This window comes from Salmo trutta, chromosome 40, assembly GCF_901001165.1.
Source record: "Salmo trutta chromosome 40, fSalTru1.1, whole genome shotgun sequence".
NCBI classification, from domain to species: Eukaryota; Metazoa; Chordata; class Actinopteri; order Salmoniformes; family Salmonidae; genus Salmo; species Salmo trutta.
In genome coordinates this window covers 10,356,298-10,931,884 of record NC_042996.1, presented here as the reverse complement: position 1 = coordinate 10,931,884, position 575,587 = coordinate 10,356,298, and the positions used below count along the sequence as shown (strand labels likewise).

Sequence of the window (575,587 nt, the reverse complement as noted above, 5' to 3'; positions counted from 1 at the left end):
CGGGAGGTGATAGGGAACTGGTCTACCTGCCCAATATGAAGGATCCAAACTGGCGGAGGAATAAAATGAGCATAAATAGGAAAGTATACCAGTTTCATTTGAGGACCAGGATGTTGACAGCTGTGCCATACAGATTGTAAAATAGTTGGGAAGAGATTTTTGATACACCGATTCCATGGTATAGGGTGTAGGAGTTCAAGACTTGCCACCAACAAAACGTTGAATATTTGGGGCATGCAATCATCGCAGCTCTGCAGATTTTGTTGTGAGGATTCATAATCAATATACCATTTGTTTTGGTTTTGACCTCAGGTAGTCTGTTTCTGGTCTCAGGTTCTGGAATGGCTGAAAAAGCTTAACATTAATCTAAAATTGACCCTAGAAATAGCATTGTTGGGAGACCTGGAGAGACCTGGTCAGTCAATTTCTAACATACTAATACTCTTAGTAAAAGTATTTATCTTCAACTCGCAATCTGTGGATTGTATTTGATTAGATAGATTCAAATTGTATGTTAAACATCACAGCATTATTGAAAGATATACTGTATGGTGCTTAGAAATCCGAAGAGGGTGGCCAGGAGAGATAGGTGGGATGGGCCGAGGGAAGCTGAGGATTGGGATGTGGAATTGGAGACAAGTGGGAGTGGGATAAAATGGGCAGGGGATAAAATGACTGTCAATATTTGCCTGAGGCTGATGCCAAGCAGGTGTTTGTACGCGTGTACACATATATATACACACACACTCTCATTCAAACACACACACGTGCACATACATGGACACACACACACATACACACGTAAATAGTGCCATACATGCACTCAAACATACTCAGTTGGCCTTGCTGTTATGACTTTTGTTGTCCTTGATGTCTTTAGTTTTTTGCATTGTTGTTTTCTGTTTTCCTTTGTCTTTGTCTTTTTTTTTGGTTGTTGGTGCATTGGGGGACGGGGGCTTGAGGCGGAGGGGTCTTGGGGGTGAGGACTGGAATTATTTAAAAATATATTTTATTTTTTTCTTCTGGGTGGGGGAGCCTGTGGGGGGGTCTCGGATGGTTGAGGGGCAGCTGTTAGATGACTGAATGTAATGTAAATGTTCAGCGGCTTCACTGCAAGTAGATTGTATGTTTTAATTTTCAATAAAAAAAAACAACAACATAAAAACGAAACAAAAAAAGTCTGTCCTCGCCAGTGGTGTAAAGTACTTAAGTAAAACTACTTTAAAGTACCACTTAAGTACTTTTGGGGGGGTATCTGTACTTTACTTTGCTATTTATACAGTTGAAGTTGGAAGTTTACATACATTTAGGTTGGAGTCATTAAAACTTGTTTTTCAACCACTCCACAAATGTCTTGTTAACTAACTATAGTTTTGGCAAGTCGGTTAGGACATCTACTTTGTGCATGACACAAGTAATTTTTCCAACAATTGTTAACAGACAGATTATTTCACTTATAATTCACTGTATCACAATTCCAGTGGGTCAGAAGTGTACATACTCTAAGTTGACTGTGCCTTTAAACAGTTTTGAAAATTCCAGAAAATGATGTCATGGCCTTAGAAGCTTCTGATAGGCTAATTGACATAATTTGAGTCAATTGGAGGTGTACCTGTGGATGTATTTCAAGGCCTACCTTCAAACTCAGTGCCTCTTCGATTGACATCATGGGAAAATCTAAAGAAATCAGCCAAGACATCAGAAAATTGTTTTTAGACCTTCACAAGTCTGGTTCATCCTCGGGAGCAATGTCCAAACGCCTGACGGCAACATGTTCATCTGTACAAACAATAGTACGCAAGTATAAACACCATGGGACCACGCAGCCATCATACCGCTCAGGAAGGAGACGCGTTCTGTCTCCTAGAGATGAACGTACTTTGGTGCGAAAAGTGCAAATCAATCCCAGAACAACAGCAAAGGACCTTGTGAAGATGCTGGAGGAAACCGGTACAAAAGTATCTATATCCACAGTAAAATGAGTCCTATATCGACATAACCTGAAAGTCCGCTCAGCAAGGAAGAAGCCACTGCTCCAAAACTGCCATAAAAAAGCCAGACTACAGTTTGCAACTGCACATGGGGACAAAGATCGTACTTTTTGGAGAAATGTCCTCTGGTCTGATGAAACATAAATAGAACTGTTTGGCCATAATGACCATCGTTATGTTTGGAGGAAAAACGGGGAGCCTTGCAAGCCGAAGAACACCATCCCAACCGTGAAGCACGGTGGTGGCAGCATCATGTTGTTGGGATGCTTTGCTGCAGGAGGGACTGGTGCACTTCACAAAATAGATGGCATCATGAGGTAGGAAAATTATGTGGACATGTTGAAGCAATATCTCAAGACATCAGTCAGGAAGTTAAAGCTTGGTCGCAAATGGGTCTTCCAAATGGACAATGACCCCAAGCACACTTCCAAAGTTGTGGCAAAATGGCTTAAGGACATCAAAGTCAAGGTATTGGAGTGGCCATCACAAAGCCCTGACCTCAATCCTATAGAACATTTGTGGGCAGAACTGAAAAAGCGTGTGAGAGCAAGGAGGCCTACAAACCTGACTCAGTTACACCAGCTCTGTCAGGAGGAATGGGCCACCTTATTGTGGGAAGCTTGTGGAAGGCTACCCAAAACATTTGACCCAGGTTAAACAATTTAAAGGCAATGCTGCCAAATACTAATTGAGTGTATGTAAACTTCTGACCCACTGGAGAATGTGATGAAAGAAACAAAATCTGAAATAAACCATTCTCTCTATTATTCTGACATTTCACATTCTTAAAATAAAGTAGTGATCCTAACTGACTTAAGACAGGGAATTTTTACTAGGATTAAATGTCAGGAATTGTGAAACTGAATTTAAATGTATTTGGCTACGGTGTGTGTAAACTTCTGACTTCAACTGTATGTTTGACAACTTTTACTCTTATTTCACTACATTCCTAAAGAAAATATTGTACTTTTTACTCCATACATTTTCCCTGACAACCCAAAGTACTCGTTACATTTTGAATGCTTAGCAGGGCAGGAACATTGTGAAATTCACATACTTATCAAGAGAACCAGTGGTCATCCCTACTGCCTATGGTCTGGCAAACTCACTAAACACAAATGTATCTTTGTAAATTATGTCTGAGTTTTGGAGTGTCCCCCTGGCAATCCGTATATTTTAAAAACAAGAAAATGGTGCTGTCTGATTAATATCAGGAATTTGAAATGTTTTATACTTTTACTTCTATTTTTGATACTTAAGTATATTTTAGTAATTACATTTACTTTTGATACTTAAGTATTTTTGAATCCAAAAAAGTTTAGACTTTTACTCAAGTAGTATTGTACTGTGTGACTTTAACTTTTACTTGAGTAACTTTCTATTAAGGTATCTATACTTTTACTCAGGTATGACAATTGGGTACTTTTTCCACCACTGGTCCTTGCTGGACGTCCACTGGGTCTGATGGAGGGACCAGGGTTGGGAAAAGAAGTGGCAGCCGGTTGTATCTACAGAGGAGATCTCTCTCTCGTCAACCCTTCTGTCCTCACAGTTGTCGGTCTGTCTTGAGGTTTAACTCATGTGGGTGGAGCTGTGTAAATGTTTTGGATCATTTCTTTGCTTGGATGGCTTTTTGGCTGACGTTGTCAGATTTTGTCAGATTGTCCAAAGTCAGGCGGGTTTATCGCACAACAACATCTCCGATACTGCTGACAGATACTAGAGGGTTCCATTAACAAATGAAGCATCGTGTCAAGCAACGTTACAGAAGATTAACTAAAGCAGCCTATAATGGGCAACCAACTTAAGAAACATGTATCTGTATCACTATTATCCCCACTTGTTTTATACACAGGGATGTTCTAGATTTAATGTAGGAAATAAATTACTTTGAGATCCAGGAGCCGTTCCCACCAGAATTAGCAGGACAATTAGATCAACAATTATTGCACTCAAACCCATAAACACTATCATTATGAACATGACAGTAAATGGCACTTCCATTTAAATAGTGTTGTGGCATGCTCCATGACGACTGCCTAGGAACTGGCCTCTAGAAATAACTCCACAACCAGCATACAAGGAAGCAAAACCACACCCCTGCGACGTACACATGGGCATCTGCCAAAAATAACGCTCGGTGGTGCCAAAATAAAAACCACTCTTCGCCAGTCCACCTTGCATTCAGTCAGGGCTAAGTCTGGACCACCCCAGAGGCTGAGTCCACTAGACATTCCTTTCACTTCAAATGCTCCCATCAAATCATTCCAGGTACTGGTTTGTGGTAAAGGTGCTTTATATTGCTCTTTGGTGTGCATTGTGCCTCTGTTATGAAAAGGAACACAAATAGGACACAAATACACAGACTATGTCTACCACAGGTGGCTGGTGGCATCTTAAGGGGTGGCAGGTAGCCTAGTGGTTAGAGTGTTGGGCCAATAACCGAAAGGTTGCTAGATCAAATCCCAGAGCTGACAAGGTAAAAATATGTTGTTCTGCTCCCGAACAAGGTAGTTAACCTACTGTTCCTAGGCCATCATTGTAAATAAGAATTTGTTCTTAACTGACTTGCCTAGTGAATAAATCCATTCCAGCCATTGTTATGAGCTGTCCTCCCCTCAGCAGCCTCCTGTTATGTATGTTTATACCACAGGAGGTTCATGACACCTTAATTGGGGAGGACATGCTCATGGTAATAGCTGGAGTGGAATGGTATCAAATGCCATTGCATTTACCCCTCAGCAGCCTCCACTGGTTTATACCTGATATAACCATCCGACACAAAAATAAAGTGCATGTCTCTTGTAAAGGTATTTTCCCCTTACAAAACACACACACAAACACTACTGAGAGACATAGCAGTCCCTTGGGTTTCCACCCTTGGGTTTCCAATCCAATTTGAGGCCAAGGAGGAAGTCAATAGTTTCCTTTAGATAAGTTGTTGTTGCACACTGGTCACTAAATGTTTTCCTATCGACCCACAGTGCTTCAAAGCACCCATGGTAAAAGGCTTCTACTTGTCTCTCTCATATCTAATGTAATTATTTCCATGGACTGGCCAGCTAATGTTTCATGGACAATAGTCTCTCTCTCCATAATGGCTCCTCTGAAGGAGTGGCACAGCTGACACAGATGGGCACAAACTAGGTAAACATACTAATATCCTGCTACTACAGTGAAACTACCACAGAGATAGTTAAGTAGAAAATAGAGACATACTTGTTCAACTAGTGGTTGTTTTGTAAACAAGCTATTGAAAATTGAAAGTCTGATTAAGTGACCATGGTCACATTTCATTTAAAGGCCCAGTTGAAAATTCTTTGGGATGTAATTTGATCTGGCCTCACAAATAACTCTAAATGTAAACACAATGTAATAGCACCACATCCTTGATGAATAAAAGGCTCCGAAAATCATTTTGATAAGACATGCATTTAACTGGCCTGTGTTCTACAGTATGTGGCCTACCTGTTGGCTGATATTGGCTCTGCAACATCAATTTCACTTTTTTTTTCTGAGACCTTGGCATGCAATGCTCAATGTGCTACCTTAAAAAATCTGCAAGTTCTACTTTTGGGGATTGTGCCCTTTTATACCATTTTACCACTGTTGGTAAAACATAAACCCCCTTGCCTATTTCTATTGCCAATGTTCTTTAATTGTTATTGTCTTCCTCTGGTAATTTCATATGAATAGGGATGATGTTCTTTGAACATTATTAATAAACAGCTGAAAAAAAGAATGAAAGAGCTATGTTTACAAATCTAAGAAATTGCCATCACACTGCACACTGCCCTATCCCATCTGTACAAAAGGAATACCTGTGTAAGAATGCTGTTCATTGACTACAGCTCAGCGTTCAACACCATAGTACCCTCCAATCTCATCATCAAGCTGGAGGCCCTGGGTCTCAACCCCGCCCTGTGCAATTGGGTCCTGGACTTTCTGATGGGCCGCCCCCAGGTGGTGAAGGTAGGAAACAACTTCTCCACTTCGATGACCCTCAACACAGGGGCCCCACAAGGGTGCATGCTCAGCCCTCTCCTGTACTCCCTGTTCACCCATGACTGCGTGGCCATGCACGCCTCCAACTCAATCGTCAAGTTTGCAGATGACACAACAGTAGTGGGCTTGATTGCCAACAACGACGAGACAGTCTACAGGGAGGAGGTGACGGCTCTCGGAGTGTGGTGTCAGGAAAACAACCTCTCACTCAACGTCAACAAAACAAAGGAGATGATCGTGGACTTCAGAAAATAAATGAATCTCCCTATTCACATCGAAGGGACAGCAGTGGAGAAGGTGGAAAGTTTTAAGTTCCTTGGTGTACACATCACAGACAAACTGAAATGGTCCACCCACACAGACAGTGTGGTGAAGAAGGTGCAAAAGCATCTCTTCAACCTCAGGAGGCTGAAGAAATTTGTCTTGTCACCCAAAACCCTGACAAACTTTTATAGATGCACAATCGAGAGCATCTTATCGGGCTGTATCACAGCCTGGTACGGCAATTGCACCGCCTTGTGCGGGTGCGGTCTGCACAATGCATCACCAGGGGCAAACTACCTGCCCTCCATGACACCTACAGCACCCGATGTCACAGGAAGGCCAAAAAGATCATCAAGGACATCAACCACCCGAGCCACTGCCTGTTCACACCGCTACCATCCAGAAGGCGAGGTCAATACAGGTGCATCAAAGCTGGGACCGAGAGACTAAAAAACAGCTTCAATCTCAAGGCCATCAGACTGCTAAACAGCAATCACTAACTCAGAGAGGCTGCTGCCTACATTGAGACCCAACCACTGGCCACTTTAATAAATGGATCACTAGTCACTTTATACAATGCCACCCTAAATAATGCCACTTTAATAATGTTTACATATCTTACATTACTCATATCACATGTATATACTGTATTGTATACCATCTATTGCACCTTGCCTGTGCTGTTCGGACATCGCTGATCCATATACTTACATGTACATATTCTCCTTCACCCCTTTAGATTTTTGTGTATTAGGTAGTTGTTGGGGATTGTTAGATTACTTGTTAGATATTACTGCACTGTTGACAAATACAATTTTCTTTTATTTTAAATAAAATACCTATTTTCTCAAATGTTTTGACTTAGTCATCATAAAAACCCTTGAAAAAAACTGGAAGCAATCCTGATAGAACTCACAATGAATAAAATAGAAATTATGCTGGTCTCATTGTTCTTATTTATGATAATACATGATAACATAATGTAAAACCTCCTTTTCCCTTCATCTGCTGATGGTGACGTTATACTGCAGATCCTGAGGTGACGTTGCCTTGTCTCGCGAGCTTATGGAAAACAAATCCAGACGCTCTCACAGCCCCCCCTTCCCACGCCCCAGTGCGCTGTGGGATAGTGGCACTATAAAGTATATCCTCTCTCGGAGAAAGATAAGAAGCCCGAGACAGGAGGGGATGAAGATGGCGGACGCCAAGCAAAAAAGGAACGAACAGTTGAAACGGTGGTTAGGGTCGGAGACAGACATCGAGCCTCCTATTCTGAAAAAGAAGAAGACGAAGGTGAAGTTCGACGATGGCGCCGTGTTTTTGGCTGCCTGCTCAAGCGGCGATACCGAGGAGGTGCTCCGAATGATTGACCGGGGTGCTGACATCAACTACGCCAATGTAGACGGTCTGACTGCCCTCCACCAGGTTTGTATTTTACAACTATAAGCCTAGACACTTCCCATACAATAGCACGACAACCGTATGTCTTGCCAAAGATGGTAGCAAACCTTACCTCCTGCCACAGTAATGGAGAATGGAGTTATTCCTACCGGAGCTCAGTCTGTTTACCTAGCACGCCCGTCTTTTTTTTATTTTTTTTTAGACGAGACAGGGCCATTTCATTTGTTGGGCTGTGTTGATTGAATTGGATCAGAAGCGAAGGGGTGGATAAACTCTTAAAATATCTGATTGGTAGCTATCCTGTTTGAGCTAGCTAGGTATGTTTAAATGCATTCGTAGCTTAACTAATGTTATATGGATTGTTAGCTATTTGGTATTCGTTTATCAGCAACTGATTCAAACATCCAATAGTCAGGAAGAATGACGTTGGCTTGCTTGCTAACATTTAACCAGCCACTTGGGTGGTGCAGTTAGCATAGCTAATTAACGTCAGCCAGTTACAGGCACAGCCCAGATCTGTGCAAACCATTATTGGAACTGATCTGCCGCCCTGCTCTGGCTAACCTGTGTAAGCTATGAAAGATAGTTTAACTCCATATTGTTGTTTAACAAATACTCAATTATTAGTCGTTGGCGAGGTTAAAACTGCAGCCAATTGTGTTATTGGAGTCAATAAGAAGTACCGAAAAGTAACTTTTTTTTTTGTAAGTTGATAGCTAGCTTGCTACAAGTTGGCTAGCTGGCTAACTAACGTTAGCTAACCTGTGGAAAGAACGTTTAACTAGCCAGTGCAGTGGCACTGTTCCTTTCCAAGCATAAGCTTGACTGCAGTCGGTCGGCAGTAAAACTCCATTCAAATTAAATTCAGATGTCAGCTTGGATCACGTCGAAGCTGGAACATGCAGCAATATTTTACAATATGTTTAGCTACAGTAGCTATGCCGCAGGTGAGGAATTCACACAAATTACTGTCTTGTCTGACATTAAGATAGTCCCTGACAAGTAGTACATGTCTCTTAATTAGGGCTGTATTTGAATAAAAATTGACGTTATTTGACGGTATATTATGTTTTTTAATAATACAAGTTCTAAATTTGCTTTGAGTAGTAAGTGACCCTTGGATGGCAACACATACATTCTAAGTGATTTCAATGGGTCTTTCTCCATTCTGATTGTTTTATACTGTTCAATTCAACTTAAACCCCAAAAATGTAATTTTCATAAATGTCTGCATTTAAGATAATTTCTACACTGCCACATAGGGCTGTGCGATATGGGCAAGCAATCTGGGCCTTATTTTTAACCAAATGTTGCAATTTGATTTGGGATTTAGAGCAAAACACTTGGGTTAACTGTTGGAATCATGGAAATAGAATGTCTATTCTAATTATATAGTTAGAATATAATAGTGGGCACTTTTAATAGTGTTTAACATGACAATGAATTAAAATGACAGGGTAGGAACCAAAGTGTTGATAGGTGTTTCCTAAGGGACCCTATAATCTTTGGCTACATTTAATGTTTTCTCTAAGCTCTTTCATGCAGCTAAAATATTCTTGCTTTGCGTATTCCTCTTTAATTTAGAAAATACTGTTGCACAAACAACATGCTGATTTAGGTCTACACTGTCAATGGTATTATCAGGCTGTATAGCTAATTACACTTGCTCTTACTCAGTACATTTATTAGCTAGCGATTTAGCATTAGCGGCTAACAAGATTTAGGAACAACTTGCTAAGAAAAGACAAACTAGCTGTTTGCAGATGTAAGAAACGCAAGCTAATAGTGTATTTATAGAATGCTAGTAGATTTATATTAAGAAGCAAAGTGAAAACTGCATCGTTGTCATCAACATTGTTGCATATGCTGCATTGACCATGCAGACTGAACACAAGTGTCTCGTGGTCGAGGAACAACAAATGTGCTCCTTGAGTGACAGGAGCCGGGGCAAGTCTGTGTAGCATAGAGGGATGACTCAAGTAGCGAAGTAAACTATAAAAATGGACGTTACACACATACCTATCACATTTAACAAAACAAACATTCAAATACTGTTATAGACGGTAAAGTAAAAACCCAAACTGGTCCGTGCATCAATACTGGTATATCGCAAAAAACACTATACCGCCCAGCCCTACTCTTAATTAGCCGTTCTTTAGGGTGACTGAGTTGGTCTTCCTTTCAACTGGAATTAGTCAGCCCCCTGCACTGCGCAGGCTCACTGGGTGAAAACATTGCCTTTTTTTGGACCGGAGTCCACTCCAGGGACAAGCAGAGTGAGGAAAGCATTTGCGACGCAGTATTTGAGACCTAACCATGTCTGGAGAGACTTGGAGCAGCTTTGTTTATGTTCCAGCATGTGATCCTTGGCTTCAGGGTCTTGGAAAAGAGTTGAAGGCGATATAGGGATTGGCGTTTAGCGTGCTAATCCTAGGATTTCAGGAAGGTCAGGCTGATGTTGGTTTGCTCAAATCAACAGAGATTTGGTTTAGGGATATGCACTGTTATTTGAATATCTGAATGGATGTTGGTATTAGAATACTTTTGAGTATTCATTTTAGGGCCCAAAAAATGTGTAGGCCTATTTTAACACAAAGAATTTTCTAAATGTAAAATATCCATGTGACGTTGTTACATGCAAGAATATACCATGACATTTCAAATTATGCATTTAATAAAAACAAACCGTCATAAAAACTACAATGAAAGTTCTCCCCATAAAAAAGACTGGTAGCGTTCAGGTGTTTGTTGGCCAATCAAAGCGGCTCAATGGATAGTGAGTTCACTATTGCAATGCAAGATGGAATACAATTATGTGATTAAAAGTTAGCGAAATGAGTAGGTTACTACGAGCAACCAACAGGTAGGCAGTTGGGGGGAGAGTGCAAAATGTGGCCTCAATTAGCCTAGCTAGCTATTGTTGGCTAGCTTAGCTTCTCTAGGCTACTCCAGTCAAGATGGGCACTCTTATATGGGATGATAAATAACATTGTGGCTTTTACAAGCTAGGTAGTCTTGGCTGTAGACGAGTAGCGTCGCTCTCTGCCTCAGTCTGCTGATTCCCATCTCACCGACAGCTCCTCGTACAGCAGTGCTCAAGTGAATTTAAAAAAATAAAATGCATCTATTTCAGATATCCGGATATCCGACAAATCTAATTTGATTGGACACGTGCTGAATACAACTTCCCCAATAACGCAGTTAAAAAAAAAAGTAAACATTTTTGCTGTTAAAAATATCTTGATACTATTTGAATAGTGACATTTTTGCTAACCCCCATCTAATGTGGCTCAGTCTGGGTTGCCTCTGTTTGTTTTGGTTGCCACGTTAATTGTCCCTGATTGCTTTGCTAATCATTATCCACATTGGGGAATCTCTGCCTTCAAGGAGTAGGGCCAATTGGCTTAGAGAATCAGTTGTCAGAATGAATGGTTAATGACTCTCCCAGAGTGGGATGGACTCCCCTCCTATTAGCAGGAGGCCAGTAGTGGTAATGCACCCTAGTCCTGGTCTTGAATGGAACTAAACCAAACAGTCTAAGTCAATTCTCCCCAATAAGCCACTATCCATCCCCCATTCATTGTAAATAAGCCTCATATTTTCATTGTTCCCTAACAAGTCTTCTACGGAAACGTCTTTATTGGGTGTATAGGATTAGTAGTCATCTGCCTGTGGTTTGACTAGCCTCTTTATTAATAGAGTCAAACATGGTGCCACGATTCACCACTACTGTAATAATTGGCTTAGTTGTGAGACTACGGTGTCTTTAACATGACTCTAATGCTGCTACCACGCAGGTACCCGAGTGACCACTGACCAGCCAGGCAGTGTAGGCTAATTGACATGGTAGAGTGGCAAGTCTCCTTTCAGTTGCAGCTGTAGAGCTGTTATTTTATCTGCAACACTTGTTTATTGGGGTTGTCGGGTGCTGATGACATCAGCGGCCATTGACATGCCCTGAACCATGTCCCTTCCTGGTGACAAGGCAGTGACCTCTAGCTTTGATTGTAACAATTCTTTACAAGGAGGGTCACTCACTCCTCCTTGGGTGCAGTGACTGCACTGCACTCCCGCCACTTCTGAGTGCCAGGTTATAAATACCACCTGCACCAGTTCTTCTCAGTATAGATTGGTTTGTGAAGATGATTCTAAGTTTGGGTATGAGTCACTGCCACACATACTCTGGACCGCTTAGCTTTGTACTGGAGGCCTGGCATGCATTTGGAGTTTGTGGACAGTCTGGCTTGAAAGGGTTTGTCTGTGTAGAACAGAGATCACCTACTAGTCACGGAACAATGGCCGCTGATGTTCACCTTTTGTTGTGAATGACCACCACTGTTCTTAACTATGGACCTGGAGGACTAGGCCTATTTGATTTGAGACGTTGTTAATCTGAATCGGGTGTGTTAAGGCTTCCGCATGCTACCAGTTCGGAATAGTTGTGATAATATATGCACAAACATTTTGTGATGTTTTGGACTTCAGTGAGGGTTTTTTTGGCTGTTTGGGCACTTTATTTGAAAAAATAAAAATAAAAAAAATTCCTGGAGGTAAGTTGAAGCCGAAGACTATGCCCCTTCGTCTGATTGGTCAACGGTAGGGATTCTTCAATAAAAGATTACTTGTTTTTTTTTTTTAATTCACATTTTTTTCCCCCATGAAATACTGAATCAAACATCTTAAATGAAAAACTGCGTGACTAAGACCTTGGCAAAAATGTCAAATTTGAGTTATCATAAAATTCTTAGATTAATTCTGAATAGTTGGCTATGGCATCTTAATGGACAAATGGTATTATTGCCACTTTCTAGGTTTTCAAAGCGAAAGTCTTTAAGGAAGTATGCGAGCACACTCGTTCGGCTACTTGAGTTTGACGAGGCACTAGCCGAACTGAAGCATGCTGACGTCTTTACTGCTGGGGGACAAGCCCTCACACCCTGCAGCCCTCTAGGACCACTGAGTAAATTTGTAAACCAGAATTGTAACGCTTTCCACACAGTTGCTCCCCAAAGGTGAGGGGTGTAGAGAAGGTACAGGGAGTTGTGAATGAGGGGGCAGGACTGGAGAAAGATGTTTGTAGATATGCACTGGATGGGTAGCATTCCGGCCCTGTCGTCCTGGCCCGTGCATTCCTCGCATGACAGTCGGTGGAAACCATGGCAAAGGGAGAGCAGAGCAGGCATTCCTCAGCTGTCACCTACTACACCCCACACACACACACAGTCCTACCCTCCTCTTTCTGCCCTGCCTGCCAGCCTCTCCCTAGGCGATGCCAGGACCCAGCTGACTGCTGCATACTGTGCCCTATCAAGGCAGGGCCTACACAGGGAAACAACAGGCGTATTCACCCATATCTGGCCTTTCTCTTGAGTCATCCACATTGTATATCATTGGTAATGCACTTAGTGTATGTAGTCTAGCTGGTACAGTTATTGTCAAAGGATTACATTTTTACTGGCTCATCAAAATAGGTTTTTGAAAGTTGTGGTTTTGACGTCACGGTGAAGGTTTTACGACATCATTGGGATAGGCTTGATAAAATGCCAACTGTTCACTTTTTTACCTTAACAACAGTTTACATTCCACGCCCTCACTATCGGTGTGTGAACTCTAACAATGTAACCATGGCAACGTCTCATGCCAAGTTGCTAGCGGCTTGGCGGCCGATTTGCGTACATACAGAGTTACATAACCACTGACTGAGCAGAGTAGCCAGCAGCAGTTTAGAATCACATGGACTGCAATTTTATTTTAATTTTATTCTGCATGAATCTTGAAATGGAACCGATGCAGACAGCAGTGCATGGGGCCCTCACTGCAGTTTCATCCAAAGCAGCACCAGTTACATTAACACATTACATAATTGCTCCAGCCCCAACCCTGAGATTCTCAGCTGTGGCAGAGGCTCCCAGTCGGCCAATGAGAGCCAGGTGGGTGGGGGCTGTCTCATGGCAGGAAGCGTAGATTCAACTTTCAGTGGAGGTGTTGAGATGTTTTTGTTGCTTGAATTGAATCTCTTGATTAAATTTGGAAAATGTACTTGTTGACTTGATATTTTGAAGGTCTGACCTTGTAAAGTGTTGTCGTCACACAGATCCTATTGCTGAAATATTATGTTCTGGAACATTTCTTCCACCAGTCATGCGGCGCTCTGTTTTGTTCTTAAGGCTGTAAACTCACTTACCCTGGTGGGAAGCGGAGAGCGTTTTGGTTTACCACGATCACCTGATCCGAAGTGAGAATTGTGTGTGTCAGGACCAGAAAGCGCTGCCCAATTAGTGCTAGATTTAAGTTGATTTGGGATGAAACGAGCTGTGACTTTTGATGACGGGGGAGCACCGTGTTCCTCATTGCTAGGGACATTTGTCGTCGTTCACCTTGGAAGATAATCAAAGGAATGCCGAACAACAGTTTTTTTTCTTTTCTCCCCCATACCAAGGTCCAGAAGATAGACATCATTCTCTACTTGATACCTTTTCCTGTAGATGCCACTCAATGTCACTCCAAGACGGTTTTCTCATTGAAGGTGTCTATTCCTAGCCCTAAACCAGTTGGAGGTGGCCTGTTTGGCAGTGGACTGGGTATGCAGGCGCTGCGCGAACACAGCACATGGCACTGTTTGGTTTGTGGAGGAGGGGACTCTTACAGTGGAATGCCCCACTTCCTTTGTTGAAACCATTCTGAGGAATGGTCAGAAACCCCTGCCTCTGGTGTTGGGCCCTGTCAACAGAGGCTGTTTAGCCCTGCCAAAGGTCAGTGCCATTACAAATGGCAGCTCTGAATGAAATGTAATTGTAGCCATTGGTTTATGGTGAAGGGGGTACTGTACAGCAGCTGGATGACCTTATATTTGTAATGCGATGGTGGTGATATTTCGTCACTGTTTGTCAAATTTTAAGACATTAAACATTTGGTCGTTTTTGGAGAACTTTGTGAAATCCATACTACTATGGTGGTTGAGGTGAGTTTAGATTTATTTAAAGCTCTTGAAGTACCTCTGGTAGAAAGGCACTATAGAAATCTATTATTATAAGAAAAATATTTCAACCACCCCTTTTTTGTTGTAGATGAAATTTAGGCTTTCTAATTGACCTGCCAAAAGGCAGCAATTCATGCATTTATAATGCACAGAGCAGCATGAGAATACATTAAAATGTCACTCAGTTATTTATAGTATGGAATGAAGACAATCTGAATCGTATTACTCTGCGTTCAGTCGTGTGTCTTGTAGAAAGGTTAATGGCTAATGCAGTGATGTTTTCATAACCGTAGCAGTCGATTGCTTGTCAGTTTTTTTTGTGGGCACTAGTGCATTAATAACATATTATAATTCAAGTGTTATGGGTCACCCAACCCAATGTTAATTCAACGTTGCTTCTGAATCATCAGCATAACCCTCACGGGCCTCTAGCTTGTGACAACTGTAATATTAGGAAAGCTCACAGAACTTGCACATTCTACCTGTTTATAATTGGTAGGTCTTGCTCTGTCAGGCGAGCCCTGTCTAAGTTTTCATTGAAGTTTTTCCACAAAACCTATAATCAAGTGCAGGAAGTCCTTGTGTCGTTGCTCTCGACTGCTTCTCAACATGTCAGGTAGTCTGCTGATCATAACACGTCTGCATGGCTTCCTTACGCAATGTGTCACACATTAGAAAGCGGACACCTTCCATACCTGTTCAACTTCAGATTTTCTTAGAAAAACGACTCAATGTTACCTCAAATAAAACGCATAAAATATAGGCATAAACACTCACATTTTCTTGAGACGTATTGATACCCAATTTCTTGATGCTTTAATTATGAAAGGGCTCAAGTGGTAGGAACTGTCTGAAGTATTTGAGACTAGCGTCACCGCAGGTTGAAACTGGTTCACCTGGGGTTGTAGGTAGAATTCCTCAGCAGTGGCGTAAACTCGACCCTCTTTTGCCACATGTGCTCAGACAGATGTGACAGCCAGGCAGGCTGTGGAGGCGGAATTGACCTGTCACACACTAGCAACCGATAGGCTAGGTGCTCTGCGGATGTCGGCAATGATCAAAACGAGACAATGAAGCTGGCGACTCGGCTATACATTTAAAGGCAAAGTCACGGTTGATTTGAAACCAGAAACTGCCATTCATCCACACCTGTGTACCACCCTCTCCCACAAGTACATTTTGTTACTGTTTTCCAGTACATGCAAACTATTTCTCACCCAAGCGAGAAGCTATAGATCTCTCACTATGTCGTCGGGGCTCCTCGGGTCGCTGAGAAATAGTCCTGGCACATAGACCTGTTGACAACATCTGTGTAAGGTAAACTGGGATGAGAAGCTGCCAAGAGCTCTCTTGCTCTCTTTCCTACCCCTCTGCCCCACATCTCCGGCCACACTTGGGCCTTAGCATAGTATTGAGCTGCTGCAAAATTTTAGTGGGATGACTTCAGCAGCGTGTCTGTTTTTATTCACCCTGTGGCACAGTCTCCTCTGCTCTAGATTGGTATTTAAACTATCCCAGGGTTCTTTGCTTTCCAGCAGTCATGCCTCACTGAGTGTGGGTTTATAAAATGTTTTTGAACTGAAAACACCTGGACGCTGAAGACTCTGAATTCCTATGTCTTATGAAGCGAGGAGGACAATTAAGCCCAGAGTCTGTTTTGTTGTTGTCCTGGGAGGAAGAAGTTACATTCTTTCCATTAGTCTCAAAATGGCCTCATCTTTCCAGCCAGTGAAATTGGTGCTGCAAAAACTGTACTTACAGGTGTTGCATTAACAGAGTTATGCGCTGTTCATGCAAAAAAGAGAACGCATATGAAATATCTTGATGCGTTTTGTAAACACAGATCTAAAATGCTGCTTATTGTAATTTCTGCATGGCATCAGACTAATGTAGTGTTTCAGTTGCTCTTCTCCACTCAAATGCTGTTTGTGAATTCTCATCTATCAGCAGACAGCCCTCTGACTGATGTGGAGATACTTTTCTCTGGTGAAATGCAATATTAAATTCAAGCAAATCATTAGGAAATGTAGCTGGCTACATTCTTTCTATAATACACATTAGAAATATGATGGCCTTTTTTTGTTGTAAGCAATGTAAAACGCAGGTGAAATTGTTTAAAATCAGATTCTTTGGTCTGCGTTGAAAATGCAGATATCTGAACTCGACCGCGATCCTTGAGGTAAAGCCCTGATTACAGCCTAGGTGAAGGCCCGTAAGATCTAGGCCTAGACCACCCTAGAGTATGAGTGAAGGACCTACAGCCTACGAGACGTGACGGGCTTCACACCCCTATGTGGTTTCAAAGTGGGCTACTTGCCTTGCCTATAGTCAACCAACCCTGTACACAACAAACTCTTTTTAGCCACCTTTGTACATCTAACCAGTCTGCCTCTTCCCCTCAGCCTGCGATGGATCTAGTTTTGTACTGAGCCACCACCAGCCTTGTGACTATGTGCCAGTGAAACTGCTGCGTGCAGTTGTGCTGACAGGGGCTTTTAATTATAGTCTGTGGTGTGTGTGCTGTGCTACGTGTGTGTGCTGTGCGTGTGTATTTGACTGCAGAGTAAAAGCAGTGGCAGTGTTTGGCTTGTGAGTTTTGATGGCTGCAGGCATTGGACATCATTCAAAACCACTGATTTATTTAGTATCTCCAGGTACAGTAATTTAGTGGTGCCATTAACACTGCTGAACAGACCAGAGTAGGAAACTATTCAGAACAGGAATATACTACAAGGTAAATGTACTTTTTTAAATCAGTGGACATTTTGGTTCAATGTCTCCATTTGCATATTTTTCACTGTTCATTTCCTAATATTGTAGACTTGATTGACATTTTGTAGAGCGTGAATATTGTCTGGTCGTTAAGCCTAATTGAGCTCCTATCCCAGATGTTGATAGCCTGCCAAATTAATTAAATGAACCAAAAATAACCAGACTGCCCTACTGTACATGTGCCTGTCTGGAGAAAGGAGGCTACAGTCGGAAGCACAACCCTTTCAATCCAAATAAGTGAAATCTTTCTTTCACAAGCAATGAGCCTTTTAGCATACATTTACAAAATATATTGAACTCTTGGTGTACCAGTAATTTTGGTCCAATTTAGTCTCCTCAGACCACACTGGAGATTCATATGAGCTTTCCAATGTAGTTGACATTTTCTGAGGCTCAGGGAGATTAGGTGTGCCTTTGGAAATCCCAACACCCTAGTCTCCACCAGAGCTTTTGTCTCTGCTCAGGACTCCTCGTGTGGATTTTCATTGGCTAATTAAAGGTGTTCTTTGCTGTCGTCTGTTTTGAGAGGGCAGGAGGACTGACAGGAATGTTTCTCTTCTTAAATGGGGGGGAATAGGATGTAGTGGGGGATGGGGGTGTTGGAGAGATTTTTCAGGCAGAGGAACAGGAAGTATTTGTTTATTTTCCTCATTTCCTCGTTGAGGCTCCACAAGTGAGCATGGCTTCATCTACTAACTCCTATTGCCTGCTTTTATCACTACCCCCCCCACCCAGCATTCGACACCAAAACCACCACCATAGAACACACACCCAGCTCCTCTCCTACTTGAAAGCCCAGTCTGCACTATATGCCCCTCTTACATTGGAGAGCGAAGACAACCCTCCTCCAAATTGTGTAAACTGTTTCCTCATTGGCTACTGTGTGGCTTAGCTCTTTAAGGAAATCACTCTGATGCTTCTGTCTTCACTCATTCTTTCCCAAAAGCAGCCTTTTGGTGATACCAGGAACGAAAGAGATCCTGTCTCGTGAGCTAGGCCTAAGAAGATAGGCAATATAATGTGCATGATGGTTCTATGTGAGACATTGAGTTCAGATCACGTGTGGAGGTGTTGATGGTGGCGCAGGGGACAACGGCTGGAGCCTTTATTCCACCTATGGAGGTGATCCATATTTTTCAACCGTAATGGCTATGGATTGTTTGAATGCCTGGCGGGCAGACACATTATACACACTGTCCCTTTAACCTCTGGAGTTCAGGCAGTGCTTGCCTGGAGAATGACATGAACACCAGGCTTCATCAGCATTTTCTGCTCATGGCTGTAGGTTAACCCACAATGCACGGTATTAAAGGAGATTGTGCTACACACACACGTGTTACTGTGGCCGTCTGACCTTGTTGCCCCCAACTCATTTGCCCCCCCCCCCCCTCTCCTTGGACCACTGACAGTAACAGCTCATGGAAACAAACTTGGCTCTAAAGCAGGGCTATTGCTTTGGCTGTAGAGCGTAAGCCGAAATGTATAGTTACAATCTCCCTGGACTTTTTTCCCCCCTCTGTTTCAATCCTGGCCTTTTTCCATGGGAATCCCAGAGCCATATATGGTCATCCTCAGCAGTGGAGGCAGAGTTCTCTGTGCAGCCGGGTTACTGCTCCCAACAGGGCTCATCTAGTGGAGGAACCCAGCTGGCCGCCCCGCAGCGCTCCCCCCCCCCCCCAACCCTTCCCCTGGCCTCCTGCAGTAGCTTTGTGCTTTTAAATCGCACACACATTCACTCACTTGCTCCCTCTTTTTAATTTTCTCTCTCTTCCCCTCTCTCTCTCGCGAGCATACATACACACACACACACACACACACACACACACACACACACACGGTAAGAAGGAATTCCTTTTGTGGAAGTGCCTCTGAGCCGGTGACATAGCCCAGTAGGTGTGGCCAGAGCGTCACTCGAAGCGTTGAGCCCCGGAGTATTACTTATCTGGGAAGTTCTCCACTGCTATGCTAGACTGTGGCTTGGCTGCAGCTATGCTAGGTGGCTGTGGAAAGGAAGCAAGGTTGTGAGGGAGAGAAAGGGGCCAGTGTTGGTCTCCAGGAGAAGCTGCTTTGTCTCCATACTGTTGCTTTAGAAGGGAGTGAAGGGTCTTTTCCAAAGAGAAAACAAGGGCTCCACAGTGGAGCCCATCTCCTGTTATTACATTGAGTTGCTGACTCAAAAAGCCAGCGGGTATATTTGGGTTGTACACGTGATATTTTAAAGCCAGGCCCGTGATGGATGTTTTGCTTTTTTTGACAGCTGCTCAATGTTGCACTGCCTTCATCTCTCTCCTCTGAAATTAGATTACCAGTTTTGTTTTCTCAAAAGGCCTGTGAGGCTTATCTGAAACATGAGTAGACGGTTGACAAAATGATAGTTGCTACAGAAAAAAAATACGACAGTTGTACTTTTTTATGGTGTTGATATTGTGACCGATAATGCTGTCATTTGGGTTATGTCATGTTTTCAAAGAGCTCGACGTGCTTGGTGGCTGTGCTGGTGCTTTGATCCCACCTGGACAGTGACTCAGGCCTCGCTCTGTCGTTATGGGTTTAAACAGCTGCTCACTCACCACACTGTTCTCCACTCATGGCACTCAGTGTTTTGTTTCATCTCTTCTGAGCTGGTTCCTGTGCTAAAACAAAAGTTTCTAAAACCAGCGCTGGCAGTGCCATACCAGCACTGGCTGTGCCAATACCCATGCCTAGGGCCCTGTATGTTTCCTGATCTAGGGTCCTGATATGATCCTGGTAACGTTACATTTGCTTTAGTCATTTAGCAGATGCTCTTATCCATAGCGATTTACAGTAGTGAACCCACAACCCTAGCGCTGCAACTGCAATGTTCTACCAACTGAGCCACACTGGTACAAGTCACGTTGTCGGGAAATACGCAGGGTCCTAGCCATGGCTAACAGTGGTTGGAATGACCCGTTGGAGACCTGTCTGCTTGGTGGGTTGATACCAGGGTTTCCGTTAGCTGGGAATAGCCGGCCTTTGTATGTTTTGCCGGCCAATTGTCTGCGAGGCGATAATAATTTTAAGCCTATTCATTGATGGAAATACCAGTCTGTAAAAATAATTTGACTGGTCATGCTTATCAGTCTATACAGTGGAGGAAAAAAGTGTTTGATCCCCTGCTGATTTTGTACGTTTGCCCACTTACAAATAAATTATCAGTCTATAATTTTAATGGTAGGTTTATTTGAACAGTGAGAGACAGAATAACAACAAAAAATCCAGAAAAACGCATGTCAAAAATGTAATAAAATTATTAGCATTTTAATGATGGAAATAAGTATTCGACCCCTCTGCAAAACATGACTTAGTACTTGGTGGCAAAGCCCTTGTTGGCAATCACAGAGGTCAGACGTTTCTTGTAGTTGGTCACCAGGTTTGCACACATTTCAGGAGGGATTTTGTCCCACTCCTCCTTGCAGATCTTCTCCAAGTCATTAAGGTTTCGAGGCTGAGGTTTGGCAACTCGAACCTTCAGCTCCCTCCACAGATTTTCTATGGGATTAAGGTCTGGAGACTGGCTAGGCCACTCCAGGACCTTAATGTGCTTCTTCTTGAGCCACTCCTTTGTTGCCTTGGCTGTGTGTTTTGGGTCATTGTCATGCTGGAATACCCATCCACAACCCATTTTCAATGCCCTGGCTGAGGGAAGGAGGTTCTCACCCAGGATTTGATGGTACATGGCCCGTCCATCGTCCCTTTGATGCGGTGAAGTTGTCCGGTCCCCAAAGCATAATGTTTCCACCTCCATGTTTGACGGTGGAAATGGTGTTCTTGGGGTCATAGGCAGCATTCCTCCTCCTCCAAACATGGCGAGTTGATGCCAAAGAGCTCCATTTTGGTCTCATCTGACCACAACACTTTCACCAGTTGTCCTCTGAATCATTCAGATGTTCTTTGGCAAACTTCAGACAGGTATGTATTCTTGAGCAGGGGGACCTTGCGGGCGCTGCAGGATTTCAGTCCTTCACGGTGTAGTGTGTTACCAAATGTTTTCTTGGTGACTGTGGTCCCAGCTGCCTTGAGATCATTGACCGTTCTCAAGATCATTGCAACCCCACGAGGTGAGATCTTGCATGGAGCCCCAGGCCGAGGGAGATTGACAGTTCTTTTGTGTTTCTTCCATTTGCGAATAATCGCACCAACTGTTGTCACCTTCTCACCAAGCTGCTTGGCGATGGTCTTGTAGCCCATTCCAGCCTTGTGTAGGTCTACAATCTTGTCCCTGACATCCTTGGAGAGCTCTTTGGTCTTGGCCATGGTGGAGAGTTTGGAATCTGATTGCTTCTGTGGACAGGTGTCATTTTTACAGGTAACAAGCTGCGCTTAGGAGCACTCCCTTTAAGAGTGTGCTCCTAATCTCAGCTCGTTACCTGTATAAAAGACACCTGGGAGCCAGAAATCTTTCTGATTGAGAGGGGGTCAAATACTTATTTCCCTCATTTAAAATGCAAATCAATGTATAAAATTTGACATGCGTTTTTCTGGATATTTTTGTTATTCTGTCTCTCACTGTCTCACACAGAGCTGCTGCATCTTTTGGGCTTTCAAGACAACTGGGAACTCTGGAAAAATACGAGGTCAAATCATGTCAGTCATCTCAGGTTGTAATGTCGGAGTGCTAGAAAGAGGCCTGAGATCCCGAGTTGGATATACGTACAAAATGATTTTTCCCAGTTTTGAACTTGGCAACAGAAGGCAGGCTTCATCAGAACATCACACACTGCTTTGCAGTGAGCTGGAGGCCGTATGCATTTTGAAAATGTATACTAAATTGTTTTAAACCTGAATGTTTTAATACATATTAGGATTATAAGTCTTACCTTGCTTCAAAATAACCTATTACTTCCCATCTTTCTAAATTTCTAACGGATATTTTCATCTGTCACGTGAAACCACTTGCATGTGCAGTGCCCTTGTGACAAGTGTTTCCCGCTAATTCCGTTATGGAACAAACATTCACTTGTAGCCTACTGAATTGTGTACATTGCTGTGCCTATAATGTAAAGAAATACATTTCTCAACATTTTGAATCTAAACGTTCTGATCTGTTGCATCAGACTCATTGCTTTAACTTTTTTCTTTGTTGTCTAGGCCTACTGGTTGTGTGAATTTGGGATTTATCGTCTTACAATTGTTCCAGAGTCTGTTTGCCATCGGAGGGCCCTGCCAGAGGAAGTGGTGGGAGGGATCCTCAAGTGTCTTCTCCTTGATGTGGAGTGCTGCTAAAGTTAGCTTGGAGCGCTCTGCACGATGCCCCCACCCCACTATCAGTAGGAAGTACAGTGCCTTTTAAAGTATGGAAAAAGCCTTCTGTCCTTTTTCTGAACTGTACTATGGGTGGGAGATGGGGTTTGGAAGCTGTCACAGGTTCATTATGTTGTATGAAATGTTTTCCTATTGTGACTTCATTGTAATTGATAGGCAAACCTGTATACATGGGCTAGGATTCTCTTTTTGGAGAAATACTCTTGGTTGGAGCATAATGGTTAAACACATTTTAATCAGGTGGAAGTCTTTAATGTTCCCTTTGATTTGACAGTAAAAGAATATCTAAAATGCATTGTGGTCGTATTGCATTATTGGTCAGACTTTTCAGTGTCGGCCTCAAGTCTGGTTATATGGATGACAGACACGCCATTAGCAAGAAGTTGTATTTTTTGAGGGGGGGTTGTGGGTTTTTCCACAGAAATAGCCACCCTGAAGTTTCAGTTCTCTTAATGTAGGCTGTCACCATTCTATTTGTATCCATTTAAGCTAACCTATTATGGTTCATGGTGACCTATGCTTTCAACCTGTCCAATAATATACTCTGCGATTCTGGAGATGAGCACTGGTACCTTTGCTGAGAGGTCTAGCAGCAGAGAACAGCGTTTCTGTCCTTTGACCATAACCGGTCATGAGAACAGTGGTGGGGTGAACGAAAACTCGGAACGTCCAAAAAGAGAAGGAACCCTTCTCTCCCCCTGTTCTCAAGATTAGCTGTTGATCTTGTACTTGCGTGGTCTGGTCCGTGCGCTGTCTCCGTGGGCTGTCTGAGCAACCCCAGTGTGCTTTAAATTAACTATTTTCTCTCTTTATTTATGTTTCTTACAAAGGCCCGACGACTGAATTCTCGTCTTTTGGTTGCCATGGCCCAGGCTCTCTTGGAGGGGGGGGGGGACACACGCCATTGGTGCAGTTTTGGTCGTGCTCTGAGAACGGCTTTGCCCATCTCTGCCCGCTCGCCAGGGCTCTTGAAATCCTCTATTTTAGCATTAGACTGGTGCATATGGACACTGTATTCTTTCTGCTCTTAGTGTTTCCATAGTTATCCCTGCTTCTCAGGGTGGGTTCATTAAGTTAATCTATAGATAGTGCCCTGTAATCAGCCCCATATGGGTGCCCTAAATTGAAGAGAATGTGTGAGGCGCATAGGGCACTGCTTCACTTGCCTTGCGGTTGGAGAAAGTCTCGACTGCTGGGGAACAGTCGCTCCTTGTAGCCTGAGCTTGTGAACACAGTCAGCATGGAGGCTACCTCCAAGCGTCTCTTCCAGCAGACGAGGTTGGTTCTGTCATGTGTTAAACATTCTACTCGTTAGTTCCCTCTTCACTTCCAACTTTCTATTCCATTAAACCATGTTTGACAAGGCCTGGACAGATGCAGAGCATTCGCTCACTGATGCCCGCGGATATGATTTCCTGCAGTCAGCACATGGACAGCTAGCTAGCAGGGCCATGATGTGAAGGCATTTGGCTGTGCTAACATAGTGGTTTACAGCGTGAACCCAGTGTGTTTTTGTATGGGTCAGGTTTCACTGGGGTGTTTAGGCTCTGCTCTCAGACTACAAGAGAAAGCCTCTACCTCCCACCCTCGGTGCTCTTTTGTGAAGTGTGCACTCATAGCCACAGTCACTTCCTGGCACATGCCGGCTGACGCTCAACTGATGGGAATGGGTAATCGAATGTACACACACCCAATAAACACGCACAGGTTTGATTTAGGAGTACTTTTCAGTGTTTGAAAAGAGCATCGGTTACAACAGTCCTGTGTTGTCGTGTTTAAAGTACCCTCCAGTGAAAATAAGATGCTAAGTGTTCTGTCACTTAGCAGCACTGAGATTGAGTGCAGATTAGTTACACCTGTGGTAAATTCCCACACAGTTTCTCTAATCACAAGCAGGCCTGGTAAGAATTGATCCACTATTATAAATTATTCCAGTAGTCGCCTTTGAATATAAAGTAATTGTAGAGATTCCTAAGAACATTAGAGCTGTGTGTTTCATAGAGATTGTTTTTTTTTTTACATATTGCAACTGGTAAGGATGATTACATCTCGATTTACTTGAACTTAATTAAACATAATCCGCTAGGATCTGTTGCTAGTCGGTCAGTAACACAAAAAGAGCATCATTACCTGGCTTTGGGTGGTGGGCGTCATGATGACGACTATTCGTCCTGGTCAGACCATTTTAATGGATAAACAGACTGTTTTTCAGATGGAGAGGCACGTACATTTTAAAGCTGCAATATGTAACCTTTGGACAAACTGACCAAATTCACATATGTGAGTTATAGATCTGTCATTCTCATTTGAAAGCAAGTCTAAGAAGCAGTAGATCTGTTCTTTGTGCTATTTCTATGCTTCAAATAGCTGGAAATACAATATTTCTCTACATTAGCTTGTTTTGTCACAAACTGAAATTAGGGGAACTATTAAAATGTTAGCAACCAGGAAATGGCGGAGCTATTTCTCCATAGTGCATCTTTACTCTATAAACCAATGAAGTGGGGGATCCTGTCAATGTGCATCATTGATTCATTTACTAAAGCTCTGTCAGTGTTTACTTCCCAGAACCCCTATCTTCCTCCATTATAGAAGGGCATTCCCAGAAAGGCCACCTTGCCTGCAGGCTAAGGCACCTGCTATGGATGTGCTTTACATATATCACTCTCGCATATAGACACTTCACCCGGGCCGGAGGGGACATGCAGTTTGCCAAGATGGGATGGCATTTTATCCGGCTCGTACGGCTTTCCAGGCCTGGCCCTGACTTGAGTTCTCACCTGCAGGGATGGCCGGGGAGAGGGAGGGATCCCTGGTTTCAGGGCTAGCGGTGATCCAGCCCTTATAGTTAGACTCAGTGTAAAACAATTTGACACAACCCGGTGCGTTCATGAGTTTTAGTGACAAATGTCAATAAAATATATAAGGTCGCCAAAGCAAATCTGATAAATTAATTTATATGAATGCTGTAAGTACAGATTGTTTGCTCAGTAGGAAATGAATGTCCAACTAGTCAGTGACAACTGTTTTGAGTTTGACAGCAACTATGTGAGCTAAAGACACTGTCGTGGGATTTCTAATGTAGAAGAACCCCTTACCTTCCAATGACTCGTGTGTAGCTTGTGAGCGTCATGGAGCAGAACATGTTACATGTGCGTGCTTGTTTGATATAGCGCAAACCGTTGACTCTACAGACTTAAAAAGACCTGGCCCCAGGGCTTTTCAGGATCGGCTATTGTCTCATAAACACCGTTAATCACACAGACTAATGGTTGGTGTCTTCAGATTCAGAATAAATAGATGAATCCGATGGTACAGCCCTGGAATATTTTAAAAGGGGTTTGAAGTCCAAAATGCACTGGTGTTAGTGGGACTCATTGGTTTAAGAACATGCTGGAAGGGAAATGGAGAAGTAGCCCCCGCTGCTGTACTCAGCTGCTGTCTTCATGTTATGTCTGTTAGCACAGCCCTCTTCAGTATTACTATCGGCGACATCGCTCTGTGTGGTTGAGGATCACTGGACTTGAACTGCGAGTCATGATGATGCTACATTTATTTTGTGAGTTCGAGACACAGCATTGCCCCCCCCCGGTCTGTGTTATGCAGACTGCTGACAAGGCCTGCTCTCTAGCTAGAACACTGGTCAAACAGGTTTGCATGGCAACGTGCATGTTTCCTATGGAGTGCGAGTCAGTACATGTCTGCAGTGTTTCACCTAAATTTATTGAATAAAGTGTTACCCTTGACACTGCTGACAAGTTTCCCCTAGAATTGTCTGTGTGCAGAACAGGCCTGTCCGTCAGTCGTGGTGAGGCGGGCTTTACTCAATGTCTCCTGTTATTACCTACATTAATAGTCAGATTAGCTCCCTCTCTCCCCATAGTGTGTTTAGCATTCAAATAAAGATGTCTTTATCTGCCTTGTTCGGCTTTAACCACTGAAACACTGCTGCAATCCCCCGTCAGTAAAAATATGTTTCAACCCATTCCCAGTATTGCTCCCGTCGCATTTCTCAGCGGCTCCTATATTGGTCAAGGAATGCCCCCCTCACTTTAAACAGTGGCAGTGTCCCTCCTGCGTCAGTGGGTGTCTCACAGGCCACTGAGCGATGCCTGGCTGCCCCACTCTGTCTCTGAGCGGTGACAGTGGGGCAGCCAGGTATGCCACTTTCCCCACAGCTCTGCCAAAGGACTGTTAGCAAAGGATGACTCCCCATCGTCTCCTTTTTTTTGTTCTCCTCGTCCTGTCCCACGGGCTGCCATGCTACTCGTCCCTGTGATGTTGGCAGTAACTCTGGCACCTGTCAGCTACACACAATCACATCCGTTAAGGGATTACCATTGTTGGGCTCCTGTAGCCGGTGGGCTGGGCGTCCTGTAGGGGATGACGCAGAGGGGAGCATCAGGAACCGGCTGTGAGTTCTCCTTAAGGGGCATGGTAGCAGATTTGTAAACGAATCAACTGCCCTAAATTGCTACTACCTTAGTTGCCTATAGTATCAGTCACCTGCAGGTATGAGACTTCAGATGGTGCAGAACAACGGTCTAGCTGTTTTTAATACCATCTACAGTTAGCTACATTATTTTTGGTTTCAGCATTTAGCAGACAGTCTCTTATCAAGAATGACTACAATGTATGTATCTAAGGGATGGTGACGGGTGACTGAACTCTTGACAGACAGACGGGTCATCTTGTCACTCAGCCAGAGTGTGGTTGTAAGCAGCTGTGTGGGTTGCGCTCAGTGGAGTGCCGTCTGTCTGCCCTGCAGCAAAGTCAGAGGAGCCCAGCCAGTCAGTTAAAGGTGGATACACGCTTCCAAGCAGCTGCCTGAACAGCTTACATCCTACGGCCTCCACACATACACACGGGAAATGTCTCCATGAGGGAGAATTTTCCTTGTTTTACTATCATCGCAGGAACTTTGAGGATATCAGGTATCCATGAGGATAGTAAAACACACACACACACACACACACACACACACACACACACACACACACACACACACACACACAGTCCCAGATAAGAGCAGCGAGGCCCACACACTCTTCTCCAGCCCTGGCCATGTACGATGCTGTAAACGGCCCAAATTTGGACAAGGATCCCAGCCAGATAGCGCTGTGACCCAAACGTGAGTCCGGTGTGTGTTTTCCCCCCTTGGTGCTTTTGAGGTGTCATAGCAGCTCGCAGAGAGAGTGGGAAACTTTAGACTGCTTTTAGAAAGGGGGAACCCTCAAGGTCAGAAAGTTATGAAGAGATCAAGGTTATGCAATGCAAAGCAGGGAATTCAATTCCAGGTCCTGGGTCCGAAAAGGTATCCCAGAATGACATTTAACAGTAGTACTCTTTCAGTCGAATGAGGGTGGGGGGGGCCTTTCGGGCATTCCTGATTTGTGAAATCCACTTACTATAGTAACTGAGATCTGAAACTTGCCGTCAAAAGTGAAAGGTTGTTTCACTCATTTTATCCAGCTTTAATCCCGTAATTTCTGTGTGTAATGTTTTGCCTGGCCTTGTTTCTTTGTCGACAGTCACCTTATTATCTGGCTGGCTTTGAAGCGGGTGACATTTTAACCCCTAGGTCGTCACTGAGGTCTCTAGATCTGGCCCAGCAGCCCCTAGTCCTCTGAAGAGTCAACTCCCTACAGCCCTCTCACTCTCCTTTCTCTGTCTCTGCTACAGATAGTTGGCCTTTGTCATCCCTTTTACCTCTCAGCCTCGGCAGGGAACGCCCCCAGCTAGTATGCACACACCGTTGCTGGCTCGCTCCCACATGTCACTTTATTGTATTGTTATGGTTTGTCTTTGGATGCAACCTAAAATTAGCAGATTAGTCTTTACAGCCATTTTGTAGTGTCATTGCTTAGGCCTAATGTTTTCCCTTCTCAGGTTTGTGCTCCTTGCCTCTATCAAGTCCTGGCATGCGTATTTGAAGGAAAAGAAGGCTCCTTTTAGAATTTCTGACTTACCGGTTTCTTGTTCTTAGAATGCAAAGGAATAGCCTATTCCTGGGGACTAAATACTACTGAGTCGAGGGTATAATGGCGAGTGTGTTTTGGGTAGCTCAATGGTCTTTTCTGTCTAACCACATCTTGACTGGAATGAAACATTGGTCATGTTGTCTAGAGCTGCACAAATCCATAGGTACAGCCTTTGAATGGGACAGCCTGAAAGAGGGAGTGAAAAGTCAAAGAATTTGCATATTTTTTTTTGCATATGAGCTGTCGGAGAACACCCAGTTTTCCCCCACCCCATCAGCAATAGTACGCACTGAGGTATTCCAAACACCTCGGCTATGTCCTGACGTTTTGGCCATTGTTAACCCCGCCGACATACCCCAACAATTTCTAGAGAAGTGAGGCGCCTCTTTTAAAACGGGGCGTGAGGTAGCCCCTACTGACACCACCCACTCCCTGTCGGCGGGGTCAACTGTGTGTGTGTGTGTGTGTGTGTGTGTGTGTGTGTGTGTGTGTGTGTGTGTGTGTGTGTGTGTGTGTGTGTACACACACATGCAGGTGCTGCAAGCTGGTTCTTGACACTCTGAGGAAGGCATCGTACACAAACAAGCCTACCTGCATGTCCCTGAAGGCTCGTGATTTTTCTCCTTTCGGGGGTCGTCACACTGAAGTTTCTTAGAAAAGTCCAACATTTAACACTAACGTACTTACTATTTCTCTCTCCCTCCCTTCAGGCGTGCATAGATGACAATGTGGACATGGTGACGTTCCTGGTGGAGCATGGGGCTGCCATCAACCAGCCTGACAATGAGGGCTGGATCCCCCTCCATGCTGCAGCCTCCTGTGGATACATGGACATAGCAGAGTAAGTACAGCTGCTGGGCTAGAGGTGTCATGGCTGACGTGGGTCCAGCTGGAGGCTGTTATGGACCTCTAGGGAATGGCTGGTCTCTAGCGCCCAAGTGTTACAAGGCTATTCCCTGAGGTTTATGGCTGGTTGAACACACAATTGTGCGAATGCCTTTTCATTTGGAGAACATCCATTACCCTGCCCAGACACATTTTGTTGTAAATCACTAGTCAGGTTAGGTCATCAATCAACCTTTTTTCTATTCAATCGTCTTAGACTATGAAATGCAATGCTAATCAATTCAATCCTAATAGCTACTTATGGCGTAGACAGCCTAAACTTGCCAGGGGTCACTGTTTTCAATGGTCCGTGCTTCTCCAAGGTGCATGATTACATGTTGATTGGGGCAACCGCCTGTCAGATGGCCCCAACCACCTTGCACAAGTTCCTTGTGATGTAATCAATATAGCAAAATCGGGGGTAACCTCCGGCATCAGTCATTACTCCAGTTGCTTTCCAATCCTTTCTTTCATTGTCCTTTTGAGGTAAGAAGGCTGTTTAAAGGGATCAGAAACCGGGCCGGCAAGTAGGGAGATATTATCAGTAGATATTTTAAACAGTCTGAGAGCTGAAGGAACTCACTTGCACTCATTCTGCAGTGACCTGTTTTACTTCTCTGTATTATATTACAGGAGCCTGGCATGAGCGTTGTTATCCCACAATCACACCCTGTGCAGTCCTGCTGCCCAAGTTAGAGTAGAATTATCATACTACGCTACCAACGTTATTGGTTGACAAATTGTGCCTTTTTATGGTGTTTCATCAGCTGCAATTGGTTGTTGGAATTCCAAGAGCCGCCTTGTAGATATTACCGGAAAGTTCTATCCTTCAGACTTCCCTCTCACCCCTACGGCAAATTATTTATTAAAAGTAAGTAAAAAAAGCTGTCGACTGTTAAGTTTAATCATTTTCATACAGTGGGTAGTCTACCTTATTGCCCCATTTTCTCCATATCAGGGCTGGGCTATTGAAAACAAGGGCTCTCTTTACTTTCAATGCAATGAGGAATGAAGGAGAAATGTGAAGGGCCTTGTCTGATATGGCTGACTAATGGAGTGCTCTGGTCTTGGGCGACTCTGGGACCTGATGTGGGTGGTAGGAGCACACAGCAGCGCCATTTTAGCCCACAACACTATCCCCGTCATTCCCATTCCCAGTCCTACAAAGCCGGAAAGGCAATGGCAGCCTTTTGCGCCAAGCCCTTTGGTGTCAAACCCACAACCATCCGATGGCAGTAGTTCTGAGCGATTAACCAACACTTGTTCTTTTTTAAACAACTCATTGACTATCTGTTTTTAACTATTTGAATTCCATTTAGTTTTTCTGTGAGCTCAATGCACAGTTTCTCTCGAAATCGGATCAAGGCCGAACTGGGTGATATAGTAAGGAGTTGTAGTTTCCAACAGGCCAATATTATACATAGTTTAGCGCAGAAAACATGGTAATGACCATAATCCCTTGCGAGCCTACTTGTTCAGTCTATAGCACAGACCGTCTGTGTGGGGCAGACCGAAAGAGACAAGAACACTGATCGAGAGGGTTAGAGAGCAGTTGCTTCGAGGTATCTCTACTTGAAAATACATGATCTATGTGATAGTTGGTATTCAGGAGTCATAAAAGTAGGCTTTATTTACTTTGGACAATATCCATTTTTTGTAGTTTTACAGCAGCTCTATAGATATGGACTTGGAATTAAATTACAGTCATCAAATGTTATATAGAGAACTGAACGATTTTATTAACCTCTCTCGGGTATGTGGGACAAAATCGTCCCACCTAGTCAACAGCCAGTGGAATCGAGTGGCACGAAATACAAAAACCTTAAATGCTATAACTTCAATTTCTCAAACATATGACTATTTTACACCATTTTAAAGACTCTCGTTAATCTAACCACATTGTCCGATTTCAAAAAGGCTTTACAGCGAAAGCAAAACATTAGATTATGTTAGGAGAGTACCCAGCCAGAAATAATCACACAGCCATTTTTCAAGCTAGCATATATGTCACAAACACCAAAACCACAGCTAAATGCAGCACTAACCTTTGAGGATCTTCATCAGATGACACTCCTAGGACATTGTTATACAATACATGCATGTTTTGTTCAATCAAGTTCATATTTATATAAAAAAACAGCTTTTTACATTAGCATGTGACGTTCAGAACTAGCATACACACCGAAAACTTCCGGTGAATTTACTAAATTACTCTTGATAAACGTTTACAAAATACATAATTATTTAAAGAATTATAGATACAGAACTCCTTTATGCAATCGCGGTGTCAGATTTTAAAATAGCTTTTCGGCAAAAGCACATTTTGCAATATTCTGAGTAGATGGCTCGGCCATCAAGGCTAGCTAAACAGACACTCGCCAACATCGAGGCTCAGTAAACTCAGAATTACTAGTAGAAAAATTGGATTACCTTTGCTGTTCTTCGTCAGAATGCACTCCCAGGACTTCTACTTCAACCACAAATGTTGTTTTGGTTCGAAATAATCCATAGTTATGTTCAAATATCCTCCGTTTTGTTCGTGCGTTCAGGTCACTATCCGAAGGGTGACGCGCGAACGCATGTCGTGACAAAAAATGTCAAAATATTCCATTACCGTACTTAGAAGCATGTCAAATGCTGTTTAAAATCAATTTTTATGTTATTTTTCTCGTAAAATAGCGATAATATTCCAACCGGGCGACGTTTTCGTTCAAAGGCTGAAAGAAAAACATGGCCACTTCTCGGGGCCGCGCATCTCCTGTCTCTGAGCCACCAGCCTGACCACTCACAAACAGCGCTCCTGTACCTAGCCCAGAGACAGCAGAAATCTCATTCCACTTTCTGGCGCCTTCAGAGAGCCTATGGGAGCCTTAGAAATTGTCACGTTACAGCAGAGATGCTGTATTTTCGACAGATGCCACAGAAGCACAAGAAATGGTCAGAGAGGGCACTTACGGTATGGAATCTTCTCAGGTTTTGGCCTGCCATATAAGTTCTGTTACACCATTCAAACAGTTTTAGAAACTTTAGTGTTTTCTATCCAAATCTACCAATTATAAGCATATTCTCGTTTCTGGAAAAGAGTAGTAACCAGTTTAAATCGGGTACGTTTTTTTTATCCGGCCGTGAAAATACTGCCCCCTACCCGAGAGGTTAAAGTAATGTAAATAAATGATTTTATACGTAATAAAACAGTTGGGCTGGGCGGTATACTGGTATTGATGCACAGACCGATTTTTGTTTTTACTTCACGTTCTATAACAGTATTTTAATGTTTGGTTGGCCGAATGTGAGGCGCAACACCGTGTCCGTAATGTCCATTTTTATAGTTCACTCCATTTGCTACTTGCAAGTCGTCGCTCCTGCATTCCGCTTCCCACACCAAGCCCTGCCCCCTGTCACTCAAGGAGAACAGTTGGTGTTGCTTGGCCGTGTAGTCACGAGCACTTAACTTGCTGTTCACTCTGGAGCTAATGCTAACTGCTAGTTAGCTGGCTAGCTAAATGTAATTGGAGTTGGCGCAATGTCTAATTACAGCCTGAAACCAGTGCTGGTGTAGGCCTAGATCTGCATGTTTGTGTAATGGTATCTACTAAATCAGAGGAATAGGCGAAGCATGAATATGTTAGCTAGCTAGCCACATAAAAAGGAACGGAACATTGTATAGGGACCCCCGGGAAACACTGACCAACACTTTGGTTCCATTCCTTACACACGTCTTCCCTGGCTTATTAATTTGTCAAACAACAATGCCCACTAATTTCCAACTGCACTGCTCAAAAAAATAAAGGGAACACTTAAACAACACAATGTAACTCCAAGTCAATCACACTTCTGTGAAATCAAACTGTCCACTTAGGAAGCAACACTGACAATAAATTTCACATGCTGTTGTGCAAATGGAATAGACAACAGGTGGAAATTATAGGCAATTAGCAAGACACCCCCAATAAAGGAGTGGTTCTGCAGGTGGGGACCACAGACCACTTCTCAGTTCCTATGCTTCCTGGCTGATGTTTTGGTCACTTTTGAATGCTGGCGGTGCTTTCACTCTAGTGGTAGCATGAGACGGAGTCTACAACCCACACAAGTGGCTCAGGTAGTGCAGCTCATCCAGGATGGCACATCAACGCGAGCTGTGGCAAGAAGGTTTGCTGTGTCTGTCAGCGTAGTGTCCAGAGCATGGAGGCGCTACCAGGAGACAGGCCAGTACATCAGGAGATGTGGAGGAGGCCGTAGGAGGGCAACAACCCAGCAGCAGGACCGCTACCTCCGCCTTTGTGCAAGGAGGAGCAGGAGGAGCACTGCCAGAGCCCTGCAAAATGACCTCCAGCAGGCCACAAATGTGCATGTCTGCTCAAACGGTCAGAAACAGACTCCATGAGAGTGGTATGAGGGCCCGACGTCCACAGGTGGGGGTTGTGCTTACAGCCCAACACCGTGCAGGACATTTGGCATTTGCCAGAGAACACCAAGATTGGCAAATTCGCCACTGGTGCCCTGTGCTCTTCACAGATGAAAGCAGGTTCACACTGAGCACGTGACAGAGTCTGGAGATGCCGTGGAGAACGTTCTGCTGCCTGCAACATCCTCCAGCATGACCGGTTTGGCGGTGGGTCAGTCGTGGTGTAGGGTGGCATTTCTTTGGGGGGCCGCACAGCCCTCCATGTGCTCGCCAGAGGTAGCCTGACTGCCATTAGGTACCGAGATGAGATCCTCAGACCCCTTGTGAGACCATATGCAGTTGGCCCTGGGTTCCTCCTAATGCAAGACAATGCTAGACCTCATGTGGCTGGAGTGTGTCAGCAGTTCCTGCAAGAGGAAGGCATTGATGCTATGGACTGGCCCGCCCGTTCCCCAGACCTGAATCCAATTGAGCACATCTGGGACATCATGTCTCGCTCCATCCACCAACGCCACGTTGCACCACAGACTGTCCAGGAGTTGGCGGATGCTTTAGTCCAGGTCTGGGAGGAAATCCCTCAGGAGACCATCCGCCACCTCATCAGGAGCATGCCCAGGCGTTGTAGGGAGGTCATATAGGCACGTGGAGGCCACACACTACTGAGCCTCATTTTGACTTGTTTTAAGGACATTACATCAAAGTTGGATCAGCCTGTAGTGTGGTTTTCCATTTTAATTTTGAGTGTGACTCTAAATCCAGACCTCCATGGGTTGATCAATTGGATTTCCATTGATTATTTTTGTGTGATTTTGTTGTCAGCACATTCAACTATGTAAAGAAAAAAGTATTTAATAAATTATTTATTTCATTCAGATCTAGGATGTGTTGTTTAAGTGTTCCCTTTATTTTTTTGAGCAGTGTATGTTGACGAGGGTGGGGCTTAAGCTGCATCCCTTTCTCACCCCATGGCCCTGTGGAAAGAAATGTTTTTTTCCAAAATTAACCACACACTAGTTGTTTGTGCATGGATTTTGTAATGTCGTATGTTTTTCCCCGAACACCACCTTCCATCAATGTGTATAGCAGACCCTCATGCCAAATTGAGTTAACCTCTCTAGGGTAGGTGGCACCAAATCGTCCCACCTACGTAACAGCCAGTGGAATCCTGTGGCGCGTTATTCAAATACCTTAGAAATGTTATTACTTCAATTTCTCAAACATATTACTATTTTACAGCATTTTAAAGACAAGACTCTCGTTAATCTAACCACACTGTCCGATTTCAAAAAGGCTTTACAACGAAAGCAAAACATTAGATTATATCAGCAGAGTACCCAGCCAGGAATAATCAGACACCCATTTTTCAAGCTAGCATATAATGTCACAAAAACCCAGAAGACCGCTAAATGCAGCACTAACCTTTGATCTTCATCAGATGACACACCTAGGACATTATGTTATACAATACACGCATGTTTTGTTCAATCAAGTTCATATTTATATCAAAAAACAGCTTTTTACATTAGCATGTGATGTTCAGAACTAGCATACCCACCGAAAACTTCCGGTGAATTTACTAAATTACTCACGATAAACGTTCACAAAAAGCATAACAATTATTTTAAGAATTATAGATACAGAACTCCTCTATGCACTCGATATGTCCGATTTTAAAATAGCTTTTCGGTGAAAGCACATTTTGCAATATTCTAAGTAGATAGCCCGGCATCACAGGCTAGTTATTTAGACACCCAGCAAGTTTAGCCTTCACCAAACTCCGATTTAGAAAAGTTTGATTACCTTTGGTGTTCTTCGTCAGAATGCACTCCCAGGACTTCTACTTCAATAACAAATGTTGGTTTGGTTCAAAATAATCCATAGTTATATCCAAATAGCGGCGTTTTGTTCGTGCGTTCAAGACACCTATCCGAATGGTAAATAAGGGTTACGAGCACGGCGCATTTCGTGACCAAAAAATTCTAAATATTCCATTACCGTACTTCGAAGCATGTCAACCGCTGTTTAAAATCAATTTTTATGCCATTTTTCTCGTAAAAAAGCGATAATATTCCGACCGGGAATCTGCATTAAGGTAAACAGACGAAAGAAAATAAAGCATGGGGTCGACTCGGGCATGCATCCAAGCCCATTGTCCTCTGATCGGCCACTTGTCAAAAGCGATAATGTGTTTCAGCCTGGGGCTGCCTCGATATCGTTCAGCTTTTTCCCGGGCTCTGAGAGCCTATGGGAGCCGTAGGAAGTGTCACGTTACAGCAAAGATCCTCAGTCTTCAATAAACAGAGGCAAGAAGAAGAACAACAACTTGTCAGACAGGCCACTTCCTGCATGGAATCTTCTCAGGTTTTTGCCTGCCATATGAGTTCTGTTATACTCAGACACCATTCAAACAGTTTTAGAAACTTTAGGGTGTTTTCTATCCAAAGCCAATAATTATATGCATATTCTAGTTACTGGGCAGGAGTAGTAACCAGATTAAATCGGGGACGTTTTTTATCCGGCCGTGTAAATACTGCCCCCTAGCCCTAACAGGTTAAACTGATGGACTGTGATTTTTCTTTGCTCATTTGAGCTGTTCTTGCCATAATTTAGACTTATCCCTGTGGTAAAATACCTTCTGTATAGCACCCCTATCTTTCCACAACACAACTGATTGGAAATTCCAAAACTGTACTTTTAACATGGCACACCTGTTAGTTGAAATGCATTCCAGGTGACTACCTCATGAAGCTTGTTGAGAGAATGCCAAGAGTGTGCAAAGCTGTTATCAAGGCAAAGTGTTTGTTTAACCTTTTTTTTGTTGTTGGTTACTACATGATTACATATATTATTTCATAGTTTGTAGGATAATAGTGAAGACTTCAATGTAAAAAAAAAAAAAAACCCTGGAAATGAGTAGGTGTCCAAACATTTGACTGGTACTGTATATCTCATGATATGCTGTTTTTACCATATCTCCCAGCCCTAATAAGCAGTCTTGTGCAGTCACCATCTTGCGACTTTTATTAATGGTTTTATTCTGTGTTACAGCATTCAACCCACACAGTGCATTTAATGGCAAAAAAAAATATTTCAAAATTGAAAAACTGATTTTATTTTTTTATCAAAGCACAAATCGCTCGGCAGTAGATGGCAGGGTGAACTCCTAACCACAAGGCCCAACCACACCTTGTAAAACCCAGCTAAAATGGGGCGAAAGTGAATTCAAAGACAATGTGGAACTCTAAAATGTAACGGCGGTCGCTGAATTGCCATTACGAGGGAAGTTACCGGAATGCACCGGTTTCAAGTGGTGTGTTCTAATGAGAAGGGTCTGCGGCTCTCCACGGCTGTAATTGGTAGCAGCAGGAGTCAAGATCTCCTGCTGTTCCAAGAGCCTCTTGAATCAGCCAGCGCAGGGTGAGAAATCCATGAGAAAAGATAATTGGAGCGTGGTTGACCACAAGGGTGAATCACTAGGCTAATTATGCAGTGAACTAGTTGTCTGATTAGAGGCAGGGTACTAGAATGACAGCATGAACCCCCTCAGGTGGTTAGGTCAGTGGAGGGATACAACAGTAAACCCCTCAGGTGAATATGGTGTAATGACAGACTGCAATTTGGGGTGTTCCCTGATATCCGGAATCTGCCATTGGTCAGTTCCGGTCTTATGCAACTGATGGTTTTGCGACACAGATTTGTTTAGATGGCAGGTTAGGTGAATTAGCATGGCAGGTTAGGAGACTGTTAAGGTTAGGAAAAGGGTTAGGCTTAGCTACAATGGTACAGTTGTTAACCAAATAAAATGTTATTTTTCACATGCGCTGAATACAACCGGTGTACTTTACCGTGAAATGCTTACTTAGACGACCTTAACCAACAATGCAGTTCAAGAAATGGTTACATGGGTACTGTTACCGAGTCTGTGTGTGGGGTACAGGTTGAGGTAATTTGTACATGTGTGTAGGGGTAAAGTGACTGCATAGATAATAAACAGCGAGTAGCAGCAGTGTAAAAACAAAGGGGGGGTGTCTATGTAAATTGTCCAGGTGGCCGTTTGATTAATTGCTCAGCAGCCTTATGCCTTGGGGGTAGAAGCTGTTAAGGAGCCTTTTGGACCTAGACTTGGTGCTCCGGTACTACTTGCCATGCGGTAGCAGAGAGAACTCTATGACTTGGGTAACTGGAGTCTTTGACAAGTTTTTTTGGGGCCTTCCTCTGACATTGCCTAGTGTATATGTCCTGGATGGCAGGAAGCTTGGCCCCAGTCATGTACGGGGCCATACGCACTACCCTCTGTAGTGCCTTACGGTCAGATGCCGAGCAGTTGCCATACTAGGCGGAGATGCAACCAGTCAGGATGATCTGGGGACCCTTGCCAAATCTTTTCAGGCTCTTGATTGGGAAAAGGTGTTGTCGTGCCCTCTTCACGACTGTCTTGGTGTGTTTGGACCATGATCGTTTGTTGGGGATGTGGACACCAAGGAACTTGAAGCTCTCAACCTGCTCCACTACAGCCCCAGTGTCAATGTGCGTAACTTCATTTCAAGAAACTCCTATATCAGAAAACGCCCCTAATTGCGCTCTAAAATTACACCATTCTCCCGCAGGTGGTTAGGTCAGTGGAGGGATACAGCATGAAACCCATAGGGTGGAGAGGTAGTGTGAAACTCCTTGGGTGGTTAGGTCAGTGGAGGGATATGTGCCTTTCCCAAGGTCTGGGATTTCTGCTACCAGTGGGTTGTGACCAGGGTTTCCATTAGCTTGTAAAAGCTGGCTTTCGGATGATTTCAAAATGCAAGTAAATAAATGAAATAGCCGATGAATGAATAAAATTGGCGGTGGCCAATTGTCCTGGCGAAGAAAATCCCATTGCGAAATAATGCATTTTCTTTCCTATTCATTGATGGAAAATCTGTCAGACAGCGCAAGATCTTCTGCTACAGCATCTCAAACAGTAAATGCATAGGCAACAGACGGCAGGCTTCATATGCGTATCGCACCACTTTGCAATGATCTGGAGGCAGTATGCAATTTGAGAACATATAATATACTTAATTGTTTGAAACCTGAACGTTTTACTACAAAGTAGCCTAGCCAAAATCAGACCATATCCGTGGAGGCAATTATTTTATGAACTTCCTTTCATTGTCCAGTAGCCAAAGGCACAGTCCTAGTCATATTAGCAACCCATGCTAGTTGTTGCATATTAAAATATCTGTTAGACATTTAGAATGGAGATTTAATCTGTCACATTTAGGGCTGACCCCATTTGGTTGACTGCGATTTATTTGAGTCGAGCAGTAGCTAATAATAATCACCATGGTGTACAAGACAACTGTCTGATTCACGCCTGTCTGAGGGGACTGATCCATTGAGTAGGCCTTGGATGGCACAGTCCATCAGACTAAGACGTGCTACTGAAACTGTATATGGTTACAGCACTATGCACACTGTTCTGTGGTGGTCGCTGCAGCAGGGAGGACTAGCCATGCCCGTCGCAATCAAATCAATTGCGGTCCGACTCCCTCGTCATTTGTCTTATTTAATCAAGCTTAACACATCAGACAAGATCAGTGCATATAGTTGATTTTATTAAAACACATAGGATGTCTATATGGAGAAATGGACTTAACATTTCGACCTATCGATTGGTTGAAAGAACAGACTCTCACGGCAATTTGTTATTTTTGTCGGACAGCCCTATTCACGTTAAACCGCTAGCATGTGCGGTGCGCTTTTGACAATGGTGTTTTCGCAATTGTATTATGGAACGAACATTTGCTCATAGCCTAATGCGTTGTGCGTGTTACTGCACTTATAATGTGAAGAAATAATAGTTTAGCAACATTTAAGCTAAACTTTGTCGCATCACTCATTGCTTTTTAACGTGTTTTTATTTGTTGTAGCCTAGACCTACTGGTTATATGAATGTGTGAGCTATCATCCTACAATTGTCCCACAGTCTGTTTTGGAATAAGCTATTTATTTTTCTACAAGTTGACCAATAGAATAGTTCACCTTTTTCTACTATGGGGGTTAGTAGATTGACAAAGGCTAGTGATTTTGCTGTTCGTTACTCGTGTTGTTGGCTGAGAAAGTAAATGTGGACGATTATTCAAAGTGCGACTCAGAATTTGGTAAGAAAGACCACACATTGTTGATCCTAGACTTGTATGTTCTGTTAATATGAATTACCATAATCTAAATGTGATTTCTGTCATTTTGAGCACCGTCCGGTAAATGTTGAAATGCTGCGGGTGAAATGTCCGTTGTCACATTTTCGTAACGGAATCCCTGGTTATCACGTACAGGTTTTCATAATATATTCAGTCGACTGTTTCCCTGCAGGTGAAGAACAAATTGAGAGTTATGGTAACTGGTAAATGCATCTATTTTCCAATCCTCGTAAATGTGTCTTGCTAGAATTTGGCCCATTTTTGTCTTCAAACCTTTCATAGGCCTACAGCAGTAGCTTATATAGGCCTAATACATAGAATGATATAGACATGATTTCCTAGGCATTTTTCTTGAACCTGTATTCACCTGGGTTAAATAAGAGACTTGATCCATCCCTATTGATTCAGTGAAGAATGAATTTACTAATACTACTTGGACTACTTACCTGTCCTAAGTAAGTAAGTATGTGTGTGTTTGTGCAGGTATCTGATTGGCCAGGGAGCCAGCGTGGGGGTGGTGAACAGTGAGGGGGAGACACCTCTGGACATCGCTGAGGAGGAGGCCATGGAGGAGCTCCTGAAGAATGAGATCAACCGACAAGGTACAGACGGACTGCAGCACTGATTCACTCGGTCTGCCCCACCCTGACCTGCTAGTCAACAACAACTCTTTCACTTCTGCTTTCAGTTGAACCATTGCCGGTCAAACATTGTCCACCAAGCACATAATTAATGGGACTTTTTACTTACATCTATGTAATTGGAAGGGAAGGGCCTAAAACGACATAATGGAAATGTTTTTCATTAAGTTTTCAAATTAGATAACTTTTTAATGACAAACGAGTGCTGCCACTTTGCTAGCATCATTCTGTGTTTGCTCCACACCAGGCAGTTATGCACTGCCTTTCCAAATAGACGGTTAAGGGATGAGAGGTGTGTGCGGGCAATGGATCGTGGTACATGCATCTAGGCCGCTGTGGCCTCTGGTCATATCAGGAAGCAGGTCTTGGCAGGCCTCCAGTGGCGTGCACTCAGCCTGGTTCAATAGCACTACAGCCTCCATGGCCAACACCTCACTGGTCTAGTCTAATGCCCCCTTTACTACTTCACCCAATACCATGCTTACGTACATGAAGTCCAGATATGTCATGCGTGTACCGTGTCATAAAGCATTTATGAAATCAAGTCAGACCCAGTCCCGGCAGCTGTGACGCTTTGCCTCGGTGGAGAAGTTACATAATGGAGATTAATGCGATCCACTTAAACTCTGGGTTTCTCTTTGTGATTCTAAACTGGATGGAAGGCTTTTTCTATTTTTCGCCCTCTGTGTTCTTGAGATGATGACATGTACCCCCCCCCCCCAACTCTGGTGGGAGGCCTTGTTCAGACGTGCTAATGGCCCCGGGGACAAACCGCTCCTCTGCTCATGATGCCGCTGTGTTGTCGGAAGATTATGGCGCTCTCCCTTCACCTTGTAGCCATTCTAAATGCACCTCTCGTCAAATCCACTAAGTGTGGCTCGACACCTTTGCGCTGTCTACGTTGTTAGCCATGCTAGCCACCAGCCATAATTACAAGTTAGGTAGCAGCTTGTCAGACAGCAGGCCCACCCCCTCTGTTTGCTTAGGTTGCTCCTCCCGTAAGGAGTAGAACTAGGGCTCGGCGATATTGTTTTTGACAGTATGTTTTTTGAATAATTAAAGCTCTACATTTGCTTTGAGTAGTGAGTGACCCTACAGTGGCAACAAATACATTCTAAGTGATTTCAATGGATCCATTCTGTTTTCTACTGTTCAATTCAACTTCAACCTAAAAAACATTTTTCCCTCTGCATTTCCTACACTCATTTGAGAATGTCCACACTGCCACGTAGGGCTGCACGATATAGGCAAAAAAAAACTAGGCCTTATTTTTAACCAAATGTTGCAATTGCGATTTGACTTATGATTTAGATCAAAACAATTGGTAAACTGTTGGAATCATGCAAATATAATATTTATTCTAATTCTATAGTTAGAATATAAATAATAGTGGGCATTTTGAAGTGTTTGACATGACAAGGTATGAAAATGCCAGGGCGGAGTTGACACGGTAGGAACCTCCTAAGGGACCCTATAATCTTTGGCTACATTAAATGTTTCTTCATGTAGTCAACATTCACACTTTGCCTATACCTTTGATTTATATGATACTCTTGCACAAACAACATGCTGATTTAGGCCTGCGCTGGTATCCAGCTGTATTAACTAGCTACGTTTGCTCTGACTCAGTACATTTATTAGCTAGCTAACTAGTGATTAGCATTAGCGGCAAACATGATTTAGCTAAAACGTGCTAAGAGAAGACAAACTAGCTGTTTGCAGATGTAAGAAACACAAACTAATATAATTATTGAACGCTTATTAAGAAGCAAAGTAGAAACATCGTTGTCATCAACATTGTTGCATTTACCATGCAGACTGGATTAAGGGTGTATTCGTAAAATTCACTCGAGTGCCAGAGAGCGCTCCGGGTGTTCGAAAATTGTCATATTTTTCCATTTGTAAATTCAGATTGTTTTCGTGCTCGGAGGGTTTTAAGCACACACTGGATGCTCTGGCCGAGGAGTAGTGTTGATCCGAGCGTTCTGACCTCACAACGGCAGTCAAGCTCCCAAGCTAACTGGCTAAAATGAACTAGCTTGCTATTCCAGACAAATGAGAGAACACCTCACTCACCCTTTTACTTGCCCTAGCAGAGCTGGTTAAGCTGTTTTCATCTTATCCAGAGTGTTGGTGACTGTAACTGTGCTGCTGGCAACAATTTCATATTGTTGCCGGTGTCGGCCATATTCAACAGGTGTTGAGCGTTTGTAAATTCATCAGTTATTCTGCGCTTTGGCACACTCAGACGAGTGCTCTGAAATCGGAGTAGATGGGGCGTGTTCGTAAATTCACTCTGGCTATGTGTCTCGTGGTCAAGCAACAACAAAGCCCTCCTTGAGTGACAGTGGGCTGTGCTAGGTCTGTGTGGAAAGTGGCATGGAGAGAGTGGCGAGGGATGACTCAAGTAGCGTGTAAACTATAAAAATGGACGCTACACACGGCATGTCACATTTAACAAACCAAACATTCAAATACCCTTACAGAAGGTAAAGTACAAACCGGTCCATGCAGCAGTAATGGTATATTGTAAAATACGCTATACAGCCCAGCCTCAAGTAGAACCAGCCTAGCCCCAGTAACATGAACCAGGTCTGGGTATGAGGTGGAGGGACCTGGAGCAGGGCTTGGCTGAGGTGGTCAGAGCCCTATCCCTTTTAACACTCCAAGTCCTAAGGGCTGAATGTGCAGGATTCATTCAGCAGTTATGACCTCTCCTCCTGTTTTGTTAGCATGCTACGCTACTTAAGAGTATTATATAACGGAGGCGGCGGCTTATCCCATGGGAACCCTGCGCGTCTCACAGCCGACTGCAGCTTTCAGCCTTCGTTTGCTGGGCTTGATGGATACGCAGTCTGCGGCTTTGGAGCGGGACGTCACTACGCCAGCTTCCAAGATCCCTTATTGACAGACACACAAACCCCTGCCTGCAGCACCACATTGTTGCACACCACTGCATTTACCATCAGTCATATGACAGACATGAAACCACTGGGCCAAGCCTTTTTAACATGCAAACGTTTCTACCTCCTGGCTGTATCTGATCAGTGATACTACGTTTTTTTTTGTGTGTCCATGAGCAGTTACACTGACAATTAGTTTGCAGCAGAGTTGCAGCACGAGCGGAATGCCCAAGGTGTTCGATGGAACTCCACATAGGGAATGAATTCATGAGCATTTGTTCTTGAATTTACCACAATAATGGCTAGAGCAGCTCTCCATGTTCAGTAAGGTACAGTGTTGTGCAACTCTGTATGTTTTAATGGGATTTTCACCTCCCGTCGCATGGTCTCCTCTCGAAAGAGGTACCTTCTTAGTCATGGGGTTAAACCCATTAAGGAGCCACCACTGTTCCCCCGCGGCTGGCTCCACCTTCAGATCCCCTCTCTGCCTCCCAGACAGTAGCTCCACGCCGGCCAGGTGACTGGGCTGCCTGTACCACCCCCCCACTCCCTCTATAGCTGCCCATAAGGGCTCTCTCTGGTGCCCCCCACTCAGTTTCCCTGCTCAATGTCTTGGGGTAATTTTAGTTTTGGCTTGTCAACAGGTTTTCCCTCAGCTGAATTTAGTCCTGTGTTATCACGTCCTCAGAGGCCCAGGTGACTTTCCTCAGAGGATTCACATGTTTGCTCCATGGCCGATTTTTATTTTTTTATTTTTTTGGGGGGGGGGGGGGATATTTTCCATTTTGGCTTTACCAGACCATATGCAGGCCTAGCTTTGAGAGGGGGGGAGGGAGTGTGGTGGGGACTTAATCAGTCAGTTTTCTGGTCTACTGGCTTTTCTCTATTTATTTTCTCAGGGTCCCGGTAGAAGGTGCAATATTCTCTTGAAAAAGCAGCTTGGAATGTGTGCCAGTTCCTCCACCAGGCTGCTGTTTTGTAGTCCTACTTAGGATCTATTAGTCTCCCTGCCTTTTTATAGAACCAGTACAGGCTACTCCTTAAATGTCCCTGCTCTCTAGTAAGCGATGGGCCCTATTGTAGCAGTTGCAATAAACATTTATACAGGCCAGTTACTGCAAGGCTAGTAATGTTGATAATGCCTTGACTAATAGAGTTCCCCTGCCTTGCTGGTGCATTTGTAAAACATGCATCTGTGGCGTTGTGGACATCTCTCACCTTTTGTACCACAGTCCACCCATTCCACAGGCTGAATGCGCAGCAGCCCAGCAGAATAAAGGACTAATTGAGATCCATAATGACAGCAGTGCATTGTGTATTACACTGTAATGGCATCACATGGACTGGACTAAAGGGCAACGCGTTACTCAACACTGCAGCCATGGTGCCATCTGCCCCCAAGACCAGCCTGAACCCATTGATTTCACTTCTGTATTTGGAAAATCTCTGTTTCATTGGACCATTCATTTGTGCAGTGAGTCAGGGATTTGACTCATAGAGCCACACCCATCCCCCTTTCAAATGGGGCTTGTTTATTCCATGCAGCCAGACATCATGGTGACCTAAGGTGTCGTTGATGAAAGGGATGGACAACTCAATGCAAAGGCCTGTAGATTAGCTTGAAGTATTTTTGTCACAACCATTAACTCTTACTGCACAATGTGAAAGTAAAACCAAACTAGATAGACTGTGGTGAGCTGCAGCTGTGCTGCAGGATTGTTTTTTGGGCAGCCAGGAGTCAATTTCAGAACTTCTCTGAGTCGTCTTAATTCCTTCCCACGATTGAAACGCAGCATGCAGACAACCGGCGCTCTGTCAGTGAATTTGTGCAGGAATTTTTGCCCAGGTCTTCTAGCTGACAGATCTACGTCCCATCGTCCCTTGTTCTCCTCCGCTGGCGCCAGGCCAGAACTTCTGGCTGGAGTTAACTGCTCCCTGTCCATCCAGCCTAACACACTGTCAGACAGTTGGAATCTTCTTTTGTCCTTTTAATTAGTCACGCTTCAGCTCGCTAATCTCATCAACAATGACAGGTAGTGTTAACCAGCACTGATTTAACTAATGGTGATCTATTTCTGAATAAAATCAGATTATTCCTGGACCTTATGATATTCGATCTTTGTCAATCTTGTTTATTTTTTAATGCTGCTTGACTTTCCTTGACTTTTTCATGAATGGAAAAATACATTTAACTTCATGAATGGATAGAAAAAGAAAGTCCAGCCTTTTTTGCAAAAGCTGACCAATGAGGGATGATGGTGCATCATACGAGGAACCCAAAACCTATAGGATCAGCTGAAGTGTTGTTGGCTTCCACCCCAGAGCACGTATGCTCATTGTTTATGTAGTTGAGCACAATCAACTCACAGCTGAGTAGTCACACATCTTTACCAGTCGCTCCAAATTTCAGCCGTCTCGCGTTCCAGTCCAGTGTCGGCAAGACAATACACGCCCGTTCCTGCAACAGCCTGTATAGTGCCGGCCTATACCTTAGACATACTAACCCACATGGAAAACTTACTGTTTGCTCTGTCCCAGAGCAGTGATAACATTGAAGTAAGCAATTTGTCAGAGGCCTCTAGTCAATGGAAAAGAGTGCTAGCTTTGCTCCCACTCACTTTGCACAACCACAAGTGGATTATTTGCTTCAACTACATGCCTTGAATGGCTTGAATTTTGACATCTCACCATACAAAGTATGTCAAATGTCCATAGCTCACTTACAACACTGTAAACCGTAGGGAAATTTAGACTGTTGTGTAACATTCCAGGTCAGATTTCTGCTGTGTAAAGGCTTTCAGCCGCATTTTGACTTTTCATCCATTGTTAGTTTCAAATTAAACTCTGGACTGCAGTTCCCCTTTGAGTGTGAGCATTCAACTCATTCACTTAAGGCCATGTGTGCCAAGCATGTGTATGTGGTGTGTCCAGTTTCAGCTAATTTCAGGGTTCCATTTTCATGTCTTTGAATCATTTCTGTAATATTGTGTTAGTTCCCTTGGGGTGAATGCCAGACAGGCAGCATTATTCCCTTCTACTGCTCTTTGTAGCCTAGATAATCTCCAGTGTTTATAGGGACGGCCTCTTTTAAGTAGCCGTTAATCCACCGAGGCCAGACTAACAGTGGTCACCGTTACACTCCGCCCCCACCAGGCGTGGACATCGAGGCGGCCAGGAAGGAGGAGGAGCGGATCATGCTGAGGGACGCCCGGCAGTGGCTCAACAGCGGAACCATCAACGACGTCCGACACGCCAAGTCCGGGGGGACCGCACTCCACGTCGCCGCCGCCAAGGGATACGCTGAGGTTTTAAAGTAAGTCCAGACTCCTTACCTCGCCTTTACCTCTAACAAGCTGTAGCCCATCTTTGGATTCATTTTTTTATTTTTTTATTAACGCTGATTTAAGATATTTCCACTTACATGTTGTCGTTAGGTATTTGTTGTTCTTAGGTGGATGCTGCTTATAGTCATGTCCCTTGTGGGATTTTACTTCATCAATGGTTATCAAGAGCCCATCTCCAGCTCTGGCCTGTCAGTACAGACAGACTGCCTAAGGGAGGGACTGCAGCACCCTGTCCATCTGCTCCTGGGAATGCAGCCAACACAGTCTCCCACACACACTCCACTGCCATAGTTGGCTAACACTAACATCTACCATGTTGAGTACCAGATACTCAGAGGTCACTCAGAGGTCATTTTTCCTGTCATGCAAGACGTTTATATTGACTGAAATATGGGTCTTAAACCTTTGCACAAATGTATTTGCGCTTATGCAAATAGTTGATAGAATACCTTTTCGTTTATTTGTCTTTGGGTTCTGTTTTTGCGTAACTAATACGAAATACAGCCATAATGCTGCCGCAGTAGCAAAAGCCTGGACACTGGCAACGACTGATAAGATTAGGTTTCAGCACCAAATCCAAGAAAACAAGATTAGCTAAATCTCAAATACTATTTTTGTTTCCCCCCCTCTGCGCTCCTCAGGCTTTTAATCCAAGCAGGGTATGATGTAAATATTAAAGACTTTGACGGCTGGACCCCGCTCCACGCCGCTTCACATTGGGGCAAAGAGGAGGCCTGCAAGATACTGGTTGAGAACCTGTGTGACATGGACCTTATCAATAAAGTGGTGAGTAGTACTTCTAAGGCATCTCCATCCTCTATCCATACCCTCTAAGGTTCAGTTGAATATGGACCATGTACTGTTACGTAATGTACTGTACTGCACATATGTGCTTTTCTCGTAACACTAGTTCTGAGAATTTTGTTTTTCCTCCTCAGGGTCAGACATCTTTTGATGTTGCAGATGAAGATGTCCTTGGCTACTTAGAGGAATTACAGAAGAAGCAGAATCTGGTAAGCCAGTGTGTGGCTAATGCTTACATAAGAGCTTTCATTTGATCCTGGATGAACTGCATAACCTGTTATTATAGCTTTCAAACGTGAAACTGCGACTCACATGCCTTGCAGGTGTAAGCATAGCAGAAGCCCTTGAGCAAATCTGACAATTATTTAATTTTTTTACCACTGAAAGTTTGAAGTTCTGGTGTTAGTACCCTAACTGCCGTCAATCATTAAAAAAAACATTCTCCCATTGCAGCTCAATAGTGAAAAGAAGGATGTTAAGAAGTCTCCCTTGATAGAAACGACGACCACTGGGGACAACAATCAAAATCAAAAATCCATTAAGAGGTAAATATCCTGGTTGGGGGGGAAATGGGGTGACATTAGGTAGTCACTCAGTGAAATAGTCATATAATGGATTGTCAATCTTTTATGCATTAACCCCAGGGTAGGCCGCCCACCCCCTCTTTTACGCCGCTGCTACTCTGTTATCTATGCATAGTCACTTTAATGACTCTACCTACATGAACATATTACCTCAATTACCTTGACTAACCGGTGTCCCCGCACATTGACTCTGTACCGGTACCCCCTGTATATAGTCTCGCTATTGCTATTTTACTGCTGCTCTCTAATTACTTGTTCCTTTTATTTCTTTTTTGTATTTTTTAAGCTGCTTTGTTGTTTAGAGGTTTGTAAGTAAGCATTTCTCTGTAAGGTCTACCTGTTGTTTTCGGCGCATGTGACTAATACAATTTGATTTGAGGTCTAGGCCACGGGGAAAACCATTGTTAAAGTGACTGTTTGAAATTCCATGCTTTCAGTACATTGAAAGTAGCTCCAAGTCATTGAGGCACCCTGATAATATGGAGGTTTATGGGTGTTACTCTGAAATGGTGCACACATGTCTTTATAGTCTGACTATAATGAATCCATGCAGACTGAAAGTACCGAACATTCTGTGTGTTCCAGCAAAGAGACCCTCCTCCTGGAGCCCGAGAAGCCCGCCCTGCGCATCGAGACCCTGGAACCAGAGAAGGTGGACGAGGAAGAGGAGGGCAAGAAGGACCAGGAGTCCAGCTGCTCCAGCGAGGAGGAAGAGGAGGAAGACTCAGAGTCTGAGACTGAAGCCGGTACGTTCTACCTACTGTAATGGTACAATAACCTCAATGGCAGGCATGGTGTTTCTAAACCTTGACCTGATTTCAATCTACGCCATTAGTCTAGAGTTCAAGTCCGAAGACTTTAGACCCTGTCTACATTAGTTGAGCTGATTTGTAAATGTTGTAATGTACTCTTTTGAATGGTGTCTTTATACACTTGTTGCAATGACATCATGAACATTGTTGGTTATGACATCCCCTATTGTCGTTATCTTTATGAAAAAGTATAAACACAAAAACGACGGTCTGCATGACATAAGCAAAGTATGGTCCAAAAAGCATACCTGTTCTATTTTAACGCCAACAAACCCATCTGTTTAAAAATAATTTTAGTACTACAACACATTTCTGAAGAGGGGTTTGGTGCTAGCACTGTAGCTAGCGGGCATGCTAATCAGACCATATCTTACAAACAACAGTTGCAACGACGGTCTGCAGACAGTTTACCTGAGTATCATTTAAAAAATGTTTTTTCCTACGACACTTGTCGCATTTTAATGGTCTACAGACATGTAGTTAGATGGAAGTATAGACCCGTCTTTATGCATCAGTAACTCATAGTGGCACCTCTATTCCTCCCCTCCAGACAAGAGCAAGACGCCTGTCCCTGTGAGCAACAGTAACGGCACTACTGTGGTGCCAGCGCCGACCAGCGTTACGGTGTCCTCCACCTCCCCAACCAGCCCCACTAACCAGGTGACTCTCACCTCGCCTGTCAAGAAGGTACGGCCTGGTGGATAGGTCCACTGCAGTCCTCCACTAGTCCTCGTCAGCCTCTTCTGCAGAGAGTTTATCACGCCTTTACAGCTCCCACAACTGAAGAACTCTTTCTATAGTCATATGACTGACCAAGTGGTTCCGTGTCCCAGGAGTTTGTTAGTTATAGAACCTAAAAGGAAGGTTTAACCGCTGATGCGTTAGGATGTAACCTGTCATCTGGGACACATAGCGACGCCTGAGCTCAGTTTATGAATGCAGCTTTCACACGAGGCCCTGAGATGAGACATCTGGACACCTCACCGGTATACAGATCGATATAATTCAATGTCTATTTAGTTAACGCTTTAACACAAACCCACGCTTCACGCTTGGCTCAAGTTACACAGGGTTTACATAAAGGGGGTTACGTGGGATTTGACACCGTAACATGAACAGTACAACACTTGGGTAGGTCTTGTTGTCGCCGCCTGCGGTACGCTGAACAGAAACAAGTGTCAGAGGCCCAGGGTGGAGAGTTACGATTAGTTGAAGAACAGGAGCTCTGGTCTTCAACAAACATGGCGGTGGTTGTACATGGGGATGGGTAGTCATTGCTCGACGTTGTTAGCGGTACACTGTTGACCCCTGGAAGGACACAGTTAAGGCCATCAGGCAGATATTTTAGCAGTGTTGATTATTACGAGACACAATGAGGATGGGAATTTATCATTCAAAAATGTCCCCACAGTTTCCCTTTGTCTGCTGCCCTCTGCAGTGCAGATGTGGCGTTGCAGCTGACTGAATGTACTCGGTGACCTCAGTCCATATACTGTGTCTTTAAGTGTAGGCCTGTTACTCTCTTCAGAGGGCACTTCTGCTTTATTCCCTCATAAGAACTGAGGCGGGGGACTTACACCACATGATACTACAAACTACTCTTACTATAAATGTACTCTCTTTCCTTCAACACCACTGGCACTGTATCATTAAACTAGAAGAAAAATAACCTGTTAAGCTACAAACATTTACTTCTCTTTGAAGTCCAATATTTTTAAATGGTCACGTTTTCCCTTTAAGTTGAAGTTATGTGCCCATGGAAATTTCTCCCATTGGATGCATCCTCCATCTGATTGCATTTTCTTAGAGGACTCTGCATTCAAGCTGAAGTCCAGACTATGAAATATACCCATCACTATCCCAGTTATCCATATTTCCTGTTATCTCTCTTGTAGAAATGCTCTTATTCCCCTCCTACTTTAATGCCTAGCACACCCACAACAATGTCCTCTGTCTAACGAGAGTGATCAAAACAATTAACAATGTCCGCTTTGAGACTAGCATTGTCTTTTCAAAAAGCCTCTCGTGTCCTGCGAGAGCTGTTACTCACACAACCAATAGAAACGATTGACCCCCTTGTCAGTAAACATTGTGTGGTGTGTTCAGGCCTTAAAATATGTCTTTGTCTCTCTGTGCAAGGTACTGTCCATCTTTGCTGCTGCTTCTGTCTCTACTCTGTTTCTGTTTCTTTCTCTCTGTCCGCCCCTCTCTCATCATGGCTCTTGGTTGGCTTTAGTCTGATTATATTACTGCCCTCATGCCTGTGGCGGAGCCAAGCTGTCCTGCATTGTGGCGTCAAGGCTTGCGCAAAACTGGCATTTCTCTTGTGCCCAAAAAACCCATGGTGAGGCATTGGTGTGTTCCAGAGTTATTAGTTACCATGCCCTTGTTGCCTTCGCACCAAACAACAACTTGCCTAATCACCTGACCCCTATAGCCCATCCAGTCAACATTCTTGCTAACCCCCCTAGTGACAGTCCCTTCCAAAACATTTATTTACTGCATGTGTCTTCAAACACAGTCCTATAATGCTTTCTCTGTGGCTCATGTGCTCTAAATATTGTCTATTTGATGTCTCTCTAGCCATTATGTGTGCAGTGTAACAGTGTGCCCAAGGCTTGTGTGAGGACTTAACATAGGCCTCTAAACCCTAACAGGTTGCATTGACCCAGTCCCATCCATCCATGCACTAACTGGAGTTTCAGTGAACAGTGTTTAGTCTCTTTAGTGTCTGATTCTAGGCCTGCCACTGCTGCTAAGAGTAAGGAGTTTGTACTCTGTCCCTCAGTCAAAAGTCTAATACCGGAGTTCATTCCTTTTACCTTTATTTTAGCAGGGATTCCCATTGAGTCCAAGGTCTCTTTTTCAAGGGAGCTGTCGACCTAGGCGTGGTTATATTATTTCTAGGGGAACAAGTCACTTGTGGTGTCTCAAGCATGTCTCCAGACCTTTGGTTCCCCCTCCAACATGCGCCTTTACTCAAAACATCCCCTGCATTTTGTTGTCAATCCATGACACGTTCTCAAGTGCTGCCAGAGATCAGACAGTAGCCTCTGTAGATTCATTCCATACCAAAACTCCTTTGCTTTTTGACCTCTTGTTTAACCTCTGTGGACTGCTCTGTGTTCTTCACCCAAGAAAACTAAACCCCGGACTGCTGCCTTCGTCTGCTTTCTGAATAAACCTCCTTTATTAACGTGTCTAAGCTAACGGCTAACCACTAACCCCTCTCCCCTCGCTCTCCCCCAGGTGGCCCAGCAGGTGTCCCCTGCTGGTAAGGTCTGTCCTAAAGAGGTCTCCCCTAAAGATAAACAGGAGGATGATAAGACTAAGAAATCGGACGAGTCCCCGGCATCGTGGCGCCTGGGCCTGAGGAAGACTGGCAGCTACGGGGCTCTGGCAGAGATCACGGCCACTAAGGAGGCCCAGAAGGAGAAGGACACGGCCGGGGTGATGCGCTCGGCCTCCAGCCCCCGCCTCTCCTCCTCCCTGGACAACAAGGACAAAGAGAAGGTCAGTAGCTAACTAACACCACACTCTGACCCCAGGCCTCAGTGCCTGTCTGACCCCAGGCCTCAGTGCCTGTCTGACCCCAGGCCTCAGTGCCTGTCTGACCCCAGGCCTCAGTGCCTGTCTGACCCTATAGGACTTTGCAACTCTGCCTAGAAGGCCAGCATCCCGGAGTTGCCTCTCCACTGTTGAGATTGGTGCTTTGCGGGTACTATTTAATGAAGCTGCCAGTTGAGGACTTGTGAGGCGTCTGTATCTCAAACTAGACACTCTAATGTACTTGTCCTCTTGCTCAGTTGTGCACCGGGGCCTCCCACTCTTTCTATTCTGGTTAAATCCAGTTTGTGCTGTTCTGTGGGAGTAGTACACAGGGAGTAGTATACAGCGTTGTACCAGATCTCCAGTTTCTTGGCAATTTCTTGCATGGAATAGCCTTAATTTCTCAGAACAAGAATAGACTGTCGAGTTTCAGAAGAAAGTACTTTGTTTCTGGCCATTTTGAGCCTGTAATCAAACCCACAATTGCTGACGCTCCAGATATTCAACTAGTCTAAAGGCCAGTTTTATTGCTGCTTTAATCAGATCAACAGTTTTCAGCTGTGGTTACATAATTAGAAAAGGATTTTCTAATGATCAATTAGTATTTTTTTAAATAAACTTGGATTAGCTAACACAACGTGTCATTGGAACACAGGAGTCATGGTTGCTGATAATGGGCCTCTGTAGATATTCCATAAAAAAATCTGTTTCCAGCTACAATAGTAATTTACAACAAACAATGTCTTCACTTTATTTTTGATCAATATGTTATTTTAATGGTCAAAAAATGTGCTTGTCTTTCAAAAACAAGGAAATTTCTAAGTGACCTCAACTTTTAAACGGTAGTGTGTGTATTTTATATGCTTTTATGTCCAGCTGCTTGGACATATAGCACCATTTGAAATGGATGTCATCATTCATATGAAGTTGATGGTTCACCATTCCATACTGTTTTGATAAGTTGCATTGCTAGATTGAAGTTGAAATCCACCGTCGATTGAGACGGGTTTGTTGGCTGGGGGACAATGTATGAAGAATGTTAGTAGATGTAGCATGTGTTTGTTTAGGAGCTCAAGCAAATGGCTCCAATGTTTCATGTGCAGGAAAAAGACAAAGGAACCAGACTTGCCTACGTTGCCCCCACCATCCCCAGGAGGCTGGCCAGCACATCAGACATTGACGAGAAGGAGAACAGGTGAAGCGCCAGCGTGGTCCCTCTGAAGGGAAAAGTGCATTGACAGGAGCACCACCTGCTGTTCACTGCTGTGTTACAGGCCCAAAGCAGCACTGCATGTTGTCTTTATGTAGCCGCTCTGCTGCATCCGAGTACTTCAGTTTACAATGAAAAATCTATAGATTTAAAAAGTGGCCTCATACATATTTCTATGAAGTGCTGGAAATAGTTACAGGAAAATTATATTCTCAATGTTCACATTTGGCCAGCATCAATCAGATTGACAATATCTAGAATATAATGTTACAAATATTGGTCATTGATACTTAGTCATTACTGATTTACATTTAGGCACATTTTAGGATTTATCCAGTATTGACTTGTAGCACAAGGCTGCGGGTCCTTGCCAGTATATTGTGGAGCCCTGGGTGCTATTGTAGTGTGTGGTTCCAATCCCAGGGACTCTGCTGCTAGTCTGGTACGTAGCGGCTCCTACACCAGGAGACGCTGGGACGATGAGCTGAAGAACAGTGAAGGAAGCGCTTCCACCACCCGAACACCCAGCTATCAGCGCAGGTTAGCCACGCTTCACTATATGCTACCCCTCATTCCTCAACCTGATTGCCTCACTACACCAGATCAGTGCACCATCTTCCATTCATTCAGTACTAGTTCTGGACTTACTAACAACGTCGTGGAGATTTCCAGTTCCACTTTAGTTGACTCTTAGTAGTTTTGTTCATTCCTCATGTCGATTTGATTTCGCACTGTCATTTGACAAAAGTGCACGTACATGCTTAACATGCAAGCATCTACTGAGAAAATTCATGCAAGTCAGTCCAACGCCTCTGTCAAACGCCACAGTCTCCTGCATGACTGTACTAGTCCTGTCGGGTTTCTGTGCCTTTAGTTTCTCTATACTACACACCAGGTTCTACATTACAATCTGCCAAGGTTCCAAAACTACATTACCCAGAATCCATCACTACGGCTCAAGAAACCGAGACATGGACCAAGCGTATCAGAGATTAGTTTTTATACATGTTATATGTATGTTATCTAAATGTGTGTGGTGTGCGCCCCCTTGCTAACATGCCTATCTCGCCCCCACCCCCACACACTGCCAGCACGTCCCACACGCTAACGCTAGGGCGGAGCGGCAGCACGCGGGACGTGCCAGCCAAGTCCTCGTCTGCCTCCAGCTTGGACCCTAACACCTGTAACACTAAACCCTGGCAGTCGCCCGCCTCCCACTACCAGTCTTACAGCATTTACCGCAGGTATACCACCAGCCCCCACTGAACAACAACCTCTATCCACCTCCACTGTCTGTCAGTCACCTGTCTGTCTGTCGGTCTCGGCTGCATAAGTGTTGTGTAGTTTCATGCGTCTTTGACTGGTGTTCTCTTGACCCTCCCATCAACTGAAGAGAGAGAAACCCCATTTTGGAATACTGGGTAACGGCTAATGGGAGAGGAATTCATCTTCAAAGGCCACAGTGTTAACTGTTTTTGATCGCCTAGTTTTCATAACGTGTCATTCCTTGTATGGGTAATGGGTCCTCTCCTGTCCAGCTGATCTTTCACTCTCCTTCCCTCTTTCCTGTTCTCTCATTTCTTATCTGACTGTTGTTCCACTGGTATCCACAGTGGTTCCTTTGGCAGGAGGCACGAAGACCTGGGTTCGACCACCTCTTCCTCCACTAGCACCACCACCACCTCGTCTGTTACCTCGCCCACCGGCCACCGTGACCTCAGTCTGCTCTCCAGCCTGGGCTCCTCCACCCGCACCGGATCCTCCAGCCTCACCAGCAGGTACACACACACACACACACACACTCAGGGATCTCCCCAAAGAATGTAAGAGGGGCACTGCACCACTATGTAAAATAAGTACAATATATTTTATCATAAGGCTGTTTTTTTTAATCTAGATTGCAGGAAATGGCAGTTTCAGGTGTTAAAAAATCCTGGGAGAACCCTAAATCCTGGGAGAACCCTAAAAATGTTAGTCATATTTTGAAGTCCTGTGTACAATTGTGTGGATCAGGTACTGGGCAGAGGAGAGTGCGGAGAGGGAAAAGGAGCGGGAGAAGGAGTCTGCTGCAGTCATCCCTACGATTAACACTGCTTCTACCACCACCACCACGTCCACTACTGGCACTATCATTGGCTCTGACGGCAGGGAGAGACGCAGGTCCGACATGCGCACGTACGCGCACCCCCCGCCTACACACACGCACACACTCTGAAATGCAAACATGGAAACACACATGGGTGCCCACACGTGACACAGGGGAAAAACACGGATGTCACTGATACACACCTTGTCTATTATTTTACACAAAGCTCATGTTTCTTTTGTTTATACAACTAGAAACAATGTAATAACTGCCGTCTCTCAGAAAGCGGAATATCTTGAAGCTAGCAAGATCCTGTGCTGTTTGAGATTGCATTGCCTCTATTTGAGAATTGGGTGTGATCTCCTACAGTGTGTATACACTGGAGGAGGAGCGGGAGTCTGTTAAAATGAATGGGGTTAAGAGCATGTCTTCCTGTGAAGTCACTGCTGCTGAAAGAAGCCACCTGTTCTGGGAAGGTTCTAGAACCCTGACTGCTTCAGAAAGTTCTCCTTATTAGGAAGATGGGTTTCTCAAGGCCTAGCCAAGGCTCACAAGTGATTGAGTTTATATTTTTGTATGGGATGAAGGAACACATTCCCTCTTCAAAGAAAACATTACAATTATCTGTCTCAATATTTGCAATATTTTGAGACTAATGCTAAATAAAAGGTGAAAGGAGATTAAATATCTCCATAGCTTGATAGTACAATAAAAATATGGTTGATTAAATGGTGAGCAGAAAAAACACTTGGATGTTAGATTTGCCATTTTAGATTGTTGTTGACAACTGTTCAAGTAAAGAGCCTAATCTCATAACTACCATGTCGATCATCTTCATCCTTTAGCTTGTTTTTGTTCAAGGTCGTACCTCACGCTTGTTCTTGTTTGTGTTGCAGATCGTACCTCACGCCTGTCCGGGATGAAGAGTCGGAGTCCCAGAGGAAAGCCCGCTCCAGACAGGCTAGACAGTCCAGACGGTCTACCCAGGTTAGTAAAGACGTCTGTCCTAACTCTGCTTCTGAACTGGGCCTAAATGGCCAACCAGATACTTGTTGATAAATACAGTTTCAACTGAGTCACTTCTTATTGGACTTTGTAGGGGTTGGTTAGTCCATTTCTCTACTGTGAGTCATAAAAAAAAAGTTTCGTATGTGTTATCAAGTATTCTGCCTTAATGTGGCTTGGGGTAATATAGCTGAACTGATTGTTGTTAAAAAAAAATTCAAGTTGCCAGTTTTTATTGTGGAAACATAAACATTGTGTAAATTGGCAAACATTCCTAAGCGTGTCGAGTTTTAATGAGATTGTTTACAAGCCGTAGGAAACTGGGCTGGTCCTTTTACACGCCGTCACTAATACTATCTGAAATAACTAAATATGGTTCAGCTTAAAATGCCTTGTTAAATTGTCCACTTTTTATAACCAAAATAATGTTCACAGTGCAATAAGTGAAATCCTGAAATTAGTTGTACATTTTCCTCTTCCAAAATGCGGATTAATGCCATTTTGTAGTTTTCCCCTCCATGAGGAAATAAAAATGGCCAAATAAAAAACAAAACCTTTTCGTCAGATTCAGTAAATTCTCTCAATTTCCTCTCAGGGTGTGACTCTGACTGACCTCCAAGAGGCAGAGAAGACCATCGGCAGGAGCCGCCCCATACGGACCCGGGACGAGGAGAAGGAAGAGAAGGAGAAACAAGACAAGGAGAAGAAGGAGACTGGTGAAACCAAGGAGGACGACTACCGGTCGAGGTACCGCAGCTTCGAAGAGGTATGTGATGGCTTCCTCGTTATTTACGATGCTCTATTATCCATCTGGAAATACAACATGAGTTTACTGTTGATGTGTAAACTGACAATCGCTTTGAGATTTTTTTTGTAGTTTTCCTCAAGCCCAGGTTGTTTGATCTGGAGACTGTAACCACTCCGGACTTCCTGTTCTTTCTCCTCTCTCAAGACTTACCAGCGTTACCGTCCCTCCACCACCTCGACCACCACCCTGAGCACGGCCTCCACCCCGTCCTCCACTTCGTCCAGCTCCCTCAACAGGCCCAACAGCCTGACCGGCATCACCTCCAGCTCCCTCAACAGGCCCAACAGCCTGACCGGCATCACCTCCTCTTACAGCCGCTCCTCCAGGGACACTGAGAAAGGTCAGCCATGAGAGCAGAGTTACGGGTTCAGATCTCTAAATACTATGGATTGTGTTAAACCTCATAAACTCACGAAAAAGAAATGTCCTCTCGCTGTCAACTGTTTATTTTCAGCGAACTTAACGTGTAAATATTTGTATGAACATAACAAGATTCAACAACTGAGCCATAAACTGAACAAGTTCCACAGACATGTGACTAACAGAAATTGAATAATGTGTCCCTAAACAAAGGGGTGGTCAAAATCAAAAGTAAGTCAGTATCTGGTGTGGCCACCAGCTGCATTAAGTACTGCAGTGCATCTCCTCCTCATGGACTGCACCAGATTTGCCAGTTCTTGCAGTGAGATATTACCCCACACTTCCACCAAGGCACCTGCAAGTTCCTGGACATTTCTGGGGGGAATGGCCCTAGACCTCACCCTCCGATCCAACAGGTCCCAGACGTGCTCAATGGGATTGAGATCTGGGCTCTTCGCTGGCCATGGCAGAACACTGACATTCCTGTCTTGCAGGAAATCACACATAGAACGAGCAGTATGGCTGGTGGCATTGTCATGCTGGAGGGTTATGTCAGGACTAGCCTGCAGGAAGGATACCACATGAGGGAGGAGGATGTCTTCCCTGTAACGCACAGCATTGAGATTGCCTCCAATGACAAGCTCAGACCATGACGGACCCTCCACCTCCAAATCGACCTCGCTCCAGAGTACAGGCCTCAGTGTAACGCTCATTCCTTCGATGATAAACGCGAATCCGACCCTCACCCCTGGTGAGACAAAACCGCGACTCGTCAGTGAGTCTGGTCCAGCGATGGTGTGTTTGTGCCCATAGGCGACGTTGTTACCGGTGATGTCTGGTGAGGACCTGCCTTACAACAGGCCTACAAGCCCTCAGCCCAGCCTCTCTTAGCTTATTGCGGACAGTCTGAGAACTGATGGAGGGATTGTACGTTCCTGGTATAACTCGGGCTGTTGTTGTTGCCATCCTGTACCTGTCCCGCAGGTGTGATGTTCTGATGTACTGATCCTGTGCAGGTGTTACACGTGGTCTGCCACTGCGAGGACAATCAGCTGTCCGTCCTGTCTCCCTGTAGCACTGTCTTAGGCATCTCACAGGACAGACATTGCAATTTATTGCCCTGGCCACATCTGCTGTCCTCATGTCTCCTTGCAGAATGCCTAAGGCACTTTCACGCAGATGAGCAGGGACCCTGGGCATCTTTCTTTTGGTGCTTTTGAGTTAGTAGAAAGGCCTCTTTAGTGTCCTAAGTTTTCATAACTGTGACCTTAATTGCCTACCATCTGTTAGTGTTTTAAGGACCGTTCCCAGGTGCATGTTCATTAATTGTTTATGGTTCATTGAACAGCATGGCAAACAGTTTTTAAACCCTTTATATTGAAGATCTGTGAAGTTATCTGGATATTTACGAATTATCTTTGAAAGACAGGGTCCTGAAAAAGGGACGTTTCTTTTTTTGTTGCTGCCATTTGGTGTATCAGTATGATAAATCTATGTACTCGCATACCAAACTGTAAGCATACTGGACACACTTTCAGGAGTGCGTTGATTGTGGCTGAGTAGACCCACATGCACGCACAGATATTATACTGAGATACTCCTGCTTTCAACAGCAGATCTATTCGTTGAAAAATAGAAGCTTGAGTTCTACTGATGTAGAATGTATTCCCATGTTGAGGTATGGCTTGAGTAGGTATCATTATTAGATATACAGTGCCTTCAGAAACTTATTCTACATTTTGTTACAGCCTGAATTCAAAAGGGATTAAATACATTCTCACCCATCTACACACACTATCCCGTAACGACAGTGAAAACATGTTTTTAGGGAAAATGTGTGAAGATGAAATACAGATCTAATTTATACTGCACAAAAATATAAATGCAACAATTACAGTGATTTTACTGACTTACAGTTCGTATAAGGAAATCAGTCAAATGAAATTAATTCATTAGCCCCTAATCTATGGATTTCACATGACTGTGCAGTGGCGCAGCCATGCGTGGGCCTGGGAGGGCATAGGCCCACACACTGGGGAGCCAGGCCCAGCCAATCAGAATGAGTTTTTTTCCCCCACAAAAGGGCTTTATTATAGACAGAAATACTCCTGTTTAATCAGCTATCCAGGTGGCTGGTCTCAGACGATCCTGCAGGTGAAGAAGCCGGATGTGGAGGTTCTGGGCTGGCGTGGTTACACGTGGTCTGCGCTTGTGAGGCCGGTTGGACGTACTGCCAAATTCTCTAAAATTACGGGGGTGGCTTATGGTAGAGTGATTAAAATGTATTTCACTGGCAACAGCTCTGCTGGAAATTCCTACAGTCAGCATGCCAATTGCACACTCCTTCAAAACTTAAGAAATCTGTGGCATTGTGTTGTGTGACAAAACACATTTGTCTTTTTATTGTCCCTTGCACAAGGTGCACCTGTGATTATCATGCTGTTTAATCAGCTTCTTTATATGCCACACCTGTCAGGTGGTTGGATTATATTGGAAAAGGAGAAATGTTCACTAACAGATGTTAGTGTACAAATTTGTTACCATTTTAGAGAAACTGTGTGCATATGGAAATCTCTGATCTTTTGTTTCAGCTCATGAAACATGGGACCAACACGTTACATGTTGCGTTTAGATTTCTGTTCAGTGTGTATATAAGTATTCACACCCCTTTGCTATGACACTCCAAATTGTGCTCAGGTGCATCCAATTTCCTTTGATCATCCTTGATGTCACTACAACTTGGAGTCCACCTGTGGCTAATTCAATTGTTTGGACATGATTTTTTAGAAAGAAAAACACGTTTATATAAAGTCTCACAGTCCATGTCGGAGAGGAAACTATACCTTGAAGTCCAAGGAACTGTCCGTAGCGCTCCAAGATAATTGTGATGAGGCATTTATCTGGGGAAGGATATAAAACAATTTCTAGAGTTGTTAAAGTTTCCAAGAGCACAGTGGTCTCCATTGGGAAATTTAAAAACAATATGGAACTCTGCCTAGAGCTGGCAGGCCGACCAAACTGAGAAACCGGGCAAGAAGGACATTGGTCAGGTAGGTGACGAAGAAGCCAATGACCACTGACAGAACTACATAGTTCCTTGGCTGAGATGTTAGAACCTGCTAGAAGAACAATGGTCTCTACAGCACTTCACCAATCTGGGCTTTATGGGAGTGGCCAGACTGAAGCCACTCCTGAGGAAAAAGGCACATGGCAGCATGCAAAAATGCACGTGAAAAACTTAAGAGCATAAGGCAAAAGATTCTGTGGTCAGACAAAAATTGTAACTCTTTGGCCTGAATGCAAAGCGCTATGTCTGGAGAATCAGGCACAGCTCATCACCCGTATAACACCATCCCTACTGTGAAGCGTGGTAGCAGCAGCATGCTACTGGGATGCTTTTCAGCAGCATGGACTGGGAGACTGGTAAGGATAGAGGGAACAATGAATGGAGACATACAAGCAAATTCTCGACGAGAACCTGCTTCAGAGTGCAAACGACCTTAGACTGCAGAATGACCCCAAGCATACAGCCAAAGCAACGCTGAAATGGCTTCAGAACAAGAATGTGAAAGTTCTTAAGTGGCCCAGCCAAACCCCAGACTTAAACTGTGGAAAGACTTGAAGATTGCTGTTCACCGCCACTCCCCATCTAACTTAAGAGCTTGAGAAAATCTGCAAGGAAGAATGGGAGAAAATCGAGGGGCAAAGCTGATACAGGCACCAAAGACGACTCAAAGGCAAAGGTGCTTCTGCAAAGAATTGACTTGAGTGTGAATACTTATCTAAATTAGGTTCCTGTATTACATTTTCAATAAATCTAAAAACATATTTTCACTTTGTCATTATGGGATATTTTGTGTAGATGGGTGAAAGAATTGTCAATTGAATACATTTTGAATTTGGGCTGTGGAAAATGTGGAATAAGTCAAGGGGTATGAATACTTTCTGAAGGCACTGTATATAATAGCCATCTGAGCACAGAACGGTTAACCTGATTTCCACCCAGGCAGGGAGAGGATTGGGTTGCCTTAAATGAAATGCCTTAAATGAAACATGCCTCTGCCAAGCCGCACTGCTTCTTGACTCACTGCTCGCTTAACCTGGAAGCCAGCCGCACCAATGTGTCGGCGGAAACATCAACTGACGACTGAAGTCAGCTTGCAGGCGCCTGGCCCGCCACAAGTAGTCACTAGAGCACAATGAGGCGAGGAAATCCCAGCCAGCCAAACCCTCCCCTAACCTGGATGACGCTGGGCCAATTGTGCGCACTGCCCTATGAGTCTCCCGGTCCTGGCCCGGCTGTGTGACAGCCTGGGATCGAACCCGAGTCTGTAGTAGCACCTCTGGTGTGTGACGCTGTGCCTTAGACCGATGCGCCACTTGGGAGGCTCGAACCAAAGATTTAACTTAAATTTTACCGAACTAAGCTTTGATGGAATGAAACTGATGTCGGCACATACTGACTATAATTAACACTATTGATGAAGGACATGCTCATTTATTGGGTGATATTGATTTTGACAATGTAAGCAGGATGCAGAATTGGAATTGACCCCAAAATGTGCTAGGTCAGGTTCAGGTGTCTCAATCAATCTCTCTGTGATTGACAGAATCAGACAAGAAGCAGCAGGAGGAGGAGAAGGAGGGAGAGGATAAGTCCCAGCCCCGTTCCATACGGGATCGCCGGCGGCCCCGTGAGAAGAGACGCTCCACCGGGGTGTCTTTCTGGACCCAAGATGGGGTTTGTGACACACACACACACACACACACACACACACACACTATAATGTGGACATGCCTCAAGTGTAATGATCAGAGCCCACTTGACCCACACAAGGCAATAAGGATACATGTCCGTTTGAGGTAAAAAGCCATTTTATAGATTTAGCAGTATAACTACTCTCGAGGTACTACACTGAAGTGCACCTCATGAAACACCTCTGGATGTAGCTAATTGGGGCGATATCCTCGAGCTGACGAGGTAAAAAATCTGTCGTTCTTTCCCTGAACAAGGCAGTTCCCCGGTAGGCCGTCATTGTAAATAAGAATTTCTTCTTAACTGACTTGCCTAATTAACAACAAAAAAAAGAAATGGGGAATTGCAGCAAGGCTATGGATTTATTCTGAGGATAACTGTCCCAGGGCTGGTCCTGACCTTCTGTCCCTCCTTGTATTCCAGAGTGATGACAATGACCCAGACCAGTCGGCGGACTCAGAGGAAGGCAGCATCAAGGGTGAACCTCAGGTAACCTCAGTCCACACAACCATGCAGAAATAAACCCACAATAGATGCAGTGAAGAGCTCATTGGAACACAGGATGCAGTGACGCCCTCATTGGCGCAAATTCAACAAATCTGATCAAACTAAGCGAATATTCCGTATTTTATGTATTCATTTGAAACGGGCTCACAAGGTGGTTACTAAAGTCTGATTTGGATATATTTGGCTGTTTTCGCTGCCTAACTTTTCGAAGTTGTCCTGTTTCACTTTTTGAAGAAGTGACCGCTAAATGCTAACTCACGTTTTGTATGAGATGGTTGCATAGCTAGCATTCAGAAATTGGTTATGGGAAGTCAGTAGTTTAACAAAGGCATGTCTACATTAGTGTCAGTATGTGTATGTGTATGTCATGAACCCCATTGATTGATGACGATAACATAGACATATCTATTGGGGTTGACATCCTTACTAGTATTATGCTAAGATTTATACCCTAACATATTGTGAAATAAACAATAGCCTAAATATAGGCTGTTTTTACTGGGGGGCAATTAGGATATTCCAGATCTTTCCACCACTTGTTACCATGGCATTGCCATTTGTTTTGGTTGAGTTCCCATTGACCTCTTTTATCGCAACTGTCTGTGGTCCAACCTCCAGGCTGTGACCCAAACTAAAGGATGATTTAACTTTTACCCAACTAAACTTTGATGGAATGTAACTTTGATGTCGGCACATACTGACTAATGACCACTATTGAGGAAAGACATGCTCATTTTTTGGGTGACTAATAGTTTTGATAAAACACTTGCTTTTTAATGACTGGCCAGTTTTTTTTCACCCCAATCAACCTCCCCAATCAACTTTTTTTGCTCTCTTTTGTCTATAGTCACGGCCAAGCAAGTGCCTCTGATTTTCCTTAATTTGGCCTATTTTGGCCAGCTTTGGTACTGTAAAGACTCCCTCTTTCTGATGACTTTGGAATTAATGGTTCCTCCTTTCCTGTGATTGTTGCTAAGGTGACCACAAACACAAAGCACTGCACCATAGTAAGTTCCAAAACAAGCCACCACACACAGGACATTTTGTCTTGTTTATGTCAAAGGTTGAACGTACAGGCCGTTTTCACTATTAGGAAACTATTCTGCGAATGGAGGAGAAAATATTCTGGACTGGTTACTTTTTTGGGGTAGTTATTGTAAATTACTTTAAAGATTTTATTTTTTCACATGCAGTGAAAAATCAGACATTCTGCCATCAGCCAGGACTTATTTTTAGTGGGCATGACATCACCCTGTAATAATAGCTAAAGAACCCCCACAGAGTTCCTGTGTAGCTTTGGGAGAGGAGAGGGGAGGGTTGGTGTGACTAACAAAAAAATGGGTTGGGCCTCTTTGTATGTAAGGAGAGCAGCATTTTATTTATCTACAAAGGACTCATGCAGAAACATCCTATGTCTAATGTATCATCATTGATTCAATTTATATTTGCAAATCACCAAACCCAGTCTCAGGCTTGGATACTACTGGAGGCCCGTTCGGTCTCCACAGAGTTGGGTAAAGCTGCTTTGTTGTTCCACATAAAAGTTGCAAAATAAAACAACTTACAGAGCTCTCTGAAATGAGAGATTCTCGTCCTCCTTGGTCAGTTTAGAGTAATAAGTGACCTCTGTTGATGGATGTTTTAATACTTTTTGTAATTTTGTATATTCTATCTGATGTATTAATGCAGAGTCCATCTGCAAGAGACTGTGGTCTCATGACTTTATTGTCAAAATAAAGGTTAAATATTATGGAGTCTCCCTGGCCAAGTCTTCCTCTTTTGGAAGGGGTGTGTCCTGTGCACTACTGCGTAGCAGACAGTGATGTGGCCAGGCGCTTGGCTGCAGATGACGCACACAGTGGGAAGAGGAAGGCAGCTGGACAGAGAAACCAGCCAGAAAGCCAGCATATCTCTGTTGGAGGCTGCACATTGGGGCGTGGCCTGAACGGAACACAAAATAGGAAATGGTCCATTTATCTCTGCATGGATAGGAAGCATTCAGGAAGAGCTGCTCCCTCCTGGCAGAGTTGATTTGGGTTTCTCCCTGGGCTTGGAATTGCCAGGGACCTCACGATACGATGTTACTTATGGGCCGATATGTATAGCGACTCTCCTGATTCTGTGTGTTATGATTTGATGTTTCAAACTATATTGTTCACTATATGTCTGCTACAGAGAGACGAGAACATGACTTTTGATCAGTCATGGAAATAAAAGGGCTGAAAACATGTTGGCTCACTATTTAAGAAGATGGAGAACAAGCTATAGGACAAACAATACAAGAGTTTTGGTGCAGGTACAGTCAACTAACGTTGCCTAGCAATTAGGGTTGAATATTTTCCTGGTATTTTACAAATGTTCCATCCTGAGAATGAATCACTTTTCTCCCGTGTAACCCGGTATTTCCCGTCAAAACCGGAAGTGTCAGTCAAAAGCATATAAATAGGCCTATGTCTGGTTATGATTAGAGCTTTGATTTGAAAATTCAAGCCTGATGCAACCTGAGCCTGATTAAATACATATTATGAGCCCTTCATTAAAGACAGGCCAAATGATTGGGACGTTATCCAATACATAGGCTATGTGATATATAGGCTACTGCACATTACACACGACAGGAACGCATAAAAGCACATAGATGGAGCTATGCTATGGGTATATAAATGGCACTAATCTTGTGGCCAGGTGCTAGTGGCACTAATCTTTTTGAGTGTGAACTGTATTATATGGGTTGGAATTACGCACCTTGTTCAAACCATGATAAAGCAGGGAGAGAACATGCGATTCTGGTGCAGCACATGTGGCCTACAAAGTTACAAGTATAGGCTAGCAAATTTGATTGACCTTTTTTGTAATATTTCCTCTGTTATTAGCCTACCTATTTCTCTCTAGTGTTGCTTCATTCCTTCCTCGCTTTCAACAGTTAAATTAAGTTGTCCTTATTGTCATAATTCTAATGACATGCTAGAATAATATACTAGTCTAGCTTTTCCTGCATGGGACTCCAAGAGCTAAGGAGCCCTTGTTAAAAAAAAAAAAATAGAGGCCAGCAAGCGGAGCACAGTTGTGCGTATTGTGCAAGAGACAGTCTAAAAGTTAGAAGCTTACTATGCATAACCCATCATTCATTACCAAAATATAAGGCTAATGCTGCATTGGATTTATTACTTGAAAGAGGTAGGCTAGGATATATCTCATGCAATTTGAATAGAATTGGAGAGGGAGAGCGCCCGCTCGTGCATTGATGTAAAGCAACAAAAGATATAGGAGTTTTAAAACGCTGCAATAAAAAATTAAATCTTTACAATTGAAAAAGCCAGATGGAGATGTGTAAATTAGACATGCATGCAGTACAAATTGATATACAAGTATCGATATAATATTGCGATATGAAACTAGTTTCACCCCTCCAGTCTGCCCACTGATTGTAGGTGGTAAACAGCCATGGATAACTGGAGTTAATGGAAGAATGTCTCTGCATTTATCAATTACTTGCAGTGAAGCACAGTTTTTTTTTTTTTATGACTTGAGGTAGATTTGAATTTGTCAAGATCTGCAAAATATATCACAACCTGAGAGAAGTAGGTTAAAACGTGTTTTTGTTAAGCAGTGTATTTTTCTTTTCTGTAATTCAACCAGTTGTACATGTCAGTTTTCTTCCCCCTCACCATTTTAATCTCTGTAGCTAAGGTCTTAAAGATGTGCTGACACACAAGTGCTTTTCCTGGCGATCGGGCTCCTTCAGCTTCAGGAAGCCAACAGCAATTTGAACACTGCTGTAGGCTTGGCCCTCTGACCACCATCCCGCCTGCTCTGAGGCACTCTGCTGTAGCCGCTGGAGCTAAGAGAGGCTGGGGTTCAGGGGCAGCCCCTTAAGGCACTGGCAGGCTTGGCAGCCATTCAGGAATGCCGGGGGGACTGTTGCAGTTCGGAGTGGTCAGGTGCTATGAGAAGGGAGAGAGGCTCGGAGCTGAGGGGGTAGACACTGATTGGTCCAACATCTAGCCTTGTCAACTCTTTGCAAGTCAAGGAGGCAGACCTTTGTGAAGCCAAGGAAATGACTAACCTATCAGTACATTTAATGTAGTATTTATAAAAAGAATGGACAAAAATGTGCTAGGAGAATAGAATGCCACCTTAAACATCCTGTTTTCAGTGTGATGCGCCAAACATTCCCCAGCAGAACAACCGAAACCCTCAAATGCACTCTAATTGATCATCTACATTCCAGGCACTGCACTTGTCTAGACAACAGGAAAACTGCACTGCTCTGAATCTGTCATGTGGATTTGCTTGTTGTAACATCGGGTAAATACATTAAATCACTTCTGTTTTTCTTTTCACAGAGCGACCGACTGTCCAGGTACGTGCCAAATTCAGTTATTCTTCAGGTCTTTCCAAATGGTACCCTATTCCCTATATAGTGCTTTTGACAAGGGCTCATTGCACTACTTTTGACCAATGTAGAGAATAGGGTGCCATTTGGGAATGCATCCTTCCTGTCTGCTACTTAGCCTTCACTTGGGGGGCTTGTGCCACTTTGGACCAAATAAACCGTTGACAAACTGGTATATGGCAGTGTAAATATTAGACATGGTCGATAAGATACTGTAACTCTAGAGCTAAGTCTCAATGTTTTTATTCTCTTCAGGAATGAGAGCAGCACTTCCTCTTCTGACCGCTATGACCACTTGGGTAGCCGTGGCTACGGCGAGGGTCGCAGGTCATTCTCAAGCAGGCTGGACCGAGACGATAGCACTGACTACAAGAAGGTACTGGAGTTCCCAGACACTCACCTTCTACCTTAGTTAAAATCACACCAGACTCAATAACACCACCATAGAAATAGTCATTCTTCCCTGTGAAGTTAGATGTTTTTCTGATTGTTTTTCCTCTCAGCTTTATGAGCAGATCCTAGCTGAGAATGAGAAGCTGAAAGCCCAGTTACGTGACACAGACCTGCAGCTGAATGACTTGAAGCTACAGCTGGAGAAAGCCACGCAGGTGTGAGGCACTGTGGCCAGGCTGCACTGTACAGTTGGGAAATTATCATGTAGCATTAGGATCACACATTGTGAATAAATAGGACTTCCTCGCTAACTTTGGGCTATCGACGTTGCTTGTGTTACAGAGGCAGGAGCGCTTTGCTGACCGGTCGCAGCTTGAGATGGAGAAAAGGGTAATGATTATTAAGTGTTATGTTTTTAACTTGTATAATAATTTTGCCCAACAAAAATTAATGAACTCACAAAAATGAGTTGTATGTATCAAAGGCACTTACAAATACAATTATTGTTATTGGCTTGAACTGAATTGGTAATGGTAGTGGTTAACAGCGTGGTAATCAATGCCAACTGGTTTATGTCTGAAGGTTACAAGCAAGCCCCAATTTCAGCTGGGTGGTATGGTCTTATAAACCTGACTACTTTCTCTGGTCTACTGCCTCTCCTGCTGACTGGCTCACCATGCCCATATAGTTGGCTGGGGGGCGTGCCACCCCACCCAAGCACGAGCTACCTACCTTCTCTCACGTGTTTTTGAACATTTTTAGCCAGTGTGTGTGTGGTCACTTCTCCAGGGTTGTTCTTTTTGCATAGTATGTGATGGCGAGTATACATGGATTGTTTCAATGGAAATGTGTTATCTTCTGCATGTGCTTTTTGCCATTTTCTTGGCAAGTGTTCACTCACATCACCTTAACGACTGACACAAACATATGGGGTCAACTTCACGCCATATGTATTGATTTCAAAATAAAATAAGTCGTGAACATGAAAAATAAAGTTGAATGTAAACATTGTATTTTCAAGGACAGGTGAAATAATGGATGTTGAAAGCAAAAACCAAACAATTGAAAGCAAAATGTATAGAATTGTATACAAAAATAAGACTTCAAAAGCAAAACCCCAAAACCTTTAAGCAAATAATTTTAAAGCTGGAGCAAAACTCTGACAAATGATAAAAAAAAGATTTCAAAAAGAATGCAAAAATCGTTTTCGGTTCAACTTTCCCAGCAACCAATCCTATTGAAACAGATTTAGCCTACGCTATTGCCTGCATGTACTACCCTTTTTGTTACGCTACTCGTAGCTTTGCTTTCACTGCCAGTCTTTTCGATTGTGAGTTTTGGCATTATTTTTCCGTGAAGGGTGAGGTTTAGAGGGAGGCGTATTGGTCTGCTAGTTTTGGAGTGACGGTTCGTCTTAACCCAATGAACATGATAGACAGGCCTTTTTTTCTATTGCCTCCTTAAGTAGACGATCTGATGTCACCTCGTTTTAGCTAACTTCAAACTGTCAATCACGGGTCAATAATGTACGGATATTAGAATCATGTCTGTCTAATACATTTAATGACAAACCATCTTACTACTTGGGTAAACATGTGAATTACCTGTCGCACAACGTTCGGCGCAGGTGTTGGTAACTGGTTCGCCGTACACCTGCGCCAAACGTTGTGCAACAAGTAATTATGTTTACCTAAGTAGGTAGATGGTTTGTTTGTCATAGTTTTGCTCTCGCTTTAAAATTATTTGCTTACAAGTTTTGGTTTTTCTTTTGATGTCTTGTTGGGTTTTTGATTTCAACATCCATTATTTAAACTGTCCTCAAATATATGTTTACATTCTCAACTTTATTTTTCAAGTTCACGATTTATTTTATACATTTTGGCGTGAAATTTACCCCATCGAAACAGCACCTTAACGACTGACCCAAACATCTTAACAACAACGGGCATATGTAGTTCATATGGTGGCCAAGAAAAAAACCTTTATACTGAACTCCCAACATCTCCCATGAGTGATTTACTCATACCCTATTCAATTGCTTTAGTCTGCTTAAAGTCCATGTTGTCACCGGATTTTAGATGGCCTTCCCCTGGCATTCCTTAAAGTCAGCAGACCTTCACAGCTTGGGTCTGCCTTTGTAAACGAAGACAACTGCTTTTATTTTAGCTGCATTGTGCCTGCCAGTATGGCTGACGATTACCCATGTGTCATTTCATTAACTTGTCATGTTTAAATAACCACATCAGGAGAAGATGGGACATGCAGCACTAAACTTGTTAGGTCTTTTAGATTAGTCTCCATGGTTCTGGCTTTGACATGCTTCACAGTCATGCGTGTGTACCTCACCCTCTCGCCTCTCTCTCTTCATGAAGCTCCTCAACCTGCTTCTGTTATCTGACGTTACCACCTCATCTCCACCGTCACGTCACTGGATATAACTGCAGCTAGGTTTTACTATCAGACAGTGTCAATTTAAATTTAGTCTTAAAATACCTTTTTAGGCTTAGTCACATTTTAGCCACATAGTCGGTGCATTTTTTTTTTCTTCTATTAAATAAGTAGGCTTCCTCTAACATTGATTGTGGCAGATTGTAACTAATGCCAGCCATAATTAACCATATAGGCTATAAAGCCTTGGCTACAGGTTAAACAATTTACAACTGATTTTTCTCCCCATCATAACCGTCAAGGAGGGTAAAAAAACTGTGGTTTCTTGAAAAGGGGAGAATTTGAGCTTTCCAGAAATGTCAGCAGTATTACCGTACTTCTAATATTCAACAAATAGCATTAGTTTCTCCCACAGGAAAAAAGCAACCAGTTGCGTTTGAGCACCGTGGCGCATGAGCAGCAACACAGATGAATAATAGGGAAAAGGGGAAAATGGAGGCTCTGATGTGATCAAAGCAAAAATAGCCAACATGAGATTGAGTAAACATTTACTGTTTCTAGTTGTTTAGTTACAAGTCAAGTGTCCTCGCACTTGGCTTCGCATCAGTTCAAAAGATCGACGAGTGATTTGTAGTGACCTGGGTAGCTGAGTGGGAGGAGAGCTGGCTAGATCAGCTCAATCAGACCGTGCAACTGAAAGATGTCAATTCTACAAACAAGTCCAATCCTCAGCATGTATGCATGCAGAATATTTAATGCAGTCCTCTCATTGGCAGAATTGACGTGTTTCATGTTCCGCGGTCTGCAGCTGATTAAGCTGATCTGCCCAGCTCTCCCACACAGCTCCAGGTGGTCACTTCAGTCACTCGTTGATCTTTTGAATTGATGCGAAGCCAGGTGACACTTGACTGCCGAATGTTGTGACATTAGCGCCGTGGTCCCCGTGCCGTGTCAAATTAAATGTACATTAGTCACGTAGGAGTCTCATCACATTTTTGTTGACTAAAATGACAAGTAATTTGTAATAGTTATCGTTTTTTCCTCCCAGGGAACCTCGTCTCGTTTTAGTCAAGAAAAATAGGGTGTAACAGCTGAGCTGCGGAGCCGAGGTATGGCCTTCGTTTTGGCCACGAGGTGTGAGGGAACATAACTGAAGCAGTTTGTGGGAGCCTGTATGTGGTGGTTGTCTTGTGTTTTTTTTTTTTATATGCTCGTCTCCCTTTTCTTTAAACTCGGGGTTAATATCGGTTTGTCCCCCTCCCTGCAGGAAAGAAGAGCTCTAGAAAGGAAGATCTCTGATATGGAGGAGGAACTTAAGGTACTGTCTCATGTGACTGGGCCCTCGGGATGTATGTAGTTGGCTGTATGGCCCTATTTGTGTGTAGGGCACCAGAAGGTTGTGAGTGACATAATTTCATATTGCCCCTTTAAGATCAGGAACAGCAGTCAATATTCTGTTAAACATACTGTATACTTTAGCTGGACCATTACTGTACTAGATTAGTATGCCCTGCTGAAATGTATTGCTGAACAGTTACTATACAGGTTAGCGTTTTTGCACAAAGACTGCTATTTTTCTCTCTGCCACAGGCCCAATGTGAGGAGGGCTGGAGGCAATTCAATGTCCCATTTTGATAAACTCTGTTGCTGTGAATTATAGCATAGTAGTTATATAACCTAACCGACAGTCAGCATAGTGCTGCTGTTTGATTTGAGCCCCCAGTATATCCTGTCTGTGTTGTGTGTTCTGAATATGTGTGTGTGTTCTGAATATGTGTGTGTGTGCACATTTTGGGATGCTCTATATAATCTATGTTGACGTAACTCATATGCCCTTCTAACTAAGGAGATGTCAGATTGGATGTTCCCAGAAACGGGGCAACAAAATCCATTATGCCAGAGTCAGCAAGTTTTCTTCCTTCTTCCCAGCACTGCTAATGAAGTGACTATTTCTAGGTCATAGGCAGCCCAGCGACCATATCGGTTTTCCTCTTGCTCTATTCTACTATGCTACTGTAGATTGCTCTCTCCTACATGCCAGCCTGCCTGGAAAACACTTGTCATTCCTCCAGTTCCAAACTCTGTCCCATCTTCCTAACAATCTCCTTTTTCTGTTTTGTCTTCTCTTTGCCCCCTCTTCTTATCCTCTCTATAATTTGTATTGGCCCCCCCTTCCATTATTTCTCTCCCTTCTGGTACTCTCCCATCTCCCCCTTTTTCTCTGCCCTCTGCTGGTTTGACCCTTTCTCTCGCTCTCTCTCCCCCTCTCTCTGTTGTGGTTTTCCTGCAGAACCTCCCAGAGGTAAAGCAGGTTCAGGCCCTGCGTCAGGTCAAGGAGCGGCTGCAGGCAGAGAATAGGGCCCTGGCCCGCGTGGTGGTCAAGCTCTCCCAGTCAGCCTGCAGCCAGCTGCCCCCCTCCGTGGACCTGTAGCCCTGCCCAACCGCTCCTCCTCACCCCTCACCCTCCCTTCTCATGCTCCATTCGTGCTCCGACCTCACCCATAGACAGGCAGGTCCCCCCCCCTGCTCAACTACAAGATTCTCTCCTCCCCCTGAGACTGACTCCCCTTACCTCCCCAGACCTCTCCGGTTTTCATATTGGGGAGTGTGTTTTGACTGGGCACTTTCCATTTACAGTACCTATAGTTCACAGTAAAGTTAAATGTTATTTTCATTCAGGTAAGTATCAATTCAGGAGTTAATTTTCATATAAGCAAATATGTACTACTTTGTTAGTGCAGCACCTGAAGTATAAATATTGGACTACATGATTAGGTCTTCATGCAGTTGATTTTACTATATAATTTGATGTACTGTAAAGGAGAGTGCCCCATTTATTTATTTTGTTCTTTTCCCCCCAGTGTGCAGTCTTGAAGTCTTATCAAGGAGTGCCGTTGTTTCGTTCGGGCTTGTTTCTGGCTTTGCATGACGTGGCTTTCTTTTTGCGTCAATTGGCGGACATTTTTTTTTATACAGGACGGACACATTTCCTTTCCCCTCAGTCTTTCTCCAGTCCTACCCCCATTTCAATTGAGTCTTATAGATGACATCAACCCAGCTTTGAGACTGAGTCACCCCTATACTGCAGGTTTACACCTGGTCTTATTTAATTTCCCAGTGACCTAGACATATTAATTTGGCTCTTGCTCATGATTTCAATTTCCATTACATACCATATGAACCTCAGGTTGGTTGATTGTCATCTGTAATATAATGCCTTATAGTTTTGCTTTTGATCTCCCTGGATGTTGAGTTGTTCCCTATGTGAGTGCTGAAGTGTTTCAAGAGGGACTGGGTAATCTGCCATGGTTGCTCTGGCCCAGGCAATGCTGTACTGCATGGCTTTATGAATCTGCTTAGCCCAGTATGGTTTTAATTGATATTGAGGGAATTATACCTGTAAATGATAATCTATGACTGATTGTGATTAGTTATATTTTCATTTGTCAAACAAACTGGGTAGTATTTCTTAATCCACAACACTTGGGCATCACACTGCACATTGTGTTGATAAATAGTTAAACCAGTAGGGTATCCATTATTCAGATATCTAGTCAGAATGACCCTAATGAGTGGCATAGGACTTGTATTAAGTCATTTTATTGTTTCAATTTCAGACTAAACTCACAAACCGTGACCAAGATGACAGGCAGTGGTGTAGTTATGTTAGTGAATAACGTAACTGCTCTCATTGTATTAAGGCAGATGTGGTAATGCAATTATTTTCTTATACCAGTTAGTTTGGCAATTTGGTTCAGGGCAGAATTGGGTATTGACTGCGAGATGGTGTTAGCTTTACATGTGGTAAGTCTACCTCACAAAGACAAAACGAACGATTGCCAAGCCATTATTTGATGCTGCAGCAGTTTGTTGCTCATGCATTTTTTTCTGGCCCTGTATGCTTCAAATAAAGGAGCATTGTTTGTGCTGCCAGGATTTGTGCTGTGTATTTGAAGAGTATGTTTTCCTGGGCGCCAGTGGAGCCGCCTCTCCTGTTCTGCATGGCTATTTAGCAGAGACTTTCGACCGGGGTGTGCTTGCTCCATTCTCAGTGAAGAAAATAAATGACAAGGGGGAAAAAATGGTTGACTGTGGCTCGTCAAAGATGCTGATGACACACTGCAATTAACAGTTTCTAGAACTGGGCTGACTGGTAAACCTCAACGTGTCTCTATGGTGACATGTCTCTAAGCCCGTTTCCTTCTCTCTTTTGTTCTCTTCCAGACGCTACCAGACTTGAAAGCAGACAACCAGAGACTAAAGGACGAGAACGGAGCTCTTATTCGAGTCATTAGCAAGCTTTCCAAGTAGAACAGACCCTCCTGTGCCCACCCACTCCTCCATGGCAGTGACTAATGGACTTGCAACTTTTAGGTATTAATTGCAAGACATCAGCAACGAGAAGACTCCTTCTCCCCTCAGCTCTTCTGTCCCTCCTCTCCCACCACCACAGCATCCTCCATGTCCTCCCTCTCTCCATTAGGTTATTCTCCACTTCAACCTGTGGCTGCTCTCCAGATAGAACCACTGAGTTTACATCAGCAAAGGATAGGGTTGTGAACGGCATGCAAAAGCATTTGCGGGCTCAACTATTTAACCAATAAGCCTTAGTTGTACATAAAACACTTGTATCGATCTCTTGGCTGTCACAGAAGGACAGTTATTTCACACCTGATTTTATTTGTGCCACAAACTCTTATTTGATCTTTTTGTTTCCATTTCCTGTTTATTCCTCGACCCACATACAAGGGTTGTGTGATGTGTAGTTGTCCTGTTCTTTCTGACCCCCTCTCCCCCAGAGGACCTCTGGGGGAGAGGGCGTCAGGCTCTGTCTCACAGCAGAAGACTTCCCAGTGGTACCTCCCGTCTTAGTGCGTGCAGCCCCCCCTCCCCCGACACACACCACACAAGCACACGCGCACACACCTCTATCCACGCCACTCACCCCCTTTCCATTTCTGTACCTTTGTGTGTCTCCCTCAGAGGTAAATGGAATTATCGCTTTACAGAACAGGTGGACTTGGTGGAATTTAAGCTTTCACTGTATGTGCAATATGCATTTATTTCTAATAAAAATGCTTTAATGATGAGTCCATCACTAGTAGGATTTTCACTCCTCTTCCATCTTTCCATCGCTCACCCCTTTCACCGACCCTCTCCCTCCTCTTTTCTTTAAGGTTGTAGTCGTTGGTTTATACTCTGTATTTCTCACTTCGTTTTAGCAGGTACTGAGTGATGCTGTATATACCTGTATGTATCGTTTGAGACCAGCACATGGCATGCATTTATGATTCCCGTCTGTTACTATTAAAAATATACAAACTCCAGAGGACAAAAAAAGTGTGTTTTTAACTATTTTCTTCATTTATAGTCTAAAGACATTGGATTACAAAAGGGCCTCTCTCTTAAAGGGAATGGCTGGCAGTGTTCAGTGCTTTTTCTTTCCAGTTTTAAGTGTTCACGGTAATTGTGAGATACGAATAATATAATTGCTTCACTACATTTCACACATTGTATTCAGTAACTTTGGACGAGTGCTGTTCATTTTTTTTCAGTTTTTAAAGCCGTAGTATTAGCCAAGGTGTTGTCACTAAAAGATCTTAGGTATTGCTAACCCAGTCCTTTTTACAATGTCTACATGCACTGTCAATGCCATGTGAGGAGTATTTGATGTCAGCCACCATCAAATAAAGTCCCTGCATCAAACACATTTTATGCATTTCGGTGGCCTTTTTAAGGATACTGTAGCAAAGAAAACAAGTTGCTTGTAGTTGGACTGTTGGCCGTCTCCTCTTTTGGTTTACATTTTTGCTGTTTTTCCTTTTTAAATTTCCCATCTTGTAAAATAGGCGTGTGGCTTCATACATGCGAGCTGTGCTGTGACTACCAACCACTGAAGAGTTCATTAAAAATAAACTTGTATATTGTAAAGTTTTGTTGCTTATTTTATTCTTGTCATTCATTACATTGTGCACTTGAAGGTGACTTTATAGCCCTTCAGGGATGCTAACCTGTCACTTCTCTGTGAATACTTTGTCTTGACCTCTTTCTGCAGCGATACCTCCATAGCACAGCAGAATCATGTTACGAGAATGGTTTCTTGGGTTGTCTCTGCTGTGTTATGGACGTCCCCAACTCCAACTGGCTAAAGCTGTGGAGGACCTTCAAAGATGTCTGTCAACTGCCTGTATTTTATTTAGGACAAACGAGTGTACATGTTTTTAGAAATGACAAGGTCTACTTATTCCTATTCATGTTTACCAATAATGTTCAAGTTTATTTTCACCTACACAGAATGGAAACACCCAGCTCAGCTGGGGAGAGCCCATTAACCATTCTCCTCTAGGCCTACATCCACCACCTCAGGTCAGTTCAACTGCAATAATAATGATGTGATATAGACCCATGTCAACCATGGATTAGTTTCTCCTGGCCCATAGGTTACTTTCAGGGTGAGGAACCATCTAACCTCGTCCCCAGGGCTGTTGCGCAAATCATGGCATAGCAACAATTCAAAGTTGGACTTAGTGGGAGTGACTACACTGAGTGAAGTATTTCATTGAATGTTTGCGAATCACATGATTGTGAGGCGTGGGGAGGTTTAGGGGTGCGATTTGTCACCACAGCTGCTTAGGATATTAAAGCAGCAGTTTAGGTGAATTAAAGTAGCAGGTTAGGAGAATGAGGTTAAGGTTAGGAAAAGGGTTAGGGTTAAGCTAATGCTACAGTTGTCAACTATTGTCCCTGACGTGACCGCTAGATGGAGCTGTATGCCTACGTCAACTCCCTTTAGCCTCAACAGTAGAAATGTAAACAAATCATCTGTGGCCACAAATCATGTCTGCTTTTGGATACTCCATTATTGCAGTAGAACCGCACCTACAGAGTGATTGCTAACTATGTCGAATCACCTTTTCTGATATTGTATGCTACCTTCTCTAAGACAATTACGATCTTTATGTCTAAGGGTGCTTTAGACCCATTTTAGAGGAGCGGGAATACCTTGACGAAAATGCTCCCAGTAATCTTGAGCTGGGCGTTGCCTGGTCACTCGTGTTGGATCTACAAATGTTTGTCACTCCTGTGCTTGTTACAGTAATGAGCCCTGATCCATCCTGGAGTGTTGTAACTGGTTGAGGAACCTGGAGGGATGAGCTTAATGTTGAGTGCTAGAACTGCATTGTGGGAAATGTAGTTTACAAACACCTTGCGGACCACCAGCCAAAATTGGGACCTATCACCGGGAAACATCCAGTGGTGTGCAGATATTTCACCTGAGGACATTTGGAATTTGACAAGGAAATGCAGCTGATGAGCCAGACAGACACTTCATGGCCCACAACAGCTGGGTGACATCATATGACCCCCTGAGGAACTTTGCAGAGTCAGGTCAGCTGATAGTTCAGCAGTATTAGGTTCCAGGTCAGCTGATAGTTCAGCAGTATTAGGATCCAGGTCAGCTGATAGTTCAGTAGTTTTAGGTTCCAGGTCAGCTGAAAGTGCTATTGTAACTGGGGCCTAGTTATAGGCCTAAAATTGTCATATCCAGTCTATTCCAAAAAAGGGTGGTAAAGATTTACCTTCCCTGAGAAATGTGGGGGAGACAGCCTGAAGCTGTGCTGAGGGGAGAGCTGATCTGCTGGTGGGAGAGCTGATTGCTGGTGGGAGAGCTGATCTGCTGAGGGGAGAGCTGATCTGCTGGTGGGAGGCAGCCTGGGGCTGATCTGCTGGTGGGAGGCAGCCCTTACCTGTGGACTCACATGAAGTAGTACACAGAGATCACGGCCTAACAATTTACAGGCATACGCCTGGACAACTGTCACTCCGCTCCGCTGCACTTGCATGACCAAGATATAGTCTACTGATCTGACTGTAGATCCACACATTCATATCTGCATATCCTGGTGATACTCTTAAATTGAATGTACTGAGTATTACAGGTGTTACTAGGCCAACATTGTCCTCTTGTTCTTGCTGGAGGGGAAAAACATTGAAGCCTTTCTAGAAAAGGGGGCCCTTAGTACATTCACACAAGATGGCAGGAAAACTATGGAACATCCTAGATTAGAGCATTATGAACAATTACAAATGCTGTCAAGTAAATGTAAGTACATAAAGTATTTGCCCCCTTCCACAGCACAGTATTTAAGAACAAATTGTAGCCCCAGGAAGGCTTTACTGTGATGTGGTGGTCTCTGTAGGCGATGCTGGCAGCAGCCAAGGCGGTCAGACCTAACCTGTATGTGATAGTCTGGTCAGAGGCGATGCCACTTCCCTATCGGGGTGTAGGACTGTACGGGGAACACCCCTCCTTTTTGCTAAGATAACAGCCTGCAAGTTGTCGAAAGTGCTCCACAGGGATGTTGGCCCATGTTGACTCTGATGCTTCCCACAGTTGTCAAGTTGGCTGGATGTCCTTTGGGTGGTGAACCTTTCTTTATACACCTGGGAAACGGTTGAGGGCTAAAAACCCAGCAGTGTTGCAGTTCTTGACATAAACCAGTACGCCTGGCACCTACTATCATACCTCATTCAAAGGCACTTATAGCAGGTGTTCTTAATGTTTTGTATATTAAGTGTATAACTATATTTTCCATTATCACCAGACTACCTTTGCACATTCACTTAAATATAAATTGATTTTGTTACTACATTTCCCAACACCCCTTTTTATCAGGCCAATTCCCACCATTATTAACCTGTTTGTTGCCTGGTAATTGACACGTCCCCCTCCGCTCTGTCGTTTTCATATTTACGCTCTTGCCCAGCCTGTACCCCTTCACTTTCCCATCTCTCTCCCTCGCCTCCTCTCTTGTCTCATATCTATCTCTCTTTCTATATCCTCTTCTCTCCTCCTCTTCCTCTTCTTTTCATCTATCTCACTATTCCTCCATTCACCAACATTGCCCATGTTGCATTGTGTGCCCTGCCCTGTGTGTGGTGTGGTGTGGCTGTGCTGTATGTAGTACATGCTGGAGAGAACTTGCTAGCTGAAGCCGGACCTGTATATGGTGGCTGAGCTGTTCACGGGCAGCAAGGAGCTGGACAATGTCTGGACAGATCTGGGACCAGACTACATAAGAAATGGAAAAATAAATGTTCACTGTTTCTGTTTTGCTTCAACATGTGACATGGATATGTGTTCGTGAAGTTGGGTATTGCCTTTGTTAATGGTATGAGATGCCTTATGAAATATTGATACACAGGAAATTAAATGAATCTGCAATTGATCGCCTCTTGGCTAAAATGGACCCTTGGTGGTAATATTTCAAGTGAACTATGAATAAATTGACAGATTCATTCAGGTTGCGTTTTCTTATTAAACACTGCATAGACCATATTGGCTATAACCATTTGCCTATTTTATCTAGTTGCTACAATAACAATATCCTCGCTCTCTCTCGCGCTCACCCTCAATCTGTTCCTCAGAGGCCATGAGTGCAGGGGACTGTCACGTGGAGGGCAGGCTGGTCTACACATTTGGTGGAGAGCCTGTGGGCTCATTCGTTCAGCCTCAGACGTCTAGTGCCCTCTATCGCCCACGCCATGTTCCTGGACGTTACCCATGACAACGATATGATCAATTCACCAACCTGTCAATATAACGCCTTGTAACCCCTACTGCCTCTGATCTGGTGGAATCACTAAACACATACTGTATTTGTGAATGTTGTGTGCCCCTGTCTGTAAATTAAAAAATATAAAAAATAAATGCTATCTGGTTTGCTTAATGTGAGGAATTTGATGTATAGCTTTTACTTTTACTCAAGTATACTGATTTTAGTATTTTTTTTCCACCACTACTTAAGTACTTTTTTTTTAATCTTTCAAAAAGAGGTGGTGGTTCTGGAGGCTAGGACTGTGGAGTGGATCAGATCTCTGTGTCAAACCAGAAAGACAGGAACTGCATCAAGTCTGCCTAAGCACACAGAGATCAGAGAACACATCCAGGTAACATGAGAACAGCACCATAGAATTACAACTTTACATCCCAGCTAGGGTTACAGGTGTGTCTCTGTATATGCCTGGCATGTGATTGTACACAATGGGCTTGTACACAATGGGCAATTTAATTTAAGGCATGAGAACACTGGGATTACTGTGTGATAACTCAGGGCTATTCTTAGACCTGAGGTTTTGTGCTTGGGTCACTTCAGTCTAAACACGTGTACATGAGTTATATTCCTTTTCTAAGGCATGGCTAGTACCATTTTCTTTCTTCTACTGGAACTGTCCAGCTACATGACAGCAGGATTGTGAAGCAGGCTGACGTCACTGGTAAGGACCGCAGTGAATTTTAAGCATATTACATTTGAACAGCTCACTCTGGTAGTGTGACTATTGTCCAGGTAAGTAAGAATACAATGTCCTATTGGTTGTCTCAGGTGCCCTACGTATCAAATGTCTCAGAGTAGGAGTGTCCCATGTGTCCGTATAATATGATCTAAACGGGTCCTAAATCAGCACTTCTATTCTGAGACAAATGATACACATGACATGAAGGTTACAAGTCATGGCTCATCCTATATAACTATTGCTGTACACTCCTTTTCTATTAATTTACTGTCTATACACATTACACACCATACATACACTGAGTATACCAAACATATGTATATACTGTACCAGTCAAAAGTTTGGACACCTACTACATTGTAGAATAATATTGAAGACATCAAAACTACTAAATAACATTCAATCATGTAGTGCCAAAAAGTGTTAAGCAAGTCAAAGTATATTTTGTATTTGAGATTCTTCAAAGTAGCTGCCCTTTGCCTTGACAGCTTTGCACACACTGCATTCTCTCAACCAGCTTCATGAGGTAGTCACCTGGAATGCATTTGTGGAATTTCTTTCCGATTGAGCCAATCAGTTGTGTTGTGACAAGGTGGGGTGATTATACAAAATATAGCCTTATTTGGTAAAAGACCAAGTCCATATTATGGCAAGATCAGCTCAAATAAGCAAAGAGAAACAACAGTCCATTACTTTAAGACATGAAGGTCAGTCAATATGGACAATTTCAATAACTTTGAAAGTTTCTTCAAAAACCATCAAGCGCTATGATGAAACTGGCTCTCATAAGAACCGCCACAGGAAAGGAAGACCCAGAGTTACCTCTGCTGCAGAAGATATGTTCATTAGAGTTACCAGTCTCAGAAATTGCAGCCCAAATAAATGCTTCACAGAGTTCAAGTAACAGACACATCTCAACATCAACTGTTCAGCGGACACTGCGTGAATCAGGCCTTCATGGTCGAATTGCTGCAAAGAAACAACTACTAAAGGACACCAATAAGAAACCAAGAAACATGAGCAATTGACATTAGTCTGGTGGGGAGTAGGTGAACAGATGATCTCACATGTGTAGTTCCCACTGAAACATGGAAGAAGAGGTGTGATGGTGTAGGAGTGCTTTGCTGGTGACACTGTCAGTGATTTATTTGGAGTTCAAGGCACACTTAACCAGCATGGCTACCACAGAATTCTGAGTGATAGTTCAACTAAGCGCAAATCAAATTGTATTTGTCACATACACATGGTTAGCAGATGTTAATGCGAGTGTAGCGAAATGCTACGAAAACCAGGCCTGTCATTTGTTTTTCAACAAGACAATGACCCAACCTACCTCCAGGCTGTGTAAGGGCTATTTGACCAAGAAGGAGAGTGATGGAGTGCTGCATCAAATGACTTGGCCTCCGCAATCACCCGACCTCAACCCAGTTGAGATGGTTTGGGATGAGTTCGACCGCAGAGTGAAGGAAAAGCAGCCAACAAGTGCTCAGCATGTGGCAACTCCAAGACAGTTGAAAAAGCATTCCAGGTGAAGCTGGTTGTGAGAATGCCAAGATTGTGCAAAGCTGTCATCAAGGCAAAGGGTGGCTACTTTGAAGAATATAAAATCGAAAATATATTTTCATTCAACACTTTTTGATTACTACATGATTCCATATGTGTTATTTCATAGTTTTGATGTCTTCACTTCACTGTGTCCAAACCTTTGACTGGTTCTGTATATATATTCCAGACACTGATATTACTCGTTCTGATATTTCTTGATTTTTATTTCTTTAAAAACTTTTGGGATTATGTTTGTATAAGCATTTTGCTGCACCTGTGATAACATCTGCAAATCTGTGTACGTGACCAATAAACTTTTATCTGATTTGAAGTACAATTTACAAACTGTAGTTTACAGATGTACTGATGGCCGTAGTCTGTAATCGATGTTGTCCTGGACCCCAAGTTCCAGGAGCAGGTGGGGGTTCTGAGGAGACGCCTCATTCACTTCTGTAATCACTACAAGACAGGTAGTGTGCCTGACACCAACTCACCAGCCATACTCACTACTCCCCGTGCAGTGCACTTACTCAACAACATTATTTTACTTGGTTGATGGTTGTTTTTGTGATGAATCTCAGCCCATACAATATCTGACATATGCATTGCAGACATAGGGCCTATTCATTCACATAAGTAACTACCATAAGACTTGGCTGTCTTCTACTGGTAAATGGTCATCTACCTCCATACCAAGCACTAGACTTTTATAAACCTAACAAAACGAACCACCTCATCACACACAATCTCTGCATCTGTGTTGTATTGATTATGTACTGTATACACTTAGTGAATAAAACATTAACACCTGCTCTTTCCATGACATAGCTTCACCAGGTCAGCCTATGATCCTTTATTGATGTCACTTGTTAAATCCACTTTAGTCAGTGTAGATCAAGGGGAGGGGATAGGTTAAAAATATATATATTTAATCCTTGAGACAATTGAAACATGGATTGTGTACAGTATGTGTACCATTCAGAGGGTGAATGGGCAGGACAAAAGAGTGAAGTGTCTTTGAACGGGGTATGGTAGTAGGTGTCAGGCCCACTGGTTTGAGTGCGTCAAGAACTGCAACGCTGTTGGGTTTTTCACACTCAACAGTTTCCTGTGTATCAAGAATGGTCCACCACCCAAAGGACATCCAGCCAACTTGACGCAATTGGAGTCAAAAAGGACCAACATCCCTGTGGAATGCTTTTGACACCTTGTTGAGTTCATGTCCTGATGAATTGACACTGTTCTGAGGGCAAAAGGGTGCAACTCAATATTAGGAAAGTGTTCCTAATGTTTTGTACACTCAGTGTATTTAGACTGGAGGTAAGTGACTATAAACAAATACTGTTTTGCAGTTAAATGATATGTCTCGTGTTGTCCCTCCATGTGGGTAAGTGGTTCCAGGCTATGTTCACAAATCCCTTGTACATCACTCGTTACCTGGTGCCATGCTACTTTGGCTCCATCATTGTTGGGGCCTATACAACCATCAATCAAATGTAAACTGGGTTTAATAACAACTTGCTATTCCTATTCATAAATAAAATAGAAAAATCTGAATTTGTCAATGAGACAAGTCGTGACCAGAGTACAAAAATACTGCTGTTCTAAGTTAATGGGCAGTCCTTCAGTTTGTAATATTTGTGTGTTAAGGTTTATCCAGACTAGTTCCACCCTGGTAAAGCAGTTAGCTCTGGGCTCAGTACAGATGTGTTTTGTGGGCCTGCACCTGGCCCTGCCCCCCTCGCACCCACGCTGCACGACGTGCCATACCGTCTCAATGATATCACCAATGAGAAAGAGCAGTGATGTGTTTCACTGGCTTCAGGTAAGGCTTTCAATTCAATCAAGTTCAAATCCAATTCATTACAACTTTATTTCTGCCCTTCTGGGTATGGAAAATCCCCCTCTCTGTACTGTTACAGAGATATAGATACATCCACATAATGTTGCTCCCTTCCTTTATCTTTCAGTTACTAGTTGGCTGATATTAATGTTTGTCTTTCTGGTACGTTCAGGTTTCCCTCATTTTGCAGCTGGGATCTTCCATTGCTGGGGCCAGGACACCTTCATTGTGCTGCGAGGTCTGTTTCTGGTGACAGGAAGATCAGTTATGTCTCACACATAAAGTTTCCATGTGCATGGAGAATAAAACTATCCATAAAAAGTAAGAAACCACAGTGCACTTTGGATGCTGCTAAACAATTGAATGGATCTCACATAAATGTTTGTCAATAGACCTTCATCTGGTTTACACAGATGATTGCTTGAATTTATCTAATAGCTTATATCCATCACTTTTTCCCACATGAACTTCATCCTGGCGTTCGCCAGCAGCCTGAGGTGTGACCTGAACCCCAACCTGCAGTGTCAGGGGACTTGACACTCGCTAAAACTGCTGTGAGGTAGTATGGTGGTGGCTGCAGTGCATCCATGACTACTGCAACATGGTGCCTGACAGTGTCAACGCTCTCATGCTCCCTGTGTCCAGGATGTACCCCACAAACATGTCCGAGCCACAGCCTGCCGGAGCCTGGGTACACACACACACTTTTAGACAGGACATTTGGAAATGTTTTATTAATGAATTTGACTTGTCTTTATTGACTGTACATATCAAAGTGGATTTGCAATGTCACCACTGCAGATCCAGCCCTTGTATGATGTCATCCATGAAGCGATGACGCATCACATGCAGGGGGTGGAGTTCAGGGAGAGGAACGCTGGATCACAGATAGACCGCAACATGACAGATGATGGCATACAGGGCAGTAGCTACATATGTGGACACCGAGGTCTGGATTAAAATTGAATAAAAAATATATATTTTGGACTCAACTTACTGCTGAGAGTTAGAATGGTAGAATACACAAGGTGCAGTTTCGAAACTTGGTTGTGCATCAGCAGTTTCCCTCTTGTTATATGTGACTCACTGGCAGTCACTCAATTAGCCCATGTCAGTTAACAGTTTTGGTCAAATAGTCTAGTTAGTCTAGCCAGCAATCTAAATTTGTAGTAATCATAGCCGAATTACCGACCGAGAACACTGGGCCCTGACCTCTAGGGGGTCCCTCATTCAGATATCATATTAACATGGCATAGGTCATGTCAAAATATGTAGATTTGCTGGAAATTAGCTTTTAAAACTGCAAAAATGTCTCCCCACCACATGGCAAAATGTGTAGAATTTCAGGAAATTAGCTATAAAACGACAACAAAAAATGTTATGTAAAGCAAATGTATGGGTGTACCTTTGGTTAATAAAATACTTTTGTTGCTAACAGATCCCTCTGTGCGTATTCAATTTGAGTTTTTAATCCCAGTACTGAGTTAATGTGTAGCGGCTAATTATTTTCCAATCATTTCGTTCTGAACAGAACTACTATTTTTTTTCATACCGTACCACTGTTCCGACCAGCAAAAAAAAGTTCTGAACCGATTCAACCTCTAGTTGAACATACTGGCCTAGTTAAATAAAGGTACTTTTTTTTTTTTTTTACAAAACTTGGTTTATATTGTTCCTTTCTGTTCCTTTATTAACCTGTGAAATCAACAGTTTTTTTTGAACATTTAGCTCATTAAATTACTTCACCAATCAGTGCCAATAGAGCAGGCATGCTAGTTATTTACATACGTGATGGACAGGCAAGTGTAGCCTATGACGCAAGATACAACTGAAATTTTACAGGTGGAGAGAGAGGGTTGAGGAGGAGGCTTGAAGCGCTGGGCATCTTGTTATGACATGCATTATCTAGGTCTACAGTATTATAACTAGGAGGAGCGGCTTCTATGGAGGAACTTTGAATGTCCTTTGAGCTAGCTAGCTAACAAGCGTGAGCTAGCTAGCTAAAAAACTTGTGTGTAAAGAGCGGCACCAGAATTGAAAAACACATCTTAAGATTTTGTAGTTAATAAATCCAACGTGAAAGGTGATAACTAGGCCTATAATCCTTAACTAGCATTGAAAAAAGTTAATCCATTCTTCTCTCGCTAATTAAAATCTCTCCTATCTTCTGAACCAAACTTGTAACGTCAGTAGTAGCCTATAGTAACGTCAGTACAGTAGCCTATGGTAACGTCAGTACAGTGGCCTATGGTAACGTCAGTACAGTGGCCTATGGTAACGTCAGTACAGTGGCCTATGGTAACGTCAGTACAGTGGCCTATGGTAACGTCAGTACAGTGGCCTATGGTAACGTCAGTACAGTGGCCTATGGTAACGTCAGTACAGTGGCCTATGGTAACGTCAGTACAGTGGCCTAGGCGTCGGAGAGGGGAGGGGCAGGTAGCCTAAACACGCACACACTGGCAAAGATTTTCAGCTTGCAGGCAGATACCGGAATACATTTCTGAGTGACAGAGTGAGGCCTTTGCAGAGGCACTTCGTTGCTTTTTTGTGGGACTAGGAAAAAAATGCTTGGAACATAAAAAAAACTTAATTAACCGCTTCCCATGTTTTAAAATAATGGTTATTTTCCAGAAGCGTATGAACCACTTTCGTTTCCGTTTCTGTTCATTGAAAATGTTTGTTATTTTATGGTTTTCGGTTCTGTTCCCTGAACCGGTTCCAACCCCTGATTGTATAACTAACAGGCTACGTGTTTTTAGATCGAACGAGGTGAATGAAGCTACAGCAACCAATGTGATAATGGTTGGGCTAATTTCTGCTTGTTTTTTTCTGTTCTCCAAATAGCATTTTAGAGTTTTTCAATTGTGTAGATTTGCTGTAAATGAGCTTCAAGTTTCTTAAAATTCTTAAACACAAACACGTTTTGTTCTTCTATCCTCGTGTGGACCTAAAATGTATTTCCATTCAAAATCCTATTTTCGTTTAACCCGTAACCCTAGACCAAACCCTAACTCCTAAACCTAACAACTAACCGATTACCCTAACTCGAATTCCATAGTTCTAACCCTAGCCCCAGAATAGCCTTTGAGCTCATGGGGACGTAGGAAAGGATTTTCCTTGTTTTAGAATGAAGAAGTATTCAGACCCTTTGATTTTTTTCCCCCCCACATTTTGTTATGTTACAGCCTTATTCTAAAATGGATTAAAACATAATAATCCTCAGTAATCTACACACAATACCCCATAATGACAAGGTGAAAACAGTTTTTTTTCAACTTTTGGCAAATGTATTCAAAATAAAAAACAGATACCTTATTTACATCATTATTTAGACCCTTTGCTATGAGAGTCGAAATTGAGCTCAGGTACTTACTGTTTCCATTGATCATCTTTGAGATGTTTCTACAACTTGATTGGAGTCCGCCTGTGGTACATTCAATTGATTGTACATGATTTGGAAAGGCACACACTTGTCTATATAATGTCCCACTGTTGACAGTGCATGTCAGAGCAAAAACCAAGCCATGAGGTCGATGGAATTGTCCGTAGAGCTCAGAGACAGGATTGTGTCGAGGCACAGATGTCATGTCTCTGGCATCATTAAAACTGAAGACCTATTTATCAAATAACTCTCTGTATCTATAATTACGCAAATAAACTGATTATTCATGTAACTGTAATTAACTAGGAAGTCGGGGCACCAAGGAAAATATTCAGATTACAAAGTTATAATTTTCCTAATATAACTTTCAGATATTTTAATATCAGATCAATTAGTGAGGTAAATTAGTCAATTTACCTCACGTTAGTCTCATTCCAAACGTCATAAATTGTTGGTTATCTGCACGAACCCAGTCTTCAATATGAGTCATCCATACAACAATTGTCTTAAAATCATTTATTTACTAACTAAGTAATTCACAGAAATGCATAACAAACAAACAATGGTTACAAAGAAATGATAGGGGAATGTGCCCTAGTGGGCTAAACCGGCATGGCGGCTTGTTAGACAAAAGGGGAGTGGGGGGTCAACTGAGGAGACACTACAGAGTTGAATATTATAACAATTGAAATGCTAATCCTTTGCACATGAACGCTCACTCATTCGGGAACAATTGCAATCAATATATATATTTACGCTCGGTGTGTCATCGGGATCTCTGTTGAAAAGTTTGTTTCTGTTGGAGAGTCAGTCCGCCCTATCTCTCTCTCTCTGTCGTGTTAGAATGGATAGTTCAGAGTAACATTCATTCATGTCGTTATAGAATAGCTGTTTCGGCGGTTGTCGGTCTTCGCGTTCAATGATACCGAATTCCTAGCTGCAGACTAGTAATTAATATCAAAGACTTGTTCTTATTCTGTCGGTATCGATAGTCTAAGAGTTTAACCACGTGGTATGGTTAAAAGTTCAGCAAGAGAAATGCATGGTCTGCAACCTTTAGCCATCTCGTAATTGAGGTAAGCTTGGTCTCCTCTCAAACCTTGGCCCTCTCGTTATCGAGGAAAGCTGGTCTCCTCTCAAGCCATGGCCCTCTCGTTATTGAGGTAAGCTGGTCTGGTGATATAAAACCTAGGTGGGGGTTTTATTCGGAACATCAAAAGGGCTGTCTCATGACGCCAGGTCCTGTCTGTGCCCCTGGGGGCGTGCCAAGGACTTGGTGAAACTTTAAACAGAAATACAATTCTCTCACATTAACATCATTACATAGCATCCCATCATCTCACAAATAGCTTCATCCTTATTCATTCATTTTATACAACCATTAGATGTAAGTCTCATACCTGAGACTCTTCTATAAACATGGTTATGTGGCGGTATTGTCTCTCATGAGTTTCACAAAATTGTACCAAATGGACCAGTTCATAGCTGGATTCTTCACCGATCTTTTATACCTTCTCCAGAACGTAAATGTTGTTCGGTTCTCCAGTTCTGTGAGGTGGAAGAAATCCCTTTGTCCTCTCTATGAAAACTCACTCTCTCTCTATACTGTGGCCATGAGGAGAGGATCTCCTCATAGGATTTTACGACCTCTTCTGACAGAGCCTGGTGTCAGGAGTATAGAGGTAGGGGCATGGTGCATAGAAAAGGGCTGGTGCAGAGGGACGGGGGTATAGTGCTCGATGTACCCAAAGAGGGCAACGTCATGACACCAAGAACTCGATAGTCACTCTGTCAGAGTTCCTCTGTGGAGATGGGAGAACCTTCCAGAAGGACAAGCATCTCTGCAACACTCCACCAATCAGGCCTTTATGGTAGAGTGGCCAGACGGAAGCCACTCCTCAGTAAAAAGGTACATGACAGCCCACTTGGAGTTTGCCAAAAGCAACCTAAAGACTCTAAGACCATGAGAAACAAGATTCCTTGGTCTGATGAAACCAAGATTCAACTATTTGGCCTGAATGCCAAGAGTAACTTCCAGAGAGAACCTGGCTCCATCCCTATGGCAAAGCATGGTTGTGGCAGCATCATGCTGTGGGGATGTTTTTCAGTGGCAGGGAAAGATGAACACAGCAAAGTACAGAGAGATCCTTGATGAAATCCTGCTCCAGAGCGCTCAGGACCTCAGACTGAGGCAAAGGTTCACCTTCCAACAGGACAACGACCCTCTCAGCCAAGACAACACAGGAGTGGCTTAGGGACAAGTCTCTGAATGTCCTTGAGTGGCCCAGCCAGAGCCCGGACTTGAACCCGATTGAACATCTCTGTAGAGACCTGAAAATAGCTGTGTAGCAATGCTCCCCATCCAACCTGACAGAGCTTAAGAGGATCTGCAGAGAAGAATGGGAGAAAGTCCCCAAATATAGGTGTGCCATGCTTGTAGCGTCATACCCAAGAAGACTTGAGGCTGTAATCGCTTTCAAGGTGCTTCAACAAAGTACTGAGTAAAGGGTCTGAGTACCTATGTAAATGTGATATTTCTATATATTTTTTAAAATAAATAAGCAAAAATGTCTAAGAACATGTTGCTGCTTTGTTATTATGGGTTATTGTGTTTAGATTGATGAGAGAGAAACTATTTAATCAATTTTAGATTAATAAGGCTGTAACGTAACAAAATATGGAAAAAGTCAAGGGGTCTGAATACTTTCCAAAGTATTTTTTATTAACTTAAGAGTGTGTTTCATTTACAGAATAAGGGTTGATCAGCTATTTTTTTTCTTCTCATGGCTTGGTTGTCTTTCCCCTCCAGGGTTTAATGTTGAGGTCAAGGTGAATGATGACTCTGGGTTTGTCTATTGAGGAAATTGTTTTAACTGTGGGGCGTGGATGGACAAGATGGGAGAGAGTGACACAGCTCATAACAAAGGAATCTCAGCTACACCTAGGTACAGTTTTTTTGCCCTTTGCTCAAGACAAGACAAGATATGATAAAATAGGATGTACTTTACTGTCCATTAACCCTAATTGCACTAACGGGTCTAAAATGTTAAAAAAAAAAGTATCCTTATGAAATGTTGGGACTTTGTCAAGCAACTAGTTACAGACATAAAAACACAATTTACGATGTTTCCGTGTTAATATGGCGGAATGAAAAATTCTCGCTTTTGTATACCAGTGGTGCTTTTCTTACTAGTGACCCACTTTCCCTAACTCTCAAAAATGTTGATGAGTTATGGCAATTGGTATACTACTTCGCAGAAATGTCAGAGGTTGAATTGTCTATTTAAACATGATACAGTACCTCACTGCAATTGTAAAAAAATAAAAATGGTGTGTATGTTTTCCGATCGATAAGTTAGACATATCTGTTTTGTTCTAGGTCGTAATATCTATTTGCCCTATGAAGAGTGGAACAGCAGGATCCAGCAGAACTTTGAGATGTTCTATCCTACTGGGCACACACTGTTTGAATCAACGTCCTTTCAATGAAATTACGTTGAACCAACGTGGAATTAGACATTGAATCAACATCTGTGCCCGGGGCGATGTGTCTCACAACCTTCAGGACCCCAATGAGAAACATCCAGACCTGGTGCACAAGACAGGCATCTACAAGGACAGCCATGTTCCTGGTGTGACTAGCAGCTAAGGCCTAACTTTGTTATCGCCATTGTGGTGGTAACCACTGTTCCTTTTTACTGCCTCATTAGCTTTGTAGCTAATGTCCTAGTGTCCTGTCCAAGGGAAATAATTGTACATCAAACTGCCTCATGCTAAAGAAACAGGAAGATAGGCCCCTACCCTATGGGTCACTCTGGCTCTGATAAGGCTTACTTAGCTACGTCATTAGTGTTGTAAAGGCAAGTCAGTACTCTGGATAACCCTAACACTATCAATGTGGTGAAGAAAAGGTTATCACACATTTCTGTCCTTAATAGCCCTGCTGCTGTAAGACAGGTCTGTCTCTGGCTAACCCTCTCAATGTTGGTGTACTAAGGTTACTAATGTATTTGTGCTGAACATTATGTGAGTCTTTCAAACAAATGTACTGTCCAGTATTCCCCGGGCTGCATTAGTGTCTCTATAAAGGTTTTTTTTCTGAATAAGAGGTCACCATTTGTCGCAAAATCAGACCCTGCATTTGTCAGCACAGGCTTTAGAAATTGGAAGAAGGCTATTGAGAAGTTTTCAGCTCATGCTAAAAGTCCCTCCCATTGCCACTCAGTTACAGTGAATGCACGGGAATCACAATTCTTAAAAATTCACCCGAAACAACAATTTCACAGCTATATTTAAAAAATCCACCAGAACCCATTGACCCTGACCACCCCCCCCATATTCAACACAAAGTTACGCCCTTGCATCAACATCACACCAAACATACACAGAACATGGTTGCCATGTATCATGGCGCCAGAGAAGATGCGTGAAGAGAAGACGGCGAAAAAGAGGACGGAGGTCGGGCTGCCTTCTGAGAATTCATACGAATAAACACCCACTGCCTTCCGTTCTACTAGCTAACATGCAATCATTGGAAAATAAAACCAAAGACCTTCAAGGAAGATTAAACTATCAACGGGACATTAAAAATGGTAATATCTTAGGCTTCACGGAGTGGTGGCTGAACGACGACATTATCAACATACAGCTGGCTGGTTATACGCTGTATCGGCAGAATAGAACAGCGGCGTCTGGTAAGACAAGGGGGGTGGACTATGTATATTTCTAAACAACAGCTGGTGCACAATATCTAAGGAAGTCTCAAGGTTTTGCTCGCCTGAGGTGTAGAGTATCTCATGATAAGCTGTAGACAACACTACCTAGAGTTTTCATCTGTATTTTTCGTAGTTGTCTACATACCACCACAGACTGAATATGGCACTAAGACCGCACTCAATGAGCTGTATTCTGCCATAAGCAAACAAGAAAAAGCTCATCCAGAGGCGGCACTCCTAGTGTCCGGGGACTTTAATGCAGGGAAACTTAAATCTGTTTTACCAAATTTCTATCAGCATGTTAAATGTGCAACTAGAGGGAAAGAAACTCTATAGACCACCTTTACTCCACACATAGAGACGCGTACAAAGCTCTCCCTTGCCCTACAGTTGGCAAATCTGACCATAATTCTATCCTCCTGATTCCTGCTTACAAGCAAAAATTAAAGCAGGAAGCTCCAGTGAATTGGTCAATAAAAAAGTGATCAGATGAAGCAGATGCTAAACTACAGGACTGTTTTGCTAGGACAGACTGGAATATGTTTTGGGATTTTTCCGATGACATTGAGGAGTACGCCACATCAGTCATTGGATTCATCGATAAGTGCATCGATGACGTCGTCCCAACAGTGACCGTACGTACATACCCTAACCAGAAGCCATGGATTACAGGCAACATCCACACTGAGCTAAAAGCTAGAGCTGCCGCTTCAAGGAGCGGGACTCAAACTCGGAAGCTTATAAGAAATCCTGATATGCCCTCCGACGAACCATCAAATAGGCAAAGCGTCAATACAGAACTAAGATCGAATCGTACTGCACCGGCTCTGATGCTTGTTGAATGTGGCAGGGCTTGCAAACCATTACAGACTACAAAGGGAAGCACAGCTGAGAGCTGCCCAGTGACACAAGCCTACCAGATGAGCTAAACTATTTCTATGCTCGCTTCGAGGCAAATAACACTGAAACATGCATGAGAGCACCAGCTGTTCCGGACGACTGTGTGATCACGCTCTCCGCAGCCGATGTGAATAAGACCTTTAAACAGGTCAACGTACACAAGGCCGCAGGGCCAGACGGATTACCAGGACGTGTACTACAAACATGCACTGAGCAACTTGCAAGTGTCTTCACTGACATGTTCAACCTCTCCCTGTCTGAGTCTGTAATACCAACATGTTTTAAGCAGACCACCATAGTCTCTGTGCCCAAGAACACTAAGGTAATCTGCCTAAGGGACCACCGACCCATAGCACTCACGTCTGTAGCCATGAAGTGCTTTGAAAGGCTGACAATGGCTCACATCAACAACATTATCCCAGAAACCCTAGACCCACTATAATTTGCATACAGCCCTAACAGATCTACAGATGATGCAATCTCTATTGCACTCCACATTGCCCTTTCCCATCTGGACAAAAGGAACACCTATGTGAGAATGCTATTCATTGACTACCGCTCAGCGTTCAACACCATAGTGCCCTCAAAGCACATCAATAAGCTAAGGACCCTGGGACTAAACGCCTCCCTCTGCAACTGGATCCTGGACGTCCTCATGGGCCGCCCCCAGGCGGTAAGGATAGGTAACAACACATCCGCCACGCTGATCCTCAACACAGGGGCCCCTCAGGGGTGCATGCTCAGTCCCCAACTGTACTCCCTGTTCACTCATGACTGCACAGCCAGGAACAACTCCAACACCATCATTAAGTTTGCCGTTAACACAACAGGGGTAGGCCTGATCACCGACAATGACGAGACAGCCTATAGGGAGGAGGTCAGATACCTGGCCATGTGGTGCCAGGACAACAACCTCTCCCTCAACGTGACCAAGACAAATGAGATGATTGTGGACTACAGGAAAAGGAGGACTGAGCACGCCCCAATTCTCATCAACAGTGCTGTAGTGGAGCAGGTTGAGAGCTTCAAGTTCCTTGGTGTCCACATCACCAACAAACTAACATGGTCCAAGCACACCAAGACAGTCGTGAAGAGGGCACGGCAAAACCTATTCCCCCTCAGGAGACTGAAAAGATTTGGAATGGGTCCTCAGATCCTCAAAAGATTCTACAGCTGCACCATCGAGAGCATCCTGACTGGTTGATCACTGCCTGGTATGGCAACTGCTCGGCCTCCGACTGCAAGGCACTGCAGAGGGTAGTGCTTATGGCCCAGTACATCACTGGGGCCAAGCTTCCTGCCACCCAGGACCTCTATATCAGGCGATGTCAGGGGAAGGCCCTAAAAATTGCCAAATTCTCCAGCCACCCTAGTCATAGACTGTTCTCACTGCTATCGGGAGGCAAGTGGTACCGGAGCGCCAACTCTAGATCCAAGAGACTTCTAAACAGCTTCTACCCCCAAGCCATAAGATTCCTGAACATCTAATCAAAGGGCTACCCAGACTATTTGCATATTCGTTGTGCTTTCAGGCCTATGTAATGAATGGTGAGACTACTTTCTTATTAGATGACAAATTATACTGTTTTGAGAAATGCATCGCATGCAACTGAGAACACAACTGCCATACCTGGCCTGAAGTAAGTTCTGGCCTGGAGCACCAACCTTAATCATGTTAGGCCTACAGCGTGTTCACGACCAAGATAAACCAATAATATGTGTACTTAGGGATAATAAATATACAGACTTCGCTGCGGATTCTGGTAGAAAACACGCTAACATCACTATCATGTGAGGCCTACAGCGTGTTGTATGCGAAGCTATTGCAAATTACAGTTTTGAGGTTGTTAGTTAATTTTGCTAAATAAATCTTCTCATTAATGACAAATGATATTGTTTTGATGAAGAGATTTTAATTTTGAGACGGGTATTTGAAGCTTTGATGGTGTTAGTGCATTTTACAAGAGAAATGTGTTGTTTTGGCAAACCCACTTAGTTTAGGGGGCTGCGTTACAGTTTGTCTCGATTCATTGAATGCTGAAGGAAACTGCAATCCACATGAGCGAAACTGGGATCCAAATAACCGTATAACCAGTTAGCCTAGCAATTTTTGATTGTTTTCACACTAAAAACATTTTTTTTTAACAGTAGATGTAACTATCACAAGACAGTTTTTGCAAAACAGTGGAACAACTCTCTACATGAGACACAAATAGCAATTGTCCAAAGCATGTCAAAAAGAAGATAATATTCACGGTCAATAACAATTTACAACCATAATTGTTTATCCTTATCACCAACATGTAAACACCATTTGCATAATTGTTATCCTCATAATCAGTGAATGAATACATATGAAATAGTGTACTGGTGAGTTCTTTGGTTTTCCATGGGTTATACATTAGATCACATTGCTATTTTAATATTACTAGTTGTATTTTATTGGTTATTGGTTGACAATATGACATATTGGCCTACGTCTTGTGTTTTATAATTTGTTTATTTAACCTTTATTTAACTAGGCAAGTCAGTTAAGAACATATTCTTACTTACAATGAAGACCTACCACGGCCAAAGCTTAACCCGGACGAGGCTGGGCCAATTGTGCGCCACCCAATGAGACTCCCAATCACGGCTGGTTGTGATACAGCCTGGACTCAAACTAGGGTCTGTTGTGACGCCTCTTGCACTGAGATGCAGTGCCTTAGACCGCTGTGCCACTCGGGAGCCCAAGTTGCATTGGGCAGAATATCAGATCTCACAACGATTGGAGTGTTTAACATTACCAGTGTATCACCAATACTCAGATTATCATTATTTAGAGACCCCCCAATGTTGGACTTTTATTGCCTTTAGGGGAGCTCATGTCTCATTCAGGAGAGGTGAGCCCCCCCCGGCTTCCCCGTAATTCGCACCCTGATTTGGGGTAACATTACAAAAACGTTCTCTCTCCATAGAATTGTTAGCTGGGATGTCTGTACCTTGTCTCTCTCTGTGTTCTCCAGGCTCCAGAGCTGTTCACAGTGGAGAGACCCTAGGAAGACACTAGGGATGGCAGATCAGAAGCTACTCGGTCCCCTGGGATTGAAGACGTTGGATCCAGAGTGAGTGACTGTGTCTGAAATGGCATCCTATTACATACAGTTGAAGTCGGAAGTGTACATACACTTAGGATGGAGTCATTAAAACTCGTTTTTCAACCACTCCATAAATTTCTTGTTAACAAACTATAGTTTTTGCAAGTCGGTTAGGACATCTACTTTGTGCATGACACAAGTAATTTCAACAACTGTTTACAGACAGATTATTTCACCTATAATTCACTGTATCACAATTCCAGCGGGTCAGAAGTTTACATACACTAAGTTGACTGTGCCTTTAAATAGCTTGGAAAATTCCAGAAGTGATGTCATGGCTTTAGAAGCTTCTGATAGGCTAATTGACATCATTTGAGTTAATTGGCGGTGTACCTGTGGATGCATTTCAAGGCCTACCTTCAAACGCAGTGCCTCTTTGCTTGACATCATGGGAAAATCAAAAGAAATCAGCCAAGACCTCAGAAAAAAAATGGTAGACCTCCACAAGTCTGGTTCATCCTTGGGAGCAATTTCCAAACACCTGAAGGTACCACGTTCATCTGTACAAACAATAGTACGCAAGTATAAACACCATGGGACCACGCAGCCGTCATACCGCTCAGGAAGGAGACTTGTTCTGTCTCCTAGAGATGAACGTACTTTGGTGCGAAAAGTTCAAATCAATCCCAGAACAACAGCAAAGGACCTTGTGAAGATGCTGGAGGAAACAGGTACAAAAGTATCTATATCCACAGTAAAACAACGAGTCCTTTATCGACATAACCTGAAAAGCTGCTCAGCAAGGAAGAAGCCACTGCTCCAAAACCGGCATAAAAAAAGCCAGACTACGGTTTGCACATGGAGTCAAATATCATACTTTTTGGAGAAATTTCCTCTGGTCTGATGAAACAAAAATAGAACTTCCATAATGACCATCATTATGTTTGGAGGAAAAAGGGGGAGGCTTACATGCTGGTAGTGGCATTGCCTAATGTGTTGATGTTTTTCATCGCCCATTTAGCTGTGTGGAAACAAAGGACACGAACATCGTCTTAGTCACACACACAACATGTCTTAACCCCACACACACTACTGAGAAGAGGGAAGAACATGGGAAAAAGACAGTCTGACGTACAGGATGCCTCACAGACTGTCACGTCCTGGCCAGTATATAAGGTTAATTGTTTGTAGTTTGGTCAGGGCGTGACAGAGGATATTTGTTTTATGTGGTTCAGGGTGGTGTGTTTGTTCAAAGGGGGGTTTGATTTAGTATTTCCAGGGTTTTGGTTTATAGTCTATGTTTATGTATTTCTATGTCTAATCTGGTGAGTATGTTTCTATGTTGGTTAATTGGTGTTGGGACTCTCAGTTGAAGGCAGGTGTTGTCTATCTGCCTTTGATTGAGAGTCCCATATATAAGGGTGTGTTTGTGTTTGTGATTTGTGGGTGATTGTTCTGTGTTCAGCCCTAGGCTTTGCCAGACTGTTTTGTTGTTCGTTCGTTTTCGTGGTTTGTTATTTTGTATTCATTTTGGAAAGTTAATAAATCTCAAAATGAGCATACACGTACCTGCTGCGTATTGGTCTACCTTTTCTGATGACGATTTCGTTATATCGTCGGAAGACGAAGACGACAACCGTGACAGAATCACCCACCACCAAGGGACCAAGCAGCAGAGGAAGGAGCGGAGGAATTACGAGTTGGACTGGCGGGAGAAGTGGACTTGGGAGGAAGTTCTGGACGGGGCCGGACCTTGGCATCAGGCTGGGGAGTATCGCCGCCCGCAGTGGGAAATAGAAGCAGCCAAGGCAGAGAGGCGGTGGTACGAGGCCAGAGACGCGCTGAGGGAGAAGCACGAGAGGCACCCCCAAGAAATTATTTGGGGGGGGCACACGGGTAGTTTGGCTAGGCGAAGGAAGAGCCGGAAGCCAGCTACCCGTGGTTATATGGAGGAGCGTATGTGGTGGGGAGCGCCATGTTTTGCTGAGAAGCGCACTATCTCACCCATACGCACGCACAGTCCGGTGCGAGTTATTCCAGCCCCTCGCAGGTGCCGTGCTAGAGCGGGCATCCAGCCTGGTAGGAGGATGCCTGCGCAGCGCATCTGGTCGCCGGTACGCCTCCGAGGACCAGGCTACCCAACTCCCGCTCTACGCACGGCTACCATCAGGCCCCTGCACAGCCCAGTCTGCCCTGTACGAGCACTCCGCTCGTGCAGGGCTACTAGTTCCATCGAGCCAAGGCGGGTTGTGCAGGAGGTAAGATCTAGACCGGCTGTGCGCCTCCATAGCCCTGGGTTTCCAGCTCCTGTCTCTCGTGCGGACCCGGAAGTACGTCCACCCAGTCCGACTCGTCCTGTTCCCGCTCTCCGCACTAAACTGCAAGTGCGTAAACCCAGCCTCGCCAGTCAACAGTCGTCGGAGCTGCCCGCCAGTCAACAGTCGTCGGAGCTGCCCGCCAGTCAACAGTCGTCGGAGCTGCCCGCCAGTCAACAGTCGTCGGAGCTGCCCGCCAGTCAACAGTCGTCGGAGCTGCCCGCCAGTCAACAGTCGTCGGAGCTGCCCGTCAGTCAACAGTCGTCGGAGCTGCCCGCCAGTCAACAGTCGTCGGAGCTGCCCGCCAGTCAACAGTCGTCGGAGCTGCCCGCCAGTCAACAGTCGTCGGAGCTGCCCGTCAGTCAACAGTCGTCGGAGCTGCCCGCCAGTCAACAGTCGTCGGAGTGGTCAGACTGCGCTGAACTGCCGGAGTGGCCAGACTGCGCTGAACTGCCGGAGTGGCCAGACTGCGCTGAACTGCCGGAGTGGCCAGACTGCGCTGAACTGCCGGAGTGGCCAGACTGCGCTGAACTGCCGGAGTGGCCAGACTGCGCTGAACTGCCGGAGTGGCCAGACTGCGCTGAACTGCCGGAGTGGCCAGACTGCGCTGAACTGCCGGAGTGGCCAGACTGCCCTGACCTGCCGGAGTGGCCAGACTGCCCTGACCTGCCGGAGTGGCCAGACTGCCCTGAACGTCCCGAGTGGCCAGACTGCGCTGAACTGCCGGAGTGGCCAGACTGCGCTGAACTGCCGGAGTGGCCAGACTGCCCTGACCTGCCGGAGTGGCCAGACTGCCCTGACCTGCCGGAGTGGCCAGACTGCCCTGAACGTCCCGAGTGGCCAGACTGCCCTGAACGTCCCGAGTGGCCAGACTGCGCCGAACTGCCGGACTGCCCAGACTGCCGGACTGCCCAGACTGCCCCGAACTGCCGGACTGCCCAGACTGCCCCGAACTGCCAGACTGCCCAGAACTGCCAGACTGCCCCGAACTGCCAGACTGCCCAGACTGCCTGGAACGGCCAGAACCTGAGCCGCCTCCAATATAGGTGGGTTGGGGAGGGGGGGTGTAGCACAGTGCCGTCGTTGACGGCAGCCACCCTCCCTTCCCTCCCTTTAGTAAGGGGGAATTTTTCTTTTGGGTATTGTTTGGGGTTATTTATTTATTTTTTTTTTGTTGTTTTTTTTAAGATGCTTCTGGGGTAGCACCTTTAAGGGGGGGGTACTGTCACGTCCTGGCCAGTATATAAGGTTAATTGTTTGTAGTTTGGTCAGGGCGTGACAGAGGATATTTGTTTTATGTGGTTCAGGGTGGTGTGTTTGTTCAAAGGGGGGGTTTGATTTAGTATTTCCAGGGTTTTGGTTTATAGTCTATGTTTATGTATTTCTATGTCTAATCTGGTGAGTATGTTTCTATGTTGGTTAATTGGTGTTGGGACTCTCAGTTGAAGGCAGGTGTTGTCTATCTGCCTTTGATTGAGAGTCCCATATATAAGGGTGTGTTTGTGTTTGTGATTTGTGGGTGATTGTTCTGTGTTCAGCCCTAGGCTTTGCCAGACTGTTTTGTTGTTCGTTCGTTTTCGTGGTTTGTTATTTTGTATTCATTTTGGAAAGTTAATAAATCTCAAAATGAGCATACACGTACCTGCTGCGTATTGGTCTACCTTTTCTGATGATTTCGTTATATCGTCGGAATACGAAGACGACAACCGTGACACAGGCCTTATAAACAACTGCACATTCCTGAGTGAACAACAGCTGCCCAAACATGCCTCCCCACACATCTAACCAGTCTTTAAAATAAATAAATAAAACACGCTTGCAAACATCTGCATCTCTCGTTCAACATCAATCAACACTGAGTGAACAAAATCCACCCAACCACGCCCAGACACACATCGGAAAACCTAACCTACTTGACGTACATATACAGTACCAGTCAAAAGTTTGGACACACATACTCAAAGGGTTTTCTTTGTTTGTACTATTTTCTACATTGTAGAATAATAGTGAAGACATCAAAACTATGAAATAACACATATGGAATCATGTAATAACCAAAAAAGTGTTAAACAAATCAAAATAGATTTTAGATTCTTCAAAGTAGCCACCCTTTGCCTTGATGACAACTTTGCACACTCTTGGCATTCTCTCAACCAGCTTCACCTGGAATGCTTTTCCAACAGTCTTGACGAAGTTCCCACAAGCTGAGCACTTCATGGCTGCTTTTCCTTCACTCTGCGGTCCAACTCATCCCAAACCATTTCATTTGGGTTGAGGTCGGTTGATTGTGGAAGCCAGGTCTGGTTAAGCTGGTTAAGTGTGCCTTGAACTCTAAATAAATCACAAACAGTGTCACCTGTAAAGCACCATCACAGCTCCTCCTCCATGCTTCACGGTGGTAACTACACATGCGGAGATCATCCGTTCACCTACTGTGCTCTGCGTCTCACAAAGGCGGTTGGAACAAACACGGCAGTTCGAACCAAAAATCTCAAATTTGGACTCATCAGACCAAAGGACAGATTTCCACCGGTCTAATGTCCATTGCTCGTGTTTCCTGGCCCAAGCAAGTCTCTTCTTCCTATTGGTGTCCTTTAGTAATGGTTTCTTTGCAGCAATTTGACCATGAAGGCCCGATTCACGCAGTCTCCTCTGAACAGTTGATGTTGAGATGTGTCTGTTACTTGAACTCAGTAAAGCATTTATTTGGGCTGCAATTTCTGAGGCTGGTAACGCTAATGAACTTATCCTCTGCAGCAGAGGTAACTCTGGGTCACCCTTTTCTGTGACGGTCCTCATGAGAGCCAGTTTCATCATAGCGCTTGATGGTTTTTGCAACTGCAAATTAAGAAACTTTCAAAGTTCTTGATATTTTCCGGATTGACTGACTTTCATGTCTTAAAGGAATGATGGACTGTCGTTTCTCTTTGCTTATTTGAGCTGTTCTTGCCATAATACGGACTTAGTCTTTTACCTAATAGGGCTATCTTCTGTATACCACCCCTACCTTGTCACAACACGATGATTGGATCAAACACATTAAGAAGGAAAGAAATTCCACAAGTTAACTTTTAAGAAGGCACACCTGATCAAATTTTGACATAAGCTGGCCCCCATTTACTAAGGTCATCCTCTTTGGTACGTTTGGTGGTACATTTTATTCAAGCATAATGTGCATAATATATACAGTGCATTCGGAAAGTATTCAGACCCCTTGAATTTTTCCAAATGTGTTTTTTTACCTCATCGATCTACACACAATACCTCAATGACAAATTAAAAACAGTTTTTATTACAAATAGAAAAACTGAAATATAACATTTACATAATTATTCAGACCATTTAGCTCAGTAATTTGTTGAAGCACCTTTGGCAGCGATTACGGCCTTGAGTCTTCTTGGGTATGACGCTACAAGCTTGGCACACCTGTATTTGGGGAGTTTATTCCATTCTTCTCTGCAGATCCTCTCAAGCTCTGTCATGTTGGATGGGGAATGTCGCTGCAAAGCTATTTTCAGGTCTCTCCAGAGTTGTTAGACCGGGTTCAAGTCCGTGCTCTGCCTTCACCACTCAAGGACATTCAGAGACTTGTCCAAAAGCCACTCCTGCGTTGTCTTGACTGTGTGTTTAGGGTCGTTGTCCTGTTGGAAGGTGAACCTTCGCCCCAGTCTGAGGTCCTGAGCACTCTGGAGCAGGTTTTCATCAAGGATCTCTCTGTACATTGCTCCGTTCATCTTTCGCTCAACCCTGACTAGACTCCCAGTCCCTGCCGCTGAAAAACATCCCCACAGCATGATGCTTCCCCCACCATGCTTCACCGTGGGGATGGTGCCAGGTTTCCTCCGGACGTGACCCTTGGCATTCAGGCCAAAGAGTTCTATCTTGGTTTCATCAGACCAGAGAATCTTGTTTCTCATGGTCTGAGAGTCCTTTAGGTGCCTTTTGGCAAACTCCATGCGGGCTGTTGTGCCTTTTACTGAGGAGTGGCTTCCGTCTGGCCACTCTACTATAAAGGCCTGTTTGGTGGAGTGCTGCAGAGATGGTTGACCTTCTGGAAGGTTCTCCCATCTCCACAGAGGAACTCTGGAGCTCTGTCAGAGTGACCATCGGGTTCTTGGTCACCTCCCTGACCAAGGCCTTTCTCCCCCGACTGCTCAGTTTGGAAAGGTGGCCAGCTCTCAGAAGAGTCTTGGTGGTTCCAAACTACTTCCAGTTAAGAATGATGAAGGGCACTGCGTTCTTGGGGACCTTCAATGCTGCAGAAATGTTTTGGGACTCTTCCCCAGATAGGTGCCTCGACACAATTCTGTCTCAGAGCTCCACGGACAATTCCTTTGACCTCATGGCTTGGTTTTTGCTCTGGCATGCACTGTCAACTGTGGGACCTTATATAGACAGGTGTGTGCCTTTCCAAATCATGTCCAATCAATTGAATTTACCACAGGTGGACTCCAATCAAGCTGTGGATACATCTCAAGCATGGTCAATGGAAACAGGAGGCACATGAGCTCAATTTTGAGTCTCAAAACAAAGGGTCTGAATACTTATGTAAATAAGGTATTTCTGTTTATTTTTAATAAATTAGCTAAAATTTTGAAAAATGTTTTTGCTTTGTCATTATGAGGTATTGTGTGTAGATTAATGAGGTTAATGAGGTTTTTAATTCATTTTAGAATAAGGATGTAACGTAACAAAATGTGAAAAAGTCTAGGGCTTGAATACTTTCCAAATGCACTGTATATGCCATTTAGCAGACGCTTTTATCCAAAGCGACTTAGTCGTGTGCATACATTTTACGTATGGGTGGTCCCAGGAATTGAACCCACTACCCTGGTGTTAGAAGCGCCATGCTCTACCAACTGAGTTACATAGGACCATATACTAAGGACCATGCATTTCAGAGATTTTTTCCGTTGTTAGGTTTTACTACCTAGTGTTGGGAATACCAAGGGGGTAAAGTGCCATGGGAAGTTCCATCTTCTGGGACACAGAGTTTGTCTTTCTATAGCCTCAGCTCCATGCTTCTTTCACATTGTGTTTCTATTGTCACTAATGGGAAGGGTAGGGGTTTCAGCACTTGTTTCCTAACCTCGTTCACCAGACACTTACTTGGCATTTTTCCATCTTGGCATCTTTTTGGTTCCAGGTAGAACTCTTTTGGCTTCCATGTAGAGCCCTCTGTGGAGAGGGTTCGACATGGAACCCAAAAGGGTTATACCTAGAACCAAAAGTGTTCTACCTGGAACCAAAATCGGTTCTCCTATGGGGACAGCCGAAGAACCCTTTTGGTTCTAGATAGCACCTTATTTGTGTACTTTTGGAAGTTGATATAAAGTGAACAAGAACGTTATTTCAACAATTCATGCTCAATACCATTTAGAGCCATATATTTTATTTATTTTATTTATTTCACCTTTATTTAACCAGGTAGGCAAGTTGAGAACAAGTTCTCATTTACAATTGCGACCTGGCCAAGATAAAGCAAAGCAGTTCGACAACATACAAAAACACAGAGTTACACATGGAGTAAAACAACATACAATCAATGATACAGTAGAAAAAAATAAGACTATATACAATGTGAGATAAGGGAGGTAAAGGCAAAAAAGGCCATGGTGGCAAAGTAAATAAAGTATAGCAAGTAAAACACTGGAATGGTAGATTTGTTATTTGAAGAAAGTTCAAAGTTAAAATATAAATAATATGGTGCAAAGGAGCAAAATAAATAAAATAAATAAATACAGTAGGGGAAGAGGTAGTAGTTTGGGCTAAATTATAGATGGGCTATGTACAGGTGCAGTGATCTGGGAGCTGCTCTGATAGCTGGTGCTTAAAGCTAGTGAGGGAGATAAGTGTTTCCAGTTTCAGAGATTTTTGTAGTTCGTTCCAGTCATTGGCAGCAGAGAACTGGAAGGAGAGACGACCAAAGGAGGAGTTGGCTTTAGGGGTGACCAGAGAGATATACCTGCTGGAGCACGTGCTACAGGTGGGTGCTGCTATGGTGACCAGTGAGCGGAGAAAAGGGGGGACTTTACCTAGCAGGGTCTTGTAGATGACCTGGAGCCAATGTGTTTGGCGACGATTATGAAGCGAAGGCCAGCCAACGAGAGCGTACAGGTCGCAGTGGTGGGTAGTATATGGGGCTTTGGTGACAAAAAGGATGGCACTGTGATAGACTGCATCCAGCTTGTTGAGTAGGGTATTGGAGGCTATTTTGTAAATGACATCGCCGAAGTCGAGGATTGGTAGGATGGTCAGTTTTACGAGAGTATGTTTGGCAGCATGAGTGAAGGATGCTTTGTTGCGAAATAGGAAGCCAATTCTAGATTTAACTTTGGATTGGAGATGATTGATGTGAGTCTGGAAGGAGAGTTTACAGTCTAACCAGACACCTAGGTATTTGTAGTTGTCCACAAATTCTAAGTCAGAACCGTCCAGAGAAGTGATGCTGGACAGGCGGGCAGGTGCAGGCAGCGATCGGTTGAAGAGCATGCATTTAGTTTTACTTGTATTTAGGAGCAGTTGGAGACCACGGAAGGAGTTGTATGGCATTGAAGCTCGTCTGGAGGGTTGTTAACACAGTGTCCAAAGAAGGGCCAGAAGTATACAGAATGGTGTCGTCTGCGTAGAGGTGGATCAGAGATTCACCAGCAGCAAGAGCGACATCATTGATGTATACAGAGAAAAGAGTTGGCCCAAGAATTGAACCCTGTGGTACCCCCATAGAGACTGCTAGAGGTCCGGACAGCAGGCCCTCCGATTTGACACACTGAACTCTATCAGAGAAGTAGTTGGTGAACCAGGCGACGCAATCGTTTGAGAAACCAAGGCTACTGAGTCTGCCGATGAGGATGTGGTGATTAACAGAGTCAAAAGCTTTGGCCAGGTCAATGAATACGGCAGCACAGTATTGTTTCTTATCGATGGCGGTTACGATGTCGTTTAGGACCTTGAGCGTGGCTGAGGTGCACCCATGACCAGCTCTGAAACCAGATTGCATAGTGGAGAGGGTGCAGTGGGATTCGAAATGGTCGGTAATCTCTTTGTTGACTTGGCTTTCGAAGACCTTAGAAAGGCAGGGTAGGATGGATATAGGTCTGTAGCAATTTGGGTCAAGAGTGTCACCTCCTTTGAAGAGGGGGATGACAGCAGCTGCTATCCAATCTATGGGAATCTCAGACGACACGAAAGAGAGGTTGAACAGGCTAGTAATAGGGGTTGCAATAATTTCGGCAGATAATTTTAGAAAGAAAGGGCCCAGATTGTCAAGCCCAGCTGATTTGTAGGGGTCCAGATTTTGCAGCTCTTTCAGAACATCAGCAAATTTCTGTTTGAAAAAGCTAGCCTTGGCGTTTCTAACTGCCTGTGTGTATTGGTTTCTAACTTCCCTGAAAAGTTGCATATCGCGGGGGCAGTTCGATGCTAATGCAGAACGCCACAGGATATTTTTGTGTTGGTTAAGGGCAGTCAGGTCTGGGGAGAACCAAGGGCTATATCTGTTCCTGGTTCTAAATTTCTTGAAAGGGGCATGCTTATTTAAGATGGTGAGGAAGGCATTTAAAAAAAATAACCAGGCATCCTCTACTGACGGGATGAGGTCAATATCCTTCCAGGATACCAGGGCCAGGTCGATTAGAAAGGCTTGCTCGTTGAAATGTTTCAGGGAGCGTTTGACAGTGATGAGTGGAGGTCGTTTGGCCGCTGACCCATTACGGGTGCAGGCAATGAGGCAGTGATCGCTGAGATCTTGGTTGAAAACAGCAGAGGTGTATTTAGAGGGCACGTTGGTTAGGATGATAACTATGAGGGTGCCAGTGTTTGCGGCTTTGGGGTTGTACCTGGTGGGTTCATTAATAATTTGTGTGAGATTGAGGGCATCAAGCTTTGATTGTAGGATGGCTGGGGTGTTAAGCATGTCCCAGTTTAGGTCACCTAGTAGCACGAGCTCTGAAGATAGATGGGGGGCAATCAGTTCACATATGGTGTCCAGAGCACAGCTAGGGGCCGAGGGGGGTCTATAGCAGGCGGCAACGGTGAGAGACTTGTTTTTGGAGAGGTGGATTTTTAAAAGTAGAAGTTCAAATTGTTTGGGTACAGACCTGGATAGCAGGACAGAACTCTGCAGGCTATCTCTGCAGTAGATTGCATCACCGCCCCCTTTGGTCGTTCTATCTTGTCTGAAAACGTTGTAGTTAGGGATAAAGATTTCAGAGTTTTTGGTGGACTTCCTAAGCCAAGATTCAGACACAGCTAGGACATCCGGGTTGGCAGAGTGTGCTAAAGCAGTGAATAAAACAAACTTAGGGAGGGGGCTTCTAATGTTAACATGCATGAAACCAAGGCTATTACGGTTACAGAAGTCATCAAAAGAGAGCGCCTGGGGAGTAGGAGTGGAGCCAGGCACTGCAGGGCCTGGATTCACCTCTACATCCCCAGAGGAGCAGAGAATAATAAGTATGAGGGTACGGCTAAAAGCTATAAGAATTGGTCGTCTGTGACGTCCAGAATAGAGAGAAAAAGGAGCAGGTTTCTGGGGGCAATAAAAATAGCTTCAATGTATAATGTACAGACAAAGGTATGGTGGGATGTGAATACAGAGGAGGTAAACCTAGGCATTTAGTGATGATGAGAGAGATATTGTCTCTAGAAACATCATTGAAACCAGAAGATGTCATAGCATGTGTGGGTGGAGGAACTGAGAGGTTGGATAAGGTATAATGAGCAGGGCTAGAGGCTCTACAGTGAAATAAGCCAATAAACACTAACCAGAACAGCAATGGACATGGCATATTGACATTAAGGAGAGGCATGCTTAGCCGAGTGATCAAAGGGTCCAGTGAGATTCAGACAGCTAGCCGGGCCATAGGTAGCAAGCTGGTGGAAGATGGAGGGAGGTCTGTTTTTAGCGACCTCGTGCGTTTCCGTCTGTGGGTTAGTGGGGTTCCGTGTGGAAGGGGGGACCAGTCCAAGTTGGCAAAATAGTTAGTTATAGTGGCCCAAGAAAAGTGTCCAATAGACCTATTCAGATCGCAGCCGATAAGACAGCTAACGATTAGCGGGCCGCAGATGGGCGATCAGGTTACGTCGCGACGGAGGGGCCAGTTGGATAACTCCCTCGGGCAGATAACGTCGGTGGTCCAGTCGTGAAGGCCCGATGGGGCTCCGCATCGGCAGTAAAACGGGTCAGGATAGGTGATTGTAGCCCAGGAGACACTTCAGCTGGCTAGCTCAGGAAAAGCCCACGAGTGGCTGACGGAACTCTTCAGCTGGCTAGCTCCGGAATAATGTGTGTTAATTCCGGGACCGAAGTTGCCAATAGTCACTCAGGTAGCAGCTAGTTAGCTGCAAGATCCAGGTGTAAATGGCCAGAGCCTGCGGTAGAAATCCGGGGAAAGGAGAGAGAATAGGTCTGGTGTGCTCTGGTCTGAGTCGCGCTGTACAAAAACTGGCGATAGCTTTTCGAGCTAATGGATAGCAGAGGACAGCTAACCGTGGCTAGCTGAACTCCAACGTTAGCCAGTGAAAATGGCTAACCTCTGGCTAGCTTCTGTTGTGGACTTCAGATTTGAGGTAAATAATACTTTCTTTTTTTAAATTGGTGAGGCGGGTTGCAGGAGAGTGCTTTGAGGTTGAGTTTTTAGAAGAAAGTGTAAAAAGATATGCGAAGAAAAATATGTAAATATATATATACACGGGACACGACAAGAGGGTAAAGGACGTCTGAACTGCTACGCTATTTTATGAACTGATAGTAGATAAATTCTACTTAAATGTTTGTAGGCTATAACAAATATATATTTTATATGGCCATCTAAATGATTATAAAGGGTTAAGTAATAATATATTTCTGTTTTACTTTATTATTGTAGTACAGTCCATCTGAAGCTCCGTAAGATGGAAAGATGTAATGTCTGAAGTATGTTAGTGTCACGCCCTGACCATAGAGAGCCCTTGGTTCTCTATGGTATAGTAGGTCAGGGCGTGACTGGGGGTGTTCTTTGTTGTTTATTTCTATGTTGGTGTGCTTGGTATGGCTCCCAATCAGAGGCAGCTGTTTAGCGTTGTCTCTGATTGGGGATCATATTTAGGCAGCCATTTCCACACTGTTTGTGGAATCTTGTTTATGTTTAAGTGCCTGTTTGCACCTCACTGTCTTCACGTTTCGTTTGATCATTTATTGTTTTTGTATTTTGCTGAAGTTTCACGTTATAATAAAGATGTGGAACGCTACTCACGCTGCGCCTTGGTCCAATCATGACAACGATCATGACAGTTAGCTTTCTCTGCCCTTAACCTTGTTCTGAACACCTCCAAAACAAAGGTCATGTGGTTTGGTAAGAAGAACGCCCCTCTCCCAACAGGTGTGATTACTACCTCTGAGGGTTTAGAGCTTGAGGCAGTCATCTCATATAAGTACTTGGGAGTATGGCTAGACGGTACACTGTCCTTCTCTCATCACATATCAAAGCTGCAGGCTAAAGTTAAATCTAGACTTGCTTTCCTCTATCGTAATCGCTCCTCTTAAATCCCAGCTGCCAAACTAACCCTGATTCAGATGACAATCCTACCCATTTTAGATTACGGAGACGTCATTTATAGATCGGAAGGTAAGGGTGCTCTCGAGCAGCTAGATGTTCTTTACTATTCGGCCATCAGATTTGTCACTAATGCTCCTTATAGGACACATCACTGCACTCTATGCTCTTCTGTAAACTGGTCATCTCTGTATACCTGTCGGAAGACCCACTGGTTGATGCTTTATTTATAAAACCCTCTTAGGCCTCACTCCCCCCTATCTGAGATATCTACTGCAGCCCTCATCCTCCACATACAACACCTGTTCTGCCAGTGACATTTTGTTAAAGGTCCCCAAAGCACACATCCCTGGGTCGCTCATCTTTTCAGTTCACTGCAGCTAGCGACTGGAATGAGCTGCAACAAACACTCAAACTGGACAGTTTTATTACAATCTCTTCATTCAAAGACTCAATAATGGACACTTTTACTGACAGTTGTGGCTGCTTTGTGTGATGTATTGTTGTCTCTACCTTCTTGCCCTTTGTGCTGTTGCTTGTGTACAATAATGTTTGTACCCTGTTTTGTGCTGCTACCATGTTGTCATGTGTTGCTGCCATGCTATGTTGTTGTCTTATATAATGTATTTTTAATCCCAGCCCCTGTCCCCGCAGGAGGCCTTTTGCCCTTTGGTAGGCCGTCATGCAAATAAGAATTTGTTCTTAACTGACTTGCCTAGTTAAATAAAGGTTAAATTAAAAACTAATCTGGTGGACTCACTAAACATAAATGCTTCCTTTGTAAATGATGTCTGAGTGTGCCCCTGACCGTCAAAAAAAGTAAATTGTGCCGTCTGGTTTGCTAAATGTAAGGAATTTGATGTATAGCATTTACTTTTACTTTGTACTTTTACTCAAGTAGTATTTCACTGGGTTACTTTCACTTTTACTTTATTTTTACTCAAGAAAGACAAATGAGTGCTTTTTCCACCTCTGGAAAAAATGGCTTCGAGATCCAGAGTTGAGTTTGAGGACTCTACACTATACATTGCTTGTTTTGTCACAAACTGAAATTAGGTAAACTATTAGAATTTTTGCAACCAGGAAATGGTCGAGCGATTTCTGCATATTACACCTTTAATTAAGTATTTTTTTACTTTTTGCCCTCAATGTACTTTTTAGGCCTTTAAGTGACATGTCAAACTCATTCCACAGAGGGCTGCTGGTTTTCACTCCAACCTTGTACTTACATTTACATTTACGTCATTTAGCAGACACTCTTATCCAGAGCGACTTACTAATTGGTGCATTCACCTTATGATATCCAGTGGAACAACCACTTTACAATAGTACATCTATATATTTTTTTTTGGGGGGGGGGTTAGAAGGATTACTTTATCCTATCCCAGGTATTCCTTAAAGAGGTGGGGTTTCAGGTGTCCGGAAGTTGGTGATTGACTCCGCTGTCCTGGCGTCGTGAGGGAGCTTGTTCCACCATTGGGGTGCCAGAGCAGCGAACAGTTTTGACTGGGCTGAGCGGGAAATGTGCTTCCGCAGAGGTAGGGAGGCGAGCAGGCCAGAGGTGGATGAACGCAGTGCCCTTGTTTGGGTGTAGGGACTGATCAGAGCCTGAAGGCACGGAGGTGCCGTTCCCCTCACAGCTCCGTAGGCAAAGCACCATGGTCTTGTAGCAGATGCGAGCTTCAACTGGAAGCCAGTGGAGTGTGCGGAGGAGCGGGGTGATGTGAGAGAACTTGGGAAGGTTGAACACCAGACGGGCTGCGGCGTTCTGGATGAGTTGTAGGGGTTTAATGGCACAGGCAGGGAGCCCCGCCAGCAGCGAGTTGCAGTAATCCAGACGGGAGATGACAAGTGCCTGGATTAGGACCTGCGCCGCTTCCTGTGCAAGGCAGGGTCGTACTCTGCGAATATTGTAGAACATGAACCTACAGGATCGGGTCACCGCCTTGATGTTAGTGGAGAACGACAGGGTGTTGTCCAGGGTCACGCCAAGGCTCTTAGCACTCTGGGAGGAGGACACAATGGAGTTGTCAACCGTGATGGCGAGATCATGGAACGGGCAGTCCTTCCCCGGGAGGAAGAGCAGCTCCGTCTTGCCGAGGTTCAGCTTGAGGTGGTGATCCGTCATCCACACTGATATGTCTGCCAGACATGCAGAGATGCGATTCGCCACCTGGTTATCAGAAGGGGGAAAGGAGAAGGGGAATTGTGTGTCGTCTGCGTAGCAATGATAGGAGAGACCATGTGAGGATATGACAGAGCCAAGTGACTTGGTGTATAGCGAGAATAGGAGAGGGCTTAGAACTGAGCCCTGGGGGACACCAGTGGTGAGAGCACGTGGTGCGGAGACGGATTCTCGCCACGCCACCTGGTAGGAGCGACCTGTCAGGTAGGACGCAATCCAAGAGTGAGCCGCGCCGGAGATGCCCAACTCGGAGAGGAGGATCTGATTGTTCACAGTATCAAAGGCAGCAGATAGGTCTAGAAGGATGAGAGCAGAGGAGAGAGAGTTAGCTTTAGCAGTGCGGAGAGCCTCCGTGACACAGAGAAGAGCAGTCTCAGTTGAATGACCAGTCTTGAAACCTGACTGATTTGGATCAAGAAGGTCATTCTGAGAGAGATAGCAAGAGAGCTGGCCAAGGACGGCACGCTCAAGAGTTTTGGAGAGAAAAGAAAGAAGGGATACGGGTCTGTAGTTGTTGACATCGGAGGGATCGAGTGTAGATTTTTTGAGAAGGAGTGCAACTCTCGCTCTCTTGAAGACGGAAGGGACGTAGCCAGCGGTCAAGGATGAGTTGATAAGGTAGGGGAGAAGGTCTCCGGAAATGGTCTGGAGAAGAGAGGAGGGGATAGGGTCAAGCAGGAAGGTTGTTGGGCGGCCGGCCGTCACAAGTCGCAAGATTTCATCTGGAGAGAGAGGGGAGAAAGAGGTCAAAGCATAGGGTGTAGGGCAATGTGAGCAGGACCAGCGGTGTCGTTTGACTTAACAAACGAGGATCGGATGTCGTCAACCTTCTTTTCAAAATGGTTGACGAAGTCATCCGCAGAGAGGGAGGGGGAGGAGGATTCAGGAGGGAGGAGAAGGTGGCAAAGAGCTTCCTAGGGTTAGAGGCAGATGCTTTGAATTTAGAGTGGTAGAAAGTGCCTTTAGCAGCAGAAACAGAGGAAGAAAATGTAGAGCGGAGGGAGTGAAAAGATGCCAGGTCCGCAGGGAGGCTAGTTTTCCTCCATTTCTGCTCGGCTGCCCGGAGCCCTGTTCTGTGAGCTCGCAATGAGTCGTCAAGCCACGGAGCAGGAGGGGAGGACCGAGCCGGCCGGGAGGATAGGGGACATAGAGAGTCAAAGGATGCAGAAAGGGAGGAGAGGAGGGTTGAGGAAGCAGAATCAGGAGATTGGTTGGAGAAGGATTGAGCAGAGGGAAGAGATGATAGCATGGAAGAGGAGAGAGTAGCAGGAGAGATTGATTGATGAATTAAGGTCACTAATTAGTAAGGAACTCCCCTCACCTGGTTGTCTACGTCTTAATTGAAAAGAAAAAACAAAAACCCACAGGGCCCAGTATCCCAAAAGCATCTTAAGGCTAAGTATGTTGTTAGAACCTTCGTAGGCGCATCATTAAATCTCCAAGCTGTTTCCCAAAACCATCATTATTAACCTCTCTAGGGGAGGTGGGACGAAATCGTCCCACACTATTCAACAGCCAGTGACAAATCAGAGCGCCAAATTTAAAACCACATAATTCAAAGTTCTCAAACATAGGACTATTTTACACCATTTTATAGATTTCCTGAATCGAACCACGTTGTCCGATTTCCAAAAGGCTTTACAGCGAAAGCAAAACATTAGATTATGTTAGGAGAGTACATAGACACAAAAAACCACACAGCCATTTCCAAGCAACTAGCATGCATCACAAATACCCAAAACACAGCTAAATGCAGCACTAACCTTTGATGATCTTCATCGGATGACACTCCTAGGACATTATGTTATACAATACATGCATGTTTTGTTCAATCAAGTTCATATTTATATCAAAAACCAGCTTTTTACATTAGCATGTGATGTTCAGAACTAGCATACCCACCAAAAACTTCCGGTGAATTTACTAAATTACTCATGATAAACTTTCACAAAATACATAACAATTATTTTAAGAATTATAGATACAGAACTCCTTTATGCAATCGCTATAGCTTTTCGGCAAAAGCATATTTTGCAATATTCTGAGTACATAGCTCGGCCATCACGGCTAGCTAATTTGACACCCACCAAGTTTGGGACAACCCAAACTCAGAATTACTATTAGAAAAATTATTACCTTTGATGTTCTTCGTCAGAATGCACTCCCAGGACTTCTACTTGAACAACAAATGTTGTTTTGGTTCCAAATAATCCATAGTTATATTCAAATAGCTCCGTTTTGTTCGTGCGTTCAGGTCACTATCCGAAGGGTGACGCGCGAGCGCATTTCGTGACCAAAAAAATCAAAATATTCCATTACCGTACTTAGAAGCATATCAAACGCTGTTTAAAGTCAATTGTTATGCAATTTTTCTCGTAAAATAGCGATAATATTCCAACCGGGCAACGTTGTATTCATTCAAAGGCTGAAAGAAAAAAATTGAGTAGTCTCGTGAACGCGCATCTCAGTGTCACTGTCCCCAGGCTGACCACTTACAAATTCTGCTGCTGTTCTTTGCCCAGAGACAGCAGACACCCCATTCCACTTTCTGGCAGCTTTCGAGAGCCAATGGAAGCCTTAGAAAATGTCACGTTACAACACAGATGCTGTATTTTCGATAGAGATGCATCAGAAGGACAACAAATTGTCAGACAGGGCACTTCCTGTATGGAATCTTCTCAGGTTTTGGCCTGCCATATGAGTTCTGTTATACTCACAGACACCATTCAAACAGTTTTAGAAACTTTAGAGTGTTTTCTATCCAAATGTACTAATTATATGCATATTCTAGTTTCTGGGCAGGAGTAGTAACCAGATTAAATCGGGTACATTTTTCATCCGGCCGTGAAAATACTGCCCCCTATACCACAACAGGTTAACGTTGCACTTGAAAACGCTCATAATCTAACGCCTGCCTCAGACCACTCATTGAACAGCTAAGTGGGTTGTTGCTGCATCACTTTATTCACAGCAGAAACATAGAATCACATGGTTTATACAAATTCATTCAAAGTTGTGATGCCTTTGCAATTTATATAAAACAAGCTACATATAAAAAGATGATTCAAATTAAAACTGAGTAGCCTGCATTAAAATATACTATACAGTAGGCTATAGGCCTATTTCAATCATATTGAAATACATTTCCTGTTCAATCAATTGGGTTATTTTTTTGCTACTTGTAGGTTACTGTCTGTAATTTGTCTCAATATATTTTATAATGTGTAGCCTAACGTGATGTGCCAAATCTTGATTTAGTTCCACATTATAGGGTAAGCGTTAGAATAAGCCGCCTCAGTATTTTCAGCCTTAGGTGATATCTTTCTAGGAGCTGATCCATCCTTAGTATTGTAGAATAATTCTAATGTTAAGGTAAGATCTGAATGGAGAAAGCTGATCCGAGATCAGCGTTGCCTTTCTTTCGAGCCTATCAGTATTGACACACACCTCAATGATGCACATAGCGAACGACAATCTCTCTGCGTGGTGTTTTGGGAAATGTATGTTACATCTTCGGCTGTTGCAGGAAAGATGCATCATTAAAACACTCAGAAGCCTCTTATTAAATTGGCTATTGGGAAACAGGGCCCAGGTCTTATAGACTAGACATAACATAGTAAACGTAAATCCATGACAGTCAAATGAGTATGATATGTTACGTTTGGTATGGTTACATAAGACAGAAGGTTAAGGCAAAAACTAAAGTAGGGTGGTTGATCTGGATGGATATGTGGCTGTAGGCCTATAACATGAACGTCTAGCAACCCAAATGTTGCGTATTCGAATCTCATCACAATTTTAGCTAATTAGCAACTTTGCAAGGCGTTCTACTAGTTAGCTACTTTGCAACTAGTTAACATGCTAACCTTTCCACTAGCTATCCCTTCCCCTAACCTTAACCCTAACCTAACACCAAACCCCTAGCCTAGCTAACATTAGCGTTAGCCATTTAGCTAACATCAGCAACAACAAATTGGAATTCGGAACATACCATAGGTTTTGCAAAGTCGTAGCATATTGTAACATATATGAAATGGCGATGGACATCCACCATTTAATACATACCATACGAAACATAACATATCATAATTGGAGTGTCCCGGATTTACTTTTACTGTGTTACGTCTACCTCTGAGCCAGGTTGGCTACCCAGGGCCCGGTTCCCAAAAGCATCTTAACGCTAAGTTCGTCATTAGAACTTTCGTAGGAGCATCATTAAATCTTTAAGCTTTTTCCCAAAACCCTAGTTACTAAAGTTGCACTTGAAAATGCTCTTTATTTACTGACTGTCTCAGACCACTAATTGAACAGCTAAATGTGTCATTAAGTGCTTTTTTGCCCTTCCTCATAACTTTATACACAGAAGACACTCCACTAAACCCTCCACTAAACAAAGAACCAAGATGCTTTTCTGTCTCTCTGTGACTGCTGATACCTTCAGAACGAAGTTGACTACAAATGCTTCTACACCTGCATTGTTTGCTGTTTGGGGGTTTAGGCTGGGTTTCTGTACAGCACTTTGATATATCAGCTGATGTAAGAAGGGCTATATAAATCAATTTGATTTGATTTGAAATACAAAGTTGCCAATGTCTTTGCAAGGTTTACAAACAATGAATGAAAAAAATATGCTTCAAATAAAAACTGATATATAACTGCATTAAAATATCAATACAATAGGCCTATAGGCTACATCAAACAATATACACTGCTCAAAAAAATAAAGGGAACACTTAAACAACACAATGTAACTCCAAGTCAATCACACTTCTGTGAAATCAAACTGTCCACTTAGGAAGCAACACTGATTGACAATAAATGTCACATGTTGTTGTGCAAATGGAATAGACAACAGGTGGAAATTATAGGCAATTAGCAAGACACCCCCAATAAACGAGTGGTTCTGCAGGTGGGGACCACAGACCACTTCTCAGTTCCTATGCTTCCTGGCTGATGTTTTGGTCACTTTTGAATGCTGGCGGTGCTTTCACTCCAGTGGTAGCATGAGACGGAGTCTACAACCCACACAAGTGGCTCAGGTAGTGCAGCTCATCCAGGATGGCACATCAATGCGAGCTGTGGCAAGAAGGTTTGCTGTGTCTGTCAGCGTAGTGTCCAGAGCATGGAGGCGCTACCAGGAGACAGGCCAGTACATCAGGAGACGTGGAGGAGGCCGTAGGAGGGCAACAACCCAGCAGCAGGACCGCTACCTCCGCCTTTGTGCAAGGAGGAGCAGGAGAAGCACTGCCAGAGCCCTGCAAAATGACCTCCAGCAGGCCACAAATGTGCATGTGTCTGCTCAAACGGTCAGAAACAGACTCCATGAGGGTGGTATGAGGGCCCGACGTCCACAGGTGGGGGTTGTGCTTACAGCCCAACACCGTGCAGGACGTTTGGCATTTGCCAGAGAACACCAAGATTGGCAAATTCGCCACTGGCGCCCTGTGCTCTTCACAGATGAAAGCAGGTTCACACTGAGCACGTGACAGACGTGACAGAGTCTGGAGACGCCGTGGAGAACGTTCTGCTGCCTGCAACATCCTCCAGCATGACCGGTTTGGTGGTGGGTCAGTCATGGTGTGGGGTGGCATTTCTTTGGGGGGCCGCACAGCCCTCCATGTGCTCTCCAGAGGTAGCCTGACTGCCATTAGGTACCGAGATGAGATCCTCAGACCCCTTGTGAGACCATATGCTGGTGCGGTTGGCCCTGGGTTCCTCCTAATGCAAGACAATGCTAGACCTCATGTGGCTGGAGTGTGTCAGCAGTTCCTGCAAGAGGAAGGCATTGATGCTATGGACTGGCCCGCCCGTTCCCAAAATCCTGAATCCAATTGAGCACATCTGGGACATCATGTCTCGCTCCATCCACCAACGCCACGTTGCACCACAGACTGTCCAGGAGTTGGCGGATGCCATCCGCCACCTCATCAGGAGCATGCCCAGGCATTGTAGGGAGGTCATACAGGCACGTGGAGGCCACACACACTACTGAGCCTCATTTTGACTTGTTTTAAGGACATTACATCAAAGTTGGATCAGCCTGTAGTGTGGTTTTCCACTTTAATTTTGAGTGTGACTCCAAATCCAGACCTCCGTAGGTTGATAAATTGGATTTCCATTGATTATTTTTGTGTGATTTTGTTGTCAGCACATTCAACTATGTAAAGAAAAAAGTATTTAATAAGATTATTTCTTTCATTCAGATCTAGGATGTGTTGTTTAAGTGTTCCCTTTATTTTTTTGAGCAGTATATTTAAAACATATTGAAATACATTTCTTGTTAAATCTATTTTTCTAATTGTAGGTTACTGTCTAATTTTTGCCTAAATATATTTCATGATGTGCATGTAACATGTGCGCAATGATCTGTGATTTCGTGCATTATTATAGGGTAGGCTAGGGGCTAATCCTAAGAAAAAACGCCTCAATATTTGCAGCCACAGCCTATAGATGATAATATCTCTTTAGGTAGGAGCTGATCCGTTGTCAGTATTGTGCAATAATTATAATGTTAAAGTAAGATTTTAATTGAGAATTCTGCCTTTCGATCCTGTCAGTTTCGACACGTGTTCCAACTACGCACTTAGTGAAAGTTCTCGCTACATAGTGTTTAGGACACTCATGAATATTGGCGCGTTCAAGTTCTAGTCGGAACTAGGAAACTGACATTTTCGACTTGCTAAGTTGTTGTAGTTATACACATGCCGCGTTCAACGAATCAGCAAGTTTGAAATTTTGGAGTTTCAACTAGCATTTGAATGCAGCATTCTTATTTATTTAACTAGGAAAGTCAGTTAAGAACACATTCTTATTTACAATGACGCCTACCCTGGCCAAACCTCAATTGTGCACCGCCCTATGGGACTGTGATTGTGATACAGCCTGGAATCGAACCAGGGTCGGTAATGACGCCTCTAGCACTGAGATCAGTGTGGATTTAGGTATAGGCGACATGGGCGGCCCTCCCGGGGGCGGCACAGGGCGCCTGCACAAAAAAATGTGGAATGGTGACATTTACGCGATCGGTTTTCTATCGCTCATTTGCACGTCACGTCAGTGATATCCTGTCACCTTGTGGGACTGGGGGTCAATTAACCTTGTTGGAGTGGGCGCCCTGATTCTAGTTCGTGAGCTAGGCAGGCTACTGCCTGGGAAGGTCTCCCACTCAGAAGTACGAGATGGGGAGGGCGGTGGCGGTAGGTTGACCTCAGGTCTCCCCACTGGAAGCCCGAGGTAGGGTGAGCGGGGGAATCTATCAAATAGCGCACCTCTAACTTTGTACAGTACTAATGCAATTAGTAAAATCAGTCACACTACGAAATGCTATCAAATAAAACACAATTCATTCATAATACTGTGAATATGGTTTCCCAGGCATACTGTTGCAATTTTTTCTGGTTTGTTCGAAATCGTTAACAATAATATAAAACCATTCTGCACACCACCAAGAAAAATTGGTTTAGTCTTGGTTGACAGTGTTGGGAGATGGGTAATGTATTGATGCTCGAGTGCCAAATCAACACATTTGTTTCCATTTGTCTTTGTTACTTCTTTTTGATATTTGAGTCTTATTTTTGTATATATTATAATATTTAATTGTTTTAAATGTTCTGATTATTTATTTGTTGTTTCAAATGTCTGAATAAAAAAATTACAGTTAGTGCAGAATGGGGCTTTTTTGGGGGAGGGGGGGTTCACCCAGGGCTAGAACCGACACTGACTGAGATGCAGTGCCTTAGACCGCTGCGCCACTCGGGAGCCCATTCTTCGGCCGTTGTAGGCGCAATGCATCATCAATACACTCGTAAACCTATTCAATCGCTATCGGGAAACCGAGCCCAGGTAAATTGAAAGTCATATCTGTCTCTGGTCGTATTCACCTGCTCAGACATTGCATGCATCAACCTATGTTTGCGTGCTATGTCATCGACTATGCCGCAATCTATTTATAGATTGCTATAAATAATATGTGTAAAAGCTGATACATAAAATACCTGTCCATTGTAAGATCTGCGCAGAGGAATGCCCCTCTGTCTTCACCTAGGGCTAGATTCAATCCATATCGACAAAGTTCATTATAGCTATATTTGGTACATTTTCACAACACTTAGTACACTCTAAACAGATCATCAAGAAAGCAGTTGTTTCAAAACTCTAATCACTCCAATTGACTAAGTACAACATACCAATTTTTGTTATTTTATTTTAAATGTTCACCAAACTGTTTTCATGTAGAAATACATGTTTCACATTGCAATAAAATGTTCAAATAAAGTAATTGCTTTTCACAATGCAATGTTCACATATTTTCTTATGACTGTCTTCTCATTTGTTAATAAGATACATTTTACTATCCGTCTGCTTTTAATTGATAACCACTTAACCTTTTGGTAAACCTATAGATTCTAAGCATTTTTTTCTACTACAGATTTTGAGAACTACATAATGAAAATGTATGCTTGTAAACATATAAAGTATGATAAACTGTATACTGTAACATACTATTATATTGAAGACAATTGTAATTTTACTAAACAGTAAGTTTTAAGCAATCTGATATTGACAAGATCAGAGATAATTCTGCCTTACAATTAATACCGAAATCAGGCTTTGTGATATCTGCTTTATCTTATGACAGAGTGTCCTGGTTGAATTATCTTCAGTTTTAGAGAAAATTGAGTGTCAAATTTGCAGTAACCACAAAATCCAAGGAAAAACCAAGGAAAACAGCAGTAAATGAAGTTAATGCACTCTGCTTTGTTCCATCATGTTTTGACTACAGTTACTATGGTTTGCCTTGGTATTCTATCGGGCTCTGAGTTCAGGCCATCACGGCCATGACACACATACACCATGACAGCCAAGAAAGTTGGATAAACACATTTAGATTTTAGATAGTACACTTTGCTTTTGCATTACCCATATAGTTTTAAGGTCATACAAAGGTAGAGTGCACTGTCAGCAGTCCGCCTCCTGTCCGTCCTATTGCCATAGGTACACCTTCCTGAAAATAATGGCACTATACTTTTCTTAAACCTGATCTGCCTTAAAGATTAGATGCCTTTAAAGATAAAAATGTTCCATTGGGGTTAGCCACATTCATTGTTAAGGGTTACTGTCAGAGATACAGTTGAAATCAGAAGTTTACATAAACCTTAGCCAAATACATTTAAACTCAGTTTTTCACAATTCCTGACATTTAATCCAAGTAAAAAATCCCTGTTTAGGTCAGTTAGGATCACCACTTTTATTTTAAGTGAAATGTCAGAATAATAGCAGAGAGAATAATTGATTTCAGCTTTTATTTCTTTCATCACATTCCCAGTGGGTCAGAAGTTTACATACACTCAATTTGTATTTGGTAGCATAGCTTTTAAATTGTTTAACTTGGGTCAAATGTGTCGGGTAGCCTTCCACAAGCTTCCCACAATAAGTTAGGTGAATTTTAGCCCATTCCTCCTGACAGAGCTGGTATAACTGAGTCAGGTTTGTAGGCCTCCTTGCTCGCATACACTTTTTAAGTTCTGCCCACAAATTTTTGATGGGATTGAGGTCAGGGCTTTGTGATGGCCAGTCCAATACATTGACTTTGTTGTCCTTAAGCCATTTTGGCACAAATTTTAAAGTATGCTTGGGGTCATTGTCCATTTAGAAGACCCATTTGCGACCAAGCCTTAACTTCCTGACTAATGTCTTGAGATGTTGCTTCAATATATCCACATAATGTTCCTTCCTCATGATGCCATCTATTTTGTGAAGTGCACCAGTCCCTCCTGCTGCAAAGCACCCCCACAACATGATGCTGCCACCCCCGCGCTTCACGATTGGGATGGTGTTCTTCGGCTTGCAAGCCTTCCCCTTTTTCCTCCAAACATAACGATGGTCATTATGGCCAAACAGTTCTATTTTTGTTTCATCAGACCAGAGGAAATTTCTACAAAAAGCACGATCTTTGTCCCCATGTGCAAACCGTAGTCTGGCTTTTTTATGGCGATTTTGGAGCAGTGGCTTCTTCCTTGCTGAGCGGCCTTTCAGGTTATGTCGATATAGGACTCATTTTACTGTGGATATAGATACTTTTGTACCCGTTACCTCCAGCATCTTCACAAGGTCCTTTGCTGTTGTTCTGGAATTGATTTGCACTTTTTGCACCAAAGTACATTCATCTCTAGGAGACAGAACAAGTCTCCTTCCTGAGCGGTATGACGGTTGCGTGGTCCCATGGTGTTTATACTTGCATACTATTGTTTGTACAGATGAACGTGGTACCTTCAGGCGTTTGGAAATTGCTCCCAAGGATGAACCAGACTTGTGGAGGTCTGCAATTTTTTTTCTGAGGTCTTGGCTGATTTCTTTTGATTTTCCCATGATGTCAAGCAAAGAGGCACTGAGTTTGAAGGTAGGCCTTGAAATACATCCACAGGTACACCTCCAATTGACTCAAATGATGTCAATTAGCCTATCAGAAGCTTCTAAAGCCATGACATCATTTTCTGGAATTTTCAAAGCTGTTTAAAGGCACAATAAACTTAGTGTATGTAAACTTCTGACCCACTGGAATTGTGATACAGTGAATTATAAGTGAAATATTCTGCTGTAAACAATTGTTAGAAAAATGACTTGAGTCATGCACAAAGTAGATGTCCTAACCGACTTGCTAAAACTATAGTTTGTTAACAAGAAATTTGTGGAGTGGTTGAAAAATGAGTTTTAATGACTCCAACCTAAGTGTATGTAAACTTCCGACTCCAACTGTATGTTACATTTCCATTTTGTCCATAACTTTTTTCCTACTTGTAGCAGGTCATGTTTACAGGAATCCTTTTCTTTCACTACATGATTTTATGAGAAAATTTATGCAGGGTGTGTAATGCAAGTCAAGGTGACCTTGGATGAATGTCAACAAGCTGTATAAACAGCATTGTTAAAGTGCAACTGCGCCACTTTTCAAAGTATTCATTATCTCCAGCACCAAACCAGGGCCTACATGTGTGAAAATTGTGCGTTTCAGTGGTAAAAAGATAACCAGCAGTGAGTTTCCAGCCAGATGGAAGGTATTTTCTATATCAAATAAAATTTTATTGGTCACATACACATGGTTTGCAGATGTTAATGCGAGTGTAGCGAAATGCTTGTGCTTCTAGTTCCGACCGTGCAGTGATATCTAACAAGTAATCTAACTAGCTCCTCTGTCACAGTTGTCGTAAGGAGAAGTGGACCAAAGTTCAGCGTGTGTGTCGTTCCACATTTTATTTACACTGTGAAACTATGCAATAAATAAACATAAACTAAATAACAAAACACCAAACCGTGACGCAGAGGTGAAGCATACACTACTCAAAAACGATCTCCCACAAACTCATGTGGCAAAAACCCCTACTTAAGTATGATATCCAATTAGAGACAACGAGGACCAGCTGCCTCTAATTGGAGATCATCCCAAACAAAACCCAACATACAAATACAAAACTAGAACCTGACAACATAGAAAAACGAAATTAGAAAAACCCCTGTCACGCCCTGACCTACTCTACCATAGAAAATAACATCTTTCTATGGTCAGGACGTGACAGTACCCCCCCCAAAGGTGCGGACTCCGACAGCACCTAAACAAAACAACAACAACAACCCCCCCCCCCCCCCAAAAAAAGGGAGGGTAGGGTGGGTAACTACTGTCTATGGCGGCTCTGGTGCAGTACACATAACCTTCTCATCCCACGGATCCTCCAACAGAGGAGGCATCTCCGGTTCGGGGCGTAACCCCCGCTCTGCCCGCTGATCCTTCTGCTTCTGTGCCACCGGACTGTGGATCGTCGGAGGAGGAACCGGGCTGCAGGCCGCCTCAGGAGGTTCCGGGCTGCAGGCCGCCTCAGGAGGTTCCGGGCTGCAAAACGTCGCCGGAAGCTCCGGACTGGGAACTGTCGCCGGAAGCTCCGGACTGGGAACTGTCGCCGGAAGCTCCGGACTGGGAACTGTCGCCGGAAGCTCCTGACTGGGAATGCGCACTGGAGACCTGATGCGTGGGGCTGGCACAGGTGGCGCCAGACTGGTGACACACACCTCAGGGCGAGTGCGGGAAGCAGAAACAGGACACCCCGGACTGGGCAGGCGCACTGGAGGCCTGATGCATGGGGCTGGCACAGGTGGCGCCAGACTGGTGACACGCACCTTAGGGAAAGTGCGAGGAGCAGGCACAGGGCGTAACAGGCTGGATAGACTCACTGGAGGCCTGGTACGTGGGGCAGGCACAGGATATACTGGGCCGTGGAGACGCACTGGAGGTCTCGAGCGTAGAGCTGGCACAACCCGTCCTGGCTGGATGCTTAACCTAGCTCGACAAATGCGGGGCTGTGAATGCGCACTGGCGACACAGTGCGCATCACTGCATAACACGGTGCTTGCTTCGTCACTTGCTCCCCACGGTAAGCACGGGGAGTTGGCTCAGGTCTCCAACCTGACTCTGCCAATCTCCCCGTGTGCCCCCCCCCCAAAAAATGATTGGGGCTGCCTCTCGGGCTTCCATTGTTGACTTGCTAGTGCCTCATATATTCGCCGTTCATCTCTCGCAACTTCCATCTGCTCTCTTGACCGGCGATATTCCCCGGTCTGCCTCCAGGGTCCTCTCCCGTCCAGGATTTCCTCCCATGTCCATTTGTCCTGCTGACCACGCTGCTTGGTCCTTTGGTGGTGGGAGTTTCTGTCACGGTTGTCGTAAGGAGAAGCGGACCAAAGTGCAGCGTGTCTGTCGTTCCACATTTTATTTACACTGTGAAACTATGCAAACATAAACTAAAGAACAAAACAACAAACCGTGACGCAGAGGTGAAACATACACTACTCAAAAGCAATCTCGCACCAACCCAGGTGGCAAAACCCCTACTTAAGTATGATCTCCAATTAGAGACAACGAGGACCAGCTGCCTCTAATTGGAGATCATCCCAAACAAAACCCAACATAGAAATACAAAACTAGAACCTGACAACATAGAAAAACTAAACTAGAACAACCCCCCGTCACACCCTGACCTACTCTACCATAGAAAATAACATATTTCTATGGTCAGGACGTGACATCCTCATGTCACTGGGAATCTCATAGTATTTGTAAATCACTGTTTTTAAATAGTTGTAACTTTTGATGTCATTGATTAGAATTGTTTAAGGTTATATATTTTTTTACAAAATGAAGAAATCTGCCTTTTTCACATACTGTATGTAGACAGTGATTTGGTGCTGGAGATGTATGAATATGAGGTTGAAAAGTGGCAGATGTCCCTTAAAATAACTGCTTTAATCTAACTGCATTGGGCGCAGTACTCTAATATCGTAGTATATGCCATTTACTTAGCAGGTGCTTTTATCCAAAGTGTCCACAAATTTTCGTATGTGACCCCAGTGGGAATCAAACCCAGAACTCTGGTGTTAGTGCCATGCTCTTACTAACTGAGCCACACAAGACACTACAATAAGCACAAAACTGTAAAATACAATACAGTTGGAAGGTGTATGATTTCCATCACCATGAGCGTGCCACCTATCTTCAAGTCATGGACGGGGCATGCAATGACATTAATCCAGACCTACAGTACCAGTCAAAGGTTTGGTGAGGCGTGTTTAGTTTATTTATTAAATGATTCACTCCCTGAACTTGCTTCTCGACTCCCAGTGCACACGTTACCAAAAGTTTGGACACACCTACTCATTCAGATTTCCACTGGTCTAATGTCCATTGCTCGTGTTTCTTGGCCAAATCAAGTCTCTTATTATTATTATTTGTGTCCTTTAATAGTAGTTTATTTGCAGCAGTTCAACCTTGTAGGCCTGATTCACACAGTCTCCTCTGAACAGTTGATGTTGAGGTGTGTCTGTTACTTGAACTCCGAAGCATTTATTTGGGCTGCAATTTCTGAGGTGCAGTTAACTCTAATGAACTTATCCTCTTCAGCAGAGGTAACTCTAGGTCTTCCTTTCCTGTGGTGGTCCTCATGAGAGCCAGTTTCATCATAGCGCTTGATGGTTTTTGCGACTGCACTTGAAGAAACTTTCAAAGTTCTTGAAATGTTCTGCATTGACTGAACTTGATTCCTTTAAAGTAATGATGGACTGTTGTTTCTCTTTGTTTATTTGAGCTGCTCTTGCCATAATATGGACTTTTCTTTTTATTGTTCTTTTTGATTTAACCTTTATTTAACTAGGCAAGTCTTTTATCAAATAGGGCTATCTTCTGTATACCACCCCTACCTTGTCACAACTGATTGGCTCAAATGCATTAAGAAGGAAAGAAATTCCACAAATTAACTTTTAACAAGGCACACTTGTTAATGCATTCCAGGTAACTACTTCATGAAGCTGGTTGAGAGAATACCAGGAGTGTGCAAAGCTGTCATCAAGGCAAAGGGTGGCTACTTTGAAGAATCTAAATTATAAAAATATATTTAGATTTTTTGGTTACGACATGATTCCATATGTGTTTTTTCATAGTTTTGATGTCTTCACTATGTACTGTACAATGTAAAAAATAGTGAAAATTAAGAAAAACCCTTGAATGAATAGGTGTGTCCAAACTTTTGAGTGGTGCTGTATGTCAGGTTTGAAGGTTTTTTCCCAGGTGTATGAACAATGAGGATATTTACTGTGATGTGGATGAGAACCTATGGCCAAATGCTCAAGACCGGCTTGATGCAAACTAATGGCTGCTAAACGTTTTGTTTCATTCAATTCCTTTGTTTCATTTGATTACAGTTATCAGTTTGGAATTTTGTACTAAAAGCTTAGAAAATTCACCACATACTTGTGAAAATAGCACCAAAGCTAATTTTAAAAACTGTAAGCTGGAAGGAACATTGTTAGGGTATTGTGGGAAGCAACCATAGACATGTATACAGCCCCACAGTGGAGGTGTCCTAATACCCATAAAACCTAACAGTCAAACAGGGAATATTGATAAATGTCACCTTGTCCAAGAGAGATTTACACGGTTATCAAAACGTCACGCCAGGGTAAGCCTACACGAAACAGCCCTTATTGTAAATGTTTCTAAAATCCCCTATGGAAAAAAATGAATGGTGGAAAAACAATTGGAACATTTTTCCTGTTAGACCGCTAGGTTTTATTGGTGTTATGACTCATACTGTGGTACTCTATAGAGGCCTCTAGTGCCCAAAAGCCAGTTTTAGCATGGGCAGCACCGTTGAGGACTTTTACCATTTTAAAGTAGTCTACTGGGCTGACACTAGTTTCAGCCATGGGCTGATTTTTTTTTATTGAGCAGATGGTCTGGGGCCGGAACATAATTACAAATCATTTGTAGATGGCAAATTGACTGCAAGAAGCCCAAAGTTTCGATCTCTATACATCTCCATGGAAGCAACCTGTCATACCCTGCATTTATAACCCAGTGGGAAGGTGGTATTTACCACATACGACTCTGAAAATCCACTTGAATGCCCCTCTAACTGGTAATTACTATAGTGAAACTCATCTGTCATACCTGAGCTCCGACTTCTACATGCTGACCTTTGACGTCAAGGAAATTACCTCGATAACCATAGTTTCGACAGTTAAATGCAACAACAAAACACAATTTCTTAAAAGCAATCTATTAATATGGTTTTTGAACACTATCATTTGTTTACAAGCATAATATATGTACTTTTAGTTTATGGTTGACGGAGCTTGTTGGCCAACTTGGCCATTTAGTCAATCAGAATTCTATCAAGGAGTGAACGCATTGAACTAGTTTTACGACGTCATAATTGGTCATTTCCACCATCCCACTTGGTTATGAACGCAGCATAACCTGTCGAGACAAGTCTACTCCACCCACAAGGCACTTCAATACAAATTCTGCCCCTCACCTAAACTACACAATTTGCCGGCATCGGTAGGCTATTATCTCCAACAGTAGTCTATTTTTACAGTTACTTTTCGTTTTTAATAATTTAATCTCAATGGATCGATACATATTTATCATTGTGTTATTGGCGTGTGTTCTGCGGGCCGTTAGGTGCTACAGCTCCGGAAAGGTGATTGGGGCGTGTGACAATATGACACCGCAACACAAAAAAGGCGCGCAGCAAAGCCTCGCTCCATTCTCTGTCACCACTGACCGGTTCAGCTTCAAGGAGGGCGATGAAATCATAGGTGAGACATCATGTCGTTTTCTCTGTTACTGGAGGGTTCATGCAGATATATTGAACACTCACCGCTAGGCCTATATGTTTTATTAATCTATCTATGGTTTGGCTGTTATGGGTAGATATCTCTGAAAAGTAAATATTAAATTAATAACTGTCTCCATTTTCTATGGTGGTGTTTAAATCAACTAAACACTGTTGTTTACAGTCAGGCTCCTGGCAGGTTCCACTCCATTCACTGGGTTTATGTTACAAGCCAGAGAGGTTGGAGGAAGCAGTCCTCTGGGATCCTTCACTGTAACAAGTGGAGAGGCCCAGCTACTCACCTGCAACGGACTACCTGTGAGTCTATTCCCATAGACTGTATAAATCCATTTAATTCTGTTATTCCCAGCAATCTATTACCACCTGACCTATAGCCTGCTTTTCTGTTATGTTATGAGAGCTACAGTATTACATATAACCAGGGGCGCAACTTTGGTTTTAGAAGTGGGGGGAACATCATTTAAAAACGAATATTTATATTTTTATCCAGTTCGCTAAACACTCCAAACGAACCGCTCGGAAGCGTCCGCAGGGTCCTAAAGAACACCGTTGCCTCGTTTTGTATCATATTTCAATGATAAAATGCCATTTCAGAGTGGGGGGGGGGGGGGGGGGCATGTCACACGTCCCCAGTGAAAGTTGCACCCCTGCATATAACATTGAAACAGTAATGGTTGTTTAGATCTTATACATGTGTTTATGAGACAGAAGAAAACTCTATTTACAAAAACAAATCAATTATTCCCTGTTCCTGCATGGGTCCTCCTGCTACTCTGTTGGGTAGAGTAGGTCGTAAGGCTCTACTGAAAACTTTTAAAAGGTTCACAGATAATCGTATAATTAATTATCATAAATGTACATTTGCAATCAGCTTCTCTAAGATCAACACAACAATTATTATATCATTTTTACCTAACACCATTACTCAAATTGTGTGGTCCAAAACGCACATGCTCGCACATTCCAAGACAGGCACTACAAGCCAACCCAATTGACGTGGTTCGGCCAAAAATGGTGGATAAATGAGGATAGTTCAGTCAAGCTGTTTACCATTGTAAAAAAACAAAATGTCCTGTCTGTGTAAGTGGGTGTTCCCCATCTCCCGTGAGCATGCTATCCTGTGAGAGCTTAGGGTTCCTCGATAATATCTAGCATGCTCACATAAGAGGGAACAGCTGGCTCTGGTCTACTTATTGTCCCTGCCTCGCCTGACCAGAAATAAATTGCCAATGAGATGTCTTGCTCTGGGGCACCCACTTCGTAGGGCCTGGGCAAATAAAGTCTTCTTCACATTTGCAGTTTGAAGTGAGTCAAATAAAAAAAAAATGGCATATCCGATTTGAATCTGTTATTTTCCTTCAGTCTGAACAGCCAAAAAGCACATGGAATAGGATGTTTCAAGCCACATTTCAAACCACTTTCGTAGGTCAGATACAAATCTGATTATTGGCCATGCGACTTGTGTCTGAATGGTCAAATCTGATTAATTTTCCCTCAAGGGGTTTTTAGACTGTTATTTAGCATATCTTGTGGCTTGCGAGCTACATATGTTGACAGTTTTGACAAGAATACATGGTAGCTAACTAGCTTGTTAATTGTTTTCAAACAAATGAGTGAATGTGCTAGAAAGCTAAACAGCTACCTGGCTAGCTAGTTGACTACTTGTTTTGAAAGTTTGAGTATTTTATCCTTTGAGGCTTTAAAGGTGTTCAAAGAAACTGGGAAATGCCCATTGCATGCATTGTTGTCACCTTAGCTTGCTACATAACTTCTGAGTGAGGAGCGCCACCACCCTATCATCCTACACCACTGCACACACACCTGTCATTACTATGACAACTGGCATAGCCATGTCAGCAAATGACTGCTGCCCGAACACACACAAATACTATTTCAATCAATCAAATGTATTTGCAAATGTAGATTTGGTCACTTGTAACTTGCTGTTTGGCAGTCAGTATTTCTCAACGAAAAAAATGTATTCAAAAGATTTGAGTATTAAGGCCTGCAGTGTGAACAAGGCTTTAGTAGACAGAGTGACCCTGCTCCGATCAGAAAAAAATGAGGGAGTGGGATGTATCGCGTTTTCTACCGTCTCTGGTTTGGGTCCCTTTCCTAGCATACTTGGAAACTTCAGGGAATGGAGACAAAACAGAAACAACTGACAGAGCGCTCATCCAAAACATAGATAAGTACAATAAACGGCACTCGCTTGTCTGAGCCTTATTTAAACCATACAAACAGTGACTGAATGGACCCACATTGCTGCTAACGTAGCTGAAAACGGAGCAGGGTAGGTGAGATTAGTTTGTCTGTGTGCATTAGCAGAGCCATTTGTAGCAGTTTGCAGGCAAAACATTTTAGTGCTTGTACAAGTAACATAAAAACATGAAATAAACCTCCATGGACTGTTCAAAACTATTTTTGTCCCGCAGATGATTTGGTAACGGCCGTCATTTCTGCTTTGTATGCGTTAGCCTAGGTCTACCTGCTGTATTAAAGCTGCTACACAGGATTTAAAAAAAAAAACTTTTGCATTGTCATTTCAGAAAATGTCCATAATATATCTGCAGTAATAGTGGAATGATAGTGTTTCACAGTATTACTTACCCGCCAGTGTTATAATTGGCTGTGATATTAATCTATTGATATCTCCCGCCGGAGCGGCATCTGTTGTTAAAACGGGGAAGCTGTTTTGACTTTGTGGCTGTGTTATCTAGTGGGAATCGGATCAAGCGGCGAATGTAGAAATTCCTCTGTTGTTTCCTGGTCGCTAAAATTCTACACTCTTCGCTCAATTTCAGTTTATGTGAATCATGTAAGGAATCGTTGTACCATCTAAATCACTGTGAAAAATATATTCAATAACAAAATATATCGTTTTTACAGCTGTTAGAAGCTGGTGGACCAAAACCGAAAATAAAAGGCTCAAGCGCAAGTCTCCGTCATGTTTTGGGGAAATGGGATGCGGGTGAGGGCGGATATTTGTTTTGAATGCAGTTTATTGCTGTTGAAATTCACCTAGCTTCCACATAGGGGTGGACATATGTGTAGCACCTTTAAAAGCACCTCTTTGTCGCATTATTCACACACTCAGAATTCGCTGCTTCAAGTTTCAGTAGCCTACCTCTCCTCTCCTAATTGGACATTTGAGATCAAGTGTGCCTACAGAAGGCTATATGTGTGGTCTCAATTAAATAGAGTATGCTGTCTTTGCATGGGCTGAGAATCACGTGGCAGTTATCTTTCCAAGGGAAAAAACTTACATTTAATTAGGGTTTAGTTTACTACAGTGTCTGAAAATGAGTATTGATAATGGAAAGAAGTGGATAGCGCTCAACCAAAGTGAGTAGAGGTGCAAAAAAATATATAGCTACGAGCAGCATTGAATGGGGTTCACAGGATGACACAATGACAAAGGTACATTGCGGCCATATTTGAATGTTGTAACTATTTTTTCTAAAATCCTAGAAGGATTAGAAGGCCAGCATCCTGGAGTCACCTCTTCACTGTTGACGTTGAGACTGGTGTTTTGCGGTTACTATTTTTATTTTATTTAACCTTTATTTAACCAGGTAGGCTAGTTGAGAACAAGTTCTCATTTACAACTGCGACCCTGCCAATATAAAGCAAAGCAGTGCGACACAAACAACAACAAAGAGTTACACATGGAATAAACAAGCATACAGTCAATAACACAATAGAAAAAAGAAAGTCTATATACAGTGTGTGCAAATAGCGTGGGGAGGTAAGGCAATAAAGAGGCCATAGTAGCAAGTAATTACAATTTAGCAAATGAACACTGGAGTGATAGATGTGCAGACAATGATGTGCAAGTAGAAATACTGGTGTGCAAAAGAGCAGAAAAGTAAATAAGAACAATATGGGGATGAGGTAGGTAGATAGGATGGGCTATTTACAGATGGGCTATGTACAGCTGCAGCGATCGGTTAGATGCTTGGATAGCTTATGTTTAAAGTTAGTGAGGGAAGTATAAGTCTCCAGCTTCAGCAGAGAACTGGAAGGAAAGGCGGCCAAAGTAGGTGTTTGGGGATGACCAGTGAAATATACCTACTGGAGCGCATGCTATGGGTGGGTGTTGTTATCGTGATAAGGCAGAGCTTTACCTAGCAAAGACTTATAGATGACCTGGAGCCAGTGGGTCTGGCGATGAATATGTAGCGAGGGCCAGCCGACTAGAGCATACAGGTTGCAGTGGTGGGTGGTATATGGGGCTTTGGTGACAAAACGGCTGGCACTGTGATAGACTGTATCCAATTTGCTGAGTAGAGTGTTGGAGGCTATTTTGTAAATGACATCGCCGAAGTCGAGGATCAGTAGGATAGTCAGTTTTACTAGGGTATGTTTGGCGGCGTGTGTGAAGGAGGCTTTGTTGCGGAATAGAAAGCTGATTCTAGATTTAATTTTGGATCGGAGATGTTTAATATAAGTCTAGAAGAAGAGTTTACAGTCTAGCAAGACACCTAGGTATTTGTAGTTGTCCACATATTCTAAGTCAGAACCGTCCAGAGTAGTGTAGCCAGTCGGGCGGGTGGGTGCAGGCAGCGAACAGTTGAAAAGCATGCATTTTGTTTTACTAGAGTTTAAGAGCAGCTGGAGACCACAGAAGGAGTGTTGTATGGCATTGAAGCTCGTTTGGAGGTTTGTTAACACAGTCTCCAAAGAAGGGCCAGATGTATACAGAATGGTGTCGTCTACATAGAGGTGGATCAGGGAATCAACTGCAGCAAGAGCAGCATCATTGATATATACAGAGAAAAGAGTCGGCCCAAGAATTGAACCCTGTTGTACCCCCATAGACTGCCAGAGTTCCGGACAACAGGCCCTCCGATTTGACACACTGAACTCTGTCTGAGAAGTAGTTGGTGAACCAGGCGAGGCAGTCATTTCAGAAATCAAGGCTGTTGAGTCTGCCGATAAGAATACGGTGATTGACAGAGTCGAAAGCCTTGGACAGGTCGATGAAGACGGCTGCACAGTACAATCTTTTATCGATGGTGGTTATGATATCGTTTAGTACCTTGAGAAACCGGATTGCACAGCGGAGAAGGTACGGTGGGATTCGAAATGGTCAGTGATCTGTTTATTAACTTGGCTTTCGAAGACTTTAAAAAGGCAGGGCAGGATGGATATAGGTCTATAACAGTTTGGGTCTAGAGTGTCACCCCCTTTCAAGAGGGGGATGACTGCGGCAGCTTTCCAATCTTTAGGGATCTCGGACGATACGAAAGAGAGGTTCGGGAAAGTAGCTGCGGGGAGACTTGGGCAAGTAGCTGCGTGGGGTGTGGAGCTGTTGGCCGGGGTTGGGGTAGCCAGGAGGAAAGCATGGCCAGCCGTAGAGAAATGCTTATTGAAATTCTCGATTATCGTGGATTTATCAGTGTTACCTAGCCTCAGTGCAGTGGGTAGCTGGGAGGACTTTACAGTGTCCTAAATCTTTTTGAAGTTAGAGCTACAGGATGCAAATTTCTGTTTGAAAAAGCTATTTAATGAAGCTGCCAGTTGAGGACTTGTGAGGCATCTGTTTCTCAAACTAGACATTCTAATGTTCTTGTCCTCTTGCTCAGTTGTGCACCGGGGCCTCCCACTCCTCTTTCCATTCTGGTTAGCGCCCGTTTGCGCAGTTCTGTGAAGGGAGTAGTACACATCGTTGTATGAGATCTTCAGTTTCTTGGCAATTTCTTGCATGGAATAGCCTTCATTTCTCAGAACAATAATAGACTGATGAGTTTCACAAGAAAGTTATTCCTTTCTGGCCATTTTAAACCTGTAATCGAACCCACAAATGCTGATGCTTCAGATACTCAACTATTCTAAAGAAGGCCAGTTTTATTACTTCTTTAATCAGCACAACAGTTTTCAGCTGTGCTAACATCTTTTATTTCTTCTTCCTGATGGCAACCAGGTAAAACTCAGAAACCTGGTTTGTAGTAGGGACCTTAAGGTTTCCCCTATTTCCTGGGGCAAGTAAACTGAGAAGTTGGGCAAGCAGTTTTTTTAAAAACTGAAAACAACAAAACTGTAAATAATTCCAGTAGGCCTAGCCTGAAATTATATTTATGGGTCATTCCCATTGTTTAACTTAGAGACGGACAATTTATGGCATGTATGGCAGCCAGGGAAGTTGAGCCTGCTATGTGGTTGCCTCTTGGAAAGTGAGAGCGTGCTCTGCTGTCTTTGCAGACGTGTGTCTTTTGTTATATTCATATGAATATTTTTAATGTTGAATACATTTATGTTAATTTTTGTATTTCAGAATCAAGACATACTCCATATTTTCCAGCACACTATAAGGAGTTTAATGACAGATGTTGTCTGTATCATGTACGGTTCACAGATCATAGGGTCTTACAGGAGGCATGTATACAAGTGCATTCAGAAAGTATTCAGCCCCCTTGACTTTTTCCACATTTTGTTATGTTACATACTTATTCTAAAATTGATTAAATTGTTTTTTTCCTCATCAATCTACACACAAGACCCCATAATGACAAAGCAAAAACAGGTTTTTAGAAATCGCCCCTAAACAAACATCCCTCCTCCCAATGAAGTTTCTATGCGAGAATTGCCAGAACATTTTTGGGCCTTCCTGGCTGCATCTGAATAAATCTTCATGGATCCTTTTTTTTCCTATTCTCAGAATTCTGCAGTTTCTCACACATCAAATTCACCTAAATCCTCCATCCAGGGAATATGGAGGGCCCCCACATCAGGCAACCTCAACTCCATCCAATTCAGGTGATTCACCCATCCAGTATCTCCTAGCTCCTGAACCAGAATTTTCACTTCTGTTAGCAGTTGTTGTTATTCTTCAATAACACAGAGCCCAAAGCAAATCAGGGGGAGAAAAATATATTTATTGAAAGAGAACAAATCATAGTTGTTATGCTCGAAAGTAGATGGCAGATGTTTATTCTTCCCTGTCCTCAATGTTTCTCTGCTGAACAAAGAGACAGGATGTAGTTTATACCCAAGCCTAGCCTGTGGTTGACCAATTAGAATTCCTTGCAATAAAACTGGGCCAATGGCCTAAAACCAAGTATCCCGTTTCAGGCTCAATGTATAAACAATTTGGATCAATGAGACCTTGCCACATGTAGCTATGAGTCCCAGACTGAAATTCCCCCTATATCCCTAACCCATTAATCTTCAGTTCCCCATTACAAAGAAACAACTATTTCCATTGATCATTAATTCCCTATTACAGAAAAACAACAGTTTCCATTGATTGTTAATTCCCTCTTGACCTCTATTCCTTTGCGTTGTGTATTTATCTTAGAATATTCTTACACTTCTATTACCATGGGGCCCAGTTTCCTGGACAGAGATTAAGCCTAGTTCTTGACTAAAACACACTTTAAATGAAAATTCCGTCCCTTAATGTTATTACATTGTTTTATTATTTGTACTGCCATGCCATTTTTACAGTGCCTCCTTTGTAAAAGATTACTCCACCTTCTGGGTTGGAGTGAGAAGTTCTCCAGTCACATACAACATCGCTGCTGCACCCCCAGCTAACAGCACATCCGTCACCTCTACCGCCTCTTCATCCTCAAAAGTGAGTATGATTACATGCACACAATAATACGATTATTGTGAATATTCAGATTAATATAAGAGTTTGATTAAAACATTTGCATGCTTTGCAAGAAGAACGATTTCCTTAATAATCTTGTTTACATGGACACGAAATTAGGCTACGGATGGGACTTTGATAAATGCAGAACATTGCCAATAAAAAATAAACGTTCTACCACAGCTACCATGTTATTTTTGGGAAGTCTACTTGATTCTGAGTTCTGACATTTTTAACTCCCTTCACTCGTGCAAAAGAGGGAGGCTTGCACTGCTGGTTTTAGTACATGCACAGATACACCGCTGGAACTACGATTAAGGTGTTACACTTTCCACAGAGGGTTCTACATAGAACGCAAAAGAGTTCTACCTGGAACCTAAAAGGTTTCTCCTACGGGGACAGCCGCAGAACCCTTTTGGAACCCTTTTTTCTAATAGTGTCCCAAATATTTAGAAAGGTTTCTCAGAAAACCAGATGTTTTAATCGGCGTATTCTTACCTAGATTGAACGCCGATTTAAGATAAGCAGAGTAATGTGTAAAAATGATTAATGCCATACTCGGCCTACTGATCAGTTTAATATCGAATTATTAGTGTGCATGTAGACGTACCTAGTATTTCCATTAAAATCCATAGTACTTATGGTAATAGATAATAGTACAAATGTGTTTTATTTAAAACATAAACTGTGAACAATGTATCACAAGTGTAAGTGATAGTCTCTCAAAAGGTGAAATAGGGGGTGCTTATATTTGTCCTGTTTCACTGTATGTACATTTACTAGTGGGTAACCTTTTTTCGAGTGTGAGGTGTGAAATGGAAATGTGTTTTTTGCTTATCCCAACTCCCCCTGAGAGTGGGGTCATTGATGGCGACCCTGGAGAAATTAGGGTTAAGTGCCTTGCTCAAAGGCAGATCAACAGATTTTTCACCTTGTCGGGGATTCGAACTGGCAACCTTTCAATTACTGGCCCAACGCTCTTATTAACCGCTAGGCTACCTGCCACTCACTCTCTGACAATATTGTCATATTACATTTTCAATCAAACAATAACATTTATTTTTACACACTATTACATAAGTGCTTTAAAATAACATTGAATATGTTTGTAATAGGTTTCCAACTCCAGCACTGGATGTGGCAGCACTACGGTCTGTTTCAGCCAACCTCTGAACTGTGACCCTGGGGTCAACCCAGACTGTTACTTCCTGTCTGCTATGACCTCTCCTGGTGATACAGCCATCAAGTTGGAGATGACCGGCCCTTCAGATGGCTACATCGCCATTGGCTTCTCAGATGACCAGAGGATGGTAATGTAGCCTTGTCAGAAGTAGTGCATGCACATCCTGCATTTGAATATGCTTATTCAAATTTTGAGGCACTCGTCCAGATACTTTCACTTCAATGAAGTCGGTGAACAAGTTTATTTTTAAAACGATGAAGAAGGATTGCATGAGGGCAGGTGGAAGGCAGCCAATCAACTGCAGGAGCATTCAACAGTGTGCAATTTTTCTTTTATGAATTTTTGTTTATTTTAGCCTGCACCTTCAAGTGGCCTGTGGCAGGGTTGATTGTGTTCCTCTCATAATCTGTTTTCCTCTGCATCACATCAGGGAAATGATGACATCTATATTTGTGGACGGGACAGTGGTGGACTCATCCAATTGCAACACGCCTTTTCAACAGGAAGGAAGATACCAGAGATACTTCCTCTGGTATTTGCTATTATTATGATGTATGAAAATCTAAGAGGATGATAGCAATTGGAATATGGACTGATTTGAAATGGAACGTACCCCCAGCCCTGATGCTATAATGAATCACAAAACAATCGGTAATGACTCAAATGTCTCTTGTTTATCCTTTTCTAGGGAAATGTTTCTGATGTTAAATCCTCAGTGAATAATAGTATCATTAGCTGTTCCTTCACGACTAGGAACCCCATTTCAACTCAGCGATCCGGAGGGTCCAGTTCCCTCTACTATCTCATGATCGTTCACGGGCCCTCCAATAATGGTACAGTATGAGCCAAAAGCTTACAGCATAGTAGCACCAGTACTGGTACAGAGGAAGTGGTTGTATCCCTCTGACATTTTATTTACATAGTGCTATGACATCTTTAGATAATAATGAGTGACATTACATGGACATGGAAGACGGGATCTTAAATCAGCACTCCTACTCTGAGATATTGTATGAATACGGGCCCTGTTATCTAATAAGGATTCTAATGTTGTGGGCCTGGTACTGATGAAGAAAGCAGTTTGCTTCAGTCTAGCAGTCATATGTTTCATAATATCATTTTATTCTATTTCTCTTATTGTATTTCACTTTTCGGTTGACTTTGACAGGGATAATCAGCATTCATACTGGCACCTTCATCAGTGACACTAAAGTGGATATTTCAAGTCCTCAAGTTGTTACAAGTGAAAAAGAGCCACCTATTATTAAAGCACATGGTAAGGTTGCCGTTTCCTTAGTGAGAAGAGTTTGCATGCATAACCTCAAACAAATTCTTATATGGTAATACACTGATTATAATTACATATACAAGCTTAAAGATTTGTGTATTGATTATGGATTATTGATTTATTATCCTGTTGTGCTTCAGGTTCCCTGATGTTGATAGCATGGATGACCACAGGTAGTTTGGGAATGATCATAGCCAGGTATCTGAAAGGTGTGGCCAAGGGGAAACATTATTTTGGGAAAGATGTTTGGTTTCTGGTGAGTTTCTATAATACTGTCCCTATTGTGTTAGTGTAGCAACATTTGATTGTACTTGAAATGTTTTCACAGCTATCGAATTGCTGCCTTTTCTACATATAGCTTGACTGGGAGAGTGTGTCAAGCAGGCGGTCAGTTTTGTTTGCGAGGAAGCTATGCTGTTATTTAAGCAAGCAGACTGGCGTCCGTCACGTTTCAAGTTTTATTAGTCATATGTATGGGATACAGGTGGTATACACTGTCCAACAAAATGCTTACTTGCCGGTTCCTTCTCAACAATGTAACCACAAAGACAAAATATAAGAATATGAAAATAAACATTAGCACGTCTAGATTACTTTATTAGGTGGAATGTTTTTAGTACTAAATAATAATGCCACATAATCTGTACTCTTGGCTTGCATGTTCCTCAGGTGCACGTGTTTCTTATGACACTCACTGTTGCCGCCACCATCATTGCCTTCATTTTGGCCTTCTCAGAAGTCGGAGGCTGGAGTGGGGTATGCATCATAAACCTTTACTGCGCGCCGATTGTTATTTAAAACAAACCTATCTGACATGCTGTGCCGTCTACAGTTTTATAAAACCTACTCTATTATGGAAGGCTCAGATAATTGAAATAGTTACCTGAGACAGTTTATGAGCCCAGTGTGTTTATAGGGAGCCCATCTGTGTTTATAGGGAGCCCATCCTGTGTTGGGCTGCATCGTTATGATCCTGGCCTTATTCCAGCCAATCGGTGCCATGTTCCGATGTGGACCTCAACATCACTGGTAAGGGATCCAGACTCATACCTAGTGTATGTCAGTTTGCTCATGTGTATGTAAATCCAAAAGTGGCTTGTTTTCTCAAATTAATGTATTATTTTTGTGTTGTTGTTTTTTCACAGGCGATTCATCTTCAATTGGTCGCATGCTTTGAATGCAGTGGCAATAAAAGGTTTAGCTGGTAAGGAACTGTGATAATGACATTGTTTTTTTGTTGGATTTTATTAGTATAGTACAAAGTACCGTATCTTCTCAGCCAATATCTGTCAAACATGTTTGCTGTTGCACTACTACCGTGTTAGTAATTGTGTTGACATTATCTTTCAGTGGCAGCCATATTTACTGGGCTGTCATATTTTAGCACCTCTGAGGATAGTTGGCTTCTGAAGGTGATGGGTGGATTTGTTGGATGGGAGGCAACGATGTACATCCTACTAGAATTCCACATGCGCTGGAAGCGCAATGGTGAGATCAAATACATAATGATATCGATCTTAATTGTGTTAAATTCAGGTTGATGATATATAGCCCCCCTATAATATTGAATAACCTCATATTGTGGATCTGCCATATATAACTTTTGTCGGCCTCTTGGCCTACGTCAAAAGCTCTGACGAAGGACAAGATGCCGACAAGTAAGCTTGAATAAACAAAGTGATACAAGCAAGAGAAGTGTGCAGGTTTCTATTTTCTTTTCAAATACTTCAATATAACTTTGGTTGTTCTTCTAGATCATGCAGAGAGTGCTTCTGAATCGGTACGCTGAATCACACCATTTAATCCCACACATTTAAATTTACTTATTGTATCAATGAATTAGTAAGTGACTCATTCTTAACAACTATTTTGTCTGCCACGGCTGTACTTGACTTTTCATTTCTCCCCCAGACAAGAATGGAGTTGGTACTGCTGGTCTTGTTTTTCCTTGGAAACATAGCCTTTTTGGTGGCACTACTTGTTGGAATTGGCTCGTCATGAAGATCTGCTGAGCAATGGACTGAGATCGGAATGTTGTGATACAGTAAATCTTTAATATAGCTCAATGTACAGTATATTTTAAATCATTTTATATTTGTTTGTTGTCAAATGTTTTAAAGTATCTGTCCATGGATTGAGGATCGAATGCGACAGTATCCCTCCATATAACTATGACAGACTTTCCATGAGAACAGGCATATTGGAAATTTAACCAGGGTTTATTGATTGACATTACTTTCTTAACAAAAAGGAATTCTTAACAGACTTTCTTGTACAATACAGGTTCAGTGGACCCAATTATTGTACTGGATGCTTTTAAATGTACCTTTAGGGGCCATTGAATTCAATTGTGCTCCCAAAAACGGTATCGGTCAAAAGAGAAAAGAATTTCAACAGAAATAGAACATGAATTGTCTACATAATCACTGAATAATCTAGACACGTAACAAAAGGAGATTGAGGAATTTATTCATGAAAGACCGGGTTAAAAAAAAAAGATTACCAGAGAAAATTCAATATAGAAACACGACCAAAAATAACCTACAGAAAAAGGTTACAAACGATGGAGAAATCCTTCTAACCAAAGGAGATTCTGAATGAGGAAGGTCCTCCAACCTCATTTGATGATGAGTTTTGTGATATACAGTACCAGTCAAAAGTTTGGACACACCTACTCTTTATTTTTACTATTTTGTACTTGTAGAATAATAGTGAAGACATCAAAACTATGAAATAACACATGTTGAACTATGTAGTAACCAAAAAAGTGTTAAACCAAAATATATTTTATATTTGAGATTATTCAAAGTAGCCACCCTTTGCCTTGATGACAAATGCTCAGCATATGTGGGAACGCCTTCAAGACTGTTGGAAAAGCATTCCTCGTGAAGTTGGTTGAGAGAAAGCCAAGAGTGTGCAAAGCTGTCATCAAGGCAAAGGGTGGCTACTTTGAAGAATCTTAAATATAAAATATATTTTGATTTGTTTAGCACTTTTTGGGTTACTACATGATTCCAGAATGTGTTATTTCATAGTGTTGATGTCTTCACTATTCTACAATGTAGAAACAAGTAAAAATAAAGAAAAACCCTTGAATGAGTAGGTGTGTCTGAACTCTTGACTGGTACTGTACGTTTCCCCCAAAATCATGTTAAACTATCTGCTACACAAAATGATCTTGTGAAGGCCTAATTACACAGGACTAACTATTGTTGGCAATTGATTACTTTCAGACGGGGAACATGCCTTGCCTCGATGGCATTCCAATAGAGATAGGCTTTTTATGAACTACTGAAAGATCAGTTACTGTCATGTTTTAATTACTCATATATAAATGGCAAACTATCAGAGACACAAAACGAGGGACTGATCTCTCTCCTACTGAAGCAGGAGCCAGGGGGGCAGTACAAAGAGCCAGTCTCTTAAAAAAATTGTAGTCACCCCACTGTGCTAAAATATTGGCAAAATGTATTGCTCATATAATTAAAAAGGTACTACCGGTAAATTAAGAGTCAACAACATTATTTGGGTATTAGAAAACAGAATATGAGCTTTAAAAATGTGATAATTAAAAATAAAACAAATTTTCACTGGACAGTTACTTTAAATAATTTTGCTGTGAGAATCATGACACAAAAATACCTCTTATTTTTTTCACTGGATGGCAAAGTTGTGTTTTTATACTCTGTCACACCATTATCATTATAATACATGACATTTAATAGTGGAACTGATTTAAAATAAAGTGATTGCACAAAATATGTACAACAAAATCCGTACAAATTATTAATTTACTTACATTGCTATGATAATCATACAGTGGCGGCCAAGTATATTGGCCCCATTGCACTTTTCTTCAAATAAGATGAAATATATATTTTTTTTAAATAATAATATATATATATATATATATATATATATATATATAGGTCTCTACAACTTATTTGATTGTCAACATTCAATTTTTTTTACATTTAGGATTACCATTTAATTTATTAAAATAAAATGGTACAACATTTTTGACACCCAAACTTGGTTGCACAGACAAGTGAACTGCAAAACAAGGACATAGGCCTTATCTTTGGGCTGGGCTGCTATGCCTTTTTGAGGCTTTCTTCTTCTTTCATGTTTGAAAAAAGTGTCAAACTAATATCAAACACAGTACAGTATGAAGATAGGCAGAAACTGCTTCTCCAATAGAAAGACTAGATCACGTTTGTAGTCGATGTCATGGCGACGTTGGCTAGCTAAGCTCATGTGTAGAAACACGTCATCGGGTCTGTTGCGCGAACCGTGCGTGTGCAGACTGACAAATCAAAGGCACTCCTTCGACATAAAGTTGTTTTCGACGAAAATTAAAACATTTTAGTTTGTCACTTTCACGAGGTTGGAGTCAACATGTCCATCTACTCGACTCTAGGTTGTGCCTTTATATTTAGAGATAATTAACAACTAAGGAATAATTTCTCACTTCTCTCATACCAAATGCCTTTTATAAAAAATATTTGACACTCAAGAAGTGATATACATCACCGAAAATTAGAAAAGTGTCAATTGAACTAGCCTACTCCTTCAGCCTTTTGATAGCATTCCGGAGCGTGCCTGTTCGAACTGAGGATTTACAGTATGGTAAGAAGCCATTTGTTACAGGCCGCTTTTTTTTACTGACTGTTGCCTGCCAATACTATTAGAAAATACCCCCCCCCCCCCCCCCAAAAAGTGACGAAAGTGAGATATACATCTGGTGAGAGTTATAGTTCTAATGAAACGGTGGTAACTTTTCAGCTTCGTGCTTCTTCTTGGCCGTCCAATTGATTGACCTTTGTCTAAAAGTAATGATGGACTGTCGTTTCTCTTTGCTTATTTGAGCTGTTCTTGCCATAAAATGGATTTAGCCCTATTTGGTAAAAGACCATCTCCTGTATACCAACCCCACCTTGTCACAAGAGACTGTAGACAGCATCCAAAATGGGCGTTCGTATACGCTGTTTCGTGGGGCTTGCCATCTTTCTAGATCCAGTTTTACTTGGATTACTACGCCTGCGCACTAGCACTCAGTGCAAACAAGGAGCAGTGACGATGTCCAAAAACATGACAGACATTGGACGAATACATTTTTTTATATCTTTGGCTTTCACTCACAGCCAAAGATATAACAATTTTATATTTGTCCAATGTCGGCCATGTTTTAATACGAACGTCCATCTTGAATGCTGTCTCTACAGTCTCTTGGACACCACCTACTCGGGCGGAGGCAATGAGTAGACCATTGTGGTCCCGCCCCGATCCGAAAAAAATGGATGTGTGATGTCTTGCTGTCTACCATTTCTGGCACAGAAGAGGGATAAGAGAGCAGTTGCTTAGTACTGTATCTCTACCCGACAGATAATAACAAAACGATCAGTATAATTGATTGATAGTTGTTCTTCAGCAGTCTTAAAAGTATGCCTTATCTATTTTTAAGAACTATTGAAATAGTGATTTTGTCAGACAGCAGGCAGTTTGTTGTTTACTTGTCTCATGATTATACTGTACGTTCCATGTATTGGGCCTAATTACTCTATTTAAACTGAGCTTTAGTATTTCATTTTCTTCTGTTTGTTTGTTTTAAAAAAAAGTTTTTCTTTATTGTAATTGTTGTTTTATCGTTTTGTTGTCTGTTAATGAGGAAGAAAACTTAAATTCCAATAAAAACATTATTACAAAATTAGGCTGATGGCATCCCCTGGTGGATACAGTGTGTTATTGCTGCTCGCGGAAAGTAAGTCATTGGCGATACCTACCCTCTACAATTAAGATATCGACAAACATAGAGGGCTATGTTAGCCATGTTAGTGTCTGTCAAAACTACTTCCTGAATTTTGTTTATAACAAACAAGAGTGTACATGTTTTAAGAAATTACAACGTCTACTCATTCCTATTCATGTGTTACCAAGTAAAAATTCAAGTTAATTTTCACCCACATAGAATGGAAACACCCAGCTCAGCTGGGGAGAGCCCAACAAACATGTTCCTTCAGGCCTACATCCACCACCTCAGGTCAGTTTGTTTCAACTGCAATAATAATGATGTGATATAGACCCATGTCAACCATGGATTAGTTTCTCCTGGCCCATAGATTTTTTTAAATTGTTATTTAATCTTTATTTAACTAGGCAAATCAGTTAAGAACGGATTCTTATTTACAATGACGACCTAGGAACAGTGGGCTAACTGCCTTGTTCAGGGGCAGAACGACAGATCTTTACCTTGTCAGCTCAGGGATTCAATCTAGCAGACTTTCGGATACTAGCCCAATGCTCTAACCACTAGCCTACCTGCTGATAGATTACTTGCGGGTTAGTGTTTTTCGTCATGAATCTTGTTCTGGTGGCAGCTTTAAATCTAACCTTAACCACGCTGCTATCCCTAATGGCTAACTTTAGATGAAGACCAAAAAAGTAATTTTTGTTTTCATAAATGTTTTCAATATAGGCAATTTTGACTTTGAAACTGGCCTAAGGGGAAATTGCTCAGTTCTGCCTCCAGGACAAGACCCATGACAATAAATGTCAACCTACTTCAGGGTGCAGAACTGTCTAACATCAACTTAACTAGGCTGGTGGAGCTCCCTGGGGGATGCCGTGTGTTATGGCCACTTGCAATTCTGATATCTATGAACATAGAGGGCTATGGGTGGTTTTTGGGTGGTCTGGTTTACACAATTAAATGTTCAAATATTACAGTAACATCTGTGTTTTTATGTGTGCCATCATGTGTTTAATTGTATAGTTGATGGAAACTGGGGCGAGTGAGAGATGGACCAGTCCTAGGGAAGTAAGCCAGCAGAGGGGCTGAGCATTGCCCTGAGTCCCTTCTTAAAATGAAGATGCTCTTCCTCAAGGATGGGTTGCTGTTAAACACTTCGTGACAAATACTGCTATCCCACTATGCCATGGTTGAGGATGAATACACAGGACCAAAGCTTATTAAAGAAGGGAAGGTCACGTCGATAATACAGTGCTTTGTACTCAAATGCATGGTACGGTATAGAGGCCACTGCAACTCATACCATGCTAGACTATGCACTGGAATATCCAGTGGTGTAAAGTACTTAAGTAAAAATAGTTAAGTCGTTTTTTGGGGTATCTGTACTTTACTATTTATATTTTGGATTATTTTCTTTAGGAATGTAGTGAAGTAAAAGTAATGTACTTTTTACTCCCATACATTTTCCCTGATTTTTCCCTGTACTCATTACATTTTGAATGCTCAGCAGGACAGGGAAATTGTCCAATTCACACACTGATCAAGAGAACATCCCTGGTCATCCCTACTAACTCTGATCTGGCGGACTCGCTAAACACAGAATATTCATTTGTAAATTATGTCTGAGTGTTGGAGCGTGCCCCTGGCTATCTGTCAATAAAAAATAAAATGGTGCCTTCTGGTACGCTTAATACAAGAAATGTAAAATTATTTATACTTTTACTTGTAATACTTAAGTTTAAAACCAAATACTTTTAGACTTTTGCTCAAGTAGTATTTTACTTGGTGACGTTCACTTTTACTTGAGTCATTTTCTATTAAGTTATCTTTACTTTTACTCAAGTATGACAATTAGGTACTTTTACCACCGCTGGGAATATCCCGTCAAATGTGACATCTATTGTTGTAAACTTTCTTGTCTGCTGCTCCTCTTCTTTTTCTCTCCTAAATCAAATCAGAGTTGATTTGTCACATGCACAGGATACAGCCAGTGTAAACAGTATAGTGAAATGCTTGCTACTTGCAAGCTCCTTCTCAACAATGCAGTGATACTAAGTTACATAAAATAAATACACACAAGAATATACACTGCAAGGTAAATATCAGTGGCAAACAATGTCATGGATAATGGTGGCAGTTATTTAATCAGGGTTAAAGTGATCCAGTGATCAGATGGGGAACAAAGGCGCTTACATCCACCTTAGAGGATCAGACCTCAAGCTAGAGTTTTAACAGTTCACTGCTGTGGTCAGTACATATCTCTAATAAAACTGATGGAGTTGCTTATTAATAAATAGTATTTAATCATTTACATTGACTGCTCTTGGCAGAGAGAATGCCCTGCTCCAATGGTGCTCTTCAAAGAACCAACTCCAAGCTTAGATAATACTTTGGGGATAAGAGTCAGCATGTAAAATACTTGTATTTTTCCATTTTCTTTTTGCACAAGCATAATGATAGTGGGACTGAGCCTGGTCTGTGTCTGGTGTCCATATGGACATTCCTCCATAGCTACCTCAAACACATTGTCTTCTTCAGGACCTTGAGCAAAGCTAATGGGAAAAATATCAGTTGGACAGCTTCCCAGGTTTAGAAAATGACCAGAGATAATTATAGAAACAAATGGATTTAATTAGTATAGTCAATTCATTGCTTTACCAGCATCCCAAAGGGAGAGGGTACAATGGTACTGTAGACCAGAAATGGTCATAAGCTTGCATTTTGAGTGTTTGTGAAACATAGTCAGGACAATGCGTATGTGGACTTCTTATTAGTATCTGATGATATCATTATGATCAAACCAAAAACATCTAGAGGACGGTTAAGGTGGTTTCTGTGTGTGTTTAATGACACACACACACACACACACCCACACACACACACACACACACACACACACACACACACACACACACACACACACACACACACACACACACACACACACACACACACACACACACACACACACACACACACACAGAGGGGCTGGAATCACTCTTCTCACTGCAAAGGATGAATGTGTTCTGTTTTGCATGATCTCCACTATGAACCTGTGGACCAGACAGAAAACATTTAGATGACAACCTATCTGTTTTCGTGAGACTTCAGTAGGTAAATAGAATGAATCATAAACATTTCATCAGAGGCAGATATCATCTGTTGTATTTGATAGGGTAGAATTTTCCCTCACTGAGGCTCAAAGCAAATCACTGGGGGCTTAGCCCCAAAAGCAGCTCATGATTGGTAGCGAGGCCTGATTCTTTGATTCCTGACAACTGTTCTGCCATAAGATTATGTGCTTTTCTGTGTTTGAATTCACCCAGAGGGGGGAATTAGATCTCCACAGCAGCTCCTGTCATACACCGCGTTCTGATCCCTTCCCTCTCTCCTCATTTTTTCCACTGCTGTCTGTGCCTTATTCATCTCCCTTTCCTCTGTCCTGCACTTTGCTGAAGTAGCAGAGTGTGAGCTAACTAACAGAGGCAGAGCAGAGCAGCTGACGAGCACAAAGCTCTCTGCCGCCCATATCAGACACGCTGGGTGAACAAAGCCCCTCTGCTCCACAGACAGACAATGGTACAATAGCTGACCGGGCTGTTACAACATGTGCCATACTCGCATTACGGGAGCACAGATCTGGTAGATTGGACTATTCAAACGAGTTGGATGCATGATTAACGAAAACGCAGTGTTAATTGGAGCAATTAGAAGAACATTGTGCTTTGGAAGTGTTCAAATTGCCTCTGTGTCTATCTGTCTCTGTGTCTGCTGTCATTCCCCACATGCAGTACAGTAGGGCGGTTGGGAACGGTGTTACATAACATTGGGAGTTGCCATTCCCACCCTCATACTCTCCGCTCCCTCTCACTGAGGTGTCAAACAGGGAGTCATAAATATAGCCTTACTGCAGCAGACAAACCACATATTATTCAGACACTCAGGATATAGGAGTGGATTAGACCAAAGCAAGTTCAGACAAGACAACACCACTTTTATGCAGCTAACCATATGAGCCTATTCTAGCCCTGTTTATACCTGGTTCAAACATGCAGCCTTTGTCCTGATCTTGTCCACATTCTGATTGTGCCCACATTTTTAGTGTACAGTAGATGATTAAAAGACGCATTGTGATCTGACTGTGATCAGATCTTATACGTGTAAATAGACAAAATCAGGTCAAGATCAGGTGGATGAAGGATACATGCTAACGGCAGACATAAACAGGGCTATCGATTCATGCACACTGCCTACGATGGTACGATACATCTACTGATGCAACATCTGTAGCTGACATCCTGTTGGCTAAACCACAGTAGAAGCCAATCAGCAGAGGAATGTACTGACTCAGTGGTACAGAACATGGAACATGTTGGCTAACTGTCCCACTTAGTCACCCACCACATCACACTCACCAGATGGCACCCCGCAGATGGCATGAGCAGCCGTTGGAGGGCACAGGAGGGGTAACGGACCTACACATACTGGACAGAGAGAGAGACGAATGGATCCATGGAGTCAGAGTCCACATCACCAGAGGAGTACAGGCAGGGGACAAACCCTAAACCTGACTGGGGCCTTTGGTTCAGTGGAGAATGATCTGGTTCTGATGTGGCTAGTCGACTTCTTTACATGTAATTTGGGGTAGTCTCTCCTTTCTCACCCAGGGCTGTTGTCCGTCTCTGCCTCACTTCCTTCCTGCCTCTGGCCAAGCTTCTTCCAGAGGGCCAGTCAGCCATGCTGTACATGCTACTGAGAGGCATATGCCTTCTCCTCAGCTCTTTTGGTATGTCACACACTCACAAGACTTGTAAGGCATATGGTGCAGTCTGTGTTGTGCATCTGATTGTCCAGTCACTAACAGAAAGGAGATAATGACTCAGACCATAACATTAAGCATTATGACCCAAAATGGGTAAAGAAGGGAATGTTATGTAGTGGTGAGGGATGATGCCGTTTGGTGAGAGTATCCCTTCAGAATGTGAATGTTTTCATAGAGTTATTACAATATACTGCACCTGCACCTGAACATAGCCCATCTATAATTTAGCCCAAACAACTACCGCTTCCCCTACTGTATTTATTTATTTATTTAGCTCCTTTGCACCCCATTATTTCTATTTCTACTTTGCACTTTCTTCCGCTACAAATCTACCATTCCAGTGTTTTACTTGCTATATTGTTTGCTTTGCCACCATGGCCTTTTTTTTGCCTTTACCTCCCTTATCACACCTCATTTGCTCACATTGTATATAGACTTATTTTTCTACTGTATTATTGACTGTACGTTTGTTTTATTCCATGTGTAACTCTGTGTTGTTGTATGTGTCGAACTGCTTTGCTTTATCTTGGCCAGGTCGCAATTGTAAATGAGAACTTGTTCTCAACTTGCCTACCTGGTTAAATAAAGGTGAAATAAAAAAAAATATATAAAAAATACACAGAGTGTACAAATCATTAAGAACACCTTCCTAATACTGAGTTGCACAACCCAATAAGGGATCATAGCTTTCACCGGGTTTAACCAGGTCAGTCTATGTCATGTTTTGTCCACTCAGTCTAAGTTTATATCCACAAAAAGCTCCAGTTGAAACTGAACAAAGGGAAATCATTTTCATTTTATAGGCCACCTCATGACTTTTAATGTAATACTTAACTGTGGGATGGATAAAAAACTGTGAACCAAAAGTGGTGGATATTATGTTATGTTTGGAGAATAAATTTGGGCTACTGGTTATGAAGATTTTACTGTTTGTCTGCTCTCTGTATTTTTCTACAACTCCACCACAAATGTGCAGTCTGGGCTATGTGTAACATGGAGGAAAAAGTTATCTTGGCATTTATTTAAAATGTCAGACTGCTTTTACAGAAGGTCTTTAACCCACCAGAAATAAGATGTAACACTAAGACTTTCAGAAAGGGAGTTCACACACGTATCTCTCCCAGTGGAAATGCATTATTGGAATGCGAAGTGGGGTTTAGTTGAAAGAGGAGCACAGTTTGTGTTGGCATGGAGTGAACCGCTGTGAGCGACAACAACTGCCCTCTCGTATTTCAGCTTCCCAAAAAGCAGACAGAAAAATTCTAAATATGCAGCAGTGTGACCTCGACCCTTAGATCAGCCTCTATTTTTAGACAAAGGTGTCTAATTCCTTTCACATAGGTACTTTTCTCCTTTATCTCCAATCAATCATGTCGGCACATGTACAATACTGTCTAATATATGTCGTTTACAAACAGTATATTATTATATAGACTATGTTAGGTGAGTTCAATTGCTAATGGATGACCTCGTTGTTGAGGAATGTGTTTTGCTTCTTAAATTGCTAGTAGTATGTTCTTATTACGTTGTATGTTTGAATGTTGCACATTTTATCAATTGGAAAAGAGGCCTTGGTCTCCATGGTACTCCCTGCTAAAGGTTTTAAAAAAAACTCCTTCAGCAGTAACCAACCCAGCGTAGCAGCACAGCTAAGCTATGAATGGTAATGAACACAGACTGAATACCTACTAATGTCAACCAGAGTTATTGCACTGGAGCTCTGCGTCCATCGCTACACCGCAACAGATGCAGCAGTATATTTCCTTAAACAGAGATCCATAAACATGAGGACCGAATAAAATGTACATAACTCCAGGAGGTATGGCAGCTTCCAAAGCATGTTGCAAGAGAGCTGAAAATAAGCACCGACCGTATTCACATAATCACAGCTTGTTATGTGAATACAGTGGGTACTCAGGTTCTGTTTGGTATGATTGTAAAATATCTCAAACCGAACAGAACCTAATCAACCCAAAGAGAACCTACACTGTAAGCACCCACTGCCTTCACATACTTCATCTGGTGTGGTATGAATGGTAAAGATGCTATTGGCTGCATACTGGCTGTTCAGTCAAGGTCACTGTCTTGTTTGAACCTGGCTAGGATATCTCTGAGTGAGTCTTCTCCCATTCATCCATATGGCTGTATTACAATCACTATGAATCAGCCTGGCACCCTCACTCAACCTGTGTCCATTTGGGTTATTTTCAACCAGCTCTTATAGGAAGTGTGGAAACAACTATGCACTTACATCATGACCCTCACACATAGCCATATAGTGTTGTTGTGGGTTGGTATGCCTGTTTTGTTATTGAGAGATGAATAATGTTCATCTCTGATGCACTCCAGGGCTGGGTGACTCATCCAACACCTTAGGGAGGTTTTCTGTGGGATCTGCGTGGTAGCGTCAACAACAAACTGTCCATAGCAGAGGAGGCTGGTGGGAGGAGGTATAGGAGGATGGGCTCTTTGTAACTTTTTACATTTTACATATTTAGCAGACGCTCTTATCCAGAGCGACTTACAGTAGTGAATGCATACATTTCATACCTTTTTTTTTCATTTTTTTTTTCATACTGGTCCCCCGTGGGAATCGAACCCACAACCCTGGCGTTGCAAACACCATGCTCTACCAACTGAGCCACAACGGCTGGAATGGGATTGATGGAAAGGTATCAAACATATGGAAACCACATGTTTGACTCTGTTCCATTAATTCCATCCAACCATTACAGTGAACCCGTCCTCCTATAGCTCCTCCCACCAGCCTCCACTAATACTGCCTATAGGTTAAGAAGAATATACACTATATAGTCTATGATTAGGCATTTTTCTTTTTGTTTATTTCCACCCTGTAGCCTAGATGCTGTAAAAAAAGAAACATTTAGTTGGAAAATAGGGATCAACGAAAGGTGTTTAGACACAGCAAGTACAACCCAAACATTTTTAATAATAACAGAACAGGCTACAACCGTTTAATTTCGTATGCATTCGTGAGTCTTCGTATGGGTTCGGAGAAGCCTAGGAGAGGGGGCTGAGTCCGAGCCGCACTGATCTCTAGGTTGCATGTGACTAATCGAGTTTGCCAGTGAAGTAGGCTACAATTCATTCCTACGGAATGTTCACCTGAGAGAGCGAAAGCACTGCAAAATAACAGGTGAGTCTTCTTAGAAACGCATGTCACTGTTACAATTGTTCACTAAATGAGTCATGTTATTTCCAATAAGTTACTTTAACATTTTTTGGGGATAAAATAACTTCGAAGAGTTATTTATAGTTCAAACCCCTGTTTGTTTATGGGAAGGCTAGGTTGTGAAAACAACTTGATACACGTCCAATGTGATGAACTTTACACACGGATAGTAATTTTGAAGTGAGGTCGTTTCATTGAAGTTGGGACCAAATTATCACTAACCGTGATTCTCCATTACCTTCAGACCGAATCGTTTTGAGAAATGTGGTGCCATTAGAAGCGAAGGACGATTGCACGGTAAACCTGACTTAAAAACGGAAATTACAAATCCCTGCTGAAGGAGCGTAGTTTACAAACGTAGTAAAGCCACTGGTGAAAACCCCACACATACAAAACTAAAAAAAAGGAAAATGGCAACGGGTGGATTTAAACCAAATGCACAGACAGACTTTCTGGAGGAATGGAAGGCTAAACGGGAGAAAATGAGGGCAAAAATGCTCGGGGACATCGCTGCGGCCACCGGCGCGTGCACTGGTGGTATTTCCCCTGCCACCGCGTCCCTGGGGAGCCACAGCAACAAAAGTGAGATGCGCAATGCTACCTCGAACACCGAACTTAACAACAACGGCAACCCGGACCGCGGGACATCCTACCCCATGGCTCGCTCATCATCCTCCTCAGCCTTGAAGAGACCTGACGATGACCCACACCCGACACCAGCCGCCAGAGGAGCGGATACACCGGGGAGTAACCTGAAGAAGACACCGCAGCCGGAGAAAGTGCCCTGCACCCCACAAGAGTCCAGCCCCACTGCATGCAATGACCATGACAGTGACAAGGAGAGCCCCTCACCCAGTAAAGGCAAAGAGAAGAAAAACAGTGGTCCAAGCGCCAGGAAGGGGAAAGGACAGATAGAGAAGAGAAAGCTGAGGGAGAAGCGCAGATCAACAGGTGTTGTCAGCATGCCGTCCACCGAGGTGAGTCCAAGCTGTTTGTAACTTTAATTTGTTTAAAAATCATCGCCTACTTAATAAGCATGACGCATGGTGTTGGATGAGACAGTTTACACTCTGTACTGGCAACCTTTAGGCCTATGCAACAACAACAACAACAACAAAAGTTATGAAAAGACGGCATAAAAGATGGACTTATCTGTCTCTTAGGTTGTGTCATTATCATTAAGAAACGAACATTTTAATGTATTTTAATGGAAAATAATAGTTTGACTAATGAGAAGTAATCAAATGGGTTCTAAAACATTCATTCTTCTGACCTTCAAAAGGCCCACATAAACATGTCTGTTTTGGTGGAGTGTTTATGAAGACCTTCTGTCTAGCACAGTCATGGAAAAAAGTCTCCATGAGTATGCTGAAAATGTGCAGAGGGAGCAGTATCGTTGTTATTGCACTTAAATCATGTCACAGCCTGGCAGCAGGGACGCTGATGAAAGCTTGTCAACCACCAGTCCGCCACTCAGTAATATGTCTGTCCTGTTATTCTAAGAACTTCCACCATCAGGGAAATGATGTTTATACAGTGCCTTCAGAAAGTATTCACATCCCTTGACTTTTTCCACATTTTGTTGTGTTACAGGCTGAATTTAAAATGGATTAAATGAAGATTTTGTGTCACTGGCCTACAAACAATACCGCATAATGTTCGAGTGGATTTATGTTTTTAGAAATGTTTACAAATTCATAAAAAATGAAAGCTGAATTGTCTTGAGTCAATAAGTATGCAACCCCTTTGTTATGGCAAGCCTAAATAAGGCAAAAACTGTGCTTAACAAGTCTCATTAAGTTGCGCAATAATAATAGTTGTGCAATAATAGTGGTTAACATGATTTTCGAATGAGTACCTCATCTCTGTACCCCACACATACAATTACCTGTAAGGTCCCTCAATTCAGCTGTCAATTTCAAACACAGATTCAATCCAATGCCTCGCAATGAAGGGCACTTATTGGTAGATAGATTAAAAAAGCATCCATTGCATATCCCTTTGAGCATGGTGAAGTTATTAATTACAGTTTGAATAGTGTATCAATACTAGAGGCCAACCGATTATGATTTTTCGACGCCGATACCGATCATTGGAGGACCAAAAAATACCGATACCCATTAATCGGCCGATTAAAAAATAATAATAAATAAATAAAAAATAAAGATGAAAAATAAAATTTTAAAAAATGTACATTTTTATTTAAATATATATATATATATTTGTAATAATGACAATTACAACAATACTGAATGAGTACTTATTTTAACTTAATACGTCAATAAAATCTATTTAGTCTCAAATAAATAATGAAGCATGTTCAATTTGGTTTAAATAATGCAAAAACAAAGTGTTGGAGAAGAAAGTAAAAGTGCAATATGTGCCATGTAGAAAAATTAACGTTTAAGTTCCTTACTCAGAACATGAGAACATATAAAAGCTGGTGGTTCCTTTTAACATGAGTCTTCAATATTCCCAGGTAAGAAGTTTTAGGTTGTAGTTATTATAGGACTATTTCTCTCTATACCATTTGTATTTCATATACCTTTGACTATTGGATGTTGTAATAGGTACTTTAGTATTGCCAGCCTAATCTCAGGAGTTGATAGACTTGAAGTCATAAACGGCACAATGCTTGAAGCACAGCGAAGAGCTGCTGGCAAATGCAGGAAAGTGCTGTTTGAATGAATGCTTATGAACCTGCTGCTGCCTACCACTGCTCAGTCAGACTGCTCTATCAAATCGTAGACTTAATTATAATATAATAACACACAGAAATATGCGCCTTAGGTCATTAATATGGTCAAATCCAGAAACGTTCATTATTCTTTCAGTGAAATACGAAACCGTTCTGTATTTTATCTAACGGGTGGCATCCCTAAGTCTAAATATTGCTGTTACATTGCACAACCTTCAATGTTATGTCATAATTATGTACAATTCTGGCAAATTAATTACGGTCTTTGTTAGGAGGAAATGGTCTTCACACAGTTCGCAATGAGCCAGGCGTATACCCTGACTGCTTGCACGGAACGCAAGAGAAGTGACACAATTTCCCTAGTTAAAAGAAAATCTTGTTAGCAGGCAATATTAACTAAATATGCAGGTTTAAAAATATATGCTTGTGTATTGATTTTAAGAAAGGCATTGATGTTTATGGTTAGGTACACATTGGTGCAACGACAGTGCTTTTTTCACGAATGCGCTTGTTAAATCACCGTTTGGCAAAGTAGACTGTGATTCAATGATAAATGAACAGGCACCGCATCGATTATATGCAACGCAGGACAAGCTAGATAAACTAGTAATATCATCAACCATGTGTAGTTAACTAGTGATTATGTTAAGATTTGATAGTTTTTTATAAGATATGTTTAATGCTAGCTAGCACCTTACCTTGGCTTCTTGCTGCACTCGCATAACAGGTAGTCAGCCTACCACGCGGTCTCCTCGTGGAGTACAATGTAATAGGCCGTAATCGGTGTCCAAAAATGCCGATTACCGATTGTTATAAACACTTGAAATCGGCCCTAATTAATCGGCCATTCCGATTAATCGGTCGACCTCTAATCAATACACCTAGTCATTACAAAGATACAGGCGTCCTTCCTTACTCAGTTGCTTGGAGAGGAAGGAAACAACTCAGGGATTTCACCATGAAGCCAATGGTGACTTTAAAACAGTTAGAGTTTAATGGCTGTGATAGGAGAAAACTGAGGATGGATCAACAAGTTGTAGTTACTCCACAATACTAACTTAAATGACAGAGTGAAAAGAAGGATGCCTGTACAAAATACAAATGTTACAAAACATGAATCCTGTTTTCAGTAAGGCACTAAAGTACAACTGCAAAAAAAGTGGCAAAGAAATTAACTTTAATTCCTCAATACAAAGTGTTATGTTTGGTCCAAATCCAACTCAACATATCACTGAGTACCACTCTTCATATTTTCAAGTATGGTGGTGGCTGCATCATGTTCTGAGTATGCTTGTCATCGGCAAGGACTCCAGAGTTTTATAGGATAAAAATAAACGGAATAGAGCTAAGCACAGGCAAAATCCTAGAGGAAAACCAGGTTCCGTCTGCTTTCCAACAGACACTGGAGACAAATTCACCTTTCTGCAGGACAATAACCTAAAACACAAGGCCAAATATACACTGGAGTTGCTTACCAAGATGACATTGAAAGTACCTGAGTGGCCTAGTTGCAGTTTTGACTTAAATCGACTTGAAAATCTATAGCGAGGCTTGACGGAGCTTGAAGAATTAAAAACGATTATGTGCAAATATTGTACAATCCAGGTGTGCAATGCTCTTAGAGACTTACCCGGAAAGACTCACAGCTATAATCGAAGGTGAAGGTGATTCTAACCTCTTGATTCAGGGGTGTGAATACTTACGTAAATTAGATATTTCGTTGTCAATAAAGTAGCACATCTGAAACATGTTTTCACTTTGTCATTCTAGGTTATTGTGTGTAGATGGGTGAGCAAAAAATGAGATGTAATTCATTTTGCATGTAGGCTAAAACAACAATGTGGAATAGGTCAAGGGGTATGAATACTTTCTGAAGGCACCGTATAATGGCCATGTTTTATGACATTGACACTGGCTCTGTGCCTTGAAGCCACAGAGTGTAGTCTACATATTAGGGGTCTGGCTTTTCTGACAGCTGCCCAGACCCAGAGCATGCTGCCCTCTGTGGCGTTTCACCTGGAGGTTGACCAGTGTCTGTTGGCTGGTGACAGCCTGTTATTAGGCGGTCGGCAGTGCCAGTCAAGGAGTTTGAGAGGCTGGTCAGAAGCCAAGCCGTAAAGCTAGGTTTCAGCCTCACAGATCATGCCAAACTATGTGCTATCATGCCCCATGCAACAACATTGCCTGTGTTTATTGCACTGCATATTTCCCATGGTAAATCTAAACCATGACATCGCGATCGCTGTATGATTTGGACCCTCTTCACACAAGGCCTCTTGTGTCATGAATTTTATTGAATAGGTATGCTGGGGCATAATCAGCCTGCTTGTTCTGTGGGGCACAATAGCTGTTGAGGGGGTTTCAGAGCAATAGGGAACCCAATCGTGCCACTCTCCCTATGAATGGCTGATAATGGCTTCATGGTTAACCGAAGCAAACACTGGCTCTTCTGTGGAGTGTCAATCAGGACCACCTCCTGCATTCCAGGAAGGTGTCTTGTTTCAGCCTCCCTGTCCGTCTCACCCTCTTTGACTGAGAATGGTATGTGTCTACTGGCTGTTGGGGACCTCTGACCCGCTTAACGAATACTTACTGAACAACGGAATACTGCTTAAGTGATGTGTGCGTTTGAAGATAACGCTGTCTGAGTGAGTACTCACCTCGCCCGAGACACTTGCTCTCTCTCCTTTTCTCTCTCTCTCTTTAGGATGTGTGTGTTGTCAGTGATCCGTTTCCTTTTGGCCTCACCGTGGCTTAGGCCTAGTTGATGAGCCTCATTGTCTGGGGACATCCATGTTTTATGACCAGCAGTGTGTTTATAAGGCTCTGCTTTCACTCAGGAGCGTGAACTTTGTTTCATGTGTTGGGCTGCATCTCTGATAAAGGCGGCTGCTGTTGTCTGGAACACCCAGGGCTGTTCGTCAGTAGCAACTGTGAACAGGCTGTGTGATAGGGCAGGCTACATATTGGTGCCAATTAGCACTGGGCAATTCCACGTTAATGGAAAACGCTGAGACTCACATTTTTAAAGTGAAAAATGTATACCAAAAAAAAGCATTGATTTCAAAGTTTAACAAATCATACAACTCTATGTACGAGGACTACTTTTAACATTTTCCACAGGAAATTGAGCAAAAACACATTCACAGGAAGAACTGTGCAGATACAAAGTGTGGTAACAGAATAAAACTGAGGGAGATTGTACTGTAATTCTGTTGGTATAATTTGCATCTGCACTGTTTCCAGTAAATGTTTGTTTATTTTCTGTGTAAATTGTTCCAAGTAGTCATTGTGCATCGAGTTGTATGGTTTGTTAAACTTTGAAATCAGTAGTTTTTGTTTAGCATACATTTTCAAATGAGTCTCAGCGTAATTCCGTTACTGTGGTGATAGGTAGCTTAGCGATTTTAGGAGCGCTAGTCCAGGAACCAAAATGTCACTGGTTCAAATCTCAGAGCCGACTTGGTAAAAAAATCTGTCATTGGGCCGTTGAACAAGGCACTCAACCCTAATTCTGCTAAATGACTAAAATGTCAAACGTAAAAAGGATAGGGCCACAGGGTATAGCCGAGGGGATTTCTCAGAGCTTCTTCCTGGTTGCTGTTGAATCACTTTTGTGTAGTTTATGCATATCTGTCATGAGCTAAGAGGAGTGTGAGTTACCTGTACATAATCATGCTGATGTCTTTCACTCCACGGACAAAGCAATGTGATTATAACATTTATTTTCCTATGAGAATCTGCTTCAACAAAGTGCCCATTGACAGTTGGCTTTGCCTCAATGTTTATGGTCCATTGGTAGATAAAGCCACAGCTCCAGCCTGATTGGTTGGATTATCGTTATCATTTTGAGTTCAAACTGCAACAGTTTTTTTGGGGATCATATCTAGCTCTGGATATATGCACAACAGGCTCTCTCCAGGTGAGTGAGTTGAGTTTTATCTGCAGACAGACCGAAAAGACTCTGACTCTCACAACAAGAAGCTGTGGCATTGTGGGAATGCATAACGCCTCTCCACCATGTGACCTTCTTGTTGTGTGTATGTACTGACATGTACAGTACCAGTCAGACGTTTGGACACACCTACTCATTCAAGGGTTTTTCTTTATTTTTACTATTTTCTACATTGCAGAATAATTGTGAAGACATCAAAATTATGAAATAACACATGGAATCATGTAGAAACCGAAAAAGTGTTAAACAAATCAAAATATGTGTGTGGGGGTACAGGTTAGTTGAGGTAATTGGTACATGTAGGTGGGGGTGAAGTGACTATGCATAGATAATAAACAGTAAGTAGCAGCGGTGTACAAATGCAGTGTCAATGTGAATTGTCTGGTGGCGATTTTATTAATTGTTCAGCAGTCTTATGGCTTGGGGGTAGAAGCTGTTGAGGAGCCTTTTGGTTAAATCAAATCACACATCCTAGTGCTGCTACACTCTCTGCCTGTCCTCTGGGAGTTGTATACGTTTTTGCTCCACTACTTCTGTACCTTATGCTGGGGCTGTGGTACTTTCTCTCATCCATCTGTGTTCAGTTTCCACCTCTAAAGATACCTCTCTTCCTGCTGTAGTACGATCATAAATTATTCTGTTCTAAAGGCGACCCACTGACTGCAGTTCTGAATGGAGTTGTCACTCACGTCTTCTAATAGGCACGAAAGCAATGGCCAGGGAAAGTTTTGAGTATCAGTGCAATAGGGTGTTATTTAATTGTAAGGTAATTAGGTAAAATGTAAAGCTTTCTATACGTCTGTTCTAAAGGAATGTAAGTGTGCCTTTGGGTGGAGCCTGTTTTACTTGCTCCTAAAACCTTTCCCAAACAAGGTCACATCATCACTGGAAATACCAAAGGGATTGGATCATGGGCTTGGATAAGCAAGGAATTATTTGGGCAGGGTTTTGGGTTCTTGGTGGAACAAAGGAATTTGAATTTATGTTCAACTCTAATCCAAAGAGTGTTTATTTTATACCCATGCTCCTTTGCCAGTTATGTGAGTTTACAAGAACATTTGACAGGTTGACTAATTAGCAGGAGTTGTTGATTGTTTACGAGGATATCTTTCGCAAAACAGGTTTTAAGGGGGGTGGGACTAATAGAAAGAAGTTCCAATAGAGCTGTGTGCTGAAAGTTAGGGAAATTCCAAAGGAAGTTGTAGAGGAGGAAGAATGTGAAACTACTGTTTGCCTTGTTCCATGACATGGTTACCAGGTAGGCCCCTAATACAGGGGGCACCCAATGGTCTCGCAGCACCTCATAAAACACCCTGCTCCCACTAATGGGCTGTGGCACAGGGTTTTGTGCATGTTTGTGGAACGTTGCGTAAACGACAGCTCTCATTAATGTGCCCTCTGACTAGGTGAGGCCCAGTGAATAGCCGTCCATTACCCTGTCAGGTTTAATCATACCCTTGGTCTGATTAAGTGATATGTGAAAACTGGAGCCTTCACTCAGAATACAGTAGTCCTGGCTGCTCCTCTAATAGCTCTCTGACTGACCTGGCCTCTGCTTACTCCCCACATCCTCTTTGCTTGTCACAGGTTAATGAGCTCACTTTCTGGCAAGGAATCCAGTTTTAAACGTTTTGTAACAAAACATGATCACAGGAGTATTTTTACAATGTATGCATTTCAGCAGGCCTGACAAGAAACTAGCCTGCCTAATTTGGAGTCCTGTTCCAAATGTGTAGGTTTGTAGAGTGTTCTGTTCTAACCCAGGCCATAGATTCCTCTGCTGTAATTGGGTCAGTGCTCTTTTAGTTATGAGGCTATAGGAGCTCCATGTGGTAGATTATTATTGTCCAAAAAAGAATGCTCCCCTGCTCTGCCTCTCTCCAAGAATGCAAACCTGATTGCCCAGGGTCAATGGGCATTGATGTCTTGAGCACATGTCTGGTGAATGAGTAACAACTCCCCCCAGCCCAGCCTTTAGCACAACAGACCCACACAGTCATGGTCCCAATGGACAGTGATACGCCAGACCCTATGAATCTACCTTTTACAGAGACGCCTGTTTGCACATTTTGTTTGCGTGAGAAATGACATGCTCCTCTGTCACTGCTTGGATGACGCAGTGGCTGTCTGAGGGGCCAATCAATAACTCACAATCAAAACCAGGACGTTTCAGCGATATGGGAGACTTGTTGGTTACTTAATAAGGTGTTGTTGAGGTTAATGTCCTACTGTGTTGTGAAATGTGACTGAAGATTGGGTCAACTGTTCGAATAGTAAATCATAGCGTGACTGATCTTCCCTCTTGGTGTGTGTGCTTGACCCATACTTTAAACTATTCGTTAGTACCAAATTGTTTGTGTCCAATTCCCCGCGAGGCACTTCGGGATTTACAGTAAGACCTAGAGTAAAATGCCAATGCTTTGGAATTGTGTCACGGAACATGGAAGCCTTCTCCTTTGAACTAAATGGGGATTTCTAAGTCGTTGTCTCTCCTCATTGAGGTTAACACCTTCATAATCCACTAGCAGATGTGGAGACAGTGATTTCCTTTCATCTGTCATACGTTTAGGCTTAAGTTTTCCTTTTTCCATATCTGTTCCCTCCAATACCAGCCATCACGCTAACAGTATTAACATGAACTGTTGCGTGTTATTGTAAGTGAAATGTCCTGCCCCTGATATCTGCTAATAGCTTATGGTTTCACACGGACGCATGGGGTAGTGGTTTTCATGCCTCCCCTTTGGAACCTGCCACTTAGCCCCCCCACTGTGTTCTTGTGGAAGCTTGGGCTGCCACATTCAGCTGCTGCATGCAGAGATCCCATAGAGAGATTCAGTGGATTGGGGTTTGTCTGCTGATCAGCTCGCTGATTGACAGTAGCTGTGGTGTGTGTGTGCGTGTTCCTGCATAAATGTAACTTGTTTGTTGGACATTCCTGTGTGCTTGGCAGCAGTGGGGGATTTGTGAGTCAGCTGTAATCAGGCCACTGCATCATTAGGCATTCAGGAGAACTGTATGTTTGGATTCATTACAGTAGAACAGAATAGTATGCAGCTGCTATCTCTGTCTGTTTCTTTCTCTCCTCTTTCTATGGGCACGGAAGCGTTGTTTTGGAGTGTTATTCTTGGTAAAACCTTTCTTCATTTTTATGGATGAGCTCTTGTAGATATGTCAACATACAGTGGCTCTAAAAGAGTTCCAGAATGTTATGTTGGTACTGCACACACAGCTAGAGATCCAGCACCACCACAGGCCAATGGGTTCTCTCTCCTCCCATTATGGCATCATTGTTCCCTGTCAGACTTTGTCCCCTGATAAGCGTCAGCAGAAGTAGGCTACGGTATCAGACACGGCAGCATAACAATCTAGCTAACCAAGGTGATGAATAATAAACATGGAAATCATACGTCATAAAAGTCTTTGCTCATTTCATTCTGCTTCACCGTGTGGATATGGGGGAGAGAGTGTCCTCTGGGTGTCATAGCAACACCTAGCTGAGTGTAGGAATATGGCTGGTGATCTACAGGTGGAGGCTGTCATGAGTGTTTGGCATTCCACTGTGTGCTGCTGGGAGGACTGTGGGGGGTGGGGGTCTTAAGCCTAGCTCTCCATCTTTAAAAACACATTCACTTTACATGCATACCTGAGGAGGCTTAAGTTGATTTGTTGGAGCTGCAGAAATGGGAGGGATTCATAATGCTTTGAAGAAATTGAATATTCTGACTGTTGACGTGTATGTTGTTAGTGTGGCTCATCTTGTTGATTTATGGAAAATACAGCCAGGCAGGCTCACATCAAAAGAGGAACCAAATGAAAAAGTGGTTCAGGTAAACAGCTTGAGAATGTAGCCGATAAACACTCTAAATCAAATGAAAATGTGGGTTCAAAGTGCCTGTGGATATAAAGCCTTGATCTTTAAATTGTTGAACCAAACAAAGACGAATGAATGTGTTTCAGATGATGAAAGTAACTACATGCCACCCTACCCCTGGCTATAAAGCTGGAACCTCATTCTGTGTGTCTCTGTGTCTGTGTGTGTATCCTTCCTCTTCTGATCCTGTTGTGGGTAGAAGGAGGGCCAACTTAGCTGTGTTGAACTATGACGCATTACTGGCACGCACCCCACAATGTCCACAACAGACCAGCGATTGGCTGCTGCTGGCAGCATACCTACCTTCCGCCCATCCCATGTGACCCACGTATGTGTTCCCAGGTGGCCGAGATGGGCTTCCAACCAACACCCCAACCTCTCACATCTTTCCTCGCTTCCAGCAGGCCTCTGGGGCACTGGAATGCTGTCCAAATCCCAGTTTTTATTTTTGTGCTGGAAGCCTTAAAGACTCTGTTATGTGGATCATGCCAGTCATGTGCTAGGGTCCGGAGGAAGGCTTGGTTTCCTCCCTGAGGCTGCTAGGAGGCACGAGGTGCACAAGGCCCAAAGACAACAGAGACACGGAGCAGAACAACCGGATTAGTAGTCGCCCCATTGTTCCAGACCATTTGCTCCTGCTTACACCCCTCATTGCTTACACCCCTCAGTGCCATCCCATCATAGAGAACGGTTGTGCGTTCTGTAACGCCCACGGTGACGATTAACCCAGCCAAAGGTTCCATTCTTCTGCTATCAGAAGAGATTGCTTGGTATTGTACCCGGTGGCCTTAGGTGACACGTGGCCTGGCATGAAAAGTAAACGCGGTGCCGTAGAATCACATGGGCAGATGCATCAACAAACCCTGTGTCAGTGTCCCCATCCCGGAGCTGAGGAATCTTGACAATATGGACACGCCCTGTCAATAGGTACACTTTCCTCATCACACGTCCTATCAAAACAGACTGTCCACGTAGCTAAAGTATCTAGGGTCATTCTGGTTACTCAAGGCTGGTTTATTACACCCCATTGCATGTGTCTTGGCATTTTACAAGCTGTCAAGTGCATGGCTGGTGAGCCTCCATTTATCACTGATAATCATAGCCATTATGAAGAGGTGTTGGCATGTATGGTATCTTTCCTCGAAGTGAAAGCTCGGAGAGAAGCCGTTGTCCAAGACCACAGTGACCTGCCCACCATCGCAGTTTAAACTAAACAGAGTAGCACTACTTTGGCCTCCCCAAACATATTTGAAATGTATTTTCACTGTAGGGGAATTCCATCAAAGGACCCATGAGCTCCAACATGTTAAGTTCATCATAGCATATCAAATTGGGTGCCAAGTGAATGAAGGCACAACCATTTTCCATCTTAAAAATTTGACATAAGTAAAGGCTTTGATTTCTGGGTAAACCGATGGAAAAGGGGTCTTAGAAACCAGAAGAAGTCTTAAACGGTATCAGAAATATATCAAAACGCAATGTTGACGTGAAGACTCCTGCCAAATAATATCAACACTTTATATTTAGTATTTTTTTAAATTTTTAAGCTTCTGTAAATTAAGAAATTTTGCCTTGTAATTCCATTACCAAAAACATCTTTAAGATATTTTCTAATTTCTCTCATGAGAAAGGGAGGATAATGAAAGTTCATAGAAGTAACAAATAATGATAGACCTACCAATTAGTTATAGTGATTTGACTTTTATCATTAAGTGATTAAAACTTGTAATTCCGTTAGCAAATTGTTAGTTTTCACTTGTTAGCATTACCAAACGAATTGCAAAGACTGTCAAATCCAGCTCATAAAGTTATACAAGCGTAGCTACCAAATGTCATTTTTGGTGAGTGTAGACATTTACAAGCGAGAGAAATTACGCACATGTACAATGTTGTGATGCATGTTTTTCTGAAGGAAGAGCAGCATGTGCACACAGAGAAGAACAGAGCAGAAACAGAGCAGAAAAAAAACACTAGTGGGAAGCACGGGGAAAAAAACTCATTCGGACCTCCTTTGAATTCTGGCAGAAAGCCATATATTTTGTAGTGAATTGCATACAAGTGTAACTTCTTCACCTTATGTGCACCGCACAACAGAGACTTGCCGATAGATTTAAAACGCTATGGACTCACCAGATCATGCCTTCTCCCGTTGTGCTATTTACAAACATACACGTGACTGGCTCAACTGTTCTGGGGAACTACGGTAAGCTTCGTAATGTGAACTAATGTGACGGGTGAAATGAAGAAAGCAATCTGCTTTATATCCTAATGTATTGCAGTTGACTGCAAGTATTAACTTAAAGTAGCTACAAATATTCACATTTTATTGAAAAACGTCAAATAAATTGTATTGACGGTATAGAGAGAACATCCTGTGTCTTTTTCCAAATACCCCAGTATACGGTATACCACTGAAGCCTAGTACAGATCAGGGACTCAGTATGTAATTCCGTTACCGGAATTCCTTTACCGGGTGTAAATCTACTTCACTTACTGTAGGTCAATAACCTAAACAATTGTTTTGGAACTCAAGGTGCTATGTCATAGCTGACACCGCATTGTTTCTGCAGACATCTTTGAATCTTAATTCAGGGCAGATATTTACGTTTTTGGACATATGGGAGATTTTACCCTAATTCCATTGCAAAAATGTGCATCTGCACAGTTCTTCCACTAAATTCGTTTTTGTACCATTTTCAGAGGAAATTGTTACAAGTAGTCCTTGTGTATGGTTTGTTAAACTTTGAAATCAATGGTTTTTGGCATACATTTTAAAGTCAAACAACTGAGGCAAAGCGTAATTCTGTTACTGTTGAATTGCCCAGTAGCAAGCAATTCCACAGTGACAAAGGGTTATATTAAACAGCAACACTCAGAACGGCAATGTAATTCCAAACAGACACAGCATATACATGTCATTTCCTCCCTGTTTGTCTCTAGGAGTCTGTTCACACCTCAACTGTAGATCATCTGCTCGCTTACGTTGTAAAACTGTCCAGTGGTCAGATCAGTGCAATGAAGTCTGTTACTGCTCTGTCCCCGCCAGCACTTATCTCTTGTTAGACAATCTCCTTCTGCATACTGATAAGTATCAGTTTGGAAGTTCCCCCCCCCTCCTCTCTTTCAAAAGTACACTGTTGCATAATTCATGCAGGCTTAATTGGTTTTGCCAGTTTGCATCACCCCCTCATCACCTCTCATCTAAAACTCTGCACAAAAGTTTAAGTTGAAGAGTAAGAGTCTCTGAGAGATGGCAAATGCCTCCCTTTAATCTCCTGGGTGATGACTGCACTTTCAGAGAGAATAAACCAAATGGTAATTTTCAGCAGGCTTGCCCTGCGCGATGTTGCCTCCGCTCCTCTGTGGGTATGAAGCTTTTGTCTGTGGAGCACAGCGGCCTCCTAAAAGATGCACGGCCAATGAAACGCTCCACTCTGGTGTGACCGATGGGATTCTCATCCCCAAAATGCCCTCATTGATTGTGGATGCCTGGTCTGGGATTCCGCCCGTCCCCTTTTCTGCTCCCTTTTTCCATTTCTTATTCTTCCTCTCTTATGCTCGGCTAGCTGCTTGAGTCCTCGCATGGTATTTAGCCTGTGGATACACATGATTTGTTTATGTTAGGCCGGTTCCACATTTTTGCATTCTTTCCTTTCTTTCTCTGGACTGGGGACTAGAGGTCACTCCTCTCTGGCTTATCTTGTGAAACTGCTCATTTGCATGGCAGTCCTCTAGTCTAATCTGCCCAGACCGTGTTTGTTTGTGTCCACTGTCCAGAGAGTTGGAGATGCACTGCTCCTCCTTCTGTGTGGCCCGGGCTCATGAGTAAACATGAGGTGTGGTTCTCTCTCGTTCTTTCTTTCGCTCTCTCGCTCCGTCTCTCGCTCCGTCCCTCTCCCCCCTCTTTCCTTTTCCCATGTGGGCCAGCGGTGAAAGCTAGATGGCTGGATCCTTCTCCAGCAGGATGAAGGGGCTGGTGTTGCCTGCTCCGTCTGTCCACAGCGCTGGATTTATCTTTCCCAGCCTCAAAGGTCACACAATCAAGTGCAAATAGTCCACGGACCAGCATTATCTAGAGCGGGAGAAAGGGACAGAGAGGACAGAGTGCCACCAGTCAACTCTCCTTTTGACGGGAATGATACAAATGCAAACAGCATGCTTCTGGGTATATGGAATTTAACTTTCAAAGGAATGCATGGGAAGAAAGTCAACCAAATTCATGCAGTGAAATGCTCTAAGGCATTAGCCAATTTAACATATTAATATCAGGCAGTTGTTCATGACAACACTCCCCCGTTGGTTATAATAATGATATTTATATTGAACACTTGTCTTTTAGTTATTTATCTACCTAACTTAGTTATATACTTGTCGTTTTAATGTAACGTCAGGGCATTGTGCCAAGCAGTATAACGTAGTAGTGAATCATGGCTTCCTGTTTCTGATTCTCTCTTAAAATGTGTTAACAGCTTGACAGTGGGTTATAGTGGTCAGGAAGATATTCTCTCACAGAATAAATCACTTAGCCTTCATTCTGTGAACGTTCTCCCAGTATTCCCAGTAAGTATAATTCAGATACCACCAGGAGAACAATGATCTTCACAAGGAGCGCTCCCGAAAGAGCTGATTCCCAGATTTTACAAGGACGTTTCCAGAAATTGAGTTTGACTGCAGCAGCAGCTTTTTGATGTGGTTAGCACAGCACGTGAAATTGAATTTCCTGTTTCCTGAGCTTCGCCGTTAGCCCCCCACGCTAACACAGCAGCCTTGGTAGGAAAAGCTATTTGCTCTGTGAACAATAGACATTTAAAATCACTCTCTTTACAGTTCAGCTCTTGTACTGATGCCATGTCTCATGTTCTGTGTCATGTCTGCACATCTATAGTTCTCAGGTGAAAAGGGGAATAGGGAAATGCTGTTTTTTTTCCCGATCAAACATGGACTTAACCTTTCCCACAATTCCCAGTGATCCCAATGTCTCCTCCTTGGAACCCAGACAGTGCTCTCGATGACTCATGGTCTACTCTAGTCTGCCAATGCCCTAACACAATGGCCACTGTACACAAAGCCCCCTTTCTCATAGGAATGCAAAACATGTCTTAACCATTTCCGACATAGAATATTGGGAGATTGTGTTACTCTTTAGGCATGCCATGCAAGGTGCGCTTTATTTTCCCTCAATGTTACTCCCAAAACCACATATTGTCCCGAGCACAATGGTAAAACCACAGTAGGGGTAGTTTCTTAATCATTAAAACATATTGACTTTGAGGTGTCTTCTATCAGAGTAACTTAGCACTTTTCCCCAAACCCTCAAAATGAGGTTGTCACCACCATCAAGCCACAGTAGGTGTTCTCTAACATAATACCTAATTATTAGTATTATTGTTGGGCAAGTTTTAGTTTCCTGGAACAGGCAGTGTTGACAGACGGTGAGTAAGGGTTTTCTGAATTTTCTCTTCGCTGCTAAAAGTCAGGGGGAGGAACGTAAAGTATATGTCACGTTAGACACTTCAGACAGATTGTGGAGGAGATAGGAGGCACAAAGCCTTGCAGCAGTCACATGTAGACTGTCAGGTTTTTCCTCATGTTCCCAACAGTCCCTCGCTCTCCTTTCTTCTTTGCTTCTCTCTCTCTTGCTATCTCTCTTGCTCGCTCGCTCTCAATTCAATTCAAATAACATTCTAGTTTGCTCTGTTTTTTTGTTAATTCCTTCTGATGTGTCAAGTAATTATCTTTTTGTTTTCTCATGATTTGGTTGTGTCTAATTGTGTCGCTGTTCTGGGCCTCTGTGTTTGTGAATAGAGCCCCAGGACCAGCTTGCTTAGGGGGCTTTTCTCCAGGTTCTCTGTAGGTGATGGCTTTGTTATGGAAGGTTTGGGAATCGCTTCCTTTTAGGTGGTTGTAGAATTTAACGGCTCTTTTCTGGATTTTGATCATTAGCGGGTATCGTCCTAATTCTGCTCTGCATGCATTATTTGGTGTTTTACATTGTACATAGAGGATATTTTTGCATAATTCTGCATGCAGGGTCTCAGTTTGGTGTTTCTCATTTTGTGAATTCTTGGTTGGTGAGCGGACCCCAGACCTCACAACCATAAAGGTCAATGGGTTCGATAACTGATTCAAGTATTTTTAGCAATATCCTAATTGGTATGTCATTTTATGTTCCTTTGAGTGGGATAGAAGGCCCTTCTTGCCTTGTCTCTCAGCTCATTCACAGCTTTGTGGAAGTTTTTTGTGTGCTCTAGGGCTGCGGTGTCTAGATGGAATTTGTATTTATGGTCCTGGCTTAAAGCTGCATCCCTGTCTTACCCAACGGCCCTGGGGAAAGAAATTGTTTTTTTGCCAATTTTAACCTCACATTTGCTGTTTGTGTACATGGATTTTATAATGTCGTATGTTTTTCCCCCAACACCACTTTCCATCAATTTGTATAGCAGACCCTCATGCCAAATTGAGTCAAAGGCTTTTTTTGAAATCAACAAAGCATGAGAAGACTTTGCCTTTGTTTTTGGTTTGTATGTTTATCAATTAGGGTGTGCAGAGTGAACACGTGGTCTGTCGTGCGTAAAGATCCAAATTGACATTTTCTCACTACATTGTTTTCATTGAGGAAATGTACGAGACTACTGTTAATGATAATGCAGAGGATTTTCCCAAGGTTGCTGTTGATGCATATCCCACAGTAGTTATTGGGGTCAAATTTGTCTCCACTTTTATGGATTGGGGTGATCTCGCTCACTCAGTCGCTCGCTCACTCGCTCACGCTTAATCTACTTTGGAGAAGTTGAGGCAGTAGTTTTGCAGCAGATGAATAACTGTTGAGTTATAGGGACACTTTTAAAATGCCTGGAGGTGGTGATGCTTCTTTGATGTCACATGCCTGTAGTTTGGAAGCAGTTGGTTTCCTGTCACTCTCTCTCTTTCTCCCTCTCTGCGGAGGGTTGATATCTCTGGAATAATTACTGAGAAAGTACAGACCTCAGTGTTCTGAACCTTTATCTCTCGCTTTGCTTCCTTTCTCCATTGGATGAATTATTGCAGTGAGATCTAGCATGCTGTCACATGCAGAGAGAGGGAGAGATGGAGGGCGAGGTTCTGCAATGACGTGTAAGGATAGAACTCCCCCTTTGCACACTGTCTGCCACCAGCCTACTTAAACAAATGCTGAGAGAGTTCCAGTATAAACATCAGTGCTTTAGGTTAAAATGATTATTGGTTGAGGATCAATTGGTCATGGAGGCTTGTTATGTAATGATTTTGTGAACAGTGTATTATATAACCCTATCACAGTGTAGATATCAGATATGGTATAGCCATTACAATAATATAACTATAGGGAGGCCCGTTAGATCAATCATCCAAATACGTTGTACTGCTACGCCGATCATTAGCATTGTTTTATATCATGGTGAATTCACACCGTCGTCATCATCATCGGCGTAGATATAAAAGGATGCAATAGGAAAAGCAGGGGTAGTTGCCTAAATAAGGTGCTTGTATGACCATCACTAACACAAAGGCACCCGCTTTAAACCTGTTGGCTTCTGCTGTCCTTATCAGGTAATTAAATCTATATTGTGGAGACACACGGTTGCCAGAGTCCCATTTAATCAGATGAACATGCTTCCAGTTGGCTTCCCTGATAACATGTGAAACGCTGCCCCCTCCCTCTCCGGTCCTTTTCCTTCCCTCTCATCCCCGAATGGCGCTTTGAAGGAGGCTAACGGATCGCTTTGGTTCTAAAATATTCAAGGAACTGCTATCAGCTAGCTGTGATAAATGATGTAGTGCTGTGACTTGATATCTCCCCATAATCTCGCACTGGAGGCCTTCCCTTTTGTGTTTTGCCTATTTTTAGATGTAGTCAAAATCGTGCATGCCTCAGATGTATGCCTCCAAGTGGTGTTTGAGATTTAGCTCACCTTGAAGTTTTTCCTCATTGTCTGGTTTATGCAGGCATGCATTCGCTTTCTGCCTTATGATTGTTTTGTGAACTCATTGGTTGAATGTGGCTGCTTGCATGTGTGCATGGCTCTGAAATCCTCACTATCCCTCTCACTCTCTTTCTCTCACTCACTCTATCTCACTTCCCCTGCCTCTCTCCTTCTCCACACATTTCCCCTGATTAATTCTTGGAGACTGTTACCCAATGCATGCTTGACCTGTTGGTCTACTTCCAGAGAAATCCATTATCTGCACCCCGAACTCTAACTCTTTTGCTCTCTCTCACTCCCCCCTCCCCCCCACATGCTGAACTCTCCTTTGCCACCCCTCCCTCTGTGCCAGATAAGAAGTGATGGGGTTTGAGGTCGTAGACACGGTAATGGCGGTGGCCATCTTGGTCTGTCTTCAGATCCAGAGAGCAAGGGAGAGAGGAGGTTAATTTGCCTAGACAGTAACATTCCCAGATCCTCGTGGGGGGAGCAGGGAGCGATTTCTTTGTCATGAATAACAAACGTCATGCTGGGCTGCGCTCTTGGCCATTTACACTGACTGTTTGTCTCTCTGTCTTTCCACTTTGGACCCTCCAGCTCCCTTGAAAGCCACACTGGGTCCATTGCACATTTCTGGGGTGATCCTCTATGCAGGCAAGACTTAAGCAGAAGGAGATGTATACTATGAATGCTACGGTAGACAGACTAATACACAACAGAGATGGTGCTTTACCCTCTGGGTGTTGTTTAGATAAACGAGGAAGGAAGTTGCCATGTGGCTGTCCTGTGCTGATGGTAACCAATGGAATGTGAAGACCTTTAGACGCCTCTTATCCCGCAGCCACCTGTCCCGGAACCACACCTGGTGTGTCAACTGTCAACCACCCACACGGCCCACTAATGGAAACTGTTGGTGTATGTTCCTGGCATGATGTGATGCCTCTCGTCACTCTCTCTGGGGTGACCTCCATCTTTGTCATTTCTACTCTCTTTGTGTTCCCTTTTCCTGCGCCGCCGGGTTAAGGGGAGCGGTAGGAGGATTTCAGTAATGGTTTTCAGGTAACACAGTGGCCATTTTTAATCTACTGTCTCATGTCTCGGAGTGATGGAATGGACTGGTGGGTTTATGAGCAAATTACCACCAGGGAATTGTTCTGACAGAGAGTGCGTGTGTCAGGCCTGTCATTGTTGCTCTAAGCCCGCCCGCTGTCTCTGTGCTAACTGTTTTGCCAATGGAGCGGCAGTGCAGGAATGCACTAATCACGCAACTCTGCTGCCCTGCCTAGCCCAGTCTGCCAGACTGCTTTCCTTTGTCAGCACTTCAAAACAAAAGTCCTTAGACCAGACCTGGGCCATTTGGCTACATTTGCCCTCTCTGGCTCAAACAATGCTGATGCAGAGGAAGTTTCACTGTTGTCGGGAAAGTTTGTATTTTTTTTTATTGAATAAAAAAAATTCTGCCGGCGGGGGGGGGGGGTGTTGTTAAAGGGTAAATGCAGATGAGCAACCCTGTTGTTTTGTAGCTGGCTTCCCTGGATAACTTTTATGTAGAACGACTATGAATCTCAGTTCTTTTGACTTTTTAAAAGGACATTTCATTCCAAATTGAATTCAAATAAATATGCTAACACCGTAAAAAATATAATTTCCACCTCCAGAAATAAGCCCAATAACATATTGGTAAAGTGATTTGGTAAAATGATTTTAACATATTGGACCATGCTTATAGCCTATTCATGGTCCATATTATCAGGTATGATATTAGCAATAAGCCTTATCACCTGTAGCCCAACTGATGCAGCATAGTGGCTAGAAATAAATAGGCTGAAGCATGGGATTGCTAATCATTAGCTAAATCCCAAATGTGATCTTTTAACAAGTTATCATCATATTGATTCATTTTATATCCCAAAAAAACGTGCATAAATACAGTGAATATAATGTAGGCCTACCTGTTAGGGTAACTTGGGGTAAACCGCCCCTGCCTGTACTTCTCTCAGAACCCCCCCCCCCCCTCACAATTTGTCACTCCAAAAAAAAGATTGCAGTAGGGTCTCGTTTTACCCCAAGTTACCCTACAATTGACCCGTGTTCCATTCAGCCCCACTCTCCCCTATATACTCGTGGTGGATTGCAGAGTGTTAAGGTTTTTCACCATGCAGCTGCTAAAAACTCTGGGTTTAAAATGGTGCCATTTGCAAAATATTTAGGAGTTGAGAAATAAAGTAACAACAACAAGCTGCCTAGGTAAATGGATCAACTATTCTACTATGGGGTTGTCTGATTTTTCTGTTCATTACTCGTTTTGTTGCAGAGCAAAAGTAAATGTGGACTGTTCTAGCATCTTCAAAGTGCGCCTCGGCAGAAATATTTTTTCCTGTCCCATATTTTTTGCCGTGGCGGCAGTCATTTTGCCATGGCGCAGCTCCACAGTGAATTAACTGCCGCGGAAACACTGGGCTGAATGGTATCACCCCGCTCTGTACCACAGTGAAACAATGGGTCTCATTCACAATGAATGGTGTCTCACCAAGATTGGAGTTTCTCTCCACTTTTTACAGCAGCCATGGCAGCACCACACCTGTCTTGTGGTGTTTGACAAACATTTCCAGGCTTGTCTTTCAAATGCACACAGACAAAGGAAGGAGCGCCAACTTCATGGCATTGTAGCATTCTTGCTTGATATGGCAATGGAGTAGCTTGAAGCTGGCTTATGTGTGCCAAAGTGAAAGTTTAGCTTTCTTTTGCCTCAAATAAACAACTGTTTCACTCATGAAGCTTCAATTGAACTGTTTTATGTGACCGTAAACTGAGCTATGTGCTTCCCAACAATATTTCATCAAAGGGAGCCGCACATTTCATATGGTAGTGGGATGTTTTCAGGCTCCGAAGTAGAGCTGTTTCCATTTTAGTCATTTAGTAGACACTCTTATCTGTACTGGTCCCCCGTGGGAATTGAACCCACAACCCTGGTGTTGCAAGCGCCATGCTCTACCAAGTGAGTTACACGTGCAGCAGAACTCTCTTTTATACCAGACAAGACATGCCCAACACCATCCTCATTATTACAGTGCCAAAGAGGTGTTTTACTGCATCTCTATGCCAAACATATTTCAAGCTGAGAGTTTAAATGTTCAATGTTTTCTCCCCATCTGTTCTTGAGCAAAACGGCTGTTTTGATGTTTTGGCCTCAGAATTCAGGCATTTTCGTTTGAATACTAAGTTTCTTGTGTTTTCTCTACTCTCCGTTGGAATATTGTTATTGTATTAGAAATGTTTTCTATTTTAAAATCAATGACAATGATAATCAAGATGATGCCGATAGACATGGCCGCACTGTTTCTGGCTCCTAAGCAACTTTGCGCAAGCATTTCGCTGCACTCGCAATAGTATCTGCAAATATGTGTATGTGACCAATACAATTTTACATTCAGAATTCTACAAACACAACTTGGTTCAGAAACCAATCTCTGTGCCTGCCTCACTGGTGAATAACTCTTCCTCCAGTCCCTAAGGCCCTTTATTCATATTTGCTCTTCATGCAGATAGATGTAACTGACATTTGATACGTGTAGACCTAAAGGCTTTATGCAAATAGGCGTCATTCATTCACTTCCTCCTTCCTTATTGAAGCCAAATAAGTAGCATTACTCATGTATGTCATCATTGTCATGTTTGACAGGAAACTTACGCCCCAGAGTATTTTTTTTAAGATGGCAACTTTTCAGTTACTGCGTGTGAGGATATGTATTGACTATTTCAGAGAGAGTGTTTCATGGTAAGACTGGTCCAGACTCTGATAAACGCTTGCTGAAAACCAGCCTGTTTTTGTTTTCCACACTCTGATATCAGCTCTGCTCGACACTGTCTGTCTGGTTGTTAGTTTACTTTGGGAGGAAAACAACCTAGTCATTCGACAAGTATTTCCAGTTTATGGAGTTATTTGTTATACTCCATTTTAGATAATGTTCGCTAGATGCTAAATATGGCTAAGTTAGATCTATGTTTGTGTTCAGTGTCTTCCATCGAAGCTGAGCAACACAGGCACATTTCTGAAACAGATGAAAAGGGGTTTGGAGACAACGGGGCCTGCAGAATTACGTTGGTGGAAAATGATGGGCTTAAAAATGTACATTCAAACTAATGCAATACATTCTCATTGAAGCCCTGGAGAAACATGAGGAAGGTTGCATTTTCTCTTTTTTTCAAATAAAAATAATATTTTAACATTCCTGTGTATCTGTAGCATTTGCTTTATGAAAAATACTCTTCTCTTCCGACCTGTAGTGGGTATCGCCACACTGACCAAACCCGCAATGTTAACCCGATCATTGAAGGTCTTTTAACTTAGGGAAGAAACCCTTGTTTACCATCTTTCATTTATTGTAATGTGTTAGTAATGAACAGATTAGCATTTTATGGATCTTCACTGGAGTCATAAACTCAAGAACTCTGCAACAACAGGTGTAGTTCACACGAGCTGGAGAATTCCACTGCCTTGGCGTGACACCCTCTCACTTCAACAGAAATCCAGATCTCTCTGAAGTGTCTCCAGAAGAACAATGCCCTGGAAGCCATCAACCCATCCTGGATAAGCGACTTGCCAAACTTTAGATGGTGTTACATAAGACTGTCGTAAAAATCAGCCATTGAACCAGTTTCTCCCCAAATTCTCTCTCCCGCTTAGTCTCTCTCTTTCAAACTCCACCCCCTTCTCTCTTTCTTTCTCGCTCTGCCTCTGCCTCTCCCTCTCTCTATCCCCCTCTCAAACTCCCCCCTCTTTCTCTCTCACTCACTCGCTCTTTCCCTCTCTCTCTCCGTCATCGTCTCCTCAGTTCTCTCTTTCCCCCCTCTGTCTTCATCTCCTCAGTTCACCCTCTCATTGTTTTTACAGCCCCTTTCGCCCCTTTTAGGCATTGAAACATTGTCAGTGTGTTCTGTCTGTATGATAAGTAGATGTCACAAGTCGGGGTATGCCAGTCAAAACAGAGTGTCTAGGGATTTCCTTGACTTGCTCTGAGCCACTCACACACTGATCAAAGCACAATGTCTCAAACATTGTGCCCAGTCACCCTCCTGGGCTCCTTCTTAGGTACTTTACATTGCTATATAGCATCATAGTCCTGCCATGTTGGCCTTATACGTGTTAGGTAATGCTAGTCTCCTTTGTGTTGAGTAGTTTAGTGCATTGCCTTGTGAAGCTACAGGTGTGAAAGGGCGTTGGCTTAACATGTTCTGACTGGATTGTGTATTGGAAGGTTAGGACTGGGAGAGACTGCTCTGGGAGAGAGAATGAGTGTGGGCGTGTGGAAGAGAAGCGTTATTGAAGCCGTGTGCTGTTAAAACCTTGTGCTTATGGGGATCTTCTACAAAGGGCAAATAGTTTAAATGGGTCAAATAACTTCTGATATCAGAGAGGTGATGGAATTTAATTATGCTCTCTCTTCTACGCTTCACAGAGGATTTGAGGTTCTTAGACTTTGGTTTCAATTTGAAATTGCTTATCTGCCCTGAAACAACAGCCACATTTTTTGCTCAACATCAAAGCACACATTTTAATCCCAGGTTAATTTAAGCTAAGCAGTGGTGGTCGAAGTTGCTAAATGGTAAAATAGCCTGTTTTGATATTATGGTTATCAGCTAATCGTCTCAGAGTGGGTGGTCTTGCCCTCTCAGGGCCTGGAGTTGATGACTAAAACAAGTTGATTTGAACCTGTAGTCTGTAATTCACACTGATGATTCTCACTCTCATTACTTCACTCAGTGTGGCCACGGCTCTGTTCTCACTCAAAGCCTTAGAGGTGGCAGTGCGTCCCTTAGCCAGACTTGGTTTAACACGGTGGACTGCCAGAGCTGGTAGCGGGGTTGGTGGTATTAGGCCAGCTAGCTCGTCCCGGAAAGGAGGGTAAACTGGCATTAGAGCGCTGGTTCATGCTTTATAGCTCAGTAGTGCTGTGAAGTGCTTTATCAGCCTATGGCATTGGTTGGGGATTTGGCAAGGCGGCCATGTTTTTTTTAATGCCCAGTGTAGCAAATCCCTGTCTGTCTCCATGTGCAGTGGACGTCATCGTGTCTATGAACAGAATCTCTACCCTTTTGCCTGACTCTCTTCTCTTCCCGTAGTGCTTGTGGATTTGCAGTGCATGCTGGGACTTGTGCTAAGCTTCATTGGTCAACTGGGGTATTTTGATATTACTCCAATCAAAGTGTACCTATGGTCTGTGGATTCTATTTAAACACTGTTTTTATGGGCTGAACTGAAGATGAGGTTTAGTAACTCTAGAGTTGTATAGTAGGACTGAGGAAATCAGATGGCTGTTCATATCTCTCCAGTGTACCATACCCTTTAGGGGTCTGGCAGGAATGGGCTGGATAGTTGCCCTGCAGGGAAAATAGTTCCTCTACAAAAGATAAGGACCATTAGACACAATAATGCAGAGCATAATCAAAACTTAATCGGTATGGAGCACAAACTGGTATGGAACACGATGGTAAACCTAGTGTGAGAGCCTACTTGCTTTGATTTATTACAGCATTCTGTTAGACCCAATTGAGATTACATAAGAGAGTCACACAGCCAAAACACAGGCAGAGGCTTCTCCCTCCAGCTCCTATCCACCTACATGTGATTCCACCCACAGTAGGCTACGTGGAAGAGAGGGCCTCTAGTGCTGCTATAGCACACTGTTCAGTCCAAAGTACTCAACCTAGAAACAAATAGTATGTTTATTAGAGAAAGAGTTCACAGACAGAGGCCTCTCATCTGCTGTGATCCAGCCTCAGGAGAGTTGCATTACCCCAGCTTGTCCTGATTCAGGAAGCATGAAATACACAAAGAGAGAGAGCGCTATCAAGAAAATGTTTTTGTTTTTCCTTCATATCTGAAATTCTTGTGCTTGAATGCCACTCTTGGCAAAAAAAGACAGTGAATGTTTGTCCCCGGCCGGAAGGCACAGACAGTGAGAGAGGAGAGGAAGTCCAGAAAGCTCACTCTTATTTTTCCTTTCCTATTCCTTGCAAACATAGGAAGAAAGAATAAACCTGGCCCTGAAATAAGTGGGATGTCTGTGGGTGTTTTGTGTGGGGTCTCTCTCTCTCAAAGCACTCTGGGCAATTTCCTTGCTTATAGAACACTGTTCTGTTCAGGTCAGGTTTTGTCTGTCATTCTCACCAATCCCATACTAACTAGTCCTCAAAATGAGAAGTAAAAACCATTTTATTACATAGTTGGTTAGGATCTCCTGTCCTGTGGTTCTAACCAGTAACAGGCCTAGAACCCCAATGCGTCTTCAGCTCCTGTCTCCCCGTTGTCACCATAGCCCATAGTTCTCGCACGGCGGTCGAAGCCGAAGATATTTGGCCGGGGGCCCCAAAAATTTAATCACTCAACCAGATTATTTTCATGTTTGGGAGCTGTTAGAAATCTGGTTTATTTGCTTAAGTCTGCTACTCATCCCTCGCTATGGCTGGGAGTGCAGAGAGCTCAAAGTAAAACCCTCAGAAACCCGATGAGCTTCGCACTGGCCGCCACTACTCAGAGGATCCGCACTCAGTTCATTTACATTCCTCTGATATTGGAACTCACTCTGGGGACTCACTTCAGAGACTCATTACATTTTCCCCAGAACACAAGTCATCTGCAGACACACACACACACACTGGGCCCCAGTTTGGGATTCATTAAAGTCCATATTTTACCTTCTGTGTGTTTATACAATGGGCTTAAAGTTAATGCCGTTTTTACAGTATATAAGTCACAAAGGAGTCTTTGTTATACATCTCTGATATACCCCAAAGCCATACTACTTTATGATTGTCCCATTAACATTTGTTATACCTTAGTTTTAATGCAGAGAGAGAATTTAAGACTTGTACATGGGCCCCGAGAGACTAGTCTCTGGGCCTTCTGCCCTCATTGGACCAACCTCAGCTTGAACCAATCAGAATGGGAATGTGGCGCCTGTCCTCAGCACTTGTCCACACGTCACTCTTCACCCACTGTGCTGCCTGGTGGTTATGACCTGGCTTGGACACTGTGATTCTTGGACTTTGAGATATGTGTGGGTTATTTGATCCACAAGAAACATATGTGCAAGTGTACACAGTGCATTCTCTCGGTTTTGCGTTGTTAAATGGTACCAAATGGGTGCGGAATGCGTTGACGTTGTTAGGTTGTGATGTCACAAGGCCTGTGAGGAACCCGGGAGCCTGTGTTGCTGCGTTGCACTGTGTGATTTATCCAGCCTTTACATGGGAGCCCTGCTCGGCTCGTTTGTTCCTCATTAGTTAATGCCCAGGAATTCAGGGAGCTTCTCTGTCTTGCTGAATAATAAACTCTTCAGCTGAGTGCTCTTTTGTTTTTGTAGAAAACGTCTGTTTTTCCGAGCCTCCTGTTCCCAGAATCCCTTTTGGTCCCCCTCTCAAGAACCCTTGGAGGAAATGAAAGTAGGAATGAGCTTTGGGCTTTGAAGGGACTTGGCTGGGGGAGTAAGAGGTGGGAGGTACGTCGTCAGTGTTCTCCTGTTTTTATTTTTCTTCCAGAGGGCTGTCAATCAAAGATACACTAGTCCCCCGGAGTTCCCACAGCCGTGCGGTATGTAGTTAGATTAATGTAGGTGTTCAGTCAGCCCTGTGTGTGTTTTTGAGGGGCTGTTCTTATGAGCATAACACTGGACTTAACCTCAATCGGGAGTTCTTCATGTGGGGCTACCCATGCAGGGACCAGGGTCATGCAGATTTTATTGTTTGGGCTTTTATACACATTCCTTTTCAAATGCTTTGTTTGGGAGAACTGCATTAACATAGTTCTCTAAATAGAAATGACTAATACACACTATAATGTAAATTGTGTCAACCGCAAAATTGTTAGTCAACCCAGGAGGAGGATGTCCGTCAATCTGATGCCAAACCTCAACTTTGCACCAAGCTCCTCAGTTCATAAATTGCCATTGTTGTTAAATCCCTTCAAACATCCCCCCCCCCCCCCCAAGGAAATGCCATATTTTGTGAGTGATCGCCTTTATGTAAACTGTGTACCGTGCATCAGCACAAATTAGGATTTCTGTAAATAAATGGTGGTTGGTGGAACATGGATTGGTGCAGATGGATTGATATTTTGCCAGAGTAGAAACCGTTCATGGATCTGAGGGTGGCTGACATTTTTCCTTCCATGTACTGAGTGGCTTTTAGCACTTCCTCACGTGTTTGACTAACAGATGATACGGTGTACAACTGGGAGACGACGCGGTATACTCTGTGTGGCATTTCATTTGAGAACCTAGCCTAATTAAAAATGCGCTCCATCTTTTGATTCCTTCAAATTAAAGGGGGATGATACAAAAGCTAAGAAGTAAATGAGCATGAATGACAAGGCTAATAAGAAAAGAGGACAGTTTGTTTCCCAAGGCTCGGTAATCCCATTACTTCATTTGATTCTTGGAGTCAGTCTTAGTGTGTTCTTTTTTTCTCTCATTGTGAGAACAAGGAGCTCCATCTGAAATAATTGAATTGTGACCTACTCTGGATCAGTGCCCTGCGCTGGTTGCCAGAGGTATTTGTTTTGTTGCTATAAGACATTATCTCCTTAATTAGCTTGTTGTTGTAATGCCGAAATTGCTTTTAAACAGGCCAGTCCCCTTAATGAGATGGAGGGGAAAATATCCTGAGGAAATCAAGTCTGAAGTGCCATACTTTTCTAATGGCCCAAACTAAAAAAAGAGTCCAGCCTTGGAGCTGTTGGAACCAGGCTACACAGAAATACCCCACCGCTCTAGCATTCCTGAGAGTGAAACCACATTGGAGGAAGTTTGTGTGTGGTATTTGATTGAATGATGAATACCCCTTCAAACTCAACCTCCAATGTGAAGTGAAGGATGACGCGGGAAATAGAAAGGGACAACATATTCTCCCACCACTCAATGTCCTCAGTTCCCCCTCAATAAGTGTGGTTTGTGCTATCACACTGCTTTGAAATTGCCCTGGGTGCCAGACCAGACTATTTCTGTGTTCAACAACGCCACATCATTACAAGTCCAAAAAAAGTTAGCTAAAGCAGAAAATGAAACGTGTGGGCCTGGCAAAGAGTATGAGAGAGGTAGAAACTATGCATTTAACATCAGATTGTTCTGATTGATACATATACTTCTGCACTCTGTCCAGCTCAATGCTCCCTACATGTCAGTGTGTTTCTAGGAGACCCGTTGGAGGTGTTGTTTTTATTTGTATTTTATTTCACCTTTATTTATCCTGTTATGGCTAGGGGGCAGTATTTTCACGGCCGGATAAAAAACGTACCCGATTTAATCTGATTATTACTCCTGCCCAGAAACTAGAATATGCATATAATTATTAGCTTTGGATAGAAAACACTCCAAAGTTTCTAAAACTGTTTGAATGGTGTCTGTGAGTATAACAGAACTCATTTGGCAGGCCAAAACCTGAGAATATTCTGTACAGGAAGTACCCTGTCTGACCATTTCTTGCCCTTCTTGATTATCTCTATCCATTACAGAGGATCTCTGCTGTTACGTGACACTTCCTACGGCTCCCATGGGATCTCAGAAGGCGGCAAAAAGCTGAATCGTGGCTTTGCAGGCTCTGGCTGAAAAACATTAGCGCGTTTGGATAGTGGCCAGTAACAGTACTATGAGACTCAGGCTCGTGCACGAGGGGATAGCATGCTTTTATTTTCTCTCTCTTTGTACGTATACACGCTTTGCCGGTCGGAATATTATCGCTTTTTTACGAGAAAAGTGGCATAAAAATTGATTTTAAACAGCGGTTGACATGCTTCAAAGTACGGTAATGGAATATTTAGAAATCTTTTGTCACGAAATGCGCCATGCTCGTGACCCTTATTTACACTTCGGATAGTGTCTTGAACGCACGAACAAAACGCCGCTATTTGGATATAACAATGGAGTATTTTGAACCAAACCAACATTTGTTATTGAAGTAGCAGTCCTGGGAGTGCATTCTGACGAAGAACACCAAAGGTAATCAAACTTTTCTAATAGTAAATCGGAGTTTGGTCAGGGCAATCTTGGTCGGTGTCTAAATGGCTAGCCGTGATGGCTGGGCTATCTACTGAGAATATTGCAAAATGTGCTTTTACCGAAAAGCTATTTTAAAATCGGACATATCGAGTGCATAGAGGAGTTCTGTATCTATAATTCTTAAAATAATTATGTTTTTTGTGAACGTTTATCGTGAGTAATTTAGTAAATTCACCGGATGTTTGCGGGGGGGTATGCTAGTTCTGAACGTCACATGCTAATGTAAAAAAGCTGTTTTTTTTATATAAATATGAACTTGATTGAACAAAATATGCATGCATTGTATAACATAATGTCCTAGGGTTGTCATCTGATGAAGATCATCAAAGGTTAGTGCTGCATTTAGCTGTGGTTTTGTTTTTTGGGACATTATATGCTAGCTTGAAAAATGGGTGTCTGATTATTTCTGGCTGGGTACTCTGCTGACATAATCTAATGTTTTGCTTTCGCTGTAAAGCCTTTTTGAAATCGGACAGTGTGGTTCGATTAACGAGAGTCTAGTCTTTAAAATACTGTAAAATAGTCATATGTTTGAAAAATTGAAGTTTTCGGATTTTAGAGGAGTTTGTATTTCGCGCCACGCCCATCATTGGATATTGGAGCAGGTGTTCCGCTAGCGGAACGTCTAGATGTAAGAGGTTAACCTGTTATGGATAGGGGGCAGTATTTTCACGGCTGGATAAAAAACGTACCTGATTTATTCTGATTATTACTCCTGTCCAGAAACTAGAATATGCATATAATTATTAGCTTTGGATAGAAAACACTCCAAAGTTTCTAAAACTGTTTGAATGGTGTCTGTGAGTATAACAGAACTCATTTGGCAGGCCAAAACATGAGAAGATTCTGTTCAGGAAGTACCCTGTCTGACCATTTCTTTCCCTTCTTGATTCTCTCTATCCATTACAAAGGATCTCTGCTGTTACGTGACACTTCCTACGGCTTCCATGGGCCCTCAGAGCCCGGGAAAAAGCTGAATGACGTAATTCAAAGGCCTGGCTGAAACACACGAGCGCTTTTGCTAAGTGGTCTATCAGAGGACAAAGGGCTTAGGCGCGTGCCCGATTCGACCCCATGATTTATTTTCTTTCGGCTGTTTACCTAATTGCAGATTCCCGGTCGGAATATTATCGCTTTTTTACGAGAAAAATGGCATAAAAATTGACTTTAAACAGCGGTTGACATGCTTCGAAGTACGGTAATGAAATATTTAGAAATCTTTTGTCACGAAATGCACCATGTGCGCGACCCTTATTTACCATTCGGATAGTGTCTAGAACGCACGAACAAAACATCGCTGATGGAACATAACTATGGATTATTTTGGACCAAACCTACATTTGTTATTGAAGTAGAAGTCCTGGGAGTGCATTCTGACGAAGAACATCAAAGGTAATCAAACTTTTCTAATAGTAAATCTGATTTTGGTGAGTGCTAAACTGGGTGGGTGTCTAAATAGCCCGGCATCACAGGGCTAGCTATCTACTGAGAATATTGTAAAATGTGCTTTCACCGAAAAGCTATTTTAAAATCGGACATATCGAGTGCATAGAGGAGTTCTGTATCTATAATTCTTAAAATAATTGTTATGTTTTTTGTGAACGTTTATCGTGAGTAATTTAGTAAATTCACCGGAGGTTTGCGGGGGGTATGCTAGTTCTGAACGTCACATGCTAATGTAAAAAAGCTGGTGTTTGATATAAATATGAACTTGATTGAAAAAAACATGCATGCATTGTATAACATAATGTCCTAGGGTTGTCATCTGATGAAGATCATCAAAGGTTAGTGCTGCATTTAGCTGTCTTCTGGGTTTTTGTGACATTATATGCTAGCTTGAAAAATGGGTGTCTGATTATTTCTGGCTGGGTACTCTGCTGACATAATGTAATGTTTTGCTTTCGCTGTAAAGCCTTTTTGAAATCGGACAGTGTGGTTAGATTAATGAGAGTCTTGTCTTTAAAATGCTGTAAAATAGTCATATGTTTGAAAAATTGAAGTTTTCGGATTTTAGAGGAATTTGTATTTCGCGCCACGCCCATCATTGGATATTGGAGCAGGTGTTCCGCTAGCGGAACATCTAGATGTAAGAGGTTAAAGAACTGGATAGTAAGACAGAACAGTAGATTGCAACTCCACCCCCTTTGGCAGTTCTTCTTGGCGGAAAATGTTATAGTTAGGGATGGAAATCTCAGGGTTTTTGGTGGTCTTCCTAAGCCAGGATTCAGACACGGCTAAGACATTCAGGTTGGCAGAGTGTGCTAAAGCAGTGAATAAAACAAACTAAGGGAGGAGGCTTCTAATGTTAACATGCATGAAACCAAGGCTTTTACTGTTACAGAAGTCAACAAATGAGAGTACCTGGGGAATAGGAGTGGAGCTAGGCACTGCAGGTCCTGGATTAACCTCTACATCACCAGAGGAAAGTAGGATAAGGGTACGACTAAAGGCTATAATAACTGGCCGTCTAGTACGTTCGGAACAGAGAGTAAAAGGAGCAGGTTTCTGGGCGCGATAGAATAGATTTAAGGCATAATGTACAGACAAAGGTATGGTAGGATGCGAGTACATTGGAGGTAAACCTAGGCATTGAGTGATGATGAGAGAGATATTGTCTCTAGAAACATTTAAACCAGGTGATGTCATCGCATAAGTGGGAGGTGGAACTAAATGGTTGGTTAAGGCATATTGAGCAGGGCTGATGGCTCTACAGTGAAAAAAAACAATCACTAACTAGAACAGTAATGGACAAGGCATATTGACATTAGGGAGAGGCATGCATAGCCGAGTGATCATATGGGTCCAGTGAGTGGTTGGGCTGGCTGGAGACACGGCGATTCAGACAGCTAACAGGCCGGAGCTAGCAAGCTAGCAGAAGGGCCTTAGAGGGACGTCGCGGCGGAGGATAGTCTGTTTTAGCCTCCTCGTGCGGTTCCGTCGATAGACCAGTCGTGATGGATTAGTAGGGTTCCGTGTAGCAGAGGGGTCCACTCCAATTGGCAAATGGATCTATTCAGCTAACAGTCCAATATGCTCTAGACAGCTAGCGGGCCGCGGCTAGCAGATGGGGCATTCAGGGGATGTCGCGACGAAGGGGCCTTTTGAAATAAAAAATAAAAAAACTCTGGCAGATTACGTCAGTAGTCCAGTCGTGATGGATAAGCAGGGCTTCGTGTGGTAAAAGGGGCCCAGGCCGATTTGGCAAAATAGGAATAGTGGCACGAGAAGTTAGCCGATGGACCTATTAGCGAACAGTCCGATATGCTCTAGACAGCTAGCAGGCTAGCAGATGGGCATTCAGGGGACGTCGCGAAGTAGGAGCCAGTTGCGTAACCCCCTCGAGCAGATTACGTCGGTAGTCCAGTTGTGAAGAATCGGCGGGGTTCCGTACCCCGTACCGGCAGTAAAAGGGGTCCAGGAGTGGCTGGTGGACCTCTTCAGCTTGCCGGGAGATGGGCCTAGCATGGGCTAGGGACAGACGTTAGTCAGGAGTAGTCACTCGGATTACAGCTAGCTGCGAGGATCCCAGTGAGAAGGTTCAGAGCTTGCGGTAGGAATCCAGGGATATGGAGAGAAAAATAGGTCCGGTATGCTCTGGTTTGAATCGCGTTGTACAAACTAGCGAGAGCTCTCCGAGCTAAAGGTAGCTGATGACTGCTAGCAGTGGTTAGCTGACTGCTAGCTAGTAGCTAGTTAGCTGGCTAGCTTCAGTTGAGGGATTCCGATTCAGAGGTAAAGAAAAATACTTAAGAAAAAAGCAGATCCACACCACATTGGGTGAGGTGGGATGCAGGAGAGTATTTTGACGTTTAGGTTTAGACAAATATAAAAAAGATATGCGAAGAAAAAGATATACATGGGACAAGACGAAGGACAAAGACGTCTGACTGCTACACCATCTTGGATAACATTGTTGGTCTGTGGTGTGTTGTTGGTCTGTGGTGTGTTGTTTGTCTGTGTTCGTGTATCTGTGGTAGACCTGTAAAGGTATAGTAGAGGAAGGTGGCTGCCTGGCAGGGGAGGATGGTTCAGCACTGCCATCAGGCGCTGTCAGGCTACTACTGCTCTGCTCTCTCCTATTGGCCCAGCAGTCACCATAGAGACACAACACACACTGGTCTGACTCACCGCTACTTTTCTTTTTATCTCCTCATCTCCTTCTGTCACTTGATGAGCAAGCACCCTGATGTGTTACGAATAAGATGGCTGTGCAGCTCTTCTGTATCTCCCTCTTGGATGACAGATTGTCTTGACTTGTATTTGTTTAACCTGAATCTAAAGAACCTTGATTCCAAGCAAAGGTTGAGACTGTTATTGAGACCTCTCTTGGAAATTCACTCCCCAACCTGACGGTCACAGAGGACTTGATCCATTCTCATGCGTTGTGTTTGTTCTGGCTCTGTGTTTTACAGGGTCATAGTTGTGATTGTATGCACTGGTTTTACACATATCCTTTCTCATGTTCTAGACAGAATATATTATTCTACCCTGTGAAATGACAAAGGAAGCTGGTATTGTACACAGCCCTTTAGGTTGTTTGGTTTCATCCTGGCCATGAGAAGTGATGATATCTTCCAGTCTGACAACGTGATAGACATTTGTTGCTGCTACTGCTCTAGCTGGCTGCTGTAGACCGGCTTTACTGAAGCCCAGTGTCTCTTTGGGTCTTTTGATAGCTCTATGAAACCCCAGTAGTCCCAGAGTTGAGACTGTATGAGAGTGAAAAAGCTGCTGCCAAGAAACCGAGCCATTGCGGCCAAAAACCGTGAGGGCTCACACAAAAGGAGCGAGGGACTGAATGGCGCTTGGCTCTGACTGTCGTTGGCTAGTTCTTTTTTTTTTTTTTTTTTTTTTTTAGATAAACCCAATCAAAGGGATGAAGAACCGATGGCTTTCTCTTCTTTAAGCGTCCCGAGGGGTCTTATTGGCTCATACTGGCCCAGCCAAGACATCTCTTCATCTCTCTATTGCCTCCTTTTGTTGGGGCGAACCCCTACTGACACAATAACCCAGTGTTAAGTGCTGCTGTTGCTGATTCCCCTGCCGCTTGGATGAGCCCTCTGCTCTCCGCGCTAGGTAGCCTTAGATCCAAGCATTGACACAACATTGACACAGAATATTATGGGTTGTCAGCTACTGTGTAATGCCCAGTTTTGTACTGGTATTCTAAAAACAGGTCAGACAGAGGTTGATGGGTTGTTCATGTGTACAGATACTAAGCATTCCAAAGATGAAGGGTGTGTGGAGAATGTGAGTCTGTCTGCCTCCTACCGGGCGTATGAGGCTAGAGGTTAGGTTGTAATGGGCTGACACACAGTAGGACTGGCTCAGGAGATGAGCAGCCCATTAAATACTGGGTTAGCCTCATAGTGCATTTGGAAAGTAATGTGACTTTTTCCAGACCCCTTATTTTAAATTGATTAAATAAATCATTTTCCTCATCGATCTATACACAATACCCTATAATGACGAAGTGAAAACTGTTTTTTAGACATTTTAGCACATTTATTACAAATACAAGACGTATACCTTATTTACATAAGTATTCAGACCCTTTGCTATGAGAAATTGAGCTCAGGTGCATCCTGTTCCCATTGATCATACTTGATATTTCTACAATTTGATTGGAGTCCACCTGTGGTAAATTCAATTGATTGGACATGATTTGGAAAGGCTCACACCTGTCTATATAAGGTCCCACAGTTGACAGTGCATGTCAGAGCAAAAACTAATCCATGAGTTCGAAAGAATTGTCTGTAGAGCTCTGAGATAGGATTGTGTCAAGGCACAGATCTGGGGAAGGGTACCAAAATAATTCTGCAGCGTTGAAGGTCCCCAAGAACACAGTGGCCTCCATCATTCTTAAATGGAAGAAGTTTGGAACCACCAAGACTATTCCAAGAGCTGGCCGTTCTTTCAAACTGAGCAATCGGGGGAGAAGGGCCATGGCCAGGGAGGTGACCAAGATCCTGATGGTCACTCTGACACAGTTCCTCTGTGGAGATGGGAGAACCTTCCAGAAGGACAATCATCTCTGCAGCACTCCACCAATGTGGGCTTTATGGTAGAGTAGCCAGACGGAAGCCACTCCTCAGTAAAAGGCACCTGACAGCCCGCTTGGAGTTTGCCAAAAGGCACCTAAAGACCCTCAGACCATGAGAAACAAGATTCTCTGGTCTGATGAAACCAAGATTGAACTCCTTTGGCCTCAATGTCAAGCCTCACGTCTGGAAGAAACCTATCACCATCCCTACGGTGAAGCATGGTGGTGGCAGCATCATCCTGTGGGGATGTTTTTCAGTGGCAGGGACTTGGAGATTAGTCAGGATCGAGGGTAAGATGAACAGAGAAATGTTCAGAGTGATCCTTGATGAAAACGAGCTCCAGAGCACTCAGGACAGACTGAGGCGAAGGTTCACCTTCCAACAGGACAACGACCCTAAGCACACAGCCAAGACGTGCAGGAGTGCCTTCAGAACAAGTCTCAATGTCCTTGAGTGCCCAGACTTGAACCCAATCGAACATCTCATGAGAGACCTGAAAATAGCTGTGCACCAACTGACAGAGCTTGAGAGGATCTGCAGAGAAGAATGGGAGAAACTCCCGAAATACAGGTGTGCCAAGCTTGTAGCGTCATACCCAAAAAGACTCGAGGATGTATTCGCTGCCAAAGGAGCTTCAACAAATTCCTGAGTGTAAAGGCTGTTAATACTGGACATTGTAGTTTTATATTTTTTATAAATGTGTAGAAAAAAATGTACCTGTTTTTGCTTTGTTATTATAGGGTATTGTGTGTAGATTGATGAGGAAAAAACAAACAAAAAGTCAAGGGGTCTGAATACTTTCCGAATACACTGTTTCTTTCCCATCGGTCCCTCCCACCACCGTGGTGACTCCCAAACAGTACCGGCCACCATCACTGACTCCCATACCTCTCCCCAAGCGTGAGTCAGCAGCCAACGGAACAAACATGCATGGTTATCCATTGAGGATGGGAGGGGGCACATTTGAGGCTGCCCTGCTTTCCCTTTTGTCTCCTGGCTACCTGCTCTGCTTCCCCCTGCATGCTTCTGTAGGACTGTGTGGATGGTGCGGTGTGGATGGCACTGGATGAGAAACAGCCTCTCACCATGGGGTTGTTCTACGTGTACCGGAGCGCCAAGTATAGGTCCAAAAGGCTCCTTGACAGCTTCTACCCCCAAGCCGTAAGACTGCTGAACAGTTAATCCAATAGCCACCCTGACTATTTATATTGACGACCCCCCCCCCCGTTGTTTTTACACTGCTGCTACTCACTGTTTATTATCTGTGCATAGTCACTTTACCCCTACCTACCGCTAAAAGCGGGGGGAAGTAAGTATTCGTGCCAGTGCTGAGGCCGAAAACAACACTTGGAGGTTACGCCTCGATCAGACAGACGGCGTCATTGCATCAATGCGGTATAATAAATTCTGCAGTCAAATTGTTTTCATTATGTTATCTGTGAGCAAGACAAAGGAGCTGATCGTGGACTACAGGAAAAGGCGGCCTGAACAGGCCCCCATTAACATCGACGGGGCTGTAGTGGAGTGGGTCCAAACTAACATGGTCCGGGCACGACAAAACCTTTCCCCCTCAGGAGAATGAAAAGATTTGGCATAGGTCCCCAGATCCTCAAAAGGTTCTGCAACTGCACCATCGAGAGCATCCTGACCGGTTGCATCACCTCCTGGTATGGCAACTGCTCGGCATCTGACTGTAAGGCGCTTCAGAGTGTCGTGTCTTTGGCGTCATTAAATTGAAGACTGTTATTTTATCAAATCAATTCTCTGTAATTATTATTACATGATTAAACTAATCATGTAAATGTAATTAACTAGGAAGTCGGGGCACCAAGGAAAATCTTCAGATTACAAAGTTATAATCTTCCTAATATAACTCTCCAGATATTTTAATATCTGATCAATTAGTTTTCTAATGAATTAATTGTTCTTTACTTCACGTTAGTCTCATTCCAAACGTCGTAAATTGTTGGATATCTGCACGAACCCAGCCTTTACTATGAATCATCCATACATCAATTATCTTAATCATTTATTTACTAACTAACTAAATAATCACAGAAATGCAAAAACAAACAAACAGTAGATATGGTTATAAGGAAATGATAGGGGAGGTTCCCTAGTGGGCTAAGCCGATATGACGGCTTGGCGGACAAAGGGAAGTGGGTGTGGACTGAGAAGGGCGCGAAAGACAAAAGAGACTACACAGTTGATAATTATATTAATTGAAATGCTAATCCTTTGCACATGAACGCTCACTCATTCGGGAATAATTGCAATCATTATATATTTACGCTCAGTGTGTTGTTGTGATCTCTGTTGGAATCGTCCGTCTTTCTGTTGGAAAGTTCATCCAAGCGTCTCTCTGCTTCCCTGGAGTCTTTCATGGTTAGAATGGATACTTCAGAGTACCATTCACAAATGTTCTTATGTGATAGATGTTTCGGCGGTTGTAGGTCTTAGCCAATGCTCCACGTGGTTTGGTTAGGAATTGAACAACCATTACAACCTTAGCTTATACTGAGGTTTTTGTGGTCTCTACTGAAACCTTCGCCCCCTCGGTGATCAAGGTACGCATGGCCTCGAGGATTTCTTCAGGTGGGGGTTTTATTCGGAACAGTAAAAAAGGTCTGTTCCATGAGCCAGATCATGTCTGTGTTCATGGGGGTGGCCAATGACTTAGTTAAACTTTAAAGGGAATACAATTCTCACATTAACGGTTTAAAATCACATTACATAATTTCACAAATAGTTTAATCTTTATTCATTCATTTAATACAATAATTAGATGCAAACCCCATAACTCTGTATAAACAGAGTTATGTTAATGTGGCTGTATTGTCTTTCATGAGGTCACAAACATGAAACAAAACGGACCGGGTCGTAGCTGGCTTCTCCACCGACCATTTACACATTCATTGTTCAGTTCTCAAGTTCTGTGATGTAGAGAAGTTATTTTGTTCTCTCTGTGTCTCTTTCTGCATGGCCAGGAGGAGAGTCTCCTCCCAGGAATTTACAACCTGAGAACAGAACCTGGGTGTAGGAGGGAGAGAGAGGGGGATGCCACGCTCTATACCCAGAAAGGGCCACGTCATGACGAGGGTAGTGCGAATGGCCCAGTACATCACTGGGGCCAAGCTTCCTGCCATCCAGGACCTATATAATCGGCGGTGTCAGAGGAAAGCCCAGAAAATTGTCGGTACCAGAGCGCCAAGTCTAGGACCAAAAAGCTCCTCAACAGCTTCTACCCCCAAGCCATTAGACTGCTGAACAATTCATAAAAATCGCCGCCGGACAATTTACATTGAACCCCCCCTCCTGTACACTGCTGCTACTCGCTGTTTGTTTGTTACCTATGCATAGTCACTTCACCCCCACCTACATGTACAGATTACCTCAACTAGCCTGTACCCCTGCACACTGACTCGGTACCTGTGCCCCCTGTATATAGCCTCGTTATTCTTATTGTGTTACTTTTTATTATAACTTTTTATTTTAGCCTATTTGGTAAATTTGGTAAATTTTTTGAATGGTAAATTTTCTTCTTCTTGAACTGCACTGTTGGTAAGTAAGCATTTCACGAGTAAAGTCTACACTTATTTTATTCGCCGCATGTGGCAAATAAAGTTTGATTTGAACATTTCTTTTGGATATGTGTACAACCAACAGTTCAACATTCACCTTTTGCTACTATTTCTGTCACGTCTACGGATACAATTTCATTAAAACGTTGGATTTATCCATTGGATATGAATCTACTTCTGGTGTATCCAAACGCAATGATGCTGTCAGTCTGATTGAGGCTTTAGACAAAACACAGGACCAGCTTCCCCCGCTGACTCCGTATACCACCACCACACACCCTGTTATTACTGCTGGTTTACAGGGATTCATTATGATGGTCCTGGATCCAAAGCTGTGGGTCTAAGTACTCTAGCAGGTCCCAGCTACCATCAGCCTGGTCTCACTGTTATACACTGGTTTGAGTTACGGTACAGTACAGGCCCCTTAGCTTGTGGATAGAAGAGCCAGATGTTAAATATATCCCATCTACACTTGCCTTCAGACAGTTTCAAGATCCTCACGCCAACTCTGGAGACGAGATGGTATTGTTTCTTGTCATGCCAACACGAAGAGTCAACAGTGTTATACTAGAAGAGTTGGACGTAACTGTTGGTATCATTTGAAAACCACACTGCCATTGAATATGGGCAGCAGGTAGCCTAGCGGTTAAGAGCGTTGGGCCAGTAACTGAAGGGCTTGGTTCAAATCCCAGAGCTGGCAAGTTGGGAAAATCTGCCCTTCTGCTCTTGAGCAAGGCAGTTAACCCCCAACTGCTCCCCGGCCGCCGATGACGTGAACGTTGATTTAAGGCAGCCCCCCGTACCTCTCTGATTCAGACGGGTTGGGTTAAATGCAGAAGGCACATTTCGGTTGAATGCATTCAGTTGGCGTGAGGGCCTTGAGGGCCTCTGCAGGGATTCAGTTGGCGTGAGGGCCTCTGCAGGCAATCTGAAGATACATTTAACATCTGGCAAATGACTAGTTACCCCCTTTCCCTTCCCTTCTCTTTCCCTATACCTGTGGACAGGCATGTCTGAACCTCGAGTCATGCAGAGGTTTCCTGTCATCATGATGGCACAATGAGTCTACCTGCACCAACCAGCTGCTCTAGGGTAGCCAGAGCAGTGGACCGGACCGAGTGTGTTTGCAGTTGGATGTGCGTGAGGCACTCCTCCCTGGTCAAACACTAGAGAAAACAAACAGTAGACTTGCTAATGGGGCCTTAACTACAAGCTGCCTAACCTTCTATCAGACCCAGGCAAGCAATGTTTATGCAGTGGGCTAGAGTCAACACAGAGATAAAGACCCCCTGGCCAACAGGTTAGTTTGGTCTGCACAGTATACAGTCCTGCTGGGATGCTTCTATAAGAGGATCTGATAGGTTTAGAAGACTAGACCGATGTATTAAACACTGCTCACATTGGACGCTGATGAGCCCAAATGTGCTGAATGGATTCCAACAGAACTATTGTGCTGAAATCTATTGTCTTGAATATTCATGTTTTATTTCATGAATGGATGCCATGTCCTGGTATGAAAGATGTACATTATGGTCCAAAATCATAACAGCTGGAACGGGCTGTACATGTGCCTTCACGTCAAGCTGCCTTTTTACACAGTGTAAAATCACTTTGTTCTGGAGGGATAGTGGATCTGTTGGCCATCAGTTACACGGTGAGTCTGTAATCTTTTAAAATCCTTGGCCGTCTTTTTATTTATTTTACCTTTATTTAACTAGGCAAGTCAGTTAAGTTAAATTCTTATTTTCAATGACGGCCTAGGAACAGTGGGTTAAGTGCCTTGTTCAGGGGCAGAACGACAAGGTTTTGTACCTTGTCAGCTCGGGGATTCGATCTTGCAATCTTTCGGTTACTAGTCCAATGCTCCAACCACTAGGCTACCTGCCGCCCCGTCTAAAGACAAGATCTTTTCTCGAAGACGGTCTGTGTACAGTAGCCTATTTCCTCTGTTTCATAAATTCAACCAAACATCCAGCTGCTAATTATTCATTAGAAATGAAGAGGCAACCATGTAATTAAGCAATTCCCCATACGACTGGAAAATTGCTACATCGTGACATATGATCAGCAAATGACATGCATTCATAATATTTCCAGAGTTTGTTATGCGGCGTCATCTTCTTACCAAGGTTGTTTTCTTCATTTGAGTCATTTTAAATACTGCTCACCTGAACCCATCATCTTTTCTGGCACTGTCTCTGACTGTCTGTCACTGTCTCTGACTGTCTGGCACTGTCTCTGACTGTCTGGCACTGTCTCTGACTGTCTGGCACTGTCTCTGACTGTCTGGCACTGTCTCTGACTGACTGTCACTGTCTGTCTGTCTGTCTCTGTGTCTGCACGCCACATTTAAGGCTGGGAATAAAACATGAGGCGGAGAACTCTCCTTGTAGCAGGATGCCAATGAAAATCAATGATAATTTTGCACCAGGAATGCGTTATGCAATACATGTAATTAAGTGTGTTGTCACGTATTTGTATCCATTAAAAAGCCTTTGATATTTTCATGGCTGTTGAGCAACTCACTAAACTATCATTCGTTGTTCTTATGACCATTCTGTCATCTTGCGGATGAAACCAGGGAGAGGTCACGACCACACATCCTCTGAGGTCAGAGGCACTGCTTTAGGCAGGATGAGCCCTGTCAGGAGACTGACTGGTGGTCCTTTGTATCTCAGTTGGTAGAGCATGGCGCTTGTAACGCCAGGGTCGTGGGTTCAACACCCACATGTAAAATGTTATGCACGCATGACTAAGTTGCATTGGATAAAAGCGTCTGCCAAATGGCATAAATATATATATATATATATATTCATATTCAAAGTTTAATAAGGTCTGCCTCAGGCCTCTCCTGGGGGCTACATAGACTGATGGACAACCAAACAGCATAGTACATTGTTATCCATTAGCTACACATGGCAATAATTGCTCACTTTCATTGATTCTCTGTCACAGTTGATACAAAATCGTAATGCTCTCAGAAAACAAGACGACCCCATTCTGTGATACAACATTAGAAATGGGGTTAGTACAGAGAGCTGGGTGGTATTTCAGTGTAAGCTACCATTTTAGGAGTTTAGGCCCTGAGTCTGTTTTAATACCTTCTCTGCCCTCTCTCAAACGCTTCCCCCAAAGCCTCATATCATGCCTAGCAGTTCAATTCCTGACTCTTTGTCCAAACCACAGAGGTTATAGAGCATAGAATGAGGCTGGCAAAGCAAGAGCACAGTGAGACACACAGTGCGGTGTTGTTGCATGGTCTATTCCCACAGATGGATTAAAGCTGGGGCCAGAGGTCAGACAGTAGACCTCGGCTTGGCCTCCTGGCTGCCCAGGTCTAACTACAACAGAGAGGGAAGCTGATGCTAGCACTGTCTCATGATTGATGACCACGGAGGAAATATAGTGTGTTTCCTAGTAGTTGTAGCCTATGTTTTGTAATGGCATACTTTTACTGTCACCCCACGTGGAGATTCCGTCCCTGTGAGGTCTGGTGGAGTATTAAACATGCTTGTTAAAACGTTAATGCTGAAAAGTTTGATAAAAAAGGGGAAATGTGGACTTCTGCTTTAGACCCAGTTTAATGGTCCTTTCCCGTTCCAGGCTTGTGCTTGATAAACATTGATAAAAATATATATATATATATATATATATATATATATATATAAACTCAGCAAAAAAAGAAACGTCCCTATTTCAGGACCCTGTCTTTCAAAGATAATTCGTAAAAATCCAAATAACTTCACAGATCTTCATTTGTAAAGGGTTTAAACACTGTTTCCCATGCTTGTTAAATGAACCATAAACAATTAATGAACATGCACCTGTGGAACGGTTGTTAAGACACTAACAGCTTATAGACGGTAGGCAATAAAGGTCACAGTTCTGAAACCTTAGGACACTAAAGAGGCCTTTCTACTGACTCTGAAAAATACCAAAAGAAAGATTCCCAGGGTCCCTGCTCATCTGCGTGAATGTGCTTTAGGCATGCTGCAAGGAGGCATGAGAACTGCAGACGTGGCCAGGGCAACAAATTGCAATGTCCGTACTGTGAGATGCCTAAGACAGCGCTACAGGGAGACAGGACGGACAGCAGATCGTCCTCGCAGTGGCAGACCACGTGTAACAACACCTGCACAGGATCGGTACATATGGACATCACACCTGCGGGACAGGTACGGGATGGCAACAGCAACTGCTCGAGTTACACCAGGAACGCACAATCCCTCCATCAGTGCTTAGACTATCCGCAATAGGCCGAGAGAGGCTGGACTGTGGGCTTGTAGGCCTGTTGTAAGGCAGGTCCTCACCAGACATCACTGGAGGAATAAGCGTTACGCTGAGGCCTGTACTCTGGAGCGGGCTCGATTTGGAGGTGAAGGGTCCGTCATGGTCTGGGGCGGTGTGTCACAGCATCATCGGACTGAGCTTGTTGTCATTGCAGGCAATCTCAACGCTGTGCGTTACAGGGAAGACATCCTCTTCCCTCATGTGGTACCTTTCCTGCAGGCTCATCCTGACATGACCCTCCAGCATGACAATGCCACCAGCCATACTGCTCGTTCTGTGCGTGATTTCCTGCAAGACAGGAATGTCAGTGTTCTGCCATGGCCAGTGAAGAGCCCGGATCTCAATCCCATTGAACACGTTTGCGACCTGTTGGATCGGAGGTGAGGGCTAGGGCCATTCCCCCAGAAATGTCCGGGAACTTGCAGGTGCCTTGGTGGAAGAGTGTGGTAACATCTCACAGCAAGAACTGGCAAATCTGGTGCCGTCTATGAGAAGGAGATGCACTGCAGTACCGTAATTTCCAGACTATTAAGCGCACCTGAATATAAGCCGCACCCACTGAATTTAATAAATAAAAAAATGTTGAACATAAATAAGCCGCACATGTCTATAAGCCGCAGGTGCCTACCGGTACATTGAAACAAATTAACTTTACACAGGCTTTAACGAAACACGGCTTGTAACAAAAATAAATAGGCTTTAACGAAACACGGCTTGTAACAAAAATAAATAGGCTTTAACGAAACACGGCTTGTAACAAAAAATAATAATTAGCAGTAAGCTTTAGTTGTCTTTTTGCACTGAGTCAATTCCTCACGCTGCTGTTTCCAACATCTTATCATCGACTCATTAAGACCAAGCTCCCGTACAGCAGCTCTATTTCCTTTTCCAACAGCCAGATCAATCGCCTTCAACTTGAAAGCTGTATCATATGCATTTCTCCGTGTCTTTGCCATGATGAGGGTGACAAAATGACTACCGTAATCAGAATGATGGGAAGTTTGAGAGCGCTCGATTTAATCTAAACAGTAAACAAAAAAGTTTTTTGACCTTAACCCGTTCGGCAATTTCATTGGTCTAATGAAAGCTTCATGCCGCCAAAAAACTGAGCACGTCACAGAATGTGTTTTTTGGAGGAGAAAAAATTGAAAGCGGGAGAAATCCATATATTAGCCGCGTCATTGTTTAAGCCGCGAGGTTCAAAGCCTGGGAAAAAAGTTGCGGCTTATAGTCCGGAATTTACGGTACTTAATGCAGCTGGTGACTTACTTTGGATTTTGACCCCCCCCCCCCCCCCCCCTTTGTTCAGGGACACATTATTCCATTTCTGTTAGTCACATGTCTGTGGAACTTGTTCAGTTTATGTCTCAGTTGTTGAATCTTGTTATGTTCATACAAATATCTATGTTTTCTGAAAATAAACGCAGTTGACAGTGAGAAGACTTTTCCTTTTTTGCTCAGTTTACATAAAGAAGTTGTACTCACAGCCAAGACAAGCTGCATTTTATGAGAATGTCTTGTACACAGTTTGACTTCAAGGCCCAAACCAACCCCTGCAAGCAAAAATAAGTTTATTTGGAATTTCAACTCAAAGTTACAATTTTTTAAAAAAAAACTACATTTTGGGAACAAAACCAGTCTGGGATTAACAGGGCCGATAAATCACACTTTCTGGGTTTGGGGAGAGAGAGTTGGCACTGATTTTAGAGGCTCAGATATGGTTTAAGGTTGGCCCCATAGCTGACCAGCACCTCCATCTGTCTGACACAGCCCACTGATCAGTTTGATGCCTCTTCATCACTCTCACTCTGTGTGTGTGTGTGTGTGTGTGTGTGTGTGTGTGTGTGTGTGTGTGTGTGTGAGAGAGAGACACAGCTTGCCTGAATCCGGGCACTCCCTTGGACTCTTGCTACAGCCAAGAGGCATTGTGGGTAATGCACTTGTATCCTGACGTTATTCCCTTTACTCAGCGAATCAACCATAGTTTAATTCAGAATCCACCTAATCTGCCTCCATGATATTATTATTTCACGTCGGACCATTACAGGTTGTTACGATAACCAGACAGTCATAATTTACACAAACTCAGATGATATTGTTCAGGCCTCGTAGCTGGCAAACCTCTACTTTAACCCACATAGGCAGCAACGTCCTCAAGTGTCACATTTATCCACCCGACTCTCACCGTGGATGTTTGTTCTCCCTTTGATCTCTGACAGACCTGAGTTCCTCCAGTCCCTCCAGAGAGCTCTGTGTTGTATTTGTGAGCCAGGTCCTAGCTGAGGCTGAATGAACAACGCTAATGATTAACGGACAGTGGGCAGTGTGTGAATCATCAGTGCCGTTGTTCCTCTCCTTTCCTCACTGCTCCTCTCCGCTCCATCTCTAACACATCATCCAAATGAACTCAGTCAGTGCCAGGGCATGCAGTGGGTAATTAATGAACACAAGTCATTTAACACGGTCGCCCAATACCACCGTAGCAGCAGCCTCCAATGGGAAGAAAAGACTAGCGGACGGAGGTGCCCTTTGCTTGTTTATTAATACATTTGAGGAGTAAATGGACAGAGCGCTGGCACGTTAACATGTCGGCGCTGGCGGTCAGCTTCAATTTTTCAAACGGGTCCTCTGAGGAGAGAGACTTTATGTAGTGTTGTGTTGTCTCTCTTGTTGTGATATGTGTTTTGTCATTTATTTATTTTAATCCCAGGCCCCTGTCCCCGCCGGAGGCCTTTTGCCTTTTGGTAGGCCGTCATTGTAAATAAGAATTTGTTCTTAAATGACTTGACTAGTTAAAGGAGGAGAGAGAAAATATTATGAGTGTTAGTGTTTAGGAAGGGGATATTAGGTATAGGACCACACTGAGGAGAGAGAGAGGATATTATGAGTGTTAGTGTTTAGGAAGAGGATATTAGGTATAGGACCACACTGAGTGGGGAGAGAGAGAGAATATATTATGAGTGTTAGTGTTTAGGAAGGGGATATTAGGTATAGGACCACACTGAGGAGAGGGAGAGAAGATATTATGAGTGTTAGTGTTTAGGAAGGGGATATTAGGTATAGGACCACACTGAGGAGAGAGAGAAGATATTATGAGTGTTAGTGTTTAGGAAGGGGATATTAGGTATAGGACCACACTGAGGAGAGAGAGAGGATATTATGAGTGTTAGTGTTTAGGAAGGGGATATTAGGTATAGGACCACACTGAGGAGAGAGAGAGGATATTATGAGTGTTAGTGTTTAGGAAGGGGATATTAGGTATAGGACCACACTGAGGGGAGAGAGAGGATATTATGAGTGTTAGGGTTTAGGAAGGGGATATTAGGTATAGGACCACACTGAGGAGAGAGAGGATATTATGAGTGTTAGTGTTTAGGAAGGGGATATTAGGTATAGGACCACACTGAGGAGAGAGAGAAGATATTATGAGTGTTAGTGTTTAGGAAGGGGATATTAGGTATAGGACCACACTGAGGAGAGAGAAGATATTATGAGTGTTAGTGTTTAGGAAGGGGATATTAGGTATAGGACCACACTGAGGAGAGAGAAGATATTATGAGTGCTCTGCCTGTATGAGCTGTCTGCTGCTATAGTTCTGTCAAGGAGCAGCTGTTGGAAATTTGTTCTTGAAGATTTTTTCGCCCATCTTACAACAAGGTGAGGATGCTGTAAACTGTTCAGATTCTTCACCTCCATTACATAAGCAGTGTTATTTGAGACACTGAAATGTCCATTCAGGGAGGTATAGACACCAAAAGTCAGACATTTTGCAAGTTTCTCCTGCCATGGATTCAGCATTAGAATGATAGATTGCGGATCATTTTCCCCCAAAAGGAACACATTTCCACCCAGCACACACATTCCTAATGGACCGCCACAGTCGGGTCCAGATGTAGCTTCTTAACTGGACTTGTCTTCCCATGATGAACACTGGCGTTTGGAGACCTCAATAACATGTTGAGTAAACGCTCTTCAGAGGCCTGGCGCTTTACGCCTGCTGAGGTCCCACACATTAACAGGAAGAGGAAGGAATGTTGGGACTCGGCTGCTTCTTTTCAGAACTCACTCCTCCACTTCCCCTCTCCCCTCTGGTGTGTGTCATCATCACCACTTTATCTGAGCCCCTTGACGGGAGGAAATGTACTCAGCGTTTCCCAGGGCAAACAGTAGTGCCCTCTTCCTGCTTTCAATAGGTGATACTGTGTCTAATGGATATGCGTCTGTGTTTGCTAAGTGTGTTTATCTGTATTTTAAATACAGCTGTCTGATAAGTTGTGTGGTTACACCATGATACTTTATACCCATTCTTAATAGTTAGTTACTGTACATTAGTCATACAGTATGCCTCTGCCTCCAGTATGAAGGAAGTTAGAGGTAGTTTCGCGAGCCAATGCTAGCTAGCATTAGCACAATGACTAGAAGTCTATGGTGTCTACTAGCATGCTAAGGACAGTATCCTATAATACTTCACTATCGGACTTGGTAATGTGAAAGTGAATGCTGGACCAAGGTTATATATCCATGGTTCTGTTGACATGAACCTATTTGACCCTGTGGACTGAGACGTGGCCACCATGACTGATCGAGTACAGAGACAAAATATGACTTAGCATAGTCTCCTCACTGGCTGGGTCGGAAAAACACACATTCTTTCAGCTGAAATCAGAAACAGAAACATCCCTTAAAAGGATGAGCCTAGATCTCCCATTGTTTTATCTGGAATAAGACAAATGCATGGAAATGATTTGAAGTAATAGTGGGTAAAACAGCCAGCACCGTGATCCAAAATAAATGTTCGTAACCCAGTTCCAGATTTAAAGTCCCTGTGTTTGGGTAACTGCATAGCAACGTTTTTAGTATTAAAATACTGTGTTGATGTAGACGGACTTCTGTTAGACTGTGTAATATCCCTCGTTATTCCATATGTTATTGGTTCTATGTTTCTGACCCCTGCTTCTCCGGAGTCTACAGCTGTGTATTGCTGTAGGCAGTTGGGAGGGAGCAGGGGAACATTTTGGCAAATCAAACAGCACAGAGCATCCCTGTGCCCTTTGCAGGGGTCAGATGGCTAAAGGCAGGCAGTGTGTTTACTGGGATAGTCTGCACAGACACAGGCAGCGTGCTCCTAAAAGTAATGTCTGTGTCAATGTGTCATAGGCCCGACGAGAACGACTAGCGTTAACCTCTGCCTGAGTTAGAGCAGAGAAGAAAGGACTTGGCATTTCCCCAGGCGTGCTGATAAACATTTTGGCAGGAAGGTCTTTGCAAATGACTACATTCCTTTTTAGCCTTTTAAGGCTATTTTTACCATTCAAGGGCCTGTTCGTTCGGTAAGCACCTTTTTTTGTTTGTTGCACAGTGTGAAAACAGGAAAGACTGGTTTGTGTTCTGCACAAGTGGGAGGTTTGCTCCTGTTTCTGTCAATACAGATACAACCGTCAAGTTCAAAGTCAAACTGTATTTTCTCAATGCATATTAATTTATTTTGATGCACTACTTAACTTAATTGCATATATCATGAATTTCACAATTTCTCGCTGTGCCCCGACTGACCCCTACATCACAGGGCGTTGTTGACTCCCAGTGTTTTCGGGGACATTCCACTGGTCAAAAAGCCCTCTCTAACTACACGTCCACAGCAGCAGTGTAAGGACCCCTTGCCGGCCATCTTCCTGTTGCCTACGTGTCCCAGTGAAGGTGGCCTAGGTTGCGTCAGAGCTGTCCAGGGGCTGTGAAAGAAATCATGTCTGAAGAGGATTAAGGGGACCGGGGGCCACATCTCTCCGGAGGTTACCACGGTTACAGTGAGAATGACCCCGGCTGTCACCGCGCGCCAACATCAGTGGTGGTGTCTCACTACCCGTGCCTCTCTCTCTTTCAATAGCTGTACATCCTGTTCATATGTTACTTACTGTATAGCATAGTTCATTTTTTATTTGCACCTAAAGACCATTCAATATGTTGACCTTTCTATTCACACCTTAATTATTCAATAAAGGTGTGTTCATCTCTCTCTCTCTGTATTGCAGAGCCTTGATGAGCTGGATGATGACGACGGAGGGGATAAGGCGAAGGAGGAGGAGCAGCAGCTGACACAGCTCAACACGGAACAGAACGAAGCCATGACCTCTGACCCAGGGGCCGCCACCCACTTACTACAGGTGAGGACCATGTCACATGTCGCCCAACCTCAGGGCCTAGAGTATTGCCTGACCATGTAACCAGACCCAGAAACACTCTGGGCTCAAGTCATATCAATCAATAAGGCTTTTGGCTCCCCAAGTTATTGTACACACTTGGGGGGGGTTCTATCGCTTGCTTCATATATGAAACACCTAGAAGTTCGATATAGAACCCTTTTTATATGGTTCCCTAGAGGTTCTTCACTGAACCAAATTGTTTCCATATACTGTTGAACACTGCATGGTGCCATTTTATGAATTATGGCTACTACTATTTTGAGGAAAGAATATACTTTAATAAACAATTAAATAATGGATAAATGAATACCAGCTCTAATTATTTGCCATTCTATGCGTACATAGTTTGGAAATATGCACTGGTGGCCAGGGAGGCATGTCTTTGTTTGAATGATGGCCCACGTCAACTCAGGCTGACTTCTTTACAATACAATACTTTGTCCATTAGTTAGTGATCAACAAAAGGTGTCTTCTGCTCTGTTCTCAACCACCACCAAAGAGCAGACCTCACACATACAGTTGAGACAACCACAGGTTGAAGCTGCATGCAGCGACCCTGGATGGAGAGCATGTTGTGGGGTTAAAAGCCTTGCTCAAGGGTGTGTGTGTGTGTGTGTGTATAGATCTATCTTTTTTAGTAAAGGGTTCTTTAAATATTAATTGAAGTACCAAAAGATTCCATATAGAACCCCAAAGTACCCTTTTATTGTGTATAGTACAAAACAGGATTGATCTCTTGATTCCCATGGTGATCTACAGCTGAGTCCAGCCCCAACTTACACACTCCCCTCCCCTGAGCAGAATGTGATGATGAGATGGATGGATGGATAGATGGATAGATACATACCACAGTGCCACCAAACAGAGGCACTGTTGGTCAGAGAGAAATCACTCCATAGGCAGCTTGAGAAGGAGAGCGCCGCAACCAATGCATTGCTCTATTTGCAATACAGTACTCTACAAAATACAAACGTATTCTCATTCCATACAACCATTTTCTGAGTGTGGTGACATTAGCAGTACTAAAAACACATAGCTTAGACAGCTGTGTTTTTGAGACGGTCACAACACAGCTCAGCTCAAAGGTCCAGAGGGCTAAGTGCTTATAGCTTCATTTGGAGCCTGTGTTGGAGCAAGTCTCTCTAAAAACACACTTCAGAGCCGTATCTGGAACTAATCTGCATGTATGACAGGCTATTGATATGGAGCATGCAGTTTGGGAACAGAGGAGTCCCTGCCTATTCAGTCCCATGCGTTAGATTTCATAGGAAGGCCAAACTGATTTTATATACACATGTAGCTGCAGTATAGGGTTTTGCGAACAATTATGTTTTGGTTGTGGTACTAGATGCGCAATTGATTTTGAAGCAAACCGTTCCAGAGCATAACATACGTGAATAAGACTATCAGATTTATAAGAGCCTACTATCAGGTTTATTATTATTGATATGATTGTTTCTATAAGCAGTGATGTTGAAAATATCATTTTCTGTTACTTTTCCCTTGAGGAGGTCATTACTGTGCAGTCAACAAGTGTGCAGTTGAAGTGCTGTTAAACTCTCTATGCAGAGACATGAAAGGACTTCAATGAGAATATGTCGGTAACGAAGGCAACAGCGGAAGCACTCGTCTATGAGCTGGAATATGATGCGATTTAGATTTCCTCCCTGTTATATTTACAGATATGTTTTCTGTCTGTACTATACAGTATATCAGATATATTTGTATAAAGCTTTCCAAATGTAGTTAGTAATTTAATGTATCAAGTCAGTAGGCCCACAAACACTTAATTCACTAGAAATACGAGTCACCCACCCACTCGTTTAACCGATGTGTCATGTGTGTAGAAAGTGAAGAGGCTTCTACTCCATTGACATACCATATAGTAAATCCAGAAGATTCACTATATAACACATCCTTCCCACTGAGACATTAACAGATTACACTTCAGCCATTTCAAATGAGACATAGAGGTGCCTGCTGAGCCCACCTTACCATTACCACATATTCCCCTTAAGTCAGAGCAGATGTGGGTACTGCCACGACTAACCACTGGGAATCTCCCACACTGCATCTCACCCATTGCTCTACCACTCCCTGTCTTTGGTCTAGGGATTTTTGATGGTCATATTTGGTTGTGTGTCACGCCTTTGTGACCGTAGTGACGAGCTAACGGAGGAGGGGAGAGAGGATCTACAGGGAGCTGTCAAGCCGACATCTGTAAAGACAGAGCATTCCAAAAATGTGCCGTTTCATTTTGACCCCATTTATCACACAGACAAGCGGTTGCCATGTTGTCTGTGTAATATACAGCTACCTCGAGAGCAAACTGTCAGGCTTTTTAGCTTTGGCACTGGTATCAAGATGTCTGGACTGAGACGGGACTGGCAACTTCAAATACTAAGAAAACGTAGACGTTTCTGCAAAACAAAATAATCCCCTATCGTTTTGAGCCCACACGGTGTTGCGTCAATAATAAGTGAACTTGGTTATTGAGCTTTCCGACTTTCATTTGGTTTGATTCGTATTTCTCTCTTTTCATCCTTTCTTGGGTCTGTCTATCTGGTACCAAGTAAAACACACTATCCTCCCCTTCTTCCACTGTGGAGCGCTGTGTGTTCCTGCCCTATGACAACCTGTGGCTGTGACAATGCCAGTATTGCAATATGTTTTCCATGGCAAAAATGAAACCACGAAGCAGACAAACTCTTTTGGTCCTTTAAAACCTGCCGTATGTACAATATTATGTGCTACAGCTTGGAAAATAAATAAATGTGACTCTGGATGATAACAATGATTTTTGTTTCCAACATCAGGGCTGTTTTCCTAAAGATGTTAAATCCACTTCGTGTTTTGTTTCCTTGCCGTGACACTAACGAGTATTGCGGTACTGGTATTCTCCCGGCCCTACTGATCAGCCCGTCTCAGTGAGAGGGAGAACAGAGAGAGTCCTGTAATGGCTGCAGCACTATCTCCTCCACTGTCATCCTCTCTCTGTTCCTACTCATCTATTTCATATCCCCATCTCCTGCTGCCAACCCATCCACCCCCACACACTAGCACCTTGTGATACACATGGAATCACACACACACACACCCGTATGCACGCACACACACACGCACACACACACACACACACACACACACACACACACACTGGTGTTTTTTTGGGCCTCCCGAGTGGGGCAGCAGTCTAAGGCATTGCAGTGCTTGAGGCGTCACTACAGATCATCGCTTTCACCTGGTTTCACCTGGCCAGTCTGTCATGGAAAGAGCAGGTGTTGTATACTAAGTTGAAATATATACACATGTAGCTGCAGTATATGGTTTTGCGAAACAATTCTGTTTTTGTTGTGGTACTGGATGTGCAAATGATTTTAGAGCATAACATACGTGAATAAGACACCCACACCCCAGTGTGGTATCCAACACCTTAACAACCCTCATTTGCATTTTTAATTTGCACCTGTCAGTCCAGCAAATCTTGAGAATCTTTTCTGTAAGGCAGGCACTTTCTCCTCCCTGCCGAGACAGTTTTCAAATGCATTAACTGAAGCTTCCCTGCTTAGATGTAATGTTCTTTAAGCTGTTCAGAAGTTTGGTTGTTTAGCCTGAGACAATATTTTCTGAGGGTATCACCAAAGTTAACCAACGATGACAAGTGTGTAAATCAGGTTAACCAGATTAATATTTATCCTTTACAAGATTGCTGCCAGCTAAAATAGGTCATTGGCTGTAGTCCTCTCATTTTGCCAGTTTAATTCTTTGGCCTCACCTTTTTTAAAATGACAGAGCCTCCAGAGTAACAGATGGGGAGATTTATCAGCTTTGCAAGGAGACATGGATGGAGAATTCAGGGCATTGGCAGCATGCTGGAATGCAAAAGTAGGCCTATTGTTGAACTTTTATTAGGCATGCCTTCTGGGATTTCAGACATTTTAATGGGCTGTCAAGCGTACAAAGGCTGTCAGATTGCAAACCCATAAATTCTTTTTTTATTTTTTTATTTTTTATAAATGTGCATGAGCGGGAGAACATTGTCATGAATTATATATTTGGCCATGGATAGATGGGCAGACCTACACAGACTGACTGACACGAAAATCTGCCAACTTTACAATGCAAGGTATTGCCAGTAACAAAGCTTGTACTTTTATTTCCTCCAACCGAGGTAGTCTTTAATGCAGTAATATGTTTAAAAGTCCCACCAACGCCTCAGTATAAAACGTTGCCTTTTATCTTACCGGCTTTGGCACACAATAAATCATGAACAGTCTATTCTTGTCCGACATCAAACCTGTCAATTACAAAGCTTCACTGAATTCCTTTTAATGTATTTATCTCCATTTACATGCATGTAGTTCTGTCCTTGAGCTAGACTTGTCTTTTGTCACAGAAATGCTTTAGCGTTTAGCCTGAGAGAACACACACAGGATTCTGCCATTTCATATTTTTGTATTGACTTTTAACAGGTACATTTTAAAAGGTCCTTATCTACCTAAAAAATGATGGGTAAATATACATACGTGTCAAACTTAAACTACAATTCGGCTTTTATTAAGCTGGGATTTCAGAAATTTTACTGGGCTGTCAAGCTCACAAAGGCTTTCAGATCGCATACACCCATAAATTCCTTTTTAAACAATGTGCATGTGATTTATGGGAGGGAGAGCATTGCCACTGCAATATTCCTCTTTTCCTGGAGTCACACAAAAATATAGGCTACAATATCATGTTGACATTTATGTTGAGCATGTTTTGCTACTCTAGTGGAAGTAATATTTGACGTGTGTATTTACGGTGTATATATTATAAATACCTCAAGTGCGACTCGTAATAAGAATAATATTTAGCCTATTAAAATGTTTATCTGACTCCATAAAGATAATTAGCAATATGCCAGAACACTATAATTGAGTTACAGTAATAGGCAATCAAGAAATGTCTGAGAATGGAATTCGAAATACAAGTGTATTTAATTACTTTGGAAAATTAATGGATTCACATACAATCTGAAGTTACAAGGCAATACTGACATTAACAAAGCATTATACTATGCATGATGAAAGAGAGAAATCATAGCATGAAAGGCTATGCCACAGAAATCCATGGGTTAGAGAAAGGTCAGGAAGATAAAAGAGAAAGAACCTTGAATCTTAGACTCTTTTATAAGCATCTGAGTTGTTTGGATTCAAAATCTGAGTTGTTGGCCAATAGTATTACTGTAAAGTTAACCTCCAATCAGATATCAGATCTACATGATGTGACCTTTGCTTCTCAGAGGTGAGACAATGGGGGTTGGAGAAATAAAACTGAGAATGCTGAATTCCTAAGACAACACAGAGGAGTTTCTTGCGGTTGAAAAGTCACTTCAGGGGTTGCCCTACCCTACAGTACGATTAGTCCTATTTAGATACCTGTCTGCTGCCTACAATTAAAAAGGCAGTTGGCGAGGACATTTGTTAGCAAGATATCAATGTGCATGATGTCTAACAAAGCAGAGTGAGGGTAGGAAAAAATATGAAACGTGGACAAAACAGTGACTTTTTCAAATCATCCTATGGAGGTTCATCCAGGTCAGCTTTTACATTTCTTTACATAATCGGAAAGAGCAGATTGTAAGGTTTCTAACATACAATCACTTACAAACTCTGAAAAATGAGGGCAATGGGCTCTGTTTCAAAAATCACTTTTTTTGTTACATGACAGCGTTGTGTGGGAAAAGTAACGTAATTAATCCCAAAATATGCTATTTCATTCTTTTGAAATTGCATTTGATTAGTCTTATAATGGTTCTTAGGACCTGCCTAAACAAATGAATAATGGATTTCTTTGTGATGGTATATATTCAATGGATTTATAAAAATAGATGCTTACCCACATCTGCATACCCCCTTTTTTAAAATGTTAAATAAAGGTTACATTTAAAAATATATATATATATATATATATATATATATATATATATATATAACTAAGCAAGTCAGTTAAGAACAAATTCTTATTTACAATGACGGCCTACACCGGCCAAACCCGGACGATGCTGGGCCAATTGTGCGCCGCCCTATGGGACTCACAATCACGGCCGGTTATGATACAGCCTGAATTCGAACCAGGGTGTCTGTAGTGACACTTCTAGCACTGAGATGCAGTGCCTTAGACCGCCACGCCACTCAGGAACCCCTACTCCCACTGTCACCGGTGCCGGCATGTGCACAGGATATATAAATGGTTTACCCTGGCACAAGTGGTAAAAATGGGACTGTTTGAAAGGGGGTCATCCCCCCCCCAAAAGGTTTTTATAGGTAACATACTCTAAATCCCATGTGATTTGTGAATCTTAGACAGACAAACATGCACACAAGCACACACACACTGCCTCCTGTCGATGCAACATAGAGGTATTTTTCAGTTTGATTGTTTTCTACTAAGATCCCATTGTAAATCTCTTTCTTCCGTCATATGTATACCTATGAAAACAAAAGAACGCCAGCTGTCCCTACCCCAGCTTCATGAAAGACACAACTCTGCACTGACTTCGCTGTCAGCATCCTACAATCTAAATTCAGAGACTGGCTACCCCCTGACCGGAGGCAGGAACACCCGCAGCCAAAACAAACTGACTATACCAAAGTCTAGAACAGAAAGGTACATGACGTCACCAATCCCATGTTTCTGCTCATTGATTAATGAGTCACTTTAAGACAACAGGACATTATTGATTTTTTTATAGATTTTTTCCTGTTGTTTGTTTATTTTGTTACTGTTATCCATGAATATGTTGTATGCTCATGGATTTCTGTTTGTATTGACTTCTATATGAGTGTTGAAACCAAATTTTTTTTACATAAGAGCTGGAAATGTAACATGAATACAGCTTATTCATAGTGTTGTTTCCGAGGCTTTCCTGAGGCCTGTCAGTTCTCTGTGATAGTGGCTCTTAGGGCTGCAGCAGAGGCTGTTAATTAAGGATCCGCCCCTTTTGTTCAATTTTGGGCTCAAATGACATACCCAAATCTAACTGCCTGTAGCTCAGGACCTGAAGCAAAGATATGCATATTCCTGATACCATTTGAAAGGAAACACTTTGAAGTTTGGAAATGTGAAATTAATGTAGGAGAATATAACGCATTAGATCTGGTAAAAGATGTTTTTTTTTTGTATCTTTGAAATGCAAAATAATGGCCATAGTGAATTATTCTAGCCCTGGTGCAATTTAGACTTTGGCTACTAGATGGCAACAGTGTATGTGCAAAGTTTTAGAGCAATCCAATGAACTATTGCATGTCTATTCAAAATGTTGTATCAAGACTGCCCAAATGTGCCTAATTTGGTTTATTCATACATTTTCAAGTTCATATTTGTGTACTCTCCTCAAACAATAGCACGGTATTCTTTCACTGCAATAGCTACTGTATTGGACAGTGCAGTTATAATAACAAGAATGTAAGCTTTCTGCCCATATCAGATATGTCTATGTCCTGGGAAATGTTCTGTTACTTACAACGTCATGCTAATCACATTAGCGCACATTAGCTCAACCATCCCGAGGGTGGGACACCGGTCTGTAGAGATCCTTAAGAGGTTTTAAGCATGACAAATAGAGCCGCGCAGCCCCATAATGCAGCACTGTGAAGTATCCTCACTTAAATTGCATTAACCTTGTCTCAGCAACTCCCAGCCCGGGATGCAAGACAACACACTGGGAAGCAACCGCCGCACGGTGGACTGTTAATGTGATGAATGCCAACTGTGAATATCTGAAAACAAGTAATTTTTTTCAACGTGGCACGCAGCAGCAGCGTCGTGTTTCTCTCTCACACAACTCTCTACTGAACACCCAGGCAGGCCTTAGAGTCCTTGACACCCTTGGTATTCATGGGAGTTGTTCAGAGCAGCACACAGCTCCATGAAAGGGCTGACAGACACTCACATTTATGGTTGTGTAACCCTTGTGTGTTTTATACACGCCAGATTAAGACACTTTCAGGTATGCATGCATGTTGGGTTGTGAGCATGAAGACATTTCCGTTCTCTGCAAGTTAATGGACAATAAAGTACATCTTGTTTTATCTAGTCAAATATCTATTTGAACATTGTGCACCTCAACATGCGAGAGCTGCTGTAATCTACTGCTCTCTTGATCGTGTGTTTATAAATCCCAGGGTTTATAGGAAAACATTTGCTATGTTAACTAACCTTTGGATCTGATTTGAACTTATCACTATGGAAATATACAGACAACTGCCAAAATAAAGGAAACACTTGAGTAAATGAGGAATACAAAGTACTGTATATTGAAAGCAGGTGCTTCCACAAAGGTGTGGTTCCTAAATTAATTAAGCAATTAACCTCCCCGGGTGCACAACTGAGCAAGAGGACAAGTACATTAGAGTGGCTAGTTTGAGAAACAGATGCCTCACAAGTCTTCAACTGGCAGCTTCATTAAATAGTACCCGCAGAACACCACTCTCAACGTCAACAGTGAAGAGGCGACTCCGGGATGCTGGCCTTCTAGGTAGAGTTCCTCTGTCCAGTGTCTGTGTTCTTTTGCCCATCTTAATCTTTTATTTTTATTGGCCAGTCTTAGATATGGCTTTTTCTTTGCAACTCTGCCTAGAAGGCCAGCATCCCGGAGTCGCCTCTCCACTGTTGACATTGAGACTAGGGTTTTGCGGGTACTATTTAATGAAGCTGCCATTGAGGACTTGTGAGGTGCCTGTTTCTCAAACTAGACACTAATGTACTTGTCCTTTTGTTCAGTTGTGCACCGGGGCCTCCCACTCCTCTTTCTATTCTGGTTAGAGACAGTTTGCGTTGTTCTGTGAAGGGAGTAGTACACAGCGTTGTACGAGATCTTCAGTTTCCTGGCAATTTCTCGCATGGAATAGCCTTCATTTCTGAGAAGAAGAATAGACTGACGAGTTTCAGAAGAAAGTGCTTTGTTTCTTGCCATTTTGAGCCTGTAATCGAACCCACAAATGCTGACGCTCCAGATACTCAACAAGTCTAAATAGTCCAGTTTTATTACTTCTTTAATCAAAACAACAGTTTTCAGCTGTGCTAACATAATTGCAAAAGGCTTTTCTAACGATGAATTAGCCTTTTAAAATTATAAACTTGGACTAGCTAACACAATGTGCCATTGGAACACAGGAGTATTGGTTGCTGATAATGGGCCTCTGTATGCCTATGTAGCTATTCCATAAAAAATCTGCCATTTACAGCTACAATAGTTATTTGCCACATTAACAATGTCTACATTGTATTTAGGATCAATCTGATTGTTATTTTAATGGACAAAGAAATGTGCTTTTCTTTCAAAAACAATTTCTAAGTGACCCCAAACTTTTGAATGTATGTGTGTGTGGTGTATATACAGTTGAAGTCGGAAGTTCACATACACCTTAGCCAAATACATTTAAACTCAGTTTTTCACAATTCCTGACATTTAATCCTAGTAAAAATTCCCTGTCTTAGGTCAGTTAGGATCACCACTATTATAAGAATCTGAAATGTCAGAGTAATAGTAGAGAGAATTATTTATTTCAGCTTTTATTTATTCCATCACATTCCCATTGGGTCAGAAGTTTACATACACTCAGTATTTGGCAGCATTGCCTTTAAATTGTTTAACTTGGGTCAAACGTTTCGAATAGCCTTTCACAAGCTTCTCACAATAAGTTGGGTGAATCTCTGGTCCATTCCTCCTGACAGAGCTGGTGTAATTGAGTCCGGTTTGTAGGCCTCCTTGCTCGAAACACTCTTTTTCAGTTCTGCCCACAAATGTTCTATAGGATTGAGGTCAGGGCTTTGTGATGGCCACTCCAATACCTTGACTTTTTTGTCCTTAAGCCATTTTGCCACAACTTGGAAGTATGCTTAGGGTCATTGTCCATTTGGAAGACCCATTTGCGACCAAGCTTTAACTTCCTGACTGATGTCTTGAGATGTTGCTTCAATATATATCCACATAATTGTCCTCCCTCATGATGCCATCTATTTTGTGAAGTGCACCAGTCCCTCCTGCTGCAAAGCACCCCCACAACATGATGCTGCCACCCCCGTGCTTCACGGTTGGGATGGTGTTCTTCGGCTTGCAAGCTTCCCCCTTTTTTCTCCAAACATAACGATGGTCATTATGGCCAAACAGTTCTATTTTTGTTTCATCAAACCAGAGGACATTTCTCCAAAAAGTACAATCTTTTTCCCCATGTGCAGTTGCAAACTGTAGTCTGGCTTTTTTTATGGTGGTTTTGGAGCAGTGGCTTCTTCCTTGCTGAGCGGCCTTTCAGGTTACGTCAATATAGGACTCGTTTTACTGTGGATATAGATACTTTTGTACCTGTTTCCTCCAGCATCTTCACAAGGTCCTTTGCTATTGTTCTGGGATTGATTTGCACTTTTCGCACCAAAGTACGTTCATCTCTAGGAGACAGAATGCGTCTCTTTCCTGAGCGGTATGAAGGCAGTGTGATCACATGGTGTTTATACTTGCAAACTATTGTTTGTACAGATGAATGTGGTACCTCCAGGCGTTTGACAATTACTCCCAAGGATGAACCAGACTTGTGGAGGTCTACAATTTATTTTTCTGAGGTCTTGGCTGATTTCTTTTGATTTTCCCATGATGTCAAGCAAAGAGGCACTGAGTTTGAAGGTAGGCCTTGAAATACATCCACAGGTACACTTCCAATTGACTCAAATTATGTCAATTAGCCTATCAGAAGCTTCTAAGGAGGCCATGACACCATTTTCTGGAATTTTCCAAGCTGTTTAAAGGCACAGTCAACTTAGTGTATGTAAACTTCTGACCCACTGGAATTGTGATACAGTGAATTATAGGTGAAATAATCTGTCTGTAAACAATTGTTGGAAAAATGATTACTTATTATTATTATTAATACTTATAAACTGTCAAAATAAAGAAAGTTGCACACTCCATGTATAATCTCCCAGCAATTGAATGGGTATTTACCAACGTTTTGGCATCACTGTGCCTTCCTCAGTAACAATTACTTGTGTCATGCACAAAGTAGATGTCCTAACCGACTTGCCAAAACCATAGTTTGTTAACAAGAAATTTGTGGAGTGGTTGAAAAACACGTTTTAATAACTCCAACCTAAGTGTATGTAAACTTCCGACTTCAACTGTATGTATAGAAAGCCAGAGCATCTAGGAACAACTGTACCAATTCATAAACCATAGTACTTTACACACTACACTTACAGATCTGCATTTAGACAAGCATTTGAAGTGCTCTATGGAAGTTCTGTACCATACAAAATTATTCAGAATTCTCTATAGCGAGAAAGCTACATCTTATGTCTTTTGAAGTCCTAAAGCCTCTAAGTAAGTGTGATTTCCTTTGAAGTTCTTACAGAGCTTATTAAGAGGCCTCTCTGGTTCTGCTGTCAGGGAGACGGCTACAGTAGGGACTAAGATCCGGCACCAACTAAACCACACTCTCTGATCGAGGAGAGGCAGAGACCCTCAAAAGCACCAGAGGAGTTGCATTGTTCAGGGCCTGAGGGGAGGAATAGATATCCATCCGTAGTGTGTATGCATCTCTGGTCCTGACTTCTTTCTGAAATTGAGATATTTTTGTACCATAGGGATCAGTGGGGACATTGCCGATGTATCGACCTTTAACTCTAAGATTATAGTGGATTGGGAAAAATGATTAACATGTGCACCTCGCGTTACACAACAGATTGTATGCATGGTACAACTGGAGGCTGTGTGGTGATCGGTAAGCTATTAGATTCAGGGGAACTATCTGTCAGTTCAGCAGCAGAGGTTCAAGAAGGTTTATACACAACCTACAGGCTCTCTGTAGTAGCTACTCCTGATGACTTTCTTCTGATTTTGACGCAATGCTATTTTGTTGTCGTGTCTCTGTGTTGCACACAATCGTGTGTGTGTGTGTGTGCGTGCTCATCCAAGGCAGATTAATCAGGAAAGGTGGGCTTTCTGTCAGGCAGTGACAAGCTTTTCTTGCTGATTTATTTTGAGTCTCCTCAGTGCATTTCACAATCTGGACACAGGTGTTGAATACAAAAATGCTGACTAAACCGTTTCATAACTCAAGCTACAGATCATAATTTTCCTCAGGCACATAGAGTATTCATCCTAACAAACATATCCGCGTCTGGTGTGTATGATAGTCTTCCCTTGCCTTTGTTCATGTATTTCTTAGCAATTAGAAATCTCCCTCCCCCTGACATAACCCACCAGTATGTAATATACTGTCCAAAAGACACCCTGGCCCTTTGTTGTCTGAGTATTCCCTTCCTCTAACATGGTTGTTCTTTGTTTTCCTAGGATACTCCAAGATCCGGGAGTGGCCACCACCAGTGGTGAGAAACATTCTCTATTACTTCTGTTGAGAATATTATTGTGTCTGGTATGGTGGGAGTGAAGGTGCTGATAAGTGAAGAAACAAAGAACCTGGAAGACAAGGAAGCAGTTTAGGTCATGAATTACCATAGCAGATGACCTTGCATGTACTTAAATAGATTTTGAAAATTGAAAATGTCCTCAGAACATCTAGTTCCAGTTTGATTTCATTGCATCAGCACAGCTTAACTCACCGGGTGTCCTCTAGTACAGGGTTTCCCAACCTCGATCCTGGGGCACACCCTAATTCAAGTAAGCTTTGATTATTTGAATCAGCTGTGTACCCAGGGGGGCCCCAGGGCCGAGTTTGGGAAAACCTGCTCTAGTAGTTGACTAAGCCAACAACAGGCGTGTACATTTTGTTCAGACTATCGTTCGACAAGTTTGCAGGCCATGCAACATTGACGTGACATGAGGGCATAGCAAGCCGATCCGATGTCTCGATAAGGAATTGAAGTTCAATCAAGGTCGGAAAGAGTTGTTGCTGATTACAGCTTACATCCTCTTTATACCACACACTTAAAACCTATTACGACACCAATCCCGTTAGCGGGATTGAGTTTGACAGTAGCCAGTGAAAAATCAGAGCGCCATATTCAAAACCACAAATCTAATAATTTCTATTTCTCAAACATAGGACTATTTTACACCATTTTATAGATACACTTCTCCTGAATCGAACCACGTTGTCCGATTTCAAAAAGACTTTACAGCGAAAGCAAAACATTAGATTATGTTAGGAGAGTACATCGACACAAATAACCACAGCCATTTTCAAAGCAACTACATGCATCACAAATACCCAAAACACAGCTAAATGAAGCACTAACCTTTGACGATCTTCATCAGATGACACTCCTAGGATATCATGTTACACAATACATGCATTTTTTGTTCGATAAAGTTCATATTTATATATAAAAACAGCATTTTACATTGGCGCGTGAAGTTCAGAAAATATTTGCCCTCAAATACTGCCGGTGAATCAGCACCACAATTTACAAAAATACTTGTCATAAACGTTGATAAAATATTAAACTGTCATTCAAAGAATTCTAGAAGAACATCGCCTTTATGCTAACGCTGTGAAAGATTTCAAAAAAGCTTCACGAGGAAAGCACTCTTTGCAATAATCTGAGTACTGCGCTCAGAAAAATACACTAGGCAATACAGATAGCCGCCATTTTGGAGTCATCTAAAATCATAAATTGCATTAGAAATATTCCCTTACCTTTGTTGATCTTCATCAGAAGGCACTTCCAGGCATCCCAGGTCCACAATAAATGTTGTTTTGTTCGATAAACTCCATCATTTATGTCCAAATAACTCCTTGTTGTTCGCGCGTTCAGTTCAGCTACTCCAAATGTAGGAAGTGCGTGGACAATGTCACGACGAAAAGTTTAAAAAAAGTTGTATTTACGTTCGTTCAAACATGTCAAACGTTGTAAAACACCAATCTTTAGGGCCTTTAGAACGTGAAGATTCAGTAATATTTCAACCGGACGGTTCCTGTCATGAAAAACGTTTTGGAACAGAGCTACCTCTCTCGTGAACACGCACCAATGAAGTGATATCCTTCCCTGGGTGACCAACTTCCCAGCCTTCTCATTCGGTCTCTGTTCATCGTAGACGCCTCAAACAACTTTCTAAAGACTGTTGACATCTAGTGGAAGCCTTACTACGTCACTGTGTGTTCAATAGGAAATGACTTGAAGAGAGCCCATGCATCCAGATTTCCACTTCCTGGTAGGATTTCTCTCAGGTTTTTGCTTGCAATATGAGTTCTGTTATACTCACAGACATCATTCAAACAGTTTTAGAAACTTCAGAGGGTTTTCTATCCAAATCTACTAATATGCATATCCTAGCTTCTGAGTTTGAGGAGGTGGCAGTTTAATATGGGCACATATTTTTTCCGAAATTGTCAATACTGCCCCCTATCCCTAAAGGGCTGCAAGAGGTTTTAATATGATTGACTTATCGGAGCATACAAGAGTCAATTCATCCACACCAAGTCAGTATATTTCTTGCTTATGGTGCGGCCATTGACACCTCAATTTATCTTCTTGCTACACGTTAAATGTCCAAAGCCATAGCCATTGACACCTCAGTTTTGCTGGACACCACACTGCTAAATTCCCAACCACCATTTGGACATTCTTTTCCACTATTTGCATAAGGACAATCACCATCAAATTGTTAAGTTCTGTGTGATCCCGGCCCAGTTCACCGGCTAACGCTCCCAATCTGGCCCAGTAATGATGTCCTCCTGTGATTGGCTGGCCTCCACTGTCGGATGGTCCAGTGTTGTGGAGCAGAGTGGCTGCCAGGTGGGCGCCACAAGATGGTGGAAATATTGGACAACCCTGTCTCTGTGAACTCCAACGAAACTATACAACAGGCTGCTAATGCATTCACACCATCCTCTCTCACTACACTATCACTATGGTCGATATGGGCTATTATAGCGATCAGCCTGTTGCTGGTTGTCAGTCTTTGGAGATGGCTTATGACTTTAAGATGGATGGGCCTTCTCTGTTCCCCTGGGCTCTGCTAGCAGACCACACCAGGCGTCTCAGTGCTTGTTGTGTGTGGACATTGGGTTACCACTCTGTTATTGGCGCTGCCTCTCCTCTCCAACCCCCACCTGCTGAGACCTCCAGGAGTGGATCATTGCCTCTGCCTCTCTCCCGTGCGCTCTCTGCAGGGCGCTAATGGACCAGAGTGGGGTGATTAGCACTGAGGGCATGGCCGTTTAGACTGGGTGCCTGGCAGATGCTGCAAGCCCTAGAGACAGAGGGATGTTGAGAGTTTGTGTGTTTGCATCTACAAGGGCGGAGTGGCCTCGAAGACATTCTGCCAAAACCATTTCATTCACTTGGCGTAGGCAAGTGCCATGGAGAGCATTTCAAGGACTTTCTCTCTATCATCAAAAGCAATGGGCACAACACTCTTTAGTTCTGAAAAGAGTGAGTGAAAATAATTTCTGTGGGCTCAGCCTCTGAGTTACTGAGGAAGTAAATGTCAAATAGCCCCAAAAAACTGCAGTACTACCTGAGTGTTTGTATTATGAGTGGTGGAGCTTCCTGTCTAAATAAAAGAGATGGAAGGGGAGATGGGTCTGCTTTTTGCTATTTCTACTTCTTAGGGAGCTTGTGTAGTCTCAAAACTATATTTATTTACTGCTCAGCATAAGTAGGTATTCAACCCCGTTTAAGAAATATTGAAGTTTGCTTTCCTGTAATGCAGACATACTGTACTCCTCCAAGAGACTGGTATCACTCTTAACTTAACTGGTCTATTGAATGCCCAGTAGGTAGCAGCCTGAACACACTTCTACAGGTGGTATACAATGGAATATTATGCTTTTCTGTAGCAATTCCAGAAGCTTCCCTTTTTTTCTTTTTTTGTGGTCCTTTTTGAGAAATATGCAGATAACCCTCTTAAGCAATGAGGCGAAGCCCAGAGGCTGCCCAATAATTTGATTCCAGGAGAGAGTTATTGGACCGGGCACAATCCGCATGAGTAAATATGAGGAGCGCAACTCATTCCAAGACTTCCACGTCGGTAATTATTGAAATAAAGCCGCCAGGAAATAAGTTCCAATATTCCCCTCGCTGCCCTCGAGAGTCTTCTCTCAGAGAAGAGCGAGAACGAGAGAGAGAGAAAGGGGGAGAGAGCTGTTTATGTTCCTCACTAGCAGACCAAGGACCCCGGAGCACCTCTTTTCACTAGCCGATGAATAGGGACGCTTTGTTTGCTAATGACATGAAGTGGATTTATGCAGGGCGCTCTTTACACATCTCAGCATTCAAGATGGTCATATTGAAATTGCCTCATATTCAGAATCCATTCCTCGCCCTTCGAGATGATAGAACTCTGACAGCTTTTATGTTCTAATGGGATAAGAGGTATAAATACTTGTTCGCTTCACACTTAAGTCTGACCATTAGAGCTGTATTGTGCGTTCAACAGGCTCTGAGTCATACACTACAACAGCTTTTCAGTTTTTATGTGATGCTTTTGAATGTCAGGGAACTTTCAAAAGGTTTATACGTTCCTTATTGGATTTACTTCACAAACTACAGGTTTGTGTGCACGCGCGTTGTGAACGTGTACCGTACCCAGTTCTATTATGGATATGAGTCATTGTTGAAAGCATGGACATTGGTGTTGGTCAGAAGTATTGATGTGTGTGTTGTTGCAGCAGCTCTGGGGGTCCTGGTTCTGAGGAGGAGGCGGGGGGGAACAGTCGACACCGCCACGGCAACCGCCACGGCAACGCCGGAGGACTGGAGAGGAGGATGGAGGAACTGGAAAAGGTACTCAAAATTAGGCTTGCTCTACCAAGTGTGCAATCGGTCACTCCCCCTCATGCATTGAACGCATTGAACGCATTGGATTAGTGCAAGCAAGCATAGCTGTGGGGGAAGGTTCCGCATTAGGCCTATCGTTCACTAGTTGACAACTGTATTTCAACACAGGCCTATCCATCATCACTATCCAATGTTTATAATGTGACTGTGATGTTTGAAATATTAAAATACGACATGTTTTAGTTGATTATTTCAGAATGACTGTTATGCTTCTTGGCACATTTGACATTTTATTGTTGGTATTTGTTATCCTTCCTGTCTACTGCTATTTCTCTGTCTATATCCATCTCACGTTTCCTGAGAGCCCTGTGTTTGTCTCTCTGTCCATCTGTCACAGGGGCAGAGAGACTTTGATAGGTCTCCTCTCCCCAGGCCCTGCTGCTATAACTGTTTTTAAAGCATCTATCAGCATCCTGATAAATCTTGAGGATTTCTTTTTAACAGATGAATTCCTCTCCGAGTCGTTTGAGCGGCTGCCCAGTCTGGCCTCGCTGTTCGTCTTCAATCAGATGTAGCCCTTCCTATATTCCTGTCTGCAATAACTCCTCTGTGTTCAGTCAGAGAATGTTTTTTACTGGAGTTAGGGAGAGGGGAAGATTTCTCTTCCCCATCACCCTGTTCTTATGAAACACTTTGTACTCCCTCTCAATCACTTTTTAGATTCTCAAATGTCATCCCGGTCCAGTCCATTTATAAAAGAAAAACTACTTCTTTCACTTGCCACGACGCCTGTAAATTGAGAGTTTGCTTATCACTGGCGAGTTCGAGAGAGCAGTCGGTGCACTTTAGTTTTGTATTGATTTCAGCAAATTCTGTTGCTGGTCTCTGGCTTGTTTAAATGCAGTAGATTTCATAGCTTTATACAACCTTGACAAATGTGCAGCGTCCTTGATTGCTTTGAGTATCGCATTGTAGTGTCATTCATCATGATGTATTACTTTGAAGCTTCAGTTACCCATGTAACTCGGGTAACCCTCCATAAAATAACATTTATCTTCAGCGACCTGAAGATTTATGGTCGCCACGGTATGGACATCATGCTACATTGTTTTGATGTTTTCTCGCTGCTATATGGGTTTCAATGGAAACCAGTTTACGCTTATCTGTAGTAAAAACAAAGTTTAGTTGGAGAAGCAGATTCCTGGCGAGCCTTCATTTCGCAGCGTAAATATCATCTTGAAACGTGACCATATGTCCACATGGCTGAGGCTTCTATATTTGTTCTCGCTCTGTCTCTGTCTCTGTCTGTGTGTGTGGACCATACCGAAGTGCTGCAGTATGCGTTCTAACGTTAACAGAGCTCTTTGCCCCTTCTTCCTCAGGAGCTGGCCAGACAGAGGCAGGAGAACGGGCAGCTGCTGAAAGCCCACCAGGATAAAGACGACCTGATTGGAAAGCTGAAGGAGGAGATTGACTTGCTGAATAGAGTGAGTGTTGGAGAGGGTTCACCCAGGGTTGAGAGGGTAGAGTTGGGCTAGGCTGGGGAGTGTTGGAGAGGGTCAACCAGGGTTGAGAGGGTAGAGTTGGGCTAGAGTGGGGAGTGTTGGAGACTGTCATCCAGGGTTGAGAGGGTAGAGATGGGCTAGAGTGGGGAGTGTTGGAGACTGTCATCCAGGGTTGAGAGGGTAGAGTTGGGCTAGAGTGGGGAGTGTTGGAGACTGTCATCCAGGGTTGAGAGGGTAGAGATGGGCTAGAGTGGGGAGTGTTGGAGACTGTCATCCAGGGTTGAGAGGGTAGAGGTGGGCTAGAGTGGGGAGTGTTGGAGACTGTCATCCAGGGTTGACAGGGTAGAGATGGGCTAGAGTGGGGAGTGTTGGAGACTGTCATCCAGGGTTGAGAGGGTAGAGGTGGGCTAGAGTGGGGAGTGTTGGAGACTGTCATCCAGGGTTGAGAGGGTAGAGGTGGGCTAGGGTGGGGAGTGTTGGAGACGGCCACCTAGGGTTGAGAGGGTAAAGATGGGCTAGTGTGGGCAGCCTCTAAGGCACTGAGAGTTTAAGGTATTTTGAAGAGGTTACTATACAGATGTTAGAGCAACAAGGCTAGATCTACTTTCACAATTATTCAAATCAAATTATATTGGTCACATACACATGGTTAGCAGATGTTATTGCGAGTGTAGCGATATGCTTGTTCTTCTAGTTCCGACAGTGCAGCAATATCTAACATGTAATTTAACAATTCCACAACAATTACCTAATACACACAAATCTAAGTAAGGAATGGAATAAGAATATAAAGATATGGATGAGTGATGACCGAGCGGCATAGGCAAGATGCAATAGATGGTATAAAATACAGTATATACATCTGAGGGGAGTAATGCAAGATATGTAAACATTATTAAAGTGGCCAATGATTTCAAGTCTGTATGTAGGCAGCAGCCTCCCTGTGTTAGTGATGGCTGTTTAACAGTCTGATGGCCTTGAGATAGAAGCTGTTTTTCAGTCTCTCGGTCCCAGCTTTGATGCACCTGTACTGACCTCGCCTTCTGGATGATAGCGGGGTGAACAGGCAGTGGCTCGGGTGGTTGTTGTCCTTGATGATCTTTTTGGCCTTCCTGTGACATCAGGTGCTGTAGGTGTCCTGGAGGGCAAGTAGTTTGCCCCCGGTGATGCTGTGTGCAGACTGCACCACCCTCTGGAGAGCCTTGCGGTTGTGGGCGGTGCAGTTGCTGTACCAGGCGGTGATACAGCCCGACAGGATGCTCTCAATTCTGCTCTCAATTGTATTATACATGAATAGTATGCTACTTAAATGATAATGTATGGTGCCCTTCTAGTCTAGAACACAGGTATAGATAGTAATGTATACCTATGTGTTGTTTTTTTTGCCAGTAATCCTTTTATGGACAACTCTGTCTTGCCACGTCTAACTGCCACAGTTAAAGATGCACAATGCAGAAATAGCTCCACCATTTCCTGGTAGCAAATATTCTTATCGTTCACTTAATTTCAGTTTGTGGCAACTGGCAAGTATAGTGTAGGGAATCATTGTACCATTTAAACAGCTGGGAAATATGTTTTCCATAACCCAAAATATTGTATTTTCAGTTGTTTAAAGCTGGTGTACAAAACTGAAAGAAAAAAATTGTATCTTAAGGGAAGCTTATAAATAGTACACGTAGAAAAGATCTTCCACTTTTTGACTTGCTTTCAATGAGAATTACTGATCTATAACACACGTTTCTATGTGAATTTGGTCAGGTCACCCAAAAAGTTACATACTGCAACTTTAATCTTATCATAGTTTCTCTTAATTGTCAGTTGAAAGCTTGTCAATTTTAGTAACTGTGCACTGCAGAGGAAACTTGGAGCTATTCAGTCTCTCACAGCTGTGTTGAGTGAAGCCGAGGACTAAATAGAACCGATTGCCAAATTACCACGTCACTATCTGCAGGCAATCAGCTTGATATTGTAAAGCTGCTTCTCGGATAAGCAGAAGATTACAATTATCCAGCGCTTGCAAGGATTAACACTCGCACAGGCACCCCCCAAAAAAGTCATTTTCTGATGTTCTCTCTTTATCTCCCGTACCCCAACCTCTGAACTGGATCTGATTGGTGTTTTATCAACATTTTAAACTCATTGTCAACCGCACGGGTCGTAACCCCATCCGATTCTGGTCTACAGAGCCTGAAGTAAACGATATGCAGACCCGTTGGAGGTGCAAAGCTCTTCAGTTTAACTCCCCTGCACCCCATGGCAGTTTGGAGAAAAAACTTTTGAGTTTCACTGTGTGCCTCCTGACTTAAAACAGCTGCCCTTTTCAAAACATCACATTTTCACTTCCCTGACAGAGAGTTTATCGGATCTAGTCTGAAGAAAACACTAGGCCCCTGCTATAAGTCAAGAGTGCTTAAGCCAATCAACATCCTACACGCTGTGGTTAAGAGAAACCCTTGTAGTGTGGAGTACGAGTCTGATTTCAATCATCCCCTGATATGTAACGTGACTTATAACCACTAGGGTTATCCACCTGTAATTAATTCATCATTAGTCAAGAGTTACTACATTTCCACTCCTATCCGCTCCTGAATGTTATGCAACCATTTAGTAGTCCATGCATTAGGCTAAATCCACAGACTCTGAATGTAAAGAGACAGCTGTGTCTCATGTGCCTCTTTCTCTAGAGACCAATTACATTGCTTCTCCTTGGCACCAGGGAGTCAGATCTGTGACAGCCTACAGGCCTCACCCCGTCTCCATACCTACTGTAGACCCACACTGTATACAGAGAGGCAAATACCCCACCCCCTGTCTCCATACCTACTGTAGACCCACACTGTATACAGAGAGGCAAATACCCCACCCCCTGTCTCCATACCTACTGTAGACCCACACTGTATTCAGAGAACAAATACCCCACCCCCTGTCTCCATACCTACTGTAGACCCACACTGTATTCAGAGAACAAATACCCCACCCCCTGTCTCCATACCTACTGTAGACCCACACTGTATACAGAGAGGCAAATACCCCACCCCCTGTCTCCATACCTACTGTAGACCCACACTGTATAGATAGGCAAATACCCCACCCCCTGTCTCCATACCTACTGTAGACCCACACTGTATAGAGAGGCAAATACCCCACCCCCTGTCTCCATACCTACTGTAGACCCACACTGTATAGAGAGGCAAATACCCCACCCCCTGTCTCCATACCTACTGTAGACCCACACTGTATAGAGAGGCAAATACCCCACCCCCTGTCTCCATACCTACTGTAGACCCACACTGTATACAGAGAGGCAAATACCCCACCCCTGTCTCCATACCTACTGTAGACCCACACTGTATAGAGAGGCAAATACCCCACCCCCTGTCTCCATACCTACTGTAGACCCACACTGTATACAGAGAGGCAAATACCCCACCCCCTGTCTCCATACCTACTGTAGACCCACACTGTATAGAGAGGCAAATACCCCACCCCTGTCTCCATACCTACTGTAGACCCACACTGTATAGAGAGGCAAATACCCCACCCCCTGTCTCCATACCTACTGTAGACCCACACTGTATACAGAGAGGCAAATACCCCACCCCCTGTCTCCATACCTACTGTAGACCCACACTGTATACAGTGAAACACATTCCTCAGCATTTCTCCCGATTGTTATTTATTTTATTTTTTAAATGGCATTCACTCACTTTGAAGGTTTCATATATCATTGTCTAGCTCCTAACATTGAATATTGAGAAGAAACCTCAACAGCGGATCTCTTTGCTGTTGTTTTAATCCGAGGTCAGAGTTTCTGTTTCCTGTGTCTACAGTCTTGGGCCAGTGGTCCAGTGTTCCCAGCACTCCGAGACCATCAACAAACTCTCCCCATCGCATGACCCTTGCTCACGTTATCTGGGTCACAGGTTTTGGCAATGTTTTTGGCATTGGGAAACCCAGCAGCAGGCCCCCCAAAGCCTTTCATCTGAAATATTCCAAAAGAGTTTGCAGCCTTCCTCGATGAGGCATTACAATGCAAACAAGCCCTGGGTCTACAGTTGCTGGTCAGTGTTGATTTTGCACATTTCAGGAACTTGCAAGTGTCCTCTATGCCTGGCTGTCTTTATTATCTTCACATTTCTTCATTAAGATAGCCACTGCAGTCTACAGCCTATGAGCCATCTGGCCATGTGGAGGAGGCCGTATAACTGTTAGATCAGAGAGCCCTGATAGCATCACATGAACAGGACCTCATAAGAGGCAGCATCCCTGTGGGAACACTCGCCGGGGCGATAGTGATCAGAAATGTCCCTCGGAGAGGTTACTGCAAGGCCTGATGGGAAGGCAGGAGATAAGGAACAGATCCAGTGTGGCGTCTCTTTCTCGCGGCGCTTGAAGATTGAACTGTGACTCACTAGCAAAGTTTGTTTTGTAGGGAAGGCTTGGATAAGGCTGAGGTGCTGGCAGATGATATGACCCTGGAAGACATCTGACTCTGGGAATTGGCTACATAGAATACAGGCTCAAGCAGGTGCATGCAAGTTGAAGTACATGTGGATATAATCTATTTTGGGTGATTAAATGAAATGTGAATAAAGTTATTAGTCGGTTGTAACTTAAAATGTTCAAATGGTATGCCGGAGGCCAGAAAAACAATGTCATGGCTATCGAGTGAATCTAGCAGCTGTCAGATGCGAAATGAGACGGCTTTTCTCCCCTTGTGTCAGAGCTCAGACAGTGAGCTGTTCTGTAGCCACACCATGTCTGTGGCTCTGTGACCTCCAGTGTTTGATTCGCAGACTACCTTGCTTTTTAAGTTTCCGACAAGTGCGGCTTAGCGAATCCTGACGGTCGCCTGTCGAAGTGCCGCCAGTGATGGAGGAAGCCGAAAATGAGAAGTGTCACTTTTAGATCACTGCTTTGATGAGAGGGCGTCATGGCAATGGGGCTCCTCATTTGTGTCTAATTGGAGCTGTTCAAGTTTAATTCGTTATTATCAAGGCAATTCTGCTGACGAGAGACCCGGGAGGTGAAACTCTTCGTTCCACCTCTCACTCTCTCATCTTTCTCTAAACTGACAAGCTAACTCCTCTGAGGTAAAAAATAAGGCAGATCTTGCATAATGATGGTATATGACTTCCTTTAGATCAAGCTGAAGTGGAGCTGTCGCCTTTGTTTTTGTTTTGCAGGACCTTGACGACATTGAGGATGAGAACGAGCAGCTGAAGCAGGAGAACAAAACTCTCCTGAAGGTGGTGGGCCAGCTGACGAGGTAGAACCCAACGGGCCACGGATCCCCACTTCCAAAAAGAACAAACCACCCCTCCCTCCAACGGAGTGCCCCTCCCAAGGCCTTACACCCCCTGCTCTCACCCACCTTTCCCTTTCCACCCTCGGTCCAAGTCCAGCAGCAGCATGTCCTTTCTCTGTGTCAGTGGTGTCTCTGTTGTTGTCGCTGGGTGGAAGAGGACATTTTAAAAGCAGCTTTTAGAGCCTTTGTGTCATATACGCACCTTTTAGCTTCCTCCCTAAGGATGTTTTTATTCAGTTCTGAGGGGAAACTGAAGCCACTGAGAGCTCTAGTCCTATTTAGATCCAATGGGGTGTCTAAATGAGGTTCTGTGATGGCATATTTAATGTAAATCTCTTGTACATAGGCCATTTAGATTTGTTCTTTTTGATGAATCTTAAAAAGGAAAAGGAAATTGAATGTACGTGGTGCATCACCGAGCACATGAGGGATGTTTTGTTTGTTTTAGGAACTAAAAGAGGTCTTGGACATTTTGACTCTAATGATCTGTCGACCAAGGTATATAATGCTTGCCTAGGTTATGTGCAACCGGCTCTCTGTGCTTCTGTTTATCTGCATCATTACAGTGTAAATGCATTGTCAGCCCAGTGACCATATTATCCATCTCAGCACTAAAACCTGGTCTCCATCTGCACGTGAAACAACTGGCTCTGTGATGGAGCCTATGTCATTTAGACCAAATTCAAGACAAAATCCCTGCTACCATCAGCCAAAGTGGGCATAATGCCTTGCACGTTACGGAAGTCTTTTTTGGAAATCCATTAGTTCCATTTCCCCAAGGGGAAAAAAAAAAGCCTGGTGCTTTTTCTGTTCATGTCGATGCCGCTTTTACTCTCTTGTTCCGATTTATACTTGGTACATTTTAATCACTGGGGTCGTTTCAGCTAAACTTAGGGTATGCCAGTGACATGGGTGGTGGGATAAAGTTGAAGCTTTTTACTGCATTTCTACACAATTTAAAAACTCTAAAATGGTATTCGGAGAACAAAAACAAGCTAAATTGACTCCAGCCGTAATACGCTAAACTGCTATTGCCTTTTAATGGGGATTGGAATGATTTTAGTAGCCTATTTTATATTGTTGGTGTTGAGCTAGGATATGACGACTAACTTACCCTGCCATACCCAATTGACGCCCTGATTTTAACCCAGGTGGTATATTTTCAACCTGAAGTCATTCAAATATAAATATCCCCATTATAAATCATAAAAAGCAAGCAATTTGTTTTCATTAATTCTATGCTTTATAGCCATTTCAATGTTGAAAATGAAATATTATAGTATTGTTGATGGGGAGAGGTCTTGAGGTTACACCCCAGTAGAAATACATGTGGAATCTTTCGAAATGCGTTTTGCATCTGTAACTCAAGCGTTTACAGCTTGTTCTGTTTGCAATATTGATAGGTGTAGCTGCTCTTGGTATATAGTGAGCAAGATTTATAGAGTAAGCTACTGCAGTGCATTTTGTTGTATGATAACCAAATCAACTGAAGGAACATTTTTGATTTCTCAAGACAGTGATGTGGCTGTGAGAAGTTCTATTACTTTACCCAGCTGTATTTAGATCATTGCATTACATACAGGGGCCCATTATGTGCTGAAACAAATGTGTGGCTCTTGCATCATGTACTCTGTAAAGCCCACTGGGTGGTAAAGATTTTAGGTTTTAGACATTACTGGGGTACATCTCGATATAGAAACCCCTCTTACCGGTAGACACACACACACACACACACACAACCCTTACAGAAAAAACACGTGAAACCGTGTGTTTTTGGAACACTTCACATGATGATATTTCACGTGTAGTTTCACATGTGAAGTTTCACATTAACCTTTCACATTTTCATTCAAATGTGAATCTTTTTTGGGGGATATTTTTCACTTGAGATTTCACAGGCGATGCCCTGCAAATAAAACAGATTTGTTAGAATGCACACACATTGCTTTTAACATAATGTTTTCAACTCCCACATTTGGCACACTTTGACATGCATGATTAGGTTGTGTATGTTTGTTTATACAGTCATTATTATTCCACATGTCCTCACCAAGGATTTCAACTCACAACCACTGCGTTCATTGGCATTCTGATATATCCTTACACTTTGGACTTCAAAGTAAATCTCAGCTTTGTTAAAAGTACATATTTATCGGCGTAATTTAGGAGTAATGTTAAAACAGAATAATATGCCCCACAAACATTAGACAACTGTACAGAAAACACTCAAATTGCTGCAATAAGTAAATGAATTAAACGATGAGAGAATAGTCAGATTAACTGATAAGTAAAATAGCAGTGTAGCTGGTACTCTGTTGGTAAGGTTAGAGGTGTAGGGGAATGCTACAGAGTTTGTGGCACAACAGAAAGATCAGTTTACCAGATATCCAGACGATGTTAGTTTAAATCCCAGGTGGCCTCATATTGAAAAGCCAGTAATTAACTACTAAGTGATCATGTCAAATGTAATGATATTGACATTGAGTAAAGATCTTACTATTTTAGTGAACAGCGTACCACCTACTTTAAAACCCCCATACCATGTATTTACTTTACTTATCATTATGTTACGTCCTGATGAATGGTAAAACAAAGGTCTTGAGAACATCTTACAAACATCCTAACATGTTCCTCAATGACTTTATTGGGATGTTGTGTCGTGGTCCCCTGGAGGTTTTGGTTTAGTTCCAGTTTTGTCCCAGGGATGTCCCCAAGGACGTTGTTAGGACGTTCTTGGAATGTTGTCATGGTCCCCTGGAGGTTTTATCTAGTTCCCGGTTTGTTCCAAGGATTTTCCCCAGGACGTTTTTAGCACATTCCTGGGATATTGTGTCATGGTCCCCTGGAGGTTTTATATAGTTCCCGGTTTGTTTCAAGGATGTCCCCCAGGATGTTTTTAGCACATTCTTGGGAAGTTGTGTCATAGTCCCCTGAAGGTTTTTGTCTAGCTCAAATGTCACGTAGTTTCATGTTAGTTTTGCCTCCCCATTATTGTCACATTTACTCAAATGTTGTCAAGTGTAGTTTAATGGTGTCACGTTGACATTTTGCTTCCCAAGTTGTCACATTTATTTCACATGTTATCACATGTTGTTTTACATGTCACAAAAACTTCATGTGATGTGTTTTTTCTGTAAGGGACACACACCTCGTTCTCTCTACATTATGCATGTACAGAAAATGAAGCCATTTAATAAAAGTTTGATTATCTCTCTGTCGACTCGTTAGTGTTTATTAAGGCTAATTTGATGTGATGATATGATGTCACTGAGCTGGTAATGTAACGTACAGCGGGGGTTCAGCTGTGTGCTCCCCGACCATGGTTATTCATCATCACCAATCACCTCGTAGTCTGGTAATGTAACGTACAGCGGGGGTTCAGTTGTGTGCTCCCCGACCATGGTTATTCATCATCACCAATCACCTCGTAGTCTGGTAATGTAACGTACAGCGGGGGTTCAGCTGTGTGCTCCCCGACCATGGTTATTCATCATCACCAATCACCTCGTAGTCTGGTAATGTAACGTACAGCGGGGGTTCAGCTGTGTGCTCCCCGACCATGGTTATTCATCATCACCAATCACCTCGTAGTCTGGTAATGTAACGTACAGCGGGGGTTCAGCTGTGTGCTCCCCGACCATGGTTATTCATCATCACCAATCACCTCGTAGTCTGGTAATGTAACGTACAGCGGGGGTTCAGCTGTGTGCTCCCCGACCATGGTTATTCATCATCACCAATCACCTCGTAGTCTGACTGGAGAGGGACCACCCAACCCTGGCGACGCCGCGTCTCCAAGACACATCGACGCTGGACTAATATAGCAATGCCATCCAAGTTAATTAGTCTCCCTTACCTTGAGAAATATTCATTCCTCCTCCTTCCTGTAGTTTGTGAAATAATCTCCTTTTAACCCCGTTTTGTCTTTTTTCCCCGTCTTGTTGACAGTCTTGACTGTTTCTCCTCTGCTTAGTAAAACTAGCATTAACTGAGTTTCAACCCACTACCTGTAGCTTCATTTAAACCCCCTCATCTGTTCCTTAACCAGCCCTCTGAAAGGCCCTCACCACCACCACATAGCCTCAGGGGGACATGTTTGGAAAATGGAGGTATGTAGTTTTTATTCATGCTAAATCAATGTAATTATTATTCTTACTGGTACACGTCACAGTTGGGCTCTCATCAAAGCTCTAACGGCACTAACGAAAGTACGTTATCAGATATAATTTTACCTTTAGTAAAATAACTTTTTTTTTTTTATCTGAAATGTAACAGAGGTGGCTTTTTTTTTCTTCAGTGAAGACCTTAAAGATCTTCACTGAGCTGAGGCCTGGAGGCTAGTTGATATGGATGGAATGGCCACATCGTGTACACCGAAATGCATTTGATCCTGTGGAACTGATAGTCATTGGAGAAAAAATAAAACCAACCCTTATCTTGTTTCTTGAAGGAGGCCATATTTCATTATCAGCGGTTTCTTGCTCTTGGTCCTCAGAACCAATCTGCTCCATCTCTGGGATCTCTGGTGCAAGGAACCACTCACCCAGCTGAGGATTGCAGGGGTCGGGGAGAGAATATATGTGGGTTATTTTGTCTCACTTGAATTGGCTGGCTGGTTTGGAATCATCTGCTCAGAAAAATGCCTCCTAAAAAGAATAAAAAACAATTGCCCATATGGCATTTTGTTTAGACTAAGGTAACATTTCTCTAAAACCATTCATAACCAGTAGATCCTGTTCCACTGATATGGAACCTACGAGATCTCCCACATGTTGCACTCACATCAAAATTAGGATACATTCTGCATCGAGTCTTTTGTAACACAGATTAATAGCTTTGGCATTTGTGGAAGCCTGATGGACCTCTGTGGCTTGCTACTAGACTAGTGAGGGATTTTTCGACTCGCGCTCTCCCACCAACGCTCTGAAACGCAAACAACACCATGTCAGAGAGAGGGGGAGGTGGAAAAACACAAGACACATACATTTCCCTCAACACACTAGGGCCACGCGCTGTGCTGCCCTTTCAGAAATGCCCTGTAAAAGTCAATAAGGAGGAAAGGCGCCATTTTCAGACCAATAAGCAACATAAACCATTGACAGACCAAAGGCATTTCATTCACCTCAGAACTCCTACGACTGTATGATTCATAGTGCGATAGATTCTCATACTTTAATTTTCCCACAACTGTTACCATAGCAATGACTGAGATATGGTTTGGTGTAAATCACACATTCTTGGTGTTTGTGTACTTTGATTAGGCTTATAGTAAGTTATGTTATTGCTGTAGTATTACATTTCTGATACAGTATGTAATGTGATTTGTAACACTCTGCAAGCATTTCAAAATGATAGAATATACTGCATATGACTGCCATTACACCTATACAGTGACCGCAAAAGTATTCACCCCCATTGTCATTTTTCCTATTTTTTTACCTTACAACCTGTTATTAAAATTGATTTTTGGAGGGTTTGTATCATTTGATTTACACAACATGCCTACCACTGTGAAGATGCAAAATATTTTTTATTGTGAAACAAGAAATAAGACAAAAAAACTGAACTTGAGCTTGCATAACTATTCACCCCCCCAAAGTCAATACTTTGTAGAGCCACCTTTGTCTCTTGGGGTATGTCTCTATAAGCTTGGCACGTCTAGCCACTGGGATTTTTGCCCATTCTTCAAGGCAATACTGCTCCAACTCCTTCAAGTTGGATGGGTTCCGCTGGTGTACAGTGATCTTTAAGTCATACCACAGATTCTCAATTAGATTGAGGTCTGGGCTTTGACTAGGCCATTCCAAGACATTTAAATGTTTCCCCTTAAACCACTTGAGTATTGCTTTAGCAGTATGCTTAGGGTCATTGTCCTGCTGGAAGGTGAACCTCTGTCCCAGTCTCAAATCTCAGGAAGACTGAAACAGGTTTCCCTCAAGAATTTCCCTGTATTTACTGCCATCCATCATTCCTTCCATTCTGACCAGTTTCCCTGTCCCTGCCGATGGAAAAACATCCTCACAGCATGATGCTGGGGTTCTCGGGGTGATGAGAGGTGTTGGGTTTGCGCCAGACAGCGTTTTCCTTAATGGCCAAAAAGCAACATTTTAGTCTCATCTGACCAGAGTACCTTCTTCCATATGTTTGGGGAGTCTCCCACATGGTTTTTGGTGAACACCAAATGTGTTTGCTTAATTTTTTCCTTTAAGCAATGGCTTTTTTCTGGCCACTCTTCCATAAAGCTCAGCTCTGCGGAGTGTACAACTTAAAGTGGTCTTATGGACAGATACTCCAATCTCCGCAGTGGAGCTTTGCAGCTCCTTCAGGGTTATCTTTGGTCTCTTTATTAACTCCCCTATTAATGCCCTCCTTGTCTGGTCCATGAGTTTTGGTGGGCAGCCCTCTCTTGGCAGGTTTGTTGTGGTGCCATATTCTTTCCATTTTTAATAATGGATTTAATGGTGCTCCGTGGGATGTTCAAAGTTTCTGATATTTTTTTTATAACCCAACCCTGATCTGTATTTCTCCACAACTTTGTCCCTGACCTGTTTGGAGAGCTCCTTGGTCTTCATGGTGCCGGTTGCTTGATGGTGCCTCTTGCTTAGTGGTGTGCCAGACTCTGGGGCCGTTCAGAACAGGTGTATATATACTGAGATAATGTGACACTTAAAGTCCACCTGTGTGCAACCTAACTAATTATGTGACTTCTGAAGGTAATTGTTTGCACCAGATCTTATTTAGGGGCTTCATAGCAAAGGGGGTGAATACATATGCACGCACCACTTTTCCATTTTGTATTTTTTAGTCATTTTTTTCATTTCACTTTAGCAATTTGGACTATTTTGCGTATGTTCATGACATGAAATCCAAATGAAAATCAATTTAAATTACAGGTTGTAATAATACTTTTGCAAGGCACAGTACATACCTCACGTGACCCATGATAAGACTATGCAATTAGCTTGTTTATCTGACTCCATAAAGATAAAATATGCAAGAGAGTATAGTTGAGTTAGTAATAGGCAATCAAGAAAGGAATGTGTATCTAATTACTTTGTAAGATGAACGCTACATTATACAAGGCATAAACTTAAGTTACAAGGCATTATTCTAAGCATGATCATGGAGAGAGTGAGAGATCATAGCCTGAAAGGCCGTGCAACCAAGAGTCCCTGGGGTGGAGAAGGAAAGAAAGTGTATCTCACTGGCGCAGGTCAGGAACATAAGAGAGAAAAAATAAGCTAAGACCCCTTTATAACATCTGAGTTGTTTTGATTCAAAATCTGAGTTGATGACCAATAGTATTACTGTAAAGTTAACCTCCAATCAGATATCCGACATATAGGATGTAAAGACAACAGAACCTCTGCATCTCAGAGGTGTGACAAGGGGTTGGCAAGACAACTCAGAGAATGCTGAATTCCTAAGACAATAAAACCCCTTTGTTGATAAGAGTTCCTTCAGGGGCTACAAAGGTATCATAAGAACATAATATTGATATTCTACTTTTTGTTGGGGGGCCATCTGAGTAAAAAGAAAAACAGAGGCACACCATGTCCTCTGGGCTTTGATGAGTGCTCCACTGCATTCTTAAATGACAATAAGCTTTTCTTCCTCTTTGTTGAATGCCAGGCTTCTAAGCCACATGGATATTGGTCTGTGATGGCCAGTGGGACAAGAGACATTGTTGGAACCTAATTTCTATATGGTCCTTTTGTCAAACATGAGGTCAAGTTCAATTCAAGGCAGGACAGTTGGGTAGCCAGGCACTGTTGTAACGGTAGTTATAACGTGCCATTTTTTTTCTGTCTTAATCCACTGGTGCCTCATTGTCCTGATCACTGTCACGTTGGGGGCATCAATGTCACCTTGAAGCTGCATCCTCAAAATGAACTACATCAGCCTCAACATGGACTGTGTAAACCAGAATTTATTCAGTAGTATTTGTGTACAGTTGTCGATACTCTAGTCAAGAAATCCTCATACAACATTTTTTTATTTATTTTTTTATTTCACCTTTATTTAACCAGGTAGGCAAGTTGAGAACAAGTTCTCATTTACAATTGCGACCTGGCCAAGATAAAGCAAAGCAGTTCGACAACATACAAAAACACAGAGTTACACATGGAGTAAAACAACATACAATCAATGATGCAGTAGAAAAAAATAAGACTATATACAATGTGAGCAAATGATGTGAGATAATGGAGGTAAAGGCAAAAAAATGCCATGGTGGCAAAGTAAATAAAGTATGGCAAGAAAAAACACTGGAATGGTAGATTTGTAGTTTGAAGAAAGTTAAAAGTTAAAATATAAATAATATGGTGCAAAGGAGCAAAATAAATTAAATAAATAAATACAGTAGGGGAAAAGGTAGTAGTTTGGGCTCAATTAAAGATGGGCTATGTACAGGTGCAGAGATCTGTGAGCTGCTCTGACAGCTGGTGCTTAAAGCTAGTGAGGGAGATAAGTGTTTCCAGTTTTAGAGATTTTTGTAGTTCGTTCCAATCATTGGCAGCTGGAACTGTCGAGTCCCATGATTAGAACCGGAGCACGACAGGCTTCAGTAGCGCTCTTCTCAGCTGGGAATAAAGTTGGCTGTTCCAAAGATCCAGTTTTGGTCGCCATGGCAACGAGTTATGATGCGGATCCCGATCCATCTTTCTAAACTGTGGTCTGCGCACACCCATGCAGACACACACACACACACAGCCTGCCTGCTAATTCCACCAACATCTTTTGCATTGTTGGGTGAGAACAATAATACCTCATATATAGACTATGGGAATTTTGTTGCCCCTTTTTTTATTTGCTGGACAAAACTACCTTGAGCGCCACCTATTTTAATTATGTGGAACGAACGAGTTGAAATAACACACATATCCAATGTCTTCAACTTTCAAAGGAATTTCAATTCAAAGAATGACTCACAAAACCTACACTGTGTAGATAGCGATCATGTTCAGTACCAGATGTTTTTCACCCTGCTTCAGTTGCTCTGCTCTACCAATGGATGGCAGTGTTCTCACCACATCCATGCAACCTATTCAATCCACTACACTGGGGGTGTCAAACTATTCAATCCACTACACTGGGGGTGTCAACCTATTCAATCCACTACACTGGGGGTGTCAAACTATTCAATCCACTACACTGGGGGTGTCAACCTATTCAATCCACTACACTGGGGGTGTCAAACTATTCAATCCACTACACTGGGGGTGTCAAACTATTCAATCCACTACACTGGGGGTGTCAAACTATTCAATCCTCTACACTGGGGGTGTCAACCTATTCAATCCACTACACTGGGGGTGTCAAACTATTCAATCCACTACACTGGGGGTGTCAAACTCATTCCACGGCGGGCCGAGTGTCTGCTTTTTCCTTTCAATGAAGACCTAGACAACCAGATGAGGGGAGTCCCTTGCTAATTAGTGACCTTAATTCATCAATCAAGTGCAAGGGTGGAGCGAAAACCTGCAGGCACTCAGCCCTCCGTGGAATGAGTTTGACACGTGTACTACACTGATTCATCTCTCTTTGCTACACACACGGTGTCCTGTTAATGCTATACCTTTGTTCTGTTTGGGTACAACAGTCCTGCCTGCCATACAAATCACTTGTATGTTTATGAGAGGAAATTAAAATTAATGAATTCAATAGCTGCAGATGAAGTCAAATACTGTCTTTTGTATTACATAGAAATGCCCTTTGCACTGTACAGTCACAAATGAACAGCATGTTCTAAAAACCGGTGTTGTTATTATGCTAAAGTGGCATGCTAGCCTGTGGAAACTCATAAAGCCCCTGTGGGAGTCCTGTGTTCTACAATAGCCTCCCTCTCACAGCACCACCACTAGCTATGGACAAAACACAAAGGCAGAAGATTATTACTGTCAATACTACGGAGGCAGAGAAAAGAATCTCTTGAGTCTGCCAATATTCTGGACTGTAAAACCTGATAATATTTGCATGTGGGACCGTTGTACACTTTAATTTGTTTCATGATAGTGATCAATCCCAATGTAATTCTGGACACATTAATAACAGTAGTAGTCCTAGTAGCAGTAGTAGTCCTATTTCCAGTGAGTGCATGGATCTCAAGGTTGTGATGGTTACACATAAAGCCACACGACATACAGAATATGAAACATCTCTGGGGAGCATCAATGGTCCCTGAAGGTCACTTTACACTGTTTCCATGACAGCCCGTCTGGCTCCCCTTCTGGGAAAGCTTGTTGCTGTTGTGGTTTTGTTGTTATGTACTGTGATTTAGGGGTCCACACACGCACACACACGCTGCCTCTCTCTCTGTAGGAGAGAGGCAGAGGTGCATGTTCTGCTCAGAGCAGAGTCTCATTCTCAGAACTCCCCGGGGACACAAACACGCACAAACGACTCATCCGCTGGGCTGGCGCAGAGACAGCGGAACACCTCCAGGGAATAATGTAATGTTTGTGCAGTAAGCAAAGTGCCTGAAGTTTTCTCCCTCACACTCTGTTGACAGCTGTGATAGGACTGTATCAAACAAGTCATGTATACAAACTTCCAATTCAGGTTCTGTAGTAGAATAACATCCAGCTATCATTTAATCAATCAATTATGGAATCCACCCACCCATCCATCCATCCATTTCCATTGACATGATCAACACTTTATTTTCCAGTTATGAACTCACAGGTGATTGCCAGCAGTGCGGGAGTTCGGTTCATCTAAGCATGTCCATTTCCATGAGCGCTCACTTTTTATTTATTTATTTTACCTTTATTTTACCAGGTGTCTCATTGAGATAAAAAAATATATTTTACAAGAGAGACCTGGCCAAAATAGCACCACACAAAGCTTCAGACACAAAACACGAAGCACCACAGTTTAAAAAACATACATTTACACATTGAGCAGCAAGATGGTGACGGCGCCCCACTTCATTTCCCATCATAGTGTTTACCCTAGCTTTAAACCTGCAATTTCAGCACCTTTTGAAACTTGTTCCAAGCATAAGTGGCAGAGAACTGGAACGCTTTTTTCCCCTAGCTATGTGCAGGCCTTATGTTATGTTGGTAACAAAATGGGAGGTGGAAATTTACCAGTTGGATGCATTCACATGCTTTGAACTTGTTGAGAAAAGCCGATAGGCTAATAGCCAACAAGCTGCGTAAACCATAAAGTAAAAGTACAGCTATCACGCTTGTAAACAAATAATATTATGTTCCAAAACCGTATGAATAGATTGCTTTAAGAAAAATGTTTTGTTGTTGCATTTAACTGCCAAAAATGCTGTTTTAAAGGTTAGTTTCTTAGTCAGCATGTAAAAAAGTGGAAGCTCAGGATGATAGATGAGTTTCCCACAACAAAAAGGGAAATCTAAGCAACCCTAAATATCTTATATTAGGTGATAAATCACTTAACATTTGTATTTCTTTTATTTAATTTTTTCTTACCAAGTGCAAATTATTTGATTATGATTTTGCTTGTTTTTACCCAAAAACACCTAACCTAAATTTTTCTTATTTCAATATATTTTTCAACATATTTTATCTTAATGAGAGGAATAAGGTTAAATATCTTCAAAAATATAATGAAATAAGATAAATGTGTAGTAATTACCAGTTTGAGGGCCATTGAATTCAACTGAATTCTCCCCAGTCGTAAGTGGTAAATTCCCACTTCCTACTTGGTTACGAACGCAGCATCAGTCACAGTCAACAAAACACAGTCATGTGAGCTCAGGCGATAGTTGTCATTTGTGTGCTGGACAATGTAGGTACACAGGTAAAATGGGAGCTGTCTCAGTATGGCCTTATAAACAAAAACGCAACAATGACTTAGTCTATGAAGGAAGGCCAACCCACTCTTGTATAGAGGGTACAGCGATGAGTGAGGGATTTTGAGTTTGTAACAAACCTCATCGCACAACAGTACACTATGTCTGTCCAGTGATGAATGTAATGAGTCCACAGGGGCATACACGTACAAGATATCACCATAACCAATTACAGGCACGAAGGCATCGGAAACAAGCCTCTTTCTCGCTTCAAAAGAAAAACTGAACTTATTTAGAAAATAAAAACCCAACTTGGGGGTTAGTATCACAGGAGGATCTAACGAGCCATTGATCCCACTGGGGCTGCCCCTCTGACACAGGTTAAATGACGCTTTGGAGGATGGTGGACACAGACCCTGCAAGGGGCAGCAGCGTCTTCGGAGAAGCCTCCACATAGGAGGAACACAGAGGCAAGAACAATACAAAGAAAACATCCATATTGGATGTGGAATGGATTATACAAATGCCTCCCTGGAAATACAATCTGACACCACCGCACTAGTCCTTAATGAATAAAAATATTTTCACACCATCAGAGTATGTTGGGCTGATGCTTGGCTCCAGTGCTTTGATGCTCCAGTGGAGCAGCACAACAGTGACATTCAGAGACACACCCGAGCTGAGAGGGTCGCCGCGGTTCCCTGAGCGCAAGAAGCAGGTGATACATGACTGGAAAGGTCGCTCTCTGCGTGGTCCTGCCTACGCCCCCCCCCCCCCCCAGCACCACGGCACGTCACCAACCCTCACGGAACAACAGTGGTGCCATAGCCAGGGTCATGTTGGCTTGTTACTGCGGAGAGATAAAGGAGAACATTACTGTGTAGCTACAGAATAGGATATTTTGCATTCAAGACATGGCGTTAAAGTTATTATAATTCCACACTCGGTTTGTAATGATTAGTCTACTTAGAAAATCAGAAATGATTTATGAGGAATTTATCTATTTCACAAGGCTAAACGTTCCTCACTAAATGAAATAGGGACATTCAGATGGCGCAACGTTGCAGATATTTTAAATTATAAACCGGGTAGTTTGGGTCCTGAATGCTGATTGTCTGAAAGCCGTGGTATATCAGACAATGTATACAACGGGTGGGTCTAATCTTGAATGTGTCACAGAAAATGTCATACTCTTCGGCAAATATGTCGTATGGGAGATAGAAGGACCAAGGCGCAGCGGGATTGTGGACACATGTTTATTACTGATAAAAACATGTAAGGTATCCACTTGAGAAAAACCAAAACAACAAACAATACTCACAACCGCAACAGTGTGGCAGGCTCAAACAAACGCAGTGCACACAACAATTCCCCACAACCCCAAAGACAAACACACACACCTATATAGGACTTCCAATCAAAGGCAACTATACACACCTGCCTTCAATTGGAAGTCCCAATCATCCACCCAACATTTAACAAACACAAACCCCCTGCCACATCCTGACCTAGACAAAGCAATACGCCCTCTGCTGGTCAGGACGTGACAGTACCCCCCCCTCAAGGTGCAGACTCCAGGATGCACCTAAAAAGAAAAACACAACAAAAACACAACAAAATCCCCAATACCCCAACAAACAATAACCCCTAAACCATACGGGAGGGAAGGGAGGGTGGCTGCCGTCACCGACGGCACTGTGCTACACCCTCCCTCCCCAACCCACCTATCCTGGAGGTGGCTCCGGTTCTGGCCGGTCCAGGCAGTCGGGCCACTCTGGCAGTTCGGGGCAGTCGGGGCAGTCTGGCAGCTCGGGGCAGTCTGGCAACTCGGGACAGTCTGGGCAGTCTGGCAACTCGGGACAGTCTGGGCAGTCTGGCCACTCCGGCAGTTCAGGGCAGTCTGGCCACTCCGGCAGTTCAGGGCAGTCTGGCCACTCCGGCAGTTCAGGGCAGTCTGGCCACTCCGGCAGTTCAGGGCAGTCTGGCCACTCCGGCAGTTCAGGGCAGTCTGGCCACTCCGGCAGTTCAGGGCAGTCTGGCCACTCCGGCAGTTCAGCGCAGTCTGGCCACTCCGGCAGTTCAGCGCAGTCTGGCCACTCCGGCAGTTCAGCGCAGTCTGGCCACTCCGGCGACTGTTGACTGGCGGGCAGCTCCGACGACTGTTGACTGGCGGGCAGCTCCGACGACTGTTGACTGGCGGGCAGCTCCGACGACTGTTGACTGGCGGGCAGCTCTGGTGATGGTTGACTGGCAGGCAGCTCCGACGACTGTTGACTGGCGGGCAGCTCCGACGGCTGTTGACTGGCGGGCAGCTCCGACGACTGTCGACTGGCGGGCAGCTCCGACGACTGTTGACTGGCGGGCAGCTCCGTCACACAGACCTTGTGCACCCCCCTAAAAAATTCTTGGGGGTGCCTCTCGGTCTCCCAGTCCTTGCCAGCCTTCTTCTGCTGCTTGGTCCTGTGTTGGTGGGGAATTCTGTCACAGAAAATGTCATACTCTTCGGCGAATATGTCGTATGGGAGATAGAAGGACCAAGGCGCAGCGGGATTGTGGACACATGTTTATTACTGATAAAAACATGTAAGGTATCCACTTGAGAAAAACCAAAACAACAAACAATACTCACAACCGCAACAGTGTGGCAGGCTCAAACAAACGCAGTGCACACAACAATTCCCCACAACCCCAAAGACAAACACACACACCTATATAGGACTTCCAATCAAAGGCAACTATACACACCTGCCTTCAATTGGAAGTCCCAATCATCCACCCAACATTTAACAAACACAAACCCCCTGCCACATCCTGACCTAGACAAAGCAATACGCCCTCTGCTGGTCAGGACGTGACAGTACCCCCCCCTCAAGGTGCAGACTCCAGGATGCACCTAAAAAGAAAAACACAAGAAAAACACAACAATTCCCCACAACCCCAAAGACAAACACACACACCTATATAGGACTTCCAATCAAAGGCAACTATACACACCTGCCTTCAATTGGAAGTCCCAATCATCCACCCAACATTTAACAAACACAAACCCCCTGCCACATCCTGACCTAGACAAAGCAATACGCCCTCTGCTGGTCAGGATGTGACAGAATGATGATTGGTTAAAAGTGTATTCCAGCCGGTGTCTATTCCACAAATTATCACTGGCTAAATCTATGACGTTAAAATGCCTATTTACTCTGTTCCATCTGACTGCACAATCCATCAGTCCAGACAGGGAAGTTATGAACTTGATCTCCACTATAAAAAGCATCTCGACATTATCTCACATTTCTTTTAGGCTAACATTTAGTTTTCAAACGCGGAGATTTGTACAAACCTTGCTGTCTGTCTCGCCGACATTTGCAACATTGTTTCAATATTCTTCAACTGTCCCATAGTAATGAGCGTGTAGGGGTTGGGAGTGGTGACGAGAGAGAGAGAGAGAGAGGTAGGCAGAGTTTTGTCAGCCAGTCGAAATCATGAATCAGCTGGCATCATTTTTATGGATATATACAAATAAATGTAAATTGAAGCTAGTTTGCAGTCTTTCCAGATTCAGTTTGAAGTTATTGTGTTTAGCTGTGTTGTTGGCTAGCTCCTCTGAACAACAGTGTCCTAAAGAGAGAGACCATTTTCTATGCCAGGCGAAATCGTGCCTCATTAGCTCATTGTTATGGATGTATCCAAAGAAATGTCACAGCTTAACAAATGCAGCTACTGTTCTGACTGAAGACTGAACAACTGGGTTGCGTCTCTGGCAACCGAACCAATAGAACGAACGACCCGCCGGCTTGGGTAGCAACCCTAGATTTGTTTCTGGACTATATCTTGTGGAAGGATGAAATAGTATGAATACATTTATCAAAATAAAGTTTTAAATTAAAATATGTCAATCATTATTTGAATATGTTGGTAACCCTTTGTATAAAAGTGATAATGTCCTCGAAGCCGGTGTTTGGAGCATATATTGGCACGGTTTGTCTCGACTTTGTCTCGGGCCTAACAGCGCCCGTGCCAATATATCCTTCAAACACCGGCCTCTCAAGCATTATCACTTAATTATAAACTGGGTTGTTCGATCCCTGAATGCTGATTAGCTGAAAGCCGTGGTATATCAGGGTTCCATCTTTCGGATGGGATCTTAAATGGGTGTCCTGACTCTCTGTGTTCACTAAAGATCCCATGGCACTTATCATAAGACCTTGTTGTCCTGGCTAAATTTCCAATCTGTCCTTCATACCATCACGGTCACCTAATCATCCCCAACTTACAATTGGCTCATTCATCTCCTCTCTCCTGTAACTATTCCCCAGGTCATTGCTGTAAATGAGAATGCGTTCTCAGCCAACATACCTGGTAAAATAAGGGTTAAATAAAGAAATAAAGCTGCCCTGGTCAGCAGGAGCAACAATGGCTCTGCTGCGAAGTGGTAGGCTACACAAGCTCACAGAATGGGACTGCTGAAGCGCATAGTGTGTAAAATCGTCTGTGCTCGGTTGCAACGCTCCTGACTGAGTTCCAAACTGCCTCTGGAAGCAATGTCAGTACAAGAACTGTTCATCCAGCTTCATGAAATCGGTTTCCATGGTCAAGCAACCGCACACAAGCCTGAGATCACCATGCGCAATGCCAAGCATTGGCTGGAGTGGTGTACAGCTCACTGCCATTGGACTCTAGAGCAGTAGAATTGAGTTCTCTGGAGTGACGAATCACGCTTCACCATCTGACAGACAAATCTGGGTTTGGCGAATGCCAGGAGAATGCTACCTGCCCAAATGCATAGTGCCAATTGTAAAATTTGGAGGAGGAATAATGAGGCCAGCACAGAGCCCTGACCTCAACCCCATCGAACACCTTTGGGAGGAATTGGAATGCCGACTGCGAGCCAGGGCTACTGTAAACGCCCAACATCAGTGCCCGACCACACTAATGCTTTTGTGGCTGAATGGATGCAAGTCCCCGCTGCAATGTTCCAACATTTAGCAAAAAGCATTCCCAGAAGAGTGGAGGCTGTTATAGCAGCAAAGGGGGGACCAACTCCATATTAATGTCCATGATTTTGGAATGAGATGTTTGACGAGCAGGTGTCCACATACTTTTGGTCATGTAGTGTATCATTCTATTCAACATTCTGGCTTGTAGAGGCTACTACATCTTTTCTTAGGGGGACTTCGGTCAGACTGAACATTTCTGGAGTAACCATTGACATGTTCTGCACATTCAGTTCAATTTTGACTCCAAAATCACCAGATCAGTCATCTTGAATTTTGTTTTATTGTATTACTGTATTTAAATGTAGTTTGGAAACATCCCACAGCATCTCAAATGGCACATTTAGCTGTCTAGATCAGGTGTAGACAACCCTGGTCTTGGAGTACTGCAGGTACTGCAGGATGTTGTTCCAACTAGGCACCATACCTGACCAACCGAGGTGATTGGTCTAGACGATGATGGCTTTTTAGAGGACATTTCTGGTGCATTGATACTAGAGAGGGAGAGTAACAGGTAGTTTAACACTTTTACGGAGCTTTTAGTGAGTGAACCAAGGCGATGCCATTGTGGTGTGTGTGTGTGTGTGTGTGTGTGTGTGTGTGTGTGTGTGTTCCAACAGGTAGATGAAAGCAGATTAGAGTTCAATGGGCCTTTGTTGTGGTGGGAATTATTCTAAATATTCCTACTAAAGACAATGTGTTAGGGTAATCTGCCTTGACAATTTCATTTTTCTGCTTTGATCATTGGTTGTTAGTAAGCAAGCAACATAATATATAGGCAAGCTTTACCTTGACTGGATGATGGGCAACAGCTCTTACAAAGATATGTATGAGTGTATTTGAAGTGCTTTGATAAATCAAAGGCTCCCTCCCCTCCATACAAAAATAACATAGAAAACACCACTTAGGTGAGTAATCTCACGCAATCAGGATCAAAAATATTTTGTACATAGTGTTGCTGCTACTGTCTCTTATGACCGAAAAGAGCTTCTGGACATCAGAACTGGGATTACTCACCTCATAGGAAAAGGAGGACCTAGCAAGCCCACATTCTCTTCGACAGAGCTGTAGTGGAGCAAGTTGAGAGCTTCAAGTTCCTTGGCATCCACATCACCAACAAACTAACATGGTCCATTTGGAATGGGTCCTCAGATCCTCAAACGGTTTTACAGGTGCAGCTGTAAAACCTTTTGAGGATCTGAGGACCCATTCCAAATCTTTTCAGTCTCCTGAGGGGGAATAGGTTTTGTCATGCCCTCTTCACAACTGTCTTGGTGTACTTGGACCATGTTCCTTTGTTGGTGATGTGGACGCCAAGGAACTTGAAGCTCTCAACTTGCTCCACTACAGCTCTGTCTGGGCGTGCTAGAGCCTCCTTTTCCTATAGTCCACAATCATCTCCTTTGTCTTGATCATGTTGAGGGAGAGGCTGTTGTCCTTGTACCACATGGTAAGGTCTTTGACCTCCTCCCTATAGGCTGTCTCATCGTTGTCGGTGATCAGGTCTACCCCTGTTGTGCCATAAGTAAACGTAATGATGGTGTTGGAGTTGTGCCTGGCCGTGCAGTCATGAGTGAACAGGGAGTACAGGAGGGGACTGAGCACGCACCTCTGAGGGGCCCCCGTGTTGAGGATCAGCGTGGCAGATGTGTTGTTATCTACCCTTACCACCTGAGGAGGCCCGTCAGGAAGTCCAGAATCCAGTTGCAGAGGGAGGTGTTTAGTCCCAGGGTCCTTAGCTTAGTGATGAGCATTGAGGGCACTATGGTGTTGAACGTTGAACAGTAGTCAATGAATAGCATTCTCACATAGGTGTTCCTTTTGTCCAGGTGGGAAAGGGCTGTGTGGAGAGCAATAGAGATTGCATCATCTGTGGATCTGTTGGTGCGGTATGCAAATTGGAGTGTGTCTAGGGTTTCTGGGATAATGGTGTTGATGTGAGCCATGACCAGCCTTTCAAAGCATTTCGTGGCTACAGTTGGTCAGCGCATGCTCGGAGTACATGTCCTGGTAATCCGTCTGGTCCAGTGGCCTTGTGATTGTTGACCTGTTTAAAGGTCTTACTCACATCAGCTGCAGAGAGCGTGATCACACAGTCGTCCGGAACAGCTGATACTCTAATGCATGTTTCTGCATGGATGGGTATTCCAGCATGACAATGAACCAAAACACACGGCCAAGGCAACAAAGGAGTGGCTCAAGAAGAAGCACATTAAGGTCCTGGAGTGGCCAAGCCAGTCTCCAGACCTTAATCCCATAGAACATCTGTGGAGGGAGCTGAAGGTTTGAGTTGCCAAATGTCAACCTTAACCTTAATGACTTGGAGAAGATCTGCAAAGAGGAATGGGACAAAATCCCTCCTGAGATGTGTGCAAACCTGGTGGCCAACTACAAGAAACGTCTGACCTCTGTGATTGCCAACAAGGGTTTTGCCACCAAGTACTAAGTCATGTTTTGCAGAGGGGTCAAATACTTATTTCCCTCATTGAAATGCAAATAATTTTATAACATTTTTGAAATGCGTTTTTCTGGATTTTTTTGTTGTTATTCTGTCTCTCACTGTTCAAATAAACCTACCATTAAAATTATAGACTGATCATTTCTTTGTCAGTGGGCAAACGTACAAAATCAGCAGGGGATCAAATACTTTTTTCCCTCGCTGTATAGCCCCGCTTTCACGGGTATGTATGGCAGGAGGAAGGAGCAGAGTCAAATGCAGGATGTGATAGTTCAGTAGGCCGAAGTTTAATGGCACTCAACACGCTAGGTGTATCAACAACACAGAGATCGCAGAAAACCCCAAAAGGGAAACAGGTAATCCAGATGAAGAGGCAAAAATACGCACCGGGCGCAGCCCGGCTTAAATCGATACTCCAAATAATAAAATGCTGGAGCAACATACAATGTACAACCACACTGCCCGCTGACAATCAAAAATAATCCCGCACAACACACAACACCCACAGGAACAAACTAAATACCCCCCCCCCCCACTAATGACAGAAACGAAAACAGGTGCGGACTAGACAGACAAAACACAACGAACACAGAAACATAGATATGTGGCAGCTAGTAGACCGGCGACGACGACCGCCAAGCGCCGCCCGGCCGAGGAGGGGCACCATTTTCTGTGGATACTGTGACAGTACCCCTCCCCCGACGCTGGCCTCGGGGTCGACCCGGAGGGCGAGGTGCCGGCCGGTCTGGACGGAGACAATGGAACTCCTGGAGCATAGTGGGATCCAAAATGTCCCTCATCGGAACCCAGCACCTCTCCTCCGGGCCGTACCCCTCCCAGTCCACGAGGTACTGCAGGCCCCCTACCCGACGCCGGGAGTCCAGGATGGCCCAAACTGTGTACACCGGGGCCCCCCCGATGTCCAGGGGGGGCGGAGGGACCTCCCTCACCTCAGCGTCCTGCAGTGGACCAGCTACCACCGGCCTGAGGAGAGACACATGAAACGATGGGTTAATACCGTAATATGAAGGGAGTTGTAACCTATAACACACCTCGTTTATTCTCCTCAGGACTTTGAACGGCCCCACAAATCGCGGACCCAGCTTCCGGCAGGGCAGGCGGACGGGCAGGTTCCGGGTCGAGAGCCAGACTCTATCCCCCGGATGATACACGGGGCCTCACTGCGGCGGCGGTCAGCGCTCTCCTTCTGTCGCCTGATAGCCCGCTTCAGGCACTCCTGGACAGCACTCCAGGTCTCCTGAGAGCGCTGTACCCATTCCTCATCCGCAGGAGCTTCCGTCTGGCTCTGCTGCCAGGGCACCAGGACCGGCTGATAACCTAATACGATTTGAAAAGGTGACAGGTTAGTCGAGGAGTGGCGTTGAGAGTTCTGGGCCATTTCGGCCCATGGCACGAACATCGCCCACTCCCCTGGCCGGTCCTGGCAGTACGACCGCAGAAACCTGCCAACATCCTGGTTGATGCGTTCTACCTGCCCATTACTTTCGGGATGGAAACCTGAGGTCAGGCTGACCGAGACCCCCAGCCTCTCCATAAACTACTTCCACACTCTGGAAGTGAACTGGGGACCCCGATCAGATACGATGTCCTCGGGCACCCCGTAGTGCCGGAAGACATGGGTGAATAGGGCCTCCGCAGTCTGTAGGGCCATAGGAAGACCAGGCAACGGGAGCAGACGGCAGGACTTCGAGAACCGATCCACAACAACCAGGATCGTGGTGTTCCCCTGAGATGGCGGGAGATCCGTTAGGAAATCCACCGAGAGGTGAGACCAAGGTCGCTGTGGAACGGGGAGGGGCTGTAATTTCCCTCGAGGCAGGTGCCTAGGAGCCTTGCACTGGGCGCACACCGAACAGGAAGATACATAGTGTCTTACATCCTCAGCCAAGGTGTGCCACCAGTACTTCCCTTTCAGGCCTCGCACTGTCCGTTCCACCCCAGGATGACCCGAGGAGGGTAAAGTGTGGGCCCATCGGATCAGGCGATCGCGAACACCAAGCGGAACGAACTTTAGACCCGCGGGACATTGGGGCGGAGTGGGTTCTGACTGAACCGCCCGCTCGATGTCCGCATCCACCTCCCATACTACCAGCGCCACTAGACAGGACGCAGGGAGTATGGGAGCGGGATCGATGGTCCTCTCCTCGGTGTCATAGAGACGTGACAGTGCGTCGGCCTTCCGGTTCTGAGAACCCGGAATGTATGAAAGGGTGAACTGGAACCTAGTAAAGAACATAGCCCAACTGGCTTGACAAGGATTTAGTCTCCTCGCTGCCCGGATGTACTCCAGGTTACGGTGGTCGGTCCAGATGAGAAAAGGGTGACGTGCCCCCTCAAGCCAATGTCTCCACACTGTCAAAGCCTTGACCACGGCTAACAACTCCCTGTCCCCCACATCGTAGTTGCGCTCCGCTGGGCTTAGCTTCCTAGAAAAGAAAGCGCAGGGGCGGAGCTTCAGAGGAGCGCCCGAACGCTGCGACAGAACTGCTCCTACCCCAGCCTCGGACGCGTCCACCTCCACTACGAATGGCAAAGAGGGATCCGGATGCGCCAGCACCGGAGCGTTAGTAAACAGAACCTTCAGATGACGGAAGGCCCTGTCCGCCTCCGCCGACCACCGCAGCCGCACCGGACCCCCCTTCAGCAGTGAGGTAATGGGAGCTGCCACCTGACCAAAACCCCGGATAAACCTCCGGTGATAATTGGCGAACCCCAAAAACCGTTGCACCTCCTTCACCGTGGTAGGGGTAAGCCAATTACGCACACATTCCATCACCACCCCTGTGGTGGAAATGCGATATCCTAGGAAAGAGACGGCTTGTTTGGAGAACTCACATTTCTCAGCCTTGACGTATAGGTTATGCTCCAGCAGCCGCCCAAGCACTCTGCGCACCAAAGCCACATGCTCGGCGCGGGTGGCGGAGTAAATCAAGATGTCATCGATGTACACTACCACACCTTGTCCGAGCATGTCTCGGAGAACCTCGTCCACAAAGGATTGGAAGACAGCGGGAGCATTTTTTAACCCATACGGCATGACAAGGTACTCATAATGGCCAGATGTGGTACTAAATGCGGTTTTCCACTCGTCTCCCCCTCGGATACGCACCAGATTATACGCGCTCCTGAGATCTAGTTTGGTGAAGAAGCGCGCCCCGTGGAATGGCTCCACTGCCGCAGCAATGAGAGGTAGTGGGTAACTGAACCCCACTGTGATGGAATTTAGACCTCTATAGTCAATGCACGGGCGCAGGCCTCCCTCCTTCTTCTTCACAAAAAAGAAACTCAAGGAGACGGGTGATTTAGATGGCCGAATGTATCCCTGTCTCAAGGACTCAGTGACGTATGTTTCCATAGCCACCGTCTTCTCCTGAGACAGAGGATACACATGACTCTTAGGAAGGACCGCGTCAGCTTGGAGGTTTATCGCACAATCCCCCTGTCGATGGGGTGGTAATTGAGTCGCCTTCGTTTTACTGAAGGCGATAGCCAAATCGGCATATTCAGAAGGAATGTGCACGGTAGAGACTTGGTCTGGACTCTCCACCGTAGTTGCACCGATGGAAACTCCTACACACCTACCTGAGCACTCCCTTGACCACCCCTTAAGAGCCCTCTGTCTCCACGAAATCTGAGGGTTGTGAGTGGCTAGCCAGGGGATTCCCAGTACCACCGGAAACGCCGGGGAGTCGATGAGGTATAGGCTGATACGTTCCACATGACCCCCCCACGTCGTCATAACCAGTGGCACAGTAACCTCCCCCACTTCGCCGGACCCTAGCGGTCGACTATCTATGGCGTGCACAGGGAAGGGGTGGTCCAGCTGAACCAGGGGAATCCCTAACCTATTAGCGACCCCACGGTCCATAAAACTCCCAGCTGCACCTGAATCGACTAGTGCCTTATAATGGGAGTGAGGGGAAAAATCGGGAAAACAAACGGAAGTGTACATGTGGTCGACAGGGGGCTCTGGGTGTGTATGGTGCTGACTCACCTGGGGGGTCGATGTAGTGCTCTGCCTGCCCTCCGGACTCCTGGGTGGACCCCTCCAGCACCGGTCCGCAGTGTGTCCTCTGCGTCCACAGTGGGTGCAGGAGAGGCCCCCCCCTCCGGTCTTCCTCGGAGCAGCTCCTCCTATCTCCATGGGCAGTGGAGCAGGAGGGCTGGGAGGTGGATTCCGGGTAGTCGCCCCGAGCCGAGTCTGGGCCCTCCCAGACCGCGTTGGCCCATTCCAGGGCTCTACCCGTAAGACAGGAGACGAGGACGCTCACTTTCTCCTCGTCGGAGGGAGAGGGGCGGACGGTCGCCAGGTACAGTTCTATCTGGAGCAAAAACCCCTTACACCCAGCGGCCGTCCCATCAAATTCCCTCGGTGGCGTAATCCGAATCCCGATCGAGCCCACTTCAGGGGGTGTCGGTAGGGGCGCCGGCTGAGCAACCGGAGCTGGTCTGGTGGGGGAGGTACCTCTCTCCCAGCTCTCCAGTCGGGCCAGTACTTGGTCCATCGCCGAGCCCAGGCGGTGGAGGAGGCTGGCGTGCTGCGACACCTGCTCAGCTACTGAAGGCGCTTCAGCTCCTGCTGACTCCATGATAGTTTCTGTGGTGCGGGATTCTGTCACGGGTATGTAGGGCAGGAGGAAGGAGCAGAGTCAAATGCAGGATGTGATAGTTCAGTAGGCCGAAGTTTAATGGCACTCAACACGCTAGGTGTATCAACAACACAGAGATCGCAGAAAACCCCAAAAGGGAAACAGGTAATCCAGATGAAGAGGTGAAAATACGCACGGGGCGCAGCCCGGCTTAAATCGATACTCCAAATAATAAAATGCTGGAGCAACATACAAAGTACAACCACACTGCCCGCTGACAATCAAAAATAATCCCACACAACACCCACAGGAACAAACTAAATACCCCCCCCACTAATGACAGAAACGAAAACAGGTGCGGACTAGACAGACAAAACACAACGAACACAGAAACATAGATATGTGGCAGCTAGTAGACCGGCGACGACGACTGCCGAGCGCCGCCCAGCCGAGGAGGGGAACCATTTTCTGTGGATACTGTGACACCCGCTATTGTTATTTACTGCTGCTCTTTAATTATCTTATCTCTCACTTTTTTAGGGATTTTCTTAAAACTGCATTGTTGGTTAAGGACTTGTAAGTAAGCATTTCACTGTAAGTTCTACACCTGTTGTATTCGGCGCATGTGACAAATAGAATTTGATTTGATTTGACGTAGACTTTCAGTGGCTTTTTTGACATCATCTTCCTTCAGGGTATACACGATATAACGGTACGTATTTTCCCATCCTCATTCAAACTTTCTATATTAAATCATAGTGTTCAGAACTAGCATCACTTGTTATAATCTAGCTATCACGCTCTCCTTTCTGTTTTGAATGCTTTCCTGAAATAAACAAACAAACATCTCATTTACAAAACCACTCTGCACTCCAAAGTGAAATGGATAACCAATCAGCAATAAACAGTAACTGTAGTTTTGCTGGTCCTTTTTATTTACAAGGAGATGTCTTGCGTGAAATAAACATACTTTTTCTGTTGGTGTGCGTCAGAGCATTCTAAAAAAACACTCCTAATGTTCCCTAATTAAAACGGCATAATTGAGAGCGGAAAATAAATAATATCATAGTTGCACTCAACACGGTCCTTCTTTCCCAACTGGAGTAACTGATGTGTGAAAAATACAATATTCTTGCTCTAATTAACATATCTTGGGAACAGAAAACAAAGGCTTGATTTTACAGCTATTGTCCCTGCAGAATAATGACTCCAATATAGAACGGCAACGTCTTGAGAAAAACATCACGACTATTGATGGAGCTATAGACCGTATAATATTCGGGCCAAACTGTACTGTAGGTAGTGATGATGAAAGACACCATGATACGTTTTCACTCCTTATAGTAGGTACTAAGTGTACAGTTGACTAGGGTGCGACTCCACAGAGAAACCATTGCAGGTCATCCTCGCTTCTTTGAACACACTCCTTCGATGACTGCAGCTGAGATATCCTCTCTGGGCTGCGAGCTGTTCACTTCATAGCCCGTATAGAATGGCCATTCTGCACTGTCATAAAAGAAGGACTTGAAAGGGATATATGCACTTGCCACTCACACAGACAATCATGTACCAGGAGAAGATGGACTTGGCAGTAACAGGATATGAGGCAATGGGATCTAAGGACTTGACACTCGCTCAGCTTAGGGGATCAGGTAGGTTCTCTCAGCCCAAGGAGTGTTCTCCCACAATGCCATTGTGCAGCGGTGCACAGCTGGGAGGCGAGGATAGCGAGTGCGTCCGTCTGATCTTGTGACATGGCCCAGATTCCTCCTAGACACATTCATCTCTGGGTTTTTAGCTATAGGTTTCAGTGGGGAGCTTGACTGTGGGGTATACAGTACCCAGATCCCCTGGTGGCTCTGCAGCAGGAAGGAACAGACCCCTACATGGTTTTTACTACGTGGTGTATAGCTATGAATGGAAGTGACTTTAACATAGCAGGTTTGAGAATCAGGTTAAGGTTAGGAAAAAGGTTAGCGTTAGATAAAATGCTTTCTTAACCTGCTACGAAAAGTCACTTCTGGTCATAGCTGTACTCCATCTAGTCACAACCCTGCAGGAGAGCGTTCTGGTGATTAGACAGTGGTGGTTGAGCGGCTCCAGCTGACTGGCTGCAAAGCTGCAATCAGTCGGCCCTCACACTCTGATTTGCCTGCTGTGTGAGAGTTAGAAGGGGAAATGGGATCATGACTCAATGTTTGTTGTGGTTGACGAGGTTCATGAAAACTGTGCCATTAAATGCTATTCTACCCCTTGTAAGTATATGTGAGATGTGAATTCATTCATGAAAAGGACTGTTTGGGTGCTATGACATTTTCAAAAAGAATGACTGAAAGCATGCCTTTGAGCATACAGCAATATGTCTTTCACAGCTAAAAGATGATGCATGTTGTACATCTTATCAGCGTCCCTGTTTAAGACCTGAATGTTGAGGCATTGTGCCACCCCTAGACCTTGTCTGGTCCTACGTTGAACTCTGAGAAGGAGAGCGACTATGTGATCTATCTGATTAGAATCATAACTAAGCAGGTTTAAACCCTGCCTCAGGCAGCTAAAGAACAGTGGATCAAGAAAAGGCACCTTGTGCCCAAGGTACAATATACCCAAGATCACATCTACTTTTGTCGTTGTACTTGCTCGAAGCTACAAGTCAGGTTTAGAGTATAGCCAATCTATAGTAACCTACATGTAACATTTAAAATATATTGAGTACAATACTCATTCAGTTCCATTTCTACCAGATAGTTAAAGCAGCTGTTCATGCGTTGTGTTGTCCTCCTGCATTTGTGTCCTCTCTCCTGCCACCATCTCCTCCTTCGGCACTGCTTTCCAGCCACAGTCTTGTCAGATAAATGAATGGCTTATCACTGGCTAATTTCATAATAGCCACTTATCGATCTGCATGAGTTGGCGTCACGTAATTGAAATGAGGCTGGGACATTGTGTCTCAGAAGCCGGTGGAGAGGGTTCTTGAACAATGCCTCAGGGCCTCCAAGGAGATGTCTGTTAATTTTCTCTTTCTTTCTTTCTTTCTTTCTTTCTTTCTTTCTTTCTTTCTTTCTTTCTTTCTCTCTCTCGCTCTCTCCCTGAGCGACGTAGACGTGTCTGCATGCCGCCTAAGCATGTTTTTATGTCGACACACAGTGGGTTGCTATTATCCTGCATGTCATTGCTGTATTAGTGTATATGAAGCCCACTTTAAAATGGCATTATAAAGTGGTCTGGGACTTCCACTGACACTCATGTTTTATGAAAGACGACGTTCCTCTTTGTTTTTGAATAATTTGGGTAAAAATAAGCTTTGAAAGCCTTTCCATTAGTAAAAGGTCTGAAAATGGAGCAAATCTGTTTTGCCAATATAAAATGGGGATTTTCGATGCACTAAAAGCCTGAGTAGTTGTAATTCAAATGGAGAAAGCAGAAATACATCTGCTGTCAATCAGCAATACAGTGAGAGAAAAGGTGAGAAAGAAGATAGGCTAAATGGTAATTTATTCGGCTTGAATCAGGTTTAATTTCTCCCACAGTGAGGCAATACGCCACAATTCCCATCACAGTGTTCTGCTGCATCTGTGTGAGATTAAGAAAACCTGCTCAAACTTCTTAATTCAACAGATAAACAAAGGGGTGGAATGTGTGCGTCAGCACGCTTTCAGTAAGTACACAGATTTACATTATTCATGAACACCTGAATTTTCATTTTCATCACAAACTGCTGCTCCTGTTGCCAAACCTTGCAAAACACCAGACAATCTGCTTGGTAGTTATAGCTTCAGACGAGAGTGATAATGAGAGGTCCACCCCTAAAGTGCGGTGACTGACAGTGAACACATCTCTCCCATTGTTCTCCAGAAAATCACCACCCAAGTTTAGATCATTTTTCTCTCAGGTGTGGGAGTTGTGACTGTTTAACAGAAGCAGTTGACCATGCCCGCCGCCCGCTATAACCTCCACCGATGATTTGAAATTTAAATTACAGAGTTGTCTCTCAAGCATGCCATGTGTGACAAAGCCTCCTTTCTTATAAAACAAAAGTACTTAATAGAGCGCTTTTGAGTAATGACCCCTTTGTGCCATGTAATGAGGTAAATTATGGATAGAGTCGCATCGGTAAATTATAGGGTGTCAGTCTTCTCTGTCATTTCTACTTAAACACCCGTTTTATTTGTACTGGCCTCAGATCAGCTTCCATCTCTACAGGTGTGTGTGAGGGTGTTAGTCTGGCACAAACTTCTGAATTAAGAACAGTTTGCTGTTTGTTAGTGCATTCTTTTTTCTTTTTTTTACAGCACAGTCACGATTTCTACACATTGTCGTAGAAATGTGATTTATTGATAAGCAATGACCTTTATTGTCCGTGATAAATCTGTCTTGAGGTGAGTAAGATACCACAATACAGCAGTGGGGGTAGGCTAAACTACAGAGAGTTAACATGACAGCGGTTGACTGGGGTAATATCTGTTCACTGGGGCGTGTAAGGTGAAGATAACGTGTGTTTGTCTTACAGTAAAGGCGGTGTATTGCCCAGGGGCTCCCCGAGCATCACGGTTCCCATCAGACTTCACTGGAGGAAGTGCCAGCGCCATTACATTAACTACTAGCCTGTTAGTCGACAGAGCCTCAGGGCGTAGGAAACTACAAAAATGTCTGTAGATAGCCATACGTTATTGAGTATTACTGAATATACTGAAAGCTACAGGACAGTAGTTATTTGTCTCAGGCTCTGGGCTGTGTGGGTCTAGCATGTTGGAGCTGTGTGACTCCACATGCCGTGTATTCTCGCTACGAGAGCCATAATTAAATCTCGAGCTAGCTGGTGTGATCACATGTCTACTCGCCTAAAAATAACCTCACTCCCAACATACAATGGGGATAATGCCCATAACTATAAATAGACTCACCGGAGGGAAGTAGGGGACTAAATCACCAGTTAGAGATGGCTGCCATAACAAGGAGTTTCAACATTGAGCAATAGATTGATTCCAGTGCCGTCAGTGACATAGTAATCTGCATTGTGCAGTAATTAGTATCTGTCAGGTAAATGAGGCTTGTCCCATTACTGTACTGTGCTATTCCCCATCAATGGGAATCCTCCTTTGCTAGTTGCCACAGGAACGGTTTGATTAAGATTAAAATGAAGAAAATAAGAAATTAAGGCGGGTAGCCTCGCGGTTAAGAGTTTTGGGCTGGTAACTGAAAGGTCGCTGGTTTGAATCTCAGAGCTGACTAGGTGAAAACTCTGTCATTGTGCCCTTGAGCAAGACATTTAACCATAATTGCTTCTGTATGTCGCTCTGGCTAAGAGCATCTGCTAAAATAGTTTGAATGGGTTGTTTCACTTTAGCGTATAGGACTAGGGCCAATAGATGCTCATATTGCGCAGGCGCCACTCTCAGGTCTCAGACAATACTGCTTTCACGACCAAAGACAATGTCATTATGCAGATACATGTATATGACATGCACCTCCCCATGGCAGCCATTTTGCTGTCCTTACTGTACCCCATGTCCACCTCCCTATGCATTAATTCAAATGGGGCATTGAGCCCCTGCTGGAGTGTTGATGAGACTCCTGAGAGCCCCGCTAAGGCACTCGACCGTCAATCAAATAAATCGAAATGCAGTCTGTACACTGCTCCCACCTGCCCCAGCTAAGTCCTCATTATTATTGCATGAGGGCATTTCCACAGTAACAGTGTGACGCTGAGACTGACTTTTTCACACAAAAAAATGTATGCCAAGCAAAAACCATTGATTGTGAAGTTTTACAAACCACACACATACAGAATATGCAGAAGTCAACTTTTAACAATTGCCTCTGAACATTTTACTAAAACACATTTACTTGAGGAACAGAGCAGAAGCAAAGTTTGGTAACAGAATGACAGTAAAATCTCCAGTTTTTTTATGCGACCACATTTTCCAAAAACACTGCATAAAATAGGAAGCCAATTCTAGATTTAATTTGGGATTGGACATGCTTAATGTTGTCTTGATAACTGTGTGAATTGGACAATATTCCTGTCAAAATGTACTTTTGGGTGTCAGGGAAAATGTATGGAGTAAAAAGGGCATTCTTTTCTTTAGGAATGTAGTGAAGTAAAAGTTGTCAGAAATGTAAATAGTAAAGTAAAATACAGACACCTAAAAAAACACTTAAGTAGTACTTTAAAGTATTTTTTACTTAAGTACTTTACACCACACTGCAAATTTGGTTGGTCCAAAATGGACCAAATCTGTACCAATCATTGGCATCTCTGTTTCACAAGTTTGGACATTACAGTACAACACATTACAGTACAGTAGAGTAAAGAAAAGTAGAGTATAGTTCAGTACAGAACAGTACAGTAGAACAGAGTAAAGAGTATAAGCAGAGTATATTACAGTACAATATAGTACAGTCTAGTAAAGTAGAGTATTACATTATAATGTACTCTACTTTTCTTTACTTCATGTGTGCTCTACTGTACTTTACTGTACTGTGCTCTACTGTGCTGTACTGTGATCTACTGTACTTTACTGTACTGTGCTCTACTGTGCTGTACTGTGCTCTACTGCAACAGATTTGTCGGTCACTCCATTACCGATTTAGTAACAGAGTGACTCCTTTTAATCACTTACTAATTGTTATGTTTGCCTTTACTTGTTACTTCGGTGAACTTTCAGAATCCTCCCTCCTCACGAGGGAGAGACATTAGACTATCTTAAAGATATGTGGGGTTTTGGTAACAGAATGACAAGACACTAGACAATATTTCTTAAACTTACAGAAGGCAAATCATTTCTGCAAAACTAAATATAAATGTTGATATTAGTTGGCAGGAGTCTTTACTTCAACATTATTCATTTTTTATGTATTTCCAATACCTTTTAAGACTTTTTATCGTAGTTTTTTTTTTTTTTACCAGAAATCAAAAACCTTTGCTTATTCCACATTTTTAGAATAGGAAACGTATCTGTGCCTTCATTTCACAAAAATGTAGACTCTTAGCTTTCATATGACACCAACGTTGGTATGCTCCTATAAACTTCACATGTTGGTTCTCATGGGTCATTTTACATGGAAATGACCATGAGCATCAGGCAGCATACTAAAGAGTCCAGAATGTTCAGGGTAAGGCTGAGCCTGAGGAGGCTGGAAGTGGCTCATAAAAGGATCTTCATTTAGTTCTGCTGATAAAAATGCTTCCTTGTAGTTTATTCAAGGTTTAAAAACACTTCTAAATTTTGTAATTTCCACTTTAAAATGTCAGACTTGATTTGCCCTAATGAAAAATGTATTAACCCCTACAAAAAAATGCCCATTAATTATTATCCACATAATAATTCACATTTCCTTTTGCTGCAGGATTATTTTCCTGCTGTAGCAAACTGTCTCTAATTAAGATCCTACATCTGTACCTTTTTGTTTGTTTTATGAGCCATCAAACATTTCAAGACCACATAATGTGATTACACATCTCATTACACCATCCACTTTCAATAACGAGCCTCCGGGGGCAAGTTTTGGAAGCAGGGAATGTGCAATTAAGACACTCTCAGAGAGGGCCTGATCAAATCCATGGATCTGAATATTTTAGTGTTCTGCTGGGGATAACCTTAGGCCTGCCTGTTAGCTCTCTCTGTGTTTATGTAAGCTTGTAACCAATTCAGGCAGCTCAGTCTCTGTTTTGTAAAGGCTTACATTGACATTTCCCAATTGTTACCTTGATAACATTTATCCTGTTATACAACAATATATGCCATCATACATTACCTGTGGTCCTATGAAGGAGCAGAAGGAACTCAAAATATTGATTTTCTCCATCAACTGTTGCCCAAGGATTTCCTATGTTTTCAATGTAGATCTAAACCCCTCTTATTTGGTATGAACTGAAACACAACAGCCTATCAACACTGTCAGCAAGGCACACTACAGGCACTTTGGACTTGGATTTGGGCTGGAGGGCAAAAGTGGGAGGCATCTTCATATGGCTCCTGAAGAACGTTTCTGCTCTCAGGCAGACAATCTAGCCCCTCTTATCCCACTCCCAAAGAGGGCTGAGCCGACAGACAAGTCGATTGTATATGATGCACATGTCTGTGGAGCCTCCTGGGCATATGGTGACTGCAGGCTCATCTCTAGGCGCGCGAGCAGAGATAAGGTGGCTTGAGGTCTGGATACACCGATAATAAGAAGTGGCTCCCTGCCATCAGAGGTGTGTCTTCAGTTCAAGACCTGTGCACTCGGTATACCCTTAAGAGGATTGAAGCCTTTAAAGCTACTGTAGTCCCCAACCACCTGCTGTTGATGTCTCTAAGCATTTGGTGTAAATCTGATTTACCTTAAAGGTAGACCCAGTGAAACGATGTTGCAACGAAAAGCACTGCAGATATTGAAATGAGCGCGATGCAAGACTTTGTGTTTGTAATTTAGTGCATGCAACGACCCCTCGCTGAGTCTACCTTTAAGATATGGCAAATTATTAGCGGTAAATATGGCCAGTATCACTCCAAATGATATGCATTATCTGGCATTAGAGAAGAAGAATGCGATATGATTGTGATCATTTCATTTAATGACCTGAGTAACCTTGGCTCTTCATCTCAAGGGAGCTTCTCCTTTGAGTATTTGCTGCTTGTTTACTTGACAGACTAGATAATAATCACACCTCCCCATTAAGTCAATCATGCACATTGTGGATTGCCTCACGTTTCGTCTAACGGCCCATCTCCTGAACTCAATTTCCATATAACAAAAAGAAACGATTTGTATTAGTAATCTGCCAATGGAATCCAGCACAGTGACACAGCCTCCCTAGATGAGTTTGGAAAGAGATGGGGAGAGAGAGAGTGAGATGGAGAAACACAGGGAGTGAGAGAGAGAGAGAGAGAGAGAGAGAGAGAGAGAGATAGAGAGTGAGATGGGGAGAGAGAGAGAGGGAGAGAGAGAGAGAGAGAGAGAGAGAGAGAGAGAGATAGATAGAGAGAGAGAGAGACAGTAAAATAGAGAGATAGTGAGACACAGAAAGAGACCAGAAAAAGAGAGATATACGGAGGGAGAGACAGGATTAGCAAGTCAAACGGTGCGGTGGGCCCTCATTGACCCAGTGACCTGGGGTCACCTTGATTGGAAGGAAGAGAGAGTATAGGTTTACTGGGAGTGTATGATGCACAGCTCTGGATGTGGAGTCCAATCTGGCTGACTTCAAAGCACACTTGGCCTAATTTACTGGAAATGGTAAACTCACAGCCTTATATGATTAGAATTCAGTTGGAATGCCAGTTTGGAATCTTGCTGTTCAATGATTTCCCAACACTGCTGTTGATGCCTATCAGAGTTCACTTTAAGCAACTCTTGTCTTACCATTAGAGGAGCTCACAGCCATGAAGAAATGGTCCTCTTTACCCTGAGATGTAATTAGGTTTGCTAACACACATTTAGTGTTGGGTGTTATGCAGATTTTCATATCGTTTCTGTACCATACCCGGGTATACGGTATTACCGGAAGTGCATATAAGGGGCACTATTTCAAAATATACAGTTGAAGTCGAAAGTTTACATACACTTAGGTTGGAGTCATTAAAACTCGCTTTTCATCCACTCCACACAATTCTTGTTAACAAGCTATAGTTTTGGCAAGTCGGTTAGGACATCTACTTTCTGTATGACACAAATAATTTTTCCAACAATTGTTTACAGACAGATTATTTCACTTATAATTCACCATATCACAATTCCAGTGGGTCAGAAGTTTACATACACTAAGTTGACAGTGCCTTCAAACAGCTTGGAAAATTCCAATCAGAGGCAGCTGTCTATCGTTGTCTCTGATTGGAAGCCATGCTTAGGCAGCCTTTTTCCCTTGGTTTGTGTGGGTAGCTGTTTTCTGTTTTGTTAGATTAACCTGACAGAACTGTCGGCTGTCATTTTTGTTTATTTGTATTCAGTGTTCATTTTCATAAAAAAATGTCTCTGCCCTGGCAGAGATGGATACCTGGTCGACGGAGGATTGGATGGAAAGGAGAAACTGGACTTGGGGCCAGGTAATAGACAGGTATCGTAGCCTACCGGGGAAGAACGAGAGGCAGCCCCCAAAACAATTCTGGGGGGGGGGGCACACAGGTAGTTTGGCGGGGCCAGGGGTGAGACCTGAGCCAACTCCCCGTGCTTATTGTGGTGAGCATGTGCCTGCCTCTCGCACTCTCCCTCCAGTGTGCCTCCATAGCCCAGTACGTCCTGTGCCTGCTCCTCGCACTCTCCCTCCAGTGCGCCTCCATAGCCCAGTACGTCCTGTGCCTGCTCCTCGCACTCTCCCTCCAGTGCGCCTCCATAGCCCAGTACGTCCTGTGCCTGCTCCTCGCACTCTCCCTCCAGTGCGCCTCCATAGCCCAGTACGTCCTGTGCCTGCTCCTCGCACTCTCCCTCCAGTGCGCCTCCATAGCCCAGTACGTCCTGTGCCTGCTCCTCGCACTCTCCCTCCAGTGCGCCTCCACAGCCCAGTACGGCCGGTGCCTGCTCTGAGCACCCGGTCCTCAGTGCGTCTCTCCAGTCCGGTGAGACCTGTTCCAGCTCCACGAGTAAAGCCTCCAGTGATAATCTATGGTCCGAAGCCTGTAGAGATGATCCATGGCATGAAGCCTCTAGTGATGATCCATGGCCCGGAGCCTGTAGGGATGTTCCATGGCACGAAGCCTTCAGAGGTAATCCATGGCCCGGAGCCTGTAGGGATTATCCATGGCAAGAAGCCTGTAGACATTATCCATGGTCCGGAGCCTGTAGGGATAATCCATGGCAAGAAGCCTGTAGAGATAATCCATGGCCCAGAGCCTGTAGAGATGATCCATGGTACGAAGCATCCAGTGATGATCCATGGCACGGAACCTGCAGCAATGGCATTCTAGGTTTTTGTTTTCTATGTTTTGGCCGGGTATGGTTTCCAATCAGAGGCAGCTGTCTGTTGTTGTCTCTGATTGGAAGCCATACTTAGGCAGCCTTTTTCCCTTGGTTTGTGTGGGTAGCTGTTTTCTGTTTTGTTAGATTAACTTCTATGGGCTAGGTGGGACGCTTGCGTCCCACCCTAGTCAACAGCCAGTGGAATCGCGTGGCGCAAAATACAAATACCTCAAAAATGCTATAACTTCAATTTCTCAAACATATGACTATTTTACACCATTTTAAAGACAAGACTCTCGTTAATCTAACCACATTGTCCGATTTCAAAAAGGCTTTACAGCGAAAGCAAAACATTAGATTATGTCAGGAGAGTACCCTGCCAAAAATAATCACACAGCCATTTTCAAAGCAAGCATATATGTCACAAAAACCAAAACCACAGCTAAATGCAGCACTAACCTTTGATGATCTTCATCAGATGACACTCCTGGGACATTATGTTATACAATACATGCATGTTTTGTTCAATCAAGTTCATATTTATATCAAAAAACAGCTTTTTACATTAGCATGTGATGTTCAGAACTAGCATACCCACCGCAAACTTCCGGTGAATTTACTAAATTACTCACGATAAACGTTCACAAAATACATAACAATTATTTTAAGAATTATAGATACAGAACTCCTTTATGCAATTGCGGTGTCAGATTTTAAAATAGCTTTTCGGCGAAAGCACATTTTGCAATATTCTGAGTAGATAGCTCGGCCATCACAGGCTAGCTAATTTGACACCCACCAAGTTTGGTGCTCACCAAACTCATAATTACTATTAGAAAAATTGGATTACCTTTGCTGTTCTTCATCAGAATGCACTCCAAGGACTTCTACTTCAACAACAAATGTTGTTTTGGTTCCAAATAATCCATAGTTATATCCAAATACCGCCGTTTTGTTCATGCGTTCAGGTAACTATCCAAACGGTGACGCGCGAGCGCATTTCGTGACAAAAAATTTCAAAATATTCCATTACCGTACTTAGAAGCATGTCAAACGCTGTTTAAAATCAATTTTTATGCTACTTTTCTCGTAAAATAGCGATAATATTCCAACCGGGCGACGTTGTATTCATTCAAAGGCTGAAAGAAAAAAATTGAGAATTCTCATGAACGCGCATCTCCAGTGTCACTGTCCCCAGCCTGACCACTCACAAAATCTCCTGCTGTTCTTCGCCCAGAGACAGGAGACACGTCATTCCACTTTCTGGCGCCTTCTGAGAGCCAATGGAAGCCTTAGAAAATGTCACGTTACAGCAGAGATGCTGTATTTTTGATAGAGATGCAACAGAAGGATAACAAATTGTCAGACAGGGCACTTCCTGTATGGAATCTTCTCAGGTTTTGGCCTGCCATATGAGTTCTGTTATACTCACAGACACCATTCAAACAGTTTTAGAAACTTTAGAGTGTTTTCTATCCAAATCTACTAATTATATGCATATTCCCGTTTCTGGGCAAGAGTAGTAACCAGTTTAAATCGGGTACGTTTTTTATCCGGCCGTGCAAATACTGCCCCCTAGCCCCAACAGGTTTTAACCTGACAGAACTGTCGGCTGTCATTTTTGTTTATTTGTATTCAGTGTTCATTTTCATTAAAATTTACGATGAGCACTCAACACGCTGTGCCTTGGTCCCCTTCATATGACGCCCGTTACAATATCCACAGTAAAACAAGTCCTATATCGACATAACCTGAAAGGTCACTCAGCAAGGAAGAAGCCACTGCTCCAAAACCGACATAAAAAAGCCAGACTACGGTTTGCAACTGCACATGGCGACAAATATTGTACTTTTGGAGAAATGTCCTCTGGTCTGATGAAACAAAAATAGAACTGTTGGGCCATAATGACCATCGTTATGTTTGGAGGAAAAAGGGGGAGGCTTGCAAGCCGAAGAACACCATCCCAGCCGTGAAGCACAGGGGTGACAGCATCATGTTGTGGAGGTGCTTTGCTGCAGGAGGGACTGGTGCACTTCACAAAATAGATGGCATCATGAGATAGGAAAATTACGTGGATATATTGAAGCAACATCTCAAAATATCAGTCAGGAAGTTAAACCTTGGTCGCAAATGGGTCTTCCAAATGGACAATGACCCCAAGCATCCTTCCGAAGTTGTGGCAAAATGGCTTAAGGACAACAAAGTCAAGGTATTGGAGTGGCCATCACAAAGCCCTGACCTCAATCCCATAGAACATTTGTGGGCAGAACTGAAAAAGCGTGTGCGAGCAAGGAGGCCTTCAAACCTGACTCAGTTACACCAGCTCTGTCAGGAGGAATGGGACAAAATTCACCCAACTTATTGTGGGAAGCTTGTGGAAGGCTACCCGAAATGTTTGACCCAAGTTAAGCAATTTAAAGGCAATGCTACCAAATACTAATTGAGTGTATGTAAACGTCCGACTTCAACTGTATATATATATTATATTATTTTTTTTAAATTTGGGGGAGCACAAAACTATTTATGCAACAGGGATCTTAATCCAGGAGGGGATTGAATGTCTCAGTTGTAATGAAGAAGCTTGGTCTTGACTCTTAGCCACTTAACTAGCAAGTTAGCAAACCAAATGCATAGCTGGAGTCATGTTCGATTACAGACTCAAAATGGCCAGAAACAAAGACTTTCTTCTGAAAGTTGTCAGTCTATTTTTGCTCGGAGAAATGAAGGCTATTCCATGCAAGAAATTGCCAAGCATCTGAAGATCTGGTACAACGCTATGTCCTACTCCCTTCACAGAACAGCGCACACTGGCTCTAACCAGAATCAAAAAAGGAGTGGGAGGACCCTTTGCACAACTGAGCAAGAGGACAAGTACATTAGAATGTCTAGTTTGAGAAACAGACGCCTCACAAGTCCTCAACTGGCAGCTTAGTACCCGCAAAACACCACTCTCAACGTCAACAGTGAAGAGGCGACTGCGGGATGCTGGCCTTCTAGGTAGAGTTGCAAAGAAAAAGCCATATCTCAGACTGGCCAATAAAAATAAAAGATTAAGATGGGCAAAAGAGCTGACACTGGACAGAGGAACTCTGCTTAGAAGGCCAGCATCCGGAGTCGCCTCCTCACTGTCGACGTTGAGACTGGTGTTTTGCAGGTACTATTTAATGAAGCTGCCAGTTGAGGACTTGTGAGGCGTCTGTTTCTCAAACTAGACACTAATGTACTTGTCCTCTTGCTCAGTTGTGCATCGAACCCACAAATGCTGATGCTCCAGATACTCAACGAGTCTAAAGAATGCCAGTTTTATTGCTTCTTCAATCAGAGCAACAGTTTTCAGCTGTGCTAACATAATTGCAAAAGGGTTTTCTAATGATCAATTAGCCTTTTAAAATGATAAACTTGGATTAGCTAACACAACGTGCCATTGGAACACAGGAGTCATGGTTGCTGATAATGGGCCTCTGTACGCCTATGTAGATATTCCATAAAAAATCTGCCGTTTCCAGCTACAATAGTAATTTACAACATTAACAATGTTTACACTGTATTTCTGATCAATTTCATGTTATTTTAATGGACAAAAAAATGGTCTTTCTTTCAAAAACAAGGACATTTCTAAGTGACCCCAAACTTTTGAACGGTAGTGTAGGTATTTTGAAATACCCCAGTACACAGTCTAAACGGTATATTGCCCAAACCTACCTCCAATTAAGATGACTGTAAAGCCCAACATTCTAATCTGAATGTCCCTCCTAATGGCTAGTAAATTCCTTGGTTTACAGCTAGACATTCTTCCCTAACCATCCATCCTGTCCTTCTGTGGCAATCAAATAATGTTTCATAGAAAAATCAGTTCAGCTTGAGAAATTCTTGTAATTATTTGTCAGTAGTTGGTCCATGGAGAATGTGTGTCACGTTGAACACCTTACCCATTATGTCTGGGGTTTGAACCCCGGTGACCTCTCTCTGTTGTGTCTTTTCTGTGAAAAACAAGTTTAATTATGTGAGCGAGTGCTTTGCCAGCAAAACAGATGAATGTGAAGGCCGATGGGTTGAGCCAACAGCATGCAGAGCATTACTAATAAGACAGGGCGATGATGGGAATATTTAAAGGTCTATGAATTTCATAGATCAACAACAATATCTAATCTAAAAGAGCATCGATCACAGTTCATCATTTTGAAGTCATTCAGCTTTTCATCCGCAACAAGGTGTTCCTGGAGACATCATATTGATTGGAAGAAAGAATACTTCAATAGCAACGTTGATCGCTTGAATCGTCTCTTAATTCGTTTGCAATTAATGAATCTATTGTAGTCCGTGATTGTTGTTGTGTTTGCGTGCGTATCCGAGGAACATGCATAGGCTGAGTCACCTCTGGTGCGACTCTGAATAAGGAAGTGTCGACGTGGAGAGAAAAACTAGATTAGTTATGCATGACATTTACCAGACAGAAATATGGTCAGTGATCCTCTTGACAGGCCGTGTTGCTACTCTGCCTGTGGTCTCAATTTCCTCTACTTCCTTCACCTGATGGGGAAGCTGTGCCTCTCACAGAGAAGACCTCAGATGTGTAATTTGGACACGGCGGCTCTCATTTCCATGCAGATGCATTTGGCCTCGTTTTCGTAATTTCTCGTCCTCCCGCCTGTCGCCCGTCTCGTCTCCCTCGCTTCCCTCGCAGCATCATCTGGGGCAGGTTTGGCCTTGTCATCCAGACGTTGACAACCACGCGAGCTGACAGCCACCCACTCGGCCCCGCCGTCTATGCTGCATGTGGGGGGAAGGGGTGCTTTATCCTCCACCCCCCTCCCCCGTAGCACCTCCTGATCCACCTACACCCCTAACCCCCCCATCCCCCCATCTCCCCCCGGGTAGATTCGGGGGTGACATGGCGCTCTGCCGTGTCACATTATCCATCAGGCTGTCAGAGGCTGTCGACCGGACCAGGAATGCCACAGATCTGTAAACAACGGACTGAGAGACGCAGCCGTCCCTGGGTCCCGTGCAGCAGGCCTCTCTTGGATGACTCACTCTCCCCCACGCCACGCCAGAGGGGGGACACAAAGACACAGACAGAAGCTACTTCTGATCAGCACACCGCCAGGTGGAAATGACTAACACCTCTTGATGCATGTTGTTTATGTGTCTGCACACCCTGCCGGAACCATGAGAATGATCAATGAACTATGTTACTCTGTGATGAGGGAATGGCGTCATTATATCAATAGGGAGGAATTGATAGAGCACCGGTGGAGTGGTTGTCCTTGTCAATATGCTTCAATTGAGATGTAGAAAGGATTCTTCTAAGGCTGTCTGGCAACGGCAAACCTAAATCCTCATTATAGCATAACCATAGGCTAAACGTATTTCTCTCAAAACACCACCACTTTTCTGGAGCTGTGATGCACATAAGAACTCATGGCGAGAAAGATGACATTTTTTTTAAATTATACTGGAACATTTGAGTTGTCCAAATTGTTAAAGAATCGTAATGAACCCCTTCAACTCAGGACTGACGAGGTGATTTTGTGGTTGTCACTCTGAGGTGATGAAATGAAGACTGTGACAGTTTTATTGGGTTGTATATTTTCTCCATTAAGGCAGAGAGACTTCAGGTGTCTACGGACGGATTGGCTGTTGATGACTGCATGCAGAAACAGACATGCACACTTTCATTACCCACTCGGCCAAACAGTAATCTGTCCGTGCAGATGGCCGAAGGGGGGATTCATTTACTTTTTCATTAGTCTGTAATTATTTTTTCCCACCACATGATTAATATTGTCACTTTGATTTTCTCGTCAGGGCATTAAATTATAGAGACCATGTGACTGCAGACTGTGGAATCACAACTAGGGGTGAATGACATTACATCAATCCCCAGTGCTAACCTCATATTGGCCCCCCTTCCCTCTTAGTCTCTGAAGTCTAACCTCCAGAAAATCTACTGTTGGGCCAGCCAGGGCCTGTTGGAGCGTAGTGGGTTGAGGTGTTGGCTGGGATTTGGCCAGGTTGCCGCTGGGCCAGGCTATGTGTGAAGGCCAGCAGGGAGGGTACAGCTGGTGTCCCCACTGTGGAGCGCACAGCCAGGCCATCTCTGCTGACAGGGATTCAGCCCAGAGCCACTGAGCTGCCGTATGGCCTCCAAAGGGGATGGGTCCGGCCCCCCTCTACAATCAGCACAATGATCTATACCCAGAGCCAAAAATGTAGTAGGGCAATTCCACGTTAACAGAGTAACACAGAGACTCAGATTCTTCACTTTAAAATGTATGTCAAACAAAAACCAATGATTGCAAAGTTAAACAAACCGTACAACTCTATGCACAATAACTACTTGGAACAATTGCTACAGATGTTTTTTACAAAAATACATTTACTTGAAGAACAGTGCAGATGCAACATTTTGTAAGAGAATTGACGGCACAAACAGCGCAATTCATTGTTCTTCAAGTAAATGTGTTTTTGTCAAATTTTCAGTGGAAATTGTTTAAGTAGTCCTTGTACATAATGTTGTATGATTTGTTTAACTTTGCAATCATTGTTTTTTGTTTGACGATAAAAGGTGAACAATCTGAGTCTGTGTCACTTTGTTACTGTGGAATTGTCCAATGAACAGTTCTGTAAACTCAGTTTGAGATGTGGAATTTCAATGGCCGCAAAGTTCCAAGGCAATGACATCTAAGTATGAATATTCTAATGTTTCTCTACTAATGGCTCTGTGTAACTGTGGTGTGTGGTAGGAGGATGACCTTGGAGTGTGGGAGGTGGGGATAGCTCAGCAGGGAGCTTGGCGACTCACCTATAGAGAGAAGCTTTGGAATTTGTGAATCGTGGTTGTCAATCGTGATTCTCGAACGGGTGTCTTTTGAGGATACTAGAATATAAAATCTAGTAGCTATAGTCATGTGCCTGTTCTCATTTAAATTACCTTCTGATGAGGAGTAAAGATATAGACTGAAAGGCAAAGGGGAGAAAATGACATTTGTATGGAGGTGGGGTTCAAGCTGTCATTGCCAATGTCACCCATATCAATAATCTTCCTGGCTAAAATGGCGACTGATCTTTACCATTCTGAAGGACTAGCTTTTGTCATCATGTTATTATAGCCGCCGACCAGGCAGCTGTTGGTGCTACACACCAAAGTTAGTCAGAGAGGATTTCCATTGGCACTCCCCCATCCCTGAGTTCACAGAGACTGTTTACCAAGAGTGTACTGTAGGGATTTGTGATGACTATCTGTATGAGGTAAGCAGTTGTTCAGAGACACCACCAGGTGTCTAATGGCGTATGCACAGCGTATCTACATGTATACTGTATGCAACATATTTGTTGGCAGGGGCCGGTGTCAAAGTAAATCGTAAAAGGGTCAGCTACGTTATAAAACATGACGCCCATTCACCCACCCAGGCTAGTTCTGTTCAGAAAACACTACTTGGTTTGAATGAATAAAGCATGGCAAAGTAATAGAAATGAAATGATTTTACTCGTACTGTTCATAGTGATTCAGTTATTTTCTTTTCCTCTCCTCCTGGATGACTCACTCTCCCACCCGCCACGCCAGAGGGGGGACACAAAGACACAGACAGAAGCTACTTCTGATCAGCACACCGCCAGGTGGAAATGACTAACACCTCTTGATGCATGTTGTTTCTGTGTCTGCACACCCTGCCGGAACCATGAGAATGATCAATGAACTATGTTACTCTGTGATGAGGGAATGGCGTCATTATATCAATAGGGAGGAATTGATAGAGCACCGGTGGAGTGGTTGTCCTTGTCAATATGCTTCAATTGAGATGTAGAAAGGATTCTTCTAAGGCTGTCTGGCAACGGCAAACCTAAATCCTCATTATAGCATAACCATAGGCTAAACGTATTTCTCTCAAAACACCACCACTTTTCTGGTGCTGTGATGCACGTAAGAACTCATGGCGAGAAAGATGAGAATTTTCAAATTATACTGGAACATTTGAGTTGTCCAAATTGTTAAAGAATCGTAATGAACCCCCTCAACTCAGGACTGGTAAGGTGATTTTGTGGTTCTCACTCTTAGGTGAAGAAATTATGACTCGGTTTGCCCCTCTGTCTTCTGAATTTCAACTAGAGCCCTTTTGATAATGCACAGCAAAGTAATAGAAATTAAATGCTTATACTCGTGCTGTTCATAGTGATTTGGTCATTTTATTTTCAACAGTTTATGCCTTTAAATCATGTAGTGCACATCATTAGAATCAGTAAATGGGGAAGATGAAGAACACACACACACACACACACACACACTCGACTATACAGGAGAGATGAGGTGGAAGCCAGACGGCTGCCGCTCAATATGACATCTCCAGATTGAGATTAGCCCCTTTCCACTCCCAGAATGCCCCAAGGCTGTGTTTGACACTGTGTGTGTGGGAACATGAAAGGAGTCAGAGCGCTCTCCTGCTTAGCCCTCCATCATGACCTTTCAGCCCAGCCAGCCCTGCTCCTCATTCAATCCCAGATTGATTCCTTCCTGATATTTCAGAGATTTTGCTTTGAGGTACAGAGGAACACTTTCTTGAAAGGTGAACAACTGTATATTTCCTTCGTGAATTCCATCTCCTTATAAATGTAAAGATCCACTAGGGAATAATGTGTATGTTGCATAATGAGGTATTGTATGCAATTTCCTGTAAAAATATATAATTTCATCAATGTTGTCATGGTACCCAGTGTTACACATCCTCATCAAATAACTTTCCTGAAGGATACAAAGCAGGCCAGAGGATAGCACTTATTAGATGGTGTTGCTGATCTCCTTCCAGGCTGTTTCAAAATGAATGAAGGCAGGCTGGTATAACATGGAGTGAATAAGCATCCCCCTCCTACTGTCTGGGTCAGAGTCACGACTCATTCATCATTTTAATGAAAGATTGCCTTGCAGTGTTTGTTGAGCTCCTCTATTGATGAACTCTCCCTCCCTTTCTGGGGAAATCATGTCTCCTTCATGGGCATGATCTGATGGGACCTCTGTGTGTGTGTGTGTGTGTGTGTGTGTGTGTGTGTGTGTGTGTGTGTGTGTGTGTGTGTGTGTGTGTGTGTGTGTGTGTGTGTGTGTGCTTGCGTGTGTGTTTGTGTGTGTGTGCTTGCGTGTGCTTGCGTGTGTGTGTGAATGTACAGTATGTCTTAATGTGTGTGTGCAGAGGCAAGCCAGGGTTTTCCATGCATACAGAAACCCTGCACCCTTCACCCACTCACAAGCACACACAGACACAAACAGCTCCCAAAGGGGGAATTTTTGGGAGTGTCCTTGCTTGTCATTGATGGTGTGCCCTGCGATGGTGGGCTCAAACACAGGAGGGGATGTTATGTGTGCTGAAAGGGTCATCTTACTTCACCGCTGCCAGAGCAGAGCACGACAGATCCCCCGTCCCTAGCATCTCCCCTCGACTCAGCCAATCACAGCCAAGGAATCTGTGATGTAGCGCCCCTCTCACTTGAGGGATTCCGAAGGAACTGCCGCGTGACGACGGCTCCCTTAAACAGCCCAGTCTCTCCCTTCTCTCTCCTTATCCACCTCCTCCCTCGCTCTCTCTCTCTCTCTCAGCCCAGCGCTCGGTGCATCCACTGTCGTTTCTAACGGGGTATAATACAGCGCCACCCGTACTGCTCCCTCAACTCTGGCCACAAAATAAAGGCAGCAGACGGTGACAGCATCAGCATTAGCAGCAGGAGGCTCCTCTCTGATCTCCTCCTCCTCTCCTTTTGTCTAAGACTCCTCCTCTCTCTGTCTCTCTCTCTCTCCCAGAGACTCCCTCGTTCCCTCCAGATGAGATCTTCTCCACATCCAGACGGACAGATCGGGAGCTGACAGCATGCTGTGCCAGGTAAAATGAGACATTCCCTTTCTGGGGTACCGCAAAAGTTATGGGCATGAGTAGCGTGGAGGTGAGGGAGGGGCTGTGTTTGTTTGGGTTGAGTGTGATTGCTATCTGATTGATATTGAGAAGAGGAGTGGAGAGAGAGGGGCAGGGGAGGTCTACTCTCTGACAACTCCCACCACTTTGGCGTGGCACCATTTTTGGTGCCCATTTCTGTGTGGCTGCGCCCCAGCAGGCGAGGTGTTACCGTGGTTATTAGGAGATGGCAGTGTGTGTACAGGTTGAGATGAGGTGATATAAGCAGAGAGGTGGGTAGCTGGAGGCACGGCTCCGGTTGGGACCACTGTGTTGATGTCTGAGTGGATGGATGGAGGGATGAGGAGGAGGAGGGAAGGGGGCGGAAGACGAGCAGCTGCTTTCATCCTGGGGAAGCTAATCCCTCTCACCATCAGATAAAATGGCCCGTCTGTGGCTCTGTCTTTTCCTCCTCCATCCATCACGTGAAGGTTTATCTTTGGCATGACTTGCTTAGGGAGGAACGGAGCACAGTATTGATTCGGAAAAGAGCTATAAATGCCATTTGGAATAGGGAGCCAGACGTCGCTCTCAATCCTTTAACCCCTTAGTTGCGCTGCTTCCTGTTTCTGCACAGGTGTGTGGGACAAACATCATATACATTCAGTATCTTCTTTGCACAGCAGTCTATAGCTGTTGATATGATTGAAAAGCCGCTGCGAGCCCTCGAGCTGCAAACATCTGTCATTGTCGTGACTGTTGGAAACCCCCAATAGGATAGCTTCTTATCACCACTCTCAGGTGGTGTCAGGTCCACTAACATGGGGCCTTTGCCACAGTGAACACACGTACTGTGATATCCCCATGCACTGAGCCCAGTCTGAAACATGTCAAGCATTTCCCTAGTTATTGTACTGTTGCTCTCTCTCTGACAAACAAGGCATGGGCACAGGTCGCCGGTTTCCCCGCCCGCCCGTTTCCCCGCCCGCCCGTTATTACCTCGTATCTCAGGTGGTATGGATAAGCCCGTTGCTATGAGAGTCCACCCGAGAGAGACTACCGAGCGGGTTTGCTCAGCTGTAGCCCTGGGCTCATGCAATTGAGCCTCTCAGCCCCAGCCTCCCTCGCTCACTCTGAATACATTAGCCGGAAGGTGCCCATGTCAAACTGTTGCCAGGTGATAGCAGCGAGAAGGCAAGCAACTCTCCCTCCTGCCCTCCCTCCCCCCTCTTGCCCTCCCTCCTCTCCCAAATCACAATTTCCTCCCCAGCTCATTTCTCCAGACAGCAGCTTGTTGTTTACATACTGTCTGAAGGAGCTTTGCAGACGCTTAGTTTCATAATCGCTAACTGAATCAGATGTGATAGGGGAAGATGGGGCTGGTCTCTAGCTGATGGACGCCATGTGCACTGTGTTATTGTGATGGCTTATTGAAACATAACAGGCAGAGAATACTTCTGTCATTCATCGGTCATATGGGAATACAGGAAACACCGTTGTGGTAGATCTCTGTGACATGGTTTTTCTATCCATTTCCATTTATATTTCAGTCATTTAGCAGACACTCTTATCCAGAGCGACTTACAGGAGCAATTATGGTTAAGTGCCGTGCTCAAGGGCACATTGACAGATTTTTGTTCACCTAGTCTTCTCTGGGATTCGAACCAGCAACCTTTCAGTTACTGGCCCAATGCTTTGCTACCTACTGCCCCAATAAGGCCAACTAGGCCAATAATCCTATAAGGCCTCGAGAAACCCTAACAAGACAATGTCTGTGAGAGCAACAACCACCCAACCAGAGAGGGAGGGACAGATGTTGAGCTGAAATAAATCAAGCATCCCCTCTGTCGCCAGACGTAGCATCATGTTTTATCATCCTCGTTAAATCGCCAGTAATGAGGAGGACTAGGAGGCTGCTGCCCCGAGCCTGATGTGCAAACAGCCCTAACCCTTTGATTCAGCCCTGGTTATTTTGGGTTTGCCTTTTCAAAACCCAAGGCTTCTGGGTCATAAAGGGCAGCTGGCAGGATGACTTGGTGTTTGCTCAGAGCTCTTTATTTTAAACAGCTGTTGTTAATGAGAGCCGAGGTTTGAGGAGGAGAAGGGGGGAAGAGGAGGTGAGAGGGAGGAGGGGGAGGGCGCTGTTGTCATTGCAAAATAGGAGGTTAAAAATAGTCTCTGTTATGATTTGACATTGTGCGGCCATTTGGCAGCAGGTTGCTCTGAACGGAAGTGCACCAATCAATGACATGCCCATGAAGTAGCCTGTGTCTCGGCGTTGGCCAATGATGAATGCTTCCAATATCAGGACCTGACGTCCCTCTCACCTTTCACTGTTTGCAGCTGATTCGGTTGTCCATCTCAAAGGCAACTCCACAGTAGCCTCAGAAACATTCACGTCTGCTCGCTAGATGGTACAGATACAGAACCGGCAAAATGTGTCGAATTGCATGAAATTATAGAAGCTTTTAAACTAAAAACTATTCTCTCCACCCCATGGCAACATTTGTAGAATTGCAGGAAATTGACTTTAAAACATATATTTTTCTCTCAGCTGTCAAGAGGTGGGGCCACTGTACAGCCGGCCCTGTACAGATATGAGAGTGTCTGAGTGTGTCTGTCTGAGAGGTGGAATGGGCTCTTATTTTCATCTAAAAAAGCTTTTATAGCCATTTTAGATTCCTTGAGTGTGAAGAGCCATAGAGCACCTTTTAACATCCAACCCAACGACAAAGACAGATGATCACAGAGCAGGTTGTAGTTGGCTAACCATTCTGAATGGGCCAGATACATCACGAGGGCAAGAGGCCCCCAGGGATGTGTAGTGTAGCCGGATAAATCATGTTGTGTTCAGGCAGCAAGTCGTCCCAAGGTCAGATTCACAAATCAAAATCAAATCAAATTTATTTATATAGCCCTTCGTACATCAGCTGAAATCTCAAAGTGCTGTACAGAAACCCAGCCTAAAACCCCAAACAGCAAGCAATGCATGTGAAAGAAGCACGGTGGCTGGGAAAAACTCCCTAGGAAAAACTCCTGAGAAAGGCCAAAAACCTAGGAAGAAACCTAGAGAGGAACCAGGCTATGAGGGGTGGCCAGTCCTCTTCTGGCTGTGCCGGGTGGATATTATAACAGAACATAGTCAAGATGTTAAAATGTTCGTAAATGACCAGCATGGTCAAATAATAATAATCATAGTAATTGTCGAGGGTGCAACAAGCACGTCCGGTGAACAGGTCAGGGTTCCGTAGCCGCAGGCAGAACAGTTGAAACTGGAGCAGCAGCATGGCCAGGTGGACTGGGGACAGCAAGGAGTCATCATGCCAGGTAGTCCTAGGGCTCAGGTCCTCCGAGAGAAAGAAAGAAAGAAAGAAAGAGAGAATTAGAGAGAGCATATTTACATTCACACAGGACACCGGATAAGACAAGAGAATACTCCAGATGTAACAGACTGACCCTAGCCCCCCGACACATAAACTACTGCAGCATAAATACTGGAGGCTGAGACAGGAGGGATCAGAAGACACTGTGGCCCCATCCGATGATACCCCCGGACAGGGCCAAACAGGCAGGATATAACCCCACCCACTTTGCCAAAGCACAGCCCCCCACACCACTAGAGGGATATCTACAACCACCAACTTACCGTCCGAAGACAAGGCCGAGTATAGCCCACAAAGATGTCCGCCACGGCACAACCCAAGGGGGGGGCGCCAACCCAGACAGGAAGACCACGTCAGTGGCTCAACCTACTCAAGTGACGCACCCCTCCCATGGACGGCATGGAAGAACACCAGTAAGTCAGTGACTCAGCCCCTGTAAAAGGGTTAGAGGCAGAGAATCCCAGTGGGAAGAGGGGAACCGACAAGGCAGAGACAGCAAGGGCGGTTCGTTGCTCCAGCCTTTCCGTTCACCTTCACACTCCTGGGCCAGACTATACTTAATCATAGGACCTACTGAAGAGATAAGTCTTCAGTAAAGACTTAAAGGTTGAGACTGAGTCTGCGTCTCTCACATGGGTAGGCAGACCATTCCATAAAAATGGAGCTCTATAGGAGAAAGCCCTACCTCCAGCCGTTTGCTTAGAAATTCTAGGGACAATTAGGAGGCCTGCGTCTTGTGACCGTAGCGTACGTGTAGGTATGTACGGCAGGACCAAATCGGAAAGATAGGTAGGAGCAAGCCCATGTAATGCTTTGTAGGTTAGCAGTAAAACCTTGAAATCAGCCCTTGCCTTAACAGGAAGCCAGTGTAGGGAAGCTAGCACTGGAGTAATATGATCAAATTTTTTGGTTCTAGTCAGGATTCTAGCAGCCGTATTTAGCACTAACTGAAGTTTGTTTAGTGCTTTATCCGGGTAGCCGGAAAGTAGAGCATTGCAGTAGTCGAGCCTAGAAGTAACAAAAGCATGGATTAATTTTTCTGCGTCATTTTTGGACAGAAAGTTTCTGATTTTTGCAATGTTTCGTAGATGGAAAAAAGCTGTCCTTGAAGCAGTCTTGATATGTTCTTCAAAAGAGAGATCAGGGTCCAGAGTAACGCCGAGGTCCTTCACAGTTTTATTTGAGACGACTGTACAACCATCCAGATTAATTGTCAGATTCAACAGAAGATCTCTTTGTTTCTTGGGACCTAGGACAAGCATCTCTGTTTTGTCCGAGTTTAAAAGTAGAAAATTTGCAGCCATCCACTTCCTTATGTCTGAAACACAGGCTTCTAGCGAGAGCAATTTTGGGGCTTCACCATGTTTCATTGAAATGTACAGCTGTGTGTCGTCCGCATAGCAGTGAAATTTAACATTATGTTTTCGAATGACATCCCCAAGAGGTAAAATATATAGTGAAAACAATAGTGGTCCTAGAACGGAACCTTGAGGAACACCGAAATTTACAATTGATTTGTCAGAGGACGAACCATTCACAGAGACAAACTGATATCTTTCCGACAGATAAGATCTAAACCAGGCCAGAACTTGTCCATGTAGACCAATTTGGGTTTCCAATCTCTCCAAAAGAATGTGGTGATCGATGGTATCAAAAGCGGCACTAAGATCTAGGAGCATGAGGACAGATGCAGAGCCTCGGTCTGACGTCATTAAAAGGTCATTTACCACCTTCACAAGTGCAGTCTCAGTGCTATGATGGGGTCTAAAACCAGACTGAAGCGTTTCGTATACATTGTTTGTCTTCAGGAAGGCAGTGAGTTGCTGCGCAACAACTTTTTCTAAAATTTTTGAGAGGAATGGAAGATTCGATATAGGCCGATAGTTTTTTATAATTTCTGGGTCAAGATTCGGCTTTTTCAAGAGAGGCTTTATTACTGCCACTTTTAGTGAGCTTGGTACACATCCGGTGGATAGAGAGCCGTTTATTATGTTCAACATAGGAGGGCCAAGCACAGGAAGCAGCTCTTTCAGTAGTTTAGTTGGAATAGGGTCCAGTATGCAGCTTGAGGGTTTGGAGGCCATGATTATTTTCATCATTGTGTCAAGAGATATAGTACTAAAACACTTTAGTATCTCCCTTGAGCCAAGGTCCTGGCAGAGTTGTGCAGACTCTGGACAATGAAGCCCTGGAGGAATACCCAGATTTAAAGAGGAGTCCGTAATTTGCTTTCTAATGATCATGATCTTTTCCTCAAAAAAGTTCATAAATTTATTACTGCTGAAGTGAAAGCCATCCTCCATTTGCGAATGCTGCTTTTTAGTTAGCTTTGCGACAGTGTCAAAAAGAAATTTCGGATTGTTCTTATTTTCCTCAATTAAGTTGGAAAAATAGGATGATCGTGCAGCAGTGAGGGCTCTTCGATACTGCACGGTACTGTCTTTCCAAGCTAGTCGGAAGACTTCCAGTTTAGTGTGGCGCCATTTCCGTTCCAATTTTCTGGAAGCTTGCTTCAGAGCTCGTGTATTTTCTGTATACCAGGGAGCTAGTTTCTTATGACAGATGTTTTTAATTTTTAGGGGTGCAACTGCATCTAGGGTATTGCGCAAGGTTGAATTGAGTTCCTCGGTTAGGTGGTTAACTGATTCTTGTCCTCTGACGTCCTTGGGTAGGCAGAGGGAGTCTGGAAGGGCATCAAGGAATCTTTGGGTTGTCTGAGAATTTATAGCACGACTTTTAATCTTCCTTGGTTGGGGTCTGAGCAGATTATTTGTTGCAATTGTAAACGCAATAAAATGGTGGTCCGATAATCCAGGATTATGAGGAAAAACATTAAGATCCACAACATTTATTCCATGGGACAAAACTAGGTCCAGAGTATGACTGTGGCAGTGAGTAGGTCCAGAAACATGTTGGACAAAACCCACTGAGTCGATGATGGCTCCGAAAGCCTTTTGGAGTGGGTCTGTGGACTTTTCCATGTGAATGTTAAAGTCACCAAAAATTAGAATATTATCTGCTATGACTACAAGATCCGATAGGAATTCAGGGAACTCAGTAAGGAACACTGCATATGGCCCAGGAGGCCTGTAAACAGTAGCTATAAAAAGTGATTGAGTAGGCTGCATAGATTTCATGACTAGAAGCTCAAAAGACGAAAACGGCATTGTTTTTTTTTTTGTAAATTGAAATTTGCTATCGTAAATGTTAGCAACACCTCCGCCTTTGCCGGATGCACGGGGGGTTTGGTCACTAGTGTAACCAGGGGGTGAGGCCTCATTTAACACAGTAAATTCATCAGGCTTAAGCCATGTTTCAGTCAGGCCAATCACATCAAGATTATGATCAGTGATTAGTTCATTGACTATAACTGCCTTGGAAGTGAGGGATCTAACATTAAGTAACCCAATTTTGAGATGTGAAGTATCACAATCTCTTTCAATAATGGCAGGAATGGAGGAGGTCTTTATACTAGTAAGATTACTGAAGCGAACACCGCCATTTTTAATTTTGCCCAACCAAGATCGAGGCACAGACACGGTCTCAATGGGGAAAGCTGAGCTGACTACGCTAACTGTGCTAGTGGCAGACTCCACTAAGCTGGCAGGCTGGCTAACAGCCTGTTGCCTGGCCTGCACCCTATTTCATTGTGGAGCTAGAGGAGTTAGAGCCCTGTCTATGTTCGTAGATAAGATGAGAGCACCCCTCCAGCTAGGATGGAGTCCGTCACTCCTCAGCAGGCCAGGCTTGGTCCTGTTTGTGGGTGAATCCCAGAAAGAGGGCCAGTTATCTACAAATTCTATCTTTTGGGAGGGGCAGAAAACAGTTTTCATCCAGCGATTGAGTTGTGAGACTCTGCTGTAGAGCTCATCACTCCCCCTAACTGGGGGAGTTAGGGGGAGTGGGGGGAAAGGGGGGGAAAGGGGGAAAATAGGGATGGAACAGAATTCTATACTGTCCAAGTTATGTTTATTACCTGGTCCAGATAGTGACTACTATTGGAAACATGCCTTTGACATGTTTTATCATCTTATTTCCGAGGCATGAATTCAGTTGCATTTCTCACACCTCTAATTCAAACAGATAACGGGGCTCAGTGAGGGCGGTGTGATAGCCCCTGGACAGATCAAAGAGAACTCTCCTGTCTGTGGTTTTCTCTTCTGAATTCTGCCCCTGTTTAGCTCCTGGGCCAGCTACCCTCTCTGACCTTTCCCCTCTGAGATCCTTTAAACAAGGCTTCAAACAACAACCATACAATATAATCTCACTGCTAGCACCTGTAACTTTGCCATAGGGCCAACTCTCATGAAATACACTACATGACCAAAAGTATGTGGGCACCTGCTCGTCGAACATCTCATTCCAAAATCAAGGTCATTAATATGGAGTTGGTCCCCCTTTGCTGCTATAACAGCCTCCATTCTTCTGTGGAGGCTTTCCGTTAGATGTTGGAACATTTTTGCGGGGACTTCCATCCACTGTCGTTTCTAACGGGGATAATACAGTGCCACCCGTACTGCTCCCTCAAAGCTGGCCACAAAATAAAGGCGGCTTCCACTCAGCCACAAGAACATTTGTGAGATTGGGCAATGATGTTGGGCGATTAGGCCTGGTTTGCAGTCAGTTTTACAATGAATTCCAAAGGTGTTTGATGGGGTTCAGGTCAGGGCTCTGTGCAGGCCAGTCAACTTCTTCCACACCAATCTCGACAAACCATTTCTGTATGAACCTTGATTTAAACACGGGGACATTGTCCTGCTGAAACAGGAAAGGGCCTTCCTCAAACTGTTGCCACGAAGTTGGAAGCACAGAATCATCTAAAAAGTTAAGATTTCCCTTCACTGGAACTAAGGGGCCTAGCCCAAACCATGAAACACAGCCCCAGACAATTATTCCTCCTCCACCAAACTTTACAGTTGAAACTCTGCATTGGGGCAGGTAGCATTCTCTTGGCATCTGCCAATCCCAGATTCATCTGTCAGACTGCCAGATGCTGAAGCGTGATTCATCACTCCAGAGAACGCATTTCCACTGTTCCCGAGTCCAATGGTAGCGAGCTTTACACCAGTCCAGCCGTCGTTTGGCATTGTGCATGGTGATCTTAGGCTTGTGTGCGGCTGCTCGGCCATGGAAAACCCATTTCATGAAACTCCCGACAAACAGTTCTTGTGCTGACATTCAAGAGGCAGTTTGGAACTCGGTAGTGAGTGTTGTAACCGAGGACAGATGATTTCTACGCACAATGCGCTTCAGCATGCGGCGGTCCCGTTCTGTGAGCTTGTATGGCCTACCACTTCGCTGCTGAGCCGTTGTTGCTCCTAGATGTTTCCACTTCACAATAACACCACTTACTGTTGACCCGGGCAGCTCTAGAAGAGCAGAAATTGATGAACTGACTTATTGGAAAGGTGGCATCCTATGACGGTGCCACGTTGAAAGTACCTGAGCTCTTCAGTGAGGTCATTCTACTGCCCCTGTTTGTCTATGGAGATTGCATGACTGTGTGCTCAATTTTATACACCTGTCAGCAATGGGTGTGGCTGAAATAGCCAAATCCACTCATTTGAAGGGGTGTCCACATTCTTTTGTGTGTATGTAGTGTATAGCTAAGCATTGAGTTCCAATGCATTTGTATCAGTAATGTATTTGGCTACCCCCACCACTAGAACATTGCTGTTTTAAAGAGTGTGTAGTAGGGGAGATAGTGAACATAGTACATAGTGAACAATGAGATATTGCCTTCTTGACTCAATGGCATGTTGACGGTTGGTTTCAGGCAAGGAGGGATTGGTGGAGGGAGGAGCTCTCATTTGACTAGCTGTGTGTTACCATGGCGTTACGTTCACTACAGTATGCCCACAGTCAACCAATGTGATGTAAGATCCTTATTCAAACAACTGGCTCACTGGTGAGCATGAAACTCAAATGGTTTGTTGCACTTTGAAACGCTTTGTTAGCATTGAATTCTGGCCTATCGATCTCTGTTTTGTTTGTGATGGCTTATTTCTGGCTTTGCTGGGCTTGGTCCTGTGGTATTACTCTGTTATAAGGCCTGGCTCTGATAGTCTAATTAGGCTGGTCTGAGGCTAAATCCTGATACAAGGCTCAGTGTTTAACAAGGTCTACGGGACTCAGGGCTCCTTGATCTCTGTTAGACCTGGGGAGATAAGGCAGAGATTACACGATCAATGAGGCCTTTACTGTAATACAGACCCAGTGCACACCACACTCAACATTTCCTGACAATGCAATGGCTGGCACTGCTGATGCTGGGTTGTAATTGCAGAGAGCAAGGGTGGATGAGTGGCGTGGACATCTTTGTTTTGTGGTATTGCTTCAGTTCTGTCTCAGACCCTGAATGTACTGCATGTACAAAGGATATTGTGATGAGTTTGAACGTGACTCACTGACACTGAACCCAACTGAGTGAAGGTTAAGATCCTTCCCTTCATGTGGAAGTCATTGGTTCAATAACAAAGCATGAAAACAAACAGCTCTTTTTGATGAGGCCCAATCTGTTTAGCCTACAGCTGTTGTTGTCCAACATTTCTATTCATATTTACAGAGTGCGCTGTGCTGAAAACAATTGCAGTTCCATTGCAGTTAGTCCTGTGGACCCAATGACAGTAGACAGGCTGGAAACGGTGTGTTTAATGAAGCCTGTAGAAGTGCACCATCTATATTGGATATGTCTGTCTCCTATTTGAGCCGCAACAATGGAATGAAGAAGCGCTTGAAGTGACAATTCAAAACAATTGAATGGCTTCACAGTAGTCAAAACGAATGAACACCAACATGTCATCATCCTACATGCACTCTTTCTTTTATTAAGGGGGAATCCAAACTAACTGGCAAATGAGAGAAGTACGGAAGAGAGATAGCATAGTAGGTGCTATCTAGAATCCATAGAGGGAACCCTTTTTGGTTCCAGGTAGAACCTTTTTAGGTTCCATGTAGAACCCTTTTCACAGAGGGTTCTACATGGAACCCAAAAGGGTTCTACCTGGAACCAGAAAGGGTTCTCCTATGGGGACAGCCCGAAGAACATTTTTGGAACAGTTTTTTCTAAGAGTGTATGCTAGAGTACAAATTCCTTTTTTGTCAAGCCATTCAACCGGACATTTGAACTTCAATGTCCGGCTGAATTCAATGTCCGGCAGTCTTCACCTGTTCAAGCAGCCTTTAGTGTATGGCCAAATCAAAGATAGGTATTGTCATTTATAAGAGATGGGAGAGGTATAAACAGGGGAGGGGGATAAAATGGTGGGCAACAAAATGTATAATAATTGTCAGCCAACAAACTTACTGTACTACCCCCCCGAAAGCTGTAATTTCAATATCCCCTCAAGAGGAAATTGCTTTTCCTTTCTACAGTTTTTTAATATACAGATTTTTACTGGATATTGCAGGGACAAGTTATTAGAGTTTAATACCATCTGAATGGGCAAAACTTCTCAGAGAGACCAGCCCTGGAGGAGAAATTCTCAACGCCGGGCTTCTGAGCATATCAATAATTACTAAGCCGAGCTACAGAGATGGGTTGGAGGACATTTTGACTGTTTTATGAATGAATGAGGAACGGGGGCAGCATTCAAAGGAATGCCATTTACCTCCCCTCTTCTCCCCTCTCCCACTTTCCTAAAATGCTCACACTCATCCACTCCGTCCTGTGTCACACCTAGCAGGAGGGTAAGGGAATCATGGCATCCCAAGATGCATCTGTGGTCAGCATGCAATGAGTTGATAAAAGAAAGCTAATATAACAGAGGATGCTGTTTCACTTTACCATGTCTAGTATCTAGTAATGACTGTCTGAGTTGTACAATGCTTTTTGGCTAACATGGTTTGGACAGTCTCGTCAGAGCGATAAGACTTTCGGTGGGCACTGTGGTGGTGAGTCATATTGGGACCCTCATCTGTGATCATGGCTCATCAGAGAAAACCCCATTTCACTGCTTTATAAGGTTAACAATAAAAAGAGGATCGGGAAATTGGCGCATGGCGTTGTATTACATTTAGGGTGAAAAGACATGACAGCTAGACTAAATAGCTTCTTAATACAGTATCTATTTGGACAAAGCAGCGTAGTCTGAGTACAGAAGATCCACGTTGCGGGTTATTGAAGAGCTGCTTTATGTTGTTATATTGCTTTTTTCTATAAAAGCGCGTTCAGTTACTTATCTCCTGTCCCTCTGTTGAAATCCCTCAAATAGGGCCAGCATGACAGCTTCGAAATGAGAGAAACTACTTCCAAGAGATTGGCCTCTGAGCTATTGCACAGCAACAACAACAGCGAGTGCCTCTGGTGCCCTTGGAAGATGCATGAGTCATAAAGGACAGGACAGACAGCAATGTACAAGACACAGCGCCACCACCAAGACATACACGCAATTACAATCAAAGTCTTACTGCTGCATCCATGTCAGAAAACATCCTTCGTTGAGTTTGTGTGGACATACTAACTTGATTAGCGTAGTAGAAACAAATGACATCAGTACATGTGGGTATGGACAGTCTTTTTTTTGTGTACAGATCATAGCTTCCTTTTGCCCATACATCCTATACCCCTAATATTGATTATATACAGGCTATTTATTGTCTGGTTCTTGACCTCCCTCCACCCTGATATGCTTCAGTAGGAGGAGATTTGGTTGGATGAATCCCACACTAGCCAATGACATTCCTCTATTGTTTTACTACCAGCCAAGGTCATTGTTGATCCTTGTTGATTATTTACTAAGGATGAATGAAATGTGATATTCTGCTGTTATTGAATCTACAAATATACTCAGTGTGGCCATAATGTGTAGTAAACAGTGAAATCTGGTATGTGGATGCTAGTGTCCCTCCCTTCCGAAGAGCAAGGCTGTAGTAAACATTAGAGCTGCTAGACCAATGGCAGCCCCATCTCATATTAGAATGGAAACCTCGTTCTGGTCACGGCTCAACTCGACCCTGATTGAGGAGGAATGTCGAGTGATAAGAAAAAGCTATACCTCTCCACCACCTGTTTCCCCCCCTCTCTTTGGAATGAATAGCCAGTGTCGAGCTCCAGTGATTCTCCATTATTGCCGGTGGAAGGTGTGTGTGCCTTTTGTGGCCGCCTGCCGAGATTAGCCTCTGATACAAACATCCTTGTTTGTCGCCATGGCAACCAAGTCTCCCGCCTGCCGTTGGTTGTCATGCCGCCTCTTCCTCCCTCACCCCTCCCTCTTCCTCCCCTGTGAGCACTGTAGATGAACACAAGCAGTTCTCTGTTACAAGCCACAACGTGCTCCATCTAGTTATCTCCCTAATCTGTAAAATGAGCCTCTCCTCCCTCTTCCAGTCCACTGTCTTTCAGGCTGCTGCATTTACATTACACCCCCAGTCATGGCTCTTCAATTTTTCTCTCTTGCCGCTGAAAGATGAAATTGCCCACGAGCAGAGCTCGTGTCAATTGCTAGAATAATAACATAGCAAAATAAGCCCATAGCTCTGCCTCTGCCGCGGTCAGAATGAAAAAAAAGAAGCTGAAAATAGTACAACTAACATAGTTTCATATTTTGTTTGTTTGGTCCCCCCTCCCTCCATCAATGGAACAGTCTGACAATGCAAATGAGGAGGCTTGCTTACGGAACGGCGCATCCCACTGGGCACACACCGGTTGAATCAACATTGTTTTCACGTCATTTCAATGAAATGACGTGGAACCAACGTGGAATAGACGTTGAATTGACATGGGACGCATCGCATCCAGTGGGACGCATCGTCAGAAGAGAGAGAGCCAGGCTTCTCCGGAGCCAGACAGAGAGGAGGCCTCTCCAAAACATGTCCACCCAGTCAGATGGAAAACAACACTTATTACCACAGCGCCAAGAGGGCAACTCGCCCCATTGGGGATAATAGCTAGGCATCTGGTTAAGTTTGATACACTGTAATGCTAGCTCTGTGTCTAGTCTGAAGTTTGGAGTGTAGTAACAGATAATATTCCTCTCCATTAAACCTTGGGACTTTTGTATAGCACAGCTTGAAGCATAAGATTTAAAGCTTGAATAAATGTAGAGAATGTAGAACATTTGCATATTTGGCCATTTTTATCACATTTGGCAGCTATTGAATGAAATCCCATATTGCAGCATTAATAGAGGCCATTTTCTCCTCTCTTCAGTGGGCGGCGGCTGGAGAGGCCATATTGTTGCTGGTGGAGAAATCTCAGAGCATACATTTGCTACTCCTTATCTCCTAAATGAACTCATTACCTTGACATCCTGCCTTTCATCCTCTGCACAGATTGGCCTTGAATTTCTAATGAAACATGGCTGTCCCCTCCCATATGTATGATGATAGATTCCCAGTCCAGGTTCTAACTCTCGCCACTGCTCTCGCCATTGATTTTCACTTCACTCTACAGCCAGATGAATACTCTTGAGGAGAAAAAAAACGAAGGAAGATAAGATCTGGGGCAAAAATAGAACTCCCTCCTACAGTATATAGACTTCCTGTGGCCATGTCCCCTCTGAAATGAAGGTATATCAAACCCCGAGCAAGGCTCTGCTAGCATCGCTCTGCTGCCTGCCACACCATCACAGCAATCTCAACAAATAGCTGTTTGCCCAGCGCACAGAGGACCCCACTCAGGGAGTTTGCCGTCATTGTTCCACCACTACAAAAGTGAGGCAGCCATCGATAACAAACAGTTGTGGGCGTAAATTGGGTGTGCAATTTCCCCCTGGCTTGCAGTTTGATTGATCGTAATGGGCAGTGAGATGAAGAATGGGAGTGTGTGTCCAGGCCAGAAGGAGGGAAGGCTTCTAGATAGATCTTAACTGGGTCTCATCTGGCCTTGTCCACCTGCTATTTCTCCCCAGCATGGGGCCAACACCTAGTAACACCTAGCACAACCAACAGCAAATTACTGCTACAAGATTGACTATATGGATGCGCAACAGCTGTCTTCTGGGGCATGGAGCATGAGTAACACCCATTTCCTTCACCTGTTGATAGCCTATACTCTTCCCATTTGCTACTGGGAACCAAGAACCTAACGTGCCAAACCATTCCATTCACGTCAATCACTTTTTTTCCTAGAGGTTTATTTTATTTGCATATTATATGCAAATTGGTGCAGAATGATATAGATCTCAACTGAATGATAGCAGAGATGTGATAATGGCAGATTTCCTCATGTTTTTATCTCAGAAACATACTCAGTCACTAAGAGACGTTGATTATGCATGCATTGTGCATTGTAAAACAAACTCTTGAGGCTGCTGGTATTAATGACAATTATGCTAATGTGGGAAACAATCAAGGTATTTCACCCCAGTCCAGATGCGTGTGGAACATGCAGCATTGTTACAGATGTTGCTCAGCAAATAATTTATCTGCTTCCTTCCATGGAGTGTAAATGTGTTAAACTAGTCAACCTTGCACACACCACTGTAGCAGTGCTTTCAAGACTTGTATGCTAATACTAGCTAATACTATGCTAATACAATAATACATTGAATTATTCAAAGGGCTTTGTTAACTCCAACAAGTGAACCTTAGATACTTTTTTTTCAACTTCTCTCAGCTTTCCTTTATATGGTCTTTGTGTGCTCTTTGTGAGCTATAAAAAAATACTTGACACGTTTCTTTGATATTCACCTGTTAATATTATCTTTGCAGAAATGTCTGCTGTCTTCTTGTCTTATCTGACACCTGTGACAGCACAGCACACTCTGATTGGTTAGTGTGCCCCACCCTAGGGCAGCAAAGAACACTCTGATTGGTTAGTGTGCCCCACTCTACAGCACAGAAGCCGATGGAGCCGATGGAGAAGGATTGGACTTGTTCACCTACAAGCCATTCCGCTCAGCCAACTGTTGGCTATACTGTGGTCGGTTCACCTTAATTTAAGGATCATAAATCGAGCCACAGAAATAGTCTTGCCTTGAGAGAAATTATTATAAAAATATACATATTTTTTTAACCAAGTCAGTAAGAACACATTTTTATGTACATTGACGGCCTACCGGGGAACAGTGGGTTAACTGCCTTGTTCAGGGGCAGAACGATAGATTTTTACCTTGTCACCTCAGGGATTAGATCCAGCAACTTTTCAGTTACCGGCCCAATGCTCTAACCACTAGGCTACCTGCCGCCCCCCCAAAAAGACTGTTCTGGTGGTCAATCATACGTCGAAATGGTCCTCACATGTTCCTTATCAGCATCAGTGTTGTTGCGTCAATGTCATTCATGATTTCCTTACATTCTGAAAGTTTGACAATATATAAAAAGGTTTTATAGAATAGGCATTATGTGTTACCTCTTTACACATGTGGGAATTGGCCTATATGGATATGGCTCAATTGAAATGTTTCTTACAGAAGAAGTATGAAAAGCATATGCATAACCATGGTAGCAATTGAAAGGAAACAGTTTGGCGGTAATGAGGAAGTTAATAAACCGAAGGTGACCAAAGGTCAATCCAAACATTACACTGTTTTATGTGCATTTTGCATTTACTGTACTTTTCACAGCATTTGTTGACAATGAAATCTGAAAATACTCTGGATACATTCAGTAATGTATGGTCCTCACATGTTCCTTATCAGCATCAGTGTTCATTCAGTAACATGTTAAAAGAATATTCCTGGAAAATGTGTTGTAGGTGCAACGTACTGTATGATGAAAGAATGACAAAGGTTTGAGTGAGAGGACTAACTGGTGTCTCCAAGTGGCCACAAACCTCTCCAAACTAAGCAATTGCAACGGACTTTATGACCCAAAGAAGAGTCTTGAACTATAAGGTGTATTTAGCTCTCCTAGCTGTGCCGTTGAGGAACTAGAGCAAGCACGCTTGTAGTTGTTTTGTTTGGAACACAACCCCGCATCCATGTCATCACACAAAAAACGGTCCATTATAAATCTCAATCTGGGACAGGCGGGCATGATTTGAAAGCTTGTTCTATTGCCAACATGACTAGCTAAGTTATAAAATATGATGTTACAGTGTTAGGCTGTCACAAGGTAATTCAGAGAAACAGAACGTAATATTTGTGCCATACAAAGGAGTCCTGCATGCATTCAAGTGCGTGTGCAGCAGCAAATTTTCTTCACAAACACACATATGCTCATTCTGTTCAGAACAACCCAGCGTATGACGACATGTCATCTTGTAACTGTACATCAAACATAGTGACCATAAACGTTGAATCTGTATATGACATGAGTTTTCTGATTTGTAGATGTGAAGGGTACATTTGGACTCACGAGTGTTTGGCTTGCTTGTATGACATCAAAGCAGTCATACAAGCAAGTATAAGCAAGTATAATGCAGTATTTATTATAATCCTCAACGTCTCATCTTTCAAAAATATTTACATTGAGTCCTCTTAATTTACAGCATTGCCCTCACTCGGTCAACAAAACATTAGCAAAAGTTGCCCGATTAGCGGGAGGGGTGGTTCAACTTCAGAACGTCTGTCAGTCAAAACCCATACAGAGCTCTGAATCGCAGAGCCATAGCTCTGACATTATGTTCCAATTTAGGCGCTTATTAGTGCCCAAATATGCAATTTTCAACCTGTATACGGGTATGACTGTAAAGGGCTACCACACTAGAATAGATTTATTTACTCACAATGTACTCACAAAAGAACAACAGACAAATAAAAAAATACCAGATATTCTTGAAAATGAAAGAGCAGGAACTTGTACACCTGCCAGCAGTAGCCACTAAACACCACGGGTCCTAGCTACATAGAGGGTTTTTAAAACGGTTTCTATATAGTGGCCGGCAGGAGGCAAGGACGGCCTCAATGTCAGAGCTCTCACCCCCCGTGCTTAGTCCCTCCGGCCCTCAGGGGACCCACTCACATATTCCGAGACTCTTCAATCAACAACCTAGCAACCCAGCCTCCCTGCGCGGCCGCACAACCCTGCTAAGAACCCCCAGGGGGCCGTGGGGTACAACCTAGCACAGACACTCACGACCCTCCAGATGGTGACTAAACCCAGCCTTATCTGTGCAGCATTCACAGACCTGTACAGCATGTAGATAAAGCAAGAAAGGTCAGTGGATCTGCACCAGTCACTCCAGCTTTGTGAATTCATAAAGGCATTCAGGCCATTAACACACATGGGTTCATTGCTAGAAGGCGTGCGTGAATCACTGTAGTGGATTAGAGGCTCTTAAAGACGTGAGGTCCATTTGCACATTAGTATTCCCACCCATAGAGGCTGGAGTCGTTCACTCTTTATGATAACTCAAGCAGAGTGGTTCATTTGCCTATTCAGATGATGGAGAGATGACTGCAGTGAGGCATCACTGCCGCTAGATACTGCTGCAACCTGAAATGTGATGGCCCCTTTTGATGAATCAGTGGCCAACAACAGACTGACTCTCGTGACGTGATGTCATCTGCATCTGTTCATATGTAAATATACAATTATGTCATTATTGGAACATGGATAAAGGATATTGGAACTGAGCTCAAATGTTGTGAGGCAGGAGCTATTTCGGGAGAAAGAGGGAAGAGTGGAGTGCGTATGCTACATTTGAGTGGCCCTGAATTAGCACCCCATTGCACCAGCCGTCTGCAATTGCATATAACTCACGATGGGCACCAAGACCTTACATCTGTGCCGATGCCTCTGCCAAGCTTCTACACCCTCATGAAAAAGTACTACTGATCACTACTTCACAAGAGCTACACAAAACCTGCTGGTTTTACTACTTGATTACTATTGCGATGTCGAGTAAACCAGTAATAATGTATGTAGTAATGAGTGAAACATTAGGACGTTTCACTACTGGTGAACACTACATATTTCCTATTCAAATCACTACATACATCTCCCTTAATGACTACTGTGTAACTACTGAGCTTTTAGGAATCTACAACTTCAAACCTATACATGTTCACTACGGAATTACTACGCAATGCCTACACATTACTGCTGTAGGTCTACTACTGCCATTTGTGTGTGTAGTGTTGTCACTACTGATCACTACTGAATAGCTCCTGATCCTTTTCATTTTTTTGAATTGCTTTTGAATTGCTATTGAAAACAGACACATTTACTACTGTTTACCTATTCAAAATCACAATTAACATCTTCTTGTTTCACCATTGTGTCACCTCTAGACTAGTACACATGCTATTTCCTCAAGTTTCTAGCTGTAGTTACGTCATCAAACAAGAAATAATACGCTTTTACAAACGTAACTGCATTTTTTAAATGTATTAAATTAATTACATATCAAATGACATATATACACATTTTTTATCCCTTTGAAGCCGTGTCTTCATTCAGCATCGACTTAACTATCTTCAGATCCTCTTTTTTGTTGCAGCCATATTTCTCCACCATGTAACCTTTTAGAAAATAAAGACAAGCACAAGAGACAACCAATTATAAGCCATTATCAATCATCTGCTAACAGAGGTCCAATAAGACAACACAGAAAAACATTTGATAAATAATGCTACTCTTACTAACAATGGCCTCCAGTCTTATGTCGAGGGCCTCCTTGACGGACAGGTCAAAAGAGGTAAGTGGAATGTGTATGTATACCAATATGAACATAGTGCACATTTCCATTCAAACACACATACAGTACTTATTAGCTAGCATGATTAAAACAGAGGCTACATAGCTACATTTCAATGTGGCGAGCAAACTACATAGCTACATTTCAATGTGGCTAGCAAACAGCTAGGCTAAACATGATCGTTTTGGATAGCAATCTTTTTAATGTGGTAAAAAAAGTTTTTTAAACAGCTAAACAATGACATGAAAGTATTTATAAAACATAAAGGAAAGTTAAAACGTATAGATGGTGCCAGCATAAGGGCTATGAAAGACAGGATGACAAAGGATGGAAGATCATTACATTCGGAATTGTCAAAAACAGTAGCTAACAGTAGCTAACTACTTCCTGCTTTGTCTTCTTTGGTGGTCACGAAAAGCCAGTGTAGTCTGACTTCAGTGTCGTGACGACTTATTTACCACCAACCTCAAGTAGCACAAATCTCTACCTGATTACTACTGGAAACTACTCTTTTCCTACTGAACCCTACAAAACTCTACTTGTGTATCTTGAGTTGTGCATAAGCTACATCTTTACTACACAATCCTTACAAGTCTCTACATAGTCACTACTGCACGAATAGGTTTTGTTAAGGAATTCATTAGTACTTTTTCATGAGGGCGTTATGACACCATGTAACTGTCAGTTTGGCCTTAGTAACCTGGTGTTTGCTCTTGTCTCGGTGCAATGTGATGGAGTCAACATATTTTTTTATATGGGGGGGATAATTCACCATTGACTGGTCAGACAGGAAGGAAGCATAAGAAAAAAGTGTATCTTTATTGATGGGACGTTATCCTCTAACAGTGTTGTTAAACTCTATTTGGACATACTAAACTCAGAGCTTACTGTTGTGATGTGTGTGGTATTGGCAATGGAGGTTAGCAAAGTGGTTTGCTTTGTACCCAGAATTGGACAGACAAATCCCCTTCTCTCCTGTCATCCACTGTTGCAAAGTGGTGGCTCTTGATTGACCCCTATCTGCGCAGTGTGACAGAAAATGATGTTTTCTCTGTCGGAACAGTAAACACACTCAACAGTCAACTCCATCTCATGCCACAGATCACAGTACACTGAGTGACTCTGTTTACTATTCATCCACCTGCTATCACTTCCTTGTTTGCCTCTATTTCTCCCCCCTCTCTCTGTCGCTCTCCTCCTTATCTCCATCTCTTTCGCTCAATATATATTTTTCTCACTCTCCATAGATGCAGCTCTTCACTAGACACAAAGCCATAGGCAACATTTACCATTCATTAAGCTTGTGGGATATTCACAAAATGAATGTGTGTGTGCGTGGTCCTACATTGTCCTGTCTTGGTTATCTCCATTCATTTCCTGTCCCTTATAGTTGCCCTTGGATGCAAAAGTATTGTTTCTGCCCGGCGCCTGGTGTTGGTCTGCTTCAGCAAACATCCTTTGACGTTGATTTGACAAATTGTTTGTGTTCCAGATGCACTGAGTCCTTTGGCCCCAGAGCACCATTTGCAGAACGCAACGATTTTACCTTTGCCTTGACCAATAGCTTTGTTTGGCTTCTATCAAAGGAAGCAGACTTGTTTTGAATCAGACCCGGATGTACAGTGCTTTCCAAAGTATTCATCCCCTTGGCATTTTTCCTATTTGTTGCTTTACAACCTGTAATTTAAATGGATTTTTATTTGGATTTCATGTAGTGGACATACACAAATAGTCCAAATTGGTGAAATGAAAAAAACTACTTGTTTCAAAAAATAAAAAACAATTTAAAATGGAAAAGTGGTGCATGCATATGTATTCACCCCCTTTGCTATGAAGCCCCTAAATAAGATATGGTGCAACCAATTACTGTAACGACTGTCGTAGCGAGGGGACCAAAGCGCAGCGTGTTGAGTGCTCATAATGACTTTTTATTTTAACACAGAACACTAAAGAAAATAACAAAAGTGAAAACGATCAGCTCACAGTTCTGTCAGGTACTGAAGACTAAACAGAAAACAACTGCCCACAACACAGGTGGAAAAAAACCCTACTTAAGTATGATCTCCAATTAGAGACAACGAGGACCAGCTGTCACTAATTGGAGATCATCCCAAAAAACAACAACATAGAAATAGAAAACTAGAACTAAACATAGATATAGAAAACATAGAAAAAACACAAAACACCCCCTGTCACGCCCTGACCTACTCTACCATAGAAAATAACATCTTACTATGGTCAGGACGTGACAATTACCTTCAGAAGTTACATGATTAGTTAAATAAAATCCACCTGTGTGCAATCTAAGTGTCACATGATCTGTCACATGATCTCAGTAAATATACACCTGTTCTGAAAGGCCACAGTGTTTGCAACACCACTAAGCAAGGGGCACCACCAAGCAAGCGGCACCATGAAGACCAAGGAGCTCGCCAAACATGTCAGGGACAAAGTTGTGGAGAAGTACAGATCAGGGTTAGGTTATAAAAAAAGATCAGAACTTTGAACATCCCACGGAGCACCGTTAAATCCATGATTAAAAAATGGAAAGAATATGGCACAACAACAAACCTGCCAAGAGAGCGCCGCCCACCAAAACTCACGGACCAGGCAAGGAGGGCATTCATGAGAGAGGCAACAGAGAGACCAAAGATATCCCTGAAGGGGCTGCAAAGCTCCACAGCTGAGATTGGAGTATCTGTCCATAGGACCACTTTAAGCCGTACACTCCACAGACCTGGGCTTTACGGAAGAGTGGCCAGAATAAAGCCATTGCTTAAAGAAAAAAATAAGCAAACACATTTGATGTTCGCCGAAAGGCATGTGGGACACTCCCCAAACATATGGAAGAAGGTACTCTGGTCAGATGAGAATAAACGTAAGATTTTTGGCCATCAAGGAAAACGCTATGTCTGGCGCAAACACAACACCTCTCATCACCCCGAGAATATCGTCCCCACAGTGAAGCATGGTGGTGGCAGCATTATGTTGTGGGGATGTTTTTAATTGGCAGGTACTGGGAAACTGGTCAGAATTGAAGGAATGATGGATGGCACTAAATACAGGAAAATTCTTGGGGGAAACGTGTTTCAGTCTTCCAGAGATTTGAGACTGGGACAGAGGTTCACCTTGCAGCAGGACAATGACCCTAAGCATACTGCTAAAGCAACACTTGAATGGTTTAAGGGGAAACATTTAAATGTCTTGGAATGGCCTAGTCAAAGCCCAGACCTCAATCCAATTGAGAATCTGTGGTATGACTTAAAGATTGCTGTACACCAGCGGAACCCATCCAACTTGAAGGAGCTGGAGCAGTTTTGCCTTGAGGAATGGGCAAAAATCCCAGTGGCTAGATGTGCCAAGCTTATAGAGACATACCCCAAGAGACTTATAGCTGTAATTGCTGCAAAAGGTGGCTATACAAAGTATTGACTTTTGGGGGGGATAGTTATGCACGCTCAAGTTTTTTGTTTGTTTTGTCTTATTTCTTGTATGTTTCCCAATAAAAAAGATTTTGCATCTTCAAAGTGATAGGCATGTTGTGTAAATCAAATGATACAAACCCTCCAAAAATGTATTTTAATTCCAGGTTGTAAGGCAAATAAATAGGGAAAACACCAAGGGGGTGAATACTTTCGCAAGCCACTGTATTTTCATTGGACATCTAACTTCTGGAAATCTCCAAAGTGATCATCAGGGGGTCTGTTCAATAACTGAGCCTCGTGAATCACACTAATGCTCCCTTAAATTCCTCTGAATTACTCCACATTATTTAACCAAATTCAAGCCCAGTTTGTCAGGTAATGTGATTTAAAATGGGTTTTCAAGTTGTACTAGGGCTTAGGGGGCAGTGGCTCCAGTAATCTGATACAGCCAGTGAACTAGTGGTTTAAACACTGAATCGATGCCAACGTGTCTCCAAAGTCTCATTGATTTTTCACATGTGCAGCTAAATAAGCAGTGTCTTGGTGCTGTTCCAGGATAGGGATCAAAAACTCCTCTTATTCCTCCTACATGACTACATTTGACTTCTATTCACAGACAGAGAACAGGGAAGTCCCATGCCATCTTGTTATCTCTCTATAAAAGGCCATACAAGGTCATCTTGCATATGTATTTACTCTGTAACTTGTTACCATTAGATGTTGAGGAGGAAAGGTGTGTTAGCTAGTAAAGGGTTGATGGTTGAATCGGAGTGTGTAGTGGGCCTTTCATGCCAGCCAGATAACACCTCTAGCTCCAGGGTGCTCTCCCAATGTTTCCCCACACTCCATGTGGAACCCTGGACCCAGTCCCTGTTCTGCTCGGCTAGCCTGGACACAAGCCCTATCAGGGTCTCATGTTTCACACAACACCAGCACCTCTTCCTCCCTCTCTGTCTGGCTGACAGGCATGTCCTCCACAGGGCTGAACACCTCCGTCACCAGGGGGGAGGTGACACCAAGGTGTGTGTACTTAATGATGGGGCTGACGTTTACAGAACAGGGCCAACTGCATCACTTCTCCAGTGCATCATCTGTTCTCCCTCTCACCTCAGCCCCCACACAGTCACAAACCTATTTATGTGGATGTGTGACTGTGAGACACATGTGCCTTTGACATGTCTCGCTAGCGTCATCATTGACAGGTATGAAATACCATATCATTATGTTTGTCCGTGGGAGGTTTGGCTGACAGAATACTGAACTCAGTATCCCGCCATCAGTCAAGAAGTCAGTGTGTCAGATGTTTTATTCAAGACAGCTGGGTGTATTTTTGGCACCTGGCTGGTCCATCTGACCCACATCAAACAGCCCAGACACCTGTTCTACAAAGACACTGGGCTGTTCATCTACCCCCCCCCCCCCCCCTGTCCCTGTCCCTGTCCCTGTCTGATCAGATCAAAGGAAAAGGAAACTTTCAACCAGGGGAACATTGGCTGAGATCCAAAGTTTATTTCAAAGCATGATATCTCTTTGTGGGTCATTTGCGTTGATCAAATCCCTCGTTTTGTCGTTCCCTTTGGGACCAAAAGATGTATCTGGCTGTTTAGCCGCCGTTGTCTGTTCTTCCATTGTCCTTGACCATGGCAGCATTCAACTCAACTGCCACAGAACTGACAGGTCCATCTAGACAAACGTCAAAAGATACATCAGGCCTCGTCTCTCTGGCTATCTGTCTTTAGTGTCGGTGTCACGAAGTTGAGAAGCCATAGTGAAAATCTTAAGACCTCTCAGTTGATAATGGCCCTCTCTCTATCTACAGTTGAGTCCGTGGGGACGATTCCACACACTCGTTTTTTTTATAGAAAAGCACATATTTTTTAATGTCCACTGTTCAAAGCAAATTGCGCTTTGAGATTTCACTTGACTTAATGGGATTTGGCTGTGAATGGCTGTTTCCCCGCCCCATTCAAAGTCTGATGTTCCTTTTTAAATCAAGTGGTTGATGTGCGGAGACTGGGAGCTCATCAGGACGCCTTCTGTCCTGTTGCATCCTTTTGATCACAGTGGCAACAACAGAGAAAATCATCTGTCTCATGGTAGTCAGATCATGTTGTGACCTAGAAATGAATAAACACTGTAGCATAGAAACACACTTTACGCACATCATTACGCTGACAAATAACCTTAATGTGGTGTACATACTGTGAGTAATGCCACGTCTTTGGGGACTTAACCTCAGAGGAGAATCAATGCTACACAAAGGCACTTGGCCCAATATTCCGAAGATGCAGGATACTCTTACCCAGAATATCATGATAGAAATGTCACAATGTCCATGTGAGAGAGGGGCTGGGTAAATGTGAGAGCCATGTCAGAGTTTAAAGTACAGCATGTCCCCCCAGAGCAGGGTGCTCCTCTTCCTCTCATTTCCTCCCTGACTTTAGGGGACAGCATGGCAGCAAGGAGAGGAGGGAGAGCAGGGTGTATATTTACAGGCTTACAGTGTCATGGGTAAAGGACTGTCACAAAACTAGACATGCTCAAGTCTGTCCAATACAGTATCCCACCATACATCTCAAAAATACCACCAACTAGATAGCTGAAAAGTTAGCTTGGCCTATGACACTTTAGTCAAGCATGTGTGTGCATGTGTTCTTACGTGTGTGTGTGTGTGTGTGTGTGTGTGTGTGTGTGTGTGTGTGTGTGTGTGTGTGTGTGTGTGTGTGTGTGTGTGTGTGTGTGTGTGTGTACCCATGTCAAGCATATTAGTATCGAGTGAACCTTTGAGTTAGATAAGCCTTTGGAAAGGGTAAACCCTCAATGTAGATTAACACCACTTGTTCTTGCTGCCGAGGACCATTTGTGAGTTTTAATAAAACCAAGCCCCTCCTTTTGAAGATAATTAAACCTCCAAATCAGAACCCCTTAAAAAGAGAGCAAAGAGAGGGACCGTCCAGCGAATCACTCTCTGTTCCCTACAATGAATTATGGTGTACAAATGCACATTTGCATAACAAGCCCATCTGCTGAGACTATAAAGTCTTGGGGGGAAAAGTGTTCAAAAGAAGAAGACATCAAGGACTTTACTGGACTTTGACAATCAGTTTTTGTTTAACAAAGTCCATGTTTTCTAAGACAATTTTTTACAAATAGACTAGACAACACGCTGACCACATCCACAGTCGTGCAAAGACACAAACGGACCCTTATCTTCCTAATAATGTGCTGTAAAATTACTTCCTCCCTTAGTGTCTGCAGTAGCTGCTAAGGTTAGCTATCTGGCTTTACAGGTATTAAGGGTGCATTGAGCATTTAATATGAAATCAGAGCAGTTTAATGGCATTCAGCACCTTTAGCCTCGTCAATTTGAATTCCGGGCATAAACATCATTCATCCATGTACGGTAATGGAATTCTACTAGTGTTGTATTAGTCAACCCCCCCCCCCCCCCAGCCCTATACACCCCCATCCTTCTATATAATGGACTGGGGCTTTATTTTATGTTGCTCCTCACCTACAGCCATGTTAATGACCTTCCCTCTATATCATGGAAATGTTCCTGCGCTCATGGGCCCGGAAAAATGTAACCACTCTCAAATTCATAGACTGAGAATGGATGCAAGGACTGACCATTGCTGATATCAAAGTTCTAGTTTTAATTTTAACCATGTTTTGAGTCTATACAGTCTTAGTTCACAAACATTGGCGTTAAACAAGCTATTTTGTGTTCTGATGGGGTACGACAATCTAACTAAGCTCACAAAGCATTTCTAAGTTGTTCAAGAATCAATGGCTATACAGCTGAAGTCGGAAGTTTACATACACTTAGGTTGGAGTCATTAAAACTAGTTTTTCAAGCACTCCACAAAATTCAGTTAGGACATCTACTTTGTGCATGACACAAGTAATTTTTCCAACAATTGTTAACAGACAGATTATTTCACTTATAATTCACTTTATCACAATTCCAGTGGGTCAGAAGTTTACATACACTAAGGCCTTTAAACAGCTTGGAAAATTCCAGAAAATGATGTCATGGCTTTAGAAGCTTCTGATAGGCTAATTTGTCACGACTACTCCATGTTTGGGCGGTGCTCGGCGGTCAACGTCACCGGTCTTCTAGCCATCATTGATCCATTTTTAATTTTCCATTGGTTTTGTCTTGTCTTCCTACACACCTGGTTCCAATCCCATTCATTACATGTTGTGTATTTAACCCTCTGTTTCCCCTCATGTCCTTATCAGAGATTGTTTGTTTTGTATGCTCGTGAATTATGTATTGGTGCGCGACGGGTTCTTGTACCCACTTTTATTTATTATGTACTTTGGTTTTGAAGTGTTGTTAAAGGCTATTAAACTACTCCATTTATACCAAGTTCAATTCTACTGCGCCTGACTTCCCTGCCACCTACACACACGACATTACATAATTGACATCATTTGAGTCAATTGGAGTTGTACCTGTGGATGTACTTCAAGGCCTACCTTCAAACTTACTTGACACCATGGGGAAATCAAAAGAAATCAGCCAAGACCTCAGAATTTTTTTTTGTAGACCTGCTCAAGTCTGGTTCATCCTTGGGAGCAATTTCCAAACAACTGAAGGTACCACGTTCATCTGTACAAACACTAGTGGGACCACGCAGCTGTCTTACCGCTCAGGAAGGAGACGCATTCTGTCTCCTAGAGATGAACGTACTTTGGTGGGAGGAGTGCATCATTCCCAGAACAACAGCAAAGGAACCTGTGAAGATGCTGGAGGAAACAGGTACAAAAGTATCTATATCCACAGTAAAACAAGTCCTATATCGACATAACCTGAAAGGCCGCTCAGCAAGGAAGAAGCCACTGCTCCAAAACTGCCAAAAAAAGCCAGACTACGGTTTGCAACTGAAACATGGGGACAAATATCGTACTTTTTGGAGAAATGTTCTCTGGTCTGATGAAACAAAAATAGAACTGTTTGGCCATAATGACCATCGTTATGTTTGGAGGAAAAAGGGGGAGGCTTGCAAGCCGAAGAACATCATCCCAACCGTGAAGCACGGGGGTGGCAGCATCATGTTGTGGGGGTGCTTTGCTGCAGGAGGGCCTGGTGCACTTCACAAAATAGATAGCATCATGAGGAAGTTAAATGATGTGGATATATTGAAGCAACATCTCAATACATCAGTCAGGAAGTTAAAGCTTGGTCGCAAATGGATCTTCCAAAAGGACAATGACCCCAAGCATACTTCCAAAGTTGTGGTAAAATGGCTTAAAGACAAGAAAGTCAAGATATTGGAGTGGCCATCACAAATCCCTGACCTCAATCCCATAGAAAATTTGAAAAAGCGTGTGCGAGCAAGGAGGCCTTCAAACCTGACTCAGTTACACCAGCTCTGTCAGGAGGAATGGGCCAAAATTCCCCCAACTTATTGTGCGAAGCTTGTGGAAGGCTACCCAAAACGTTTGACCCAAGTTAAACAATTTAAAGGCAGTACTACCAAATACTAATTGAGTGTATGTAAACTTCTGACCCGCTGGGTGTCACGAAGTCGGTTCCTCTCCTTGTTACGCACCCCTTACACTGGGAATGTGATGAAAGAAATAAAAGCTGAAATAAATCATTCTCTCTACTATTATTCTGAAATTTCACATTCTTAAAATAAAGTGGTGACCCTAACTGACCTAAGACAGGGAATTTTTACTCAGATTAAATGTCAGGAATTGTGAAAAACTGAACTTCCGACTTCGACTGTGTATCATACGTTTTTAAGTCCACAAATGGACATAGCAACTGACTAAGATACAACGGGGCTGCATTAAAGACTCATTAAAAAAAATACTGTCTCACAATTTTACCTTACACGTTCTATTTCAAGCAAGTCAGTGTCTTTTTCTTACCTGCTTAAAGGATAGGTCATGGAAATGGTGTGGAGCATAGAGTTGCAGTTATTAAGTTTGATCATGTTGACGACTGCATTTCTTACCCTAACAGTAGATTGTTTTCCTTTGATTTAATGTGATAATACACACAAAGGCTCCCAAGGTTGCCATATGTTATGCAGCATCAAATAACATCTTATGGTAGTAATTAAAGAGCATCTGTAGAAATCTGTGTAGCATTAAGTATCACCGTCAACCGATTCTGATCATTTTACATCATTCATTCTTGTAATTAAGACTCAAATACCAACGTGTCTTTAAGCATCACATTGGCAGTGTCTTGGGAGCCTGATCGAAATCATTTGTCCAGTCGTTGGCAAAAAGGGGCCCTGCCAAAAGGGGGGAGTGGAATGGGAGGTGGTGGGGGAATAGAAGAGTGCTTATGAGGAAGCTATAATTAGATTAGAAAACGTTATTGTCCATTAAGTTTGCACAGAGTCGGAAATTGTCTTTGGCGCTCTGTCTTACTAACAGACAAAAGAACAGACATAAAAACATAGTCATTACACACATTGAGCATTTCCATGTCAATTCATCAGTCTTATTAAGGATTGTCACTGGATGAAGGATTTCTTAAAACCGTTCTTCTGTGCGGTTGGCACCTTTAGTCACCGGCTGGACGGCAGGCAGCATATGGATGGATGTGTACAGTGGGTGGGTGTTGTCGTTGAAGACCTGGAGTGCATTCCTTGTAATATTCTGTGTGTAGAGTTCTGGGAGTGGTGGCTGTTTGCTTCCTACTGTTGCACTGGCCTGATTGACAACATGTTCCAGTTGAATTACACGGTGGAGGGTTTGATTAGCTTATTATCTACTGTCGGGGCTCTCCAGAATGCTGCGTGGAGATGGATGGGCTGCTGAGGACTGACGTGGTTTATTTAGTCGGAGTGCTCTGGTGGAAGAACGTGCCAGGCGCCAACGCAGACTCGCCTCAGATCAGGTGAGCAGCAGGCTCACACCTCACCCCTCCTTAATGGCCCCTGGACCCCCAGCCCCTCCCGGTACTTGGAACATGATTGATTTTTATGCATTCCAAATGAGCCATTGCCAGGGCCCAGAGGTCTCTTTCGGGACAGCGAGTGGAGAGGAGAAACGTTTTTATTCCCATATTCTTTTGAGGTCCGATTTCTGGTCTGTGTTGAATTTCCTGACCTTCTGTATTGGCTTCTCCTAAAATCAGAGGTGAGTCTGTCAGTCAACTGACCCAGACAAGGCAGACAGGCTGCCTCCGGGTCCTAGTGAGATACTCATGATGAGAAATGATAATCCTGCAAATTGATCCATTCACACCTGGGACATGTATCGATTTTTCTCCATAAACTATAACCTTGGGACAAATCTGTGTTTCACCATAAATATGTATAAACGTTATCTTTGCTAGCATGAAGGTAAGCATACAAACTAAGCTAAATATTTCCTCTACAGGTCAAGGTCACCTTGAGGGTCCAGTACCAGCATCTACAATTCTCAGCCAGCAGCTATACTGTAAATGGCATGATGTCAATATCTTTACTCCTCCAGATTTGGCAGTGTACTTTAGTTTGGTTTCAGAAGCTACTGGCAGGCCACACCATGACAAGATGATGTCTTTTGACCTGACAATGACTTCTCCAGTAGCTCCTAGGTAGAGAGAAGGAGTGTAGTTTCTAGTAGCCATTACAGACGTACAGAGACGCATCTGACTCATCTTTCCCAAAACACGAGTGATTTCAGAGATGGCTTTCAAGTCCCTCCGTCTGTCCCTTGCTAATCCACCATTATCTCACATCATAGTACTCTCATCTCTCAATTTCCCTCTTTTATTTTGTTTCTGACCGAAGATGCCTGTTTTGTTTTCTGCCCCAGTGAAGTCACGCGATAAAACAAAGCAAGACCCGGCAGAGATTAAGATAGGAAACAGTGGAGATAGACAGGATATTGGAGGAAATAATACCAGGAAAGGGTCTGTGTTCTGTGGTGCATTCCCCTCACTTAGAACTAAAAAGCTGTCTTGTTCGACAAGCAGGCACTAAACAAAGACCAGAGCTGAATTACCGTGGCTAATATAATCCCAATGTTCCCAAAGTGGGCCTAAGCTTTGGCAGAGTGTCTGCTGATGTTGGGCTAATAGGACTTGATGAAAGTCAATGCCATTTCCCCACCCACATAGATTTAAAGGATGGGGAAGCACAGGATTGTATGTAGGCAAAGTGGATATGGATTGATACTGTATATTCAGACTGGGGACTAATGCAGAGACAGAGCAGAGGAGAGGTGTATTAAGCTGTGATCGCTGCCATGGGTTATAGAGCTATTTATAATTCCTGGGAAGCAATCAATTCTGTGTCGCAGGCAACGGAGTGGTGAGTGTTCAGGGTATAATTCACGGGGTGTTGGTTTGACTCTGTTTTGATAGACTACACTTTTCACCCTCTCTCTGAAAAAGGTGGTGAGTTTCCTAGAAAAGACATGAGCCCTCACCCTGTCTGCACTTATCAGACACATTTTCAAGGTGTCTGCCTCTGGTTTCACCCCGTACAGGAGAGACTGAGAAATGTTGAATAACTAGGATTTCATTTTCTATTCATATCTAGATGAGTAGGTTTAAGGGTGTGTCTTGTGTCAAATAACAATTACCATACCTCCTTACACTTACTACCCCAGGAGGGAGAAATAATCATTTAAATGGTCTGTAGTCTCCATTTGATTTGTTTTGACAATCTGAATAAATTGGCTTTATGGGCCGAGTCGCTTCACACAATGGCCTCAATTACTCTCCTTGCTGTTATTATTGCAAATCGTGTTGTTTTTATCAACAACAAGCACCTCTCTGGCACCACACTAGAGCCGTATTTGACTTTAGCATTGGGAATCATCAGAGTGCAAGCTCATGCTAGCCTCTTTAGGGCCTGTGAAGCTACCCTGTCCCTGAAGGCTGTGTGTCAAAATGTTACAGCCCTTCTCGTTCACTCTAAATAAACAAAGGGGAAACGGCCCTCCAGTTTGGGGGCAGCTGTCAGACAATCTACCATTGGTGCACTCTGTCCTTCTTGACCAAGGTATCATCCCATACAATCCATCCACAGAGAGAGATAGCCGCAACAATCATGTTGCCCATCTGAAGAGTCATGGGAAACCTGACTAAATGGGTTTTTAGAGCAGAGCCCATTGGCCTCAAAGAAACATGTGTTTCTCAGAACGTTATGGGATGGCTGGGAGTAGATCAGGGTGGGAGAAAAATAATGGCCTCCTCCAAGGAAACTATTGAAAAGGCTGTTGACCTGCTCCGTGTTGGAAGACTGCTTCCTCTTCTACTGTACATTGCTTTCTCTTTACTGTCTCAAACATATCCTTATGTCATTGTTTCACGACGGTATGAAGAGATTCGGGAGATAGGCGCAGGAATGCGTAATATTTCATTTTATTAAGCCCCAAATTACGGCATGCTGTGTAAAGGCACGGGGACGAAGACCAAACAAACACGTAACAAAAACACAGGGTTTAAACCCAAACAAAAGAGCGAGGAGTACCTCGAATAAATACACAATCACACAACGATTATCACACGCGACGAGACCCTTAATCATCTGCGAAATCCACAAGGCCACGAAAGCCCAAAACACACAGCACAGGTACTAACACACCAACGGACATTGGAACAATAATGGACAGCACCACGGTGAACAAAGGGCACATATATACAAATACAATCAGGGGGAATAGGGGCCAGGTGTGATCAATGAAAGTTCCAGAGGGATTTGTGACACATTGGGGATTTAAGCCATTCATCCTCAGTCCCAGCAAATAGGATATGTACATCTGCTTACATTTTCTTCAAGCAACTAGCTATATAGGCTAGATATGACACTGCAGTGTCACCATTGCCCTTGATTCTAAGCAATGTTGTACTGCTATTTTTATTGACTTGGCCAAAGCTTTTGATACGGTAGACCATTCCATTCTTGTGGGTTAGCTAAGGAGCATTGGTGTCTCTGAGGGGTCTTTGGCCTGGTTTGCTATCTACCTCTCTCAAAGAGTGCGGTGTATAAAGTTAAAACATCTGCTGTCTCAGCCACTGCCTGTCACCAAGGGAGTACTCCAAGGCTCAATCCTAGGCCCCACACTCTTCTCAATTTATACTGAACAAAAATATAAAGGCAACATGTAACGTGTTAAAATAAAAGATCCCACAAAAAGCCTATTTCTCTCAAACGATGTGCATATTTTTTGTTTACTACCCTGTTAGTAAGCATTTCTCCTTTGACAACATAATCCATCCACCTGACAGGTGTGGCATATCAAGAAGCTGATTAAACAGCATGATCATTACAAAGGTGCACCTTGTGCTGGGAACAATACAAGGCCACTCTATAATGTGCAATTCTGTCACACAACACAATGCCACAGATGTCTGAAGTTTTTAGGGAGTGTGCAATTGGCATGCTGAGTGTAGGAATGTCCATCAGAGATGTTGCCAGAGAATTTAATGTTAATTTCTCTACCATAAGCCACCTCCAATGTCTTATAGAATTTGGCACTATGTCCAACCGGCCTCAAAACAGAAGACCATGTGTATGGCATTGTGTGGGCGAGCGGTTTGCTGATGTCAACGTTGTAAACAGAGTGCCCCATGGTGGCGGTGGGGTTATGGTACGGGCATGCATTAGCTACAGACAACGAACACAATTGCATTTCATTGATGGCAATTTGAATGCACAGAAATACTGTGACGAGATCCTGAGGCCCATTGTGAGGCCCCCTTTTTTTTAAGGTATCTATGACCAGCAGACGCATATCTGTATTCCCAGTCATGTGAAATACTACATAGATTAGGGCCTAATGAATTTCTTTCAATTGACTGATTTTAGATTTGTGTTCAGTATACATCAACAACATAGCTCAGGTAGTCTTGTCCATTTAGTATATGCAGATGATACAGTCTTATGCTTAGCTGGTCCCTCCCCGGATTTTGTGGTAAATCTTCTACAAGGAAGCTTTCTTAGTGTCCAACAAGCTTTCTCTCCCCTCAACCTTGTTCTGAACACCTCCAGAACAAATGTCATGTGGCTCGGTAAGAATAATGCCCCTCTCCCCACCGGTGTGATTACTACCTCTGAGGGTTTAGAGCTTGAGGTACTCACCTCATACAAGCACTTGGGGGTATGGCTAGACAGTACACTGTCCTTCTCTCAGCACATATCAAAGCTGCAGGCTGAGGTTAAATCTAGACTTGGTTTCCTCTATCGTTATCGCTCCTCTTTCACCCCAGCTGCCAAACGAACCCTGATTCAGATGACCATTCTACCAATTTTAGATTACGGAGACGTAATTTATAAATCGGCAGGTAATGGTGCTCTCGACCGGCAAAATGCTCTTTATCATTTGGCCATCAGATTTGCCATCAATGCTTCTTATACTGTAGGACACATCACTGCACTCTATTCTCTGGTCATCTCTGTATACCTGACGCAAGACCCACTCGTTGATGTTTATTTATAAAACCCTCTTAGGACTCACTCCCCCCTATCTGAGATACCTACTGCAGCCCTCATCCTCCACAACACCCGTTCTGCCAGTCGCATTCTGTTAAAGGTCCCCAAAGCACACACATCCCTGGGTCGCTCCTCTTTTCAGTTCGCTGCAGCTAGCGACTGGAACGAGCTGCAAAAAAAACCACTTAAACTGGACAGTTTTATCTCCATCTCTTCATTCAAAGACTCAATCATGGGCACTCTTACTGACAGTTGTGCTTCGTGTGACTATTATGGTTTCAACCTTCTTGCCCTTTGTGCTGTTGTCTCTGCCTAACAATGTATGTACCATGTTTTGTGGTGCTACCATGTTGTGCTGAGGCCATGTTGTGTCGCTACCGTGTTGTTGTTGCTAACATGCTGTGTTGTCATGTGTTGCTGCCATGGTGTGCTGTTGTCTTAGGTGTCTCTTTATATAGTGTTGTGGTGTCTCTCTTGTCATGATGTGTGTTTGGTCCTACATTTTTATTTTGAATCCCAGCCCTCGTCCCCGCAGGAGATCTTTTGCATCTTGGTACGCAGTCATTGTAAATAAGAATTTGTGAACTAACTTGCCAAGTTAAATAAAGGTTAAATAAATACATAAAATAGTAGTTCATGATAAAAATCCAAAATATATAGTCTTTGAGTCCCAGAAGCTCTGTTCCTCCCATCCTGTCTAATAAACACAACGCATGCACATTGTTGTCATAGTCTGTTTGATGATGAGGGATGTGTCAACCCTAATGAGCACTTCAGAGAGAGACATGTTTCTTGTCGGTAGCCCACTTTTGGTACCCTGAAGCTTTCTACCTCAGCAGTAGACGTCCCTACCAAGCACTGTAGGAATGAAAAGGTCCAAGATGAGTGGCAGGACTGGAGCATGGGCCTGCACATGAAATAAGGTTCATCTCTGCAGGTCATCACACCCAACTTACCAGCAACCAACCACTTAGGTGACTCACTGCCGTATAATAAAAGCCATCCTTCAACTCCCATCCTAAATAGCGCTTAATGGTGTTTTTCAATTTGCTGTTGTATATTGTCCAGAGACTGGATGCCTGGACATGTAATATTCATCAGAATAACATGCCTCTGACACTTGGATAACCACATGAATAATGAAAAAGGGCACAGGCTTCAACATAAACATACTGATGGATGCACTATGGAATATGGGATGCGTTGAGTAATAGAATGCATCGCCATAGAAAATCATTGTGGATGAATGATATGATTATTGAATGTAAAGGCGTGTCATTTAGTCGCTGTAGGGAAGACTAGGAAGAGTCCCTGGTAGTATATATGGTTGTTCACCCAAGCATACATCATCTTTTGGCATGATGAGATCCTCTGTACTGTCCTGTACTCTTGTTAAGAGATAAGAAATTAGTCCAGCAAAGTTGAACCACGCGGCCCTATACTAACAGGGCTGGATTGATGCGATGGTCTCCCTGGTCATTCTTATGACAGTTACCCTGACCTGTCAGCATTCATATCTCAGGGTAGTGGTGTGACCTTCCTGACGCAGAGGCCAGGGTTGTGACGGAAGACAGGGGTGCAGGACGTAGGGTCTGGGGACTGTCCAAAACCCCTGTGCCCTCCTCTCTCCTCCCTCCAGCCCCCTGCTCTGCCGTTGGCTCCAGTGTGAGTAGTGAAAGGTCATCCTCTGCTGTCCTGTATTATCTGCCCTTTCTGTTCAGCCAAGATCCCCCACTGCTCTCCAGCCTGCTGTCTCTGTGCCTCTCTGTGCCCTTCACCACATAGCCTCCACCAGTCAGACATGAGATGAAAAACTGTCTGTTGGTCTGCCTGTCTGTCTGCACACTGTCCATCCTTCTTCCGACTGCCTCTCTGTGCCCTGCACCACACAGCCTCCACCAGTCATACATGAGATTAAAACACTGTCTGTCTGTCTGTCTGTCTGTCTGTCTGTCTGTCTGTCTGTCTGTCTGTCTGTCTGTCTGTCTGTCTGTCTGTCTGTCTCTGTCTGTCTGTCTGTCTGTCTGTCTGTCTGTCTGTCTGTCTGTCTGTCTGTCTGTCTGTCTGTCTGTCTGTCTGTCTGTCTGTCTGTCTGTCTGTCTGTCTGTCTGTCTGCACACTGTCCTACTGTCCGTCCTTCTGTCTCTCTGTGCTCTACACCACATAGCCTCCACCAGAAAGAGATGAGATTAAACCCTGTTTGTCTGCGCACTGTCCTTCTCTCTCTGGTTATAATTTCCAGTTTTAAACCAACATGGAGCCTCTCTAATTACCTCCGAGTCCGATTAGCAGTGTTGGACCATGGAAAATACTTTAATTACTTCCAGGTTGGCATATGTCTCACAGGTATGTCTCAATGGCAAGGACTCTGGCTCTCTTTGTATCTCTCTTTCTCACGTCTTTTCTTACCTCCCGTTTTATTCCCCCCATTATCTCTCTCTACCCCCCCCCCCACCCCCCCACCCCCCCTCTCTCGCTCCCTCCAGTTTTCTGGTGATCAGTTTATGAAGTATTATCACAATGGGGCTGCCAAAGGCTTACAGTGATCAGGATGTGTCTAGCTACCACACAGAACACAACACGACAGGCTTCCAGGCACTGAATGTCCTATCCATGTTTTTGGCAGCGGTACAAATATTTGGCAAGATTAAGTCTGATGAATTACTTGCAGTCCTTAGTTTAACACCAATAGTCACTTGACACAAAATGACAGCACAGTAAGAGACTGTAACTGTTCACAGGTCCTTAGTCTGATTGCACATTTCTTGAAAATGAATCCATGTTAACAGTCGAAACAATAACAGAGTTATTACCAAATGTGAAAGAATGGTTACATAGATTAGTCTGTAATCACCTCTCTCCAGGCATACATGTGTTACTTTCTTACTAATGTAATCATGCTGCTTGAACTAATTCGTTTGCAAAAAGTTTTTTTCTACTTAAACCATATTGTTATGATAAATATTGAAAAGAAAACAATTCAAGTATGAAAACAGTGTGTTGCAATCGCTGGTGGTTATAAAGTGGCAGTTTCCCTCTCTCTCTGCTCCGTGATTATGCATTTAACTGGCACAAAGTGAGTTATTTATATTTTGGAGTGTGTCGCCCCACTGCCATGATGTATCGCCTGATAGCCACGACTGTTTTTCTGGGTCAGACAGAGCGCTCGCACACACACGCGAACAAAGAGTATATTTCTCACCTCGATGCGCCTCTTCCTCCCCATCTAAATATAAACGGGACTAACGGCGGGGCGATAGCGCTCACCCTCAGTCAAGATGGCGACCCCCCCCTTCAGCAGTCCCTCACACGGCCTAGCAGGGCTGTTTTTCATTTGTTAGATCCATGTTGTTTTCTAACCGTCATTAATCAGTGCAGTGTGTAAAGCACCAAGTCTCAATTCCACCTGAGCATTTTGTGTCTCTCCACCAATGACAGACAGATAATTATCGTTGTCTGTGAATAATGCATAGGTAATAAACGTGGTGCTGCCAGCTATCGTTTGCCTCTTTCAGTGCCCCCAGGGGAACCTGTCAGGTGGGTGCTCGCCTGGAGCTTGGCATGGCCCCCCCCCCACCCCCCTCCCTCTGTCCCTCTGTCCTCATGCACTAGATGGCACAAAGGCGACAGAGCAGAGGTGCAACATAATCTATTTAACAGTGGGCGTACACATTACGGCAGCCAAAATGTCTATTACCTTGTAGTCGAGATGAATATGACAAATGACTGGGGAAAATAGAATGTGGACTCATGTAGTACATGAGGCAATTCAAGCACTGCGTGTGTGCCATGGAAAGGCAGCAATGCTATGTATTTGTCATCAGGTTCTCTCACATAGACATATACATTCTACTCACATACTCCTTCTCATTGTAATTATTGTGGGCATTCTGGTCATCACCTGTACCAGTGAGTGTAGCTAATGACTGTTGACTCATGCTTGTTCTGTCTCTTTAGAAAACTAGCAAGAGCAGTTGAGAGTAATTTAGCATCAAATCAAATGATGACAGTTTGAATAGGATGAAACCACATTTACCTACAATGTGTTAATACACCATCTGTAATTGAATTTCAATAACAATACTGAAACAAGCCAAGACTCACAGCAGAAAACAGTAGGTGTAAAACATGCTTTAGTGACTGCACACTGCAGTGTATGATAAATCACTTCCTGTTTGTCATAAACATACTGAATGTGACCTCCGCCTAATCCCTAACGTGACCATATTATTTTAGGTACCAGGGACAATATTAGGAATGTCTTCCTTGAGATGAGTAAATGGCATTCCCACCGAGTCTCATCCGGCCTGGGCTCATCACAGCCTTCCCTGTCACCACGGCTACCGGCGTTTGTCACCCATATCAATCATCCCACCTCTGCCGCAGCCGCCTCATCGGTCATTGTTTCAACGTTGAGATTTTTTTCTTGCCGTCTTCATCACCACCATCCATCACATTCGGAGGAGCTTTCCTACTCCTCTCCAGCTCACAACTACAGAGAAGATAGAAGGAGGAACTTCTCTTCCACTACTTCTCCATACTTCTGCATAGTTCTCTCTTTTATATTTTTTGTACTATAGGCTGTCTTTGTTTTTCTCCTTTGCGCTCTTTCTCTCCCCATTGGGAGTCCAAGCGTTAACTATTTTGATCACTTAAATGGAGTTTTCCTCAACACACATGGGAAATGGACTCTTGTCACTTTTAGTAAGGCGATTCGGGTGGAAGCAATATGTTGTTCATCTCTCTACCTCCCCTCTCGTCTCTCTCTGGGGTGAGGTGGTGTGCTTATTTCCTGTCCTGGCAGAGGGAACCGGCCCCTGAGGGGACGATCGAAGCGGGGGGAGAATTAAGCCTCAGTGTCCCCTGTCACTTTGGGTTTCAAGACCTTACATTACTGTTAAAGTAATGGGCCTTCAATGGAGGAGCCTGCGGGGGATATTAGCGCTTAGGGCTCTAGGGGCAGAACTTCAATTGGTTATTGATTTCAGATCTTAATGAAAAAATACAACTTTACTTTGGGCTTATCGAGCTGCGAAAACTAGATATCCACAATATTACAGTTTATATTGCGGATATTGGCTGCTCTTCTCGTGTAGGATTAAATTCTTTGTCTTATTTTCTGTCGGTTCAATCAAGGGAACAGTCTGCAGATATCAAATGTGTCAGCAAATGCAAGTTAAAAGCCCTGACCTGGATCAGATGGGAAAATCACAACGATGATGTTGAGGATAGAGTAGGTGATGAAAGTTCCTATTTTTCTCCATTACAAACCATTTTGGTTGCTTCCTGGTGGGCGTCAGGGCCAGTCAGCGCATTTGTGATTAGCCAATCACTACCATTTATTTAGCCCTGTGTTTGTGCATCTGTCTCAACAGGTTTTTAACCCTTTGAAGAAAATGGTCTCTCAATCTGAACCGTCTCTGTAAATCGGAACAGTCCAAGAAATACATTGAGGTGTTGTTTCATTGGGAAAACGCTCAGTGGTATAGCCTTCAGGGGAGGACATGGAAGAAACCATTGACATGCCTGCCGTGGTAAGGCCTTGATTTTAGCTCTCCTTTTAGGCCTGATTGAAGTCTTTCCACAAGGACCATTGAGACAGTTACAAACACAACAGAGCCCTGACCAGCCCTACAACGTCCTTCTTTAACTGTGGCATTAAGACCATGGCTGGTTGTGTCTACTGCTTTGTGGGAATATATATAAGTTGACTGTTCAGGGAACAGAACTTAGACAAAACAGCATGTGTACAGTATTAGTGTACAGTATGTGTACGAGGTTTGCAAGTTTGTGTGAAAACTTGAGGAAACCTGCAACGTGAAGTAAGATGGTTACACAACTGCAAGAAGTGGTTGTTGAATATGCATACACAGCGCTCTCCCACCTCCCACTTACCTACTCTATACACCCCCCACCCCCCAGTGCAATCTTCACATGCAAATGCCCCAGTCTGTGGGTGGGCTGTTGCTGCGGCAAACCTGGGAACAGAAATTACATTTGCATGTGATTGAGGAGGACCGGGTTCTCAGTAGGACTGCGTCACAGTAAATAAGGACAGTCAGAGGGGGTCATGATTGCACACTTCAAAGCACTCAAAAGTATAGCCTCCCCCCCACGCCTGTGAGGGGGGGCGGCGCCGCCATCTTTTTAGGGCCGTCTCTGAGATGTCACCCACTGGAGTTAACTTCTGACTGTCACGTTCCTCGTAGTCTCCCTCATCGGAAGATATGTCGAAATCACTTGATGACCAATACGCAGCAGGTTGACTGTTCCACATCATATTTATTATAGATGGCAACGACAAAACAAAATAAACACGCAAAGGCGAAAGGTGACAGTTTCACAGGAGAAACGAAACCCAGTGCAAAATACAATTACCCACAAATACCAAACACAAACACACTCCACTATATGGGACTCTCAATCAAAGGCAGATAGACAACACCTGCCTTCAACTGAGAGTCCCAACCCCAATTAACCAAACATAGACATACACCTACACATAGAAAACCTAACCTAGAACCTAACCCAACACTCACAACCCCACTATACCATAACCAAACATAACTCTGCCACGTCCTGACCAAATATAATACAAAATTACCTAAGTATATGGTCAGGACGTGACATTACCCCCCCCCCCTAAAGGTGCATACACTGAATGCACCAAACCAACAGAAAAAAAACAACAACACACAATTAACCCCCTAACTAAAGGGAGGGAAGGGAGGGTGGCTGCCGTCAACGACGGCACAGTGCTACACCCCCCCCCCCAACCCACGTATATTGGAGGTGGCTCCGGTTCTGGCCTACTGTCCAACAGACCGTAGACAGACCTGTTGGGCTTAGGACAGTAGGCAGACTTCTTTGGTTCTGGTTCGTGGGCCGACTCCTTCGGTCCCAGGCTGTAAGCAGACTCCTTCGGTTCTGGGTTGTAGGCAGAATCATCACAGTCATAGTTAATCAACTTTACTTTAGAATTGTGACCAGACTCACCCGGTTCTGGGTCACAGGCAGCTCCCCTCAGTCCCGGGTCGCAAGCTGTTGTCGGATACTCTGGTCCGCACCCCGGTGTCGGATCCTCTGGGTCGCACCCCGGTGTCGGATCCTCTGGGCCGCACCCCGGTGTCGGATCCTCTGGGTCGCACCCCGGTGTCGGATCCTCTGGGTCGCACCCCGGTGTCGGATCCTCTGGGCTGTACACCGGTGTCGGATCCTCTGGGCTGCACCCCGGTGTCGGATCCTCTGGGTCGCACCCCGGTGTCGGATCCTCTGGGTCGCACCCCGGTGTCGGATCCTCTGGGTCGCACCCCGGTGTCGGATACTCCGACGGCCCTGACCCAGGATTCACCAGGCTGGGAAGACATGATGGATGCCTGGCCCTGGGCGTAGGCACAGGACTCACCGGGCTGGCGGGCGTCCCTGGCCACTCTGGCAGTTCAGGGCAGTCTGGCCACTCTGGCAGTTCAGGGCAGTCTGGCCACTCTGGCAGTTCAGGGCAGTCTGGCCACTCCGGCAGTTCAGGGCAGTCTGGCCACTCCGGCAGTTCAGCGCAGTCTGGCCACTTCGGCAGTTCAGCGCAGTCTGGCCACTCCGGCAGTTCAGCGCAGTCTGGCCACTCCGGCAGTTCAGCGCAGTCTGGCCTCTCTGGCGACTGTTGACTGGCGGGCAGCTCTGACGACTGTTGACTGGCGGGCAGCTCTGACGACTGTTGACTGGCGGGCAGCTCTGACGACTGTTGACTGGCGAGACCCACCGGAGGCCTAGTCCTGGGAGGTGGCACAGGACGGAACAGGATGGGGAGACCCACTGGAGGCCTGGTCCTGGGAGGTGGCACAGGAGGAACCAGGATGGGGAGACCCACGGAAGGCCTGGTCCAGGGAGGTGGCACAGGATGGACCAGGATGGGGAGACCCACTGGAGGCCTGGTCCGAGGAGGAGGCACAGGATAAACCGGGCTGTGGGGGAGCACTGGAGTTCTGGTACGGACACTCTTTACCCACACTCCAGGCTGAATGCCCACTTTGGCCCGGCACGGGCGGAGAGCAGGCATTGGGCGAACTGGACCCTCCCAGCGCTCTGGAGACACAGTGCGCAACGCCGGCGCAGGATAACCTGGACCGAGGAGGCGCACTGGAGACCAGACGCGCTGAGCTGGCACCATCCGCCCTGGCTCGATGCCTGCACTCGCATAGCACTTGCGGGGGGCTGGTATGTAGCGCACCGGGCTTTGAACGCGCACTGGGGACACCGTGCGCTCCACAGCATAACACGGTGTCTTACCAGTACCACGCTGCTTCCGGTAAGCACGGGGAGTTAGCTTAGGTCTACCACCTGACTCCGCCAATCTCCCCGTGTGCCCCCCCCCCAAAAAAATTGTGGGGCTGCCTCCCGTGTCCGTTGCGCTCCCTCTCCTCATACCAGCGCCTCTCAGCTCTCGCCGCCTCGATCTCCCACTGCGGGCGGCGATAATCCCCAGCTTGAGCCCATGGTCCTTTCCCCTCCAGGATTTCCTCCCAAGTCCATGACTCCAGATAGCTTTTCTCCTGGTGCCTCTCCTTGTGCTGCTCCTTCCTCTGCTGCTTGGTCCGTTGTTGGTGGGTAATTCTGTCACGTTCCTCGTATTCTCCCTCATCGGAAGATATGTCGAAATCACTTGATGATCAATACGCAGCAGGTTGACTGTTCCACATCATATTTATTATAGATGGCAACAACAAAACAAAATAAACACGCAAAGGCGAAAGGTGACAGTTTCACAGGAGAAACGAAACCCAGTGCAAAATACAATTACCCACAAATACCAAACACAAACACACCCCACTATATGGGACTCTCAATCAAAGGCAGATAGACAACACCTGCCTTCAACTGAGAGTCCCAACCCCAATTAACCAAACATAGACATACACCTACACATAGAAAACCTAACCTAGAACCTAACCCAACACTCACAACCCCACTATACCATAACCAAACATAACTCTGCCACGTCCTGACCAAATATAATACAAAATTACCTAAGTATATGGTCAGGACGTGACACTGACACTGCAATTTTAGGGTAACTCAGCGGGTAACACAGCCTCTGGTATGGTTGTGAATTACAGTATTGTGGTTGTGACATGGGTATTTTATGTCATGATATTAGTATGACTTGTCTTTGGTCTAAACTACCTGAAGTGGCATTTTGGTAGAAAATACGGTGGAAAAGTCTAACAGAAGTTTTGGAAAGGTAAACTGTGATGAGGTGAAAGTGTCAATGAACACTTTATGATTAGACCATTATTAGGAGAGGAAATAAATCAACTAGCTACTTACATAGCGTAAAGGCCCAGTGCAGTCAAAAACAAAACATTTATTTGTTTTGTATGCACTATGAGGTTGGAATAATACTGTGAAATTGTGAAAATGATAATACCCTTTTAGTGTAAGAGCTGTTTGAAATGGTGTACATATCCCAGAAAAGTTGGGCGATCTTGCAACTATTAACTTTGATGGAAAACTAAATGTAAATGTTGAAACCGTGGAGAGGCAAACACCTATCAATTTACTGGAAGATTACCCTGATTAATTATTTCATGATATCGCAGTTCACATATTTACTACGCCTCAAGGAGAATCCTTTTTCAAATCACATGAGAAAAAATTATTTCACTTTATTTGGAATGGAAAACCCGATATAGTTGAACAAGCATATTTATATAACGAAAAGGAGTTTGGAGGGTTAAAACTTAAATATTAAGGCATTAAAGCGCTCTCTTAAATCCTCCATTGTATCCAAATCCGAACTAGTTTTCTAGCAAGCTACTAAGAGAGACCCATCCTATGTTTAAGAGTGGGCTCTTTGCTTTTTTGTAGACTAAAATCTTACATTTTCGGTGGATTGACAATGGATTCCTGTTTAAAGTATCCTCCTTTCTAAATGAAGTCATCCAGAAAAGTATATTATGTGTAGCATTTCTCTGGGATTGAAAATAGTTTTATGTTTATTTTGTTGCATCTAGAGACTTCTCCATAAGTCAATGATTGGCCTTTTACTACAGGGACATTGTGGACTTGGAGTCATTTCAAAGTAAGAGCTGCCTGCATGTCATGTTTATAGCCAGGCTTCAGAAAAGATTCAGAGGTCTTAAGTGCTGCTTCATTGGACTATAAATGATGCCTTCCTGTGTTATACCTAAAAATGGTAGGACATTCTATTCTACTGCCATTTACTTTATGTTCATATTCCTACATTTTATTCTTTCTTATTGTTGTTGCATTGTCAAGAAGGAACCTGCAAGTAAGCATTTAGTTGGATGACGTATAACATGCACATTTTGTAAATACGACTATTAAAAACTTGAATTGCACTTTAGTCAGCCGGTTTGTGTGCTAGCCTTCCTACACACAGATGCACACATACACACACTAACACGTACACAGGCAGTGAACCGAGCAACATCAGCAGCCCCGTCCAGCACAGAGTAGTTCACATGACGCAACTAGATGGCTTATGTAACATCATAGCATGTATCCCTCCTGGAACTGGAGCAGAAGAGCAGGTGAGACTTAGCAACACTGGAGTCTCTCGCTCTCTCTGTCTGTCTATCTCTGTCTCTCTCTTTGTCTTTATTTCTCTCACTTTCTCTCTTCTCTCCCCCTCTCTCTTTCCTCTCACTCTCCTTTTTTCCCCTCTCGCTACATCTCTTTCTATTTCTCTGTCTCTCTCTTTCTGTCTGTCTCTTTCTCGCTCTGCCAAGCCCGCTCAATACGTATTGACATTAAATCACATGAGCACAATGCACGCTTGTAGTCCACATCCTTTTATTCTACATTTGGAAATGTCAAAGAACTGCGACCTGTGTACGAGCGTGAACCATGATGAGAACTTCTAACACGAGTCTATGGCTGGTTACATTTTCATTAGACACTAATGAGCAATCAACGTGATTTTTCTGAAGAGACGTCCACCCATCGTTGCACTGCTAATTAGGTTTTTTTCTAACCGCATACAGTAGATGGAAATGGGGATAAGATCAGCAACACTAGGCCTATTGGGCTGTGGCTGAGCATGGCCCGAACTGAAGCCATTGTTTACCAAGCATTGATAATTAATGTAATGTGGCAATGGGAAATTCTAGTCTTAATTTTGCCATTTCCAATGGACATTAAGTCCCAATTAAGACCTGAGATTGAGCATTGTGAAATGAATGGACTCGTCTGACATTAATTATATGCATGATAGGACGCTGCAGCTGAACCAATCAGATATTCCAATTTGCGGAATGAACGTGAACAGGCAAGGCATAATAATCAGCAGTGCTTGACTTGGACTTAAATAGGTGCCGGTACTCATTTTGGGTGCCGGTACTGTTTATATTTAGGTGCAGGAACTCCTCAATACTTTTGAGCTAATATTCTATAAGAGCTGCAGGAACTCAAGCAGAAGATAATTTGAGGTGCCGGTACTCCGTTCCGGTGAGCTCCTGCCCAAATCAAGTACTGATAATCTGGGCAATTAAAGCATTTTGCATATAAAGCCCATCAGAACTCTTTGCCTGTTCCCGCAATAGTGAATGCACTGACTGTACAAGTTAGCCTAGAGTGTGTTAATGTGGTTTTGGGTGTACAGTGGCATTGGGTGTGATGAATGGCATCTTAAATAGGATTTAACATGATTATAATAATCTAAAATGTTCATAAAACACTATACCACTGTAATGTACATCACAAACTTCTAGTTCTTTATTCCCCATGTTTTCTAGACCCATTCAAGTGCACCAACTCCCATTGTTACTGTATGAAACCTCAGCTCGGGTAACAGAGGACTTAATCAATCGAACTTGTGATGTGCTGTTGAGCTCATTGGAGTTGAAACCACACAACCGGGTGCACAGTCCCACCATGGCCTTCTGCCAGGGCCCTTACAAAAATGTCTGTTAATTATAATCCACATAATAATTCACATTTCCTGTTGCTGCAGGATTATTTTCCTGCTGCAGAAAACCGTCTCAAATGAAGATCCTACAGCTGTAGTAATGTACCGGGAGAGAGGGGAGCTAGGTTGCTGCTCTGCTCCAGTTGCCGCTCAAACATCTCAAGACAGCATTGGGACTAGAGGGGAGAAACAGAAACATACACCCTATGTTTGTTTTTAGTAGTGCTATGACACCAATCACAGGAGGGTCTCAATAGAAGTAGTCAGTATGAAAATGAACGCTCCAGGAGTAACAAAACAATATGAGAGAGAGAGAGATGGAGGTAAGTCATGTAACATACTGTAGAATCTCTTCTATGGCAGTCCAGTGGAACGTATAGGTTGAGCTGTGTGTGACGGCTGCAGAGGGTGATTAGGTTGGTAATTATCTGGGGTTCCCTAGAGACAGAGCGTCTCCATAGCTTCTCCAAGGGTCATGTCTATACAGTACATTATGCTGGGTCCCATCCAGGTCGAGAGGTCAGCTCACAATGACTGTTTAGATGGGCTAGTAGGTGACTCATCATGCCAGTAAACACACAGGCTAATACATAACCTCCAATCAGTGCAGGAGAGCATGTTTGATGCAATCACATGCATGTACACTACAGTCATATAGTTCTAGAATCACAGTATACTGTATGTACACATGCAAGCATACATTCACACTGTTCTATGGTTTCTCTGTCTTGAAGCCCATGCTGTAAGAGCATTCATTGAACGCAGTGAGGGAGCTTTTTCAAACAGAAATTTGCATCCTGTAGCTCTAACTCCAAAAAGTTTTTAGGACACTGTAAAGTCCATGGACAATAAGAGCACCTCCTCCAAGCTACCCACTGCACTGAGGCTTGGAAACACTGTCACCACCAATAAATCCACGATAATCAAGCATTTCAATATGCATTTCTCTACGGCTGACCATGCTTTACTCCTGGCTACCCCAACCCCGGCCAACAGCCCCTCACAGCTACTTGCCCAAGCCGCCCCAGCTTCTCCTTCACCCAAATCCAGATAGCAGATGTTCTGAAAGAGCTGCAAAACTTGGACCCGTACAAATCATCTGGGCTAGAGAATCTGGACCCTCTCTTTCTAAAATTATCCGCCGCTATTGTTGCAACCCCTATTACCAGTCTGTTCAACCTCTCTTTTGTATCGTCTGAGATCCCTAAAGATTGGAAAGCTGCCGCGGTCATCCCCCTCTTCAAAGTGAGTGACACTCTAGACCCAAACTGTTATAGACCTATATCCATCCTGCCCTGCCTTTCTAAAGTCTTCAAAGCCAAGTTAATAAACAGATCACTGACCATTTCGAATCCCACCGTACCTTCTCCGCTGTGCAATACAGTTTTCGAGCTGGTCACGGGTGCACCTCAGCCACGCTCAAGGTACTAAACGATATCATAACCACCATCGATAAAAGACAATACTGTGCAGCCGTCTTCATCGACCTGGCCAAGGCTTTCGACTCTGTCAATCACCGTATTCTTATCGGCAGACTCAACAGCCTTGGTTTCTCAAATGACTGCCTCGTCTGGTTCACCAACTACTTCTCAGACAGAGTTCAGAGTGTCAAATCGGAGGGCCTGTTGTCCGGACCTCTGGCAGTCTCTATGGGGGTACCACAGGGTTCAATTCTTGGGCCGACTCTTTGTATGTATCAACGATGTTGCTCTTGCTGTGGGTGATTCCCTGATCCATCTATACGCAGACGACACCATTCTGTATACATATGGCCCTTCTTTGGACACTGTGTTAACTAACCTCCAAACGAGCTTCAATGCCATTCAACACTCCTTCCGTGGCCTCTAACTGCTCTTAAATGCAAGTCAAACTAAATGCATGCTCTTCAACCGTTCACTGCCCACACCCACCCGCCTGACTAGCATCACTACTCTGGACGGTTCTGAATATGTGGACAACTACAAATACCTAGGTGTCTGGCTAGACTGTAAACTCTCCTTCCAGACTCATATTAAACATCTCCAATCCAAAATTAAATCTAGAATCGGCTTGCTATTTCGCAACAAAGCCTCCTTCACTCACGCCGCCAAACATACCCTCGTAAAACTGACTATCCTACCGATCCTCGACTTCGGCGCTGTCATTTACAAAATAGCTTCCAATACTCTACTCAGCAAACTGGATGCAGTCTATCACAGTGCCATCCATTTTGTCACCAAAGCCCCTTATACCACCTGTCACAAGGTGTGGCTCAAGGAAGCAGGCGAGGTAGAGTCAAGCACAGGAGACAGATGATTCCGTGAATACTTCTTTAATATATACACACGGAAAAAATGCAAGCACAGTCGGGCAGGGCGTATAAATAAAACGCACCACCCTCTCCAAACATAACGCAGGGACGCAGCCCAATATAAACTCCGCGTAAAACACTGGAAGAGGAAAAACACAGACCCTCACTTCCAAACATGAGCCCTGACAAAAACAATCCCACACAAAACACAAACCTACCTAGCTAACCTAAATACCCCCCCCCCCCCACTAACAACTAATACAAAACAGGTGCGTGCCTATCCTAGACCCAACTAACAGAACGTGAAACAGAGGATCGGTGGCAGCTAGTAGGCCGGCGCCACCTTCCGTAGGTGTCGTGACACCACCCACCACTGTGACCTGTATGCTCTAGTCAGCTGGCCCTCGCTACATATTCATCGCCAGACCCACTGGCTCCAGGTCATCTATAAGTCTATGCTAGGTAAAGCTCCGCCTTATCTCAGCTCACTGGTCATGATAACAACACCCACCCGTAGCACGCGCTCCAGCAAGTATATCTCTCACTGTTCATCCCCAAAGCCAACACCCCCTTTGGCCGCCTTTCCTTCCAGTTCTCTGCTGCCAATGACTGGAACAAATTGCAAAAATTGCTGAAGCTGGAGCCTTATATTTCCCTCACTAACTTTAAACATCAGCTATCTGAGCAGCTAACCGATCACTGCAGCTGTACATAGCCCATCTGTAAATAGCCCTCCCAATCTACCAACCTCATCCCCATATTGTTTTTATTTACTTTTCTGCTCTTTTGCACACCAGTATTTCTACTTGCACATCATCTGCTCATCTATCACTCCAGTGTTAATTTGCTAAACTGTAATTACTTCGCTACTATGGCCTATTTATTGCCTTACCTCCTCATGCCATTTGCACACACTATATATAGACTTTCTTTTTTTCTATTGTGTTATTGACTGTAAGCTTGTTTATTCCATGTGTAACTCTGTGTTGTTGTTTGTGTCGCACTGCTTTGCTTTATCTTGGCCAGGTCGCAGTTGTAAATGAGAACTTTTTCTCAACTAGCTTACCTGGTTAAATAAAGGTGAAATAAAAAAAAAAATTGAAAAAGGGAGGGACATTTAATTCCTGTCAAGAGTCACACCTTGCGACTTTGCGGGCAGATTAAAGCAAAACACAGCTAACCTTTAAATGCAATTAAAGTGAGATGCCCACTGGAAGCTAACCTATAGGTTGTGCAGGACGTTCACTTTCTGCTTCCTGTTTTTGTCTGTCTGTGGGGAGCAGAACCTCAGGCAGGATTTCTCTGGTTCTGGAGATAGGACCGGATGGAAGCAGAAAGGAGGGGGACAACACCGATTTAGTCATTGGTCTGCTGTTTGAGGAGTGGATTTGTCCTCCTCTCTACAATGCTTGATGCCATTTCACTTCTGAATAACTGGCTGATTGAAGTGCCAACATGAATACTGCGGATGAGAGAAAGCACTTTTTTGGCTAATTTCACACACCCTAATACGCTAGATTGGCTTTAAGAATGGGGCTTATTGAATTCACCAATCACACACATTCAGAACTCACCATTACTGTGCATATCAACCTTGAGTGAAAACAGGGAAATCAACAAGGCATACATGCCTTTTCTTGAGTATGATGAAATGTTTGAGGAGTTTTGCCTGTCCAACCCACACTCATTGATTTATTCCACAGTTCCTCGAATGGGTGTTGACAGTCTGTAAACCTGGCCTTGCCTTTGTATGACTCGGCAGCCTCGCTGAGGCAACCAAAACTCCTCTCTGTCTGTCTCAAGACTGCTTCTAGCTGTCTCTTCCTCCAGGCCTGTGGTTGTTAATTATGGATTATGGCCACAACGAGAGGTGGGTGACGGGGCGTGAGGCAGAGGCACTTCTGCCTGAACAAAAACAAGCTGATTAAGCCTGAGGGAGCTGCGTCATGGGAAACGCTGAGAGAAACGATGGGATCATTAATCAGAGAGAGTGACTGAGTGGGTTTCCCCTGAAATCAGCACTCCTGTGTCACCACGGCTCATCCATGACCTCCCCAACTCCACAGACACACTTGTAAGGTTATTCTCATCATCATCCTCCGCAGCCAGTTCATATTTGGCCCTGCTGTGTGTTTCTTGACCACTAGCTTGGTTTCCATCCAATTGGTGACAGATTTGCATGCCAAAATTCTAAAATCTGCATAAAAACATGCACATTTTCCCACCAGAGATGTGTTTCCATTAAACTGACTTGTTGCCGATAAGTCTATGAGTGATGACATTGTGCAAATAAAAATACCTTTTGCGGTTACATTTCCATGTACCAAATAAAAAATACAAGTTAAAATGGTTTCCATCGCATTTTCAACTCCACTGATGGTTTTCTCACAACAAATGTGTACGCACTCTGGTATTGGTATGTGTGCTCTCAGATACAGTGGGGTTATAGCCAACAAGGGGTGAGATTATTATGGACGAAAGAGCAGCCAAGCATCGGTTATCATGTTACTAGAATAAGACCCTTGATATTTATTGTAAAATAGCATCAAGCTCATCACCTTGCACTTTCACCGCCCTGAGAAGGTCATCATAACTTATTTCATCTGTAGCCTAATAAACTGCATGCTTTCCTGATGAGTCGTAGTGGGAGGACCACACAACACATCATCTGTAGCATAATAAACTGCATGCTTTCCTGAGTCGTAGTGGGAGGACCACACAACACATCATCTGTAGCCTAATAAACTGCATGCTTTCCTGATGAGTCGTAGTGGGAGGACCACACAACATATCATCTGTAGCCTAATAAACTGCATGCTTTCCTGATGAGTCGTAGTGGGAGGACCACACAACACATCATCTGTAGCATAATAAACTGCATGCTTTCCTGATGAGTCGTAGTGGGAGGACCACACAACATATCATCTGTAGCCTAATAAACTGCATGCTTTCCTGATGAGTCGTAGTGGGAGGACCACACAACATATCATCTGTAGCCTAATAAACTGCATGCTTTCCTGATGAGTCGTAGTGGGAGGACCACACAACATATCATCTGTAGCCTAATAAATTGCATGCTTTCCTGATGAGTCGTAGTGGGAGGACCACACAACATATCATCTGTAGCCTAATAAACTGCATGCTTTCCTGATGAGTCGTAGTGGGAGGACCACACAACACATCATCGTGTGATTCCAAGTTTACTTCGATATGACGGTTATTATTAAATTACATTTCTCACATAATTCGGTTTACAGACAAAAAGATCCCACCTTGTCCAGAGTATTATATTGTGTCGACATTTGGAAAGTTTACCGTCAAAGTTTCTGTTTCCATCAGAACTCTCATGACATTTTTTATTTGACATGTACTTTACTCGCACAGAAAGGTTGGATGACTATGATGAGAGTGAAGCAGTTAGCTTTAAGACACTGTTACTGTGGGTTTTATGAGGATCAACTTTCTTTTGACTATATACAGTATCTGAGAAACCATCTCTGTTTTGAAGGTTTCTTACTGGAGAAAGCACTTTATACATGTATTGTATTTTTCAAGGCCAGTGTAATGTGTAATGTTCTGAGAAAGGGTTCGATGACCATTACTGTAATCATACAATTTTTTGGTCCACCACATATAACTTAATGGCAGCCTAGCAGGTACTACAAAGCCAACATTAGGTTTCCGTGGTGTATTCACCAACTGTAAGTACCATTAATCAGTGCAGCACCGTGACTTTCATTATAGCAATGGCTTTGATGGATGATAATAATATGCTATTTTCAATGATTACTTTTCAATGTTCATACGAAGAGTTTCATTCCAATTCCAAAATGCTACAGTACCAGTCAAAAGTTTGGACACACCTACTCATTCAAGGGTTTTGTTTTTTTTCTTCTTTTTTCTACATTGTAGAAAAATAGTGAAGAATTCAAAACATAACACGTATGGAATCATGTAGTAACCAAAAAAGTGTTAAGCAAATCAAAATATATTTTAGATTTTAGATTCTTCAAAGTAGCCACTCTATGCCTTGATGACACACTCTTGGCATTATCTCAACCATCTTCACCCGGAATGATTTTCCAACAGTCTTGAAGGAGTTCCCACATATGCTGAACACTTGTTGGTTGCTTTTCCTTCACTCTGTGGCCCAACTCATCCCAAACCAACTCAATTGGGTTGAGGTTGGGTGACTTTGGAGGCCAGGTCATCTGATGCAGCACTCCATCACTCTCCTTCTTAGTCAAATAGCCCTTACACAGCCTGGAAGAGTGTTGGGTTATTGTTCTGTTGAAAAACAAATGATAGTCCCACTAAGTGCAAACCAGATGGGAAGGCGTATCGCTGCAGAATGCTGTGGTAGACATGCTGGTTAAGTGTGCCTTGAATTCTAAATAAATCACTGACAGTGTCACCAGCAAAGCACCCCCACACCATCACACCTCCTCCTCCATGCTTCATGGTGGGAACCACACATGCAGAGATCATCCGTTCACCAACTATGCATCTCACAAAGGCACGGCAGTTGGAACCCAAAATCTCAAATGTGCACTCATCAGACCAAAGGACAGAGTTCCACCGGTCTAATGTCCATTGCTCGTATTTCTTGGCCCAAGAAAGACTCTTCTTCTTATTGGTGTCCTTTAGTAGTGGTTTCTTTGCAGCAACTTGACCATGAAGGCCTGATTCATGCAGTCTCCTCTAAACAGTTGATGTTGAGATGTGTCTTTTACTTGAACTCTGTGAAGCATTTATTTGGGCTGCAATTTCTGAGGCTGGTAACTCTAATGAACTTATCCTCTGCATCAGAGGTAACTCTGGGTCTTCCTTTCCTGTGGTGGTCCTCATGAGAGCCAGTTTCATCATAGCACTTGATTGTTTTTGCAACTGCACTTGAAGAAACGTTCAAAGTTCTTTACATTTTCTGGATTGACTGACCTTCATGTCTTAAAGGAATGATGGACTAAAGTAATGATGGACTGTCGTTTCTCTTTGTTTATTTGAGCTGTTCATTCATTAATATGGACTTGGTCTTTTACCAAATAGGGCTATCTTCTGTATACCACCCCTACCTTGTCACAACACAACTGACGCATTAAGACGGAAAGAAATTCCACAAATTTTAACAAGGCACACCTGTTACTTGAAATGTATTCCAGGTGACTACCACATATAGCTGGTTGAGAGAATGTCAAGAGTGTGCAAAGCTGTCAAAGGGTGGCTACTTTGAAGAATCTCAAATATAAAATATATTTTGATTTGTTTAACACTTTTTTGGTTACTACATGATTCCATGTGTTATTTCATAATTTTGTCTTCACTATTATTCTACAATGTAGAAAATAGTAAAATGAAAGAAAAATCTTTTGACTGGTATATGCATCAATTTTTTGAAATGTTGGCAAATTAGTTTATTTTATTTAAACAACTTCTGAAAGAGATGATTGTGTTTGACCCATCTAGTCATGGCATATGATTGTTAAATGATATTTTGTTGCAAAACGCTATATATCCGCCTCACTTTCAGAGACAAAATTAAGTAGCACTGCAAGGTTTTACACAGTCAAACGTGATGTTCATACCCTGTAGATTTGTTTAAGCCTCATCAGCCACCCACCTCTGGGGCACCTTGGCAATTTATGAAGCCAGGTCAGTCAGTCAGTATAAATCACAGGCTGTCTCTCTGGCTTACCCACATCCTCCCAGCCAGGTCTAATCAGCCGCTGGACGCTACTCCAGCTCAGGAGTTATCTTCAGTCCCGCCCGCGTTGACAATGCAGTGACCTTAAGCATTGGCACGAATCTTGTATCTGACGTCACCGCCCCTGCGTCGCCATTGAAACCGGCGTGAAAGATTCCAGCCTCACTCACTGTGTGTCGTTTTGAATCAGGTGTACTTCAAATGCAGACGGTTAGGTCTGTGTGGCTTTGAGTGGTCGCCCGGAGGGCAAAAAAATTACCTCAATGTATTTTCAGACATCAAAACACATTCAGTTATTCAAACCATGCCCAGCCTGGCTGGGGCTAATAGTGCTACAATACGGAAATTAGTTTCGTTCCACTGCAAAATCTTTCATCTTCAAGATATTTTTTGAGGAAAAGAGGCAGAGATGGAACTAGAGAATTGTTAAAATTGTTAAAACAGACTTCCTCCTCGCCGTTATGTGAGGGTTGATCGATACACCACCAGTAGAATAATTTGAAAATGAAACAAAATGTCAAACTGCACCCCGTACAGACGTGTCACGCTGCTAAGAATACTGAATTCTCCACAGCGCAGGAGATTGAAATAGGCAGTAACAGTAAGCACACATAACAAGGATGGAGAATGTAATCATACACAATAGAAAGGAAAAGGTGGCCTTCAGGCAGTTACAAGATCTCTGCTGTGAAAATGATGCCATCTCCAGGACTTTAACATGTACTAATGATCTTGCTACGATACCATACATGATACAACGACAACCTATTTAAAATTCTCCACAATAGCCTAACCTCGGGTTGTATTGTGTTCTAAATCTCGAAACAAATGTATTATTTTATTCACAATAATCCAAATAAATTGATATATACAATGGTACAAAGTAAGTTGGTTACAAGCTTGGTACCATACAACCCATAGATACAGGGCAGGTAGACCCACCTACAGTACCCACACCAGGCTCCACCCCAGGGCCCTTCTCTCCCAGCCCAGTAGCCTGTGAGACAGACAGTACGGTGTAGGGTTGAGGAGTGGACTGACTCCTCTTCTCATCATCATCCTCACTGTGATCCTCCTCCAGTCTGTTGGGCTAGTTTAATCCCCAGCCCTCTGGTGCCAGCGGCATTCTGTCCATGCCTGCGTCAAATAAACCAGATTAAAACAGCCTAATCTACGGTGCTCGAGGATGATGCGGTGTGTTCGTGTGTCCCTGCGTCCAAGAGGACTTGGTCCTATCCATTTCATTACTGAGAGCATGCCATAAATAAGAATGGAAGTTAATAAGGAAGGCATGGTTGTCGTAGACAGCTGCTATTGATGAGGCATTACCATAATGCAAAGTATTGCCTCTGAAATGAAGGAACTGAAAATGTTTTGAGCGCATTACGATTTTGTATGAAAATTCACTCAAAACAACTGATGTCTGGAATGGTGATATGGTTGAAATGATATAAATACTTGCTTTTGCCAGAATCAGGGGCTTCAGATAATTTCACCGTCGGAGGTGTTTGCTTGTGCGAGTGTGTGTGCATGTGTGGTGCTGGAAGAGATAATTAAGTTGAGTTCCATTGAGATCAAAAGGAGGTCCCAAATGTCATAGTGATTAGGTGGCTTTTATCTGGATGACATACATACTAATGGCTGTGTCTGTGTACATCCTCTACCTGCAATTCAAACAAACCAGTTTGAGGTACTATATTTCCCGTTTCAATTCAACTAAGTGATGTGTTAAGAGGCAGTGTTTATGAATTGTGTTAAAAAAAACTATTACATTTATTAGGGAGCGGGGTCAGAGCTTGTCATGGCAAGAACACACTTTCCTAATTTCAAACGGTTATGTGAAATAGCTTATTTTCTCCCCAATGCCCCTCAGTCTATTGCGTCATATCAGCAATCTCCCACATTCTCCTCCTCTTTGTATAAGCGATGAACTGTAAAAAGCATTTCTGGCAGTAAAATAGCAGAGATAGTGTGAACGAACGAATCAACTGTACTGGGCATCTAAATGCAAAAGCACTTCTCAATCACTTCATATTTTAAATATAGACCGATCTTACTCTTGATATCCCCATTCAGTATTCAGCTGCCACTTCATAGGACCATGGCCTTATGCCGTGCTGTTAGTTCTTGTGTGGACTGACTCCAACGGAGGCTGCTAAAAGGGAGGATAGCTCATAATAATGGCTGGAACTTTGCGAATGGAATTGCACCAAACAGATACCTTGTGTTTGATGTAGTTGGTGCCATTCCACCGATTCCGCTCCAGCTATTACCACAAGCCCGTCCTCCCCAATTAAGGTGCCACCAACCTCCCGTGACTGACTCCATGGAGGCGTAACAGCTTTCTGTTACCTTGGTTCTATTCCTCTTACTACAGTAATCAGATGGATAGTCTGTTGGTGGCATTTGTGAACATGCTGTTCTTATGTAGGTGTTATGCTCTATAGAACACTACACTACCCTTTCCCAACTGTTGACAAAGTCGTAGCGTGACAACAACTAAGAGACGACTAAATGATTGCTGATACATCTAACATATGTATGATCTTATTAATCAAATTTCATGTGAACAAATATACAACCTCTAATTATAGTTTAATGTCTGGATGCAATCCATATCTGAATGGCTTAATTTACCTAATTTGCTGTTAATTTAGCTTTTCACCATATGTAGTGGTGAACTCCTGAGGTAAAGACTCAATCTGGGTGAAGCCAAAGCAGGACTGAGGTTCATACCTCCCATTTCACCCCTTGATCACTGTAGTACACTAACGAGTGTTGCTTAGTAACCAGTGAAGCAGCTCTCATGAAGTTAGCTTTTCAAAGAGAGTCACACTTGTGGCATTTTTATTTGCTTTCCATGTGCCATCTGTAGCCACATTAACATCAGAAAGGTCATCCTCTGCTTGAAAAACAATTATAGGGCGTAATTACCAATCATTTTGGATTTTTAATGCAATAACAACTCAGATGACTGTATCCATATCTGTCCAGAAGGCAGGTTAGTCATTAGGCTCTGGGTTTGCTGTAAAAAAATTTATCCATTCATTTCTCCATCTTTTACCTGCTTTGGCGACATCTGCTCTTGTTGATGCTTTCTTTTTTATTGAATTTTGATTATCTATTGAAGTGGAAATCAATTGAGGTTTGATGTGATTTACATTTGACATATAGACACACATACATTTGGTAAATGTATATTTCTACTCACTTCTATGGTTGCCCTCTCAACCTAAATTACCTAAACAAATGTACAGCTCCACTTAATCCATATAAATATAACTTGCGTAGTTTCAGAGCATACGGTTGTAGTTGGATTAGCATTTCATATTCTGTCAGACAAGCCTAAATATGTCCATAGCGGTGGCTAGACAAAAGCTCTCCAATGTGAAGAAAAGCTTGAAATGGAATTACCATTACTCAAATCATAGCCTGTAACATCATATTATCACACATTTAAATCCCCCGAATGCTCTCCCATCATGAAATAATGATTTCCGTTGAGGCTTGTAGAGAGAATGAGCCAAATATGAGTCAAATTAGAAGCAATGCAGAATGTGTCGTCCGTGATTATTCTGCAGGTGGTGATCTTGCACCTGCAAAAGCCAAATAATGCTTTTTGATTGCATGATTATCCAGCGTGTGGATTCGGAGTGCTGTCATTCAGCTCAAAATTGCTCACCCAGAGGATTCTACTGAGGTTAGATCAACGCTGTGTGTAGCATTCCAAGCTGAATGAATGGTCAACTCTCAAACTGATGATTCATGAAAGTTTAATGCGGTACCCTTCCCACAAACACCGTAAGAGCTGATGGAAAAAAACAAACCAAAAATGCTCTTACAATATGAATACAGTCCACAAACAATACACTTTTACACAACTTTACATTAGCGTGCTTCATATATCAAATGCATCAATAATCATGAGAATTTCTACCCAAATAGTTGATTACGTTCTAATAGATTGCTAATGTGGCGCAAGATGAACTAATATTAACCAGCACAAACAGTGGAACTGGGCTACGGCTAATCACGTCATATTACTAGCAGACGTCAGAACATCGATAACACAAATATCCGTTCAGTACACGTTCAAAAGAATTAAGAAACATTTGAAACAAGTCCAATATTGGAAGACAGTAAATACATTGTTCTCTTTCTATCTAGGTATTACGTTTGACGTTGATTCTTGGATACTTGAACAACCTTAACAAAAAGTTATTTTCCTTTTTCTCTCACGCCCGTTTCCCATATACCCTTTGCGCGTAAAACAGAGAAGGCAAAAAACCTGCTGTCAAAATAAAAGTCACACTAAACTGTCAAATATACAGTGAGGAGTGGAAGCTCGTACAAAAAAACGAAAGTAAAAATATAGAGCAGACATTGTGATCTGACACTCGTTTTAAGGGGTTCATTTAAACTGTGCTCATAAGCGAGAGAGAGAGCATCCAAATGTAATCCACTCAGTGGAGAGGGTCATTTCTACACACGTTCCTTCATCTGTCCAAAAGTAGATTCCCAGTAGCAACCAGTCCTAGCTTGGTACCAGTTTAGTAGACTGGTCATCTTAATTTAAACAATTGATAGATGACCTACTATGTATCTAAGGCGGTGGGTGGGTCTTACTGAACGACAAGTGTATTGTCATAGTATCTACTGTATGATTCTAACTTATCTTTGTTTCTTTTGAATGAGTCTGCGTTGGCTTGATGTTCAGCCTAAGTAGGTTGTGGTGAGCAGTGGTGAACACTGTGTGCATGGCCATTTCCTCCACTCTGTCATGCAAGTCTCCTCCAATAAATTGACCAAGACTTCACAATATGTTAAGTCTGCTTACGGTTCCTCTAGGTGCCATGACCTCCAATACCCTTGAAATTCACTCCTGTACATCCAATATCATGGTGTTTACTGTATTATGTACCGAACAGACAGGCCATTGTCGGAGGTTTGCTATTCACAGGCCAAATCCTAGTTTAGCTGTCTCTGTCAAGGTCAGACCACAGGAGAGGTGGGCACGACCGGCCAGCCTGCCAATGCTGTGTCATCATGAGGGGCGTCCAACAATGTAATTACACTGCCTGATGATTCAAGTGCTCAGTGCTGGCTCCAGAGGCGCGCGCACAGTACCCTGCTCTAAACGTAGAGATACTCTCTTTTTATAGACCTAGTTCTTCCCAAAATTCATGCTCATGCACTCCTCATCCCACTGTGCCACCATGTCTTACATTGGTCTGCCTGTGGCAATATGGACATTTGCTGCTATTATTCTCTGTTAGATTGAACAGTGATTGATAATATAATAGATTCTCTAATGGATCTAATACTGACCACTTTTCTACATGCTGATGTGAGGAGAAAGCTCAAATGAGCCACCATAATGATAACCCGGGACAATACTTTATCTTCCGCCTCGGTTCCTTCCACCTCATTAGTTCTGCTTAACTACGCTCATACGAGGCGCCCACGCTCCTTCAGTTTAGTTTTGTGGAGCTGCAATAACCTGTGAAGGTGGGCTGTCTGCTGTGATTGCTACCTGCTGGCTCTGTCAGGAGAAAACAGCTGTAGGTTTGATGCCTCAGTGCTGCATCCTCATCAGACTCTCTCCTGATCAGTCAGGATTCACTCCCCCAGCATGGTTTTAAGACAAGTCTTCAACCCCCAGTTTACAACTAAGATATTTTAAAGGTGCTTCCTGTTTTGATTTTAGATTTACTAGTAAAGGCTTTTGAGTTTTGCTTATTAGCAACAACAACAAAAATCCCACCCTCCAGTATGGGCATGGGTCAGTGGACATGTAAGACTTGGAACTGAAGGATGCTGGATGATACTCATTTCTAGAATCAAAGTGACAGGCCTGTTCCATCAATGTATGCTCTTTTAGGTCCAATCAACCAACCAGACACCAATAAAGTCCCCAGTCTCCTAGTGTCCTTTACATTCCTGTCATCTATCCACATCACATTTGCATATATTGATTTATGATTGTCTGTCTGTCTCATCCACTCACTTAAGTAAATGGATAGAAATTCCATTTATCGTGAGATGTCAATTAAATCGGTTGGCAAAGGGAGCTTCCGGACACAGCAATTTGGGACGCTTTCTTCTTCTCAGCATCTGTAGCTGCATGATTATCAATGGTGTTTTGATATCAAGGGAGAGAGAGAGATGTTGACTGACAGGTCTGGCCAATGCTCGCGCTACCAAGATCATAACTGACGGCCAGTTTCTGTGGGACAGAGAAAGACAAGAACTGAGGAAAATAAAAAGAAAGTGTTGCAGTAGCATTTCATTATCCTACCAGCTTCAATAGACTGTTGAATTGAATTTGGCCAAACTTTCTGTGGCTCGCCTTGCCTCTGTATTAATAAATGGTTGTTGTTACAGTTATCTCTATTCAGCCTGCCTGGCAAACAAAGAGGCCATTTAACAGAGTGAAAGTAATGATGTTATTTTCAGGCAGCAATGAGTTATTGGAGGACAATGACTATTGTTTGTAGTGTTGGGAGGACTACCATAGAGTGTGTCCATGGGGGCTGCGTCGGTGAAGATTTAGCATTTTGAGATATTTTGAGAGGAACGAGGGGGCCATGGGATGGAAGTTCCACGTACCAGAGGCTGAAGTGAACCTGACTCCGATTGGGGACAAATCTCAGAGCCAAATTGACTCAAATTGACTTCGACACTTCCTCTGGTTTTCTCGTTGAACTACTGTAGCAACAACTATCGGTCTTGAGGCCTCTTTCAGCTCCCTCCAAAACAAGTAGTTACGTCAACTAAATAAAAAGAGTCTGTCTCTGTAATCACCATGTGTAAGTATTAATGCATCGCTTCACACTGCGTTCTAAACCAGCCCCAGACAATCTTAGTCAACAGCAGATCAACAAAACATTTGTAAATGGCCTTCATTGCAGAGAGGATCATTTCCATCCGGAACCTGTTGAAAACGAGACCCTGGTGGTACGACGCCATCCATTATAGCCACATCAAAATGAAAGTTGCCCCGTGTGAAAGGGATTGGCAGAATAGAGGTTGTTCATAATTGCCTAGTTTGCGAGGGCCCTGGCAGATTTCCTCTGCCAAATCTATTCTTCCAATCCAAATCTGTCTCCGATCAGCCTGTTCTCAAGGCTGCGTGGTGTGATGATGCTGCTGGCTTCAGGGAGGAGGGAAGCAATGGAAAGACTCCATTCTGCCTGCATGGCTTCCCTATGGAGGAAGACTGAGATTTTCAGATTAATGAAAGCTCGCCTCTTTTCCCTGTCAGGGGCAATATCTCCATGCCGGATATTGGCTCTGTGTTGTTACCACTAAACATTATTCCTCCCCCACTAGCCCTCTTCACTGGTTTCTATTAAATACATATTGTCAAATAAAATCTATGTCGTCTGGCCATCCCGTGTGTGTTAATGTTCTCTCATAATTGCATGTGGACATGTTTCGGTTGTGTTAATAGCCATTAAATGTGTAAGCCTGTGGCAGAAGATGAATGGATCCTAAAGACATTGTTGCCATGAACAGCAGGATGGACAGCTGTTCCCTTCCATGACAGTCATTTCACTTTGAGGAGATCCTGGGATAATCACTTGATATATTGGGTGTGTTTGTGCAGAGACACTTGCTTCATATGGTACATTGGAGGAATAGGAGGCAGTAAAGTGGTTTAATCCTTAATAACGTTAATGGAGTAATGATCTTTACTTCCGTAGTTGTTTGCCGGCAAATGCCATGTGTTCGTTTTAAAAACGTTTTTTTTTTAACGTGCATTTACACATAACTAATATTGAACTATCATTGACATTTGCAATTGAAAATAATTCCTTTGGTTGAGGTTTTCAAGCATTGGTTATTGCCTACACTTCCCCACCTTCTCCATGCCCAATCAAAATCATGGTCACCAGTATAATGGCTCAGAAATCCAAATGAAGTCCTACCTGAGTGGCCTCCCACCAGCACTCCCTCTCCCGTCCCCTCGCCGCCCCAGCCCAACCCCGTCCCCTCGCCGCCCCAGCCCAACCCCATCCCCTCGCCGCCCCAGCCCAACCCCGTACCCTCGCCGCCCCAGCCCAACCCCGTCCCCTCGCCACCCCAGCCCAACCCCGTCCCCATGTCTTTGATGTCTGGAGTAATTAGCCATCACCTGTGAAGTAGAGAGGGGAACCAAGGCACCTCTGTGCAGCACTCCATTTTTCCTGGTAATGATGATAGTTTCTTCCAGGCAATGTTCCAGCGCATTGCCTATCAAATGTGGCGAAACATGCAGCCCAGACCTCCACAGTGGGACGGCCCGACAGGAGAGATACCTACCTGCAGGATTTTATTAGTCTCCTTGCTATCTCCTCCTCACAAGACTGACCTGAGAAAGGTCAATGCTTTCGGATGTTGATTCTTCCTCGCTGTGGATCAATTTGATTTGCAAGCACCATTTTGGCAAAGAGAAAAATGGGTACACAAATTATGTGCCCACAAATAGAGGCTGTTTTAATACAAAAAATGGCAATGTAATCCCCCCCCCCCCCCATTGATTTTATGAAGCTTGTTGCTGCATGCCAGAATGGCAATAAATCCTCTACACTGTGCCAATGTCAGTCCCACACCTCTGACAAGCGTGTAAATGAAATGCCTGCTATGGGATTTAGCAGAATGTAAAGACATTAAGATGGTCCTTCATTTGTTTTGAGGGGAAGGGTTGGGAGGGTTGGGCAAGAGAGAAATTGTGAGATGTTCCGTAGGGTCCATTGGATTGTGAATAAATTGTACAACCTTGTATGACGTCTTAGCCATTTAATAAACACACAGCCTTTTCCCTGACTGAGCAAAGGATAGGTGGGTTAAATAAACCACAATTTATGAGAATGATTCCAATATCATCAGTATGATAATTGGTTTCTTCTTCTCTGCCATGAAGAAATGCTGTTCGCTGACCAATATTCTAAATTGCAATGAACATCACGGAAACAATGTTGACCTCTTTGCATCAGACCATTGTTTAGCTAACCCCCACACACACTTCAACTCAACAGTTTAACCTACCACCTAACTGAGCTTTCAGTTGTCACTTGCTTGAGCTCGTTCAATCGATAGACCACGCAAGGCCTTGTCACATTAAAGCAAGATGTCTCCATTGAGATCAAATGGGCTTCTTGGCCTTTGTATGGAAAACACTCCAGAAGACACATGTGATGAACCTGCCCTGTCAGGGCAGCAGAGTGGACTAGCGGTCAACATAGTACATCTGCTCCCTGGACAGTCACAGACAGCCATGGATTGTCTCGAATGCTAACAATTCTTGGTTCCCAGAATGTTTCAGGTAGGTTAAGAATACCTATTTTTTTGTCCAGTTTCTTCATTTTCTTACACAGTATCTCTCTTATAATCTGTTAGGAACGTTCTTCCTCATCTCCTTGCAGTCCACCTCTATGACAGAGGCGCACCCTGCCTGGCTGCATCTGCATCAACGTAGGATGCATTGTAAGTGTAAAAGGGTTGGTCATTGTCGCATGCTACCATCCACGGCAATTAATTAGAGGCATGAAAGGTGGAGTAACAGTTTGTGAGGTAAGCTCAAAAGTTACACATATAACCTAGCTGGTAATCGAAGACCAAACCAGTGGAATCAAATGGCAGGAAGGGACAGAGTAGATGGGAATTCAGGAAGTGATTACTTACCTGCAGCAGTACCTCCGAGGGCAAGAGAGGACTATGAACGACATAGGCAATCAACAAAATTGTGTTGAAAATGTGTCTCGAAAAGGTTCACAATTAATAATGGCGGAGTTCGTTTGGCTGAGGTGTGCAACCTTGCGTAAAAGGGCGAACCTGTTGACATCAATTATGAAAGGCGCAAAGCTATCCATTAACTTGAGTACTTTGTAGTTTCTATTAATCTAATCCTGTTCACACTTCCACTGTGGTACTGTAGCTCTAACCCTGTCAATAGATGAAAGCCCAGATCCCTTTCTCTCATTTCAGCTCGTATTCCCCAGTTCAATGCTATGCCTCCAATGGCTGAATTTGCCACATACCTCATTTAGAGCTTCTGTCAAACTTCTGAAATACTTGGATGAAGGACCATACAAGCTTAATATTAAAACGCATCAAACCTTATAAATGAATACTGATTTGACTGCTCCACAGTTCCAGTGTGTTGTATATAGCCAAACTTTGGCCTTATAGAAAAGGTTACCCCTAGCTTTCTCTGGCTTGCTGTATTATCAGTGTGCTCCAGAGAGTACCAGCATGCCACAGAGCCAGTTAGTCTGACAGAACCAGTCTAACTAACAGAGGGAGCCAGAGGGAAGGTGCTGTATGTATCAAGCATAAATACCAAACTCTGATCAATCCAATCATGGCGCCCTGCGGGCATCCTCTGATTGGCTTGGCCTTGCGTCAGGGAACACTCTCTTCCCCGACGGCCATTACAGAATCCCATCATGGCCAGATTCATTTTCTCTCTCTTGATTTCTGGTTCCAGTGAGAAACCAAGTGTGTGATCAAACTAAATGCTACTTGTTACATTTAGGCAGTGTTGACTTCTAAATGCCTTCTGTCTGGCCGAGCTGGGCTCTTATGTCTGCCGAGCTGGGCTCTTCTGTCTGGCCGAGCTGGGCTCTTATGTCTGCCGAGCTGGGCTCTTGTGTCTGGCCGAGCTGGGCTCTTCTTTGTGGCCGAGCTGGGCTCTTCTACAGGCCTGCAAATGGGGAGGCAGGCCTGTGGAGTGGGGTGGCAGGCCTGGGGCGTGGGGAGGCAGGCCTGAGGAGTGAGGACTCCTATTGGACAGAGGTCGGCCCCTCTGCTTGATGTGCAAAGGGAGTTCAACAGGGAATCAGGAGGAACAACACTTCTGCTGTTTTGTTTATAGTTAAAATGCGTTGCCCAATTAATGTTATTTTTGTAAATGGCCTCCATTGCCAATCAGTGCAATCCACATTGCATCTGTAGTAGATTAGAGACCCCTTGTCGATTAGGATTTGGGCTGGGGGTTGTGAGGGGAATGCAAATGGCTGATAATTGAGCCGATCATCTGATGAACCTCTGAATCCATTAGATAACTAAGCACCAGTAGATTACTGATGAAACTGAGGAAGGCCCATTAATTCCCTAATGAAAGAGGTCTCCTCCACTGGGGGTGTGACAAAGGGACTTGATAATGGACCTCCCTTAGCACAATCATGCTGTTAGTTTATTGCTCCCCCCAACTGAAACCAAAACTATTGAAGAGCTTCTGTTGTTGTTCGTGCCGAGTTTGTCATCCTGTTGGCTCTATAGTGAATTACAGAGGTGGAAAAATCAAAAATATGAACATGCAACAAGCAAAGAAAGATCAATCCTCCACTGTGAAGTGTATAGCCCTCAGCAGTGGATCAACGCCGCTGTTTTGCGTTTGAGGGCGTAAAGCACCTTTAAAACATTAAAATGGATAGGCCATTGGGGAAGATGGTGCCTGGTCCCAAGAAATCACACACACACACACACCCTCTCATAGAACAGCTATTTTTAGACCTGGCTCGACACCCTCAAATGAGCCATATCTTGTGCTCTGCTTAGCCAGGTCCTTATTTGGAAACGCAAAGCATCAATGAATGCCAATGAGGCTGATCTCCCTGGGCATTTGAGCTCTATTCTGGGACGATAACTACCTATGGTTAGCCTCCAAGGGGGAGAGCGAGCAACCTCATGTTTATTTTCCAGACCGTTATTTTCTCCTATGCCTTAGAATGATTTGGCTAATCTCTCATGAAATACCTTTTTAGTGGAGGAACGGCGGTGGCGACGCTCAAAGCCCTCCTGCTGGCCACTCACAAATATCATTGGCTAATTAATGGCTATTTCCAGCTCAGTCTCCTGGAGCAGAATGGACCTCCTATGCTATTTATTCTCAGCCATAAAGAATCGTAAAACAAGAAATGCTTTTTTTTCTCCTTCATCTACGTGGAAAGAGAGAGACGTATTCATTTTTGTTTTGGAGAGAAACTGGAATTCCACTTTGGTAGTCTACATAAGTGTCACGCCCTGGTGTTTTAGGTCAGGGCGTGACTAGGGGGATTTCTAGTTAGTTTATTTCTATGTTGGTGTATGTGTATGGTTCCTAATTAGAGGCAGCTGATAATCGTTACCTCTAATTGGGGATCATACTTAGTGTGTTCTATTTCCCACCTGCGATGTGGGATATTGTTTTGTGTGAGTGCCTTTGTGCGCTACGTTTTGCACGATCGTTATATCGTCGTCGTCGTCGTCGTTGTTTTAAAAAAAAAAGTTTCACGAGCAATACAATGTGGAACTCTACTCACGCTGCGCCTTGGTCCAGTTATTTAAGCGACGGTCATGACAATAAGCATTCGAGCAGCAGTTCTTGAGGAAGTTCCAAGGAGGAGAAACTTAAAAAAGTTCAGCAAAGTGAATCTTAAGGGGGTTTCAGAGATTGTTGGAATCTGTTTCAAATGTTAATCAACCCTAGACACCCCTGTCTGAAGAGAAGGTGCTGTCAGTGAGGTTTACAAGAAGCTTGGAGATATGCCAGGTCTCTGTCCTGTTAGATGCCATGTTTCCACCCTTCCACACTCTTCCACACACCATGGACAGCCAATTAGAGGAGATTTCTGTCCATAAGCCCCAGCTATGTCAGACGTATGACCAGTGACAAGGTGTAATGAGACACATGGCCTTTCCCTGGTGACATTAGGCAGCCTAAGAACAGCCACAGCCACAATGACCAACTGAGTTCAACTTCTGCACACCCGAATGATCAAAGAGCTCCGTTTCTATTGAAGCACAGAATGTAATCGCTTGACACCCTCTACCAAAGGTAACAAACAACTTTCAGGATGGTTACCCCTCAAAGCCTGTTTCTCATCAAGTGTTTGCTGTGCCCAATGGAATCCTGCAGCAAAGGATGCCAATTCTTTTCCTCAGGTGGAGGAGAATGGTCTTCTGCTCCTGGTCCACGGGGGCCAGTTGGGCTGCATCATCACCCTAAACACCAAAGGCCGTACTGAGTTCCTGGGATCATTATTCTCTCATGAATTTCCCACAACCCCCCCCAAAAAACTCCTTCCCAAGGCCGTAAGGCGGCACACCGTCGGTGGGTTATTGTGTTTCTTCACCGATGAGGATGATGCTCATGGTTTATGCATGGGGGCATTTTCTCTTTGAAACACAGAGACAGAGCTGCGTGAGTGGCGCCATAGAGCCTGAGTGAATGCTTAGAGATCTGTTTATTGACATCTGGTTGTTTTCTATTCTTCTCTGTACTCCATGGCAGCCCTGGTTGTTGTTATCATCTGAACCTGGTTGAGTGGCTGGGATCCATTTTGTTTCATTGTGTGTGCTTCATTGTCTGCCATCTGCCTCCTGAAAATTAAACCACCATGTCAATTTCTGTGTCCTTTTGTTCTGGCACGGACCACTCGCGCCCACCCTGAAATGGGAAATGGATGTGACTTACATGTTAAGGACTGCGTGAGGTTTAGAAAATAATTTAATGTATTTTATGTTAGTGTCTAAGAGGGTGGTATTGTTATAAGAATATGTAGCTGTAGTCAACTTTGCAAAATAAAAGTGTTCCATTTTGAGGCACTGAGTGCTAAACCGAGTGAAATGGAATAATGTTCTGGCTGCAACCATGGGAGGAAAAATGGATTTTGTGAAAAACAACCAAACGACAAAGAGGTAGAAAGGTTATTTTAAAAAGCCTCCCATCTGTCCATTTTTATGGCTCCGAATCTGTCAGTACTTCTAAACGAATAGGGTCACCTCTACGTCAACATTGTGAAGTAAAACCCAGTAATATGCCTTCACTAAAAAACTACAATGCTGCCACTTAAGCTATCTTTGGCTTTATCCAACACTTACTGAATCAGGAGTGTATTCACAGCTCTTAGTTATCGCTCACTGGAGTTTGAGTCATGTGAGCGCATCATCACTAGGCTGTGAAAGGAAAATGTCACCTCCACAGGAACAGGATGGAGAGGAGAAGGGCCTCTTAAGTGGAAGTACGTTGTCGTCAATGCTTTCCAAAAACAAAACCCGAATTAATCACAAAGGTTGTTTGCTATCACGTACAGCCTTTGGCAATTCAATCACACCAGGGTGCCATTAGTGCTGTTGCCAAGTTTGAAAAAGGTACAAAGACGGTGTCATGTCGTGTGTGTAGGTGGCAGGGAAGTCAGGCACAGGAAAATCAAACTTGGTATAAATGGAATAGTTTAATAACGTAAAACAAAAACCTCCAAAACCAAAGTATATAATAAAATAAATGTGGGTACAAGAACCCGTCGCGCACCAATCAATAATCACCAGCATAACAACAAACAATCTCTGACAAGGACATGAGGGGAAACAGAGGGTTAAATACACAACATGTAATGAATGGGATTGGAACCAGGTGTGTAGGAAGACAAGACTAAACCAATGGAAAATGAAAAATGGATCAATGATGGCTAGAAGACCGGTGACGTCGACCGCCGAGCACCGCCCAAACAAGGAGGGGCATCGACTTCGGGAGAAGTCGTGACAGATGGAAAAAAGTATGAGGTCATTAGTGATGTCATACATTTTGGCATGAAGTGGATCTCTATGGTTGAACAACCTTTTCTTCAATTCACTGATCATCGTTTGCCTTTCATCAATCCACATCCAATTTAAAACCAACCCCAGTAAAATAAGTTACATGTCTGACAGAAGCTAAACTGGATTTATTGGCTAATAGTTGTGATACACTGTACAGCTTCTGGTTGAAGGCCGTGGGCAAGGTGCATTTTGAGAGTACATGCAGAATCACAGTGGCACAGTTATAACTCTATTTTCAACAGAATTGTTGACTCAGCCAAGTCAAGGCACAAATTGGATCTTCAACAGAGCCAAGCTTGTTTGATCAAGTGATCTGTGACACATCATGCTGGGAAGATTTTTGTTTAAATCAGTGCTGTCTATTACATAACCCATTATGATGTATGACGTTGCTTATATGTGATTTGAGAAGCATGTGTAAAGCATATGAAGACTTTATGAATGCTCTATAAAGCCTTTATAAGGTAGTTATCTTGTCTCAGTGTATGCCTATTCGTGTGCATCTACAATGACTTTAAAAGCCACTTGATACTATTCAGAGCTCCTAAACATGTACATTTTACAGACTCTTAAAAAAGCAATACATGACTAAAATGGAAATGTGTAAACTTTTCTAAACTGGCAACTTGTTTTTGCAACTGCCACATGATGAATCTAGGGCATGATGATGAATGTACCTTTTGCATAATGCAATAGTTAGATGAAGGAGTAGGGAGAGGAAATGTAGTCTGACAATGTTAAAAAGATCCGTTCTAAGCGTCATTTTTGACAGCATCCTTACAAGTCACCATCTTTTCAACTCCACTGTCTGTCAGATTGACAGGCCAGTAAAACAACGGGAAATCCGTTCTATTTTTCACAACATACCCAACATATACACGTGTTAATCTCATTTCTTCTCCACATTTAAGTCCAGTTAGTGACATGGGAGTGCATTTCCATGTCAAATTAGCTGTTCACGTCTTGAAACACCATGTCGCTGTCCATGGTGCTGAATTCACATAGGTACCATACTGCCTAGTTGTCGGAAAATGGTGTAAACAAATCAGAACAGGCTTCCTTTACTGGGCTACCTCTATAAACATACAAACAACGGACTTTTGTTCATTAAGATACAGTAATATGAGTCATACCATATAGGCTACCATATGACTACTGCAATTACGCGATTCACATAGAGAGGGAGAAACAGAAGCACATGATCATTGGTTGAATACTATTCGGCGGTCTGTTGCCAGACGTGGGCATAGTCACTACACTGGTCTATGGATCTTATGGCTGGATGCGATTATCAGTTACATCCGTGGATTTAGTAGGTGAGTAGCTCATCCTTTTGATGTGTTAGTTGAAACTAAATCTAGCAACATTGTGAGAAAATGAAATATATATTTTGCCCATTCGTTTTGAAGGACACGTGCTTATTTGTCTGCCACGTTGCTGTGTGTTGCCGCTTGATCTATGGGTGTTCTTTTGTTCATGGGTAGAGCGATTATTGCATCTACATAAAAATACTATACAATACTATACGTACTTAACATTAGATATCCTTCGTTTTCGAGACAGAATAAGCGTTTTCTGTAAAGGAAGCATCTTTGATTGACTTGGCAATGAGCCAATCTCTTATTGGAAGTTGGTTGGTTGGTGCTGTACAGGGTAATTTAATCAAATAGAAAGTCAATTTGAGCGAATTAGTGGTTCGTTTATTGGCAACAATCTGACAATTATTTAGGTAAAAAATTATGGCCTTCACTGTTCCGTGGTAAGAACAATGAATTCGCGCCTGTTTTCTTGGTTCGCTTTTTAAATATTGTAGTTTGCATTCGAATAAGACATTTGCATTCGAATGTGTTTAGAAGCCTTAACACAAAGGTTTAAATAGTGATGATGGTTTCTTTTACATGCAGTGCGTTTCCATGATCATAGTTTATGGTTGCAAATAGAGGCATGAATAGCCTATGCCATATATCCTCTACAGCTGCCTTCCCCAACTGGCGATTTTATTTGACCAGCAAATCAGCTCCAAGGGATTAGAATTTTGGAAATCTATTCCAAAGTATTCCCACGCATAACACAAATATGGGATCTATTCAAATGTAAGAAATGTTTATAATTATTATGTTCTAGTAACATGATGTTTTTTTGGGGCTTCTTGCGGTCAATTTACAAATTATTATGTTCTGGCCCCTTGACCATCCAAGAACAAATCGTCCCGCAGCTGAATCTAGTTGATGATCCGTGCTCTACGGGTCAAAATGCTTCTCTCAGTAGGTTTGTGGGTTGGCTTCAGCAACCTCCAACTATCTAGCTTTTCTTAATTACCAGAATCCATTTCTATTACCAAACCTCTCTGGAGTACAAACCTACTTCTTTCTCACTTTTAATTTGTGTGCACTTCTATACACAGGTCCTTATTTGGTCATTCAGATAATAATAATGTAATCTTCCCTTTTCAGATCTGACGTGGTACCCCAGTATGTTAATTAACGGGTATCATATTGCCTCAATGTAAAACTCGTGCATTTGGGCTATAGCAAAACTGTTATTCAAAACACAATGAATCAAATGTTCAGATTAAGGTAACAGTTATGAGGGCTACTGGGAGTCTAGGTTCGTCTGCTGTCAATACGATCCTTCTCTGGACTAGTTTCTGTTCACATTGCTGTTTTACCATGCTCACCTACTTCCCGCTATACAGTATTAGACTTGAAGCAGAAGCTCCTATTCAGACAAGAGGGAGGCTTCTTCCTTTGTGAGAAAACACACTCATAGTCATGTTGGAGTTCACTGAACCATATGTTTGTTTTATGTTGCCTTGGCCTACTTTCACTCTTGTACAGTATGATTCTCTCTCTCCTCTCTGTGGCTGCTGCTCTCTGGTGACCCTCATCTCTTTCTATTGGATGGCCCTAGGCAGTTCTGTCTTTATATTGGATGTGTTTGGACACGCATGCCAGATCTAATACCACTGTCTGTCTCTTCTGCAGTGAACCAGCCATAGGAAGAACAACAAGGAATCTACACCGACTGAAGACGTTGTAAGTGTCTGATTACATTTTTCCTTGATTCAACATATAACATTTCACAAATTGTGTTGTGCTTGCAGTGGTATATATTTATGGCAACACCATCCCATCCCAAATCTAATGAAACAACTTTCAAATCTGTCAATTTCGATTTTAAGATCAACAAATAACCTTAAATTCATTCGATTTTCATCTCTCTTATCAAACTTAAGAGAACAGATGAATGCACATATAGGCCTACTCAATAAACTAGTATTTTTCAAATGATCTTTCTCAAAAGCCTTTATATATTGTCGCATGCAATAATCTGTACTCTTAATAATCATAATTATTGTTATTATTATTATATTCAAATTCTGCCGACCCCACTGCAATTCCCCGATTTAGGAATACCACATGCTCGACCTTTTGCGTGAATCACAGGTTGATGTCAATGGGGGATTTATGCTAAAATGTGGCTTATATGCTCTTACTGTATCTACATGCATTTAGCCTATAGCACCTGAGCAGTACACACACAGTGAGTTACTCCATGGGACATCTTATTGAAATATTTAAAAAGCAGCTGACGCACATACTGTCACTCAACTTACTGTGTCAAGTTAGTGAATTGACCAGGGAACCAGAATCCAGAATGCCTGATGTCCTCTGGTCTCATTTGGGATGCAGACATTGTACTGCTGCCTGCTCTAATGAGATCTCTAGGCTGGAGAATCTAATATTCACCACCGAGGCTACAACATGGCCCCAAGTCAGTGTTAATCCAATGGAGTGGAGTCATCTGTGATCAAGAAGAACTAGAGAGGCAATAGAATAGAGCCACACTCCAGAGGATAATGTTCTGTAAGGGATCTGTAGTGTGTGTCATATTACCAATAGATGGCAGTGAAACATGATTACTTTTTCTCTCCACAAGTCCTGATTTAGGATCAGTTTTTCCTTTTAGATCACAATTAATATGATTACATGAACAGGGGAAGCTGATCCGAGATAAGCACTCTTATTCTGAGTCGCTTGACACATACGGCCCTTCGTCTTTACAGTAGAGTATGTTTGCTCGTTTTTGCTGGTGGCTGGTGGCTGGTGGCTGGTTTGGAAGGACAGGCAGCTACAGTACAGAGAAGAGTAATTAACGCTGCCTCATTTGACATGATGGAGTACCCAGTTCTCTCCTGTGGTGAATGGAGCTCCCTGCATCTGTCTCGACTGTCACCTGTGATTGATGAACTGCGTGTGTCCCAATGCGTCTTCAAGGCTCTTTGCTGCTGTCCCCCCCCCCCCCACCCCCACCACCCTGATCCCCATCGCCAGATCTCCCAGCCTCATCCTATTAGCTGGCATATTAACCACCCCCCATGTTTTATGATCGGGACATAATCCCACCTTGTCATGGTGGTCTGTCATTATAGTAAGACAAGTCTCCTTGCTACCGTCCTTGTGTTTACTCTTTGCCAAGTGAGTCCCTCCTCTTCTCCACATAGCCTCCCCACCTTTGAGGCAGGGACAGGGGTGTACTGGCAACAATCACACCCCTTAATCCATTTAGATCCAGGACATAATCCGGCCAGTGTTTCCTGGCATTAAGTGCATATTCACACCTGACATGTTGTTGTGGGAGATGGGCCAGATCTGATGGGAGGACAGTAGCAGGTTTATAGGCTCTCTCACCACCAAGGTCGATCCTGTCAGTGTGTCGGTGTCTCATAACACCTTCCATAGGCTTTGGGCTTTGGGGTAGTCGCCTGGCCCTGTTCCACAATACTGATCCTGGCCTGATTCTGACAATCTCACCCTCTATCTGGGGGAAGCCCTATGAGGGTTCCCATCACCTGCCTCTACTTGTGTTCTCCATTGATTCGTGTGGGAGACTGGGATTGCAGAGTTTAGAGAGCTTGCGCCCACATAGATTATGCTTAATGGTATCAGTATAAGACATTGTCACAATCACAGATTTGCAACAAAGCCATGAAGTATTGAGTTTGAGCCAGGTGACGAGTTGAACCAGGGAACACTTGTTATGATTTAATGTTTTCCTCTGATACTTGGTAATAACTTTACAGTTTACCGGCTCACTGAGACTCATCAATCTGCTGGTGGATGTCATCTTGCTCTCAGTTCCCAGCTGCTTGGAGAGACAGACAACCATCTCATTCACTCAGTGCTCAGTCAGTCATATCTCCCAGGGAGAGAGAAGTGAGTGGGATGGAGATAAGTGCTGCAAGATGGAGCCCCTTCATTTAATGCAGAGCAGATAGACATGCAACAGAAAACATTCACGGTCACACAGATTGATAGCTACAACGTTGAATTCACTCTTGAGCATCATAGTACTGTTTTGGTGTGAATATAGCACAGGGATTAGAGACAGTTATAAACTGGGTGGTTCGAGCCCTGAATGCTGGCTGACAGCCGTGGTATATCAGACCGTATACCACAGGTATGACAAAATATATATTTTTACTGCTCTTATTACATTGGTAACCAGTTTATAATAGCAGTAAGGCACCTCAGCGGTTTGTGGTATATGGCAAATATATCACGGCTAAGAACTGTATCCAGGTATTCCGCGTTGTATCGTGCGTTAGAACAGCCCTTAGCCATGATGTATTGGCCATATACCACACTCCCCAGGGCCTTATTGCTTAATTATAAAGTTGACAGAAAAACATTGGTTCACAGAGTGTAGTAATTGACATGAGGAGCTGTGAGGATGAGGTGTAAGGAGGTTTTATGGGGATGTTTTACAGGGTGTATCCATCGCCCTAGCTGTCTATAACCAGACTGACTACTCCCCCTCCAGAGTGCATTAAGGTCTCTCAGAGTGGGCTTTCAGACCAGACCCCTTTTAGACATAGTTCTCTCTCCCTATTTGGCCAGGGTATTACAGCAACCAAAATGAGCTCCTCTTTCTCCTCAGACAAGGTTAGTATTCACCTGCGTTCCCTTGTCTAACGGGACAGGCTATGCTCCATGTTCCTCTTTTAATCTGGGGCATTATAATATTTCATTTCCTCCCTAATTCGTTTAATCAGTTGCCGGGTCCCGCTTCTCAGATAGGGCCGGGGAGACACCAAACGCAATTCACATCTCCTTCTTTGTCCTCGGTTTCACCATGCAAAACTCTGTGATTGTTCTTTAATAACAGAGTGTGGATGTATCCACGTTGCCATTGTGGAGCCGTAATTTAATACCTAATGTTGTCCCTTTGAGGAAAGGACAGGGAAATGGAGGGCTCGCTTTGGAATGAGGTCTTGAGTGGATACTGTTTCACTGAGGACAGGGCCTTTTTATCAAAGAGTAGAACATTAGCAGTTCAATTCATGATCAGTTTAACTTTGGCAATTCAAATTCTTCAGTCGTTCTTTATCTTGGTGTAGGTTTCCAAGTCAACTTCTCTCCTCAACCTTCATCCCAAGGAACATTACGTTGCCTCAGCAAAATGGATGACTGAACGAAATGCAAATGCAAAGCATGGTGAACGACGACACTTGTCAGCATTAAGCAGTGTCTAAATGATGCAAGGTCACGCAACGAGGTGGACACACTGAGGTCAGTGACTGACGAGTGAGAAAGGCATGTATGGTATTATCCCTGGTGGACCTTAGCCTACTCTGTCAGGGAGTTAGACCCAGAGCGCTGCTACGCTGCTTCATGAGAACTGACCAATCACATCTTATCACTACTAAAGCCTGCATCTCCACTGGCCTGGTCGGGGTGCACCGAGGATTGTGGAACCACACGCGGTCTAATGGCGTAAGCCTTTTATTTCATAGTAGCAATGAAGGATCAGCCCATTTAGCTTTTCTCGTCGCCTTCTTTCTTGCATCATCCTAAGTATTCATCCATTTAGTTTGTATTTCTATCCACGTTCGTTTGCAGCAGCATGTTGAATGTACTGGGTTTTACAGATATGTGTGCACTACACTGGGGGTTGAGCTGTGATGCTGTTGGCTGTGTGGCCTCTCCTTCTGGCTAGCACACCGTGCTCAGTAACCAGTGGGCCGATGGGCATGTTTCTGTCAGCACAGCCTCTTGATCCTTATCCAGGGAGCAGTGAAACCACCCTCCGGTGAGGCTCAGGACAACGCTGATGGGGAAAAAGCAACATCACTGTGTTCAAAATAGCTGTGGGGTTGGCATTTTCCAGAATGCTCCACTTCCCATGGCGTTCGCCATGTCCTCTGTGAGCCAACGCGTCTCGGACACATTGCGGTCACCATGCGGCTGGAGGAGATATGACAAATGCAGAGATGAAGCCTGCGAATGTCCCGTGAGAAAAGTGTGTTCCTTGAGAATATCACCTAAGCTGTCCAGGACATGTTTTTGACTCATTAGCCTTGTTACAGAGGAGTACAGTATATCCTTTACCAACCGAGGTCAGGTGACCACTGCATTGTAGGTATTTATGTACCCAAAGACCAATGGAACCATGTCAGATTCAGAGGCTGTGTTATTTTGAGAAACTCCCTGAACCATCCAAAGTTTCCTCAGTGTCTGAACCTGAACTTCTAACAGGAGAACCCAACACATCTCCAAGATGGATTCCTTTTCATGTTTCTGGGCAGGCTTCATGTGTCTGGTCTGGCCTTTTTTAAGCCAGGGGCATTTTTTTGATCTGCAGGCTTCTCTTTCCTCAGCGGGAGAGACTCACTTCAATGGTGTGGCCATTAAAATCAGGGCATCTTCGTGCTCAACCGCAAGGTCTTCTGCTGAATGTTTTACGGTCAGTGGGGATCTCCAAACGTTCTGCCCTGGATGTCAGATAATGGAATTGTGTTATGGTTCACCTGCAGATACCAATGTCACAGCATGTCTTCTCTCACATGTCTTGCTTATAGCTTTACTCTCTCATGTCAACTCGTATTGATAGATTCTGCCCTCTGCGTTGACCTCCATTACTCAGTGTAGGTAAAGAGCTACCACCTTCACATGATGCCTCCAACCCTTCAATCTCCTATGCAAAAACAGCAGGAGAGCGAAAGAGCCAGAAAAAGAGACATAGAGAGGGAGAGGCAGAGAGAGCGAATGAGAGCTCGGGAGAGAGAGAGCAGTCCCTCGCATTAGGCAAATCTTTTCATGCACGGTGGCAGCGTTATGATGAGAAAAAAACATCACTGAGGATCCTATCAGTGGGATCAGAGTGAGGATAGTATTAGTGGGATCAAAGTGAGAACTTTGTAAAATATCTGGGGCAGGTTTCTTAAACTGTTCTGACACCAGCCAGCGGTGATTCATCCGGATGCCTCGTTGTGCCCAAAGCAGCTCCGTAGATCTACTAATGCTAAGTAACATTTGGTTTGTTGAAAATGTTATAGATCACATTAGGAGGGAGGTTGAAATAGCTCTATTTGTTGGGATGGGGAAATCTTTGTGTGTGTGTGTGTGTGTGTGTGTGTGTGTGTGTGTGTGTGTGTGTGTGTGTGTGTGTGTGTGTGTGTGTGTGTGTGTGTGTGTGTGTGTGTGTGTGTGTGTGTGGCAGGGGGATATGCAGCCTTAGTCCCTCTTTCCACACTTTTCAGGGAGTGTTGTGGTGTTTTCTCCCCAGGATTAGGTCCACTGACTACAAGTGGGTCCACATTCACTACCGGGGGAACAAACAGACTATGCAGCTCCACAACACTGTCAGATGCATAATGTCTGTCTGGGACTTTCTTCTCTTCTCTTTCTTATCCCTCTCTTCCTGTGTGGAATAATGGCCTCCTCCATTCATTCTCTCCCTCCTCTCCAGGAAATCAATAGCGATGATAACAAGCTGAAGAGAGGTCCTCAGTCAAAACAGCCCATTGAGCCTAAATGTCACCGTTTGGAGTCCAAGATTGATTTATTCTGGCAAAATACTGGTTGCTATCTTGGAATTGCCTCCTTTCCTCATTCCCTCCCTCCTTTCTTTCATTCTCGTCACGATTCAGGAGAGTGTGCTTTTACTTCTCTGTACTTTCAAAGTCTCGTCCAAAGTTCAAGTAAGCAAACATTTTACTTCCTCAATCTCGGCCCGCAGGGGGCTTTAAACGGGAAACCCTAATGGACAGCCTGATTTAAGCCACCACAGCGCAACTACTTTAGACTCATAATGACACGCGCTGATGGCTTGGTTAATTACGCTGTATTGTGTGTTTAGCAAACAATCTGTCTGGGAAATATTTAAACAGACTCAATCACAGCGATAATGTCCTTTCCACTTCAGACTTTGCAATCAGCAAAGAGCTCAGGGTCCAACTCTTGGATGGATCGACATGGCTAATTCTAACTTTCTGTAGGTGACGGTGAAACAATGCTTTTAACCTCTGACACAGCTATGGGTTTTCAACGGTGTGATGATGTGTTGCCAATTTCATATACAACTCAATGCACACAATAAACCTGCAATTTTATAGAGTAAAGTATTTGCCATCATTAAATTTGAGCAAATCACACAACTGAGAGGCGTGGCTCTGTAAACAGAGCTGCCCACCATGCATACAGGGGAGGATTATGGGGAAGGTGTTGTGGGAGATGATTGGTTGGTAGATTAAGCCGATTAAGCCAATGCCTATGTGCTGTGGTGAAAACAAAATGTTAGTCTAAAAGAAATGTGAGCTAATGTCTAGATGCTTTTTATAGTGGAGATCAAGTTTATAAATTGCCTGGCTGGGCTGATGAGACAGTGGATTGTGCAGTCAGATGGAACAGAGTAAATAGGCATTTTAATCTCATAGATTTAGCCGGTGGTAACTTGTGGAATAGACACCGTCTGGAATGCGGTTCTAACCAACCAGCCCGTTGTATAACTTCCGATAACTACCATCCATATATGAATGGCAAAGGCCAATGAAAAACCAGCACCACACCATCACACAATGTCCCAACTCCAATGAAGTCTTGTTCACAGAAGAATAGGAGGAGTAGGTCTGCTGATTGTGAGTTGAATGACTAGGTCCCTGCAGACTCTACAGACTGGGGACTGCATCATTGCTCTGCTCTAGCTCCTGCTTCATAGAGGAAGAGGGAGAGAGATTTCTCAGCCCACGGACAGCAGAGCAGCCCGAAGCCAAAACACCCAGATGCTTATTTAATTCTGTGCTGGCTCACAGTGGGCTGTAAATTGAACATGGGAGCATAATTCTGGGTGTCTGTTTGTTGTGTTTAAACACTGGCGAGCCGTCTGCCGGCGTCGCTTCATCAGCCGTCCCCCCGACTTCTGGGCGGATCTCCGCCCCTCCCTGCTGCAGAGGTGTGTGGAGCAGGAGAGGAACCGAAACCAGCCTAGCACACCTGCTAAGGGGAAAGAGAGGATAAACTGAAAAGATTTCATCTTTTTCTGTTAATGAAAGGATTCGGGAACTGAAAAATGTCTCAGCTCTGAAGAAACAGTGTTAATTTTGCACTGATCTCTGAGTCAAAAGTTATGAAAAACAGAAGTGATTTCTCCGGGGAATGTCCTTTTGAGGCCTGTGCACACAGCGAGGTGTTTTGTAGCCAGCCATTGTATCAGGGCACTCGGCCTCCCCTCCACACAAAGACACAACGGTGCTGTCCCCTTTCCTTTCCAATGAGTCACAATAGTGGTGGTCATGTCGGACATGGCACAGTTACCAACCCAGTGGGTGCCAGATGTGAAGGAAACCATCGTGGGCTTGTAAGAGCTTGTCTTGGTTATTCATTTAAACATGCCTTTGCATGTTCGGTTGAACCACTAATAATGAGTCAGTTGATCGAGGCGTCTGTCACCTCACTCCTTGGAGCTGTCCTTCTTTCTTGGAATTGCCCCACTCAATCTCCCCACTCCATGCCTTCTCAGAATGACCCAACAAGGATACACCCTTTGTCCATTGGGATCTTACTGACTGCGTACTGTAGGAGTTTAACCTGCATGCTATTTTGGTAACTGGATGCCACATGCTACTGCAACTACAGGTAAACAGGTGACTTACTGTAGTGCAAAATAGAGGTCATTGGCAACCCTTTCTGTCTTAGTACTTCACTATGGCCTTCCTCTTTATGTCGGACTTGTGCTCTCTGATGGCAAACATAAGAAGAGGTGGCAGATTTGAGCCTCCGATTGCTTGTAATTAGTATTATCCATAATCTCAGAGGGCGAGGGAAAGTCTGTTATAAACTGGGTGGTTGGAGCCCTGAATGCTGATTGGCTGAAAGCCATATACCACGGGTATGAAAAACAAGTACTTTTTACTGTTCTAATTACGTTGGGAATCAGTTTACAATAGCAATTAGGCACCTTGGGGGTTTGTGGTATGTGGCCAATATACCACGGCTAAGGGCTGTATCCAGGCACTCTGGATACAGCCCTTAGCCGTGGTATATTGGCCATATACCACACCCCCCCAGGCCTTATTGCTTAAGTATACTCTGTTACATCCTGTATTGGTTTTATTTTTTATTTTCTACCTAGTTTATCACTCTCTGCTCCTCGTTGATGTCATTCGCCCGTTCACTCTGTATTAGGTGAGTGTTGAATGTCTATTAGCATTGCATAGAGAATAGGTTTGCAGTAGAGTTGCTAAGAAACCACAGAGCTTCCCCAGAATGTGCTGTTATTTCTGATAAGCACGTCACGTCTTCACACCTCCGGGAATAAGTACAGCGGCCTAGACTTTAAAGACAAGGAGACTAAAGGAAGACAGAGTAGTTCTCCCAAGGATGGAAAATCATTCTGTCTCCAGTAGATTTGAGCATTTTGAAAGATGAGCATGCATCGTTGAGCTCTATCAGCTTTTGGGGTTGTTTTTTTTGGATAAATCTTGCACAACAACACAGACATAGGCATATAAGCCATTTTTAGAATGTGTTCTAAAAATGTGTTGGGAGCTAGCTTAACCCCCATGTCACCCTCTGCTCACTGAAGAGTGAGATGTAGCACATTGAAATGTCAGCTCCTCTTAGTGTCGTCAGTTTTGCTGAGGGCTGGGGTATGATTACCATACGGCTGGCGTTACCTCATCATCCTCCCCCCTGTGTATCTGCCTCTCTCCTCAGAGATACGGGGCAGAGGAACACAACACACACAGAGCACCACAGAATGTAGAGGAGAGGAGATCCGAGTCAGCCCAACTGTAATGGCTGACAGTCTGACACAATGAACAAGGCTGATGACAGTGGGCAGCCTGCGGAATTGGAATGGGTTGAAACCATTTAGAGTGAGGTTTCATTATACATGGTTTCGCAGCCATCTTGGATAAATATACACAATGTATTGTGTCAAATGACAGTAACAAAGTTTAGAGTGAGTTTTATGAGTTATACAAAACCAAAGATTCAGCACTGTTTACAAAGGCGAGGGTGGGCCACCAAGTATTCTGTCACAGGGGCTTGTAAGCTTAGTCAGGCTCTTAACAACCTGTAAAGGGCTTCTCACAGAGTAACAGCAAAGATAACCACAAAAACCCCCTTGTGTCCTGCCGGAGTGGTGCTGGAAGTGGGTGACAGCTTGACACCACTGTGTCCCCGTTTCTCTCTCAGATGGGCCCACTCCGAACCCTGATCTCAATCTCCATTTTGTTTACCCCAGCTGACTAACCATGTACTATTTGGCCGTGAGTACCCTCTGTCTCTCCTTTAACTCCACAGAACATAGTGGTCGTTTTCATACTGATCCTGACAGTAGGCTCCTCCACCCCCCCTGCTTTTAATCTGCATTTAAAGATGAAAAGAGAGCGCAGGCATCTGTTGGGGGACCCACTCTGGGTAATAACAGGAGGACTGAGGGAGCATATGAAAGTCTAGGCCTGGTGCACAAAGAGGCCAGGGTAAAGTCATTGACCCCCTCAGGCCCCCAAAGCAGAGGCTTATACAGGGACAAGGCCAGCTTTGATCAGCCAGGGGTAAAAGGCACTGTGGATGAGAGAGAGAGAGAGAGAGAGAGAGAGAGAGAGAGAGAGAGAGAGAGAGAGAGAGAGAGAGCGAGAGAGAGAGAGATCTGAGGGTCTTTGTAAAGTCACAGTAATGCGCCGGCATCCATTTTGTGCCCTTGGTACATTGTGAATTGGCCTCTGATGAAAGACAGTGCCAGGAAAGTGCGCTTTGATAACTATCCCAATGCTCTTGCCATGTAACATAATCACAGCTGCTATTATAGTCAAAATGGAGACCTGTAGACTGAAATGGAAGTAAATGGCTCTAGATAATCAACAGACAGAGAAGATGGAGCTGTAACAAAAGACTGGCTCCGTGTGTATTCTCATGTGGCCACCATCTCAGCATGCTGCATCTGCTATTAATACAGTGTTGATGAAGCCAGGTTGCGTCACCCTGTTACTCCGACATGTAAGAGCTTGCATAATTGGTTATGGTTCAAGCTGTAGATGTCATCAATAACTCAGGCTTGTGTTGGTACTGTATTGAATGGTGTTCATCTCAAAACGAACGTAGGTCAAATAGCGTAAAAAACAAGACTCGTGAGAAGATATCTCTTCTATTACAGGGAAAAGGTTCACTCAGGTAGTCATCCAGATATGCAAATCATCCATGAATGACAGATCTTTATGCGGTACATCTGTCATCCTGATGTATGATTTAACCATCACAACGGTCTCTCTTCTCTAATCAGGGGCCAGATACTAAACTACCATACACACTCTGCATTCCCCAGGTGCCATTGGCTCCTCCCCAACTGCTGCCATGGAGACCCCTGCTGTCCCCATTTGAATTGCCTGTCCTTCACACATATGCAAATACACACACACAGCCTACACACAGTATGTACACACAGGTTCAGGTTTGTTCCCGTGATGCACACAGGCAGCTGTTCTGCCACTGCCCTGTGGACCACTCACATGCAGTTCACAGTGCACACTCCCAGGAGGTTTAATGAGTGGGGGAGGGCCGGCACGCAGCAGCAGCAGACTCTCCTCACTGTCCGTCTCAGCTGTTCATTATGGACCTGCTGCTCTGCTCCCCACAGCCAACACTCAGGAAAGAGTCAATTGCGTCCTTCTAGATGATTTCCCATCGGTTTAGTTTGGCTGAGAGAGCAGGCAAACATACACACATGCGAACCCAGGTGCACACACACACACACACACACACACACACACACACACACACGCACACACACGCACACACACACATGCACACACACACACACACACACACACACACAGACAAACACACAAAGAGACACACGCACGCACACACACACATACCCTGTGCGTACTGTGGTTAGTTAGTCACATGCGGAAGGTTTGTTGTAAAAAGCTTTAGAGATTACAGCTCCATGGTGAACATACGTTACTCTAGAGAGCACAGAACCTTGAGAAGTCAAAACATTGTATTCCTGACCACACCTGCGTGTCTATGTTCCTGCCTTCGAATGAACACGTCACCAGAGAAATCAGCCTAATCAAAGACCCATCCTTCCAAAACCCGATTGGGTCAGAGAGTGTCTGTCTTGAACTATAAAACAACCCATTCTCCTCCGGAAAGATCAATGCAGACCAATACAAGTTAACTTTACCCCCCGAACACACGTGGACTCTTTGCCCAGATACGACGGTCCATGAATTTGTTCTGAGAGGCCTCAATGATTTTCCACCGGTAGTCCAATGTGATCTCCAACAAATTTAATGTGGAAAGCGTTTGACACATTATGCATTAGGTGTTATTGTTGAATTCCATTACGGTTAATGCCTGCTCAGATTTCTTTCACTAGTGTCACTAGTGTACAGAATTTACTGTGAAATTGGACTACCGAGCCGAGCCGTTTTCTCTCCACCCATGGATAATGACCAGTAAAGATAACTTGGGGGAAAATAATTGTTAAAGGAGCCTTACTCATAATAGCACATCATTTACATAGTTTACATAAAAGGGACATGATTATGAGAGAGAGAGAGTTGGTCATCTCTGTCTCAGACTTCAAGCCCGGGCATTTCAAAGTTGTGTTTCACAACAAATGTCTGTGCAGGCCGAGGAAGTTTTCTGCAAAGCAATCACAGCTGAGGGAATTTTCTCCCCCACCTTCTTTCTGCCTGCTTTTGTCTTCCCCTCTCTCTCAGTGATATCCATCTCTCCTAGAGCGCCACCATGCTCTCCTGCCCCAGGGGCAGCCTGGGTACTGTAAGAAAGCCTCTGGCCTGTGAGAGAATATCAATCACTTTACCTTGGATAACCCAGAGAGCATTGGCCACAGTAGTGTGGGGAGAGGAAGAAATAGGAATCAGCCATCCTTGGAAAAGATGGAGGAGCCCACGCTCAAATGGCCCTCTGTCAGCCAGGCGTACTGCTCTTTCTCTCTCTCTCTTTCCCTCTCTTTCCCTCTCTTTCCCTCTCTTTCCCTCTCTCTCTCTCTCTCTCTCTCTCTCTCTCTCCTCTCTCTCTCTCTCTCTCTCTCTCTCTCTCTCTCTCTCTCTCTCTCTCTCTCTCCACTCCTATGGCACTCGCATATCAGACACGACACCTGTCAACCTCCATCATGGTCATCGGTGGCCTAACAGGCCCTGTCTCTGGACAGGGCTGATTAAGCTGGACCTAGAGACCTGCAATGACAAAATGTGCGCCGGACCGAGCCATCCCACGGTGTATGTGCAGGTGACTGCCAGACCATGGGAAACAGGAGGGCTGTATTGTTAAATGACTGTGTTCCCATCGAGCCCTGGCTTGGACCACTGGAGGATGAATAAGGAAATAACAGCCAGAGTCCTGCTGCCCAGGAACAATTTCCCCTCCACTGCCAGCTGGTGGACCCCATCCATCCCCACCTCCCCTCCCCTTTCTCTCTGCTTACTATGGTCCACAGGCAGGTTAGAGATGGAGCTCTCTGTGACAGCCAGTTACTGTATGAACCTACTGAAGGAAGCTGGAGGGGAGGCAGAGAAGAGTAACTTTCACCAGCCAGGGTAATTCAAACAGTTTTTTTATCTTTGTTTGCTTTGTTAATTCAGATGTGGAGGTGTATTTCAGTGTCCTCAATGGAAAATGACTAACCTCTCACAAAGCCTACCCTCATGTTATTAGAACACTTACAATCAACCATTTTCACAGACCAATTCGAAAAGCCAAAGGCCTTTGTATTTGGGAAAATGACTGCACTTACAGGGGATCCTTTGATCAGGGCGTTGTTGCCATTGCAGCGGGTATGTGAGGGCTGCATCCCCACTAAACGCTCTCTCTCCAAAGTTTTTTTGTTGTCAGAGAGAGTGAGTCACCCCCAAAGTACCTTGAGACAGGGATTAAACACGGCAGCTCGTCTTCATCACAGTAATCTTGTTTGCTCAGAGGGCAGTGTCTATAGAGGACAGAGCACAGCCACACTCACTGTCACAGGGATAAGGGACGTTGTGATCGCTAGCTACCTTCTTGCACTTTAAAGGAGACCAGGCTGAACAGCGTTGGAGCTGTGTTTGTGTTTGTGTGTACACATAAAAAGCTTCGGTATGTGGTGTCGCTGCAGATCAAGGTCACTCAAGTGGACCTATAGTACTATTCAGTACAACTGACCACATTGTAAAGTGCTGATCGCAATATTGTAAAGGACAAAGGAATACAAGTTCTTCAATATCCAGATATTGTGAATTCACCATTGATGGCAGCTTTTCAAGTAGTTTCCATGTGCTTTGACATGGAAATGGGAGAAAAATACATTTTGATTTGCACATGAATCCGCAGGACAATCAAAACAGTTTATTTTTTTAAGTGTAGAAAAATGTCTGCCAGAGTTCAGGAAGTTTACGATTTAAAGTGATCGCCTGGGTTTATACTGTAATGACTCTCACCACGAGCCGCCATCAGCCAGCAGAAGGAGCGCATTGCAAACGGGATAGCTAATCCACAGAAATAGCCTGTTAACACGGGGTGGCATGTCTCCACCCAAGACTTATGATTCAAGCTTTGTGGGCATGCGGAGGGAGGTTGGTGGGAATAAGAATCAGTCTGGGAGAACTGAGAGAGTTGTCCAAGAAATTATGAAAAAAATACTATTCGGAGAGACAAGACTCGAAACAATAACAAAAGCCTTCTCGCTGGCTTTCATTTGTCACCTGTTCCTCCATCGTCGCTGCATCTCCTTAAAGAGCACCCTTATTTCCATCCGGACATTTCTACAACCAGACAGAGTACAAGAGGGGAACGGAAGAGCATTATGAGCACCGAACATTGCTTGTGGCTGACAGCCCTTACAAACAGCCAGTGCAAGGCAGACAGACAGGCAGTCTCCCTCTCCTGAAATTGTTAAGGAAAAGTATGGAGGAGTGACAACGTGCTCAGTCTTTATGAGCGAGTGTAGGCTTGAAATGAGAGAAACCAGATGGAAGTCAGTATGCTGGAGAAAGTGTTGTTCCACCTTCGTTCTTCAACGTATGGCATGTTCAGAGCTTCAGCAGAAAGTATTAGATGACTGCACTAACTGTAAGTCGCTCAGGATAAGAGCGTCTGCTAAATGACACAATTTTTTATGCAAATGTAAGTATGAGTGGGTCAGATTGTTCTTATCTTTGTCCAAGCTGGCTACACACAGTTGAAGTCGGAAGTTTACATACACCTTAGCCAAATACATTAAAACTCAGTTTTTCACAATTCCTGACATTTAATCCAAGTTAAAATTCCCTGTCTTAGGTCAGTTAGGATCACCATTTTATTTTAAGAATATGAAATGTCAGAATAATAGTAGAGAGAATGATTTATTTCAGATTTTATTTTTTTCATCACATTCCCAGTGGGTCAGAAGTTTACATACACTCAATTAGTATTGGTAGCATTGCCTTTAAATTGTTTTACTTGGGTCAAACGTTTCGTGGTAGCCTTCCACAAGCTTCCCACAATAAGTTGGGTGAATTTTGGCCCATTCCTCCTGACAGAGCTGGTGTAACTGAGTCAGGTTTGTAGGCCCCCTTGCTCGCACACGCTTTTTCAGTTCTGCCCACAAATTTTCTACAGGGTTGAGGTCAGTGCCTTGTGATGGCCACTTTGTTGTCCTTAAGCCATTTTGCCACAACTTTGGGAAGTATGCTTGGGGTTATTGTCCATTTGGAAGACCCATTTGCGACCAAGCTTTAACTTCCTGACTGATGTCTTGAGATGTGTCTTCAATATATCCACATAATTGTCCTCCCTCGTGATGCTATCTATTTTGTGAAGTGCACCAGTCCCTCCTGCAGCAAAGCACCCCCGCAACATGATGCTGCCACCCCCGTGCTTCTCAGTCGGGATGGTGTTCTTTGGCTTGCAAGCCTCCCCCTTTTTCCTCCAAACACAACGATGGTCATTATGGCCAAATATTTATATTTTTGTATCATCAGACCAGAGGACATTTCTCCAAAAAGTACGATCATTGTCCCCATGTGCAGTTGCAAACCATAGTCTGGCTTTTCCTCCAGCATCTTCACAAGGTCCTTTGCTGTTGTTCTGGGATTGATTACGCTTTTCGCACCAACGGACGTTCATCTCTAGGAGACAGAACGCGTCTCCTTCCTGAGCGGTATGATGGCTACGTGGTCCCATGGTGTTTATACTTGCATACTATTGTTTGTACAGATTAACGTGGTACCTTCAGGTGTTTGGAAATTGCTCCCAAGGATGAACCAGACTTGTGGAGGTCTACAATCTTTTTCTGAGGTCTTGGCTGATTTCTTTTGATTTTCCCATGATGTCAAGCAAAGAGGCACTGAGTTTGAAGGTAGGCCTTGAAATACATCCACAGGTACACCGCCAACTGACTCAAATGATGTCAATTAGCCTATCAGAAGCTTCGAAAGCCATTACATAATTTTCTGGAATTTTCCAAGCTGTTTAAAAGTACAGTCAACTTAGTGTATGTTAACTTCTGACCCACTGGAATTTTGATACAGTGAATTATAAGTGAAATAATCTCTGTAAACAATTGTTGGAAAAATTACTTTTGTCATGCACAAAGTAGATGTCCTAACTGACTTGCCAAAACTATAGTTTGTTAACAAGAAATTTGTGGAGTGGTTGAAAAACGAGTTTTAATGGTTCCAACCTAAGTGTATGCAAACTTCTGACTTCAACTGTATGTGTCCTATATACCTACCTCTCTGTCAAGTAACAGAACTAGGGTAATATGCTTGTGGTGTTACACACAAAGCCTGCCAAAACAGACAACTTACAACGGCCTTATAGCATTAGCTGTGGAAAGTCAGAGGTCCACAACATGAATTCAGCCATAGACTCCATTGGCGCATCACAATAGAGTCGGCCTTAAAGTGTCGACCAGGGAAGGTGCCTCACTCATCAGTGTTAGTGTGGTAGAGTGGACTTGCTGGGGGCAGGTGATGAGCCTGGTCGAGCTCCAACCGTACAAGGACCGCCTTCTGCGTAGCCTAGAGGCATGCTGGGTAACAGTTGCTAATCATCTCCACGGCGCTCCCCGCCACCGTAGAGTGACCACAGAGGGGGTTGGAGGATGGGCCTGGAGGTGTCAAGGCCACACCACATAATTATACAGTAAATACTTAAGTTCCTTCTCCGATCTACAGTACAGTACAGAGCCCTCTACAGGTATCACTCTGTAGAAATCCATTTCCCCCAGTGTTCTAGTGATTGGACGCTGTTGCTTTCCACAGAACTGCCTGGTTTGACAGAATGTGCTCAGACAGGATTGTTGTGATGAGACTTCTCCAGCTGCCAGGAAGGCTGTTTCTTACAGTCCAGGCTTAGGTAGAATCTGAGGCAGAGTACACCAGTATCCTGTCCTTCTTTAAGGGCAAGGAGGAGATGTGTTTGTATGCCTGTTTATATGCCTGTTTTGTTGAGGCGTTGTATGGTGTCCCAACGCATGATGAAAATACATACTAAATGCTAGATTCATATTTGTAAAACACAATCGCTTGGCTATTGTCAAAATCCAAACAATTAAAACTGAGCGAAAATATGTTGGTTCTTCCCTGATTGTTTTCTCCATCTGATAATAACATTTTCACAAGCATCTCCTTGTAATGACCAACGAATATGACTTCTTATGAGATGCTTTGCCATCGTATTCCACATTGGATCCCCCTTCAGAAACGATGGGATGGTATGAGCCATGGTCAGGGGATTACACCAGCTGACATATCTGGGGCATTGGGTTTCTGCTTCAGTGCCTGTCAAGGGGAGCAAGGCTCTGGTGATTGGCACGGCCAAGTCCTCAAGGTCATGTTTGTTTTTACCGCTCACCCCTCTCTGTAGATTACTGGGGTAATATATCTCCTGTCAAAATGTTACCCATCCCCCCCAGCTCTGGTCCTTAACCAGTACACACATCTAAAGATGGTTTCCACCACGTGTCTCCTTCATGTTGTAACCCAAGCCAGGGAAATATACCAGAACACAAACCTTGTATGTATGTTTTGTCTCCCGGAATACTAAGAGATGGAAATGTAATCTCTCCCTTTGGCATCGTTCTGAGCTGAGGGTTGGGCTTGGTCGGGATTGCAGACCATAGCTCTCAGGAACCGGCCAAGTCTGCATGGGGCCTTATATTCATCACAACGAGATGGATCGCATCATTCAACCGGTTGCTGCTCGAGACCCATTCAAAACGACCAGCGTTTAAGAGCGAATAAGCGATAAAGGTCTACCTGGTCAGAATACAGATGAGTTCTAGAGGAGGCATCTGATGTGAGGAAGATGGAGACAGACTCACATGTGTTCAGGCAAGCAGAGAGGTGGAGGGAGATGGAGAGTGGTGGATACCCTAAGTGGAAATGCAGGATGGAGGAATAACACGGTGAAAAGAAAGATGAGGGGAGGCGGGTGAAAAGCAGGCGCCACGCCGGGAAAATGAAGACTTATGTGAAGCACCACAAAGGGGTGGTTGTCTGTTGCAGATGGCTGACAAATTGTAGGAGTCACGAAAGCAAACTCTCATTTCGCCGAAAGCGGCGGTTTGGATATCATAACGACAATGTCATTGTGTTCCTACGATGGCGGTTGTTTTCACACGCATCCAGCTGAGCGGTGGAAGTGGTAGCGAGCCCATTGATTTGCTCGAAACCATTGTTCTGTGATTACTTGTCACAACGCTGCTGTGCTCTGTGTGTACATTGAGTAATATACACAGGAGAACAGCTGGAAACGTTTGCAGTGCTAAATCTAATGTGTGTGGTAAGGTTCAGAGCAATCCCACTAGTTACTTACTGAAGCACACACACACACACACACACACACACACACACACACACACACACACACACACACACACACACACACACACACACACACACACACACACACATACACACATACACACACTGCACCTATCTGGTGTATGTGACAATAAAAATAGCATTGAAAAAGTACACACTCTCGCATACTAAAGAGATGAATGACTTGTGAGGAGGTGTGTGTGTGTGTGTGTGTGTGTGTGTGTGTGTGTGTGTGTGTGCCTGTTTGTGTTAGTAATGTGGTGGAAATGTAATTAATTTACATGTATTATACCAAGCATCACCATATCATTGTACCATCCAAGTTGTTTGTGTGCGTGCCGTGTGTCACACTGGCTGAGGATGGCTGTGCTGGGGTTAATATCAACTGTTGTTGACAAAGTGGCACCTATTGTTAGGCAAATGGTTTTCATGGGTATGTTAACAAGAGCACGTGATTCATTCTATAGCAGGAGCTTACGGTTGAAAAATGTATTTCACCGCACTAGCTACATCTATGGTAATACATAAGGTTATAATGTGAAGAGCTCCAAGTAGGGAAATGAATAATGTTATCGTGTGGGAATTCAATGGCAACTTGTCTTTCTCTTGAATGTTAAGTAGGGGATGAGGGTTTCAGGGGATCTCTTGATGGCATGTATATAGCTAACGGTACGCTTTAACTTGAAATGAAAAAGACTTTCTGACAAAATTTGAACCGTGTAATATCTGACCATTTTACTAGCTAGACTATCTTACATGGATGCTTCTCTGTCATGGATGCCATTGTTGCCCTTAGTTTGAAGATATTTATTTGCAATCAAACTCCAGAATTTTCTCTATCTCAAACTAATTGCATCAGACATTCCACTGATTTCAAAACTTGGTCCTCCAGAAAGTGGAGAGCAACACATATGCAGTTTTACTACGTGATATCTCTGAAAGAAAAGCTGTTTTAGAAAGGATTACCTACACATACTGAGCAGCTCATGTTATAGACAGAAGCGGGCTACATGGCAGACCAATCCGAACTCATCTCTCGGGATTACCATCCTATCCATTATCTCAGCCAATCACGGCCAGAGGGTTCCTGTCTTTTTTCTTGCCTAAACCAACTAGGCTCATAATTTAACAGTTTTATTGGTGTTTACAGATGGCATACAAGTTTTTTATTAAAGCACATGAAAGTTCATATGTTCCAGAAGGCATTTATGGCAAAAAAACTCATTTTGATTCAAAAAAGTTAAGTTCAAATGGCTTTTAAAATGTATTCTAATGGCTCTCCTGTGAAGTAGTGACACGCGACATATGCCTAGTTTCCTGAAACGAGACACAAATTGCCTCTGAATGTTTGTGCCTTTGTGTACCTGCCAGTGCCAGCCGGAGGTAATAGCTTTTAATCTGTACATCAAAGGCCCGGCAAATAGCTCCTTAACAGTAATGGGGGAATGAATAGGGAATCACAAACTCCATCTCCACCTCCCGACGCCGTCTAGGTGGTGCTGATAGCTCTCCATCACAGTAGAACCTTGGGACATATGCTGCAAGGACAGATCTTCTTAGCATTTTTTATTCATCCATTTTGAAGTAATATATTCTGTGACTCTGTGAATCTCCATCCAGGTGTTTATTGGATATTGGTTTTGGATTTTAGAATACATTTTAAAACCAAAATACAGTCAACCTTTGTTTCGTTTCAAACATTATTTACAATGAAATGAGACATTGAAGTAGTATTGAAAATCCCCTGCTGTGACCCTAACTAGAGCACTCCTCCACATCATCCACCTCCTCCACGCTGGAGTGCCTTTCACACCGCAGTGGCAGGCAGCATCTGTGGGGAGGAGGTCCCCAGCTGGTCCCCATCCCTGGTCTCCAGCACATGACTTGGTTCCACCGGCTTCCTAATGAACACGACCAATCGGCTGTGAAAACGCTACATCGATAATGGATCCCTGCCACCTCCTTCACTGACACACACACACACACACACACACACACACACACACACACACACACACACACACACGCACACACACACACACACACACACACACACACACACACACACACACACACACACACACACACACACACACAAACAAACAAACAAACAAACAAACAAACAAACAGAACTGAGCTGATGGAAAAATCAACAGGGGGAAATGACATGGGTTCACTTCACCGTGACTTGGTTCTGGATACCGTCATTTGAGCCCATCGCCGTGCACATTGATTGGCTAGAAGAATTGAAATGCAAATGCTATTGGTCTTGTTTGTGCCTGGCTTGTAAAGTACTTTTAAAAGAAAATGGCTGCTCTCAAGAACACAATAGTATCTGACTGGGCTAGTTTAAAATGTCTCTTGAAAACAGGAACCGACCTGCAGTAACTCGTCTCAATTCAGTTCTATGAACTTTGCATGCTTTTTGTTGTTCCACATTAACATGCTCCGTCTGTCTCTTCCTCAGCTGTGAACTATCTCGACTGCGTGCAACTCCTGTGTAAAGAAGAAGAAGCAGCATTGGAAGACCCCCTAGCAGCAGGCACCGTTGAGATAAAGGTTAGTCTCTGTTCCCTCGTCCTCCAAGACAGGCAAACTAAACAGACATCCTGTCTCAGTGGAAATGCCACAGGTCCACAGAGCCACTCTGGCTATTCACTGTCTCAGACCCCAAGGATCTCCAACCCCTATGGGCAAATAACCTCAGTCCCCTGGTTCCTTATCCTTAAATGCCAATGACCACAAGGGGGCAATCCCAAAAAGAAGAAGAATTCCACAGAGATTTGTTTCACAATGTACAAAGACTAACGCTAATGAATATGTATTATTCCGCACATTTTGTGTATACATGCATGAAACAACTCATAGAGGCCCCCATTGCACTCTTCTAATAGAAAATACACATCAAACAGTGGTACGCAGCACCGAAAGCCTCATTAGTACTGTAGAGTAAGATATGTGACACTACGGTCTCTGGCCATCGTAGCTCATTCATGGACTAAAGACTTGGACTAATGAAGTATGGATTTGGCCTATTAGAGCAGGAAAGGCACAAACATACTATATACATTAGGCTATAATGTAAAGAGCTCCATTGAGCTCCAACTAGGAAGATGAATCATGTTATTGTGTGGGAATTCAATGGCAACTACTGGAGTCCTTATCTTGAATGTTAAGTAGGGGGTGGGTGGGGGGGTTCAGGGGTTCTGTTGATCTCATGCTGTTTATATTCATTCCTGCACACTACTGCACACATTTGGATGTCATGCTGTGGCAAACAATAACAACCAGAGCCACATTTTCAGATCCAACAACATACGTGATGATCCTCTCTCTCAAGCTAGGGGAGACTGAGCTTGTGTGGCCAAGGGCACAACATGGCGACCAAGGTCATCATAAATGGCAAACACAAATATGACAACACCACACACTGTTGATCAACGTCGTGTTTGAATAAATAGCAGGAAAACAAATGAAGAGTGAAAAAAACACAATTAAGATGAAGGCTTAAGGGAGTCTTATCATCACACACACAAGGTTTCCAATATGGCTTGGGAAGGAATTAATGAATTCTGATTGAACCAGTGTTAATATAAGCCAGGCAGATCATATGGAGTCTTACCCTGGTGTAAGTTTAACCAATAGGGAACTCTGTCCTGGTGTCTGTTCACAAACCGTATTTCCTCCCTCGCACTACACTACCCAATACCACTCTACTATAACAACATGTACATCCAGCTGGCGAGGCGTTGTGGCTGATTCAGGCCTTGTTAAATTCCATTTTGTTTGTGAGCGGTGCTGAGCTCGGCCTCCTCTGGGCGTATAAGGGCAGACTCCGAAGCCACCGCACCAACTGGGGACCGAGGGGAGCGGTCCCAATTTTTCATCCTTATTACCCATGACACATCCAAAGTGGCAGAGCGCGGCCCATGGAGATATAGAGAGAAAGACAACGAGGGAGAGAGGGGAAAAAGATAGAGGTGGGCACCTCAGATGAACCAGAGAGTCTGTCTCCTATCCTCCTCCCCCCCCCCCCCCCCCCCCCATGAACCTCTGAGCAGGGCCCCAATCTGCCTGGCTAAAACAATGCAATTCAATGACGGCGATTAGGGCAGACGAGGGTAAAGTAAAGGAGTCCCGGCCGGGTTCCCACCTCTCTCTCTCCACTCTAACTCACTTAGTCTCAGTAGCTCTGCTGCGACGGGGCCGACAAACAGAGCATGAAGCTCACGCTTTTCCTCTGGCTCGCTATCTCAACGACGAGGCTAAATGAAGAAGTTACTTAACCCTGGCATGGCAATGGGTTTCTAGTCAAGGGCATCTACAAGGTGACTTCCATATGGAAGAACAGGTAGTTGGACGGGGGTGGGTGTCTTGCCTTCAGCCACGTGACATGATTGGAGGGGTTTTCTTCACTGAATGAGTCCCCCCTCTCCTCTGCTCTCCTTCCCACGGCGGAGATTAAGATCGCTTGTTGTAATTATTGCTCCTTGAGGCAGCCTAAATCTGCCAAGGAGATAGCATCACACCAGTCAGGTGCTTCAGAGGGTATCTGGCACCAGCTGTTGTCATCCTCTGCGTGTTTTCTGAACGGCATTGTTTTGTGATACATGTCTGTTGATCGACTGGCTTCTCTGGCTTCTGGAGCGCTGCCAATCCCCCGTCTGTCTCCAGATTCGCTCTCCTTCACTAATCACGTTATAGGAAAAAAGAAGGGGGGGGAAAAAAATCACACGCAAAAGCCAAAAACCTGAGGTGAGGTGTCTGGGATTTTTGCCACCTGACGTACTGCGAGGCATCAATCATCTGCCACCACAGTCCCATGAAACATCTGTCTTAGACACACCGGGAGCCTGGCCACCTCCCATCCAAACACAGGTGATTGACACGCACATTCAGCTCTGCCCAATGAGCAGCCATCTTTTACCATCAGGTACAGTAATGTAAGGGTTAGAGAACACAAATTAACGGGAATAAATGCATACATTCATAAACCTTCACAGGTGTACGATATGTCATATAGTATATGCATTACAGGAGAAAAATGGGCACAACAGTTATTTGCTTTTCAAGTGATTCATGTTCAAGCAGGCAGTATCGTCACTAGCGAGCTCCTGTTATGGTAGTGACATTGAATGTTACAGTGATGACACTGAGAGTTCTGGTGGTGACATTGAGAGTAACGGCGGCGACACTGAGAGTTACCGTGGTGACATTGACAGTTACGCTGGTGAAATTGTGAGTTACGGTGGTGAAATTGTGAGTTACGGTGGTGACATTGCGAGTAACGGTGGTGACATTGAGAGTAACGGTGGTGACATTGTGAGTTACGGTGGTGACATTGTGAGTTACGGTGGTGACATTGCTAGTAACGGTGGTGACATTGAGAGTAACGGTGGTGGTCATTGTGAGTTACGGTTGTGATATGGAAGGTTACGGGCAGATGCAGAGCCGGACTTCTCTTTAGGGAATGACTCCCCACCGAGAAATAATCTGCATCCGTGATAAGCTTCATTGGCTGTTCAGGGCCAATGTTGTAATTCCCCAAAGACGAAGCTCAGCTCAACCCCGTTACAGATGTGTGTCGCCGCAAATCACCCTCAACAGCACATGCTTCACCCTGTCTTTCCCCAGCAGATCTATCGGTGACTCTTTCCTAGGGTAACCGCAATCAGTTCAGGCACTCGGCTGATCTATTGCCCTCGCTCAGCAGTGGAGTAGGATCATTAGTTGGGTGTATTTTCTGTCTGGGGAAAGCGTAACGAGGAACGAGCAGCAATCGCTCGTTCCTCCTGTGAAGATAAAAAGCCTGCTGCTTTCATCAACGAGCCTTAATGATCCTCAAAATACAGACTAGTGTATATGATCACATCTTATAGGCTGAATCCAGGCTGTCTCACATCCGGCCGTGATTGGGAGTCCCATAGGGCGGCGCACAATCGGCCCAGCGTCGTCAGGGTTTGGCCGGGGTAGGCCGTCATTGTGAATAGAATTTGTTCTTAACTGACTTGCCTAGTTAAATAAAGGTTAAATAAAATACATTTACATTTAAATTATAAGAAGGGATGTCTATTAATTTGCTCTAATTGTGACGGAGTGACAGGCAATTAAGGAACACGGTGTGTGTTTCAATGCCTCTGTCATCTCTGGGAATGTGCGGGGGGGAATTAAAAAGCACATCAGCCCTAAGCTTATGGTAGAGCTGGTATATGGTCGTTGAGGTAAAAGCAGCTTATTGTCAAGGCTGTCAACTCCGGAACATGGAGAATGGAATCTCATAAGCATGAAGTTACATTGGTCATTGGGAATTGCCTCAGCATGGGTGACCTTTGGCTCCATTTACTACAGTTGAGCAGGTTCATGTATGTTGTCACTGTGCGTGGCTGCTCATGCGTGGATTCATGTTAATGTGTGAGTGATATTCATTGAGAAGAGGAGAAATTAATTTAATCAGTGTTAATTATTAGAATGACCTTTATTTAAATTGGCTATTGTGACTGTTTACAAGTCTCTAATCTCAATGTCATGTAGAGTGTGTGGGTCAATACATTTTCTTTCTGGTAGGGTGGGTATGTTTTTCTGTGCGTGTGTGTGTGTGTGTGTGTGTGTGTGTGCACGAGAGGGAGAGCTCAGTGACAAACCCTCAATCTCTACGTTGAGCTACTACTGTTCAGGTCTCCCCTCTTCTGCACCCCAATTTTTCTCTCTCTCTCTCTCTCTCTCTCTCTCTCTCTCTCTCTCGCTCTCTCTCTCTCTCTCTCTCTCTCTCTCTCTCTCTCTCTCTCTCTCCCATTCTTTTGCTCACTCTTCTCCATCTAACTCTCTCTTCCTCTAGCTTTTCTTCCCTGCTTTCTCTCCCTTGTTCCTCCACTCATCCATTCTTCTCTCTCCCTCTATCTGTCCAGGCCCTCTCCCCATCTCTCTCCCAGCAGGTCACAGCCCCTTCTGGTCTGAGCATAGACACCAGGGGGGAACCCTGTGATGTGGCCAGCTGTAGTATTCCCATACTGGGCCACTTCACCACCATCACGCTGGGCCCATCTACTGTCAGACTCCCCACTCCAACCACACACACTGCTCACTCCACCAACCACAGCACGGCAATGAGTCAATCCACACGCTATCGGGAAGGGCAGAGAGTAGTTAGAAACATGAGAGTGTCACACCCTGATCTGGTTCACCTGTCCTTGTGATTGTCTCCACCGCCTCCAAGTGTTGCTTATTATCCCCGGTGTATTTATCCCTGTGTTTCCTGTCTCTCTGTGCCAGTTCGTCTTGTTTGCCAAGTCAACCAGCATTTTTCCTTGCTCCTATTTTTCCCAGTCTCTGTTTATTTCTAGTCCTCCTGGTTTCGACCCTCTGCCTGTTCTGACTACCAGCCTGCCTGACCACTCTGCCTGTTCTGACTACCAGCCTGCCTGACCACTCTGCCTGTTCTGACTACCAGCCTGCCTGACCACTCTGCCTGTTCTGACTACCAGCCTGCCTGACCACTCTGCCTGTTCTGACTACCAGCCTGCCTGACCACTCTGCCTGTTCTGACTACCAGCCTGCCTGACCACTCTGCCTGTTCTGACTACCAGCCTGCCTATCCCCTTGTACTGTTTTGGACTCGGATCTGGTTTCTGACCCCTGCCTGGCCTGACCTCGAGACTGCCTATTGCCTGGTACTGTTTGGACTCTGACCTGGTTTAGGAACTCTCGCCTGTCCCCGACCTGCCTTTGCCTACTCCCTTTGTTATAATAAATATCGGAGCTCGACCATCTGCCTCCTGTGTATGCATTTGGGTCTCGCCTTGTGCCCTTATAGAGAGCTGATGTTCAGGATTTTTAAATAAGAGAGGGAGAGAATCAGAGGTCTGAGACAGTCAGACATTTGAATGTATGTGTCAGTCTCAATGTGAACTGCAAAGGTATAAACAAGTCCTGGTTTAAGTTGCACTCCACCTTCAAGACTAACCATCCATTGGCATCAATGTGTCATTCATGCCACGGATCAAGTTTCAAGTCATCTGTGTCATCCAGGATCTTGAGTCAGGATGGTGGCCATGCAGCTCATTCCAGATATGAGCAGAGTGACCTTGAAAGACCTGGTCTGTATATAGTTGATAGATGGAAAGGCAGCGGTATGTCTGCTGAGGTAATTTAATTATCAGACCCTCCACAGGCTAGGGTAATGACTGCTCTCCAAATCTTCCCTAATCCCCTATCCCAGTCCTCTACACAGACAGGCCCTGCCCGGGGCTCTCTGACTGTCTGACACAGGCAGCACTAACTCCTATACCCTGACTCTGTCTGTACACCCAGCCTGCTGGCATACAATACTGTAATATACAGTGCCTTCGGAAAGTATTTAGACCCCTTGACTTTTTCCGCATTTATGTTACATTACAGCCTTATTCTAAAATTGATTAAATAAATCAAAATGTCCTCAGCTATCTACACACAATACCCCATAATGACAAAGCAAAAACAGTTTTTTAGAGATTTTTACAAATAAATAAATAACCAGAAATACCTTATTTGCATAAGTATTCAGACCCTTTGCCATTAGACTCAACATTTTTCCCAGTGCATCCTGTTTCCATCGATTATCCTTGAGATGTTTCTACAACTTGATTAGAGTCCACCTGTGTTGAATTCAATTGATTGGACATGATTTGGAAAGGCACATACCTGTTTATATAAGGTCCCACAGTTGATAGTGCAAGTCAGAGCAAAAACAAAACCATAAGGTCAAAATAACTGTCTGTAGAGCTCCGAGACAGGATTGTGTCAAAGTACAGATCTGGGGAAGGTTAACAAAACATTTCTGCAGCATTAAAGGTCCCCAAGAACACAGTGGCCTCCATTATTCTTAAATGGAAGAAGTTTGGAACCACCAAGGCTCTTCCTACAGCTGGCCCCCCAGCCAAACTGAGCAATCGGGGGAGAAGGGCCTTTGTCAGGGAGGTGACCAAGAACACAATGGTCACTCTGACAGAGCTCTAGAGTTCCTCTGTGGAGATGGGAGAAACTTCCAGAATAACAACCATGTCTGAAGCTCTCCACCAATCAGGCCTTGATGGTAGAGTGGCCAGACAGAAGCCACTCCTCAGTTAAAGGCACATGACAGCCCACTTGGAGTTTGCCAAAAGGCACCTAAAGACTCAGACCATGAGAAACAAGGTTTAACTATTTGACCTGAATGCCAAGCGTCACATATGGAGGAAATCTGGCACCATCCCTACGGGGAAGCATGGTGGTGGCAGCATCATGCAGTGGGGATATTTTTCAGTGCTAGGGACTGGGATACTAGTCAGGATTGAGGCAAAGATGAATGGAGCATAGTACAGAGAGATCCTTTATGAAAACCTGCTCCAGAACGTTCAGTACCTCAGACTGGGTCGAAGGTTCACCTTCCAACAGGACAACGACCCTAAGCACACAGCCAAGACAACACAGGAGTGGCTTCGGGACAAGTCTCTGAATGTCCTTGAGTGGACCAGCCAGAGCCTGGACTTGAACCCGATCTAACATCTCTGGAGTGACCTGAAAATAGTTGTGCAGCAATGCTCCCCATCCAACCTGACAGAGATTGAGAGGATCTGCAGAGAAGAATGGGAGAAACTCCCCAAATACAGGTGTGCCAAGCTTGTAGCGTTATACCCAAGAAGACTCGAAGCTGTAATCAGCGCCAAAGGTGCTTCAACAAAGTACTGAGTAAGGGGTCTGAATACTTATGTAAATGTGATATCTAACTTTTTTATTTGTAATACATTTGCGAAAAAGGAAGAAAAAAAACTGTTTTTGCTTTGTGATTATGGGGAATTGTGTGTAGATTGATTTTAGTATAAGGCTGTAACGTAACAAAATTTGTAAAAACTCAAGGGGCTTGAATACTTTATTTCACTGTATATCGATAGGAGCGACGTGTTTGGTGAGTAAAAGACCAAAATACACTTCCATGTAGTGCATTGTGTCTGTGTGTGTGTGTGTGTGTTAATATAGCTCTTCATTCCTCTCACGTCGGTGTCCTCTGAGTCCAGGATGGTTCTTGAGGTGTAAAGGGGGCCGTCCTCTCTCCATGAAAACATCTTTATTAAATACCCCTCCTGAGAGAGATAGGAGGTGACCCCTGACCCTCTCAGAGGTCCCGGAACCTAGACCTGGTGACTGGCTGTGGGGACTGACTGTCTCCTCTCAGTCAAACCACTGGAGAGCCAAAATGCTCACTACACACATCGCAGGGGAGCCACACCATCTTGTGGGTGGAGGAGAGTTAGCTTGCTTGCTCGGTCTACGTCTCTGCTTTGAATTTTTGGTAATTAGTCAGACACAAAATAGCTGTTCACTTCCACCTCCGGTCAAGTAATATCCTATAATATAGTATAGTGAGTTGTGAAGATGACGTGATTAGATAGGCACTGTGAAAAGTGGTTCTTTTAGATGAAGAGACCCCTGGGTGTGAATGGTGTGCCTCTGTCTGTTATCCAGCTGAAATGAACCTCTCTGTTTTATCAGCCCAGCTCCATGGAGATTCAGTTAGAACAGAGTGTTGGTGATGGATAAGCCCTCCCTCCCTCCCTCTCTCTTCCCCCCTCTTCACTCCTCTCTCCTATCCAAGCATCTGTGCAGAGTCAGTGGTGTTGGCATGTGCTAATGACCCCAGCAGGGTGTGTGTGTGTGTGTGTGTGTGTGTGTGTGTGTGTGTGTGTGTGTGTGTGTGTGTGTGTGTGTGTGTGTGTGTGTGTGTGTGTGTGCGCCAACAGAGAGTGAAAGGAGCACCTGTGCATGTTGAAAAGAGCCTGCTGGTCCTACGTTATGAACAGCCCCACATCCTCCAGTCTGGATTGATGGAGCTTTAAGGCAGCTTCCTGCCTGCGGAACAGAGAGAGAGAGTATAACGAGGCTATCAGATGTAATTAAAGCAAGTGTCTCTTCTCTGTAAGAAAGTCAGAATACTCAGAAATATGTCTGACTCACTAAGAATTCTTTGAACAGTATAACACCCATGAGTAGTGTGGAAATGAGCTGACTATGACGGGGGAATAATAACCATACAGACTGGACTATTCCTAGGATGGAAGACAATGCAGGTGACAGACAGGCTGAGTTGGGACTCGACTATGACAGATAATATCTCAATTTACAGGGGTGCAGGAAGGGCTAGGACTGTCAAAGTATATCTTAAAATGTTGACCTTTTGGAGATTGGCTGCCTTTTTCTCTTCCCACTCCTTTTATCTCCATCTCTTTCTTCTGCCCTCTCTTCTTCTCTCCACCTTTCGTTCTCTGTCTCTCTCTTCCTGTCCCTGCTGACCCTCTGACTCGCCACTCCTCACAGCTAGCATTCTTCGGGAAGACAAACTCTTCACTTCAGGCTCTCTTCATGAACTTGGCAGCCGAGAGCTAGGTTGTTAATTTATTTCCCCCTCCAAGAGAATCATTCTGCTCCTCACGGGCCACTAGACAGAAGTCAGGCCAAGATTATTTCATGAAATGTTTTTTTGGGGGGGGGGGGTTTCCTGTTTTTTTCAACTTTTTTGGAGTGGACCCCCTCTCTCTTTCTTTTTGGAATTGACAACACTTTGTGTTCATCTCAGTCTGATGGGCTGGAGCCTCGTAGTCCCCAAAGCTTCCAGAACAAAGCCTGTTGACTGTATCAACTAAGTGGTGGATGACAAAGTCTAGGAGAGGGAGGAGACCAGGATGAAATATTTATTTTGCAGACTGGCTGTGTGGCAGCCATTTGCTGTTATGTTGTGTCTCACTGCCTTGATCTAGCTAGCTAACGTAGTCTGTTTGTTAGTTTGATTTGTTTGTTTGCATGGATTCGTTTTTGGTTTCTAGTCTCTTGTGACTTTTCATCTGAAAAAGGGAAACGTTTTTCTGTGACTCCTGACTTCAAGGCTCATTACATCTAATCATGCAGTGGTGTACTGTGGCCTTGTTTTCTCTCGGTTTTTGTTGTTGTTTTGTTGTTGTTGTTTTACCGTTCGCTGCATATTTACGATAACAGGACATGAAATGTTGCCATGGGAACAGACCCACCCCGGGACAACAGAAGGCATTAAGGCACTGAACCACAGAGGAGAAAGCCTTCCAGCCAATCAGCAAACAGCTCACCGTTGCCAAGGTGTTGTCGAGATGAGAGATAGGATTGAGATAAGAAGTGAATGTGTACAGTGTGTTTGCACCTTTCAATAGCTCATAGTACTCTTTGGATTTCCACGTTTTTCTCTCTGTCCATAGTCCAGTGACATACCTTATAGAAGTCCGAGAGCATGACGGCTCACATTGCCATTCCCAACTCAGCCTGTCTGTGAGCACATTGCTCACATGAAATATTCTCTCTGATTGAGCCTTTTCATGCAAGACGTTTCGTCCGCCTGCTGAGACGGGAACAGCTCTTTACCCTCCAACCCCTAGGGGCAGTATTTATTACCCCAGGGCCCTGTTAAGTCACTAACCATTTTACAGCTGCCTGCATGTAATGTTCACAGAGTCATAACGATCAGCTAGCTTGACTCTCACCTAGACGACGATCCGTGGCTTTTCCCTGTTGTCCTCTTTCCCTTAGTTCCCTCCTCTCTGAGAACTCAGTGAGATCTATCACTGACAGACTGCATGCTATGGCTAGTCAGACACTGGAGGTGTTAACTGGGCTGCAGTTTGCAGTCTACAGCTGTGTTGTTAGAACAGCCTCTGTGGAGCTGTGGTGTTGGGGTGTGTGTGTGTTTGTTTGAGAAGCTGTGGGGTGAGCTCGTCAGGGACATGGAAGATAATCTCCAACCCCCCTCTTTTCCTCCCTTTCCTGTCTTCCTGAGACCACTGGGGCGGAAATCTGCCCTGTCCCCACGCAGCGTCGCTCCTATCCGCAATACACACACCCAAATACACACACGCACACACACGCACACGCGCACCCGCACACGCACACGCGCACACACACACACACACACACACACACCCAAATACACACACACACACACACACACACACACACACACACACACACACACACACACAGCCACAGATAGATGGGCTTTAACAACCACCGTTTTCTGACCGAGGCTCAAGCTTCTAGCCAAACAAGCCAACTTGTAAGGAAGCTTAGACCAGGTGAAGTTAATCATTAACACAGCCTGCCTGGCTTGTCTGTTTGCTTTTCGTTGCCTTGCCGCTGGGCTGGCTACAGTGTCCGACAGCCCTGTGTGTCATCACAAACACCATGCGCCTCTCACTCCACATGTTTTATCAGCTTAGCAAGGCCTATTTCCATCATGTAGTTCACAGTTGGTTCTGTCTGTTGTTTATTGAACCGTTGAACTCCCTTTTTCTACTTTAGCTCACCGAAAGACGCCCATTGTTTTTGAAATAGACAGAGCTCCATTGTAAGACTTTTGTGAATACTGGTTTCAAGGTCAGTTGAGGCGAATGCATGAGTTGGGAGTTTCAGGACCTCCAGTATGTGGGGGGGTGGGGGGTTCAGGGTCAGAACCTAAGTGGTTCTTGAATAATGGAATTAAACCACACCAAACCAAGCCTCTACTGCCAGGGGGACTCTTTTGAGGTACACAAGCCCATGCTAATACTGTCCTCCACTGTATGTAATGTATAAACCATATATCTACAGTGCCTTCGGAAAGTATTCAAACTCCTTGACGATTTTCACATTTTGTTATGTTACAGCCTTATTCTAAAATAGATTAAATCGTTTTTTTCCCTCATCAATCTACAAACAATACCACATAATGACAAAGCAAAAACTGTTTTTAGAAATGTTTGCAAATGTATAAAAAAACTACTGAAATATCACATTTACATAAGTATTCAGACCCTTTACTCAGTACTTTGTTGAAGCAACTTTGGCAGCGATTACAGCCTCAAGTCTTCTTGGGTATGAGGCTACAAGCTTGGCAAACCCGTAGTTGGGAAGTTTCTACCATTCTTCTCTGCAGATCCTTTCAAGCTCTGTCAGGTTGGATGGGGAGCGTTGCTGCACAGCTATTTTCAGGTCTCTCCAGAGATGTTCGATCAGGTTGAAGTCCGGGCTCTGGCTGGGCCACTCAAGGACATTCAGAGACTTGTCCTGAAGTCATTGCTGTGTTGTCTTGGCTGTGTGGGTCTGAATACTTTCCGAATGCACTGTAACTACCTTATGCTCTGTTGATTGGATGTCCTGGTTTCCTTCTGTTGGCTGTTGCTGCCTCTCGCTGGGTGTGCTGTATTTCCCCTCAGCTTTACATCTGGCTGTGTGGAGCGGTGTTGTGAGGCTGCACCTTTACAGAGAGAAAGAGAGAGAGACTTTCTATACTACAGATAGAGGATATGTGTGCTATCTGTGAATGTATGGTTTAGTACAAGGGAGAGAGAGACTATTGTTTTTAAGAGCAGAAAAGGAGGTAGTGGGTGGTTACATGTCAAAGAGCGGCTCTATCAAAGAGAGAGAGAGAGAAAGCGAGAGAGACGGTGTGAGTGTGACAGGGAGAGAGAGAAGGGGAGGGGCTGGAGTAGGTGGGCGGGAAGAGTGGGAGGGAGTGTCAGAGAGAGGAAGAGAGAGATGAAACAAGCAAGCAAGGGAATCAGAGCTTGCCTGCCGGAGCTGTGTTGTGTTTGGTGCGTGAGCGCTAGCTGATCCATCAACGTGCGAAAGGGACCTCGCTGAGCGTTCATCCCAAGCCTCAATCACCCTCAACTCCCCCAGAGCCCTTCCAGAAACCCCCCTAGGCTGTAAGGAGGACCCAGGCTTGAGCACGTGCTGCCAGGTAAGACACAGAGCATGGAGGCTCTCCGCTGAGAGAGGTTACTGTACAGAGAACAGATCGTGAAAGCGCTTAGCGGTGCCTGTGTAGACTCCGGAGGTGATTCCTTAGACACAATGATCTTATTGGAATGGATGTGGCTTGCAAGGAGAGAGGTGGAAGGTGTTGTTTCTCATCTGTGTCTGTGAGTGTGTCAGTGTGTGTGTCAGTGTGTGTTTGTGCACGTCAGCTGACGCGGGTCACAGGGCATATGTAACCTCATTGGAACAGGTCAGCTTTTATGTGAGAGCAGTCAGTTTGTTTCTGACTCTAGCTCCTCTTTAATGGCAGACGTCAAGGGACATCAATACATCCATTTACAGAAGAAAAAAACGAAATAGGAAAAGGCGGTTTTTGATTTGGATCCCGTTTAGTAAATTGGCCTTAATAGCTGTTGTTCCCGTTGTTTTCTGATGTATTTCATTGCTCTCTTTTCCTCACGAATGTGGCAAAGTGCTTGTTAGATCTTGTCATCATCGCAGGAATTTGTCTCAGAGCATGAATAAAGGATTACTGTATGTATTTTCTCACCTCACTCCTGCTGAAAGACTGGCATGCCGTCTTTCTCCCGTTCCACGAAAGCTGACAGCAAATGGCTCTGTGTTTGTGAATGCACGATATGTGTCTGTGTGTGTGAGTGCATGCACGTGCATGTGTGTCTGTGTGTTTGCGTTTGTGTGTGTATATGCATCTGTGTGTGTGCGTGGTTGTGTGTGACCTGGCTGGACATGGTGGCAGAGTTGAAAGCATCCGTGGCATTAGTGAACGGCTGGGATGAGCGGAGTCCCGCTGGTGTTGGACTGGGCTTCAGATACAGCGCTGGGACTGGGAGGGAGGGAGGGAGGGAGTGCAGGATATTCCGTGTGGAGCAGCAGAGCCTCTGTCCCCATATGAGACAAAAGACTGGATTCTGCTGACTGAATGATGAATGATTATCAATCACCAAAGAGGAAAAGGGGGTTGTCACCAACATGAAATACAAACATGGACATTACAAACTGATACGAGAATTTTGTTCTCAATGTTCTTAAACTGAACTTCAATTAAACTACTCAGTCTGCAACCTAGAGTTTGTAAGATTCTGGTTGAATGAAACAGACAGAGTCCCAGCTTACATTAGTTAAAATGTTTTTTCACGAGGGCTCTCCCAATCATACAAGCACATAGCCTTTTATACCTTACATTTGGTCATACCATATGTCATACCCCCTTATAAATGCCCCTCCTCTTCTTCAACACTGTCAATGCTTATTTACAAATCTTCTCCAACACATACGTTCTTTATCATATTCTGCAACATGTTACATAATCTACTGCTAGCCTAATGGTTTCTCCTCTCCCTGGGTGGGGAGACCTCTTTCCTGTTATCAGTTTCTGTCACGCCCTGACCTTGGAGATCCTTTATTCTCTATTTTGGTTAGGTCGGGGTGTGACTAGGGTGGGCATTCTAGTTTCTTTATTTCTAGGTTGGCTTGGTATGGTTCCCAATCAGAGGCAGCTGTCTATCGTTGTCTCTGATTGGGGATCATATTTGGGCAGCTTTTTCCCACCTGTTGGCCGTGTCAGTTTCACAGTGGTCACAAGTTCCTTTTTTCCTATGCACACACTGTCTCGCCTATATTGCTAAATGGTAAAGTCTTAACTTGTCCTACGCACACACATTAGAGGATTCTAGTCTTATGATTCAAATACATTTCACTCCATTATACAGTAACAGGGTGGAATACGTTTAGTCATTACCTTAAACATATAATTACTTTATCACAAACCCACAGCATACACCAAAACAGAATAGCTGCTCAGTGAGAATCAGCTTTCCTGATATTAAAGAGTAGGACCTATTTTTTTTACAGGCAAGATGGGTGAGTAGAGTTATTATCATGTAGCCTACCCTCCACATAGGTATCCCCCCTTCCCACGGACTGATGGAGACAGTCATATTCAAATCATTGTGCCTCCTCTCTCTCTCTCTCTCTCCTCTCTCTCTCTCCATCCTTCTCCCAAGTCTTTATTTCAGATGAATTGATCCAGTCCTCTTTCTATCCCTCCAATCCTTTCCCTCTACTATAAATAGGTCAAACCCAGAGCACGGATCCAGTGGAACGGTGATTAACATTCACAGTTGTTCCCTCATTTAGAAACATGAAAGAGTGGAAGGTTGTCTTATTGTGGAGCTTCAAACGCCTCCTCTCCATTTCCTTCCATTGTCCTCAGCTGGTGTAATCCATGAAAGCCAATGCACGGCCAGTTCTTTTTTTACACATGAATCAAACCTGTCAGATTTCAATTTCATTTCACCTCTTTGCGCCAGGTCTTGTTTTTTGTCTCTCCTGGCGGCATATCTAGTGTATTCACATCCTCTGTAACAATCTGGCCTTTGGAGAAGGGATTTGCACTTCCAACAGGGGTCAGGGTAGGCTGAACAATGGACCATGGCTCTACAATCTGGTCTTGTTCAGAGTTATTGTTACCGTTCATATTCATAGAAATGTTAAATGAAGAGATATTCAGCTCTCATCTGGTTCATTTTGAATGGGACAATGTTTAGTGATAGATTGGTGGACACTTACTGTTTTATACAATAGATTCCTTGGCTTGTGTGGAACGTTCCTCAATGGATTTTGACCAGAATAGTCGTTTCAGCATGTATGAGCAATACAATGAGATGGCAAAGAAGTAAACAGACAGACAGGCTGTGTGGGGTGTGTGTGGTGTGCGCGTGCATGTTTGTTCATGTCTTTGCATCAATAACTAATGAGCTTCTCTCTGGCGCTCTCACTCAGTTCATACAGTGTTTTTCTTTATCTAGCAGCTCTTCCAGTTAAGTAAATATGTTTGCCTCTGTCAAGCAAACGGTAAAGTAGGAGCAGCGTGTGACCTTCATGCAACCTTGTGGTGACGTTGGGCGTGTTTCTGGGTTATTTAGTGGTGGCAGAAGAGTATATTTGATTTCTTGTGTCATAAATATAAAAAAACAGGGCAATAGAGAACGGGAGGGGGTGAAAGAGTACAAGAGAAACAGAGAAAGAGAGAACAAGAGAAAGAGAGAATGAGAGAGACAGACAAAGAGAGAATGACAATTCTAGAGAAAGAGGGAGAAGGGAGGAAGAAACAAGGTGAATCAGAGAGAGTGTCACGGAAGACGCATGTTTAGACAATAGACCTGTGTGTGTTTGTGTGTGTGTGTGTTTGTGTGTTTGTGTGCGTGCGCTCTGACCTGTGTACTACTCTCCCTACTACTTTCCACTCTGCTTGTCTCTGTCCTTCCTCTGTGACTCACCACCTCAACGCCCACTCTGATTGTCTATCCATCCTTACTGCAGGGAGATGGAGGACAGAACTCAACCTCGCCAAACGCCCAGGGTGATGTCTGCGGTCACATTGGTGGTTGGTCTCTCATGACGCAGTGATCAGAAGCTTTATTCACAGAATACACTACTTTATTCTTAGGATGGAATTGGATATGAATAGCGATTGATTGTGTGGTTTTCAATCAGTGAAATGATTGGGGTAGGTAATGGTTGTTTGAGAATTGGGCACATGACAGCTCCAAAGCAAACAAGGCATGAAGGCACCTGCCTGTCGAGAAATGGGCTCATTTAAACACACCCAAGCAGCAAGGCCAAACAGCTCCCTGCAGCCAGCAGCCAGTTCAATTCAGCACCCCCTCTCTTCGGACAGTTCCTTTTGGGTTAGGCACAGCAGTGCTGGCAGTTTCAACAGCCTATATCATTGGACAGCGCTGCCTGCTCAGACAGAGCAGTGCTGGGGGTTTCAGCACCCCTGCTCTCCTGGACAGGGCCAATCAGTTCAGCTGCACATCGGAGAGGTGAGAAAGAGGGGTGAGAGATTTCAGCACCACCTTCTCTACACAGCGACAGCCAGTCAGTGGACTGCAAGGTGACAGTGGATTGGCAGGAGAGAGGTGCTAAAGAGATGCACACTTACCCCCATGCCAGTGGGCTGAATTGTGTGTGTGTGTGTGTGTGTGTGTGTGTGTGTGTGTGTGTGTGTGTGTGTGCTTGACCCGAAGCTGCTTCACAAAAATGGGTCATATATAGCAAGCCCTAACGCATTCTACCATTGATAAGATAACAAAATGCATTTTGCAAATCTATTCTTAGAGTGGCAGTATCAGCTAATCTTTTTCCAGTGCTGGAACTTTCGCCGTTACCCCACAGATAAGGTTTGGACCCTCTGACGAACTGGAAGCCACGTCAGTTAGTGTCTTAATCCTGAGAATTAGGAGAATCCCTTGTTCCTGAACGTTGGATTCATGTCTGGGATATGTTTGCACAAGAGGTCATCCAAACATTGGGTAATGGCTTCAGCTGCTGGTATGTTTGGCTAGAGTGAGATTATGGGTTTGACACGGAGCTTTTTCGCTTCTCCGGGCAGTGGATGTTCTATCAGGAAGAAGTTAGCCACATGCTTTCCACATGTTAGCGTGTCATCCCACACACACACACACACACACACACACACACAAATGCCCCATTTCACAGTCCCAATCAATGTAATTAATCCTTGCTGTCTGTATTAAAGGTGATGTACGACTCAGCATCGCTTTGTCGAGTCACCTTATTGATTTTAATACAGATTTTGTAAATGTACCTACCTACGACACATGCAAGCCACAGCGGCCATATGATTCTGATTTATAGAGCCAGTTAAAGCCTACCAGTACTATTAATATGTTTTCACTCATTCAATGTGTGGGTTGTTTGGGTCTTTAGTGAGTCTTGTAACTTCCGTTAAAATCAATAAAGAGTATTGACAGCTGTGCATTTGGATCAGTGTGAACGTCATGACTCTGTGAAAAAAAGGCAACAGTACATGAAAACAGATTATTTCTATTTGCCTTAATAGATGAAAGATGCTTTGATCCGTCGCCCTAAGCTTTGGTGATATGGTCGGTGGGACCGCGCATGGAACCATTGTAGATAGCAGCCGCACGGAATTCTTCTGACCAATGAATATCATCCCAATTTATCCCAGAGGGGTAAATGTCCCGCCCCCAGCCTGGTTATCACACACTACCAGCACCACACCCCTCTCTCTGGGCTTTACCCCTTCTACACATGTCCCCTAATTGAGACAACGTGGGGTAGCCAACCAGGGTCATTTGTATGTTGGAATTAGCATAATTGAATAGGCATGAGTTAAGTGTGTTCCAGTGGTGTGTTAATAACATGGTCAGGGCAACTGAGGCAGGCAAACACGTGTCACTGTGTTTGTTCAGCTCAACGCTGCTCCAGCAGGAGCATCCATCCGTTCACTCTTTCTCTCTCTCCTTCCCTCCCTCTATCCCTCCTGCTGTCCCTGTGCAGTGGAGGTGAATGGGGTAATTTTTCACTCTCCCGAGGATGCCCTTGTTTGTGGTAGCTAGCTGGGTGAAGCCAGAGAACTGGGCCTGTGTGTTAACGTCCAGGCTCGCAGCGCTGCCGTGTGGACTTGGCGCCCCGTGTGGGGACCGACTGGCCCCAGGGATTCAGACAGACAGTCGCTGGACTCCAGCCAGTGGTTCATTTCCCCTGGGTGTCACACAGATGTGCACGGTGAGAAGCGACATCCTGGCCCTATCGCCTTACCTAGTAGCCCCATCTCCCAGCTCTGACCAAAGCTCATCTTTCATTTTAAAAGCTTCTGTCTTTGTAGTGTCTTTCTACCCAGAGTCCAATGGTAAACCCCCACTCAGGTACAGCTATAGCCAGTGTATGTACTGTATGTCAGCCAGCTGCATAAAAGCAGAAGAAAGTCAGAGGGGGCAGGGAGGTGAACTGGAGGGAAAGCGAGGGTATGATGAGGGAGGGAGGGAGGGAGAGTATGACGGTAGGATGGGGGGGGATTTTTCCATCCCAGCTGTTGTCCTTGTTACTGGGTTTGTGTGAATCAGAGGTCTGACTGCTGCTGCTCGCCTGTTTCCTCTCCCTCTGTGTCTGAGTGATCAGGTTCCACTCTGGGCAGAACAACCCTGTCTGATTCTGCACAGTGGGACAGCTCTCCGGCCTTAAGACAACACTCAGACTAGCAGTAGTAGTAGTAGTCAGTGCCGGTATTTTTATCCGTGTTTTGTTTGCTTCTGTTTAAGAAACGTTTTTTCAACAGAAACGTTTTTCAACAGATTGAATACACCCCTGATCATAGCTGTCACGACTTCTGCCGAAGTCGATGCCCCTCCTTGTTTGGCTGGTGCTCGGCGGTCGACGTCACCGGTCTTCTAGCCATCATTGATCCATTTTTCATTTTCCATTGATCTTGTCTTCCTACACACCTGGTTCCAATCCCATTCATTACATGTTGTGTATTTAACCCTCTGTTTCCCCTCATGTCCTTGTCAGAGATTGTTTGTTGTTATGTGCTCGTGTCTTTTGTATTGGTGCGCGACGGATTATTTTACCCATGTTATTTTTATGTACGTTCGTTTTTGGAGTTTGTTTTATCTTTATTAAAATACTCCAGTTACACCAAGTTGGTTTCTCCTGCGCCTGACTTCCCTGCCACCTACACACACGAGAATGACAATAGCAGCCACGTTGTATTCATTCTAGCCTCTATGCACTCTCCTCCTCTCACATTTCACTTCATTTGTGGACTTCAATGAACAACACATCAGCTGTATGTGACCAGGTGAAAAAACCTTTCCAAGCCAAACCATGTCATAACCGCTGCACACAGACTACATCTTTGTTACCATATGAGCTAAATTAACATCCTAGTAAACATAGCTAATAGAACTAATGTGTTAGTAAACCTGCTACAATCATGCAGTAACGTTACAGTGTATAGTCAGTAAGCAGTTACACCGGTGGCAATAAATTAATAAAACCAAAAGCTTACCTTGATGTGGAAGAATTCCAGTGTTGTGTTGGATAATCATAGCCAGCTAGCTAACATAGCATCCCTCTGTTTGAACAGGGTGTTTGAGTAACTAAACTAACCATCTGCATTTGATAGCTAAGTAAGTGCTCTTGCTCTTGCTTTTCCTTCATTTTTGAAGAAATTAATTTGTTGAAAACTGTTAAACTATTGTCTTTCTCTCTCTTTGAGTCAACTACTCACCAGATTCTATGCACTGCAGTGCTAGCTAGCTGTAGCTTATGCTTTCAGTACTAGATTAATTCTCTGAACCTTTGATTGGGTGGACAACATGTCAGTTCATGCTGCAAGAGCTCTGATAGGTTGGAAGACGTCCTCCGGAAGTTGTCATAATTACTGTGTAAGTCAATGGAAGGGGGTGAGAACCTAGAGCCTCCTAGGTTTTGTTTTGAAGTCAATGTACGAGGAGGAGGACGGAAGCTAGCTGTCCTCCGGCTACACCATAGTGCTACCCTACAGAGTGCTGTTGAGGATACTGTAGATCTTTATTGCAAAACTGTTTGTTTTAATCAATTATTTGGTGACATTTGAATATATTTAGTATAGGTTTTCAATGATTTACCATTTTTATTTTTATAAAATTCACTAAGGAGGATGGTCCTCCCCTTCCTCCTCTGAGGAGCCTCCACTGGTAGTAGTAGTGTTGGTGGTGGTGGTGGTGTAACGGCCGTCGTTACCACAGCAGTGCAAAAACAACTTCCCACAAAAGACAGGTGGAAAAAGGGCTACCTAAGTATGGCTCCCAATCAGCAACAACGATGTACAGCTGTCCCTGATTGAGAGCCATACCAGGCCAACACAAAGCAATACACAACATAGAAAGAACATAGAAATACAAAACATAGAACAATACCCAAAAACCCCGACAACACAAAACAAACACACCCCTGCCACGCCCTGACCAAACTACAATAACAAATAACCCCTTATACTGGTCAGGACGTGACAGGTGGTCGTGGTAGTAGTAGAAGTTGTAGTAGTAGTTTGTTGTATTAGTAGTACTTGTGGTCGTAGTACAGTAGTTGTTGTTGCTGTAGTAGTAGTTGTAGTTGTTGTTTAGTTGTAGTAGTAGTTATAGTAGTAGTTGTAGTAGTAGTAGTGGTAGTAGTAGTAGCAGTAGTAATAGTAGTATTATTATTAGTTGTTGTAATAGTAGTAATGCCTGACTAGGGTGATAGTATGGATCACCTTATTGCTACGGTATATTTGGGATACTACTGCTAAATATACTCTCCTTTGAACAGCACCATTTGTGTGTTTTAAGATCATTCATCTCATACAACTGAGGCCCTTCTGTTTGACACTGTCACTTTAATTGATTAGCTTCCTCCAGAAACCAAGGTCAATGTTCTTAGCTCTTCTCTGCTCCCTCCTCCTATGAGATGGGGGTATTGATGACACCTTGACTGAGGCCCCTTCTTGCCACTAGATAATGATGGAGGTTCGACATTTCCCTACAGTGCTGCTTTACATTCACAAGGGTGATAGACAACCAACTCAGGCCTGTATCCTCTCCCAGTCAGAAATCCCTCTCAGGCCTATATTCTCTCCCAGTCAGAAATCCCACTCAGGCCTATATTCTCTCCCAGTCAGAAATCCCACTCAGGCCTATATTCTCTCCCAAACAGAAATCCCTCTCAGGCCTATATTCTCTCCCAGTCAGAAATCCAACTCAGGCCTGTATCCTCTCCCAGTAAAAAGCAGCTTAATTAATATCACAGCAATGTCGTTCTGTCCAAAAAAAGGTTCTGATGGATTGAGATCTCAACATGGTTCTCCGGTATTGGTTTTTAGAGGGGGAAACAGAGGTGTTATCTGGAATTGTTTAAAAAAAATCCACCAGGAGCAGGGTAGATTGTGTTAAATGGAGAGTAATTACTTCTCTTAGCCGTCCATTTGAGAGGCCTTATCAGCCCACCAGCAAGGTCCGATCCGCGAGACACAGATCCCAATTAGAGGTGTGCTTTGCATGTCAAATGCAGCAGCACACATTCTCTCTCTCTCTCTCACACACTCATGCTTTCTTTTTTTATCTCTACTCTTATCTCTCTCTATCTTGTACACGCACACACACACACACACACACACACACACACACACACACACACACACACACACACACACACACACACACACACACACACACACACACACACACACACACAGTCGCACACACACACACACACACACCACACAGACGCACACACACAGTCGCACACACACACAGTCTTTCCGTCTAATCTTTTGACGTTTCGGCTCATATTTTCCTCATTTGCCAGGCTGTCAAGGACAAAACTCAGCATCAAAGGTAAATCCGGCATCAGGGGGAACTTTCGGTGCCCCATTGTAATACTTTTTTTAAACGAGCAGAACTGAATTGAGCATGGACAATTACATTGACTTCTCTCTCTCACCTCCTCCCTGCTAAGACGGCTGCTTGGAGCTGGGGAGAGGAGGGTGTAGAGGGGTGTGGAGGGGTGCGGAGGGGTGTGGAGGGGTGCGGGGGGGTGCGGAGGGGTGCGCGTGCAATCTTCATGATTAACGCCAGGAGATACGTTCCATGTATTATTCATCTTTCGTCACCTCCGCTGAACGGAGGCTGGCAAATCTTCGGGCACATTGTTCCTGAAAACGTAAGCCAAATTAACGCATCGATAACATCAACTCTCAGGCGAAGACTCTCTCTTCTATTCCTTCAAATGTGGTGAAGGAGCTCCTCTCTGGTTGTGAAAAGCCTCCAACGCCCCCGAGACTGTTTGTGAACAGATAAAGATAGTAAAGATAGTCAAAATAAAGTCATAGCTGCCAGGAAGTCTTGTTACAAACCTGAGGGAGCTCATCTTACTATGGCTAAGCAACCCTAATAGGTTCAATATCTGGACTATTGCCATTGAAACCAACCTATTGAAGGTGGTGTGGGACAACTGAGTGAACCTCTTTTCTATGCCGTTTCTTTTCTAAGTATACTATTTGAGTATTACAAAGATTAGTGTATGCACACACACACACACACACACACACACACACACACACACACACACACACACACACACACACACACACACACCCTGGTCAATTGAAATTCAATCCCAGACCCCTTTGGAAAACAGCCAATATAGTTTTAACTCCACAGCTGATAATAGCCTCTTTCTCTGTCTCTCTGCCGTAGCTGTCAGTATAAATAACTCCTCTACCTCCTGATATGATAAACCCTTAGGAGAAATGAATTACCCAGGATGCACAGGGAGTGGCAAACACACACTAAAAATAAGATACTGGATTATGATTGCCCGGTTCCTCTTCTTGAATGATCTGTATGCAAACTACGTCTGCCACCCACACTTAATATCTAATTATGTTGATTTATATTCAACATTTGCGTTTTTTCCAGATCCCTTACATCAGTTGCTAATGGTCTGACCCACGCATTCAGAGTCATGGATAGATGCCTGTGTCCTTGAATGGCTAATGGATGTTACATAACCTCAAGGTCACAGGTCATAGACGGGCGTCCATCTTCACCTGTTGAATTAAATATCACTCAGGAGTTTGTTGTGTTAATGTAATGGCCAATCCCAGATCAGATTCACAATGAATAAACGTAATGTACAGTATGTTCATTCACAGTAGGCAGGCTTTATTATAAGACATTTCACTATGTGAGAGCTTTGCCATGGATCTTTAGAAACCATGAAGCAGACGCAGTAAGTTGACATGCTGTCTCTAGACTAGAATCAATGACACTACAAAACGAATAGATCACAGGAGGCTGCTGAGGGGAGGACGGTTCATAATAATAGCTGAAACGGAGTACACGGAATGGCATCAAACACATAAAAACCATGTGTTTGATGTATTTGATACCATTCCACTGATTCCGCTCCAGTCATTACCACAAGCCCGTCCTCCCCAATTAAGGTGCCACCAACCTCCTGTGGACTAGATATATGGAGTTACATGAATAATTTACAAAAACTCCTTCATAGCATTTTGCGACCCATGATTGCAACATGGGTTGATATATTAAACCAATACACCCGAGCCATTCAGAATAACTATGAGGTCACCCTGGTACATCACTCTGTAATTGGAAACAAAATTAGACGTCATTCACATTGTTCTTAAACCTTTTCTCTGTATGAGAGGTTGTCTGGTGTTGCACAAGCACACACACACACACACACACACACACACACACACACACACACACACACGCACAGAGGCTTAGCTCCTTTTCTGTGAGATGAATGGCACCCTAGGGACCTGCTTGGACCCCCACTTGACTGGCCCAGACTCTCTGGGCCCCACTCCCTCCACCCTCCATCCCCCCAGCCGTCAATCCAGCTATCCATGTTAAGCCTGAGTGGCACTAAAGAGGAACGCACCCCTCCCTTCTCCCCCCACTCCTTCCCAATCTGAGCACAGCTGGCATAAAAATCAAGCACAACATCCAACCTCTCCACGCATACCTACCCACTAACTCAGCCCCCTGCTGTGTGTGTGTGTGTGTGTGCATGCGTGCGTCACCAGTGTCACACAAAAAAAAGTGCAGCGTAAAGAAGCCTCCTCAGTATGTTTTTATACAAACAAAACACAAACGCTACAGTGATAGCAGTCGCATGTTACATTGCCACAAGCAATTAGCTGTAGTATTGTGCTGTTATTGTGGATGAGGGAGAGGATAAGAGTCTATGTAGATATATGGATGGTATTTCTATTAAGTACATGACTCACCCTGCCAGTGTTACAGGGTTATTGAGCTGGTGCTCCTGAGCTTTTAAGATGTAAATCATGAATGTCCGCAATGACTCATTGGCTTTAACAACACTGTATTGATACGGACATTATGTATGAAGTGCTTCACTTTCTGGTTACACATTATTGTTGCACTGATGTACCATCAACTATACATGCACCCTCTGTATTGATGTGATCCAGCTGTAGTATGAATTATGGGACTACATGTTTATTTTTAGGGTCTTTGTTGTCTGCTTGCAGTGGGCGTAGTGTGTGTGTGTATGTGTGTGTGTGTGTGTGTGTGTGTGTGTGTGTGTGTGTGTGTGTGTGTGTGTGTGTGTGTGTGTGTGTGTGTGTGTGTAGAACCTTAGTCATGTCCCACGCAGACAGGGGGAGTCCACCGCCACACGACATAGTGCTCACAGGGAGTGTCAGACCGCCCTCTACATACCACCACTGAATTATCGAACCAGACGTCTCCCCAGCCCAGCCACAACGGTGCATGGGATGCTTTTGGTAGGAGCTGTTGAAGTTGATGATGGTTGTACACAATTAGAATATATTATGCCATTAAATCCATTTGCGGGTGTTACCATGTTTCCCTTGGAATGTGTGTGATTCGGAGTGCGGTGTGTACGTGCTGTAATGGATGTTTTAACTTGCCTTCAGTAGAGTTCTGTTAAATGCACGCTAAAACTGAGGAGCTCCACATTGTCTGTTTAAATTCATGAAAGCTGTCTAGGGTTGTTGAGAGGACAGGGACGTAGAATGGAACAGCTTGGCCAGTCAGACCATGCCGGTACCTATAATTAGAGATTTTTTAACAGCACTTAATGAAGTCCCCAGCCACTTTTAAATTAAAAGTAACATTGTTTTGTTTGGGATTTGCTGAAAGGGAGAGAGACAACAAAAGAACGAGGGAGGGAGAGGTGGAAAGGACACAGAAACAAAGAGGCTGGAAGGAAACAAAGTTGTCACCCTCCAGGAGGGGCGGTAATAAGATAAGCTCTATAGCAGCGTGTGTTCAGTGTGCTCACAGATGGCCGTCCTCCTCTCCACCGTCTCCGCCTAGTGGAAAGTGTTCCAACCTCTCCCAGCTTCATTTATCTCCTCCTCACAGCCATGCCACAGGGAGCCGGCGCTGCCTCCCCCCTCTCTATCCACCCTCCATCCCCTGGGAGGAGTGGAGCCGTGTCCCCTGCTAGCCCCAGCCAGCTACTCCCTCGCCTGGGAGGAGTGGAGCCGTGTCCCCTGCTAGCCCCAGCCAGCTACTCCCCCGCCTGGGAGGAGTAACTCCCCCAGACTCCCCCGCTGCCGGCTTATCTCTCCAGACAATGTTGACGGATATTGTTTAGTCAACGTTTAAAATGTCTTCTCCTCGCAGTCAAGTGGAACTTTGGCACGGAGGCCTCTCATCTGCAAGTTTACTCACATGGTATAGGTGACAGTGCTCACTTTCCCTCCCTTGATTTTCAAATAATAAAAGTTTGTATTCACCCTGGTTTATTTTGTATTCTTTACCCCAAGGTGACAAGGACAGGTTCTGGATCCCAAGGTGACAAGGACAGGTTCTTGACCCCAAGGTGACAAGGACAGGTTTTGGATCCCAAGGTGACAAGGATAGGTTCTGGATCCCAAGGTGACAAGGATAGGTTCTTGACCCCAAGGTGACAAGGATAGGTTCTTGACCCCAAGGTGACAAGGATAGGTTCTTGACCCCAAGGTGACAAGGATAGGTTCTTGACCCCAAGGTGACAAGGATAGGTTCTTGACCCCAAGGTGACAAGGATAGGTTCTTGACCCCAAGGTGACAAGGATAGGTTCTGGATCCCAAGGTGACAAGGACAGGTTCTGGATCCCAAGGTGACAAGGACAGGTTCTGGATCCCAAGGTGACAAGGATAGGTTCTGGATCCCAAGATGACAAGGACAGGTTCTGGATCCCAAGGTGACAAGGATAGGTTCTTGACCCCAAGGTGACAAGGATAGATTCTATTGTACTTATTGTAGGACAGTTATTTTGGTGAATATTCTGTCCCGTAGAGATATTCTAATTGAAAAGACCATGGCTGGAGGACTAAGACAGGTGTTAAGCAGGTGTTATGGCTCTGACAGTGTGTGGTTCAGTTTTCGTCTTTCCATGAGAAGGTGTCAATTGGTCCTGGCAAGGTGGCAGCAGTACCGACACAGGAGACTTAGCCAAGGGCATTTGAAGAAAGGGATAGTAATAAACACCAGGCTATATCTTCCTATGACTGTTCTTAACTTTGAATAATACACACATTACTTTATGTGTTTCTTGTCGATATCAGCTTCTTAGAACCAGAAGCAGACCAGTACTTCTTGTACCAATGAAAGTGAAAGAGAAAATGAGTCACACATCTATTTTTTGAGCGCTGACTTTTCTCTCAGATTTCTCCACATTTTAGAAATGTGTAATGGGACAATGAGAGAGGAAAAAAAAGGTATTCACACCATGCAAGATCCTGGGTTGCCATGACGCCCATTATCCGTGTATGATAATCAGATTCCCACTATAGCTGTGAAAACACGCTCATTCCAGTCTTTCTGGTTGATCCTCAGAACTATACTATTAATTCACCCCAAGGAATTTGACCCCATGACCTGCTATTTATATCTGCCCTATCGAGGGAGAGGATCAGTGGGAAGCAGAATGAAAGACTACTGCAGAATGACTACTATGCTACTATGACAATAAAATGGATGTTGAGCTCTGCACACACCAGCTTTCTGTTGTCTTTGGCACTATGGTATTATTAGAAGAAGATGGAAATAGATTGGTAGGATGGTTAAGGATAGAGCCAGAAATATGCCCCGTGCCTTAGATGCGGTCTAGGTTGAAGAAACCCAGATGGGATTTGATCTGATAACGCGCTGCTGGAGTTTTATTCAGACACTGTTTATCTGGAAGAACACAGTGAGCGGACACAACATTATGGCCGTCTTCCTTATCATTCTTAATGGCTGTTGTATAGCGTCTGTGAAATATCAAATCCCTGAGTGTACAAAACAACCATATGTAATACTGTTTCACCAAGCCAGCAGCCAGAAGCCTTTCATTTGTTCCATTTCACCCCAGCTCCCACTTATAAGATGTGACATTATTGCTTTTTCAGACCTGTTTAGACTGCAAAATGACCCTGATTTGGTTGAAATGGGAAAAGGCGGGAAGAAATTTTGTCCGAAGTGCAGCCAGGCTTCGTCTATTACATCTATCTTCTGCGCCCCGGTATGACAACTACAGATCTTCTCCCCCTGGCCCAAGATAAATGACCTTATTACTGCACAGAGCCATTCAAAATAGGATCATGACAAGCATGGCAAATGCCTTTCCTCAGGAATATACAGACCTGCCAGACAAAGCCTGGGGTATATCACAGCTCCCCAAGATGACCTTATCACACACAAATGAGAGAAAGTGCTGGATACATGGACTATCTGGTCACGTCTAAAGTATCATCTAAACGCCATAGTGTTTTATGTGTGTCTATGAATGTCAGTGTTGTCTAGATAGTTTGCTTAAATGAACACCGTAAACCCAGGTCAGTTGGCTGTTGATGACACACTTGTTCAGCTTAAAGGGATACTTCGGGATTTTGCCAATGAGGCCCTTTATCTCCTTCCACAGTCAGATGAAGTCCTGGATACCATTTGTATGTCTCTGGTTCCATTATGAAGGAAGTTAGAGGTAGTTTCACGAGCCAATGCTAACAACTGTAGCATTAGCGCAATGGCTGGAAGCAATTGGGGGGTTAGTGGGTGTAGTCCATTTACAGGCAGGCTCATTAATTGGGAAACAGATGAGGATAGGTATTTTAATTTTAACACCCATACAGTGCCTTGCAAAAGTATTCATCTCCCTTGGCATTTTTCCTACTTTGTTGCATTACAACCTGTAATTTAAATTGATTTTTATTTGGATTTTATGTAATGGACGTACACAAAATAGTCCAAATTGGTGAAGTGAAATGAAAAAAATGACTTGTTTCAAAAAATTAAATACATTTTTTAAAACGGAAAAATGTGCGTGCATATGTATTCACCCCCTTTGCTATGAAGCCCCTAAATAAGATCTGGTGCAAACAATTACCTTCAGAAATCACATAATTAGTTAAATAAAGTCCACCTGTGCGCAATATAAATGTCACATGATCTGTCATATTTCCCTCATTAAAATGCAAATCAATTTATAACATTTCTGACATGCGTTTTTCTGGATGTTTTTGTTGTTATTCTGTCTCTCACAGTTCAAATAAACCTACCATTAAAATTATAGACTGATCCTTTCTTTGTCAGTGGGCAAACGTACAAAATCAGCAGGGGATCAAATACTTTTTCCCCCCACTGTATACCCCAAGAGACTTGCAGCTGTAATTGCTGCAAAAGGTGGCTCTACAACGTATTGACTTGACTTTGAGGGGGTGAATAGTTATGCACGCTCAAGTTTTTTTGTCTTATTTCTTGTTTCTTTCACAAGAAAAAATATTTTTTATCTTCAAAGCGGTAGGCATGTTGTGTAAATCAAATGATACAAACCCCCCAAAATATATTTTCTTTCAAGGTTGTAAGGCTACAAAATAGGAAAAATGCAAAGGGGGGTGAATACTTTCGCAAGCCACTGTGGAATAACTTCTGACTGAGGGTCAGTTCAAGCCTGACCATAGTAATATTCTTAATCTGTCTTGGATCAGAAGGTTAATCCAGTTAATGTACACATTCTCCTCTTGTTAACACCAGTTTATTTGGCTCCTCCCTGTGACAACCCTGGCCAGGTTCAGCCGTTTATCTTTCTGACTCTTACTTTTATCTTTGCCCTTCAGATGAGACCCACTCCTCACTTGGTGTTTATGCAACTTGTCAGCACCTGACATCCAGCGAGCAGCACTGACTTCAGTTCCCCTGGGGTCAGTCTGGGATCTGTCTCTACTGCACACTGGAAGGTCAGGCAAGGGTCGAACCGAAGTGCATCCCTGTGCTTTGAGTTATGGGGGCCAATCAGGAGGGATATTTACGGAGGACTCAACAGACATCTGGAGGGAGATGACTGATGCAGACAACCAGGATGGGCGGGGTCAGGTTACCAGTCAAGGCAGGAGACAGGGGGATTTGATTAGGAGCAATGTGAATGACCTCAATCTGTCAATTTACAGGAAGTTGATTTGAGTGATACTTCCTGTGCTTGTGCTACTGTGCATCCTGACGTGATATACTGTGTACAAATGCACCATTTGATCCACATTGAAGGAGGTAGTAAAAAACATCCGCTATGTTTGGTATGAATACGGCAGTAAATTAGTGTCAGTGTGCTCCAAGTGAGACACACTGTCCACACTTGCTCCAAAAGCAATTCAGGTATATTCTGGACTCAATAGCATCCCAACTCCACAGTAATAGCTGAAAATAGTCCTTCTATCTTGCCCTTTTTTGTCTCTGAATCGACAGGAAAACCTGTTTGTATTCCAAAAGCGTTTCCCCAATTCAGCAGTCTTTAAAGTGCCCTGGCCTGCATCCCTGTTGAAATACATCTAATATCATTGAGGCTGGGAAGAGGTGATATATAATATCTCTCTCTCTCTCTCTCTCTGTCTCTCTCTCTCTCTCTCTCTCTCTCTCTCTCTCTCTCTCTCTCTCTCTCTCTCTCTCTCTCTCTCTCTGCAATAAACACCTATTTGCGCGAGCCATTCCTGATAACACGCCATCGGAATGGAATTTTCCAAAGCGGGCATAGTTTAACTGAACATAAAGTAGCATTCTGGTTAGTAATCGTATTCTCCAAGCTTTTTGGACACTTTTACCTTTGTGACAGGAGCTATTACATGTCTGGGTATTGTGTGAATGATCACTTTTTCCCGTCCAGTTTCCACCCAGCAGCAGTTTGGGGTTGTAGTGATCTCATAGAGGGAGTAGTAGTTAGCTGTGACAGGAAGGCCATTTGAAAGCATGGCTGATTTTCCTCCATACTCCCACTTGGGCTGACTAACAGCTTGTTCAGTCAAGGGTTATCAGCCGCAGATGGTTTGAGACAATAAACACAATCAAATATGGGGGTGGAGTTTTTAGAGGCACTATGCCTGAAGCCCTGTCTTCATAGCGATGCACTAACTTCTCAGTGTAACTTCTCATCGTACACCTCGTATCTTAATTATTCCTTCTCTTCCTATCTGTTTCTTCGGAATTTTTTTTCCCATCGCTTTATTCCTTAGAGAGTGCATTATCTTTGTGCGCTTTAACAGCTCTAGATGACAAATAGCATTATTATTGGACATAAATTACAATTACGTATGCATTTCACCTTTAGCTTTGCGCCTTGTTTAATATTCAAGTGTCTTCTTATGAAATATGGACTTTGACACAAGCGTTTAATTACAGTTGCATTTTTATGTAGAGGAATAGTGTCAGGAACACACTGAGGTGTTGCTGATAGCCATAGTGTGTTTTATTAAAGATCCATAGTACATTTCCACTGAGGACATTTCCATCATAATTCCCCTGATCTATTCACCCTGACACCAGGGTAAACTACAGTAACTTACTGTAATTTCTAACCCTCCATCCTGATTATTAACAATCCAACCAATGAGATCTGGGCCCTGCCCCTCAATATCTAAAGGGTTCAATCAATCACCTATTGAGGAGCTACAGAGGAGCAATGCTTAGCAACAGCTCAGAGTCTATCAGTGGGGTGCAGCCTCTCTCCTCCCTGAGTGAATCACCTCTAACCCATTTCACAGTAATCATGATTCATTTTGTTTACCCCCTTCGCCAATCAGTATCGAGAATGGCACCTGTAATTGCAGAAGACAGTATTCCAGAGTTGGCAGAAAGAAAACTCCATCTTGAAACTCTAGTGCCTTTCCTCTCCAAGAGGTCTGCGACATTTTACATGAGCAGAAACCATATTCTATCTAATAGCACGTATCTGATTGACCTAATGCCTAATAGTCTTCCTTAACCACCATGTTTGCAGTGTTGGTTCTAATATTACAGTACACATATACACACACACACACACACACACACACACACACACACACACACACACACACACACACACACACACACACACACACACACACACACACACAGTACATACTCCTGTCTCTGTGATGTACAGTACAACCAGTCACTGTCACCATGGGGCGTTTGTAACTACTCCATGTTTTATGTTTTTAAGATTTGAGATTACATGAACTGGTAAGACAATGGTAATTAGTGGGGGAAGGGGATTTCAGAACCAAAGTCGGCAGACAAAAACATAAGCTACATTGCCCCCATAATCTGATAGTGGGGTGGTAGATGCCTAGTCTCCCTTGTGGCTCAGCTCAGGTGCCTACATAGTACATACACCATAGACATACATCATTTACACACACACACACACACAGAGAAGTCAGCTCAGACAGATCCAGCTCCGAGAAGCCCAGCTCATGAGCTCCATCAGCAGCAGATTCACATTTATGCAACAAATGTTAGTGCATCGAACCGAATTACATCAAAACCGAATCGCATCGTTCTTTAATCAAACTGAATCGCACTGAGTCGTTTCAAACAAAACCTTATTGTTCCTGTATCGGAGCCCAAGTATCTAGATCAGTATCGAATCATCTCCTGGAGCCTTGTCACACTGGCCAAGCTTTGCTTGAGGTCAATTGTGTTCCTAGATGATGTCTAAAGAGGGAGTTTCCAATGTATCATCTCTGTTGTCTCTGTGGTGCTCCTTTGTTCTTGCCCTCATCACTCATCCCTATAGGAAAAAGGAGGGAAAACGAATCAATCAACGCATGTTTCATTTTGCTCATTGAGACAAAGGTTTTGTAAAGTCTCCTGATTAGCTATCTCCGTCTAAGCACAAACACTGAACATAGTGAAAGGAAAACAAGGTAGTTAGTTTCCAGAGTAATCATCATATTGAAGTAGTCGAACATCTCTGTATGAACATCTCTGTATGAATACTGCATAGGGAACAGATACAGTGGTATATATCAGCCCTGGTTCAATGAGACAAGATGGTTATGACTCAGGAAATGATCTGGCTCTGTAATCACTGAGCTGGTCACCGCTGATTGTCCTTTTAGCAGCAGTACCACATCTCCAATTTGACTTAATCACATTCTTCCCATGTCATCTCTTTCCCAGACTCAATAAAACAAATGGGGATGTTTCAAGTGATATTGCAATTGGAAGTCTTTATTACTTTTTGACTGCTATTATTACAAAGACAATGCAGAGGTGTCCATGGACATTGGTGTTAACTTCTATGGGCTACGTGGGACGCTAGTGGGACACAGCCAGTGAAATATCAGGGCCGCAAATTCAAAAACAACAAAATGTCATAATTCAACTTTCTCAAACATACAACTATTTTACACCATTTTAAAGATACACTTCTCCTTGATGTAACCACATTGTCCGATTTCAAAAAGGCTTTACAGTGAAAGCAAAACAGTATATTATGTTAGGAGAGTACATAGACAAAAATAATCACACAGCCATTTTCCAAGCAAGGACATGTGTCAATAAAACCCAAAACACAGCTAAATGAAGCACTAACCTTTGACGATCTTCATCAGATGACACTCCAAGGACATTATGTTACACAATACATGTATGTTTTGTTCGATAAAGTTCATATTTATATCCAAAAACAGCATTTTACATTGGCGCGTGATGTTCAGAAAATGTATTCCCACCAAAACTCCGGTGAATGTGCACATCAATTTACAAAAATACTCATCATAAACGTTGACAAAATATATAACAATTATTTTAAAAATTATAGATAGACTACTCCTGGATGCAACCGCTTTGTCAGATTTTAAAATAGCTTTATGGAGAAAGCACATTTTTCAATATTCTGAGTACATAGCTCAGCCATCACAGAGAGCTATACAGACACCCACCAAGTTCGGGGCAACCTAAACTCAGAATTAGTATTAGAAATATTCTCTTACCTTTGCTGATCTTCGTCAGAATGCACTCCCAGGACTGCTACTTCCACAAGAAATGTTGTTTTTGTTCGAAATAATCCATATTTATGTACAAATACCTCCGTTTTGTTTGTGCGTACAGATCACTTATCCAAAGGCATAATGTGCGGTCGCGGAACCAGAGACAAAAAGTCAAAATGTTCCATTACCGTACTTAGAAGCATGTCAAACGCTGTTTAAAATCAATCTTTATGGTATTTTGAACGTAAAATTGCGATAATATTCCATGTATCCAGCAAGAAAAAGAAGGAACGGCACGCTCGCGTGACAGCGCATAACCAATCCCTTTGTTGCCAGGCAGACCACTCAGAAACTGAGCTCCTATTATCTGCCCAGTGACAGGAGAATGATCAAACCACTTTCTGAAGGCTTTAGACAGCCAATGGAAGCCTTAGGAAGTGTAAGGTAACCCCACGGATACTGTAGTTTCAAAAGGGACTAGAAAGAAGAACTACAATTCTCAGATCCTCCACTTCCTGGTTGACTTTTTCTCAGATTTTTGCCTGCCATATGAGTTCTGTTATACTCACAGACACCATTCAAACAGTTTTAGAAACTTTCTATGTGTTTTCTATCCAAATCTGTCTGTGTGTCTGTCATATTAATAATATGCATATTCTAGTTTCTAGGCCTGAGTAGTAACCTGTTTAAATTGGGTACGTTTTTCATCCGACCGTGAAAATACTGCCCCCTAGCCCAGACAGGTTAAAGGTTGTATTTCAGTACAGCTGAAAACCAAAAATAGAGAATCTGAGAATAGAATATTATCATAGAATATTGAGAGACATTTTAATTGGCTGTATGTACAGTGCCGTCGGAAAGTATTCAGACCCCTTGACTTTTTCCACATTTTGTTAGGTTACAGCCATATTCTAAAATGGACACTACCGTTCAAAAGTTTGGGGTCACTTAGAAATATCCTTGTTTTTTATAGAAAAGCACTTTTTTTTTGTCCATTAAAATAACATAAAATTGATCCGAAATACAGTGTAGACATTGTTATGTTGTAAATGACTATTGTAGCTGGAAACGGCAGATTTTTTATGGAATATCTACATAGGTGTACTGAGGCCCATTATCAGCAACCATCACTCCTGTGTTCCAATGGCACGTTGCGTTAGCTAATCCAGGTTTATAATTTTAAAAGGCTAATTGATCGTTAGAAAACCCTTTTGCAATTATGTTAGCACAGCTGAAAACTGTTGATCTGATTAAAGAAGCAATAAAACTGGCCTTCTTTAGACTAGTTGAGTATCTGGAGCATCGGCATTTGTGGGTTCAATTACAGGCTCGAAATGGCCAGAAACAAATACTTTTTTCTGAAACTCGTCAGTCTATTCTTGTTCTGAGAAATGAAGGCTATTCCATGCGAGAAAATGCCAGGAAACTGAAGATCTCATACAATGCTGTGTACTACTCCCTTCACAGAACAGCGCAAACTGTCTCTAACCAGAATAGAAAGAGGAGTGGGAGGCCCCGGTGCACAACTGAGCAAGAGGTGTCATATGCGCCGTAGTGAGTGGACCAAAACGCAGCGGGTATGTGAATGCTCATCTTCTTTTATTGAAGAAAAACAAAAACAAAACACTTACACAAAACAAACGACAAAAACAGTCCCGTAAGGGACCGTAAGGACTATACTAAGGAAACAACCACCCACAAACACAAGAGAAAATAAACCCAGTAATTATGGCCTCCAATTAGAAGCAACGACAACCAGCTGCCTCTAATTGGAGGTCGTTCCCAAAACTAACATAGATATAGAAAAACTAGAATACCCACATAGAAATAGAAAACATAGAACATAAACCCCGAAACACACTAAACAAACACCCCCTGCCATGTCCTGACCAAACTACAATAACAAATAACCCCTTTTACTGGTCAGGACATGACAAGAGGACAAGTACATTAGTGTCTAGTTTGAGAACCAGACTCCTCACAAGTCCTCAACTGGCAGCTTCATTAAATAGTACCCGCAAAACACAAGTCTCAACGTCAACAGTGAAGAGGCGACTCCGGGTGCTGGGCTTCTAGGCAGAGTCGCAAAGAAAAAGCCATATCTCAGACTGGCCAATAAAAATAAATGATTAAGATGGGCAAATTAACAGACACTGGACAGAGGAACTCTGCCTAGAAGGCCAGCATCCCGGAGTCGCCTCTTCACTGTTGACGTTAAGACTGGTGTTTTGCGGGTAAATTTCCAATCAATTGAATTTACCACAGGTGGTCTCCAATCAAGCTGAATACTTTCCGATGGCACTGTATGTACTGAATATTTACTGTCATAGAAAAATGAGTTGATTTTTGTCAGGGACACTCTGAGGTCACGTATAGATGTGTTTACTAACAGTACAGGGAGTACAATGCCTTCCCCACTAATATCTGAGTAGCAGAAGGACCACTGTGTGATGAGTGATAGCACCACCAGGCATGTACTGTACAGCTTTCTCTGGATGGTCTATCTCAGTGAAGATAGAGGACTATTTTCCTCAGCACATAACCCTCCCTGGAAAAATGCATATAGACCCAGAGGGACCAGATAAAACAAAGCAATGTGGGGAAACCCTGAGCACTCGGCCCCAGGGCCTCTCTTTTTCTGTCACTCCTTCTCTCTCTGTCTCGCTCGCTCTCGTTTTCTCTCTTTTTCTATCACTCTTTCTCTCTCTCGCTCTCACTCTTGCACTTTCTCTCTTTCTCTCTCTCTCTCTCTCTCATTTTCTATCACTCTTTCTCGCTCTCTCTCTCTTGCTCTCGCTTGTTTCTATCACCTCCCCTCTCTCCCTCCTTTATCTCTCCCTCTCTCCCTCACAAAACCTCAAACGGGGCCCAGTAATAGACCAATTTCAGCTCTGCCTGGAGCAAACCAATCCCTTTATTCATGTATCTGGGCCTATTCCCTCACAGTGAGATTGTCCCCTTCACACTGAGATGAGTGGGAAGACGCCTCCCCGGTGGGGCGCGATGAACGGCCATGAGCCATGGGGTGGCCGGGATGGCGAACATTCACCACTACCACATTACAGATGGTTATAGGCTGTTTGTACGCAGGGGCAGACTGCGACAAAAAAATTATTCAGCCCTGGCACTTCAGTCACACCAGCCCACATCACCGCTACTGACACACACAGACAGTAATGCTACTGACACACACAGACAGTAAAGCTACTGACACACACAGACAGTAATGCTACTGACACACACAGACAGTAATGCTACTGACACACACAGACAGTAATGCTACTGACACACACAGAAAGTAATGCTACTGACACACACAGACAGTAATGCTACTGACACACACAGACAGTAATGCTACTGACACACACAGACAGTAATGCTACTGACACATAATGTAAGCAACTATAGTACAACCAGTGGCCAGTGGAACGTAGTCCTTCTTTTTTAACCAGCTCTTTCCAGCTCATGTTTAAGACAAATGTAACATGTAAAAACAACACTGGAGTTACAACTCAACAATATAACTGTGCCTCTGTTGCCTCCCTGTTGTGCAGTCTGTCTCTGGGTATTCACTGTCACTTTGTTTGTCTGTTTGTGATTCTCTTTGTTCGCCTTTGTTGTCACTCTGACTTTGCTTCTGCTTGTGCTCCTCTGTCTTCACTCTGTATGCCTGTCTGTGTCTGTCACTCTGTCTGTCACTCCTAAGTGTTAATTGCTATTACATATACAGCAGAGTCAACATATTAAAGAACTGGAAGTACGTCTGTGTCTCTCTGTTTTCTTCCTACTTCCACTGCACTCACCTCTGAGCTGTCTCTGCTAAGCCTAGCATCCTTTCCCTCAGCACTGGTATCAGAAGACCAGGGGGTCCAGCAACATCTTAGATGTGAATGTATAAACACAACACATTTATTAGACGAAGAAAGATTGCTGAATAAATGCCTAAAAGATGGCCATTGGCTCATACAGTAATACCTTATGAAAGCCTAACTATTGTACTTATACTGCATATGCAATTGCCTGGCTATCATACATGCCCCCCCTCCCCCATCCTAAGGGTTAATTACTATGACATATACAGTATTCATATAGAGCCAAAATATCAAAAACCTGGCAGTACATGTGTCAGTGTCTCTGTCTCTGTCTCTCTCTCCCTCTGTCTGTCTGTCTGTCTGTCTGTCTGTCTGTCTGTCTGTCTGTCTGTCTGTCTGTCTGTCTGTCTGTCTGTCTGTCTGTCTGTCTGTCTGTCTGTCTGTCTGTCTGTCTGTCTGTGTTTTCTACCTACGTCCACAACACTTGACTGCTGTAGCAGCAGCTGAGATGTCCACACTGCCTGTGCTGGGCCCAGATACCCACTAGGATAACACTTTATTTCAAGGGTCCATAATAAACCATTTATAAGGCATTTATTCATTACTCCCACATGTGTAAATGTTAGTAAGCTAGTTATTCACACACGTGTATATATATTTCCTTAAGCATCCTGTGTTGTGTGCTTGTTCTTTTACCAGGTACAGCAGGAATGTCCACCATCTTTTTGTGAGAAATTACACTGGTCCCTCAAAACATTTATAAAGTATTTATAGAGTATATAGCACTCACTTTAAGGACTGCAAAAATACTTTACTAATGATTAGTAAATGGTTTATTAATGTGGGAGTAATGATTATTAATAAATAGTCAACACACAATTTATATATGCCTTATAAATGGTTTATTACGTCCCCTTAAAATAAAATGTTACCGATCCTCGTTGTGAATGAATAAACACATATATTAGACAAATAAGAACATTCCTGAATAAATGCCTTATAGATGACCATTGGCTTAAATAATACCTTATGACAGCCTAACTACATATTTCAAATGAGTGCATTTCAAGTGTTCCCCCCTGCCCACTTTAGATAAGTGTTTAAATATTAGGCTACATGTAATTCGGTAAATAGAAGAAAACAGAGAAGGAGAGAGAGAGAGACTGCCAGTTCCTTAATGTTTTGGCTGTAACCAATGGCTACATTAAGGAACTGGCAGTCTCTTAATGTTTTGACTGTAACCAATGGCTACATTAAGGAACTGGCAGTCTCTCTCTCTCTCCCTCTCTCTCTCTGTTTTCTTCTATTGAATGAAATATACAACCTTCTGTGTTTGTCAAAGAACGATGCCGGGACTAGTTTATGTGGATGCGGATACATTTCCTGCGATGCGTTTCGTTTGACAGTGCCACGCGCTTATGCTTGTATCTTTCTGCCAAGAAGTGACGAGCCAGTGAATGAAATAAGCGGGAGATAGGTGAGACTTTCCAGCCTTCAGTGAGGTGGCTATGTAATATAATCTGACACCGGAGTCACTCGTTACTACAGCTCATAAACTGTAGATTCAGAAACAAATAAACATTGATTAAACAATTAAAATACACAGTCCCCGAATTGACCTTCATGGTAATGCACCAGTGGTTCCCAACCAGGGGTACTAGGACCTCTGGGGGTACCTGACCTATCCACAGGGGGTACTTGAGAAGACTCATGAGACCATAGGTCTACTGGTAAAATGCAAATGAGGGGGGTGCTTCAGAGCAAAATGAAGTTTGTGGGACGGTAACCGGAAAACGTTAGGAACCCCTGTAATGCATGATGACCTGTGTTTAGTAAAAAGCACTGTATAAATGTGTGGTAGATGGATATTGCCTTACCTATGTGTTATAAAAGCCAATCTAATAGCGCAAAAGTCATTAAAAAAACAGGCTCGTGGGCTGCCGGCCGTGTCCATTATATGCTTTTGTATTTATATCAATATTTTTTTTGATCCATTTGGACCAGCCCACCATGATAAAATATGGTTTGGTCCTCCGGCATTTGCCAGAATTGCCAGACGGCCAATCCGCCCATGTTTGTTCACCAGCCTTCCTGTGTTCAACAGGCCATATGTGTCCTGTGAAGTGGAACATGACCATGGGCAGGTTGCAGAGTAGTGTGAACTCCCCTGGGTCTGGGCGAGACTGGGAGTGTATTCTGTCTGACTGTCGTCAGCGGGTGTCCTGTCTGTCTGTGTGATGTGATTTGACCATAACTGGACACGACCATAGCCGGAGATCCAAAGAGTCTAAATGGGATGCTATTACATCCAAAATGGCTCGCTGTGGATAAATGGCCCCCCTCCCTCCCTCCCACTGTTTACCATAGAGGAGCATTATCATAGCAGTCCACCCTGCCTCACATTGTCATATCCAATCATTCAGATTCCTGAATGGCACTAAGGCGTGCTTAATTAATTAAAAGGCTAATTTAAATTTCCCACTGTTTGGCTTGGTGGAAGACATTTAGAAATATCAGAGCGGAAAGCTGCTAACGTGCAGACTGTAAAAAGAGAGGGAGAGAGAGGGAAAGAGGTGGTTAAGCCTCCTTTTCTTATGATTAATTTGTTAAGCGTTTGTGTACGGATCTATTCAGAAGAGTGACACGTTGAAAACACTCAGGTGGGTTGCCAATGGACATTCACTCCATCAGGTTTGAGTCTCCTCATCTGGCCCTGCTCTACTGTGCATGGGGATGCCAGGTGTGAAGGTCAATGCTGAGAGCCTGCGGAGGTTAACAGCATCAGTGTGGGAGACTAAAGTCAGTGGAGTTTTCAGCTAGTGGTACTGCCCACCCCTGACACACTATCCTCCATAAGGGGTGAGTAATTGGCCTGTGTGATGTCTCTCACCATGGTGACCCCATCCCCTTGCTCAGTTTAAGACTATGTGATGTGGCAACCAATCTCCAACCTCAGTGTCAGACCCTGTGATGTGGCCCCCAACCATGAACAAATTGCAGTGCTTCTATTTCTCATCTCTTTCCTCCTCCTCTCTTCCCAAAGGAGGGAGTCTAAGCAACATTAGTCAGCTCTCATCAGGCATACACTCTTAGAAAAAAGAGTTCCAAAAGGGTTGCGGAGGGACAGGGTTCTACGAAGAACCGTTTTGCTCAGAAGAATCCTTTTTGATGATTCTTTGGAGGGCAAGAAGGATTTTTTGGAAGGCAAGAATGATTCTACATAGAACCATGCATAATATTTCCCAGCATGTTCTATTGCATTGAGATTTTCAGAATTGTTTGTTTTACTGTAACATTTGTGTTTTTGCAAGTACATTGATAGGTTAATTTTCATTTTATGTTACAGAAAGATAAATAACATACAGTTTTCTAAACTAATCGAATCTGTTAGTTACTAGATTTATTGCACCTGTTACTGAGATGGTTGTTCCAGTTTAGATGATTGAGGTAGTCTCAGTGTTCAATCTTACACATAGATCACGTAGATCCCCTGATCGCAGCTCGCTTTCCAGCCCACTTTCCAGCTCACACTCTCAAACACATAGATCCCCTGAACGCAGCTCGCTTTCCAGCCCACTTTCCAGCTCACACTCTCAAACACATAGATCCCCTGAACGCAGCTCACTCTCCAGATCCCAATCACCTGAATTCTGATCACTTGTTCACACACCTGTATGTCATTATCACACACTATTTAGTTCAGTTCTTTGCACCCCATCATTGTGAGGTATTGTTTGTTTTGTGACACACTTCTAGTCAGAGCTCTGTTTTTCCTATAATTTAATCCTCCCTACTCACAGGCAAAGCTCTGCATTGGGTCACAGACCTATGAGCCACTCAAAGTTCTGATCAGTCCTCTGAATCTCATTTCCATGCCCTCTTCAAGGAGGTGTTCGACCATTCAGTTTCAGGTCATCACGCCAGGGACCTGTTATGTGAGCTATGTGAGAATGAGGCTATGGACACCTATATAGAGGAGGCCCTCGACATGGGATTCATCCGTCCATCCACGTCTCCGGCTGCATCCAGTATCTTTTTTTGTGAAAAAAAGGATGGTACTCTCCGTCCCTGCATAGATTACTGACCTCCTCAATGACCTTACCATCAAGAATCGCTTCCATCTTCCTCTAATTCCGGCCACACTAGATCAAGTTGGACAGGCTACGATCTACTCCAAACTGGACCTACGTAGTTCTTACAACCTGGTCCATTTCTGAAGTGGGGATGAGTGGAAGACAGCGTTCATCACCGCTGGGGTCACTACGAGTACCTGGTTATGCCATACGGTCTCACCAATGCTCCCGCAATCTTTCAGTCCTTCATGAATTAAGTTTTCCTGGACATGATCAACCAGTTCCTCATCGTGTACATTGACGATACCTTGATCTACTCTCACTCCCTTGCAGAACACGTACAGCATGTGCAACAGGTCCTCCAATGGCTACAGGACCACCATCTTTATGTCAAGGCTGAGAAGAGCGCCTTTCACGTTACTATGTTAACCTTCCTAGGTTTCATGTTGACACCAGGAGGGGTCAACATGGATGACGGCAAAGTCGTGGCCATGCTTAACTGGCCCAAACCTACCACCGTAAAGGAACTACAACGTTTCCTAGGATTTTCCAACTACTACCGCCAGTTCATCCGAAACTGCAGCAGCACAACTGCTCCTCTCTCACCAGTCAAGAAACCCATACCCTCCAATGGACCGACACCGCCCATACTGCATTTGAGACCTTGAAACGCCTCTTCACCTCTGTACCCATCCTTAGGCAGCCAGATCCTACCCTTCCTTTTGTTCTGGAGGTTGATGCATCCAAGGTCGGCGTAGGAGTGGTTCTCTTTCAGCGGGTAGGTACACCTCCCAAATTGCACCCATGTGGCTTCTTTTCCAAGAAACTGTCACCCGCTGAGAGGAACTATGGTGTCGGGAACCGAGAGCTCCTCGCCATTAAGCTGGCTATCGAAGAGTTAGAGGGAGCTCATCACCCATTCCTTGTCCTTACCGACCACCGCAATTTGGAGTACTTAAGAAGTGCTAAAAGCCTCAACCCCAGACAGGCTCGCTGGGCTTCTTCACATGCTTCAACTTCACCTATCTGCCTGGTAAGAAAAATGTGATGGTTGATTCCTTATCCCATCTATTTGACTCCCCTTCCTCTAACCCAGCTCCCGAGCCCATCCTGCCTCCGTCTTGTGTCGTGGGACCCATACAATGAGAAATCCAGTCAGCCATCCAACACCTCCCGACACCAATGCAGGCAAGACCTAAGTTCCTACGTCTGTCAGACCCAAACTAATGCAGTGGTGCCATACCTCGCTGAGTTCTGGCCATCCCGGGATCACCCGGACCACAGAGCTACTGACACACAAGTTCTGGTGGTCATCCCTAACAGCAGACATCTGAGATTATCCAAACACCCCATAGGGCTGGCATCTCCATTATTTGCAAGAGGAAGCGACGCAGCTATAGAGGACAAAGAGCCGGATGCCTGGTCAGGTCCCGGAACAGGAGAGTGGGAAAGCTGCCGTCACCATCAATACAACTCGCCAACGTGCAATCATTGGACAATAAATTAGACGAGGTATGATCATGAATATCATACCAACGGGACATCAAAAACTGTAATATCCTATGTTTCACGGAATCGTGGTTGAATGACGACATGGATATTCAGCTAGCGGGATATACCCTGCACCGGCAAGATAGAACAGCACACTCCGGTAAGACGAGGGGGGGGGGCGGTCTGTGCATATTTGTAAACAACAGCTGGTGCGCAAAGTCTCTAGATTTTGCTCGCCTGAAGTAGAGTATATTGTGATAAATTACAGGCCACACTACTTGCCTATAGAGTTATCACCTATAGAGTTTTCAGAGTTTCATACTTTTCGTGGCTGTTTATTTACCACCACAGACAGATGCTGGCACTAAGACTGCACTCAATCAGCTGTATAAGGAAATAAGCAAACAGGAAACCACTCACCCAGAGGCGGCGCTCCTAGTGGCCGGAGACTTTAATGCAGGGAAACTGAAAGCAGTTCTACCAAATTTCAATCAACATGTTAAATGTGCAACCAGAGGAAAAACAATTCTAGATCACCTGTACTCCACACACAGAGACGCATACAAAGCTCTCCCTCGCCCTCCATTTGGTAAATCCGACCACAACTCTATCCTCCTGATTCCTGCTTACAAGCAAAAATTAAAGCAGGAAGCACCAGCACTCAAAAAAGTGGTCAGATGAAGCAGATGCTAAACTACAGGACTGTTTTGCTATCACAGACTGGAACATGTTCCGGGATTCTTCCGATGGCATTGAGGAGTACACCACATCAGTCACTGGCTTTATCAATAAGTGCATCGAGGATGTCTCCCCACAGTGACTGTACATACATACCCCAACCAGAAGCCATGGTTTACAGGCAACATTCGCACTGAGCTAAATGGTAGAGCTGCCGCTTTCAAGGTGCGGGACACTAACCCAGAAGCTTACAAGAAATCCTGCTATGCCCTGTGACGAACATCAAACAGGCAAAGCGTCAATACAGGGCTAAGATTGAATCACACTACACGGGCTCCGCCGCTCGTCTTATGTGGCAGGGCTTGCAAACTATTACAGACTACAAAGGGAAGCACAGCCGCGAGCTGCCCAGTGACACAAGCCTACTTGCTCGCTTCAAGGCAAGCAACACTGAGGCATGCATAAGAGCATCAGCTGTTCCGGATGACTGTGTGATCACGCTGTCCGTAGCCGACGTGAGTAAGACCTTTAAACAGGTCAACATACACAAGGCTGCGGGGCCAGACGGATTACCAGGACGTGTGCTCCGGGCATGTGCTGATCAACTGGCAGGTGTCTTCACTGACATTTTCAACATGTCCTTGATTGAGTCTGTAATACCAACATGTTTCAAGCAGACCACCATAGTCCCTGTGCCCAAGAACACAAAGGCAACCTGCCTAAATGACTACAGACCCGTAGCACTCACGTCCGTAGCCATGAAGTGCTTTGAAAGGTTGGTAATGGCTCACATCAACACCATTATCCCAGAATCCCTAGACTCACTCTATTTTGCATACCGCCCTAACAGATCCACAGATGATGCAATCTCTATTGCACTCCACACTGCCCTTTCCCACCTGGACAAAAGGAACACTTATGTGAGAATGCTATTCATTGGCTACAGCTCAGCGTTCAACACCATAGTACCCTCAAAGCTCATCACTAAGCTAAGGCTCCTGTGACTAAACACCTCCCTCTGCAACTGGATCCTGGACTTCCTGATGGGCCGCCCCCAGGTGGTGAGGTTAGGTAGCAACACATCTGCTACGCTGATCTTAAACACTGGAGCTCCCCAGGGGTGCGTACTCAGTCCCCTCCTGTACTCCCTGTTCACCCACGACTGCATGGCCAGGCACGACTCCAACACCATCATTAAGTTTGCCGATGACACAGTGGTAGGCCTGATCACCGACAATGACGAGACAGCCTATAGGGAGGAGGTCAGAGACCTGGCCAGGTGGTGCCAGAATAAGAACCTATTCCTCAACGTAACCAAGACTAAGGAGATAATTGTGGACTACAGGAAAAGGAGGACCGAGCACGCCCCCATTCTCATCGACGGGGCTGTAATGGAGCAAGTTGACAGCTTCAAGTTCCTTGGTGTCCACATCAACAACAAACTAGAATGGTCCAAACACACCAAGACAGTCGTGATGGGGGCACGACAAAGCCTATTCCCCCTCAGGAAACTAAAAAGATTTGGCATGGGTCCTGAGATCCTCAAACGGATCTACAGCTGCAACATTGAGAGCATCCTGACTGGTTGCATCACGGCCTGGTACAGCAATTGCTCGGCCTCTGACCGAAAGGCACTACAGAGGGTAGTGCTTATGGCCCAGTACATCAATAGGGCTAAGCTGCCTGCCATCCAGGACCTCTACACCAGGCGGTGTCAGAGGAAGGCCCTAAAAATTTTCAAAGACCCCAGCCACCCCAGTCATAGACTGTTCTCTCTACTACCGCATGACAAGCGGTACCGGAGTGCCAAGTCTAGGACAAAAAGGCTTTTCAACAGTTTTTACCCCCAAGCCATAAGACTCCTGAACAGCTAATCAAATGGCTACTCGGACTATTTGCATTGTGTGCCCCTCTCAACCCCTCTTTTACGCTACTGCTACTCTCTGTTCATCATATATGCATTGTCACTTTAACCATATCTACATGTACATACTACCTCAATCAGCCTGACTTACCGGTGTCTGTATGTAGCCTCGCTACTTTTATAGCCTCGATTCTGTATATAGCCTGTCTTTTTACTGTTTTATTTCTTTACTCACCTATTGTTCACCCAATACCTTTTTTGCACTATTGGTTAGAGCCTGTAAGTAAGCATTTCACTGTAAGGTGACAAATAAACTTTGATTTGATTTGATGTGGGCTGTTAACCAGGAGATTCCTAATACACGACTTAGGTTATAATTAGGCCCTCAAAGAAAGACCTTATGATATATGTAATGTATTGTCATACATTATATCATTTTAAAGGCTAATAAGGCTGCTGGAACCGTTCATAAAGGGTTCTAGGAAGAACCCTCCAAAAATAAAGGGGTTCTCGGTAGAACCCTTCATAGGCATTCTAAGAAGAACCTAGATAAAATTATTATTACCTAGAACCCTTCATTGAGGGTTCTAGGTGTAACCATATACAAGGGGTTATTTGAAGAACCCTGTATAGAGGGTTCTAGATAGACCATTAAAAAGGGTTCCCCTATGGCAACAACCCAAAGAACCCTGTATGGCTCTACTTAGCTCTACTTAGCAAGAGTGTAGTATTAGTCATCAACATGATGAAAGCCTCCATTGCCAAACAGACGTTCTGCATCCGTATGAGCAAATGCTTGATTCGACACCCATGCTTGAAATTAAGTCTTGATAGAGCTGCTTAGCGAGGCGATCCAGAGCAGTAAATCAGGAAGCCTACTACTGAATCATAAGCGGCCATGACAAAGTCGCTTATAGGAGAGGAGTTTAGGAGCCCTCTTGAAATGAAGACATCCAGTAAAAGTGGATGTGTTGAGCCTAGGTTTGAGCCACTGTGGCATACTGTAGCCTAGGTGATCATCAAGTTAAATAACCTGACGGACGATTATTTTCAAGAGCGGATGGTCGGGGAGCCCGGAACATAATTACATTTAATTTGTAAATGGCAAATTGACCGCAAGAAGCCAAACACATGTAATATTTGACTAAAACGTAATTTCAAGCCTTGAAAAACCCAGCAGCGTTGCAGTTCTTGACACAAACCAGTGTGCTTGGCACCTACTACCATACCCCGCCAAAAGGCGTTTAAATCATTTGTCTTGCCTATTCACCCTCTGAATGGCACACATACATTATACAATCCATGTTTCAATTGTTTCAAGGCTTAAAAATCCTTATTTAACCTGTCTCCTCCCCTTCATCTATACTGATTGATGAACGGGAAAGAAAGGCATTTCACTGTACTTATGCATGTGACATTAAAAAGCTTGAAACTTGATTGACGTGGATTTAACAAGTGACATCAATAAGGGATCATAGCTTTCACCTGGATTCACCTGATCAGTCGATGTCATGGAAAGAGCAGGTGTTCATAATGTTTTGTACACTCAGTGTACGTCAGTATACCATTGATAATGTCTAACTCTACTTCTCTCAAAAATACAGCCTGAACATATCACTTCCAAGTGATGCTGCAGCTTATCACAGCTATCGATGCGCTACAGCCCTAGTTATGCCAGCATTGATGTTGCTCCACCACTGGCTCTGTCACAGCCAAAGCCTGTCATTAACAGTGTTGAGGCAGGGGTGGGAGTGTTGCCTCTGTGTTGTGCCTGAGGTGCCACAGAAGCAGATGTCAAGGTTTGAAACTGTACTCCCTCTCCCAGGGTCTGGTTAATGTATCCTGATTATAATTCTGAAGCCAATTAATAGGACCTGTGTCAGGGCCAGTCAAGTAACTGTAGTGGGGCTGAGGAGGGCTGTGTTGTGACTGGGGTGAGTGGGGAAGGTGGGGTGAGTGGGGAATGGTTGGGTGAGGATGACGGTGGGGTGAGGGGGCGGTGGGGTGAGGGGGGGTGGGGTGAGGATGACGGTGGGGTGAGGGGGCGGTGGGGTGAGGGGGCGGTGGAGTGAGGATGACGGTGGGGTGAGGATGACGGTGGGGTGAGGGGGGCGGTGGGGTGAGGGGGCGGTGGGGTGAGGGGGGCGGTGGGGTGAGGATGACGGGGGGGTGACAGTGGGCGGTGGGGTGAGGATGATGGTGGGGTGAGTGGGGAATGGTTGGGTGAGGATGACGGTGGGGTGAGGGGGACGGTGGGGTGAGGATGACGGTGGGGTGAGGGGGGCGGTGGGGTGAGGATGACGGTGGGGTGAGGGGGCGGTGGGGTGACAGTGGGCGTTGGGGTGAGGGGGACAGTGGGGTGATGGTGGGGGGTGATGGTGGGCGTTTGGGTGAGTGGGGGGTTGGGGTGATGGTGTGAGGTGTGAGGTGAGGGGGCGGTGGGGTTATGGTGGGGTGAGGAGTGATGGTGGGCAGTGGGGTGAGGGGGGTTATGGGGCGGTGGGGTGATGGTGGGGTGAGAGGAACGGAAGGGTGACAGTGGGGCGGTGGGGTGATGGTGGGGTGAGGGGGGTGATGGGGGGCGGTGGGGTGATGGTGGGGTGAGAGGGGCGGTAGGGTGACAGTGGGCGGTGGGGTGATGGTGGGGTGAGGGGGCGGTGGAGTGAGGATGACGGTGGGGTGAGGATGACGGTGGGGTGAGGGGGGCGGTGGGGTGAGGGGGCGGTGGGGTGAGGGGGGCGGTGGGGTGAGGATGACGGGGGGGTGACAGTGGGCGGTGGGGTGAGGATGATGGTGGGGTGAGTGGGGAATGGTTGGGTGAGGATGACGGTGGGGTGAGGGGGACGGTGGGGTGAGGATGACGGTGGGGTGAGGGGGGCGGTGGGGTGAGGATGACGGTGGGGTGAGGGGGCGGTGGGGTGACAGTGGGCGTTGGGGTGAGGGGGACAGTGGGGTGATGGTGGGGGGTGATGGTGGGCGTTTGGGTGAGTGGGGGGTTGGGGTGATGGTGTGAGGTGTGAGGTGAGGGGGCGGTGGGTTTATGGTGGGGTGAGGAGTGATGGTGGGCAGTGGGGTGAGGGGGGTTATGGGGCGGTGGGGTGATGGTGGGGTGAGAGGAACGGAAGGGTGACAGTGGGCGGTGGGGTGATGGTGGGGTGAGGGGGGTGATGGGGGGCGGTGGGGTGATGGTGGGGTGAGGGGGCGGTAGGGTGACAGTGGGCGGTGGGGTGATGGTGGGGTGAGAGGGGCGGTCGGGTGACGGTGGGGCAGTGGGGTGATGGTGGGGTGAGAGGGGCGGTAGGGTGACGGTGGGCGGTGGGGTGAGAGGGGTGATGGGGCGGTGGGGTGATGGTGGGGTGAGAGGGGCGGTAGGGTGACGGTGGGGTGAGGAGTGATGGTGGGCAGTGGGGTGAGGGGGGTGATGGGGGCGGTGGGGTGATGGTGGGGTGAGAGGGGCAGTAGGGTGACGGTGGGCGGTGGGGTGATGGTGGGGTGGGAGGGGAGGGGCGGTAGGGTGACGGTGGGCGGTGGGGTGATGGTGGGGTGAGGGGGGTGATGGGGGGCGGTGGGGTGATGGTGGGGTGAGAGGGGCGGTAGGGTGACGGTGGCCGGTGGGTTGATGGGGCGGTGGGGTGATGGTGGGGTGAGAGGGGCGGTAGGGTGACGGTGGGCGGTGGGGTGATGGTGGGGTGAGAGGGGCGGTAGGGTGACGGTGGGGTGAGGAGTGATGGTGGGGTGAGGGGGGTGATGGGGCGGTGGGGTGATGGTGGGGTGAGAGGGGCGGTAGGGTGACGGTGGGCGGTGGGGTGATGGTCGGGTGAGAGGTGCGGTAGGATGACGGTGGGCGGTGGGGTGATGGTGGGGTGAGAGGGGCGGTAGGGTGACGGTGGGGTAAGGAGTGATGGTGGGGTGAGGGGGGTGATGGGGGCGGTGGGGTGATGGTGGGGTGAGAGGAGCGGTAGGGTGACGGTGGGCGGTGGGGTGATAGGGGCATTGGGGGGGGGGACGCTAATTTAGCCTGATTTAGACCTGGACTCCCCCCAGAATGCAACAACATGATTACTCACAACTGTTTTTTAGTTTTTGTTTCTTGGCCAGCAGAACACATTGTTCATAGGTCGGGAGACAGAAAGAGAGCGAAAGAGAAGGAAGAGAGAAAGAGAGGGGAGCGAAGGAGCGAAGGAGCTGGAAGGGAGAGAAAGAGAGAGGGAGAGAGCTGTTACAGCTTATTCAGACATGCAGCCAGGAGAGGATAGAAGACATCACTCAATATATTATTTTGCTGTCCGTTCAGATCAGGGAAGAAGAGGATCTGAGCCAAAGAATATTCATCATGGTGTTATAGACTACAGTAGAATAGACTTTAGCATCTGCCTGTCTGTATGGAGAAGACCACTGCACTGTCCCACTTTGAAACCCATCAGCCAAACCCATCTTGGTTCTACGTCTCTATTTCGCCATTACAATGTGGAGTATATTATTCAACAGCAATTTCAACTCAAGTCCCAGCTGTGCCTACCCACTGTGCACACACTGGTTGAGTCAACATTGTTTCCATGTCATTTCAATGAAATTACGCTGAACCAACGTGGAATAGATGTTGAATTGACGTCTGTGCTCAGTGGGTACAGCCCACTGTTTGATCTGACAATCTGATGGTAATATTTTGTGTTGGTAGTAGTAGCGGTAACTTGAATACCTTTCGATGCTTTCAAGGGTGAAAGTAGGATCCATTGGTTCCCGGTAGAGGACCGCATGTCTAATCATAGAATTACACATAGAAACCCTATTAATTCAAATGGATCTCTGTGGGCCTAGACCTAAAGATGTGTCATCTAACTTGTAAAATGTATTACCTTTATCATCTGATTGTCAAATCACTTCAAAGGTCTCCTTTACTAGGCTACCCGCTCACGTTCATCCACTCGCAACATTTAGTATTTCCAGCCTCCAAACAGGAGGAAAAGAGACAGAATTTATGCGTCCACTGCTGTCGGTGTTCGCCACTCATCTCTGCCTTGGCAAAATGTCAGTGTTCTTGTCTAACCACATGGCATTTTGCAGCGTAGGCTATACCACCTGTTTTCATGTCCTTTTTGCAAATTGTTCATGCCTCTGACATGCGGTAATGATAAATAATTGTGTAAAAGCCTACAGTTTTATTGACATTTTGTTTGAATTATTATGGTAGGCTCATATTCCACAGGTACGGCGTATCCCCACTATTTATTTTTCCAGGACGCCATACAGGACCGTACCGACTTTCACCCCTGATGATTTCTACTTTGGTTGTGTTGAGTATGTATGGAAAGTACTGTGTACGGCTTCTTTTTGTCACGGATGCCATGTCATTTGTCAAATATTTCCCCTCGCTCTCTATCTCTCTTTCTCTCTCTCTATCTCTCTCTCTGTCTCGCTCTCTCTTTCTCTCTCTCTCTATCTATCTCTCTCTCAGTCTCCCTCTTTCTGTCTCCCTTTCTCATGCTCCCTCTCTCTCCTCCTCCGGAGATGTGTCTAACCTTAGGGCTGCGGTGATAACAACAGCTCGCTTTGCAAATTAGAAAACCTCCCCCGTATGAGAGCATCTAAACTCATATTAATGTAGTGTCAGGGACGCCTGATGGTGCCCGATAAGCAGCTGAACGATTGTCGCTCTCCGCGCTACTTTATTTCAATGTCACCCACAATGCTATCTACCCAGCCGCTGCCACACGCTGTGAGTTTAGAGCTGCACAGTAATGCTCCCATCGGGAGGCGATGCCACAGCACTCGGAGAAAAAATACCTTCTTACTGGCATCTGTGTCATCTACTACAGAATGGGCATTATCTCTTACCTCTTGAGTCAGGGTGTTCTGAAAACTTCAGTGTCCCTGCTTGGAAAAAAAGGATAGTCTATAATCGAACAGTTACGAAGATGGGAATTCAATGCAATAGCATGATGAGTCTGTGGATTTACTGTGGATGATGAGGATGTTTGTAATGGATCCTCAGTAAACAGTGGGAGAAACATCATGTAACATCAGGTAACATGTTAGATCCTCAGAATACAGTAGGAGAAACATCATGTAACATCAGGTAACATGTTAGATCCTCAGAATACAGTAGGAGAAACATCAGGTAACATGTTAGATCCTCAGTATACAGTAGGAGAAACATCATGTAACATCAGGTAACGTTAGATCCTCAGTATACAGTAGGAGAAACATCATGTAACATCAGGTAACATGTTAGATCCTCAGAATACAGTAGGAGAAACATCATGTAACATCAGGTAACGTTAGATCCTCAGTATACAGTAGGAGAAACATCATGTAACATCAGGTAACATGTTAGATCCTTAGAATACAGTAGGAGAAACATCACGTAACATCAGGTAACATGTTAGATCCTCAGAATACAGTAGGAGAAACATCATGTAACATCAGGTAACGTTAGATCCTCAGTATACAGTAGGAGAAACATCATGTAACATCAGGTAACATGTTAGATCCTCAGAATACAGTAGGAGAAACATCATGTAACATCAGGTAACGTTAGATCCTCAGTATACAGTAGGAGAAACATCATGTAACATCAGGTAACATGTTAGATCCTCAGAATACAGTAGGAGAAACATCACGTAACATCAGGTAACATGTTAGATCCTCAGTATACAGTAGGAGAAACATCATGTAACATCAGGTAATGTTAGATCCTCAGTATACAGTAGGAGAAACATCATGTAACATCAGGTAACATGTTAGATCCTCAGAATACAGTAGGAAAAACATCATGTAACATCAGGTAACGTTAGATCCTCAGTATACAGTAGGAGAAACATCATGTAACATCAGGTAACATGTTAGATCCTCAGTATACAGTAGGAGAAACATCACGTAACATCATGTTAGATCCTCAGAATACAGTAGGAGAAACATCATGTAACATCATGTTAGATCCTCAGTATACAGTAGGAGAAACATCATGTAACATGTTAGATCCTCAGAATACAGTAGGAGAAACATCATGTAACATCATGTTAGATCCTCAGTATACAGTTGGAGAAACATCATGTAACATCATGTTAGATCCTCAGTATACAGTAGGAGAAACATCACGTAACATCATGTAACATGTTAGATCCTCAGAATACAGTAGGAGAAACATTATGTAACATATTAGATCCTCAGTATACAGTAGGAGAAACATCATGTAACATCATGTTAGATCCTCAGTATACAGTAGGAGAAACATTATGTAACATCAGGTAACATGTTAGATCCTCAGAATACAGTAGGAGAAACATTATGTAACATATTAGATCCTCAGTATACAGTAGGAGAAACATCATATAGCATGTCAGATCCTCAGTATACAGTTGGAGAAACATCATGTAACATCAGGTAATATGTTAGATCCTCAGTATACAGTAGGAGAAACATCATGTAACATCAGGTAATATGTTAGATCCTCAGTATACAGTAGGAGAAACATCATGTAACATCAGGTAACATTAGATCCTCAGTATACAGTAGGAGAAACATCATGTAACATGTTAGATCCTCAGAATACAGTAGGAGAAACATCATGTAACATCAGGTAACATTAGATCCTCAGAATACAGTAGGAGAAACATCATGTAACATCAGGTAACATGTTAGATCCTCAGTATACAGTAGGAGAAACATCATGTAACATCAGGTAACATGTTAGATCCTCAGAATACAGTAGGAGAAACATCATGTAACATCAGGTAACATTAGATCCTCAGAATACAGTAGGAGAAACATTATGTAACATATTAGATCCTCAGAATACAGTAGGATAAACATCATGTAACATCAGGTAACATGTTAGATCCTCAGAATACAGTAGGAGAAACATTATGTAACATATTAGATACTCAGAATACAGTAGGATAAACATCATGTAACATCAGGTAACATGTTAGATCCTCAGAATACAGTAGGAGAAACATCAGGTAACATGGTAGATCCTCAGAATACAGTAGGAGAAACATCAGGTACCATGTTAGATCCTCAGAATACAATAGGAGAAACATCATGTAACATCAGGTAACAGAGAGAGAGAAAGAGAGAGGGTGATTGAGAGAAAGAGAGACAGAGATTGAGAGAAAGAGAGAGGGAGATTGAGAGAGAGTGAGGGGGATTGGGAGAAAGAGACGGAGATTGCGAGAAAGAGAGAGGGGGGTTGAGAGAAAGAGAGAAGGCGATTGAGAGAGAGGGAAATAGAGGGAGTGCGTTAGGGATAGAAAGAGAGGGCAAGGCGAAGACAGATGCAGGTAGAGATTGAGTGAAAGAGTGCCACACGGGCTGATAAGAGGAACGTTGAATCCACAGGCAAGGTCCAGCAGCACACTGCATCACTCCTGACATGTGCCCATAAACGTCAGAGGACTCGAGAGAGAGCCAGAAGGAATGCCAGTGACCAATCCAGCCATCTTCCTCTCACCTTCAGTTCCTTTCTTATACCATACCTTCCCCCATATGTCATTCACCTTGTTTACCTTTCTCTCCTAGCTTCTATTATCTTGTCCCTTTCTCCCCCTTCTCTCTTCCTCCCGCTGCCTCTCTCCCTCCTTCCCTCCCTCATTGCTAATCTAACCCATCCTTCATGAGAAAGCCCGCCACAAAATGTCAGATCAGTGACACATTTGAGGATCAGATCAGGGTGTTATTTGTCACCACCTAATCACCCCCTTCGCACTGTAGCTCTGTTGATGATGGGGGGACAGGCTGTCAAAGGCATGCACAGTGACAGGACAGCTGTATGACGCTCACAGTTTCCATGGAGGAAAGGATGCGGCACCGTGGAGATAGTAAGGCGGGGGGAAGGGGGGGCATATGTTTGGGAGGTCTGGTGGGGAGGTGACGTCAATTCAGAACGGCAGTCCGTCAAGCCAGCCTCTTCATAAGTGTCAATTAGATTCAGGGACAGTGGGAGGACAGCAAAAAAGCTATGTCCCTCTAAATGTTTATCTCACAGTAGGAGTGCTGATCTAGAATATGTCCATATAATATTATTCATTATGATCGAAAAGGCTAAACTGATCATAGATCAGCACTCCTACTCTGAGATGCTTTGTGGATACATGCCCTGACCTGACTGCAACTAACAAGTCTGAAATCCCCCAATGGTGTGTGCGTGCTGGCGTGCGTGTGCGTGCGGGAAGGAAGTGTTCCTCTCACAAATGTAACAGTGTTGAGCTTCTTATACCATGCTTGAGTTGGTGTCTGGGTCATTGGGTTCCCTCTACCTACAAGTCTGTTTGATCACCTTGTTTTATTATGTAACATATTCTTCCTGATCACGCTTTGCTAGACCTTGTCACTTGTGATCTCAGTGGCTGAGCCTTGTGGGAGTCTGGGTACGGCGGGGGAAGTGAGAGGGAGGGAGAAGAGGAGGGAATTACGTTAGCTATTGCTTCCCTCTCTCAGTTTCTTCTCTCACTCCGTCTCTCTTTTTTCTCTTTCTGTGTGAAGTAACACTTCACATCCAGATTCAGTCACTTCCGTCCACCTGCAAAAATAGAACATAACCTGACAGGAGGAATCTCTCTGCACAGAAAAAATACCCTGTTTTTACATTAGTGTAGTAAAAAAATAGAGAGTGAACAAAAGTGAACGATCAAAATATAAAATCCTCCTCCAGGTCATGCCCTCTCAGACACCCCATGAAGTCCATCACGCCTGCCCCCTCTCTCAAACCTCTGGCTGGAACTCCCCCAGAGGGGTCAGTCTAACTCCTTGACCATTAGAGTCCTGTCAATATCTCCCCACTTCTCTTCTATTCTCTCATTGTGTCACGCCTCCAATGGTCGTCTGTCGCCGGGCAGATTTCCCAGTGGGGTGCTCTCGGCCCGGGCAGTGTTCTGAGCAAATAGCCCCCTCTTGACCGCATGACTCACCTGTCTGCATGCAGTCCCTTAACCCATGTCCCTCTCCCCTCCCTTCCTCCCATATCAGCCTGATTCCAACAGGCACCGTTCTCCACAGGGGCTGTCTATATTAACCCGGGTCCCCAAACACCCCCAGCCGCCTCCTCCCACCACCCAGCAAGCCTCGCATGCAACCAGGGTAGTAGGGGGTAGCATTGAGAGGGAGGACAGACTGGGTCTGTGCTGTGTCTCCTATAGAGAGGAGAGTTATTCAGCCTTCCAGACTACTCATCATCTCTTCCTTCTGTTCTATATGAAAGCATGGTAGCGGGGGTGGACAACCCAAAAACAATGGACTGTCACGGTTTTAAAAGCAGAGTGTGAGTAATGGAGCCTAATGGTCCAAAATGAGATAATCCCAGGATGACTGATACACCAGACGCACGCTCTAACACTGTTGTGTATTTAGGAGTATTACAGCGCAATACACCATGCTATGTTGTTGTATGGGGCCATTTTTCCTGTGAAAGCCCTGTTCAAAAACATACAACTAATGAGTTGGTAGACCACTAGCAGGGAACTGGGAAGGTTTAAAAAGTAATCTGGCCGTAGAGAAAGGACAGAGGAGAGGTGTGAATCCCCCAGTTCTTAGAGCTCTACTCTCACAGCTGTAGAGAAAGGAAGGTAATGAGACCCTAGGGGTCGTAACCACTAACATCACTGCTGCTCTGTGACTGAGCTCAGCACAGGGAGATATGTGCAAGATAAAGTGGTCTTATCATTAGCCAATTAGCCCTGGAAACCTCCAGATTGTCCCAGAAAACCAACATCATAAAGGGCTGACATTGACATCTGGTGGCTCGACCCAAACACCTAAGTCCATCCAAGCTTGGCTAGACTCCTAGATCCCCCCTAAGGCTCTCCTCCTCACCCCAACTCCAGGAGGACTCAGAGCCCTGCTTAGCCCCTAGCTGACAGGCTCATGTTTCAGGGTGCACGAGACACAGACATTCCAATATTAGTGAGATTAATAGGACCAGGGGGGTGACTGGGAGGAACTGGATTGGAAGATAACAGAGGGAGGTTTTGAGGCCAACTAAAACCCTTCTCCGTCAGGTTCTGACCAACATGGCTGCCTGTATTTCAGGCCTTATTTTCCTTCATAGACCTTTCCTCTGTGCCTTTGAGAGCAGTAATTGAAAACGAGGGATCTTTCTGCATTGGCTTAATAGAGCCGTCCCTGCCTCGCCGCAAAGCGGGGTTAATCACTTTTTCCAGTTCCATTACCCCTAGAGATTGCCTGCAGATGAGTAAAGACCCATGCTGGACAGGGAGGGAGCTGGGCTCTGGGCTTTCTACTCACACTGCTCGTATCTCCCCTTGCTGCAGGCTGAATCATTTGCACCACTATTACATACACAAGAAATTCTCAGAGTGCGACTGTGTGTGTGTGTGTATGTGTGTGCGCGTACCTGTGTATGTGTGTGCACGTACCTGTGTGTGTGTGTGTGCGCGCATGTGTGTGTGTGTGTGTGTGTGTGTGCACGTGTGTGTGCGTGCAAGTGTGTGTGCGGGTGTCATCAGACCATCCTCTAATAAATGAGTATCCTTCCAGTTTTTGACTGGCAGCTTGTCCACCACTCTGGAAAAAAGAGCAATTGGCAACTAATGTGCCACTCCAATGGCCCAGTTCATAGGAGTCAGAGTTCAGAGCACTCCAATGGCCCAGTTCATAGGAGTACGAATTCAGAGCACTCCAATGGCCCAGTTCATAGGAGTCAGAGTTCAGAGCACTCCAATGGCCCAGTTCATAGGAGTCAGAGTTCAGAGCACTCCAATGGCCCAGTTCATAGGAGTCAGAGTTCAGAGCACTCCAAGACCTGGCCCCATCAAGTGCCTCTCTGTCTGCGCTGCATGTCAGCTGTCCAAACTGATCTCCAAAGAAATGTCTGAAACTGTTTGAAAGGCAAATAGCATAATCCAAGATACAGACTTTTCATGTAATTCTCTAATGATGAAACACCAGTAAGGATATTCACCATCAATATTTAGTACATGGCCATGTTATGTTTCCCGTTCACTCAGCTCAAGTGATAGTGAATACATTACATGTACTATCTAAAGAATGAAGGGGGGAAATGTACAGCACACTGAATCAAAGTGAGCTGTAATCTGTTGTTTATACTTTCTTGTATTTTCAAAGCTTCCTCTCTAGGTGGTAATGAAGCCTTGGATGAAGTAGAACTGAAATACACAACGTTTTGTTACGTCCCCGTTTCCTTGAAGATAGCGCTAAAACCATTTTCTTGTTTGATCATGCAGGCGAGCTATCCACACAGTAATGGAATGGGTTTTGAAGCAGGGGCATTACTTTAATATTTTTAATTGATATGTTTCAGATGAATATCTCCCTGATTTAAATATAGTGAACTTAATTGTTTGATGTGGCGCCACCTGTCTCAAGCCTATTTATGCATGCAAACACAGGCTTTCATTTGGTTTATTTCATTTAATTGAATTTATTGTAATTACATTGTCAGTGTTCCGTTAGTGTTCCCTTCAGATCAAAACAAGTGTTCTCACTCTGATTATTCGTTTATCCGTGTCTGTAAAGCAATTGCCAGTGTCTTGCCGAGGATTACTTTAAATGGTCGGAATGTCCTGAGCTTTCAACTGTAATCAAAACGGGAATTAATTTGAAACCACCAAGCACCTGTTGATAGCAGCGAAATGATTGACGGCTGCCAATTCACAGTTGGACTGTAGTTAATGGGTGTTAAGAAGCGCTGTAATAGATGGTAAAATGGATTCATACAGTAGCCATCAGAGTTATATAAAGTGAGTCTGTTGGAGCTACTCTTTTTGTCACTTCCTTCCACCACCATAACAGACAGACATCAGACTGAAGAGCCCTGGGCCCCTCCTCTGTATTGGTGTGTAGTAAAAGCACTTTCTCCCATTGATTAAGACCATCGATCCCGGCTGGAGCATTTATCCCAAACACTCGCTCTCTCTCTCTTTCTCTCTCTCATCTGTTCTTTGACAAAACAATTACAACACTATTATTACCTTCCTGCTTACCAACAGGCTCCTAGACAGCTTCTACCCCCAAGCCATAAGACTGCTAAATGGCCAGACTGCTAAATAGTCAATGAATGGTACCTGAACTATCTGCACTGACTCTCTTGCACTGAGCCTACGCACACTCACTAGACTATATATACACACCATACTGTATACACACTCACTAGACTATATATACACACCATACTGTATACACACTCACTAGACTATATATACACACCATACTGTATACACACTCACTAGACTATATATACACACCATACTGTATACACACTCACTAGACTATATATACACACCATATACACACTCACTAGACTATATATACACACCATATACACACTCACTAGACTATATATACACACCATATACACACTCACTAGACTATATATACACACCATACTGTATACACACTCACTAGACTATATATACACACCATACTGTATACACACTCACTAGACTACATATACACACCATACTGTATACACACTCACTAGACTATATATACACACCATATACACACTCACTAGACTATATATACACACCATATACACACTCACTAGACTATATATACACAACATATGTAACAGTGTAGGTTCCGTCCCTCTCTTCGCCCCAACCCGGGCTCGAACCAGGGACCCTTGCACACATCAACAACTGACACCCCACGAAGCATCGTAACCCATCGTGCCACAAAAGCCGCGGCCCTTGCAACGCAAGGGGAAACCCTACTTCAAGTCTCAGAGCGAGTGACGTCACCGATTGAAACGCTATTAGCGCGCACCACCGCTAACTAACTAGCCTTTTTACATCGGTTACACATACATACTGTATACACACTCACTAGACTATATATACACACCATACTGTATACACACTCACTAGACTATATATACACACCATACTGTATACACACTCACTAGACTATATATACACACCATACTGTATACACACTCACTAGACTATATATACACAACATACTGTATACACACTCACTAGACTATATATACACAACATACTGTATACACACTCACTAGACTATATATACACACCATACTGTATACACACTCACTAGACTATATATACACACCATACTGTATACACACTCACTACACTATATATACACACCATACTGTATACACACTCACTAGACTATATATATACACCATACTGTATACACACTCACTAGACTATATATACACAACATACTGTATACACACTCACTAGACTATATATACACACCATACTGTATACACACTCACTAGACTATATATACACACCATACTGTATACACACTCACTAGACTATATATACACAACATACTGTATACACACTCACTAGACTATATATACACACCATACTGTATACACACTCACTAGACTATATATACACACACCATACTGTATACACACTCACTAGACTATATATACACACCATACTGTAGACACACTCACTAGACTATATATACACACCATACTGTATACACACTCACAAGACTATATACACACACCATACTGTATACACACTCACTAGACTATATATACACACCATACTGTATACACACTCACTAGACTATATATACACACCATACTGTATACACACTCACTAGACTATATATACACACCATACTGTATACACGCTCACTAGACTATATATACACACCATACTGTATACACGCTCACTAGGCTATATATACACACCATACTGTATACACACTCACTAGACTATATATACACACCATACTGTATACACGCTCACTAGACTATATATACACACCATACTGTATACACGCTCACTAGGCTATATATATACACCATACTGTATACACGCTCACTAGACTATATATACACACCATACTGTATACACACTCACTACACTATATATACACACCATACTGTATACACACTCACTAGACTATATATACGCACCATACTGTATACACACTCACTAGACTATATATACACACCATACTGTATACACACTCACTAGGCTATATATACACACCATACTGTATACACACTCACTAGACTATATATACACACCATACTGTAGACACACTCACTAGACTATATATACACACCATATACACACTCACTAGACTATATATACACACCATACTGTATACACACTCACTAGACTATATATACACACCATACTGTATACACACTCACTAGGCTATATATACACACCATACTGTATACACACTCACTAGACTATATATACCAGTGTTTCCCAAACTTGGTGTCGGGCTCCCCTGAAATTGAAATGAGGTCTTATCAAACAAATAAAAATAGAAATATTCAAATGAGTATAAAATACAACCTTTTAGTGTCAACTAAAGGCGTTAATGCACTTTCATGTCGTTACTTTGATTTAGGACAGCATAACAGACCCAGAATTGAGTGAATATGATCAAACAGCATTAACTAGGGAATATACTTTTTTTAATTGGGGTCCCCTGCATTTTCTAGTGTCAATTTGGGGTTGTGTGCAGAAAAAGTTTATGAACCCCTGATATATACACACCATATACACTTACAGACAAGCACTTTTACACTCATCATTTGCTGCTGCTACTCTGTTCTTTATTAGTCTTACTATTATCTGTCCTGATGCCTGTTCACTTTACCCTGCCTTCATGTATCTACCTCAAATACCTTATTATTATCTATCCTGATGCCTAGTCACTTTACCCTGCCTTCATGTACATATCTACCTCAAATACCTTATTATTATCTATCCTGATGCCTAGTCACTTTACCCTGCCTTCATGTATCTACCTCAAATACCTTATTATTATCTATCCTGATGCCTAGTCACTTTACCCTGCCTTCATGTATCTACCTCAAATACCTTATTATTATCTGTCCTGATGTCTAGTCACTTTACCCTGCCTTCATGTACATATCTACCTCAAATACCTTATTATTATCTATCCTGATGCCTAGTCACTTTACCCTGTCTTCATGTAAATATCTACCTCAAATACCTTATTATTATCTATCCTGATGCCTAGTCACTTTACCCTGCCTTCATGTATCTACCTCAAATACCTTATTATTATCTATCCTGATGCCTAGTCACTTTACCCTGCCTTCATGTATCTACCTCAAATACCTTATTATTATCTATCCTGATACCTAGTCACTTTACCCTGCCTTCATGTACATATCTACCTCAAATACCTTATTATTATCTATCCTGATGCCTAGTCACTTTACCCTGCCTTCATGTATCTACCTCAAATACCTTATTATTATCTATCCTGATACCTAGTCACTTTACCCTGTCTTCATGTACATATCTACCTCAAATACCTTATTATTATCTATCCTGATGCCTAGTCACTTTACCCTGCCTTCATGTATCTACCTCAAATACCTTATTATTATCTATCCTGATGCCTAGTCACTTTACCCTGTCTTCATGTATCTACCTCAAATACCTTATTATTATCTATCCTGATGCCTAGTCACTTTACCCTGCCTTCATGTATCTACCTCAAATACCTTATTATTATCTATCCTGATGCCTAGTCACTTTACCCTGTCTTCATGTACATATCTACCTCAAATACCTTATTATTATCTATCCTGATGCATAGTCACTTTACCCTGCCTTCATGTATCTACCTCAAATACCTTATTATTATCTATCCTGATGCCTAGTCACTTTACCCTGCCTTCATGTATCTACCTCAAATACCTTATTATTATCTATCCTGATACCTAGTCACTTTACCCTGCCTTCATGTACATATCTACCTCAAATACCTTATTATTATCTATCCTGATGCCTAGTCACTTTACCCTGTCTTCATGTACATATCTACCTCAAATACCTTATTATTATCTATCCTGATGCCTAGTCACTTTACCCTGCCTTCATGTATCTACCTCAAATACCTTATTATTATCTATCCTGATGCCTAGTCACTTTACCCTGTCTTCATGTACATATCTACCTCAAATACCTTATTATTATCTATCCTGATGCATAGTCACTTTACCCTGCCTTCATGTATCTACCTCAAATACCTCTCTGCACACTGATCTGGTACTGGTACTCCCTATTTATAGCTCCACATTGATCTGGTACTGGTACTCCCTTTATATAGATCCCTTATTGATCTGGTATTGGTACTCCCTGTATATAGCTCCACATTGATCTGGTACTGGTACTCCCTGCATATAGATCCACATTGATCTGGTATTGGTACTCCCTGTATATAGCTCCACATTGATCTGGTACTGGTACTCCCTGCATATAGATCCACATTGATCTGGTACTGGTACTCCCTGTTTATAGATCCATTATTGATCTGGTACTGGTACTCCCTGTATATAGGTAGCTCCATTCTTGTGTATTTTATTTTATTCCTTGTGTTACTATTTTATTTTGATTATTATTTTTCAACTCTGCATCGTAGGGAAAAGCTGGTAAGCAAGAATTTCACGGTGAAGTCCACACCAGTTGTATTCGGCGCTTGTGCCAAATAACATTTGATTTGATTTACAACCTAAGCAAAGCAGTCATTTTGGTCAAGTGCTTTCTCCATCTCCAGTGGATGATAGGTTTCAGACAACTTTCAATTTAATGATTCAACTTCAAATTGTTTATTGTCGTCCTTCATCTTTCAATACATTTAAGTTCCTTCATTCTTGGATATGGCAGCACATTTTACATTTTGCAATCCAGCGTTTGGATGTCGTTCTAAAATGGCTTCCCTCTACATGCACCTCAAATACTGAGTGAGTGGTTTTAAGCCACTCTTTTTGGGAATTCAATCTGAAGCAGGTTTTTAATCAGCAATGGGGATGGATGACAGTAGTGCTTCAGTTGGAGTGTCTCTCTTTCTTCCTTTACAAGAGGTTATTAAGTTAACCTTACAAGCCTCTGCCTGCAGCAAAATGACCTTATCCCATCAAGTCACAATGAAAAATACATTTGGTATATGGTCTGAAGTAAGATCACTTGACCCAATGCCCCAGTGCATCTTTTAATGTATTCAGTGATTGCAATTAGATTGACTACAATGACATGTAGTGGCTGCTGAATCGTTTGTGACAATTAGCAGTTGACATTTAACTCTTTGCTTAATGGACATAATTAAACATTAACTGGCTAGTTAACTCATGGCTTCTACCCATAAGGTGTACTGTCATTGGACATTCCTCCCATTCTCTTTCATGTCCTTCACATGAAAGTAAACTTTTTGATTCCTCTCTGATGAAATTGACTGCAATACTCATCGCTCTGGCTTCCCTGGCTTCAGCTTTCCCTCTCATCTCCAATGGATTTAGAGCCCGGCTGATTTGACAGCCTTGTAATTTCCTCAAACAGCACGGTTCAAAACACTCTGCCCTCTGAGAGTCCTGGCAAAAATGTGAAAACCTGCAGGAGAACAGGCCCAGAATGAAAGCAGCACCCTTTCCAAACCTAAACCTTGATGGTAGCTTAAAGAACATGTTTCTAGTAGTAATAATTCTACAGTATCTCTATATCTATCTTCCTCAACCAATATACTGGGAGAGAGAAAGACGAAGAGATAAACAGCATGGCCAGTGTTGCGCCTGGGAGCGGGCAGAGTAGGGGTTTTGGGCATGGAGGGAGGGAGCTGACCCAGTTAGAGTCGGGCTGGGTAGTGAGGAGGAGTTGGTCTGGGCGCGCCGCCAGCCAGGCACAGGGTGGGATGGAGGCCCTGCTAAGCCATCTGGCCGTCCTGTAATTGGGTAGGGCTTTAACACCTGCATGACACACCTCGAGAGGGATGAGCTTTTGAGATGGAAGAGGGGAAGTAGAAACTCAGACTCTCTGTACTTCCTCAGGTGTGCTTAGAGGAAAACGACTGAAAGCGAATAGCAGCTGGTCTTGTTTTAATCTGTCCGCTATCCTGAATCCATTATCCTCCTTCTTTGTTTGGCATGTTGATTTGAGAGATTTCCAGGCTTTGGTGTCCTGGTATTTTAGCTGGCCTTGTATCTCCCTTGTATCTGACAGACTAGGTACATTTGACGTGTTGCCTCAGCAGTGGAACATACTGTAGTGGGCATGCTGGTGCATGACTGTGAGAGGAAGTGCTCTCAATTTAACAAAGTTGACGCTTTATGTTAAAAGGGCATTTCTGAAATTTATCGGCATGCATCATTAAACATGCTCTCTGTGATGTATTATTTAGCTTTGGCTTGAAGTTGGTTTATAATAAAGGCAATTGAAAGGGCAGGTATTGACTTACTGTAGAATTGGAGATAGGATCCCTATGGCGATGACAGCCCATGGAAAGGAGATAAGGTCATAGAGGCAAATTAGCTGCCATCCAGCCAGAACAAAATGCTACTCCATGTTCAAGTGGGTCACCTGCCACACAAGAGTGTTCAGCCTCTATACGAGACTTGTTTATACAAGAAAACATAGAATTTGAGACAGAATAACCCTTTAATATTCTGGGATGATCCTGAGAAGCATCACTGTCTCCGTGGGTGGTCTCCAACTCACAGTAGGCCTGAGAACGTTCTCTCTCCAAGCATAATGCATTTGACAGTGATGTCACAATGATCAAAGGTGTTTTACACTTTATATGTGACCACCTGCTCAAAGAGAACATTAAAATGGCCGCCTTGAACCAGGCCCAAGTTAGTAAATCCTTTAAGCATTTGATGATCATTTGTTTATGAATGTCTTTCTATAACGCACCTGTGGTGATGCATTAATACAACAGTGATATCAACCACTGTACTATATAGTTACCACATCATGTAGCCTATAGCCACTCATTCTCCCAGAGCAATGTCTATAGGCACAGAGCCAATAGCATCCATCACTTGGTGCTTTGACCTTGAGAGAGGAACAAAACTATCTGATCACGTCTCTGCGTCTCGACATCAGCCGCTGCGTCTCTTTGAATAATTGGGCGTATGAATAAGAAATGCACTGAGAGCAAATAGATAAATGACTTGCTTCAGCTCTGTCACTTCAGCTTAGCGTCTAGGCCTAGGTCCTTTGTGCTGAGGACAACGTGGCTCTATGGGTCATTCACCTGGTAGGTGGGTTTGTACTGTTCACGGGGGGCCAACAGGGGGGCGCCATCAAACATCAGGGCATGTCACAAAGATCTCCCTACTGTTCCAGGGTGTCAGATGTTCTCTTTAATGATGGCCCCGCCGTGCTGATCTGGCCTCTAAGTGGATAGATTGTCTCTCTTGTTCCCACAATGCAAATGTGTTCCTAAATGGGGCTGTTTTCTGCTCAGGGTTTCTTGTAATTACAGCCCTTTGGTGGAGCTCCTTTGTTCAGCCTCTGTCTCTGACTCACTCACGTCTGTCAGGAGAGCGGGAAACTCTAGCAGGTGTACATTAGCGCCCTTCGGATTGCAGTCTGATGTGGACGAACATGAAAACATCATGCCTGAGGCCTACAATACAATACATGCCCTCCATTCCCTTCCCACAGGATCAATCCTGCCTGCAATAGAAGAGAAGATGCCTCCTCCCACATAGCCTACTCTCTCCTGAGAGCGGCATTATATTCCGAAAGTCCTCTCCCTGCCTGCACTGAAGTGTCTCTGTCGTGGCCCGTCATGCCTCTCCACGGCTCAGCCCCCACACTAACCTCGATGCTGCCTTTCAAAGGAAGACAAGGGAAGGCAGAGAGAACAAGGTGTAGGTGGAACCTTGAACTAGAGGGGAAATTCAAAGGGCTCACAGAAGCACTGATTGCTGTGTTCATTCATAGCAATTAGCAAAAATTTCAGGGAGGGGTTTCAAGGCAAGCTAGAACCTGTGTTAGAACACATCAATGCAATTGTATACCCTTTATATAGTAACCTATAGGTGTATATTATGGTAATTTGTCATTATCATTTCTTGTGTTCGACACCCTGAAGCATGTCTTTGTCAGATCTGCCAGGGTCATTAAATACGTGTTGACAACACAGCTGGAGAACCCAGTCCTCTCGTGCGTTCACAGCGTGTTCCCATACAACAGCTGGCAAACCCAAAGTGAGTGAACAACAGGACCTCATGCTAACAGGCTTGTCAATGCTTGCAAAGTGAGTGAACAACACCACATCATGCTAACAAGCTTGTCAATGCCTGTAAAGTGAGTTAGCAACAGCTAACACTCGTATCCTGTGAATACACTGCACTCTAAATTGGATTATATGTTTTCTCCCATAAACACACTCAGTAAACCTACAAGGCAATCGGATCACCTTGCCATCTAGTGACTCATAGAGTATCTATACATTCTTCCATCTATGGGATTCTGAATCTAGTATCATGAAACAGGGCATGTTGGAAATACCTTTTGTTTCACAACCTCATTATAGTTTGTATACACTGTAGTAGTATGGGGCAATATATAAAAATACAGTTGTAGTCGGAAGTTTACATATACTTAGGTTGGAGTCATTAAAACTCGTTTTTCAACCACTCCACAAAATTCTTGTTAACAAACTATAGTTTTGGCAAGTCGGTTAGGACATCTACTTTGTGCATGACACAAGTCATTTTTCCAACAATTGTTTACAGACAGATTATTTCACTTATAATTCACTGTATCACAATTCCAGTGGGTCAGAAGTTTACATACACTAAGTTTACTGTGCCTTTAAACAGCTTGGAAAATTCCAGAAAATTATGTCATGGATTTAGAAGCTTCTGATAGGCCAATTGACATAATCTGAGTCAATTGGAGGTGTACCTTTGCCTCTTTGCTTGACATCATGGGAAAATCAAAAGAAATCAGACAAGACCTCAGAAAAAAAATTGTAGACCTCCACAAGTCTGGTTCATGCTTGGGAGCAATTTCCAAATGCCTGAAGGTACCACGTTCATCTGTACAAACAATAGTACACAAGTATAAACACCATGGGACCACACAGCTGTCATACCACTCAGGAAGGAGACGCGTTCTGTCTCCTAGAGATGAACGTACTTTGGTGCAAAAGGCTCAAATCAATCCCAGAACAGCAGCAAAGGACCTTGTGAAGATGCTGGAGGAAACAGGTACAAAAGTATCTATATCCACAGTAAAACGAGTCCTATATCGACATAACCTGAAAGGCCGCCTAGCAAGAAAGAAGCCACTGCTCTAAAACCGCCATAAAAAGCAAGACTATGGTTTGCAACTGCACATGGGAATAAAGATCGTACCTTTTGGAGAAATGTCCTCTGGTCTGATGAAACAAAAATAGAACTGTTTGGCCATAATGACCATCGTTATGTTTGGAGGAAAAAGGGGGAGGCTTGCAAGCTGAAGAACACCATCCAAACCGTGAAGCACGGGGGTGGCAGTATCATGTTGTGAGGGTGCTTTGATGCAGGAGGGACTGGTGCACTTCCCAAAATAGATGGCATCATGAGGATGGAAAGTATGTGGATATATTGAAGCAACATCTCAAGACATCAGTCAGGAAGTTAAAGCTTGGTCGCAAATGGGTCTTCCAAATGGACAATGACCCCAAGCATACTTCCAAAGTTGTGGCAAAATGGCTTAAGGACAACAAAGTCAAGGTTTTGGAGTGACCATCACAAAGCCCTGACCTCAATCCTATAGAAAATTGTGGGCAGAACTGAAAAGGCGTGTGCGAGCAAGGAGGCCTTACAAACCCGACTCAGTTACACCAGCTCAATCAGGAGGAATGGGCCAAAATTCACCCAACTTAATGTGGGAAGCTTGTGGAAGGCTACCTGAAACATTTGACCCAAGTTAAACAGTTTAAAGGCAATGCTACCAAATACTAATTGAGTGTATGTAAACTTCTGACCCATTGGGAATGTGATGAAAGAAATAAAAGCTGAAATAAAAAAATCTCTACTATTATTCTGGCATTTCACATTCTTAAAATAATGTGGTGATCCTACCTGACCTAAGACAGGGAATTCTTACTAGGATTAAATGTCAGAAATTGTGAAAAACTGAGTTTAAATGTATTTTGCTAAGGTGTATGTAAACTTCCGAATTCAACTGTATGTATCAAATCAAATGTTATTTGTCACATGCGCCGAATACAACAGTGAAATGCTTACTTACAAGCCCTTAACCAAAAATACAGTTTTAAGAAAATACCTACAAAAAAGTAAGAGATAAAAATAACAAGTAATTAAAGAGCAGCAGTAAAATAACAATAGCGGGGCTATATACAGGGGGTACTATGTACATGAAGGTAGAGTTATTAAAGTGACTATGCATAGACAATAACAGAGAGTAGCAATGGGGGGCAATGCAAATTGTCTGGGTAGCCATTTTATTAGCTCAGAAATCTTATGGCTTGGGGGTAGAAGCTGTTTAGAAGCCTCTTGGACCTAGATTAGGCGCTCTGGTACCGCTTGCCGTGCGGTAGCAGAGAGAACAGTCTATGACTAGGGCGGCTGGAGTCTTTGACAATTTTCAGGGCCTTCCTCTGACATCGCCTGGTATAGAGGTCCTGGATGGCAGGAAGCTTGACTCCGGTGATGTACTGGGCCGTACTCTGTAGTGCCTTGCGGTTGGAGGCCGGTCATTTGCCATATCAGGCAGTGATGCAACCCATCAGGATGCTCTCGATGGTGCAGCTGTAAAACCTTTTGAGGATCTGAGGACCAATTCCAAATCTTTTTAGTCTCCTGAGGGGGAATAGGTTTTGTCGTGCCCTCTTCATGACTGTCTTGGGGTGCTTGGACCATGTTAGTTTGTTGGAGATGTGGACGCCAAGGAACTTGAAGCTCTCAGCGTGCTTCACTACAGCCCCGTCGATGAGAATGGATATATGTATCCATATATCCAACATCTGGGCCATTTACTCTGCCATCGCACTGGTGACAGTAGCGGCTGGTGACAACCTGCCCAGCACCTCTTAGCAAACAGACACCCACACACATGAAACTATTGTAAAATGGCTGTTCCTAGTTCCTGTAACAGAGACATGAATCCAAAGTAAACACACCTGGCTTCCTGCTGGTTGTTTATATGAAGTGCACAATTGGGTAATAGTGGGTTATCCCTATGTCTTGCACGCTATAAAGGCTAGCAATACTATATTTGTTATCAATCCAATCACATGCTTGGGACTCAATTTGCATGATTAGAATAGATAACAGCATACAAGTCCACACTTAAAGTAGAAAGTGGAGTTGTTAGAGGCCTTGAGAACGTCCTAAATGCCACCCTATTCTCAAATGCCACCCACCCTATTTGGGACACAACCTTTGTGTGGTGTGAAAGCCAGCTTCATCTGCCTGGGGCTGCTGGTAGAACCCTGCAGGATCATTGTGGGATTCAGGTGTTTACTCAGGCTGAGCCAGCAAATGGTCACACAGAGGGAGCTCCACTCACTCATCTATAGTAGGGGCCAGAGAAAACTGTCCCTGGCAGACGTTTGTCACAACCAGCTAATCTTACCTGACTCTGTCTTTCTTTGTCTTTCTTTCTCACTCTGTCTCTGTCTGTCTTTCTCTCTCGCTCTACCTTCGATTTGCCTCTCTCTGTATCTATTTATTCTATGTACAGTGGAAGCAATATTAAATTAGGTGTGTTAAACTCAACTCTTTCTCCATCTCTCCTCCAGCTTCTGCCTGGCTGCCCACCACCACCATGGCTGAGAGTCGAAGGGAAGCCCTGGCAGCGGCCCCGATGTCCACCACTGCCTCCACGGTCGGTGCCAACGCTACCGACATCTCCGGCACCGGATCCAGCGAGGACTTCTCCAAGCTCAAGGACAAGTTCATGAACGAGCTCAACAAAATCCCACGTAAGTCATGTTAGTGGTTGGTGTCCCTTAACCTGCCCGGTGACAGAGTGGTAATTGGTTGAGTAGCTACTTCCTATAGACGTCTCACAAATTCCTCACAGCACCCTTGGATCTGTTGTTTAGAGACTAACTGCAATCAACAAAATACAAGTGGTCATTATCACTGATTGTGGATAGGGACTAATGGTCTTACTCAGAAGTACTGTGACTGCTTTTAGAAACCCATTTGGCATTTGAGGTGACAAGACAACAAACAGCATTGATCTTCAAGTTTTGTTTGGAAAGTATGTCTAATTTCCAAGATTGTTGGTTTTCTCAAAACAAATTCACTTTTTCAATCTCCAAGGTTGTCTGTATTGCTGGCCACCCTGTGTTTCTTCCCTCCATCAATACCCTCCCCCGACAGGAGACACGACTACAGCATATTGAAATCCTGACCAACTGTCAACCCATCACTCCTATATAAATGTTCCACCCAGTGATTCCGGATGAGATACTTGTCTTTGCCTGTAACGTCTGTGGAACAGCAGCAGTTAGTTTGGGACAGCAGAATCCTTTGTTTATCCCAAACCCCAACCTACTTATCCAGTGGATGTTGTTGCGTTCAGCCTCCCAAGTCCTAAATATAGACATATCCACCGGCTCATGTGAAAGTAATTCTCATATCAGGAAACGGCTCCCCTGAAAAAGAGAGGTTCTATTGCTTTAGCTCCAACGTGAATGACGCCACTTGTTTTATTATGCTGTCCTAGATTCATAGCGCAGGGAGCCTGATTAGAGATTTATCCTGCGTCTGGGGAGGCTAATTTAAAACCAACAACATATTTGCTTTGCGAAATAAAGCCATAGAAGCTTTAGACAGTAGTCCGTGGTCAGTACAGTATGTGCTGCCCTGGACTTTACCCCACCAGACCAGAGATAGACTTTCATTGATTGACAAACGACAAACACTTCCTAGAAGTGTGTTGGAGCCGTTGGGTGCTCCAATGAAATTAGCACCACTGAGGAGCATATGGAAGCCATAATGAAGACACTGTAGGGGGGTGACTCTGATGTCCCCTGTGCCTCAGAGTAATGGTCCCTCATATCAGAACTGTTTCACCGTGAGAGGTGCTCGAAGATATACCACCTGCCACATCTAGCAACTAAACTACACCCCCCAATCCTAGCCAGCAACAGCTAACCTGGTGTCTCAGCACTCTCAGCACTCTCACAGTGTTACCCTTCCAAAACACCCGGTCTTTCTCTCTTTCGCTGTCTGTATTTGGCAATGACACGGTGGCAACCAGCCCATTAGGCTTTGGAACAACCCATGTACCACCTCTCTCCCTAATTATCACATTGTGTGATGTGGACAACGACTAAATAAGGGGATGTTGTGTGCGCCTCAGACAGAGATGCTATCTGAAAGCAGCCCCCGAAAAAGCCACTCCATTATAGTAGAGTTCAAATTACAGTTTTTGCTCCAGCACTCAGTCAGAACTAGAAAACGAGTGGCTCCGCGCCGAGCGCTGCCAGTCTGATGAATGCCCACCGACGTGTTTGTGCCAGGGAATATCAATACAGCTACTCCCAGGATGGGGACAGGGCATTAATAAGGACTATTCAAGGGGAGAAGGCAGCGGGAATAAGACAGAATCAATCCATTGCCATAGCAAATTATTCATTGTGGGTATTTCTACATAGAAATAGATGGTTATCTACAAGCCTTGGCTCCTGGAGGTAAAGCTGAATGCATGGGGTTGTCAGAGTTGGGCATCTTGTGCTGTGTCTCTGGTATAGCTCAGAGGAATGCCTTGTGACATTAACAAAGATCCATGGATTAATCTCCAAGCCAGAACCTCCTCTTCAGCCCCATCTGTTGGCTGATGCTGCTCGAAGTGGCTGGAGTTGAATTTCATCCCTACAAAAATCTTCAGTGTTTTCTTGATACATTTTCCCTTCTCAAAAGTATTTTAAACCACCAAACCTGGTTTTAAAAAACAATTAAGCAACACCACATGGAACAACGCCTCTCCCCATGTGACCTACTTGTTGTGTGTAAGTACTGTCATGTATGTGTAACTGATAGATGCACGCACACACATACATTTCAAAACATGAACATGTAGTGTATGGAAATTGTAAAGTCTTTTGTCTGTAATGTATTTTTCGTCACGTGCCGAGTAAGACTAGCTGTTGCGATTGGCGTCAGCTAATGGGGATTCTAATAAATCAAATCAAATAATTTCTCATTCGCTGTCTCAAAACTATTTCACACCAAGGAGGACCTACAACAAAGACGATGTTATTAAAAGCATTACTTCCTCCATTACCTGCTGTAGTTCCATCCGCAATCCCAGCATGCATTGCCACCACAAGGATGTTTGTAGAGATTAATGCAGACTGTCCCACTTTTCTCTCTTTCAAGTTTACCACTAAAGGTTTGTGGTCAGACTACTGACAGTATTGGCTTGAATGAAGTAATGTGTATGGAGAACGCCATGTCATGCCATAGCGAGCGCCACATAAAGCCAACGACCACACTCAGAGGGGTGTATCCACTGCAGCTGTATCTGTTTGTGTTGGGCCGCACCACATAATGAATTTTCCAGCCCTCCCTTTAGAAAATTACATTTCTAAAAACATGTATTTTCAATGGCTGTTGATATTAGTGTTTTTTTTCAGACCTGTTTCTGTGGGTATTACACTAAAAGCTATACATACTCATTACAAAATTGACTGCTTTGGATTTTAAAAGAAATTATATGTACAGGTGACTGAAAACTCTAACATTTCAAAAAAATTATTTAGAATAATTACTGAGTAGTTTATTTCACTTAGATTCTGCTCAGAAATGACAGCACCCTTTGAGGATTAGACTGGTGGTAGATCAGCAAAGACAAACTTCTCTGTCCCTCTGTCTGGCTCTAGTCCCGGTCCTCTCCCGGGCCTTGGACTGAGCCAGTAGGCCTGCCATGAGGCAGCAGGAGGGGCTGAGGGGCCAGAACTTAGAGCTAGCAGCCCTCTTCGGACCAAACTTCTTGCCCCCCCCCGCCCAACCGGGCCCATGTCAGGAGGGTGCTCCATGGAGTGCAGGGGGAGATCTCCCCTCATCAACAGTGTGATGCTTGACCCTTTTGAGATTCCCAGTATGCTACCTCCCACCTCACCCACCCCCAGAGTAGCCTTTCAAAGAAGGGAATCAGAGGCCTGGTCCGAAACTCAATCACTTTCTTCCTCATTAGTTTTACATAAATCTTAACACAAATACCAGTTTGTGTAGCTAGTTATTTTTCTCTGTTACATATTCATCCTACCCCATTTGCAGCTATTGTTGCACTGTCATTGTTGTTGTTCCCACAGTTGGAAAGGGCAAGGACTGGGGGTGCTGCTCTTGTTGGCATAACAACATGTAATGTCAAGGTTAATTGACCAACAGTGTGCTGTCACAATATATTAGTTTGTGTTGCCATGCCTATTACCCTGATACATCATCATCACCCCCCCTCCCCCCCTCCCTGCCCGCTACTGTTGCCAGTCTATTGGATCCTTTGTATGAAGATGTAAGGAGGCACGTATCTCCTCCTATAATATACATTATATACTGTACATCAATATTACTTTTTAACGCTGCATTGTTGGGTAAGGGCTCGTAAGTAAGAGCTCGTAAGTAAGAGTTTCACGGTAAAGTCTACACCTGCTCTTGTCAGCACATGTGACAAATACAATTTGATTTGAACAATACCCATCAATATAGACTATACACATCAATAATACGCATCAATATTACATTAATATTTACATCAAAACACTAAAAGCAAAACACAATCATAGAAAACAAACATTATTCAGTAAAAAGGTCCTCAATCAGGGTTTTAAATTGTCCCAGTGGCACCAATTCATCCAATTTTAGAGAGCCTTGGAGATTATTCCACTAAGGTGAAGAAAAAAAACTGATTTACCTACCTGTAACTCAGCGGAGATTGAAGGGGTCTCCAGAGTTAGCCATCCCTAAGACCAGGTCTGGTATCTCGTACGTCTATAAGTTAACAATGAAGTTACAGAATGTAGTGATGTGTACTGAACGAATCGTCTATAATAAACACTAGTGCACTATGATAAACTGCATCCAAAGGCTAAAATACAGTGGCAGCTGCATTCATATAGACAATACCCCATAGTCTATAACCCAGAAGGAATTATTTGTTTTCTGCTATTTAATTAAAGTCATACAGATTCCTTTAAAATAAGCTGTTTTTAAATAGAGCCAAGAGTCTCTTACAGATGAAGTTCAGTAAAATGGCGGACTTTGTGAGAGGATTACCTTTCAGTTACTGTAACCTTTTCTTCTTCATCCACAGAGAGTATGTCTGAAAAGATGTGTTAGAACCAAAAGTCCCTCATCCTGTTTGCATTGTTCCATGTGTCAAGAGTTCCATAGCCTTTGGCAGTCTGCAAGGTTTTGTTAAAAAACCCTGTCTGATAACTCAGCTGTCATATTTCAGTGGTCCCCATTCCAGCCGGTTATCAGATCAATTCTGTCTGGAAGAAAAAAAACATAAGTTTGATAAGAAAGCGGGGGACTCGGAGCGCCAGACAAATGCAGCTGGAGCCTCCTTGTTCAGAGCGAATGAACCAAAAGGCCCTGCTGTGTCCTTGAAGGCATCCGGAGGACGTTGATATTCACAGCTGAAAGCCGAGGAGATGTCTCATTGTGTGGCGTCGAGGCACATTGGCTGCCGCTGACTGGATGGTTTTTGACTACGGCGGCAGAAATGTGATTTGCGCCTCTCCTCCGGAGCTGTGAACACCGAACACGCATTCCATCATCCAGCGCCTGCAACATTTTCCGTTCGCCGTTGTGTGTGGCAGAACGAGAGATAACTACTGCTTAAAGTTGAAATGCGGTGCACCCGCTGGCGTCGCGGTCTCAAGAGAGAATAGACACACCATGTAGTTAATTAGGGAATGCTTTTATTGCTTTCGGGGACTCAGGTTATTTTAATTAAGAAACACAAAAGTGTATTTCAGTATTAGACACATGCCCAATAAAATAGATAAATAAGGCCTGGGTTATTGCATTGGATTTCACAGCAGTGGGCTGTGCATTATATCAGTTGCGTACCACTGATGTTAACACATTGTAAATAACCACAGAGGGTGGCAGTACCATTTAAACATATTATATTTCATGATGCACAACGGAATCCAATTGCAGTGCAGTCTGCCTCGTCAAATGCCAAATTCCACTGTTATATCAGTTCATTTATTTAGACTCCTGCAGTGTCATTGATATTAGAAATTATTTTAAAAAGTGTCACAGCTTTGCGGTTCCTTCAGTGGGACGATGACTTACCATCCCAGCTTTCAGGCCTGAAATAGGCTCCTGTGATATCTCCGACACTTCCAATAAAAGATAGTCTGCCAGGCTGTGTGGAAAAAATGGCCAGTCAAACACTGGAACGCGTGGTGGTATCCCAAAGGTATCAGTCTCAGACCGCTGCCCCTGCTTTGGCCAAGGAGCAGAGGAGAGGTTTTAAGCCCTAAACCTGTGACTTTAGGGTCAACCGAGGATGTCAGAGTCAGTGACGGACAGTGAGGTGTTGTCACGACTTCCACTGAAGTCGTTTCCCCTCCTTGTTCGGGCGGTGTTCGGCAGTTGGCGTCACCGGTCTTCTAGCCATCGTCGATCCACTTTTCATTTTCCATTTGTTTTGTCTTGTTTTCTTACACACCTGGTTTCCATTTCCATCATTAATTGTTGTGTATTTAACAGTCTGTTCCCCCCATGTCCTTGTGTGGAATTGTTTGTTTGTAAGTGCTTGTACACTATGTTACTGGTGCGTGTCGAGTTTTGTACCCATGTAGGTTTCTTTTTGTCTTGCCGTGGGTTTTGGAATTAAAACTGCTCCGGCTATTACCTATCTCTGCTCTCCTGCGTCTGACTTCACTGCCACCAGTTCCGCAACCCTTACAGAATTCCACACCACCCATATGGAGTCAGCAGGAGCAGGTGCCCCTAGTATAGGGGTTGAGGAGCGCGTCCTGGAGCAAGAGGCGATGATCCACCATCTCAGCACCACCATGGACCGCTTTGTCCAAATCATGGACCGCTGGGAGAGACAGGGAGTTTCTCCAGCGCCTCCCCCAGCACAACAGGGGCCTCCACTTCTCGCTCCCCCTGCACCCGGTTCCAGTGGGATTCGTCTCACCCTCCCCGGGGAGTACGATGGGACGGCTGCCCGCTGCCAGGGTTTCCTGCTGCAGTTGGATTTATACCTGGCAACCGTCCACCCGGCTCCTTCGGGCCATGAGAGGGTGTCCACCCTCGTCTCATGCCTCTCGGGGAAAGCCCTGGAGTGGTCCAACGCCGTGTGGGTGGAAGGAGATGCGGTGCTGGACCACTTTGAGGAGTTCATCTGTCGTTTCCGGGCAGTCTTCGACCACCCGCCCGAGCGTCTTTTCCACCTGCGGCAGGGGACGAGGAGCGCACAGGAGTTCGCTTTGGACTTTCGGACCCTGGCCTCCGGAGCGGGATGGAACGACAGGGCCCTGATCGACCACTATCGCTGCAGTTTGCGCGAGGACGTCCGTTGAGAGTTGGCCTGCAGGGACACCACCCTTACCTTGGACAGGTGGACTGTTGGAGCATGACCTGTACGCCAGGGCTGAGAAACGTCTGTTCTTTCAACAGGCCATTTCCTTCCTAGGGTACCGCATTTCCACCTCAGGGGTGGAGATGGAGAGTGACCGCATCTCAGCCGTGTGTAATTGGCCGACTCCCACCACGGTAAAGGACGTGCAGCAGTTTCTAGGGTTTGCCAATTACTACCGGAGGTTTATCCGGGGTTTTGGTCAGGTAGCGGCTCCCATTACCTCACTGCTGAAGGGGGGACCGGTGCGTTTGCAGTGGTCGGCTGAGGCGGACAGGGCCTTTGGTCACCTGAGGGCTCTGTTTACCTCGGCTTCCGTGCTGGCCCATCCGGATCCCTCTTTGGCATTCATAGTGGAGGTGGACGCATCCTAGGCTGGGATAGGAGCCGTGCTCTCTCAGCGCTCGGGTACGCCACCCTGTGCCTTCTTCTCGAGGAAGCTCAGCCTGGCGGAGCGAAACTATGACGTGGGGGACCGGGAGCTATTGGCTGTCGTCAAGGCTTTGAAGGTGTGGAGACATTGGCTTGCGGGGGCTAAACACCCTTTTCTCATCTGGACTGACCACCGCAATCTGGAGTACATCCGGGCAGCGAGGTGACTGAACCCTCGCCAGGCAAGGTGGGCCATGTTTTTCACCCGTTTTGTTTTCACCCTTTCTTACAGACCAGGTTCCCAGAACTGTAAGACAGACGCACGGCTGTATGACACAGAGGAGTGGCCCATGGATCCCACCCCCATACTCCCGGCCTCCTGCATGGTGGCGCCGGCAATGTGGGAGCTGGACGCGGACATTGAGCAGGCGTTGCGTGCAGAGCCCACTCCCCTCCAGTGTCCCGCTGGGCGTCTGTACATTCCGTCTGCTGTCCGTGACCGGCTGATCTATTGGGCCCAAACGTCACCCTCCTCTGGTCATCCAGGCATTGGTCGGACGGTGCGCTGTCTGAGTGGGAAGTACTGGTGGCCCACTTTAGCATGAGGGTGTATGTTTGGATGTGAGGGTGTATGTTTCCTCCTGCTCGGTGTGCACCCAGTGTAAGGCTCCTAGGCACCTGCCCAGAGGTAAGCTACACCCCACCCGTTCCACAGCGGCCATGGTCACACCTGCCGATCGATTTCCTGACCAATCTTCCCCATCACAGGGAAACACCACGATCCTGGTTGTTGTGGATCGTTTCTCTAAGTCCTGCCATCTCCTCCCACTGCCCGGTCTCCCTACGGCCCTACAGACTGCGGAGGCTTTGTTTACACACGTCTTCCGGCGCTACGGGGTGCCTGAGGACATAGTGTCTGATCGGGGTCCCCAGTTCACTTCGAGGGTCTGGAGGGCGTTCATGGAACGTCTGGGGGTCTCGATCAGCCTTACCTCGGGTTTTCACCCCGAGAGTAATGGGCAGGTGGAGAGAGTGAACCAGGATGTGGGTAGGTTTCTGAGGTCTTATTGCCAGGACCGGCTGGGGGAGTGGGCAGCGTTCGTGCCCTGGGCAGAGATGGCCCAGAACTCGCTCCGCCACTCCTCCACTAACCTCTCCCCCTTCCAGTGCGTACTGGGTATCAGCCGGTTCTGGCTCCTTGGCATCAGAGTCAGACCGAGGCTCCTGCGGTGGACGACTGGTTCCGGCGCGCGGAGGAAACATGGGACGCCACCCATGTTCACCTTCAGCGTGCCGTGCTGTGCCAGAAAGCCAGCGCAGACCGTCACCTCAGTGAGGCTCTCGACCCGAAACCCGCCCATGCCCCGCCGGAAGTTGGGTGCGCGGTTTGTGGGGCCATTTAAAGTCCTGAGGAGACAGAACGAGATGAGTTACAGGTTTCTTGTAGGTTTCTTTTTGTCTTGCCGTGGGTTTTGGAATTAAAGCCCTCCTGCGTCTGACTTCACTGCCACCAGTTCTGCAACCCTTACAGGTGTTCTATTATATATAGGTATCGATAATTACCATACTAATGTAAAGTGACAGTTTTACCGTTAAAACAATTATAACAAACAAGTTTCAAAACAATATTTCGTATTTTTCAAATGTTTTCTTCAACAACTTTGTGAGCAGCAGCAAACCAGTTTTTCGGAGACCACAGCTCAATAGGGCGAATTCAAAATTGGGTGGATCAGGGGAGATTGTCACTGCCATTAGTACACCACTGTGGCAAGGCCAAAGATATTTTAGAGCGTCACTCAATGTTTTTCCTTAAAGGAGAGTGCTTATCGATTTTGTCAACAGCGCATTGATTTTGTTCTCTCCCCCTCCCTCCTCTCTGATGGCGAGGCGGTGAGGGAAATTCAGTGAAGCGCTGGCGAGCCAAAGCCCCAGGGAGAATAGACCATCATATATTTCTCCTGTGATGGTTCTTTCTAGTGGCCCGCAGATATAGAGTCTTCAAAGTAGCACTGAAAGGTGACAAACGTTGGAATTACAATGAAGCCAATTGCCACCCAGTGTTCCATACGGATAGAGTTAGTAGTACCACAACAGGTTTCTGAGTAGTGTACAGAGAGGAAATGTACTATGTAATCTTTACTGTGGTCGTAATTGTTCTGTAATTATACTGAACAAAAATATAAACGCAATATGCAACAATTTCAACGATTTTACTGAGTTGCAGTTCATATAAGGAAATCAGTCAATTGAAATAAATACATTTGGCCCTAATCTATGGATTTCATGACTGGGTAGGGGAGCAGCCATGGGTGGGCCTGAGAGGGCATAGGCCCACCCACTTGGGAGCCAGGCCCACCCACTTGGGAGCCAGGCCCACCCACTGGGGAGCCAGACCTAGCCAATTATAATGAGTTTGTCCACACAAAAAGGCTTTTTTACAGACAGAAATACTCCTCAGTTTCATCAACTGTCTGGGTGGCTGGTCTCAGATGATCCCCAGGTGAAGAAGCCAGATGTGGAGGTCCTGAGCTGGCGTGGTTACACGTGGTCTGCGGTTGTGAGGCCGGTTGGACATACTGCCAAATTCTCTAAAATGACGTTGGAGGCGGCTTATGGTAGAGAAATGAACATTACATTTTCTGGCAACAACTGTGGTGGACATTCCTGCAGTCAGCATGCCAATTGCACACTCCCTCAAAACTTGTTTGACAAAACTGCACATTTTAGAGTGGCCTTTTACTGTCCGCAGCACAATGTGCACCTGTGTAATGATCATGCTGTTCATTCAGCTTCTTGATATGCCACATCTGTCAGGTGGATGGATTATCTTGGCAAATGAGAATGCTCACTTACAGGGATGTAAACTAATACGCTTTTTGTGCATATGGAACATTTCTGGGATCTTTTATTTCAGCTCATGAAACATTGGACCAACACTTTACATGCGTTTATATTTTTGTTCAGTATAGCGTGGTTGAATTTATTCAGGTGGGAAAACTGTTCAATTATCAGATCCTTCAGTGATAAAGTAAATCAAACCAGCCTGAATCTACCACACGGTCTCCATCTTGTGCGTGGTAAATATTGACAAAAACATAGTTTGTTCGCTGATGGGCCTGTTGGTGGCCCTCTCTGTTGAAAGGTGGTGTGGGTTGCAAGGTGTTTGATGTTTGTGAGCAGAAGCTGTAATTATTATTAGCCGGACACTGTGTTTCTGTCCTCATTATTTACAACACGTCTGGCCACTCTGATACTTTTAACAACCCACTTTTGGGCCGTGCATAGCTGGTGGCTGTGTGTGTGTGTGTGTGTTCTGTTGGGGAGAACTGCCTGACTCCTGTTGTTTAGATGGGCGTCCCTGTTAGTCAACAGGCTGTTAGAGTGATCACTGTGCTGTGGTGCTGAGCGGCTCCCTGTCTGCCTATGACAGCACTGACTGGAGCTTTCAGCTGGACTGTTTAGTCCATTCAGCCTTATATAAAATAGGGCCTACAGTGGGGAGGAAAAAAACATGTCATTACATTCTCAATTAAAGTAACATAACGGTCCATGGCTGTTTTAGTATCCATTGCCAAGTAGGTCACATCCACGAGCAATGCTAAGAAATTGACTGGCAACGTGACAAAAGCTCTCAAAGAAAGTTCTCAGAAACTGGCTAGTATGAGATGAATCTGAGACAAACGTGTGAATAGGAACTCTCTTAGAGAGAGAGAAGTGTCAAAACCCATGAACATGATGAGTGGTCATGCAATCACTGACTCGACACGGTCACGCTACAGTTGGTAACTCGCTCTCCAACAGGCCCTGCAAATTACCTCTACACCCTGACCTGTGTGCCCGTGATTGGTGTGAAAGTATCAGTTGTCAGAGAGAAATGTTTTGTTTAAATGGCAAGTGGAAAATACCAACCTCTGGTATTTCCACTAAATTGGCCGAGGATGCTCAGTGAACCATCGGGACGCTTAAAACGTCTCTGTTCGAGGGCAATCGTTAGGAGTCCATGTCTAGACTGCAGATCGGGGACGCAGCCACCCACCACTGTTGATCAACGTCTTCTGTCTGCACATTACCTTTACATTTGAGTCATTTAGCAGACACTCTTATCCAGAGTGACTTACAGGAGAAATTAAGGTTAAGTGCCTTGCTCAAGGGCACATCAGCAGATTTTTCATCTAGTCAGCTCGGGATTCGAATCAGCAACCTTTCGTTTACTGGCCCAATGCTCTTAACCGCTAGGCGACCTGCCGTCCCACATCCTTATGTCTTTCTCTATGTCCTCATTCACTCCAGCTGCTGCTGCAGCCGCTACCTTCAACAAGTAGTCTCACCGTCCCGCCATCAGAGTCATTTGTTAGATGCATGGAGATGGTGAACAGGCATTTCTGGTCAGCTTGTTTGAAACAGACAATGGTGCCATATTCTCGACGAGGCACTTTTGGTTGTTTGAGAAAAGAAAAATGAGAGCAATGGTGCAGTTTTCTTCATCCAGGTATGGCCCCATCTTTGACATAAGCTCGTCTAACCTGGGTCCCTGTCTGTCCCTCTCCAGTGCCAAATTGGGCCATCGTCTCCATCGCCTTCGTGGCCGTGGTCCTGGTCCTCTCCTGCTGCTTCTGCATCTGCAAGAAGTGGATATTCAAGAAGAAGAACAAAAAGAAGGGCAAAGACAAGGGCAAGAATGCCATCAACATGATGGACGTGAACGACGGTGCAAAAACCGAGGTAAAGACTTTGTACTACTGCCATTGAACGTTATTGATTAGAGTTAATAGTTTGTTAGTCAACAGTAGTATTTGATATTGCCAAGTTGTTTTGTATTTTCTACTGCATCATATATACTGTATATAACTTACCTTTTACTTCAAGGTAAAAAAAAAAAAAAAAACATTTTTATACATTGCGAGTCTCTTTCATTTTATCTGTGACTGACTGTAGCCAGAAATGACATCACTGACTTTTATTACACTTACCTGGCACCTGGCATACATTGATGATTGAAACCTATAAATAAATGCATATACAGTATATTTCAGAATAATAATCTTCACATTACATAGCGATTTCACTATACAATTTATCAGACATACATATAGGGGTGGGCAATCGTTTTGGCTCGAGGGCCAAAATTCAACGGAGGGCCACACAGATTTGTTTTAGATACTTTGTATCTAGTTTTAAATGTTCAAGTGCGGCCTGGAGTGTTTTTTTTATAACCCCAAATAATTGAATGGGCCCGCGTGCCGTAGTTTGACCCGCACCTGGTTTAGGCCAAACTCTCCCCCAAGAAGACCAGTGGATACACATGACACACGACTTGTGTTGACATTGTTGCGTCTGCGATGACTCCTCCCCATCCACTCTGATTGCAGGACTGTTAAGGAAGCCTGCCGTTTATAATAGCTTCAGAGAGAGAATTCAATCTCTCTTTCTGTTCCTCTCAGTATTTTAATGTGTTAAGAACAATGAGCGCTGAGTACGGTATGCTGTATTGCCAGTGGTATCAACCCAGAGAAATGACATTAGCTAATTACCAGCGAGGGGAGGGAATTAATTCCGCCCTCCCTCTCCAACGCACACAGAGAGAATAGGGAACACACAGCTCTTTAACCCCAGTTAGAATGCTAATTGCATTAACGAAGGTTCTCAATCCCCCCCCCTGACAAAGTCTGTTAAATTTGCAGTCTGTCCACGCCAACACCGCTCACATCATCAATCAGGGACATTGAATTGGGGTGGAGAACAAAGCCCTGTGAGATGATGTAGGAGTAGGGAATTGAATAGCTACACAGGCCAGAGATGCAGAGGTGTTACACAGTCTGATAAGGAGTGAGCTCCACAGGTTTCATCTGATTCATACCAAAGAGCTTATTGTTTAAATGCTTACAATTCTTTGATTTGTAGAGGCCTCTGCCTCTGCCTTGTGTCCTTGTTCCTAGTAGCAGTTGGTAAGCTTTATAATAACACTGATTTATCTTAAACTTATACCCATAGAATTACAATGACTTCAATCTAGAATGAATTCTATTTAGATACACCACTTTTCCTGTACTGATTTAGGAGCTGCTACAACTACACGTCAAGCAATTAGGCTACGCACTGCCAATACAACACCCCTATCGGTTACATATGCAACACACCTATTGGTTAGATATTCTAGAGGCGGGGCCATGGGCTCCCGAGCGGTCATTTCTCCTGGTGTGCCCAGACTCTTGTGTTAACTCCTGTGTGTGGTTGTTTTAATGTGTGTTTCTTCCTTCTATGTCCTCCTTATCTGTGTTGTGTCTGATGACTGTGCGGGATTGTCACTGGCGGTAGGTTCCCAATTGTCGTTGGATCCTCCTTAAGCCTGCTGCTCTGATGTTTTGATAGCCTCTTGACAACAACTTACTCCTATAGAACCAAATATATGTAACTATGCATACAGTACATGTATATCTGCTCTATATATGTGCGTAGTCTTGCACATGCACATATATATGTATGAAAGAAGCCCTGGGCGTGCTTTAACAAGGTTGAACCACATTGATTCTCCATCTGGTGCCTTTTCAATCTTTGCTTTGCATTTCAAAACAAGATGTGCCCATGAGCTAAAGTAGAATGGTTAAGTTTCAAGGTTACTGCTTTTGAAACCTGTAGTAAGGTTTAGACATACAGTAGCTTTACATTTCACATACATTCACCTGAAGCCAAAAGGCAGATTGACTTGACATTGACTTAACCCAGTATAATAGCTAATACACATTGTGGGTGTTGAACATGGCTGCCTATTCTGCTATACTCCTCTCCTCTCTGTGTACAAGCAATAACGAACAAACAATTTCATTTTTTATAGTTTTGCTTAGGGAACAATTGACAATAGGTTTGCTTGCACCAGGAGGGGACTCAGATGGGCCGTACAAATTCCAAACATATCAATGTTGTTCAGCCTTGATGCTTTCACACCAGCAACCTGACCACTAATAGGGCAGGCCCCCATCACCATGACAACATCTCTTACCAACACCTACCTACCTACTGCTGGCATGATGCTTATAGCTTCCATCGGCGTGGGGGTAACACATGCAGCTGAGGGCTCTGACAATGCGATTGTGTCTCCTGATGGGTGAATGATAAGTAAACTGAGAATGTGGGGGTCACAACCAGAGTACTGTTCTGTTTACTGAGAATGCCCTGCATGCAACAATGACAGTCTGACAATGTCTGATCTTTGGAAGGCAACTTTGACACTGAATGTACTTGAGAGCTAGTTTTTGCCTCTTTAATCGCATGCTTATCAATAACAAACTGACTGCCCCCCTGCCTCGAACCCGCCTCTCCACTACCAGCATCCCTTCAGAACCAGGCTAGCGAAGGAAAACTCACTCTTCTTCTTCTTCATCACTCTCGCCATCTCTTGACATTTCCTGTTGATTTGTTTTGCACCACAGACTGATCTTCTTGAAATAACATCAAGGGAATTGTCGTTTGTGGTTTGCAGAAGCTCTCTCTCTCTCTCTCTCTCTCTCTCTCTCTCTCTCTCTCTCTCTCTCTCTCTCTCTCTCTCTCCTCTGCCTGCCCATTACTCTCATCTTTTGGCTCTATCATTTGATCTCTCTCCCCCCTAGCCTCCTCATTCCAAAACACCCACAGATTGATTGAACCGCATCATGGGTCCTGGCCCGAGGCTAGCGCATCACCGAGCATGTCCTGGTGTTAACAGCTGTGGTGTTTTAGTGCTTGCTCACCCCATTATAATCCCCCCAAAGAGAGGCAGCTTTTTTCAGGAGACGGGCTCGCTGGCACACCCGCTGGCAGGCCCGGGGCGGGGCAGGGCAACAGCCGTCTAAGGGGCTGGCACAGGCGACACACGGAGGGCACTGACTGTTGGTGGGTGTCTCCTTCAGGCCTTGAAGGATGAGGATGACGCTGAGACAGGCCTGACCGATACGGAGAAAGAGCCCGAGCCCAAGGAGGAAGAGAAACTGGGCAAATTACAGTTCAGCCTGGATTACAATTTCACCGAGAATACGGTAAGGGTCCGCCTCTGATATCCACTCTTACTGTCGTTGTGTCGTTGTTGTCCGAAACGTCTCTCCTTCGTAAGTATGGTCACCCCCATCTTCCTCTGTGGTTGGTCCATCGACTCATCAATCCATTTAAAAAAACACTGAGAAAATGTTGCCTACCCAGGTAATGCAGGACCTACTCCTACTGTTCATTGTTGTATCACCACTGTTTATTATTAATGCCTATAACTGCAGCCTGCAAACTAGTCCCCTCTGGAATCCATCTGCTGTATTTTCCCCTTCCCTTTTAAAAAGCAGAGCGACTTGAGGAGCAGACCAACTTCCAGATGTTGTGTGACAGATCATAGAGGAGGGTTGAAGGCAGCGTGGAGAGGAAGCTCTGCTGTCCTTCACTGGGGCCCTGCTATCTCCCTGTCATTAACAGTGCTGATGGACAGCCTGAGATTAGCCACTCACACACATCTGTCACTCTGTCTCGTCAACGTGGCCAGGAGTTTTCATTGGCTCACTGGGTTAGAGCATGGTGCTAGCAACACCAGGGTTGTGGGTTCAATTCCCACATGAGCTGAATGGATAGTATGTTGACAGTTCTCTGTGGATTGCTTTGTCACTTTGGGTGAAAGTGTTCGCTGACCTGCCATATTATATTATCCACACGTTCTGAACATTAGAGATTCTCCACATGCATCACAACTTTCCCCTGAAAGACCCTCAAGCACTCTGTTTGTCTTTAAATGAAAATGCTTTAGCGAATGTAGTGATGGTAACAGACAGTAATGATGCTAATCATGAGGATTAATAATCACAATAATCCCTCACGCACTCAGTTGTTATGGCCATAATAGTCATGGTCATTATCATAATATAACTGAAATGTATTCTGATAAAGAGCCTTATTACCATTTAAGACTAATGCACTGAATGCTAGTCACATTACTTATTTTATATATTGCGTCCAATATAGCTATCTACATTCCCAGTAGTTTACTGAGCTGTCATGCAGTGTAAAACAATACCAGCCTGTTCTGTTCTGTGAGACTGTGATTACAGTGGTCCATTAATAATAAGCCCTGTAATTCCCTAATGGATCCATAATGAGTGGATGGCAGTTGTCACTGTGTGTGTGACAGAAACCTGGATCATTGGGCCCGGCGCTCACTGACAGTACCCAGCTCTGAGGCTGAGAGACAAAGCCAGGGAACCAGGGACTATTGTCAGTCTGACCCACTTTCAGTTCAGCAGCAGCCACAGTAGAGAGCCACAGAGCCCCCTACTCACTCAGCTCCTGTGTCTTCAGATCAGGTCCACAGAGTAGAAGCAATCACGGTGAAAAGACTGCCCTAGTCTGAGGAAGAGTGGCTGGCACAGGTGATTGTTCCACTAGTTGTTCTCTTGTCCTCTGCTGAGAACTTTTAATTATTCCTACCCATTATATTGGGTAGGAATAATTAAAACCACAGTTTTTCCCCATTACCTTTCTCTGTCTCTCCAAATGTACTTCTACCATTGACCTCTGAAAGAGAATACATTCTCAGAGGTTCCTGCAAAAAGCAAGAGAAGACAGGAGGAATATGACAGCTCCTTTCACATCCCCTTGGGGTTTTCGCTTTCTCCTTTGAAGTGTGCAGTGTTTGTGTGGCTATGTGGAGCTGTGATGGTAGGGAGGGACCAGGGAGGGAGAATCGGAACAACTGCTTTCAGGACGTGCTGCCCGGGGCTTAGTCACAATTGCAGGTGCACACCGTTCTCCAGCCTCCCGTCAGCGGGCCAATACCACACACACAGGGAAGGGTTACGACCCGGCAGGCCCTTCTCTGTGACAGGACACTGCCCCTCCGTTAAACACACACAGGTTTACAGACCTGGGGAATGTGAAAGAAGCCAGATCAGATGTTCAGTATCGTGAGGATCATATAACACAAACACAGATTGGAATAGTACCCTTTTAATAAACCAGTTTATTAGTACCTTTTAATAAACCAGTTTAGTAGTACCCTTTAATAAATCAGTTTAGTAGTACTCTTTAATAATCAAGTTTCAGTGGTGGAAAAAGTACCCAATTGTCATACTTGAGTAAAAGTAAAGATACATTAATAGAAAATGACTCAAGTAAAAGTAAAAGTCACCCAGTAAAATACTACATGAGTAAAAGTCCAAAAGTATTTGGTTTTAAATATACTTAAGTATCAAAAGTAAATGTAATTGCAAACATATACTTAAGTGTCAAAAGTAAAAGTATAAATCATTTCAAATTACTTCTATTAGGCAATCTAAACGGCACAATTTCTTGTTTCTTTTAATTTACGGATAGTCAAAGGCAAACTCCAACACTCAGACATAATTTACAAATGAAGCATTTGTGTTTAGTGAGTCTGCCAGATCAGAGGCAGTAGGGATGCCCAGGGATGTTATCTTGATAAATGTGTGAATTGGACCATTTTCCTGTCCTGTTAAGCCTTCAAAATGTAACGTGTACTTTTGGGTGTCAGGGAAAATGTATGGAGTAAAAAGTACATTATTATTATTCTTTAGGAATGTAGTGGGGTAAAAGTTGTCAAAAATATAAATATTAAAGTAAAGTACAGTTACCTAAAAAAAAAAACTTAAGTAGTACTTTAAAGTAGTTTTACTTAAGTACTTTATACCACTGTCCAGTTTAGTAGTACCCTTTAATAATCCAGTTTATTAGTACGTTTTAATAATCCAGTTTAGTAGTACCCTTTAATAATCCAGTTTATTAGTACGTTTTAATAATCCAGTTTATTAGTACCCTTTAATAATCCACTTTAGTAGTACCTGTCACGTCCTGGCCAGTATATAAGGTTAATTGTTTTGTAGTTTGGTCAGGGCGTGACAGAGGGTATTTGTTTTATGTGGTTCAGGGTGGTGTGTTTGGTTTAAGGGTGTTTGTTTTAGTAATTCCGGGTGTTGGTTTGTTTAGGTATTTCTATGTGGAGTCTAGTATGTCTGTTTCTATGTCTGGTGAATTGGTGTTGGGACTCTCAGTTGAAGGCAGGTGTTTTCTATCTGCCTTTGATTGAGAGTCTCATAAATGAGGGTGTGTTTGTGTTTGTGTTTTGTGGGTGATTGTTCTGTGTTCAGCCCTAGGCTTTGCCAGACTGTTTTGTTGTTCGTTGGTTAGTTCTAGTAGCTTTGTTATTTTGTATTCAGTTGTTTTTTGTAAGTTAATAAATCTAAATATGAGCATACACGTACCTGCTGCATTTTGGTCCTCATTCCCCGACGACAACCGTGACAGAATCACCCACCACTCAAGGACCAAGCAGCAGAGGAAGGAGCAGAAGGCGTTCGAGTTGGACTGGCGGGAGAAGTGGACTTGGGAAGAAGTTCTGGACGGGGCCGGACCTTGGCATCAGGCTGGGGAGTATCGCCGCCCGCAGTGGGAAATAGAAGCAGCCAAGGCAGAGAGGCGTTGGTACGAGGCCAGAGTGGACGCGCTGAAGGAGATGCACGAGAGGCACCCCCAAGAAAATTTTGGGGGGGGGCACACGGGTAGTTTGGCTAGGCGAAGGAAGAGCCGGAAGCCAGCTACCCGTGGTTATATGGAGGAGCGTATGAGGTGGGGAGCGCCATGTTTCGCTGAGAAGCGCAATATCTCACCCATACGCACGCACAGTCCGGTGCGAGTTATTCCAGCCCCTCGCAGGTGCCGTGCTAGAGCGGGCATCCAGCCTGGTAGGAGGATGCCTGCGCAGCGCATCTGGTCGCCGGTACGCCTCCGAGGACCAGGCTACCCAACTCCCGCTCTACGCACGGCTACCATCAGGCCCCTGCACAGCCCAGTCTGCCCTGTACGAGCACTCCGCTCGTACAGGGCTACTAGTTCCATCGAGCCAAGGCGGGTTGTGCAGGAGGTAAGATCTAGACCGGCTGTGCGCCTCCATAGCCCTGGGTTTCCAGCTCCTGTCTCTCGTGCGGACCCGGAAGTGCGTCCACCCAGTCCGACTCGTCCTGTTCCCGCTCCCCGCACTAAACGGCAAGTGCGTAAACCCAGCCTCGTCAGTCTACAGTCGTCGGAGCTGCCCGCCAGTCAACAGTCGTCGGAGCTGCCCGCCAGTCAACAGTCGTCGGAGCTGCCCGCCAGTCAACAGTCGTCGGAGCTGCCCGCCAGTCAACAGTCGTCGAAGCTGCCCGTCAGTCAACAGTCGTCGAAGCTGCCCGTCAGTCAACAGTCGTCGGAGCTGCCCGTCAGTCAACAGTCGTCGGAGCTGCCCGTCAGTCAACAGTCGTCGGAGCTGCCCGTCAGTCAACAGTCGTCGGAGCTGCCCGTCAGTCAACAGTCGCCGGAGTGGTCAGACTGCGCTGAACTGCCGGAGTGGCCAGACTGCGCTGAACTGCCGGAGTGGCCAGACTGCGCTGAACTGCCGGAGTGGCCAGACTGCGCTGAACTGCCGGAGTGGCCAGACTGCGCTGAACTGCCGGAGTGGCCAGACTGCGCTGAACTGCCGGAGTGGCCAGACTGCGCTGAACTGCCGGAGTGGCCAGACTGCGCTGAACTGCCGGAGTGGCCAGACTGCGCTGAACTGCCGGAGTGGCCAGACTGCGCTGAACTGCCGGAGTGGCCAGACTGCCCTGAACTGCCGGAGTGGCCAGTCTGCCCTGAACTGCCGGAGTGGCCAGTCTGCCCTGAACTGCCGGAGTGGCCAGTCTGCCCTGAACTGCCGGAGTGGCCAGTCTGCCCTGAACTGCCGGAGTGGCCAGTCTGCCCTGAACTGCCGGAGTGGCCAGTCTGCCCTGAACTGCCGGAGTGGCCAGTCTGCCCTGAACTGCCGGAGTGGCCAGTCTGCCCTGAACTGCCGGAGTGGCCAGTCTGCCCTGAACTGCCGGAGTGGCCAGTCTGCCCTGAACTGCCGGAGTGGCCAGTCTGCCCTGAACTGCCGGAGTGGCCAGACTGCCCTGACCTGCCGGAGTGGCCAGTCTGCCCTGACCTGCCGGAGTGGCCAGTCTGCCCTGACCTGCCGGAGTGGCCAGTCTGCCCTGACCTGCCGGAGTGGCCAGTCTGCCCTGACCTGCCGGAGTGGCCAGTCTGCCCTGACCTGCCCGAGTGGCCTGTCTGCCCTGACCTGCCCGAGTGGCCAGACTGCCCTGAACTGCCGGAGTGGCCAGACTGCCCTGAACTGCCGGAGTGGCCAGACTGCCCTGAACTGCCGGAGTGGCCAGACTGCCCTGACCTGCCCGAGTGGCCAGACTGCCCTGACCTGCCCGAGTGGCCAGACTGCCCTGACCGTCCCGAGTGGCCAGACTGCCCTGACCGTCCCGAGCTGCCAGACTGCCCAGACAGCCTGGAACGGCCTGAGCCGGAGCCGCCTCCAATATAGGTGGGTTGGGGAGGGGGGGTGTAGCACAGTGCCGTCGTTGACGGCAGCCACCCTCCCTTCCCTCCCTTTAGAAAGGGGGAATTTTTCTTTTGGGTATTGTTTGGGGGTATTTATATTTTTTTTGTGTTAAGGTGCTTCTGGGGTAGCACCTTTAAGGGGGGGGTACTGTCACGTCCTGGCCAGTATATAAGGTTAATTGTTTTGTAGTTTGGTCAGGGCGTGACAGAGGGTATTTGTTTTATGTGGTTCAGGGTGGTGTGTTTGGTTTAAGGGTGTTTGTTTTAGTAATTCCGGGTGTTGGTTTGTTTAGGTATTTCTATGTGGAGTCTAGTATGTCTGTTTCTATGTCTGGTGAATTGGTGTTGGGACTCTCAGTTGAAGGCAGGTGTTTTCTATCTGCCTTTGATTGAGAGTCTCATAAATGAGGGTGTGTTTGTGTTTGTGTTTTGTGGGTGATTGTTCTGTGTTCAGCCCTAGGCTTTGCCAGACTGTTTTGTTGTTCGTTGGTTAGTTCTAGTAGCTTTGTTATTTTGTATTCAGTTGTTTTTTGTAAGTTAATAAATCTAAATATGAGCATACACGTACCTGCTGCATTTTGGTCCTCATTCCCCGACGACAACCGTGACAGTACCCTTTAATAATCCACATTAGTAGTACCCTTTAATAATCCAGTTTATTAGTACATTTTAATAATTCAGTTTAGTAGTACCCTTTAATAATCCAGTTTAGTAGTACCCTTTAATAATCCAGTTTATTAGTACGTTTTAATAATCCAGTTTAGTAGTACCCTTTAATAATCCACTTTAGTAGTACCCTTTAATAATCCACTTCAGTGTAGCTGTTGGCCCCATTGTACACTTGACTCAACTGGTCCCTCTGAGAATTTTCAAATATGATGAAATATTCAGCTAGTCTGAATCTGACTGTTTAACTCTTGACTGTGGACATTTGTCCTGTACGTGTTGTATTCAACAATGGAGGTGGTTTCACAGCAGAATATCTGAATATCTATATTTGAGTTTTGTAATAGTTAAAACCTAGTAAGCAAACAGTCTTCGTCACAGACCTCCAGTCCCATCATCCTCTTAGAGATGATGGAGATGAGTCCAGGTGGGTGGAGATTCACAGTAAATGCAGTGTGACACCGAGTAGCAGGACTCCTGACATTGCTTCTCTCTGGACAACTGTAGGGAAATCTAATGGACAGCATGTCAGTATTAATCGACACACTTGCATAGAGATGTCTACTGGTTAACATTTTGAGCTCTACGGACATTTTTTTTAAAGCTACAATACCATCACAGTGAGGTCTTTAGTAAGTGACAGGCAGGATAATGTACATACAGTGCCTTTAGAAAGTATTCACACCCCAGAAACAGAGTTTAATGGCTGTAATGGGGGAAAACTGAGGATATATCAACAACATTGTTTAACCTAAATGACAGAGTGAAAAGAAAGAAGCCTGTGCAGAAAAAAAATATTACAAAACATGCATCCTGTTTGCCAAAAAAATGAACTTAATGCCCTGAATACAGAGTGTTATGTTTGGGGCAAATCCAACACATCACTGAGTACCACTCCTCATATATTCAACCATGGTGATGGCTGCATCATGTTATGGGTATGCTTGTCATTGTCCAGGATTAAGGAGTTTTTTAGGATGAAAAGAAACGGAATAGCGCTAAGCACAGGCAAAATCCAAGAGGGAAAACCTGGTTCCGTCTGGCTTCCAACAGACACTGGGAGACAACTTCATCTTTCAGCAGGACAATAACCTAAAACACAAGACCAAATGTACACTGGAGTTGCTTACCAAGATGACATTGATTGTTTCTGAGTGGTACAGTTACAGTTTTGACTTAAATTGTCTTGAAAATCTATGGCAAGACTTGAAAATGGCTGTCTAGCAATGATCAACAACTAACTTGACAGAGCTTAAAGATTTTTACAATCCAGGTGTGCAAAGCTCTTAGAGACATTCTTAGAGTGACTCACAGCTGTAAACACTGCCAAAGGTGATTCTAGCATGTATTCACTCAGGGGTGTGAATACTTATGCACATGACATACTTCTGTATTTCATTTTCATACATTTGCTAACTTTTCTAAAAACATGTTTTCACTTTGTCATTATGGGGTATTGTGTGTAGATGGGTGAGAGAACAAAATATGTTTCATACATTTTGAAGAACATACATGTACAGTATCTTAGTCATTCCCTTTGGGTTGCTTTAGCTTTATGTTCAAACTACACTGAGTGTAGAACATATTAGGAACACCTGCTCTTTCCATGACATAGACTGACCGGGTGTATCCAGCTGAAATATATGATCCCTGACTGATGTTACGAGCTAAATTCAGCTCAATCACTATGAATGGAGGGGAGGAGACAGGTTAAAGACTATTGCGACATTGATTGTGTATGTGTGCCATTCTGAGGGTGAATTGGCAAGACAAAAGATTAAAGTGCCTTTGAATTGGGTATAGTAGTAGGCGCCAGGTGCACTGGTTTGAGTGTGCCAAGAACTGCAACGCTGCTGGGTTTTTACGCTCAACAGTTTCCTGTGTATATCAATAATGGTCCACCACCCAATGGACATCCAGCCAACGGCAGGCCAGTGGTCAAAAACGGGTCATTGATGAAAGAGTACAAAGGATGCTGACATGAATTGTGCAGAGAAACAGATGGGCTACAGTTAGTCAACTGACAGTCCAGTACAACATTGATGCCAAAAGACCCATAAAAGAATACACAACTCATCGTACCTTGACACGAATGGGGTATGGCAACCGACGTCTTTTCTGCAGTTGCAGTAGGCTAAGGAATGAAAACACTGGACACTGGAGAATGTGAAAATCATTGCCTGGTCTGATGAATCCCGGTTCCTGCTGTTTCACACAGATGGGAGGACTAGGGTATGGGTACATGCATCCATCATGCCACGTGTTAACATTGCAGGATGGTGGTGGTGGTGTGATAGTGTGGGGTGTGTATTCATGGCACACATTGGGCCCCTTGATAAAAGTGGAGCAACATTTGAATGCCACAGGATATCTGAACATCATTGCCAATCAGGTGCTTCCCATCATGGCATCAGTGTATCCATCTGCAAATAGATTTTTTTCTGCAGGATAATGCCCCATGCCATAAGGCTAGGATTGTATAGGAATGGATCCACGGACATGACAGTAAATTCAGCTGACTGCAGTGGCCTGCCCAATCACCAGATCTCAATCCACTTGAGCATCTGAGGGATGAGATGGAACAAGCTGTTCGAGGTAGAGATCCACTACCAGCCAACTTGACACAACTGTGGAAAGCATTGTAGTCAATTTTTTGTTGGACTGGAAAAAATGCCTGGAATGTAAAATAATGCTATTAACCAGTTACCATGCTTTTAAAATAATGGTTCTGTTCCGGAACAGTATAGATCACTTTCGTTCTCGGTTCTGGTTCTGGTTCTGTTCCTCGAAAAATGTAATTATTTTCCCTGTTCCCTGAACCGGTTCCAACCTCTGCTCAGTGTATATAACAAGAGTACCATTTATTTTGTGTTACAACAATGTTGTGAGAATGTTATGCATTAACATGGGTGCCTTTTGGCACAATATCACCCCCATTGATGGAGGGGGTTCCATCTATGTTCCTTCCATGTTGCGTTCCTGTGCAGTGTACTTGTGCTGTGCGTGGACAGTGGGCTGTGTGTGGAGAATTTGCTTTGGCCCCTGTATCGTATCATCACACAGTCATCCTCCACTCCCATCATCATCCTCCCATCATTTAAAAAAATATGTATTGAACTAGGCAAGTCAGTTAAAGAACAAATTGTTATTTACAATGACGGCCTACCTCAGCTAAAGTCGGATGACGCAGAGCCAAATGTGCGCCACCCTATGGGACTCCCAATCACGGCCGGTTGTGATTCAGCTTGGAATCGAACCAGGGTCTGTAGTGACACCTCTAGCACTGAGATGCAGTGTCTTAGACCACTGTGCCACTCAGGAGCCCTTCCTACAGCTGGAGTCCCATCACCATCTCCCCTGAGCATTGCTTTAGCACTCTGATCTGAACTGCGAAAACACGGGTCACAAAATATGATGAGATCCAGCATCCGTTGCTACGCCGATCCATGCGTTTTGATGGCAGAGGGTAGCCTTATTTCTCACGCTCCAATAATCCATGCTGGCTGGCTCTGACAACTGCTGGAGAGCTCCATGGCTGAGTGCCCTGGTCCCCCTCCAGATTGCCTGTTGATGGCTGCCTGACAGGAAGTTGATTGACTGACTAGGCGGCCCCAATAGGCCTTGGAGGAAGCAGCTGTGACTGGCGGGTCAATCAGCCTCCCCTGCCCCCCAGCATGGTTATCAATTATCAGCCTGATGTGGTGGAGAACAGGCCAATCACTGCAGAGCTCTGACAGGTCCTGACCTCGACTGCTCGCCACCTTAATACTGCTTTGGCTTAAACCACCGTGGCTTTCACAGGAGCATTACTTTTAATATCATCTATGGCCTGCCTCCATGATTTGAAATGTAAAGAGCTACAGATGAGAAGGTATGGATGAGTCCCTTTGTAGGAGATTACCGATGGGCCTCTTTCTCATAGTTAAATCTAAACTATAGAGGCTCTTGACTTCAATTCTGCTGGTGATTGTTTTAAAACCATGATATGTAGCGTCTCTCCATCCTAGTGTTTTGCACCAGTGATGAGACCGGGGGTTATTCCAATTGAACCACAGCTTGGTGCTCTGTTAGAATGGTGGTGGGATGACAGTCATATCAAGGCTCTGTTATTGCTGTGGGTAGGGCTGTAGTGCTGACTAGTCTCTGTTGTCTCCCCTCCACCCTTCCTCTCCACAGCTCATAGTAGGGATCATCCAAGCAGCGGACCTTCCAGCCATGGACATGGGTGGCACCTCGGACCCCTATGTCAAGGTCTACCTGCTACCGGACAAGAAGAAGAAGTTTGAGACCAAGGTCCACCGGAAGACCCTAAACCCCACCTTCAACGAGCAGTTCCAATTCAAGGTACTTATTCAAGGTATAAGAGTAGACTAGACAATACTTCACCCATGCAACTCTCAAACCTTGGCTTGTGCAGTAGTAGTAGTTGCTGTTGTTGTAGTAGTGTTAGTTGTAGTTGTAGTAGTAGTAGTAGTAGTAGAAGTAGTAATCTTTGTTATCCATAACAGCAACAACAGACATTTCTCAAGGAATAGGACAAATACACAATACACAAACCACACAGTAGTTTAAGCAGGTTGTGTTTGTTCGTTCTATGACAAAGCCATTTGCATGCTGTGGTGTGTTCGCTCGGGTAAGGTGTGTAGACATGGAGCAGCTGGCCCAGTAACAAGCTGCTGACAGACAGCCTCCTGGTTCTCACAGCTGGCCCAGTAACAAGCTGCTGACAGACTGCCTCCTGGTTCTCACAACTGGCCCAGTAACAAGCTGCTGAAAGACTGCCTCCTGGTCCACACAACTGGCCCAGTAACAAGCTGCTGAAAGACTGCCTCCTGGTCCACACAGCTGGCCCAGTAACAAGCTGCTGACAGACAGCCTCCTGGTCCACACAGCTGGCCCAGTAACAAGCTGCTGACAGACTGTCTCCTGGTTCTCACAGCTGGCCCAGTAACAAGCTGCTGACAGACTGCCTCCTGGTTCTCACAACTGGCCCAGTAACAAGCTGCTGAAAGACTGCCTCCTGGTCCACACAACTGGCCCAGTAACAAGCTGCTGACAGACAGCCTCCTGGTCCACACAGCTGGCCCAGTAACAAGCTGCTGACAGACTGTCTCCTGGTTCTCACAGCTGGCCCAGTAACAAGCTGCTGACAGACTGCCTCCTGGTTCTCACAACTGGCCCAGTAACAAGCTGCTGAAAGACTGCCTCCTGGTCCACACAACTGGCCCAGTAACAAGCTGCTGAAAGACTGCCTCCTGGTCCACACAACTGGCCCAGTAACAAGCTGCTGAAAGACTGCCTCCTGGTCCACACAGCTGGCCCAGTAACAAGCTGCTGACAGACAGCCTCCTGGTCCACACAGCTGGCTCAGTAACAAGCTGCTGACAGACTGTCTCCTGGTTCTCACAGCTGGCCCAGTAACAAGCTGCTGACAGACTGCCTCCTGGTTCTCACAACTGGCCCAGTAACAAGCTGCTGACAGACTGCCTCCTGGTTCCCACAGCTGGCCCAGTAACAAGCTGCTGACAGACTGCCTCCTGGTCCACACAGCTGGCCCAGTAACAAGCTGCTGACAGACAGCCTCCTGGTCCACGCAGCCTCTGTATGATCAGGATTCACACAGGCAGATGCAACGCTCCATCTCTCCTCGTCCACGCAGCCTCTGTATGATCAGGATTCACACAGGCAGATGCAACGCTCCATCTCTCCTCGTCCACGCAGCCTCTGTATGATCAGGATTCACACAAGCAGATGCAAACTTCCATCTCTCCTTATTCTCTCTCTTTTTCTTGTTTTGATTTGGCCTAAATTTGAGCAAAACTTTCTCAGTTTCAAAAATGTGATTGTAGCTACAGTATCTCATCTGTGGAGGAAGAGTTGTGGTATTCATCCAGCAGTAAAAAGAGCACAGGTGTTTGTCTGCAGCGAGAAATACATAGCATATGTGGTTGCCAGATTGGTTAAATACCAGTAGCATATTTATTTTGGAATTCAGAAAACATGGTAGACCTGTGAAGCTTTATTTATCCCACCGGCGCCTACTTGTAATCACAAGTGGCTACATTATTGAAATGAAGGAGCTAGTAGTGTTCTTTGGTCATGGTGGTGATAGTGTCAAGGACAAACTTCGGAAGTCTTATCTCTTTTCTAGCCAATCAGGTAGTTGTCACCGTGTTGTAACAAGTCCCCGTGTATAATGAGCTTTGTCTGGAAAACAGCTCAATTGGAGGCAATCAAGAATCAAATCCCAGACACCACCCTCATCCCCTCTTCACATCCCCTCCACCAGCACCCCTTCCTTCGCCCCGGATCTTTGGCAGATAAGACTGCCTGCCGCCTATCCGTCACAGACAGGACTGGAGGAGGAAGGAGGGGAGGAGGAGGGAGGAGGAGTGGGGTTGATTGATTTGTAATGCTCTAGAACCAGAACTTCCCCAACTCATGATGACTCCTCTCTATTCCTTGACAAGTAATACCAGTGCCTGGGAGTAGCTTTGATGCAGCGTGCCAATCTGGCAGCCATTTTGTAAAGCACCACTATCACCACTATGCTACTACAGGTGTCAACAATACACTACTTCAATTTCATCTTTAGTTTGAGATAAGTAAGTTCCACCAGAAGACACTTAGAGATAGGTTTCATGTTGGTTATATGGTTCTCCCCAGGTGCCCTACGTCGAGCTGGGAGGCAAGACGCTGATGATGACAGTGTACGACTTTGACCGCTTCTCCAAGCACGACGCCATCGGAGACGTGAAGCTGCCCATGAACAAGATTGACTTTAGTCACGTGACAGAGGAGTGGCGGGATCTTGTGAGCGCCGAGAAGGAGGAGGTAAATAATATAATATATATACAGTATATATAATGTAATAACTCCAAGTTTACACATCAGAAACTCCTAATATTTTCTTCCCCAAAGTTACGACAGTTGACTACCAGTCTGCATGGAGTGTTGTCACCAAGGTAACAGTTCATTTCTAGAAAATCTACGATCAGACATTTTAAATGACACATTTTATCACACGACAATCGTATGACTATGTTAAAAATGTTTTACCTGGGATTGAAGAGTGAGCTCAGTGCCATACAGTAGTCGAGGGTATTCCATCTCTCTTGAAAAATTTCACTTAATCATCCCTCCATGCTTCTCATTCTATTACAAAAGTGAGCAGGAGATACAATTTTCAAGGTAAATGCTATGGCATACAGCATTTAAGCGAGGGTTGCTAGGGGAACCTTGTTTTCAGCAGCACGCTTGGTTCATGTAAAGGTTCATTGTCACACCTGTGGTGCCAGAGAGTGGAAGGACATCTCAATCTGCAGCGTTGTTCCAGAACCAGACAAGCTACACCTGATCATTTCCCGCAAGGCTTGAGACACCATCTTAACGCCCTTAAAGTGATAGTCGCTCACTTGACTGGGCTTTCGCTGAAGGACCTTTAAACGTTTTGATTTGATTTGATTTGAAATGGCCACTTTCACCACCGTGAGCACCATCTTAAACACTATATGATTATACAAATGTTGAAATGGGATCATTATGCGAAGACTTTAAGGATAATGTGACACACCAAGCAACTTCTGTGGGTGTATAAGAGACAATAGGGTCAAGAAGAAGTTCTTATCCTCATTGAATGTGTGTAACAGTGGCTGTAAGGAATGTTTCACACATCAGCCGTGCCTCAGTGGCTGCAAATGATACCCAACGAGGTCCTAGCGGCTAGCTAAAGAGATGCTCTGAGCAGCCCAACCACTAGTCTGGTCCCAGATCTGTTTGTGCTCTATAGCCAACTCCTATTTCTCCCCATGCTTCTACGTTTGGCACGACCACACTAGACCAAGGGCAAAGTTTGTCCTTCAGAATAATCCCAATATCCACTCAGAAAAATGAATGGACACATTTCCCATATCTATGCAAATACATGCATGCACAGAGAGTGAGAGACATGTTGACCCAAATATTTCCTCGGGGGTATCATTTAAGCAATAAGGCCGGAGGAGGTGTGGTATATGGCCAATATACCACGGCTAACGGCTGTTCTTATGCACGACGCAACGCGAAGTGCCTGGATACAGCCCTTAGCCGTGGTATATTGGCCATATACCACAAACCCCCGAGGTTCCGTATTGCTTAATTCTAAACTGTGTGATTCGAGCCTTGAATGCTGATTGGTATACTGGTTACACACGGAATTAGAACAGTAAAAACCGAAAAACAGCCCATGGCTGTGGTATATTGGCCATTTTCCACACCTTACACACTTTCCGTCGTTCATTATTTTCCACAGAATGCATAGCCCCTTGTTTATTATCCATTACATATACAATAGGTCTGTGGAAAAGATAACATGGCAGCATTCTGTTCACATAATTGTAAAATGAAGTCAAACACTGCCAGAATAACAGATGGATTCCAGATGAATTCAGAAGGAATGCAATCTTTTTTAAGCGACACATGATCAACATATCAGGGGGTTTCATAATTTGTTTGTTTCCACCGTGTATTCTTCTAGAAACAAAGGTTACTTACAACGGCATCTGTTGTCGAGAAGAAAAGTGATGAGGTGACAATTGGATTTACCTGCGAACGTGCTTTGAAATAACACACCCGTATTGACTGAGGGAACAACGGACCATGCATTTTATTAACTACAAAATGTTAGACTCTTCCTCGTCGATTGTGTAACAGTGTTTACATAGAGAAAACATCCTCCTCAACCTGGCGGGTCAAACATGAAGCGCTCTCGGCAGGAGAGGGTCTAGCAGCTCAAAATGCAGTGCTGGCCTTTCCCAGATATTTCTGGAATATATTAGACCATGATGGCTTCAGACAAGCATGATCTATATCTGTGTTTTTTACTCTCAGTCTCTCTGCCCACGTCTCCCCGGGAGGAGTGTGTATTTATGTTGATGAAGCTGGAGCCTCTGTCATTAAAGTGAGAGTCTATTTAGTCCCGTCGGCTCTGGGCTGAGTGTACAGGCCAGGCACAGCTAGATACACTGACTGAGTAATGGCAACCCAGGCTGAGAATAAACCTGCCCCATATACAACTCACATCTGGCAACCGTATTATATTCTCATCACATATATTTAGTATTCGTGTCACGCCCTGACCATAGAGAGCCCTTGGTTCTCTATGGTATAGTATGTCAGGGCATGACTGGGGGTGTTCTATGTTGTTTATTTCTTTGTTGGTGTGCTTGGTATGGCTCCCAATCAGAGGCAGCTGTTTAGCGTTGTCTCTGATTGGGGATCACATTTAGGCAGTCATTTCCCCACTGTGTTTTGTTGGATCTTGTTTTTGTGTAGGTGCCTATTTGCACTTCACTGTCTTCACGTTTCGTTTGATCATTTATTGTTTTTGTATTTTGCTGAAGTTTCACGTTATAATAAAGATGTGGAACGCTACTCACGCTGCGCCTTGGTCCAATTATTACGACGAACGTGACAATTGGGGAATCGGTCTTATTGTAATTTGATGAAAGACCTCTGGTATATAAAACAAAAATCAATGTTCAGGCCTCCTTGGCCCTTGATTTATGAGGTCTATTCATAGTGGCTGTTTCCGATCATGTGTAATTCAAGTTGGACCTGGGACACTTATTGAGCATCAGTCTGTTCTACTTGTTAATATGCGTAATGCCAGAAATATAAATCCCATTTTGAGTCTGCTCACTCTGTGACTACAGTAATTTATTTCGATGTTGATGTGTATGACACAAGGGAACGATTGATGACGTTCTGTCAAATTGACCACAAGAAGCCCGAACAGATATGATATTTGACTAAAACATAAGAATTTCAAACCTTTATTACATTGGGATATGATAACATATGTATCTTTATTATGCGTGGGAATACTTGGGGACAGATTTCCTAAATTAAAATCTCTTGGAGCTGAATTCCTGGTCTTTTGTTACATTATTTTATGTCCCCCCCAAAACCAAAATTGCTCAGAAAACCTGGGGGGGCAAAATAAATTCACCCAAGGGCAGAAATTCAGCCCGCGGGCAGCCAGTTGGGAAACCCTGTCCTACAAAGATCCAAGAAAACCCAAATGGGAAAACAGAATCCATGTGAAAGCATTTAAGCTTTAAGACAGACAAGACTACATTCCCAAACCATGTGTCACTTCAGCAGACAACTTCATCCTTATTCCTAGCTATGGTCATGACTCCTCTCTCTCTCTCTCTCTCTCTCTCTCTCCTCTCACAGCAAGAGAAGCTGGGTGATATCTGCTTCTCCCTGCGATACGTGCCCACCGCAGGCAAGCTGACCGTGGTCATCCTGGAGGCCAAGAACCTGAAGAAGATGGACGTGGGAGGCTTGTCAGGTGAGCAGAGGAGAGCTGAGGGCCACAACAGATGCCTGAGGGCCACAACAAGGATGGCCAGGCAAGATGATTGACAGCCAGGAGGCTTAAGATGGTAGTAAGGCATTTTACCTCCAGACCTGCTCTCACCTGTGTCATGTCCACTCAAGATGAGGGCCTGTCATTTTGAAACCCTCAGTCAAAGCCACTCTCTCACTCTGGTAATGAACACTCTCAGGGTGTTATGTATTAGAAACCATTGTTTTGCCCTCTCCCCTCTCTGTGCTGTTCTAGGGGTTTTGCTGAAGGCTTGGTGAGTCATTGTGGGGCCCAGTGTTTTGTCAGGTTGGACTTTGGGAAATTGGTGTCTGTTAGAGACTTTGAGCTCTGATGGTGCGGCACTTTCGCTTCCCGCTGGCTTTCCACACGACAGGCTCATCTTTTGTCTAAGAAAACGCATCTTTGGCAGCAATCACTTCAGTGTCTCCTATTTTCCTGCAGCTATTTCTCTCAAACAACAACAGTCCCCTACCAATCATTGCCCACCATTATATCGGCAGGAGATAACAGATAGCATCTGAAGTGACTAATGTATATCTAAACTCTGCCTACAAAATGTGGACAGCAATATAAATGGCATTTTGTCCTCCAGAACAATGCCAATGTGATGCCAACAGAACACGTGATCAGACCCAGGTACTCCAGGGATCAGTAGTGTGGGTGGTGGTTACGGGCTCCACTGTGCAGACCTGCTGTTGCGTGGGAGAAAATACACATGGACAGTAATGATCGCAGTGGGCACTAATGAACGCCCTGCTTTATGTTGGTGGGAGAGCACATAGGGACAACACTGAAGTAAAGCTTTGGAAAGTCACCTGGCCATTGCGGCCATGGATCACTAATGTACCTGTAGAGGCTCATAGATAGAACACATTTCTAATGAATTGACCAAATCTGAAAAGCAAGCCTGACGCCATGGTAACAGAATGTTCCATTTGCGATAGTGACCACGCATGCATGCACACACACACACACACACACACACACACACACACACACACACACACACACACACACACACACACACACACACACAACACATGGCACACATGTGTGTGCACTGCAGAGAGTGTGTGTACTGAGTAATCCATCTAGTGTTGAGCAGCTTCCCATACATCAGTGAGCAGGGGGAAGAACTCTCCCTGGGGGCCAGAGAACACCATGATGGATACCAGACACTCTCCCATGATGCTCCCCTCGGAACATCACACCATCACACCACCAATACTGTTCTACACAGAAAGGTGGACAGGAGAAAGTGGACAGGAGAAAGTTTTTGTTGATGCACCGCTCAGAGATAAGCAAAGAAATCTCATTTTCTAAATCTCTGTTCTTTCCTCTGGGAAGGAGGGCTATGTTGGCGCGGGCCCCTTCTAGCAAGCAGAGCCCGCTGTGTGTTTTTCCTGTATGGTCCTGGCGATATGGGCCATTCAGGAGCTAGAAATAAGAACCCACCTGAACCATTCATCACTCCACCCCCACAAAGAGCCCCCCCCAGCCCCCAAATCCCCCCTTCCACAGCTGGGTCCACCGCACCCCTCCCTTCTCCCTGGCTCTCTCCTATCCATTCCTTGGACTATTTCTAATCCCCTATCCTCCTCTTCCTCCCTGTCCTTCCTCCTCCCCATAACCCTCTCCAGGCTGCAGTTACCATGCATCTAGTTCATTCTCCCTCCCCGTGCCTAACAGCCTAGCAGGCCATCAGTACATAACACTCTCGCCCGGGTTTTTACTGGAATGAGAATTATAGGAGATATTATTTGACTTCATGTTCCCCATTGAAGTCCCAAACAGTAGGCTAGAAAACAGGCGTCTTGTTCCACTCACACAGCTTATTTCGACGCTCATGTTTTTGATGTCAACCGAACAATGAACAAGGTAGTGAAGCTGAACACAATGACAGCAATTTTACCTTTTTTAAATGTTATCAGAAAATTAAATTGAAGAATAGCTTGTGTTGTGGCTTGTTTTGTTCAAGTTTTGAAAGAGAGTGATGTCGTTCCTTTTGAAAGGAGCCAATACTCTGGTATCTCTCTCTCTCTCTCTCTCTCTCTGCCTCTCTCTCTCTGCCTCTCTCTCTCTGCCTCTCTCTCTCTGCCTCTGGGTTTGACTAACCAAATAAACAAATACCAAGCAAGCATAATTCCCGTACACGCTTTAGGACAGAAAATATTGTTTTGGACACCACTGTACCTGACAAAATGTTGTTCCAGTTTAGTTTTTCTAACAAGATATCGCAGAGTACATCATCTCAGTTAGCCCATTGTTTGAAGAGTCAACTTCTCCAGAAGTGTCTTTTTGCCAGGAGAATAGATGTCAAAGCCTGGCAGATAGATGAAATAACACGCGTGTATATAATAACAATAATTAGTGACTATCTCACGTCGTGACACAGCCAGAACTAGAGGAGGACAAGTAATTGATGGTCTGGGATTGGTCCTTTTCTCCACTGCTGTCCTGTTTATCGAGCCTAATTACTGCTCAGCAAACGAGACACCTCTATTTTCATTCAAATATGTATAATTATTCATAATTCTTCTGATTGCCCCAAATAACTGTAACAGCCAGAGTCGCTGTATCAAGCTGTTCAGCAAAACTTGTTTCAAACAGTTTTAAAAGAGCACGTAATCTAATCATCGATAAAAGTTCTCAGCTGAGCCACTCCTGAATCACAGTGGAAGGTTTCTTTTTTTGTCAACAACCTCCTTCTTTATCATAACAGAACTATATCCCTGGAGGGACTCTTATAATACAGTATATACCATACAATGCATCGCAGGCAAGATACTTGTGTCTTTCTCATAATCTTTGCTGAAGATGTACAGGTAACCTGTATTATAGACTCAAGGTGAGTCCCTATATTTAAGTACAGTATATATTGTGACAATGGAACAACTCTCACTAGTATGACTCACCACAGGAGAGAGCTTCAGTCCCCGTGGAATTAAAATAGTTGTCACTTCTCAAGGCCGCAGGGCTCTTCACTGGCTGTGTGCAGCAATGCGATAACGGCTTATTTCTATGGGTGTATGTATGTTTGGAGGCAAATAGACCATGTCCCCTCACATAAAAGGTGTGTAGAAGCATATAAGAGAACTCAGCGCCAATGCTGACAACCTACGAACAGTGAAGTTTGTAAAGCCCGGAGGCACTATCAAGATCCAATCATATCAGTGGTGGTAAATAATATAGTGCTATAGAATAGTATCAGTGTGTTACGTACAAAGGCACAGTGGATGTTACTGGAGGATGAGTACATGCTTGTTAACCTCTCTGGGCCAGTGGAACGCTTGCGTCCCACCCTAATCAACAGCCAGTGGAATCGCGTCGCGCTAAATGCAAAACCTCATAAATGCTATAACTTCAATTTCTCAAACATATGACTATTTTACACCGTTTTTATAGATACACCTCTCCTGAATCGAACCACGTTGTCCGATTTCAAAAAGGCTTTACAGCAAAAGCAAAACATTAGATTATGTCAGCAGAGTACCCAGCCAGAAATAATCACACAGCCATTTTCAAAGCAACTAGCATGCATCACAAATACCCAAAACACAGCTAAATGCAGCACTAACCTTTGACAACCTTCATCAGATGACACTCCTAGGACATCATGTTACACAACACATGCATTTTTTGTTCGATAAAGTTCATATTTATATATAAAAACAGCATTTTACATCGGAGCATGACGTTCAGAAAATCTTTTGCCTCAAATGCTTCCGGTTTATTAGCGCTACAATTTACAAAATTACTATTCGAAAACATTGTTAAAATGTAATATTGTCATTCAAAGACTTATAGATTAACATGTCTTGAATGCCATCTCTTTGCCAGATTTAAAAATAACTTTACTGGGAAATCACACTTTGCAATAAACGACGTGGTATGCCCAGAAAAATAGTCTAGGCTATACATGTTTTGAGCCATCTTGGAACGATCAACCATCAAAAATACTATTGTAAATAATCCCTTATCTTTGATTATCTTTATCAGAAGGCACTTCTAGGCATCCCAGGTCCATAACAAATGTAGTTTTGTTCAAAAAAGTTAATAATTTATGTCCCAATAGTGTTAGCGCGCTCCGAAGGCTAGTGAAAATATACCGTATGCGTCTGACTTGTCGTCAGGAATGAGAAAAAAATAAATATTTAAGTTTGTTCAAACATGTCAAACGTTGTATAACATAAATCTTTAGGGGCTTTTTCAACCAGGGCTTCAATAATATTCCATTGGGATGGTTGCATTGTCTTTCAAAACGTTTCGAAAAGGGAGAGTACCCATGGGCGCCGACGTCACAATGGTAATGGCCCATTTCCTGTGACCAAGGTAAACATCCTCTCTTTCAGTCAATTTTGATGGTAGGAGGCTCAAAACACTTTGTAAAGACTGGGGACATCTAGTGGAAGCCATAGGAAGTGCCAAATGAATCGCAAGCCACTGTGTGTTTCAATGGCAAATGTTTGAAATGATATCCACACATCAGATTTCAGTTTCCTGTCAGGATTTGTCTCAGGGTTTTGACTGCCATATGAGTTCTGTTATACTCACAGACACCATTCAAACAGTTTTAGAAACTTTAGGGTGTTTTCTATCCAAAGCCAATAATTATATGCATATTCTAGTTACTGGGCAGGAGTAGTAACCAGATTAAATCGGGTATGTTTTTTTATCCGGCCGTGCAAATACTGCCCCCTAGCCCTAACAGGTTTTAAGATAATGGATGTACTCTCTCTCTCTCTCCACCTCTGTCTGTCTGTCTGTCTGTCTGTCTGTCTGTCTGTCTGTCTGTCTGTCTGTCTGTCTGTTTGTCTGTCTGTCTGTCTGTCTGTCACAGGGTAATGGACCTCCTCAGTGAGGAGGTTATCACATCAACCAGTCCTGTAGTATTAGTGAACCTTCACTGCCCCCACCCAGTGCTCCCACACCTCACCACACAGCATGCCATCAAGCCTCTCGGCTGGAGACCATATTATTTCTCATGCATACTGCCCGGCTGTTTAAAGGAGCTCCAGGTTCGCAGCCCCACTCCAGTCATTTACACTGCCAAGGTGTGGAAAGCAATGAGGCCAGGTGCTAGTATAATGATGAACGAATGGAAAACCAATTTGGTGGTGATTAGGGAAATGCAGAAGTTTGGAAGTGTGCGTGTGTGTGCGGCATGTGTGGGTTTTTCCGTGCTCTGTCTGTGGTGTGTGTGTGCGCCGTAGCTTAGTTGCGTGCGAATGATTCATGTCAAATCCAAGTGTGTAAAACCGAGATGACAGTGGGGCCCTGGGTGCCCCTCCTCCATGGCCCATGCAGAACGACGGGAGGGAAACTAAGATGACAGCTGAGCTATATTTAGCCTGCTTGTGTTGACGTTCGTTCAACATCTCGTACACAGCCCCCGCAAGCCAACACACAGAACACTCGAGTAAGCAGCCAACGTGCTGTTTTTACCGTTTGGTCTTCATACGCTCAGTAGACTAATTATGATTGGCATTGATAGCTATTCTCTTTCACTTAGGCCTATAATCCTAAATATACAGCAATGACTAGTTATCGACAAGCTTAAAGCCTGGATCTTAGAGATTCTGTTGAATCCGATGGGTGAACACAGCGTAACGCTGAAATAGGCTCGTAACAGTAGGGAATGAATATAATGTATTTGTTTTGGATGTACACACTGTCATGTTAAAAGGCCCTCTGTCATCTGTTTGACACAGAGCCAGCTGGGATAGAAAAGGTCCTGTTATGGCTGCTGCTCCTCCACAAACACCTTCAGCCGACGTCGCTCATGTCCCCCCCGTTAGTCACTTCTAAACACTCCTGCTGCTTCCTGTTCACTGGGAAGGGAGGGGGACTCTTTATAAATGAGCACAGCATATTTTTTATTATAACCCGGCCCATTGCCAGTGATCCAGATGAGTGACTGTCACGCATACTAAAGTGTCCGTATACTAAAGTGTAGACAGACACAAGGAACGGTGACAGCGCTCTCTCTCTCTCTCTCTCTCTTTGCGACAGGCGCCTCACATCAGCTGCCACGGCCACTCATCCACAAAATGGGCAGAGATTAGAGCTGTCTGGGACGAGACGTCGAAATGAGCCGGATATGAGTTGGGGTGCGTCGCCCGCCAAAACCCAATAATGCTGGCGGCGAGATAAGAAGAGTCTGGGTAGAATAGGGCTGAAAGCCAAGGGACACCACAGGTGTTTTTCTAATGGTGGAGGGATAGGTTATCTGTGATAACCCTGCCTGGATGTTGTTGCTGTGTATATTCAGCCTCAGTCTCTGAGGATAGCGGGATTAATTTATCCAGTGCTGGTCATTCAGGCCCGGGCCCAGGCCCAGGCCTGTGTGGATGGTCAAGATGAGGCAGAGGCAGCCAGATACAGGGTTGGAATGGGAAGGAGTTGGAATGTATTTATACGGTTGTGAATGTGAGGTCTTTTTTTATACAGAGATAAAAGATTTCAGCACAGGTCCAAGACTCTTGCAACTGATCATCGTGAACAGGGGTGAAGAAATACTCAGCCATTAAATGGAATTGCGTGTGTGTGAATGCCTGTGTGAGTTACTGGATCTGGATCTGAAGCAGCCTCTGTTATCAGTCTGCTGTGACAGTTCCAACCAAGGGGATTGAGCCTAACCTCCACAGAGACCTTGGGGACCATACTTAGTTTGTCCACAAACTTCCCTCCATTAACCTCCAATCATTACCGATTAGAAAAGCAGCAAAGGTGTAGAAGTCTGATTGTTTGTAATCGGCTCTCTCATGACATATCTTTAGTTTCCTACAGGGACAGTAGTAGAGCCTATAAAGAAGGGAACTCAGTTGAAGAGAATTCACTGCACACAACAAAAAAGAAAGAGAAAAAAACCAATAACGGGGTTGTTGATGGAAGAGTCTGATAGAAAGTGGTGATACGGCCGTGTGATGCTCACAGTCCGACACTGGAGAAGATTCCCATTTAGATACTGCTGGGCCTATTCACTAACACACACCTCTCATCCACTGTCTCTTTTATCATCGCACAGTCCTCACCGCACCGCAGGAGAGTAATAAACGTCACAATGGACACCCGCTCTCGAGGCTGCATTCTCTTTCTCTCTCTCTTTCTCTCTCTCGATTTCTCTCTTTTTGTTCTAGCTGTTCTCTCCATTCTGTCCTTTCACTCTCTCCCTCTCTTCGTTCACTCAGTTCTCTCTGTCTTTCTCTCGCTGTCACTCTTTGTCAACGTCCTTTCTTTTTCTCTCTTTCCCTCTTTCCATTGCATTTCTCTCTTTTTCTTTCTCTCTGTTCTGCTTCTCTTTTTCTCTGTCTCTCAATGTACACTGGCCACACAGCTATGGGATGAACCTGCCAGTGACCAATCAGCTCTTACAGATGCATGTTCTTCATTTGAGACAGTTTTCTACAGCAGGGAAATATGCCTGCAGCAACAGGAAATGTAAATTATTATGTGAATTATAATGAATCTACATTCTTGTAGGGGTTGATAAATTTTTCATTAAGGGAAATCAAGTATGAACATTCACACGTAACTAAGCCTAGTGGTTTGAGCGTTGGGCCTGTAACCGGAAGGTTGCTGGATCGAATCCCTGAGCTGACAAGGTAAAAATCTGTCGTTCTACCCCTGAGCAAGGCAGTTAACCCACTGTTCCCTGGGCGCTATGGATGTCAATCAAGGCAGCCCCTCTCACCTCTCTGATTCAGCGGAAGACACATTTCAGTTGAGTACATTCAGTCCCTCTAAGTTGGATAACAAATGATTGCTAGGAGTTCCACAGTCAAAACTGTATTTTCCAGCCCTACTCCATGAGCATCAAAGACATCCTAATAAAGGCATCTGGGAGCCACAGAAAAATCTAGATTATGAGAACCAGCAGTATTTTAGAACGGAAAGCATTATGAGGATTGATACTGATTCCTTGCTTCATTGATTCATTACCATGCTGGTGCTCAATTGTAACTGTCATCCTTTCCCTTAATGTTATTGGTCGTTTAGCCCAATTACCATGCCATATCCTGTCCTATTTATTTGTGTTTGTTGATCCTAGAACCAACAAACGCTGTCTTGTCTTGAAAGATAAATGGCGTGACCTGTTTTCATTAAGATAAGTCTGTGTCTACTATCTAGCTCGAATTGGTTTCAATGGCAGTCCATTACCAAGGCTCATTAGTTCTCCAAAACTCAAGTGTCTTGTCTCAAACAGGGTGCCACTCCACTCCTTCCTCTCCCCCCTCTACTTCCCGCTTGTCATTAGCATTCCGATAGGAGTAAAAAAATCAGGGTTGCTAGCCATGCTAGTCCAACATCTTGATTGCCAATGATGAAGCAGGAAGGCTGATGGGTGAGTCTGCATCTTTTACTGGTCCTCTTGACCTGATTACCAGAGAGGGGGGGGCCACAGGGCCGGCCACAGCAGGCCCACTCTGGAGATGCTTCAGTCGTCATTACTGGAGAATGGAAATGAGGCCCTCCAGTGAAAGTGGCGAAAACATGAGCACTTCAAAAAGCAGCAAAATTCTATTCATAGAAATTGTGCGCAAATCTGTTTCTCTTGCATATGATTTGAAATGGGTTCGTAAGTACGGTAAATGTTATCAGATTGTGTGATTCATCTCCGTGTTGATATATCCAAATAAAGGGACGGACAAGGTGTGACTAAAACATATGAGTGTATATACACTAGAAAGGGAGGGTATATATTCCTTGTGGCAGTAGGTTCTAACCTGGGACTCTCTTCTTTCCTCAGGTCCCTACGTGAAGCTCCACCTGATGCAGTAGGTTCTAACCTGGCCCTTTCTTCTTTCCTCAGATCCCTACGTGAAGATCCACCTGATGCAGTAGGTTCTAACCTGGCCCTTTCTTCTTTCCTCAGATCCCTACGTGAAGATCCACCTAATGCAGTAGGTTCTAACCTGGGCCTTTCTTCTTTCCTCAGATCCCTACGTGAAGATCCACCTAATGCAGTAGGTTCTAACCAGGCCCTTTCTTCTTTCCTCAGATCCCTACGTGAAGATCCACCTGATGCAGTAGGTTCTAACCTGGGACTCTCTTCTTTCCTCAGATCCCTACGTGAAGATCCACCTGATGCAGTAGGTTCTAACCTGGGCCTTTCTTCTTTCCTCAGATCCCTACGTGAAGATCCACCTAATGCAGTAGGTTCTAACCTGGCCCTTTCTTCTTTCCTCAGATCCCTACGTGAAGATCCACCTGATGCAGTAGGTTCTAACCTGGGACTCTCTTCTTTCCTCAGATCCCTACGTGAAGATCCACCTGATGCAGTAGGTTCTAACCTGGCCCTTTCTTCTTTCCTCAGATCCCTACGTGAAGATCCACCTAATGCAGTAGGCTCTAACCTGGGCCTCTCTTCTTTCCTCAGATCCCTACGTGAAGATCCACCTGATGCAGTAGGTTCTAACCTGGGCCTTTCTTCTTTCCTCAGATCCCTACGTGAAGATCCACCTGATGCAGAACGGGAAGAGGCTGAAGAAGAAGAAGACGACAATCAAGAAGAACACCCTCAACCCTTACTACAATGAGTCCTTCAGCTTTGAAGTGCCATTCGAACAAATCCAGGTAATGGTGTTGTACATCCCCATGCACATCTTGGGAGTTCTCCATGTTGTTGAAGCTTTAAGACTAGATCTAATTGATCTCAGTCATAAACCACTAAGTCAAGTTTTTTTAAAGAATACTTCAAATAAGACGTTGAGCCAACACCGAGACAAATGACAAGGAGATTGTGTTCAAAGCTTGTGGCTACTAAGAGTGGTTCGGTGGCTTAACATTAGCGTGTAAATGTGTGGTCTTTAGCCTGTACAGGATAATTAGTCTCAGGCTCTATTCATCATGGGCACGATTCAGACTTAGTAAATGTACGCCTTTCCTATGCAGTAGTTGGTATTCAGACTTAATGCAGGTGTGTAATGCATTAGTGTACCTTTAATTATTATTTTATGGACAGACATCGAATGAACGGGTTCAGAATATAGGGATCAATGAAAGAAAGCCATCTACAGTTGAAGTCGGAAGTTACATACAGTTAGATTGGAGTCATTAAAACTCGCTTTTTTAACTACTCCGCAAATTTCTTGTTAACATACTATAGTTTTGGCAAGTTGGTTAGGACATCTACTTTCTGCATGACACAAGTCATTTTTCCAAGAATTGTTTACAGACAGATTATTTCACTTATAATTCACTGTATCACAATTCCAGTGAGTCAGAAGTTTACATACACTAAGTTGACTGTGCCTTTAAACAGCTTGGAAAATTCCAGAAAATTATGTCATGGCTTTAGAAGCTTCTGATAGGCTAATTGACATCATTTGAGTCAATTGGAGGTGTACCTGTGGATGTATTTCAAGGCCTACCTTCAAACTCAGTGCCTCTTTGCTTGACATCATGGGAAAATCAAAAGAAATCAGCCAAGACCTCAGAAAAAGAATTGTAGACCACAAGTCTGGTTCATCCTTGGGAGAAATTTCCAAACGCCTGAAGGTATCACGTTCATCTGTACAAACAATAGTACACAAGTATAAACACCATGGGACCATACAGCCATTATACCGCTCAGGAAGGAGAGGCGTTCTGTCTCCTAGAGATGAACGTATTTTGGTGCGAAAAGTGCAAATCAATCCCAGAACAACAGCAAAGGACCTTGTGAAGATGCTGGATGAAATAGGCGCAAAAGTATCTATATCCACAGTAAAACGAGTCCTATATCGACCTAACCTGAAAGGCCGCTCAGCAAGGAAGAAGCCACTGCTCCAAAACCTCCATAAAAACATCCAGACTACGGTTGGGGACAAATATCATACTTTTTGGAGAAATGTCCTCTGGTCTGATGAAACAAAAATAGAACTGTTTGGCCATAATGACCATCGTTATGTTTGGAGGAAAAAGGAAGAAGCTTGCAAGCCGAAGAACACCATCCCAACCGTGAAGCACGGGGGTGGCAGCATCATGATGTGAGGGTGCTTTGCTGCTGGAGGGACTGGTGCACTTCACAAAATAGATGGCATCATGAGGAGGAAAATTATGTGGATATATTGAAGTAACATCTCAAGAAATCAGTCAGGAAGTTAAAGCTTGTTCGCAAATGGGTCTTCCAAATGGACAATGACCCCAAGCATACTTCCAAAGTTGTGGCAAAATGGCTTCAGGACAACAAAGTCAAGGTATTGGAGTGGCCATCACAAAGCCCTGACAAAGCACCAAAATACTCTGATCTTGTAGATTATTTAAGCAAATTTCAGGTTAGGAAAGTATGTATGAATCATATAAAACAGGTTTGGAGCGAGTTTACGCACAAGATATATTGATGAATCAAAAATATAGTGAATTGATTCATCCTGAAAGTTAACATATTCAAGTTCAATCAATTAATTATTTGAAGGTGTTAATAGGTGTACAATAGGGGTTGAACAAAAGTCCTAGAAATCTACCCTGATCCTCACTAATCATGGAACTGTATAACAACGGTCCAGTCATTGTGAACCATGCGCCAGGTTCCAGGTTTAAACTGCTACGTGTGGTCTGAGTTCCATAATGATTCATGTAGGCGACATGTCCCAAATTATTGCACAATGTTAGCCTAATATGATCCACTAATGCTAGCGACCCTTAGGAACAACTACACAGACATGACAGAGGTAAGAAAAGTAAATGAAATGGAATGGAATCATTCAAAATGTAGGCAGCAAATTTAAGGAAACTAAATCCTAAGTGACAGTTATAAATGTATGTGGCTATTACTGACGGGGGTTCCCGATAGTGGCTAATATTTAACAATCCAAATTGTAAAATAAAACTGCAAAAAGCCTGGGTATATAATTAAAACATTCTAAAGCGCATACATCAAATTGGCAGATTCAGCCCTACAGAAAGCCTATAGCTTGCGTCTCCAAATTGTATCCATGCAAATTATGAAAGCATAGAAATCAAATCAGATTAATGGCGCAGCTATTTACAGCCTACTTCACTGTGGAAAAGGGGCCGCAATACATATCATATTGATTTGATTTTCAGTTTGCTTCCATATGACTGGTTTAACATTCGTCTCCATGGATCATAAGGAGAAAAATAAATGATCATCTATGTATTTACAATCCTCTTCTCCAAATGGATTCCTCATTTACCTAGCTCTTATCGATAGCTCTTATCAATTTATAAATTACTGTGCATGGAGAATGCTGTTATTTCTATCAGAAAAAATAAGTTATATGCTTTTCCCACTTGGTACCAGCAGGTTCGTTCAACTTTATTTATGGTTTCTTCGCACGCAAAGGTGGTAGAATTATGAGGGAGTTAAGTCAAGTTCAGAACGCAGTGTATTTGTAGACACACCTCTGCCACACCTTCATTTCGTTGATCTCCACCCCAAACGAATAGCGTGTGAATAGAATGCTGTTCTCATGCTCAAGTTCAAGGTCAGAATACTCATAGAGAGAAAAGTGCATAAAAAGGGAATTATGTTTCCATTTGCACTCGGGTCGGAATTCCCCCCCATATGATTTCTCATTAAATGCCTTAATTTCTCAAGTTTACAAGACAATTGCACAGGGGAGTGGTGAGAAGTAATACCATTCTCAACACATCACTGATTACATGCCTTTGGCGTATGATTACATTAGAACATTCAAATATCTCTTCTTCACGGTGCAATTCAGTAAATTTTTTATCCAGTGCAATGAAATGTGTATATAGAGTACGGTTTAGTATGGCGCTCGCAGTGTTTGAGGACAAATGGCTTCATGAGAAAGCACTTTAAAGGTACTAGGCCCAGAGAATTAAAGAAGATAAAGTGCATGCAAATTGGGCCAAGGGGGAATTATCTGTGAGCGGGCGTCAACACGCCAGGCATAAGAAAGTAATTGCCTCAAATTGATTTAGCACTTCACAAACCACGAGTTTGGTTCCACGTGTCTCCGTTTCATTTCGCAGCCTAATCCCTCCTAGCCTGTGAGGATGCCGATCAGAACATTCCATACACACTCATTAGAGAGAGACAGGGGAGACAGTGGAGGAAGCCTATACTGCTAAGTACACTCCCGCCTCCACAGAGGGTCCTTCTCTTTAAAGGGATAGAACAACCCAAATACAAGTGTCTCTGTCGTTGTTATACCTCAAAAGGGATTTGAGGGGGTCAACTATCTCTTTAAAAGCTACTTGACCCCAACTGACAGGCTGAGGGACTTGGTGCAGCGTTTCATTACATGCTTCGGGAGAACAGTGACTCGGCATCTACACATCTACGTAGAGCAGCTCCTCTCTCCTGTGGATCGAAACTTAATCAGAGCTCTTAGTGTGCTGATTCATATTCCCTTGCAGCAGATGACACACGAATCACCCCTCATTGCTGAGAAACTTTGAATAAACACATGCTGAGGCTGAGTGGTTGACCTCTGAGTAAGCTTAAAATTTGTTGTGCGTTTGGCTCTGGGAAGATTCAGGACCAGTCTTCAAATGGTATCTACTGCTAATTAGCACTTAGGACTGGCTCTTCGAGGGAGCATATCACTCTTCACTCAAATAGGCCACTCTGTTAGTCAGGAGCATTAGACAGAGTGGAGGTTACACCCACTTGTCTTCTAATTGTACTGCTTTTGGAATTTGAGAAATTAGCCAGCGTAGGTAGCCGAGCAGAGCCTTCATCGTTGTGCTCAATAGAGGAAGTAGGCTGTCTGGGGACTTGAGACAATATTATTATTCTCTGTTACTTTGGGTGAATACTGAGTGCTCAAGAAAACTTCTCAGCACTACACAAATCATAAAACGCCCATGACTATAGTCTGTGAGCTTTAAATGTTACCAGTACATTACTTTAGTTACGTGTACAGTGTGTGTATCCCACAAACTCATTTCTTCCAATGTCTTCCTCCCTACTTTTCCCCTTACAGAAAGTTCAAGTTGTTGTAACTGTTCTGGACTATGACAAGATCGGCAAGAATGATGCCATCGGCAAGGTCTTTGTGGGCCTCAACAGCTCGGGGACGGAGCTGCGCCACTGGTCGGATATGCTGGCCAACCCCAGGAGACCCATCGCCCAGTGGCACGTGCTGAAGGTGGAGGAGGAGGTGGACGCTCAGCTCTCCACAAAGAAATAGGCAGGGCCCTTTCAGCTCCTGCCCCATAGTGTTCTTTAGCCAGTATGTGTAAATACCTCAGTGATATATGGGTCCATCCACCGTCAAACCAATCCAGCCAACACCCATCCTTCCCACCAACTCCATACTACTTGTCTTATCACCTTCTTTTGTAATTGTTAATGGTTCTTTCAAAACCCTAGGCCCTGACGTTCAGATTTGTGTTTCTATTTGTCAGGTAGGGAGTCCCCGCCCCTGACTATGTTGTCCATCTCTACGCCCTGATTCCCCCTAACCAAATGCCCCCTTTTAAGCAATATGATCTGTATAGATAGCGCATGACTGAAAGACATTTATTGTACCACAGTTGTATATATCAGTCTGCAGACAAAAATTATTTCTAATTTATGTTGGTATGTTGTTACCCGTTTCCTAATCGATGTATATCTGGATGTTTTTAATAAGATGTTCTATTTTAAATTATGTAAATGCAGATATAGGAGAGACGATATTATATATTACAGGATAAAAAATTAGACCTTATTGCATTCCAGAAGAAGAAGAAAGCAATTCCAACCTGCAAGATGCTAGTGGAAGTATAGTCACATTGTAAAGGACGGTGTCTGGCTTTATGTTTACTAATGAACCATTGCAGAAAAAAGTTGAAATACACAGAAAACTAGGCCGTTAACTACTATGGTTTCATGGGAAAATATATGCTACTGGATAGTATACAAGTACATGGTTTCTTATACGCCTTTTTATACAAATTTCTCCGTCAGAGGACCTATTTGTTTTGCTTGAAACACAATGTTCTGGAGGATCTCTGAAATCGATGCAAACCGGTTAGCCTTTTTCCTTTTCCTTGAGCAGGGCATCACCTTGTGACACAGTCAGTTACTTTTAAGTGAAATAGGTCCTCATTTGAAAGGCCATCTTTTCATTCAATTATTTTTTATTTTTTTACAGACCGGTCCTCTTAAACCCAAATGACTATTCCGCCAACCCCCCTCGGAAACTGACCCCATATGAAATAGAATCAAGCAGTAGCCATTGTGTCCTTAAGCTTGTTGAACAATATTTTGTTAAATGCTTACTTTCAATAGCCTTGTTGTTGGAAACTGATTATGTTCAGGACATTGGAGTCTCAAGGTCTCCAAAGATGGAAAAAAAAGTTTTGACTCTAAGCTTTTAGATGACAATTTTTTTGATAAATTCAGCTGATTTTTTTGTAAACTGCATGATTTTTTAAACAATATTTGCTAAAGGCTTGGTCGGAGGGAGATCTACCAACACCATGGGGCTGTCTCTTATGATAACATCCCCTTGCCTTCAATCTATTTAATCTAGATTAAAGCTGAAGTGAGTGATTTGATGGATCAGTATATGATTATTATATTGACTAGAAGTAAAGTGAGTTTCTAAACACTGCCATTTTCAGGGAGGTGACACATGTATACTAACCTTCTCTCCATGCACACTCCCACTAGGTAGTGGTCGTAGCTTTGGTTTATCGGGAACAATGTATTTGGCTGCACATGGTGCCCTAAATAGCAGTCTTTGCTTTGTGTTGCCTTCTCACAGTGGCAATAGAGCTAGCCATGTTATACTGCCAATCTTACTTTCTATACAGCTACTGTTTTGCACTGTATGTCTTTGAACCGGCAATAGCTTGTTGACTTCTTTACACTATGTTGACAGGCTTTATTTAAGGACGCTCAATGCGCAGGGGAGCTTCTGTCCAGGAGCCTGACTGGTTCTTGTTATTTAATTAAAGGAACAGTACATGAAAGCAACAACCATATACTGTATCTCTTCGTTCAGTAAACCGTAGTTAGCCAGTTTTCTATTGTTGGCTCTCAGTACAACACCAAGAGAACAATGGGATATCAACAATAACTGTAAAAGTTAACGGTCTGCATAGGTGATAATATTTGTTTATATGTCCTTTACTACGGGTCCAATAAGAGGAATAAGTAAGACGTTTCAATCCATGAAATCCATGAAGTCTCTTATCTTGGAGGAACCTCCATGCATATACTGGATGCTAGCTTCAGGAGTAGTTTCTAAATGTTTTCAATGTTATTGTGTAGTTGATAGCACTATTATGAAAAAGCTATTTGTCATTCCATAGGCGTCTCTGAGGACAGCTTTGTGTATCACTGTGACTGCCGTGCGTGCTTAGAGGTGTAGACTTTATCAATAGCGACAAGTTTGTTCTGTAGTGACGTTGTACTGCCATTTCCCTTCCACATGCTGAGAGAGTGCGTGGCATCGTCAGATCTAATAACTGTGCAGCGGCTGGTTGGTTGATTGACAGGGCTACACACAGGAGTTATAGGACGTCTTTTGGGAGAACGAGAGTGGTTGGATTCACACAGCATTTCGTTGAGCACTGTGCAATACTTGTATGTCCATCCCATAGTGTTGTGTGGGTTGTGTTTGCCCGAGAAAAAAAATGAATATTTAAAGTTGACTCCTATCAAGTCAGACGTATTCCTCTCCAGTGAGATGGTTAGGACATGTAGATTCTGTGGTGGTTGGAATCTGACATCTAAAATCCTTCTGTTAAGGGTTCCCTCCTATCCAGTTAAGTTTTTTTCTTGCACACAGATCCAGCATCAGAAATTTCAGGACATATTGGGATTAGGAAATACCAAAATGTGACACACACACACATGAAAACATTTAAATGACCCTTCACCCTCTGAAAGTGCATATGTACATATTTTCATCATTTTCCAAAAAGTAATTTATTTATCATATTGAAATGGTCATGATTATTACCGAGACGTATCACATCTTGTCATGATAACTTCATCCACCGTTGTATCAACCTAATCTACTATACTAAATCTAATTATGATTATTTTTTATTAATAAGTTATGTTTACAACCCTGTTGAAAATACTTTTATATTTGAAATGAAAACTCTGAATGTACAGTATGGACTGTGTGTTTGTGGTGATGAACTGTGGGATTCGTAGTTGACACTTTTCTTTCATTGTTGCAAAAATATGTTGATTTGTGTGTGTTTTAATTTATTTATTTAAATACCCTTTTGGGTAGACCTTCCCCGGATAAATAATACATTCCAGAAACGTTGAACATACATTTAATCACAGCAGAATGTGCTCTAATGAATTACATTCCCTCTTGATCTATATATTTTTTCATTTAACATATTTATTATGCATCCCTTAAATCATGAATTACAAAAAACACTTGTTTAAATAAAACAAGGATAAAACGTAGGCTCAGTATTTTAATGGAATGAGCAACTCCATAGGGGTACGACTGAATCACTAAAGAAAGGCTGTAATCAGTATTTAAAGGGGAAGGAAATCAAAATGCTTCAACAAAAGAAAAGGAAAGCATCAAACACTTGAGGGGCGGACACCACAGTAAGAGGCAGCATTACAGGATCAGATTGTGAGGTGTGTAACTTACCACAAGAAAAGCCATTAGCTGCAATGTAATGCTACTTTTACTGGTCCCCCCCTACTAAAGCATGGAAGCAAAACCCCTCATATCCTATTCAAGAAAAGCCCATACATCTCACTGTGTGACCAGAAACATACAAGATTCTCTAAAATGACAACAACAAAAGCCACTCTAATCTTTCAAGATGAAGCTGTGTAAAGTATTAGAGTCTGATGCTGTAGAAAGATCCTAGTTGCCTTTGTGTATATCAACTGCCTGCTTGAGTATTTTCTGTGTTGACATTTTCTCTGTAATCTTGTACAACTGTTTGGGCTGTTTTTCCTGCCATATCGCTCGCGGTGACAGCGAGCTGACAGATACTGTATATTGCTGTGTATACCTTCATTTTTGATGAGGTGTTTTACAGTTTTGTTTCACTTTGTGTAGTGATTCATTCTATGGAGTTTTTGACTGTTGTTATATAACTTCATATACACAAATTATCAATAAATTGTTTTATTTCCTGTTGATACAGAACCTTTTCAAGTGCTTCTTTTTTTCCCGGGTACTGGTTTGGTTCACTTACCAACTTTTTATTTGAATTTTGATGTGTGAGCAGATAATACTGACGTTCACATTTTAGACAATATGCCTTCATCAGCATAAGAATAAGAAGCATTGAGTGAATTGAATAATAAACATCGAGTGCTTATAAAGCCTAGATTTATTTTCATAATAAGCCAAATCTAGGAAATGCTGTGATCTGTTTAATAAACACGAGACCAGAAAAAATGTATAAAAGAGTGCGACAGTATAGCAGCAACAGCAGCATCTAGTGGTCAAAACCTGGTAAATTCACACTAAATAATCCAAGCCATTTAAATTACACATTTTTTATGAGGGGGAAAAAACATCTCCAGATTCACAGGGAATACATTACATAGTATGGAGAAGCAATACTATAAGCCACAGCTTCATACTACTTGTCAAACATAGAGAACTGATACTGTATACTGGTTGTTGGGGTAGCAGTGGAGTGGGGTATGGGGGGTCCGTGGGTGGCTTTTTGACCATTCGTTTGGATTCCTCATGTTGAACTCATTGCTAGAAAGGATGTTAGCTACTATATTTAGTGAATATTATATGAACCCTATTTAAATGGTCAATTTGGATGCAATCAATTATCTTAATTTCTCATCGATCCAATTATATTTCAACAAAATAATGTTGCATGAATGCTAATCTTATATTTTTATAACAACATCAATTATTTCAGAACAATCTGAGATGGTGGGTGTCAAAATCCATTCTTCTGCTTTCTGAGATGGAATGACCCTACAATCATTCAGACATGATCAAATGACTAACAAAGAGAAAGTGAATGGGAACACACAGTGTGAAAGGAAGTAACACATACCTTCTGAGTCTTCATCCAGTATACTTCATACATTAGTAAAATTCGTAGCAGTTCACATGTTTATTGCCCGGACAATGGAGATCGAACCCAAATTTGCTGATCTGAACATCTGCAAAACTTACCGTCAATGTTGTCCACCAGGAGATCTGAAAGTGCATACTATCCACATAAGATTCTTTGAATATAGCCCAGGAATACTCTCAGATGATTTAAGAGAGTTTAACTTTCACTCTGAATTGGTGAGAGAATTCGAATGCATCGAATGAACCTGGGTTTGGTTTGGTTGAAATGGTTTTATTCTATATACATATAATGATTTGGTAACTTTCAGACCCTTATTTAAGGATATATTCTCTTTGCATTGGATTTGAACCAGCAGTAGTAATGTGCAACTAACCTCTTAGGGATATACGACATTGTAATATTTTTATTATTTATTTTTATTTTTTATTAACCCTTCCACCGGAGGACAAATATATTTTTCGTTTTTTTACAGCTTTTCTGCTACATATTTTTGAAAATACATTTTACATACACATTTTGCACACACATTTTAGATACTGTACATGTTACCTTTATTTAAAGCAGTCACATAACAATAATACATTACCAAACATAAGCTATTTTTTTTAACTATACCTGAACCTGTGACCAGAAACAAGCTGCATAGGGGCAATACCAGAATAAATGATCTAGTGATTCGGTCTCTTCGCAGCAAAATCTACAGAGCTGAGATTGTTGTATGCCCCATATATATAGCATTCTGTTGGTGGCAAGAATTGTATAGAATAATTTAAATTGAAAAACTCTAAGTGTTTACTCAAGTGTTGTTTTTTGTACCAGTTCATGTGCCATGGAATCGGTACATCGAAAATCTCTTCCCATTTATTTTTCAACCTGTACGGCACAGCTGTCAAACATTTTTTATCTTCAAATGAAACTCAGCCAATTTGTATCTTTAATATTTGGCAGGCAAATAAGTTCCCTAACTTCTCCCTTTTCCACTTGCCATTTTTGTGGTAATGCTGCAATCAGTTGGTTGTAAGTGTCACGACTTCCGCCGAGGTTGGTCCCTCTCCTTGTTCGGGCGGCGTTCGGTGGTCAAAGTCGCCGACCTTCTAGCCATCGAAGATCCTCTTTTCATTTTCCTTTGGTTTTGTCTTGTCTTGTATCACACCTGATTCCAATCCCATTCATTACATGTTGTGTATTTAACCCTCTGTTCCCCCTCATTGTCCTTGTCGGTGGTTGTTTGTTTGTAAGCTTTGTGCAAGTTATGTTCTGGTGTGCGATGGGTTTTGTACCCACGTATATTTTGGTTTTCTGAGTTTTTGAGCACCTATTAAACTGCTTTGTTTTATACCAAGTTCGATCTCCTGCGCCTGACTTCCCTGCCACCAGCACGCACCCTTACAGAATCACCGACCCAGTATGGAGTCAGCAGGAGCAGGTACCCCGGTTATAGAGGTGGAGGAGCGCATCCAGGAGCACGCAGCAATGCTTCACCATCTTGGCATCGCCATGGACAGCGTTGTCCAGACTATGGACCTCTGGGAGAGACAGGGAGTTCTTCCAGTGTCTCCACCAGCACAACTGGGGTCTTCTCTGAGCGCCCCTTTTCCACCTGGTTCCAGTGGGATTCATCTCTCCCTGCCCCAGGAGTACGATGGAGAGGCTGCGAACTGCCAGGGGTTCCTGCTTCAACTGGAGGTATACCTGGCCACCGTCCACCCGGCTCCATCGGGCCATGAGAGGGTGTCCGCCCTCGTCTCGTGCCTCACCGGGAAAGCCCTGGAGTGGGCCAACGCCGTGTGGAGAGAGGGAGATGCGGTGTTGGACCAGTTTGAGGAGTTCACCCGCCGTTTCCAGGCAGTCTTCGACCACCCGCCCGAGGGTAGAGCGGCGGGTGAGCGCCTCTTCCATCTGAGGCAGGAGACGAGGAGCGCCCAGGAGTTCGCCCTGGAGTTTAGGACCCTGGCTGCTGACGCGGAATGGAGCGACAGGGCCCTGATTGACCATTACCGCTGCAGTGTGCGAGAGGACGTCCGTCGGGAGCTGGCCTGCAGAGACACCACCCTCACATTCGACCAGCTGGTGGACTTGTCCATCCGGCTGGACAACCTGCTGGATACCCGCGGACGTTCTGATCGGGGTCCGGTGGTTCCATCCTCCCGCACCCCCTCTCCAATACCCATGGAGCTGGGAGGGGCGGTGCGCAGGGAGACCGGAGGGGGTTCCCGCCGTACACTATCTGTGGCCGCAGAGGTCACACTGCCGGTCAGTGCCGGGTTGATTCCTCTGGGGATCGAGGCAGCAGGCAGGGCGCTCTGGCGTCACCCCAGGTGAGCCGGCACCATTCTCACCCAGAGCCCTCTGTTGCACACATGTTTTTGTTTGTCACTTTCCCTGAGTTTTTGCCAGCATAAGGCGCTCGTCGATTCAGGCGCGGCTGGGAATTTCATTGACAGAGCTTTAGCCCATAGTTTAGAGATCCCCATCGTTCCCGTGGATGTTCACGCCTTAGATAGTCAACCATTAGGGTCAGGGTGGATTAGGGAGGTCACCGCTCCTTTGAGCATGGTGACGCAGGGGGGTCATACGGAGAGAATTAGTCTCTTCCTTATTGACTCTCCTGTGTTTCCCGTGGTGCTGGGCCTACCCTGGTTAGCTTGTCATAACCCCACTGTTTCTTGGCCACAGAGGGCTCTCAGGGGGTTGTCACGAGAGTACTCAGATAGGTGTTTAGGGGTTTCCATTGGTGCTACTACGGTGGAGAGTCCAGACCAGGTCTCCACCGTGTGCATTCCCCCTGAATATGCCGATTTGGCTCTCGCCTTCTCCAAAAAGAAGGCGACTCAATTACCACCTCATTGACGGAGCGATTGTGTGATAGATCTCCTGGTAGACGTTGCACTTCCCAGGAGTCACGTGTATCCTCTCTCTTAGGCAGAGACGGAGGCTATGTACACATATGTCTCCGAATCCCTGCGTCAGGGGCACATTCGGTCCTCCATTTCACCCGCCTCCTTTTTGTGAAGGAGGGAGGTCTGCGCCCGTGTATTGACTATCGGGGTCTGAATCAGATCACTGTGAGGTATAGTTACCCACTACCACTCATAGCCACAGCGATCGAGTCAATGCACGGGGCACGCTTCTTCACCAAATTAGATCTCAGGAGCGCTTACAACCTGGTGCGTATCCAAGAGTGAGACGAGTGGAAGACGGCTTTCAGTACCACCTCTGGTACCTCGTCATGCCGTATGGGTTGATGACTGCGCCATCAGTCTTCCAAGCCTTTGTAGACAAGATTTTCAGGGACCTGCACGGGCAGGGTGTGGTGGTGTATATTGATGACATTTTGATATACTCCGCTACACGCACCGAGCATGTGTCCCTGGTGTGCAGAGTGCTTGGTCGCCTGTTGGAGCATGACCTGTACGTCAAGGCGGAAAAATGCCTGTTCTTCCAACAGTCCATCTCCTTCATAGGGTATCGCATTTCCACCTCAGGGGTGGAGATGGAGAGTGACCGCATTGCAGCCATGCGTAATTGGCCGACTCCCACTACGGTAAAGGAGGTGCAGCGGTTCTTAGGGTTTGCCAACTACTACCGGAGGTTTATCCGGGGTTTTGGTCAGGTAGCGGCTCCCATTACCTCATTGCTGAAGGGGGGCCCGGTGCGCTTGCAGTGGACAGCTGAGGCGGACAGGGCTTTTAGTCACCTGAGGGCTCTGTTTACCTTGGCTCCCGTGCTGGCCCATCCGGATCCCTCTTTGGCGTTCATAGTGGAGGTTGACGCATCTGAGGCTGGGATAGGAGCTGTGCTCTCTCAGCGCTCGGGTACGCCACCGAAGCTCCGTCCCTGTGCCTTCTTCTCGAAGAAGCTCAGCCAGGCGGAGCGAAACTATGACGTGGGGGACCGGGAGTTGTTGGCTGTCATCAAGGCCTTGAAGGTGTGGAGACATTGGCTTGAGGGGGCTAGACAACCTTTTCTCATCTGGATTGACAACCGCAATCTGCAGTACATCCGGGCAGCGTGGAGACTGAACCCTCGCCAGGCAAGGTGGGCCATGTTTTTCACAAACATTTTTTTTACCCTTTCTTACAGACCAGGCTCCCAGAACGCGAAGGCAGACACATTATCCCGGCTGTATGACACAGAGGAGCGGCCCCTGGATCCCACTCCCATACTCCCCGCCTCCTACCTGGTGGCGCCGGTAGTGTGGGAGCTGGACACGGACATTGAGCAGGCGTTACGTGCAGAGCCCGCTCCCGTCCAGTGTCCCGCTGGGCGTCTGTACGTCCCGTCTGCTGTCCGTGACCAGTTGATCTATTGGGCCCACACGCCACCCTCCTCTGGTCATCCTGGGATCGGTCGGACAGTGCACTGTTTGAGCGGGAGGTACTGGTGGCGTACCTTGGCTAAGGACGTGAGGGTTTATGTTTCCTCCTGCTCGGTGTGCGCCCAGTGTAAGGCTCCTAGGCACCTGCTCAGAGGTAAGCTACACACCTTACCCATTCCACGGCGGCGTTGGTCACACCTGTCGGTGGATTTTATTACTGATCTTCCGCTCTCAAAGGGTAACACCACGATCCTGGTCATTGTGGATTGTTTCTCTAAGTCCTGTCGTCTCCACCCTCTGCCCGGTCTCCCTACGGCCCTACAAACTGTGGAGGCCCTGTTTACACACGTCTTCCGGCACTACGGGGTCCCTGAGGATATAGTGTCTGATTGGTGTCCCCAGTTCACGTCTAGGGTCTGGAAGTGTTCATGGAACGTCTGGGGGTCTCACCCCGAGAGTAATGGGCAGGTGGAGAGAGTGAACCAGGATGTGGGCAGGTTCCTGCGGTCCTATTGCAAGGACCGGCCGGGGGAGTGGACGGAGTTCATGCCCTGGGCTGAGATGGCACTTCGTCACTCCTCCACTAACATCTCTCCCTTCCAGTGCGTACTGGGGTACCAGCCGGTTCTGGCGCCTTGGCATCAGGGTCAGACTGAGGTTCCTGCGGTGGACGACTGGTTCAGGCGCGCGGAGGAGACATGGGAAGCCGTCCGTGTCCACCTTCAGCAGGCCGTGACACGCCAGAAGGCTAATGCCGATCGCCACCGCAGAGAGACCCCGGGACCGCGTCTGGCTCTCGACCCGAAACCTGCCCCTCCGCCTGCCCTGCCGGAAGCTGGGCCCGCAGTTTGTGGGGGCATTTAACCTGTTGAGGACAGACGTTCTGCTAGCGGAACCCCGTTCCGCCGGCGGAACCCCTAGCCAACAGCCAATGGCATCGCACGGCGTGAAATACAAAACCAACTAAATTACCACAATTCAATTTTCTCAAACAATCAACTATTTTACACCATTTTAAAGATAAGACTCTCGTTAATCTAACCACATTGTCCGATTTCAAAAAGGCTTTACAGTGAAAGCAAAGCATTAGATTACGTTAGGAGAGTACATAGACACAAATAATCACACAGCCATTTTCCAAGCAATCATATATGTCACATAAACCCAAACCACAGCTAAATGCAGCACTAACCTTTGATGATCTTCATCAGATGACACTCCTAGGATATTATGTTTTACAATACATGCATGTTTTGTTCAATCAAGTTCATATTTATATCAAAAAAGTGCTTTTTACATTAGCATGTGATGTTCAGAACTAGCATACCCAGCGAATACTTCCGGTGAATTTACTAAATTACTCATGATAAACGTTCACAAAATACATAACAATTATTTTAAGAATTATAGATACCGAACTCCTTTATGCAATCGCGGTGTCAGATTTTAAAATAGCTTTTCGGCGAAAGCACATTTTGCAATATTCTGAGTACATAGCTTGGCCATCACGGCTAGCTATTTTGACACCCACCAAGTTTGGGGCTCACTAAACTCAGAATTACTATTAGACAAATTGGATTACCTTTGCTGTTCTTCGTCAGAATACACTCCCAGGACTTCTACTTCAACAACAAATGTTGTTTTGGTCCCAAATAATCCATAGTTATATTCAAATAGATCCATTTTGTTCGTGCGTTCAGGTCACTATCCGAAGGGTGACCCGCGAGCACATTTCGTGACAAAAAATTCAAAATATTCCATTACCGAACTTAGAAGCATGTCAAACACTGTTTAAAATCAATTTTTATGCTATTTTTCTCGTAAAATAGCGATAATATTCCAACCGGGCAACGTTGTATTCATTCAAAGGCTGAAAGAAAAAAATGGAGTAGTCTTGTGACCGCGCATCTCCAGTCTCACTGTCCCCAGGCTGACCACTTACAAATTCTGCTGCTGTTCTTTGCCCAGAGACAGCAGACACCCCATTCCACTTTCTGGAGGCTTTAGAGAGCCAATGGAAGCCTTAGAAAATGTCACGTTACAGCACAGATGCTGTATTTTCGATAGAGATGCAACAGAAGGACAACAAATTGTCAGACGGGGCACTTCCTGTATGGAATCTTCTCAGGTTTTGGCCTGCCATATGAGTTCTGTTATACTCACAGACACCATTCAAACAGTGTTAGAAAGTTTAGAGTGTTTTCTATCCAAATCTACTAATGATACCAGATTAAATCGGGTACGTGTTTTATCCAATCGTGAAAATACTGCCACCTATCCCAAAGAAGTTAAAGTCCTGAGTAGAGCGAATGAGGTTTGTTATAGGTTACAGCTTCCACCCGATTACCTTATTAACCCCTCGTTCGATGTGTCTCTCCTCAGGTCGGTGGTGGCTGGCCCGCTCCAGGAGTCTGAGGTGCGGGAGGTTCCTCTGCCCCCTCTGGACATCGGGGGGGGGGCCCCGGCGTACTCCGTTCGCTCCATACTGGATTCGAGGCGCCGGGCGAGGGGCCTTCAGTATCTCGTGGAGTTGTAGGGGTACGGTCCGGAGGAGAGGTGCTGGGTTCCGGTCGAGGACGTGTTGGACCCATCTTTGCTGCAGGAGTTCCACCGTCTTCGTCCGGATCGCCCTGGGCCTCGCCCTCCGGGTCGTCCCCCGAGGCCGGTGTCAACTCGCTGCTGGGTTTGTCTTGTATTGTATCACACCTGATTCCAATCCCGACTTCACGACTTCCGCCGAGGTTGGTCCCTCTCCTTGTTCGGGCGGCGGTCGAAGTCGCAGACCTTCTAGCCATCGCTGATCCTCTTTTCATTTTCCTTTGGTTTTGTCTTGTCTTGTATCACACCTGATTCCAATCCCATTCATTACATGTTGTGTATTTAACCCTCTGTTCCCCCTCATTGTCCTTGTCGGTGATTGTTTGTTTGTAAGCTTTGTGCAAGTTATGTTCTGGTGTGCGACGGGTTTTGTACCCATGTATTATTTTGGTTTTCTGAGTTTTTGAGCACCTATTAAACTGCTCCGTTTTATACCAAGTTCGATCTCCTGCGCCTGACTTCCCTGCCACCAGCACGCACCCTCACAGTAAATTTTGATTGAGTAGACATTCCCATATATTTTCGATAGCTGCATATGTATACCTAGGTGTCTGGTTAGAATGTAAACTCTCCTTCCAGACTCACATCAAACATCTCCAATCCAAAGTTAAATCTAGAATTGGCTTCCTATTTCGCAACAAAGCATCTTTCACTCATGCTGCCAAACATACCCTCGTAAAACTGACCATCCTACCGATCCTCGACTTCGGTGATGTCATTTACAAAATAGCCTCCAATACCCTACTCAATAAATTGAATGTAGTCTATCACAGTGCCATCCGTTTTGTCACCAAAGCCCCATATACTACCCACCACTGCAACCTGTACGCTCTCGTTAGCTGGCCCTCGCTTCATACTCGTCGCCAAACCCACTGGCTCCAGGTCATCTACAAGACCCTGCTAGGTAAAGTTCCCCATTATCTCAGCTCGCTGGTCACCATAGCAGCACCCACCTGTAGCACGCGCTCCAGCAGGTATATCTCTCTGGTCACTCCCAAAGCCAACTCCTCCTTCGGCCGCCTCTCCTTCCAGTTCTCTGCTGCCAATGACTGGAACAAACTACAAAAATCTCTGAAACTGGAAACACTTGTCTCCCTCACTAGCTTTAAGCACCAGCTGTCAGAGCAGCTCACGCATTACTGCACCTGTACATAGCCCATCTATGATTTAGCCCAAACAACTACCTCTTCCCCTACTGTATTTATTTATTTTGCTCCTGTTCACCCCATTATTTCTACTTTGCACTTTCTTCCACTGCAAATCTACCATTCCAGTGTTTTACTTGCTATATTGTATTTACCTCGCCACCATGGCATTTTTTGCCTTTACCTCCCTTATCTCACCTCATTTGCTCACTTTGTATATAGACTTATTTTTGTACTATATTATTGACTGTATGTTTGTTTTACTCCATGTGTAACTCTGTATGTGTCAAACTGCTTTGCTTAATCTTGGCCAGGTCGCAATTGTAAATGAGAACTTGTTCTCAACTTGCCTACCTGGTTAAATAAAGGTGAAATAAATAAATATGTGACATAACCCTTCCGTTTCTATTCATAATACCATTAATAAATATAATACACATTTTTTTCATGAATTTTTATTTTTATTAATCAGTATATTGGAGTTTAACTATAACATTTGTTGTAATATTTGTTCTACCTTTGGAGGATAAAATTGTAACCAGCTTTGTTTGGCTTCATTATATAAATAGGCACATTTAATTTTGTCTGGCTTAGCATTCCAAATAAAATGAAATATTATTTTCTCATAATTACGATTTAAAAAAAACGATTCATCTGGAGTAGGCAGTGCCATTAGTAAGTAAACTGTGATAGGACCAAAGAGTTAATATGTTAATCAATGATTTCTCCATAAATAGACAAGTATTTACCTCTCCATGGTTGCAGAATCGTATCTATTTTTGCAAACTTTCTATTGAAATTGATTGTGGTTAGTTAATTTATATTTTTGAGATGTGAATACAAAGTATGTCTACTTCACCATCCGCCCATTTTATTGGTAAACTACAGGGTAGTGTAAACACTGTCTTTTAACGATCCAATACATAATATGGTACACCGGTCATAATTAGGTTTTAGTCCAGAGAGGCTAGAAAAGTGATCAAGAACTTCAATAAGACGGGGCAGGAATACAGATTGCGGACTTAAGAAAAAACTTGAGTCATCGGCATACATTGACACTTGTTTTTATCCCCTGGTTTTCTAACCCCTTGATGTTCTCGTTGGATCTAATTTTTATAGCTAGCATTTTAATGTCCATAATAGATATGGAGACAACGGACAGCCTTGTTTTACTCCTCTTAAAAGCTCAATACTTTCTGAGAAGTAACCTATTATTTACTATTTGACATCTGGGGTTGCTTTACATAACTATAACCCATTGTATAAGAGATTCACCAAAATGAAAGTAATCCAGGCATTTATATATACATTCTAGTCGTACTTTATCAAAATCTGCTATGAAGACCAGGCCTGGTATCTTTGATGTTTCATAAAGTTCAATTGTTTCAAGTAATTGTTGTATGTTATTATAAAGAAAACATATGCTTAAAATATTTTGCTTCTTCTTTCAAAATGTAATTTGGTGAATCATGGATGACTCCATCATTTATAACAAGTTTCTGTAAATAATTTTTGGTAGCATTTCTATGTTGAAGGTTCAAGAACAATTCTTAACAATGCTTTTCTTAACAACCATTGCCATTCTAGCGAAGGCTCATATCATATTGCCTAGTTCAGAGCATGCACTGACCAGCTGGCTCTAGTGTTTATGGACATTTTCATACTCTCCCTATCCCAGTCTGTCATCCCCACTTGTTTCAAGATGACCACCATCGTTCCTGTACCCAAGCAAGCTAAGATAACTGAACTAAATGACTATCGACCCGTAGCACTCACTTCTGTCATCATGAATTGCTTTGAAAGGCTAGTCAAGGACCATATCCCCTCACCATACCCTACACCCTTGACGCAGTACAATTTGCATACCACCCCAATAGACCCACGGACGACACAATCTTTGTTGGACTGCACACCGCCCTATCCCACCTGGACCAGAGGAATACCTATGTGAGAAGGCAGCTCAGTGTTCAACAACATAGCGCACTCGAAGTTTGTCACTAAGCTCAGAGTCTGAACTCCTCTCTGTGCAACTGGGTCCTATATTTCCTGATGGGCCGAATCCAGGTGGTGAGGGTAGGCAACAATCCCTCCGCCACACAGATCCTCTACACGGGGCCCCTGTTCACCCAGTGTTGAATTCAAGTGTTGTTGCAATTTGCCTAGTTTCCGAGAGGGAAAGCAATGAGTCAACATGCAATTCAATATTAGGAAGGTGTTCTTAATGTTTTGTACACTCAGTGTAACTCAACTGTAGTCAACTATAATAAACCTGGGACACCAGCCTTAACCTCTGAGCCACTCTAGTCTACTTCTCTGTAGTTGGCAAAAACTTTAATCAGTTAGGTTACCAACTAAAATATTGTAATCAGATTAGAGATACTTTAGAAAAACTAGCTGATTACTTCTTGGATCACTTTTAAATTCAGAAAGGATGTTTACAAGGAGAAATAAAAGCATTATTACATCTTTCTGTTTTCTCAATGACATTCAATTCAACATTGAAAAAAGGCACAAGTTTAAGTTTGTTCCACCTGAGCGAATCTGACCACAAGGCAGCGACCAATATGAAGACACTCCAAATGCGTTTGATGGATAATTTTTTTCTTCTAATGCCTCTTAAGGGTAAAATAATCCAGAAGTTACTGAAAGTAATCAGATAACGTTACTGTGTTTGAGTAATCCAAAAGTTATGTCACTAATTACAATTTTGGACAGGTAACTAGTAACTGTAATGGATTACATTTAGAAAGTAATTTGCCCAACCCTGCGAAGACCTTGCATGTCACAGCTCTCTCCACAAGATGGAGACACAAGACCGTTTTTATTAAATGATTTCTGCATGATATTCTTCACTACAAAGACTTGGGCATTTGGAGTGAAGTATGAATGTTGTTTACTGCTGTTCCTCTGTTAGAATGGTGGCTTGTCCATCAAAGTATCAGGTAACACGTACTATTTAATTCAAACAATTCAATTAAAACCTTTATTAGTGTACTATTTATCATCACTTGCTTACATAGTTTTTCTAAATGCATGCAGTGCACTCTATATCAGCCCAGGCCATCCATTGACTTTTAAAGGCCCTGATATACACGAGTCTTTGCTGGACTTGAAAAATCGCCTTTTCTTTTTACTTTTAATCCTACACGGTGATGTCACCGAGAAGCATTTCTTAGGACCTTTATTCTTATCTTTTTAACATGACAGATCATAGAAACGCGCTGTTTTCACATATGTAGGTCTAGTTTGGTGCTGAAGATAACGAATACAAGGTTGAAAAGTGGCGGAATTACCATTTACAATGGCTATTCAGCATCAAACGCGACTTCATTCATTGTAGCCAGACAGGCGTGATCAAAGCCGTTTTCATGCAAAGTCATGGGGCGTGCATGGACTGTTATTTTGAAAAGCGCGTTTAAAATTGCAGAAGTTGAGCGCTAATTACTTATGACGCGTTCAAAACAACTGTGAACTTGTGCCGCGTTCAAAACAACTTGGAACTCAAAAGTCTCCGACTTACGACTTCAGTGGGTTCACGACAACGGGCAATTTGCGTTTTAAAAAAACTCCGAGAGGGAGTAGTTTTGAATAGTTTTGAACGTTCATCCAACTCGGAATTCGGGCCTCTTTCTTGAACTCTGCCTTTCCGACCTGAAGATCACCTACGTCATGATTTGACCTTGTATTTCTTCGAGTTCCCAGCTGCCTTGAAAACACCCCAGTCAGTACTTAGACAGTGCGACGGTTTGTCCTCCGAGAACAGACTTTTCGCTGTTTCCTTGTTAGGTGCCGAAAACAAGATGCTCTCTTACATCATTGGGGTAAGTATAGTTGCCAGCTAGCTAAATGTTATATATATATTTTTACATTGCTTAGGGTTAGCTACAGTTGTGCGATTTGACAAGGTGGAATCTATAGCGAACAGTAGGCAAGTTAGCTAGTAGTTATGGTTGGCTAACTAGTACTGTAGCTAGTAACAGATATTCGTCGTGAACCATAAAGTTTGTAATCCATCGTAACTGTAGTAAGTCATATGGTATATAGTAAACTGTCATAACTAGCTAACTTGGTAACCAAAGCTTTTGCTTTGCCTCTTATTGAGATGTTTGGGCGTTTAGCTAGAAGCTAGCTTGTCATGCAACTTGCCAACTAACCCTCTTTATTCGCAGTGGTTTATTTGTTATGGAGCTAGGAATTTAGCTACCTAGTTTACGCGATTAACACTCGGGTTAATTTCTGATCAAAATAGCCAGCATGGAGATCTCTGCACACTTGTCAAAGGAGTGCACGCCACTGTGGCTCTACCCTGTCGTTGTGCACAGCCAGTAAGTTAGCTAGCTATTAGCTATCGAACAGCGGTGAGCGCAGCAGTTTGGTCCAATTATTTTTTTTATTTAACCATTTTAACTAGGCAAGTCAGTTAAGAACAAATTGTTATTTACAATGAAGGCCAAACCCGGACGACGCTGGGCCAATTGTGCGCAGGTCTATGGGAGACCCAATCACGGTCGGATGTGATACAGCCTGGAATCGAACCAGGGACTGTAGTGACACAGAGAGTGCCTTGCGCTGCTTGGGGGAAGTTCCTCTGACATAACCTCTCTCCTAATTTAAGGGAAGCATTGCACCTATCCATAATGACTAAACTATTTATGTCAAGTTAGGTGTAATTGCACACTGACTGATGCATTGCATATCAGTACAAAATAAGGTATATCCTAGTGACTGTTAAACACCCGTTTTTGTTGCCATGTTGGTACAGTCTGTCATTTTCCCCTCCCAATCATGGCAGCAGTCTTTGCAATGTTCAACATTGTAAAGATCAACATCCTTATTTCCACAATAACTTCAACTGAAAAGGCAAACCTTCCTTTCCCATGTCCGCAGCTCATTCGGAGCAGTATCGACAACATCATCAACCTCATCCTGAGCCTCTTCCTCTCAAAGAAGAAACGTGCCATCACTCTAGAGGACCCCAACATCAAATATGCATTAAAGCTGATCGATAAAGAGGTAAGAATTCTGTGTTGTGATCAGCTTATTATTACTCTGTACTGTGGTGAAACCATGTACACATTATTAATATAATAGAGTGAATGAAAGAAATTGGACAAAGAAATAATGAGTAAGAATTGTGTGACGAGATAAGACATGTTTGATCTGGGATGCCCAGTGCTGTTCCAGGAAGACAGGGCAATTCCGTGAAACAGTGATACTCAGATTTTTCACTTTAACATTTATGTAAAACAAAAACCAATGATTATAAAGTTAAACAAACCATACAACTATGCACGATGACTACTTTTAACAAGTTCCACACCCCCAAAAACTAATTTACTTGATCAGTGCAGATGCAATGTTTGGTAACATAATGATCGCACTAACCGTCATTCTGTTACCAAATGTTGAATCTGCACTGAGTTCTATGCTTTGTTTAACTTAGTAATCGTCGTTGTTGTTTTGTTTGAGTCTCAGCATCACTCTGTTACTGTGGAAATGCCCCTTACTATTTCTGGAACTGCAGAAAGACCAAACAAATAAGTTAGGCTGGTCTGTGTCACCAGCCCTTCGGGATTTGGGCTAGGCAGCTGCTGCATTGCTGCAGACTGGTTTCTCCATTTAGTGCAGAGGTCAATATGCAAACAGTCTGGATTATAGTTTGAAGTCATTGTTCTTGTACAGACTGCTACTGTGGATCAAGGCTAACAGTCAACAGTGTGTGTGGTTTATCTATATCAGGGGTAATCAAATGTTATTGGTCACATACACATGGTTAGCAGATGTTAATGCAAGTGTCGCGAAATGCTTGTGCCTCTAGTTCCGACCATGCAGTAATATCTAACAATTTCAAAACTACATTACCCACAAGTGTAAAGGAATGAATATGTACATACAAATATATGGATGAGCGATGGCCGAACGGCATAGGCAAGATGCAGTAGATGGTATAGAGTACAGTATATACATGGTATAGAGTACAGTATATACATATCAGATGAGTAATGTAGGGTATGTAAACATTATATAAAGTGACTAGTGATACATTTATTACATCCAATTTTTTATTATTAAAGTGGCTAGAGATTTGATTCAGTATGTTGGCAGCAGCCACTCAATGTTAGTGATGGCTGTTTAACAGTCTGATGGCCTTGAGATTGAAAAACAGCTTCTGTCTCTCGGTCCCAGCTTTGATGCACCTGTACTGACCTTGCCTGCAAAATTGATGATTGAGTTGGAGGCGTGCATGGCCACGGAGTCATGGGTGAACAGGGAGTACAGGAGAGTGCTGAGAAGGCACACTTGTGGGGCCCCTGTGTTGAGGATCAGCGGGGTGGAGATGTTGTTTCCTACCCTCACCACATGGGGGCGTCCCGTCAAAGTCCAGGACCCAGTTGCACAGGGCGGGGTCGAGACCCAGGGTCTCGAGCTTAATGACGAGTTTGGAGGGTACTATGGTGTTAAATGCTTAGCTGTAATCGATGAACAGCATTCTCACATAGGTATTCCTCTTGTCCAGATGGGTTATGGCAGTGTGATTGCGTCGTCTGTGGACCTAATGGGGAGGTAAGCAAATTGGAGTGGGTCTAGGGTGTCAGGTAGGGTGGAGGTGATATGAGCCTTGACTAGTCTCTCAAAGCACTTCATGATGACGGAAGTGAGTGCTATGGGGCGATAGTCATTCAGCTCAGTTACCTTAGCTTTCTTGGGAACAGGAACAATGGTGGCCCTCTTGAAGCATGTGGGAACAGCAGACTGGGATAGTGATTGATTGATTGAATATGTCCACAAACACACCAGCCAGCTGGTCTGCGCATGCTCTGAGGAAGCAGCTAGGGATGCCGTCTGGGCCGACATTCTTGCGAGGGTTAACACGTTTAAATGTTTTACTTACGTTGGCTGCGGTGAAGGAGAGCCCACAGGTTTTGGTAGCGGGCCGTGTCAGTGGCACTCTATTGTCCTCAAAGCGAGCAAAGAAGTTGTTTAGTTTGTCTGGGAGCAAGACATCGGTGTCCGCGGCGGGGCTGGTTTCTTTTTGTAATCCGTGATTGACTGTAGACCCTGCCACATGCGTCTCATGTCTGAGCTGTTGAATTGCGACTCTACTTTGTCTCTATACTGACGCTTAGCTTGTTTGATTGCCTTGCGGAGGGAATAGCTACGCTGTTTGTATTCGGTCATGTTTCCGGTCGCCTTGCCATAATTAAAAGCAGTGGTTCACGCTTTCAGTTTTGCGGGAATGCTGCCATCAATCCACGGTTTCTGGTTGGGGAAGGTTTTAATAGTCACCGTGGGTACAACATCACTGATGCACTTGCTAATGAACTCGCTCACCGACTCAGTGTATACATCAATGTTGTTATTCTGAGGCTATCCGGAACATATCCCAGTCCACATGATCGAAGCAATCTTTAAGTGTGGAATCAGATTGGTTGAACAGACCTGAGCATGGGCATTTCCTGTTTTAGTTTCTGTCTATAGGCTGGGAGCAACAACATTGTGGGTGGGGGGGGGGGGAGAATTCTTTTGGAAAGATAATGCGGTCGGCATTTGATTGTAAGGAATTCTAATTCAGGTGAACCAAAGGACTTGAGTTCCTGTATGTTAGGATCACACCACAACACCTTGTTACCAGAGAGATGTTTGTTTCTGTCGGCGCAATGCGTGAAGAAACCGGGTGGCTGTACCGACTCTAACGTATCCCGAGTGAGCCATGTTTCCGTGAAACAGAGAATGTTAGTCTCTGATGTCTCTCTGGAAGGCAACCCTTGCTTGAATTTCATCTACCTCGTCAAGAGACTGGACATTGGCGAGTAGTATACTCGTGAGCGACGTACCCGTCTACGGAGCCTGACCAGAAGACCGCTCCGTCTGCCCCTTCTGTGGCGCCGTTGTTTTGGGTCGCCTACTGGGATCCGATCCATTGTTCTTGGTGGCGGTCCAAACAAAGGATCCGCATCGGGAAAGTTGTATTCATGGTCGTAATGTTGGTAAGTTGACGTTGCTCTTATATCCAATAGTTCCTCCCGGCTGTATGTAATAAGACTTAAGATTTCCTGGGGTAACAGTATAAGAAATAATACAAAAAATACATAAATACTGCTAGTTTCCTAAGAACGTGAAGCGAGGTGACCATCACTCTTACCCTTTGAGGTCTGGAGCCTGCTAGGTTTCTGTTCTAATTGATAATTAATTGCACACACCTGGTGTCCCAGGTCTAAATATAGCCCTGATTTTTAAGAGGGAAACAATGAAAAAATGCATAGCTGATGTCCAGAGTTGAGTTAAAGGGCTCTATATCATATCATATCATGTCAGTATTTGTGGAGCTGTGAAATTCTGTGTGGTTCTTACAGATCATCAGTCATGACACAAGGAAATTCCGTTTTGCCCTGCGGGAGAAGGATCATGTCCTTGGGCTACCCATTGGTGAGTACATTCAATTGATGATTTCAGCATTTATATAAAAATACTATTAGACTGTAGTATAACATTGAATGTAATCCTGGTCTGAATCTGAAATCATACAAAAATGTATTGTATCTGTTCATAGTGTTGTCTTTGCACTATCATGACTACTCTTCATTTAAGTGGCCACCATACTTTGACTGTTTTCGTTCCCAGGGCAACACATATACCTGTCTGCTAAGCTGGATGGAGTCCTGGTGGTCAGACCGTACACACCTGTGTCTAGTGATGACGACGTAGGCTTCGTAGACCTGGTAGTCAAGGTATACAAATCATCTGAAGATGCTTTCTCAGTACTATAATTCAACCTCAACCAGTTTTCCCAACAAATGTTCTTCTTGCTTCCCAGATTTACTACAAGAATGTTAATCCAAAATTTCCTGAAGGTGGGAAGATGAGTCAGTACTTGGAGAGCCTCCGGATTGGCGACACCATTGATTTCAGAGGGCCCAGCGGCCTGCTGGTCTACCAAGGAAACGGTGAGTCATCACATTTGCCACTGTGTGGTAGATACAAGGACAACAATCATGTAATACCCTGTTGTGTATATTTAGGCCTTGGCTGAAAATCTATTTCTAAAGTGTTTAGTTGTCACTGCTCTGAGCTAGGTCAATGGTGAAGAAGTGCATGCAAGCCATTCCTTTACTAAGTTGATTTGTTTACTGGGTGTTTCAACAGGGGCTTTTGCCATCAAGGCAGAAAAAAAGGCAGAGCCTGTGATCAAAACCGCCAAGAAAGTGGGCATGATCGCAGGAGGGACCGGTAAAACAAAAACCACCATGCTCAATCTGTACATGGCAGAATAGCCATCTGTGACTGGTTGACATGTGTTCTATTGGCTCCTGTTCCCTCAGGAATCACTCCCATGCTGCAGATCATCACAGCTATAATGAAGGATCCTCAGGACCAGACTGTGTGTCATCTGCTCTTCGCCAACCAGGTGAGTTTACACCACTTTCTTCATCTGGATTGAATCTAATGTTCAAACATGGGCTAGTAGTCCCTAATTCCTTCTCTATCCTATTTTCCCTCAGACTGAGAAAGACATCTTGCTTCGACCAGAGTTGGAGGAGATCGCAGCTAATCACCCAACCCGATTCAAGCTATGGTTCACCCTGGACAGGGCGCCTGAGGGTAAGAGATGCCCATAACTTCTATTATGTTTCAGTGAACATGATCTGATATAGGCAAATTAATGTTTGTTTGCCCTGTTGAAGTGTCAATAAAAAACATTTTAAAGGCCGAACAGAAGGCTCACAAAGATTGAGAAGGCTAAGAAGTAAGAATCTTGTCTGGTCCGGAGTGACTTAAACTTTAACGTCTCGTTGCTCATCAGAGTGGGCGTACAGCCAAGGCTTCATCAGTGAAGATATGGTGAGGGACCACCTTCCACCCCCTGGAGATGACACTCTCATCCTCCTGTGCGGACCACCTCCCATGATCCAGTTTGCTTGTAACCCCAACCTAGACAAAGTGGGCCACGCCAGCAGCCGGAGGTTCACCTTTTAGAAGCCACCCTGGGGGAGGGGTTAAAGGGGTTCCCCAGGGCTCAATGATCAGCCACACCCAACATTTCTAAAAATACGCTTGATCATGTATTGAAATCATTTCGCTCATCCTACAGCAGAATTGGTGTGGACCATTTTCTGTAATTTGGTGTGCCTCAATTTCCAAAACAGAATCCTGAAATGAGTGGTGTCCAAAGAATTTTCTGTTGATCAGTGATTTCTGATTAACAGGTTTATCATTCTGAATTGAATCACTGGTAGTTGGGGGAGGAGTAGAAAACATATATTTGAACGTTCCTCCTGTCAAACTAATTGTGACAACAGATACTTGTATACTGAACAAAATATAAATGCAACATGCCACAACTTCAAACATTTTACTGAGTTACAGTTCATAGGAGAAAATCAGTTAATTTAAATTAGTTAGGCCCTAATCTATGGATGTCACATGACTGGGCACAGGGACGGCATAGGCCTACCTCTTGGGAGCCAATCAGAATGAGTTTTTCCCCACGAAAGGGCTTTGTTAAAGACATACTCATGGCCTTTTATTGTCCCCAGCACAAGGTGCACCTATGTAATGATCATGCTCTTCAATCAGCTTCTTGATATGCCACACCTGTTAGGTGTATGGATTATCTTGGAAAGGAGAAATGCTCACTAACGGGATGTAAACAAATTTGTACAGAAAATCAGCTTTTTGTGCGACTGGACATTTTCTGGGATCTCTTATTTCAGCTCATGAAACCAACACTTTACATATTGCGTTTATTTTTTGTTCAGTATAGTTGTAATTTGACTCGTGTGCCTTCGCAATTGCCATCTTTTGGTAAAGTAATTCTTGTTTTTGTATGCACAGCTGAAGACGTGACATAATACTGCTCACTTTGCTTCCACTGCAAATTATTCCATAAAGTGTTATGTATAACTTTGCATATTGATGTACTTATTCCATATTGTTGCAGAAAGATTCTCATTGTGACTACTAAAAGAGGGGAATATCTTGACGCTGTTACTGAAGTCTTTACATGTGCTTAAATGTATCATTTGCTTACATGTCCTTACAGCACTTGAATTACAGTTTCATTATGCAACATGTTTGTTAAATACATTGAGACCAATAAAATACAAATGCAATAAGTTGGTTTTAGTCTGTGAGAAATAGCCATGGTTACCACTGAGCAATGACTCCTCCCACCACTTAAGTCACCAAGTTAGGATGTGGACCATAAGGATGCCTCCGAGCAGTCGGCTAGGCTGTTTGGGGTGTTTTATTCGACTGGGGGGGAAAAAACAAAGTTGTGCCCCTGCCCATTTCTATAACACAATGTCAAAATGCAAAATAGTTAGTGTGAAGGGTCCTCTGGCTGGTGTAAGGATCTATCACCATAAGCAAGTGCTCAATAACTCAGTGAGACCTTACTCCAGTGAGCTGAAGTGGAATAAATACCTATTAAAAATACATAGCTCACCCATCTGTAATAGGCTAGTACAGTGGTTCCCAAATGTTTTATAGTCCCACACCCCAAACATTCAACCTCCTACTGCGCACCCCCTCTAGCACCAGGGTCAGCGCACTCTGAAATGTTTTTTTGCCATCATTGTAAGCCTGTCACACACTTACTATACGATACATTTATTAAACATGAGTGAGTTTGTCACAACCCGGCTTATGAAGTGACAATCATTTTACTCTTACAACTTTATTTGTTAATTGAAAATTGTGAATAACTCACCACAGTTTAATGAGAATGGTGTGCTTGAAAGGATGCACATAACTCTGCAATGTTGGGTTGTATTGGAGTGTCTTAAATACTGTTCCAAACAGTCTGTGCCTGTATTTAGTTCATGCTAGTGAGGGCCGAGAATCCACTCTCACATAGATGTGGTTGCATAGTCTTAACAGCGTGATTTGCCAAGGCAAGAAACCTGGCAGTGGCTTCTGATTAAATAACATGTTCATAGAACCGCTTGTTGCAATTTCTATGAGGCTCTCTTGTTCAGATATCGGTAAGTGGACTGGAGGCAGGGCATGAAAGGGATAACGAATCAAGCTGTTTGTGTCGTCTGTTTCGGGAAAGTACCTGTGTAATTGCGCACCCAGCTCACTCAGGTGCTTTGCTATATCACATTTGACATTGTCCGTAAGCTTGTTCATTTGCACACAGAAAATAGCTTCTTAATCATAGCTTCAATTTTGTCCTGCACATTAAATATAGTTGCAGAGAGTCCCTGTAATCCTAGATTCAGTGAATGTGAAAATTATGGTCATTAAAGAAAACTTAACTCGTGCCAATACTTTGCCCCTTGATAACCAGCGTATGTTGTAAAAGCGTTAAATGGTATTGCCAAAAATACGAGTTCAGGGTCCTTGCTTTAACAAAGTTAACCATTTTCACTGTAGTGTCCAAAACGTCTTTCAAGCCGTCAGGCATTCCCTTGGCAGCAAGAGCCTCTCGGTGGATGCTGCAGTGTACCCAAGTGGCGTCGGGAGCAACTGCTTGCACGTGCGTTACCACTCCACGATGTCTCCCTGTCATGGCTTTTGCGCCATCAGTACAGATACCAACACATCTTGACCACCAAAGTCCATTGGATGTCACAAAGCTGTCCAGTATTTAAAAAATATCCTCTCATGTCCTGGTTTCCAGAAGAGGTCTTCCTTAATTGACCCCCCATAAACGTAACGGACATGTGCCAGGCCTGTCACGTCTGTTGACTCATCCAGCTGTAACGCATATATTTCACTGGCTAGTATGCAAAGCAGTAATTGTTTCAAAACATCTCCTGCCATGTCACTGATGCATCGGAAAACATTGTTTGAAGGCATTGTCCCTGCCATATCCGCAGCAACAGGAAGAATTAAGTCTTCCACAATAGTATGGGGCTTGCCTGTCCTCGCCACTCTGTAGCTCACCATAAGACGCTTCTAGCCCCTTATTAAATGGTATGTTGCTTTTATACGTCTTACTACTCAAAAGTCAACTTTATTCTCACTCCATAAACTAATTTGGCTCATTTTTCATATTGGCATGTTGTGTTTCTAAATGTCTGCGCAAGAGTGAAGCTTTCCTGCGAGAGAGTAACGGTTAATGTTATTGGATGTTAATTATTCTACTATGCTACCAGTATTTGACATTGTGTTATTTAGCTGAACACTAGATGGTTTAATTGTTTTTTTGGCAGTGAAACGAGGCTAAAAACTCACCCAAATGTATAGCCCGTTGGAAAATAAAAATGTACTGTTTGAAAATGTTTAGAAATTATTTAAGTGAATCACATTTTTATTTGGCGTACCCCCGACGGCATTGCGCTACCCCAGCTTGGGAATGCCTGGGCTAGTATACAGTTATATGTAGCCCATCTTTTTTTAACATATTAGTTTTTATTGACAATTCTTTACGAAAGATGCATAGAAAAAGTACAGTACATTACATAGTGTTCACTGGTATGGTTATGGCTTGCAGAACAATATCATTGCCTTATGGTGATGTTTACATTCTAGAACGTTGGGCTTCCATGTAATGTTCCTAAAATTTATGGATATGACAAATTCAACATGGGAGGACAAACCAAAGTGATAGTATTGAAATAAATTTGGGATAGGAGCATCAAATGAGAGTACAACATGGAGAGTTACTTATAATTATGGATTAAGCCAGCCTGCAATGTTTTGACTTCAGTTGAGCACAGCCAACTGTGGTCTGACGACAGATCTAAGCGTCCCACTGCCAGTTGACCAATCTTTCAGGTTATATAATGGCTAATAATTACTTCCAAAAAAGTCGGGACAAGGGCATACCATGTAAGTACAGGGACTCATTTGTGGATATTCAAACAAATATATAAAAACCAGTTCTGTAATACAATAAAAGTATGAAGTAAATGCTCCTATGTTGAAATCTCAATTCATGCACTATATTTCGACAACTTAAATAAATACACATGTATAACTTCACTTGGGAATGGAGAGAGAGATTGTTGTCATTTCAGCAATTTACAATGTAAGTCTAAGGGCATAAGTGGTCTCACAGGTTGTAGAAGGGAGCCAGTCACAGCGCTTCATTAGGTTTACATGGCAACGCCAGCAGGGGCCAATGATGTGTATAAACCCTGGATTGCTGATGCTATGTAAATGGCCATATTGGTACTCCTCAGAAGGAGCACTCCTCCATAGGAATGAATTGAATTCTACAGCATTTCAATAAAATGTTTAAAGGCCAAAATTACATGTTTTTAGGTATTTATTCTATTAGGTGTCTAATAGAATATACTTGTCAAAAACAAAATCTAGACAATGCATTTCTATAGCTTCCAACATCTTTTTTACAATGGAGGAGTAACAAAATGGCTGTGTGGTGGCTGCAAAACAGCGCCCTGTCAGTCATCTAAAGTTAATACATATAATTGGCAGGGACTCTCCCTCACACGTTGGAGTCGTCGTCGGTGACACTGGCCTCGGGGGAGCGCGAGGAGACCTCGCTGAAGAACTCATCCTCCTTCAGCATGCTCTGAAACATGCAGGAGAAAACAACACACTGAAGTAACACAGGAAAACGAGGAGATCAATAACAGTGCCAGAAGAGTGCCATGGTTGTTTTGCTTAGAGCACAGCTTGCTGAGACGTTCGCCAAGTGATTTGATGTGTGATCATGTGAGAATTTTTTGGGGGGGTATTTTACCTCCTTTTTTGATCTTGTCTCATTGCTGCAACTCCCCAATGGGCGGCGAAGTTTGAGTCATGTGTCCTCCGAAACATGACGCACTTAACACCCACCCGCTTAACCCGGAAGCCAGCCACACCAATGTGTCGGAGGAAACGCTGTTCAACTGACGACCGGGGTCAGCCTGCAGGCACACGGCCCGCCACAAGGAGTCGCTAGAGCGCAATGAGCCAAGTAAAGCCCCCCTCCCCGGCCAAACTCTCCCCTAACCCGGACGACGCTGGGACAAATTGTGCGCCGCCCTATGGGTCTCCCGATCACACCCGGGATCGAACCCGGGTCTGTAGCGACACCTCTAGAACTGCAATGCAGTGCCTTAGACCGCTGCGCCATTCGGGAGGCCTCATGTGAGCATTTTAATGACTTCTTACCGTCAGGTTGTCGATTTCCTCAGAAAATGCTCCTATCTGCCTCACAGCCCCTTCCGAGTCTTCCATCTAGGAATACAGACAGTGTTCAAGAGCACTTCACATGGAAAATGAAAAGTAAACAAGCGATCCTCTTGTGGTACCACATTCCACCCTCATCTGTTCATTGGAGTGCTCTAACCTCACCTAAAGCATGATCATTAATGCTTATTAAATAGTTAGTGCCTCAGTGGAAGGGGCTACAAAAAGCCACACTAAAACACCCATAATAGTACCTATATAGGTAACACATTCCCTGAAGTGGAAGGGGTTAATGGCAGTCCCTTACCTGCTCCAACTGGTCTAGGTCGTCCTCATAGCTCCTCAGGCCCCCCCGGAAGCTGCTGTTCTTGGGCATCTCCACATCCATGGGGCACACGTACTCCTCGCTGTCCTCCTGGCGCTTCTTACGCAGGGTCCCGAAGCCGCCGAACGACAGCCTTCTGGGCTGGAGGAGAGAGGGTGATAGGAGAGAGTCAGTCAAATGGGGACAAACGGCTGTGTGCCGATAAAAAAGCCGTCTGTCCTCGTCTCCTTTTCCTGCTGACCACTGATCTGACAGGACACAAACCTATCCACTCCATTCACACATAAGTGGTCATGAGGCCAACTTAGAGTAGTGGGACAGTGGGACACAGCCAAGGTCACTGATCAGATCAATAAACCTACACTGATCCCCAAAGCTCTGTATGTCTAACAACAACCTGCTGCCTTACCAGCTGTGAGTTGGCCCTACCTTGACCTTGGCGGTGGCAGTGAGCAGGGTGTAGTCAGGGTTCTCCAGACACTCCTGTTTGCTGCGCTGGGCAGCGGAGCCGATGAGCAGGTGGAAGTGGGTGGCCAGGTGGCGACGCAGCAGGCTCTTGTTGGGGGGGATGTTGAGCAGGAGGGCTAGGGACTCCACGTTGAAGCGAGGCTCCAGCACCTGAGACAAGGAGAGATGCAAATGAAGAGTGAGACATACAAAAGGCACTCAATGTATGTATACGCTGATGAAGGCATGTGTTCCTGAAATAAGTGGCAAGCCAATTCAAATGGAGACTTTTCCCCCCTTCTCACCATGACCCCCCCGTGCACACCGCTGCCCCTCAGGTTAGGGGCGTACTCAGCCAGGTCCACTGATCTCAGCCACTCCATCACTCTGTGATTGGTCCACTGGGAGATCTCCGCTGGCGTGATGTTATTCTGGGAAGACATTTTTTTTTTTTTAAGTTGGTGTTAATAAAAACTGATAAGTGTCTCTTTTCCCTATACAAATAACACCGCTGAAATGTAACTGAACTGGTGAAGTGAGAGACCATGTGTATGGTGGATATGAAAGCACAGCGAGAGAGAGGGCTACTTTATTTATTTAGTAGCGTCTAAACCGTACCTCGTCAGAGGGCCGTCGGCGGAGGCAGTTGGGCTCGTAGAAGTTGAGCCGGAGGACCTGGATGGCTCTCTTGATGCTGAGGTGGTGGAGAACACTGCCCACTTTTAGAGACAGCAGGTCATCCTGAAGGGGACACAAACATACACTTATCTCTGTCAAAATAATGACTACTGTCAATCAATTAGAAATAAAAGGACACTAGACATACAACAGATGATCACACAAAGCAAGGATTTTTTATTTAATAGACATTCATCCCCTCTGACATTGATTCATTTTAGCCGCGTTAGACCGACCACTGCAAAGTAAGACTCACCACAGTCATGCAGTGTAGCATTCTCCCATCGACCCTCCCCTCGTCAAACTGGCTCTTATACTGCGGCAGACCAATGTCATCCAGCCATCCTGAGAAACACCAAAACAACTCAATAACAATTCACAAAACGGAAAGGTTATTCAATTATTTGTTGCTTCATTGATAACTCTGAGGCAGTGGTCAGTGGTCACTCACTGGTCACCCAGTTGTGGTCTAGTTTGCCCTTGCTGACATCCTCCTCTGATCCCAGTGCCTGCAGAGCCAGCTGCAGCTTCTTCCTGTGGAGGGGCTGTTTGATCCCCAACTCCTGTTGCCACAGAAACATGTATGGGTTGTTTAAGACATCTCATATACTGTACAGTTAGGAAGAGAGTGATAGAGAAAATAGATGTTTGTCAGGACACAGATAGCAAAGTGAACATTAACCAACTATAAGCTTTAACATTGTGGGTTTCATTAAAATGTCTAGCGACACAGAACCTAAACACAGAATGCAATGAGCCGTCCTACCTTCTCCAGGTCGTGCTGGGAGGCCTGCAGCAGGGTGAATCCTGAGCGGATCCACTGCTGGGCTTGAGCCACATGCAGCCCCAGGCCCTGCTCCTGCAGCCACGCACACACCTGCTCCTTACTCCACTGCGCAAAGGGAGCGTCCACATCACTGAGGGGAGAGAGAGCGAGCACACTCACCTTTAACGTGGAGTGTAAACAGTGCATCATTCATTACCATTTGCTCCTCTGACACCACAAAATCCTAAAACTGTGATACTGTAGACTTAGTTCCAATAAACTTCTGATCCCTTCCTCTACGTTTCTAGATACCGATACTAGACTGTGTCTCTCTGTGTGTGTAAGAGGTGAGCTTCACATACTTGGCGCTGTGCTGCAGGTCACGTGACCAGCCCAGTCGGGGGCCGGCCGTGGCTCTGACTCCTCCCCTCCTGAACTCAGTCTCTGTCTCCTCCAGGTCTAGCGAGGTGGAGTGACTTCTCTTCAGCCTAGAGGGGTCACAACACAACACGCCTAAATATTCTGCCATGCTCTGTCCTCGTGTTACAGCAAACCCTCTGTCCTCGTGTTACAGTTAATAAAGCAATAGTTTCATTTAAAAACCCTGGCTCCATCTTAATTAATCTTTCCCCAATTCCTTGCATACTAACTCCTCACCTCCTAAACTTAGGGAATATAGAGAACATTTTAACCCACCTGCCTAAGAACCTCTTAAAGCCTCTGGACTTCTTCTTGGCCTCTGGTGAGGAAGGTAGGGTCTGGCTGCTGTCTCCTCCCTGAGGTTTGTGTGGCGGGGCACCAGCCAAGTCCAAGTGGTCTATGCCATTACGCTCAGTCTCAGCTGGTTTCAAACACACATCTGTTAGATCAACAGCCGACAATCCACCACCACTTAGGAAACTCCGGAGGCCAACACTGTCCAAGGACTACAGCTGTAATGGCCACCACAACCACTTCTGGACTACATCTTCCACTAAACACCACCACCACCACTAGGAGTACACCAAGAACCACTCAAAAGCACCACAACTCGAGCAGCACATGCAAAGGACTGGTTGGCATGAACTGCTGATGCAAATTCATAGACTTCCAACAGTAAAAGACAAATCTCAGAGGCGCATCTTGAAGGACAGCTAGCAGAGTTATTAAGCCGGCCTCATTGCAGATGGTGTCACGTCATGGATAAGGAACCCCTGGATATGATTTAAAAGGGGAAAGAAATCACACTAAAAACCACCCAGCTCACACCAGCAATTACCTAAACTTTTCACTTGCTTGATACAAGTGAAAAATGAAGAGTAGGAAAGATGGAGGTACGGGCATATCTAGGGATTCTTCACACAACAATGTAACCATTTACCATCTATGACCCAATCAGCCTCGAGAGGGTTCAGAAAAACAGGCTGCCTTTTTATTTAGTCTACGATGGGTCTGGTTGTATGGTAGATGGTGATCACATTGTTGCGCTAGTATCCCTGCACACATCCAGCGTTCATCCTGATCTGCCATACTGCAGGCCTGGCCCGTCTGTGGGGCTCTGCGCTGCAGACTACTGTACCCAACGTAGGTGCACTCGCACTCCGGCTGCGATCTTCACATCACATAGAACCATGGAGAATAGAGAGAGCAAGGACAGAACATATAGTCACTAGTGTGAATACTACCAGACAGACATAAGAAAACACACATTAAGGCATTGAACTGTGAATGTTTTTTTTTACATTATGAACAGAGAGTAGTATTTATTCTTCACACCACCGCATGCAGAGGAATGAGCACCCTTCTCCCCGTGCCCCTCCCGCCCCCTCAATGATGAGACTCACCCAGATTTGGGGAACTGGACATCCTCTTGCCTCCACGCATCTTGAAGAAACCACGTCCAAAGGAGGAGCGGGCCTTCTTGGTCCCAAAGCTTTCATTACTGGTGGGGTTTGATGGGGAGGTGGATGGGGGGCTGGACTCAACTGTGGTCTAGAAAAGGGGGGAGGGGGTCATCATGAGCACATAAATCTAATAAAGTATTTGACATGCCAGTAAACAAAGTCAAATCTCCCAACAGAACCAGCTCCATAGTTCTACTGTTGTACCACCAGGTGGGGGTAGAGTAACATGACTGTCAAAAATACCCATTGCTATTATGATTCCTTATCATCCACCGTCCTCAGTGGCTCCGCCCTCCATGTGGGGGAGATAAGAGATAGAACCATGCCTTCTGTATGACTGGCTCGTTTGGGAGACGACTCGAGACTCTCCCACGTTGAGAGGTCAAAAGGTCAAAGAGGCTCTAGTGTTCTAATTTGGGTGACAAAAATAGGGGGTAGAGAGATCTGATTTAAGACAGTCAGGCTAGAGCAATGGGTCAGTAACCGAAAGGTTGTTGGTTCTTAAACCCGAGCCGACAAGGTGAAAAATCTGGCGATGTGCCCTTGAGCAAGGCACGGAACCCTAATTTGCTCCAGAGGCGCTGTACTACTATGGCTGACCCTGTAAAACAACACATTTCACTGCACCTATCAGGTGTATGTGACAATTAAATCTTTTTACATACAGTACCAGTCAAAAGTGTGGACATCTACTCATTTAAGGGTTTTTCTTTATTTTTACTATTTTCTACATTGTAGAATAATAGTGAAGACATCAAAACTATGACAAATACACATTTGGAATTATGTAGTAACCAACCAGTTTTAAACAAATCCCCCCAAAAATTGTATTTGAAATTCTTCAAAGTAGCCACCCTTTGCCTTGACAGCTTTGCACTCTTGGCATTCTCACAGCCAGCCAGGTCGCAGTTGTAAATAAGAACTTGTTCTCAACTGGCCTACCTGGTTAAATAAAGGTCAAATAAAAACAAGGTTGTCACCTGGAATGCATTTCAATTAACAGGTGTGCCTTATTAAAAAGTTAACTTGTGCAATTTCTTTTTTTATGCGTTTGAGACAATCAGTTGTGTTATATCCTGCCTGGTCGGCCCTGTCCGGGGGTATCATCGGACGGGGCCAGTGTCTCCCGACCCCTCCTGTCTCAGCCTCCAGTATTTATGCTGCAATAGTTTGTGTCGGGCTAGGGTCAGTCTGTTATATCTGGAGTATTTCTCCTGTGTGAATTTCAGTCTCTCTCTCCCCTCTCTCCCTCCTTCTCCCCCCGGGTTTCTGTACAGCACTTTGTGACATCGGCTGATGTAAAAAGGGCTTTATAAATACATTTGATTGATTGACAAGGTAGGGGTGGTATATAGATGGTATTTTGCTAAATAGGTCAGTCAATTTGCAAAAACCATCAAGTGCTATGATGAAACTGGCTCTCATGAGGACCACCACAGGAAAGGAAGACCCAGAGTTGCCTCTGCTGCAGAGGATAAGTTCATTAAAGTTACCAGCCTCAGAAATTGCTTTGCAAAGTTCAAATAACAGACATCTCAACCTCAACTGTTCAGAGGAAACAGAGTGAAATCGGCCCTCACGGTCGAATTGCTGCCAAGACACCACTACTTAAGGAAACCAATAAGAAGAAGAGACTTGCTTGGGCCAAGAAACACAAGCAATGGACCTTAGACTGGTGGATATCTGTCCTTTGATGAGTCCAAATTTGAGATTTTTGGATCCAACCACTGTGTCTTTGTAAGACGCAGGGTAGGTGAACGGATGATCTCCACATGTGTGATTCCCACCGTGAAGCATGGAAGAGGTGGTGTGATGGTGCTTTGCTGGTGACATTGTCAGTGATTTATTTAGAAATCAAGGCATACTTAACCAGCATGGCTACCGCAGCATTCTGCAGCAATACGCCATCCCATCTGGTTTGCGCATAGTGGGACTATCATTTGGTTTTCAACAGGATAATGACCCAAAACACACCTCCAGGCTGTTAGGGGCTATTTGACCAAGAAGGAGAGTGATGGAGTGCTGCATCAGATGACCTGGCCTCCACAATCATCCGACCTCAACCCAATTGAGATCGTTTGGGATGAGTTGGCCCGCAGAGTGAAGGAAAAGCAGCCAACAAGTGCTCAGCATATGTGGGAACACCTTCAAGACTGTAAAGCTGGTTGTGAGAATGCCAAGAGTGTGCAAAGCTGTCATCAAGGCAAAGGGTGGCTACTTTGAAGAATCTAAAATATAACATGATTTGTTTAACACTTTTTTGGTTACTACATGATTCCATATGTGTATTTCATAGTTTTGATGTCTTCACCATTATTCTATAATGTAGAAAATAGTAAAAATAAAGAAAAACCCTTGCATGAGTAGGTGTGTCCAAACTTTTGGCTGGTACTGTATATAAACTCCATGATTGCAGCAAGTCAAGGTCTTTCCAGTTAACCCACTATTCACCATCACCCCAGGAGAGAGGGGACAGTCTTACCTGCTCTGTGTTGCCGTTTATGTGGCCCAAGCTACCTGCTGAATGTGGTGGGACTTCTGGTGGACTGCAAAGAGAAAGGAAAGTTAACCGTCAGTCTAGACCTAGAGATGATTAATATACAGACAAACTAAAACAGTGACCCAATGTGCAAATAGTCCATGGGAGTGTAGTTTGTCCAGGGAAAAGCCAACCTCACCTGTCTGTGTCTGGTTCCTGTATCAGTCTCTCCTGCTCCAGCTCTGAAAACACTGCAATAGATGGAATCTGGGAAGAGAGGGTGAGAGAGGAAGAAAGACAAGAGTCAACGTCGCTAAATTAATGTGTCGTCAATGTCGCAAAGCACAGCCGACAGTTTCAAATGGTTAGTTGCTGTCCAGCTAAACCAATACCCCAAGCCTGTTGATCCTCACATTCTAACATTACGTTTTGGTAAGGAAGTCTAGTCTCGTGTCCATCCTGTGTGTGATACATTGTTATGACAGGAGAGGTTGTTACCTCATCACAGCTCCTTCCTGTCTCCTCCCCAACCGCCAGTGTGGCCTGGTCTGTATCCATGGCGACCTGAATGGAGGGGGATCTGTCATCCTGGATGTCATCATAATTGTCTTCATTCAGTGTGTCTGGGGAACAGTTATAATTGTTACACAAAATTATCAAGTCCATTATTCTACACTATCAAACATGTGATTGATCTAGTCCGATAAATAGAAATGAATGTACTATTGCAATGATACCGATAAAACAATTCATTACTAGTTTCATACACCTTTAACATAGTTTCACCTTTCATCAAGTCCTGGACCTTCTTGTACCGTGTGATAGACTCCTGAAGCTCCTCGATCCTCCGGTCCTGTGGGTGAAGGATGGTAGATCAGAGTTAGAAAAGCCATTGAGATCCCCATGCGTCAAACTAAAGCAGTCTTTATGAAACAGTGTAAACAGGAGCTCCAGTACCTTGTCATTGCTAGCGGACATCAGGGACTCCATGGCCCTCTTCATCCTCAGCACGTCCACATCTGGAAAACAACAAGCGTGCCCCCACAGGGATCAGACAGACAGACACATTGTCTGGTGTCTACTGGTGTCTATCCACACTGGTGGAGTCTATAAAGACCAACATACAAGTCAAGTCCACTTAAGCTACAGGACTTTCAATGGAATAGACTTGAGCAGACAATTACCTTACAGTATATGGGGCAGGTTCAAGGACAATACATTCTTAAAGTGAATACATTGCACTCTACATAAATTGGTAAATGGGTGATAAGAGACTCAGCTGTGGGTTGAAAGAGTCAGAGATCATGTCTAAACATGCTTGGTATGAGCCCTGAAGACAGATAAGACAACAGTAAGGTGGAAAGCACAAAATCTCCCTTTCTTCCCCTCAATCTTTCGATCTGTGTGAGAGTGAGACAGGATGCTTTGAAAATTGTATTTCAGGGGGAAAGTCCAATGCTCAGGCCATGTCTTGATGGTATCCATCATTACTTAAGGGGACTTAAGGGCAGAAATAACTGCAGACGAATTAGGAAAAGGAATGTTGGAAAAATGTTGCCGTAAATCTGTCAAGGTGCAAGTTAAGCCTATTGAAATATTATGGCTCCTCTGTGTGTATGAGGGTGAAGTGAGGTCCCCCTCCCTCCCACATGTCTAGTAACAGTACTCCCACCTTTCTCTCCATCTGTTCTGTCTGGGGTCAGGACTCCCTGTGTAGCCTGGTCTCTTAGCCTCCTCAGCTCCTCCAGCTGCCTCTGAAGAGTCTGCAGTTCCTCCTGAATGGGAGAGGATCATGTTCGGGACCATTCTGACCTCATTAAACTACAGATACATATCTAGGCCCATATTCATAAAGTGTCTCAGAGTACAGGGGTAGACTACAAAGCAGGATCAATGAGTTAACTTGCCTAAATATTCACAAATAACATTTTTTAGAGATAAGCTTGAAAATAGGCATGGCCTAATTGACTCAACAACCGAAAACACACATCTAAGTTTAGCTTTCTTAATGAACCAGAAAACCAATAGTTATTTCTGGTTGTTTATTAAAGTTAGCTGGCTAACCCATTGAACCTGCGTTGTAGTAAACCCCTTAGGAGTGTTGATCTAGGATCAGATCCCCTGTCCATTCATTTTAAACTAAAAGGCAAAACTCCTACTAGAGAAGCACTCTTCGTACGAGACGCTTTATGAATACAGGCCAAGATCTAGATAAGAACCCAGCTAGACAGAGTCTGACCAATCTGAAAGTTAAAACCCAGTCTGATGCCAACTGTGAGGCAGGGCAGTATGGCCCAGAATAAGGTTAGAGTGAGGATACATTCTACCAGAGGACTGGTGTCTTTACCAGAGAACCATACAACCACACTGTAAACATGTCAGTTTCTTTCACATTCCACTGAGAAAGAACAGCTCCATTGGGATGTTAATCCCCAGCAGAAGGTCATCCGTGACCGTTCAGTTCAGCTTACTTAGCCAAAGGTTTAAGACATTTTAGCATCAATGTACAGTTAACATAAAATTAAGTGGATCAGGGTAGGAAGTGAAGAAAAACTAGTGTGTTAAAAAATCTGCAACTTATACTTAGCTGGTAGGAGAACTTAATCAAAGTGGAAGTGTGGTGAAAGTTGGAAAAGCAGATAGGGTCAATGGACAGAGAGAAGGTTGAGAGGCCTATAGGGACAGACAGACTTCTGCACCACACCTCCAGTGAACTTCAACCTGCCCATGTTCCATTCCTAGGGCTGCACAGGTTAGCACGTTGCAGGGGAGAAGTTAGCCAGGCAGGAGTGAGAGAGGAGGAGAGAGGAGACAAAGGATATGAACCCTGAAGGAAGGCGGTATTAAGAGTGAAAGCAGTGATATATAACCAACACACAAGGGAACGATAGATTCAGTACCTACATGATGTAGAAAAAAAGTGTAGAGTGAGTCAAACTTAATCTGTGGACCATATGTCATGCACAATCTAATGTGAATGGACTGATCTAAAGCCTTCATATTGCAGACAGATTCTTAGCCATGCTACTCACTTTTGTGGATTTAAGTTTCTTCTCACACTGCAGTCTTTCATTCTCCATATCGGTCACCCTGAACCGCAGGTCGTTGACTTCCTGGTACAACCCCTGGGGAGGTAAAAGACTGCATTACCCACAAGCCCAAGGGGTCAGCTGAGAGTTTTGGAGCAAACATTGGGGATGTTTTTGTGGAGTGAAAAATCCCCAATGAGGCACCAAAGATTATTTAGAGAGAGAGAGAAACACAACAGCCCACTCCAACATGGAGACAGTTTCTTAATTTGGAAGGAAGCGTCATGGTCAATTACCAATAAGAACTGCTTTTATGTCATGGATAATACATACTCCTGTACCTTGGAGCAATTACTGTATAGACAGAGCACTCAGGAAATATGCATCGTCATTAAACAAAAATGTGCTACATGATTCACAATGCATACACTTAGACAAGAGTAAAAACCGCAGAGCACCGTGGGTAGGAAAGAAGAAATGGATCAGACTTAGGGGTGTGTGATTTACAGCCGAACAAAGCCCAACATTAAACATATATGGAAGACATTGCCTTTACACACAGCGCTCCCTAAAGGTTATAGTGGTGTCAGGAAACCCACACTCAGGATCCAATATCCTGCTTCCTCCAGCCCAGGCCTGCTCAGTGCACATGGATGAGGTGTATAGAAACCCTGACTGTCACACTCCCAGCTTCTCTGGAGGGGAGATTCATTATTTTATGAGAGGAAACGGCTGCTGGAGCAAGGGGGTGTTTTGGCACTCCCTGCCAGCCAGTCCACCCGGGCCAGGATCTGCATGACGGATCAGGGCCCACTCCATCCAACTGAGACAGACCTCTGCATGGTCTCAGTGTGAACTATTAAACGTTTGAGTGACTGCCAAGATTCATATAAACTCACATCCTAATATTATAAGACGTCTGCCTGCCGCTGAACGAAACTCCAAATATCTACCAAAGACATGATATCCCTGTGTGGGTGAGTCTATTGCCATAATGCATCCGTGTACCTCACTATCCCTGCGATCTCTAGCCACAGTGGTCAGCTTCAGTTTCAGACTGGACACCTCGGTCATCAGCTCCAGCTTCTGGGTCTCCAGGGTGGACCTGCTCAACAGCTCCTGCACAGGACACACAGTCACAGATTCAGTCACAGATTCAGTCACAGATTCAGTCACAGATTCAGTCACAGATTCAGTCACAGACGAGTAGGAGCGAAGTGTACTAATCAGTGTTCATTCAGAAAGATCATTTGGATCAAAAGGCTGACCAATACCTTGAGCCCAAGGTTCTGTCTCATAATAAGACAGAACATCCTGCTAGTAACCATAATACACTGCAACCCTGCTGGGGCCTCACCTGCTGCAGTGTTTCTTCAGTGGCGTCGAGTTTCTCTCGGTGTTCCTCCAGACACATGTCCAGATCCCTGATCTTCTCCCCCTGCACCTCCACCTGGTCTGAGAGAACACTCACCTGGGGACAGTCATCACTCAATAATTACGCCACATGTCATCTGTGTGCTGTTTTCAGGGTATGGGTTAGTGATCTAAGAGCATGCTCTGTGATGCACGTCTTTCACTCACACCATGAATAGGTAAAAACTACTAAATTCAACAGCTACCTATCAAATACACTTTAAACAGAGCACCCTTGCTAATGTACGGTTTGCATGTACAATGTATTTGCTAATGTACACATTTTCTAAATATGTGGTGGTATTTCCTATTTGTTAAAGCTGGTCTCTGCTTGTTCATGGCCTCGTGACACACACCTGGAGGACGAGACACTCCTTATCGCTCTCCACCCGTGACAGTCGTTCCTGGTAGATCATGGCGGAGCCATGTCCGTTGGTCTGAAATCACAAACAACCAAGGCTATCATCAGACGGCTGATCGCCAAGGGCTTAGAGAGGCCATAGATAGGGCAAAGAGTTATTCCTGACCATATCACCATACCAGGAAAGACTCCTGACCCTAGGAATAGAGCAGCCTCCAGTCATACAGAAGATGATGTACCACTCAATCTCAAAGGGCAGCATACAGCATTCAGGTGTCATAGCATCCCTACATTGAAAAACATCACATGATTTTTCCCTGGGGGAAAAAAAAAAAAAAGAGGCCGGTGACACGCGAAATGCATGTTATTTGAGAGACACGTGAGGGTCGATAGGGTTCTCACATGCAAGTGCTTTGTGTGTGACTAAAGTGGAAATTGAATCAAAAAGTAAACATATTTCACACAGGGAAAGAAAGGGCTTGAGGGGGGAGGAAAACAGTGAAGAGGATGGAAACCATTTCAGACACCGCTCCAGAGACACTTCATCACTCACAAAGCATGTCATCACACAATAGCCATACAATCAAAGGAATCATGGTATAAATAACAGGTAAGGCTGTGAAGACAAAGCAGACCACTGCCTATGCAATCACGCAAAAGGAATCTAGTCTAAATAAAAGTACTTTGATCTTCATGTGTGGAATACGCTTCAGCAATACATTTTCCATGATTACACTCAAATTCTGAATATCTCAGGCATTAAAGAGATTCTCCGGTACTTCTGTATACTTTTTAGCCAACCGTTCTTAAAGTAGCGCTCACGAGCCAAAAGTTTATGTACGACATCATTGCGCTCTCTGCTGTGTGTGCATCTAACTAGCTGCCACTCAAATGGCAAAGGGCTGAAGCTAATTGTCTAGAACTGGAATTGCTAGGAGGCTGGTCCATGACGGGGAAAATGAAGGGAATATAGAGCAGCACTCCTTCCCAAAAAACAGTTGCTTTCAAGACAGGGATTTCATGGCCGATTGAGCTAAGACAGTAATTCTGCATGTATGAACTACATATTTAACAGGTTTAACAAATACTTAGTTCCAGAGCATGTCTTCAACAATAGTAAAAATACTGACTAACATTAATAGTGTTTGCATTTGCAATAGTAAGAGAACAGCGGGAGTTACCTACCAGTTGTCCCTGCTGCAGCCACTCCACTAGGCCGTCAGCGGTGGTGTCAGGGACCTGGCAGCGGAGGCCCTCCCTCTCATCCTGGTCCATCATCTCCAGCGCTGCCCGCAGGTCCTCCAGCAGGTGCAGCGCCCGCAGGCTTCCCAGGAAGGGAGAAGTGGGCGACTGGCAGTCAAATAGCCCATTGGAGTAGCCCATGGCCTTGGAGCCTGTTGAGGCCAAGGTTTAGGAGAGGGGTGGTTAAGAACAAATAAGGAAGTTAGAAGCATAGATATACAGTACCAGTCCAAAGTTTGGACACACCTACTCATTCAAGGAGTTCTCTTTATATTGTACAATAATAGTGAAGACATCAAAACTATGAAATTACACATGTGGAATCATGTAGTAACCATGAGATTATTCAAATAGCCATCCTTTGCACACTCTTGGCATTCTCTCAACCAGCTTCATGAGGTAGTCACCTGGAATGCATTTCAATTAACAGGTTGTGCCTTGTTAGAAGTTAAAGAAATTCCACAAATTCCTTCCTAATGCGTTTGAGCCAATTAGTTGTGTTGTGACAAGGTAAGGGTGGTATACAGAAGATAGTATTTTACCAAATAGGGCTAAGTCCATATTATGGCAAGAACAGCTCAAATAAGCAAAGAGAAAACGACAGTCCATCATTACTTAAAGACATGAAGGTCAGTCAATCGGGAAATGTCTAAAATGTCGAAAGTTTCTTCAAGTGCAGTCGCAAAAACCATCAAGCACTATGATGAAACTGGCTCTCATGAGGACCGCCACAGGAAAGGAAGACCCAGAGTTACCTCTGCTGCAGAGGATAAGTTCATTAGAGTTACCAGCCTCAGAAGTTGCAGCCCAAATAAATGCTTCAGAGTTCAAGTAACAGACACATCTCAACATCAACCATGAAGCGTGGTGGTGTGATGGTGCTTTGCTGGTGACACCTTCTGTGATTTATTTAGAATTCAAGGCACACTTAACCAGCATGGCTCCCACAGCATTCTGCAGTGATACACCATCCCATCTGTTTTGCGCTTAGTGGGACTATTATTTGTTTTTCAACAGGACAATGACCCAACACACTTCCAGGCTGTGTTAGGGCTATTTGACCAAGGAGAGTGATGGGGTGCTGCATCAGATGAGCTGGCCTCCACAATCACCCGACCTCAACCGAATTGAGATAGTTTGGGATGAGTCGGACCTCAGAGTGAAGGAAAAGCAGCCAACAAGTGCTCAGCATATGTGGGAATTCCTTCAAGACTGTTGGAAAATCCTTCCAGATGAAGCTGGTTGTGAGAATGCCAAGAGTGTGCAAAGCTGTCATCAAGGCAAAGGGTGGCTACTTTGAAGAATCTAAAATATAACATGATTTGTTTAACACTTTTTTGGTTACTGATTCTATAGGTGTTATTTCATAGTTTCGATGTCTTCACTATTATTCTACAATGTAGACAATAGTAAAAATAAAGAAAAACCCTTGAATGAGTAGGTGTGTCCACACTTTTGACTGGTACATCTATAGTTTTAGCCCTGTGGTTAGAAGTTTGAGCCTCTCCCATCCTAATTCCCTTCAACGAGGAGGATGAAAGGCAGTATCACCAGGTGTGATGTCATTGACCCATGTGATGCGCTACAGATGTAGATTTCTGAATGTGTGCTGAAAACAAAAAAATATATAATAATCACATACCACACATTTTAAAAGCAAAAGAAAAACAGATTAGATATCGATTCAAAATTAATGTTGGGTGCAAGAGGCCTGAGCGGAAGCTTATTTGTTGGACTTGGAAATGCCATGTTTCCAGCGTGTACAATAATCTGCTCGACAGCATCTGTCAACCGGCTCCAAAAGGTCAACATTCACAGAAATGTAGAAGAGAAAAATAAATATTGGGATAAATAAATAAACAAGTCTTCCCTAAAAGGCAGCCAGGGAGAGAGTGAACTCGGTGGTTTCTGTGGTAACAGGGGCTAGAGGATGTCATGTGATCAGCCATCCCTCTTGGAAAGGTCAATTCTATAAATTAAACAAGTCAGTGGAAAAGCCTGGGCTCATAAAGCTGTCCCCTCTGCTCATCTACCATCAAAAAAAAATAATAGGTCCAAAACTTCCCTCTAGTGTCTGACTTGTACCATTTTTTTTATTGCTTTGGTGCAATTATCACTCAGAACGTGGTACATTCACAACTCTTAGTACAAAACTCAAAACAGAAATCATAAAGGCAGTTGTTTCAAAACGAAGCACATTTACAATTGACTAAGTACATGTTTCATATTGCAATTCATGTTTATTTAACTAGGCACGTCAGTTAAGAACAAATTCTTATTTACAATGACGGCCTACACCAGCCGAACGACGCTGGGACAATTGTGTGCCGACACTATTGGACTCCCAATCACGGCCGGTTGTGATACAGCCTGGATTCGAACCAGGGTGTCTGTAGTGACGTCTCATGCAGTGCCTTAGACCACTGTGCCACTCGGGAGCCCATGTTCATATAAAGTTATTGCCTTTCACAATGCAATGTTCACATTACTTTTGATATGATTCTATTTGCTTAAAATACATTTTATAATTACTTAATCTGACTGTCTTTAATTGATGACCACTTAACGTTTGGTAAAGCTATAGATTTTACATGGTTTGTCAACTACAGAATGTATGTAACAAATTAAAGTTTATTGGTTGCGTACACAGATTAGCAGATGTTACAGCAGGTGCAGTGAAATGCTTGTATTTCTAGCTCCTACAGTGCAGTAATACAATACCAATATGCAAATATTTCAGAAAGTCCAAAACAAGAAACGCATCCCTTATACAGTAAACCTGTATCCAAAATGTATTTGCTGGGGTCACACTGCTCTACAAAAATTGCATCTGCCAATACAGTACTGTAATACCGTAGTATTCCATTTACATAGCAGACACTTTTATCCAAAGTGACTACAGTCCACATATTTGGTATGTGACCCAAGTGGGAATCGAAACCCACAACTCTTGTGTTGCTAGTGCCATGCTCTTATGAACTGAGCAACGTACATGACCACTACAATAAATATAGAAAACTGTAAAATACAATACAGATGGAAGACGTAGGATTTCCATCCCCATGGGCGTGCCACCCTCCCTTCAGGCCATGGATGAGGCACGCAATGCCTGTAAATCATACTAGCAGTAGGCCTTGAATAATCATTTGTTTCCATCACTGCTGAAATAATGGAACGTCTTGCTTTCTCACATTGGAGGACTGCACTGGGAAACATCCCAAACCAGTACCACAGCCACATCCTAAGAGCAGCAGCATGGGAACCCTAGTCCTGAGGATAGATATCAGGGGCTTATTTAAGAGGCATTTATGTAAATATTTGAGGGGATCAGCCCCACAGTTCAAAATGTGAGTGCGAGTGAGTTTTGCACATTACCTGCTATGATCCCATCCATTTGCTCCAAGGCGGCTGCCAACATCTCGCTGGCGTCAGACATCATCTTCACCCCCCCCCCTCCCCACTGTGAATCTGAAAGAAAACAGAAGTGTCAAGTAAAAGACCAATGACACCTCAACAGCCATTGCCCAGAAGACTACAGCCATTGCCCAGAAGACTACAGCCATTGCCCAGAAGACTACAGTACAAGTTAGACGATGTGCTTGTAAAAACATCAGTCCGAAAATGTATGGCATTTCAAAGGCTTTTAAAACTTGAGCAGTAAATTACATTAACCCCCTGGGAAGTTCAAGTCTACACATTACACACAGACAGAACTAAAGAGGACAGAGACCACCCAAGAGTCAGGACCCCCTACAATACAACACTAGCAGATTTTACAACTTTAGTGATAATTACAGTAATATTTGAAAAAAGGCGTTTCTATGCACCTTAATTTGTAAGCCACTTCTTGAGTAATAAGACTAATGTTCTAGCCTACAGTTAGTTGTAGAATGAAACTGCAAATAAGATGAAGGATTTTCTCCCTCCATGTGAATGGGACATTAGTGAATTCCCATGTCTTGTGTGATCAAGTGTAATTACAATGCATGGCAGAGGAACCGTGGAAAAGGATTGTCTCCATCTGTTTGATAAGCTCGCTAAACAGGAAATTGGAGCCCAATTGTCTGGTATTTTTTTGTTTGGGGGCATTATGGTGTCCCTGGTACATTTGAATGAATATGAAATCATATTCCTCATTTAAATTGTTTTATTTAAAAACAATACATCCAATTGAAAGGTTTCTAAAGAATATATTATCCATCATGAATATTCATGGCTGTATGATGACATTGACTGTTGTATTTCTCCCCCGATGCCTTGGCTGAATCAAATGTGTCGTAGCCTCCTACCTCAGAGTCAACAGCTTTACTCCTACCATACATGCATTCTCCTATACTGTAAATCTGGTGGCCTGAAGTTGTTGGCCATTTTTGTGCCTCAACTTCCCCATTGATGACCACACAGCCCTCAGCAATTAATTTGAATAATGGGGTCAAGGCTCAAGCCTATGACTGGGTGTTTACTTGGAAATAGTTTGGGGCCTATTGGGTGTTTCCATGGAGCAGGTGTTGGGAAACTGGGCCACCTAATGAAGAGAGAGGATAAGGTGATTGTAAACTGCCAGGCTGTTACCCAACATTGGCATATGGAGATTTCCAATGTAGGCCAATGCTCTTAGTTGATATTGACTGTCTAGGTAAAAACAATTGATCAGTGCCACTGGAATCAAAACCAGAAAGGAATCTAGGACCATGGCATTGCGAATGAAGTGAACTGTAAGTAACCACAACATGCGAGTCAAAAACAATGAGGAGCTCTCAGAGGCAAAACCATAACAGAGTGATTTCTCACCCCAGCAAAGATTCACTGAGACCAGTCATGGGGATTGAGAGTTGGCTCTTATCTGGAATAATGGTGCCATTCTACCAGGGATCTCTCCCCACAGTGTGTTGGCTTGACTGGAAATCCAAGCTTCCATAACAAAGCATCACTCCCAGCCTCCTGACCCCAGGATGTCACATGCAGCTCAATCACTTAAACGGACCAGATAACTTCACTTTCATGGTAGGCCTAACGTTATATTACATATTGAATTCACGGAAACAAATGTACAATCTGAATGAGAAATGTAAAATAGCCTGAGAGGATATGAAATCATCCCGACGCAAAGTCAATTGAATTGGAGGGTAATGAGAGCCCTCTCCTTATCCAGGGCAGAAGGGCAGCATAACTCAGGGTTGGAGGGGCTCTTATAGCCTCATTGGTCCTTTATTAGAGGCAGGGAGAGGGAGCCTGCACATTCAACACTGAGGGCATTGTGTCCGGTCACTCACTTCCATCATGGGCCCTTTAGGCTACATGGGTAATACTCCCTCCAAAATAGGCTCACATTCACCTTGCTATACAGCTGCACTACTCAATAAACAATGATTCATTGTGCCAGCGATAGAAGTGCCACTGAAAAGGGAGTTGCGCAAACAAACATTTTCCAGTAGAAAACAATTCCCATTTTATAAAGCTGCCCACATAATTGTCTTGGATGGTTCACACCCTTCAAAAAGCCCCATAAAGCAGAATCAATGTTCACTGGACATTACAACTGAAATAATCTGAACGACATTATCGTCAAGATTAATTATTTGCTGACTTCTTCAGCTGAAAAATACTGCACCAAACATCTTAGTTAGATGTAAAATTGAGCAACTAAGATCTCTTCGGGAAAAACTTCAAAACTAATGACAGATTTGAGGTATCTTACATTAATTCTGAGGAAGTGTATACTGGCTACAGCATCTCAAAATGGACACTATTGCCGCTCTTTCTTCGGTTAGCCGAGTTTGGCTAGGCGCCAGCCGAACTGAAACATGGTGACGCCTTTAGTACCATTCATTTTTCCTCCCAAGGCATTTCCTTCTGATGGAGAGCCATCCCACTCTAGGAAGGGAGGCAGCTTTATTTGGTCAGCCGTCTGTCTCACGTCCCAAGAGGGAAACCCAAAGCGTGGTTGTGTTTCTAACTGAAACAGCAGTTTAAGAATCCAAACATGAATGTTCCCTCTCTGGGATAGTAAAATGAAACTAATAAGGAGCATAAAGAAAGGGTAGAGGTAAGGCACTAAAGCAGTCAAGCTTTAGTTCCTTTAACATAATAATTCAGTAGGTCTACTCCTTCGAGACACAGGATTTTGTACAAAAGTTTCAATCAAAGATTAAAGATCAGTAAATTTACCAAGATATCATACAACTTCTTCAACTTTCATCCTCTTTTACCCCTTCTGCTTCTCTCTCGTAGCTTGAGGTCACAGTAAATTAAATGGTACATTCTGGATCAGAATATGAGTATTATTCCAGTCTCACATGACTGATAATTAATAGGGAGAGACCATAACAGTCAACATGTGATGTAAATACATTAAATGGGCAACTGCACTTCCGGATTTGGCCTTGTTTTGAAGATTGCTTGTAAAAAAAAAAAAAAAGTTTGCGGCCATGACTGAAGCCAAACCAGAGTTGTCTTGTGGGTGTGTTATATTCACATATCGTACCCTGGCAGGTACTGTTTGGCCCTCATGAGTCACCGTAGCAACAACATAGCCACTTCTTTAAAATAGTCGGAATGACTGAGATGAATCAAGAAATCTATAATTAAGATGTTTGTGCAGAGGAGGTCTTAGTCGCACAATTTGAAATCTAGCTAAGGTGTTTGGTGCAGTATTTCTCAAGTAAAAAAGTTGCATTAAAAACTAGTCAGTGCATTGCAAGTCGGGGAAAGTCTGGCTGTGTGCTCAGGACTGATTTCTTAGAACAGGTCTACAACGTCCTCATCTGCAAGCTGTCAAACTATCGTACATAAATTTCAATCGAAACGGACCCATGAGCACCAACATCTGAAGTTCATAGGTGCATATCAAATTGTGTGTCAAATGAAAGCTAAGAGTCTATATTTTCGTGAAATGAAGGCATAAACATTTTCCATCTTAAATTTGGCAAAAGTAAAGCATTTGATTTCTGGATTAACAGATGGAAACATGGTCTTAGAAAACATCTACCAGAAAAAGTCTTAAAAAGGTAATCAGAAATACATCAAAACACAATTATGTTGACATAAAGTCCCCTGCCAACGAATATCAACACATATTTAGTTTTGGATACATTTTTTACCTCCAAGTTTAAGAAATATTGTGCCTTGCAATTCCTTAAAACAAATGAAACTGAGATATTTTCAAATCTCTCCCCCTCATGAGGGAGGATAATGAAAGTTCACAGAAGTAACAAGTAAATGTTAGACCTACCAATAAGTTCATAATTAAAATTGATAGCAGAAAAATCATTAAGTGATTAAAACTCGGAATTCCATTACCAAATTGTTAACGTAATTACCCAAAGCAAGCTAAGGAATTACTGCAACTGAATTGGCTACAATGAGAAATTGTAAGTCACAAACCACAGTTGGAACACCTGCTACTGTCCTCCTATTGGCATACAGTTATGTTCAGCTCATAACTGTTTTGTCTTTCTGTTGACTGGTGGTCAAACCAAGAGAGTTACAACAGTCAGTCTGGACAATCTCTCAGTCTCCGTAAAACCCTTGTGCGCCGCCCTATGACACCTACCTATGAGCTCCCACTCCTTCCATTTACTTTAACCAGGCATCCTCACCCTCTGTGTACTGACCGACACCGGACGTTGAAAAATAGTTGAAATTCGGTCAGTCCACCCAGGCCTGATGTTAACGTCCACAGATGGACCGGACCAAATCTGAACCCATCATAGACATTTATTCACAAGTTTGGATAGTACAGTGAGTAAAGTACAGTAGTATATTGTATTGAGCTGTACTCTACCTTATTCTACTCTGCTGTATTGTACTCAACTGAGCTCCTGTCCAAACCTGTGAAACATGAAATTCATTTCCATAATTATGCATTTCCGATGCACGACATATCGGTGAACATATCGGAATTGGCCGATATTAGCTAAAAATGCCGGCATCGGCCCAATGTCTAGTTTAACGCCGATGTGCATACCTATATAACGTACACTACCGTTCAAAAGTTTGGGGTCACTTAGAAATGTCCTTGTTTTTGAAAGAAAAGCATTTTTTTGTCCATTAAAATAGCATCAAATTGATCGGAAATACAGTGTAGACATTGTTAATGTTGTAAATGACTATTGTAATAGGAAACGGCTGATTCTTTATGGAATATGTACATTGGCGTACAGAGGCCCATTATCAGCAACCATCACTCCTGTGTTCCAATGGCACGTTGTGTTAGCTAATCCAAGTTGATAATTTCTTTTAAACGAATTGAATTGATCATTAGAAAACCCTTTTGCAATGAGTCAGACATGAGGGATATACTACGGACACCCGACCAGGCCCAGATCCCCATGATTCGCTGGAAAAGGAAATGTAGGTTTCGAGGAAAGAGATCAGGATGCCATGTGAGGATCAGGCGACAAGTGGCTAAACTGCCCTTTCCTTCCATTCTGCTAGCTAACATTCAATCGCTGGAAAATAAATGGAACGAACTGAAAGCACATTCTACAAATGGAACATTAAAAATGAATATCTTATGTTTCACCAAGTCGTGGCTGAATGACGACATTAAGAACATACAGCTGGCAGGTTATATACCATCGACAGGACAGAACAGCAGCCTCTGGTAAGACACTGGGTGGGGGCCTATACATATTTGTAAGCAATAGCTGGTGCACGATATCCAAATGTTTTGCTCGCCCAAGGTAGAGTATCTCATGATAAGCTGTAGACCACATTATCTACCTAGAGAGTTGTCATCTGCATTTTTGTAGCTGTCTACATACCACCACAGACCAAGGCTGGCACTAAAACTGCACTCAATGAGCTGTATTCCGCCATAAGCAAACAGGAAAACACTCATCCAGATATGACGCCCCTAGTGTCAGGGGACTTTAATGCAGGGAAACTTAAATCAGTTTTACCTCATTTCTATCAGCATGTTAAATGTGCATCCAGAGGGGGGGGGAAATAATTCTAGACCACCTTTTCTCCACACAGAGACGCGTACAAAACTCTCCCTCCATTTGGCAAATCTGACTAACTCTATCCTCCTGATTCCTGCTTACAAGCAAAAATTAAAGCAGGAAGCACAAGTGACTTGGTCTATAAAAAAAAGTGGTCAGATGAAGCAGATGCTAAATTACAGGACTTTTTCACTAACACAGACAAATATGTTTCGGGATTCATCCAATGGCATTGAGGAGTACACCGCATCAGTCACTGGTTTTATCAATAAGTGCATCGAGGACATCGTCCCCACAGTGACTGTACGTACATACCCCAACCAGAAGTCATGGATTACAGGCAACATTCGCACTGAGCTAAAGGGCAAAGCTGCCGCTTTTAAGAAGCGGGACTCTAACCTGGAAGATTATAAGAAGTCCTGCTATGCCCTCCGACGAACCATCAAACAGGCAAAGAGTCAATACAGGACTGAGATCGAATCGTACTACACTGGCTCCGACGCTCGGATGTGGCGGGGTTTGCAAACTATTAGACTACAAAGGGAAGCACAGCCGAGAGCTGCCCAGTGACACGAACCTACCAGATGAGCAGAATCATTTATATGTCCACTTTGAGGCAAGCAACACTGAAACATGCATTAGAGCATCAGCTGTTCCGGCCGACTGTGTGATCACGCTCTCTGCAGCCGATGTGAGTAAGACCTTTAAACAGGTCAACATTCACAAGGCCGCTGGGCCAGATGGATTACCAGGACCTGTACTCCGAGCATGCGCTGACCAACTGGCAAGTGTCTTCATTGACATTTTCAACCTCTCCCAGTCGGAGTCTGTAATACCAACATGTTTCAAGCAGACCAACATAGTCCCTGTGCCCAAGAACACTAAGGTAACCTGCCTAAATGACTACCGACCAGTAGCACTCACATCTGTAGCCATGAAGTGCTTTGAAAGGCTGGTCATGGCTCACATCAACACCATTATCCCAGAAACCCTAGACCCACTCCAATTTGCATACCGCCCTAACAGATCCACAGATGATGCAATCTCTATTGCACTCTACACTGCCCTTTCCCACCTGGACAAAAAGGAACACCTGTGAGAATGCTATTCATTGACTACAGCTCAGCGTTCAACACCATAGTGCCCTCAAAGCTCATCAATAAGCTAAGGACCCTGGGACTAAACACCTCCCTCTGCAACTGGATCCTGGACTTCCTGACGGGCCGCCCCCAGGTGGTAAGGGTAGAGAACACATCCGCCACGCTGACCCTCAACACGGGGGCCACCCAGGGGTGCATGCTCAGTCCCCTACTGTACTCCCTGTTCACTCACAACTACATTGGCCAGGCTCGACTCCAACACCATCATTAAGTTTGCCGATGACAGTGGTAGGCCTGATCACCGACAACGATGAGACTATAGAGAGGTCAGAGACCTGGCCGTGTGGTGCCAGGACAACAATCTCTCCATGAACGTGATCAAGACAAGGGAGATGATTGTGGACTACCGGAAAAGGAGGACTGAGCATGCCCACATTCTCATCGACGGGCTGTAGTGGAGCAGGTTGAGAGCGTCAAGTTCCTTAGCGTCCACATCACCAACAAACTAACATGGTCCAAACACACCAAGACAGTCGTGAAGAGAGCATGACAAAACCTATTTCCCCTCAAGAGACTGAAAAGATTTGACATGGGTCCTCAGATCCTCAAAAGGTTTTACAGCTGCACCATCAAGAGCATCCTGACGGGTTGCATCACTGCCTGGTATGGCAACTGCTCGGCCTCCGACCGCAAGGCACTACAGAGGGTAGTACGTATGGCCCAGTACATCACCGGGGCCAAGCTTCCTGCTATCCAGGACCTCTATACCAGGCAGTGTCAGAGGAAGGCCCTAAAAATTGTCAAGGACTCCAGCCACCCTAGTGATAAAATGTTCTGATCACGCTCCGGTACCGCTCGCCGTGCGGTAAGTCTAGGTCCAAGAGGCTTCTAAACAGCTTCTACCCCCAAGCCATAAGACTCCTGAACAGCTAATCAAATGGCTACCCAGATTTGCATCTACACAGTTCCTAAAATAAATTCAATTTTGTACATTTTACTGTAGAAGTTGTTCAAAGTAGTCCTTGTGCATAGAGTTGTATGGTTTGTTAAACTTTGAAAATCAATGGTTTCCGGTTGTTTCTTTAATTTAAAATGTATGCCAGAGTCAAAGCTTGATTCTGTTACCGTGGAATCGCCCTAAAGCACAAGCTACACGCTGTTTATCAGTGCCCAAAAATCACTCGCTAGCTAAGTTTCAACTCTGTGTTTGTCAATGAAGCTACATAACAGGTAGTAGCTAGCAGGTACAGTGAGCCACATTCAGCTTATTAAGTCACTGGCGAGATGTACGCTCCGGTGCCGTTAAATTTTTTTTTAACACCTTTCTCAACATCTATTACCAGAATGTGAGTCTGTCTGGCAGTGTTTCATAGGGAATCATGTTACAAAACAGATCACACGGCGATACAAGATGCTCGCCAATGGGTTTTGGAATATTGATAATACACTATATCAAGAGCGCTCTGTTTGTCTCAATTCTCATTTTGCCCAAAAAAGTGTCAGACTTGAATGACTGACACCAAACACATCAGGAAATGGCCACTCCATAAAGGGTTTAGGGCCAAGGGTTATTTCAACATAATGTGTGGTCTTATGTAAACCAGTCTGAGGCACTGTGTAATGGGCAGGTCTGTCTCACTGTCTGGAGGTTCTGGTTGCTATGATTGGATACAGCGTGGGCAGCTGATGGAGCGCAATCAGTACTAGAGGTCGACCGATTATGATTTTTCAACGCCGATACAGATTATTGGAGGACCCAAAAAAGCCGATACCGATTAAATCGGCCGATTTAAAAATAATATTTGTAATAATGACAATTACAACAATACTGAATGAACACTTATTTAAAGTTAATAATACATCAATAAAATAAATGTAGCCTCAAAACTAATGAAACATGTTCAATTTGGTTTAAATAATGCAAAAACAAACTGTTGGAGAAGAAAGTAAAAGGGCCTTATGTGCCATGTAAGAAAGCTAAAGTTTAAGTTCCTTGCTCAGAACATATGAAAGCTGGTGGTTCCTTTTAACATGAGTCTTCAATATTCCCAGGTAAGAAGTTTTAGGTTGTAGTTATTATAGGACTATTTCTCTCTATACGATTTGTATTTCTTATACCTTTGACTATTGGATGTTCTTATAGGCACTTTACTATTGCCAGTGTAACAGTATAGCTTCCGTCCCTCTCCTCGCTCCTACCTGGGCTCAAACCAGGAACACATCGACAACAGCCACCCTCGAAGCAACGTTACCCATGTAGAGCAAGGGAAACAACGACTCCAAGTCTCAGAGCGAGTGACGTTTGAAACGCTATTAGCGCGCACCCGCTAACTAGCTACCCATTTCATAAAATCGGCTACACCAGCCTAATCTTGGGAGTTGACAGGCTTGAAGTCATAAACAGCGCAATGCATTGCGAAGGGCTGCTGGCAAAACGCACGAAAGTGCTGTTTTGAATGAATGCTTATGAGCCTGCTGGTGCCTACCATCGCTCAGTCTGACTGCTCTATCAAATCATAGACTTAATTATAACATAATAACACAGAAACACGAGCCTTAGGTCATTAATATGGTCGAATCCGGAAACTATCACGTTTATTCTTTCAGTGAAATACGGAACCGTTCCGTATTTTATCTAACGGGTGGCATCCATAAGTCTAAATATTCCTGTTACATTGTACAACCTTCAATGTTATGTCATAATTACGTAAAATTCTGGCAAATTAGTTCGCAACGAACCAGGCGGCCCAAACTTGTTGCATATACCCCGACTCTGCGTGCAATGAACGGAAGAGAAGTGACATAATTTCATCTGGTTAATATTGTCTGCTAACCTGGATTTCTTTTAGCTAAATATGCAGGTTTAAAAATATATACTTCTGTGTATTGACTTTAAGAAAGGCATTGATGTTTATGGTTAGGTACAGTCGTGCAACGATTGTGCTTTTTACGCAAATGCGCTTTTGTAAATCATCTCCCGTTTGGCGAAGTTGGCTGTCTTTGTTAGGAAGAAATAGTCTTCACAGTTCGCAACGAGCCAGGCGGCCCAAACTGCTGCATATACCCTGACTCTGTTGCAGAGGTGACACATTTTCTCTAGTTAAAAGAAATTCATGTTAGCAGGCAATATTAACTAAATATGCAGGTTTAAAAATATATACTTGTGTATTGATTTTAAGAAAGGCATTGATGTTTATGGTTAGGTACAAGTTGGAGCAACGACCGTCCTTTTTGCGAATGCGCACCGCATCGATTATATGCAACGCAGGACAGGCTAGATAAACTAGTAATATCAACCATGTGTAGTTAACTAGTGATTATGATTGATTGATTGTTTTTTTATAAGATAAGTTTAATGCTAGCTAGCAACTTACCTTGGCTTCTTACTGCATTCGCGTTAACAGGCAGGCAATGTAAAGCAATGTAAACATGGAGTGCAATGTAAAGCAGGTGGTTAGAGCGTTGGACTAGTTAACCGTAAGGTTGCAAGATTGAATCCCCAAGCTGACAAGGTAAAAATCTGTCGTTCTGCCCCTGAACCAGGCAGTTAACCCACCGTTCCTAGGCCGTCATTGAAAATAAGAAATGTGTTCTTAACTGACTTGCCTAGGTAAAAAATATTTATAATATAAAAAAAAATACAACAAAAAAATACCGATTGTTATGAAAACTTGAAATCGGCCCTTTCGATTAATCGGTCAACCTCTAATCAGTACAGCTGCTTTTCTTGTGTTAGAGGGCACTGGGCATGATGATTGTAATCCATACCCAACCCACTAGTAAGTCGTGAAAAACTTAGTCTCGTCCAAAACTGAGTTGACTTAATGAGTTGGTTCTAAAAGGGGCAGTTTACATTTAAATAATAGCTGAGAACATGGTCTTTATCTAATATTAAAATCTGGACCTAATGAAATCAACTGAAGCATACCTTTTGAAAGTAGAGCGCAATGGACACAATGGAAAAACAAGTACAATTGTAATGCGTGTCTTTGCTAAAACGGGTAGTGGGAATTAACACCACATAGCCCATCTACTCACAATGACTCACTGAACCAGTAAAGTACCACTTTATGGTGAAGAGCAAAGAGTTTTCCATTGCTGTTATAACAATCAGTGGCTGGCAGATTCACCCAAACAAGTTTTAAAACCACAGTCTCCACAGAAAAAGATTTTATCTATGCAGCCTTGCAAAGTACTGTCTGCCAGTAATGGCAACTCATGGGCTTTAGGCTACACAGACAGTTCTACTGTGGGTAAGGCATTGAAACTGTTTCATTCCAGAGCAGTGCTCAGTATGTGTCAGTTCAGTAACCGACACCAGCATCTCTGTGACCTGTATGACCAGCACTCTGACACCCTCCCCTGGATTCCTTCAAACCTCCTCCAGATTGATTTTTTCTCTCTCTCAAAAGTTTGGACACACCTACTCATTCAAGGTTTTTTTTTTTTTTTTTACATTGTAGAATAATAGTGGAGCTATCAAAACAATGGGGGAAAAAGTGTTAGGCAATATTTCTTTTATATTTGAGATTCTTCAAAGTAGCCACCCTTTTCCTTGACACCTTTGTACACTCCTGGCATTCTATCAACCAGTTTCACCTGGAATGCTTTTCAACAGTCTAGAAGGAGTTCCCACATATGATGAGCACTTGTTGGCTGCTTTTCCTTCACGCTGCGGTTCAACTCATCCCAAACCCTCTCAATTGAGATGCATTACTTTTTGTTTGGTATACATTTTAAAGTGAAACATCTGACTGTCAGCGTAATTCTGTTACCATGGAGTTTCCCCTAATATAATCTCACAGATAACAACCAATCCACTACACTGGGTATTGTGTGTAAACTCCTCTGAACAACCAGCGGGTTCTTCTTTTTCAAAGCATCAAAGCTTTCCAAGTCCTCAGACAAAACTAAGGTCTACCACTAGAAAAAAAAGACATTTCAATCTCTTAGGGAAAAAGGTTCTCTGCGTGAATGTTTTCCTAGTAAGGCCTCATTACTGAATGTGTGCATTGTAAGCGAAGGCTAACCCATTTGTCTCAGGTTTGCCTTTGAAATCATTGGGTAGATGTCATTTTAGTTTATTTACATAGTTTGACCACCAGTAGAGATATGGAGGGGGAGGGGCGACTCATTCGAAAAGAAAAACACACCGCTTGGCCCATTGACGAGCCTCACTCACACTCGAGCACTCGTACATGCACACACACACACACATTCTAATATCTACATAGCTATAGAGTTCCAGCTGTGCTTCAGAACTAAACTGACGTATGCACTTGTCTCCCCTTCAGCTGGTGAGCTGTTGTTTAACAGGGGGGTCAAAGTAGGGTAGAGAATTGAAATATCCCATATAGCACAATGATTCAGTCATACAAATTAAGAATGTCCTAACAGTAGTACTGGATGTTGGTTTGGTCATACAGCACCTAAAAACACAATATCAGGTGCTTTCAGTCTTCAGTGCCAGGAAGTAAAGCAAAACAAAAACATACAACTACACTAAACATGCACCAATTCCTGAACAGCATCCAACTATTTCAAACCACTTGGCTTGTTTGAATGATTATTTTCCTTAGAGGTCTAATGGTCCTTTTGTCATGTCTGGAGTGAGGTCAGGTTGCAGTAGTAATAGTAGGCTGGGACTTCACCCCTGTGGTCGTGGTGGCCGTAGACATGGCACACAAACAGCTCTTTGTCCTGCACAGTCACATGGAAAGCGAGGGATAGAGAACACAAGGCATGGACGTTTAATGCATGTCCCAACTAAATTACAGACAAACACACACTTGGGGGCAACTAGGCAAGGTCACAGGCAGGACAGAGTACAGGGAGAAAATGCTGTGTTGGACATCTTACTACATGTCTGACTGGCCTTGTTGTTCTCTTGGTTGTGGTGACTTGTAGGCCTCAAAGACCCCTTCCAAACAGACTGGTGTTATTATTCAACACACTGCAATTCTGAACTGAGCAATAAAAAACACACACCATCACAACTAATAGCCACGCTGAAACTGAATGTCAGTTTAATTATGGATTTCCTATGTATGTCCTGGGGCTAGTCATCATTAGCTGTAGTTATGATGCGCAGATGTTTGACTATCTGCCACTGTAGACTGAATATGAATATGGATTTTGAAGCAGGGCCTGAAAGCTTGGCATGACTGAATACAAATAAGACAGGCAATCATCTCTGAAGTTAGGCTAGGCTATAAAGTGAACAAAGCTGCTGCCCAAAGCATCCCTGCACTCAGGATGACCTTTGTCCTGTTAGGAAGTCCTTCCTGTCACATGCTTGAGAAAGGTCTAACTTTCAGTCACACTGCCGTTTTCCCAGCTACTACTCAGGGCTCTACGCTGACCTTTTTACAAGGAGCATGTGTTCAACTAAGTTGAAAAAATGTAGGAGCACAATTAAAAGTACTTGAGGTTTAAAAGCTTGAATCCTTAATTTAAAAAAAAAGCCAAAGATCTTGTCAAAGAGGTTTAGTGGGAACAGAAAGCACATTATTCCCATCAGGAATTCCTTAGGCTACTGTAAATGCAAATATGTGTATAAGAATTCAACAACAAATGCAATGAACGAAACAAAGTCTTCACGTTAAAATGTCAAGTACAAGGATCAGGTCCACCCCAGCAATGGCCCAAACTGTTTCTCAACATTAAGTGTTTGACCAAGAGTCACGCCCAGGAGCTGTCCCACCACTCAGAATATGCCACCGCAGGAGTAGTCCTCCAGAAGTACGGATGGAATGTCAACGTGTGGGGAAAGTAGGTCTGAATGGTGGAGAACGGCCTCAGGACAAAATCTGGTAGAATGGGTGCAGCTGAAGGAAGGCTTTTTTAAACTAGATATCTATTACTTCACATAGCTAGGATAGCTGGGTCTGTCAAATAACTCATCCAGTGTTCAACTGAAGGAGCTGTAGGCTAAAATACTTTGCTCTATGCCCTTCACAACAAACTAGGACCAACCCACGCTATATCAATGAACTTCACCTCCTCTGCTGGAACTGACTCAACTCTGCCTGAGGGACAAACAACTAACAGGACACACTGCATGAGGAAATTAAAAATGTCAAAACTATGCTGCACATAATGCTGAAATAGACTGACATTTCCTTGAAAAACCTTCAAAAGGAGACACCCAGTTGATCGTTTCCTTGGTACTAGGTTGGAGGGCACAGTTGTCAACATAAAGCTGTCACTATAGCTCTTGGAAGTCTGGCCTTACGGCTGTACCTGGCTTGGACAACAACTTTCAGCTGGACTTGTGGTGAAGAATATGTTGTCTTGCAGCACTGATACAGATTTCAAACGATTAACCTTGCCTGATAATGTTGCAGTCATTGGATACACTACATGTGACTGCATGCTATCCTTAGGACATGTCATTTTTTTGTTAAATATAATCTAAAATAAAGTAATTGGTCTGAGCGCAGCAGACTGAACCAAGGTCTTTGTCTCAGAGTAAATCCTTTGTTATGCTCCCCCCAGAACCCAAGACACAGAGAGATAGCCAAGAGCCAGGACACAGACAATATCTCAGGAAGGAGCGCTCTTTCCTGGACAACTTAAGACTACAGAGTAATACCAAATAAAACTATGAGCCCTTAAATAAAAAAACTATGAATGAATTTGGCATGCGCTCTAGATAAACAATTTTTTTTCACCATTGCAACTGTGATGTTTTCGCTGTGGAATTAACTTGGTAAAGTGTCCATGTCTCCCACAATTGCGAGAATGAATCCCCCATTTGTGAATAGGCCTACAGTTAATGAAATTACCTGAACTGAAGGTAACGTTGACCTACCTACCTAAGGTGTGCATACCATATGTAGTGGTGGGAAAAGTACCCAATTGTCATACTTAAATAAAAGTAAAGATACCTTAATAGAAAATGACAACTTAAAGTAAAATCATACTTGAGTAAAAGTCTAAAAGTATTGGGTTTTAAATATACTTAACAAACGTACGTGTAATTGCTAAAATATACTTAAGTATCAAAGTGAAAGTATAAATCACTTCAAATTCCTTATATTAAGCAAACCAGACGGCACCGTTTTATTTTGTATTTACAGATAGCCAGAAGCACACGAACACTCAGAGATCATTTCCAAATGAAGCACGTGTTTAGTGAGTCTGCCACATCAGACGCTGTAGAGATGACAGAGAATGTTCTCTTGATAACTGTGTTAACTAGACCATTTTACTGTCCTGCTAAGCATTCAAAATGTAACGAGTAATTTTGGGTGTCAGGGAAAATGTATGGAGTAAAAAGTATAATTTTCTTTAGGAATGTGGTGAAGTAAAAAAAGTTGTCAAAAATATAAATAGTAAAAGTACAGATACCTCACAAGAAAAGTAGCGTTAAGTGGCAACGCTACTTTCAAATATACTTTCAAGTACTTTACACCACTGACCATTATGTAAAAGCTTCAGTGGTATGCAACACTTTAATATTAGTGATGATGTTATTGCTTATTGCTACACTGTAACCATAATCAAGAGTTGTGGTAAAGGTCAAAATGTATTCAATGTATCAAACTGTTGCCCATTCATTGTTTCCTGAGCGTGCCAACGTTTTCGCGGTCTCATCAACTGATAACGTACTGATAGCTGTGCACAGCAGTATCCTAACTCAATGAGAAAATAACTTTCCAAGAAAGTTGGTGTCAAATGTTTTCAATTGTTTTTCCAATTTAATTTAATAGAAATACTACTGTTATTGGCCATATATAATACAATGGCGCAGACTAAATGTAAACCATACAATTGACGGTAAAAGTCCAAAAAAACTGGTCCGTTATGACGGAAATACAAAAAAACTTACCCAATTCAAAAAGGAATAACTTCACAGGCGTCAACTTCTTGAAGGGCGACTTTAACGCTCTTCCCAAAGTTCACTTATCAGTGCTCTCTCGAGCCGTATACAACACCTTTCGATAGAGCTGCATAGCGAATTCCCAACTTCCACAAGTTTGCTGTACATCCCACTGCGCATGCGCCAACCAAGGCCAATCACAGGCTACTTCATAGTGTTGCTATTCAATCCAATTTCAACCCTGTGTAGGTAAAATTACTTTTGATTTGAATACTATTGGTTTTCATTTTAGAGGGAATAAAATAACTCATGGAAAACTGCCCATTATACATGAGACAAATAACATCTATATGGGTGTGAGTTATCTTATTCATGTGTTTTACTTTATGAATATCAATCAGATTGAATACCATATCATACTGATATGAATATTATTTTGTTGCTCCACCAAGCTGTCTGATAACTGTTCGGTAACAGATTGTCTGTCAGATTTTTACACAACAGCTGTACATTATGAGTGTTGCTCCTTGTCTCAATCTTTGAGCGGCGATGGTGTAGGTCATAATTTCATCCTTTAGGTTCTGATGGTCTCTACGCAACGTAACTTAGCTTGGTGAGCATTCTGCTGTAGGCTGATTTGATGGACTGTCTAAGGGCACTTCAGTAATCAATACAATGAGTTTAGAGTTGGGAAATTATGGAAATTGGGTGCACTCTGAAAATAACAGTGGTCAACAGGCAAATTGACACAGGAATAAATCCTAGTTGTATCACTTACAACTGGGAAGATACTACTGGGCTCCCGAGTGGCGCAGCGGTCTAAGGCACTGCATTTCTGTGTTAGAGGTGCCACTACAGACCCTGATTTGATCCCGGGCTGTTTCACAACCGGCAGTGATCGGGAGTCCCATAGGGCGGTGCACAATTGGCCCAGCGTCGTCTGAGTTAGGGAAGGGTTTGGCCGGTGCAGGCCGTCATTGTAAATAGAATTTGTTCTTAACTGACTTGCCTTGTTAAACAACGGTTAATAATAATAAAATAAAAAGGAATAAAACAGCCAGTTGAGCATACCTTTGCTTAGAGTACTAAACTCCATGGTGAAGGAAGTTTCTGATGACTCCACCAACAGAGTGGAGCAGAGACCAGGCTTTGTGGGTTCTAGCTCTGACTACATCGATTTGCCCAAGGTCAATACTTCAAAACATTTAAATTGTGAATCACCTACAGTGTACCTACACTTGTCCTCTGTAGTTGCATGCCTTTGTTTGCTGAAATCCAAATACAACCACCGACTGTTTGCCCATTGCTGTTGCTCTAAGATGGCAACTACCTTATGTGCCAATTGAATCTCAAAAAGGAAACAATTGGTGGTTGTATTTTATTAACATTTATTGAAAAAGTATGGGTTTCAGCAAAGAAAGGCACGCAACTACAGAGTACAAACATAGGTACACAGTAGGCATTTCACAATTTAGTTTTTTAAAGTATTGACCTTGAACGTACTGATGTAGTCAAAGCTGGATTCCACAATGCTGGTCTCTGCTCTACTCCGTTGGTGGAGTAACCAGAAACTCCCTTCACCATGGAGTGGAGTATAGTCCACTAACCTTTGCTGGGCATGAAATCAATTCTGACTGCCACTGCTGGAGTAAAGCTAAATGTCTCTCTCTAGTGGTTTTAACAGTCACAGTGCATAATTGATACTGTCAATATATCCAGCATAGCCAGCAGCACTGCAAAAACAACACATTCCTGAAACAATAAATTCCTTGTGGCTATCACCTTGGCAACTGGGTGGATCCAGCAATTAATTTCCTGTCAACTCTATGGTTCACTTATTACATACACATCCTCATGGGAGATTCCATTAAGTCTGGAGGAATGTGAACATATTTATGTTTATATCTCTTCCTGAAAATCACCACTTGAATGAACTTTCATTTTCCGGAGGTTACAGTCACAAGTTAAAAAGATAAAATGTTTAATTATGATAACAAAAGTAGGTAACGTAATTCAATCACCTGCTGATATTCACTGGTATTAGGCTTACATCAAATCAATTTTATTGGTCACATACACATATTTAGCAGATGCTATTGCTGTGTAGCGGAATGCTTGTCATTGTTGTTTCAGATATGCATGGTCGTAATTCTCTGTTCGCATTCTTTTGCACAAACCAGTGGATGCTCTGGAACAGGTAAGTGTTTGTCCGGGGTAGAGCAAAAGCATGCTGTCACAGTTGTCTTAAGGATCAGACCAAAACACAGCGGGAATATGTATACTCATCATCTTTTTATTTTGCAGAAGGAGAAACAAATACACATACAAAAAAATGAACAAAACAGTCCTGTCAGGTGCACAAACACTAAACAAGGAACAACTACCCACCAAAATCCCATAGAAAACACACCCCTCTTAAATAGGACCTTCAATTAGAAGCAACGAGTAGCAGCTGCTTCCAATTGAAGGTCAACCCCATTAACTAAACATAGAAATAGAAAGACTAGAACGAACATAGAAATATACTAACATAGAACATTAACCACAAACCCCGAAACACATAAAACAAACACCCCTCTTACATAAGAACATAGCCCAACAAACCCCGAAACACTCTAAACAAACACCCCCTGCCACGTCCTGACCAAACTACAATAACAAATAACCCCTTTACTGGTCAGGACGTGACACATGCACATCCAGTAGCTACCTGAGAAGGGCTGATAATGGAGATCTGATTGACAGAGGAGACAAAAGAACCAGCAGGTGGAGCTGGAGCAGTTCTTACAGCTTAGGGATAGACCTGTAAGGAAATGAGTCACCTGTTCTTGACTTTGATATGATGAATAGGGTATAACTACCTACAGTAATAACAGGCAGGGGATAATGGGACACATATTACTGTACTTTACAGGACTACATGGAATTACTGTAAGTATGTCATCACAATTTTTCGACCTCATTGATCGAACCACATTCAGCATGTCCTTATTATCTCTGAGAGCATTAGATGTGTCATACTTCGCTTGATGCAAAGGAAGGTTTGTGTGCTGTGATTACACAGCGCTAAGAGCAGCATGTAGCATTGAACTAGCTCTCACACAGTGCTCTAGCTTGACCCTTTATTATGTACAGTCGTGGCCAAAAGTTTTGAGAATGACACAAATATTAATTTTCACAAAGTCTGCTGCCTCAGTTTGTATGATGGCAATTTGCATATACTCCAGAATGTTATGAAGAGTGATCAGATGAATTGCAATTAATTGCAAAGTCCCTCTTTGCCATGCAAATGAACCGAATCCCCTTGGATTGGAATCCCCTTGCTTGGAATCATTGTTCTTCCTCTGTCAACCATGGTTACCTGCAAGGATACACGTGCTGTCATCATTGCTTTGCTCAGGCAAGGATATTGCTGCCAGTAAGATTGCACCTAAATCAACCATTTATCGGATCATCAAGAACTTCAAGGAGAGCGGTTCAATTGTTGTGAAGAAGGCTTCAGGGCACCCAAGAAAGTTCTGCAAGCCCCAAGACCATCTCCTAAAGTTGATTCCGCTGCTGGATCAGAGCACCACCAGTACAGAGCTAGCTCAAGAATGGCAGCAGGCAGGTGTGAGTGCATCTGCACGCACAGTGAGGCGAAGACTTTTGGAGGATGGCTAGGTGTCAAGAAGGGCAGCAAAGAAGCCACTTCTCTCCATGAAAAACATCAGGGACAGACTGATATTCTGCAAAAGGTACAGGGATTGGACTGCTGAGGACTGGGGTAAAGTCATTTTCTCTGATGAATCCCCTTTTCCGATTGTTTGGGGCATCCTTAAAAAAGCTTGTCCGGAGAAGACAAGGTGAGCGCTACCATCAGTCCTGTGTCATGCCAACAGTAAAACATCCTGAGACCATTCATGTGTGGGGTTGCTTCTCAGCCAAGGGAGTGGGCTCACTCACAATTTTGCCTAAAAACACAGCCATGAATAAAGAATGGTACCAACACATCATCAGAGAGCAACTTCTCCCAACCATCCAGGAACAGTTTGGTGACAAACAATGCCTTTTCCAGCATGATGGAGCACCTTGCCATAAGGCAAAAGTGATAACTAAGTGGCTCGGGGAACAAAACATCAATATTTTTGGTCCGTGGCCAGGAAACTCCCCAGACCTGAATGTCAATCCTCAAGAGGCGGGTGGACAAACAAAAACCCACAAATTCTGACAAACTCCAAGCATTGATTATGCAAGAATGGGCTGCCATCAGTCAAGATGTGGCCCAGAAGTTAATTGACAGCATGCCAGGGCGGATTGCAGAGGTCTTGAAAAAGAAGGGACAACACTGCAAATATTGACTCTTTGCATCAACTTCATGTAATTGTCAATAAAAGCCTTTGACACTTATGAAATGCTTGTAATTATACTTCAGTATTCCATAGTAACATCTGACAAAAATATCTAAAGACACTGAAGCAGCAAACTTTGTGGAAATTAATATTTGTGTCATTCTCAAAACTTTTGGCCACGACTGTACAATATGTGGTTCTACCCCACAGTGTATGAAAAAACATCTAGTTCCCAGGTCCTCCCACAGCTGGTTATTATGCGACTGGAGTCCTTGCCGTTTGCAGTGAGAAAGCGAGGTCAGTACAAGTCGGTCAGCCACATTGGCCATTAGGTCAATGGACCACTTACGACAACAACAGGACAGACTTATATGTTCTAGAACTTCACATCTTGCCCAAAAGGCAGCCATTATGCTGTTGCCATGCTAACATACCAGAGCAATTAAACTTTCAAATAGACTTCACTCTTATGTGTTGCATCTCATGCCCATCCTCCAGCATCTCACCATCTGGCATACTGTATACCAACATGATCTTTGTGTACTAGCAGTAAACACATGTTTTGAAATGCATATAATCAGAAAATTGCTTCAACGGTCTGTTTATTTACGAAACCATATGGAATCCTAAGTATGGAGTCATTACGAGGGTACTCGTGAACGTTCTTGATGCTGACTTTTTGACTGTAGCAATCACACTATGTAAAATAGCATTAGTTTGAAAGTACAGTTTGTGCTAGTACCTTGTGTATATTGCACAGTACGTTGTTGTTCATTCCTAATGAAAACCGTTTACCCCCCATATTTGTCTGTCCGTACAGTAGATGAATGTATCCTCCTGTATACATTGTATGTATGACGACTGTCTTTAAAGACCATGGCTATGGCAGTTGTGTAAAGAAGATATGACTGATCCATCATAATGGAGATTGACATGGAAGGGTTTGAGGGTGAATGGGCAGCACCGCGGGCATAGACGGTGACACTGCCCCTTTGCACTGTAGTGCACAGCAATGGCCTGAGAGCGAATGGATCAAGACTAGGGAGTTTTATGACTCCAATGTCTCATGTACTTGATTGAAGGCACCAATAGGGAGCAAGCTAGAAGTTTTTGTCCACAGAAGCTAAAGGTCAAGTTGATCCACTTAAAGTGGTAGCGGAGCACAAATTGGACTGGAATGGAGCCATTTCTTGTTTCAGAAGTAGGTAGAGGGCAGGTTGTCCTGACTTTAACACCCTAGAGTTGATGTCCATCCCCCCGGGATTCAATTAGCATAATACAAAAAATCCCCATCAAAGTCTGTCTGTTTAAGCAACACCCTCAACATGCCCTTATGGTGAATTCACATAAGCTGGCTCTAACACATGTTGAATGGCAAATAAACAGCTGGAGATGAGCTTTTCACAGGTTGTACAAATTGTCAAAGGAAGTTAGGCAATATTCAGACTTCAAATCGTATTGGTCACATACACGTGATTAGCAGATGTTACTGCGGGTGTAGCGAAATGCTTGTGCTTCTAGCTCCGACAGTGCAGTAATATCTAACAAGTAATATCTAACAAATTACACAACATATACCCAATACACACAAATCTAAGTAGGAATGAATTAAGACTATATACATATGGACGAGCGATGTCAGAGCGGAACAGACTAAGGCAAAGTAGAATAGTATAGAAAAACAGTATATACATATGAGATGAGTAATGCCAGATATATAAACATTATTAAAGTGACTAGTGTTCCATTCCTTAAAGTGGCCAGTGATTCCTAGTCTATGCCTATAGGCAGCAGCCTCTAATGTGCTAGTGGTGGCTGTTTAACAGTCTGATGGCCTTGAGATAGAAGCTGTTTTTCAGTCTCTTGGTCCTAGCTTTGATGCACCTACACTGACCTCGCCTTCTGGATGATAGCGGGGTGAACAGGCAGTGGCTCAGGTGGTTGATGTCCTTGATGATCTTTTTGGCCTTCCTGTGACATCGGGTGCTGTAGGTGTCCTGGAGGGCAGGTAGTTTACCCACGGTAATGCGTATGGCAGACTGCACCACCCTCTGGAGAGCCTTGCGGTTGCGGGCGATGCAGTTGCCATACCAGGCGGTGATACAGCCCGACAGGATGCTTTCAATTGTGCATCTGTAAAAATGTGTGAGGGTTTTAGGTGACAAGCCAAATTTCTTTAGCCTCCTGAGGTTGTAGAGGCTCTGTTGCGCCTTCTTCACCACATTGTCTGTGTGGGTGGTCCATTTCAGTTTGTCAGTGATGTGTACGCCAAGGAACACTTAGAAGCACTTGTGATGTGAATACTGATGTTTGTCATTTTCTAGGAGTTGTGCTTGGTTAACAGTCTGTGTGATAGGATTCTATTGAAGAATTGTGTAGTGTGTAATTATTATTATTTTATTTTGTGGGGGGGGGGGGTTATTTCTTGTCATAACCAATAAGACCATGCTTTTAATGTACAGCCCGGAACATTGAGGAGAAACCCATTAGGAGAAACTGTTTCAATGTTGGATACATGAGAAAACCTTCTCTCGCTTTTTCAGGATCCGTGGGTTTGATAATGGCAGTTGCGAGTGTCTGGACCAGAAGCCACCACACCTGAATGGGGAAGCTTGAGCTCACACTGCCTCGCTAGCCTGTATCTCTCTACTACTCTGTTATAGCATCAACTTTGCACTCCTTTTTTTCTTTTCTACAATTTTCTTTATTTTTTCTGTTGAAGCGAGGGAGAGGAAGAGGACGACTTCATGATCTGCTTTGACACAATGACCAGTTACTAAAACAAACTGCAAGGTTACATTTCCTTACCAAATATAAACAAGTGAAGGATAGTGAAGGATAGTGTTAAACCCTGATTGACTCTGATGGAAATAGGATGATGATCAAGAGTTGAAAACAATTACCATAATATTGATGACGAAGATGAAGAGGAGGAGGATAATTATAATTAAGATGAACTGATTCAGCCAAATACAAGAAACACAAGCTTAACCAACAATGCCGAACGTAGTTCATTAGTAAGGAAAGAACAAATAGTGAATCAACCTGTCAACCTTCTCTCTCCCATGACCAGTCAAATTAAAACTGTTTTGTAACAGTCAAACTATTTTATAACAGCCTGCAAGAGCACCTTTCAATATCTAGAGGTTAGTATTGAGAAGGCCACGAGTAACTGTTGCATTCTAATGCGATTCAACCTCTCTCCATATCAAACATTTGAGTGACTCAAGTGCTTGATCATTCATTTCCACTTCTTGGATGAATTTATTGTCCCTTATTAGTGGGGAAACTGTCCAGGCATGTTTCCCTTCATCATTCAGCTTCCTGGTGCTTTCTTTCTTACATAACACAGCTGACAGGGTGATAATTACCAAGCTGAGGGAAGTCAGCAGGCTCCCTGGGGTGGCCCCAACCAGACAGGGATGGCTGCTCACCCTTCTGTATGAACCGTTGCCACGGTTTCATTCATCATCCCCACCTGTAAAGGGTCATGGGTTTATTTTTACCGGTCTACAAACATGATGTTACCGCTTGCCCTCTTGATTGTGCACAATCCCCAAAGGAGTGGTTATATGTTTCAATGTAGCTATTTACTGATACATTTAAAAAAGTGTTCAGTATCTTACCTGACTTTTATTGTCAGGAAAACAACGATCCACTATACATTTCATGATCTGCTGCATGTTGAATAAGATGTTTAGCTCAGCTAGTCTAATGGCTAGCCATTCATATACTGTGCCTTGCAATCAACTCCTGATCTTCTTATTACCACCCCAATGTCATCGCTTTCTCATGGAGGTTGATTAAAGAATAACAAAGCCGTCCTTGCTTTTAGCATGTTACAGACAATTTCCTTCCGACTGGTCTGATGAGCATTGCAGTGGAAAGTTCCCATAAAGAAAAATACCTTGGAGCAAATAACTGTAGCTGTCCATCAGCCACAGAACACCCCCTAACATCCCAAAATGATCCCTCTGGATGACAGGAGCTGATAAAGAAGAGACCATTGGCCAGTAGGAGAGCGGAGTGAAGTAGCACTTAGAGACGCGTCCAGAGGCACCCAAGGCCAGGGGTCAGTTCAAGAGCACCACATAACCACAGGGAGGAGATGAACCACAGACCCCGGGAGAGACTGTCTCTGACAACATGTGAACCTCTCCAACAGAGTCCTGTATCTGCTTCTTCTTTCACAATCTCAGCACCTTTGTTGGTATACTTTCATATTTCAAGCTTTGGCTTTGACCATCAAAGAGTACGGTACAAATAGAAACATTTAAACTTGAAAAAACATAATTGTTTTCTGTTCAATGCACAATGAAAGATGCTGATAGACAAATCTATTATCTTTTGATGTCTTTTCTGGGGATGTAGAAACCTGTTATCAAGTGCCAATCCTTGACCAATGTGTGCAGGGAATAAAAACAAGAAAGAAAAACTAAAATCTGTCCGCATCTATCAATATCTGTACAGTGTAAGAATGTGGACCAGGTAATGAAACTGCATACAGAGAAGGAATCATACAAGAGTATAATATCTGTGCAAATGTTGAACATTGTGGGTGGTAATACTTTATAATATGCCCCATGGAGGATAAAATCACATCTCTCTCTCTTACAACCCAGGAGCAAACTGGGGGGAAAAAAGGTCTTATCATTGAGAAAATACTGTTTGTGTGGAGAGAAAATAATGTTACCCAAGCACCTCTGTGCTTTATAAATAAAGCTCGCCTTTCTCCGCTTAAGCTGGATGACGAAGGAGTTTAATATTGACATTAAAGATGGAATAGGGGATCCAGCCCACTATGTTTGTCCAGAAAGCACATTGCTTTTGGATCACTAACTTTACTATTCATCTCAATAAGTCTGACCACTCGCAGCACAAAACTCATTTAGTCATTCTCAATGTTGAATCGTTCTCAATGTTGAGTCATTCTTAATGTTGAATCATTCTCAATGTTGAATCATTCTCAACGTTGAATCATTCTCAATATGGTGCTACTGTACTGGGATCTCTGCTTCAGGCCCATTTGGTGTCACGCCCTGATCTGTTTCACCTGTCCTTGTGCTTGTCTCCACCCCCTCCAGTTGTCGCCCATCTTCCCCATTATCCCCTGGGTACTTATACCTGTGGTTTCTGTCTGTCTGTGCCAGCTCGTTTTGTTCGTTCAAACCTACCCGTGGTTTCCCTTGCGCTTGTCTTTGTTATAGTCCCTGTTTTCTAGTGTCCCAGTTTTGACCATTCCTGCCTGTCTGCCGTCCTGTACCGTTGCCTCACTACTCTGAATTATCAACCACTGCCTGCCTTGACCTGTCATTTGCCTGCCCCTGTTGCTGTAATAAACATTGTTACTTCTACAGTCTGCATTTGGGTCATACCTTAAAACGTCAACTTAATCTACTCCATCACCCAACTCTCTCTCTGTCTATATGCGGAAGCAAATGAGCCTGGGGACAACTGAAATGAAACCCAGTGAAAAAGTATTGACTTGAATAACAAGCATAACCGTCACCTAATATACTTATATAAAACTCCCTAATGTAGCATCTCTCTGCTATGAGAGGTGTGATTGCTGGTCACTAACAATAACTGTTCTGCTCAGGACATAGTATCAACACTTGTCTGACACTTTTAGCACAGTTTCAGGCTGGTGCAGCACAGTCACTTAGTAGGAGCAGAGTAATTGGACCTTTTTCCCTGAGTATAAAGCATCACTTTGATTTATCTCCAGGTGACAGAGAGAAACCTAGCAACAGACCGTTCCAGATATAGCCTATTGCTGCTTCTCTCTGCATCTCACCAGAGTCTGTCTGGGTCATAGCCTGATGCTGCTGTCTGCATCTCACCAGAGTCTGTCTGGGTCATAGCCTGATGCTGCTGTCTGCATCTCACCAGAGTCTGTCTGGGTATGGACACACATGCATTTGGACACAAACACCCTCTTGGACACAAATTCACACAGACACTTGGAACCCCAAAAAATGTGTGTGCTCCAGTATGCAAGCACACACACACACACACACACACACACACACACACACACACACACACACACACACACACACACACACACACACACACACACACACACACAATTACCATTTATGAGACATCCCCTTGGGATGCATGAGAAATAACCAACAAAACATATTAGATGCTCAAATCAAATGTTATTTGTCATATTCTTCGTAAACAACAGGTGTAGACTAACAGTGAAATGCTTACTTACAGGCCCTTCCCAACAATGCGGAGATAAAAATAGAAAAGGTATTTTGTTAGAAATAACACAAGGAATAAATATACAATGAGGAACCATAACTTGGCTATATACACGGGGTATCAGTACTGAGTCAATGTGCAGGGGTATGAGGTAACTGAGGTAGATATGCACACTAGGGGTAAAGTGACTAAGCAACAGGATAGATAATCAACAGTAGCAGCAGCGCATGTAATAGGTTGAACGGGGCATTGATCTCAGCTGCTGGTGGCCTTCAACTGACTTCCTGAACTGAGCAGGCCATCTCAGATATGAAAGTACTGATGCGAAGCGCAGGTTTTTGGTGGAATTTCTCCGTACACATTGGACACAGGCACAGGTCATTGCTATTCCAGTACTGTCTTATACAGGCCTTGCAGAAGTTGTGTCCACATGGAGTGGTGACTGGCTCAGTGAACACATCCAGATAGACAGAGCACAAGAACTTGTCTTCAGACAGGAGACTGCTGGAGGTGGCCATATCTAGACAGATCAGAGGTGAAAATATAAAGCATTTCCTGGAAGTTGGCTCTCTACAATACAAACTAATGACTAAACAGACAACTTTAGAGATATGTTTGAATAGGGTAAATTAAATAAAAACATTTAGTCAATTCAGGAAGTCAAATGTGTGGGAAAATTTGGACTTTGGAATTTCAGTTGACTTTCTGAACTGGTTATGATCCCAACCAATCTTTTTTACATTCTTAATTTCAGTGCATTTACCAGTGTACCAGCCCATTTGAATAGCTCTTACCATATATGGGTTTGTTGTTTAGCAACAAAACCAATGCGTGCGTAACTATGGGGCAAAACAGATGGTGTTGGCTTAATTGTTTACAATGTGTAAACTATATTTTCTCTTCAATGTTTATTGAAAGCATAAATTCATTTACACAGTGAGTACTTGTCTTTCAAATACATCATTACAGTTATTGGTTAGATAGCTAGCAAATTTTTGCCATATTAGCATAGACGTGACATCAGTCAAAACACCTAAAAACAAGACATGCGGGGTATCCGACGAGCAAGCTACTCAGGGTTTTCTAAAGCTAACCAGCTTCAGTTAGCTTCACATTGAAGCTCAGGCTTCATCTATACTACGACGGTGGATATTTCTTGCCCGCCTGCCGCCAACTCTAGCAGGCTTGTAACTGAGCGTGCATGTCGCATGTGGCTGGTTGAACCCCAAACTCTTTGAGACAATGTTGAAACCGTCATTCCATGGGCAAGTCAGTGCCGAAATCAAAATGAAGGAAAAGTTATCTTGAAAATCCAGCAGGCTATAGTGTGAAATAGGCCTTTAGAAGTGCAGTCTTCATTTTACTACTTATCTTTAATGTGCTTATCAATGCATGACAAAATCATTGTATTAAGTCATACAAAAATTTAAAAAACATTTTCAAATGCATTCTGTCATTACTAAATAAAGTGTTAGGTATTTTAACTTTTCATTTTTTTATGCACACAAAAAGCAGTAATTTAATAAAATATTTAATCAGCCATCTTCCTCAAATGAAGGGGACGATGATGCAATCTTTGCAAGAGGGAGTGAATCTGATTTAATTGGTCCTCAACTCTCGGCTCAGTCATTTCATTCAGGGGAGGTGGAGTTAGCCTGCCCCGGAGCAGGTTAGTTCTTAAGGATTCATTGCCATAGAAATTTAATCTGGCTAAAAGGTGAGCCACTTTCCTCAAACCTGCTTTGTAGGATCTTTCAGGTATCAATGAAAAGATACGATGAGCTGAAACGAGCCACCTACGATTCCTCGCGTGCTAGCTTCTTGTCATTGTTGATAGCCTATCTGGCCATCCAGAATCACAACATTGAAGTGCGCGCATTATTTTTGTGAAGTTGTCAGCTAACCCATCTACTTCATTGGGGGAAAATGCCTTACCAAAGGCAGAAGTGTTTAAAATTGCAATATGCAACTTTTTGGGCGACCCACAAAATTCACATAGAAATGTGAGTTATAGATTTATCCTTGTTACGAATCCCTTTGGCCCTGCAGTCTAGGGGGGATGGAAACGAGACCCGTAACATAACTCATGCAAATTATAATAGTGATAAAGAAACAGTGAGAACAAAAACCACAGACAACTGAAATTTACCGTCAAACACAACAGGTTTATTTTTAAACACACGATAATGGGGGTGTGAGAAAAAAAAGGGGAAAAGGGGCTGAGCTGGACCCAAGCAAAGAAACAATAATCCAAAACACCCCAAAGCTAGACTAGCCTACTTCAATAACAGCTAGCTAACTAACCAAAAATACAGTCAGTGAGAGCGAGAGCTACTGACTGTGGTTTTTAAACCAAGGGAAAGGGGATTTGATTGGTTGAGAGAAAAGGAGCAGATGTCTTCTGATTGTGGCTGATTGGTGACTGATTGGGGAGTGATGATTGTCACCTGTGAGGGGAGAAGGAGAGAAAAGAAATACACATACAGGATACACACTACCTGTATCCGTAACAATCCTTCGCATTGAAAGCAAGTCTAAGAAGTGGTATCTGTTCTATGTGAGCTATTTCTATACTTTCAGTTTTGTACACCAACTTCAGAGCCTGGTTCCTCTCTAGGTTTCTTCCTAGGTTCCTGCCTTTCTAGCGGGAACCTTCCTAGGTTCCTGCCTTTCTAGCGAAAAACAAAAATGTATGAAATGTATGCATTCACTACTGTAAGCTCTGGATAAGAGCGTATGCTAAATGATTAAAAGAAAGAAAAAGAAAAAGCTGAAAATACAATATTTTTGGTTATTGAAAATATATTTCACAGCAGTTTAAATGGTACAATGATTCTCTACACTAGCTTGTTTTGTCACAAATTGAAATTAGGCTAACTATTAGAATTTTTGCAAACAGGAAACGGCTGCAAGATTTCTGTATAGTTCATCTTTAACAGATGATCAAGCTACAGTATGACGTGTTTACTTGGCCAGGTTAACCTTTATTTACTCACCTGTGTTAATGTTGACTGTTCTTAGATTATTAAGAGGCCCACAGCGATAGGAGACTGTAGCTATGTACAGAGATTTCTGAAGAGGAAAGACGTTTCCTTGCCTGACACAAGTTTCTTCACTTTAGTTTCATTTTAGCATACATTTTAGCAATCTTTAGCCACTCCGAAAACTGCTGTGCTGTTTGCCTAGTGCTCGTCTTAAAGGGACAGATTTAATTTCTTTACATAGGACTGGACTCTCGCTAAATTGGCACATTTTCCTGCTCCCTAACATCTCTTCTGTTCTCTATTAAATAATAGCCTTCTGCTCATATAGTGTGAATAGTGTTACCTGTGTTTCTGTATGAAATAGAAGAAAAATTGCTGGTGGAGTGAGATCTGTCCTCCTTCCTCTAAGTGGTGCAATAGTAGTGACTAGGACACTGGACGGGTCAGTCAGAATTCACCCCAGACTATCAGGCATAAGTTCCGCAGTTTCAAGTGCCTCAGGACAGCAGTCAGCTGTATGCACCAAACCACAATTAATCAGAATTGCAAGAAGCAAACAAACACTGCCACACATTCCAGAGAGTCACTCACACATACCAAAGTATGGAACATATCACTTTTCATCACTTTTTACGTTTAATTTGCTGAAATCTGGGATGCAACCTTTTAAAATGTATTTTACCAAACATTCATGTGCTTAACTGTAGCAAATGCACACACACACCAATTTTAGTAACATGCATTTGAATTTCAAAGTGAACATCTCACCAACACCTTAGTGATTTTAGTGCCTGGATTTCACTGAGTAGACTCCATGAATAGCCTAGATGTTTTGGAGAGCTGACCATCAACATGGTTATTTCAAGGTTATACCAACCTAATTTTCCATGACAGTGTGTGTGGGCTAGAGAGAATACTGGCAAAACCCACTGCGTTTTAATTAACCACTACATAACATTGATATGCATGTACATGCGTGAAGCAGAATCACTCCAAGGTAAATCTTTTGATGTTAACAAAGGAAGACAAATTGTGTCCCCCCCAGCCCAGCCTTCAAATCATAAGCTGTACTATAGAGTGCAGTACTGATCAAAACATATTCTTGTTGATTTATGATCACTGTTTCCTATCCCTTTGACTGTTGTAAACAAGGCTTTGAGAGAGTAGTAAATTACTGGTATGTGCTGTTAAGTGTGCATTGGACGTTGAGAGATTCCTGTTGCAAGCTTGAAAAAGGACGTCAAATGGATTCTGAAAGTGGTCTTTCTAAGAAATTAGATAAAAAGGGAGAATGTAATCAAAATGAAGGCTTATGTGGACAGCGCTTAGTCCTTTTAATACCATTGTGCAATTTCAATTTTTATTGTCCTTACGTCGCCTTGACTCAGTAAAATTGGGCAGTAATTTATTCTGTAATCTTTGCCTGCCAAGAGGATAAAAACAACACTGTTTAAGAATTCTCCCTCTACGCAGAGAGTCTGACAAATGGTAAATCAGAATAATTTTGTACAATTGTTTTCTGCTAGGCTTTCCATCTACTTACTTTATATGTATGGTGCCTATATCTTTGATTCACAATGCCTACCATGAGACAGTATACACAATAATAATTATATTCATGAAGTTACTAAAGTGGACTACCCCTTCTCTCCAGAAGTGTAATTCAACACAATTCAACTATGAAAAAGTAGCAAAGAAGAAAAAAAGGTTGATGAGGTGCTGTCAGTGTTGATGCCCTGATGCACTGTGGGAAGGTGTGGGCCGCCTAAATGTAGATTGCACATTTGAGAAGTTAATGTACCTCAACCAATGAATAATATCACAATCATTATCTTGATTCTACGTCATACTTTTGCTCTCTCTGTATGTTCTCTGAATAAAGCTCTCTTCATTGCACACTGGTTTCCATATTCAACACAATCAAAGTCAGAAGTTAGTGTAGCCACACGTCACATAACACATTAGTGCCATTAAGGAAGCTTTGGGTACCAATAAGAAAGCTTGTTCCACGAAAAAGGATTCCAGCAAAGAAGAAAGAAGACTGGAACGCTCCATATAAATTAAGCAAAACCGAAAGAATAACACCAAACACATTATTGAATTGAGAGAACATGAGACGATTCGCAAAAAGAGCACGTAGCTTTTAATATAAAACACCTCAGACGTAGGAAGTGTTTCATTATAGATGAGGGTCTAAGTGAGAGATATGGCAGGGGGGCCTCCATCTTGGTCCAAGCCTTTTCCACCTTATCTGATTAGCCCAAACCTAAATGATATTAATGGGTGATGTGATATCCCTCAGTCTCTCCGCGGATGGACGACTAAATTAATCATCCCACCCCCTCTCTCCCGATGACTTATCAGATCTGACATGTTTGTATGATAAATGTAATTGTGTTTATATTGGGCCTCCACTGCTGTCTGCTGAAGGAGATCGCATTGCTTATTCATTTGAATGATTCCCCTTAATTTAAAACAAAGCAACTTCATTCTGGAAGGTCCAAAAGAGTATAATATGTTTTTCTGCAGGAATAATATAATAATTAAGGGAAGAACTGAGTTGAAACTGCTTTGGGAAACTTTGAGTTAAAATGCTTGACCACTAAAAATTCTTTAAGCATCCAGTGAAAGTCTCGAGCTGAATGACAACACTAAGATGTTGACCTTTGCTCATTATTTGCCATACAAGTTCTGTACACCCAGAGGCATGGCAATGGCTAGAGCTAAAAATAAGAGTGACCTTTTTGGTATGAGTTAGACCGAGACACTTTAAATACACTCTCTGGTAAAATAATATGAACCAAACATCTAACGCACAGCATGTAAAGTATAGGAGGATTTCATTGCTACGCTTCACATAGGAACACCTTCCTGAATATGGATTATGTGGAGTATGTCCTCAGTCTATTGAAGTCTGAACCATTGACCCAAACCACATTTAGTCACTGATCCAAGTAATGTGGACTCTGAGATAATGTCAATGATCTGCGACATGAATGTTTAATGACCTATTATGTATCTTAATTATGAGCGACAGAGACTGGTTTGTACTGTAATTGTCAGAACATTGAGAAAAAAAGTGTCTTATACCAATACTATGTGTCCAAAATCAAGTTACTTTCCCAACAAACTTGGACTTTGTATAAGGGCACAAGGCGAGACCCAAATGCAGACACAGGAGGCAGATGGTTGAGCGTCGACGTTTATTATACCAAAAGGGGTAGGCAAAAGGCAGGTCGGGGACAGGTGAGAGTTCATAAACCAGGTCCGAGCCCAAACAGTACAAGAGGATAGGCAGGCTCGAGGTCAGAACAGGCAGAGTGGTCAGGCAGGCGGATTCGGCGTCAGGACAGGCAAGGGTCAAAACCAGGGGGGGCTAGGGGAAAACAGAGACTGGGGGAGGGGAAATCAGCGCTAGGAGAACCGCTGGTTGACTTGGCAAAACAAGACAAACTGGCACAGAGAGACAGGAAACACAGGGATAAATACACCGGGAACTAATGGGGAAAACAGGAGACACCTGGAGGTGGGTAGAGACAATCACAAAGACAGGTGAAACAGATCAGGGCGTGACACTTTGAAGTAGAACATGGCCTTCTTTAGAGGATAAGGTTGTTAGTTGGCATCAGTATAGGCTGTTCTCAAGCCAAGGCCAAGTGAGTGTCCTTAAAATGCCAGACAGAGAGGAGGGAGAAAGGGTTTTGGCAGATATCTTATTAAATGAAATCTCTAAACAAACACAACGATAAATCCCACTTGATGATAAGTGACGCATCTACAGCAAACTCCAGATAGGTTGTTGGTTGAGTGGGTTCATAGTAAAGGTGGCAGGTAGCCTAGCAGTTAGAGCGTTGGGCTAGTATGTGAAAGGTCACTGGTTTGAATTCCCAAGCAGACAAGGTGAAAAATTGGTTGATGTGCCCTTGAGCAAGACAGTTACCCCTAATTCTCTCCAGGGGCGTTGTACTACTATGGCTGACTGGTTAAAACTACACTGCATCCATCCAGTGTATGTGACAATAAAACATATTTTTTATGATTATTTGGGTAATGCTCTGTAGGGGAGAGTGGGGTAAGTTGAGCCACCCTTGTTTCTAGGAAACCATACACAAAATGAATTATTTGACCAAATATTTAGGAAGAGGTTGTCATTTCATGGACTCCGTGAAGGGATAAACTACACTGAAAAAGTGGTAAGCAAGAAAATCACATGAATTTGTGTTAAATGTTACTTAATGCTTGTATCTAAACAAAAGTAAATACTTTTAAAGATTGTTCTATACAACATTTGTGGTCTCTATAAGCTTTAATATAAGGTCCTAAACCTGACATGAAAGTGCATTCTTGTAGCTGTGTGGGCTAATATAGTCAAAATGTTTGCCTTAGGGTAAGTTGAGCCAATAGCAAGTTGATATAAATGTACGATTTTTCTTCCCAGATGTAATGGAAGGCATTATCGCTGGAATAGGCCCTGTTATTAGCTCATATGTTAAAAGTGTGTTAAAGTGTTTGTTGGCCTGTGTTAAAAGATGCTTAAAATTATTAGAAGACAAAAAAACGATTTTATTTTTATAAAAATTTTTCGGAAATAAAGATAGACATGGTTTTAAAAGGGTAGTGGTAGTATACTATTCAGTACAGAAATGTGTAGGTGGTTTAACTTACCCTGTCCCGCGACTCAACTCACACCATACCCGGGGTAAGGACAAGGTACAGTATGTTTTCAAAACTAATGTTTACATTAATTCTGATCGTTTCCAGGGATACACTGTAGATGTAGATATCTTTGTTAGAAAGAATACTATATTTCCCTTGACGGAGTGATGCTGAATATAAAAATTGCTCAACTTACCCCACTCTCCCCTACTGTAAATAGAAGAAAAGAGGTTGAGGCAAGGGGACGATCCCTTCTGCAGCGACTCCAGCTGGGTGGTAAACGCAGAGTAGGGTTCTGTCCGCCTCTCTCTATCCCCTCTTGAGTCATCAAATTAACATTTGACTGATTAATAGAATGAGATAAGTCATGATATCTTTTAAGGGCTCTGATTTTAAAACAAAGTTCTTAAAGTTTTGTATAAGGCCTATAACAGCCTGGTGTGTCCCCCACAGTAGACAAGGACATGGCGGTATGTGTATGGGACAGCCTTCTAATAAGTGGTGAGAATGGCATGGAAATGGAGTGACCTTTAAAGTTATTCCAATGTTAGCAATCCAAATGACATATATTTTTTTTTAGGGACAGGAGAAACTGTATCTAGGCCAACCTGTATCTCCACCAGTATTTGAGTGGAGGATACTGTCTGCAATGGAAAAAAGGTCAACACGGTGCAACAGTCCACTCCCATTATGGAAATGCATCCCAAAATTCTCCAAAATCCACCATATCCCAAGTCTCATCTTAAAGGTCAGGCATACTCTAGACAGCTCAGTCATGCTCGGTTAGACCCAGAGTGCATAAGAAATGTTACCTAATTCAGAGTCATATTTTCTCGTTTATTAATGTTATTATAATACTTGTGATTAAATTTAAATCCTCCCTAAGCCATTCGCCATTCCTAAGTCTTTCGCATTGCAGAGAGGGGAATTGGTATATAGACTGTAGCGTCATATTGCTTTGTTTGAACTAATAAGGGTACTCTAGCCTAGCACCATGTTCAGACACATTTTGCCTTAAAGTGAAAGTATTTTAATTCGAGAGCTTGGGACTATAAGCTTCTATCTGCAAAAAGTTGATTCTGAGATAATTGGCTTTATAGTTCCGAACCCTCATTGGTTTGAATGGTGTCAGCAATTTTTGTCTTGTATTCTTTTGAACTTAACAACATGAAGTGGAATATTTAGAGTACTGTAGAGGTAGAGAACGTTGAACAGAAGGCTGTCAATAACTACATTTTGACTAAAATGCAGATACAACCTTTAGTCCAAAGCTCTCGAATTACCAAAATACGCACCACATTCATGGATATCTAAACTAGTAACTTCCCTGATACATGTGTAAATATTGTTCAGTATAGTGGGCCTTCCTGTATAATACTTATGCTAAAATGTTTATTTTATTCTGCTGAGCCATTTACTCTGTTCATATTCTCATATTTTATTATTTTTGTTGCATTGTCGAGAAGGAACCTGCAAGTAAGCATTTCGTTGGATGTGAATACCATGTGTATCCTGTACATAGGACAAATACTTGAACTTCATTTAGTAGGTTTTGTCAAGGACAAGCCAGCAGACCACGAACAATTAAACTCTAAACCGGACACACAAAGATCCCACATCTACACAGGTATTTCAGGGCCTTGATTAAAAAAAAGAGCTGCTCATAAGGCATTGACAAAAACCACTCTCCTCTCTATGCAAGGTCTATTTTAAAAGCCTCCTACTCCCTAGCAGAAACAGCAGAAGAGATGTTGGACACATCAGTGTGGTAGTAGACCGAGGGTGAAGTCAAACATCACACGCTACACGATCTCACTGCATTGACACAATGGGCCGGCGACACCTCCATTTGCAAAGGCTTCGCCTGCTGGTCCCTCAGCTTCGACAGGGGTGTTGACTCACAGCTGATATGAATGAGGTGGAAAGCCCCCACACAATACAGTGATTCTATGCTAACGGCCGTGGATTGAACCTGTGACTCATGCCAGCGCTACATTAAAGAGAGCACAGAGGGGGTGGCTGGCCATGACCGGGTCTCGCTAAACGCCACCCAGAATTCCCGTGGGATGTGCTTCGGGCTTAGTCTCAGAACAGGCAGGGGAGGCTGATTTCTGAATGGATTTACAAGTGAATATAACTTTATATTGGTGATTCACTTAAGACGTGGTATTTATTTTCATACGTTTTCTATTCATACTGTGATGACATTTAGTATGAATGGAAGTCTGCAACACTTGTCATCTGTACAGGGTACAAGCCTCCAAGGAGGTCAGTCACAAATGTATTCTTCTTCCTCCCATGAGTTTCAAATCAGGACATTACATGGCCAAGATAAACATGTCGGACCAGCCACACAGCACGTACTCAGGCGCAGTGTAAACACATTATCAATATGGCTGGTATGTGTCTGCAGGGTTGGGGAGTACTGTAACTGATTACATGTATAAAAATAAAAAAACGGTATCAGTTACGATACCAGCAAAAATATTGTAATCAGATTTCAGATACTCTTGAAAAACTATAGTTACTTCTTGGATTACTTTTTAATTCAGAAAGGCTAATTGCGAGGGGGAAAAAAGACATTCAATTAAGCAAATGTAAGTTTGTTGTTCCACCACTATGGTGACACCAAATGCGTTTGATGGATCCTTTTTGTCTAATCCAAAAGTAACTGAAAGTAGTCAGATTACATTATTGATTACAATTTTCGACAGGTAACTAATAAATGTAAGCTACCCAACCCTATTATCTGACACCATAAAGTCTCACTAATAAACTCCCCAGCAGGAAATGGCAGCAGGGTTCTCCAGTGTTTGCAGAGCAAAAGATGGGTATTATTAGAGGGGCACCTCATCTTCACCTCACTTCACACACTCCTCACTGTCACTGTACCTCCACTTTGTGTCCCACCACTCTCCTCACTGTACCTCCACCTTGTGTCCCACCACTCTCCTCACTGTTGCTGTACCTCCATTTTGTGTACCACCACTCTCTCTCACTCTGTTTACACACATCCCTCTATCTATTCAACCTTCACTCTTATGTGCCTGCATACTTTAGGGAACGCCACATTCACACACACACACACACACTGTAATTCACGCACAGATGCAAACATGCGCACACACACACACACACACGTTTGTTTTACTATCCTTGTGGGCACCAAACAATTTATTCTCATTCAAAATCCGATTTTCCCTAGCCCCTAAACCTAACCCTTTCCTTAAACTAAACCCTAATTCTAACCTTTAATTGTAATCCTAAGCCTAAAATAGCCTTTTTCCTTGTGGGGACCAGCAAAATGTCCCCACGAGGATAGTGTGTACACACACACACACACACACACATCTTCCTCTGGAGGGATTTCAATCCATCTGTGCTTTGAGAGACATGTCTATGTCCTGCTTTTTTTTCAACTAGGGAAGTCAGTTAAGAAAAAATTATTATGACTTGTTCAGGGGCAGGACAACATTGTTTTACCTTGTTAGCTCGGGGATTCAATCTAGCAACCTTTCAGTTACTGGCCCAACACTCTAACCACTAGGCTACCTGCCGCTCCTACATATGACCAAGCCTGTCCTGTCTTCAAGGCTCCCACTTTGTTAGATATCAGAGTGCATTTATTTCAGGATAATCCAATGGTAATAGTAACAAGACAAGGCTGTCGAATCTCCAAAGGCCTTTTATACGGTAGTTGCTTTTCAACCCATCATGCTTTTTCTCTTAGCCTTCCCACCCCTACAAGGGGCTAGCTCTCGCTCATCCCAGGCAAAGCTCTTCTATGTCCTGGCACTCAAATAGTGGAACAAGCTTCACCCTCATGTCAGAACAGCTGAGTCCCTGCCCATCTCCCGAAAACGTTTGAAAGCCCACCTCTTCAAAGAGTGTGTGTATATATGACCTCCTTGGATAGACAAAAGGCTTGTACCCTGTACAGATGACAACAGTGTTGCAGACTTCCGTTCATATATAAAAACCCTTGTCTTGTTTGCAGTAAAACTCGCACTTGTCTTTGCTCACTAGCACTGGCTTTGTTGATAGCTACTTTATTGAAGAAAAATATACCTACTGTGATTATGTGGTTGTCTCCCCTAGCTATCTTAAGATGGATGTAAGTCGATCTGGATAAGAGCATTTGCTAAAATGTAATGTAAATGCAACCCACTCAAGAATTATTAACCATGCCTGTGTTTTTCCCAAACTAATTTTGTGTTCTGTAACCTGGACTTGCACATGACCTAGAGAGGCGGCAGGTAGCCTAGTGGTTAGAGCATTGGGCCAGTAACTGAAAGGTTGTTAGATCGAGTCCCTGAGCTGACAAGATAAAAATCTGTCGTTCTAGGCAGTTAACCCACTGTTCCTTGGCCATCACTGTAAATAAGAATTTGTTCTTAACTGACTTGCCTAGTTAAATAAAGCTAAAAAAAAAGTGAGCATCCCAGCATTCTGCAGCAGCCATGCACACATAAAGCTGGCTACTGAGCAATTAGCTCTTAACCCCGATAATGTAATCATTCAGCAGGCAACCGGCAATCTTAAAAAGGACTAAATCAACAATTGGACATAAAATGAAATGGCATCAGCTGAGTGGTTATGGGAAAGAAAATGTCATGTTTACTGTCACTGAAATGGCGAGGCAGATGCCCGCTGTCTGTATGTATGTCTATCTCTCTGTCTAGGGACAGTCTAAAAGACATCACTGCTAGCTCCATGGTTAGGGCAGAGGAAAAGGGAGGAGTGCAGGCAGCATTTAGCTAAGGGTCACTGGCAGGATACAGCTCATTATCCTGTTTCAGAGCTGTGTTTGGAACAGGCAGCGTCCGCCCCTCACATACAAATCAGATTTTATTTGGCATATAAACTGTGACATGCATACTTGCAAGCCAACAATGCAGTTCAAGAAATCGAGTTAAGAAAATATTTACTAAATAAACAAATAAAAAAAAGAACGAGGCTATATACATGGGGTACCGGTACAGAGTGAATGTGTGGGGGTAAAGGTTAGTCAGGGTAATTTGTGAAATGACTACATAATCAGCGAGTAGCAGCAGTGTAAAAACAAATGGTGTCAATGTAAATAGTCGGGGTAGCCATTTGATTAATTGTTCAGCAGTCTTATGACTTGGGGGTAGAAGCTGTTAAGGAGCCTTTTGGTTCTAGACTTGGCGCTCTGGTACCGCGTGCCGTGCAGTAGCAGAGAGAACAGTCAATGACTTGAGTGACTGGAGTCTTTTTTGGGCCTTCCTCTGACACTGCCTAGTATATACAGTTGAAGTCGGAAGTTTACATACACTTAGGTTGGAGTCATTAAAATTCGTTTTTCAACCACTCCACAAATTTCTTGTTAACAAACTATAGTTTTGGCAAGTCAGTTAGGACACGTACTTTGTGCATGACAAGTCATTTTTCAAACAATTGTTTACAGACAGATTATTTCACTTATAATTCACTATCACAATTACAGTGGGTCAGAAGTTTACATACACTAAGTTGACTGTGCCTTTAAACAGCTTGGAAAATTCCAGAAAATGATATCATGGCTTTAGACGCTTCTGATGGGCTAATTGACATAATTTGAGTCAATTGGAGGTGTACCTGTAGATGTACACTGCTCTAAAAAATAAAGGGAACACTTAAACAACACATCCTAGATCTGAATGAAAGAAATAATCTTATTAAATACTTTTTTCTTTACATAGTTGAATGTGCTGACAACAAAATCACACAAAAGTAATCAATGGAAATCCAATTTATCAACCCATGGAGGTCTGGATTTGGAGTCACACTGAAAATTAAAGTGAAAAACCACACTACAGGCTGATCCAACTTTGATGTAATGTCCTTAAAACAAGTCAAAATGAGGCTCAGTAGTGTGTGTGGCCTCCACGTGCCTGTATGACCTCCCTACAACGCCTGGGCATGCTCCTGATGAGGTGGCGGATGGTCTCCTGAGGGATCTCCTCCCAGACCTGGACTAAAGCATCCGCCAACTCCTGGACAGTCTGTGGTGCAACGTGGCGTTGGTGGATGGAGCGAGACATGATGTCGCAGATGTGCTCAATTGGATTCAGGTCTGGGGAATGGGTGGGCCAGTCCATAGCATCAATGCCTTCCTCTTGCAGGAACTGCTGACACACTCCAGCCACACGAGGTCTAGCATTGTCTTGCATTAGGAGGAACCCAGGGCCAACCGCACCAGCATATGGTCTCACAAGGGGTCTGAGGATCTCATCTCGGTACCTAATGGCAGTCAGGCTACCTCTGGCGAGCACATGGAGGGCTGTGCAGCCCCCCAAAGAAATGCCACCCCACACCATGACTGACCCACCGCCAAACCGGTCATGCTGGAGGATGTTGCAGGCAGCAGAACGTTCTCCACGGTGTCTCCAGACTCTGTCACGTCTGTCACATGTGCTCGGTGTGAACCTGCTTTCATCTGTGGAGAGCACAGGGCACCAGTGGCAAATTTGCCAATCTTGGTGTTCTCTGGAAAATACCAAACGTCCTGCACGGTGTTGGGCTGTAAGCACAACCCCCACCTGTGGACGTCGGGCCATCATACCACCCTCATGGAGTCCTGTTTCTGACCGTTTGAGCAGACACATGCACATTTGTGGTCTGCTGGAGGTCATTTTGCAGGGCTCTGGCAGTGCTCCTCCTGCTCCTCCTTGCACAAAGGCGGAGGTAGCGGTCCTGCTGCTGGGTTGTTGCCCTCCTACGGCCTCCTCCACGTCTCCTGATGTACTGGCCTGTCTCCTGGTAGCGCCTCCATGCTCTGGACACTACGCTGACAGACACAGCAAACCTTCTTGCTACAGCTCGCATTGATGTGCCATCCTGGATGAGCTGCACTACCTGAGCCACTTGTGTGGGTTGTAGACTCCGTCTCATGCTACCACTAGAGTGAAAGCACCGCCAGCATTCAAAAGTGACCAAAACATCAGCCAGGAAGCATAGGAACTGAGAAGTGGTCTGTGGTTACCACCTGCAGAACCACTCCTTTATTGGGGGTGTCTTGCTAATTGCCTATAATTTCCACCTGTTGTCAGTTCCATTTGCACAACAGCATGTGAAATTTATTGTCAGTGTTGCTTCCTAAGTGGACAGTTTGATTTCACAGAAGTGTGATTGACTTGGAGTTACATTGTGTTCTTTAAGTGTTCCCTTTATTTTTTTGAGCAGTATATTTCAAGGCCAACTTTCAAACTCAGTGCCTCTTTGCTTGGCATCATGGGAAAATCAAAAGAAATCAGCCAAGACCACAGCAAAACACTACATCCTTGGGAGCAATTTCCAAACGCCTGAAGGTACCACGTTCATCTATATAAGAAATAGTACGCAAGTATAAACACCATGGCACCACGCAGCCATCATACCGCTCAGGAAGGAGACTCATTCTGTCTCCTAGAGATGAATTTAGTTTGGTGTGAAAAGTGCAAATCAATCCCAGAACAATAGCAAAGGACCTTGTGAAGATGCTGAAGGAAACCGGTACAAAAGTATCTATATCCACAGTAAAACGAGTCCTATATCAACATAACCTGAAAGGCCGCTCAGCAAGGAAGAAGCCACTGTTCCAAAACCACCTTAAAAAAGCCAGACTACGGTTTGCAACTGCACATGGGGACAACGATTGTACTTTTTGGTGAAATGTCCTCTGGTCTGATGAAACAAAAATAGAACTGTTCGGCCATAATGACCATTATGTTTGGAGGAAAAAAGGGGAAACTTGCAAGCCGAAGAACACCATCCCAACCGTGAAGCACAGGGGTGGCAGCATCATGTTGTGGGGGTACTTTGCTGCAGGAGGGACTGGTGCACTTCACAAAATAGATGGCATCATGAGGAAGGAAATTATGTGGCTATATTGAAGCAACATCTCAAGACATCAGTCAGGAAGTTAAAGCTTGGTCGCAAATGGGTCTTCCAAATGGACAATGACCCCAAGTATACTTCCAAAGTTGTGGCAAAATGGCTTAAGGACAACAAAGTCAAGGTATTGGAGTGGCCATCACAAAGCCCTGACCTCAATCCTGTAGAAAATGTGTGGGCAGAACTGAAAAAGCATGTGCGAGCAAGGAGGCCTTCTAACCTGACTCAGTTACACCAGCTCTGTCAGGAGGAAGGGGCCAACATTCACCCAACATATTGTGGGGAACTTGTGGAAGGCTACCTGAAACGTTTGACCCAAGTTAAGCAATGTAAAGGCAATGCTACCAAATACTAATTGAGTGTATGTAAACTTCTGACCCACTGGGAATGTGATGAAATAAAAGCTGAAATAAATCATTCTCTCTCTTATTCTGACATTTCACATTCTTAATAAAGTGGTGATCTTAACTGACCTAACACAGGGAATTTTTACTAGGATTAAATGTCAGGAATTGTGAAACTGAGTTTAAATGTGTTTGGCTAAGGTGCATGTAAACTTCTGACTTCAACTGTAGGTCCTGGATGACAGGATGCTTGGCCCCAGTGATGTATTGGGCCATACGCATTACCCTCTGTAGCGCCTTATGGTCAGATGCTGAGCAGTTGCCATACCAGGCGGTGATGCAACCGGTCAGGATGCTCTCGATGGTGCAGCTGTAGAACTTTTTGAGGAGCTGGGGACCCATGCCAAATCTTTTCAGTCTCTTGAGGGGGAAAAGGTTTTCTCATGCCCTTTTCACAACTGTCTTGGTGTGTTTTGACCATGATAGTTCATTGGTGATGTGGACACCAAGGAACTTGAAACTCTTGACCCGCTCCACTTCAGCTCTGTCGACGTTAATGGGGACCTGTTCGGCCCTCCTTTTCCCATAGTCCACGATCAGCTCCTTTGTCTTGCTCAAATTGAGGGAGAGGTTGTTCTGGCATCACACTGCCAGGTCTCTGACCTCCTCCCTATAGGCTGTCTCATCATTATTGGTGGTCAGGCCTACCACTGTTGTCATCAGTAAACTTAATGATGGTGTTAGTCGTGCTTGGCCACGCAGGCGTGAGTGAACAGGGAGTACAGGAGGGGACTAAACACGCACCCCTGAGGGGCCTCAGTGTTGAGGATCATCGTGGCAGATGTGTTGTTGCCTACCCTTACCACCTGCAGGCAGCCCGCCAGGAAGTCCAGGATCCAGTTGCAGAGGGAGGTGTTTAGTCCCAGGGTCCTTAGCTTAGTGATGAGCTTTGTGGGTACTATGGTGTAGAATGCTGAGCTGTAGTCAATTAACAGCATTCTCTCATATGTGTTATTTTTGTTCACGTGGGAAAGGGCGGTGTGGAGTGGATCTAGGGTTTCTGGCATGATGGCATTGATGTGAGCCATGACCACCCTTTCAAAGCACTTCATGGCTACAGACGTGAGTACTACGGGGCAGTAATCATTTAGGCAGGTTACCTTTGCTTTCTTGGGCACAGGGACTATGATGGTCTGTTTGAAACATGTAGGTATTACAGACTTGGTCAGGGAGGGGTTGAAAATGTCAGTAAAGACACTTGTCAGTTGGTCCGCGCATGCTTTGAGTACACGTCCTGGTAATCCGACTGGCCCACAGCTTTGTGAATGTTGACCTGTTTTAAAGGTCTTGCTCACATCGGCTACAGAGAGTGTGATCACACAGTCGTCCGGAACAGCTGGTGCTCTCATGCATGCTTCAGTGTTGCTTGCCTTGAATCAAGTATAAAAGGCATTTAGCTCGTCTGGTAGGCTGATCACTGGGCAGCTTTCGGCTGGGTTTCCCTTTCTAGTCCGTAATAGTTTTCAAGCCCTACCAAATCCGACGAGCGTCAGAGCTGGTGTATTAGGATTAAATCTTGGTCCTGTATTAAATCTTGGTCCTGTATTGACTCTTTGCCTGTTTGATGGTTCGTCTGAGGGCACAGTGGGATCTCTTATTAGCGTCTGGATTAGTGTCCCACTCCTTGAAAGCGGCAGCTCTAGCCTATAGCTTGGTGCGGATGTTGCCTGTAATCCATGGCTTCTGGTTGGGATATGTACATATGGTCACTGTGGGGATGATGTCGTTGATGCACTTATTGATGAATCCAGTGACTGAGGTGGTATACTCCTCAATGCCATTGGATGAATCCCGGAACATATTCCAGTCTGTGCTAGCAAAACAGTCCTGTAGCATCCGCATCATCTGACCACTTCCGTATTGAGCGAGTCACTGGTACTTTCTGCTTTAGTTTTTGCTTGGAAGCAGGAATCAGGAGGATAGAGTTATGGTCAGATTTGCCAAATGGAGGGAGAGCTTTGTGTGTGGAGTAAAGGTGGTCTAGAGGGTTTCTTTTTTTCTCCTTTGGCTGCACATGTGACATGCTGGTAGAAATGAGGTAAAATGGATTTAAGTTTGCCTGCATTAAAGTCCCCGGGCCACTAGGAGCGCGCTTCTGGATGAGTATTTTGTTTGCTTATTGCGGAATACAGCTCATTGAGTGCGGTCTCACTTAGTGCCAGCATCGGTTTGTGGTGGTAAATAGACAGCTACGAATAATATAGATGAACTCTCTTGGTGGAAAGTGTGGTCTACAGCTTATCATGAGGTATTCTTCCTCAGGTGATCAATTTCTCGAGGCTTCTTTAATTTTAGACATCATGCACCAGAAGTTAACAAATAGACACACATCCCCGCCCCTCGTCTTACCAGCCGTAGCTGCTCTGTCCTGCCGATGCACAGAGAAGCCAGCCAGCTCTATTATCCGTGTCGTCGCTTAAGATATTAAGAAACATAAGATATTACCGTTTTAATGTCCCGTTGGTAGCAGAGTCTTAATCATAGATTGTCCAGTTTGTTTTCCAATGATTGCACGTTAGCCAATAATACGGAGGGTAGTGATGGTTTACCTACTCGTCTGCAAATTCTTACAAGGCACACGCGGATGACGGGATTTGGGCCTTGTCTCGACAAAGCAGAATATCCTTTGCGTTGGACACATTAAAGAAAAAATCTTTGTCCAGTTCGTGGTGAGTAATCGCTGTTCTGATGTCCAGAAGCTTTTTTTGGTCATAAGAGATGGTAGCAGCAACATTACGTACAAAATGAGTTACAAACAATGCGAAAAAACTAACAAAATAGCACAGTTGGTTAGGAGCCCGTAAAACGGCAGCCATCTCGTTCGGCGCCATTATTATGCATACATGTTTATTAACCTGGCATTTGGACATGTGTCCGTCAAACCGCCGGGCGGAGGGGAGAAACAATCAGGCAGGGTGAGGCAATGGAGGAGCAGCCAATAGTTGGGCAGCTTTAGGGTTCTGAAGGTGATTTCACACCCCCTCCGTTGATGTGTGAATGAATTCGAGTGGGACAGAAGGTTAATTAAAATAGAGTTGGAGTGTGTGTTTAGGTGTGTGTGACTGTGAGCGTGAATGTGAATTCAACCGTGTGTGTGTGTCTGTGTGAAAATGTGCATTTATCTGTACATGTACAGGTGTGCTATCTTAATTTGATCACTCTTGTCGCAGAGAAATGCAAACTTGTAGTGTTTGAGGTTTTAAAAGGCTTCTACCGTTTTGTAATTTCCACTTTAAAATCTCAGACTTGATTTGCCCTAATGAAAAAATGTATCAACCCCTGTCAAAATGTCCATTAATTATAATCCACATACTAATTTACATGTCAAATTAAGATCGCAGATCTGTATGTGTTTTGTGTTCGTGAGGAGCACCCACGTCACAGCCCTAAGTACACACAGTAATTACACTGGCAGTTTCTTGGACCTGTTGGCAGTAATATAAATGGCAATTGGTGAAGAAAGAGGCTGGCAGAGTCTATAATGGATTTGCCATTCCAATCTGGAAAATATTGTACCAACTGGCAAAGTCATTTATAGAAACAGCAGTCCAAACTGATGCGATGTACATCTTCCCAGTATCCTAGGCTGAGCTAGTTCTGTTAACTGAGCAAATAAAATATCCAGAAGTGATTCATCTCAAACTCATTTAATGACAGTCTATGCAGCAACAATTGTCATATGTCTGTGACAAAAGTCTATCTTCAGTAATCGTAGGTGTACTAAATTACCTCTAACCTTAAACACCTTTCCGTTAGACACGATCGAGAGCTTTGTTGTGTCCGACGTCAACCAAGAGCTTTAATAATTTCCCTGGAAGAGATTAAGGCATATATATATATATATACACACACACACACACACACACACACACACACACACACACACACACACACGTATGTGTTCTATTTCTAGAAATGTCCAAACAAATTATTACACATCGTCCATTGCATTTCACTTCACTTGCTTTGGTAAGAGATAATTGTGATCTACAGTAACTTGAGAGATGAAAATGTTTAATAGAAATGCTAAATGTCACAGGGGAATACTGTATGAATGTTTTGAACTGTAATTCTGGAAACAGATGTGAACTTTAGCAATTTACTTTGTTGGAACATTATTTATCAATAAAAGGGAAATTTTGTATTTTTACCCACATGTTATTTATTGCTGCCACGCATTACAACTCTGCCAATATAACAAATAGGCTTTTTGATCTCTCTCCCAAAACTCATGACTGCTTTTTGTCTTTTTGTTTTTAAGGGATGATATATTTCATTGCCCTGCTGTTTTATGGTCAGTTGGTGGAATGTGTCGACTCATTGATATACTGAAACATTTTGTTATTGTTCGTGTAGTGCTAGTATAATATTGGGGAACAATTTAAATGAACTGTATATTATAAACATTACATTTATTTTAACACTTTTAAATCTGTGTTATGCATCAGGTCCCCATAAAGAAACGGTTGATCAGATATACAATTCTAGACACAGATTTCCTCTAGACTTATCTGTCTGTATCATTACGTTATAGGCTGCTGAACATCTCTTCCATGCTTCAGGGAGTGTGACATAATGTGTGGGTGGACTAATTGACTACTTGATTGACTTCCCTGAAACAATTGATCCAGCCTTGCAGCAAGTCAACACCTGACTCCGGGACAAAGGAGGGCTTCGTTTTCCCCGTTGTAGACAGAATCCATGAGGGCCTAAACATTTCTCTGCATTGTGCCACTCAGGATTAGAGGAGATGGATGGACATTGAAAATAGAGAGGGTCTGGAATTCTCCCCTGGAGGACTCAGTCATGCTGAACGCTGACATCTGAACGCAGTTCCTCTAGGTATTGACTGAGAGACCCTCAGGCCCTCCGTTCCTGGACACAGTCAAACACTTATTACCTGTCAGCTCAGTAGGCAGCAGGGGGGCTGCATGCCTACTGACTTGACTGCCGTAGTTCCTGCAGTCAAACGACCAAATTGCCCTCTAGTGGCCTCATGGGTGGAATGTTATTCATATTTTTCATAATTTCCTAATTAATAAATATTTTTTTATCCGGTGTTTTTAGGTGAAACGGTTTTGTTATTTAATTCATCTATGATGTATATCAAATGTAATATTCGGATGCAAACTCAAAATTGAATACATTTCAACTCTATATCTGACATGGTACAAGTGTCTTTTATTTAAGTCCATAACCATGTGTGTGAGGTGTATACTTTTGATCAAAGTAGATTTGTATAAGACTACCAAGAAACACCCTGCGTGACCCTGATTTAGCCCACTGCAGTAAATTAAATCAACTCATTTCTGTTCAAATAGCTCCTGGACATAAGGCAGACAGTGTTTTTTTTCTGCTTTCATCTCTCAACACTTTCTCAAGTAGTGTGTGTGTGTGTGTGTGTGTGTGCATAGAGGTTTGGTGCTGTTCTCACAAATAAGACAGTTGGTACTTATTGGGACCCAGTTCTAACAGAGGCTGTCACAGGGAGACGGTGGGTCCCAAGTCAGACAAACAAAAGCTGCTGCAGCTGAGAGAGCGAGAAAGAGAGGCTTCATGTTAGCAGAGCCAAGTGTGTGTGTCTGAGACGGTTGGCTCTCTCTCTTTCTATCTCTGGCTTTCTCTCACTGATCCTATGGAACACCGAGGTCTCGTCTGGGATAATACCATGACAAATACATTTAGCACAATATGCACAATAGTTGGACCTGTTCACAACAAAAAATGAATTGTAACAGGAGGAATCGGTTTGATGTGATAACAATGTCAATACAGTATGGAAATATTATACAGGCTCTTGTTTAAACCTTGATGCATCTATATCTCCTCGTGTGCTGGGGGATTTTCTACTGACGGGATTCCAGCGCTTCTCTCCCGGTTTCCAGCGGCCCCAACACCATGCTGACCCTGTCACTGAGTACATTTACATGCACACTAAACACCTTACTCTGCTTATCTTAATCGGCGTAAGGTAATAATCAAAGTAAACATTAGCCAATTAAAACACCTGGATTAAATTTTTTGCAATCTTTTGAATTATTAAGACATGTAAACACCTTAATCAGAGTTCTGCCAGTGTATTTGATCTGAGTCCCATCAGGTATCCGGATTTCAGATGTGTCTATGTGAACAGGATTATTAGAGAAATCATTCTTCTTGCAAAGCATGTAAACATTTTAATCAAACTATTATATTAATCTGAGTATTCCCAATAATCGTATTATTGTGTGTATGTACACGTACGTACCCACGGTCCGTCTCTGTAACGATTCCATATTTACTGTTGACACACCCTCATTCATCTATTGCCATGGCAGCCTGTTACTTAACATACATGACATGTACAACGCATGATCACCGCCGCTGTTTCCCCGAGAGAAATCAATCTACCCTTGGGCTCCCGAGCGGCGCAGTGGTCTAAGGCATTGCATCTCAGTGCTAGAGGTGTCACTACAGTCCCTGGTTCGATTCCAGGCTTTATCACAACCGGCCGTGATTGGGAGTCCCATAGGGCGGCGCACAGTTGTCTGGGTTAGAGTTTGGCCGGGGTAGGCAGTCATTGTAAATAAGAATTTGTCCTTTACTGACTTGCCTAGTTAAATAAAAACAATTATCCTCTTCGCTCTGTCAATAGTTCAATCAATCTTTTTCTCTTCTCTTTCTCCGTCCATTCATCTATTCGAGGCTCAGCATTGGAACATTTTATGTGCAGCAGGCAGTGGGAATGTGATTGTCACATGTACCTTATGGCTGTTGTTTGTGTACTGTACAGTGACTTGCATTGTTGTGGTCCTTCTCCTGTCCTCGTTGGTGTCGTCTAACGATCATTCATTATGAGAGCCGGGGGCTCGGGTACAAACACACTGGGGATTGATCGGACCAAACCCTTGGACATCTACTGCCATACATCTCCAAGCAGGCTTTGGTTAATGAAGAGGCTGCGAGAAAGTGTTTGTGTGGATGGGTGTTTGGGTTTATCCAGTCGAAGAATGAAACATCAAAGAGAACTATCTGAATTTGTGCCTTAATCTGAATCGATCCCCCAAACAATGGGTGCAGTACTTCCAAAAATGTGTATGGTAGTTCAGTGCTGTCCAGATTAGATTGAACACTGGATATGGCATATGCTCGACAAGCTGTTAGGATATGTATAGCATGCTATGCATATTTCCCCATTACTCAATCTCCTGTCCTGGAGTGATTTGAGCAGGCTGCACAAGGGGAAGGAAAATCAATTAACCTTTAGGGCAGCGGGAGCACCTTCCAACCAGCCGGGAGGGGAGGAAAAGCATCTGGATTTAAAGGTTAGGGTTGGGTACTGATGGAGGAGAAATACACACAGGGGAATAAGTGATTTGTTAATGGATATACACAAATACACACTTGCAGACATGCAAAGCAAATACACAAACACACATACACTATCACAGATACACACTCACTCTTGTTTAACTAACCTTGTGGGGGGACACAATTAATAACCATTCACAATCCTATTTTCCTAAACCTAACCCTTACTCTAAGGTTAGGGTTAAGGTTAGGGCCTAACCTTAACCCTAAAACCTAACCTTAACCCTAAAACCTAACCTTAATCCTAACCCTAAATCTAACTCTAACTCCTAACCTTAAACCTAATTCTAACCCTAAAACGAATTCTACCTTAATCCTAAAACCACTAGAAATACCATTTGACCTTGTGGGGACTAACAAAATGTCCCCAGTTGGTCCCAAAAAATTAGAATTACTATTCCTGTGGGTACTTCTAGTCCCCACAAGTATAGTTAAACACATCCCGCTAATTGACACATAATCATGTGCACGTTTAAGGAACAGTCCACATGCAATGTGTGTGTCAATTGTGAAAGTGTGGAATGAGACATAATACAAAACCTGAGCTTCATCCAAGCAAGAAGACAAACTCTACATTAATTAAAAATTAACATTGAAATTAAATCCCCTCTTTGTTTTATTTATTTACAGTCCACACACTGGAAAAACTTAAATGGAACAGAGTACTGCAACTCTTTTAACCTCGAAGACACCAACAACCTACCTGATTGCAGCCAGGTTCACCTTCAGCGGGGGCTATTCTCCGTGGCCTTGACTAAGTCCACATCTGGCGTGAGAGGAAGACCAGTAGCCAGGTGAGGTGCAGGACAGCCAACCCAGCCAGGTGGATAAACATGGAGCCTCAGCCAGCCACATGCATACTGCTGCTTTCTTAATAACTGCCAGAATAAATGGAATTAACAGAGATTTGGTGATTAAATCATATTTACTCAGATTCAGGAAGTTCAGTTATTTAATCGAAAACTCTCCAAAATCGTATTACAAGGAAAATAAAGAGGTGATTTAAATTCAGTGTTCATTTTTAATTTCAAGTTGCGTTACTAGCCTTGCCATATTGCCAGAAGTATGCAAGTACACTACATGACAAAAGTATGTGGAGCCCATCTCATTCCAATATCATGGGCATTAATATGGAGTTGGTCCCCCTTTGATGCCATAACATCCTCCACTCTTCTGTGAAGGCTTTCCAATAGATGTTGGATCATTGCTGTGGGAACTTGCTTTCATTCAGCCACAAGAGCATTAGTGAGGTTGTGCACTGATGTTGGGTGAATAGGCCTGGCTCGCAGTCAGCGTTCCAATTCTCCCCAAAGGTGTTCGATGGGGTTGAGGTCAGGGCTCTGTGCAGGCCAGTCAAGTTCTTCCACACCGATCTCGTCGAACCATTTCTGTATGGACCTTGCTTTGTGCATGGGGGCATTGTCATGCTGAAACAGGAAAGGGCCGTCCCCAAACTGTTGCCACAAAGTTGGAAGCACAGCATCGTCTGGAATGTCATTTTATGCTGTAGCGTTAAGATTTCCCTTCACTGTAACTAAGGGGCTAGCACGAACCATGAAAAACAGGCCCAGACCATTATTCCTCCTGCACTAAACTTTACAGTTGGCGCTATGCATTGGGGCAGGTAGCGTTCTCCTGGCCAGATTCCTCCATCAGACTGCCAGATGGTGAAGCGTGATTCATCACTCCAGAGAACGCGTTTCCACTGCTCCAGAGTCTAATGGTGGTGAGCTTTACACCACTCCAGCCGACGCTTGTCACTGCGCATGGTGATCTTAAGCTTGTGTGCGTCTGCCTGGCCATGGAAACCCATTTCATTAAGCTCTCAATGAACAGTTATTGTGCTGATGTTGCTTCCAGAGGCAGTTTGAAACTCAGTAGTGAGTTCAGCACTCGGCGGTGCCGTTCTGTGAGCTTGTGTGGTCAACCACTTCGCGGCTGAGTCGTTCTTGCTCCTAGACATTTCTACTTCACAATAACAGCATTTACAGTTGACCGGAGCAGCTCTAACAGGGCAGAAATCTGACCAACTGACTAAAAGCGGAATCTTATAACAGTGAAACGTTCAAAAGTAGTTGAGCTCTTCAGTAAGGCCATTCTTATGCCAGTGTTTGTCTATGGAGATTGCATGGCGGTGTGCTTGATTTTATACACCTGTCAACAATGGGTGTGGCTGCAATAGCCGAATCCACTAATTTGAATGGGTGTCCACATACTTCTGTATATATAGTGTATGTCAGCAAGTAATTACAATATGAAAAATACTGCAATAGGCTTGAGCAATGATTGTTTTCATCAATTGTGCAATGAATGAGCATATATAACCTAGTTATTGTTATTGTGTTACATTTTATTATTAGTTTTTATTTTAGCTTACTTGGTAAATATTTTCTTCTTGAACTGCACTGTTGGTTAAGGGCTTGTAAGTAAGCATTTCACGGTAAAGTCTACACTTGTTGTATTCGGTGGGTGTGGCAAATAAAGTTTGATTTGATTTAATTTAATTGCATCCTTCTTGGGTTTGTGGATCTTTCCTTAACAATTTCCCTGAAGCATTCATACACTGTGACAATAGTCAACTGAAGCTCAAGCAATCACACTGTGCATTCTGCAGTAAACATCTGCTACATGCCAAGCAATCAATAACTCCACCATGTTGGAAAACCACCAACACAAGACAGACTTAACAACGGTCCCATTATTTTTTGCCATTTCTGTATAGCTAATGGACAATGGACTCAAAGAGGGTACAGCAGGAAAGTGTGGTTCCGTGCCATGCAGTTCCCTGTGAGGTTCATTCTGAACTTGATTTACTGGGCTAATGAAGGGAGAAAATGGCTGGGCTTTCAATGGCACTCCAACTGGGCCCATGTTCACCAGAGATATCATTACATTCATGTGCGTGATTATAAGGGTGGGGACAAGTTAAGCCATAGAGATGGAGGGTGTGGGGGGTCTGCAATATGGTTCATTTCCTCCCTTTGGTGCCATAATGCTAGGCTACACACCATGTAAAAATGCTATGCCAGCTCATTGTTAGGAGAGCAATGTACCATACATGGCAAGCTCATCATGATTGAGGCGCATTACTCAACTAACAGTGAGCAACTGCAGATCTACCACTGTCTGCAGGAGAAGTTTTTGCTGATCCATTTTTGTGCAGTTTTCAATCTCCTGTCCCTGAATGACAGGTCTTCTGCACTGAAGAATGACAACCACTGAGGGTGTCAATATACTGATCTAAGTCATAGGTAGACTGTCAATATTCCGTAGACAGGGCATCATGACAACCTTAAAGGGATACTTCTGTCACACCCTGATCTGTTTCACCTGTCCTTGTGCTTGTCTCCACCCCCCTTCAGGTGTCGCCCATCTTCCCCACTTATCCCCCGGGTATTTATACCTGTGTTTTCTGTCTGTCTGGGCCAGTTTGTCTTGTTTGTTCAAGCCTACCAGCGTTTTGTGTCTCAGCGCCTGCTTTTTCCAGTCTCTCTTTTCTCACCCTTCTGATTTTTACCCCTGCCTGTCCTGACTCTGAGCCCGCCTGCCGTCCTGTACCTTTGCCCCTACTCTGGATTACCGACCTCTGCCTGACCTGACCCTGGGCCTGCCTGCACGTCCTGTGCCTTTGCCCCTACTCTGGATTACCGACCTCTGCCTGACCTGACCCTGGGCCTGCCTTGGGTCTTACCTGAAACATGATTACTTCAGGATTTTGGAAATTAGTTAGCATTGGCTCGCAAATCAACCACTAACATCCTTCATACTGGACACAGAGACATACAAATGATATCCGGGAGTTCTGACTCTGGGGAAGTTGATAAAGGGCCTCATTGCCAAAATCCCACATTTGGAGAGAGAGAGAATTATCCTGGAAAATGAGAGAGGACCCAGATCAGCGCCTCCTCTGAAAGGCCCTGGAATTCTCATCATGAGATGAGGTATTATTAAATACATGATCTCAGCACACTGCTGCTTCTATCACAGGGTGACTCATAAGGCTTGCCATTTCAGTCTGTACACAATGTCTTTGGAACTTTAAGTACAGCTAAGTATCTTGGTCATGTTCTTTTATTCAGTCCTTTTTTGACTCATGTCTGACAATTACTTACTTTATTACTCACCTCATAACCAGTTTGGCCTATCTGTGATGACCAGTTAAGTTAGCTAATCTTCAATAGTAGAATATTCTATATCACCCTTATGCCAATGTCTTTTCTCATGTAGCTGTAATATTTGTAAGTAAATGTCGATTTTCCTTACATGTATGGATTTCCATATCTACGTTTTGGAATCAGTTTGTAATGGTTTATTCATGAAGCATAGTGTAGCCTATCTCCTGCCTGTGAAGTGTCAAAAGCGTGTAGCATTCTTCACTCTCCAAGTCCTACTAGTCAGATGAAGATCTGGAGTGTTTACGGCTAAAAGAAAGGGTTTCCATGAAGAGAAAGTGTTTCTCTATAGATGTGTTATTAAAGAAACCATCACCCTCAATGCCTTTTCCAGCAGTGTAGGACAAGGGTGAACAGTACAAGGACAAGTACTGTCCATCATGCCATACCATGATTGCACAGCAAATGATACAAATATTATTTCAGCCTTTCACCCTTTCATCCAGTAAAATAATGTAATACACCGTATCTATCGAAATAGTTGGAAGTGTTGTAAATTCTAGTACGATTTCTAAAGGAGTAGAAAGGATAAAGTATTTTTGCTTTCAGAGGACAAAACACAGAACAAAAAGCTGGACAATCTTTTACCCGCAGCACGTTTAGCCTATTTTGTTTCCTCTGAGCACTTTATTAGAGACTTTAGACATATAAAAACATCAAACGCAAATGGAGAAAACACTCCAGAAACATGAGACAGATCTCTGGTCTTTGCCCGAGCAGCTGTCCACACACTATCTGCTACTTTATTCATTCCCAAATCCATTTCCTCCTGATGAGGTGATGGAAGAAAAGGGAGATGGATACAGCCTGTTAGTGGCCTTTCCCTCAGCTGGGATTACAAGGCGCTGCTATCCGTTCATCCCCTCACTGTAGCTTATTGTCCAGGCTGTTGTGGCATGCTTCACACATGACTTAAGAAGGGTGGGAGAGCCGATAGCATCATGACACTATCTGACCAGACTGCAGGCCAGAGGACCTGGCTGAGATGCGCCCCTCGTCTCTCATCCATCTCTCTGTCAGGCCAGGGTGGTGTTTCTCAGACCCTCCAGAAATCAGGGAGCATCAGGGAATCAACAGATGGGAGTAAATGTCATTATCTTTGGGCTACCTCTGCCAGCTTATCTCTGGGCTGTAGACAGGGGAGAAAGGAGACAGGCAAGGAAAGGCAATTATAGAACAATGAGAAGGGTCTAAACTGCCACCTTGTGAGCTGGGTCTGTTCCACTTATCTCTCGAGGCACATGACAGAGCAGTTGATTGACTACCACCATGGTCAACCATTGACAACACAATATGCTCATCCAGTCCTACTCGACACTTAGAGTAGATAGATACCTAACATGAACCACCTCAGTAGTGATTGACTTCTCATCTTTGAGTTTTGAAGTTTAAACAACATCCGCCACAGAGAGAAGTGGTGTTACATGGGTCCTTGTGTCCGGCAGAACAGGTGACGTGTATCTTACATAACTTCAGTCTCGTTGCATAACACTTTATACATCCTTACATAACAAACATGGAGGATCGGTTAGGCACTACCCTCTTAGCCTCCACCACCACAGCTTTCACCTCTGTTTCTCCAGAAATAACCTCCAGGCCACCAAAGCAGACAACCACCTCAGAAGTGTCCTTTGAAGGGGAGATTCAGTGTGCGGTTTCTCCCTCCACACAGACATCTGAGCCAGGATATATGAATAGGCTTTCTCTCCCTTGGTGGTTGTTGGTGAAGGTGCGGGGGAGGGGAGATACGTGGGGGCTGAGTGTGAATACAAATATCAGTCGATATGGTTTCAAGACTCATTTGTCTTGATAAGTGAGCCCGTCTTTGGTAAGCCAGTTGCTTGTACTTGTGCACCTGTCAAATAGACCTCTGTTTTTTTTTTAAGGAACATAAAGCCAGGGAACAGGAAGAGATTATTTGTTCCAGGCTGTAAATTTGTTCTCATTGTCTCTCCTCTGATGGGAGCTCAGTGATGGTGTGCAGAGGGAAAGAATGAGCAACGTAAGTTTGAATATATGAAAGAGCTTTAAATAGTGATGCCTCCTCATTCTTAAGGGCTTTGCTCCTACTCAGTTTGTTTTG

At 43.7% G+C, this 575,587-nt stretch overlaps 7 protein-coding genes and 1 pseudogene across 25 annotated transcripts; 6 read left to right on the top strand and 2 right to left on the bottom strand.

Annotated features, from left to right (window-relative positions):
* The first annotated feature begins 7,327 nt into the window (after positions 1-7,327).
* Positions 7,328-76,619, top strand: LOC115180350 (protein phosphatase 1 regulatory subunit 12A). 12 transcript variants are annotated; one of them, XM_029742373.1, is made up of 28 exons: positions 7,328-7,685; positions 29,387-29,517; positions 40,626-40,744; positions 46,840-46,999; positions 47,672-47,816; positions 47,969-48,043; positions 48,288-48,379; positions 49,004-49,164; positions 49,781-49,890; positions 51,467-51,574; positions 52,480-52,743; positions 53,883-53,974; positions 54,413-54,529; positions 55,081-55,233; positions 55,603-55,767; positions 56,003-56,164; positions 56,972-57,062; positions 57,676-57,846; positions 58,033-58,228; positions 62,859-62,989; positions 63,428-63,493; positions 67,858-67,874; positions 68,163-68,283; positions 68,411-68,515; positions 68,643-68,690; positions 71,956-72,006; positions 72,979-73,197; positions 74,913-76,619. In XM_029742373.1, exons 1-27 carry the CDS (start codon positions 7,449-7,451, stop codon positions 73,117-73,119), a joined length of 3,429 nt encoding a protein of 1,142 aa, XP_029598233.1. In that variant the 5' UTR covers positions 7,328-7,448; the 3' UTR covers positions 73,120-73,197; positions 74,913-76,619. The 12 variants fall into 12 exon arrangements, with proteins under 12 accessions (XP_029598233.1, XP_029598231.1, XP_029598241.1 ...); XM_029742371.1 differs by having other exon boundaries at positions 49,781-49,917; XM_029742372.1 differs by having other exon boundaries at positions 7,329-7,685; positions 49,781-49,917; positions 56,003-56,149.
* A 7,939-nt stretch (positions 76,620-84,558) lies between these two features.
* On the top strand, positions 84,559-90,745 carry LOC115180145 (glycogen debranching enzyme-like; annotated as a pseudogene).
* Positions 90,746-127,281: 36,536 nt separating this feature from the next.
* LOC115180321 (putative ferric-chelate reductase 1) lies at positions 127,282-140,270 on the top strand. Its single transcript, XM_029742328.1, has 16 exons — positions 127,282-127,367; positions 127,491-127,627; positions 127,829-127,962; positions 134,327-134,424; positions 135,115-135,244; positions 136,378-136,572; positions 136,876-136,977; positions 137,134-137,278; positions 137,614-137,721; positions 137,874-137,989; positions 138,403-138,489; positions 138,671-138,762; positions 138,879-138,937; positions 139,084-139,221; positions 139,488-139,513; positions 139,645-140,270. The coding sequence occupies exons 2-16, from the start codon at positions 127,531-127,533 to the stop codon at positions 139,732-139,734; spliced, it is 1,617 nt and encodes a 538-aa protein (XP_029598188.1). The 5' UTR covers positions 127,282-127,367; positions 127,491-127,530; the 3' UTR covers positions 139,735-140,270.
* A 10,950-nt stretch (positions 140,271-151,220) lies between these two features.
* Positions 151,221-227,873, top strand: LOC115179970 (PRKC apoptosis WT1 regulator protein). 3 transcript variants are annotated; one of them, XM_029741792.1, is made up of 7 exons: positions 151,221-151,461; positions 151,742-152,474; positions 200,960-201,091; positions 213,456-213,487; positions 217,738-217,852; positions 219,229-219,333; positions 224,538-227,873. In XM_029741792.1, exons 2-7 carry the CDS (start codon positions 151,908-151,910, stop codon positions 224,622-224,624), a joined length of 1,038 nt encoding a protein of 345 aa, XP_029597652.1. In that variant the 5' UTR covers positions 151,221-151,461; positions 151,742-151,907; the 3' UTR covers positions 224,625-227,873. The 3 variants fall into 3 exon arrangements, with proteins under 3 accessions (XP_029597652.1, XP_029597653.1, XP_029597651.1); XM_029741793.1 differs by having other exon boundaries at positions 213,456-213,490; positions 217,741-217,852; XM_029741791.1 differs by having other exon boundaries at positions 213,456-213,490.
* A 41,025-nt stretch (positions 227,874-268,898) lies between these two features.
* Positions 268,899-479,972, top strand: syt1a (synaptotagmin Ia). 5 transcript variants are annotated; one of them, XM_029741910.1, is made up of 11 exons: positions 268,902-269,226; positions 340,429-340,479; positions 361,009-361,100; positions 430,333-430,515; positions 442,072-442,244; positions 445,406-445,531; positions 455,727-455,894; positions 458,217-458,384; positions 461,769-461,886; positions 471,368-471,501; positions 475,827-479,972. In XM_029741910.1, exons 4-11 carry the CDS (start codon positions 430,359-430,361, stop codon positions 476,031-476,033), a joined length of 1,251 nt encoding a protein of 416 aa, XP_029597770.1. In that variant the 5' UTR covers positions 268,902-269,226; positions 340,429-340,479; positions 361,009-361,100; positions 430,333-430,358; the 3' UTR covers positions 476,034-479,972. The 5 variants fall into 5 exon arrangements, with proteins under 5 accessions (XP_029597775.1, XP_029597770.1, XP_029597773.1 ...); XM_029741913.1 differs by having other exon boundaries at positions 268,903-269,226; positions 445,415-445,531; XM_029741911.1 differs by lacking the exon at positions 268,902-269,226 and adding an exon at positions 338,685-338,760.
* LOC115180144 (extensin-like) lies at positions 407,708-409,822 on the bottom strand. Its single transcript, XM_029742031.1, has one exon. The coding sequence runs from the start codon at positions 409,820-409,822 to the stop codon at positions 407,708-407,710; it is 2,115 nt and encodes a 704-aa protein (XP_029597891.1).
* A 12,497-nt stretch (positions 479,973-492,469) lies between the features above and the next one.
* LOC115179997 (NADH-cytochrome b5 reductase 3) lies at positions 492,470-500,051 on the top strand. Its single transcript, XM_029741829.1, has 9 exons — positions 492,470-492,758; positions 493,825-493,950; positions 497,292-497,364; positions 497,560-497,666; positions 497,753-497,882; positions 498,082-498,165; positions 498,258-498,343; positions 498,438-498,537; positions 498,740-500,051. The coding sequence occupies exons 1-9, from the start codon at positions 492,738-492,740 to the stop codon at positions 498,910-498,912; spliced, it is 900 nt and encodes a 299-aa protein (XP_029597689.1). The 5' UTR covers positions 492,470-492,737; the 3' UTR covers positions 498,913-500,051.
* A 2,225-nt stretch (positions 500,052-502,276) lies between these two features.
* Positions 502,277-535,669, bottom strand: LOC115180014 (liprin-beta-1). Of its 2 annotated transcripts, XM_029741869.1 has the most exons (26): positions 535,526-535,669; positions 520,023-520,115; positions 516,591-516,799; positions 515,401-515,481; positions 514,989-515,102; positions 514,640-514,750; positions 513,635-513,727; positions 512,275-512,377; positions 511,560-511,621; positions 511,389-511,455; positions 511,101-511,225; positions 510,802-510,869; positions 510,606-510,669; positions 508,064-508,211; positions 507,799-507,831; positions 506,937-507,081; positions 506,603-506,728; positions 506,241-506,391; positions 505,926-506,037; positions 505,731-505,819; positions 505,415-505,537; positions 505,102-505,227; positions 504,779-504,967; positions 504,332-504,490; positions 504,007-504,072; positions 502,277-503,422 (listed from the first exon to the last, which is right to left on the bottom strand). In XM_029741869.1, the coding sequence occupies exons 2-26, from the start codon at positions 520,084-520,086 to the stop codon at positions 503,336-503,338; spliced, it is 2,715 nt and encodes a 904-aa protein (XP_029597729.1). In that variant the 5' UTR covers positions 520,087-520,115; positions 535,526-535,669; the 3' UTR covers positions 502,277-503,335. The 2 variants fall into 2 exon arrangements, with proteins under 2 accessions (XP_029597729.1, XP_029597730.1); XM_029741870.1 differs by lacking the exon at positions 507,799-507,831 and having other exon boundaries at positions 535,526-535,668.
* Between the last annotated feature and the right edge of the window lie 39,918 nt (positions 535,670-575,587).

Excerpts from the sequence above, each read along its gene's own strand:
- LOC115180144 (XM_029742031.1), bottom strand. The coding sequence starts at position 409,822 with ATGCCCCTATCACCCCACCGCCCACCGTCACCCTACCGCTCCTCTCAC.
- LOC115179970 (XM_029741791.1), top strand. The coding sequence starts at position 151,908 with ATGGCAACGGGTGGATTTAAACCAAATGCACAGACAGACTTTCTGGAG. Across the intron at positions 152,475-200,959 it reads TCAGCATGCCGTCCACCGAG|AGCCTTGATGAGCTGGATGA; the intron begins GTGAGTCCAAGC and ends TCTGTATTGCAG. Across the intron at positions 201,092-213,455 it reads CCGCCACCCACTTACTACAG|GATACTCCAAGATCCGGGAG; the intron begins GTGAGGACCATG and ends TTGTTTTCCTAG.
- LOC115180350 (XM_029742371.1), top strand. The coding sequence starts at position 7,449 with ATGAAGATGGCGGACGCCAAGCAAAAAAGGAACGAACAGTTGAAACGG. Across the intron at positions 55,234-55,602 it reads TCTTACAGCATTTACCGCAG|TGGTTCCTTTGGCAGGAGGC; the intron begins GTATACCACCAG and ends TGGTATCCACAG. Across the intron at positions 62,990-63,427 it reads CTTTCTGGACCCAAGATGGG|AGTGATGACAATGACCCAGA; the intron begins GTTTGTGACACA and ends CTTGTATTCCAG.
- syt1a (XM_029741910.1), top strand. The coding sequence starts at position 430,359 with ATGGCTGAGAGTCGAAGGGAAGCCCTGGCAGCGGCCCCGATGTCCACC. Across the intron at positions 461,887-471,367 it reads GGACGTGGGAGGCTTGTCAG|ATCCCTACGTGAAGATCCAC; the intron begins GTGAGCAGAGGA and ends TTCTTTCCTCAG. Across the intron at positions 471,502-475,826 it reads TGCCATTCGAACAAATCCAG|AAAGTTCAAGTTGTTGTAAC; the intron begins GTAATGGTGTTG and ends TTCCCCTTACAG.
- LOC115180014 (XM_029741869.1), bottom strand. The coding sequence starts at position 520,086 with ATGATGTCTGACGCCAGCGAGATGTTGGCAGCCGCCTTGGAGCAAATG. Across the intron at positions 516,800-520,022 it reads AATGGATGGGATCATAGCAG|GCTCCAAGGCCATGGGCTAC; the intron begins GTAATGTGCAAA and ends TGGCCTCAACAG. Across the intron at positions 513,728-514,639 it reads GAGATCGCAGGGATAGTGAG|GGGTTGTACCAGGAAGTCAA; the intron begins GTACACGGATGC and ends TTACCTCCCCAG.
- LOC115179997 (XM_029741829.1), top strand. The coding sequence starts at position 492,738 with ATGCTCTCTTACATCATTGGG. Across the intron at positions 493,951-497,291 it reads TAAAGCTGATCGATAAAGAG|ATCATCAGTCATGACACAAG; the intron begins GTAAGAATTCTG and ends TGGTTCTTACAG. Across the intron at positions 497,667-497,752 it reads TCGTAGACCTGGTAGTCAAG|ATTTACTACAAGAATGTTAA; the intron begins GTATACAAATCA and ends CTTGCTTCCCAG.
- LOC115180321 (XM_029742328.1), top strand. The coding sequence starts at position 127,531 with ATGACACCGCAACACAAAAAAGGCGCGCAGCAAAGCCTCGCTCCATTC. Across the intron at positions 127,628-127,828 it reads GGAGGGCGATGAAATCATAG|TCAGGCTCCTGGCAGGTTCC; the intron begins GTGAGACATCAT and ends TGTTGTTTACAG. Across the intron at positions 139,514-139,644 it reads CAGAGAGTGCTTCTGAATCG|ACAAGAATGGAGTTGGTACT; the intron begins GTACGCTGAATC and ends TTTCTCCCCCAG.